Source organism: Macaca mulatta, chromosome X (genome assembly GCF_049350105.2).
Source record: "Macaca mulatta isolate MMU2019108-1 chromosome X, T2T-MMU8v2.0, whole genome shotgun sequence".
Taxonomy (NCBI): Eukaryota; Metazoa; Chordata; class Mammalia; order Primates; family Cercopithecidae; genus Macaca; species Macaca mulatta.
Window position 1 is genome coordinate 20928022 of NC_133426.1, and position 515118 is coordinate 21443139.

Below are 515118 nucleotides of genomic sequence, written 5' to 3' on the forward strand. Positions count from 1 at the left end.
AGTATAAATCCTCTTACAGGTTATTTAAGTGATTGTGACCAGAATGCTGGTAGAAATATGGACAGTAAAGGCCATTCTCATGAGATCTTAGATGTAAATGAGAAACAAGGTATTGGAAACTGGAGGAAAGGCCATCTTTGTTATACAGTTGCAAAGAACTTGGCTCCATTGTGTCCATGCTCTAAGGATTTATGGAAGCCAGAATGTAAGAGCAATGAAATAGGATGTTGAGCATAAGACATATCTAAGCAGCAAAGCATTAAAGCTTCTGCATGCCTGCTTTTGGCTGCTTATATTTAGATGCAAGAGGAAGGTGATAATTTTAAAGACACAATTGATAATTAATGGAGAAGTGGAGTAGAAAGATTTGGAAAATTCACAGCCGGGCCATGTAAAGAGTGAAAAAGTATGTTTACATGGAGGATACTAACAGTGTGGCCAAGTGACCTTTTGCTAAAGAGATTACTATGGATGGAAGGAAGCCAGGTGCATCAAGACAATGTAAGGAAGACCCTGTGTTTGTCCATTTTGCATTGCTACAAAGAAATACTTGACGCTGGGTCATTTATAAAGAAAAAGGATTTATTTTGGTTCATGGTTCTGCAGGCTGTACAAAAAGTATAATGCTGGCTAATACTGGCTTCTGCTTTTGGTGAGGGCCCCAGGAAGCTTACAATCATGGCAGAAGTTGAAAGGTGAGCAGGCATGTCACATGGCGAGAGAAGGAGCAAGACAGAAGGGAGGAGGTGCCAGGTTATTTTTAACAATCATATCTTGTGGTAACTTAGAGTGAGAACTCACTCATTATTGCAAGGAAGCACCAAGCCATTCATGAACGGTCCACTCCCATGACTGTAACACCTCCCATAAAGCCCCACCTCCTGGGGCTTCCAGTGTTGGAGGTGGGGCCTTATGGGAGGTGTTTCAACACATTTCAACATGACATTTGGAAGATACAAATATCCAAACTATATCATACCCTGAAAGTATTTCAGAGATCTTTTAGAATGCCCCTCTCATTACAGACCCAGAGCTTTAGGATAGTAAAATGGATTGTTTTGAGGCACAGGCCTGGGGCGCCCTCCATGGGCTCATAGCCCAGAGTTGCCTCAGGTTTCTGCTCCCTGCATTCCAGCACAGTATTCCCTAGCTTCCCCAGCCATGGCTAAAGTAGACTCAGGTGCCATGCTGTCCGCTATTCCTGGAGGTACAGGCTATAAATCTTGGCAATGTCCATGTGGTGTTAAGTCTGCAGGCAAGCAGCCTAAGAGAAAAGTTTATACCAGTAAACATCTACATCAGAAAGGAAGAAAGATCTCAAATAAACAACCTAATGTTATACCCCAAGGAACTAGAAAAAGAAGAACAAACTAATCCCAAAGTGAATAGAAGGAAGGAAATAATAAATACCAGAGCAAAAACAAATAAAATAGAGATTACAAAAGCAATACAAAGGATCAACAAAGCTAAGAGTTGGTTTTATGGACAGATAAACAAAATGGACAAAACTTTAGCTAGACCAACTAAGAAATAAGAGAAAACTAAAAAAAATCAGAAATGAAAGAGGAGACATTACAACTAATACCACAGAACTACAAAGGACAGTAAAAGACTAGTATATACCAACAAATTGAATAATCTAGAAGAAATTGATAAATTCCTAGGCAAATGCAATCTACCAAAATTGAATCATGAAGAAATAGAAAATCTGAACAGATCATTAATGAGTAACAAGATTGAATGAGTAACCAAAAAACTATCAAAGGAAAGCACAGTACCTGGTGGCTTCACTGCTGAATTTTACTAAACATAACCAACCCTAATTCGAGAGCTAGTATAAGAAGAACAAACATAACCATTAATTGAAGAATTAATACCAATCCTTCTCAAACTCTTCCAAAACATTGAAGAAGAGGGAATATTTCCAAACTCAGTTTATGGGGCCAGCACTACCCTGATACCAAAGCCAGATAAGGATACTACAAGAAAAGAAAGCTACATGCCAATTTCTATGATGACAATAGATGGAAAAATCCTCAACAAAATGCTAGCAAACCAAATTAAACAGCACATTAAAAGGATCATTCACAATGATCAAGTGAAATTTAACCCATGGATGCAAAGATGGTTCAACATACATGAATCTATAAATGTGATATACTACATTAACAGAGTAAAGGACAAAAGCCACATGATTACTTTAATAGGGGAAGAAAAAACATTTGACAAAATTCAACATTTTCTTATAATAACAGCTCTCAACAAATTAGGTATGGAAGGAATGAACCTCAACACAATAAAGGCCATACATAACAAATTCAAAGTTAACATATATTTAATGATGAAAAGTTGAAGTTTTTCCTCTGATATCAGGAACAGTACAATGATGCACACTCTCACCACTTCTGTTCAACATAATACCGGAAGCCCTAACTAGAACAATTAGAGAAGTGAAAGATTATACAAAAGGCATTCAAATTGGAAAGAAAAAATTTAAATTGTCCCTGTTCACAAACAACATGATTATATAATTAGAAAATGCTAAAGACTCTACAAAAAAGCTGTTAGAATAAATGAATTCATTAAAGATGGAATGTACGACTTTGTGGGATATGAAATCATAATGTATAATTTTGTAGGATACAAAATTAACATACAAAAATTAGTGGCATTTTTATTAACCAACAACAAACTATCCATTAAAAATTGAGAAAACAAGCCTATTTAAAATAGCTAAAAATAAAATACTTAGTATTAAATTTAACCAAGGAGGTAACAAAAAACTTGTACACTGAAAGCTATAAAATATTGATAAAATAAATTGAAGAAGACACAAATAAATAGAAAGACATTTGTATTAATGGGTTGGAAAAATTAATATTGTTAAAATACCCATATCACCGAAAGCTATGTACAGATTAAAATGCAATCCCTATCAATTCCAATGGCATTTTTCACAGAAATAGAAAAAACAAATCCATCCTAAAATTTGTGTGCAGCAACAAAAGACCTCAAATAGCAATCTTGATAAAAATTAACAAAGCTGGAGGCATCATAATACCAGATGTCAAAACATGTTGCAAATCAATATTAATCAAAATGGCATGGTACTAATATAAACACACACACACATAGATCAACAGAATAGAATAGAGATCCAAGAAATAATTCCATACATTTAAGGTGAATTGGTTTTTTACAAATGTGCCAAGAACACACAGTGGGGAAATAACAGTCTCTTCAATAAAGAGGGTACTGGCAAAACTGCATTTCTACATTTAGAAGAATGAAATTAGACCATTATCTCACACTGTATACAAAAATCCACTGAAAATGAATTCAAGATTTGTTTTTTAATTTTATTTATTTATTAAAATTTTTTAAGACACTGTCACCAAAGCTGGAGTGTGGTAGGGCAATCACAGCTCACTATAATCTTAAACTCCCAGACTCAAGTGATTATTTCATCTCAGCCTCCTGAGTAGGTGGGACTACAGGTGCATGCCGCCACACTGGTTAATTTTTTAAATTATTTTCATAGAGATAGGGTCTCAGTATGTTACCCAGGCTGGTCAGATTATAAATATTTAAACATCAGAACAGAAACTGTTAAATTACTAGTAGAAAACATAGGGGAAAGCTTCATGTCATTGGTCTGGGTAATACTTTTTTTTTTGGATATTACCCCAAAAGCACAGGCAACAAAAGTGAAAGTAGACAAATGAGATCATATCAAATTAAAATGTTTCTGGACAGCAAAAGAAACAATCAAGAAAGTGAAGTGACAACTTACAGGCTGAGAAAAATATTGCAAATCATGCATCTGATAAGGCTTCATATCCCAAATATATAAGGAACTTGTGATGGTTAATACTGAGTGTCAACTTGATTGGATTGAAGGATACAAAGTATTGATCCTAAGTGTGGCTGTGAGGATGCTGCCAAAGGAGATTAACATTTGAGTCAGTGGGCTGGGAAAGGCAGACCCATCCTTAATTTGGGTGAGCACCATCTAATCAGCCACCAGTGTGGCTGGAATAAAAAGCAGGCAGAAAACATGAAAAGAGAGATGGGCCTAGCCTCCCAGCCTACATCTTTCTCCCATACTGGATGCTTCCTGCCCTCGAACATTGGACTCCAAGTTCTTCAGTTTTGGAACTCAGACTGGCTCTCCTTGCTCCTCAGCCTGCAGATGGCCTATTGTGTGACCTTGTGATCATGTGAGTTAATACTTAATAAACTCCCCTTCATATATATATATACTCCATTAGTTCTGTCCCTGTTTAGAATGCTAACTAATACAGAATTCAAACAACTCAATAGCAAGAAAACAAATTACCCAATTAAAAAATGGGCAAGGACCTGCATAGACATTTCTCCAAAGAAGACATACTAATGGTCAACAGGTATATGGAAAAATCTCAATACCACTAATAGTTAGGGAAATACAAATTGAAACCACAATGAGATATCACTTCGTGTTTGTTAGAAAGGCTATATAAAGAAGATGCAAAATAACAAGTGTTGGTGAAGATATGGAGAAAAGAGAACCATTACACACTGTTGGTGGGAATGTAAATCAATGCAGGTATTATGGAAAACAGTATGGAGGTTCCCCAAAAAATTAAAGATGAAGCTATCATATTATCCAACAATCCCACTATGGGGTATGTATCCAAAATAAATGAAATAAGTATGTGTTAGCTCACGCTTGTGTTGCTATAAATACCTGAGGTTGGGTAATTTGTAAAGAAATGAGGTTTAATTGGCCCATGATTCTGCAGGCTGTAAAGGAAGCATGGCACTGGCATGTACTCAGCTTCTGGTGAGGGCTTCAGGAAGCTTACAGTCATGTCAGAAGGTGAAAGGGGAGCAAGCCTCTCACATGGCAAGAAAGGGAGTAAGAGAGAGGGAGAGGCGCCATATACTTTTAAACAACCAAATCTCATGAGAACTTACTCACTATCACAAGGACAGCATCAAGCCATGAGGGATCTGCCCCCATGACCCAAAGACCTCCCACCAGGCCCTACCTCCAACACTAGGGATTACATCTCAATATGAAATTTAGAGGGGACATCCAAAGTATATCAAAGTATGTCAAAGAGAACATTCCCATGTTCATAGAAGCATTATGCACAAGAGCCAAGATGAGGAATCAAATTAAGTATCCATCAACAGATAAGTGTATAAAGTAAATATCTATATATACAGAATGTAATATTATGTACCTGTAAATGAGAAGAAAATCCTTTTATTTGCAACAACATGGATGAATCTGTAGGATGCTATGTTAAGTGAAATAAGCTAGACACAGAAAGGCAAATACTTAATAATCTCCCTGTATGCGGATTCTAAAAAAGTTGAAACCATAAAAGCAGAGTGAAAAATAGTGGTTACTAGGGGCTGGGAGTGAAGGGATTGGGGTGATGTTGGTCAAAGGATACAAAATTTCGGTTAAATAGGAGGAATAAGGTCAGGAACTCTATTGTACAACACGGTGACTATAGTTAATAACAATTTATTGTATTCTTGAAAATCACAGAGAGAGTATATTTTTGGTGTTCTTACCACAAAAAAGATAAGTATGTGAGGTGATGTATATGTTAATTAGATTGTTTTAGCCATTCCACAATATATACCTATTTGAAAACATGTTGCACATGATAAATATATACAATTTTTATTTGTCAATTTAGATAAATAAGAAACACTTTCACAATTATTTAAATAAGGGATTGGTATGAGCAGCAAGAAATAATAGAAACATGGAATAGTATTTCAAAATTTATGTTCTTGACATGCATATTTACTAGTTTTAACTCCCCATGCTGTGTTACACCACCATGAATTTCACATGGTGATAGTTTGTATATTCTCCTTTTCTGTCTGGCCAATTACTCTTTCTGCAAAAATTAGCCTCCCCAGTCCCAGCCTCTCTTCCTCTCTGCTCCCATAGTATCTTCTGAGGATAAGTCTATTACCATTAGATTTCCCCTATTAGAATTTGGAGTCCATAAGAGAAGAGACTAGTTTGATCATTTCAGTATTCCCAGCCCTAATAGTTCTGTAAATGCTTAGAAAAAATAGCAGATGGTGTATAGTTCACTCAGAGCCTTGGAAGAGTGAAAGCAAACCTTGACTTGTGCAACCACCCAATGCATTTTTATTCTGGTATAATAAATTTACAGTGAACCTTAAGAAAAATAATTTAGGAGACACAATGTCAAAAATGGTGGCATGTAGTTTCAGGGGTGAATATGAAACGGAAGAAGCTAGTTTAAATCACGTTGCCTTGATGATGGAAAGACTGACTGACTGAGGATGAGCACAAGGGTAGTTTTTAGCATTAACCAGGAAGGACACCTCTTTGAGTTACCATGAGAAGTGTGGAATAACCCCAAAGAGGGTCAGGTTGTTCTAGACTGGCTATGACATGGGGATAGCTCTCCAGACATATGTGCAATTGCTAAAGTTTAATGATGACATGAATGTATGGATTGGTAAATGGATGGAGGATGAATGGATAGAAGGAAAGATAGAGAGATAGATATGTTTTCAACTGGGTATAATTAGATTTGATTAAGTTACAAAATTCTAGTAGAAATAATGCATTATTAACTAAGAAGAAGATTTCTTTTTAGGACAGACAAAATCATGTCAAAATAGATTTTTAGAGATTCATAGAAAATGTATTCATAGATTATGATTGAGCAGTTATGAGAAGAAAAATAATTGAGCATGAAGTGAGCAATCTGACTTATTTAGTAAACAGAGATTAATTATTGAGCCTTGATAATTTCCAAAGCAAGCAACTCTTATAGTTATTTCTATCAAACCTGATGAGAACATAATATGTTTTGATTTTAGTGGATTAAAAATCAAATTGCCTAGTGGGATCCTTCTTCTAATTCTTAGGATTGATGATATCTATGCCAAGTTAATGGAAGGAGGCATTCATTGACTGTTGCCCACACACCAAAAAGTAGAACTGATAGACATTTTTAATATCCTGTAATTCCAGTAGAGTTTTGGTTTCTGATCATCTTTCTTTGAGGAAAGTTACTGAGCTATGTTATATTCTGGACCATATGAAAGGAGATTTTTGTACAGGACTTTTGTGCGTAGTCATAAAAACCAAGATGTACACCCCCACATGCACTCCTTCTGGTTGTGAATTAATCACAACACAATCTTTTCGTTGCACTTTGTACTTTTAGAACTGCCTTATATTATATCTCACATCTATGTCTGTTTCTTCCACTACATTAAAACTTCAACTCCATGTACCTGGAACTGTGCCTGGAACATAGTCTTTATCTTTTCTTCTCTGTGTAAAGATCTCTTTGTGATCTTAAACAGTTCAGCTCAAAAGTTAACCCTGATGCTCCTCCAAAACAGTTAATTGTCTCCATCTTATGATTCTACCATACTTCATTCATAATACTTCTCAGGTACTTATCCCATTATACTGTTATTTATACAGACATCCTAATTCCCTATTGAACAATTACCCACTGAAGGGAAAAGATGTCAAATATTTATGATTTTTGTCCTTAGCACCTAACATAATATCTGCCACATAGTAGGTATACAATAAGTATCTGTTGAATTAAAATGTAATGAATAGGCTGGGCACTGTGGCTCACACCTCTAATCCCAGCACTTTGGGAGGCCAAGGTGGGTGGATCACTTGACCCCAGGAGTTTGAGATCAGCCTGGCCTACATGGCAAAAACCCATTTATACTAAAAACACAAAACCTAGTCAGGCATGGTGGTACATGCCTGAAATCCCACCTACTTGGGAGGCTGAGGCATGAGAATCACTTGAACCCAGGAGGCAGAGGTTGCCGTGAGCCGAGATCATGCCACTGCACTCCAGCCTGGGTGACAGAGTGAGACTATGTCTCAAAAAAAATTTGGTGAATAGTTTATCTACCAAGATAAAAATGAAACTCCATGAAATATGATTCAAGTTCACAATAGGAAATACAAGTAAATTCCAACTTTCAGGGGTAATTATTAGTACTGGAAAGCAAATGCTTGATAAAAGATCAAGCAGCAACTTCACTAGAAAATGATCTTGCATTCTTCCTTTGGTCCTCCTGCTAAAAGGTGGCCACTATGTTGGCGTCATTTTGCATTATTTATTGCAGGAATAAATTTGTAATCAAGGATCTCCCATAAAATTCGATTGTTTAGTATATCTTAAAATCTGTAATTCAAATCTAAAAGCTCGATGGATGGCAGAGCAAGATGACAGAATAAAACCATCCAGCAATTGTCCTCCACAGAAGCATCAATTTGAACACTATCCATGCACAAAAAAATCCTTCACAGGAGCTAGGAAACCAGAGGAGAGATCACAGTACCTTGTTTTAGAATAATAATAAGAAAAGATGCATTGAAGAATGTAGGAAGGGTGGTTTTACATTACCAAGGCATCCACCCCAAACCCCAGGCAGCAAAGCAAAGAAAGAGATACAATTCGTCGGGTGCAGTGGCTCATGCCTGTAATCCCAGCAATTTGGGAGGCCGAGGCAGGCAGATCACGAGGTCAGGAGATCAAGACCATCCTGGCTAACATGGTGAAACCCTGTTTCAACTAAAAATACAAAAAATTAGCCGGGCATGGTGGCGGGCACCTGTAGTCCCAGCTACTTGGGAGGCTGAGGCAGGAGAATGGCGTGAACCTGGGAGGCAGAGCTTGCAGTGAGCCAAGATCGTGCCACTGTATTCCAGCCTGGGTGACAGAGTGAGACACTGTCTCAAAAACAAAACAAAACAAATAAACAACGAAAGAAAGAAAGAAAGAAAAAGAAAGAAAGAAAGAAAGAAAGAAAGAAAGAAAGAAAGAAAGAAAGAAAGAAAGAGAGAGAGAAAGAGAGAGATACAATTTACTTGGGGGAAGGAGAAGGAAGTAAGTGCAGAACTTTGGCTTGAAACACAATAACAGGACTGTAATAGTTAAACCCAACACCGAGTGGAATCCCTCAACCCCTGACACCAAACCAATACCCATGGACAGAGCTTCTAGATTTGCCTTGGTGCCAGACATGAACTTGTGACACCAGTGGTATGGACTCATATTCCAGCCCGCATCACCACTAGCCAATAACAGCAACCTCAGGCTCTGAATAAACCTCAGCAGAAGGTTCAGCCTTAGGTGGATCCCAGTACTGCACTGGTCTCAGCAGCTGCGGGTTTCAGGTGCAACCGAATATTGGCTTAGCCTCAGTGGGTGTGGAATTACCCACTTCACCCCTTTCCTAGCCCCAGATAGCACAGCGTGGAGAAAGACACCATGTGCTTGGGGGAAGGAAAAAGAGGTGGCATAGAACATCACCTTGCAACCCAGTACTGACTTGCTTCAGTAAAACTCAGCACAGGGCAGGGCCCCTCAGCCCCTGATACAATGTTGGTGCCCATAAATGGAGCGTCTAGGCCCACCCCAGTGCCAAACAGGAGCCTGCAGCCCTAGTGGAATGGACTTTTGTTACAACTCACATCACCACCAGCCAGCTACAGCAGACTTTGGCCCTAAATAAACTCCAGTGGAGGGCAGGCTGTAGTAGTCACATACCTTGGGTGCATCCCAGTACTGTACTGGTCTGAACAGCTGTGAGCTTTGGGGGCAACACAGCACTGTGTCAGACTCAGTAGTGAAAGGATTCTAGCTCTGGTGGTCCTGGGCTTGAGGTGCTCCAAGTTTTGCAACGACTGAAGTGATCATTGCTTAGGGTTATGGGTTACCAGTCAACCTGCCCTGTATCTCTGAACCGGCTTACTTCTGAAGGTATCTTACAAACAAAGTCAGGCTTTGAAGACTGAATTAGGTGACTATGTCAATGCTCAGACAACAATGTACAGCCACAAAGGGCAAGATCAAACAGGGAAGTATTACATCACCAAATGGACAAAATAAGGCATCAGTGACTGAGTCTAAAGAGATGGTGATAAATCTTCAACAAAGTTGATAAAAACAAGCAATGGAAAAAGGATTCACTATTTAATAAATGGTAATGGGATACCTGGCTAGCCATATGCAGAAGATTGAAAGTAGAACCTTTCCTTATACCATATACAAAAATCAACTCAAGATAGATGAAAGACTTAAATGTAAAACGTAAAACTACAAAAACTCTTGAAGAAAATCTAGGAAACGTCATCCTAGACAAAGGCCCTGGCAAAAATTTTATGACAAAGACACCAAACGCAATTGTGACAAAAACAAAAATTGATAAATGGGACCTAATTAAACTAAAAAGTTTCTGCACAGCAAAAGAAACTATCAACAGAGTAAATAGACAAACTACAGAATGAGAGAAAAATATTTGCAAACTATGCATCTGACAATGGTCTGATATCCAGAATCTATGAGGCATGTAAACAAGTCAACAAGCAAAAACCAAACAACCTCATCATAAAAAGTAAGCAAATGACATGAACAGACATTTCTCAAATTAAGACACATGTGCAGCCAACAAGCATGAAAAAACACTCAACATTACTAATCATTAGAGAAATGAGAACCAAAACCACAATGAGATAACATCTCACACCAGTCAGGATGGCTATTAGTAAAAAGCAAAAAAAAAAAAAAAAAAAAAAAAAAAAGAAAGAAAAACAGGTGCTGGCAAGGCTGTGGAGAAAAGCGAATGCATATACACTGCTGGTGAGAATGTAAATTAGTTCAGTCACTGTGGAAAGCAGTTTGGTGGTTTCTCAAAGAACTTAAAACACAGCTACCATTTGACCTGGCAATTCCATTATTGGGTATATATCCAAAGGAATATAAATAATTCTACTATAAAGACAAATGCATGCATATGTTCATTGCAGCACTATTCATAAAATCAATGATAGGAACTCAACCTAAATGCCCATCAGTGGTTGACTGGATAAAGAAAATGTGGGACTTATACATCATGGAATACTATGCAGCCATAAGAAATCATGTCTTTTGCAGGAACATGGGTGGAGATGGAGGCCATTATCCTAAGCAATGTTTCTACAAAGTAATGCAGAAACAGAAAACCAAACACTCTGTGTTCTCACTTATATTTGGGAGCTAAACACTGAGTATACATAAATACAAAAAAGGGAACAAAAGACTCCAGGGCCTATTAAAGGGTAGAGGGTGGGAGGAGAGTGAGGATTGAAAAACTACATATTAGATACCATGCTTATTATCTGGATGATGAAATAATCTGTACACCAAACTCCCATGACACATGATTTTATCTATAGAACCAACCTTCACATATATCCTGGAAACAAAAATAAAAGTTAAAAAAAGAGGTGGAGATGGAAGAAATGCCTGATAAAGAGTTCAAAATAGCTGTTTCAATGACGCTCAGCAAACTTCAAGAAAATTCAGATAAGCAATGCAAAAATTTATTAGAGAAATTAAGATATATTGAAATAATATTTTCTTAAAACACAAATGCTGGAAGTTAAAAATACAAGAAACAAAATGAAAAAATGCAATGGAGAACATCAGTAGCAGAATTGGCCAAGCAGAGGAAATAATCTGTGAATTGGAAGACAGACTAATCAAAAATACACACTTAAAGGAGAGAAAAAAGATATAGTATAAAGGAATGAAGAAAGCTTACAGGAATTATAGAACAACATCAAAAAAGGAAACACATAGGTCATTGGTGTTCAAAGGAGAAAAGATAAAAAGAAAGGTAAAAAAAGTTCATTTAAAGAAATAATAACAGACAACTTTCTAGATGTACAAAAACATATAAATATTCACGTACAGGAAGGCCAAAGATCTACAATCAGATTCAATTCAAGTAAGACACAAATAAGAAACAACATATGATAATCAAATTGCCAGAGATCAAGGCAAACAGAGGCTCTTGAAGGTAGCAAGAGAAAAGAAGGGAATCACAATATGTCTAACAGCAAAATTATCAACAGAAACCTTACAGGCAAGGAGACAGTGGGATAATATATTCAAAGTGTTGAAGGGGAAGAAACTTCCAACCAAAATTACTGTGTCCAGAAAAACTGTCCTTTAGAAATGAAGGAGAAGTAAATATTTTTCTCAGCACAACAAAAGCTGAAGGCATTTATTACCACTAGACATGTCTTATAAGAAATGCCAAAGAGAATTCTTCAGGTTGAAAGAAAAGGATGGTAACAAGAAAAATGAAAACATCTGAAAGTATGTAACTCACTGGTTAAAGTAAGTACTCAGTCAAATTCTGAATACTGTAATAATGTAATGGTGGTGTGTAAATCACTTATATCTTTAGGATGACATTAAAAAACAAAACAATTAAAAATAATAATAAGTAGAATAAGGAAAATGCAGTATAAAAAGATGTGAATTGTGAAATCAGGAATTCAAAATGTTTGGTGTGGGAGGCAAAAAGTAGAATTATTTTTCCTCTTTTTCTTTGTTGCAATCAAAGTTAATTTGTTATTAGTTTAAAATAACCTGTTACAACTATAAGTTGTTTTTTGTAAGCCATATGATAATCACAAAGCAAAAACCTGTAATTTGTGCACTAAAAATAAAAAAACAAGGAAACAAAACATAGTACTAAAGAAAACCACTTAATTACAAAAGAAGGCAGTAAGGGGGGTAAAAGAAAGAGAAGAGTTACAAAACAACTAGAAAACAATGAAAAAAATGACACTAGAAAGTCCTTACCTAGCAATAGTTACCTTGAATGTAAATAAATTATCCAATTAAAAGACATGAATTGGGTAAATGGATTAAAAAAACAAGACCCAACTACATGCCACCTACAAGAGACTCACTTCACATCTAAGAATATACATAGACTGAAAATAAAGTGAGAGAGGAAGATATTCCATGCAAATGAAAACCAAAAGATTTGGGGTAGTTATATTTATACCATACAAATAGACTTTAAGTCAAAAACTATAAAGAGACAATAAGTCATTATATAATGACAAAGGAGTCAATTCAGTAAAAGGATATAACAAATTTTAAAAACACATGCACTCAACATTGAAGTACCAAAATATATAAAGCAAACATTTGTAGATCTACATGGAGAGATAGACCATAATACAATAACAGTAGGGAATTCCAAAACCCACTTCCAGCAGTGGACAGATCACCCAGAGAGAAAATCAGCAAATAAATATTGGATTGAAATTGCTCTCTGTACGAAAGGGACCTAACAGTCATTTACAGAACATTGCATCCAAAACTACAAAATACATATTTTTCTCTGATATGGTTTGGTTCTGTGTCCCAACCCAAATCTCATGTTGAATTGTAATTCCCAGTGTTAGGGGAGGACCTGGTGGGAGGTGATTGGATCATGGGGGTGAACTTCCCTCAAGCTGTTCTCATGATAGTGAGTGAGTTCTCATGAAATCTGATGGTTTAAAGAGTTTGTGGCACTTCCGCCCTCATTCTCTTTCCCCTGCCACCACTAGAAGAAGGTGCTTTCTTCCCCTTCATCTTCTTCCATGATTTTAAGTTTCCTGAGGCCTCCCAGTCATGCTTCCTGCTAAGCCTGCAAAACTGTGAGTCAATTAAACCTCTTTTCTTCATAAATTACCCAGTTTCAGGTAGTTCTTTATAGTGTGAGAATGGATTTAATACAGAAAATTGGTACCAGGAAGTGGGTCATTGTTATAAAGACAGCTGGAAATGTGGAAGTGACTTTGGACCTGAGTAACGGGCAGAGGTTGGAACAGTTTGGAGGGCTCAGAAGAAGACAGGAAGATGTGGGAATGTTTGGAACTTCATAGAGACTTGTTGGATGGTTGTGATCATATGCTGAGAGCGATATGAACAACGAAGTCCAGGCTGAGGTGGTCTCAGATGGAGATGAGGAACTTATTCGGAACTAGAGCAAAGGTCAATCTTGCTATGCTTTCGCAAAGAGACTGGCAGCATTGGGCCCCTGCTCTAGGGATCTGTGGAAATTTGAACTTAAGAGATGATTTAGGGTCTCTGGCAGAAGAAATTTCTAAGAAGTAAAGCATTGAAGATGTGGCCTGGCTACTCATAAAAGCCTATGCTCATTTGCATTAAAAAAGAGATGGTCTGAGAGTGGAACTTATATTTAAAAGGGAAGCAGAGCATTAAAGTTTGGAATATTTGCAGCCTGACCATGTGGTAGAAAAGAAAAATCCATTTTCTGGAGAGAAATTCAAGCTGGCTCCAGAAATTTTCATAAGAGGAGTCAAATGTTCATAGCCAAAATAATGGAGAAAATGTCTCTAGGGCATTTCGGAGACCTTCACAGCAGCTCCTCCCATCACAGGCTCAGAGACTTAGGAGGGAAAAATGGTTTTCTGGGCTAGTCCCATGGTCCAGGTGCTCTGTGCAACCTCAGGACATGGTACCCCATGTCTCAGCTTCTCCAGCTCCACCCATAGCTAAAAGGGGCCAAGGTACAGCTCAGACCATGGCATCAGAGGGTGCAAGCTCCAAGCCTTGGCAACTTTCACCTGATGTTGGGCCTGCAGGTACACAGAAGGCAAGAGTTGAGGTTTGGAAACCTCCACCTAGATTCCAGAGGATGTATGGAAATGCCTGAATGTCCAGGCAGAAGTCTGCTGCAGAGGCAGAGCCCTCAGAGAGAACCTCCACTAGGGCAGTGCAGAGGGAAAATGTGGAGTTGAAGCCCCACACAGAGTCCCCACTGGGGCACTGCCTAGGGGAGCTGTGAGAAGAGTGCCACTGTCTTTCAGACCCCAGTATGGTAAATACACAGACAGCCTGCACTGTGCTCCTGGAAATGCAACAGACACTAAATGCCAGCCTGTGAAAGCAGCCAAGGTGGTTGTACCCTGCAGAGCCACAGGGGCAGTTCAAGGCCTTGGGAGACCACTCCTTGCATCAGCAAGCCCTGAATGTGAGACATAGAATCAAAGGAGATTATTTTGGAGCTTCAAGATTTAATGACTGCCCTTCTGGGTTTCAGACTTGCATGTGGCCTGTAGCCCCTTTGTTTTGTCCAATTTCTCTCATTAGAATGGGAGCATTTACCCAATGTCTGTACCCCCATCATACCTTGGAAGTAACTAACTTGTTTTTTATTTTAGAGGCTCACAGGCAGAAGGGACTTGCCTTGTCTCAGATAATACTTTGGACTTGGACTTTTGGGTTAATGCTGGAGTGAGTTAAGACTTTGGGGGACTATTGAGAAGACATGATTGTGTTTTGAAATGTGAGGACATGAGATTTGGGAGGGGCCAGAGGCAGAATGATATGGTTTGGCCCTGTGTCCCCATCCAAATCTCACGTTGTAATTCCCAATTTGGGGAGTGGAACCTGGTGGGAGGTGACTGGATCATGGGCACACATTTCTCCATGCTGCTCTTGTGACAGCGAGTGAGTTCTCACTAGTTCTGATGGTTTTAAAAGGGTGTGGCACTTCCTTCCTCACACTCCCTCTCTCCTGCTGCCAATAGAAACAGGTGCTTGCTTCCCCTTCACCTTCCACCATGATTGTAAGTTTCCTGAGGCCGCCCATTCATGCTTCCTGTAACACCTGTGGAGCTGTGAGTCATTAAACCTCTTTTCTTCAAAATGAATGAAAAATGTAAATGCAATAGTTGAAACAATAAAACTACTAAAAGAAAGCATTAAGGACACTTTTCTTTTCTTTCTTTTTTTTTTTTTTTGAGACAGAGTCTCGCTCTGTTGCCCAGGTTGGAGTGCAGTGGTGCAATCTTGGCTCACTGGAAGCTCCACCTTCTGGGTTCACACCATTCTCCTGCCTCAGCCTCCCGAGTAGCTGGGACTACAGGCACCTGCCACCACACCTTGTATTTTTAGTAGAGACAGGGTTTCACCATGTTAGCCAGGATTGTTTCAATCTCCTGACCTTGTGATCTGCCTGCCTCAGCCTCCCAAAGTGCTGGGATTACAGGCATGAGCCACCATGCCTGTCCCTAGGACACTCTTTATGATAGTGGTCTGGGCAAGGATTTTTTGGACAAGGCCTCAAAGCCACAGACAATAAAAGCATAAATAGACAAATGGGATTATATCAAATTAAAAAGTTTTCGCTTGGCAAAGTAAACAAACAATAGAGTAAAGAGACCACCTATAGAATGGGAGAAAGTATTTACAAACTATGCATCTCACAACAGATCCTGTACATCCACAATATACAAGAAGCTCAAATAACCCATAACAGAAAAAGAAAACAAATAATTGGATTTAAGCATGGGTAAAATATTTGAATAGGCATTTCTCAAAAGAAGACATACATATGGTCAGAAAGTAGAGACAAATTGCTCAGCATCACTAATCATCATGAAATAAAAATCAAAGCTACAAAGTGAGATATTACTTCACCCCAAATAGAATGGCTATTATCGAAGACAAAAACTGCAAATGCCAGAATGGATATAGACAAAAGGGAACACTTACACATTGTCGATGGGAATATAAAATAATACAGCTGCTATGGAAAACAGTATGGAGTTTCCTTAAAAAAATTAAAACTAGAGCTACCATATGATCCAGCAATCCTACTATTGAGTATATATCTAAAGGAAATAAAATCAGTGTCAGTATATTTGAACTCCCATGTTTGTCGTCGAACTATTCACAATACCCAAGGTATGCAACCAACCTAAGTGTCCATCGATGAATAATTGGAAAGAAAATGTATTACATATGCACAATGAAATATTCTTCTGCAAAAATGGATGAAATCTTGTCATTTGTAACAACATGGATGAACTGGAAGACATAATGTTATGTGAAATGAGTCAGACACAGAAAGAAAAATACTGCATGATATCACTCTTATGTGGAATCGAAAGAAGTTTATCTCATAGGAGTAGAGAGTAGAGTAGTGATTCCCAGAGGCTGAGGAGTGTGTGTTGGGGGATAGTGGTGGGTGAGATAGGGAGAGATTGGTCAACAGGTACAAAGTTACAGTTAGGAGGAATAAGTTCTGGTGTACTGTTGCACAGTAGAGTGACTATGGTTAACAATATTTTACTGAATATTTCAAAATAGTTAAAAGAGGGAATTTTAATTGTGCTTGCCACAAAGAAATGAAAAGGTATAAAGTGATGAACATGATAGATACACAGAATTGATATTATACAATGTATACATGTATCAAAACATCACATTGTGCCATAAATATGTAAAACTGTGATTTATCTATGATTTAAAAATATAAATAAAAAATCTAAAAAACCATTTTCCTCCTCTTTATTGTTCAAAACTAGTATATTAATAGGAATGATTATGATACAATCTAGAACTGTTCACTCTTGTTTAATTAATTAAATTTAATTAAACATCTACAGAAGATGTTAGGTTGTATATAATTCAAGAAGGCATGATGAGGCTTCTTTGTTAGAAATATCTCACATATAAAATTTAAAATCTAGAAAGAGAGAATTTAAAAAGAAAGAAGCTAGCTTGAATCTAACCAGAAGGAAAGAGTCAGCAAAGTCAAACTAAGGAATAGTAGAGAAACTAAATTTTCTCTACTCTACAAAAAAAATCAGCTTCACTGAAGTAAAAGAAAGTCTGTAAAACTATTCAAGATTAGAGACTCAAGAGGTATCGGGAAAATATAATCCTCCAAACGAAATCAATAAGACAGGAAAATAAATTATAACACCCATTAGGATCAGGATCAGGAAAATAAAATTCTTCTGAGGATCAGGAAAATAAAATCCTCCAAAGGACATCAATAAGACAATTTGAGAAACTTGAATGAGTATGGAATATAAGATAATACTATTGTATCAATAATAAATGCTCCAAATTGGATAATTATATTGATTTTATGTTAAAAAAATTTTTCTATTTTTGGAGACACATGCTCCAATACTGAGGGGTGAGGACACATAATGTCTATAATGTCTTTGCAACTGACTCATGAAAAATAATAATTATGAATCTAGATTAATTTAGTCTTGCAAGTTTTCTGTATGTTTGAAATTTTTAACACAAAAATTTAAAATAATAAGAAAAATAGTGCTTGCTTTGGCAGCACATATACTAAAATTGGAAGGATATATAGAAGATTACCATGGCCCCTGTGCAAGGATGACACTCAAATTCATAAGGCATTCCATATTTTAAAACATATCTATGGAAATAAACTAGAAAATCTAGAAGAGATGGATAAATTCCTTCACACATACACCCTCCCAAGACTAAACCAAGAAGTTGAGTCCATGAATACACCAAAAACAAGTTCTGAAATTAAGGCAGTAATTAAGAGCCTACCCACCAAAACAAAAAGCCCATGACCAGATGGATTTACAGCCAAATTCTACCAGAGGTAAAAAGAGGAGCTGGTATCATTCCTTCTGAAACTATTCCAAAAAATTGAAAAGGAGGGAATCCTCCCTAACTCATTTTATGAGACCAGTATCAGCCTGATACCAAAACCTGGCAGAGACACAACAACAAAAGAAACTTTGGGCCAATATCCCTGAGGAACATCAATGCAAAAATCCTCAATAAAATACGGGCAAACTGAATTCAGCAGCAAATCAAAAAGCTTATCCACTACAATCAAGTTGGCTTCATCCATGAGATTCAAGGCTGGTTCAACATACGCAAATCAATAAATGTAATCCAACACATAAACAGAACCAATGATAAAAACCACATGATTATCCAATAGATGCAGAAAAGGCCTTCAATAAAACTCAACACTCCTTCATGTTAAAACCTCTCAATAAACTAGGTATTGATGGAATATATCTCAAAATAATCAGAGCTATTTAGAACAAACCCATAGCCAATATCGTACTGAATGGGCAAAAGCTGGAAGCATTGCCCTTGAAAACTGGCACAAGGATGCCCTCTCTTACCACTCCTATTCAACATAGTATTGGAAGTTTTGGCCAGAGCAATCAGGCAAGGAAAAGAAATAAAGAGTATTCAAATAGGAAGACAAGAAGTCAAATTACCTTTGTTTGCAGATGATATAATCCTATATCTAGAAAACCTCATCATCTCAGCCCAAAAACTCCTTAATCTGATGAGCTACTTCAGCAAAGTCTCAAGATATGAAATCAATGTGCAAAAATCTCTAGCATTCCTATGCACCAACAGCAGGCAAGCAGAGAGCCAAATCATGAGTGAACTCCCATTCACAATTGTTACAAAGAGAATAAAATACCTAGGAATACAACTTACAAGGGATATGAAGGACCTCTTCAAGGAGAACTACAAACCACTGCTCAAGGAAATAAGAGAGGACACAAACAAATGGAAAAACATTCCATCCTCATGGATAGGAAGAATCAATATCATGAAAATGACCATACTGCCAAAAGTAATTTTTAGATTCAATGCTATTTCCATCAAACTACCATTGACATTCTTCACAGAATTAGAAAAATCTACTTTAAATTTCATATGGAACCAAAAAAGAGCCTGTACAGCCAAGAGAATCCTAAGCAAAAATATAAAAACTGGAGTCATCATGCTACCTGACTTCAAACTGTACTGCAAGGCTACAGTAACCAAAATAGCATGGTACTGGTAGCAAAACAGACATACAGACCAATGGAACAGAACAGAGACCTCATAAATAACACCACACATCTACTATCATCTGATCTTCGACAAACTTGACAAAATCAAGCAATGGGGCAAGGACTCCCTATTTAATAAATGGTGCTGGGAAAACTAGCTAGCCATATGCAGAAAACTGAAACAGGACCCCTTTCTTACACCTTACACAAAAATTAACTCAAGACATATTAAAGACTTAAATGTAAAACCCAAAACCATAAAAACCCTAGAAGAAAACCTAGGCAATACCATTCAGGACTTAGGCATGGACAAAGACTTTATGATGAAAACGCCAAAAGTAATTGCAACAAAAGTCAAAAGGTACAAATGGGATCTAATTAAACTAAAGAGCTTCTGCACAGCGAAAGAAACTACCATCAGAGTGAACAGGTAACCTACAGAGTGGGAGAAAATTTTTGCAATTGATACATCTGAGAAAGGTCTAATATCCAGAATCTATAAGGAACTTCAACAAATTTACAAGAAAAAAAAAATCAACCCCATCAAAAAGTGGGCAAAAGATATAAACATACACTTCTCAAAAGAAGACATTTATGTGGACAACAGGCATATGAAAAAAAGCTCAATATTATTGATCATTAGAGAAATGCAAATCAAAACCACAATGAGATACCATCCCACACCAGTCAGAACGGCAATTACTAAAATGTCAAGAAACTATAGATGCTGGTGAGGCTGTGAAGAAATAGGAACACTTTTACACTGTTGGTGAGAATGTAAATTAGTTCAACCATTATGGAAGACAATATGGCAATTCATCAGGGATCTAGAACCAGAAATATCATTTGACCCAGCAATCCCATTACTGGGTATATACCCAAAGGAATATAAATAATTCTACAATAAAGACACATGCACACATGTACTTACTGCAGAACTATTTACAATAGCGAAGACATGGAACCAACCTAAATGCCCATAAATGATAGACTGGATAAAGAAAATGTGGTACATATATACCATGGAATACTGTGCAGCCATAAAAAGGAATGAGATCATGTCCTTTGCCAGGACACAGATGAAGCTGGAAGCCATCATTCTCAGCAAACTAACACAGCAACAGAAAACCAAACACTGCAAGTTCTCACTTATAAGTGGGAGCTGAACAATGAGAACACATGGACACAGAGAGGGGAACAACATACCAGGGCTACTCAGGGGGTGAGTGGTGAAGAGAGGAAGAGCATTAGGACAAATAACTAATGCCTGTGGGGCTTAAAACCTAGATGATGGGCTGATAGGTGCAACAAACCACCATGGCACACACACACCTATGTAACAAACCTACATGTTCTGCACTTGTATCCCAGAACTTAAAGTAAAATTTGTTAAAAGAATAAATAAAAGGACCAATCTAGAGAAATGCTTGCACAAGTGCACCAGGAGACACATATAAGAATGTACACATTTATATTAGCAAATGTGCTCTCATATACTAAAAATGTTACAATGACTTAAATGTTCTTGAGTAGTAAAATGGCTAAATACATTATGTCGTATATATAAAATGGAATACTACAGAGCAGTGAAAATGAAACAGCTAGAGTTACATATCACAACACGAATAAATCTCCAAAACATAATAATGAGAGAATGAAGCAAGTTGCAAAAGGTATTATATAGTATGATTCCATTTATTTAAAGTTCAGAAATAGGCAAAAGTAAACAAAATTATCAATCAACCCTCTGAAAAAATGAGGGTAAAGAGATCATCAATGTAATACAATAATCTATCATCTGAAAAAAATTGATAACTTCATTTGAATTGAATATTTTGTCCTGTACCAACCATGTTCTATTATAGGACTGTGCTCAGAAAGCTTTAGCTATTATGGTGTCATCATCACTGGTATTAGCTCAGTCAAGATTATTATTTTATTATTATTAGTTTTATATTTATAGTCATTCTAATGGGTGTTGTAATTTATGAGTCTGGTGACAACCAGAAGAGCTACAAATTATTCTGTTGATATCTTTCCCTTCAATTGTGAACATATATTCAAACTCAGCACTAGAAATAGCACATACAGTTTTTTACTAGCAATTTGTTCCTAGGATCTTTAATTCTTTCTACATTCATCTTCTCCATTCAGTACTACTGCCTTTACTTCTAGTATTGTCAAGTTACACTGTGAAATGTCTGCCATTCACTGTCAAAACAGCATCATTATGCAACAAAAGACAGAAAGAGCAGCCTTCCCACAGCCACAACTAACCAAGGTTTTATGATGATCAAGACACACAGCCATTAATATGCTCGTGGAGTCATGCTTGGAATTTGGGGATAAAGACAAACTGAGTCTTGAGGTTAAGAGACTCAAAATCATATCACGTGGACAACACTTTAAAGAATATGACTATTTTTTCTATCAGAATTATCTTTTATTTTATTTTATTTTTTATTATACTTGAAGTTCTAGGGTACATGTGCACAACATGCAGGTTTGTTACATATGTATACATGTGTCATGTTGGTGTGCTGCACCCATTAACTCGTCATTTACATTAGGTATTTCTCCTAATGCTATCCCTACCCCCTTCCCACACCCCGTGACAGGCCCTGGTGTGTGATGTTCCCCTTCCTGTGTCCAAGTGTTCTCATTGTTCAATTACCACCTATGAGTGAGAACATGTGGTGTTTGGTTTTCTGTCCTTGCGATAGTTTGCTCAGAATGATGGTTTCCAGCTTCATCTATGTCGCTACAAAGGATATGAACTCATCCTTTTTTATGGCTGCATAGTATTCCATGGTGTATATGTGCCACATTTACTTAATCCCGTCTATCACTGATGGACATTTGGGTTGGTTCCAAGTCTTTGCTATTGTGAATAGGGCTGCACTAAAAATACGTGTGAATGTATCTTTATGCTAGCATGATTTATAATCTTTTGGGTATATACCCAGTAATGGGATGGCTGGGTCAAATGGTATTTCTAGTTCTAGATCCTTGAGGAATCGCCACACTGTCTTCCACAATGGTTGAACTAGTTTACAGTCCCACCAACAGTGTAAAAGTGTTCCTATTTCTCCACATCCTCTCCAGCACCTGTTGTTTCCTTGTAAGGCAGACCTGGTGGTGACAAAATCTCTAAGCATTTGCTTGTCTGTAAAGGATTTTATTTCTCCTTCACTTATGAAACTTAGTTTGGCTGGATATGAAATTCTGGGTTGAAAGTTCTTTTCTTGAAGAATGTTGAATATTGATCCCCACTCTCTTCTGGCTTGTAGGGTTTCTGCTGAGATCTCCGCTGTTAGTCTGATGGGCTTCCCTTTGTGGGTAACCTGACCTTTGTCTCTGGCTGCCCTTAACATTTTTTCCTTCATTTCAACTTTGGTGAACCTGACAATTATGTGTCTTGGGGTTGCTCTTCTTGAGGAGTAACTTTGTGGCATTCTCTGTATTTCCTGAATTTGAATGTTGGCCTGCCTTGCTAAGTTGGGGAAGTTTCCCAGGATAATATCCTGAAGAGTGTTTTCCAGCGTGGTTCCATTCTCCCCATCACTTTCAAGTACACGAATCAAATGTAGATTTGGTCTTTTCACATAGTCCCATATTTATTGGAGGCTTTGTTCATTTCCTTTTACTCTTTTTTCTCTCAACTTCTCTTCTTGCTTCATTTCACCCATTTGATCTTCAATCACTGATATTCTTTCTTCCACTTGATCGAATCAGCTACTGAAGCTTGTGCATGCATCACATAGTTCTTGTGCCATGGTTTTCAGCTCCATCAGGTCATTTAAGGTCTTCTCTATGCTGTTTATTCTAGTTAGCCATTTATCTAATCTTTTTTTCAATGTTTTTAGCTTCCTTGCAAAGGGTTTGAACATCCTCCTTTAGCTCAGAGAAGTTTGTTATTACCGATCTTCTGAAGCCTACTTCTGTCAACTCATCAAAGTCATTCTCTGTCCAGCTTTGTTCCATTGCTGGCGAGGAACTGTGATCCTTTGGAGGAGAAGAGGCACTCCGATTTTTAGAATTTTCAGCTTTTCTGCTCTGGCTTCTCTCCATATTTGTGGTTTTATCTACCTTTGGTCTTTGATGATGGTGATCTACGGATGGGGATTTGGTGTGGATGTCCTTTTTGTTGATGTTAAGGAATATGACTATTAAGTTATTCCTCTGTGGTGGGAATAAGGAAGACACATTTGATAATTAACTTAAAATATTTAAAGAGTTGTCACATGGAAGCTGGATTTGACTTGTTCTTTATGACCCCAAGGGATAGAACTTGAATCAATGGGTCAGAGCTTCAGAAAGACAAATTTCATCAATTTAAGGAAGAGCCAGCCAGAAATACAATAACCAGTCCCTCAGAAAAGTGAACTACATATTTCAAGAAGCATTCTAAAAGAGTTTAGGCAAGCAGTAGGATGGGGTCAGAGAATAAAATGATTTAGTTTTCAGGGTTCTGAGAGTCTGGGTTCTAGGCATGGAAGAGGATGCTGAGGTAGTAGTCAAGAGGCCTGGGTTATTGCCCTTGCTCATTCACTAACTAGATAGATGACCACCATTTTGAGATTTTTCTCTTCTAATAAGAGTATTAGGATAAATGGATAGTGTTGTCACTGCCTTGATAGAAATAATAGCTCCATATCAGATTAATTTCACACTGATGTCAACCTTAGGACAGAAAATCTGTTTCACTGAAGACAACCTAATTTACTAACACTGGGAATCTGATATAGACCAACAAGGTTTGCAGCATTTATTCTCTGGGGAAACATTAGTGGAAGTATAATGTATACATCACCACCATGGAGTTAAAAAAAAAAAAAAAAAACAAGTTTAATCAAAGGGAAAGATTCCACAGGAGCTAGGCTTGATGCTCAAGAAGAATCAATTTGCCTTTGAGAGCAATTACTCCTCAAGATTAGCTTTACCCTTGGCTTCTATGAAATATTGGTATATCACCTGGAAATAAGCACCACAACATTTTCTTTTTTATTAGTTATGTTGCTGTATAATACATAATGAACACAATCAGTTGGCCAAATATTGTTCACAGTCTGAGTCTATATAAAGGTATGCAGGAACAGCTTATAGAGTCCTTGATATCCCCTGAATCAAGAGATTCAGCTATGTTTATTTTATTACTATAAATTGTACAGAGGAGAGAAATATCTTTTTCTATATTCCAGGGTAATGGAAAGATGCTTCATTTCTTTCATACTGTTTCTATCCCTATGTTAGGAATATTGTCACTGTTATCTACTTTTTAACTATACAGCAATTTTTAGCAATTTCTGATGGGGAAATGTATCAGTCAAGGTCCCTGCAAGAAACAGAATTCCACTCAGGTGATTTGATGAAGAGATTTTTAATAAAAAACCTGCTTACAGATGTGTGGCTAGGGTTAAAGTTAAACAAGGAAGGATGAGGCCATTATGACCCAAAGATGAGTCATAGCTGGAAGCCATTACTAATCCTAGGTTTGAAAGGGAACATGGAGGAAATAGTGTTTTAGGAACTGGTGAGAGCTGGAACTATGGAGGAATGGATACTCAGCAAAAGCTCTAGCAATGGAGAGACTCAACCACAGCCAAAACTAGAACCAACTTAGCCAGGGTGAAAGAGAGAAGAGATATCCCAACCTCTCTCTCTTTATGTCCTATGATTCATGCTGCTGACTCCCTTTAGCTGAGTCAACAATGCAAACTCAGAAATTTAGTTTGGAATAGTTTGTCCAATTACTATCTCCTAACTCCCATTTCAGATTATTTTCCATATATATATATATATCATACTCTCAAAGGGATATAGTCTAGAAAAGTTTGTTAATGACTACCTAACCAATAAATAATGGAATCCATATGTCACTTGGAGAGAAAAAAATGATGCATGGGGCTACATTTACTGTAATTTAATCATCATTCAAAAATTAATTTAGCCACTACTATATAGTGCTGAAGACAGAAATGGTATCAGACTTCATGCATCTTCTACAATATAAAAATGCCTAGAGACATGCTCAGTTAAAAAGAGAGAAGATATACACACTACATGTAGATATAGAAGTTTACCCATATGGACATGTGTCTGTAGTTTACATGTATGGGTGTATATGTGTATGTGTGCCCATAGTGAGTATGTGTATATCTGTGCTGATACTCTCCATATCCCCTCTCCATGACCCTCCCCAAATCCACTCTCCACTCTCCTCCAACTGCTTTGTGCCCTAAATGACTGAACTATATGAATTACGTCAATGGGTTTCCTCATCCTCCGGCTTCCTGTTGGGTTCAGACAATGACTGGAATGCCAGAAGAAAATCAGAAGGCAGCAAACAAGAAAGATCAGAGTATTTATTTCTCTGAGTCTCCTTGCAAAGTCACTATGACTCATCATATCCTCAACCATCACAGTTTCTATCAAGCAATCCATCTTTCTCTGCAGGTTCCAGTTGCTGCTCTCTCTCCTTGTCCCTTCAGTAGTGATGGCACCTTGCTTTGACTATCTCCTGGAGTACTACTTCACTAACCCTGTGGTTTCCCTGTACCCTGCTCATATCTTGTAAATTACACCTTTATTAAACTCTTCTCAGGTTATCGAATTTGAGTGCCATCTGTTTCCAGCAGGAACCCTGATGGATACATTATGCCTCAACAACTTACAAGGATTAATAGTATTTTTCTAGTCTTACTGCAACATTCCAGGCTTTAGAAAATTGTATTTCCTTGGTAATAATCTAGGTCTATTAGACTGCAAGGTCTTCAAGAGCAGAGATCATATCATACACACAGTTGTAACATTTGCAGGCATAAATAGCTCCTGCCCACAGTTGACAATCAACAATTATTCTGAGGAATTGAACTGACATAAAACAAAACATAGCTATTCCCAGGCTATGATCTTGAATGAACAAGATAAACATTATCTTAATCATGACATAAGAAAAATCATGTGATCCTAAAGAATTTATTGATGTTAGATGTTAACTTGCTGAACGTAATACCCATTTTAATGTCTTCTTCATGCAGAAATAAATGGTGTTTAAGAGTATTGGCCAGGCACTGTGCTCACGCCTGTAATCCCAACACTTTGGGAGGCCAAGGTGGGTGGATCACCTGAAATCAAGAGTTTCAGACCAGCCTGGCCAACATGGTGAAACCCTGTCTCTACTAAAAATACAAAAACTAGCCAGGCATGGGTGGTGGGTGCCTGTAAGCCCAGCTACTCTGGAGGCTGAGGCAGGAGAATTGCTTGAACCAGGGAGGGGGCGGAGTTTGCAGTGAGCCAAGATTGTGCCACTGCACTCCACCCTGGGCGACAGAGCGAGACTCCATCTCAAAAAAAAAAAAAAAAAGTATTATACAGCTGGCTGTGTAATTACATTAATCAAAGAGTGCTTCTTCAGTTGGTTTCTTTGCAGTTGCCATAGTAGCAACCACATGCTTGCAAGTAGAGAGCACACATAGAACCCATTCTGAATTATACGTGTAGCACTACATTTCAGAGAACACAATAAATATGGAGGTCACGAGTGCATGAAAAAGAAATATGATGAAAAAAGATTTGCTCTCTAGCTTTTCTATCTTTTGATTATTCCTAACCCCTTTATTAGTATGTTCTGATTCCCTATTACCCCTTTTCATTCACTGCAATATAAAGGTCTCTGCAGCCACCCACCAAATTACAAACATCTGCTCCTGAAATGACCCAGAACTGTTCTTTAAAAAAAGTCAGTAGGAAATTAAGTCCTGCCATAACAAAAACACAATGGAACGAAAGTATCTACTGATGCTTTCCTAAGAAAACTGACACCACCCTTGGTCTTTTCTCATATTATGGCAGAGCATCAAGGTCTTCCTTTCTATGTACTCTTTGTATTACTAAGGGTTCTTATTTATTATTAAATATCTTGCCTAGCTGTGCAATATAGGTTATAGATCTTGGCTAGCTGTGCAATATAGGTTACAGATCTTGTCATTCACAAGTATGTTGCCAAGATTAGCTAATTATTGTACTTTTAAAAAATAAACAAACCAGAAAGCATAATATCAAGGGTAAAACAAATTTTCCAATCAAAGAAGACTAAGTAATAATTTCTCTTTTTCTCTCTCTGTATTTTTCCAGACATTATTTAAGGAAAGTCATATAGTCTTTAGAGAAATAAGAGACGGTCTTTACTTAATTCTAATTAAGTCTTTCCAAAGGAGATGGATGCCAATCCAATGTACCTGAAAATTCTTTATTTTAAATAGTCTCACAGTTTAATAACATATTTTGGCATTACTTTTGTCCAATACAAAATTAATCTTATATTGGCAATAAATTATCATTGCACAATAACACATTTGTTTCTGCTTTCTTTGGTGTTGATCTCATCAATGTTGACCATTTGCTTATTTATCCTTTCTATTAGCATTTGCTGATTGCTTATTATGCAGTCGACACTTTCCCAAACTTAAAGAATATACAAATACATGATCCTAACCCTCCAAAAGCTTGTGTCTAGAAAATAAGATAGGTATGCAGTAAACTGGCAGGCCAGCTGGGGGATGCATAGTCTGAGAGCCTAGCAGAAAACACTTATTTCTGCTTCCTGTGCTTGTTCATCCTCCAGCAGCCTAGAGAAGCAAAAGAACAAGTGCATAAGGCTTCTCGAGACCTAAGCTTGAAACTGACCCACTGTCACTCCCACTGCATCCTATTGGCCAAAGCAAGTCACAAGGCCAACCCAGATTTAATGGGAAAGGATATAGGCTCCACCTCTTAATGGAAGGAGCAGCAAAGTAATGGTGCAAAAGCTGTGGATGCAAGGAGAGACAGAAGATTGGAAACATGTTTGCACAGTACTAAATGCACAGTAAGACAACAGGTCTAACCTAGAGGGAATCAGGAAAGGCAAAATACAGTCTTTAAAGATTAGTATATTAGTATCTATAATAAAATGCATTAAAAGGCAAATTAATACTTACATTGACAGTATAAAATAAGGAATCCAAAACATATAATTGAGTGATAGCCTTGAGTCGGTTGTTCTCTTGTTACATTTCTCAATTAGCTAAACCTCTGAAAAGTAAAGTAAGACTTTTTTCCTGAACTTTAGCTTAATATAAACTCTTACATTCTTTTCTTTTTAAAAATTTTTCCATAAGTTATTAGGGTATAGGTGGTATTTGGTTACATGAGTAAGTTCTTTAGCAGTGATCTGTGAGATTTTGGTGCACCCATAAACCAAGCAGTATACACTGCATCACATTTGTAGTCTTCTATCCCTCGCCCCCCTCCTACTCTTTCCCACAAGTCCCCAAAGTCCATTGCATCATTCTTATGTCTTTGCATCCTCATACCTTAGCTCCCACATGTCAGTGAGAACAAACGATGTTTGGTTTTCCATTCTTGAGTTGCTTCACTTAGAATAATAGTCTCCTATCTCATCCAGGTCACTGCAAATGCTGTTAATTCATTCCTTTTTATGGCTGAGTAATATTCCATTGCATATACATACCACAGTTTCTTCATTCACTCATTGATTGATGGGAATTTGGGTTGGTTCCACGATTTTGCAATTGTGAATTGTGCTGCTATAAACATGAGTGTGCAAGTATCTTGTTCGAATAATGATTTCTTTTCCTCTGGGTTGATACCCAGTAGTGGTATTGCTGGATCAAATGGTAGTTCTACTCTTAGTTCTTTAAGGAATTTCCACACTGTTTTCCATAGTGGCTGTACTAGTTTACATTCCCACCAGCAGTGTAGAAGTGTTCCCTGATCACTGCATCCATGCCAACATCTACTGTTTTTTGATTTTTTGATTATGGCCATTCTTGCAGGAGTAAAAGTGGTATTGCTTTTGTGGTTTTGATTTGCATTTCCCTGATCATTAGTGATGTTAAGCATTTTTTCATATGTTTGATGACCATTTGTGTATCTTTCAAGAATTGTCTATTCATGTCCTTACCCCACCTTTTGATGGGATTGTCTGCTTTTTTCTTACTGATTTGTTTGAGTTCATTGTAGATTTTGGATATTAGTCCTTTGTCAGATGTACAGATTGTGAAGATTTTCTCCCTCTCTGTGGGTTGTCTGTTTACGCTGCTGACTGTTCCCTTTTGCCGTGCAAAAGCTGTTTAGTTTAATTAGGTCCCAGCTACTTATCTTTGTTTTTGTTGCATTTGTTTTTGAATTCTCAGTCATAAAATCCTTGCCTAAGCCAATGTCTAGAAGGGTTTTCCCAATGTTATCTTCTAGAATTTTTATAGTTTCAGGTCTTAGGTTTAAGTCCTTAATCCATGTTGAGCTGATTTTTGTATAAGGTGAGAGATGAGGATACAGTTTCATTCTCCTACTGTGGCTAGCCAATTATCCCAGCACCGTTTGTTGAAAAGGGTGTTCTTTCCCCACTTTATGTTTTTGTTTGCTTTGTTGAAGATCAGTTGGCTGTATAAGTATTTGAGTTTATTTGTGGGTTCCCTATTCTGTTTCATTGGTCTATGTGCCTATTTTTATACCAGTACTATGCTGTTTTGGTGACTATGGCCTTATAGTATAGTTTGAAATCAGGTGGTGTGATGCCTCCAGATTTGTTCTTTTTGCTTAATCTTGATTTGGCTATGCGGGCTCTTTTTTGGTTCCATATGAATTTTAGAATCATTTTTTCTAATTCTGTGAAGAATGATGGTGGTATTTTGATGGAGATTGTATGACTTTGTAGATTGCTTGTGCCAATATGGTCATTTTCACAATATCGATTCTACCCATCCATGAGCATGAGATGTGTTTCAATTTGTTTCTGTCATCTATGATTTCTTTCAGCAGTGTTTTGTAGTTTTCCTTGTAGAGGTCTTTTGCCTTCTTGGTCAGGTATATTCTTAAGTATTTTATTTTATTTTATTTTATTTTATTTTATTTTATTTTTGAGGCTATTGTAAAAGGGGTTGAGTTCTTGATTTAATTCTCTGCTTGCTCGCTGCTAGTTTACAGAAGAAATCTGATTTGTGTACATTAATCTTATATCCAGAAACTTTGCTGAATTATTTTATCAGTTCCAGGAGCTTTCTGGAGAAGTCCTTAGGGTTTTCAAGGTAAAAGATCATATCATCAGCAAACAGGGACAGTTTGACTTCCTCTCTACCAATTTGGATGCCCTTTATTTCTTTCTTTTTTTCTGATTGCTCTGGCTAGGACTTCCAGTACTATGTTGAAGAGGAGTGGTTAGAGTGAGCATCCTTGTCTTGTTCCAGTTCTTGGAGGGAATGCTTTCAATTTTTTCCATTCTGTGTTATGTTGACTGTGAGTTTGACAGAGATGGCTTTATTACATTAAGGTATGTCCATTGTATGCTGATTTTGTTGAGAGTTTTAATCACAAAGGGATGCTGGATTTTGTAGAATGCTTTTTCTGCATCTATTGAGATAATCATATGATTTTTGCTTTTATTCTGTTTACGTGGTATATCACATTTAATACAGACACCCCATTACTAAGCATATATTTAATATAAATTATTCTAATATAAGGACTCATGCACAAATATGTTCACTGCAGCATTGTTCATGATAGCAAAGACATGGAATAAAGAAAATGTGGTATATATGCACCACAGAACACTATGCAACCATATAAAGGAACAAGATCATATTATCTGAAGCAACATGGATGGAGTTGGAGGCCATTATCCTAAGTGAACTAACACAGGAACAGAAAAGCAAACACTGTATCTTCTCACTTATAAGTGGGAATTAAATGTTGCATACGTATTGGACACAAATAAAGGAACAACAGGCACCAGGGCCTACCTGAGGGTGTAGGGTGGGAGGAAGGAGAGCATTGAAAAACTACCTATTAGGTACTATGCTTATTACCTGTATGACAAAATAATCTGTATACCATACCCCCATGACACACAAGTTACCTACATGACAAACCTGCACATATACCCCTGTATCTAAAATAAAAGTTAAAGAAAAGCATAACGCAACTCCATTTTGTTTACAAGCAACTAACTTCAAATTCAACATATGTGGGTTGGAAGTAAAATGATGGGAAAGATAACCCATGCAAATATCAAAAACAAGCCGAAGTAGCTATATTGATATCAGATAAAGTAGACTTCAGGACAAATAAAACTATAAGAGACAAATTTAGATGTGTTACATAATGACAAAGGATTAATACACCAAGAAGATACAGTAATCCTAAATACGTACATATCAAAAATAGACCTTACAATAAAACAAAGATCTACCAAGCATATGGAGAACAAAAAAAAAGCAGGGGTTGCAATCCTAGTCTCTGATAAAACAGACTTTAAAACATCAAAGATCAAAAGAGACAAAGAAGGCCATTACATAATGGTAAAGGAATCAATTCATCAAGAAGAGCTAACTATCCTAAATATACATGCACCCAATACAGGAGCACCCAGATTCATAAAGCAAGTCCATACAGACCTACAAAGAGACTTAGACTCCCATACAATAATAATGGGAGACTTCAACACTCCACTGTCAACATTAGACAGATCAATGAGACAGAAAGTTAACAAGGATATCCAGGAATTGAACTCATCTGCGCACCAAGCGGACCTAATAGACATCTACAGAACTCTCTACCCCAAATCAACAGAATATACATTCTTCTCAGCACCACATCGCACTTATTCCAAAATTGACCACATAATTGGAAGTAAAGCACTCCTCAGCAAATGTACAAGAACAGAAATTAAAACAAACTGTCTCTCAGACCACAGTGCAATCAAACTAGAACTCAGGACTAAGAAGCTCAATCAAAACCACTCAACTACATGGAAACTGAACAACCTGCTCCTGAATGACTGCTGGGTACATAACAAAATGAAGGCAGAAATAAAGATGTTCTTTGAAACCAATGAGAACAAAGATACAACATACCAGAATCTCTGGGACACATTTAAAGCAGTGTGTAGAGGGAAATTTGTAGCACTAAATGCCCACAAGGGAAAGCTGGAAAGATCTAAAACTGACACCCTAACATCACAATTAAAAGAACTAGACAAGCAAGAACAAACACATTCAAAAGCTAGCAGAAGGCAAGAAATAACTAAGATCAGAGCAGAACTGAAGGAGATAGAGACACAAAAAACTCTCCAAAAAATCAATGAATCCAGGAGTTGGTTTTTTGAAAAGATCAATAAAATTGATAGACCACTAGCAAGACTAATAAAGAAGAAAAGAGAGAAGAATCAAATAGATGCAATAAAAAATTCCCTTTGAAAACTGGCACAAGACAGGGATGCCCTCTCTCACCACTCCTATTCAACATAGTGTTGGAAGTTCTGGCTAGGGCAATCAGACAGGAGAAAGAAATCAAGGGTATTCAGTTAGGAAAACAAGAAGTCAAAGTGTCCCTGTTTGCAGATGACATGATTGTATATTTAGAAAACCCTGTCATCTCAGCTCAAAATCTCCTTAGCTGATAAGAAACTTCAACAAAGTCTCAGGATACAAAATTAATGTGCAAAAATCACAAGCATTCGTATACGCCAGTAACAGAGAAATAGAGAGCCAAATCATGAATGAACTCCCATTCACAATAGCTTCAAAGAGAATAAAATACCTAGGAATCCAACTTACAAGGGATGTAAAGGACCTCTTCAAGGAGAACTACAAACCACTGCTCAGTGAAATAAAAGAGGACACAAACAAATGGAAGAACATACCATGCTCATGGATAGGAAGAATCAATATTGTGAAAATGGCCATACTGCCCAAGGTAATTTATAGATTCAATGCCATCCCCATTAAGCTACCAATGAGTTTCTTCACAGAATTGGAAAAAACTGCTTTAAAGTTCATATGGAACCAAAAAAGAGCCCACATTGCCAAGACAATCCTAAGTCAAAAGAACAAAGCTGGAGGCATCACACTACCTGACTTCAAACTATACTACAAGGCTACAGTAACCAAAACAGCATGGTACTGGTACCAAAACAGAGATATAGACCAATGGAACAGAACAGAGCCCCTAGAAATAATACTACACATCTACAGCCATCTGATCTTTGATAAACCTGAGAGAAACAAGAAATGGGGAAAGGATTCCCTATTTAATAAATGGTGCTGGGAAAATTGGCTAGCCATAAGTAGAAAGCTGAAACTGGATCCTTTCCTTACTCCTTATACGAAAATTAATTCAAGATGGATTAGAGACTTAAATGTTAGACCTAAAACCATAAAAACCCTAGAAGAAAACCTAGATTATACCAGTCAGGACATAGGCATGGGCAAGGACTTCATGTCTAAAACACCAAAAGCAATGGCAACAAAAGCCAAAATTGACAAATGGGATCTAATTAAAGTAAAGAGCTTCTGCACAGCAAAAGAAACTACCATCAGAGTGAACAGGCAACCTACAGAATGGGAGAAAATTTTTGCAATCTATTCATCTCACAAAGGGCTAATATCAAGAACCTACAAAGAACTCAAATAAATTTACAAGAAAAAAACAAACAACCCCATCGAAAAGTGGGCAAAGGATATGAACAGACATTTTTCAAAAGAAGACATGCATACAGCCAACAGACACATGAAAAAATGCTCATCATCATTGGCCATCAGAGAAATGCATATCAAAACCACAATGAGATACCATCTCACACCAGTTAGAATGGCAATCATTAAAAAGTCAGGAAACAACAGGTGCTGGAGAGGATGTGGAGAAATAGGAACACTTTTACACCGTTGGTGGGACTGTAAACTAGTTCAACCATGTGGAAGACAGTGTGGCGACTCCTCAAGGATCTAGAACTAGAAATACCATTTGACCCAGCCATCCCATTACTGGGTATATACCCAAAGGATTATAAATCATGATAGTATAAAGATACATGCACACGTATTTTTAGTGCAGCCCTATTCACAATAGCAAAGACTTGGAACCAACCCAAATGTCCATCAGTGACAGATTGGATTATGAAAATGTGGCACATATACACCATGGAATACTATGCAGCCATAAAAAAGGATGAGTTTGTGTCCTTTGTAGGGACATGGATGCAGCTGGAAACCATCATTCTCAGCAAACTATCGCAAGAACAGCAAACCAAACACCGCATGTTCTCACTCATAGGTGGGAACTGAACAATGAGATCACTTGGACTAGGGAAGGGGAACATCACACACTGGGGCCCATTATGGGGAGCAGGGAGGGGGGAGGTATTGCATTGGGAGTTATACCTGATGTAAATGACGACTTGATGGGTGCTGACGAGTTGATGGGTGCAGCACACCAACATGGCACAAGTATACATATGTAACAAACCTGCACGTTATGCATATGTACCCTAGAACTTAAAGTATAATAATAATAATAATTAAAAAAACATTTAGTCAACAAGACCATATATATACACACGCACACACACACACAGACACGCATTACATATACATCTATGTCATGGTTCACTGAAAACCAGCAGAATACACAATTTTTTAAACACCAATGGAATAATTCACCAGATACATTATATTCTGGGTCATTAAAAAACTTCAATAAACTTAAAATAAGTGAAATCATGTAGACTGTTCTCCTACCATAATAGAATCAAACTACATACCAACACCAGAAAGGCAACAGGAAAATATTTAAACTCATAGACACTAAATATTGCAATTTTAAATAATCCATAGATCCAAGAGGAAAACAAAAAGGAAATTTAAAAATAAATAAAAAAATTAAAATACAACATGTCTAAGTATGTCAGATGTGGCTAAAGTAGTATTGAGAGGGAAATTTATAGCATTAAATGCTTATACAGTCACGCACCACACAATGATGTTTCAGTCAATGATGGACCACATATACAATCATAGTATCATAGGATTATAACGGATCTGACAAATTCCTATCATCTAGTGACATTTTAGCCATCATAATACATAGCAGAACGCATTACTCATGTGTTTGTGGTGATGCTGGTATAAACGAAACTTCTGCACTGCTAGATGTATAAATACATAGCACATACAACTATGTACAATACATGATACCTAAAAATGATTGTAAATGCTATGTTACTGGTTTATGTATTTACTATACTGGACTTTTAATTGCAATTTTAGAGTGTACTCCTACTTATATAAAAAAGTTAACTGTAAAGCATGATCAGCAGGTCCTTCAGAGGTATTTCAGGAAAAAAGCATTGTTATCATATGAGATGACAGCTCCATGAGTGTTACCACCCATGAAAATCTTGCAGTTGGACAAGATTTGGAGAGAGAACACAGTGATATTGATTATCGTGGTCCTGCATAGGCCTAGGATAATGTGTGTGTTTGTGTCTTGCTTTTTAACAAAAACCTTTCAAAAGTAAAAAGATAGAAAAATTTAAATTAGAAAAAGCTCATAAAACAGGGATGAAAATAAAATATTTTGGGGAGGTGGGGACAGAGCACGGTGGCAGAATAGAAGCCTCCACTGATGATTCCCCATGCAGGAACACAGAATTTAACAACTATCCACACCAAAAAGCACGTGCATAATAACCAAAAATCGGGTGAGCAATTACGGTACCTGATTTTAACTTCATATCACTGAAAGAGGCGCTGAAGTGGGTCAGACAGACAGTCTTGAGTTGCCAATGCCACCCCTCACCCATCAACCAGTAACAGCTGCATGGTGCAGGTAAAGAATCTGTGTGCTAGGAGGAGGGAGAACACAGTGACTATGGGAATTTGCATTGGAACTCAGTGCTGCCCTTTCAGAGCAGAAAGCAAAAACAGGCTGAACTCATTGATGCCCATGGAGGGAGCATTTAGAAAAGCCCTAGCCAGAGGGGAATTGCCCATCCCAGGGATGAGAACTTGAATTTTGGCAAGCCTTGTCACCATGGGCTACAGTGCTATGGGGTCATAAAAAAAAATGTGAAAGGCAGTCTGGGTCACAAGGATTAAAACTCCTAGGCCAGGTAGTGGTTACAGCAGGCATTGGATGAGACCCAGTACTGTATCAGCTTCAGTTCCAACCCAGGACAGTTCCAGTGGTGGTGGCCACAGTGGTGCTTGTGTCACTCCTCCCCTAGCTCCAGGTGGCTCAGCAAAGAGAGATTTCTTCTGTTTGGGAGAAAGTAAGGGAAGAGAACAAGAGTCTGTGCCTGATAATCCAACACTCCTAGTCCTGTGCTGGGCTAGGAGCCAGTGGACTTGGGAGGCATGTGACCTAGTGAGACACCAGCTGAGGCAGCTGAGGGAGTGCTTCTGCCATCCCTCCTCCAACACCAAGCAGAGCAGTTTCCAGCAACATAAGTGATTCTTTCCTTCTGAAAATCAACGGAGAGGGAGAAGTGAAAAGGAATTTGTCTTATAGTTCAGTCATCAGCTCAGGCACAGTAAGATAGGGCACCTGGTAGGGTTATGAGGCCCCAGTTCCAGGTCTTAGCTCTCAGATGACATTTCTAGAAACACCCTGGGGCAGAAGGGAATCTGCCACCTTCAAGGGAAGTATCCAGTCCTGACAAGATTCATCACCTGCTGACTAAAGAGCCATTGATTCCTGAATAATCAGTAGTGATACCCAGGTAGTAAATCATTGGCCTTGGGTGAGACTCTGATACTTATTGGTCTCAGGTGAGACTCAGCACATTCCTAGATGTGGTGACTATGGGAGGAGATTAGTTCTGCTTGAGAAAAGCAGAGGAAAAAGTAAAGGGGACTTTGTCTGGTACCTTAGGTCCCAGCTCAGCCACAGAAAGGTAGAGCAAAAATCAAAATCTTGGGGTCCCTGATTCCAGGCTTTGGCCCTTAGATGACATTTCTGGGACTATCCTGGGCTAGAGGGGAACCCACTGCCCTGAAGGTTGAGTCCCAGGCCTGGCAATATTCACCATAAGCTGACTGAAGAGCCATCGGACCTCAAGGGATCACTGGAGGTAGTCTGGCAGTACTCCCTCTGAGTCTGTGGTGGTGGTGGCTATGGAGAGAGGGTCCTTTGCCTAGAGAAAGGGGAAGGACATTATTTTGTGGTTTGAGTGCCAGCATAGCCATAGTAGAAGAGAACAACAGGTAGGTTTATATGGTTCTTTACTCCAGGCCCTGCCTTGCCTAAAGGCAAACCCATGGCCTGGTGGAACTCACTGCCCTAAAGGGCAGGAAAAAATGCATAACTGGCTTTTTAACACCTGCTGATTGTAGAGCTCTTAGGCTTTGAGCAAACATAGGCTGTAGTCAGCTAGTGGTTACACCTGGCCTGGGCCAAGACACAGTGCTATACCAGTTCTGAATCAGGGACAGTCCCAGTGGTGGTAGCCACAAGGGTGCTTCTGTCACCCCTTCCCCAGCTCCAGGTGGCTCAGCAAAGAGATAGAGACTCTATTTAGGAGAATGTAATAAAAAAAAAGAACAAGCTTGTGCCTGGTAATCCAGAGAGTTCTTCCAGATCTTATGCAGGACCACCAAGGTGGTACCTCTACATGTCTGCAGGAACCACAGTGTTACTGGGCTTGGGATGCCCCATAATGCAGATATGGCTAAGATTACAATACCCAAGACCCTTCCAATACCTGGAAAGCCTTCCCAAGACAAACAGGTACAGAAGAGCCCAGTCTGTGAAGTCTAAAATAAATACCTAAGTGTGCACTACTCAGGTGACAGGCACACCAAAATCTCAGAAATCACCACTAAAGAACTTATGCATATAACCAAAAACCACCTGTTCTCCAAAAACTATTTAAATAAAATAAAATAAAATTTAAAATAAAATAAATTCCTAACTCTTCAATGCCCAGACACCAACAAAAATCTAAGGCATTAAGACCATGCAGGAAAATATGTCCTCATCAAACAAACTAAGGCACCAGGGACCAATCCTGGAGAAAAAGAGATATGTTAATTTTCAGACAGATAATTCAAAACAGCTGTTTTGAGGGAACACAAAGAAATTCAAGATAATATGGAGAAGGAATTCAGAATCCTATCAGATCAATTTAACAAAGAGATTGAAATATTTTAAAAGCATCAAGCAGAAATTCTGGAATTGAAAAATGCAATTAACATAATGAAGAATACATTAGCATCTCTTAATAGAATAATTTATCAAGCAGAAGAAACAATTGGTGACCTTGAAAACAGACTACTTGAAAATACACAGAGAAGACAAAAGAAAATGAACGGGAAAGAATGAAGCATGCCTACAAGATGTAGAAAATAACCTTAAAAGAGCAAATCTAAGAGTTACTGGCCTTAAAGATGAGGAAGAGAAAGAGATGGGGTGGATAGGTTATTCAAATGAATAATAACAAAGACTTCCCAAAGCTAGAGAAAGATATCAATATTCAAGTACAAGAAGGTTACAGAACACCAAGCAGATTTAACAAAAAGAAGACTACCTCAAGGCATTTGATAAACTCCAAAAGATCAAGGATAAAGGAACGTCCTAAAAGCAGCAAGAGAAAAGAAACAAATAACATACAATGGAGCTCTAATATCCCTGGCAGCAGACTTCCCAGTGGAAACTTTACAGGTGAGGAGAGTGGCATGACACATTTAAAGTGCTGAAGGAAAAAAAACTTTTAGATTAGTATATCCAGTGAAAATATCATTCAAACACAAAGGAGAAATAAAGACTTTTCCAGACAAACAAAACCTAAGGTATTTCATCAACATTAGACCTACCCTACAAGAAATGCTAAAGGGAGTTCTTTAATCAGAAAGAAAAGGATGTTAATAAGGAATAAGAAATCACCTGAAGGTACAAAACTCACTGGTAACAGTAAGTACACAGAAAAACACAGAATATTATAACACTGTGTTTGTGGTGTGTAAACTACTCTTAAGTAGAAACAGTAAAAACTGAGCCAATAAAAAGAATAAGTACAAAAACCTTTCAAGACATAGCACAGTAAGATATAAATATTGACAGCAAAAAGTTAAAAAGTTGGGCAATGAAGTTAAAGTGTAGAGTTTTCATCAGTTCACTTTTGGCTTGTTTCTCTGTTTATGTAATTAGTGTTAACTTGTCATCAGCTTAAAATAATGAGCTATAAAATAGTATATGCAAGCCTCACAGTAACCTAAAATTTAAAAAAAATACATAAAATACACAAAAAATAACAAGCTATGATTTGGAAGCAACCTAAGTGTCCATCAACAGAAGGATGGATAAAGAAATTGTGGCAAATATACACAGTGGAATACTACTCAGTCATAAAAATGAATGAGATCCGGTCATTTTCAACAGCATGGATGGAACTAGAAGACATTTGTTAAGCGAAATAAGCCATGCACAGAAAGAGAAATTTGACATGTTCGCAGTTATCTGTGGGACCTAAATTCAAAACAATTGAACTCATGGAGATTGAGTGTAGAAGAATGGTTACCAGAGGCTGGGAAAGATAGTGGGTGCATGTGGCATAAGAGGGGATAGTTAATGGGTATAAAAATAGTTCAAATGAATGAATAACACCTAGTATTTGATAGCCCAGCAGGGTGACTATAGTCAATAATAATTTAATTGTACATTTTTAAATAACTAAAAGAGTATCATTGGATTTTTTGTAACACAGTAAATGCTTGAGGTGATGAACACACTATTTATGCTAATGTGATTATTATACACTGTATGCCTATATAAAAATATTTCATATACTCCAGAAATACATATACCAACTATGTAACAACAAAAATTAAAAATAAAAATATTTTTAAGTAAATATTTTTGTACAGCTGTACAGTGTGTTTGTGTTTTAAGTTAAGCATTATTATAAAAGAGCCAAAAGTTAAAAAGATTTTAAATGCTTATAAATTAATAAGGTTATAGTAAGCTAAGGTTAATTTATTATGAAGAATAAAAAATATTTTTATAAATTTAGTGTAGCCTAATTGCACAGTATTTATAAAGTCTAGGTAGTATACAGTAATATCCTAGGCCTTCACATTCACTCACTACTCACTGACTCACCCAGAGCAACTTCCAGTCCTGCAAGCTCCATTTATGGCCAGTGTACCATACAGTACACCATTTTGTATCTTTTATACTGTTAGTATACCCTTAGGTAGTACAGTTTGAATATATTAACCTAATATATTTTTACTGTACCATTTAATGTTTAGATATATTTGATACACAAATACTTAGCATTGTGTTACAATTGCCTACAGTATTCAGTACAACAATAGGCTGTGCAGGTTTGTACCCTAGTTTTGTAGTAGGCTATACCATTTAGGTTTGTGTAAGTATACTCTATTATGTTTGCACAACAAGGAAATTGCCTAACAATGCATTTCACAGAACGCATCCCTTCATTAAACAACAAATGACTGTATTAGAAATTAGGAAAGGTAGAAAATCAATTAATCCAAATTCCTACTGCAAAAAAACAAACAAACAAAAAAAAACAGAAAAAAAGAGCAAACTAAACCCAAAGCAAGCAGAAGGAATTAAATAATAAAGAGCAAAAACTAATGAAATTGAAAATATTAAACAATAGAGAAAATCAATAAAATAAAAAGCTTGTTCTTTGGGAAAAGAAATCAATAAAATAAGCTCTAGTAAGACAGACAAAATTTTTAAAAGAGGACACAATCACAAATATTAGGAATGAAACAGGATCTCACCAGAGATTTTGAAGCCATTAGAATAATAAAAAGGAAATAATAAGGTTATGAGTTGAATTTTTTCTCCCCACTAAAAGACATGTCTAAGTCCTAACCCCTAGTACCTCAGGATGGTACCTTACTTGGAAATAGGGTGTTTACACTGGTAGTCAACTTAGAATGAGGTCTTTAGAGTTAGCTCTAATCCAATATGACTGGTGTCCTGATAAAAAGGAGAAATTTGGATACAGGAACAGACATGTATAGAGAGAAGACAATGTGAAGAGACACAGGGAGAATGCCATGTGAAGATGGAAGCATTTATTGGAATTATGCTGCCACAAGCCAAGGAATATCTAGGGTTACTAGAAACTGAAAGGCAAGGAATGATTCTTCCCCTATAGGTTTCAGAGGGAGCATGGCCTGCTGATGCCTTGGTTCTGGAATTCTAGCCTCTCATAGGAGACAGTAAATATCTGTTTTTCTTTTTTTTTTAATTTCCATTTTTATTTTAGATTCAGGAGGTACATGTGCATGTTTGATTACAAGAGTATATTGTGTGGTGCTGAGGTTTGGGCTTCTATTGATCCCATCACCCTTATAGTGAACATAATACCCAATGGGAAGTTTTCCAGACTTTGCCCCTCTTCCTTCCTCCCTCATTTTAGAGTCTCCAGTGTCTATTGTCATCTTTATGTCCATTTGAACCCATGATTTAGCTCCTACTCATAAATAAGTAAGAACATGTGTTATTTGGTTTTCTGTGCCCGTGCTAATTTGCTTAGGGTAACTGCCTCCAGCTGCCTCAGTGTTGGTGCAAAGGGCATAATTTCATTCATTTTTATGGCTTCATTCCATGTTGTATATGTACCACATTTTTTTTATCTGCTCCACCAAGGATGGGCACTGAAATTGATTCCATGTCTTTGCTATTGTGAATAGTGTTGCCATAAACATAGAAATGCATGCATCCTTTTGGTAGAATGATTTATTTTCCTTTGGGTATGTACCCAGTAATTGCATTGCTGGGTCAAATAGTAGTTCTGTTTCTAGTTCTTTGAGAAATCTCCAAAGTGCTTTCCATGTGGGCTGAACTAATTTGCATTCCCACCAACAGTGTATGAGTATTCTTTTCTCCACAACCTCAACATCTACTATTTTTTGACTTTTTAATAATAGCCATTCTGACTGGTGTGAGGTAGTATCTCATGATGGTTTTGATTTGCATTTCTCTGATGATTAGTGATGTTGAGCAATATTTTTCATGTCTTTGTTGGCCGCTTGTATGTCTTCTTTTGAGAAGTGTCTACTCATGCCCTTTATCCACTTTTTAATTAGGTTATTTTTTCTTATTGATTCACTTAAGTTCCTTATAGATTCTGGATATTAGTCCTTTGTCAGATGCATAGTTTGCAAATATTTTCTTCCATTCTGTGGGTCATCTGTTTGAGAGTTTCTTTAGCTATGCAGTAGCTCTTTAGTTTGTTTCATCTGTTTATTTTTTACTTTGTTGCACTTGGTTTTGAAGTCTTCATTATGAATCTTTTGCCTAGGCCAATGTCTAGAAGAGTATTTTATAGGTTTTCTTCTAGAAATTTTATAGCTTGAGGTCTTAGATTTAAGCTTTTATTCCATCTTGAATTAATTTTTGTATATGGTGAAAGATAGGGGTCCAGTTTCATTCTTCCGCATATGGTTAGCCAATTTTCCCAGAGCCATTTATTAAAAATTGTACCCTTTCCCCATTGTCTATTTTTGTTGACTTTGTCAAAAATGAGGTGGTGGTAGGTGTGTGGCTTTGTTTCAGGGGTCTGTTTATGTTTCATTGGTTTATGTGTCTATTTTTGTTCAGTACCATGTTTTTTTTAGTTGCCATATCCTTGTAGTATAGTTTGAAGTCAGGTAATGTGATGCCTCTGGTTTTGTTCTTTTTGTTTAGGATTAGCTTGGCTATTTGGGCTCTTTTTTGGTTGCGTATGAATTTTAGAATAGTTTTTTTTCTAATTCATTGAAAAATGATGTTACTTTGATAGGAATAGCATCAAATCTGTAGATTGTATTGGGTAGTATGGGCATTTTAAAAACATTGATTCTTCCAACTCATGAGCATGGAGTGCTTTTCCATCTATCTGTGTCATTTCTGATTTCTTTGAGCAGTGTTTTGTAGTTCTCCTCATAAAGACCTTTTTCCTTGGTTAGGTATATTCCTAGGCTTTTTATTTTGTGTGTGACTACTGTAAATGGAATGTATTCCTGATTTGGCTCTTGGCTAGAACATTATTGGTGTATAGAAACGCTACTGATTTTTTTACATTAATTTTGCGTTCTGAGACTTTGCTGAAGTCATTTACCAGGTCTAAGAGACTGTTGGCAGAATCTTTATGGTGTCCTATGTATAGAATTATATCATCAGCGAAGAAAGATAATTTGACTTCCTTTTTCCCTATTTGGATGCTTTTTATTTATTTCTCTTCCCTGATTGCTTTGCTCTGGCTGGGACTTCCAGTATTATGCTGAATAGGAGTGGTGAGAGTGAACATCTTTGTCTTGTTCCAGTTTTTAAAGGGAATGTTTCCAGCTTTTTCCTGTTTAGTAGGGTGTTGGCTGCGTGTTTGTTGTAGATGGTTCTTATTATTTTTAGGTATGTTCCTTTGATGTGTAGTTTGTTGAGGGTTTTTACCGTGAAGGAACATTAGATTTTATCAAATGCTACTTCTGCATCTATTGAGATGATCAATACATTTTTGTTTTTAATTCTGTTGATGTGGTGAATCACATTTATCAATTCGCATATGTTGAACCATCCTTGCATCCCAGGAATAAAGCCCACTTGTTCATGATGAATTAATGTTTTGATGTGTTGCTGGATCCAATTTGCTAGTATTTTGTTAAGGATTTTTGTGTCTATGTTTATCAGCATTATTGGCCTGTAGTTCTTGTTGTGTCTTTGCCAGATTTTGGCATCAGAATGATACTGGTTTCACAGAATGAGTTAGGGAGGTGTTCCTCCTTGACATTTTGGAATAGTTTCAGTAGAATTGGTACCAGCTCTTCTTTGTATGTCTGGAACAATTCAGCTGTGAATTCATCTGGTCCAGGACTTTTTTGGTTGGTAGGTTTATTTTTATTATTATTATTGATTCAATTTTGATACTCATTATTGTTCTGTTCAGGATTTTTATTTCTTCCTAGTTCAATCTTAGGAGGTTGTGTGTTTCCAGGAATTTATTCATTCCCTCTAGAAAGAATAATACTTGCTACCACACAAAAGTACACACAAGTACATAGTGCATGAACCCTATAAATCAACTAAATATTCATGACTACAAAGCAACTATCTAATAACGTTATTACCAGGATAATATCTCACACAGGAATATTAACCTTGAACAGAAACAGCCTAAATGCCCCACATAAAATTGGATTAAAAAAAGAGAACAAGGGCACACCCAAGATGGCCGAATAGGAACAGCTCCAGCATCCAGCTTCCAACGCGAGTGACACAGAAGACGGGTGATTTCTGCATTTTCAACTGAGGTACCAGGTTCATCTCACTAGGGCGTGTTGGACAGTTGGCGCTGGTCCACGGGTGCAGCCCGACCAGCCAGAGCTGAAGCAGGGCAAGGCATCACCTCACCTGGGAAGCCAAGGGGGAAGGGAATTACTTTTCCTAGCCAAAGGAAAGTGAGATGCACAACACCTGGAAAATCAGGTAACTCCCACCCTAATACTGCACTTTACCAAGGGTCTTAGCAAATGGCACACCAGGAGATTATATCCCACACCTGGCCCAGAGGGTCCAGCGCCCACGGAGTCTCCCTCATAGCTAGCACAGCAGTCTGAGATATAACTGCAGAGTGGTAGCAAGGCTGGGGGAGGGGCGCCCACCATTGCTGAGGATTAAGTAGGTAAACAAAGCCACCTGGAAGCTCGAATTGGGTGAAGCCCACTGCAACTCAAGGATGCCAGCCCACCTCTGTAGACTCCTCCTCTGGGGACAGGGCATAGCGAAACCAAAAGCACCAGAAACCTCGGCAGAGGTAAATGGCCCTGTCAGGTAGCTTTGAAGAGAGCAGTCGATCTCCCAGCACGGAGGTTGAGATCTGAGAATGGACAGACTGTCTGCTCAAGTGGGTCCCTGACTCCTGAGTAGCCTAACTGGGAGACATCCCCCACCAGGTGCAGACCAACACCTCACACCTCACACGGCTGGGTACACCCCTGAGACGAAGATTCCAGAGCAAGAATCAGAAAGCAACACTCGCTGTTCAGCAATACTCTATCTTCTGCAGCCTCTGCTGTTGATACCCAGGCAAACAGGGTCTGGAGTGGACCTCGAGCAAACTCCAATAGACCTACAGCTGAGGGTCCTGACTGTTAGAAGGAAAACTAACAAACAGAAAGCACACCCACACCAAAACACCATCAGTACGTCACCATCATCAAAGACCAGAGGCAGATAAAACCACAAAGATGGGGAAAAAGCAGGGCAGAAAAGCTGGAAATTCAAAAACTTAGAGCACATTTCGCCCTCCAAAGGAATGCAGCTCATCGTCAGCAATGGAAAAAAGCTGGACGGAAAATGACTTTGACTAGTTAAGAGAAGAAGGCTTCAGTTGATCAAACCTCTCAGAGCTAAAGGAGGAACAACGTGACCAGCGCAAAGATAACAAACCTTGAAAACAGAATGGATGAATGGATAACTAGAATAATCAATGCAGAGAAGACCTTAAAAGAACTGATAGAGATGAAAATCATAACATGAGAACTACGTGACAAATGCACAAGTTTTAGTAACTGACTTGATCAATTGGAAGAAAGAGTATCAGCGATTGAAGATCAAATGAATGAAATGAAGTGAGAAGACAAATGTAGTGAAAAAAGAATAAAAAGAAATGAACAAAGCCTCCAAGAAGTATGGGATTATGTGAAAAGACCAAATCTACGTCTGATTGGTGTGCCTGAAAGTGACGGGGAAAATGGAATCAAGTTGGAAAACACTCTGCAGGATATGATCCAGGAGGACTTCCCCAACCTAGTAAGGCAGGCCAACATTCAAATTCAGGAAATACAGAGAACACCACAAAGATACTCCTCCAGAAGAGCAACTCCAAGACACATAATTGTGAGATTCACCAAAGTTAAAATGAAGGAAAACATGTTAAGGGCAGCCAGAGAGAATGGTCAGGTTACACACAAAGGGAAGCCCTTCAGAGTAACAGCAGACCTCTCGGTAGAAACGCTCCAGGTCAGAAGAGACTGCCAATACTCAACATTCTTAAAGAAAAGAATTTTCGGTGCGGGCGGAGCAAGATGGCTGAATAGGAACAGCTCCAGTCTCCAACTCCCACCGCGAGCGACACAGAAGACCGGTGATTTCTGCATTTTCAACTGAGGTACTGGGTTCATCTCACTAGGGAGTGCCGGACAATCGGTGCTGGTCAGCTGCTGCAGCCCGACCAGCGAGAGCTGAAGCAGGGCGAGGCATCGTCTCACCTGGGAAGCGCAAAGGGAAAGGGAATCCCTTTTCCTAGACAGGGGAACTGAGACACACAACACCTGGAAAATTGGGTAACCCCCACCCCAATACTGTGCTTTAAGCAAACAGGCACACCAGAAGATTATATCCCACACCTGGCCGGGAGGGTCCCACGCCCACGGAGCCTCCCTCATTGCTAGCACAGCAGTCTGCGATCTCGCGGCAAGGCAGCAGTGAGGCTGGGGGAGGGGCGCCTGACATTGCTGAGGCTTAAGTAGGTAAACAAAGCCTCTGGGAAGCTCGAACTGGGTGGAGCTCACAGCAGCTCAAGGAAACCTGCCTGTCTCTGTAGACTCCACCTCTGGGGACAGGGCACAGTAAACAACAACAAAAGCAGCAGAAACCTCTGCAGATGCAAACGACTCTGTCTGACAGCTTTGAAGAGAGCAGTGGATCTCCCAACACGGAGGCTGAGATCTGAGAAGGGACAGACTGCCTGCTCAAGTGGGTCCCTGACCTCTGGGTAGCCTAACTGGGAGACATCCCCCACTAGGGGCAGTCTGACACCCCACACCTCACAGGGTGGAGTACACCCCTGAGAGGAAGCCTCCAAAGCAAGAATCAGACAGGGACACTCGCTGTTCAGCAATATTCTACCTTCTGCAGCCTCTGCTGCTGACACCCAGGCAAACAGGGTCTGGAGTGGACCTCAAGCAATCTCCAACAGACCTACAGCTCAGGGTCCTGACTGTTAGAAGGAAAACTATCAAACAGGAAGGACACCTACACCAAAACCCCATCAGTACGTCACCATCATCATCAAAGACCAGAGGCAGATAAAACCACAAAGATGGGGAAAAAGCAGGGCAGAAAAGCTGGAAATTCAAAAAATAAGAGTGCATCTCCCCCGGCAAAGGAGCGCCGCTCATCGCCAGCAATGGATCAAAGCTTGACAGAGAATGACTTTGACGAGATGAGAGAAGAAGGCTTCAGTCCATCAAACTTCTCAGAGCTAAAAGAAGAATTACGTACCCAGCACAAAGAAACTAAAAGACTTGAAAAAAAAGTGGAAGAATTGATGGCTAGAGTAATTAATGCAGAGAAGGTCATAAACGAAATGAAAGAGATGAAAACCATGACACGAGAAATACGTGACAAATGCACAAGCTTCAGTAACCGACTCGATCAACTGGAAGAAAGAGTATCAGCGATTGAGGGTCAAATGAACGACATGAAGCGAGAAGAGAAATCTAAAGAAAAAAGAAGAAAAAGAAATGAACAAAGCCTGCAAGAAGTATGGGATTATGTAAAAAGATCAAATCTACGTCTGATTGGGGTGCCTGAAAGTGAGGGGGAAAATGGAACCAAGTTGGAAAACACTCTTCAGGATATCATCCAGGAGAACTTCCCCAACCTAGTAGGGCAGGCCAACATTCAAATCCAGGAAATACAGAGAATGCCACAAAGATACTCCTCGAGAAGAGCAACTCCAAGACACATAATTGCCAGATTCACCGAAGTTGAAATGAAGGAAAAAATCTTAAGGGCAGCCAGAGAGAAAGGTCGGGTTACCCACAAAGGGAAGCCCAGCAGACTCACAGCAGATCTCTCGGCAGAAACTCTCCAAGCCAGAAGAGAGTGGGGGCCAATATTCAACATTCTTAAAGAAAAGAATTTTAAACCCAGAATTTCATATCCAGCCAAACTAAGTTTCATAAGTGAAGGAGAAATAAAATCATTTACACATAAGCAAATGCTTAGAGATTTTGTCACCACTAGGCCTGCCTTACAAGAGACCCTGAAGGAAGCACTAAACATGGAAAGGAACAACCGGTACCAGCCATTGCAAAAACATGCCAAAATGTAAAGACCATTGAGGCTAGGAAGAAACTGCATCAACTAACGAGCAAAATAACCAGTTAATATCATAATGGCAGGATCAAGTTCACACATAACAATCTTAACCTTAAATGTAAATGGACTAAATGGTCCAATTAAAAGACACAACTGGCAAACTGGATAAAGAGTCAAGACCCATCAGTCTGCTGTATTCAGGAGACCCATCTCACATGCAGAGACATACATAGGCTCAAAATAAAGGGATGGAGGAAGATTTACCAAGCAAATGGAGAACAAAAAAAAGCGGGGGTTGCAATACTAGTCTCTGATAAAACAGGCTTTGAACCATCAAAGATCAAAAGAGACAAAGAAGGCCATTACATAATGGTAAAAGGATCAATTCAACAGGAAGAGCTAACTATCCTAAATATATATGCACCCAATACAGGAGCACCCAGATTCATAAAGCAAGTCCTTAGAGACTTACAAAGAGACTTAGACTCCCATACAATAATAATGGGAGACTTCAACACTCCACTGTCAACATTAGACAGATCAACGAGACAGAAAGTTAACAAGGATATCCAGGAATCGAACTCATCTCTGCAGCAAGCAGACCTAATAGACATCTATAGAACTCTCCACCACAAATCAACAGAATATACATTCTTCTCAGCACCACATCGCACTTATTCCAAAATTGACCACATAATTGGAAGTAAAGCACTCCTCAGCAAATGTACAAGAACAGAAATTAAAACAAACTGTCTCTCAGACCACAGTGCAATCAAACTAGAACTCAGAACTAAGAAACTCAATCAAAACCACTCAACTACATAGAAACTGAACAACCTGCTCCTGAATGACTACTGGGTACATAACGAAATGAAGGCAGAAATAAAGATGTTCTTTGAAACCAATGAGAACAAAGATACAACATACCAGAATCTCTGGGACACATTTAAAGCAGTGTGTAGAGTGAAATTTATAGCACTAAATGCCCACAAGAGAAAGCAGGAAAGATCTAAAATTGACACTCTAACATTGCAATTAAAAGAACTAGACAAGCAAGGGCAAACGCATTCAAAAGCTAGCAGAAGACAAGAAATAACTAAGATCAGAGCAGAACTGGAGGAGATAGAGACACAAAAAACCCTCCAAAAAATCAATGAATCCAGGAGTTGGTTTTTTGAAAAGATCGACAAAATTGACAGACCGCTAGCAAGACTAATAAAGAAGAAAAGAGAGAAGAATAAAATAGATGCAATAAAAAATGATAAAGGGGATATCACCACCGACCCCACAGAAATACAAACTACCATCAGAGAATACTATAAACACCTCTACGCAAATAAACTAGAAAATCTAGAAGAAATGGATAATTTCCTGGACACTTACACTCTTCCAAGACTAAACCAGGAAGAAGTTGAATCCCTGAATAGACCAATAGCAGGCTCTGAAATTGAGGCAATAATTAATAGCCTACCAACCAAAAAAAGTCCAGGACCAGATGGATTCACAGCTGAATTCTACCAGAGGTATAAGGAGGAGCTGGTACCATTCCTTCTGAAATTATTCCAATCAATAGAAAAAGAGGGAATCCTCCCTAACTCATTTTATGAGCCCAACATCATCCTGATACCAAAGCCTCGTAGAGACACAACAAAAAATGGGAATTTTAGACCAATATCCCTGATGAACATCGATGCAAAAATCCTCAATAAAATACTGGCAAACCGGATTCAGCAACACATCAAAAAGCTTATCCACCATGATCAAGTGGGCTTCATCCCTGGGATGCAAGGCTGGTTCAACGTTCACAAATCAATAAACATAATCTAGCAAATAAACAGAACCAAAGACAAGAACCACATGATTATCTCAATAGATGCAGAAAAGGCCTTTGACAAAATTCAACAGCCCTTCATGCTAAAAACGCTCAATAAATTCGGTATTGATGGAACGTACCTCAAAATAATAAGAGCTGTTTATGACACACCCACAGCCAATATCATACTGAATGGGCAAAAACTGGAAAAATTCCCTTTGAAAACTGGCACAAGACAGGGATGCCCTCTCTCACCACTCCTATTCAACATAGTGTTGGAAGTTCTAGCTAGGGCAATCAGGCAAGAGAAAGAAATCAAGAGTATTCAGTTAGGAAAAGAAGAAGTCAAATTGTCCCTCTTTGCAGATGACATGATTGTATATTTAGAAAATCCCATTGTCTCAGCCCAAAATCTCCTTAAGCTGATAAGCAACTTCAGCAAAGTCTCAGGATACAAAATTAATGTGCAAAAATCACAAGCATTCTTATACACCAGTAACAGACAAACAGAGAGCCAAATCAGGAATGAACTTCCATTCACAATTGCTTCAAAGAGAATAAAATACCTAGGAATCCAACTTACAAGGGATGTAAAGGACCTCTTCAAGGAGAACTACAAACCACTGCTCAGTGAAATAAAAGAGGACACAAACAAATGGAAGAACATACCATGCTCATGGATAGGAAGAATCAATATCGTGAAAATGGCCATACTGCCCAAGGTAATTTATAGATTCAATGCCATCCCCATCAAGCTACCAACAAGTTTCTTCACAGAATTGGAAAAATCTGCTTTAAAGTTCATATGGAACCAAAAAAGAGCCCACATTGCCAAGACAATCCTAAGTCAAAAGAACAAAGCTGGAGGCATCACGCTACCTGACTTCAAACTATACTACAAGGCTACAGTAACCAAAACAGCATGGTACTGGTACCAAAACAGAGATATAGACCAATGGAACAGAACAGAGTCCTCAGAAATAATACCACACATCTACAGCCATCTGATCTTTGACAAACCTGAGAGAAACAAGAAATGGGGAAAGGATTCCCTATTTAATAAATGGTGCTGGGAAAATTGGCTAGCCATAAGTAGAAAGCTGAAACTGGATCCCTTCCTTACTCCCTATACGAAAATTAATTCAAGATGGATTAGAGACTTAAATGTTAGACCTAATACCATAAAAACCCTAGAGGAAAACCTAGGTAGTACCATTCAGGACATAGGCATGGGCAAAGACTTCATGTCTAAAACACCAAAAGCAATGGCAGCAAAAGCCAAAATTGACAAATGGGATCTAATTAAAGTAAAGAGCTTCTGCACAGCAAAAGAAACTACCATCAGAGTGAACAGGCAACCTACAGAATGGGAGAAAATTTTTGTAATCTACTCATCTGACAAAGGGCTAATATCCAGAACCTACAAAGAACTCAAACAAATTTACAAGAAAAAAACAAACAACCCTATCAGAAAGTGGGCAAAGGATATGAACAGACATTTCTCAAAAGAAGACATTCATACAGCCAACAGACACATGAAAAAATGCTCATCATCACTGGCCATCAGAGAAATGCAAATCAAAACCACAATGAGATACCATCTCACACCAGTTAGAATGGCGATCATTAAAAAGTCAGGAAACAACAGGTGCTGGAGTGGATGTGGAGAAATAGGAACACTTTTACACTGTTGGTGGGATTGTAAACTAGTTCAACCATTATGGAAAACAGTATGGCGATTCCTCAAGGATCTAGAACTAGATGTACCATATGACCCAGCCATCCCGTTACTGGGTATATACCCAAAGGATTATAAATCATGCTGCTATAAAGACACATGCACACGTATGTTTATTGCAGCACTATTCACAATAGCAAAGACTTGGAATCAACCCAAATGTCCATCAGTGACAGATTGGATTATGAAAATGTGGCACATATACACCATGGAATACTATGCAGCCATAAAAAAGGATGAGTTTGTGTCCTTTGTAGGGACATGGATGCAGCTGGAAACTATCATTCTTAGCAAACTATCACAAGAACAGAAAACCGAACACCGCATGTTCTCACTCATAGGTGGGAACTGAACAATGAGATCACTTGGACTCGGGAAGGGGAACATCACACACCGGGGCCTATCATGGGGAGCAGGGAGGGGGGAGGGATTGCATTGGGAGTTATACCTGATGTAAATGACGAGTTGATGGGTGCAGCACAGCAACATGGCACAAGTATACATATGTAACAAACGTGCACGTTATGCACATGTACCCTAGAACTTAAAGTATAATAATAATAAAAAAAATAAAAATAAAAAAAATAAAAAATAAAGAAAAGAATTTTCAACCCAGAACTTCATATCCAGCCAAACTAAGTTTCAAAAGTGAAGGTGAGATAAAATCCTTTACAGACAAGCAAATGCTTAGAGATTTTGTCACCACCAGGCCTGCCTTACAAGAGATCCTGAAGGAAGCACGAAACATGGAAAGGAACAACAGGTACCAGCCATTGCAAAAACATGCCAAAATGTAAAGTCCATCGATGCTAGGAAGAAACTGCATCAAGTAGCGAGCAAAATAACCAGCTAATATCATAATGACAGGATCAAGTTCACACATAGCAATATTAACCTTAAATGTAAATGGACTAAATGGTCCAATTAAAAGACACAGACTGGCAAATTTGATAAAGCGTCAAGGCCCATCAGTTTGCTGTATTCAGGAGACCCATCTTACATGCAGAGACACACATAGGCTCAAAATAAAGGGATGGAGGAAGATCTACCAAGCAAATGGAAAAAAAAAAAAGCGGGGTTTACAATCCTGGTCTCTGATAAAACAGACTTTAAACCATCGAAGATCAAAAGAGACAAAGAAGGCCATTACATAATGGTAAAGGGATCAATTCATAAGGAAGAGCTAACTATCCTAAATATATATGCACCCAATACAGGAGCACCCAGATTCATAAAGCAAGTCCTTAGAGACTTACAAAGACACTTAGACTCCCATACAATAATAATGGGAGACTTTAACATCCCACTGTCAACATTAGACAGATCAGCGAGACTGAAAGTTAACAAGGATATCCAGGAATTGAACTCAACTTTTCACCAAGTGGACCTAATAGACATCTACAGAACTCTCTACCCCAAATCAACAGAACATACATTCTTCTCAGCACCACATCGCACTTATTCCAAAATTGACCACATAATTGGAAGTAAAGCACTCCTCAGCAAATGTAAAAGAACAGAAATTATAAAAAACTGTCTCTCAGATCACAGTGCAATCAAACTAGAACTCAGGACTAAGAAACTCAATCAAAACCGCTCAACTACATGGAAACTGAACAACCTGCTCCTGAATGACCACTGGTTACATAACGAAATGAAGACAGAAATAAAGATGTTCTTTGAAACCAACAAGAACAAATATAGAAAATACCATAATCACTGGGACACATTTAAAGCCGTGTGTAGAGGGAAATGTATAGCACTAAATGCCCACAAGAGAAAGCAGGAAAGATCTAAAATTGACACCCTAACATCACAATTAAAAGAAATAGAGAAGCAAGAGTGAACACATTCAAAAGCTAGCAGAAGGCAAGAAGTAACTAAGATCAGAGCAGAACTGAAGGAGATAGAGACACAGAAAACTCTCCAAAAAATCAGTGAATCCAAGAGCTGGTTTTTTGAAAAGATCAACAAAATTGATAGACTGCTAGCAAGTCTAATAAAGAAGAAAAGAGAGAAGAATAAAATAGACACAATAAAATGATAAAGGGGATATCACCACCGACCCCACAGAAATACAAACTACCATCAGAGAATATTATAAACACCTCTATGCCAACAAACTAGAAAACCTAGAAGAAATGGATAATTTCCTGGACACTTATACTCTCGTAAGACTAAACTAGGAAGAAGTTGAATCCATGAATAGACCAATAATAGGCTCTGAAATTGAGGCAATAATTAAGAGCCTACCAACCAAAAAAGTCCAGGACCAGATGGATTCACAGCCAAATTCTACCAGAGGTACAAGGAGTTGGTACCATTCCTTCTGAAAGTATTCCAATCAATAGAAAAAGAGGGAATCATCCCTAACTCATTTTACGAGGCCAACATCATCCTGATACCAAAGCCTGACAGAGATACAAAAAAAAAAATAGAATTTTAGACCAATATCCCTGATGAACATTGTTACAAAAATCCTCAATAAAATACTGGCAAACCGAATCCAGCAGCACATCAAAAAGCTTATCCACCATGATCAAGTGGGCTTCATCCCTGGGATGCAAGGCTGGTTCAACATACACAAATCAATAAACGTAATCCAGCATATAAACAGAACCAAAGGCAAAAACCACATGATTATCTCAATAGATGCAGAAAAGGCTTTTGACAAAATTCAACAGCCCTTCATGCTAAAAACTCTCAATAAATTCGGTATTGATGGAACGTCTCTCAAAATAATAAGAGTTATTTATGACAAACCCAAACCGAATTTCATACTGAATGGGCAAAAACTGGAAGCATTCCCTTTGAAAACTGGCACAAGACAGGGATGCCCTCTCTCACCACTCCTATTCAACATAGTGTTGGAAGTTCTAGCTAGGGCAATCAGGCAAGAGAAAGAAATCAAGAGTATTCAGTTAGGAAAAGAAGAAGTCAAATTGTCCCTGTTTCCAGATGACATGTTTGTATATTTAGAAAACCCCATTGTCTCAGCCCAAAATCTCCTTAAGCTGATAAGCAACTTCAGCAAAGCCTCACGATACAAAATCAATGTGCAAAAATCAGAAGCATTCTTATACACCAGTAACAGAGAAATAGAGAGCCAAATCATGAATGAACTCCCATTCACAATTGCTTCAAAGAGAATAAAATACCTAGGAATCCAACTTACAAGGGATGTAAAGGACCTCTTTAAGGAGAACTACAAAGTGAACTGAGCAGTGAAATAAAAGAGGACACAAACAAATGGAAGAACATACCATGCTCATGGATAGGAAGAATCAATATTGTGAAAATGGCCATACTGTCCAAGGTAATTTATAGATTCAATGCCATCCCCATCAAGCTACCAATGAGTTTCTTCACAGAATTGGAAAAATCTGCTTTAAAGTTCATATGGAACCAAAAAGGAGCCCGCATTGCCATGACAATCCTATGTCAAAAGAACAAAGCTGGAGGCATCACGCTACCTGACTTCAAACTATACTACAAGGCTACAGTAACCAAAACAGCATGGTACTGGTACCAAAACAGAGATATAGACCAATGGAACAGAACAGAGCCCCTAGAAATAATACCACACATCTACAGCCATCTGATCTTTGACAAACCTGAGAGAAACAAGAAATGGGGAAAGGATTCCCTATTTAATAAATGGTGCTGGGAAAGCTGGCTAGCCGTAAGTAGAAAGCTGAAACTGGATCCTTTCCTTCCTCTTTATACGAAAATTAATTCAAGATGGATTAGAGACTTAAATGTTAGACCTAAAACCATAAAAACACTAGAAGAAAACCTAGGTAATACCATTCAGGACATAGGCATGGGCAAGGACTTCATGTCTAAAACACCAAAAGAAACGGCAACAAAAGCCAAAATTGACAAATGGGATCTCATTAAACTAAGCAGCTTCTGCACAGCAAAAGAAACTACCATCAGAGTGAACAGGCAACCTACAGAATGGGAGACAATTTTTGCAATCTACTCATCTGACAAAGAGCTAATATCCAGAACTTATAAAGAACTCAATCAAATTTACAAGAAAAGAAAACCCCATCAAAAAGTGGGCAAAGGATATGAACAGACATTTCTCAAAAGAAGACATCCATACAGCCAACAGACACATGAAAAAATGCTCATCATCACTCACCATCAGAGAAATGAAAATCAAAACCATAATGAGATACCATCTCACACCAGTTAGAATGGCAATCATTAAAAAATCAGGAAACAACAGGTGCTGGAGAGGATGTGGAGAAATAGGAACACTTTTACACTGTTGGTGGGACTGTAAACTAGTCAACCATTGTGGAAAACAATGTGGTGATTCCTCAAAGATCTAGAACTAGAAATACCATTTGACCCAGCCATCCCATTACTGGGTATATACCCAAAGGATTATAAATCATGCTGCTACAAAGACACATGCCACCAATATGTTTATTGCAGCACTATTCACAATAGGAAAGACTTGGAATCAACCCAAATGTCCATCAGTGGCAGACTGGATTAAGAAAATGTGGCACATATACACCATGGAATACTATGCAGTCATAAAAAAGGATGAGTTCGTGTCCTTTGTAGGGACATGGATGCAGCTGGAAACTATCATTCTCAGCAAACTATCGCAAGAACAGAAAACCAAACACTGCATGTTCTCGCTCATAGGTGGGAATTGAACAATGGGATCACTTGAACACAGGAAGGGGATTATCACACACTGGTTCCTATTGTTGGGAGGGGGTAGGGGGTAGGTAATGACACCCATGTGTTCAAAATAAAGAAATGGAGAAAGATCTACCATGAAAGGGTTAACAAAAAAGAGCAGGTGTTGCTATTCTTGTATCAGATAAAATAAACCTTAAACTCACAACAGTTATAAAAGGACAAAGAAAGGCATTGCATAATGATAAAGGATTCAATTCAACAAGAAAATTTAACTATTTTAAATATATATGCACCCAACATTGGAGCACCCAGATTCATAAAACCATTACTTCTAGACCTAAGAAAATATTAACAGGCACACAATAATAGTGGGAGATTTTAACATCTCACTGACAGCATTAGACAAATCACCAAGGCAGAAACTAACAAAGAATTTCTGGACATAAATTTGACACTTGACCAACTGAACCATCTGCAGAGTACTCCATCCTATAACCACAGAATGTACATTCTTCACATCCACACATGGACCATACTTGAAGATTGACCACATGCTCAGTCATAAAGCAAGTCTCAATAAATTCAAAAAATCAAAATAATACCAAGTATATTCTTGGACCACAATGAAATAAAAATATACATCAAACCAAGAGGAACTGTCAAAACCACACGAATACGTGGTAAGTAAACAACTTATTCCCAAATGGGTAAACATTGAAATTAAGGCAGAAATCAAAACATTCTTTGAAACAAATGAAAATAAAAACACAACATACCAAAACCTCTGGGATATGGCAAAAGTAGTGTTAAGAGGAATGTTTTAGCACTGAACACCTAGATCAAAAACATAGAAAAATCTCAAAATAATAACCTAATCTTGCACCTAAAAAGAACTAGAAAAACAACAATAAACTAAACCCAAAGTTATCAGAAGAAAAGAAATAACTAAAATAAATGCAGAGCTAAATGAAATTGAGGACCAAAAATATATATAAAAATCAATGAAATGAAATATTGGATCTTTGAAAGGATTAACAAGATTGAGAGACCACTAACAGGATTAGCAAAGACAAAGAGGGAGAGGATCTAAATAAGTGCAATCAGAAACAACAAAGGTGGTATCACAACTAATCCCACAGAAATTTCTGTTCTAAGTCATCCAGTTTGTAGTACTTATTACATGAGCCTTAGGAAATTAATACAAATATTAACAACTTTATGCTTATAAATATGACAGTTAGAAGGAAAATGATCACTTTCTACCAAAACTTAACCAGGATGAAATAGATAATCTGAATTATGCTATAACTAATAACAAAATTGAATATGTAATTTAAAAGCTCTGAAAAAGAAAATTCTAAGCCCAGATAGTTGCACAGAAGCATTCTGCAAAACATTAAGGAAGAATTAACACCAGTTTTACACAATCTCTTCCAGATGAAGGCAGAGAAAGGAATACTTCTTAACTCACTATATAAAGCCAGTATTACCCTTATAACAAAATAAATAAGATAATACAAAAAACTATAAAAAAATACAGAAGAACATCTCCCACAAATTTAGACATAAAATTCTCAAAAAATAAATATTAACAAATTGAATTTTAAAATGTATTAAAAAATGTACATACCATGACCAGGTAGGATTTATTCCAGGTATGTAAGACTGGTTTAACACTTGAAAATCAATCAAAGTAATCCACTATATAAACAGGCTAAAGAAGAGAAGTCATATGATCATGTCAATTAACATAGAAAAAGTATTTGGCAAAATCCAATAGTCATTCATGATTTTTGAAAAACTCTTATCAAGTTAAGAATAGAAGGGCATTGCCCAAACTTGATAAAGTGTATTTATTTAAAAAACCCTACAGTTAACATCATAATTCATGAAGAAAGACTGAATTTTTTTCCTAAAATTGATAAAAATGGGAGAATAGTCACTCACATCACTTTTTTCAAAATAGTGCTTGAAGTTAGAGCCACTGCAATAAGTCAAGAAAAGCAAATAAATGACATTCAGTTTTTTAAAATGAGAAAATAGAAGTATTCCTATTTGTAGATGACATTATTATCTATGTCAGAGATCATGAGGAGAATAAAAGAAATCATGAGGAATCTCAAAAAAAAAATGCTAGAACTAATAAGTGAGTTTGGCAAGGTCACAGGACACAATATTAACACATGGGAATCAATCTCATTTTTATATACTAAAAATGAACATATGAAAATCAAAATTAAAAACATGATACAATTTACAATCACTCCCAAGAAAAGTGAATACTTAGGTATATGTTTACCAAAATATGTACAGGTTACGTATACTGAAGATTTCAAAACAGTGATAAAAAAGATCAAAAGCGACCTACATAAGTGAAGAGATATCTCATGCTCGTGTATTAGAGGAGTCAACATTGCAAAGATGTCAAATTTCCCCAAATTTATTTATGTAATTCCTATCAAAAACCCAATAATATTTTTGTAGATATCAACAATAGTAGTATTCTAAAATTGGTATGAAAAGACACAGTCCATAGAATATATAAAACAATCTTGAAAAAGAAGAATAAAATGGGAAGAATCACTCTACTCAATATTAAGACTTACTTATAGCTACATAATCAAGACAATGTTGTATGGGCAAAGGTATAGACACATATATCAATGGAATAGAATAGGGAACTTAGAAAAAGTCCCAAAATAATATGTTTAATTTTTGACAAAGGTGTACATGCAAACCAATTCAAAGGAGGAAGAACAGCCTTTTCAATGGATAGTACTGAAGCAATTGGACACAAATGCGAAAAAAAAAAACCCTTGACTTAATTCTCACAAATTGTACAAAAAAAAAACACTCAAAATGAATACTGTGCTTAAATGTAAAATATAAAACTATGAAACTTTTAGAAAAAAATTATGAGAAAATCTTCAGGTTCTAAAGCTAGGCAAAGAGTCTTATACTTGACACCAAAAGCACAATGCACAAAAGAAGAAACTTGATAAATGTTTCAGGAGACTTCGTAAATCACATCACATCTAATACATGAAAGGTAATTCAGTATCAATAACTATCAGGGAAATGCGAATTGAAACCATAATGTGATATTACTATATACCTGTCAGAACAGCTAAAATAAAATTATAGTGACAACATCAAATGCTAGTGAGGATGTGGAGAAAGTAGATTACTTGCATTGCTGGTAAAATGGTACAGCCACTCTGGAAAACAGTTTGGCGATTTCTTTTAAAACTAAACATGTGAGGCTGGGTGCGGTGGCTCAAGCCTGTAATCCCAGCACTTTGGGAGGCCGAGACGGGCGGATCACGAGGTCAGGAGATCGAGACCATCCTGGCTAACACAGTGAAACCCCGTCTCTACTAAAAATACAAAAAACTAGCCGGGCGTGGTGGCGGGCGCCTGTAGTCCCAGCTACTCGGAGGCTGAGGCAGGAGAATGGCGTAAACCCGGGAGGCAGAGCTTGCAGTGAGCCGAGATCACGCCACTGCACTCCAGCCTGGGTGACACAGCGAGACTCCATCTCAAAAAAAAAAAAAAAAAAAAAAACAAAAAAAACTAAACATGTGATTACCATTAACACGATTTCACTCTTGGGCATTTATTTCAGAGAAATAAAACTTTTTTTTCAAACTAATACCTGTGCACTACTGTTCATACAAGCTTTATTCATATAGCCAACAACTGAAAACATCCCAGAAGTCTTTCAATGGGTGTATGATTAAATAATCTATGGTGTATCCATACAATGTAACACTACTCAGCAATAAAATAGAATAAACTATTGATACACAAGAGAGCTCGGACACATTCCGAGGGAATTATGCTGAGTGAAAAAAAGCCAATCCCCAAAATTTAAATACTATATAATTCCATTATAACATTTTGAAATGACAAAATTGTAGAAATGGAGAACAGATTAGTGGTTACCTGTGGTCAGGGACCAGGACAGGGATGGGGAGGAAGGGAGGTGGGCAACACAAGGGATTTTTATGATGATAGAACTGTTCTGTTTCTCAACTTAAGTAGTGGATACATGAGCACATTATATAGAATGCAATACACACACACACACACACACAAATACAAGTAAAACTGGAAAATTTTTACCTAGATTGGTGGTGGATTGTATCAATGTCAATATCCTTTGTGATATTGTATGACAGGTTTGCAAGATGTTACCATTTGGAGAAACCAAGTAAGGGTACACTGGCTCTCTCTACTATTCTTACAACTGCATGTGACTCTAAACTCACTGAGAACAAGTGGGAAGTAATATAGGCATTCTTAATTCTCCCTTAAACAGGGACCTATATTTTTGTTGGTATATGTCCTTAGCATTTTTATAAAGCCTCTCATGGTGCCACTTGTATTTTATCAGCATCTCCTATATGAAATGAAATGTACATAAGGCTTCGAAGTATTAAAATTTCCAAATAATAATAGCAGAAAGAAAAATATCTTCAAATACCTTGTCAGTAGAAAGTAAAGAAGCTAAGGGTCTAAATCAACTGCCCATATTCTTTTGGCAAAATATCAAACTTTCAACGAACAGATTAGGTAGCAATTTCAAGAAAATTTTTTTCTTTATATTTTACTTTTTTCTAAGATAATTTGATTCAGCGACTGAAATTTAGAATAAAAAAAGACAAAGAACAAAAGATAAAAAGAGGCAGTAGACTCGGGATCCTGGAGTCTAGTCTCAAATCTGCTACTATCTGTGAGTTTGGGCAGAACTACTCAATCTTTTTGTATCTCAACTTTCTGGTAAAAATAAAAGCATTATACCAAACCCCAAGGTTCCTTCCAGTTCAAAATAGTCTATGATCCTATGAAATTTAGAATGTTGATGAAGGTATAGTTGATAATGTTTCATCTCATTCCTTCATTAGACCTAATTTAATAAAGTTCTCCATGGTAACTTCAATTGGCAATCCACGCATTCCCTTCAGCTGTGTAAATGATGCTCCTCATTCCAGTATGACTGTCCAGGTTTCATTACCAAGTCTCTAAGTGCTAATTAACTTTGAAACTGCTCTTCAATATGGGCTGAATTACAATTCATAGTAAACTGCTTCTATCTCCCTCAGATTGTTCTCAATTTGTTTTCAGACACATGGAGTGTCATTTTACTGCTATTCTTAACTGTTTCCTTTGGAGTTCCTCTTTTTCAGTCATTCCATTGAATGAAATAATTTTGAAGAGGAGAGAGATTGAAAAAGGTTTTAATCATATAGCAGCTTCAAGACTTCTTAGCTACCAGTGCTTTGGGGGGGCTCTTGCCTAACATTCTTCTGTGGCTCAGATATTATTGTTCTCAAGAGTTACCCTTGGTACAAATTCTCTGTGGTACTCATCTTCTCATACTATCTGAACCCCACCCTCTGCTCAAAACCATAAGTATCTTTACTGCATCACCAAATCAGAGCCTCTTTCCCAAGGAGCCCATCTGGATATTGACCATCACTGTGAAACTACTCTGCTATATTACTCAGATTTTCTACATTACTGCTGCCTTACAAGGACCCTTCTCTAATTCTCATTGGCTTACAACCACAATATGTATTTCTTTCTCACAGATCTACAGGTCAGATGTTGGTCAAATGGACTTGAGTGGGCTTGCCTGGCTTGGCTCCTGGCTACAATTGATAGCATGTCCATTTTGCATGTCTCTTCATTCTGGAACCAGCAGCTGCTCAACAGTTAATATTCTTCTCATGAAAGAGTATAGATTTGCAAGAGTATTGGCAGAAACTTTCCATATTTCTTTGAGGTTTTTAACTCAAAACCGTCATACTCTCAATTGTGTACACATTTCATTGGCCAAAGTAAATCATATAAACAATCCAAACATCACTTGGATTGGGGAAGTCTATTCTACACATGGAGAATCCATGGTAAAGGCAGAGAGGGGAAGAACAATTGTAAACAAATAATATCATCTATGTCTGCTTAGTACTATAAAGAGAACAAAGTAAAGGCAACTAGAATTACCCCAGTATAGGTTGAAGGAGTTTTATGGTCTCAAGTTGCTTTTGGAGAGTGATAATCTGGATCTTGGAAACATGCTCTCGGTTTTAATGATCTCTTCATTCTTTCTTCCTGCCGAGACCTGGAGGGCTTCATCAAATGGCCTGTGCTGACATCCCACAGCTTCGAAGCTGTAAGGTGGGAAAGAGGCTCGGAATTGGAGATGCAGTAAGAATACTTAATGTTTGGGGTAGGGTATGGGGATCAAATAGTATGAAGGGATGAGAACCACAAAAAGTTTTCCTAGCCTTGATTTTCTCAAATAACTGGGTGGTATAATAAAACAAGGGTCACATGAGTAAAGAAAATGTTACACTGTATCAAGGGTAACTCTCTCAAAATTGAGAACAGTGAGACCTGAGCCCCAGAGGAATGCTGGGCAAAGATCTCCCAAAAGCGCTAGCAGCTAAGCAAGAAGTCTTGAAGCTGCTATATGATTAATACCATCTCCAGTCTCTTCCTGCATTGATAGTCACACCCACACTTTCTCTCTCCCTCTCTGTCTCTTCCCTTCCTCTCTCCCTCTTTCCCTCTCTCCCTGTCTCTCTCTCTCTCTCTCTCAAAAAGATGTAGTGACTTGCCCAAGGACAGAGAATGTTACTGTTGGAAGTAATACAAATTTTGACTAAAGACTAATGTTGATTTCCTCCATCTGTGGTTGACTCCCACACTCACCAAGGTCAGAACAGCCACTAAGGAGTATTTTGAAAACTTGAGAGGAACTTTTTTATTTTGACAATGATTTGGGATGGTACTGGCATTTGGTGAGTCAGGGTTGACAGATACCCTACAACGAGCAAGACATACAAAAAAGTTTGATATCCCACATGAATTTCTAATGTCTTAATGCAGCCATGTAAATGAAAATCCCATTTATAGGTGTTTATACCTAGAATCTAACTCCATGTCACACAAAGTGTTCTCTGTAAGGTGTTAATTTGCACTGAAGTTTTTAGAACTGCAACCACTGTATAAATTAAAGGAAGACTGTATTTCCTTTCATTCGTTTTGCTCTAAACTTTACCAAGGGTTGTATACCATTCACAAAAATCATATCTCAAAGGCAATGCTACATGTGTATTTGGGTCACCAATACAACTCACCTGTATCAGTCTGCAGCTGTAGTTCTTGTGTCCACACTGATTAGAATAATAGGTGCAAGCAACGGACATTATGTCTTAAAGTACTGTCATGCCTGAACACATACTGAAACATATCATAAATTACATATTTCTATGTAATTTATTTTATGTAATAAACACATATTGAATCACATTACCTGTTGTGAAACACATATGATTAAAATATTTTTTATAAATTCCTTTTATTTCTCTTTTATATTACAATTTGGATATTCTATTGCTTTTTAAAAACATCTATATAAGTTATATATGAATTTTATTTCGAGGTATTAAAATGGTACCAAAAACTTTAAAAGGTAACAAACATTTTACAATAATTGTGTAAAACATTTTTGTAAAATATTTTAAAAGCATCCAAATATTTACAAAAATAGCTGTTATAAAAACAATACTAATTTTGACAGGTTTGAAAACTCTCTATGCAATCCTTCTCTTTCTTTTCCAACTATTTTTCTAGCTAAAAATGACACATACAAGTATCAACCCTTGATTGACAATTTATAATTGTGAATTAATGAAATCAAATTTAATGAAGTGCTATTGATAAATGTCTAGTTTACCCTCAATTCACTAATTCAAGTGTCAATAATTTTTCCCTTAACTATGCTTTTTACAAAATGCTTTTTAGCCTCTTTTCTTCATGCCTTCCCTTCTCTAAGCTACTATTATCATATTCATGTCTTAGCTCTAATCACTGTGTGTTAAAAGATCTTTCAGAGAAAACAAGAGCTAATCTGTATTTGGTCCAATAGAGAACACATTCTATGGGTTATTCAATTATGTTAGAATATGAGTGCTTACAGTCAGACTTTCTGGGGTTTTTTTGTTGTTGTTCCCTGTATTTATCTGTCATTGAATGTTTTCCTTACTTGATTTCCCTATTTTTGAACTGGTCCTATTTTTTCTTACTGAATGTTTATGCTTTGTAATCCTCTGAATTAAGATAATTCCACTGGGAAAAAGCATCCTTATTCTATCTGATTCACCCTCTCTGAGTTTCCCCCCAAATTATCTTCCAGTACATCAGCCAAATTTATTAATATGCTATGTCAAATATTAAACACCGGGGGAAGGAAAAAAATCAACAATCCCAATTTATGCTTTCAAGGATTTTCTTCTCCTGGTTACAGAAATCCATACCCTAGAAATAAGGAGAAGATAATGATATCTGTACACATAGCATTATCATTAAACGCCCAAACACAAGCACATAAGTTTTTCACGCAGTTTTTCAGTTCTTAGTATTGTGGTATAATTTATTTACAGAAACTCAGTATAATCTTTAAGAAAAAAAAACTGAAAAGTGTCTATAGGTGTCCAAACCCAGAACTTTAAAATTAAACTACATGCCATGAAGATACTGTCCACTGAAATGAACTGAATTGCTTGCATGTCTAGTTCAATTCAAATTGCCACTGCTCATCGGCTTATTTGGTGTTCAGTTATTATATATAAACCCAGGTATATTAGTCAGCCTTTGCGCTCTGATAAAGACATACCTGAAACTGGGCAATTTACAAAAGAAAGAGGTTTAATGGACTCACAGCTCCACGTGACTGTGGAGGCCTCACAATCATGACAGAAGGTGAAAAGCACATCTCACATCATGGCAGACAAGAGGAGAGAGCTCGTACAGGGACACTTCCCTTTATAAAACCATCGGATCTCGTGAGACTTAATTCACTATCATGAGAGCAACATAGGAAAGCCCCGCCCCTATGATTTAATTACCTCCCACTGGGTCCCTCCTATGACATGTGAAAATTATGGGACCTACAATTCAAGATGAGATTTGGGTGGGGACACAGCCAAATCATGTCACCAAGTCAAAGACATAAGGTTCAAATAATAATTATTGCCTTAGGGGATCCCATTTTTGTCACAAAATAAATAATGGGCTTATAAAAGTTACCCATATATTTATATGTCTTTGTCTGGAATTTATGCTTTAGTCCAATTTATAAGCAAGAATTATGCCATCTTAGCAGATGGTCCTACATGCAAATAACTAAAAGAACAGGAAGAATTGGAAGTGGTTTCTATATAATGGAATATAATTCAGGATGAAAAAATAAGAGACAATTATATAAAGCCAGGAAGAAAAGCATCATCACTCTAGCTGTACATTAGTGTCACCTGGAAAGATTTAAATATACATACCATTGATTCAGACATAGCTAATCTGAGGAGTGGCCTGGATGTTGGGATTTTTAAAAGCCCCCCATGTGATTCCAAGACAAAGCCTAGGTTGAGACCTATAGCACTAAACAAAACTTGGAATTCAATGTGTTACCAAACATATTTAATGGATATTTAAAGTAAATATTTGAAAGAGACTTTTTTCCAACCAAAAAGTGGTTCTGTCAGTATAATAAAATATTTTCCACAGCTATAGGTGATAATATGTATTTTCTTCCTAATATCAATAAATACTTATTTTATCAAAATAATTTAGGTCAAAGAATTATAATATATAATATTTCTGACATAGTTTAAAAAAATATGACATGCATATTTTTAATTAAATGCAATAAAAATGGGTACTTCAAATTGTGAGTGAATTGCTAAAGCTCCATCATTATACAACTCTAAGTATGCATGTTTCTAACTGCCAAAAATTATGGACATATTTTATGCTGAGAGCTCAGGCAGAGTTAGACACAGCAGATGGTATCATGGCTTTGCTCAAACTGTTTAGATTACAGACACAATAATACAGCATTTTTTTTTTTTTTTTGCTTTTGTATCATTACCTACATCTGTATCAATTTAAAGATTTACGTATATTAACAGCCAAGCAAAATCCCCTTTATACAGGATGTCTGAAACAAAAGTCAACGCAGTTAAGGAAGTGAAATAAGTATAATGTATGCAATTTTAGTTCAGTTAACCCCATATCAACTCACTGAAATCTAACTCTGCGTAAATCCATTCTACTCATAATTTAATCCAAAACAAGCCGCATCAACATCACTTGGGAGCTTGTTAGAAATACAGAATCTGAGGTTCCACCTAGACCTACAGACTCAGAATCTGCATTTTAACAAAATCCCCAAATGGTGCACATTAAGACTTACATGACTACTCTGGGCAATTTGTATTCACATTAAAGTTTGCATGACCACCTCGCCAAATTTTCTAATTTTATCAAATTACCAAAAGCATGTCTTAAGGAGCAGTCTTGAATGTGTGCAATTAATATATTCAATAACTATATTCTCCTTAGCAGCATTTTAAAGAATATTCAGTCCAAAGCTAAGGGTCATAGCATAGAATAGTCTTTTAACAAAGCTATTCTTTTTACCAACATATTTGTAATGAAGGTAATCACGAATAATATGCAGTGGTTTTAAATATATTCTCAAGCTAAAATATATTAATGAAGGATATATTCATAAGTACACACGCTTAAAATATATTCTTATTCTTATTTTTTGTAGCAATGGGGTCTCACTCTGCCACCCAGGCTGGTCTTGAACTCCTGGCCTGAAGTGATCCTCCTGCTTTGTCCTCCCAAAGTGCTGGGATTATAGGCATGAGCCACCGCATTGGGCCTTATTCTTAGTTTTGGAATACAAACCATATTTTTTAGTAAATTCCTAGAAATTTGGAAAATTTGACAAATGGTCCATTTGATAAAAGAGTAATTTGACCAGTTAGCTTTAAGCAAAATGGCATTTGGTAAATTGATTTTTACTGGTCAGCTTGTTCCACTGAGCATGGTAAAACTATCCATATTTTTATTATACTTTTATTTCCACTGCAGTTTTAAAACCATTTGAGTAGGCTGGTAAATATTCAGGCAATGTTAAATAGGAGTTAAGAGCAGACCTGGATTTGAATATTAGATCTACTCCTAGTATGGTTTTGATGAACTTATTTAACCCTCTAAGACTCTGTTTCCCTAGACCACGTGACTATTGTGATAATACTACACAAGTCCCTAGTACATATTAATTACTCACTAATTTTTATTATAATTCTTGTCATTCTGTCATCATGATTTTTTAAAAATTTGTTTTCATTCAGATGAAGAAAGTAAAATAAGCAAGAGTCATACCGCTATTCTTCATTTTATTTCCCAACATGGAGAAATGTTTTAATCCACTTCCCCAGAAAAAAGTACTGGCAAACGTGATTGATGAACTGAATTTTTATATTTTTTTAAATTTTCTTGATTCGTGTCTATGAATACCTGCTCCAGATACAATATCTCCTTTTCTAGGAGACTGGTAGTTATGCTAGAATGCAGACTGAAGACAGTACTGTTTGACTCTTAGTATCGAATGACAGAATATCCTACAGAATATTAGCAAACAGGTGAATGGGGCAAAATGGATACATTGTTCAAAGCTAATGATATGACAGGTATAATTAGAGTACAAAAAAAAAAAACTTCTTGGAAAAATTTAAAGTGTCTAACTCTAGTAAGAGATTATTTTTCCAGCTTCCATGTGTTTTTAACAGGGAAGACCAGTTAAGACAATTCAAATTATATTTAACAATTTATAATGTAAACAATTTATTATTGGTGTTATCTTAGATGGAAAAACAGTAAAATGAGATTTTCTATATTGGGTAAAGAAAATTCTCACCCATCTTCAGATAGCTAGTGACATGGTAAGATCAGCTCTGGTGTTGGTTTTGAATTCAAAGGCCCAGTAAGCTGGTACCCCCATTCACTCAATTCTTTTATAGTATGCCACATCTAGGGCAGGAGAAGGAATTACCAATTCATGTTTACTCTTTGCTTGATACTTTCCATAAGTTATATCACTTAATCTTTACAATGACCCTGCAAGGTAGTTGTTATATCATTAATGAAAAATTAAGATTCTGGAAGGTTAAAGGAATTGCCCATGAATACACAGCTGGAAAATGCAAAGCTGAGCTCCAAACCCAAATTTCTCTGCCTCTCAAGTCCATGTTCTTTGTAACACTCTACACAGCTCCCAGGGTCTATGGTGTATTGGAAAACAGCTATCTGCTTTGTCGTGGAAGGTGGGGAAATCATTAAGAGTTTGGGGCCATCACCAACTAACAGTGTGAATTCAAGCCAGTTATTTTACTTTTGTTTCTTCACTGCAAAAATTAGGAGTTAGACTACAAGATCTTTAAGCACTTCTGCCACTTCTAAAAGAAATGTGTTATCTGGCCTGTTACGCAAAACACAATTTTATATATATGCTTTGCTCATTCATTGCTCAATCATTAACTGATTGACTCATTCATTTATTCATTCATTTAACAATCCATCACTCATTTATTTAAAAATGCACTTAACAATTGTGTTTATTAAATACTCAGTATGTTTCCCTACATATGTTTCCATATAGACCATTCGTGCTCAAGTAAGTTTTTTAAACATTTAGAAAAATGACAACATAGATGGAGCCTGCTTTGATTTAGTTTCTAGCTACCAAGTACGCAAAAAGCTGGATTTGGGAAGTTGGGTTGCTTATTAATCCTACGGTGCTAATGGGACTGAAATTTCATCTAAGAATGAATGATAACAGTAATAATAACAATGACATCAACAATTAACTATTAAATTTAAGGCCTCTTGGGGGAAAATGCTCCTCAGCCCAGTTTAATGGCTTACACATCAAATGCTTTTTGTAGTATTTTATAGATACTGATTCAGCAAAGGAATTTGAAAAAGGTCATAAGATGTGGAAGGTAGAAAATAGTACAGTCTCAAAATGTGCTACGGATTATGTCCTGTTCAGTGCCAAGTCAAGGAAGAAGTATTAGCTGTATTATGATGACAAATTATACATCTATTCAGAAATGCTTTGCCCCCATTGGCAATTCTCTTCTGATTCAACTGTAAAAATGTTCATGCATTTAATAGAAAGATTTTGCCAGCAATATATAAAAATATTAATAATTTACTTAATGTCCATTCTACTGAACCTCTAAAACTATAGACTTGAGTAAATGTATTTATAAGGATCAGACAACCTTGGAGCCAAGTGAAGAGAATCAATCTTGTATCATTTCAAAATATTTTAAACTTGAAGCTGCCACTACATTCCCTTGATTAAATAGCAGTCAGCCAGTTTCTGCCAAAAAGAAAAAAAATTAGTTGCATGCAGCAACCAACATAGCATTGAACATTGCACATGGTAGAACTGATAAATTTGCTACTCATAGAGTCAGCAGGATGAGCAATGTACCTGGGTTAACACATTTCAGATTTTCAAAGTCATGATTAGAGCTGATTGAGCATAACAAAAATGGATACTCTGATTGTGAAACTGAAGGAAGATGGAAGAAATGTTTCATTCTCTTTGTAAATAATAATTCACGAAAAGAACATAATGTAGAAAAGTTATTCTCAGCAAAAGCATAGTTTTCTTCCAACAGAAAATGTCCTATAGCATGCACTTGCTTGCATACCTTGAAGATATTTGTATTGTGTTATTTACCAAAATAATGGCCACATTACAGGGCCAGCTAACACATAAACAAAGAGGGCAACCTCTCTGTTACAGACTCACACCTCCCTCTCCAAAACATTGACCCCACTAACCTAGCGATGGCTTGAAATCACAGTTCTCCCTTTGAGTTAAAAATTATCTTCCCTGGAGTGCCTGTGAACGTACTAATAATTCCAAGAGGTAAAAATAGTAAACCATCAATTATTTTTAGTCCATAAATTCAAGTAAATGAGTGTGTCTCTTCGTTACAGTAAGACACGGCACAAAACAAGTATATTTTGATAGAAGCAGAGCAGACAAGGGATGAGGCCTGGTTCAGTGGCTGCAAACCCAGATGGTGTTACATAATGGACAGACTCCAGGCAGACATGGTAAAGTGTAAGGACCCATTTTCTCAACGGCAAGGGAGATATTTGAAAAGGAGGATAGAGGAAAGATGGAGGTAAATTGTCCCTATATTTCAATTTTGCCTCAGGGAAGCACTGGTGATTCTATTTGTGTGCCTTCATATCACCATACTCTGCTTTTCATATTTTTCAAAATTTAAACTTCTTCATTTAAACACTCTGCCCTTTCAAATTTTTCAGAATGATATAGCCCATCCAGAACAAATAGCCCATCCTTGTTATAACAATATTGTTATGAAATTAATTAGAGAAGCTGCTGCTCCAGAAGACAAGATGGCATGTGAAATGGCATAGCTGTTGTTTGGAAAGAAGAGCTGAGAATTCACATTGGTAGCAGTTTTTTTTCTCATGTCATTCAAGAGCACAAATGTGAATGTCTCTTGCTCTTGAGTAACCCTTGTGGCTCTTTGTAAGCAGTTTTCATTGGTGCACCAATGAGAACCCTGAAAGGAACATCAGACAGTCCGTGCCCTTGAAAAGTTCTTCCCACAAAGGACTTTGTTATTAAAGATATTCACAGAACATTTGTCCGTTAATTAGGGCAATTTTAAACTCACTTAAAAGATCTTGTTTGAGTCTGGATGCATGGCTCATTCCTGTAATCCCAACACTTCTGGAAGCAGAGGCAAGAGGATTGCATGGGCCCAGGAGTTCAAGACCAGGCTGGGCAACAAAGGGAGATCATGTCTCTACAAAAAATAAAAAAACTAGCGAGTGTGGTGGCATACACCTGTGGTCCCAGCTACCTGAGAGGCTGAGGTGGAAGGATTGCTTGAGCTCCAGAGTTGGAGGCTGCAGTGAGCCATGATCCCACCACTGGAGTGACTTACTCCTGGTCTCAAATAAATTTCTTGTTTGTTTATTTTGCATGCTTGTGTTTTTGAGTGGCTTTTAATGAAACATAAAGTGACCTGTTTTCGCCATCATTGCTGCTAGTAAAGCATGCTGGCAAAATAGTACAGGAAGTTGTGCTGGGGAAAAAATATGTATGAAGGGTGGCAAGCAAGGGACAATCAGAAATGTACCAAGAGTAGAAATGACTATCTTTTTTTAAAAAAAATCCACAGATCATGAAAATATGAGCTTTGCAGAATATCTCCTTGATTTGGAAGCAAGTCAACATTGTTAAAGTATTAATTTAAAAGGCACCTACTAAAAATGAGGGCCCACAGGCTCAGCAGTCAGTGGCACACAACCTCTGGCCTCTAGAACAGCAGGTACTCCACAATTACTACCTCCTCTTTCCCTTTTTCCCCCCCAAAATGTGGGATTTATTTAGTGTACATGAATTAAGGGTAGGGTATTTGCAAAAACATGAAATTGATAACTCTATTTTTTTCTGTTAATTGCTTTTCAATAATCTTGAATTAAGAATGTCTTGAACTAGGAATTTAGCCACTTCTTTTGTGTTCTGTAGATGGATTGAGAATGCAATATTTGCCAGTATGAAGGATATTGGCCCAGAGAACTTTGTGAGAAGGGCATTCCATGAACACTTGTTACCATATGCCATTTTATTCGTGTTTTAATTTAGAAGAAAAGTGAGTTCTTACTTTCCAACATTGATATTGAAAAACATTGCCCAGTCTCCCATTTGAATTCCAGTTGACCAAGGTCTTAGATCAAGTTCTCTAGAAGCAGAGCCTGAGATATAAACTCCTGTGTAAGTGACTTACTGTAGGTGTGTTCTCAAAAAGATCCTATAAAGGAGTGAAGAAATCAAAATAGAGCAGGGAAAGAGCCAAGTGAAGCTGTGGTGTCAGCTGTAGAGTGGCTTCAGCTTGATCCCATAGGAAGCTGAAAGGTTGGATTGTACCTTGAGATAAGATAGGCAGGGTTTGGTATCCCACAGTTTCATTCATTGGCTGCAGGCTGCCCCCCCCATAAGGTGGGGTGCTGCTCCCCTAAGCAAGGCAGTTCCCCTCTAACAAGATCAATTCCTTCCATAGAATTGTGCATCTGTGAGCCTTTAGCAACCGACATTCACAAAAGTTGGGGAATGGGTGCATCGGTTCAGTAAAGAATATTTAGGTAAGCCCACATCCCTTTAACTCTGAAGCCTGACAGCTAGATTGGGCTAGGAGTTTAGAGTAGTAAGGACAGCCACATTACAGGAATCCTTCTGGACTGGTACTGTTTCCTCATTTCCAGGACTCTGATTTGAGTTCTTATTTGGAAAAATTTCTGACCTAATTACAATATGGCATTTTCCTATGGAAGGGTTTTCCAATTGCAATCCCTCAGGTATAATCTTAAAATTACAATATAACCATGAACTACTCTCTATATGCCCTATCAGATAAAAGCTAAATAAGGATATGAGATTGGGGTTTGAGATCTCTTTTACACCAAGTTGTAAGATCAAAAGTTTAATTGAAAGTGATTGATTTTCTTTCCATTAAAGCAAACTGCGGTAGGCAACTTCTAAGATGGTCCCCAATCATTCTTGCCTCTTCATATCTATACCCTCCCCCTTGAGAGTGGAATGAATCTAATGACTCACTTCTAATGAATAGAATACAGCAAAAGTGATGGGTTGTCACTTCTGAAGTCAGATTTTATGAATATTTCTTCTTCCATCTTGCTCTTCCTTTCTCATTCTCTTGCTTGCTCGCTTTGAGGGAAGACTGCTACCATATTGTAAATTGCTTTATTGAGAGGTTCACTTGGCAAGGGAATGAGGGAGACCTATGACCAACAATCAGTAAAGAACTGAGGCCTTCAGTTCAATGGCCTGTGAGGAACTAACTCCTTCCAACAACCACTTGAGTGAGTCTGGAAGCAGGTACTTCCCAGGTTGAGCCTTCAGATGACTGCAGCCCCCCCGCCCAACATCTTGACTGTAGCCTTGTGAGAGCCTCTGAGCCAGAGGTCACCCAGCTAAGCTATGCCCAGATTCATGATTCACAGAAACTGTGAGATAACAAATGTTGTTTTAAGACACTAATTTTTGGAGTAATTTGTTATGCAGTGATTGATAACTAACATATAAGGCTTTGAGAATTTTCTTCTGTTGTGAATTTGTCTAAAATCCCTTCTTCTATTCTTTTTTTTATACTTTAAGTTCTGGGATACATGTACAGAACGTGCAGCTTTGTTACAAACATAAACATGTGCCATGGTGGCTTGCTGCTCCCATCAATCCGTCATCTACATTAAATATTTCTCCTAATGCTATCCCTCCCCTTGTGCCCCACCCCTCAACAGACCCCTGTGTGTGATGTTCCCCTCGCTGTGCCCATATGTTCTCATTGTTCAACTTCCACTTATGCCCAGTCTCCCCTGTTCCTATGTTAGTTTGCTGAGAATGATGGTTTCCAGCTTCATCTATGTCCCTGCAAAGGACATGAATTTATTCTCTTTTATGGCTGCATAGTATTCCATGGTGTATATGTGCCACATTTTCTTTATCCAGTCTAGCATTGATGGGCATTTGGGTTGGTTCCAAGTCTTTGCTATTGTGAATAGTGCTGCCATAAGCATACGTGTGCATGTGTCTTTACAGTAGAATGATTTATAATCCTTTGGGTATATACCCAATAACGGGATTGCTGGGTCAAATGGTATTTCTGGTTCTAGATCCTTGAGGAACCACCACACTGTCTTCCACGATGGTTGAAATAATTTACACTCCCACTAACAGTATAAAAACGTTCCCATTTCTCCACATCCTCTCCAGCATCTGTTGTTTTCTGACTTTTTAATGATTGCCATTCTAACTGGCATGAGATGATATCTCATTGTGGTTTTGATTTGCATTTCTCTAATGACCAGTGATCATGAGCTTTTTTTTTCATAATTCAGCAAAGTCTCAAGATATAAAATCAATGTGCAAAAATCACAAGCATTCCTACACACCAATAATAGACAGAGAGCCAAATCATGAGTAAACTCCCATTCACCATTGCTACAAAGAGAATAAAATACCTAGGAATACAAATTACAAGGGATGTGAAGGACCTCTTCAAGGAGAACTACAAACCACTGCTCAAGGAAAGAAGAGGACACAAATGGAAAACATTCCATCATCATGGATAGGAAGAATCAATATCATGAAAATGGCCATACTGCCCAAAGTAATTTACAGACTCCGTGCTATCCCCAACAAGCTATTATTGACTTTCTTCACAGAAATAAAAAAAAAAAAAAAAACTACTTTAAATTTCACATGGAACCAAAAAAGAGCCTGCATAGCCAAGACAATCCTAAGCAAAAAAGAACAAAGCTGGAGGCATCATGCTACCTGATTTCAAACTATACTACAAGGCTACAGTAACGAAAACAGCATGGTACAGGTACCAAAACAGATATATAGACCAATGGAACAGAACAGAGGCCTCAGAAATAACACCACACACCTACAACTGTCTGATCTTTGACAAACCCGACAAAAACAAGCAATGGGGAAAGGACTCCCTATTTAATAAATGGTGTTGGCAAAACTGCCTAGTCATATGCAGAAAATGGAAACTGGACCCCTTCTTTATACCTTACACAAAAATTAAGATGGATTAATGATTTAAATGTAAGACCTAAAACCATAAAAACCCTAGAAGAAAACCTAGGCAATACTATTGAATACATAGACATGGTCACAGACTTCATGACTAAAACACTAAAAGCAATTGCAACAAAAGTCAAAATTGATACATGGAATCTAATTAAACCAAAGAGCTTCTGCACAGCAAAAGAAACTATCATCAGAGTGAACAGGCAACCTACAGAATGGGAGAAAATTTTTGCAATCTATCTTTCTTCTATTCTTAAAATGACAAAGATCAGTGCTTCACAAGTATTTTTGGCAGGTGATGACATAAATGTTGACAGTGATTGATTATCTGGATTTAAATTTCCATCACTGTTTTCATAGGATGTACAGGAGTTTTATGTAGATGTGTGAAGGAAGAGCCTAAATTTGATACAGAAAATTCCCAAAACATAAATGGAAAGCTCTTTTGCTGAAAATATAGACAATATCAGTGTTCTTTAATGCTATCCTTAATTTCAGTGAAATTTGTTTGTATTTATTACAACTTATGAGCATCAATGATAATACATTCACTTTTTTCTCTAAGACATCCTGATGAAGCACTAATCATTTTCACAATGGCAAAAAATCAAACATTGTTGAAAAAGAAGAGACAAAAAGAAATCTAAGAGACTAAAAAGCAGAATAGTAAGTAGAATATTTGTAATTCTTACCAACTATTTTTATGTTGTCTGTCATCATGTGGTGAAAAGATATGAGTCCTTGTGATATTTTGAAAATTCTTTTGGAGATACTTTTTAATGCATGATTCATAAAAGTTAGCTTGATCCTTAACAATAATGAGAATAAGCTTTTTGAATTACTTTGAAATTTGTCTAATCCTGGATTCAGCCACTCAAGAGTCATATTGTTGTAGTCAACAATAGCCTCTAGTTACAGAGCTCAGACTTAACTACTAGATTATTTATTCCCGTTCCTGCATATTAATTCCAAAATCAGACAAATGAAAATGCCTAATCTTTAAGAAAATGATTCCAGAATTGAAAGTGCTCATACATAGGCTATCTCATCCTAGTCCCTTAGGCAATGACTCCACTGGTTTTAAAAGGCACATACCTTTTTTGTGGCTTTCAAATGGCAAGTAATAGGTTTTACTTGGTAAGTTAATGATTAATTATTTATGACAGAATATTCTACCATAAGATGAAATATTAAATAAGCAAGAAATCTAGTACCATGTTAGACATTTTCTACAAACAAAGTGGGTGCTTCACTTATTCAACAAGCATTCAGTCGAACACCATTTTGTCTAGGCACTGGAATTACAAAGACGAATAAGATATTTAAACAGATAGCTACAATTTTAAGTATGCACAGGTATGCACAAGTACATATACCAGACTGAAGGGAAAATCTTGTTGAATGAGAAATAATTATGCAGGTAAATATGTGTGTTGGTGAATGTGGGGGTTGAGAGCATTCCAGAAAGAGTTGGCAGCATGAGTTCAGATTCAAAAGCAAGGAAAAGTATGCTATGTTCCAGGAATCCAGACCAGGTCAAAAACAGAAAATTCCTCAGAAAACCTGGGAAACAATTTTTACCAATTACCAAGGAAAAACAAAAATTTTATCCCAAAAGCTCTCCTTGTAGCCCACATATCTTTTATACTATATTGTTTATGTTGAAATTTATTGTATGAAAAAATATATATAATCTCATGCAATTATGAGGATTTAACAACCTGTTTTTAATATCCATAAAGTCTTGTCTAAAGTTATAGATCAATATCTAGATTGAGTCAACCTTATTCGAATCTTCTAATTACAAACAGGGAGCCTTTTGATGGCCAAATCAGGTAAACATCATCCATTGGAGAATATTTCTTCAGCAAGGGTTTGTTTGTTATTTTTGTGTATGTTGTATATATTCAGGATTTTTCCAAGAAATTTCCTTATTCTACTCCAAAATATCACATCAAGTGCTATGTTGTTCTAAGGCAAAGACTGCTAATTCTATCCAAAATATATTTGCTTAGCTGCTTGATTATTTCTCTCACACCATTTATTATATCACAGCCTTTCAACTTTTAGGTCATACTTGACAATATTGTGATGGGGATTGAGCCACATTGGCCTTAAATTTGGCCCAGAGAATAGCTTCATGCTGAGAAATGGAAGACAGCAGTGAAAGAGCTAAACTAAGTGAAATTAAAATCCCCCAAATGTAATGTATATTTATGGAAATCTTTCTATTTATCTGTCTATTTATTTGTATACATTTGTAGGGTACAAGAGTAATTTTGCTACCTGAATAGTTTGTCTGGTGGTGAAATCAGGGCTTTTAGGGTATTGATCACCTGAATAATATGCATTGTACTCATGAAGTAATTTCTCATCATCCACTCCCACCTGCCCACCCTTCCTAGTCTCCATTGTCTATCATTTCCCACTCTATGTCCATGTGTATGTATGTACACATTATTTAGCTCCCACTTACAAGTGAGAATATGCAGTATTTGTCTTTCTGGGTCTGAGTTGTTTCACTTAAGATAATGACCTCTGGTCCCATCAATGTTGCTGCAAATAACATGATTTCATTCTTTTTTCATGACTGCATACTATTTTCCTCAATGTATATGCCACATTTTATGTATCCAATCATCCAATGATGTACACAGATTGATTCCATATCTTTGTTACTGTGAATAGTGTTGCAGTAAACATACAAGTGCAGTTGTCCATTTGACACAATGACTTATTTTCCAGGTAGATACCAGGTAAGGAGACTGCTAGGTCAAAGGGAACTTCTATTTTTAGTTCTTTGAGAAATCTCCATGCTGTTTTCTATAGACGTTGTAATAATTTACATTCCCACCAACAGTGTAAAAGCATTCCCTTTTCTCCACATTCTCACCAGTATCTGTTATTTTTTTGTGTGTGTCTTTTTAATAGTAGCCATTATGACTGGTGTAAGATGATACTTCACTGTGGTTTTAATTTGCATTTCTCTGATGATTAGTGATGATGAGCATTTTTCATATGCTTGTTAGCAATTTATTTCTATGTTTTCTTTTGAAAAATGTCTATTCATGTTCTTTGCCCACTTTTTAATGGGGTTATTTGTTTTATTTTTGTTGTTGTTGAATTGAGTTCCTTGTAAATTCTGGATACTAGTCCCTTGTCAGATATGTAGTTGTAAATATTTTCTCTGATTCTGTAGGTTGTCTGTTCACTTTGTTGATGATTTCTTTTCTTGTGCAGATGCTTTCTAGTTTAAGTTCCATTTGTCTATTTTTGTTTTTGTTGTCTGTGCTTTTGAGGTCCTAGTCTTCAATTGTTTGCCTAGACAAATGTCCAGAAGAGTTCTTCCTAGATTTTCTTCTAGTATTTTTATAGTTTCAAGTCTTAAGTGCATTTTTAGTTGACTTTTGCATATGTTGAGAGATAGGGGTCCAGTTTCATTCTTCTGCATATGGTAACCCAATTTTCCCAGCACCATTTATTGAAAAGGGTGTCCTTTTCTCAGTGTATATTCTCATTGACTTTGTCAAAGATCAGTTAATTGTAAATTTGGGGCTGTATTTCTGGGTTCTCTTCTGTTATATTTATCTATGTGTTTATTTCTATAATATTATCATGCTGTTTTGGTTACTACAGCCTTGTAATATAATTTGATGTCAGGTAATGTGATGCCTCTGGTTTTGTTCTTTTTACTTAGGATGGCTCTGGCTATTTGGGATCTTTTTTGTTTCATTTGAATTTTAGGATTGTTTCTTCTTATTTTGTGAAAAATAATGTTGATATTTTGATAGGGGTTGCATTTAATCTGTAGATTGTTTTTGCAGGTATGGTCATTTAAACAATATTAATTCTTCCTACTCTATCAGACTTAAACAAAACAATGAATACTAATCCTCCTGAAACTGTTTCAAAAGTCTAAAAGGAGGGAATGCTCTTTAAGTCATTCTACAAAGCCAGTATCACCCTGATACCAAAACCAGACAAGAACAAAACATAAAAGAAAACTACAGACAAATACCCCAGTGAACATAGATGCAAAAATCTCCAACAAAATAGTAGCAAACCAAATCCAAGAGCCCATGAAAAAGACAATACACCATGATAAAGTGGGTTTTATACCAGGCATGCAAGGATGGTTTGACATATACAAATCAATAAATGTGATACATCACATAAAGAGAGTTAAGGACAAAAACCATACCTTAATAGATGCATAAAAAAGTATTTGTAAAATTTGGCATCACTTCATGATTAAAAAAACTCTCAAAAACCTAGGCATAGAAGAAAAATACTTCAAAATAATAAAGGCCATATACGAGAAACCCACAGTCAACATCATACTAAAGGGGAAAAAGTTGAAAGCATTCACTCTAAGAACTCAAACAAGACAGGATGCCTGCTTTCACCATTCTTATTCAGTATGGTGCTGGAAGTCCTAGCCAGAACAATCACACAAGAGAAAGAAACAAAAATTATCCAAATTGGAAAAGAGGAAGTCAAATTATCCCTGTTCACTGATGATTTGACTTTATATATAGAAAACCCTAAAGCCTCTACCAAAAAATTCTAAGATTTGATAAGTGAATTCAGTAATGTTGCAGGATACAAAATCAGTGTACAATAATCAGCAGCATTTATGTATGCCAATACAAATCTAAATAAGAACCAAATCAAGAATGCAATCCCATTTACAATAGCTACAAACAAATAAAATACCTAGGAATATATTTAACCAAGGAGGTGAAGAATCTCTAAAAAGGAAAACTATGAAACAGTAATGAAAGAATTCATAGACAACACAAACAAATGGAAAAAGATCCTGTTTATTTTTATCTCTCTAAAAATATCATTTATAAACAATTTAGTAAAAAATGATTGAACACATTTTCTTTTTTTTTTTTTTTTGGTTTTCATGAGCTTTCTAGTAACTCATTTTTCTGTTGGAGAAAGATTTCATCATTAGTTTAAAACACCTGTAGGTAGCAACTCCATAGTATTTCAAATATGGTTTCATTAAAAGTAGTAATATAATTAGAGGTTTTACTTTTCCACATTTTTAACAAGAAAATAAATCTATATGTAATGTAATGACTTAAGGGTTAATTGATTAGGAGTATATTTTATGAAACAAAAAACCAAATAAAAAATGCTAGATTTCTTTCTCAATATGAACAATACTTATTTTCCTTGAAATTGAAGATATCAAATGAATATTGCTCATCTTTTTATTAATCTATAATGGTTAAGTTTGTAGAAAATAAACACTATTAGCAAATGAGTGCATATTTGCATAATTTCTCAGAAATGCATAGAAATGAATAAAAGAAACTAAAGCTAAGAAGAAAATCCCATCAAAAGTGAAGCAATGGAAGCCCTCACAATCCCTTTATCACTGATTTCAGAGAAATATCTTTCATATAAAATAAAATTTGGATCAAACTAAAGAAGGATTCCAAGACTGATACACAGTATAGGGTGAAATTATTAGATAATAAGCGGCAAAACTATTGAAGAGCCATACCAAAATTCCTGAACCTGAAAATAACGACTAAGGCATGTTGGCAGGATACTGTGGAAACATTCCACTGGGAGTCAGTTTCTACCCAGCAGCATAGGGGAGTTAGGGCTAAAGGAAAGTCTACCAAGTGGTTATATTACTTTTATTTTTCCATATTCTGTTTTGAGCCAATTAGAATAGCCCAGAGGTGGGAGAGAAAAAGATGAGGACATAGCAATGTGCTAACTAAGTGAAATGTGATTAAGGTGAAGAGAGACAACGATAATCTTATAGTCAAAATATATAGCTGCTTGACAACGTTTACCGAACGGAGATGAATAACATGAAACAGACAACTACAAAACAAAAACAAAATGTCTTGGAGCATAAAGTCCTCACATAAGAACCTAGAGAAACAAAATTTGCTTTTCTATTTCCCACCTGCCTCAAAATATAGTACTGAATAATCATCTGGAGCAGAGAATAGAGACTCCAAAACTTCGGTGAGGAACAATTTGAATTACATGCATGTACCACCTGCTGCCTTAGCTCACCAGTCCTGTTTTGCAAACAGCCAAATGACTATACCAAAAAATGCATAGCTCCCTCCTAGCAGAATAATTCAAGATTTTGCCCAGGAAAGATATTATGATCAAGCAGGATAATTTATAATATTTTCCAGTGACTAAAATCTTGGGTACTATTGCATCATAATTACAAAAATAATAAGCTGAAAAGAGCAGTATAAAACTTTTTCAAAAGTACTATACAAGATAAATTATATACATATTAAAGGAGGAATTATTCAAGGACACAGAAAAAATTAACAAAAACTTTTTTCAGTCTTATAGAAATTTAAAACCATGAATTATTTGATATAAGAAATCCAAAGAAATATCCAAATTAGAAAAACAGATGGTAGTGGTGGTCGCACAACATTATGAACACATTTAATGTCACTGAACTGTACACTTAAAAATAGCTAAGGTGGTACACTTTATGAGTATTTTAGCACAATAAAAAAATTGGAAAAAATTTATTAAAACAGTGAAACTAGATTGTTTAAAAGGAGCTGGTAGGTGGAATATGCAGCAAAATGACTGAATAGAAGCCTCCACCAATCATTCCTTACAAAAACAAGCATTTAACAACTATCTACACACAAAAAAACACCTTCATAAGAACCAAAAATCAGGTGAGCACTCACAGTACTCGGTTTTTAACTTATCACTGAAAGAGACACTGAAAAGGTAGAAGTAACAGCCTTGAATTGCTGATGCCATCCCTACCCCATTCCCTGGCAGCTGCAGGGTGGTAGAGAGAGTATTTCTGTGTGCTAGAGGAGGGAGAACACAGCACTTGTGAAGCGCTGAATTCAGTGCTGTGCTGTTATAGCAGAAAGGAAAACTGGACCAAACTCAACTGATACCTGCACACCAAGGGAGCATTTAAACCAGCCCTAACCAGAGAGGAATCGCTGATGCCACTGGTTAGACTTTGAGTTCCACAAGCCTTGCCACCATGGGCTACAGTGCTCTGGAGCTGTAAATAAACATGAAAGACAGTCTAGACCACATGGACTGAAACTGCTGAAAAAGTCCAAGTACTGAACTGGACCAAGAAACAGTGGACTGGGGGCAAGTTACCTACTAAGACACTAGCAAGGGTGGCTAAGGGAGTGTTGGCATTGCCTCCCCTAACCCCAATCTGCACAGCTTATGGGTCCAAAGGAGATTCCTTTCTTCCACCTGAGGAGAGGAAAAGGGAAACTGCAGAGGACTTAGTCTTGTTTCTTGGATAACAGCTCATTCACAGCAGGATAGGGCACCAGTCAGAGCTGTGAGAACCTCTTTCAGGGCCCTATCTCCGGATGACATTTCTAGATACACCCTGGACCAGAAAAGAACCCACTGCTTTGAAAGACGGTATCCAGTCGAGAGGGAAGGGGTAGTGCCACACTTTTAAACCATTATATCTTGTGAGAACTCACCAACTATCATGAAAACAACAAGGGAGGAGTCATCCCCATGATCCAATCACCTCCCACCAGGTCCCTAACCCAACACTGAGGATGACAATTCAATATTAGATTTGAGTGGGGGCACAGGGCCAAATTATATCATTCTACCCCCAGCCTCTCCCAAATCTTATGTCCTTCTCACATTTCAAAACCAATCAGGCCTTTCCAACAGTTCCGCGGTCTTAACTCATTCCAGTGTTAAACCAAAAGTCCAAGTCCAAAGTCTCATCTGAGACAAGGCAAGTCCCTTCTGCCTATGAGCCAGTGAAATAAAAAACAAGTTAATTGCTTCCAAGACACAATGGAGGTACAGACATTGGGTAAATGTTCCCATTCCAAATGGGAAAAAATGGCCAAAACAAATGGGCTATGGGTCCCATGAAAGTCTGAAGCCCAGCAGGGCAGTCATTAAATCATAAAACTCCAAAATAATCACCTTGGACTCCACATTTCAGATCCAGGGCTTGCTGCTGCAATGGGTGGGCTCTCAAAGTGTTGAGCAGCTCTGGCCCTATGGCTCTGCAGGCTACCACCCCTTTGGTTGCTTTCACAGGCTGGTGTTAAGCACTTGCAGCATATCCAGAGCACAGTGCAAGCTGTTGGTGGAAATACTAATACCATTCTGGGGTCTGGAAGATGGTGTCCCTCTTCTCACAGCTCCCCAAGGCAGTGTCCCAGCAGGAACTCTGTGTGAGGGTTCCAACCCCACATATTCCCTCCACACTGCCTTAGCAGAAGTTCTCCATAAGGGCTCTGCCCCTGCATCAGACTTCTGCCTGAACATTCAGGCATTTTCATACATCCTCTGAAATCCAGATGGAGGTTCCCAAACCTCAACTCTGGCCTTCTGTGTGCCCAAAGGCCAAACATGACATAAAAGCCATGAAGTCTTGGGGCTGCCCCTCTGAGGCCAGGGCCTGAGCTGTACATTGGCCCCTTTTAGCCAAGGCTGTTGCTCGAGTGGCAGGGATGCAGGGTGCTGTGTCCTGAGGCTGCACAGCCTGGGCCTGGCCCAGAAAACCATTTTTTTCCTCCTAGGCCTCTGGGTCTGTGATGGGAGGGGATGCCATGAAGATTGCTAAAATGCCCTGGAGACATTTTCCCCATTGTCTTGGCTATTAACATTAGGCTCCTTGTTACTTATGCTAATTTCTGCAGCCAGCTTGAATTTCTTCCTGGAAAATGGGTTTTTCTTTTCTGCCACAGGGCCAGCCTGCAAATTTTCCAAAATTTTATGCTCTACTTCCCTTTGAAATATAAGTTTCAGTCTCAGATAATCTTTTTTCAAATATATGAGCATACACTTTTAAAAACAGCCAGGTCACATCTTCAATGCTTTGCTGCTTAGAAACGTTTTACGCTAGATACTCTAAATAATCTCTCTTAAGTTCAAAGTTCCACAGATCTGTAGGGCAGGGGCAATATGCCACCAGTCTCTCTGCTAAAGCATAGCAAGAGTGACCTTTACTCCAGTTCCCAGTAAGTTCCTCATTTCCATCTAAGACCACCTCAGCCCAGACTTCATTGTCTATATTACTATCAGCGTTTTGGTCAAAACCATTCAACAAATCGCTATAAAGTTCCAAACATTCCCACATCTTCCTGTCTTCTTCTGAGCCCTCCAAACTGTTCCAGCCTCTGCCCATTATCCAGCTCCAAAGCTGCTTACACATTTTTCAAGTATCTTTATAGCAGTGCCCTACTGTCAGTATCAATTTCCTGTATTAGTCCATTCTCATACTACTATAAAGAACTACCTGACACTTGGCATTTTATGAAGAAAAGAAGTTTGATTGACTCACAGTTCTGCAGGCTTAACAGGAAGCATCAGTGGGAGGCCTCAGGAAACTTACAATCCTGGCAGAAGAGAAGGGGAAGCAAGGACTTTCTTCACATTGTGAAAGGAGAGGGGCAAGGGAAGTGCCACACTTTAAAATCATCAGATGTCATGAGAACTCACTCACTATCATGTTAACAGCAAGCGGGAAACCGCCACCATAATCCAATCACCTCCCACCAGGTCCCTCTCCCAACACTGGGATTACAATTTAACATGAGATTTGAGTGAAGACACAGAGCCAAACCATATCACTGTTTCATGGTAAAAGGTTTTTTCCTTCAGCACTTCACATATGTAATGCCACTCTTCTTTTTATTATTATACTTTAAGTTCTAGGGTACATGTGCACAATGTGCAGGTTTGTTACATATGTATATGTGTGCCATTTTGGTGTGCTGCACCCATTAACTCATCGTTTACATTAGGTATATCTCCTAATGCTATCCCTCCCCCCTCCCCCCTCCCAACAAGAGGACCCAGTGTGTAATGCTCCCCTACCTGTGTCCAAGTGATCTCATTGTTCAATTCCCATCTATGAGTGAGAACATGCGGTGTTTGGTTTTCTGTTCTTGCGATAGTTTGCTGAGAATGATGGTTTCCAGCTGCATCCATGTCCCTACAAAGGACACAAACTCATCCTTTTTTATGGCTGCATAGTATTCCATGGTGTGTATGTGCCACATTTTCTTAATCCAGTCTGTCACTGATGGACATTTGGGTTGATTCCAAGTCTTTGCTATTGTGAATAGTGCTGCAATAAACATACGTGTGCATGTGTCTTTATAGCAGCATGATTTATAATCCTTTGGGTATATACCCAGTAACGGGATGGCTGGGTCATATGGTACATCTAGTTCTAGATCCTTGAGGAATCGCCATACTGTTTTCCATAATGGTTGAACTAGTTTACAATCCCACCAACAGTGTAAAAGTGTTCCTATTTCTCCACATCCTCTCCAGCACCTGTTGTTTCCTGACTTTTTAATGATTGCCATTCTAACTGGTGTGAGATGGTATCTCATTGTGGTTTTGATTTTCATTTCTCTGATGGCGAGTGTTGATGAGCATTTTGTCATGTGTCTATTGGCTGTATGAATGTCTTCTTTTGAGAAATGTCTGTTCATATCCTTTGCCCACTTTTTGATGGGGTTGTTTGTTTTTTTCTTGTAAATTTGATTGAGTTCTTTATAGATTCTGGATATTAGCCCTTTGTCAGATGAGTAGATTGCAAAAATTGTCTCCCATTCTGTAGGTTGCCTGTTCACTCTGATGGTAGTTTCTTTTGCTGTGCAGAAGCTGTTTAGTTTAATTAGATTCCATTTGTCAATTTTGGCTTTTGTTGTCATTGCTTTTGGTATTTTAGACATAAAGTCCTTGCCCATGCCTATGTCCTGAATGGTATTACCTAGGTTTTCTTCTAGGGTTTTTATGGTTTTAGGTCTAACAGTTAAGTCTCTAATCCATCTTGAATTAATTTTCGTATAAGGAGTAAGGAAAGGATCCAGTTTCAGCTTTCTACTTATGGCTAGCCAGTTTTCCCAGCACCATTTATTAAATAGGGAATCCTTTCCCCATTTCTTGTTTTTGTCAGGTTTATCAAAGATCAGATGGCTGTAGATGTGTGGTATTATTTCTGAGTGCTCTGTTCTGTCCCATTTGTCTATATCTCTGTTTGGTATCAGTACCATGCTGTTTTAGTTACTGTAGCCTAGTAGTATAGTTTGAAGTCAGATAGCGTGATGCCTCCATCTTTGTTCTTTTGGCTTAGGATTCTCTTGGCAAGGCAGGCTCTTTTTTGGTTCCATATGAAATTTAAAGTAGTTTTTTCCAATTCTGTGAAGAAAGTCATTGGTAGCTTAATGCGGATGGCATTGAATCTGTAAATTACCTTGGGTAGTATGGCCATTTTCACAATATTGATTCTTCCTATCCATGAACATGGTAAGTTCTTCCATTTATTTGTGTCCTCTTTTATTTCACTGAGCAGTGGTTTGTTGTTCTCCTTAAAGAGGTCCTTTACATCCCTTGTAAGTTGGATTCCTAGGTATTTTATTCTCTTTGAAGCTATTGTGAATGGGAGTTCATTCATGATTTGGCTCTCTATTTGTCTGTTACTGGTGTGTAAGAATGCTTGTGATTTTTGCACATTGATTTTGTATCCTGAGACTTTGCTGAAGTTTCTTATCAGCTTAAGGAGATTTTGGGCTGAGACAATGGGGTTTTCTAAATATACAATCATGTCATCTGCAAACAGGAACAATTTGACTTCTTTTCCTAACTAAATACCCTTGATTTCTTTCTCTTGCCTGATTGCCCTAGCCAGAACTTCCAACACTATGTTGAATAGGAGTGGTGAGAGAGGGCATCCCTGTCTTGTGCCAGTTTTCAAAGGGAATTTTTCCAGTTTTTGCCCATTCAGTATGATATTGGCTGTGGGTTTGTCATAAACAGCTCTTATTATTTTGAGATACATTCCATCAATACCGAATTTATTTAGAGTTTTTAGCATGAAGGGCTGTTGAATTTTGTCAAAGGCCTTTCCTGCATCTATTGAGATAATCATGTGGTTTTTGTCTTTGGTTCTGTTTATATGCTGGATTGCATTTATTGATTTGCGTATGTTGAACCAGCCTTGCATCCCAGGGATGAAGCCCACTTGATCATGGTGGATAAGCTTTTTGATGTGCTACTGGATCCGGTTTGCCAGTATTTTATTGAGGATTTTTGCATGGATGTTCATCAGGGATATTGGTCTAAAATTCTCTTTTCTTGTTTCATCTCTGTCAGGCTTTGGTATCAGGATGATGTTGGCCTCGTAAAATGAGTTAGGGATGATTCCCTCTTTTTCTATTGATTGGAATAGTTTCAGAAGGAATGGTACCAGCTCCTCCGTGTACCTCTGGTAGAATTCAACTGTGAATCCATCTGGTCCTGGACTTTTTTTGGTTGGTAGGCTATTAGTTATTGCCTCAATTTCAGAGCCTGCTATTGGTCTATTCAGGGATTCAACTTCTTCATGGTTTAGTCTTGGAAGAGTGTAAGTGTCCAGGAAATTATCCATTTCTTCTAGATTTTCTAGTTTATTTGTGTAGAGGTGTTTATAGTATTCTCTGATGGTAGTTTGTATTTCTGTGGGGTTGGTGGTGATATCCCCTTTATCATTTTGTATTGCGTCTATTTGATTCTTCTCTCTTTTCTTCTTTATTAGTCTTGCTAGCAGTCTATCAATTTTGTTGATCTTTTCAAAAAACCAGCTCCTGGATTCATTGATTTTTTGGAGGGATTTTTGTGTCTCTATCTCCTCCAGTTCTGCTCTGATCTTAGTTATTTCTTGCCTTCTGCTAGCTTTTGAATGTGTTTGCTCTTGCTTCACTAGTTCTTTTAATTGTGATGTTAGGGTGTCAATTTTAGATCTTTCCTGCTTTCTCTCGTGGGCATTTAGTGCTATACATTTCCCTCTACACACTGCTTTAAATGTGTCCCAGAGATTCTGGTATGTTGTGCCTTTGTTCTCATTGGTTTCAAAGAACATCTTTATTTCTGCCTTCATTTTGTTATGTACCCAGTAGTCATTCAGGAGCAGTTTGTTCAGTTTCCATGTAGTTGAGCAGTTTTGATTGAGTTTCTTAGTCCTGAGTTCTAGTTTGATTGCACTGTGGTCTGAGAGACAGTTTGTTATTTCTGTTCTTGTACATTTGCTGAGGAGTGCTTTACTTCCAACTATGTGGTCAATTTTGGAATAAGTGTGATGTGGTGCTGAGAAGAATGTATATTCTGTTGATTTGTGGTGGAGAGTTCTGTAGATGTCTATCAGGTCCACTTGGTGCAGAGTTGAGTCCAATTCCTGGATATCCTTGTTAACTTTCTGTCTCATTGATCTGTCTAATGTTAACAGTGGGGTGTTAAAGTCTCCCATTATTGTTGTATGGGAGTCTAAGTCTCTTTGTAAGTCTCTTTGCTTGTCTGTAAAGGATTTTATTTCTCCTCACTTATGAAACTTAGTTTGGCTGGATATGAAATTCTGGGTTGAAAATCCTGTTCTTTAAGAATGTTGAATATTGGCCCCCACTCTCTTCTGGCTTGGAGAGTTTCTGCTGAGAGTTCTGTTGTTAGTCTGATGGGCTTCCTTTTGTGTGTAACCTGACCTTTCTCTCTGACTGCCCTTAACAGTTTTTCCTTCATTTCAACTTTGGTGAATCTGACAATTATGTGTCTTGGAGTTGCTCTTCTCGAGGAGTATTTTTGTGGCATTCTCTGTATTTCCTGAATTTGGATGTTGGCCTGCCTTACTAGGTTGGGGAAGTTCTCCTGGATGATATCCTGCAGAGTGTTTTCCAACTTGGTTCCATTTTCCCCCTCACTTTCAGGCACACCAATCAGACGTAGATTTGGTCTTTTCACATAAACCCATACTTCTTGGAGGCTTTGTTCATTTCTTTTTACTGTTTTTTCTCCACACTTCTCTTCTCGCTTCATTTCATTTATTTGATCTTCTATCACTGATAATGTTTCTTTCAGTTGATCAAGTTGGTTACTGAAGCTTGTGCATTTGTCACGTATTTCTTGTGTTATGTTTTTCATCTCTATCAGTTCTTTTAAGGCTTTCTCTGCATTGATTATTGTAGTTATCCATTCATCCATTCTTTTTTCAAGGATTTTAGTTTCTTTGCACTGGTTATGTAGTTCCTCCTTTAGCTCTGAGAAATTTGATTGACTGAAGCCTTCTTCTCTCAACTCATCAAAGTCATTCTCTGTCCAGCTTTGTTCCATTGATGGTGATAAGCTGCGTTCCTTTGGAGGGGGAGATGTGCTCTGATTGTTTGAATTTCCAGCTTTTCTGCCCTGCTTTTTCCCCCATCTTTGTGGTTTTATCTGCCTTTGGTCTTTGATAATGGTGACGTACTGATGGTGCTTTGGTGTGGGTGTCCTTTCTGTTTGTTAGTTTTCCTTCTAACAGTCAGGACCCTCAGCTGTAGGTCTGTTGGAGTTTGCCTGAGTATCAGCAGCGGAGGCTGCAGAAGATAGATTATTGCTGAACAGCGAGTGTTGCTGTCTGATTCTTGCTCTGGAAGCTTCGTCTCAGGGGTGTACCCTGCCATGGAGGTGTCAGTCTGCACCTAGTGGGGGATGCCTCCCAGTTAGACTATGCAGGGGTCAGGGACCCACTTGAGCAGGCAGTCTGTCCGTTCTCAGATCTCAACCTCCGTGCTGGGAGATCGACTGCTCTCTTCAAAGCTATCAGACAGCGGCATTTACCTCTGCCAAGGTTTCTGCTGCTTTTTGCTTAGCTATGCCCTGTCCCCAGAGGAGGAGTCTACAGAGGCAGGCTGGCCTCCTTGAGTTGCGGTGGGCTCCACCCAATTCGAGCTTCCCGTTGGCTTTGTTTATTCACTTAAGCCTCAGCAATGGTGGGCGCCCCTCCCCCAGCCTCGTTGCCGCCTGGCAGTTAGATCTCAGACTGCTGTGCTAGCAATGAGGGAGGCTCTGTTGGCGTGGGACCCTCCCAGCCAGGTGTGGGATATAATCTCCTGCTGTGCCATTTGCTAAGACCCTTGGTAAAGTGCAGTATTAGGGTGGGAGTTACCCTATTTTCCAGGTGTTGTGTGTCTCAGTTTCCCTTGGTTAGGAAAAGGTATTCCCTTCCCCCTTGCGCTTCCCAGGTGATACGATGCCTTGCCCTGCTTCAGCTCTCACTGGTCGAGCTGCACCAGCTGACCAGCACCGATTGTCCGGCACTCCCCAGTGAGATGAACTCAGTACCTTAGTTGAAAATGCAGAAATCACCCGTCTTCTGTGTCACTTGTGCTGGGAGCTGGAGGCTGGAGTTGTTCCTATTCGGCCATCTTGGGCATGCCCCATAATGCCACTCTTTTCTGGACTGTAAGATTTCCACTGAGAAGTCTGTTTTCAGGCACATTGGAGCTTCATTGCATTTTATTTGTTTCTTTTCTGTTGCTTCTTTTAGAAACCTTTCTTTTTCCTTGACCTTTGGGAGTTTGATTATTAAATGCCTTGAGGTAGAGTTCTTTGGGTTCAATCTGTTTGGTGTCTGTAACCTTCTTGTACTTGGATATTGATATCTTTCTCTAGGTTTGGGAAGCAATCTGCTATTATCCCATTCTCTTTTCACTCCTACTGCTTTCTCTACTTTCTCTTTCAGGTCAGTCGCTCTGATTTTCCCATATGAGGCTATTTTCTAGATCCCATAGGCATGCTTCATTGCTTTGTGTTCTTTTTTTCTTTTGTCTCCTCAGTGTAGTTACAAATAGCCTATATTCAAGCTCACTAATTCTTTCTTCTGTTTAATTAATTCTGCTATTAAAAGACTCTGATGCATTCTTCATATGCCAGTTGCATTTTTCAGCTCCAGAATTTCTGCTTGATTTTTAGTTATTTCAACCTCTTTGTTAAATGTATCTGACAAAATTTTGAATTCTTTGTGTTATCTTGAATTTCTTTGCATTTCCTCAAAACAGCTATTTTGCACTCCCTGTGTGGAAGGTGAGATGTCTCTCTCCAGTATTTGTGCCTGGCATCTTTTTTAGTTTGTTTGGTGAGGTTATGTTTTCCTGGTTTGTCTTGATACTTGCAGATGTTCATCTGTGTCTGAGCATTGAAGAATTAGGTATACATATTAAAATATTCCTTACCTTAAAATGAATTCAAGATGAATAACATATTTAGAATTTTTAAATAACGTATAAAATAGTATAAAAATATAGAAGACTTTTCTAATCTTAAGGTGATAGTGTGACTCAAAAGCCAGAAACAGGACAAAAGCCAAGATAGTCGAGTAGATGGAGCCAGGAAGGTCATCTCCCACCAAAAGCCCAGACCAACAAAAAGACTAGCACACTTCAAGCAGATTTGCAGATAGAAGGCATTGAGAGTGGACTGAGAAAGGGTCACATGGGTTGAACGGGGAGGAAGTTGTGAATCCTCCACAGGGCTGCCAAGCACCAGGACTCATTTCTGGCCCCCAGCAGCTCATGGGGAAAGGATTAGTTAAATAGATGAGAAATGTCCCTCTCTCACCGTGGACCCCTGAAATAATAGCTGCAGGAGACCCCATTACCCCCAGGGATATTTGAGTTGAAAAGAAAGCTGCCTTGATAGGTGACTGGTAAAGGACTTCAGCCTATGTGGAGCTTAGTTTAGTGTGGGAATGACTGTAGTGGGGCATGGCCAGGGATGCCAATCCCCCAAGGCTTGCCCTGCTTCTCTAGGTGACTTTGGGCTTTGTGGACTGTTGGTCCTGGACAGCGCAGGGCAGTCTTGCCTGTGAGATGGGGCCAGTCTAAATTGAGCACACCCCTGCCTGTCAGCCTCTCCCAGGGTCCCTGTCAGGCTGTGCACATTTGCAGCACAGCCTCGGATGCATAAACCGAGTATCTTCTGGAAAGCCACTGCCATAGATCCTTTCCTGGCCCCACCATTGGAGAGCTTCAGCAGATGGGCCTTCACCAGTGAATACCCACCTACAGGTTCACCCCATTGCTTTGATGGTGTGCACTCACCTAAAACCTCCCCCCACTGCTTTCCCAGTGCACATGCCCATGGAACTCGCGACCACCACACCAACCCCACAGGAGCATGCACACAGATGCTGCTGCCCTGCCCCTGCTGGAGCACATGTACCCCACCATGCTGCCCATACTGCTGGCAAACAAACAGGTGCAATCCCTGCTACCTGGCTGCAGCTAGCATGCACATGTGAGTGCAGATCCCTCAGCCACTACCCTGATGACACACTTCTATTGGCACCCCTTATTGGAATGTTGTTGCCAGTGGACAAAAACAAAACAAAACAAAACAAAACACTTTGGCTTCTCTGGTATACCAGGTGCTTAAAGAGGAGGTGTCAGAGAACAAAGCCATGGTACAGGAACCAGCCCCCCAGGGTTAGAACCCCCAGGGTTAGAACACTTAAGTACATAGACCACTGAAAGTATAAAGCAATCACACAATAAAGTCTGTATAACAATGAACTAAAATGGTGAAAGAATCAAACAAGCAAACATCAGTATTAACCTTGAATATAAACAGGCTAAATGCCCCATTTAAAGGGCACAGAGTGGCAAGTTGGATAAAGAAGCAAAGTCCAACCATATGCTATCTGCAACAGATACATCTTACATACAAGGGGAAACATAGGTTCAAAGTAAAAGGATAGAGAAAAATCAACCAAGCAAACAAAAACTAAAAAGAGAAGGGATTGCTATTATAATTTTATTCAAAACAGACTTTAAACCAACAATGATCAAAAAGACAAAGAAGAGCATTACATAATAATAAAGAATTTGATTCAATAAGAAGACATAACTTTTCTAAATATATATGCACCCAACAATGGAGTACCCAGATTCATAAAACAAGTTCTTAGAGATCTATGAAGAGACTTAGATTACCACACAATAATAGCTGGAGTTCCCAACACCCCACTGATGGTATTAGACAGATTATCAAGACAGAAGCATAACAAAGATAGATTCGAGACCTAAATTCGAGAATTGACCAAATAGGCCTAACATATCTACTGAAAACTTCACCCAAAAAGAATATAATACACATTCTTCTCATCTGCACATGGAACATATCTTTTTTTTCTCTTTTTTCTTCAACCTTTAAGTTCAGGAATACATGTGAAGGATGTGCAGGTTTGTTACATAGGTAAATGTGTTCTATGGTGCTTTGCCACACAGATCAACCCATCACCTAGGTATTAAACCCAGCATCCATTAGCTATTCTTCCTAATGCTCTCCCTCTCCCTAACCCCTCAACAAGTCCCAGTGTGTGTTGTTTTCCCCATGTGTCCATGTGTTCTCATCGTTCAGCTCCTACTTATGAGTGAGAACATGTGGTGTTTGGTTTTCTCTTGCTGTGTTAGTTTGCTGAGGATAATGGCTTCCAACTCCATTCATGTCCCTACAAAGGACATGATTTCATTCCTTTTTATGGCTGCATAGTATTCCATGGTGTATTTGTACCACATTTCCTTTATCCAGTCTATCATTGAGGGTCATTTGGGTTGATTCCATGTCTTTGCTATTGTGAATAGTGCTGCAATGAACACATGCATACATGTATCTTTATAGTAGAATGATATATATTCCTTTGGGTATATAATCAGTGATGGGATTACTGGGTCAAATGGTATTTCTGACTCTAGATCTCTGATGAATCACCATACTGTCTTCCACAATGGTTGAACAAATTTACACTTCCACCAACAGTGTAACAGTGTTCCCTTTTCTCTGCAACCTCGCCACCATCTGTTGTTTGTTGACTTTTTAGTAATCGCCATTCTGACTGGAGTGAGATGGCATCTCATTGTGGTTTTGATTTGCATTTTTCTAATGATCAGTGATGTTGAGTTTTTTTCATGTTTGTTGGTTGCATGAATGTCTTCTTTTGACAAGTGTCTGCTCATGTCCTTTGCCCACTTTTAAATGGGGCTGTTTGGTTTTTTCTTATAAATTTGTTTAAGTTCCTTATAGACTCTGGATATTAGATCTTTGTCAGATGGATAGATTGCAAAACTTTTCTCCCATTCTGTAGCTTGTCTGTTCACTCTAATGATAGTTTCTTTTACTGTACAGAAGCTCTTTAGTTTAATTAGATCCCATTTGACAATTTTTGCTTTTGTTGCAATTGTTTTTGGAGTTTTTGTCATGAAATCTTTGCCCATGCTTATAGTTTCATTTTATTACTAGTGTGGTTTTGTTAACCATTTTCAATTTTTTTCTCTTGAGAATTATCTGTTCACATCTTCTGCTCAATTTTTTAATGGTTGCCATACCTGTTTTCTTATTTGTTTAAGAGAAGTTCTTTGTTCTATACACATTACAATATTTTTATTTGTGCCTGACATTTTGTTGTTGTTGTTGTTTCCCAGGCTGGTCTCAAATTCCTGGGCTCAAGTCATCCTCTCCTTGAGAACTGGAATAAGAAACTGCCTATCCAATATGTGAGTTTGTGACATATGGCTCTTCTTGTTTTGATGTATGTTTCATCAATGCCTAGTTTGTTAAGTGTTTTTTTTTTAACATGAAGGAATGTTTAACTTTATCAAACGCCTTTTCTGCATCTATTGAGATAATCATGTGGTTTCTGTTTTTAGTTCTGTTTATGTGATGAATCACATTTATTTATTTGCATATGTCGAAAGAATCTTGCATTCCAGGGATAAAGCCTACTTGATTGTGGTGGATTAGCTTTTTGATGTGCTGCTGGCCTCAGTTTGCTAGTAGTTTGTTGAGAATTTTTGCATCTATGTTCTCTTTTCTCATTTTTTGGGATATTTTCAGAAGGAAAGATACTAGCTCTTTTTCACCTGCCTGGTAGAATTATGCTTTGAATCTATCTGGTTCTGGGGTTTTTTTTCTGGTTGGTAGGCTTTTTGTCACTGATTGAATTTCAGAACTCATTATTGGTCTGTTCAGGGTTTCAATTTCTTCATGGTTCAATCTTGGGATGTTGTAGGTTTCCAGCAATTTTTCCCTTTGTTCTAGGTTTTCTAGTTTGTGTACATAGAAGTTCACAATAGTCTCTGAGATACCATCTGTACCATCTGTATCTCTGTGGGGACAATAGTAGTGTCCCTTTTGTCATTCCTGATTGTGTTTCTTTGAGTCTGTCTTTCTTCCTTCTTTCTTTCTTTCTTTCTTTCTTTCTTTCTTTCTTTCTTTCTTTCTCTCTCTCTCTTCTTTCATCAGTCTAGCTAGCAGTGTATCAATCTTACACATTCTTTCAATAAAGCAACTTTTTATATTGTTGATCTTTTGTATGATTTTTCACATTTCAAATCCTTTCAATTCAGCTGTAATTTTGGTTATTTCTTGTCTTCTGCTAGCTTTGGGGTTGGTTTGTCCTGTCTTCTGTAAGTGTGATGTTAGGTTTTTATGATGAGATCTTTCTAAATTTTTGATGTGGAAATTCATGATTAAACTTCATCTCAATGCTGTTATAGCTGTGTCCCAGAGATTCTGGCAGGCTCTACATTTGTTTTCACTAGTTTCAGAGAAGTTCTTGATTTATGCCTTAATTTCATTATTTACTAAAAAGTAATTCAGAATCAGTTTGTAGAATTTCCATGTAATTTAAAGTTTTGAGATCTCCTTTGTATTGATTTATATTTTTATTGCACTGTGGCCCATGAGTGGGTTTGGTATGATTTCAATTGTTTCAAACTTGTTGAGAATTGTTTTGTGACCAAGTGTGTGGTTAACCTTAGAAATGTGCCATGTGCAGAGATACAACAAAAAAAGAAAACTTCAGGTCAATATCCCTGATGAACATGGATGCAAAAATTCTCAATAAAATGGCAAACAAAATCCAACAGCACATGAAAAAGCTTAACCACCATGATCAAGTTGGGTTCATACCCTGGATGGAAGGGTGGTTCAACATATGCAAAATAATAAATGTAATTCATCACATGAACAGAATTAAAGACAAAAACCAGGTATCTCAATAGGCACAGAAAAGCCCTTTGATAAAATTTAACGTCTCGTCATGTTAAAATCTCTCAACAAACTAGGTATTGAAGGAACATACCTCAAAATAATAAGAGCCATATATATGATAAACCCACAGTCAATATCATATTGAATAGTCAAAAGCTAGAAGCATTCACCTTGAAAACAGGCACAAGACAAGGATGCCCTCTCTTACCACTCCTATTCAACACAATATTGGAAATTCTGGCCAGGGAAATCAGGCAATAGAAAGAAATATAGGGTATTCAAATAGGAAGAGAAGAAGTCAAATTATCTTCACCACCACAAATCAACAGAATATACTTTCTTCTCAGCACCACATTGCACTTATTCCAAAATTGACCACATAGTTGGAAGTGAAGTACTCCTCAGCAAATGTAAAAGAACAGAAATTTTAACAAACTGTCTCTCAGACCACAGTGCAATCAAACTAGAACTCAGGATTAAGAAACTCACTCAAAACGACTCAACTACATGGAAACTGAACAAACTGCTCCTGAATGACTACTGGGTACATAAAGAAATGAAGGCAGGAATAAAGATGTTCTTTGAAACCAATGAGAACAAAGATACAACATACCAGAATCTCTGGGACACATTTAAAGCAGTGTGTAGAGGGAAATGTATAGCACTAAATGCCCACAAGAGAAAGCAGGAAAGATCTAAAATTGACACCCTAACATCACAATTAAAAGAACTAGAGAAGCAAGAGCAAACGCATTCAAAAGCTAGCAGAAGGCAAGAAATAACTAAGATCAGAGCAGAACTGAAGGAGATAGAGACACAAAAAACCCTCCAAAAAATCAGTGAATCCAGGAGTTGGCTTTTTGAAAAGATCAACAAAATTGATAGACTGCTAGCAAGGCTAAAAAAGACAAAAAGAGAGAAGAATCAAATAGACGCAATACAAAATGATAAAGGGGATATCACCACCGATCCCACAGATATACAAACTACCATCAGAGAATACTATAAACACCTGTACACAAATAAACTAGAAAGTCTGGAAGAAATGGAGAAACAGGAACACTTTCACACTGCTGGTGGGACTGTAAACTAGTTCAACCATTGTGGAAAACAATGTGGCGATTCCTCAAGGATCTAGAACCAGAAATACCATTTGACCCAGCAATCCCATTACTGGGTATATACCCAAGGGATTATAAATCATGTTACTATAACAACACATGCACACGTATGTTTAGTGCGGCACTATTCACAATAGCAAAGACTTGGAACCAACGCAAATATCCACCAATGATAGACTGGATTAAGAAAATGTGGCATATATACACCATGGAATACTATGCAGCCATAAAAAAGGATGAGTTCACGTCCTTTGTAGGGACATGGATGAATCTGGAAACCATCATTCTCAGCCAACTATCGCAAGGAGAAAAAACCAAACACCACATGTTCTCACTCATAGGTGGGAATTGAACAATGAGAACACTTGGACACAGGAAGGGGAACATCACATACCAGGGCCTGTTGTGGGGTGTGGGGAGAGGGGAGGGATAGCATTATGAGATATGCCTAATGTAAATGACGAGTTAATGGGTGCAGCACACCAACATGGCACATGTATACATATGTAACAAATCTGCACGTTATGCACATGTACCCTAGAACTTAAAGTATAATAATAATAAAAAAGAAATTGCTGCCCCTTGGATGTAACTTTTTGCTTTTTTCCTCTTTGATGCTTGAGGGTTTGATTATCGCATAAGGTGAGTTTAGCAGACTGGCTTTGATTCTAATCCACTCCTGGATCTTGGATGAGCCCCTTCTAATTACTGTCTCTATGCTTGCATCTCTTTTGTTGGGTGTTCTCTTCCACGGAGCTCCCTCAGGCAGGGACTGCTGTTGGCAGACAGGCCGTTTCCTTGCTGGGTCAGTCCTAATCTTCCATCTGAGTGCTTCCCAGGCAAATACAGGGTTGCACCTGCCTGCAGAGATCAGGCAGAAATGGGACCTCTGGCTCAAAGCTCTAGCAGGTGTGGCTGTCTGGCTATGAGAGGCAGGGTTGGATGGAGTTGCTCACCCTGCTGTCCGAGCGATTCCAGGGCAAGAGGAGGCTGTATCCACTGGCTGAGTCCACACACAAGCAAGACCACTGGGCCAGAAGCTGCAACAGGCATTGCCTGTTTGGCTACCAGTGCCGAGGGTGGGTGGGGTCACACACCCTGCCATCTGGGGGGTTCTCAGGATACCTCTATGTTTATATTAACAACAGGAAAATTTAAGAAACTTTTTAAATTTTTATACTTGAATGATGAAAGAGGCTTCACAATACATAATATCATATATATGGTCAGAATTTATCACACTATCTGATGGTTATGAATATGTGTGTCTGTTAGGATTCAAAACCTATATTCAGTATTTCTGATGAGATTCCTAATGATATTAACTACTTCTGTATTTTAATTATTGAATAAAAATATGTAAAATAATATCTGTAAGGCTAGCCAAGCAGGTTTTATATACCATGTATATATTTGTGCTATAACTACCCTACTTATTGCTGATAATGAACTTTTCCACATCACCCTTGAAATTGGTGGACAGTTTTTTCTATAACAGGTAAGGCCTGTGTAGAATGGATTAAAATTACTTTATTCTAATACTAACAGCCTCTGCAGTGTTCAGGGTTTGTTAATATTATATGAAATTCTCTGATGTTAACTGAAAATGTAAAATAGCATGTAGATACTTCACTTTTGAAGGTGAGTGTAAATCTCTTAGACAACGGAATGAACAAGAGACTTATGTGTTCACTGTGGTGGGTTTCACAACATTTCACCCCTATTAAAGCCCTCTACCAGTGTTAATCCCTTCATAATCCATAATATAACACAAAGTATCCTGTGTTTTGTGTGCTGTTCAAGGGCCCTCATAACTGATCTCATAATAGAACTCATAATTCTGGGAGAATTATTTTTTATTTTTGTGTAGATCTGTGTTTGGGGAAGTGTCACCTAGGAAATTTTGTAAAAGCACTGCAAGTGTGAAATGAGCACTTGCACCTCATCAAGAATTTGGGATTTTATATGAATTATTTCTGACAAATGTTTGGCAGACGAAATTTTCCGTGTTGATTGATTAAGAGGGGTCATGAAAGGAAAACAGCTGTGCTAGAAAACTGTTAGTCTCTAAAGCTTTTATAAAGCATGGAAGTATTTAGATTTTTAACAACTTATTTCACAGTTTTATATGGATCAATACTTGTACAAGCTAGGGTTAGAAAAAATAGAGACCCTCCAGGAAGTTTCTCATTTTTTCATGTAACTTTTCAACCAGAATAAACCTATTATACAATTCCCTAATTTTCTTTTTAATTTCTCTCCATACTTTAATCAATGCTGCATTACCTAATAGGCAAATTAAATATATGTTAAGGCACCAATACACCAGCATCATCCAAAAATTGTTTATGAAAGAATGTGATATTTAATATCTGCTCCCTCCAACACATTAAAGTAGAATTGGCAGACAAAGTTACAATTTAATGGAATTTCTTCCGTTAACATTAGCATTGTTTCTTTTTACTTATTTTTGGGAATAGGGTACCATACTTTTCCTTGTTTAGTGCCTCTAATTATTGTCTTCTTTTTAAATCTTTTAGAATTGAAATTTTCACACACACCGAAGTAGAAAGAATAGTAAAACGAATTCCTATGTACCCATCACCCAGCTTCAACAATCTTTAACTCTTGATAATTATTTCATCTGTACCTCCACCCACTCTCACTCCCCACCTTCCATTATTCTGAAGCAGATCTCTCAGACATCATATTACTATATTTGTAACTATTTATGAATCTCTAAAATAGATCTTTTTGAAAAATTCAAATCCTCAGAGAAATTATAAAAATAATTAAATTAATACCTGTACTTCTTTACTAAGATATTTAACTGGTAACAGTTTGTCACATTTGCTTTATGATTTTCTACATAATAGAGAAATATATATGTAAGTATATTTCAATTATTTTTGCTGAGTCATGTAAGAGTAAGCTTAAGTTACAGATATGATGATCCTTCACACTGCAATACTTCAGCATGCATCTGTTAAGAATAAGAGCATTCTTTTATCTAATTATCTTAAAATTATTAAATTTAAGAAATTTATATTGATACAATACTATTATTCAATACGTAGTCCACATTCAAGTTTCTACAGTGGTCCCAATAATGTTTGTTATAGTAATTTTTTCAATCCAGGATTCAATTCAGAATTGCATTTAGTTATCATATTTTTAAATATCCTTCAATCTAGAACAATTTGCTTGTTTTCTATGGTATTGACATTTTGAAAAGTATAGATCAATTGTTTTGAGAGACATTTGTGGAACGTCCCTCAATTATCCCAGCATAGCCCTGACATCAACCATCTCCACCCCTACTCTCTAGGCCTTAGATTTCTTTAGGACTTATGGGCACTGTAGAGATAGCTGAAGGTGTCTTCACTTAGAATCTCTTTCATTTAAAATAAATTACCTTTGTTTGAATTTGTAGGAAAGCAGAAGGGCAATGTGGAGAAGGAAAAAGGAGTGGACAACGTCAGTGTAGGCTCCAATGAAGTCCTTAAGATTCAAACACTTAACATTTCATGACAGGGTTTTGTTTTGTTTTGTTTTGTTTCTTTTGAGACAGGGTCTTGCTCTGTTACCCAGGCTGGAGTGCAGTGGTGTGATCTCAGATCACTGCAGCCGCCACCTCCCAGGCTCTAGCGATCCTTCCACCTCACCCTCCCGAGTAGCTGGGACCACAAGCATGCACCACCACCTGGCTAATTTTGGGATTTTTTGTAGAGATGGGATTTCACCATGTTGCCCAGGCTGGTCTCAGACTCCTCAAGCGATCTGCCGCCTGGGCCTCCCAAAGTGCTGGGATTACAGACATGAGTCACTGCTCCTGGCCACTACAGGCTTTTTCAATTGCTTCTTTCTAACTTACTATTTTTGGAACTTCACTTGACAAGTGCTCCAAGTAGAACATCTTAATAAGCAAGCATGTGTATCTGATGAGATTTGGTGAGCAAGCTGAGATCATTGTTATAATACACTAGTTTGTTCTCTACTTGCCCTAGGCCCTGTGTTGGCCTCTTAAATCCATCCTCCTGCTGCAGTCAAAGGAACCTATTTAAAAACACAACTCTGATTATGCTATTCCCTGGCTGAAAATAATCACCAAATGAGATAAAGTTCAAGCTTCATGGCATGGCACAAAAAGTCTTCCATGAACCGATGGATCCTAACTAATATTCGAGTTTTCTCACATCTGTTTCTGAGCTTCCCAAACAGAAATGTGATGTGCATAGAAGTAATGGAGTTCTATGCTAGAGGAGTCAGTATAGTGTAGTTTCCTAGAGCTTCAGCTTTACACAGTGGTAAGTAATTGTGGCAGACTGTAGTTTCCAAAGATAGCTGCCAAAATATATCCCAACCCACATACTCTTCTTCAATGTGAAAGTTGATAAACATTCTATCGAGGAGTAGGGCTGAGGTTCTCTTCTCTTAAAGGAAATGTGTGTGTGCATGTGTGTGTGTGTGTACACGTGTGTGTGTGCATATGTGTGTGTGTGTGTGTGTTATACTTATGTCAGTGCTAATCACGGTATAAAAATATCACTTCATCTTTTAGAGTTGTCATACCTAAAACCTTGAAAAATCCTCATTATTCTAGACCACTAGTTTTCAATGTGAGATTTCCACACTCAGGAGATCTGAAAGGCCATCTACTAGGATATAGGCAGAAAATATTAAAATTTAGAACTTTTATTTTGTTCTCTTAGACCTCTAACTTATATTTTATATATTTTAAAATATATAAAACTGCAGTATTGAATGTAGTAGCCATTAGCCACACATGGCTATTGAATACTTGAAACATGGCAAGTCTGAAATAAGACACCAGGAGTTTAAAATGTACAAGAAATTTTAAAGACTTAAAATTTTTAAAGTGAGATATTTCATTATGATTTTTACATTAATGTCCTGTTGAAATGATATTTTTATATATTGGCTTAATTAAAGAGCATTATTAAAGTTAATTCCACTTGTTTCTTTTTTTAAATTTAGCTACTACATATGTATTTTAAATACATATGTGCTTCTCATTTGTGGGTCACACTATATTTCTATTGGATAATGTTGATAAATAACCATTTTATAGTAATACAGTATGTAAGTTTTAAGTTAATAAACAGGAAACTTGTATTGGAGAAATGCATGTTTACCCTTGATAGGAGTGGGCAATTGTAAATGTTTGGAAAATGGTGATACTGAAAGCCAGTTGGAAAATATATTTAAAATAATGTAGGACACAAGGTACCAAACGGGAACATCCTTCTTCATTCTTCCCCCTTTTCTCTTCACAAGTCCTCCAAAAATATTCGCTATGCTCCAAATCAGTATTACCCTCCTAAAAGTGTTTTGCTGCTCTCTGCTCTGGTTTGTTCAGTGTACCCAGCTGGCGAAACTGCTAGCATGAGTCTTTCACTATCCAAGTACCTCATCCAAGTACTGCTCTCTCACATGGCCTTGAGTCAGGACTGACTACATATTTGCAGGGCCCAGAACAAAATAAAAACGTGGAGCCCCTTATTGAAAAATTAGTAAGCATTCAAAAAGAGCAAAAGCAGAACATTAAACCATGTATGGGGCTCTTCTGAGTCTTTGGCCCTTTGCAATTGCACAGCTCACACCCCCATGAAGCTCGCCCTGCCTCAGGTCATGTACCTGCTCAGAATCTCCAGGTGTTCTTGGTTCTTTCAGACCTCTAGATAATTACTGTGAGGTGCTCAGAATTCCCCATCCTGATTTAGCAGGATAATTGTAGGTCTTTATAATTACAGTTCTTCAAGTAAAGGCTCTGCTCTTTCATTAAGCTACTAAAACCACAGGTTTTCTTGAGACTTCTCTTGAGTTTCTCGGACCATCCTTGGATAAAGCATTCCTAGCCACAGCAAAGAGGTTATTTTTAGTCTTCACAAATAAAAAGATACATCTCATTCCCTTAGCATTGTCCTCAATACTTGTTTGATTAAATTTGAATCAGAATGCTTTTCATATTGAGTAAGAGACAGCGTTTTGATGATAATTATTTCTTCATGTACTATATGGCCTAAGTGACCTAATGAATGTTAAAAGAAATGTGGAGGGCTGTCATTGTTAATATTTCATTAAAACATAAGAAATACTAACAAATTTAAGTGTCCTATCCCATGAGATGTTCATCCAATTTAAAATATTATGGCTGAAAGCTGCTTAAAGATGATAAAAGGAATGTGTTAATGTTTTTGTTGAATTTTAAAAAGTGAGTTTTTAATTTTCAGGGTACAAAGAATTGGTCCTAATTAACTTTTTGCAAAGAAATCAGAGTATTGATTTCACTACAATAATAAGCATTGATCATTTTTGTTCATAAACTGACTTACAAGAACGTGTGCCTTCTGATTTTGTTTTTTTTGTTGTTGTTCTTTGTTTGTTTTGAGACAGAATCTCCTGCTGTCACGTGCAGTGGCACGATCTCAGCTCACTGCAACTTCCGCCTCCCAGGTTCAAGCAATTCTTCAGTTTCAGCCTCCCAAGTAGCTGGGATTACAGGCATCTGCCACCACATCCAGCTAATTTTTGTATTTTTAATGGAGATGGGGTTTCATTATGTTGGCCAGGCTGTTCTCAAACTCCTGACCTCAGGTGATTTGCCCGCCTCGGCCTCCCAAACGGCCAGGATTACAGGAGTGAGCCACCGTGCCTGGCCTGAAAGTGTGCCTTCTAGAAGTAGAGAAAGTTGAAAACTATGCCCCTTATTGTGGAACAAAATAGCAGCTAGTCCCCGGGAATAAGCATGAATAATGGAGGTGTGAACATAGAAAAATGAAATGATTCAAAGATAAAGTAAGTGGGCAGCACTTCATTGAACTGACAGCTGCCACAATTCTCATGACCAAATTTCACTGCAATGACAAATGGCTTCCTTTTAAATAACGTATGCCCTATACCATGCTTTCATTCAGTTTAAACTGAATTAGATATGTGCCAAATATGAAATAAAATGTAAACTTTTAACCAAGGTGGATAGGAGTCAAATTGATACTTGAAAAATAACAAAATGTATTGGATAACCTTCATGAAGCTACCTTGAATTTCTAATATTATATGTAGTCAGTTAAAATACCAAAAGAGCAGAGTCAAAATTTATTTGCTCATGGTCGTCATCCTTCTACCCAGACATATAGAAAATAAATCAGTGGAGATCTCTTTAATTATGTTATAATGTAAACATATCGGTAAATGCCAAAGTGAAGTGTCCCCTTACTTTCACTAACCACTAATTGAGTGTCTATTAAGAGCAATACATTTGGCTGGGTGCGGTGGCTCATGCCTGTAATCCAGCACTTTGGGAGGCCGAGGTGGCAGATCATTTGAGGTCGGGAGTTTGAGACCAGCCTGGCCAACATGGTGAAACCCCGTCTCTATTAAAAATACAAAAATTAGCTGGGCATGATGGTGGGTGCCTGTAATCCCAGCTACTTGGGAGGCTAAGGCAGAAGAATTGCTTGAATCTGGAGGATGGAAGTTGCAGTGAGCCAAGATTGCACCATTACACTCCAGCCTGGGTGACAAGAGTGAGACTCTGCCAAAAAAAAAACAAAAAAGCAAAAAAACAATACATTTGTTTCATCACTAAAAACAAATCATATGACTGCCCTGTTAACTCCTCAGCTAATGAGCTTCAAATGAGAGAATTAATATGAAATAACTTTAAAATCTATAACTAATGTGCAACTATTTCTTCTTTCTTTCTTTTTCTTTCTTTCTGTCTTTCTTTTTCTTTCTTTCTTTCTTTTTCTTTCTTTCTTTCTTTCTTTTTCTTTCATATATTTGTTTTTTAGAGATGAGGGGCCTCTATTGCCCAGGCCAGGCTGCAGTAGCACAATCATAGCTCACTGCAGCTCTAACTCCTGAGTTCATGCAATCCTCCCGCCTCAGCCTCCTATGTGACTACAGGCTCATATTTGTATATATCTTATACCCTCAAAACTGCTCTAGTTACAGGGCTCATCTGGAGTCTCTTTTCAGGCAATTGTTTCCTCCTTGCAATTTAGGGTTTTGTTTCCAACCATGGCACCTCTGTCTTCCAACTGGTATCATACCACAGTTCCCCACACTATGGATAAGCATGTGGTGAGTACGATGCCCATCTCAGGCATAACACAAAGCAATTCAAATTTTGTGGTGTTATTTGATTAACATGACTGTTATTTACAGTAAGAAGTATAAATAAGATGCATCTGCATATGTTGCCGGAGTAAACAGTCTCACCTTAGTCATTGTCATTAACTTCTATGGTAAGATGAGTTAAGTTAAAGAATGGGTCTTAGCAGGCTGCAATTTTCTTTGGATAAATGGCTCATTTCTCACATGGCAGTAGATTCCTCTGTGACACATGGAAGATAGCAGGTGAATGTGAATGAGAAAGGGCACTTTGTTCAAAGTAGGAAAAATAGCTATGATATAAATTTCATAACAATCAATCATATTTGTCCATATAAATGTGGGTAGTGACAAAGCCAATATTAAAATAAAACACTTCCTGTTGGATATCTAGGGAAAAAGAAAAATACCTTTTCTCTGAGATCAATTCAGTCATCTTCAGTGCCCATTTAGTTCTCATTTCAACAGACAAAGTATTGTGGACTTATTTTAGTTGTATACTGTAAATGTTGTGGATACACTTTTGGGAGAAAATCTATTTATCTAAAGATATTCTATAATAATACGTTTGATTTTATGTGTGTGTGTGTGTGTGTTTGTGTGTGTTTGCGTGTGTTTGGTTTTATTACTTTTGAAAAAAGTTATTAACTTCTTTACTCCTAGGGTTTGGGCTAAATCACATAGACACTTGACTAAATTGTAAATTCTGTTTTTTTAAAAAACCTTTTTTCTAGTCCTATACACTAGCACTATTGTAACAACAACAACAAAAACAGAAAACTCAGTAATAAATTATTTTATAAAGCCTCACCTTGACTCTTTCTTTCTTCAATTGCTCTGGGGTCCATTTCAGTTTAGATTTCCTAATATCATTATCTCTGGAGTCTAATCTGAGAAGAGAAAAGAAGAAAGCCCTGGTTAGAGAACAATGAGGTCCTATAAATACACCAAGGCACTCTCAAGCCTCTCAACAGGACTATCTTCCTGAGAAAAAGTCATCAAATGTTGCAATTTCTCCTATGGTTTATACCAGAGCCGCCTGGGATGTCAATTTAGATTGACTGTTTGGCTATATGGTTGTTATGAGTAGACTACAGGGTCTTATTGACAATTGTAAACACTACAACATACCACAGGGCCCCTTTGTCCCTTCTTTTTAGTTCATATATCATTTCTATACATATCAGTCTCTTTCCAACAACAAACATTTAGCAAGTATTTTTTTAATACGTTTTATGTGTGAGATAGTGTGCTGGCACTGAAAATACAGTGATAAATAAGATAAACCAGGTGCCATCACTATAGAGCTAACATCCTAATCTGGCACGAGAAGAAACAAAGATAATAACTGGTTGTGATAAAGAGTTCGAGAGAAATTTAAAAGGTGGCTTAAGTAAATAAAGGAGTCAAGGAAAACTTTTCTGAGAAAGTAATACTTGAGATGATTCTTAAAAGAATAGGAAACTCATGTGGCTGGCTTGTAGTGTTGTGGCATGAGATGGAAATAGGAAATACAGGCAGGGCTGATAATATAAAGTCTTATAGACCATGGAAGAAAGGTTTGATTTTATTGTTAGCACAGTAGAAAGCCACTGAAGGGTTATAGAGGGATTTACCTTTTTATAATCTCAAAATATAAAACTGGAAGGGACCATAGCAATCATTTTCTTTAAATATCTTATTAAAGAGATAAGGACAATAAAGCCTAGAGACTTAAAATGACAAGTAGAACAAGTCAATAGCAGAGTGGAGCCTGAACTTGGGTCTCTGAGCTCTAGAGAGAGGCAGGAAATGAAAAAGTAAATGTCAGGAAGGAGTAAGGGAATTTTTTTGTTTTGTTTTGTTTTGTTTTCATCAAGAGTATGGAATACTCATGGAATAAACAAGATATAGGTCATTTATTCTAAATGAACAAAATGATCAGGCAAAGAAATAGCCAAAGGATTTAGTATCAAGGTCCAGAAAACTGTGCACTTTCTCTCTGGCACAGGCAAAATGGAACGTTTGGGTATTTTTAGGTCATCGTCCTCAAAATATAAGAAACATGTTCACAGTTGATCCTAATCTGCCCTAATAATCCACTATGATTGTAATTAATAAGTTTTGTGCTATCTATGTTCATTTTCAGCCACTACTTCTTCTTATTCACTTCTAAAGTTTGCTATATTTTATAACTCAAGTGATATTAAATAGGACTCTGCATGTTTTCATTAATTTCTTGAGCTTATTCTCAAACATGTTTCTGAACACCAAAATACATGTATAACAATGACAATTAGTGTTTAATATTTGTTGAAAGCTACAATAAACTAAGTGCCAAGTGAAATATATATAGTTGATTGTTTCTCACATTCTAAACAGAATAAGGTTTAATTGAGAAGAAATGTGTTTGTTTCTGTATAGCCCTTTACGCTTTTGGCGTGTTGGACAATCATATTGATTAGTTATTTCTCAAATAATACATATAAGTATGTTAGTACTCTACACATATTTTAGAAATGATAAAATAGACTAATGGGGACTAGAGTTCCTGGCATATGAGTATAGGATGTCATCTACCCAAAAATCCCTGAGACAGACTAGAATTTTATGAAGTCAGGAACAACCTTGGTTCTGTGAATGATGTCTTAACATCCTAGGAAAAGCGAGCTTTCTACACATCTGCACAGCAATTATTCACAACTTCTGACACATTCTTTTCTTGGGAGTAATCTGGGAAACAGACAATCCTTATTCCCGTTATCTTGACGAATCTGTGTGTTTTATTTCTGGGCCGATGAAGTAGCTAAATGGGATATGTAAAATTTGTACGTTTGATAGTAAAGTTTATGCCATTAGGACAATGAGTTAGTCATGTCATGGCTTATTTGGTCTGTCTTTCTCTTTATTTATAAACATTCTGCAGGCCCTTAAGTTGATTCATAACCAATTAAGATTATAACTATGGCAACTGCTTGCTGTGCAACAAAAAATCAGGAATAAGTACAATCCTAATTACAAGAAAAAAGCAATTCTGATAACATCCTAGGTAGCAATTAAAGCAGCAAAGTGACTATTAAAATATTATAAAATGTATGCTATAAACCTAAAAATCTAGTATTTTATTCACTGACCTCATTATAGCAATTCCAGAATATTATCCCACAGATACAATCATGTAAGTATACACAGATATATACAAAAGAATTTTTCACTGTAGATTTTTATATAAATAAAATATAAAAATCTTAAATAATCTTCAATAAAGGAATAATTAAATAATAGTACATTCATAAAATGGAATATTGTGCAGTCATTTTAAAAATAGAGACTTTGGAGGGGGCGGAGCAAGATGGCCGAATAGGAACAGCTCCAGTCTCCAACTCCCAGCCCAAGCAACACAGAAGACAGGTGATTTCTGCATTTTCAACTGAGGTACTGGGTTCATCTCACTAGGGAGTGCCAGACAATCGGTGCTGGTCAGCTGCTGCAGCCCGACCAGCAACAGCTGAAGCAGGGTGAGGCATCACCTCACCTGGGAAGTGCAAGGGGGAAGGGAATCCCTTTTCCTAGCCAGGGGAACTGAGACACACAACACCTGGAAAATCGGGTAACTCCCACCCCAATACTGTGCTTTACCAAGGGTCTTAGCAAATGGGCACACCAGAAGATTATATCCCACACCTGGCTGGGAGGGTCCCACACCCACGGAGCCTCCCTCATTGCTAGCACAGCAGTCAGTGATCTTGCGGTAAGACAGCAGTGAGGCTGGGGGAGGGGCGCCCACCATTGCTGAGGCTTCAGTAGGTAAACAAAGCCTCTGGGAAGCTCAAACTGGGTGGAGCTCACAGCAGCTCAAGGAGGCCTGCCTGTCGCTGTAGACTCCACCACTGGGGACAGGGCACAGCTAAACAACAACAACAAAAAAAAAGCAGCAGAAACCTCTGCAGACGCAAATGACTCTGTCTGACAGCTTTGAAGAGAGCAGTGAATCTCCCAACTCAGAGGTTGAGATCTGAGAACAGACAGACAGCCTGCTCAAGTGGGTCCCTGATCCCTGAGTAGCCTAACTGGGAGACATCCCCCACTAGGGGCAGACCGACACCCCACACCTCACATGGTGGAGTACACCCCTGAGAGGAACCTTCCAAAGCAAGAATCAGACAGGTACACTCGCTGTTCAGAAATATTCTATCTTCTGCAGCCTCTGCTGCTGATACCCAGGCAAACAGGGTCTGGAGTAGACCTCAAGCAATCTCCAACAGACCTACAGCTGAGGGTCCTGACTGTTAGAAGGAAAACTAACAAACAGGAAGGACACCCACACCAAAATCCCATCAGTACGTCACCATCATCAAAGACCAGAGGCAGATAAAACCACAAAGATGGGGAAAAAGCAGGGCAGAAAAGCTGGAAATTCAAAAAATAAGAGCGCATCTCCCCCTCCAAAGGAATGCAGTTCATCGCCAGCAACGGATCAAAGCTGGAAGGAGAATGACTTTGATGAGATTAGAGAAGAAGGCTTCAGTCCATCAAATTTCTCAGAGCTAAAAGAAGAATTATGCACCCAGCGCAAAAAAACTAAAAATCTTGAAAAAAGAGTGGAAGAATTGATAACTAGAATAATTAATGCAGAGAAGGCCATAAATGAACTGACAGAGATGAAAACCATGACACGAGAAATACGTGACAAATGCACAAGCTTCAGTAACCAACTTGATCAACTGGAAGAAACAGTATCAGCGATTGAGGATCAAATGAATGAAAGGAAGCAAGAAGAGAAATCTAAAGAAAAAAGAAGAAAAAGAAATGAACAAAGCCTGCAAGAAGTATGGGATTATGTAAAAAGACCAAATCTACGTCTGATTGGGGTGCCTGAAAGTGAGGGGGAAAATGGAACCAAGTTGGAAAACACTCTTCAGGATATCATCCAGGAGAACTTCCCCAACCTAGTAGGGCAGGCCAACATTCAAATCCAGGAAATACAGAGAACGCCACAAAGATACTCCTCAAAGAGCAACTCCAAGACACATAATTGCCAGATTGACCAAAGTTCAAATGAAGGAAAAAATCTTAAGGGCAGCCAGAGAGAAAGGTCGGGTTACCCACAAAGGGAAGCCCATCAGACTCACAGCAGATCTCTCGAGAGAAACTCTCCAAGCCAGAAGAGAGTGGGGGCCAATATTCAACATTCTTAAAGAAAAGAATTTTCAACCCAGAATTTCATATCCAGCCAAACTAAGTTTCATAAGTGAAGGAGAAATAAAATCCTTTACAGATAAGCAAATGCTTAGAGATTTTGTCACCACCAGGCATGCCTTACAAGAGACCCTGAAGGAAGCACTAAACATGGAAAGGAACAACCGGTACCAGCCATTGCAAAAACATGCCAAAATGTAAAGACCATCGAGGCTGGGAAGAAACTGCATCAACTAATGAGCAAAATAACCAGTTAATATCATAATGGCAGGATCAAGTTCACACATAACAATCTTAACCTTAAATGTAAATGGACTAAATGGTCCAATTAAAAGACACAACTGGCAAACTGGATAAAGAGTCAAGACCCATCAGTCTGCTGTATTCAGGAGACCCATCTCACACGCAGAGAAATACATAGGCTCAAAATAAAGGGATGGAGGAAGATCTACCAAGCAAATGGAAAACAAACAAACAAAAAAGCAGCGGTTGCAATACTAGTCTCTCATAAAACAGACTTTAAACTATCAAAGATCAAAAGAGACAAAGAAGGACATTACATAATGGTAAAGGGATCAATTCATCAGGAAGAGCTAACTATCCTAAATATATATGCACCCAATACAGGAGCACCCAGATTCATAAAGCAACTCCTTAGAGACTTACAAAGAGACTTAGACTCCCATACAATAATAATGGGAGACTTCAACACTCCACTGTCAACATTAGACAGATCAACAAGACAGAAAGTTAACAAGGATATCCAGGAATCGAACTCATCTCTGCAGCAAGCAGACCTAATAGACATCTACAGAACTCTCCACCACAAATTAACAGAATATACATTCTTCTCAGCACCACATCACACTTATTCCAAAATTGACCACATAGTTGGAAGTAAAGCACTCCTCAGCAAATGTACAAGAACAGAAATTATAACAAACTGTCTCTCAGACCACAGTGCAATCAAACTAGAACTCAGGACTAAGAAACTCAATAAAAACCGCTCAACTACATGGAAACTGAACCACCTGCTCCTGAATGACTACTGGGTACATAACAAAATGAAGGCAGAAGTAAAGATGTTCTTTGAAACCAATGAGAACAAAGATACAACATACCAGAATCTCTGGGACACATTTAAAGCAGTGTGTAGAGGGAAATGTATAGCACTAAATGCCCACAAGAGAAAGCAGGAAAGATCTAAAATTGACACCCTAACATCACAATTAAAAGAACTAGAGAAGCAAGAGCAAACACATTCAAAAGCTAGCAGAAGGCAAGAAATAACTAAGATCAGAGCAGAACTGGAGGAGATAGAGACACAAAAAACCCTCCAAAAAATCAATGAATCCAGGAGTTGGTGTTTTGAGAAGATCAACAAAACTGATAGACCGCTTGCAAGACTAATAAAGACGAAAAGAGAGAAGAATCAAATAGACGCAATACAAAATGATAAAGGGGATATCACCACCGACCCCACAGAAATACAAACTACCATCAGAGAATACTATAAACACCTCTAAGCAAATAAAGTAGAAAATCTAGAAGAAATGGATAATTTCCTGGACACTTACACTCTTCCAAGACTAAACCAGGAAGAAGTTGAATCCCTGAATAGACCAATAGCAGGCTCTGAAATTGAAGCAATAATTAATAGCCTACCAACCAAAAGAAGTCCAGGACCAGATGGATTCACAGCTGAATTCTACCAGAGGTACACAGAGGAGCTGGTACCATTCCTTCTGAAACTATTCCAATCAATAGAAAAAGAGGGAATCCTCCCTAACTCATTTTATGAGGCCAACATCATCCTGATACCAAAGCCTGGCAGAGACACAACAAAAAAAGAGAATTTTAGACCAATATCCCTGATGAACATCCATGCAAAAATCCTCAATAAAATACTGGCAAACCAGATCCAGCAGCACATCAAGAAGCTTATCGACCATGATCAAGTGGGCTTCATCCCTGGGATGCAAGGCTGGTTCAACATACGCAAATCAGGCGGAGCAAGATGGCTGAATAGGAACAGCTGCAGTCTCCAACTCCCAGCGCGAGCGACACAGAAGACCGGTGATTTCTGCATTTTCAACTGAGGTACTTGGTTCATCTCACTGGGGAGTGCCGGACGATCAGTGCTGGTCAGCTGCTGCAGCCCAACCAGCGAGAGCTGAAGCAGGGCGAGGCATTGCCTCACCTGGGAAGCACAAGGGGGAAGGGAATCCCTTTTCCTAGCCAGAGGAACTGAGACACACAACACCTGGAAAATCGGGTAACTCCCACCCCAACACTGCGCTTTTTTCTTTTTTTTTTTTTTTTTTTTTTTTTTTTTTGAGACGGAGTCTCGGTCTGTCACCCAGGCTGGAGTGTAGTGGCGCAATCTCGGCTCACTGCAAGCTCCGCCTCCCGGGTTCACGCCATTCTCCTGCCTCAGCCTCCCGAGTAGCTGGGACTACAGGCGCCCGCCACCGCGCCCGGCATAATTTTTTCTATTTTTAGTAGAGACGGGGTTTCACCATGGTCTCGATCTCCTGACCTTGTGATCCACCCGCCTCGGCCTCCCAAAGTGCTGGGATTACAGGCCAATACTGCGCTTTAAGCAAACAGGCACACCAGGAGATCATATTCCACACCTGGCCGGGAGGGTCCCACACCCACGGAGCCTCCCTCATTGCTAGCACAGCAGTCTGTGATCTACCTGCAAGGCAGCAGTGAGACTGGGGGAGGGGCGCCCGCCATTGCTGAGGCTTAAGTAGGTAAACAAAGCTGCTGGGAAGCTCGAACTGGGTGGAGCTCACAGCAGCTCAAGGAAACCTGCCTGTCTCTGTAGACTCCACCTCTGGGGACAGGGCAATAACAAAGGCAGCCGAAACCTCTGCAGATGCAAACGACTCTGTCTGACAGCTTTGAAAAGAGCAGTGGATCTCCCAACACGGAGGTTGAGATCTGAGAAGGGACAGACTCCCTGCTCAAGTGGGTCCCTGACCCCTGAGTAGCCTAACTGGGAGACATCCCCCACTAGGGGCAGTCTGACACCCCACACCTCACAGGGTGGAGTACACCCCTGAGAGGAAGCTTCCAAAGCAAGAATCAGACAGGTACACTCGCTGTTCAGAAATATTCTATCTTCTGCAGCCTCTGCTGCTGATACCCAGGCAAACAGGGTCTGGAGTGGACCTCAAGCAATCTCCAACAGACCTACAGCTGAGGGTCCTGACTGTTAGAAGGAAAACTATCAAACAGGAAGGACACCTACACCAAAACCCCATCAGTACATCATCATCATCAAAGACCAGAGGCAGATAAAACCACAAAGATGGGGAAAAAGCAGGGCAGAAAAGCTGGAAATTCAAAAAATAAGAGCGCATCTCCCCCGGCAAAGGAGCGCAGCTCATCGCCAGCAACGGATCAAAGCTGGACGGAGAATGACTTTGACGAGATGAGAGAAGAAGGCTTCAGTCCATCAAATTTCTCAGAGCTAAAGGAGGAATTACGTACCCAGCGCAAAGAAACTAAAAGACTTGAAAAAAAAGTGGAAGAATTGATGGCTAGAGTAATTAATGCAGAGAAGGTCCTAAACGAAATGAAAGAGATGAAAACCATGACACGAGAAATACGTGACAAATGCACAAGCTTCAGTAACCGACCCGATCAACTGGAAGAAAGAGTATCTGCGATTGAGGATCAAATGAATGAAATGAAGCGAGAAGAGAAACCAAAAGAAAAAAGAAGAAAAAGAAATGAACAAAGCCTGCAAGAAGTATGGGATTATGTAAAAAGACCAAATCTACGTCAGATTGGGGTGCCTGAAAGTGAGGGGGAAAATGGGATTATGTAAAAAGACCAAATCTACGTCAGATTGGGGTGCCTGAAAGTGAGGGGGAAAATGGAACCAAGTTGGAAAACACTCTTCAGGATATCATCCAGGAGAACTTCCCCAACCTAGTAGGGCAGGCCAACATTCAAATCCAGGAAATACAGAGAACGCCACAAAGATACTCCTCAAAGAGCAACTCCAAGACACATAATTGCCAGATTGACCAAAGTTCAAATGAAGGAAAAAATCTTAAGGGCAGCCAGAGAGAAAGGTCGGGTTACCCACAAAGGGAAGCCCAGCAGACTCACAGCAGATCTCTCGGCAAACTCTCCAAGCCAGAAGAGAGTGGGGGCCAATATTCAACATTCTTAAAGAAAAGAATTTTCAACCCAGAATTTCATATCCAGCCAAACTAAGTTTCATAAGTGAAGGAGAAATAAAATCCTTTACAGATAAGCAAATGCTTAGAGATTTTGTCACCACTAGGCCTGCCTTACAAGAGACCCTGAAGGAAGCACTAAACATGGAAAGGAACAACCGGTACCAGCCATTGCAAAAACATGCCAAAATGTAAAGACCATCGAGGCTAGGAAGAAACTGCATCAACTAATGAGCAAAATAACCAGTTAATATCATAATGGCAGGATCAAGTTCACACATAACAATCTTAACCTTAAATGTAAATGGACTAAATGGTCCAATTAAAAGACACAGACTGGCAAACTGGATAAAGAGTCAAGACCCATCAGTCTGCTGTATTCAGAAGACCCATCTCACACGCAGAGACATACATAGGCTCAAAATAAAGGGATGGAGGAAGATTTACCAAGCAAATGGAGAACAAAAAAAAGCGGGGGTTGCAATACTAGTCTCTGATAAAACAGACTTTAAACTATCAAAGATCAAAAGAGACAAAGAAGGCCATTACATAATGGTAAAGGGATCAATTCAACAGGAAGAGCTAACTATCCTAAATATATATGCACCCAATACAGGAGCACCCAGATTCATAAAGCAAGTCCTTAGAGACTTACAAAGAGACTTAGACACCCATACAATAATAATGGGAGACTTCAACACTCCACTGTCAACATTAGACAGATCAAGGAGACAGAAAGTTAACAAGGATATCCAGGCATTGAACTCATCTCTGCAGCAAGCAGACCTAATAGACATCTATAGAACTCTCCACCCAAATCAACAGAATATACATTCTTCTCAGCACCACATCGTACTTACTCCAAAATCGACCACGTAATTGGAAGTAAAGCACTCCTCAGCAAATGTACAAGAACAGAAATTATAACAAACTGTCTCTCAGACCACAGTGCAATCAAACTAGAACTCAGGACTAAGAAACTCAATAAAAACCGCTCAACTACATGGAAACTGAACCACCTGCTCCTGAATGACTACTGGGTACATAACGAAATGAAGGCAGAAATAAAGATGTTCTTTGAAACCAATGAGAACAAAGATACAACATACCAGAATCTCTGGGACACATTTAAAGCAGTGTGTAGAGGGAAATTTATAGCACTAAATGTCCACAAGAGAAAGCAGGAAAGATCTAAAATTGACACTCTAACATCGCAATTAAAAGAACTAGAGAAGCAAGAGCAAACACATTCGAAAGCTAGCAGAAGGCAAGAAATAACTAAGATCAGAGCAGAACTGAAGGAGATAGAGACACAAAAAACTCTCCAAAAAATCAATGAATCCAGGAGTTGCTTTTTTGAAAAGATCAACAAAATTGACAGACCACTAGCAAGACTAATAAAGAAGAAAAGAGAGAAGAATCAAATCGACGCAATTAAAAATGATAAAGGGGATATCACCACCGACCCCACAGAAATACAAACTACCATCAGAGAATACTATAAACACCTCTACGCAAATAAACTGGAAAATCTAGAAGAAATGGATAATTTCCTGGACACTTACACTCTTCCAAGACTAAACCAGGAAGAAGTTGAATCCCTGAATAGACCAATAGCAGGCTCTGAAATTGAGGCAATAATTAATAGCCTACCAACCAAAAGAAGTCCAGGACCAGATGGATTCACAGCTGAATTCTACCAGAGGTACAAGGAGGAGTTGGTACCATCCTTCTGAAACTATTCCAATCAATAGAAAAAGAGGGAATCCTCCCTAACTCATTTTATGAGGCCAACATCATCCTGATACCAAAGCCTGGCAGAGACACAACAAAAAAAGAGAATTTTAGACCAATATCCCTGATGAACATCAATGCAAAAATCCTCAATAAAATACTGGCAAACCGGATTCAGCAACACATCAAAAAGCTTATCCACCATGATCAAGTGGGCTTCATCCCTGGGATGCAAGGCTGGTTCAACATTCGCAAATCAATAAACATAATCCAGCATATAAACAGAACCAAAGACAAGAACCACATGATTATCTCAATAGATGCAGAAAAGGCTTTTGACAAAATTCAACAGCCCTTCATGCTAAAAACGCTCAATAAATTCGGTATTGATGGAACGTACCTCAAAATAATAAGAGCTATTTATGACAAACCCACAGCCAATATCATACTGAATGGGCAAAAACTGGAAAAATTCCCTTTGAAAACTGGCACAAGGCAGGGATGCCCTCTCTCACCACTCCTATTCAACATAGTGTTGGAAGTTCTGGCTAGGGCAATTAGGCAAGAGAAAGAAATCAAGGGTATTCAGTTAGGAAAAGAAGAAGTCAAACTGTCCCTGTTTGCAGATGACATGATTGTATATTTAGAAAACCCCATTGTCTCAGCCCAAAATCTCCTTAAGCTGATAAGCAACTTCAGCAAAGTCTCAGGACAAAAAATTAATGTGCAAAAATCACAAGCATTCGTATACACCAGTAACAGACAAACAGAGAGCCAAACCATGAATGAACTTCCATTCACAATTGCTTCAAAGAGAATAAAATACCTAGGAATCCAACTTACAAGGGATGTAAAGGACCTCTTCAAGGAGAACTACAAACCACTGCTCAGTGAAATCAAAGAGGACACAAACAAATGGAAGAACATACCATGCTCATGGATAGGAAGAATCAATATCGTGAAAATGGCCATACTGCCCAAGGTAATTTATAGATTCAATGCCATCCCCATCAAGCTACCAACGAGTTTCTTCACAGAATTGGAAAAATCTGCTTAAAAGTTCATATGGAACCAAAAAAGAGCCCGCATCTCCAAGACAATCCTAAGTCAAAAGAACAAAGCTGGAGGCATCACACTACCTGACTTCAAACTATAGTACAAGGCTACAGTAACTAAAACAGCATGGTACTGGTACCAAAACAGAGATATAGACCAATGGAACAGAACAGAGTCCTCAGAAATAATACCACACATCTACAGCCATCTGATCTTTGACAAACCTGACAAAAACAAGAAATAGGGAAAGGATTCCCTATTTAATAAATGGTGCTGGGAAACTTGGCTAGCCATAAGTAGAAAGCTGAAACTGGATCCTTTCCTTACTCCTTATACGAAAATTAATTCAAGATGGATTAGAGACTTAAATGTTAGACGTAAAATCATAAAAAACCTACAAGAAAACCTAGGTAGTACCATTCAGGACATAGGCATGGGCAAGGACTTCATGTCTAAAACACCAAAAGAAACAGCAACAAAAGCCAAAATTCACAAATGGGATCTAATTAAACTAAACAGCTTCTGCACAGCAAAAGAAACTACCATCAGAGTGAACAGGCAACCTACAGAATGGGAGAAAATTTTTACAATCTACTCATCTGACAAAGGGCTAATATCCAGAACCTACAAAGAACTCAAACAAATTTACAAGAAAAAAACAAACAACCCCATCAAAAAGTGGGCAAAGGATATGAACAGACATTTCTCAAAAGAAGACATTCATACAGCCAATAGACACATGAAAAAATGCTCATCATCACTCACCATCAGAGAAATGAAAATCAAAACCACAATGAGATACCATCTCACACCAGTTAGAATGGCGATCATTAAAAAGTCAGGAAACAACAGGTGCTGGAGAGGATGTGGAGAAATAGGAACACTTTTACACTGTTGGTGGGATTGTAAACTAGTTCAACCATTATGGAAAACAGTATGGCGATTCCTCAAGGATCTAGAACTAGAAGTACCATATGACCCAGCCATCCCATTACTGGGTATATACCCAAAGGATTATAAATCATGCTGCTATAAAGACACATGCACACGTATGTTTATTGCAGTACTATTCACAATAGCAAAGACTTGGAATCAACCCAAATGTCCATCAGTGACAGACTGGATTAAGAAAATGTGGCACATACACACCATGGAATACTATGCAGCCAAAAAAAAGGATGAGTTTGTGTCCTTTGTAGGGACATGGATGCAGCTGGAAACCATCATTCTCAGCAAAGTATCACAAGAACAGAAAACCAAACACCACATGTTCTCACTCATAGGTGGGAACTGAACAATGAGATCACCTGGACTCGGGAAGGGGAACATCACACACCGGGGCCTATCACGGGGAGGGGGGAGGGGGGACAGATTGCATTGGGAGTTATACCTGATGTAAATGATGACTTGATGGGTGCTGACGAGTTGATGGGTGCAGCACACCAACATGGCACAAGTATACATATGTAACAAACCTGCACGTTATGCACATATACCCTAGAACTTAAAGAATAATAATAATAAAAAAAAATAGAGACTTTGAAAATGTCCAAGATACATTGTTATTGAATATCAAAGTAATATACACGGTATGACTAAACACACACACACACACACACACACACACACACACACACTATAGTTTTCACAGCAAAATATTAAGAGTGTTTCTCAGTAAGTAATAGGATTATAAGGCAGACTCAGATAAACATTATTTTTACTCCATAAAAAGAAAGAGATTCTAAGCCAAAAGCCTACTATCGAAAAATTAGGAGATTCAGAAAGAGAGAAGAAAGAAAACAGAGAAAAAATTGATCAAATAAATAATACGAAAAAATTTCCCACAACTGAAGAACACACATTTCTAGAGTAATAAGTATCCAACAAGTGCTCAACACAATATATGAGACCTTTATCAAAGCATGTTATAGCACAATTTCAAAACACTGGGGATAAAAGATGATTTATTAAGCTTCAAAGGGAAAATACAGTGTACTTACTTACAAAAAATCAGAATTTAGAATGGCATTGTAGTTCTTAAAATAACACTGGAAGCTAGTAGACATTGCTTTCAAAATTCTGACGAAAGATTATTTCCAACCTTGAATTCTATACATAGCAAATCAAATGTGACTGTTGTATAAAGACATTTTCAGACACGTAAGAACTCAAAAAATTAACCTCTCATGTGCCCTTTTTCCAAAAGCTACCAGAGGGTATGCACCACCAAAGCAGAGGAATAAACCAGGAAAGAGAAAGACATGCGATCCAAGAAATGAATCTGCACAGGAGAGAAAAATAAGAAAATTTCCAGAAGGGTAGTAAAGATTAACAGGTCTGTTAATTTCTTTCTTTTTTTTTTTTTAATTTATTTATTATTATTATACTTTAAGTTGTAGGGTACATGTGCATAACGTGCAGGTTTGTTACATATGTATACTTGTGCCATGTTGGTGTGCTGCACCCATCAACTCGTCATTTACATCAGGTATAACTCCCAATGCAATCCCTCCCCCCTCCCCCCTCCCCATGATAGGCCCCGGTGTGTGATGTTCCCCTTCCTGAGTCCAAGTGATCTCATTGTTCAGTTCCCACCTATGAGTGAGAACATGCGGTGTTTGGTTTTCTGTTCTTGTGATAGTTTGCTAAGAATGATGGTTTCCAGCTGCATCCATGTCCCTACAAAGGACACAAACTCATCCTTTTTTATGGCTGCATAGTATTCCGTGGTGTATATGTGCCACATTTTCATAATCCAATCTGTCACTGATGGACATTTGGGTTGATTCCAAGTCTTTGCTATTGTGAATAGTGCTGCAATAAACATACGTGTGCATGTGTCTTTATAGCAGCATAATTTATAATCCTTTGGGTATATACCCAGTAATGGGATGGCTGGGTCATATGGTACATCTAGTTCTAGATCCTTGAGGAATCGCCATACTGTTTTCCATAATGGTTGAACTAGTTTACAATCCCACCAACAGTGTAAAAGTGTTCCTATTTCTCCACATCCACTCCAGCACCTGTTGTTTCCTGACTTTTTAATGATCGCCATTCTAACTGGTGTGAGATGGTATCTCATTGTGGTTTTGATTTTCATTTCTCTGATGGCCAGTGATGATGAGCATTTTTTCATGTGTCTGTTGGCTGTATGAATGTCTTCTTTTGAGAAATGTCTGTTCATATCCTTTGCCCACTTTTTGATGGGGTTGTTTGTTTTTTTCTTGTAAATTTGTTTGAGTTCTTTAAAAGTTTACTTCACCCTAGACCAATTGCCTTTAGAATTTTTGCCTAATAGGGAAATTATGTCATCAACCAAATGGCATTTACTTTGCTGCCAGATGTATATTCTTTGAATGTTTTATTCTATGGTGAGAGAACTAAGGATTGGATATGGAAAATAGTTTGTGCTTAGAGTTACCTTCTGGTTTGCTGGTTTGAAACTGCAAGTCCTTTACTGGCAAAGCTCAGGATCTTCCTATGCCAGTGCAAATTCATTCTTAGCATTGAAAAATCAAAACTGAGTGTTTTGTCTTGTTTTCTGAACTGAATGACAATCACGCTCATTGTAACTGTGTGTGTTGGGGAGGGGGCAGCATTCAGAAAAAGAAACGATGCTTAATAAACAGTACTTTCTCTGGCTAGAGTCTACAAAAACTGTTCTTCAATTTTCAGCTGTAACAAATGAATTTTAAAATGTAAATAAACATATGGATGTATATTTGCGTTTATATGTAATAACACACATATATGTGTGTGTGTGTGTGTGTGTGTGTGTGTGTATACACTCAAAAAACAGCAATCTGACAGGCAGTGAGCTACAGAGAGAATAGCCAATTGCTCTCCCCTCATAGATTTTACGGTCAATGGGAAAAGTGGTAACATTATTATAAGCTTGATGAGTATACTAAAAGAGGAAGAGCAAATAACAAAATGATTTAACCTAATCTAATCATAAATGCAGAACCTATTACTATTCACAGCTGTCTCTTTAACTAACATATCTACTTATGGAAATAGCATGCCATGAGTCAGCAAACAGCACTACAAATTTTATCTACTTTCACTGCCTAGTTTAACCATACAGTGTGTCTCAAAGTAAACATATTAACCATTCAGAAATACGATATTTGTACTCACTTCTGGGTGACTGTGCTTTTCACTCCATGTAGGTATAGCCTAAGACCCATTGTTTTTCTTATGCATGTTTAAAATAATCAAGCCTAGAATTCTACACCTAGCCAATCAAACAAGCAAACCAGCACACAAAAACCTTTTCATACGTCTAATTGCAGCAACCCATATTTATCTGTCTCTCTTGACACCTCACATTTCACAGTTATGCTGCCTCATCATTATAATTTGTGGTTGCATAGTTTGATATTCTATCCATTTGAATAATATGTGATAGAATAAACCTTCTTAGTATGACTGACGTTAGGTAGAATTATTTATTAAGCCAGATTCTGCTAATTGTTCCGTTTAAGAAAGGTATTCTGAGGGATGTGGCAATTTTATAAGAGACAGTATGTAGTCTGACTTACTGTAAACTGTAAACCAAAAGGCTTTTAAATATGTGATAATTAATATAAACAAAAATTGTGATAGTACTGACCATCTCTTCTGTCTCAGAAAATGTTAATTGACTCCAAATGTTAAAATCAGTCATGAAAACCTGCCTTCATAAATTTCAACTCAAAAAAATATTGAAATTTCTTGTCTCAAGGTTTTCCATTTCCATTAATGACTTTGATATCCAAGCTAGAACTCAGGAAGACAAGAATAAGGCTAAGGTAGTCCTTCAAATTAATGAAATACATGAAACATTTATTTCTCAGAATAGTTAACGTGTCACTACTGTAATTGTATAATGACACTTTGTTTTCATCTTAAAGCTATCATCCTGAATGAATGAATGAATGAATGAATGGAGTTCCCAGAGTAGTCAGATAGCAGACTAGTTACCCTAATCATTCTCTCAACTAAAAAGAATACCTTTTTTTTTTTTTTTTTTTTTTTAACGTACTGCTGTGCTGACTCAAAAGGAAGAATTCTGCAGAAGTCAAAGTGAAACCTAGGAGGTAAGTCAACACCAAAGTCAGCCTCACCCTGAGACATTTTGTGAAATCCTGGAGATTTCAGTTTCTACAATGATAACTGTGTGGGTATGAAAGGGGAATCAACAGATAAAGCCTAGCTGCCCAAGGTGTGGATATAAGAGAAAACCCCTCATAAAGATGAGACCCAAAGGTGTAAGAGTAAATAGGAAAGAAACGTCAAATCAAATGAAAGCCAAACAACACAAAGAACAACATACAGAAAGAACAGTAAAAAAATTAAAAAAAAAAAAAAAACTTGCTGATCTCAACCTTGATATTGGATAGAACGGGAAAAAAAAAATCTCCCCTAAGAATACACATTTATAACCACAAGCTGGCTCCTCCCAGGAATTTATAGTCCAAATTCATACTACCTGCATGGCCAGAAAATATCTTGAGCAAAGTATATAATTTAAAGTGCTTCAAGGTGGAGGTGGCTCTAGGCAACTGGCAAATCCTCTCTATAAGAAGGCAACATCAACTCAGGCGCAAAGAATTCTCACAGATAAAAATAAAACTCAAGTAAAACTATCAATCTCATCAATTCTAAAACACATATTTTCAGGTTATACATCTCTGAAATTGAAGTGAATTTCACAATTCAGGTGTTTAATAATGTATACCAAACTGGCAGTAGTTGTAATATAGCTGTGATCGCTTATTCATGTATGAATACCAAAAACTCCAACATCAAATCTTATAGAAAGAGAGTCAGAGACTTGGAAGAAAGTCCTACAGACAATAGTAAAACACTCTTTTAACCCTTGCAAACCAAATGGTTGTACAGGGGGAAGTATGGAATAAGAGTATTTCTCAAAATTCCCAAAGCAGAAATAAACATTCATGAAGTACTTCTAGCTAAGTTGAATCTCAACTACTTTATATTATTTGTTGCTTTTATGAATGATTTCTTATTTCTAATATCAATGTAAATGTAGCTAACAAGCACAGCAACAATGACTTTTATTTTATGGATTTAAAAAAAAATTTACTAACACTCCTGATGACCAAATTATAATATTGTGTGAGAAAGCATACAGTTTTACCACTTTTAAATAAAAAGTTATCAAGAAGAGTTATCCTCTTAATATAAACAATTTTGGAAGACCTTAACCATTTGTTCACCAGGATTTTCTTTGCATTATGCATAAGAGTAATATATAATAGAAGCCTGTGTCTAATTAACTCTAAAGGAATATGCTTTCGATAAAAATGTAAAATAAAAATTCAGAAGAACGTACAGGGTCACAGTTTAATTGTGCAGCATTTTTCCTTGGAAGTGGTACATAAAATAAGAATAAATCTTACAGTCAATGAGGTTTTAAACTTCCTCATGAAATCTGATGGTATTGGAGATCCTGATTCACACAATAAAGAAATAGAAAGAAATATGAAGTATATCAGCCAGGGTCCAGTCAGGAAACAGAGCCCATGCCAAAAAGTTCAAAGAGGGAGTTTAATATAAAGACAAATAGCAAAGGTATTGGAATAGCTGATAAGCCAAACAGCAGGCAGGTTTGGGAGGACGTAAGAGCAGGAAGCTTCTACCACTTCTAGGGCAGAAGGGATCAATGGAAGAGATGGTGCCACCCAGCAGCAGGATTTCTTTATAAGATACCTAAATTTATGACCTAGGAATTATGCTCTTATTTATATATGCCACCTATGTCCAAGGGATGATTAATTCCAAGGAACCAAAGGGGTTCCTCTGAAGGGAAAAATATATATATTCAGGGAGGATATATGTTAAGCCTATAAGGTATTGGTAATCCTATAATATTTCTTAAGCTGAGTAGTTTGTGAGATAAACCCAGGTTGGGTATAAGAATGGCTGATTCATACTCCTTGCTTTATAGTATTTCAGTTATAAATGTACCAGAATTTATTCATTTTTTCAACTGTTGATGGATGTATAGAGAAAAATAACCTATCCATACTTACAAGTCAAAGCATATAGAAATCTATCCTTCTGTGCTTTTGAAGGTACCTACTACTGAGATCATCTGACAGGGAAAAATGCCTTAAATATAATTATTGTAGAGAGGAAATAAAAGAAGCAAATTTTGAGCTCTTCTAAAATCCATAAAATTACAGTATACTTTTTAGTTTTGTTTATTTGTTATTGTTGTTGTTGTTTAAGAGCAACTCAGCTCACAGGCATAGCAAAATCACCTCACTAGTAATTCAAAGAAATTTAAGATAAGGTGAAAGAAAATTTGCAAAACATTGAGAGTGCCATCATTTCACCACTGAATTGACAAATGGTTTTCTAAGTCTAACGTTCATTAAGTTTTGGAAATAAATCTCTAGACAAATTATTAAACCTGTATGAGGAAATGCTCAAATCTGGGGAGGAGTACACACAGAAATGTGATAGAGTAAAAATCAACAGAAAACCTAGTACATCTCCATAGAAAAAGAATGTTTCACTTATTTTAGAGTATTGTTATTTTTCTTTACAAAAACATGTTAAGGCCAGAGGAATTTACACTGTTTTTTAAAAGTAAAACTGAGTTATTTGTAAGCCTCTGAATTACGCTGGTATATTATTTCAACTTCAAACACTTCAACTAAGATGTACAAAAAATAATGCAAATAAATGTACGTGCATTATTTTTTCTACATCTCAGTTGAAGTGTTTAACTTTTTTCCTGCTACCTATATAGTGAAATATGAAGAAAGTTAAATGAGAAATATAAAGAAACACACTTTATTGAGAAGAGAGATTAAATTTTTTGAAAAAAATTTATTATATCATCTTACATAATACTGGATCTTAACTTTTGTTTGGTGGAAAAGTAAGTAGTACAATTTGGTATAAATGGCATATATGTTCTGAAGATAACACTAGAAAAGTAATTTCAAGTAAAATTGGAAATGGCTTGCTATACAAAGGATTTTAAACTTTACATAGATGAATTGTGGGAACAACTGGAATTTAGGAGCAGGGTTATAAAGTTATATGATTAAAATTGTAGTTTTAGGGGGATACACTGACAGCAGTGTATAGGGAATTTATGGAAGAGGTACAGGATAGAGAGAAGAATGGAAGAGAATAGAGAAAGGGTGGCCTGTGAGTTTACCTTACCTAAAGTGAGAAGTAATAGGGCCTGAAATAGAATAGCAGCAGCGGGAATAGAGACAATGAAAATATGCCAATTATATATGCAGTCTTATATCATCATTACATATACCATGGACTAGGCAAATATCTAATTACTATCTTATATGACATGACCTCCTCAAACATTTCCAGGCAAGAAGTTATTTTGTCTAAATTCTCCCAAAGTTAATTTAATAAGTATTTCCTATAATGGCAAAAATATATGTTAACCAACATTAAAGATAGATGAGTAATATTCTATCTGCTCCTGAGAAGCTGGTAGTCTAATGGAAGGAATCTCAGTGTCTAAGAGCTGGTCTAGTCTCTAGCACTTATAGCTTTACGTCCATGGCATAGTCCTTCACACTCTCTGAGCCATAGATTACCTCTCTATAAATTGTATAAAATGGGGGAAGTAACACATACCCTGTTTATTTTATAAGATCATGTGTGGTAATATCCATAGTAATCCACACACTGTATATAAAGTGGCTAAAAATGCACACAGTTACAGAACTCAAGTATGTGAACATGAAACTTCATTTACTTTTCTAAAACTAAACAGAATCTAGATTTCTAGTTCTCCAGTTTCATTAATGGCATAAAACTTAATCTTGCTAATTCAATTGCTTTCAGATTTTTCTTACCTTCAGTTCTTCATTCTTTATAAGATACCTAAATTTGCAACCTAGGAATTATGCTCCTATTTTTATATGCCACCTATGTCCAAGGGATGATTAATTCCAAGGAAACAAAGGGATTCCTCTGAAGGGAAAAATATATATATTCAGGGAGGATATATGTTAGGCTTATAAGGTACTGGTAATCCTATAATGTTTCTTAAGCTCCCTCTTCCCCTTCTTCTTACGTCTGGTTCAGAGTGATTAAAGAAGCTAGTGATGAAAGGAGATGATCTAAGTTCTTAGAGAAGGTGAAGGAAGGGACATATATAAATACGATTTTAGTATCAGGGAGATATGGGACATGTGATTCAAAAACCATCCTTTGTCTTCACTGGCCTCTGCTTAGTTATACCCCATGTCATTTGGTCTTCTTCAAAGGTGTGCTGGCAACTTTGATGTCTGCCTGCTCACCAGTGACACCTGATCATTAGGTCTATCCATGTATTCTATGTCCAAGTCTGATATCAGACTCCTCTCAGCAATTTAGCACCCCCCACGACCATGCTAACATGCAGAGAAATCCTGGGCAGCTTTACCACACCAAGCTGGAATGCTTGTGACTCAGTGAGGCTGCCTATCCTGCCAAACCCCTCAGCCAATACTCTCTTCCCTATCAGCACCATGCTACACTGATCTCTAGGACAGTTGCCAGAACATCATGACCCAGATCCTCTGTATTGTGGGTCCAGTCAAACTTACCTGTGTTTTTATCAATCCTCTCAACTTGGAGGGAGCAGGATACAAGAGTCCCTTATCCTCATTGTGTATAAGAATGCAAACCAAAAACTAACTCTCATTTTCATCTTTTTATTCTATCTCAATATCAATTTCATTTTCTCTATCAGTGGTAACCAACTCTTATGCTAAATTCATGCTGAGTCCACAGTCTTTTAGACTTTTGACATTCAATCCCTCCCCCTTTTTTCCACAAAAATTCTAGGCACCTGCCTTGGCCTTCAAGATTATTGTCATAAGTTAAACAAGAAAATGTAGGTATTCATTAAAACTGTACACAAATTTCATTTATTTTAGAAAGATGGTACCATTGAACTTACTCACCCACTTTCAAATTAGGCCTAACATGTGGCCTACATTGGCCAACTAGATGCAAAAGGAAATAACATGCCACTTCTGGGCAGGAATAAGAGCTGGTGTGCATTTTGCTGTGCTCCATTTCAACAGCCTTAGTTATAGAAGCATGTTGAGATGGAGCCTCCATCAAACTGGATCCCTGATTGCAATAAGCAGAGCTCCCCCATCAATTCATGTTCAACATCTAGTATCAACAAGAAATAAGCTTTTCTGGATTAAGCCACTGAAATTTGAGAGATTTTTATTACTGTAACATAATCTAGACTATTCCAATTAGAAAACTTAATTTAATCTGGATCTATACCTCTACTGAGGCTATAAAACTACTGATAAAAAAACACAGGGCAAAAAAATGTGTAGCAAAAAAAATCTTCAGTTGCTTGGAAATAACACTCATTTGCATGTTTAAGGTATTATGATTAGTCACATTATTTTGGCAGGTAAAAACTTCACTGTATAGGAAGAAGGTGCCCACTTATAAAGGAAAGTTGAAACTTGTTCACTAGGCTGAAGACCTAGGCAGGTAGTTAGAGGTGAATAACTAAGGGGAATTTAAGCTGAGCTAGGGAGAAAGAATAAGAGCAGAACCTTCAAAATAAAGTAACAGTAGATGGGACACAATGCTTGAGTAATGCTAGAGGGACATTATGCTGCATTATAAATCCTCTCTGAAAAATATGAAAAAGAGTCTATGCTTCTCCCTTATTAACATAAGACATTTACATTAATGATGGCTATTCAATTATTATCATTCAGTCCCACATTTATTCCTTTATAAATTGTTTTGTGAAGGTGGGGCATGGATTCTGCAATCTACATTTCCCAGATTCCCATTCCAGCTGACCACTGGCTATGGGACTTGTGATGGTTACTACTGAATGTCAGTCAACTTGATTGGATTGAAGGATGCAAAGTATTGTTCCTGGGTGTGTCTGTGAGGGTGTTGCCAAAGGAGATGAACATTTGTGTCAGTGGGCTGGGAGAGACAAACCCACCCTCAATCTGGATGGGTACCATCTAATCAGCTGCCAGCATGGCTAAGATAAAAGCAGGCAGAGGAATGTGGAAGGACTAGACTGTGAGTCTTCCAATCTTCATCTTTCTCCTGTGCTGGGTGCTTCCTGCCCTAGAACATCGGACTCCAAGTTCTTCAGCTTTTGCACTCTTGGACCTTCAACCACAGACTGAAGGCTGCACTGTCAGCTTCCCTACTTTGGAACTTTTGGGACTCAGATTGGCTTCCTTGCTCCTCAGCTTGCAGATGGCCTATTGTGGGACTTCACCTTGCAGTCCTGTGAGTCAATACTCCTTTATAAACTCCCTTTCATATATACATCTATCCTATTAGTCCTGTCCCTCTGGAGAACCCTAATACAGGGCACCTGCCACCAAAAGTCCAAACCCCATCCATAGGTCATCCTACTCAGAAATCTGGACAATAGTTGCCAGGTGCTCCTGTACAAAGGTTTGGGTGTTAAACTGGAGTGCCCTCTTCAGAAGCTCAAACACCAATCCCATGTGGGCTTGTCTTCTCAGTTTTTAGGGGTCCAGTGGCCTGAGGCATGACAATATATCTCATTCAAAATGAAACACAAGTTGCTGTACCTAGCATCTCCTATAACAAAGAAAAAGGCACAATGCTTTGGATTTGAGATTATATATATATATAAATAAAAATATATATTGAGAGAATATATATATATTCTCAAATGTGGCATACATATGTATGTATATATACGTATATATATGTATATACGTATACACACACATATATATATGCCACATTTGAGTGTGCTGCTCCTGCCAATTTATTGTGTAACCTGTAAGGCTGTTATTCTGAATAGGATCCCAAGCAAGAGAAGTCCCCAAAGCAACCGTACTGCTGCCCAAGCTGCTTTGCTACTTGAGCCTTATGACCCATAAGATCCAATGATACTATAAGTGTCTGTGGTAAATAAGAATGCTGCATAGACCAACAAGATAACTACAGCCTTGAGCAAAACCAAGTGCCCCACAGATAACCAATCTCCTTTCAAGAAACAACTCCTACTTTGCTACTCAGCTCTGGTAGAGACCAAATACCCAAACCACAGGCCAAAAAGTAGCCATATGACCTAAGCTGCCCAAACTGGATGTTATCTGATCCATCAAGCTGTAACTTTGGATATGCAAGGCAGTAATCCAACATCAGGAGAAAGTCCCAGTGGGTCCTGAAGGTACAGATAAGTTGGCTCAGACTCCACTGCATTGCCAACTGTCCCTTAACACACACACTATGGCCTCAAGGAAAATTACCTATTTTCAGTTGACTGAGGAAAATAAATTAGGGCTTGGCTTATAGATGATTCTCCATGTTATTCTGTCAAACCAGAAACAGACTGCTGTAGCATTATGTCCCTGGTTATAAGAGTGCCTCTTGAAAGACAGAGGTGAAGGGAAATCCTTTCAGTGGCCAGAACTTTGATCAGTACTTTAGCTTTTCTACTCTTCCTGGATGGAGAAGTGGCCAGAAGTGTTGATCTAAACTGATTTGTGGACAGTGGGCTAATATTTTGACTTAAATGATCAGGGGCCTGGAAAACACATGATTGGTAGATTGGTGATAAGGAGATCTTGGAGAAAATTATGTAGATGAAGTTTCCCAATAGTAGATGGTCAAGGTCAAGATAGCCTGTCCTGTGGATTTCAGTCTGCCTTTTCACCAGACACCCAGATACTTGCTCAATGAGCTTATGCACATAATGTCTATGCTGGCAGAAATGGAGGTTATGGATGGGTACAACAACACGGACTTGTTTCTCACTGATGCTGATCTGGCTACCACCATTACTGAGTGCCTAACTTGCCAACAGCAGAAACCAATGTTGAGTTTCCAACATGGCATCATTCCTCAGTTGAATCAGCAAGCAGGTGATTATATGAGACCATTTCCATCAGGAAAAAAAGCAGCAATATCTCTAACTAGAATAGAAACTCTAGATATGGATTTGCCTTTTGTGGTAGGCAGAATTCTAAGAAATCTCCCAATCCCCACTTCCTGGAGTATACACCCTGTATAATCTCCAGGACTGTGACCATGACGGATTTTACTCCTATAATTACTTATGTTATATGGCATGGCTGACTTTAAGAAAAAGATAAAAGCAAGGTGGGCCTGACCTAATTACGCCCTTTAAAAGCAGAGAGTTTTCTACCACTGGTGGCAGTAGAGGAAGTCAGAGATTTAAAATATGAGGATTCAACATGTAGCTGCTGACTTGAAGATACAGGGAACCACATGGTAAGGAATTCATGCAGCCCCTATGGGCTCAGAACACCCTCAGGCTCATAGCCAGCAAGGAAATAGGGACCTCAGTATTATAGCTGCAGCTGCAGAGATTGAATTCTTCCAACAACAAGAATGGGCTTGAAAGTAGAAATTTCCCCAGAGCCTCCAGCTGAGAACTCAGTGCAACCAACACCTTGATTTCAGCCTGTGACACCATGAACAGAGAACACCTTGATTTCAGTCTGTGACACCATGAACAGAGAACTCAGTCATTCCCTGCCAGCTTTCTGATCTACAGAACGGTGAGCTAATAAATGGGTACTGTTTTAAGCCTCTAAGTTGTGATTATTTGTTTGAAAGCAATAGAAAACTAATATGCTTTACCTGAATGCAATGACCTACTAAAGACTACAGCACCAGTTGAAAGTTACAGTGCTAGTTGGATAAAAACACCTGGAAAAATTAGTACTCTATTCTACAAGATGTGAAATATGCTTTGAACCAGTCACAAATACATGGCTTTTTCTTCCATAGCCAAAAATACATGGATTCAGGAATCACAACAGGTGGCAATTAGAGTAGATCCTATTTCTCTTACATCTAATAACATAATTTTGTGTTCTGCTGGCTTAGAAGTCTAAGATCCCAAGGAAGAAATGCTTCCACTTGAGAAGACGATATTTCCATTTAATTGGAAGCTGAGGTGATCACCTGTTCATTTGAGGATCCTCATACCACTGAGCCAAAAGGCAGATAAGGGTGAGGGTGATCCATCCCTATTATCAAGGGAAATTTGGGTTGCTCCTACAAAATGGGGGGCTATATCTAAATCTCAAGGGAGTCTCTGGGGCACCTTTTCATATTGGATATCCAATATTAAAAATGAATTTAAAAACCAGAGTAATGCAAATAAGAAAGGACTACTAAGGACTCATATCCTTCAGGAATTAAGTTTGGGATCATCTCACCATGTAAAGACTCAATGAACAGATTTTCTGTCTGACAGTAAAGCAAACATGGAAAGGATAGTAGAAGGAAGACATTAGAAAGATCAACTATGGCCTTGTGATCAGTTATAGAAACAAGAATGTAGCAGCTATGCATATTACTTCCTTGATTGTTACGAGTATATTAACTAGTTTATCATTTGTTCTTCTTTTCTGTATTATTTTAATTAAAAAGTGTTGCTATTTTCTGAATGGCTATTTCTACATCCCATTGTGCTCTTTCAGCTTTCCAACACCTATGTTAACACTTTTCTATATTAAATCTCCAGTTTAAACATGTAGCATGGTTTCTGTTGAATTCAGTGAACCCCAGCTGACACATTATTCTCTCCTCTCCTTATCAGACCTCGGTCACTGACTATAGTTTTGCATTATACTTCCACCACCCCTCCCCCAAGCTATGTATCTATTCTGTGTTAATTTCTTATTAACAATAATAACAATAAAATTCACTATACATATTGCATGTCAATTTTCAGAAACTCAGAATTTCATGTGGTAGTCCTCCCAGGACTTCAAGAACTATAAATGATGGTAGAAAGATGGTGGGCAAGTGATGAGGAGCCACAGTTGCTTTGGAGGCTATATGGGAGGGAAGATGTCACTGTCTGATATACTGGCATAGCTATTTGAACTTGGACAACAATAAGGGATTTAAATGGTAACCTTTACACATAGGAACTAAGGGATCTGGATGGCTACCAGAATGAAACTTTCTTCCTTACCTTAAAAGTACACTTTTAAAAAGAGATTTAATAAAAATTCCCTATGCACAGCCAATATAAAAATAAAGGTAAGTTTTCAAAGAGTCCCAGTAGTTTTATTTAGAACTAATTAAATAAAAAGTCCAATTGATTTCTTGTTCTAATAAATAAATATATTACAAATCAAATTGCCTGTTTGATAGAGACAGATTGTTTGACTTGGCATAAATTATATTTTTAAAGAAATACATTTTAATGGAAAAAATTGTCTGGTATATAATAACCTTATTTTCTTCAAAATTAAAACAGAGGACTAGAAAATGAAAAGATTATGTAACCATTCTGCAAGTTTATTGGCAAAATGAATGAATGTGTGTTTTGGTTGTTCTGCAGAGACTTGACCTAATTGAAAGAGAAATGTAATGACTGGTGACAGAGCTGAATAATTGTCTTTTAGAAAAAAGGAGTCAAATAATTATTCATCTTCTGTATTTCTTCCACATGGAATTTATGATGACTGTTTCAACCTTGGGAAATAACTCATACCCCTCAAAAAAGTCCAAACCAGAGATTCTAATATTTGTAGTTTAATTTGGGGCTTTCATTAGCAAAACCAGCATTTCTTTGTCATTATAATCTCTGATTAATCAGAAACTGTCCTTCATCCAAAAAGGTAATATTACTGACTCACTATCTATAAGACATGAGTTCCAAGGTTGTCGGGGTGGGGAGTTGTTTTTGTTTTTGGTTTGTGGGGGATTTTTGTTTGTTTTTCCAGAAGAGTTTAAATTTTTTTCTGATACATCCATAATCCCTGGCTGTTTTCCTCCTGACCAAAGCATTGATTTATTGTGGTGGGTCTGTAGCTAGAAACACGTTAATGCTAAATAGGCATACAATAAGGAAAAAAAAATCTATCAACATTGCCTCCCTACCCCATAGCCAAAATAAGAAAATCTTCAAAATTTGCTCATTTCTCTTAATCACCAGGAAAGTGTGAACTCCTTTGAGAATTAATCTTGTTTTTCTTTGTATTCCTAGTTTCTAGATAATGTACTCAATAAATGTTGATTTGTACAGTGGATCACCTAAGCTTCAGAATAGACTGTTTATGGAGCAATACCAGTTATTTGACCAGGCTGCTAAACCAAGTTCTTAGAAAAATATATGAGGTGAAAATACTTTCTTAATTGAGTTTTTACTCATATTGCCATTTAGAACAGTGGTGTTCACAACCTTAATTTCGAAGTCACTATCTTATGCTTTGTATCCCTTAATGTCCAAGAAATGAGACCTATTACAGAATAATGAAAGTTGTTAAGGGTTCAGTTACTCTTATAAATCAGCTTCTCGAAGTAAAATAAACAACCACTCATTCAATTCATTTGACATTTGTTGAATAACAAGTTGTGTGCTAAATGTTGTGAATACAAAGATGAATAACAGAAAAGTTCAAATCTTAAAAGACTACATAATTTAGTTGATCAAACAGATTCCTGTGATGCAATATAGAGTTATACTGCAGGATATTATGAGACAGCAAAGAGAGGGCCCCTATTCCAGCCCAGAGAGCTCAGGGGAAGTTTCCTAGGCTGAGTCTTAAAGAAAAAGTAGGTCAGGCAAAAGGACAGTTTAAGCAAAGACAGAAAGAGCAGAAAGAATGTGGTGTGTAGGAGGAAGTACAAACACTTTTGTGTCACTGAAGCATAGTGAAGAAAAGAGTAGCAGAGGATGGCAAAAAAAAAAAGGCATGTAGTAGCTAGATAACAGAGAGAAAATGAGAGGCAAGTGAAAAGGGAAACCCCTTATAAAACCATTAGATCTCGTGAGACTTATTCACTACCACAAGAGCAGTATGGGGGAAGCACCCCCATGGTTCAATTATCTTCCACCAGGTCCCTCACACAACACGTGGGAATTATGAGAGCTAAAATTCAACATGAGATTTGGGTGTGGACACAGCCAAGCCATATCATTCTGCCCCCAGCCCCTCCCAAATCTCATGTCCTCACATTTCAAAACCAATCATGCCTTCCCAACAGTCCCCCAAAGTCTTAACTCATTTCAGCATTAACCCAAAAGTCCACAGTCCAAAGTCTCATCTGAGACAAGGCAAGTCCCTTCTGCCTATAAGCCTGTAAAATTAAAAGCAAGTTAGTTACTTCCTAGATACAATGGGGGTACAGGCATTGGGTAAATATGGCCATTCAAAATGGGAGAAACTGGCCAAAACAAAAGGGTTACAGGCCCCATGCAAGTCTGAAATCCAGCAGGGCAGTCAAATCTTAAAGGTCCAAAATGATCTCCTTTGACTCCATGTCTCACATCCAGATCACACTGATGCAAGAGGCAGGTTCCCATTGTCTTGGGCAGCTCCACCCCTGTATCTTTGCAGGGTATAGCCTCCCTCCTGACTGCTTTCATGGCCTGGCATTGAGTATCTGCAGCTTTTCCAGGTGCATGATGCAACCTATCGATAGATCTACCATTCTGGGGTCTGGAGGATGGTAGCCCTCTTCTCACGGCTCCACTAGGCAGTGCCCCAGTGGGGACTCTGTGTGGAAACTCACACCCCACATTTCACTTCTGCCCTGCCCTAGCAGATGTTCTCCATGAGGGCTCTGCCCCTGCAGCACATCTCTTCCTGGACATACAGGCATTTCCGTACATCCTCTGAAATCTAGGCAGAGGTTTCCAAACCTCAATTCTTGACTTCTGTGCACCTGCAGGCCCAACACCATGCATAAGCCTCCAAAGCTTGGCACTTGCATCCTCTGAAGCAACAGCCTGAGGTCTACATCAGCCCCTTTTAACCAGGGCTGGGATGCAGGGCAACAAGTCCTGAGACTGCACAAAGCAGCAAGGCCCTGGGCCCAGCCCACAAAACCATTTTTTCCTCCTAGGCCTCCAGGTCTGTGATGAGAGAGGATGCCATGAAGACACCTGACATACCCTGGAGACATTTTCCCCATTGTCTTGGTAATTAACATTTGGCTCCTCATTACTTATGAAAATTTCTTCAGCCAGCTTGAATTTCTCCTCAGAAAATGGGTTTTTCTTTTATCTGGCATTGTTGGGTTGCAATTTTTCCAAACTTTTATGCTCTGTTTCCCTTTTAACACTTAATGCTTTTTAACAGCGCCAAAGTCACCTTTTGCTTTGCTGCTTAGAAATTTCTTCCACCAGATACCCTAAATCATCTCCCTCAAGTTCAAAGTTCCACAAATCTCTAGGGCAGGGGCAAAATGCCACTGGTCTCTTTGCTAAAACATACCAAAAGTGATCTTACTCCAGTTCCCAACAAGTTCCTCATCTCTATCTGAGACCACCTCAGCCTGGATTTCATTGTCCATATCATTATCAGCATTTTTGTCAAAGCCATTCAACAAGTCTCTAGGAAGTGCCATACTTTCCCACATCTTCCTGTCTCTGAGCCCTCCAAGTCTCTAGGAAGTCCCAAACTTTCCCACATTTTCCTATCTTCTGAGCCCTCCAAACTGTTGCAACCTCTGCCTGTTACCAGTTCCAAAGTCACTTCCACATTTTTGGGTATCTTTACAGCAGTGTCTGCTTCCTGGTACCAGTTTACTGTATTAGTCTGTTCTCACACTGCTGAATAAGACATATCCAAGACTGGGTAACTTAGAAAGGGAAAAGATTTAATAGACTCACAGTTCCACATGGCTGGGGAGGTCTCACAGTCATGGTGGAGGGCAAAAGGCATGTCTTACATGACAGCAGACAAAAGAGAAAATGAGAACCAAGTGAAAAGGGAAATCCCTTATAAAGCCATTAGATCTCACGAGACTTATTCACTACCACAAGAACAGTATGGGGGAAACCACCCACATGATTCAATTATTTCCCATGAGGTTCCTCCCACAACACATTGGAATTATGGGAGCTACAGTTCAAGATGAGATTTGGGTAGGGACACAGCCAAACGATATCAATGTCCTTCTTTCATTGTGTTTTATAGTTTTTAGCATACAGATTCTGCACACATTCCGTTAGATTTAAATCTATACACTTCAGTGTTTTGGTATTGTTCTTTCAATATTGTATTCCAATTGTTGTTTTCTAATATATAGAAATAAAATTGACTTTTTAATAAAATAAAATTGAATTTTTAGATTTATTGACTTTGTATCCTGAAAACTTGCTAAACTCATTTATCATATCTAGGTGTTTCTTTGTAGACTTGTTGAGGATTTCTGTATAGACAACCATGTCATTTGAGCATAGAAATAGTTTTGTTTCTTTCTTTCTAAACTGGATGTCTTTTATTTCTTCTTCTGGACTTACTGCACAAGGATAAGACTTCCAGTAAGCTGTTGAACAAGAGTAGGAGGAGCAAATATCCTTGTCTTGTTCCTCATTGTATAGAGAAGCATTAGTCTTTCATCATTCAGTATGATGTTAGCTGTGGGTAACTCAGGCAAAGGGAGTTGCCTTCTATTCCTAGCACGCTGAGATTTTTTTCAAAAAATCATTAATAGATGTTAAATTTTGTCAAATGCTTTTTCTGGTTCTATTGGGATGATATTTCTTCTCTGATCTCTTAATAGAATTAATACTGTTAATTACATTGGTTGATTTTTGAATGTTGAACCAGTCTTACATTCCTGCAGTAAATCCCACTTGGTCATGATACATGATTCTTCTTATGTATTGCTGGATTCAATTTGCCAACACTTTAGTAGAGGATTTTTGTATCTTTATTCATGAGGAGTATCAGTTTGTGATTTTGTTTTCCTGTAATGTCTTTATTTGTGTTTGATATCAAGATAATGCTAGCCTCAAAACTGAATTGAAATGTGTGTTCTCCAATTTTGTTATTTCTATTTTTCTGATTTGTGTTTTTCTTGGTATTTGTTCATTACACTCAATTTGTCAAATTTATGAACATAGAGCTGTTTTTAGTACTACTTCATTATTTTGACATCTATAGGGCCTATAGTGTTCCTTCTTTTATTCCTGATATTTTGTGGCCATTCTGATAAATGTTTAGTGGTATGTCATAGTGGTTTTAATTTGCACTTCTTTGATGACCAGTAATATTTGCCATCATTTCATTGCTTTTGACTTCTGTGTATTTTCCTTGTTGTCTTCATATATCTTCCCATATTCTAATTTCATTGTTTGTTTTCTTGCATTTGACTTTTGAGACAAAGAGAGTCCTTTATACATTATAGATATTAGTCTTTTGTTGGATATGTGCTTCACAAATACATTCTCACAATCTGCAGCTTTGTCTTTCCATCCTCATCATATTGTCTTTCACAGATCAAAGTTTTAATATTGATGAGGCCCAATTTATTAATTTTACCTTTCATGAGTCATGATTTTGGTGACAAGTCCAAGAATTCCTTACTTAACTTGACATTCCAAAGATTTTAAAAAGATTTATAGTTTTACATTGTACATTTAAGCCCATCACACACTTTGAGTTACATCATGTATTTATCATTATAGTATCAAACAAAATACTTTCACCAACTTAAGAATGCCCTGTGCTGTCCCTATTTATTCTCTCTTTCCTCCCTCTTCCTAAATCCTTGGCAACCACTGATATTTTTACTGTCTCTAGAGTTTTGCCTTTTCCAGAATGTCATATAGTGGGAATCATACAGTATACAGGCTTTTTAAACTGTCTTCTTTCACTTAGTCATGTACATTTAAGGTTCATTCATGTCTTTTCATAGCTTGATAGTTCATTTCTTTTTATCACTGAGTAATAGTCCATTGACCATGATTTGTGTATCATTCATCTATTGAAAGACATCTTGGTTGCTGCTAGGTTTTGGTAAGAATAACAGTGCTATTAATATAATTATTTGAGTGCAATGTTTTATGTGGACATAAGTTATTTTTTAACTCATTTGGGTATATACCAAAAAGTATGACTGCTGAATCATATGGCAAAAGTATGTTTAGTTTTGTAAGAAACTTTCCATCTGTCTTTCAAAGTGGCTATACCATTTTGCATTCCTACCAGCAACGAATGCTAGTTTCTGTTGCATCTTTGTCATCATTTGATGTTGTCAGTGCTTTCAATTTTAGCCAAGTGTGTGATGATAGCTTATTATTGTTTTAATTTGCAATTCCCTAATGACATATGATGTTGAACACGTTTTCATTTCCTTATTTGCCATTTGTATATCTTCTTTGGTGAGGCATCTGTTCTTTTCTTTCCTTCTTTCTTTCTTTCTTTCTTTCTTTCTTTCTTTCTTTCTTTCTTTCTTTCTTTCTTTCTTTCTTTCTTTCCTTTCTTTCTTTCTTTCTTTTCCGAGACAGAGTCTCACTCTGTCACCCAGGCTGGAGTGCGGTGGCAGGATCTCAGCTCACTGCAGTGTCTGCCTCCCAGGTTAAAGCAATTCTCGTGCCTCAGCCTCCCCACGTAGCTGTGGCTACAGGCACACCAACATCCCCAGCTAATTTCTTGTACTTTAGTAGAGATGGGGTTTCACCCTGTTCCCCAGGCTGGTCTCGAACCCCTGAGCTCAGGCTATCCACCCACCTCGGCTTCCCAAAATGCTAAGATTACAGGCATGAGCCACCACACCAGGCCAAAAATTGGGTTGTTTTCTTATTGTGGAGTTTTAGGAGTTTTTGTGTATTTCCTTCTATTATTGTTATTATTATTTTGAGATGGAGTCTGGCTCTGTTGCCCAGGCTAGAGTGTAGTGGCACCATCTCGGCTCACTGCAACTTCTGCCTCCAGGGTTCAAGCGATTCTCCTGCCTCAGCCTCCTGACTAGCTGGAATTACAGGCGTGCACCACCATGTCCAGCTAATTTTTTGTATTTTTAGTGGTGCACCATGTTGACCAGGCTGGCCTGGAACTCCTGACCTCAGGTGATCCTCTTGCCTCAGCATCCCAAAGAGCTGGGATTCACCCAGCCTGAGTTTTGTGTATTTTCATTACAAGTCTTTTATTCAATATTTTCTCCAAATGTGTTTATTTTCTTTTCTCTTCATTGTGTATTTCATAGAGCAGAAGTTTTTAATTATAATGAAATCTAACTTATCAATGTTTTCATTCAAGAATCATGCATTTGATGTTGTAGCTAAAAAGTCATCACCAAACCCATGGTTATCCAGATAGTTTTTCTGTTAATTTTCTAGATACTTTACACACTTTTGCATTTTACATCTAGATCTATAATCCATTTTGTGATAATTTTGTGAAAACTAAGTTCTGTGTCTAACTTTTTTTTTTGCATGTGGATATCCTGTTGTTCTAACATCACTTGTCAAAAAGCCTATCCTTTCTCCATTGAATTGCCTTTGATCCTTTGTCAAAGATCAGTTGAGTATATTTTTGTGGGTCTATTTCTGAGCTCTCTACTTTGTTCCATTGATCTAGCCATGCATTCTTTTGCCAATGCTATACTGCCTTGATTACTGTGGCTTTATAGTAAGTCCTGAACTTGAGTAGTGTCAGTCCTTTGACTTTATTCTTCTTCAGCATTGTGTTGACTCTTCTGGGTATTTTGCCCTCCTATTAAACCCTAGAGTCAGTTTGTCTGTATGTACAACATATTTTGCTGGAATTTTGATTGGGATTGTGTTGAATCTATAGATCAGTTTGGGAAGAACTCACCTCTTAACAACATTGAGTTTTCCTATCCTCAAACATATAATATGTTGAAGTGTTGAAATCTCCTACTATATATAATGAGAGACTTGTCTATTTCTCTTGGCAGTTCTATCAGTTTTTGCCTCCCATATTTTGATGCTTTGTTCTTAGGCACATACATATTAAGGATTGTTTTGTCTTCTTGGAAAACTGTCCCCTTTGTCATTATGTAATGCCTCTCTTTATCCCCAATAATTTTATTTGCTTTAAAGTCTGCCTTGTCTCATATTAATGTAGCCACTCCAGGTTATTTTGATTAGTGTTAGCATGGTACATCTTTCTCTATACCTTTACTTTTAGTCTATCTGTGTCTTTATATTTAAAGATTTCTTATAGCTAACATATAGTTGGTTCTTACTATTTTATACAATTTATAGTCACAGTCTTTTAATTGGTATATAGATTATTTACAGTTAAAGCACTTATTGATATGGTTGCATTAATATTCACCATATTTGTAACTGTTTCCTAATCATTGCCATATGTTTTGTTTCTTTTTTTGTCTTCCACCACTTTTCTACATTCCCTGGTTTTAATTGAGCATTTTTCATAATTCCATTTCCTCTCCTTTCTTAGCATATAAATCATACTTCAAAAAATTTTGTTAGTGGTTGCCTTGGAGTTTGAAATATATATTTACAACTAACCCAAGTATAGGCTCAAATAACACTATGCCAATTCTCATGTACTGTGGGTACCTTATAGCAGTATTCTCAATTCCTCCCTCCTGTCCCTTATAACATTGCTCTCATTTATTTCACTTACCCATAATCTATAGTCATCCAATATATAGTTGCTGTTACTACTTTAGGAAAATGATATAAGTCAGATCAATTAGGAAAGGAAAAATAAAATAATTAACCTTTAATTATTCCTTCACTAATACTCTACCATTCTTTATGAAGATCTGAGTTTCTGACCTACATCATTTTTCTTCTTTTTGAAGAGCTTCTTTTAACATTTCTTGAAAGGCAGGCCTACTGGCAACAAGTTCCCTCGAATTATTTTTGTCTGAGAGAGTCTTTATTTCTTCACTTTTGCAAGATAATTTTGCTGAATACAGACATCTAGATTGGAGGAGTTTTGTTCTTTCAGCACTTTAAATATTTCACTACACTCTTCTTGCTTGTATAGTTTCTGAAGAAAAAGTTTGATATAATTTACACCTTTTTCTTCAATCATAAGGATTTTTTTTCCCTCTGACTGCATTCAAGATTGTCTCTGTCTTTCATTTTTGGCACTTTGATTACGATATGCCAAGGTGAACATAATCCTGCTTGGTGTTCTCTTAGTTTCCTGAATGTGCAATTTGGTTTATGTCACTAATTTTAGAAAATTCTCAGCCATTATTACTTCACATATTTCTTTATCCCTTTATCCCTTTCTCTCATATCTTTCTGGTATTCTCATTTTGTACATGTTACACTTTTTATAATTGTCCCATATCCAGTTGCATTTTTTCATTCCTTATTGTCTTTGTTTTTGAGTTTAGGAAGTATCTATCAACAGATGCTTAAGCTCACTGATTCTTTCCTCAGCTGGTTCCAGTCTACTGATGTGTCCACCAAAGGCATTCTTCATTTTTCTTACAGAGTTTTTGATTTCTAGAATTTCCTTTTGATTCTTAGAGTTTTCATCTCTCTACTGATAATACCCATTTGTTCTTGTGTGTTGTTTGCTCTTCTGTTAGAACCATTAGCATAATAGGTACTGTTATTTTAAATTTCCATTTTAAAAATCCCCAAATCTCTGCCATATCTAAATCTGGTTCTGATGCTTGGTCCAATTCTTCAGGCTTTTTGTTTTACCTTTTATTTAGCATGTCTTTCAATTTTTAAAATATTTTGGTTTAAAGCTAGACATGATGTATCAGGACATGTATTGAGAAAAATAGGTCTTTAGTGTGAGGTTTTATGTTTATCTGGGTAAGAGTTAGGTTATGTTACTGTTCGTCATAACTGCAGATGTCAGAGACTAAAATTTCCTCTAGTGTCCTTGTTGTTTGTCTCCCACATTGCTTTTGGGTTTCCCCTGATATTTTTTCTCAAATGCAGCCTAGACCTTATAGTTCTATTCAACTATAATCCTCTATTATTATACAAGAGGCTTGTTGAATTCTTATAAGATATGGCAGAAGATGAAGCATTTTATATTGCTGTGAATAAGTCTCCATCATTTACTTGGCCAGTGCTCCTGTGCTGTAACCTTCACAAGTGCTTCTCAGCTTTTTCCCTTCCTTATGTGAGAAAGGAAGGCTAGAGGGAGCTGGAGTTGCATATTTCTCCTCCCCCATTATAAAGGCTAGATGGTTAGAGATGGGTATTTCCCTTCTTCCACACTGGTTAAGCTCTCATAACACCCACATGGGTTAGGCTCTGATAAAATAGTTTCTCCTTGGGTTAAAAGATTTTGTTTGCAAGCCTCAGAGTAATCTCAAGTCAATAAACCTACAACACAAACACAAAAAATAAAAAGCAAGAAATGAAACCATACCACCAGAGAAAATCATCTTCACAAAAAGGAAGGAAGGAAGGAAGGAAGAAAGGAAGGAAGGAAGGAAGGAATCACAAAACAACCAGAAAACAAGTAACAAAAGGGCAGTAGTAAGTAAGTCCCTATTTATAAATAATAACACTGAATGTAAATAGACTAAACTCTCCAAACAAGACATAAAATGGCTGAATGGATTAAAAAAAAAAGACCCACTGATCTGTTGCCCACCAGAAACACACTTCACCTATAAAGACACACAAAAACTGAAAATAAAGGGACAGAAAAAGATATCCCATGCCAATAGAAACCACAAAAGAGCAGGAGTAGCTAAATTTATATAAGACAAAATATATTTCAATACAAAAACTATGAAAAGAGACAAAGAATGCCATTATATAGTGATAAAGGGGTCAACTCAGCAAGAGGCTATAACAATTTTAAATATGTATGCACCTGACACAAAATCACCCAGATATATAAAGCAAATATCATTAGAACTAAAGAGATACATAGACCCCAATACAATAACAGGAAACTTTAACACCCCACTTGCAGCACTACACAGATCTTCCAGACATAAAATCAACAAAGAAACATCAGACTTAATCTGCACTATAGACCAAATGGACCTAATAGAGATTTACAAAACACTTCATCCAATGGCTGCAGAATACACATTCTCTCCTTCAGCACATGAATTATTCTCAAGGATAGACCATATGTTAGGTCATAAAACTATTCTTAAAGCATTAAAAATTGAAATTATATCAGTTTTCTTTTCTTACCACACTGGAATAAAACTAGACATCAATAAGAGGGATTTTGGAAAGTATACGAATGCATGGAAACTTTATAATATACTATGGAATGACCAGTGAGTCAATGAAGAAATTAAGAAGGAAAATGTAAAATTTCTTGACACACATGACAATGGAAACAAAACATACCAAAACCTATGGCATGTAGTGAAAGCAATACCAAGAGGAAAGTTTATAGCAACAAGCTCCTACATCAAAAAAGAAGAAAAACTTCAAAGAAACAACCTAACGATGTGTCTTAAAGAACTAGAAAAGCAAGGGCAAACTAAATCCAAAATCACTAGAATAAAAGAAATAGTAAAAATCAGAGCACAAATAAATGAAAGTGAAATAAAGAAAACAATATAAATGATCAATGAAATGAAAGGTTGGTGTTTTGAAAAAATAAATAGAATCAACATACCTTTAGCCCAACTAAGAAAAAAGAAAAAAAATCCACATAAACAGGATCAAAGATAAAAAAGGAGACACGGGGCCACAATGACTAGGACTTGTTCCTTGCCCCCAGTGACTCCTGCAGAAGGGGTGAGTTGAACAGGCAAGGAGCAACCCAATCTCACCACAGGCCTCTGAAGTTCTGGCAGGAGGAGACCCCTCAACCACCAAGGACACTTGAGTTGGCAGAAAAAGCTGCCTAGAGAAGTGATAAGGGCAGAACTCCAGCCAGAGTGGAACCCAGAGGGTTTGGTGTGAGAATGTCTGTAGTGGAGCATGGCCAGGGATGCCCAATCCCCTAGGCTCAACTTGCTCCCATAGGAGACTTCAGTCCTAGGGGAACTGTCAGACCTGAACTCTGCAAGGTGGTCCTGCCCAAGAGATGGGGTAATCCTTGGTCTGCTGGTCTCTCCCAGGGCCCCAGTCTGATCATGCCTTGCTTGCAGTGCAGCCCCCAGGTACTTCCTGCACATGACCAGCAGAGTGCTTCAGCAAAGAGGCCCCTAGGAACATGTACCAACTTGCCTGTGCCCTCCCTGCTCTGCAGCCTCCACAGTGCTGTTTTGCCTGCAGGCACTCGCCCATGGCCACCTCCCACATGTGCCAGCACATTTGTGTGCAGGCAGACCTTGTTTTCCCTTCCGACACACCCCATGCCCACCAGTGCCCTGCACCTGTGGCAACACTGCTGCCAGTGCAAAACAAGGCATGGAAAACTGTAAACCCACCCACAGACTGAGCAGCCATTACCACCAATGTGAACAACCAGAGGGCACACACAGTCCTGTGCACACGAGCACCCTTCCCCCATGCTAACACTACCACCAGTGTGAAAGTATGCGCAGTCACTGGCAGAGGTCTCCTGCCATCCCATCAATATGTACTGCTACCACTGTTTCTTCAAATGCTTGCAAAGAGGCCAGCACCCCAGCACCCAATAGCACCCTGCCGCAGTCAACAAGTTTGCATGCTGCTATGCTGCCACTGCCACTGCTGCTGGTATGTGTGAACGAAGATAGATCCTGCTGTCACCACTCTATGAAATGTGTTGGCAGGCACCACCAATTAGAAAGTTGTGACCAGCAGTCTGGGAGCACCTTGATCCCTCTAGCACAGCAAGTTCCTAACTTCAAGAAGTCAGAGAACAAAGCTGAGACCCAATACTAGTCCCCCAGAGTTAGAGCATGTATTCCAGGAGTCCTAAGCTGAGCCTTAGCCCCCTAAAATCTCCCAGTAATGAAGTCAGTCAAATGAACACTCCTTATACCACAGTCAAACACCTAATAGCATCAAATAGGATAAAATTTTTAAAAAATCATCCAAAGGACAACAACTTAAAAGACTGAAAAAACATCAGCACACAAAGATGAGAAACAGCTCAAGATTTCTGACAACTCAAAAATCCAGAGTGTCTTCTTTCCTCTAAACTACTACGCTAGTTCTCCAGCAAGAGTTCTTAACCAGGCTGAGATGGCTGAAATTACAGAAATATAATTCAAAATATGGATAGCAATAAAGATCATCAAGAATCAGAAGAATGTTGAAACACGATCTAAGGAAGATAAGAATTGCAAAAAATCTATACAAGAAATGAAAGACTAAATAGCCAGTATAGAAAAGAAGGTAACTGACCTGAAAAAGCTGAAGATCACACTACAAGAATTTCATAATGCAATCACAAGTATTAACAGCAGAATAGACCAAGCTGAGGAAAGGATTTCAGAGCTTGAAAACTTGCTTTCTGAAATAAAATAGTCAGATAATAATTTAAAAAGCAATGAAAAGGAACGAACAAAATCTCAGAGAAGTCTAGGGTTATACAAAGAGACAATGTACAACCCATTGGCATCCCTGAAAGAGATGGGGAGAATGGAAGCAACTTGGAAAACATATTTCAGGATATCATCCATGAGAACTTCCCCAATATAGCTAGAAAGGCTAACGTTCAAAATCAGGAAATGCACAGAACCCCCCACACACACACAAAAAACACTTCACAAGATCATCCCCAAGACATCTATCATCAGCTTCTTCAAGGTCAAAATAAAATAAAAAATATTAAAGGCAGGTTGGAGAGAAAGGACCGATCACCTACAAAGGGAAGCCCATGAAACTAATAGTGGACCTCTCAGCAGAAAAGCCAGAAAAGATTGGAGGCCTGTATTCAACATTCTTGAAGAAAATAAATTCCAATAAAAAATTTCATATCCAGTCAAACAAAGCTTCATAAGCAAAAGAGAAATAAGAGCCTTCTCAGACAAGCAAACCCTGAGGGAATTTATTATCTACCACCACACCTGCATTACAAGAGCTCCTGAAGGAAGCACTAAATGTGGAAAGAAAGGCCATTACCAGTCAATACAAAAATGCACTTAAGAATGAAAACTAGTGACACTATAAAGCAACCACACAAACAAGTCAACATAATAAACATCTAACAACACGATGACAGGATCAAATTCACAAATATCAATAATAATCTTAAATTTAAACAGGCTAAATGCCCCAATGAAAAGGCACAGAGTGGCGAGGTGGATAAAGAAGCAAGACCCAGTGGTATGCTGTCTTTAAGAAACCCATCTCACATGCAACAACACACATAGACTCAAAATAAATGGATGGGGGAAAATCAACCATGCAAATAGAAAATAGAATACATGCTGCTATAAAGACACATGCACACGTATGTTTATTGCGGCACTATTCACAATAGCAAAGACTTGGAATCAACCCAAATGTCCATCAGTGACAGACTGGATTAAGAAAATGTGGCACATATACACCACGGAATACTATGCAGCCATAAAAAAGGATGAGTTTGTGTCCTTTGTAGGGACATGGATGTAGCTGGAAACCATCATTCTCAGCAAACTATCCCAAGAACAGAAAACCAAACACTGCATGTTCTCACTCATAGGTGGGAACTGAACAATGAGATCACCTGGACTCGGGAAGGGGAACATCACACACCGGGGCCTATCATGGGGAGGGGGGAGGGGGGAGGGATTGCATTGGGAGTTATACCTGATGTAAATGACGAGTTGATGGGTGCTGATGAGTTGATGGGTGCAGCACACCAACATGGCACAAGTATACATATGTAACAAACCTGCACGTTATGCACATGTACCCTAGAACTTAAAATATAATAATAATAATAAATTAATTAATTAATTAAATTAAATTTAAAAAAAGAAAAGAAAAAAGAAAATAGAATACAGCAAGAGTTCCTATCCTAATTTCAGACAACACAAATTTTAAACAAACAAATATCAAAAAAGATAATTAAGGACATTACATAATGGTAAAGGGTTTAATAGAACAAGAAGACTAACTATCCTAAATATATATGTGCCCAACACAGGAGCACGCAGATTCAGAAAGCAAGTTCTTAGAGACCTTCCATGAGACTTAGACTCCAACACAATAATAGTGGGAGAATTCAACACCCTACTGACAGTATTAGACAGATCATCAAGGCAGAAAAAATATATATACTCAGGACCTGAACTCAATAGTGGACCAAATGGATTTGATAAACATCTACAGAACTCACCATCCAAAAACAACATAATATACATTCTTCTCATCTGCACATAAAAATGATCTAAAATCAAAAACACAATTAGATGTAAAACAATCATGGGCAAATTCAAAAGAATTAAAATCATACCAACCACTCTAGCAGACCAAAGTGCAACAAAAATAGAATTCAAGACTAAGAAAATTGCTCAACGTCATGCAACTACATAAAAATTATACAACCTACTCCTGAATGACTTTTGGGTGAAAATGAAATTAAGACAGAAATCAAGAAGGTATTTGAAAATAGTGAGAACAAAGACACAACATACAAGAATCTCTGGACACAGCAAAAGCAGTGTTAAGATGGAAATTTATAGTACTAAACTCCCACATCAAAAACTTAGAAAGATCTCAAATTAACAACCTAACATTACAACCAAAAAAATAGAGAAGCAAGAGCAAACCAGCCCCAAAGCTAGCAGAAGACAAGAAGTAGCCAAAATCATAGCTGAACTGAAGGAGATTGAGACATAAAAAGCCATTCAAAAGATAAACAAAGCCAGGAGCTGGTTTTTTTGGGGAAAAAAAAAAACTTAACAAAATAGACCACAAGCTAGAGAATATTATGAAAACTTCCATGCATGTAAACTAGAAAATCTAAAAGACATGGATAAATTTCTGGACACATACACCCTCCCAAGACTGAAGCAGGAAGAAATTGAATCCCTGAACCAATGAATAAAAACTTCTGTAATTGAGACAATAATAAATAGCCTACCAACCAAAAAAGCCCAAGACCAGATAAATTCACAGCCAAATTCTACCAGATACACAAAGAAGAGCTGGTACCATTTCTACTGAAGCTATTCCAAAAAATTGAGGAGGAGAGACAGGAGAGACTCCCCCACTAACTCCCTCTATGAGGCCAGCATCATCCTGATACCAAAACCTGGCAGAGATACAAAAAAAGAGAAAACTTCAGTACAATATCCTTGATAAACATCAATGCAAAAATCCTCAACAAAATACCAGCAAACTGAACCCAGCAACAAATCAAAAAGCTAATCCACCATGCTCAAGTTGGCTTCATCCCCAGGATACAAGATTGGTTCAACATATGTAAATCAATAAATGTGATTTGTGAGATAAACAGAACTTAAAGACAAAAACTACACGATAATCTCAACAGATGCAGAAAAGGTTTTGATAAAATTCAACATCCCTTCATGTTAAAAACTCTCAACAAACTAGGTATTGAATGAACTTACCTCAAAATAATAAGAGCCATATATGGCAAACCCACAGCCAACATCACACTGAAAGGGTAAAACCTGGAAGCATTTCCCTTGAAAACCAACACAAGACAAAGACACCCTCTCTCACCACTCCTAGTCAACATACTATTGGAAGTCCTGACGAGAGGAATCCAAGCAAGAGAAAGAAATAAAAGGCACCCAAATAGGAACAGAGGAAGTCGAACTATCCCTGTTTGGAGAGGACATTTTCTATACCTAGCAAAGCCCATAGTCTCAGCCCAAAAGCTTTCTAAGCTGATAAACAATTTCAGCAAAGTTTTAGGATACAAAATCAATATACAAAAATCACTAGCATTCCTATACACAACATTAGCCAAGCTGAGAACCAAATCAGGAATGCAATCCCATTCAAAATTGTCACAAAAAGAATAAAATACCTAGGAATACAACTAACCAGGGAGGTGAAAGATCTCTACAAGGAGAATTACAAAACACTACAAAATAAATCAGACACGACACAAACAAAAGGAAAAAACATTCCATGCTCAGGGATAGAAATAATCGATATTGTTAAAATGGCCATACTTCTGAAAGCAATTTACAGATTCAATACTATTCCTATCAGACTACCAATGACAGTCTTTACAGATCTAGAAAAAAACTATTTTAAAACTCTTATGGAACCAAAAAAGAGCCTGAATACCCAGGACAATCCTAAGCAAAAAGAACAAAGCAGGAGGCATCATGATGCCTGAGTTCAAACTATACTATAGGGCTACAGTAATCAAAATAGCATGGTACTGGTACAAAAACAGACACATGGACCAATGGAACAGAATAGAAAGCCCAGAAATAAGGCCACACACCTATAACCATCTGATCTCTAACAAGACTAACAAAAATGAGCAATGGGAGAAGGACTCTCTATTCAATAAATGGTGTCATGATGAGTGGTAACCATATGCAGAAGATTTAAACTGAAACCCTATCTTTAACTGTATACAAATATTAACTCAAGATGGATTAAAGACTTAAATGTAAAACCAGAAACTACAAAAACCCTGCAGCACTAGGGGGATGGTGTTAAATTATTAGAACCGTAATCCAATCACCTCTCACCAGGCCCCACCTCCAACACTCAGGATCACAATTCAACATGAGAATTAGGTGGGGACAGTGAGCCAAACCATATCACTACACATCTGACAAAGGTCTAATATCAAGCATCTATAAGGAACTTAGACAAATTTACAAGACAAAAACAACCACATTAAAAAGTGAACAAATGATATGAACAGACACTTTTCAAAACAAGACATACATGCAGCCAACAAGCATATGGGAAAAAGCTCAATATAACTGATCATTAGAGAAATGCAAATCAAAACCACAATGATATACCAATTCACATCAGTCAGAATGGCTATTACGAAAATGTCATAATTAACAGATGCTGGCAAGGTTGTGGAGAAAAGAGAATACTTATAAACTGTTGATGGAAGCGTAAATTAGTTCAACCATTGTGGAAAGCAGTGTGAAAATTTCTCAAAGAGCTCAAAACAGAACTACCATTCAACCACCAATCCCATTACGAGGTATATACCCAAAGGAATATAAATCATTCTATCATAAAGACACATGCACGGGGATGTTCACTGCAGCACTATTCACAATAGCAAAGACAAGGGATCAACCTAAAGGCCCATCAATGGAAGACTGGATTTTAAAAATGTGGTACACATACACCATGAAACGCTATGCAGCCATAAAAAAGAATGAGATTATGTCCTTTGCAAAAACATGAATGAAGCTGGAAGCCATTATACTTAGAGAACTAAGGTACAAACAGAAAACTAAATATTGCATGTTCTCCCTTACAAGTGGGAGCTAAATGATGAGAACTCAGGGACACACCGAGTGGAAAAAAAGCCACTGGGGGTCTACCAGTGGGTGGAGAGTGGGAGGAAGGAGAGGAATAGAAAAAATAAATATTGGGTACTAGCCTTAGTACCTGGATGATAAAACAATCTGCACATCAAACCTCCATGAAACGAATATACCTATATAACAAGCCTTCACATATAGCCCTGAACCTAAAATAAAAGTTTTTAAACAATAAAAAAAAAAGGAGACAGGACAACTAATACCACAGAAATTCAAAGGATCATTAGAGACTACTATGAGCCACCATATGCCAATAAATTGGAAAACCTAGAAGAAATGGATAAATTCCAAGACACATAAAATTTATCAAGATGGAACCATGAAGAAATAAAAAAACCTGAAGAAAACAGTAACAAGTGATGAGATCAAAGCCATGATAAAACGTCTCCCAGCAAAGAAAAGCCCAAGACCCAATGGCTTCGCCACTGAATTCTACCAAACATTTAAAGAGGTACTAATGCTAATCCTAGGCAAACTATTCTGAAAAAGGAAGGAATATTTCCAAAGTGATTCTATGAGGCCAGTTTTACTGATACTAAAACCAGACAAAGATACACGAAAATAAAAGACAATTACAGGCCAATATCCCTGATGAACATTGATACAAAAATCCTCAACAAAATACTAGCAAACCAAATTCAACCACACATTAAAAAGATCATTTATCATGACTAAGTGGAATTTATCCCTGGGATGAAAGAATGATTCCACATATGCAAGTCGCTCAATGTGATACATCATATCAATAGAATTAAGGGCAAAAACCATCTGATTATTTCAATCGATACTGAAAAAAGCATTTGATAAAATTCAGTATCCCTTCATGGAAAAAAAAACCCTCAGAAAACTGGGTGTAGAAGAAACATACCTCAACATGAAGAAAGCCATATTTGACAGACCCACAGCTAGTATCATACTGAAAAATTGAAAGCTTTTCCTTCAAGATCTGGAACAGGACAAGAGTACTCACTTTACCACTGTTATTCAACATAGTACTGGAAGCCCTAGCTAGAGCAATCAGACAGGAGAAAAAAAGAAAGAGCATCCAAATTGGAAAGGAAGAAGTCAAATTATCCTTGTTTGCAGATGATATGATCTTATCTTTGGAAAAACCTAGTCTCCACACACACACACACACACACACACACATATACACACACCAACGATTAGAACTGATGAACAAATTCAGTCAAGTTTCAGGGTACAAAGTCAACATACGAAAATCAGAAGCATTTCTATATGCCAATAGCAAACAATCTTAAAACAATCTTAAAAAGAAATCAAGAAAGTAATCCCAGATACAATCACTACAAATAAAATTAAATACCTAGGAATTAAACAAAACAGTGAAAGATTTTCTACAATGAAAACTATAAAACATTGATGCAGAAAATTGAAGAGGACACAAAAATTTTAAAAAAAATTCCATGTTTATGTATTCAAAGAATCTATTGTTAAAATGTCTATACTACCCAGAGCAATCTGTAGAGTCAATGCAATCCCTATCAAAGTAATGATGACATTCTTCACAAAAATAGAAAAACTCCTAAAACTTATGAGTAACCAGAGAAGATACTGAATAGCCAAAGTTACCCTAAGCAAAAAGAACTAAACTGGAGGAATCACATTACCTAACTTCAAATTATACTACAGAGCTATAGTAAGCAAAACAGCATGGTACTGGTATAAAAACAGACACATGGACCAGTGGAACAAAATAGACAACCCAGAAATAAATCCAGATATCTACAGTGAACTCATTTTTGACAAAAGTGCCAAAGACATACACAGGGGAAAAGACAGTCTCTTTAATAAGTGGTACTGGGAATACTAGATATCCATATGCAGAAGAATTAAACTAGACCCCTATCTCTTGCCATGTATAAAATTCAAATCAAAATGGATTGAAGACTTAATTCTAAGACTTCAAATTATGAAACAACTCAAAAAAAAACTTTGGGTAAACTCTGTAGGACGTTTGGCTAGGCAAAGATTTTTTGAGTAATACCCTACAAGCCCAAGTAATAAAAGAAAAAATGGACAAATGGGATCACAGCATGTTAAAAAAGCTTCTGCACAGCAAATGAAATGATAAACAAAATGAAGAGACAACCCAGAGAATGGGAGAAAGTGTTTGGAAAGTATCCATCTGACAAGGGATTAATAACCAGAATATATTAGGAGATCAAAAACTCAACTAGTAATATGATTATAAAAATGAGCAAAAGATTTGAATATACATTTCTCAAAAGGAGACACACAAATGGAAAATAGGTATATGAAAAGGTGTGCAAAATTACTGATCATTAAAGAAATGCAAATCAAATGTACAATGAGTTATCATCTCACCCCAGAAAAAATGGTATTTATCTGATATGGTTTGGTTCTGTGTCCCCACCCAAATCCCATCTTGAATTGTACTCCCATAATTCCGATATGTTATGGGAGGGACCCAGTGGGAGAGAATTTGAATCATACAGGTGGTTTCCCCCATACTCTTCTCATGGTTATGAACAAGTCTCACAAGATCTGATGGTTTTATCAGGGGTTTCCGCTTTTGCATCTTCCTTATTTTCTTTTGCTGCCACCATGTAAGATGTGTCTTTCACCTCCCGCCATGATTCTGAGGCCTCCTGAGCTATGTGGAACTGTAAGTCCAATTAAACTTCTTTTTCTTCCCAGTCTCGGGTATGTCTTTATCAGCAGCATGGAAACTTACTAATACATTATCCAAAACATAGGCAATAATAAATGCTAGTGAGGATGTTGAGAAAAGGCAACCCTTGCACACTATTGGTGAGAATGTAAATTAGTATGGCCACTATGGAAAACAGTATAGTTTCCTCAAAAAACTAAAAATAGAGCTACCACATGATCCAATAATCCCACTACTAAGTATATACCCAAAAGAAAGGAAATTCATATATTGAAACAACATCTGCAGTCTTATGTATATTGCAGCACTATTCACAATAGGCAAAATTTGGAAGCAACCTAAGTGTCCATAAACAGACAAATGAGTAAACAAAATGTGGTACATATACACAATGGAGTACAATTCAGCCATAAAAAAGAATGAGATCCTGTTATTTGTAAAAACATGGATGGAACTGGACCACATTATGCTAAATGAAATAAGGCAGGCACAGGAAGACAAACTTCACATGTTCTCAATAATTTGATCAAAAAATGAAAACAATTGAACTCATGGAGATAGTAAAATGATCATTAACAAAGGCTGGGAAGTGTTGTGGGGGTGTGAGGGAATGGAGATTAATAACAGGTATAAAAATATATCTAGATAGAATGAATAAGGTTTAGTATATGGGGAGCACAACAGGGTGATTACAGTCAACAATAATTTATTGTACATTTTAAAATAAAAGAGTATAATTGGATTGCTTGTAACAAATGATGAATGCTTGAGGTGATGGATACCTATTAACCCTGATGCACTGTAAGCCTTTATCAAAATATCTTACATACTTCAGAAATATATACACCTAGTATGTACCCAAAAAACTTAAAAATTAAAAGAATTTAAAATAGTTTGTGTTTAGGACAGACGTTCGTTAATGAGAACAGAATACTCTTGGCGTATTTTGAAATACTTTCCCCTTGCCCTGCTAAAAACAACAGTGGATTTTCTCTGATCTTCACCCTGACAACCTATTAGGGCTTCTGGAGGTGTAAATCAATCACAAAAGTAGGAAACTTCCCAAAGGCTAGGTGCCTAGGAATTTTTATCTCTCAAGCTTAGCCCATACTTAGGTTCAAGTAATTCACCAATTACGATTTATGTGTTTCTACCAGTTTCCAACTGCAGTTTCTGCTCTGGTAAGTTGTGATTCACTATATTTCCACCTTTCCAGTTTTCAGAGCAGTGGTTTTCCTTGTGATCACCATTCTCTAATGGATCTAAGAAGAATTGTTGATTTTCTGTTTATTCAGCTTTTTGCTTGTGATGAATGGATGATGACTTCTAAACTCTTTACATGTTGGACCAGAAACTACAAATAAGTGTATTTTGTGGGTGTTTTTTTCAGTCACTTTGCCAATCTTTCTTTTAATTGATGTGGACAAACCATTTACATGTAAGTTAATTATTGCTATGTATGTCTTATGTCAGCCATCATATTGTTTTCTCTTTGTTTTCTGTTTCTCATTCTTCTTCTTCTCTTTTCTTATATCCCTGTTGGTTTTAAATTTTTTAAAGATTCTATCCTGACAAATTGATGGTGTTTTTGAATAAATTTGTCCATATAGTTTTCTTATAGTTGCTCTAGGTATTATAATAGGAATATGTAAATATAATAACGTACTGGTTTTAGTATTATACCATTTTTAGTAAAATATTGAAACATGACCTCCATTTATGTCCTTTTATCCTACCCACTTAAAAAAATATTTGTTTCAAGTATGTCCTCTACCTATGTTAAGCACCACATCAACTGGTGTTATAATTTTTGCCTCAACCTTCAAATATAATTTTAAAAATTTATGAGGGCCAGCCATGGTGGCTCATGCCTGTAATCCCAGCACTTTGGGAGGCTGAGGTGGGTGGATCACCTGAGGTCAGGAGTTTGAGACCAGTCTGGGCAATAGGGTGAAACCCCAGCTCTACTAAAAATACAAAAAAAAAAAAATTAAAAAAAAGCTGGGCGTGGTGTCAGGTGCCTGTAATCCCAGCTATTGAGGAGGCTGAGGCAGGGGAATTCTTTGAACTTGGGAGTTGGAGATTGAAGTGAGTTGAGATGGCACCATTGCACTCCAGCCTGGGCAACAGAGTAAGACTCCATCTCTAAATAAATAAATAAATAAATAAATAAGAAAACTTATGAGGAGCTGGATAATCTATTATAGTTACTCCTATTTTTTACACATTCCAATTTTCTTTCCTTTCTGAAGTTGCAAGCCTTCTGTTATTACCTTTTTGAATAGAGAATTTTCTTTAGCAATCTGTAATAGAACTGTTGCTTGCAAATAATTTTTAATTTTCCTTTGTATCAGAACATTTTTATTCCCCCTTCATTCATAAAATATATTTTCTCCAGATATAGAACTCTCTGTAGCAGTTCTTTACATTCAGTACTTGAAAAATGTTGTGCCATTTACTTCTGATCTCCATAATTTCAGATGAGAAATTCGCTGTCTCGGCAATCAGTGTTCCCCTATAAATAATGCAGCATCTATCTCTGGCTGCTTTCAAATATTTTTCTTGTCTTTAATTTTCAGAAGTTTAAATACGATTTGTGTTAGTGTGGATTTCTTTGAATTTATCCTATTTAGAGTATGCTTAGCTTCTTGAATCTGTAGGTCTATTTCTGTGGTCAAAATTTCAGCCCCCAATAAAGAGACCAGTGGGACCAAGATGACTAATGAGAAGCAGCTGTGGTGCATGGTGCTCATGGAGAGGAATGAAAGGGGTGAGTGAAATCAGCACCTTCAACTGAAATATACAGGTTCTTGCATTGGGACTGATTAGGCAAACAACTCAACCCACAGAGAACAAAGAAAAGCAGGGTGGGGTGACGGCCCACCCAGGGGCAACACAGAGCCAAAGGACCTCCTACCCACAGCCAAGGGAAGTGGTGAGTGATTGTGCAACCCCATCCGGGAAACCATGCTTCTCCCATGGATCTTTGAAACCCATGGGTCAGGAGATCCCCTTGTGAGCCCACACCACCAGGGCCTTGGGTCTGATACACAGAGCTGTGTAGAGTCTCCACAGTGCAGCCACTCAGGCACACACAAAGACCCAGGAATTTTATATACTGTGGCCCTGGGATCCCTGGCAAGGTGGAAGGTCCATCCATACATACCCTTAGGATGGGGGCTGAATCCAGGGAGCAAAGCAGCATCATTCTGCAGGCCCCATTTCCATAGTACCTCAAAAGACAGCACCCATTGGCTTGGAATTCCTACCAACCAATGGCAACAGGCTAGAGTCTGCCTGAGATGGGATGGAGTTCCCAGAGGGAGGGGTGGCCACCATCTCTGTGGTTCAGTCAACTCAGCCATTCCAGCCAGCCAGCTTTGAAGAGTACAAACAGTCTGGATGAGGAAGGGTCCCCCCCAAATTCAGCACAGCTGCTTTGCCAGATTGTGGCCAGTGGCACAATCTCAGCTCACCGCAACCTCCACCTCCCAGGTTCAAGTGATTCTCCTGCCTCAGCCTCCTGAGTAGCTGGGACTGCAGGCATGCACCACCATGCCCAGCTAATTTTTGTATTTTTAGTACAGATGGGGTTTCCTCACGTTGACCAGGATGGTCTCGATCTCTTGACCTCATGATCTGTCCGCTTCAGCCTCCCAAAGTGCTGGGATTACAGGCGTGAGCCACCACACCTGGCTCAGACTGCTTCTTTAAGCAGGATCCCAATCCATTCCTCCTCACTGGGCAGGGCCTCCCTGCAGGGGCTCCAGCCACTCCAGCCAGGATTATACAGACAGAGCTGTGATCTCTTACTGGGATGGAGCTCCTGGACAGAGGAGCAGCTGCCATTTCTGTGGTTCAGTCAACTCAGCCATTCCAGCCTACTGGCTTTGGAGAGTTCAAATGGTTCAAACAAGGAAGGGTACCCCAACAAAGCAGTAAACCTGCTCTACCAAAAAGCAGCCAGACTGCTTCTTTAAGTGGGTCCCTGATCCCGCTCCTCCTGACTGGGTGAGACATCCCAACAGGGGTCTCCAGACACCTCCTACAGGTATGTTCAGGCCAGCAATAGGTCAGTACCCCACTGGGACGAAGCTTCCAGAGGAAGAAGCAGGCTCCCATCTTTGCTGTTTTGCAGGCTTCACTAGTGATACCTCCAGGTACAGGAAAAACTGAGGAAACTAGGGTCTGGAGTGGTCCCTTAAAAAACTGCAGCAGCCCTATGGAAGACTGGCCTGACTGTTAAAAGGAAAACAGTGAAAACCACCACAATAACAAAGACTCCACAAAAGCTACATTCAAAGATCAGCAACCTCAAAGACTGAAGGTAGATAAGCCCACAAAGATGAAAAAAGAATCACTTACAAAAAAAAAAGAATCACTACAAAAACACTGAAAACTCAAAAAGCCAGAGCACCTCTTCTCCTCAAAATGACTGCAGCACCTCTCCAACAAGGGCACAGAACTGGGCCAAGACTTAGATGGCTGAATTGACAGAAGTAAGCTTTAGAAGGTGTATAATAATGAACTTTCCTAAGCTAAAGGAGCATGTTGTAACCCAACACAAAGAAGCTAACAATCATGATAAAACAATACAGGAACAGACAGGCAGAATAGCCAGAACATAACTGACCTGATGGAGCTGAAAAACGGACTATGAGAACTTCACAATGCAATCACAAGCATCAATAGCAGAACAGGCCGAGCAGAGAAAATAATCAACAAGTTTGAAGACTATCTTTCTGAAATAAGACAGGCAGACAAGAATAGAAAAAAAAAAAAAAAAAAAACAATGAAAAGGAATGAATAAAACCTTCAAGAAATATGGGATTATGTAAAGAGATTGAACTAAGAGACAGGGACAATGGAACCAAGTTGGAAAATTCTTCAAGATATCGTCCAGGAGAACTTTCCCAATTTAGAAAGACAGGCCAACGTTCACATTCAGGAAATTCAGAGAACCCCAGTAAGATACTCCATGAGAAGACCAACCCCAAGACACATAATCATCAGATTATCCAAACTCAAAATGAAAGAAAAAAAGCCAGGTTACCTGAAAAGGGAAGCCCATCAGACTAACAGCAGACCTCTCAGCAGAAACATACAAGCCAAAAGAGATTGGGGGACTATATTCAGCATTCTAGAAGAAAAAATTTCCAACACAGAATTTTGTATCAGGCCAAATTAAGCTTCATAAGTGAAGGAGAAATAAAATCCCTTTTCAGACAAGCAAATGCTGAGGGAATTTGTCACCACCAGGCCTGCCTTGCCTGAAGGAAACACTAAATACAGAAAAGAAAAGCTGTTACTAGCCACTACGAAAACACACTGAAATACACAGACCAGTGACACTATGAAGCAACCACATAAACAAGTCTGCAAAATAACCAGCTAACATCTTGATGGCAGGATCAAATCCACACATAACAATACTAACCTTAAATGTAATTAGGCTAAATGCCCCAATTACAAGACACAGAATGGCAAACTGGATAAAGAGCCAAGACCCATCAATATGCCATCTTAAAGAGACTCATCTCATGTGCAAAGACATATATAGACTCAAAATAAAAGGAAGAAGGAAAATCTATCAAGCAAATGAAAACAGAAAAAAAGTAGGGGTTGGAACCCTAGTTTCTGACAAAACAGACTCTAAAACAACAAATATTTAAAAAGACAAAGAAGGGCATTACATAATAGTAAAGGGTTCCATTCAACAAGAAGAGCTAACTATCCTAAATATATATGCACCCAATACAAGAGCACCCAGATTCATAAAACAAGTTCTTAGAGACATACAAAGAGACTTAAACTCCCACACAGTAAGAGTGGGAGACTTTAACACCCCACTGACAATATTAGACAGACCATTGAAACATAAAATTAACAAAGATATTCAGGACCTGAACTCAACTCTGGATCAAGTAAACCTGATAGATGTTTATGGGACTCTCCACCCAAAAACAACAGAACATACATTATTTTCATCACCACACAGCACTTACTCTAAAATTGACTGCATAATTAGAAGTAAAACACACCTCAGCAAATGCAAAAGAACTGAAATCATAAAGTCTTTCAGACCAACAGCACAGTCAAATTAGAACTCAAGATAAAGAAATTCACTCAAAACCACACACCTACACGGAAACTGAACAACGTGATCCTGAGTAACTCTTGGGTAAATAACGAAATTAAGGCAGAAATCAAGAAGTTCTTTGAAACTACTGAGAACAAAGAGATAATGTACTGGAATCTCTGGAACGCAGCTAAAGCAGTATTAACAAGGAAATTCATAGCACTAAATGCCCACTTCAAAAAGCTAGAAAGATCTCAAGTTAACAACCTAACACCACAGAGAAAAGAAGTAGAGAACCAAAAGAAACAAAATCCCAAAGGTCACAGAAGACAAGTAATAACCATGATCAGGGCTGAACTGGAGGAGACAGACAGACAGACACACACACACACACACACACACAAATAGAACTTCAAAAAATCAAAAAATCCAGGAACTGCTTTTGTTTTAGTTAATAAAATAGACGGACAGCTAGACTAATAAAGAAGAAAAAAGAGAAGAATCAAATAAGCACAGTCAGAAATGATTAGGAGGATATCACCACTGATCCCACAGAAATACAAACAACTATCAGAGAATATTACAAACACCTCTATGTATATAAACTAGAAATTCTAAAGGAAATGAATAAATTCCTGGGCACATACACCCTCCCAAGGCTGAAGCAGGAAGAAATTGAATCCCTGAATAGACCAAAAACAAGTTCTGAAATTGATGCAGTAATAAATAGCCTACCAACCAACCAAAACAAAACAAAAAACCTCAGGGTCAGACAGATTCACAGCTGAATTCTACCAGATAAAAAAACAATAACTAGTACCATTTCTACTGAAACTATTCCAAAAAGTTGAAAATGAGGGACTCCTCCCTAACTCATTCTGAGGCCAGCATCATCCTGATACCAAATCTTGGCAGAGATACGATAAATAAAAGAGCACTTCAGGCTAATAATTTTGATGAACATGGATACAAAAACCTTCAATAAATTGCAGGCAAACAAAATACAGTAGCACATTAAAAAGCTTCTCCACCGTGATCAAGTTGGCTTCATCCCTGGGAGGCAGTGTGGTGATTCCTCAAAGGCTTAGAGGCAGTACTACCATTTGACCCAGCAGTCTCATTACTGGGTATATACCCAAAGGAATATAAATTATTGTATTATAAAGATACACGCGGCCAGGCTCACGCCTGTAATCCCAGCACTTTAGGAGACAGTCAATATGGTGAAACCCCACCTCTACTAATAATACAAAAATTAGTTGGGCATGGTGGCACGCACCTGTTACCCCAGCTACTAGGAGGCTGATGAGGAAGAATCACTTGAACCCGGGAGGCAGAGGTTGCAATGAGCCAAGGTCATGCCACTGCACTCCAGCCTGGGCAACAGAGGGAGACCTTGTCTCAAAAAAAAAAAAAAAAAAAGAAAGAAAGAAAGAAAAGAAAGAAGGAAAAAAAAAGATACATGCATGCATATATTTATTGCAGCAATATTTGCAATAACAAAGACATGAAATCAACCTAAATACCTATCAGTTATAGACTGGATAAAGAAAATGTGGTACATATACACCACAGAATACTATGCGACCATAAAAAGGAACAAGGTCATATCTTTTGCAGGGACATGGATGGAGTTGAAAGCTATTATCCTCAACAAACTAACGCAGGAACTGAAAACCAAACACCACATGTTCTCACTTATAAATGGGAGCTGAATGATGCGAACACATGGACACCTGGTGGGGAATAACATACACTGCAACATGTCAGAGGGTGTGTGTGGGAGGGGAGAGCATCTGGAAGAATAGCTGAGGGATGCTGGGCTTAATACCTAGATGATGGGATGATCTGTGCAGCAAACCACCATGGCACACCTTGACCTATAATAAACCTGCACATCATTAACATGTACCCCGAACTTAAAATAAAATTTGAAAAAAAAAGGGAGACCAATGAATGAAGGCACCAAGTCTAGGATTTTAAATATGCATATGAGCATGGCTCGTTGGGGTGGCGCAAAGAAAGGCTGAGTCCTTAACTCCCTTCAGAAAATTGCAATCCATTGACGGTGCAAGTGTAGTATGAGGAAGCAGCTTCTCCCCAATCAGGCTTGCTTATAACCGGGCCTGAAAGATCACACATAAGATTTTTACGTGGAGCCGGACTCCTCAATAAATAATAATAAATTGTGAAAACAAATTCAGCCATTATTATATTTTGTTACTACTTGAATAATATTTCACTGCCATTATCTCTCTCCTCTCTTTCTGGAACTCTGATGATAGAAATGATCTGTTTTGCTACTGTCTCATCAGTCCCTGGGACTCTGTTCATATTTTTTTAAATCTATTTTTAATTTGTTGTTTAGACTGCATAAATTCTATTGATCTTATTCTAGTTCATTTATTTTGTTTTTTATCTTCTGTACTACTGAGTCATTGAGCAAGGTTTTCATTTTGATTATTTTAATTTTATATCTATGATTTCTATTTATCTCTTACAGCTCTTTGGTGAAAAATAGAAAATTAATTTCTTTCCAATTTTTCATTATTTAAAATAATTCATAATTTCTTGTTGAAACATTTTTATGATAACTGCTTTAAAAACGTTGTCAGATAATTCCAATATTTAATTTCTCTTGGTGTTGACATCTATTGTTTTTTCTTGATTATGTTTGATTTTCCTGGTTTGTGTTATAATGGATGATTTTTGTTGTATCCTGGACATTCTGGATATGATATTATGAAACTATGCATCCTATTTAATCTTCTTTATTTTAACAGACAGTCCATCTGTTTAGGTGTAGCTGCCATGACAGCTGGGGTGAATGTCCTGCCAACACCACCCAGGCAAAAGTGGGCCACTTACTCACAGTGCCTCATGGAAGATGTGCAAATAAAAGCTCCTTCTCAGCTCCCACAGATAACTTCCTAGTGAAAATGGGACACTGACAGGTGGGTGTAGCAACTCAGCTTCCTACAGGACCACTTTGACATCTTCAGTGAAGGAACAGAAGAGCCGTCTAACCTTCCTTAATACCACACCATTCAGTCTCATTACTGCTGGGCAAGTTTAGAGGTTCAGCTCTGCACTGGCCTTGTCGACACCAGGGGTAGGCAGAAAGTTAGTGCTTACTAGTCCTGACTAGCACTGCCTCATTCAGTCTTATTAATCTCAGGTTGGAGTGAAAGTGCAGCCCCTCACTGGGCCCTGTGACATTGAGAGGGTGGTGGGTAGTAAAGCCTACTGGTGGCAAGCACCAACCCTGACCACCTCATTAATCTTATTGCTGCTAGAAGGTTTAGCTCACCACTGAACACCACTGAAATGACTCTGGTGGGGAAGTCTGAACATTACGTGCTCCTGCCAGGCGGGGAATGGAAGTTCCTCTCTCCCATCCCAGCACAACCAATAGTATTCCAGTAAGGGAATCGAGCACTACATACTTCTACCATGCAGAGGGTGGAAGATCCGCAGCCTGCTTGGTCCAATTAATACTACTTCTACAGGGGAATCAAATAACTGCTGTCTGCTACTACTGGGCAGGGACTGGAAGATCAGATCCCCATTCGGCTTATTGACAGTGCAGAAATTAGAGTGCTACTCCCTTGCATCAAATGGAATATCACTGAAACTATGGTGAAGTGAGGTGTTGTTTCTCCGTTGTTGTTTGTCTTGTATAGCATACGTGTTGATAAAAAGGTTTTCTGATGTTAGGCCACATTTTTCCCGATCGTTTGGCTTGGTGGGAGGGGGAGACTGGCTTTTCATGGAACTTATTTTGTCTTTCCCTGTTGGCAGTTCTGGATAGAAGGATTCTGCCTTACTCTGTCCAGGATATATAGGAAGTAATAAGGAAATTCAGGAAACTCACCACTGTGTATTTCCTGAAGTAACAAATTACCTAGGCTGTCAACCTGCTTCTTTCAATGTTTCAGAGTCTTCCTATGCCTGTTTATATTGTTAGATCTAGGTTATTTAGTTGTGAGTGAAGGACCTAGAAGGAATGGGGCTATTCCATCTTGACAGAACAAGAAGCCACCCAAAAGATTATTTCGAGAAAGCAATATTTTTATTATAACTTATTAGTATTTTTAAATAGGGATTGAATATTTAATTATGCCAAATTCTTTTTTTGCATATATTTGGAGGCTAACATATGTATTTGAACTTTAATCTACTTATTAGGGTTATGATGGGCATTCAAGAAAACAGTACATGATGGCCTGAACTTTTTTTATGAAGAAGGAAGCACAGTGATCTTTTAACCAGCAATTTTTAAAACTTAAAAATGGATTTTAAAATTCACCACTTTGTGGGAAAAGCTGAAATTAGTACTAAAGGTTTAATATTTAATGTTAACTGATGACTAGGAGGTGCTGAAGGTGCTAGTAAAGCTGGGGTACCCCCAAACAGAAGTATTGGCAACCATTTTAATGCTTACATATGTGATATATTCATATGAGAACAACTACTCAAACAAGTGTCTCACAATATTTTGTTTCAGCTAACATCAACATGCTCTTCCATTTTTAAAATTATTATTATACTTTAAGTTCTGGGATACGTGTGCAGAATGTGCAGGTTTGTTACATAGGTATACATGTGCCCTGGTGGTTTGCTGCAACCATCAACCTGTCATCTAGGTTTTAAGTCCCGCATGCATTGGGTATTTGTCCTAATGCTATCCCTCCCCTTGTACTCCACCCGCCAACAGACCCTGGTGTGTGATGTTCTCCTCCCTGTGTCCATGTGTTCTCACTGCTCAACTCCTACTTATAAGTGAAAACATGCAGTGTTTGGTTTTCTGTTCCTGTGTTAGTTTGCTGAGAATGATGGTTTCCAGCTTCATCCATGTCCCTGAAAAGGACACGAACTCATTATTTTTTATGGCTGCATAGTATTCAATGGTGTATATGTGCCACATTTTCTTTATCCAGTCTATCATTGATGGACATTTGGGTTGGTTCCGAGTCTTTGCTATTGTAAGTAGTGCTGCAATAAACATACATGTGCACGTGTCTTTATAATAGAATGATTTATATTCCTTTGGGTATATACCCAGTAATGGGATTGCTGGGACAAATGGTATTTTTGGTTCTAGATCCTTGAGGAATCACCACACAGTCTTCCACAATGGTTGAACTAATTTACACTCCCACCAACAGTGTAAAAGTGTTCCTATTTCTCTGCATCCTCAGCAGCTTCTGTTGTTTCCAGACCTTTTTTTTTTTTTGAGATGGAGTCTCGCTCTGTCACCCAGGCTGGAGTGTAGTGGTGGAATCTGGGCTCACTGCAACCTCCGTCTCCTGGGTTCAAGCGATTCTCCTACTTCAGCCTCCCAAGTAGCTGGGACTACAGGCGTGTGCCACCATGCCCAGATATTTTTTTGTATTTTTAGTAGAGATGAGGTTTCACCTTGTTAGTCAGAATGGTCTCGATCTCTTGACCTCGTGATCTGCCTGCCTCGGCCTCCCAAAGTGCTGGGATTACAGGCATGAGCCACCACACCTGGCCTGTTTCCAGACTTTTTAATGATCGCCATTCTAACTGGCATGAGATGGTATCTCATGGTGGTTTTGATTTGCATTTCTCTAATGATCAGTGATGATGAGCTTTTTTTTCATGTTTGTTGGCCATATAAATGTCTTATATTGAGAAGTGTCTGTTTATATCCTTCACCCACTTTTTGATGGGGTTGTTTATTTTTTGTTCTTGTAAATTTGTTTAAGTTCCTTGTTGATTCTGGATATTAGACCTTTCTCAGATGGATAGATTGTAAAAATTTTCTCCCATTCTGTAGGTTGCCTGTTCACTCTGATGATAGTTTCTTGACATGATTGTATACGTAGAAAACCCCATCGTCTCAGCCCCAAAACTCCTTAAGCTGATAAGCAACTTCAGCAAAGTCTCAGGATATAAAATCAATGTGCAAAAATCACAAGCATTCCTATACGCCAATAATAGACAAATAGAGAGCCAAATCAAGTGAACTCCCATTCACAATTGCTACAAAGAAAATAAAATACCTAGAAATACAACTTACAAGGGACGTGAAGGACCTCTTCAAGGAGAACTACAAACCACTGCTCGAGGAAATAAGAGAGGACACACACAAATGGAAAAACTTTCCATCTTCATGGATAGGAAGAATCAATATCATGAAAATGGCCGTACTGCCCAAAGTAATTTAGAGATTCAATGCTATTCTCATCAAGCTACCATTGGTCTTCTTCACAGAACTAGAAAAAGCTACTTTAAACTTCATATGGAACCAAAAAAGAGCCCGTATACCCAGGACAATCTTAAGCAAAAAGAACAAAGCTGGAGGAATCACGCTACCTGACTTCAAACTATACTACTAGTCTACAGTAACCAAAATAGCATGGTACTGGTACCAAAACATATATATAGACCGACGGAACAGAGCAAAGGCCTCAGAAATAACACCACACATCTACAACCATCTGATCTTCAACAAACCTAACAAAAACAAGCAATGGGGAAAGGATTCCTTATTTAATAAATGGTGCTGGAAAAACTGGCTAACACATTTATAGAAAACTGAAACTGGACCCCTTCCTTATACCTTATACAAAAATTAACTCAAGGTGCATTAAACACTTAAACCTAAGACATAAAAACCATAAAAACCCTAGAAGAAAACCTAGGCAATACCATTCAGGACACAGGCATGGGCAAAGACTGAAACCTAAGATCTAAAACCATTAAAACCCTAGAAGAAAACCTGGGCAATACCATTCAGGACATAGACATGGGCAAAGACTTCATGACTAAAACACCAAAAACAATTGCAACAAAAGCCAAAATTGACAAATGATATCTAATTAAACTAAAGAGCTTCTGCACAGCAAATGAGTGAATATTTTCGATTTCTCATTTTGCAAACAAATATACTTGGTTATTTTGTACTCTAATTTTTTGTAGAGTAGTATTTTAAACCAAACATATAGACTGAAGATAGAATGATCTAGGAACTTATGCAGAAATCTTCGTAAAATGCAGATAAACAAATTCTTGTGAGAAACATAACCAAAGAAATACAATCCATTGGTGTTAAGCACTCAAAATTGTTATTTTTGGAACGTTGATATAATTCGAAATATTCAGGAACTTTTAAACATTGTCTTCAGTAATTTGAAGTGGCATGACTTTTAAAATGTCTATTTTATAGCTATTCTTTTTTTTAAATTTAACCAAAAACAGTGTCAGCTAGTTGGAGCATCAAATTTACTGGGTAGACTTGGTTTCAAATGGGTATTGACTACCAAAGATAACCTTAAAGATTACCTTAAAGAGTATCCAATCTTGAGGATATTTTGGAATTTTATACTATGAATGCTACACAGCTTGCATAACAGCATTACTATACATTTGCACAGTTTACAATGATTTTTGATAAATTTTCTCACTTGAGCCTCATGACAATTCTAAGAGATAGGAATCCCCATATTTCCAATAAAAATTGCAAGGGTTAGTGGGGTTATGTAATTTACCCAATATTATAGAGCCCTAAACTTGAAATTAGACGTAAGTTCCAACTCTTCTCACCCTTAATTTAGCTCTCTCTAAGTATATCACATTGCTTTGCAATTCTACATGTTCTGGTGAAATTGTGATTTTTTATACAAAATTTATTTTCATATAAGTTATAAGAATGTAATTTATGCAGCTAGCTCTATGAGATAATTTTGATGAGGACATATACTTCAATGAAAATTAAGAAGTTTTGCTACTAAAACCATCCTTACTTTTGCCTTTTGAATTTACATATTCAGATTAATAGCTAGGCAGATGTAAAGCCATAAATCTTTATTTCCAAATTGCCAGACATCTGGTATCATAAGAGTCATCGTATTGGAACAACCAGTCATTGATACCAATTTAAAAATCTAGACACATTCAAAATGAAAAAAAGTAGTAAGCACTCCTTCTCATAATGGCCATAATCTGCCATGAAATAAAACAAAAATAAGATTGTTTTGTTGAAAATTAAAAGTAGCCAAATGTTAATGGAAAAGAGCTTGGTAATTATGCCTTATATAGGATTTTTGCTAAATGATTTGCCTGGAAAGCAAGAAAATGCTGTCACATTTTCATTATCAACCAGTTTCTATTTCTTCTATCAGATTGTAAATCTCAGAAAAATTGGATTAATTTATAATTGAATGATATAGGACGTTTTCTCTAATGAGAAGTGATGTGCTGCTTCAGACAAGCTTAGAGATAATGTATTGTTCTGAAAATATGGTTTCTGACTTAGGAGACATATGGTGAATTTTCATGAAGTCAGGGAGAGAGGAGAAGTTGTCATAAAATGTGATCCATTAGAATTTCCAGGGGTCAGACTATACTTTCCTACTAACAACCCTTTTTTTTTTTAAATTTATTTATTATTATTATACTTTAAGTTGTAGGGTACATGTGCATAACGTGCAGGTTTGTTACATATGTATACTTGTGCCATGTTGGTGTGCTGCACCCATCAACTCATCATTTACATCAGGTATAACTCCCAATGCAATCCCTCCCCCCTCCCCCTCCCCATGATAGGCCCCTGTGTGTGATGTTCCCCTTCCTGAGTCCAAGTGATCTCATTGTTCAGTTCCCACCTATGAGTGAGAACATGCGGTGTTTGGTTTTCTGTTCTTGTGATAGTTTGCTAAGAATGATGGTTTCCAACTGCATCCATGTCCCTACAAAGGACGCAAACTCATCCTTTTTGATGGCTGCATAGTATTCCGTGGTGTATATGTGCCACATTTTCTTAATCCAATCTGTCACTGATGGACATTTGGGTTGATTCCAAGTCTTTGCTATTGTGAATAGTGCTGCAATAAACATACGTGTGCATGTGTCTTTATAGCAGCATAATTTATAATCCTTTGGGTATATACCCAATAATGGGATGGCTGGGTCATATGGTACATCTAGTTCTAGATCCTTGAGGAATCGCCATACTGTTTTCCATAATGGTTGAACTAGTTTACAATCCCACCAACAGTGTAAAAGTGTTCCTATTTCTCCACATCCTCTCCAGCACCTGTTGTTTCCTGACTTTTTAATGATCACCATTCTAACTGGTGTGAGATGGTATCTCATTGTGGTTTTGATTTGCATTTCTCTGATGGCCAGTGATGATGAGCATTTTTTCATGTGTCTGTTGGCTGTATGAATGTCTTCTTTTGAGAAATGTCTGTTCATATCCTTTGCCCACTTTTTGATGGGGTTGTTTGTTTTTTTCTTGTAAATTTGTTTGAGTTCTTTGTAGGTTCTGGATATTAGCCCTTTGTCAGATGAGTAGATTGCAAAAATTTTCTCCCATTCTGTAGGTTGCCTGTTCACTCTGATGGTAGTTTATTTTGCTGTGCAGAAGCTCTTTAATTTAATGAGATCCCATTTGTCAATTTTGGCTTTTGCTGCCGTTGCTTTTGGTGTTTTAGACATGAAGTCTTTGCCCATGCCTATGTCCTGAATGGTACTACCTAGGTTTTCCTCTAGGATTTTTATGGTATTAGGTCTAACATTTAAGTCTCTAATCCATCTTGAATTAATTTTCGTATAGGGAGTAAGGAAAGGATCCAGTTTCAGCTTTCTACTTATGGCTAGCCAATTTTCCCAGCACCATTTATTAAATAGGGAATCCTTTCCCCTTTTCTTGTTTCTCTCAGGTTTGTCAAAGATCAGATGGCTGTAGATGTGTGGTATTATTTCTGAGGACTCTGTTCTGTTCCATTGGTCTATATCTCTGTTTTGGTACCAGTACCATGCTGTTTTGGTTACTGTAGCCTTGTAGTATAGTTTGAAGTCAGGTAGCGTGATGCCTCCAGCTTTGTTCTTTTGACTTAGGATTGTCTTGGAGATGCGGGCTCTTTTTTGGTTCCATATGAACTTCAAAGCAGTTTTTTTCCAATTCTGTGAAGAAACTCATTGGTAGCTTGATGGGGATGGCATTGAATCTATAAATTACCTTGGGCAGTATGGCCATTTTCACGATATTGATTCTTCCTATCCATGAGCATGGTATGTTCTTCTATTTGTTTGTGTCCTCTTTTATTTCACTGAGCAGTGGTTTGTAGTTCTCCTTGAAGAGGTCCTTTACATCCCTTGTAAGTTGGATTCCTAGGTATTTTATTCTCTTTGAAGCAATTGTGAATGGAAGAGAAAGAAATCAAGGGTATTCAGTTAGGAAAAGAAGTCAAACTGTCCCTGTTTGCAGATGACATGATTGTATATTTAGAAAACCCCATTGTCTCAGCCCAAAATCTCCTTAAGCTGATAAGCAACTTCAGCAAAGTCTCAGGATACAAAATTAATGTGCAAAAATCACAAGCATTCTTATACACCAGTAACAGACAAACAGAGAGCCAAATCAGGAATGAACTAACAACCCTTTTTAAATGTGGATGTCCCTATATTTTCATATTATATGTAAATTCTTTTGCTTCTTACGTATGAATATGTGAAACTTTTTCTATTTTGAATTTAGAGAGTTCATGTTCTATTTTACTTCCACTCAAAAAGTATACTGTATACCCATTGCATATAAAAATGGAATGAAAATAAAACATGCTCAAAAGCAGATAAGAATTCTACCCTTGGAAGTGAGTGAGTGGTTGATTTGGAAAAGATTCCGGAGAGGAAGATACATTTCAATAGAGTCTTGATGAGTTAAAATGGTGCTTGAGTGACAGATAAACAAGAGAAGCAAGACTATGTTTCTTGATGTAGCTAAAACATAAATTGTGCTAAGAGTATGATTAGAAATAGAGAGGTAAAGCTAGATTGAGGTCATCCTGTAAATGATTTGATGACCATGCAAGGGACTTCAGTCTTTGTGCTCTAGTAAGTCACAGTAGAGACTTCTTATTTTATTTAAAATATTTTTAGGCCAGGCGTGGTGGCTCATACTTGTATTCTCAGTGTGTTGTGAGCCTGAGGTGGGAGAATTTCTTAAGGCTAGGAGTTTAAGACCAGCCTGGGTAACACAGCAAGACCCTGCCTCTACAAAACAATTAGCTGGGCATGGTGCTAAAAAATTAGTTGGGCATGGTGCATTCCTATAGTCCTTGCTACTCAGGAGGCTGAGGTGGGAGGATTGTCTGAGCCCACGAGTTCAAGGTTACAGTGAGCTATGATCATACCATTGCACTCCAGCCTGGGTGACAGAGCAAGACCCTGTCTCTCTAAAAAATAAAATAAAATATTTAAAAGATGTTTACTAAAGTAATACATATGAGTTATTAATCAAATTGTTTATAAGGACTTACAATGAAAAAACCATAGTCCTCTGCCCCATCCTTATGCACTTCCTTTTTACTTCATTTAAGCTGATTATATTAGTAGATGTGTTAATCTAGGGCATTATCCAAGGATTTTTGTCATGGCATAAGGATATTTAGCTAACTTACATCATACCTCTACTGTTTCATTCATTTCCCCCATGTCATTATTATTATTTTTTATTTTCAGCCCCTTTGTGCTTACCATTGTAACTTTAAGGAATGTATTTAGATGATTTTTTCCATCAACTATGTAAAGTATCCCTTAACTTTCCACCACATAAAATGAGTATACCAGCCTTCTATTTTACCCCTTTAGTTTTCTTCCCCTTGGAAGTCTTTTTTATCTGATGTGAATATAGATACTCCTTTAAAAAAATTTTGCACAGTATGTATTTTCCATCCTTTTACTTTCAACCTATATCATTATATTTAGAGTTTCCTGTAAGCATCGTATAGTTGGGTCATGTTTTTAAATCCACTCTGCACTCTTTTTTGTACTTAGACCATTTATATTTGAGATAATTATTGACGTGTTGGAGCTTCAGTGTGCCATTTTATCTTTCTCTGTTGTTTTTCATCTGTTTTCTTTTTTCTGCCTTTCTATGGGTTATGTGAATATTTTTTAGAGTTTCATTTTATCTACAGTGTTTTTGAGTGTATCTGTTTTATAGTTCTTTAGTGGTTACTCTAGGTATTCTATTATACAAACATAACTTATCATAGTCTACTAGTGTCATTATTTTACCAGTTCAAGTGAAGTTTAGAAAGCTTACCTTTCTTTACATGACTTTACTTTCCCCATTTATACTCCCTAGTCATATATATCATCTACATACATTGAAAACCACATCAGACAATGTTATAATTTTTGCTGAAACCATAAAACATAATTTAAAAAACTAAAGCAGAGAAAGTCTATATTGTATTTATTCATATTTTTGCTTCCTGTGTTCTTTCTTCCTAATGTTTCATTATTCCTCCTTTTGTGATTTCTTTTCTATGTAGAGAACTTCCTTTACCCATTTTTTATGGTATATCTGCTGGCAAAATTTCTTAGTTCTCCTTCATCTGAGGATATCTTGATTTACCTATCATTCTTAGAGAATATTTTTGCTGAATATAGAATCCTGGTTTGACAGTATTTTTTTTTCAACACTTGAAAAATGTGCCATTCCTTTCTATGGCTTCCTCATTTTTGCCTTTTTTAGTATTTTTTTTTATTTTGGTAAAATATACATAACAAAAGTTACCATTTTACATGTAAAATGTAGTGGCATTAAGTATGTTCACAATGTTATACAACCATCTGCACTATCCCTTTCCAGAACTTACCCATTAGGCAACAACTCCCCATTTTCCCCTCTCCCAGCCCCTGGTAACCACTATTTAACTTTTATCTTTGTCAGATAATTCTAATATTTCTATAATCATGTTGGCCTCTATTGATCATCTTCTTTCATTCAGTTTGAAAATTTCCTGGTTATTAGTCGGACAAGTGAATTTCGGTTGAAACTTAGATGTTGGGGGTATTATGTTATAAGCCTTTGTATCTTATATAAACCTTCTTTTAATTGTCTTTCTGTAATATAGATCCAGCAAGAGAAGCAAGGGCACTGTCTTCTTTCAGCCAGGTGTAGTAAATGTCCAGGCTCCCCACTCAGTCTTCATTGACACCTAAGGTGGGGCTTTTCATTACTGCTGAGCTATATGAACCATGGTTGGAGGTCCGACTTTCCTACAGGCTTCCACAAATACCTCCCTGGCTAGGATGGGTAAGAGTGGTTCATTACTTAAGGTCACTATTTGGTTTCTGCTGACATCATGGGGTGGGAGGTGGCCTAATTACTGCTTGACAGTGGTCAAAGTCTTAACTCTCCACAGGGACTCCTCTGACACCATCCCAGTGGAGAAGGGGGCACTCCATTGCTGTTGGGTGGAGGTAGAAGTCCAGGTTCCATTGACACTGCAGAGGAGTAGGGGGCTCATTACTGCCTGGCAAAAAATGAAAGTCCCAGTTCCTACTTGTCCTTCTCTGACTCTGTCCACCAAGGCAGTAGTGTTTGGGTGCCTTGATATAGCCTTGCAAAGGTGGAAGTCTAGGCTCCCTACTTTGCCTTTGCTGGCATGGGTGGAAGTAGGGCCACAGTTTTTTCTGTGGTTGGAGTAGAGTGGTTATTGTCTGAACATTTCCTATCTTTCTCAGCAGCCCCTTTCCTGATTACTTTGATAGAGAGAGCAGGCTTTTCTCAGACCCTTTTTGTCTGCATCTTTGGCATTTCCAGGTTTCTGGCTTCTTCAGCTCAAAATCTGATAGATATGAGGCAAAAAATTAAAAATCTGAAGAACTTACCACAATGTTCTTCCTTGGTTCTGAGTTAACTTCTTGGTCTGCTTTCTTCTCTCTGCCTTCCAGTCTTCTTATGTTATACATATACATAATGTCCAGGGTTTTTAGGTGTACTTAACAGAAGGAATAGGGAAAGGTACGTCTACTGCAACTTTCTAGAAGTGGACCTCCTTATATAATTTAAAAAATAAGTCATATCATGTTTCTGACCTGCTTACAATCCTCAATGGCTTGTCACTGCACTTTAAGATAGTTATCACATAGATTACAACCCTGTTTTCTCTAACTCCAGCCTATTTCTCTAGCCTCTTCTTATGCCTTTGCCCATTCACTGTTTCAGCCATGCTAATTTCCTTTCTGTTCCTCAGTCATCTCAAATTCTTTATGCCTTAGAGATTTCACACATGCTTTTATTTCTCCCTCGAATGAGCTATTTCTGGTCTTTTCGTGCCTATATTCTTCTTGTATCTCAAGACTGTGCCTGAAAGTCACCTACTCAGAGAAGTATTTTCTGATCATCTTAGGGAGTTTCCTCTTTCCTTCACTCCAGTTGTTTTCTATCACTATACCTTGTACATTTCATACCAGTGCTTTTCATAATTTGAGTTAATATATATTTTTTGTTTACTAGTATATTGCATGGTTTGTAAGCTCCATAGGGTCAGGAACCATGTCCATTATATTCACTGATTTACCCATGGTGCTTAGCACAGTACCTGGTGCACAGTAACCATTTAATAAACGTTTGTTGAATGAATGAAGATGAAACATTTTACATGGTATACAATAACTGTTTAATAAATGTTTGCTGAATGAATGGAGACCAAACAAAATACACAAATTACATTGCCATCTTCTTTTTTAAAATTTCAACTTTTATTTTAGATACAAGGGATACATGTGCAGGTTTGTTACATGGGTATATTTCACCTAGGTAGTAAGCATACTACCCAATACATAGTATTTCAACCCAAGCCTCCTCACCAGTAGTCTGCAGTGTCTATTGTTCCCATTTTTATGTCCATGTGTCCTACCTATAAGTAAGAAAATGCAGTATTTGGTTTTCTGTTCCTGCATTAATTCACTCCAGCTCCATCCATGTTGCTGGAAAGGACATAATTTTTGTGGCTGCACAGTATTCCATGGTGTTTTATGTACAACATTTTTTTTCTTTATTCAATCCGCCAGTGATGGGCACCAAGGCTGATTCCATGTCTTTGCTGTGTGTGGCTTTATTTCTGAGTTTTCTATTCTGTTCCATTAGTCTATGCATCTGTTTTTGTACCAGTACCATGCTGTTTTGGTTACTGTAGCATTACAGTATAGTTGGAAGTTGGGTAGTGTGATGCCTCTAGTTTTGTTTGACTTAGGATTGCTCTGGCTATATAGCCTCTTTTTTGATTTCATATGAATTTTAGAATAGCTTTTTCTAATTCTGTGAAGAATGATGTTCATAGTTTGATAGGAATAGCATTGAATCTGTAAACTGCTTTGGGTAGTATGGCCATTGATTCTTCCAATCCATGAATGTGGAATGTTTTTCTATTTATTTGTGTTGTCTCTGATTTCTTTCAGCATGGTTTTATAGTTCTCCTTGTAGAGATCTTTCATCTCATTGGTTAGCTGTATTCCTAGGCATTTCATTTTCTTTGTGGCTATTCTAAATGGGATTATGTTCTTGACTTGACTCTCAGCCTGGACATTGTTGGTGTATAGAAATGCTACTGATTTTTGTGCACTGATTTTCTAACCTGAAAACTTGCTAAAATAGCTTATCAGTTCTAGTAGCCTTTTGGTGGAGTCTTTAGGGTTTTCTAAGTATAGAATCCTATTGCCAGTGAAGAGAGAGAGTTTCACTCCTTCTTTTCTTATTTGGATACTTTTTACTTTTTTCTCTTGCCTGATTGCTCTCCATTGCCATTTTCTAATATAGAGAGATAGATGCTTTTTTATTTACTAATTTGGTATGCACTTATATTTTCATACTGTAACATACACTCATAATACTTTTGTATGTCTCTGTCATTTCGCTTGCTACATTATATCAAAAATATATATTTGTATGCTCTTATGGTTTACAGGCTTTGAGGACAGAAACCATGTTTTACTCATTTTTGTATTGATAGTGCTTAGCACAGGGCCTATACAGAGTAGATGCTCACTTTGAAAAATCAATGCATGACAGCTTGCATTGTATTATAAAATATGTGAAATAGTTCCTAAGAGTAACTAAACCAAAATATTTTCATTACATTACCGAAATAACCGTTTTCTTTCAAAATCAAGAAAATGTCAAAAGCAATGACACACTCACATGCCTCTCTCTCTTTCTGGATACAGTTCCTGCTCAGTAGGAAAAACTGATTTTGTTCCAACTTGGTATGAGCATCCTAAGTTACCCAATCTTACAAGAAGAAGTAAATAAGACCTATTTGAGGGAAAAAAAAAAAAAACCTATAGAGAAGGGAGACTACCTTTCCCATTCTGCATCTTTCATACTCTGTAGTCTGTCAATTATTAGCCAAATATTAAACAATTGCTCTCTTACCTTAAGCACTTTTTCATTAAAATTTTTTATCTGTCTATAGAGATGTACCAGTTAACCTATAAACAAGACCTTTCAGCTTATCTAGCATGAATTTTGCCAGTTTACATTTGCCACTTCCAAGTAAGACTGCTAAATGTTCAGATGAAAATGGACCTATAATCTTGAATGTCAGAGCAATCCCTAAATTTCTGTGTCTTGTAAATAACATTAAAGCTCAGAATAAAGGCTTTAGATCAGAGTCTTTCCTTTGTTTCCTATCCTGCAATATCAACACAGAATTTTTATTAATTATGGGTTATCTTAGGAAGCCCGAATCATTAGGAAAAATGTAGTCTTTTCAAATCTGAAACTGAGTTGCTGCTACTGCTGCTCCTGCTGCTGCTGCTGATTTACTAGGCCACGCTGGACTGGCCTAGTTTATCCACAGGCAGAGGTTCAGCAGATCTCACTCCTTTTGGGAGTATTTATGGGCTTCCTAGGTCAGATCTGTGCCAAGTGGTCAAGCAGTACCTATGCAGCAGCATGGTGGCAGCTGCTAAGTGGGCTTGTTACACTTCCATAGATTCGGCCAGTAAAGAGAAAACTCCTAATAGATTGAGAAAGTTTATTATTTACACAGACAGCAGTGCAAAATCAGCATGGTGTCGGCTCCCCATGTCCCTAGTCCCATAGGACAACACCAAATCCTAAGGGACAGATGATAGAAGACAAAGATGTTGGGTCACTCGGTTGTTGAAGAGCCAACTTTAAACTATAGCTAAATCATTTTTAGTCTGAAACTGTATCTGAAGTTTGGGTAGGACAGAAAGTCCCATGCCTCACTGGAACCAGGGTGGCAGATGAGAAACTGGCTTGGGATAGTTCTTCACTAGATTGACTGTCTTGCCATGTTCCAGGTAAGATTGTAGAGCATTCTGCCAAAACATGTGTCACAATGCAATTGATCTTTGCCTACATGGCTTATGTGGAGATGTGTAAGATCCCAGGGTGCCACAGCAAAGCTGTTCCCCTGCTGCTGATGGAGGGGTGATTTCAAAGCCGTCCAGTTTAAAGAGTGCCGTCATACTACTAGAAGTGGTAAAATATAATCAGATAAGAGTAGGTGTCATTATTAGTGTCTGGGATTTCATCAGAAAAGATTAATTCAAGTGGTAGTGGGTAAATTGGAGAATAATTGTAGTCATTCATTGTGGATCCATCTGAATAAAATATACACATAGATAGGCTATGGGGAAAGATAGAAGGAAAATCAACTTGTGAAAAAAGTAATGCCCTATATACCAAGCCTCCCTATTCTGACATCCAGTTCTTTCACAGACCTTAATAATGCCATAAAAGATATAAAAACTGACAAAACTACCAGATTCTTTTTATCAGTTCTTATTGGAACAGCATCATTTTTGCACTTCACACAATTTTTCACTTCTTCTTTCTACCTGAAATTCTTTGTTCATTGAGGTATCATGACACTACATTCTCTTGGTTCTTCTTATAATTTACAAACCTTCTCTTTCTCTTCTGTGGGCTTCCTCAATGGGGCATCTGACATCCTCCCTGTCTTCTTGTTTTAGCAGTAATTCTCAAACATATATCTTCAGCCCATACTCAGCTTCACATTCCTATACATGAGCACAGAAGCTACCTACTGGAAATCTCTTCTGGACTTCCCTATAGGTATTTCATCTTTAGAATGTCCAAAACATAACTAATATCTCAGATCACTTCCCCCTCCCAAGTCAGCACCCTTTATTTTTTATGTTATATGGAAGAGAAACAATTTACCCATTTACCCAAGCTAGAATCCCAGGAATCATTCTTGATATTGCTCTTTTTCTAATCTCCTGTATCTAATCAATAACCAAGTTCTCCTGTATATTTATTAAATATATCTTCTTCTCTCCATCCCCACCTCCACTGCCCTATTTCTGACCTGAGTCATCTCTTCACTGGTCTATTGCCACATCCTCTGAATTGCATCCTATCTCTCTGGAATCTGTTTTCTCCATTGGTGCCAGAGTAGTCCATATAAAACACAAATATATAAATATGACCAAGTCACTCCATTTCTTAAAATCCTTAGACGGCTCTATCTTGGACAGTTTGATTTTTCCATAATCTGGTGGTTGCCTATCCCTCCCACCTCCTTTCCTGTCACCTCTTGCTTTGGTTTTTAATGCCAGTAATCCAGGTACCTATACATGGTGCTCTATAACTTTGATTGCACTGTCCTTCTGCCTATAAGCTTGCTTCTGCATTATTGCCTGGCTGTCGTCCTTTAAAATCTAAACCAGGCATTATCCTTTCCATATAGTCTTCCTCCCAGCTGTTAGGTACTTCTCTTCACATATCACTGGACACATCTATCATTGCATTTATCACATTATCCTATTAAATCAACTACACGTTTCTGTTTCTGCTACCAGTCTATGAAAATCTTGGTCATCTTTGAATCCACAAAATCAAGCTAATTTTTCTGATCAAAGGATACAACTTGAGCAGCACATTGTGGCAAAGAAATGTTTGTTGAATAACGAGTTTATATGCCTATCATTTATGGCTGACAAGTGCACTGAAAACTTCCCTGGTGGGCTAGGACTTTATGTGTTAAGAAAACTAGGTTTCCTAATCTTGGTGGGCTCTGGGATTTTTATCAGACTGTGATTAATGCAGCAGGGAGGGGCCCTGGAAAGAGCCCTATAAAACCCTATTGGGATAACCTCAACTCAAGCCAATTTCTCTTCACCCAGGGAGTATTGCTGTATATGTTGGTCAAGAAAGGACATGACTGAATTTAATACAGTTTACCCTAGAGGCAGAACAGCAAAGAAAGGATTCTCCTAATTTAATTATCCTCTCTGGGTGCTTCTCCCTGTTAATCTAGAGGGAGATTTGGCCCAGAGCAGTGCACTGAAGGCCCATTTACAGTTAAGGCCTCTCTCTACTTGTGTCGCTGATGATTGGAAGCTTAGACAGATTGCTATCAAGTGGTTGGGTATATTAGAGGCTTTGGTACTTAATTCATAGCTGTTAGTTGGATTACACTGCAAAGAAATTGTTTCAGAAATTTTGCTGAGATTTCCCTGGAGCAAGTTTTACATATTGTTCTTGGGAATAATGTGTTTTGCTAACTAGTCTTACCAGAAATGCCTAATTTTTCCTGATCAAGGGGTATAGTTTGGGCAAGCATAGAACACCAGTTTTTGAAATTATAGGAAAGATCTGGGCAAAAATAAGTGGAAAAAAGGGGCTCCTATCCTTTCCTCTAGTTTAGATAATGGACTACCCTCACAGCTGTTCTGTGTTGTCACTTCTCACTACCCATTAAAAGACAACAGATAAAAGGGAGAAAATAGTTTGATAAAATATTACTCATTAAAATGGCAAGAATTCTAAAAATCAGACAGCTATAGCAAAAAATACTAAATCTAAGTGAACTGGGAAAATTACCAAAACGACTCTGCAAGACATTTTGTATAAATGTTAAGTAACTAAAAACATTAAAATATGTCTTATATGACAAGTCTGAGGTCTGATGCAGAGCAAGCATTTTAGCAGGAAAAAAACACTAAGTGAAGATTATGGCCCCTATAAGATAGCCTAGGTTGGACAACGTAGGGGTCAGAGATACTAAGCTTGCAGCTCAAGAAGAAACATTCCTATTTTTTACTCCTTACTTTGGCCACAAAGAGACAAAGGCTTGAAGGTCTTTCTTCCAGTGGAATGCTCCCTCCCTATCTGACCTAACCTCTGAAAGTCAGATCCTTTGAGCACCCAGCTTCTACTTAGGAAACCATTTGTAAATTCCATATCTGAAGTCAATTAGAATCACTTCTTTTACTATAAAATCTTAAGAGAATATTTTGGTCAAGCGAGTTTTTTTAGTGAAATCTAGAGGGAGAAGATTAGAAAAGACCAAACTATAACAACTAGTGCCATAAATTGACTCGAGATTATTTTTAAAATAAAAAGATCATTTAAAGTGATTCATTTTGATATGGGTGCAAATATCTCACAAGTTACGTTTCCAATTAATTTAATATTTATACTCTGCTTCCAAAAAGAATCTAAGGCTGCTTCCAAAGATCAGTTTTGCTTTTATGTCTAGACTATTGAAGTGTGACATCATACTATTTACTGCATTATGTTTTAGTATGTATTTTATGACAATACACTTTCACCTAATCTTTGAGACTGTATTTTGCATTAGGAGAAGGCAAAATTAAGCTGCTAAAGTCTGTATGTAATCACATTACACTACACTTACAAAAATGGAGCGAGGCGTTAACATTTTGACTAACAAGCAAAAAAAAAATAAAATAAAACCTAGTTTATTTGAAAAGTTGTGAAAGGAAAAATGCAAGAAAGTTTTAGCTGAGTCATTTGTAGTTAAGAATAAAAGAGTGAAGTCAATGAAGACTTAATCCGTTTATTTTTCTTTCCCACAAATCAAGAATATTTGAAGTAAAACGCCACTTATGTTCTGAACAAATTAAATGAAGTAATTAATGCCCATTGTATTGTCAAAATCAAAGGCAAATGCTATGTTTTGTAGGGGAAACCTCAGGGAGAAGGAATTAGGGCAAATATTTAAGGCCTTGGTAAAATCTACTAGATAGTATAACTCCACACCTACATTTTGTTTCAGTCGTTATTAGTTCTTAGATTTATTTTTTAAATAATCTTAGGTGATTAGACCAAATGAATTCCTTACTTTAACATAAATAAGAGGAGAATATATATGACTGAATTCTGACCTAGGGTCTGCCTCAAAATCTTTCTCGGGGATCTTGTTTTCCCATCTTCTTTGGCACTGGTCTTTTCATGAAATACACATCTATTTTATTTTTACTGTATCCTGGTCTTTGACATTTGTTTTGATATTCCACTCATTAAGCAAGCAACATCTCACTTTGGACCTGCTTGCACAGTATGGTTGCTTGTCCTGCAAGCCCAGTCTCAAGGTGCCGTTTGGTGTGTCAGTCAAATTTAGTCATTTTCTACAGAGTTGCTGTTCTCAGAGTTGCTGTTTAGGTTCTGGTTAGGAACACTCAGGGTGACTCTCACATTTCTTTGTAGTTACTTCTGATGAGACATATTCTGTTAACACAATGGGCTTTCCATCACTCATACTGTTCGTTTTGTGACATTGATACAACTCTTTTTACTAGTTTTAAAAGTTCACATTCTGGAATCACCTTAACTTGGTGCAACATGGCAGACAAATTACTTTCCCTTTTTAAGCCTTATTCATTAATTTATCCAACATTTATTGAATTATGTGTAATAGGTTTGCAGATAGGAAGTGAATGTGATAGGTAGGGTTTTCTTATCTGTAAAATGTGGCTAATGATGAGCTGTTCTGGAGGATAAAACATATGTAAGGTACTTAGCACCATCCTCAATAAATATTCATTGTTATTATTAGCAGTATTATTTTGATAAAAAATTACTTTTAACATCTCCCTGTGACTGCAGCGTCACAATGTATCCTATATATATAAAGCTACTCCTTCAATTACTGACACTGAAAACGGTCTTTTCTAGAAACATTGATGTAATGTTTTTAGACTCTATTGGAATGTAAGCACTCCAAACTACAATACCTTTCACACCTGGTCAGCCAAGAAAAAACTGTAAGTCACAACCACGATCTGGATTGTGAAAGTAAGGTGTTGTATCTGTGTCCTCTGAGTGTAGGCTTGTCTAGATAATTTTCTAAATGTCTTTCCAAAATTCTGCATATACTTCTAAGTTTGGATAGTTAGAAAAACAAAGAAGCCTAAATACAGGCCATCTTAAATTTTACTTGTTCTCTATCACTAGCATTGAAATCAGCAGTTAAAAACGTCACAATATTTTAACTACTGTGGTTTTAGCTGTTTGTGTGTGTGTGTGGGGGGGGGGTTGTCATCAACTCACGCCAGTTAAAGAACGTGGCATTTCTGCATCTTATAAAATTGGACTAGAGAAAGTGGGTTACCACAGTAACTGGCAAAACCTATTGACATTACTGGAATGCTTATTTAAAAAGTTTCCCTTTTACTTAATGGACCTATTTAAGAATGATACAGAGAAAACGCCTAAAACGGTGGTGGTAGAGAGTTTGCATCTACACTCTAGGAATATTTGCCTTTTAAAGTGAAACCTCATTAGGCAAACTGTATTTTACTAACGGTTGCATAGTAGCCTGTGTATGGTTTTTGAAGAAAATGAGTTTTGAAAAATAATGTTTAAATTTGTCACACATTTTAAATCCCATTGTTGCCCTTTGGTTCTTATTAATATATAAGAATATCGAACACAAAATGACATCCTCTAAAATAGGTACTTTAGAGGAGTTGGCCGAAAACCTGAAAAAGAGCCTTTTAAAATGGTACATAGGGCAGAACCTGTCTCAGGATCCCACAACCAGCAGCTGGCAGGTAACAGCCTCAACGCCTGACTTCCCAGGACCCGCTCATCACCCAGGGAAGACCCGACAGCACTAGCCCTCCTGCCTCATCATCGCTGCGCTTCTGGCAGGCGGAGCCTCGTTCTCGTCCACGGCAGTCCACACCTTCGTCTCTGCAGGCGTACGCGGGTCTCGGGAATCACCTCAGGAGACCCCTCAGCAGCCGGGAGGCCGAGGGTGAAAGCGAGAGCCAGGAAAGCCCGGGCTCTCCCTGTAACCCCCGCACTCAGTGGTGTCCCCCTCCCCTCGGTGGTGGGGCCGCGGATACCTCCTCAGCCGCCTCAGCTGTCGGAGTTCAACTGGTGGGCGGCCCGTCTCGCCGTGGCCGCCACCGCCGGGTCCCCTCAGAGGCCTCACAAAGCCATACTCCAGCCGCCCGCACCTGATTGACTGACCCCGGGCTCTGGCTCTGCCTCGCGCCGCCACCGCCTCCGCTGCCGCGCACGCGCACCTCGCGCGCCTCTGTTCCCGGACGGCCCCAAAGCGGGAACGCCAGGCTGCGAGCTGCTGGCACCTGTCTGCCTGCCAGACAGACCCTGGGCTTCGGCCTCGTGCTGGCACGCGCACGCGCCTCGCGCGCCTGCCGTCGGCCCTGGGGGCGGGACCGCGCGGCAGCGAGCGGGCGGGGGGCTCGTGGCGCGCGCGCCCCGCACCCGAGGGCTGCGGAGAGATATTTTGGGTGGCAGGAGGCCCCTCGTCATTTCCGCCGGGCAGCTAGTCGTGCTGGGGGCTTCACTCCCGCGCGTGAGGCGAGCGGGCAAGTTGGCTGAGGGCGTGCGGCAGAGGCTGCTTCCCTCGGTGACGCGACCCCCTCAGCAGCTCAAGCCATGAACTGAAGCTCCCTAGGGACGGAGACCCGAGCGGAGCGGCGGAGGCAGCAGCAGCAGCAGCAGCCGCCGCCGCCTTAGCGGGAACTGAGCAGACCCGGCGCGGAGCCACGACTCCTGCACGTTTCCCTCCCCGTCGCCGTTCCTGCCAGCGGTTGGCTAAGAGACATTACAGCCGCGAGACCCGACACACAAAAGCCGCTTTCAACGCGCCGCCCGCCCAGAGAGGCTGCGGTCAGCAAGGGACCCCACCTGAGAGCGGTTCGGACTGCTGAGTTCGTTTTGTGTCTGAGCTCCGCGCTCTGCACGGAACCGACCCCGTACCCATGGCTCTGATAATGGAGCCCGTGAGCAAATGGTCTCCGAGTCAAGTAGTGGACTGGATGAAAGGTAATGCCCGCTGCGGGGAGGGTGAGGCGGCACTGGGGCGCGGGGCACCAGTGCGAGGTTAGGAGGGGGCGCCCGTCGCGCCAGAGCCCGCCACCGCGGCTTCCACTGGCGTACGTCGTACGCGTCGGGGCGGGGGTCCTCCAGGACTGGCAGGGGCCTGGGGTCCCCGGTCTCCTTTTGTCTCCAGCTAGAGGGGCGCGGAGCGGCCAGAGAGCTAGAGGGCAGCGGGCGCCACCCGGTTGGAGGCAGGAAGTCAGGAGGCGGAATACCGGCACATCTTGCGTACTCCCCGCTCCCCTTACTGCCCCTGGGCCAGGAGGACGTGGCGACCCTTATCTCCTAGCTCAGGGTGGACTCCCCCAGGACCTGCTCCCCTGGTCGCCTTCCCTGGCCCCTTTGTTCCTGGGAAAGCTGACGCCCCCTCGGCGGCCGCCCTTGCCAGCCGCCTTCCCCAGCGCCAACTCTCCCAAGCAACTTTTAGCCCGCATAATGGGGTCAGGACTCGGCCGCCCCCATTTGGAGCCTGGCATCCCCCCACACCCAGGTTTGGCTGAGGATGCCCAGGGCGGGGGTACGTGCTACTTTGGGGGTGAGGACATCATGCTTCCCCTGGGACAGCATCCTTGCTGGTATCTGTGGGCTGCCTCCAGCGCATCCCCTCACATCCTTTCCCTTCCCTGTTTTCTCCCTTTCAAGCCAGTCGAGGTTTTGGACCTCACGGCTTTTTATTAAGGGCTCAACGCCAGGTGTAAGGTGATGCGCATTCAGGTACCTTCACATTTCTTCCATCTTGAAGGTTCCCCCCTTTTTGCCCCTGGCGATTGATAATAACCACAGTTATAGACAATCGCCCTCCTAATCGCAAACGTGAGCTTTTTCTCTAATCCCTGGGCTTTCCTGTCTCACTACCTCCCTCTGTTGTCTGAGTTAAGGGGCTTGTAGAGGACTCCCCCACCCACCAACCCCTTGGATTCCCAGGCCCAACTCTTCCCTAAGATTTTGGGAATTGAAGAGGGGATAGATGGGATGGAATGGAATAAAGAATCCGTGGCCACACTTGGGAAATGTTAGCGTTTTGCTCGAGGTCATACCTGAGCAAACTCTAGGTAGATCAGTCAGGGACCAAAGGCTTATTATCGCTGAAAATGCCCGTTCCTACGATGAAGGAGCCCCTTCTTGGGCTTACTTAACAGTCAGACTTTCTAAGCTCCAGATAATTTAGAATGAGAGGTGAGGTGATTGGAAGGGATTGAGAGTGACAGGGAGAAACTGAATTTTTTTGCTCATTCTTTTCCCCAGCCTTTTTGGCCGCTTGCTTATTCTTGTGGATTTTTCTTTATTTTGCTTTCATTTTATTCCCTTACTTGCCCCTTTATTCCTCATTTACTTTGCTTTTCTTTTCTAATATGTGGAAACTGTTTTGTAACTGCTAAGCACAGTACAAATGTGAGTGAATTGAATTAAACCCAATACATTATTTATCGACTGCCCCCCTGTGTGCAGTGCATTGTGCTAAGGTGCCATGGGGGATATAAAGATGACTAAGACAAAGTCCTGCAGTGGCTCATCTTTGCTGCTGCTTTTTCTCTTTATATATTTGCTATTGAAATTCCAGTATCTTAGATTCCCACCAATTCTCCTCACTCTCCACCTTCTTCTCTGTTTCTCAGTGATGGAAGAAAGAGCCAGAGTATATGCAGGAAGCAACAATGCTTAAAACCCCTTTCTTTGAATTTTTCTAAAAGGTTACTGTAGTTTGAGTCTGTTGCTGAAATATGAAAAGACAAGCTATCTTGGCTCCATGGGAGTCTGATTACCTTCATAGACTACCTTTTGCAAATTCCCATGATGCCTGTAGTGAGTGCTGCATACTCAGTCTCCACCTCCCACCCTCCCAGTTACATTCTTGCAGTTTCCCCTCTCTCCATAGTTTAGGTCCACTGAAGCAAGTAGAATATATGATGCAAATATTCTGACACACATTATTAGTTGTTCAGTACACCAGTCCTTTAAAAATCTTTCCAGCCTAAAATGTGGCTTCTTTGAAGTTAGGTTAACATTGTTAGCTGTGATTTGAATTTTTTTTTAATACATAAGTCGAATACCTTGTTTCATACCTGTTGGTGACGCATTTTAGAGCTATTTGAAAAGATGAATTGGGTAGCCAGGATAGAGTTTGTGTATCGTATACACATATGACTGGAAGAGAATGAATGATATTTCAAATCCCAAACTACTTCCTGCTGAAATTTCCTTAATATTCATATGTATTTGATTTGAGATATTATCAGAAAATGAGATTTAAAAAAATAGTTGCATGAAACAAACAACATTTCCTCAACTTGTAACTTACACTGTTACCTTAATTTTTCTCTCTTTGCCCTTTTCCCCAAGTAAAGTTTAACAAAGGACATTTTAAAAATATTTTTCATCCTGCAGTAATGCAGTAATATTTAAAAGTCACCTGCTAATTTAGGCTGTAGCTTTGAGAGGCTAAACCTCATTTAGTGTTGTGTAATATGTAGTGTTGTAAAGGCAGTACCAAAGAATGAACGAGAGTCTTGAACAACTGCAACACTGTGGGAGTTCTTCAGAGGATGCTCCTAATGAGACAGTTTCATCATCCTTAACATTGAAAACATATAGTATATGCTTTCTGCTGGTCACAATCATAAATAGTTATAACTCTGTTTAAGTAAGGTGCATTCTTTATGTACTTTCTAGGATATTTTTCTCTTCACTAAACAGAAAAAGAATCATTAAGTGTATAAGAATAGGAGTGGCCATATATTTATGATTCTAGACAATTTGTAGAAGTGGTATAGAAACTCAGTCCCAGAGAGGGAAATGAACAGGGAAAAAAAGCTGACAAGATTATTAAGCTTTAGTGGCATATATTAAAGATTATTTATGAGGGACGATTTATACATTGCAATTTTGGTGCAATGTATAAATGGATTCATTTAGATTGATTTTTATTAAAATATTTGAGGGAGATGGAAATACAAAATTTATATATTGTTAGTAGTAAAAATATAAGGAAATCCTTGTATTCTTTTGCTCACCAACTTCATTATTTGTAAAATCAAATACCAAATTTTCTACTGACAGTAAAAATTGAATATAACACAGTGTCAATGTTATTTCCAGTAAATACATGAACTCCTTGTGAGTCAGTGAAATAAGTAGCTATATCACAAATTATCCTGATAGTACTTCTGGCTATTTGGAGATATCTTCTAGACCTTCAAATTAATTTTTAAAATTAATCTTATAAAAATGTTTTTGGAGAAAACCAAATACTCATAAATTAGCATTTGAAACTAACCTTCAGTTGGAAATTGCATCCAATCCTCTTGTAGTTTTTATATTTTAAAACATAAACTCCTTTCAAGGTAAATAAAGACAAATGAGTTATTGGAAAAAGCCATAGGCAGAAAAGTAGGCCAGTAATTGTTCTAATTTTTCCTCCGTCTATTATTCAAAAATAAGTCATTTCTCAGCTCCTATCTGTCCCCTTGCAGGGCCTGGAAATAATCTGCAGTTGTTTGAGTCTGCAGACCTTCTCTACTTTTTTGCCCACTGAAATATAACAAAAAACCCTGAATGCTTTAGGGCCCCTGTTATTAACTTTATTATTAATTTTCCTAGTCCATGTCACACCCAGTCATTCCAATTTTTTTCTTACATCTTTTCCAACTCTGAGACTCATTCAAAATATCCACATGACTAAGACAGTTATTTTTCTAGGACTCAGCTCCCTACATTACATTCTTCCAGTAATCTTTAATCTCTCTGGGTCAGATAAAATGATTATGATTTTTCAGAGTTAACCAATAGGCCCCATTTTGCTGGTCTTTAAACATCTCTGTGATTTAGCTCCAACCAATTTTGTATTATTATGATTCCTAAAATAATTAAATTTTTAAGATAGCCTTTTCTCAACCCATTCCACAATCAACTGCTCTACCCTTTCCTGTTTACTATAAATCATTTCTTCAAGAGGCATTCTCTGACTTCTAATTTCTGTCGTGATGACTCAGCCGTCTTGAGGATAGAAAATAAAATACATTCTTTTAGGTATAAAAAGCAAAACCAATGTTTTGTATACAATCCTATAGTAGAGGAAAATGTAGTGATTATATAAAGTCTAGTCAGTATAAAAGTTTAATGCTGTAAAGGAGAATGTATTTGATAAGGCAGAGATGTTTTGACAGGTACAATGCTCTTTAGTAATTCTTTTTGCCCATCATAGGACCCAGAGCTGAGGTTGAAATTTGTCTTTATTAAATAAAGAAAATGTCAGAATTTTGAGTTCAACTGTCTTGAGAGAGAGATTGGAAATAATTTTCTGGCAGGAACTACAAATAAGCTTAAGTGATCAAATTGTTTGTGTCACTTCCTTTTGAAAAATTAGGGTGTTTTTTTCAATTGAAAGGTGACTAAATTGGCACCAACAATCATCTACTTTGGATTTGACTTTCTTGGGGAACAGGAATTCTTGTCATTTTATGTAAAGAAGGAATGTATCTTTTCCATACGTAGAATTTCATTCAGAAGACATGTTATTTTTCTTATAGTGTTATTAACATTTGCTCCTTAATGTAACACTCATGATTTAGTGCAGATTAGGAACAAGGAGTATATTTATGTAGATATATTTGCTCCATAGATATTATTTTCTCAGTGCTTCTGCATGGAAGGTACTTTAATGGATTGTTTTAAATTATTCTCTGCTTTGGGGAAATTAGCCTCTGTAAGGCATGGTAGTGACATTGACAAACTTAGGCAAAGACAGAGAAAGGTACCAACTAGCACACGTAGTAATTTTTTTAAAAGCTGTATATGAGCACCATTGGAAAGAGAAGATGATAATTTTATTGAATCAGAAAGGGGTCTGTGAGGAGGGTGGGGTTCTAGCAACTATTTAAGCTACTTATTTACTTAAGGCATAATCTAAGAGGGATGTATACTAAATGTAGTAGCACAGCAAGAAACTCTAGAGTTGAGATGGGGTTATTAAGTAAAGGGGGGTCGTATATAGGTTTGTCTGGATGAAGGAGAGAGGTGGGCAGTAGAGGGAAAGTGAGGGAGGAGCATGAGTAGGTGGCACAAAAGTACAAGAACAAATCTGCATTTCACAAAGACCATAAAACTCTCATCATGTCCTGAGTTTAAATAAATGCCACATTATAAAACTTCAGCTGCCAAAAATAAGCCCACAAAGAATGTGTATTGAATTGGTACAGCTGTTTCAAATCTGTTTCTCAGGAATGATTTGAAAATAATGTTAAATTATTTTGAAGATTAATTAAATCATTAACATTATGTTGTTAGATATTTCTAATTTTACTGAACCAAGTTCTTATACGAAGAATGGAAATAGACTTTTAAGTATTAATACTGTTCCTAAAGCAATGATAAATTATCATTTTTATTTATAACAAAGCAACCCTAGATTAGGGCTCAATTTATTCTTTGTTTGTTTGTTTTTGTTTGTTTTTGTTTTTGTTTTGAGATAGAGTCTCACTCTGTTGCCCAGGCTGGAGTGCGGTGGCGCAATCTCAGCTCACTGCAACCTCCACCTCCTGGGTTCGAGTGATTCTCATGCCTCAACCTCTCGAGTAGCTGGGATTACAGGCACCCACCACCACCCCTGGCCAATTTTTGTATTTTTTTTAGTAGAGATGGGGTTTCACCATGTTGGCCAAGCTGGTCTTGAACTCCTGACCTCAAGTGATCCACCTGCCTCGGCCGCCTAAAGTGTTGGGATTACAGGCATGAGCCACCGCACCCGACCTCAATTTGTTCTTAATGACGTTTAGGTTTCTATGTGTCTTCCCTGCAATACCTCACACATAGGGTTATTGTGAAGAATAAAGTTATTAGCTTCTAAAAATAGTACTAAAAGAATGGATCATCTGTACTAGTTTTCAAAAAGGGCGGGGGAAGGGAGTATAAAGTAATTTGAAAAAAATGGAGTCTAAAAGTTTTAATTGTTTATGGCTTTTTATTGTTTAGTGTCTGATTAAAAGCAACAAGTATAGTCTTCAACGTGGAATCATTGTGTTGAATTACATTCAGTGAGTGAATTCACAGTTTTCATGAATAGCATAGGCCTGTGTTCCACAAAATGGTATATTTTTGTGGTTGTGGAAGCCAAATGATCAAAAGAAGCCAAAGAGGTGTTTTGTGTGTGTGTGTGTGTGTGTGTGTGTGTGTTTTTTGCTAAGCTTTTTTATATTAAAACAAACATGGATATTATATTCATGATGTAGAAATCAAAATTGGCATTATTTCAAAGATGAGACCAGAGACTTAACAGGAATTTTAGGCTTGCAGCTGGCTGTTTAAAGCTCTATTCTCCAGACCTCCCAGGGTTGAATACACTCTTTTGAGCAATTACAGATGCATCAGTGGAAAAGTTGGAGAAGTGGTGGTTGAGTTTAAAAAAGGTAAAATTAATGGACTCTGTTTCCCTTTTTTTCCTTTTGCTACAAGGCACAAAATATGACCATTTTCAGTCGAGGTCATGATAATTGTAGCATCTTAATTTTGTTTATTTGTTTGATCCATACACCTCCAGTCAGGATGAATTCCTTGAAAATGAATCGCATCTGATCTCATTCTCTCACTTCTTACCCTTATCAGTTTAAAACAGTTTAATTACTTCTCATTGTTTTTAGGATAAAGGTCAAAGTCCTTAACATGGCCTATAAGACCCTTGAAGGTTTGGTTATTGCCTATGAGGTAAGTGTCATGCACAGCACCAAGTATACAGGCTGCCTCACCGTCCTTCCTTTTTGCCTACCACTGGGCATTTGCACTTAATATGTTCCCTCATTCTCTTCACCTAGTTAAGTCCTACTCACCCTTCAGGTCTTATGCTTTTTCTCATCCACCTTAGGAAAGCCTTTCCAGATTTGTTAAATCACATCAAACCCTCAGTTATATGCTGTCCTAGTACCATGTATATCTCCTGTGTCCCATTCACCAGTTTTATTTTTATATTAATTTGGATGGTTATTTGATTGATCTCCAGCTCCCCCACTAGATGAGTGCAAGGACCCCGTCTGTTTCTTGTACCAGTGTGTAAAAAAGTATCTGGTATAAAATAGGCACTTAGAAAATATTTGTTGAGGGAAGGAATAAATTAATGTATTCACAGATTACTGGTCTGTCAGCAAATCTGCTTTCCTAAATGACAATGCACGTAAAGTCCCTTATAATGCTCTAATGGATACTTCAGTGCCAACCTACATATTGTGTGCCAGGATACAGTAGAAGTAGGGTTGCTTTATCCATTTCTCATAGTTGTGGTGCTCTAGCCAATTCAAAGATACGAATCATGGTTTAAACTCATTTTGTTATAAAATATTAATAATTTCAGTAAATTAATAACACTTGTATTTATGCCATAAATATTATAGATAGTATAAATATTATTTACTAACATCACTTAGTAAGACAACATGATAAGCAAATACTTATTAAAACATTAAAACACACTCCTTCTAAGCATTTATTTCCCTTCATTCAAATTTTCTAATTGTTTCTTCATTTGGGTATTTTTTAAAGAACTCTATATATTTTAGAATGCATGATAGAGTGAAATTGATCAAATGTCTTAGTTTTGTCCTCTTATAAAAATAAAAACAAAAAGCTCATATACAAAATTAAAATGCATTATTCTGTTAAGATATCCTTTATTTGTTAATTGGGACGATAAAATAGAAAAACAACCCTTGAGCTTAATGAAACCATTATCTTATTTATTATATTTAGTGTTCAATTTGCATTTTTATTAATAGGAATACAATTAAGGTATTTAAAGGTGCATCTTAAAGTAGCATTTTCTTGTGTAATTTTTCATCCTTCCCTCTGATTTTGAAAAAAATAAAACTTTAAAAACTAGATGTAAGTTTATTGTTACTAACTTTTGAAGGGCACTTTTTAAGAACATATGTACAGAATTATTGCAAGACATAGTTTGCTAAATACAGGTGCCTCAAGTGGATTTTCTATGAATTACATGCTGCTAGGTAATCACTAGTAGGCAAATTACTGAAATTTTTCTAATAAAGCCTGCCTCCTCCCAATTTAGAATCATTAAAATACAAATCAGAATAAGTGAAATTGTGAAGATCTTAATAGGCATGCCAGTTTGTTAACTCTTTATAAAACACCATCAGGCTTAAATGCCCTAGCTAGTACTGCAAAACAATGGATTGCAATTGTGCCCTGATTTGACTTACAAACAACTATTCTACAAGATAGAATTTTTAAACTTGAAAGGTGTATTTAATTTATGGTTTGATTTTAATTTAAATTACAATCATTAATTCTAATGGAAGTTTTCATTATCTTACTCTTGCAATTTCAGGAAAAAAGAGTTTGTTGCTATTTGCATAAATGCACTGAATTTTAAATTTTGCTAAAGTGCAGTAATAACTGTTTTAGCTTTCTTTGTTCATCTGTTGACTATTTTACCACAACATAAAATTGTTTGAAAAACCAATATTTATTTAATAAACCAAAAGTTGCACTGACACCAATATAGGATGGTTTGCCATGATAAAAATATTGTTACATAACTAATATCAAGTGTAGCATGCATGACTGTTATATGTTTACTTGACATTAATGTTCTTAGAAATTAGATAGGTTGGATAGTCTTTAGATACAGTGGTAGATAAGAAGAAACCTCATTAAATTAGTTGCCTTTTAAGATTTTGCCCAATATCTTTTTTTTTTTTTTTTTGGTGTTTGTTTGAACTTTTTATTTTGTTTCAAATACATCTGCTATTTTTAAAACAGGCTTGCAACATGTTTTCTTAAGTAATAACTGGAACAAATCAATGGAAGCTTGGCTTAGATCCTGGATTTTCCTTTTATCAATGTATTTACCAAAGATGATAAAAGAATCTATTTTCTAGTAAGTCGTTAGTTGTACTTAACAATGTAATTTATTAGTAAAAACCTTTAAAATTCTGGCATTAAATAATACTGCTGAATGATTAATGTTAATACTAGCTGAATTTTTGTTTTAATTTTGATGTGTTTTTTATATGTATATAGGAGTTTATTTGGTATATTTTTTCAGAAAATTGATATTTTAATGTTGTGAAAATCATTTATATTTTGGTTTTCAAAACAGGCCTTGAGATATTAAATACATATAACAGAGAAAGTGTAGAGATTTTGCTCATGGTGCTCAAAACAGACATATAGTAGTCCAGTTGCTAGTTTTCCTTCTGGCCTGCTGGAACCTACATAGAAACCAAGTTTGATGTGGTATAGAGCTAGCATGATATGGCAGGGCTAGATGTTCTTTCCCCAGTTCCCATTATATTGGTGTCAGGATGAGCTTTGTGGCAGTCTCTGTTGGCACCAATGTTACATTAAATCAAAGGAACAAAGCTTCTTTATCCAGAAGCCTGCTCTGTTGCCTTCTAGCAGTCAGACCAGAGACTTTCAGTTTGATGTTGAATTGACACACACAGAGTAGTTTGTTCTGTGAAATATTTGGGTTAGATGATTTTTCTTTCCAGTGGCCCTAGACATAATGTTTTGAGTTTACTTATGGTAAAAACCTGTTAATTCAGATTCTTTTTATTTGGGATTTGTGATAATTTCACTGTGCTCCTATTGAAGATTCTGTTAATATGTGAAGGAAAAGTTTGCTGATCAATCTAATAATGCAAACAAGATTGGAAAGAAATTGTTTGACCTGGGAGAGTACAATGTTTTTGTATTATACTTTGCCAGGAGCCACTTACATACTGGAAATATGCTAGTTAGAAAGGAGTTGTATTTTTACTTAGAATTTCTGTATACTTAGAATTATCACTTTTTGTTTTTTGGAGTATTTTGCAAACGTTATTTAATATAGCTTGGTTCTTCTCATTCACCCAAATTAGAAAGGTCATGTACTTCACATTATATTATTACGAATAATCTTTAAAAGTGAGATAAGGGAGAGTTATTAACACCTTTTTATAGGTAAAGTACAGAGAAGTTAAGCAGCTCAACAGAGATTGTACAGCTGTTCAGTGAAATTAGGTTTGACGTCAACTTTTCCCCTACTGGATTGGATTTACAATTTAGTGGGTAAAGGACACAGTTCAGATATGTACACAATGATTTTCAGAATTGACCTTTTAAAAATTTTTCTGAATTTTCTACCCTTTAAAAGTTGGCATAGTATGTAATATAGTACAGGTAAGAGCACTTTGGAATCAAGATACCTGGGTTTGTGTCCTGACTTTATCACTTCTTTGCTTGTGTGATCTTAGGAAGAGTTTAAGTAATTTTCCCAAGTTTTCTCCTTTTTATAAAATGGGGATGCTGGTATTACCTACAATTACCAATCTAAAAGGTGTTTCTACATTTTACCACATTTTTCTGTTGTGGTATACTTAAAACGATGCCTTGTATATAGTAAGCAAATATAAATGTCAACTTTTTTAAAGGAAGAGATTATATTCTGTTGGCAATATTCAGAGGCAGAACTAATAATAGATTATATTTATTAAGTGCTTCCTACATACTGTGTCCTGTGCTAGGTGCTTTCCCTACATTACATTTAATGCCTATCTTAGCCCTGAAAGGTTGGACTTAATCCCTATTTTACACATGAAGGAACTTTGGCCTAGAGAAATTTTTACTTAGAAATGTTGAATGACTTGTCCTATATACCTGTATATTTATTAAGCAGGTGTTTCTTTTAAGTATTGATTTCTGATTGGTTCAGAAATACCTAATATTTCCACCTTGCTTTTCTAGCAGAGGTAGATGTGACATGAGAGGAATCCTGGAAATACTTTTCAAAGATGTTATGTCCTCTCCATCAAACCTACCTTTTCTAGTATCTGGTAAGGTGGGCTATAGTTTTTGTGTCCTTTGGGCTTCTAGTGAGGTGTGTGTACGTGTGTGTATGCACGATGAGTTGTTTCTACTGCTCAGGATAGGGCTTTCATTAGTGACAAAGATGCCACATATTACTGTAGTCTTGGTGACAGCTTTTCTATTTTGAAGTGACCCCTAGAGTTTGATGCTCCCCTCTGCTGAGTCTGGACCTAGGCAAAATTAAAAAAAAGCCTACTCTGAGCACTACTGCCAAGAACCCAGTGCTGAGATGTTTTGTTCTCAAAGGATTGCTAATAAAAGTATGTGGTACCTGATAATAGACATTCATAAGTATGTCACATTTTACCAAAAATAATGATAATTTGTTCAGATTTACTCAGAAGTGGTTAGCCTTGCTACCTGCATTTCATTAGTGTTTCTTTGAACAGCAGACATTTTTTGGTGTGTTCCTGTAGATCTGAAACCCTTATATACCTACAAAATGTCAGTTCATCTCCTCAAATTGTTTTGTTTGGAAACATTTATAATAGACCAAATTGTGATATGATAGGAAAGCTAAGTGAATCACCAAAGCAATTTAAATGCTAGAGGAAATTTAATCATAATTAAAAAAAAACTATTGTGAAATAAATGTAAAATATGGAGTGGTCAAGTTGAATTAGATATTTGACCAATGGAGTGCTTGTAAAATGGTAATGAAAGGCACAATTCCACATACATTATATTTTAAAGTGATACACATAACTTTCCATATGTTTTAAAAATATATATTCTAGTATATATGTGGGAACTTAAAGTAGGATTTGTTCAAAGTTATGCAAAGATATTTTCTGTTTCTCCTTGCTTTCTTTTAATAGAAAGAGTTAAGGTGAGTTTGCTTTAGACTGGAAGTGTTAAAATAAGTGAAAGTAACTTAAATTGTTCTTTACTTGTGGAGAGAATGGTTTGAAGTTTCTCACTTTTTATAAAAGCTATTACAATACCCAGGACAATAGAACCTTAAAAAAAAATTGTGAACTGTGGTAAATTACCAACTAGTTTGAAGTTACCTTAGTCTTGTCTCTCTGACTATATAAAGCACCTTTTTCTCCTAAATTGCTTATTATCCTTTAAAATTCATATAAATTAGAATTAATTTTATTTGGGGATGTTTTTGAAATTTCATCACTTTCTTTGAAATAATTGTTGACATCTTGTTTTAAAAAACAATCTGGTTTAAATATGGTAATACTGTGAATCTCCATCTACATTAATTTTAAGATGTATCTGATTTAATGTTTAAAGGCAGTGGTTTCTTATATTTTAGCTTTTCAAATGAAGCTGCTTGTTCTTAAACATATGCATACTGGAAAATAATGCATGCACATAGAAAATAAATACAGCAGTGGGCTGGGTACAGTGTCTCATGCCTGTAATTCTAGCACTTTGGGAGGTTGAGATGGGCAAATCACTTGAGCTCAGGAGGTCGAGATCAGCCTGGGCAGCATGATGAAACCCTGTCTCTACAGAAAATACAAAAATTAGCCAGGCATGGTGGGGCATGCCTGTAGTCCCAGCTACTCAGGTGGCAGAGGTGGGAGGATCACCAGAACCAGGAAGGTCGAGGCTGCAGTGGGCTGTGATTGTGCCACTATACTCCAACCTGGGTGATGGAATGAGACCTTGTCTCAAAAAAAAAATAAATAAATAAATAAAAAAGAAAGAAAGAAAGAAAGAAAAGAAAAGAAATACAGCAGAATAATAGCTGAGGAACCATAACACTATTATCACACCACTGTCCATTCATTCCTTAATATCAATATCTATTTGTGTAAATTTCTAGTTTCATAAATGTCAGACACTTCATTTTTTTTCTTCAATCATAATCCAAATCAGGTGCACACATTGGATTCTAGCTTATTCTTTTTTCCTATGTCAATCTTTTTGGATGTTTTACATAACAGCTGTTATGTAATATCTCCTGAAATAAAATGCACAGATAATATAACTTACCTACTCACATAATTTTTAAAAACTCACTAAAATGTCCTTATTGTAATAAAAAGAGAAATACATAATAAAATAATATGGGTTTCTGTATGTACATACCCAGGATGACTATACAAGAGGAAAATAATTGATATTTTTCTCTACTTTTAATGAACATATCTGGATTTAAAAGAAGCATTAAGATCAGAAGTTGTTCCATGGAATGTATACAAGAAAATGGAAGAACAGGTGAATGAATAGACAGTGAAGTAAAAACAAATAATAGGAGAAGTGTTAATGGACCAGACTCATTTGATAAGCCATTCTAGTAATTCCCGTTGACCATTTGAAAGTTATGAGTGAAGGAAACAGCTTTTTGGAGAATATTATATTCTAGGGCTAGGGTAGGGAATATGCGAGAAGAGCCTGGAGCATCCTGTAGTGCCATAAAGTAAAGAAGTGTTCAAAAAACACAATGATGAGGGCATGTAAAATACTCAAAAGCCAATCCGAAAGAGCTTCCAAAAGCTAAAGCTGGAACAATTTGAACAATAAAGTATTATAGTATTGGGTTATAACCCAACATATAAAATAAATATATTCATGGGTCCATTCTGATATAAATAAATGTCTGGATAAGTAAAGAAATGGAGGAGAAAAGACAAATCTTTCATGTAGAGAATTACAGATCATTTGTATACATACTCCCTAACTCCCACCACAAAGAGGTGGTACTTAAATCCCCACTCCTTGATTGTGGGTTGCACTTAGTGGCTTGTTTCCAGAGAGTAGAGTGTGAAAAAGGGGAAACATATAACTTTATAGTGGAGAACCCTGGCAGTTGCTACCTTGGCCAAGTGATCAAGGTTAACATCGTCAGTGATAAGTCATGTTGATAGCATGTACCCGTGATATGATGTGATGTGTTGTGATGTGATTGATATGATATTATGAGAATGGTTCTTTATCTCTATGGTCTTTCCTTACTCCCCACAAACCCATAACCCCATTCTAACCATGAGAAAAACATTAGAAAAGCCCACATTTAAGGACGTTTTTCAGAATACCCAACCAAAACTCCACAAAACTGTCAAGGTCACCAATAACAAAGAAAATGTGAGAAACTCAAAAACCAGAAAAGGCTAAGGAGACATGATATATTTATATTATGGAGGAGATATAGTTATAAGGAGACATAGTTATATTATGGCATTCTAGATAGGACCTTGGAATGAAAAAGTACATTAGGAAAAAACTAATGAAATACAAATAAAGTGTGGAGTTTAGCTTATTAGCAATATAATAAGGTTGGTTCCTTAGTTGTAGTGAATGTACCATAGTAATGTGAGATGTTAATAATACGAATATAGGTGAAGAGTATACAGGAACTCTTTATACTATTTTTTGCAACTTTTCTGTAGATGTAAAACTATTCTGAAATTTTTAAAAAGTTGTTCAAATAAAAAAATTACAGTATTTTTCAAATTTGGTAATACCAAAAGATAAGCTATGTGTCATATATGTATAATTTTGTTTTGCCTCTCTAGAAGTATTAATAATAAAGTCTTTCAAATAAAAAAGGGCACTTGAGATATAGAGTAGTTCTTCACTATGTGGGATTGTTCCATCCATGGATCTAGCAATCATTCAGTAACCTAATCATTGTGATAATCCAGTACTACTCATAATTCTCAAAATGCTCCCAGGAAACAATATTGGCCCTGGCCTGGCGTCACGAACCCTGGCCTTACCACTTCTCTTTTTTGTAAACCTTGTACTTTTCCATGCGTGAACATTTTTTAAATTTTATGGATACATATTGTTGTGATTTGAAAAATAATTTTATTGAATGAATGTTATACTTTGTTTTCATTCTACTAAATTTGCTCTTTTATTTGATTAGCATTTTTTACCTTTTGCTAATCAGGAAATATGTTTAAGAAAAGGAAACTAAATGTACATGGATAGGATGGAGACCACCAAAAGTTAGCTCTATCGTCTCATTTTACCTTAATGCTAAACAATTTGCAGTTAAATTCTCAGACAGAAGTGTGTGCTATTCTAAACATTGTTAACAAAGCTTAACTCCCAGTGTTCCTTCTAATTGTAGTTTCTGTTTCCTGCAGGCAATTTGTGTGGGAATGTTAAGCAAGGCATGATAATTTTTAAGTAAATAAATCTTGTGGTTTATAATTGATAATCAGCTGTATATATAAATGTGTGTATAAATATGCACACACATTTACTTAGGGCAGATGTTTACTTACCTAGGGCAGTATATTAGTCTGTTCTTGCATTACTGGCATACAAACCTACCTGAGACTGGGTACTTTATAATGAAAAGAGGTTTCATTGGCTCACGGTTCCACAGGCTGTACAGGAAACATGGCTGGGGAAGCCTCAGAAAACTTTCAATCATGCCGGAAGGTGAAGGGGAAGCAGGCACATCTTACATGGCTAGAGAAGGAGGAAGAGAGCAAAGGGAAAGGTGCCACACATTTTAAAACAACCAGGTCTCGTGAGCACTCACTATCACGAGAACAGCAAGGGAGAAATCCACACTCGTGAACCAATCACCTCCCACCAGGGCCCTCCTCCAACATTGGGGGTTACAATTTGATATGAGTTTTGGGTGGGGCCACAAATCCAAACCATATCATTCTGCCCCGGCCTTTCCCAAATCTCATGTCCTTCTCACATTGCAAAATATAATCATCCCTTCTCAACAGTCTCCCAAGTCTTAACTTATTTCAGCATTAACTTAAAAGTCTACAGTCCAAAGTCTCATCTGAGACAAGGCAAGTTTCTTCCGTCTATGACACTGTAAAATCAAAACCAAGTTAGGTACCTCCAAGATACAATGGGGTTACAGGCATTGGGTCAACACATGCATTCCAAAAGGGAGAAATCAGCCAAAAAAAGGGGCTACAGGACCATGCAAGTCTGAAACCCAGCAGGGCAGTCATTAAATCTTAAAGCTCTAAAATTACCTCCCTTGACTCCATGTCTCACATCCAGGCCACACTGATGCAAGGGGTGGGTTCCCAAGGCCATGGACAGTTCTGGCCCTGTGTCTATGAAAGGTACAAGCCCCTTAGCTGCTTTCCCAGACTGGCACTGAGTGCCTACGTCTTTTCCAGGTGCATGGTGCAAGCTCTTGGTAGACCTACCATTCTGCGGTCTGGAAGATGGTGGTCCTCTTCTCACAACTCCACTAGGCAGTGTCCTAGTGGGGACTCTTTGTGTGGGCCCCACATTTCCCCTCCACATTGCCCTAGTAGAGGTCATCCATGAGGTCTCCTCCCCTGCAGTAGACTTGTGCCTGAACATCCAGACATTTCCATACATCCTCTGAAATCTAGGCAGAGGCTCCCAAGCCTCAACTCTTACCCTCTCTGCACCCACAGGCTTAACAACATGTGGAAGCTGCCAAGGTTTACAGCTTGCACCTCTGGAGCAGCAGCCTGAGATGTATCTGGGGTCCTTTTAGCCACAGCTGAAGCTGGAGTGGCTGGGGACACAGGGAGCAGTGTCCTGAGGTTGTACAGGGCAGCCAGGCTCTGGGCCCAGCCTACAAAACCATTCTTCCCTTCTAGGCCTCTGGGCCTGTGACAGGAGGGGCTGCTATGAAGGTTTCTGAAATGCCTTCGAGGCCTTTTCCTCATTGTCTTGGCTATTAACTTTCAGCTCCTCTTTACTTATGCAAATGTCTACAGCTATCTTGAATTCCTCCCCAGAAAATGGGTTTTTCTTTTGTACCAGATTGTCAGACTGTGCCATTTCTGAACTTTTATGCTCTGCTTCCCTTTTAAATATAAGTTCCGGTTTCATACCATCTCTTCACTCATGCATATGACCATACACTGTTAGAAGCTACCAGGCCACTTCTTGAATGCTTTGCTGCTTAGAAATTTCTTCTGCCAGATACCCTAGATCATCACTCTGAATTTCAAAGTTCCACAGATCCCTTGAGCAGGGGCACAGTGCTACCAGTTACCTTGGTAAAGCATAGCAAGAGTGACCTTTACTGCAGTTTCCAATAATTTCCTCATTTCCATATGAGGTTACCTCAGCCTGGACTTGACTGTCCATATCACTATCAGAATTTTGGTTACAGTCATTCAACAAGTCTCTAAGAAGTTCCAAACTTTCCCTCACCTTCCTGTCTTGTTCTGAGCCCTCCAGACTGTTCCAACCTCCACCTATTACCAAGTTCCAAAACCGCATCCACATTTTTAGGTATCTTTATGGCAATACCCCACTCCTACATACCAATTTTTTTGTGTTAGTCCATGCTCACATTGCTATGAAGAACTACCTGAGACTGGGTAATATATAAGGAAAAGAGGTTTAATTGGCTCACAGTTCCACAGGCTGTACAGGAAGCATTGCTAGGGAGACCTTGGGAAACTTTCAATCATGGCAGAAGGCAAAGGAGAAGCAGGCATGCCTTACATGGCTGGAGAAGGAGGAAAAGAGCAAAGGGGAAGGTGCTACATACTTTCAAACAATCAGGTCTTGTGAGCACTCACTCACTATCACAAGAACAGCAAGGGGGAATCTGCCTCCATGATACAGTCACCTCCCACCAGGCCCCTCCTCCAACACTGGGGATTACAGTTCAACATGAGATTTGGGTGGGGACAGAAATCCAAACCGTACCAAGCAGTTTTGCTGATTTTGAATATAACTCAAAGACCTTTTCTGATTGTTTTTCTGCAAGGAAGTCAATGTTTTTCTTCTTGCCATTAAATGTGGTACCTTATTTTCATCTTATAATGAGTCCATGTAGTGCATTTAGTAGAAGAGTTTGGGTTATAAGGGGTTGTAATTTAAGACCTCCTTTGGTCACATCTCCAAGAAATTACATTAAGTTTCAAAACAGAACTACTTTAATACTTGCCCTTAATTCTTGTGCCTTTCTGATTAATGTCTTCCTTGTTTTTTGATTTACTGGTGTGAAAATTCTAAAAAGCTCAGTCTTTGGTAATCAGTAGATGAAGAAACTGACAGAAAACTTAATGCATTAACCTGATACTTTTTTTCTTTCCACAAAAAACTGAAATGTTATAATTGTCACAATTTCAACTTACTTGATTCTTTGATATTAATCTCTCTCCGTAAAAATGTGAAGTTCTGTTGATGTTATTGATGGGAATGTCTTAAAAGTGTTGCCCTGATTTGCTGCCAAATGTCTTTTTCTGATTTATGCTCTGTGAGGACCAGCCTAGCTATGCATTAATGTGCTCTCTGTGAAATGCTTCTGCTTTTTGTACAAATTATTCTTAAACTATGCTCATGGGAATGAAGGACGGGTTGTTTTGTTTCAGTAAGGTAAGAATGCTTTACATTTAAAGAAAGCTTCAAAAAACAACCTATGTCAATTATACATTAAATATCAAGGGTTTGAAACTAGTTTTGAATATGTGACCAGAAAGGATGGTTTGACTTTTCAAAAGAATTTCCAGTATCTTAAAACTTTAGAATTTATCTTGGGTTAGGTGGGCAATGTTTAGACTAAAGTTGTTTCAATGCTTTCCAGTAATACTTTTCATAAAATTTCACAGATTTAGGGTGGCTAGCTATTACAGTAATACAGTCATTAATGACAGAATGTTAGAAGCAAATTGTGTGATTCGCATGACTTATGAAATACAGATGGTGAGAAGTAGACTTGGAAGCTTTTTCAGGGTGCAGATGTACACAAGTTCTTCAGTGAAGTTAATTAGAAGTAGTCATTGTATAGTAACCACTGTCTTGTAGGCTGCTAAGAAATTAGTATTCTACTTTCCCAAATGAAAATGCCAGATGATGACTTTCCAGGCTGTGGGAAATATCTTTATCACCTGTAGTCATGTCAAAAGACCTATTCTTCTTCCCCTTTCTTCCTCCGTCTCTAGATTTTATGCAGATAAATAAAATTAAAGGGATAAATACTAGGAGGAAGCACTGTGTATAGAAGACAATACAAATGATCTGTAGTACTAAGTTGGGATTGGAAGTTGTGGTCCATCCCACATTCTATCCTGTATTTGTATGTGTGTTCAATTCATGTCTTTACTTCTCAAACCCTTTATTTTAAAATGGAGATAATTAAAATGTGTTTTATAGAGAATAGCTGACGAATAATTAATATACAGTCCAGGCAGAAATGTAGTAACATTCTGACACTGGCAAAAAGAATTTATTACTGTACGGAATTTAAAATGATCTTAATGGAAAAGAATTTTTTAAGTATTCCAGTTTAGAAATAAATTACTAGATATAGCTCATGTGTGTTTGCCTTATGATATGGCATGAAAGTAAGATTATACTGATTTAAAAATGCATCTGGGGTATAGATTTCACGTTGCTGGCTTTGTTTTGGAAACTGTTTCCCTTTTACTAACTTCTGTCATGTAGCCTCTTCTTTTTCTAACAGCTGTATTGGAGTGTTTCTCTCCGAATCAATGTTTTTACTTATTTGAGTCAAAAGATTACTTAACTAATTTAGCCTAGTTATTAGAATGGTATATTCCATTTTTCCTGCCAGGGAACTCAATACAAAGGTCCTAAGGCATTGTTGTTGATGGCTCCACCAAACCTGGCTAAGTCCTGAATCAGTATAGGCCTCATCTCAGTAGTAAACCCTGTATATCACAGTCCCCTAGTACTTCTCAGCGTTATTTTATCACAAGGTTTATGATTATTTAAATTTTATTTCTCAAATCTTGTCAGAAGATTGGAATATAAGAGTTTTATTATCACAGGTTTATTACTATACATGGTGATCAAAATTATTATTAAACACTGAATCTGTGCAATGAAAATGATAGGTACTTAGCACTAGAGCTCCATTTAAGTGATAGAAATGTATTGACTTTTCATAGGAAAAACAGTCAATTGTAAGAAACAAATGAACCAATTCATTTCAGCTTGGATCACTGAAAACAAGAGAGAATCACTGGCAAAACAATGCCTTTTCTCATTCATGTGTCACAAGCAAATGGTATTTGGAGTGAGGACAATTGAGAAGCATTAAGACTGCAAATTAGTTCCCAAGTTGTGTAGAATGGTTGTTTGAAAGTGTACTTTCCCAAAGCTCCTATGCCAGCTTTTAATTTTTTTATTACTAGCAGTTTTGTTTTCCTTAGGTTTTACATTTTGGTCTGCATTTGTGTTTTCCTTATAAAAATGCTCTATATATCCAATTAGTACATCCTGTGTAAATGATGTCAACTCATATATAAGACTTCATTTTGAGGAATTTAAAAAATACACAAATGTATTAAGAACTTTCTTTTAAACAGTGTAATAGTGTAACAATGTTGACCTTAAAGCTTTTCAGAAATATTCACCATGATTTTGTTATTGCTACTTATTCAATCTTTTTGATATTGACATGCTTCTAAACAACAGTGGATAATAAGATGTCAGATTTTATCTTTCATTCAGACTTTGAAGACCATTTGGATTTTTTGGGATGATCAGCTCTGAGCCATTCATAACTCATTTGTTAAAAACACATAAGTCTTCAAGTAAATGAATGCCTTGAAAAAAAAAAAAGAGATCCTGTAGTTGAGACAGCTCTACTTCTGTCAGGGTTACATAGGGCAAATAATTTGGATTTCTGGTTTTCTTTCCTATAAAAGAAAGTTGGATGATATGATCTTAAAAAGTATAAGATTTGGTGATTATAAGCTTTTAAATTCATGTTCATACTTGATTCGTAAGTGATGAGTGATAAACATTCTTGATTTTCTTTACATCTACTTTTATGACCAGCAGTGACAGTTGGGCCCTCTGAATTTTTCAGTTTGATTTTTTTTCTACCCGGTAATTAAATGCCAAACACGAAACTGCATATGCTTTACACAAAGACCTTCTATGTAACAAAAGTAGAAAGTATATTTTTTATGTTTTAGGTGGATTTGAATGCCCACAGGTCTAGGCCACCAATGCCAGTTTACCTTTACAAATTCAGTTTGGCAAATTCCTAAGACATTAGGTTACAAATCTTTCTCCTCTCTCTTTTTTCTTTCTTTTTTCCTTTTTCTATAATCTTTCACGACTGAAAACTTTTAAGTTACAGGTTAGCAAGCATATCACTGAGCAAATGCTCTCCAGCCTCTTGGAGAGTCTAACTATTCACACTGTCTTCTCTGCCTGCCCCTTGGTAATATACAAAAAAGTTTCAGGTGGCTGAAGCCCTAGTATATTAAAAACAAAAATTTGAATTCTAAATACACCTGTAAGACCAAGAAAAACATAAATTAGAATATGTGGTATATGTACATTGATATGGACTATCTGAAAAAAACAGTACTTTTTGTTCTTGGTGGTCATATTTAAATCATACTTTTAAAATCAAAAGTCTGTGTAATATGATAGTTCTGTAAGTTATATCTAGATGTCTGTGAATGCATCGAACAGATTTGTTTTATGCATGGAGTTTAAGTAAAACCCTTAAGTTCTTAGCGAAATTTATACCTATTTTTATCAAACTTTAACATGTATGGTTTTATAATATTTAATGGGCAAATTTGAAACACAAACTCAAATACAGTTCTTGTGTCCATTATTGAAGCACATCATCATTTAAAAGTTTGTAACATTTTCTTCTATAAAAGAACATGCTCTACACACTGACACTCTTGTTCTCTGCACAATCTATGAGATGAATTGATAGCTAGAATGAGAACAAACTTTTAGAAATCTCTTGGTCCTATGCCCTCATATTACTTGTAAGCAACTGAACTCAGAGAGGTTAAAGGACTCTCTAAATTCATATATCTTTCTAGTAGCAAAATTAGTATGACAAAGAACCCAATATGAAAGCTTAGAAATAGTATGTTGCATAGATCTTTTCATTGTTGTGAGGACATCCTCTATTAGAAACAAGAGAATGAGTTCTTTTGATCACTAGTGTCAAAGTTAGAGCACATCTTTATTAACACATGCAGCAAACCTACTTCACAAAATAATCCCCTTATTAGAAATGTTTGTTTTATATTTCATTTTATCATAATTGAATGTAAGATTCTGAAATGCCAAACCCCATTTATAGTTAAAATGCTATTAACTGCTAGAAAATCTTCTCCTGATGGTCTTCTAATCTCTGTGGGCTATGACTCAATGATTTTAAATCTCATTTTCTAAAGCTTTGCAGATTGTTAGCATAGCCCAGTGCAACAGGATTAAACACAAATCTGAACACACAGTACTTTTTGAGGTCTGTTTAGAGCTGAATAAGTGGTTTGCTGTGCTGAATAATTTATTGTAATTCACTTTAATAATTTTCCATTTTAATTATGAGCAATATACATGCACCTAAAACTCTAAGTGTGAGTTTTTTGACTCTTTAACCTTTAGCTGTCTATATTATTTAAGTAACCTCATTCATACTACTGGAATTAATATATTAGAATAAATTGGTTCCTTGTATTTTATAATACAAGTAGCTGTCTTTGATACACCAAAAAAGTACATTTGATACCCCATGTTCTCCGCTCATATGTGGGAGCTAAAAATATTGAATGCATTTAAGTAGAGAGTAGAATTGTGGTTACTGGAGGATGGGAAGGGGATTGGGGATGGGGAATTGGGATAGGGGTTTGGGAGAGGTTGGTTAATGGATACAAAATTACAGCCAGATAGTAGGAATAAGTTCTAGTTTTCTATAGTACTGTAGGGTAACTATAGTTAACAATAATTTATGTTTTCAAATAGCTAGAAGAGAGGATTTTGAATGGTTCCAACACAAAGAAATGATCAACATTTAAGGTGATAAATATGCTAATTACCCTGATTTGATCATTACATTGTATACATGTATAAAAATATCACTCTGTACCCCATAAATATGCAGTTATTACATGTCAATTTAAAAAGTGCATTTTGAAAGATCAAGGCTGCCAGATTATTTTAAAATTTATTCCGAAAGCTTATTTATTTTGATGTCCTCTTTTGTTCCTATTGTACATATTACTTACTTCTATATAGTGAACTTAATATCATTTAAACTGTTCTCATTTCTGTCTCTTTCCAACATTCCGACATCCCAGTGTTATAAAGCCTCAACAATTGGAATCTCAGATTTTAAAAAAATACTTATTTAAAGTGAGAGTAACTATAGCAGTGTGATATCTGCATTTATCAGTGTTTTGATAAGATATGTGCATTGTACGGATCATAGTGAAATTTCTGGTAATTATTTTAATAACTAAAAGTATTGAACAAAATGGAAACAAATACATTAATAGATTTTTCAAATTTAATATTTATATAGGTCTCTTGTACTTTGTGTGCTGTCAAGTATTCAGTAAGTGAAAATATAAAATACTTTTTTCACCACTATAATGCTATTGTATGATTTTTATTTTACGTATCTTCTCTAATGGCACTATCTTTTACAAACTACTTTCTGTTGCATGTTAATTTTTAGGTATTGCATTTTTCAAGATTTGTCATCCTTTAAGGAGGGCAAAAACATGTAACTTAATCACTTGGAAATGAACTGTGTCATTATGCACATTTTCTGATAGCTGCTGTCAAAGATAAAATAACACTTCCTGCCACCATAAGAAGTGTGGTCACCTCAGGACAGCACTGAGTCATACTTTTGGGGCCACTAGGAAAAGTTAGCATCATTGGCAGCCGCCTGAGCTCTTCGTGTTCCATGGCAAATGGCAAACTGGCACACAGTGTAACTTAAATATTTCTCAAATGCCTAAGTCCTTGGAAAAATTAATGTTAAGTAGTATAAAAACTGAAATCTATGACTTTATATTGAACCAGCGGTTTTGAATTCTTAATTTAGCTATGCTTGTTTCACCCATTTGTAATTCTGATTTAGTTTAAATTTAAATTATAACTTGATATGTTAAAATGAAAGCACCTTGTACAGTAAAGAACTCAAGAATTGAGTCTTGTTACTGTTTTTTTTTTATTTGCATTAACCACTCTCAACCTAGGTAGCACTGGAATATGCCCCATAATGTTTTTTCCTATCTGTCTTTGTAAGATACTGCTGTTAAAATTTAACTTAGATCTCTGTTGGACTTGGAATCTATATGTATATCTAAAGTATTTATGCAATTATACAGACCAGTAATACAATATTAGAAAACTTGGTTGATTACCCTTCATAAATACCAATAAAATTTGGAACTACAGAAACTGCCCACCACCATCCACTCAAATAAATAACTTGAAAGCATAAATGCTGTTAAAAAGTGTTTTCTTAATATGATTTCAACATGTTTAAAATAAGTACCTTGTGAAAAGCAAAATCTTTAATCCAATGGCTACTTTCTGAGCATATATCCTCAAGTTATACCTTATATGTATATTTTTTATTATCATCTTTTAAGTTCTAGGGTACATGTGCACAACGTGCAGGTTTGTTACATATGTATACATGTGCCATGTTGGTGTGCTGCACCCATTAACTTGTCATTTACATTAGGTATATCTCCTAATGCTATCCCTCCCTTCTGTCCCCTCCCCACAATAGGCCCTGGTGTGTGATGTTCCCCTTCCTGTGTCCAAGTGATCTCATTGTTCAATTCCCACCTATGAGTAAGAACATGTGGTGTTTGGTTTTCTACTCTTGCGACAGTTTGCTGAGAATGATGGTTTCCAGCTGCATCCATGTCCCTACAAAGGACGCAAACTCATCCTATTTTATGGCTGCATAGTATTCCATGGTGTATATGTGCCACATTTTCTTAATCCAGTCTGTCACTGATGGACATTTGGGTTGATTCCAAGTCTTTGCTATTGTGAATAGTGCTGCAATAAACATATGTGTACATGTGTCTTTATAGCAGCATGATTTTGGGTATATACCCAGTAATGGGATAGCTGGGTCAAATGGTATTTCTAGTTCTAGATCCTTGAGGAATCGCCACACTGTTTTCCACAATGGTTGAACTAGTTTACAGTCCTACCAACAGTGTAAAAGTGTTCCTATTTCTCCACATCCTCTCCAGCACCTGTTGTTTCCTGATTTTTTAATGATTGCCATTCTAACTGGTGTGAGATGGTATCTCATTGTGGTTTTGATTTGCATTTCTCTGATGGCCAGTGATGATGAGCATTTTTCACATGTCTGTTGGCTGTATGAATGTCTTCTTTTGAGAAGTGTCTCTTCACATCCTTTGCCCACTTTTTGATGGGGTTGTTTGCTTTTTTCTTGTAAATTTGTTTGAGTTCTTTGTAGGTTCCAGATATTAGCCCTTTGTCAGATGAGTAGATTGCAAAAAATTTCTCCCATTCTGTAGGTTGCCTATTCACTCTGATGGTAGTTTCTTTTGCTGTGCAGAAGCTGTTTAGTTTAATTAGATCCCATTTGTGAATTTTGGCTTTTGTTGCCGTTTCTTTTGGTGTTTTAGACATGAAGTCCTTGCCCATGCCTATGTCCTGAATGGTATTACCTAGGTTTTCTTCTAGGGTTTTTATGGTTTTAGGTCTAACAGTTAAGTCTCTAATCCATCTTGAATTAATTTTTGTATAAGGAGTGAGGAAAAGATCCAGTTTCAGCTTTCTACTTATGGCTAGCCAATTTTCCCAACACCATTTATTAAATAGGGAATCCTTTCCCCATTTCTTGTTTTTGTCAGGTTTGTCAAAGATCAGATGGCTGTAGATGTGTGGTATTATTTCTGAGGATTCTCTTCTGTTCCATTGGTCTATATCTGTGTTTTGGTACCAGTACCATGCTGTTTTGGTTACTGTGGCCTTGTAGTATAGTTTGAAGTCAGGTAGCGTGAGGCCAACAGCTTTGTTCTTTTGGCTTAGGATTGTCTTGGCAATGCAGTCTGTTTCTTGGTTCCATATGAACTTTAAAGCAATTTTTTCCAATTCTGTGAAGAAAGTCATTGGTAGCTTAATGGGGATGGCATTGAATCTATAAATTACCTTGGGCAGTATGGCCATTTTCACGATATTGATTCTTCCTGTCCATGAGCATGGTTATGTTCTTCCATTTGTTTGTGTCCTCTTTTATTTCACTGAGCAGTGGTTTGTAGTTCTCCTTGAAGAGATCCTTTACATCCCTTTAAGTTGGATTCCTAGGTATTTTATTCTCTTTGAAGCTATTGTGAATGGGAGTTCATTCGTGAGTTGACTCTCTGTTTGTCTGTTACTGGTGTATAAGAATGCTTGTGATTTTTGCACATTAATTTTGTATCCTGAGACTTTGCTGAAGTTGCTTATCAGCTTAAGGAGATTTTGGGCTGAGACCATGGGGTTTTCTAAATATACAATCATGTCATCTGCAAAGAGGGACAATTTGACTTCTTCTTTTCCTAACTGAATACTCTTTATTTCTTTCTCTTGCCTGATTGCCCTAGCCAGAACTTCCAACACTATGTTGAATAGAAGTGGTGAGAGAGGGCATCCCTGTCTTGTGCCAGTTTTCAAAGGGAATTTTTCCAGTTTTTGCCCATTCAGTATGATATTGGCTGTGGGTTTGTCATAAATAGCTCTTATTATTTTGAGATACGTTCCATCAATACCTAATTTATTGAGAGTTTTTAGCATGAAGGGCTGTTGAATTTTGTCAAAGGCCTTTTCTGCCTCTATTGAGATAATCATGTGGTTTTTGTCTTTGGTTCTGTTTATATGCTGGATTACATTTATTGATTTGCTTATGTTGAACCAGCCTTGCATCCCAGGGATGAAGCCCACTTGATCATGGTCGATAAGCTTCTTGATGTGCTGCTGGATCCGGTTTGCCAGTATTTTATTGAGGATTTTTGCATGGATGTTCACCAGGGATATTGGTCTAAAATTCTCTTTTTTTGTTGTGTCTCTGCCAGGCTTTGGTATCAGGATGATGTTGGCCTCATAAAATGAGTTAGGGAAGATTCCCTCTTTTTCTATTGATAGGAATAGTTTCAGAAGGAATGGTACTAGCTCCTCCTTTTACCCCTGGTAGAATTTGGCTGTGAATCCGTCTGGTCCTGGACTTTTTTTGGTTGGTAGGCTATTAATTATTGCCTCAATTTCAGAGCCTGCTATTGGTCTATTCAGGGATTCAGCTTCTTTCTGTTTTAGTCTTGGGAGAGTGTACGTGTCCAGGAAATTATCCATTTCTTCTAGGTTTTCTAGTTTATTTGCGTAGAGGTGTTTATAGTATTCTCTGATGGTAGTTTGTATTTCTGTGAGGTCGGTGGTGGTATCCCCTTTATCATCTTTTATTGCGTCTATTTGATTCTTCTCTCTTTTCTTCTTTATTAGTCTTGCTAGCAGTCTATCAATTTTGTTGATCTTTTCAAAAAACCAGCTCCTGGATTCATTGATTTTTTGGAGGGTTTTTTGTGTCTCTATCTCCTTCAGTTCTGCTCTGATCTTAGTTATTTCTTGCCTTCTGCTAGCCTTTGAATGTGTTTGCTCTTGCTTCTCTAGTTCTTTTAATTGTGATGTTAGGATGTCAGTTTTAGATCTTTCCTGCTTTCTCTTGTGGACATTTAGTGCTATAAATTTCCCTCTACACACTGCTTTAAATGTGTCCCAGAGATTCTGGTATGTTGTATCTTTGTTCTCATTGGTTTCAAAGAACATCTTTATTTCTGCCTTCATTTTGTTATGTACCCAGTAGTCATTCAGGAGCAGGTTGTTCAGTTTCCATGTAGTTGAATGGTTTTGATTGAGTTTCTTAGTCCTGAGTTCTAGTTTAATTGCACTGTGGTCTGAGAGACAGTTTGTTATAATTTCTGTTCTTTTACATTTGCTGAGGAGTGCTTTACTTCCAACTATGTGGTCAGTTTTGGAATAAGTGTGATGTGGTGCTGAGAAGAATGTATATTCTGTTGATTTGGAGTGGAGAGTTCTGTAGATGTCTATTAGGTCTGCTTGCTGCAGAGATGAGTTCAATTCCTGGATATCCTTGTTAGCTTTCTGTCTCGTTGATCTGTCTAATGTTGACAGTGGGGTGTTAAAGTCTCCCATTATTATTGTATGGGAGTCTAAGCCTCTTTGTAGGTATCTAAGGATTTGCTTTATGAATCTGGGTGCTCCTGTATTGGGTGCATATATATTTAGGATAGTTAGCTCTTCCTGATGAATTGATCCCTTTACCGTTATGTAATGGCCTTCTTTGTCTCTTTTGATCTTTGATGGTTTAAAGTCTATTTTATCGGAGACTAGGATTGCAACCCCTGCTTTTTTTGTTTTGTTTTGTGTTTTGTTTTCCATTTGCTTTGTAGATCTTCCTCCATCCTTTTATTTTGAGCCTGTGTGTGTCTCTGCATGTGAGATGGGTCTCTTGAATACAGGAAACTGATGGATCTTGACTCTTTATCCAATTTGCCAGTCTCTGTCTTTTAATTGGACCATTTGGCCCATTTACATTTAAGGTTAATATTGTTATGTGTGAACTTGATCCTGTCATTATGATATTAGCTGGTTATTTTGCTCGTTAGTTGATGCAGTTTCTTCCTAGCATTGATGGACTTTACTTTTTGGCATGTTTTTGAATGGCTGGTACTGGTTGTTCCTTTCCATGTTTAGTGCTTCCTTCAGGATCTCTTGTAGGGCAGGCCTGGTGGTGACAAAATCTCTAAGCATTTGCTTGTCTGTAAAGGATTTTATTTCTCCTTCATTTATGAAACTTAGTTTGGCTGAATATGAAATTCTGGGTTTAAAATTCTTTTCTTTAAGAATGTTGCATATTTGGCCCCCACTCTCTTCTGGCTTGTAGGGTTTCTGCCGAGAGATATGTTAGTCTGATGGGCTTCCTTTTGTGGGTAACCCGACCTTTCTCTCTGGTTGCCCTTAACTTTTTTCCTCCATTTCAACTTTGGTGAATCTGACAATTATGTGTCTTGGAGTTGCTCTTCTCGAGGAGTATCTTTGTGGCGTTCTCTATATTTCCTGAATTTGAATGTTGGCCTGCCTTACTAGGTTGGCGAAGTTCTCCTGGATGATATCCTGCAGAGTGTTTTCCAACTTGGTTCCATTTTCCCCTTCACTTTCAGGCTCACCAATCAGATGTAGATTTGGTCTTTTCCCATAGTCCCGTATTTCTTGGAGGCTTTGTTCATTTCTTTTTACTCTTTTTTCTCTACATTTCTCTTCTCACTTCTTTTCATTCGTTTGATCTTCAATCACTGATAATCTTTGTTCCAGTTGATCGGGTCGGTTACAGAAGCTTGTGCATTTGTCACGTAGTTCTCATGTCATGGTTTTCATCTCTATCAGTTCTTTTAAGGTCTTCTCTGCATTGATTATTCTAGTTATCCATTCATCCATTCTTTTTTCAAGGTTTTTAGTTTCTTTGCGCTGGTTACGTAGTTCCTCCTTTAGATCTGAGAAGTTTGATCGACTGAAACCTTCTTGTCTCAACTCGTCAAAGTCATTCTCCGTCCAGCTTTGTTCCGTTGCTGGTGATGAGCTGCATTCCTTTGGAGGGGCAGATGCGCTCTGATTTTTTGAATTTCCAGCTTTTCTGCCCTGCTTTTTCCCCATATTTGTGGTTTTATCTTCCTTTGGTCTTTGATGATGGTGACGTACTGATGGGGTTTTGGTGTGGGTGTCCTTCCTGTTTGTTAGTTTTCCTTCTAACAGTCAGGACCCTCAGCTGCAGGTCTGTTGGAGTTTGCTTGAGGTCCACTCCAGACCCTGTTTGCCTGGGTATCAGCAGCAGAGCCTGCAGAAGATAGAATATTGCTAAACAGCGATTGTAGCTGTCTGATTCTTGCTCTGGAAGCTTCGTCTCAGGGTGTACCCAGCTGTGTGAGGTGTGAGGTGTCGGTCTGCACCTAGTGAGGGATGTCTCCCAGTTAGACTACTTAGGGGTCAGGGACCCACTTGAACAGGCATTCTGTCTGTTCTCAGATCTCAACCTCCGTGCTGGGAGAACCACTGCTTTCTTCAAAGCTGTCAGACAGGGAGTTTTACATCTGCAGAGGTTTCTGCTGCTTTTTGTTTAGCTGTGCCTTGTCCCAGAGGTGGAGTCTACAGAGGCAGGCTGGTCTCCTTGATCTGTGGTGGGCTCCACCCAATTCGAGCTTCCTGGCAGCTTCGTTTATCTACTTAAGCCTCAGCAATGGCGGGCGCCCCTCCCCCAGCCTCGCTGCCGCCTTGCAGTTAGATCTCCGATTGCTGTGCTAGAAATAAATGAGGGAGGCTCTGCGGGCGTGGGACCCTCCGGGCCAGGTGTGGGATATAATCTCCCGGTGTGCCATTTGCTAAGACCCTTTGTAAAGTTCAGTATTAGGGTGGGAGTGACCCGATTTTCCAGGTGTTGTGTGTCTCATTTTCCCTTGGCTAGGAAAAGGAATTCCCTTCCCCTTGGGCTTCCCTGGTGAGGCAATGCCTAGCCCTGCTTCAGCTCTGGCTGGTCGGGCTGCACCCGTGGACCAGCGCCAACTGTCCAACACGCCCCAGTGAGATGAACCCGCTACCTCAGTTGAAAGTGCAGAAATCACCCGTCTTCTGTGTCACTGGCGCTGGGAGCTGGAGGCTGGAGCTGTTCCTATTCAGCCATCTTGGTCGCCACCCCTTATGTGTATTTTTTATATGGAAGTAACTTGCATATTCTTCAAATGAAAGGAAATTTATTTTAGAGTCAGTAGTCCCTCTATCTTTGTAGTCTTACCTGAAACACATAGTTTACTAATTATAACAGCACTAATTCTGTATGTTTGGGTAATATTTTTATTTGTATGTGAGTTAGTTTTTTAATAGTAAAATAAAATACATTGCTACGTACTTAGATGTTTTAAAAGTTTTCTCTAAACGTTTAGTCCATAATAAAAACCTCTTAGGATAGTGCAGTTATTCTTTTCCTTAGGGGATCAGAATAGCCCCATTCTTAGTTTTATTAGAATCTTTAAGTCACGTTAACTTGTACTTCCAAAGAATAGGCCTGTCAGGGCTGTCTACCATGACTATTGTGTAACTAACTACCACCAGCATACATCATCACTCTATTACAGTGTGGAAAAGTGTGGACTTTGAAGCCAAATACACCTATATTTAAATGCCAGCTTTGCTATTTATTGGCTGTATGGATTTGGATACATAATAAGCTCTTTGAGTTATTCAATTTTCTCATTTTTAAAATGAAGAAATAACACCTACCTCAAAGAGTACTGAGGTTTAAGTGATGTAGTCTATGTTAAAGTTGTACTAAGTCACTGGTGCTTAGTTCTTTCTAGTTCAGTGTTGGCTATTGTTAGTACCACACCACCACCACCACCACCTATAAAGAAGAGTTGTAGTTAGAGGGTGATAATATATGCAAAGATCATAGTAGAAGCTAATTATTGTTATAACCAGGCATCATGCCAGTAACCTGCAATTAATTAATACTGTAATTTAAGTTCAATGAAATAATGTATTTTTGAGCCATTCTAATTTAATTTCACTGAAATTACATAACGAAATTAGAGAAAAATAAAAGATTACCGAGAAAATGTACATAGAAATAAAGAATCCAAGAATGGGCAGCTGAACTCAACATGGTCTGCTCATACAAAAATTTCTGACTGTAGAGTGCTTTGCCTTAATATACTTGGATGCCCCGTTCTGATCATTTAAAAAAGTCATACTTCTGAAATGTAGAACTCCACATAATTTCCATTTGGTTATACATGATATTTTATTAGGACTTAGCAATGTCTGAGTTTTGGAAGACTTTAAGAATAGTATTTGGCACATGGGCACAGTAAATATTTCTCAAATGAATACATGAAGGAAATCACCCTAGTTAATAAAACCTGATCTCAGGCAACTGCTACTAACTACTCTTAAACTTTTGTGTCATATGTAAATTTAGGGTCAGAGCCAAAAATATTGTAGGTCTCCTTTTTTTTCTCTTCCTCCTTTTCAAAACCTAAGAAAGATACTTTATTTCATATCAGGTATTTCCTTTTTATATGTTTGTATAGATTAAACATTTCTGTTGAAAGCTGTTCTATGAACAAAAAGTTCATAGGTTGTTGCCTGAATGAAAAACCAAATCAAAATATATACAGAAAATATTTTTCAATTAATAAAATGTCTTAATTCCTTTTGGACAAACTTGCCTAAATTTATTTATTTGTTTATTTTTTTATTACACTTTAAGTTATAGGGTACATGTGCACAACGTGCAGGTTTGTTACATATGTATACTTGTGCCATGTTGGTGTGCTGCAACCATCAACTCGTCAGCACCCATCAACTCGTCGTTTACAGCAGGTATAAATTTAGAAGTTTCATTATGGATGGGCTGAAAGGGCAGATGAAAGATCACGTTTAAAAATTTTATGTTTCAATGACTCCTTTCTTTCTTATTTCCTTACAAGTGTTTTGCAGTGCTAGAAGTATGCAAGTAGAGTTTTAAAAGATTTTAGTCCTTTTTAGCTTTTAAGTCCAGGAATTTAAACATACAACTATACCTTGTTCAAGCTTGTTCCTTTTGGCCAAGATATATCTTTGCTGAACAGTGATTTGTTAAATTAGGAATTCTGTTATAAGCCAGGATGTCAGCAATACTAATAGTATTAGAATAAATGAGCTTAGAAAACTGGGTTAAGAAATGATCAGGAAGAAAGTAAGGAGGTTGGATAGTCCACTATAAAGAATCTTAAAATAGCTGAAAATTTTCTGTAAGGGTAGATAGCAACCTTTTGACTTTTTAATGTTATGTGGTTAAAAAAAAAAAAAAGTGGATTTTAAAATTGGAAGTAATATGGGTTTGTATTTCTTGATCATTATCTAAATGTGCAAACATTTAACCAAAATGGTGATGGCATGAGCTACAAAGATCTGGCTCTAAAATAATTTTTTGGCCTTTTTCAAAGCCAAACAAATACCACTTGTGGGTTCATGGCACATCATTTTTCAGTTGCCCATTTTTCCCCTTTCCTTTCATAATTATGTAGTCCTGGAGTGAGAGTATGTATGTGTATACATGTGCACCTATGTGCCTATTTCAGTAGTGTACTAAGAACTGTCTAGAGTAGAGAAACCTATATAACATACAGCAATCTCTATCTTTTGGTTAATTTCATTTTAAGAATCGGTCAGAGCAAACATTTTCTTTTTTACCACCTTTGTTTTTAGCTCACTGCACAGCTCATTCTGGAAGAAAAAAAGAAACAGAAATGGCATGGTCTTTGATCCTGGGAAACTTCTAATGTACAATAAATGTAAAACTAGATACTTGTACAAATAGTAACTATTCACACTGTTCCTATTAAGTGTCAGCCACTTTTCATACTGACTTGATTTGGACATTACAGCAGCATCTCTAGGTTAGATGTTATTAACCAATTTTGAAGATGAAACAGATTAAATGACCTCCTAGTAAATGACGGATTCAAAAATCAGAACCCAGGGTCCTCTGAAGCAGCATACCATGCATTTTTCCTCAAGCATATTGTCTCCCAAATTTAATAAGAACACCTACCCAATAGTGACCCTTACTTTTCTCTAGTTCATCTCACCTGAGTTCAAAGAAGTGCTTTTCTACTGATCAAAGAAGGATAAAAACAGGGTTGCCACATCCATACATGGTTGTGTAGGTTAGCAGTACATAACCACAATTCTATGCTGTGTTGTTGGATAAATAAGGACATAGAGTTGCAAACCTAGGGCAAGTAAAAGGACCCTTTATAACACCCCTATTTTTGTTTATTCAATAGAATTCAGAAAATTAGAATAGATTATTAATATTTTTAAATGATTTTTAAATTTCTATAGTTAGGTAATGCAAATGTTTATGCTGAAGACTGTATTTGAAGTTATGAACAACTTAGGTTTAATATTTTAAAACAATATGTTTGTAAGATTTTTTTCATTTTTAATCTAGCAACTAATAGAAATTTTCGTGGCAAATGAGCATGTAAATTACAACATTTTATAAATAATAATACATTTTTAGTATGTTAGAACAAGAAACTAGTTGACATTTAGTTAGCTCCTAAGTATTTACGCTAAAAGAGAGGATAATGATAAAATAGTAAATAAAGATTTTTATATTTATTTGACATAACTTTTTGTGCTTGGTTTACCATTTTAATTATGTTTAGGACATAATTCTTAAATTGATCTGTTGAATCCTTCAGCTCATGATTGAATCAAACCTATTAACAAGTTCATCAAACCTATGAACAGGAAGAGCGAAGAAAACACTGAAAAACTATAAGGGAAGATCAGCTTTACCAGACATTAAAGTATTATAAAACCTCTATATAAAAACAGTATGGTGCTGGCCCATGCATAGACAGATATACCAGTGGAATAGAATAGAAAGCCTAGAACTAGATCCTGGCACATATAGAAATTTACTATATGATAAAGTTTGCATCTCAGATCATTGGGGAAAAGATGGTTGTCCATTGCCATTTGGAAGGAGATACGATTAAATACCTTGCAGCATACACAAGAATAACCTCCAAGTGGATTAGGGATCTAAGTGTAAAAATTGAAGCCACAAAAGTACTAAAAAACCCAAGATTTTTACACTGGTATATATTTCTAGGGAAAATTTCACATACAATAGGAAACTTTTCTTCTGATATGGCAGGTTCTCCCCCACCTCATTTGGCAGATGTGATTATTTGCAGGTAACTGTTATAGGGGAAACCAATTCTCCATCAGTATTCTCAGTCTTGTCACCAGCTACATGTATTCTCTTTAAAACATCACTGGCAGAATTATAAATTTATACTGTTACCACCTTTTAAGAGTAGACTCACTCCTAATTACCATGATTTGTTTATATACATTAACAAACAGTTCTACTCTAAATTTTATCATATGAACTTTAGTGTCAATTAGTCTAACTTCATAAAATATCAGAGGTGACTCAGATTTCATGATGGTGAGATATGGAAAGTATGTTAAATTCTACTGTGATTATGACTGATGATCGTAAAGTTTAGTTATAGAGAGAAAAGAGTTAATTGGTGATTCTTCACTAAATGTAAGTTTTGGAAGGAAAAGATCTTACATAAAATTTATAGAAACCCACAAAAGTAACTTTAAATCTTTATTGAATTTTAAAGTAAAGCAGAAAGGATACTCATTATGCCAGCTTGTATTAAATACCTTCTGTGAACTAGATTCTATTCTGGAAATACAAAAATGGCATTTAGTCCCATAGCTGGTCTTAGTATTAATAAGTATCTGATAATTAAATGCAGAATCTTATCCTAAATTAGGGGTATTGACTCCAATGTATACGTTTCTGTTCTTTATACAGCTGCTCTGTCATGTTATATTTCATGTATACCGCATGCTACTTGGCAGAACAAAGGGTAAACTACAGTACATTTTAAATAACTACTTCCAAAAAATAGCATTGTGTAACAAACTATTCCACATAGGGTCTTTCATTGCAGCTTCTATTTTCATAAATAGAAACATGCAGCAATATGTAGCTAAAGTAAACAAAATTGCAAGAACAGCTTAATTAGTTGAAAGATCCAGTGTACCTAATCACTTACCTTTCATAGAATTTGCTTTGAAGAAAAATATAGCCTATTCTGGGATCCATATAGGAGAGATGCAACATGCTTCTATAAGAAACAGTGGCTTACTGAAGCATAACTTTTTAAGGAGTAAAGCGGGAGAAAGGGGGATGATGAGATTTTATCAGAAGCTAGGGTTTATATGTGTACAGTTCTTTAAAAGTCCTCTAAGTGTCTTTTAACAGGACAATATTTACATTTTAATGTTCTGTCATTTTTTCCCTTTTGTGGCTACTCGTTGTATCTTGCTTGGGAAGACATTTTCCATCCCTATATTATATAAATATTTTCCTACATATTGTCCCAATATATTCATTTCTTAAAACCTTTAGTCAGCTTTTTATTATGTAATTTTAAAAAATGTGCAGTATATTCTGGCCAGGCACGGTGGCTCACACCTGTAACCCTAGCACTTTGGGAGGCTGAAGCAGGCGGATCATTTGAAGTCAGGAGTTCAAGACCAGCCTGGCCAAAATGGTGAAACCCTGTCTCTACTGAAAATACAAAAATTAGTCGGGCATGGTGATACATGTCTGTAATCCCAGCTGCTCGAGAGGCTGAGGCAGGAGAATCGCCTTAACCCGGTAGTCAGATGTTGGAGTGAGCCGAGATTGTGCCACTGTACTCTAGCTTGGGCAACAAGAGCAAAATTCCATCTCAAAAAAAAAAAAAAAAAAAAAAGTACAATGTAAAGTAGAGGATCTGACATTACTTTTTTCTCCCAGATGGAGAGCCAGGCGTTCTAACACAACTTATGGGGTAATTTTCCCCTCACTTATTTGAAATGCTAACTTCATAAAAATTCAAAATGATAAACTCAGTGATGTAAACTAAAATACACATGCATAGGTCTGTTTCTGGATTCTTCCTTTTTGGATGCATTTATCCATTTTCTATTTCAGTGGAATTTTGAAGTATTGTTGCTTTATAGAATGTTTGCTATCTGAATGGCAAGTTTCCCCACCCCTATGTTTTGCTTTTTCAAATATTTCTTGATTACTGCCCATTTTTCCTTTCACGTGGAATTTAGGTTCAGTTTATCAAGGCTCACACAAAAATAATCTCATTAGGATCTTGACTAGGATTTCATTGAATTTATAGGTTACTTTAGAGAAAAATTAATATCCATATACTATTGGGCATTCTTATCCAGGAATGTGCTATACTTTCTTACTTACTTGGATCTTCTTTTATATCCTTCAGTGGAATTTGATAGTTTTCTAAAAAATAAATGCCATCTACATTTCTCTTTAGGTTTATTCCTAGATAGTTTATTGGTTTTTTTACCTATTGTGAATAGAATTTTTTTCATTACATTTTGTAATTGGCTTTGCTGAGTATGGGAAAGTTATTGAATACTGCTCTTGTATTTGACTACCTTAATAAACTTACTTATTTGTCTAAGTTTTTCAGTTGATTTTCTTGGTAAATTTTCTTTGGTTGATTTTCTTGGTATTTCTAAGAAAATAATATTATGCCTATGTTGATAGTTTTTTTAATCATCTAATATCCATAATTCTTTTTCTTCCCTGTCTGCATTTGCTAGGACCACTGCTCAATGTTGACTATTCTTGAAATTAGTTAGTAAGAATGCTGCTTGAGTTTCACTATTATATTGATTATGATGATTCTGAATTGTTCTAAATGTGCTCTGCATTTGACAAGGTCTGGTTAATTGATATATTAACTTTCAAATTTGTAATTAACTTTTGTAATTAAAAATAAATATAGGCCGGGCGCAGTGGCTCATGCCTGTAATCCCAGCACTTTGGGAGGCCGAGGCGGGCGGATCATGAGGTCAGGGATCGAGACCACCCTGGCTAACACGGTGAAACCTCGTCTCTACTAAAAATACAAAAAATTAGCTGGGCGTGGTGGCGGGCGCCTGTAGTCCCAGCTACTCGGGAGGCTGAGGCAGGAGAATGACGTGAACCCAGGAGGCGGAGCTTGCAGTGAGCCGAGATTGCGCCACTGCACTCCAGTCTGGGTGACAGAGCGAGACTCCTTCCCCCCCTCAAAAAAAAACAAAAAACAAAAATAAAGATATAAAATCCTAATGGTTCAGAAAAGTTAGTTTTAGAAAATAATCATTCATGATTCCTGAGGCTTAAGGGTTTAGCTTGCTATATAGATTCTACATAGCAGAGTAGCATGTAGACTCTACATAGCAGGCCCAGGGTCCCCAACCCTTGGGCTGTGGACCTGTACTGGTTCATGGCCTGTTAGGCAACTGGGTGGCACAGCAGGAGGTGAGTGGCTGATGAACGAGCATTACAGTCTGATTTCTGCTTCCTATCAGATGACCGGTGCCATTTTAGATTCTCATAGGAATGTATACCGTGTTGTGTGCTGAGCATGTGAGGGATCTAGGTTGTGTACTCCTTATGAGAATATAATGCCTGATGATCTGAGGTGGAATAGTTTTATACCGAAACCATCCCCCATTTCCTGCAGAAAAATTGTCTTCCACAAAACCAGTCCCTGGGGCCAAAAAGGTTGGGGACTACTGATGTAGAGGATGAGTTTTCATCTTTTATTTAAGCTTGGTGACGTAGTTTATCAAGTAACTTGCTTTCAGATCTTGTAATAAAAATGTAGTTTTTGCCATAAAACATCTAATTCTATTTTGAGCTGATAGCAGTTTGTGTATATGTACTGATGATATAATTAACATTTTATTGAACTATTAAGGAGTCTGTGTATCTCCATTATTTAGAAATTTTCTGAAAACTGTTTCATGCATTCCTTTGGAAGTAAGCTTCTGAGAATAAAGAATTTGAGAGATGTGATCACTGGACCACTCCTAGCTGGGCCAAAAAGTATTCCGTAAAGTTTATGATTTCACCTCTCCATTCCTTTGTGTCAAGATAAGAAGAGGTAGGAGTAGGGGAGTCAATATCATATCTCTTTAGTTTGTAGAAATTATGATTTGAAATACAAGTTTGTAATTTTCTTGAGGTCTTCTGAATATTAATCCTGTTGCCAAATCACAGATCACTTTCCCTGTACATATTTAAAGGAAATATTTTTATTTCATTAGCTAATGTAAGTCCTGTTTTTTTTAAAGAAACAAAAGTTGTTGTTTGTGCTATCTTCTTTTTTTCTTAACAATTAAACCATGAAACAACCGTAAGTTGAAAAGTTTCATTGATTCTGCTCCTCATTGTAACAGTTGGTGATTTGGTGACATTAGTAGGTTATAGCCATAGAGTAAAAGTACTCTTCTCCAATTTGACAGACTAGGTAAGGCTTTTGGTTTTGGAATATAGATTAGAACTATAGTATTTGTAAAATAAATCTTAATGCTGTAAGATATTTGGAAGCAAATATAAAACTGTAGTTAATGTTGTACTCAGGAATTATTAGAAGATTGAAGTGAAGGACAAAAGAAATAAATTTTATTACAGAAAAAATGTCTCCAAATTAAGTATTCATTAACTGCCCAAAGTTGAACTCGTTAACCTCAAAGTTGGAATATACTCTGTGTGTTGGAGAATAGATGCCATAGTAGAACATTTGGTAGTTAAGACAGATGCACCTGGGCCATATTTTCTTCCAGAGAACACTAGTTTCTCAAGATCAGCTATTCTGTTTCCTATGCTATGCTTTTTATTGTTCTCTAGTTTCTTTTTCTTTTTCTATTGTGTTCTCACAAGATTATCAAGAACCCCTTGCCCCCTCCTATTCAAGTAGAAATTTTGGTCATTTTTTCCTCCTCCTTGGCAAAATTTGGGATTGTCATGAAAAGTAATGAAATCAGCTCTTTTATATATAAAATTTTCCATGGATGGCATGACTCAGTTTTGAATAGAAATGCAAGGTTCCATTTTGAATTCTTTACCTTTTTGGATTATAGCACTGGTAGGTCAAGATCAGAGTGCTTTGTTCATAACTAAAGTGTGTAAAACTTAACAGGAACTTAAAGTTGACTTTATCGTTATTGAATGAATCACACACTTCTTAAATGACTTTTAATCTATAGTGCTATAACCAAAGGAACATGTTTCCTGAGAGGCTGCTGACAATAAAAAGTAATTGTAGCTTTTCTTGTGTTGTTACATATTTTAGTATATTTCTTATTTTCTTTTTTTAAAATAAAAAGTTCTTATTCACTCTAGGATCTTAGAAATTTTTTTCATTTCTAGAAAAATACCTTGAATTCAGAAGCCTGCTGTTTAAAGTTATGAGTGGTGAACTATTGCCTTTGGGAAATGAGAATTTTGATCCAACTATACATTTAAAATAGATAATAATCATCTTTCCCATATACGTTAATTTAGAAATGTATACCAATATTTTCTATACCTTTCTCCATGATTATTTGCAATTCTTATCAACATTAGCTTTTACTTTTTATATTTATAACATTTGCAGGATAGTGCAGGAAATTCCCGTTAATCTATGGCTACCCAGGATGAGTCTCGGTAAGTTGGTTTCTTTCACAGGTTGATTTACAGCTGTCTTGAGTATAACTCTGTGTAGCAGGCAGTGGTAGTGTATTTATATGTATACAAATCTTGCATCCGTCAGGTTCTTCTCATTGAAACACGCAGTGGAGAGCTTACTAAAAGATTGTTTGCACAGCTGCTTTCAGGCAGTGACCAAAGTTTCATAGGAAAGTGAGTGAAAATACACTTGTTGAGCTAAGCTCAGAAGTTTCTTGGATAGTGCTTTACATAATATAAAGTCATTACATGTGTTGGATCTTTGCCCTTACCTAACCTTCCCCAGCCTCCACTCCACTCCACTCCACATTCTTTTTTGTCTTGCTTAGTCTCCTTTCCCTAGGAGAAGAGCTTTTGTTTACCCTTTTATGTCTTGTGAAGGTATTAAAAAAGATTTGTGACATCAGTATCTAAGGACCTTCAATTACATATCATGTTAGATAGTTTTTTTAAATTCTGAGACCTAAGTGAAGATGATGTCCATATATTTTTGTCCTCTTATAGACTCCTATCTATGAAACTAGGTTTTTCAGCAGTAATGTAATCACAGGAGAATCGTAAGAACATTAAGCTCCTTTAACTGTTGGATTGCCAACAATATGAATGTGGTATTAAATCATGACTTGTACTTTGCAAATGTCATCTAAAAGTTAGTTCTTAAATTCCTGGCAAGCAATTACGCTGTGCTAAGAAACAGATGTTATGGAGGTTAATTTGTGACTGGAGAAGAAATGTCTCTGTGGTAAGAGATGAGTACAGGTTCTGGGCAATCCAGTTGACTTTTAAATGTAAGAATGGAATTCCAAACACTTAACACATTCAGCTATACGACAGAAAGTAAACCTTTGGATATGATATTTTGTGAATGATCTTTTAAATAAAAGAAAACCTTACATAAAAAATAAAATATATATATATATATGTCTGTCAAGCTGTTTCTTAGTCACAGTATTAGTCAAGGCTTTGATATCCACTCTCCCCACCATCCTGATTCAAATGCATCTGCAGAACTTTTTACTCCTTCCTTTCTGACTTTCAGGTATTTCTTCTGATTCCTATCCACTTGTAAAATTTGGAGTCTAGAGGGAACCAAGGGAAAGCAGTGGTTACAACTGACATCTTCCAGTTTGATTGGTGAAAGGAGAAACCCCACTTCCTCAATGAACACTGATCATAGTAAAATGCTGTCATAACTCAGGAGAATTTTGCTGAGTAGAGAGGAATTCTAAAAAATATTAGAAGACATATTTTCAAAGTTCTTTGAGAAATGTTTGATAAGGAACATAAGCTTATATTGTTTGTGGTTTCTTTGCTTTTTTGAAGAATTTCTGCCACATTCTTTTAGAATTAATAACAGTATTGTGCAGGTTGAGACTAATTTTTCATTTAGCCTGGTGAATTTCTCCACAGTCTTCACTTTTGGGAAAATGAGGAAGTTCTCTGAGTATCCATAAAACATGAAATTAGGGATTTATTCAAATAAACATAATTAAAATTATTTTGGAATAGACTTTTTCTCTCCATTTAGTTGTAATAATTTGTCTAGCTTACAGTTCCTTTGTTTTCTATAGATTTCTGAGAAATATTTGTTAATTCTTGAGTATCATATATTTTCTAATTGGGGCTGGCAGTTGCAAAAAGGGCATGGCTAGATAATCTAGAAACATAAGCTTATGTGTGTGTATAAATAAATATATATATATATATATATAAAACCAGTCATCATTATTGTCCTATTTGATGACTTCATCAGTTATTGAAAAAAATAAAGTCTCTTTTTGCCTTTGATAATTGTTGCTCTAGTAATGTTAATATTTTGGAGCTTGTTAGAAATACAAAATCTCAGGCCACACTCCAACTAAATCAAAATTTACTATAGTTTAATCAGATCCCCAAATGTTTTATATACACATAAAATTTGAGAAGCAATGGAAAACTGACAATGTTTTGAGTAGTAATTAGAAATTTGTAATTAAATTATAATTTTAAAATAAAATTGGAATTATTTTGAGAAAAATTTTATACATTTTAGGAGAAAAAAACAGGCATTCAAAATAGGCCATTTTCCTGGATCAAGTAAAATTTACTTCATAGGTGAAAAGAAATTATTTGGCTTTTAATTTCATTATGCTATGCTACAAATTGATTCTGATGTATAAAACAAAACAAAAAATTGAATATCACCACTTACATTATTTTTAGGAAACATAATCAGAAATGACTGTAGTTGTATAAATGTGGGATTCTTTTTATCCTAACATTAAATCCTTACTTGTGACAAGATACTAAAATTCATAGCTTTATTTTAACTTTAATATTCAATAAAAGTAATGATAGTTTAGTGATTAGATGCAAAGTACATGTTGACTGAGTATTTAAATTAGCCCAGCATTTTAGAACACGTTTTAAGAGTCAAAAAATTCTAAAGCACCAAAGGATTTTGTTTTTTTTTGTGTGTGTGTGTGTGTTTGACTCTGTAAACTTATTGAGTAGTTAATAATGCTGACATTCATTTGTAGTGGGCAAATGTGTGTGTGTGTGTGTGTGTGTGTGTGTGTGTGTGTGTGTGTGTGTGTGTGGATTTGAAATGATGAATAAGATTTGTTTTGTATTAGGGAAGGATCACAGGAGATATATTGAGATTAAGTTTAATAGTAGATGGTACCCTTTGTTTCTGCAGTACTTTTATGCTAAAATTTTCTTTTGTGGAAATTATTTCAGTCATATTTAATAAGATGCATATGTCTGAATTAATATGATCGGCTATACCTTTATTACTATACAGTTTTTTCTAGAATTACCATTTTTGAAGGTAATTTACCTTTTACCACATTTTTCTGTTGATTTTGAATTCTTATTCAGGAGACAATGGATATAGTTGTAAATAATGTATGAAGTAAGTTCTACTTGTAGATCTTTTCCTTAACTTCCTTTACTAAGAGGAGAGTAAGAGGAATTTTAGATAGTCATAGAGGAATAAAATGTCCAAAGAAAGAACATGTGTAGAAAAGCTTCAACTCGCATAGCTAAAATAGTGAACCAAGTGAAGGTGCTAAGCAGGGAGATTAACTCCTACCAAAGATGATTGTTTCTGCGGCAAAAGGCAAACTGGCCACAAGACACTGTTCTACACATTGAAACTGGAGAAGAGTTTTTCAGAACACGAGTCTGAACACAGCCTTCAGTCGTGGTGGTCTTCTTTCAATGCCTTATATTCTCCCTCCTATCTCCAAGCTGTTGAGTCCTTGCTGTTTTCAGAGTCTAATACTCTTTCCTCTCTCTTTGGCTAGTTAACTCCCAGTCATCTCTAGATGTCAGTTCTTGCCACACTTCTCCCAGAAAACTTACCCCTGATCTCTCTGATGTGGTCAAATCACCATATTATGGGCTCTTAGAGCACCATGCCAGGTACCTTTACTTTCCTTCTATTACTTGTTAGGGTTGTTTGTGTGATTACTTACTTAACATGATTCTCTCTCAATAAACTGTTACCTCAGTGAAAGCAGGGGCCATGTCCGTTTCTGCTCACTTTTCTTCTTTATTCCATAGAATAATGCCTGGCTCAAAAATAGGCATTCAACAAACATTTGTTCAGTTAATAAATAAAAGTTGGTATCAGGAATTAGAAAAGCATTGAGACGAGCATCCTGATACTAGGGACAAGAAGGGAGGCATTCCTTAGGAAAATCATATAGAAGTCTGTGTTGTAGAAGAATTAAGAACAGGCAGTTATTGACTTTGGAACCTAGTTTAAATCTAAAAATATCAGGAGCATTAGGGAATCCTGGGACTGAGATAAGCCAAGATTAGATGTGTCCTCAGAAGTAAAGTTGGATCAACAAGTTTTGCCCTTTACAATGGCAAGTCTCTAGCATTGTTCTCATTACTACTTCCTCTTACCTCCCACCTGGAAAACTGTCTCCTCTTGCCCGTGGGCAAGTCCTCTTTGGAGAAGATAGTTTCTCCCAGCACCTTGGCAAAGATGACTGACTAATTCTTCATGACACTAATTACTTTAAAATTCATCTAGATGTCATTTAGATACAAAATTCTTTTTTCCCTTGATATGTCTAGCATACAATTTTCAGCATGTCCTCACTCAATATTTCTTAGATATTAAATGAAAATATTTAAAAAGATAACCGTATTAAGTCCCATCATGATTAGGCAATTTTTTCATGATGAATTAAGATTGGGTAAGACATCATACTGATGACTTCTAGGTAGAATATACTAAATTTAGCAAATCATTGCCACCAGTGATTTTTTTGTATTCAATAGAAAAGAAAATTGTATTTCTATTAGAGAAGTTTGATTACACATAGATAGACATAGCATTTGTAATCATATATATAATGGTAACTTACAGCTGTGGCTTTCACATACCCATATGCCTCCCAAAATACTTAGGTCTAATTAAAATTTGAAAGGAGCAAATTTAGGCTATTTAAGGTTAATCTGTTGCTTAATTTGTACTTCTTCTTATACTAAAATATAGATAATACAAAATTTGCCATTTTATTTTAACAATTGCATTTTTAAGTGTAAAATGCACATATCATCAAATGTACTATCTTAACCATCTTTAAGTGTACAGTTCACTGGCAGTAAGTACATTAACACTTTTGTACTACTGACCTCAGCATCCATTCACAGAATTCTTTTCATCTTGCAAAACTGAAAATCTTCATTAAACAACAATCCCTATTATCCCTCCTTTCAGCCTCTGGCAGCCCCATTCTACTTTCTGTCTCTGAATTTGATGGCTGCATGACAACTGCTTGCCTCATATAAGTGGAATCATACAGTTTCTGTCCTTTTGTGAATGGCTTATTTCAGCTAGCATAATGTCTTCAGGGTTGATCCATGCAGTACCATGTATCAGCACTTTCTTTTTAAGGCTGAATAAAAATGTATACACATTTTAAAACATATATACAACATTTTTAAAAATTTTTAATTTTTATGGGTACATAGTAGGTGTGTATATATGGGATACATGAGATGTTTTGATACAGGCATGCAATGTGAAATGATCACATCATGGAGAATGGGGTATCCATCCCTCAAGCATTTATCCTTAGTGTCACAAACAATATAACTATATTATTTTAGTTATAATAAAATGTACAATTAAATTATTCACTGTAGTCACTCGGTTGTGCTGTCAAATAGTAGAACTTACTCATTCTTTCTAAATATATTTTCATATGTATTAACCTTTTCCACCTGCCCCTCACCTCCCCCCACCACTGCCCTTCCCACCGTTTGGTAATCATCCTTCTACTCTGTTTAATTTTTAGATCCCATAAATAAGTGAGAACATTTGATGTTAGTCTTTCTGTGCCTAGCTTATTTCACTTGATGTAATGATCTCCAGTTCCAACCATGTTGTTGCAAATGACAGGATCTCATTCTTTTTTTATGGCTGAATATTACTCCATTATGTATATGTACCACATTTTCTTTATTCATCTGTTGATGGACACAGGTTGTTTCAAAATCTTGGCTATTGTGAACGGAACTGCGACAAACTGCAGAATTGCAACAAATCCCTATCAAAATACCAATGACATTCTTCACAGAAATATAAAAAAAAAACCATCCTAAAATTTATATGGAACCACAAAAGACCCAGAATAGCCACTGGGTCTTCTGGGACCCAGTGCAGATATCTCATTGATATCCTGATTTCCTTTATTTGGGGTATATACCCAGCAGTAGGATTGCTGGATCATGTGGTAGCTCTATTTTTAGTTTTTTGAGGAACCACTAAACTATTCTCCATAGTTGTTGTACTAATTTACATTCCCACCAACAGTATATGAGGGTTCCCTTTTCTCCACATCCTCACTAGGATTTGTTATTGCTTGTATTTTGGATATAAGCCATTTTAACTGGGGTGAGATGCTATCTCATTATAGTTTTTCTTTGCACTTCTGTGATGATCAGTGATGCTGAATACCTTTTCATATGCCTTATGGCCATTTGTATGTCTTTTGAGAACTGCCTATTCAAATCTTTTGCCCATTCTTAACCAGATTGTTAGATTTTTTTTCCTATAGAGTTGTTTGAGCTCCTTACATATTCTGGTTATTAATCCCTTGTCAGATGTGTAGCTTGCAAATATTTTCTCCCATTTTGTGGGTTGTCTCTTCACTTTGTTGACTGTTTCCTTTGCTGTGCAGAAGCCTTTTAACTTATGTGACCCCATTTGTTCATTTTTGCTTTGGTTGCCTGTGATTGTGGGGTTTTACTCAAGAAATCTTTGCCAAGACCAATGTCCTGGAGAGTTTCTGCAATGTTTTCTGGTAGTAGTTTCATAGTTTGAAGTCTTAGATTTAAGTCTTTAATCAATTTTGAATTTTGTATACAGCAGGAGATACAGATCTAGTTTCATTCTTCTGCCCATGGATATCCAGTTTTCCCAGAACCATTTATTAAAGAGACTGGCCTTCTCCAGTGTATGTCCTTGGCACTTTTGTCAAAAATGAGTACACTGTGGGTGTGTGGATTTGTTTCTGTGTTCTCTATTCTGTTCCACCGGTCTCTGTGTGTTTTTATGCCAGTACCATGCTATCTTGTTTACTATACCTCAGTAGTACAATTTGAAGTCAGGTGTGTGATTCCTCCAGTTGTGTTCTTTTTGCTTAGGATAGCTTTGGCTATTCTGGATCTTTTGTGGTTCCATATAAATTTTAGGATTTTTTTTTCTATTTCTGTGAAGAATGTCATTGGTATTTTGATAGGGATTGCTTTGAATCTGTAGATTGCTTTGAGTAGTATGGACATTTTAACAATATTGATTCTTCCAATTGATTAACATGAAATATCTTTCCCTTTTTTTCGTGGTCTCTTCCATTTCTTGCATCAATGTTTTATAGTTTTCATTGTAGAGATTTTTCACTTCTTTGGTTAAGTTGATTCCTAGGTGTTTAACTTTATATGGGGCTATTATAAATTAAATTACTTTATTTTCTCTTTCAGGTTGTTGACTGTTGGAATGTAGAAATGCTACTGATTTTTGTGTATTAATTTTGTATCCTGCAACTTTACTGAATTTATCACTTCTAATAGTTTTTTTGTGGATTCTTTAGGTTTTTCTAAATATAAGATCATCTCATCAGCAAATAAGAATAATTTGACTTCTTTCTTTCCAATTTGGATGCTGTTTATTTATTTCTCTTGCCTGGCTGCTCTAGCTAGGACTTCCAACACTATGTTGAATAATGATGGTGGCAGTGGGCATCCTTGTCGTGTTCCAGATCTTGAAGGAAAGGCTTTCAGTTTTTCCCTATTCAGTATGATACTAGCTGTGGGACTGCCATATATGGCTTTTATTATGTTAAGGTTTGTTCCTTCTATACTCAGTTTTTTGAGGGTTTTTATCATGCAGGGAAGTTGAATTTTATCAAATGCTTTTTCAGCATCAAATGAAATGATCAGATGGTTTTTGTTCATTATTCTGTAGATATGATGTATCACATTGATTGATTTGCATATGTTGAACAATTCTTGCATCCCAGGGATAAATACTTGGTCATGATGAATTATGGTTTTAAAGTATTTAATATTACTGTATTCGGCTTGCTAGTATTTTGTTGAGTTTTTTTGCATCAATATTCATGGGATATATTGGCCTGTAGTTTTCTTTTTTCAATGTGTCTTTGGTTTTGGTGTCAGGGTAATACTGGCCTCGTGGAATGAGTTTGGCCGTATTGTCTTCTATTTTTCAAAATAGTTTGGGTCAGATTTGTATTAGTTCTCCTTTAAATATTTGGTAGAATTCACCTGTGAAGCCATCAGCTCCCAGGCTTTTCTTTACTGTGAGACTTTTTATTATGGCTTCAATCTCGTTACTTGTTATTAGCATATTCAAGTTTTGGATTTCTTTATGTTTCAATCTTGGTAGGTTCTTTTTGTCTAGAAATTTGCTCATTTCTTCAAGATTTTCCAGTTTATTGGCATGTAGTTTCTCATAGTAGCCACTAATGATCCTTTGAATTTCTGCAGTATCAAGTGTAATGTGTCCATTTTTACCTCTGATTTTATTTATTTGGGTCTTCTTTCTTATTTTCTTAGTCTAGCCAAAGGTTTGTCAATTTTGTTTAACTTTTCAAAATGCCAATTTTTTCTTTTATTGCTCTTTTATATTGCTTCATTTCAATTTCATTTGTTTATGGTCTTTATTATTTCTTCTAGTATTTTGGGTTTGGTTTGCTCTCTTTTCTGGTTCTTTAAGATGCATTGTTGGGTTGTTTATTTGAAGTTTTTCTTCTTTTTTGATGTAAGCACATATAGCTATAAATTTCCCTCTTAGTACTGCTTTTGCTGTATCCCATAGGTTTTTGTATGTTGTGTTTTCATTATCATTTGTTTCAAGAAATTTTTCAATTTCCTTCCTACTTTCTTCATTGATCCACTGGTCATTTTGGAATGTATTGTTCAGTTTTCATGTATTTGTATAGTTTCCAAAATTCCTCTTGTCATCAATTTCTAATTTTATGCTTTTTGTAGTCAAAGAAGATGCTTGAGAGTATTTTCGGTTTTTTGAATGTTTTAAGGCTTGTTTTGTAACCTAACGTGGTCTGTCCTTGAGAATGATCCTTTTGCTGAGGAAAAGAATGTGTCTTCTGCAGTCTTTGGATGAAATATTCTGTACATATCTGTTAGGTCTATTTGTTTTATAGTGTAGATAAAGTCCAATGTTTCTTGGTTAATTTCTGTCTGGAATATCTGTCAAATGCCGAAAGTGGGGTGTTGAAGTCTTCAGCTATTATTGTACTGGGGACTCTCTGTCTCTTTAGCTTCATTGATACTTGCTTTTATATCTGAGTTCTCCAGTGCTGGTTGCATATATATTTGAAATTCTCTTGTTGAATTGACCCATTTATGATTCTATTATTTTGCCTCTTTGTATAGATTTTGTCTTGAAATCTATTTTTCCTGATATGAGTATAGCTACTCCTGCTCTTTTTGGGTTTCAATTGGCATGGAATATCTTTTCCATTCCTTTATTATCACTCTATTTGTGTCTTTATAGGTGAAGTACGTTTCTTTATAGGCAACAGTTCACTGTGTTTTGTTTTGTTTTTAAATTTACGCATCCACTCTATGACTTTTTATTGGAGAGTTTAGTCCATTTATATTCAGTGTTACTGTTGATAAGTAAAGACTTCCTCCTGCCATTTTGTTATTTGTTTTCTGGCCGTTTTGTGGTCTTCTCTTCCTTCTTTCTTTCTGTTCTATCTTCCTTTTAGTGAAAGTGATTTTCCCCATTTGAAATGATTTAGTTTCTTGGTTTGAGGTTCCCATGAGCCTTGCAAATACTATCTTAATAACCATTATTTTAAGCTCATGAGGACTTAACCCTGTTTGTGCTAACAAACAAACAAGCAAAAAGAAAACTAATAAAAACTGTATGCCTCAACTTCATACTCCCACTATTTAACTTTTCGTTGTTTCTATTTAGATCTTATTGTGCTGTCTATGTCTTGACAAGCTGTCGTAGTTTTTATTTTTGATTGGTTCATTGTTTAGTCTTTCTACTGATAAAAGGAGTTTACACACCACAATTACAGTGTTATAATATTCTGTGTTTTTTGTGTGGTTATTATTGCCAGTGAGTTTTTTGCCTTTAAATGACTAGTTATTGCTCATAATGTCCTTTTCTTTCTGATTGAAGTACTTCCTTTAGCATTTACTGCAGGGCAGGTCTCATGTTGATGAAATATCATGACTTTTGTTTGGGAACATCTTTATTTCTCCCTCATGTTTGAAGAATATTTTTGCGTTTATGCTCTTTTAGGGTAAAAGATTTTTTCTTTGGCACTTTAAATATGTCATGCTACTCTCTGCTGGCCTGTAAGTTTTCCACTGAAAACTCTCATTAGATGTATTGGAGCTCCATTGTATGTTGTTTGTTTGTGTTCTCTTGTTGATTTGAGGATCCTTTATCCTTGACTCTTTTGGAATTTGATTATTGAATGCCTTGAGGTAGTCTTCTTTGGGCTAATTCTGCTTGGTGTTCTATAACCTTCTTGTACTTAGGTATTGATATATTTCTCTAGGTTTGGGAAGTTCTCTGTTATTATTCCTTTCGATAAACCTTCTACCACTGACTTCTTCCTCTTCCTCCTGATTAAGGGCAATAACACTTAGATATTCCCTTTTGAGGTACCTGTAGGCATGGGTTATTGTTTTTTATTCTTTTTTTAAATCTCCTCTGACTGTATTTTCAAATAGCCAGTCTTCAAGCTCATCAATTCTTTCTTCTGCTTGACCAAATCTGCTGTTAAAAGACTCTGATGCATTTTTCAGTATGACAATTGCATTTTTCACCTCCAGTATTTCTTCTGGATTCTTTTAAATTATTTTAATCTCTTTGTTAAATTTATCTGATAGAATTCTGAATTCTTTCTCTGCATTATCTTGAAATTTCTTTAAGTTTCCTCAAAATAGCTATTTTGAATTCTCTACATGAAATGTCACATATCTTTTGTTTCTCCAGGATTGGCACCTGGTGCCTATTTCGTTCATTTGATAAGATTATGTTTTCCCGAATTGTCCTAATACTCATAGATGTTCATCTGTTGCTGGGCATTGAAAAGTTAGGAATTTATTATAGTTTTTGCAGCCAAGACTTGTTTGTACCCATCCTTCTTGGGAAGGCATTCCAGATATTTGAAAGGACTTAGGTGTTATGATCTAAGCTGTACCTGCTTCAGGGAGCACCCCAAGCCCAGTGATGCTGTGGTTCTTATAGACTCATAGAGGCCTTCTTGATGATCTTGGACAAGATCTGGGATAATTCTCTGGACTACCTGGCAGAGACTTTTGTTCTCTTCCCTTACTGTCTCCCAAATAAACAGTCTCTCACTCTGTTGTGAACCACCTGGGGCTGTGGGTAGAGTGAGACAAGCACCCTTGTGGCCACCACCACCGTGACTATGCTGGGTCATACCTGAAGCCAACATAGCACTACGTGTTGCTCAAGGCCTGCTTTAACCCCTCCCTGGCTACTGCCTATGTTCTCTCAAGACCCTGGGGCTCTACAGTAAGCAAATGCCAAAGCCAACGGGCTTGTGTTCTTCCCTTCAGGGCAGCAATTTTCCCCAGGCCCTGGGTGGGTCCAGAGGTGCTGTCTGGGAGCCAGGGACTAGCATTTAAAACCTTAGAAGTGCACCTGTTGTTCTGTTGTACTGCGGCTGATCTGACACTCAAACCACAAGATGTAGTTCTTCCCACTCTTCTCTCCCCTTTCCAAAGGCAGAGGAACCCCCTCCCTCCATGGCCACCATCACCACGAAACCACAGTGAGTACTGCCAAACTACCACTGCTGTTTCCTTAAGACCCAAGGTCTCTTCAATTAGCTTGTACCAAATGCTGCCTGGCCTGGGCCTCACCCTTCAAGGACAGTGGGCTCCCCTCTGGCCCAGGGCAGGTCCAGAAATGTCATCCATCTAAGAGCCAAGTCCTAGAATTGTAGACCCCAAGAACCTGCTTTGTTCTCTACCCCCCTATGCATGAGCTGGTACCTAAGGTACAAGACAAAGTCCCCTTTCCTTTTCCCTCTGCTTTTTTGAAGCACAAGGAATTGTGCCCTGTAGTCAACCACAGCTGCAAATGTGCTGGGTCTTACCTGAAGCCAACAAGTCTCACAGTCTCACACAGGACCCTTGATGTAGTACTTGGGTATCATTGCTGCTTATTCAGGGCCCAAGGGCTCTTCAGTTAGCTGGTGATGAATGGTGCCAGGATAGGGTCATTCCCTTCTGGACAAGGGTATGTCTAGGAATGTCATCCAGGAGCTTGGGCCTGGAAAGGGGCCCTCATGACTCTGACTGGGCCAAGCTAGTATCCAAGATGCAGGATAAAGTCTTCCCCACTCTTCCCTTTTTTTCTCTTCAAGCGGAAGGAAGGAGTCTCTTTTGGAGCCATGAGCTGTAAAGCCTGGAGTTAGGGAAGGGATAATACCAGCACTCTCTTGGCCACTCTGGCTGGTGTTTTAGTATGTTGCATGTCACCCCTATCCACTGTCTCTGGGCCCTGTTCAGCATTAGGACTCTCCTAGGATTTGCAGTCTTTGTGGTCTAGACTGTGTTTCAAGTTCATTTATTAAATCCTCAGAGCACTTTAGCCCATGGTGGCAAGGTTTGTGGGAACTCATGTTCCAACTGCCAGGACTGACGATTCCGCTCTGGCTAGGGCTGGTTTAAATGTTCCCTCTGTGGGTGGGTATCAGCTGAGTTTGGTCTTGTTTTCCTTTCTGCTCTATCAGGACAGCAGTAAGTTCAATGCCTCACAAATTGCTGTGCTCTCCCTCCAGCACAAAGGAACACTCTAGTAACCACCCTACCACTGCCTGGGCTTGAGGGAGGTATGGCATCACTGCTTAAGACTTTTTTTTTAATTTTTTTTTTTTTTTAGGTTTTCAGTGTCTTTTTCAGCGATACGAAGTTAAAACCGGGTACTGTGAATGCTCACCTGATTTTTGGTTCCTATGAGGGTGCTTTTTTGTGTAGATAATTATTAAATTGGTGTCCTTGTCAGAGGCTAGGGAAGGCAATTAGTGGAGCCTTCTGTTCTACCATCTTGCTCCACCTCCTCCAACATTTTCTTTGTCTACTTATACATCAGTGGACACTTGGGTTGCTTCCACCTCTTGCCTATTGTGAATAATGCTTTTATGAACATAGGTGTACAACTATCTCTTCAAATATCTGCTTTCATTTTGTTTGGGTATATACCCTGAAGTGGAATTGCTGAATTCTATGGTAATCTTTTTTTTTATATATTTTTTTCTTTGTTTTTTGGAGAGTAGTTTTATTAGCTCGGGATATAATGGGATCATCACTAGGAGGGCAGGGTATTCCACTGGTTACCATGTGCAGCTGTCTGGGGAGCATGATAAAATTCAGTCCAGGGTTCTGTGCTGGGGAGCAGGGCCTTAAAAAGAAGGCAAATTGTCCAGGGAAGTAGTAGCTGTGAGGGTCATGGCTGGTCTGCTCCACTCTACTGCACTGAATCTCCTGATGCTTTTCAGGCTCCTGTCCATCCTGCAACTGTATAGGGCAATGGACCATCTGGCCTAAAATTTTATCCTCAAGTTTGATGTAGGCCAGGCATTTCTGCTTCTTTCCACTGGACTTGACTTTGCACTCAGAATTCTTCTTCCAGAAACTTGTATACTGGAGCTTAAATTCTAGCCTCACAAAGGTTCCTGCTGGGAAGAGTGTATCCATAGCACTGCTCATATTGGTCTCCCTGAAGCCTCACTGCATAAGTGGATGCTTATGGAATTTCCCCAGGGCACCTGCAGGCCCTGCTCCTAGGCCCTTAGGAGCTCAGCCCTGCCTAATCCCGTGGTGCCCAGCCATAGGGCCAGCAGGATCAGCAGCTACTGCATGGGTTTCCCTCAGTCACCCTGGACCTTCCTTCCTGCGCCTTCAAGAAATTTCCTAACCTTCACCGTGGCTAAATCTTGGCCTCAGCTGTCAGTCTCTTCCTGGTCTCCTCCCCACATCCCTGCCCCTGATGCTCTTTCCTACTGTGGGGGCCTATTTTCACTTATGTACTTATTTTCTCCCTGGAATTATAAACCCTGTTGATAGATTGTAACATCCTTAAAGCCAGCAAAGATAAACATGTTTCTATCTTCATGATAATCAGTTATTATTTGGTCTACAATACAACGTAACATTTTTTAAATGTATTTTCAGCCTTACTGTAAGAAACAGTCCAATGGGAACTTATAGTTGTGTTTATCAAAAGAGTTTGTTGAAGGTGTTGTTTATTACATTACACAAGGATTTCTTCCCACAAGAAATCCTTTTTGCTGACTTTAGTGTCAAAAATGGATGGGCATGTTTGAGGTGGTGGATATTCCAATTACCCTGTTTTGATCATTATACTTCACATGAATGTATCAGAATATCACATGTATCTCATAAGTATATACAATTATTATATATCAATTTAAGAAAAAACTGGATGGACTTCTCTGAGAAACTGGCTTGCTGTTATCTAATGAATGTTTTAAACTATTAGTATTTTTCATTTGTATGAATTTTTTATATTTTCATTATTCTGGCTCCCACTTTATGACTAACCATATCTTCCTTTAACCATATTTTTCTCATCTACTTTCAATTTGTATTGCCCTCCTGAATTGTGTGTGTGTAAACAATATACTTAAATGCCTTTTCATGCAAAGCATAATTTAAATAAAAACATATTAAACAAAGACCTTAACGTTTTAAATGGAAAATAGAAAAACATTTTTGGTATAATGACTTTTGGTATGGTACAAACAAACAGTCTATAGGTTTGGAAACCATCCTTTCCATTCCTCCCTCACTCCTAATTCTGCATAGTCTTTAAGAGCATGGATTTAGAGTCAGATGGACTTGGGTTTAGACCTTGCCTTACCATTTATAAGCTGTGGGATCCCAGGCATGGTCCCTAAATTTAAATTTTTTTATCTGTAAAATCAAGATAATGATATACAGTTCATAAATAATAGAAGGTATTACTATTATTCAGCATCAGTTCTTCTATATAGAATTGATATAAAACTATTGAAAGTGTAGCCTTTTTCAAAATAAATTAGGACAGAGTAAATGAGAACAGTTCCAGAAGAAAATTATCCTTCCTTTTAAAATTTTATTTTGTTTCCTTGAGAATCCTTGTGAAAACAAATCATATACTACTTGTTATAGAGCAACTACTTGCTTGTAGGAGGATGACTGTTAAGGATGCCTTTGAAGAACATAAAGAACAGGGGTTTCTCAAGTCAACATGTATTATATTGGTTTCAGTGGTATCTAAAAACTATTTGCAATGTTTCCCCTTTCATTCATTCAAATGCAACTTCAGATTGAATGCCATCTGGGTACTCTACACAGTATTGAATTCATCAAGAGTATGCTAGCATGGACTTTAGTCCTTGGTAGTTTTAATTTTTTTTCTGGTAGGTCTAGAAGAGTGTGATTTCATTAGCCAATGTTCTATGTTATTCTTATTTTTCATTTTAATAACTGTATGTTTCTATCTCCATTTACTCATTTATTTTTGCAAGGGTATGAATACACTTTATTGTTGAGATGTGTTTTTTTTTTTTTTTTTGGTCTTGAGATGGTGTGATATAGTCAAAGTAGGTTAGATTTTGGATCCTCTGGGACCAGGTTTCAATTCTTGGTTTTCCTGTCAGTTACTTACTGTGTACACTTAGAGAGTTACCTAGTCTCACTGACCTTTAGTTTCTTCACTTCTGAAATTGGTATAACAGTAGTCTCTTTGACACTACTTGGCATCTCTCTGTTTACTCCCATCCTCACCATTATCCTGTAATCTTCTAAAGGAATATTCTACATGCAAGGCCGTCACTTTCTCATTTCCCAGTCACTGCTCAATCCCGTAGTCTGTCTGGCTTCTCTTTGCATTATTCTAATACTGTTCTGGCTAAAATCATTGATAATCTCTTAACTCTCAGAGTGCTTTAGTCCTTATCTTACTAGAATGCTGTGCTGCATTTAACATTTGTCTGTCATGCCTTCCTTATTATTACCTTGTCCTCTGATCCATTTTTGTTTTCATTCTTAGATGCTGCTTTGTCTGATCAACCCTCAAGTTTTATGGACCACTATACCTTTCACCCTATACAGTTGAGGGAGATTGGTTCCAGGAACCCCCACAGATACCAAACTCTGCAAATGCTCATGTCCCTTATATAAAATGGTATGGTATTTGGATATAACCTATGAAATCCTCCTGTATACTTTAAATAATCTCTAGGTTACATATAATACCTAATACAAGTACTGCATTCCTTGAGGTCTGTGTCTTATTTACCCTTTTATCTCCAGCATTCACAGCAGTGTCTGACAAATAATTCCTTCATTTTTCCCCTTGTTCCTGACTTTGGAGTCTTCCTTTTAAAATATAAATCCTGTTTAGCTATGTGGCACTGTAATTAGTACCAACTCCATTTAGGTATTCAGCACATATTTGTAATGGTATCAATTTACATGTGTATTTTATTTACAAATATCTCAGTGAACTCTCACACAGATCCATAATGTTGTCTTATAGTTATTAGGCAGGGAGTCCCTCATCTTACTCACAGACTATTAATCTACCTGCATCTACATCCTGCATCTATCTGCTCCTTCCCTCCTTTTTCAATAGAGATGTACAGTTCTTATCGACATTTAAATATCTTCAAGTCTTAGCATCTTTAAGAAAGAAAAACAAACTCGATATCCTCTTATTTTTTTCTTCTCTTATGTAGCCTGACTGCTTTGAAGATTCCTCAACTCATTCGGTGCTGGCTTATTGCCATCACTGTGAAAACAACTCTCAGGAATGTCACTAGTGACTTTCACGTTGCTATATCCAGTGAGAACATTTCAGCCCTCAGCAGTATACACATACTAATGGAGAATGAAAGAAAAAGCAGGTTGTATAGAGAGGCTACAAAGTAATTCTAGTTACTTTAAGGAAGTTTGAGAATATAGTAAAGACATCTGTGGCCTTATACTAGACCCTGTCAGGGATCACAGTGCTTTTAGGACTGACTCATTTTCTTTCTCAATGGCTGCATAATCTCTCTGTTTGGAAACTTGACTTCCTTTTGTACATCTTTTCTAATTTCGTCTCTGTTTTTTTCTATTTTTTTATAATTTCAGCTCCTCCATAACTTCAGCTGGAATGTAGCCCATTATAGCCTCTGGTCTCCCTCCTTGACATAATGAGGACCTCTTAGTTTCAGCTAATTGCCTCATTTTCTTGGTATTCTTTACTTAAATTTCTAGAGCGTTAGTTTTATTAGTCCAGTTCATCATTTGTATCAAGCCACTTCACAGATGATTGAAACCGACTCAATCTATAGCCTAGCCAATCACGTATGAATTGCCCCGTGTAATCCTGATTTCTACTTTTAGATTTGAGTAAAATCCAAATTATAATGGATTAAGGAATGCATCACAGGTGAGGAAATAAGGGTAAGGGCTTGAATCCAAAGAGGGTGACAGACTAGTGAGGAGCACACATGATCAGTGAAATCAAAATAAGGATTTTGTGTTTTGTTTTAAGATGGCAGAGATTTGAACATAGAATGAGTCAATTAATAGAAAATAGTTGAAACAAAGAGAATTTAATTTTTTAGTTACTGAAGTCATCTTAAGGTGGCAGGAGATGGGACTACAGAGTACAGATAGATAGATTAGCTTTAAATAGGAAAGACACCTCTTCCTCTGAAGTGGGGTTTAAATAAGAAAGTAAGAAGGTGATGCACATAAATTTAAAAATAGGGGAACCTGCCTGTTGGCATACTTTATGAAATAGTCAGCAAGGAGAACTGCACAGACGTGAGATAAAGATTTCCAGTACGTGCTGAGGAAAATTCAACTAGGTACCTGACAACTATGAGTATGATGACGTGATTTTCTTTTTCACCATAGCCCATATGTAGGTTAAGAAAGGGTGAAGGATTTGGCTAGTTCAGAGTTAAAATGAACTTAATTTGTGACATGGTAGCACTAATGCTTGCTTCTCCCACCCTTCACGTTTGTTTGGTTTGGCCATGTTTTCATTGTGGTCTTTCATACTTGTATTTTGTAGGTCTTGATGACTGTTTGCAGCAGTATATTAAGAACTTTGAGAGGGAGAAGATCAGTGGGGACCAGCTGCTGCGCATTACACATCAGGAGCTAGAAGATCTGGGGGTCAGCCGCATTGGTCATCAGGAACTGATCTTGGAAGCAGTTGACCTTCTGTGTGCATTGGTAAGGACATAAAACTGGTGAAGAGGGAAACTTCCCTTTTCTTCTTTTGTTACTTTTCCCTTTTTTCTTCTCTTCTTTTGATAATTGAAATGCAAATAGAAGGAAAAAACCCTGATTCTCAACCAACTGGACCTGATATTTTCTTCCTTCCTTAAATTTTTATGATGTTAGTGCCAAATAACCATTCCCTGTTTGTAACATCTTTTATAACAGTAAGAGTTGGGTATATCAAAACCTTAAGTCCAGAGTGTATGTCTCATAAACAGGACTCTTCATAGATGAACCTCTCATGTGCTAGGCTCTCACACTTTGAGAAAGGAAAGAATATTGATGGTTGACAGTGTTATATACATACAGTCTAGACATTTGAAGTTTGACCTATGAACAAGGCTCTGCTGACCTAAACCTACTTAAAAGCATGGCATCAGAAATAGATGTCTAGACCACTTCTAAGTTTGAACCATGTAGCTGTGGTGAATCCTTTCAGATGCTGAGCTTTAATCCCTGTACAGTTCTGGGTTTAAGCACCAGGTTTAAAGTCATGTCATTTGGATGCTTCATTATGTGATTGAGCTCTTCTGGAAGTTAACGCGGAAAATAAATTTAAACACCAACTTTTTTTTTCTGTTTATTGAGCAGTTCCTTAGTTGCAGTCCCCAAAGAAGTCAAATGTTAAACTTCCTTCTTACCCCTTCCTAATGTAATGGATATACATCAACAAGTCAGAAGTACAGATACATTTCAGTTTATGCAACAGATGCTTTCTGGGGAATATAAAGCAAATTTCTGGGTCGTGAATTCTGATTTTCTTCTACATACCATTATGAAATCAGGAGGTGAGATTCCTTATCAGCAAGCTGAGTTGACTAGTCCAGGAAATTGTACTATTGGGACTGTATCTTTACCTCCTTCCCCTCTGTCCCCAACTGCTCTTCGAATTTTGGTTTACCCTGCTAAGTCTTGTCTCTCTGATCTTCACTGGCCATTCTACATTTTCCTTATGTCTACTGTATTCTTTTCTTTTTCAACAATTACATATTCCTGCTCAAACAGTGCTATCGCTGGGAATGCAAAGATGAAAAAGACGCAGTCTGTACTCCTAAAATATATACAGTCCATTAAGAAAGACAGTAGTCATTAGAAGACAACATAGATTTAAAGAAAATTCCAGGGGAGTGTAGAAGGAAATGAACTCTTCTGAGGGATTCAGAAAGTGTAGGTAACGTATGCATTTGGTCTTACAAGATGATTAGATGTTTGCCAGACAAAAAGTTGGAGAAAAGTTATCTAAGCAGAAGAAATATCATGTGGAAAAACAGAATTGTGAAAGAATATGGAATATTCAGAGAAAATTGAGAATTGTCATTTAGTTTGTGTAGAATGGGAAATGATGAGAAAAAAAGATAACACCTAACACCTTGTATCACATTACAATTCTTTGCTTAGGTTCTTTTATCCTTTAATTCATGTTGGACTCCTCAAAGGAAGACACCTTTGTTTAGTTCATATTTTTTATTTAGCTTTCTGCCCAGTGCTAAGCTCATAAAAGATGTTAAATTAATGTTATCTTGCTGAATTAAACTCTCTTGTCTTTCTTCAAAGAACCGTAATTTTTCTCTTGCCTACACAGCCTTTGACTTTGAGGTTTCTGTTCCTCAAATAAGGAAGACATAGAAAAATTAGCAGATTCCTTTTGTTTCTTTAAGCTATACTGTATTTTCATCTACCTTGTCTTGAAGTTATTCCTTATGTGCATAAATGTTTATGGCAGCTGATGAGAATCAAAGGTTTATTTAGTCACTTATTTATTCATGCAACATATATTTATTAAGCATCAGATATATTGTTTGCATCATGTTATTCTAGAAAGAAGTAAGCTGTTCATGATTTGGAGGTGTAATAATATTTCAAGCTATTAAGCTATCATTTAGTATGCTTCAATAGAGAGCAAAGAATTATTAACTGAAAGAGTAAAAACATAAATAAAATATATATATAGAGCTTAATGTATGGGCCTTGATTTGTGTTCTGACAATACACTTTTTATTAGGAACTGTAAATAAATCATTTATGACAGGATAAGAACAGTTTTCATTTCATTTTTCATGTACTTATAATTTCAGGCATTTTGCATGAAAGATTTGATGTTTGCAATTGCTGGGATTTGTTTCTTTGCAACATAATTGCTTGGTTCATTCATCTTAAAATAATTTATTTTCCAAAAAAATTCATTAAAGCAAGCCTTTTAAGACTCACTCGTATTTATAAAGCAATGTATTATAAAGCTAAAAACCTGCTACAGAGACGGGCGGATCACGAGGTCAGGAGATCGAGACCATCCTGGCTAACACGGTGAAACCCCGTCTCTACTAAAAAATACAAAAAACTAGCCGGGCGAGGTGGCGGGCGCCTGTAGTCCCAGCTACTCGGGAGGCTGAGGCAGGAGAATGGCGTAAATCCGGGAGGCGGAGCTTGCAGTGAGCTGAGATCCGGCCACTGCACTCCAGCCTGGGCGACAGAGCGAGACTCCGTCTCAAAAAAAAAAAAAAAAAAAAAAAAAAACCTGCTACACAATGCATTTAAATTAAGAACTCTACAAACCTGCGCATTATGCACATGTACCCTAGAACTTAAAGTATAATGATAATAATAATAAAAAAAAAGAAAATGTGGCACATATGCACCATGGAATACTATGCAGCCATTAAAAAAAAAAAGAACTCTGAATAAAATGGCATTGACATTGTAAAATATGTGGTGCCAATATTAAGTATTTCTAGTTAAGTGGTTAGTGAAATTTTGCCACTGGTGAGGATATAGCTGACGTTACTTTTCTAAAATGTTAAATGCGTATGTTTATTTCTTTCAAATGCTTTTACATGCATATGATTGAAAGAGAAGGCTGATATGAACTTAGCACAAATTCATTAAGACTTAAATGGCTGTGTTCGATCAGTTCTAAGTCACTACTGGTTCTGGCACATGGTAATGGCCAAGTATATGAACAAATAAGTAACATATACGACAAACACAGCAGCTAAGTACATTTCATGTCTAAGTTTTTGTTTTCTTGAGGTAGTCCTTTTTATACTAATAGTAATACCAAGTTTTGCTATGCATATCCAATAAAAAGCAAATCTGTAGTGAATAAACCTGCATTTTGAAAAAGTTGATGCAGTGCCCTCCGTACCCCTGGCCTAAAGCGAAAGGTGCTTGATTTACTTGTCGATTCTTTAAATGGTAGGTAAGAGTGTGTGATGTACTGGTGACTTACCAAGTCACAACAAACCATCCACTTACATGAAAGAAATAGCCAGAAGGTATCTGTATTGGTAGTAATTGAGAATTGTAATGATAAAAATTAACTTGAGGCTGGGCATGGTGGCATGCCTGGAATCCCAGCACTTTGGAATCCTGAGGAGGGCAGATCACTTGAGTCTAGGATTTCAAGACCAGCCTGGGCAATGTAGCAAGACCACATCTCTACAAAAAATTTAAAGTACTGGCATACACCTGTAGTACCAGGTACTCAGAAGGCTGAGGTAGAAGGATCGCTTGAGCTCAGGAAGTTTAGGCTGCAGTGAGCTGTGATAATGCCACTGCACTCCAGCCTGAGTGACAGAGCGAGACCTTGTATCAAAAAATAAAATAAAATAAATTTTAAAAATTAAAAAATTAACTTCAGAGATCAGTTAATCTTTTTTGTTAAAATAGTAGCACATAAATCTGTTTACATACAGATGAGCTTCTAACCTATTATACTCTTCTAAATTTTTTAAACATGTTTTTGGATTATTAGTGTAGACTAGAACAAGTTTTAAGAATTTCGTTCCCCATCCTCTGCTACATATCTTTTAAAGATTCTTTTTGCCTCTACATTTCTCTGTCCTCCACATTTTTCACCTCTATTCTGCATAATGTATTTTTAGGAGGTTTCCAAGTTAGACCTTCTGAGAGTATCCTTCCAGGTTTTGTCTGGATGATTATTATATTCCCTAATTATTGAGTCATATGAAAAATAATAATTTTAGTTTCTTAAATTTTGGAGACTCTGAAATATTTTTACTTTGCCTTTGGATTTTTATTTATAAGAAGACTAATATTATTTTACCTTTCCTAATAAATCATTTGAGATGCTAGTGTTATATAGAGAGAAATAATTTAAAATAATCTTTTATGAAAGCTAATGGCTACAGAGTGAAATATCAGTTACCAGGTTGATTGAGTAGGCTTCTCTCTAATTGTTATAATTTGAACTTCTCTAAGAGATTACTATATTTTGTTGGCAGACAAATGTTTTCTTATTAAAATCATTTATACACAAAAATGAAAAATGCCATCATTTTTTACTTTAGAAAAATGCTTTAACACAGGGAAAACTTCTAAAAATACTTTTCAGTATTTTCATTTACAATTACATTTACAGAAGGAGTATCATTTACAGTTAGTTTGTATAGTTATAAATTGTTCTTATCTAGTCATTAGAGAGCATCTTTTATAAACATGAGAGGATTTCTTTCATTCTATAGTGACCAGCTGAACAAACTCTCCCACATTTCACAAATAATTCATTCTCAGATGCAATATAATTTGAATAGAATGTTGTTTTATTTGCACAAGCCAAATCTTTTAACTTGAGAGAAGAATATTACAGTTCAAATTAAGCAGTGAATATTTAACATATTAATACTATGTTATTTTAGAAAAATTTATAACTTTAGAAGAAAGTGTTCTTTTAATATGTAAATTCTAAGCAAAAGACAAGCAGACTTTTATCACCATTAAATCTGTAGTGGTAACATACATAACTTGGTATTTAATGTTTAGACATCAGAACCTTCCTCTCCCCTCATTTTGTCTCCACTAAGTTTTCTCTTGTCTTAAATTGCCATAGGAAAAAAGACACCTAAATGTTGTACAAAGTAGGTACCCAGTGGTTGTTGACTTAATAATATAGCTTAATTTATTGTATGACTTAATTTCCTTTTTCACTCTTCATCTTACACTTTGATTTAATTATTGTTACCATGTTTCTGAGAGTAGGAGTAGAATATTGATGCTAAGGAATGTGGTAGACATATCCACTCACAGATGTCCTGGTGACCTGTAGTTCCATTCTGAACTCTGTCTAGTTTAAGTACTGAGTTTTTTAAGCAAAAAAAAAAAAAAAAGAAAAAAAAAAGAAATCTTCCCATACCTCAGTTTCCCCAACTATGAAAAGGTTAAGTCAAACTTAGCCTCCCAGGCCCAAGCAAATTCTTACATTCTTTGGGTTTTGCCATTTTCAGTAAGGTGATAATAATTTTAACTTTACACACAACTGTAATGTACATGCTGCTAAGTGATTTAATCAAGATTATCCTTGGATAATATTAACCAGCCTTTTTAAGGGGTGTTTTGCAACTCACAGTTAGCTGCTTTACATTTTAATTGTAACTTATGAAAACTTTCCCCAAAGTTTGAAGGGATCCTACAATCTTTTTCTATTTGAAGATAGTAAAAAGGCTTATTATACTTATTCATATAACCCCTTTCTGCAATAAGATATAATAGACAAGATATTTAGGATGAATTAACAAATATTAGTTGAAATGTGAGAACAAAGAAAAGAAGAAAACAAATACACTTACCAAAAAGTCACTATGATTGCTTTTGGTGTGCTTCATGTTTAGTTGTGAGCTAATATAGCCAGGACAAAAACAAAAATAATTTTAGTTTCATAATTTGTATTACAAAAAGGAGAATGTGTGTTAGTTCCCCTGAGGAAGCAGAGTTTTTCCTGATGTCATATTATAAAAGAAACTTTTTATGCATCATTATGTAGAGTACGTGTATTTTTTAATCTGATTTATTTACCTGATTTATTTCTTGCTTTTTCATTTTGTTATTGTTGGTTGTGTTTATTTTCCTAACTTTGGGGAAGCAGAATTATTCCTAGTACCTACATTCCTGACCATGCGTATTGTTAATTGAATATATACTCAAAAATAATTGTTGATAATAATTAATTTCACAAGTAAATAAACTTAGGTTTTCGTTTTAAAAAACAAATTTATTATTTCTTACAATCTTGCTATCTTGAGTAGCATAGTTCTAAGATACAATGCCCTTATCTTTCTTTATTCATGTTAGTACTTAACACATTTTATTATAATTTCTTTATATGACATCTCCCCAAATAGTCACTTAACTGTGGGCTCCACTAGGTCAGGAATCCTATCTAATTCATTTGTAACTCTAATGCTACCCCATTGCCTGTGCATAATAAAGTATTCAGTAAATATTTTCACGAATGAATAAAATTGACTTTAAGTATATTCTCTCTCTTTTTTATAATTCAGAATTATGGCTTGGAAACAGAAAATCTAAAAACCCTTTCTCACAAGTTGAATGCATCTGCCAAAAATCTACAGAATTTTATAACAGGAAGGAGAAGGAGTGGCCATTATGATGGGAGGACCAGCCGAAAATTGCCAAACGACTTTCTGACCTCAGTTGTGGATCTGATTGGAGCAGCCAAGAGTCTGCTTGCATGGTTGGACAGGTAAAGTCTTCCACGTGTTTCATAAGTGTCCTCTCCTCAGACACCAGTTTGAATATAACATTATTTTGCATTTTCTTGTGAAAGGATTGGACAGGCAGAGGAGTACCAATTAATAAATGTCTAATGATGATTCAGACATTTAGATTTAATACCCCACAATATAGGGGTATCAAACAGATATTAATCCTTTATAAAATTTGATATCCAACTAAGTAGCCAATCAATAATTAGTCCGACAACTGTAAAATACCTTGCTGCTTTATAAGCAAAATCATTATTTGGCTGTCATAATAAAATTTATAAATTTTTGTTTATTATACTACTGCTTTGTATCCTGATGTTCTTTATTCATATTAATTGGTTTTACTTAAGGAAATGACCATGGGGATGCTATAAACTCTTTTAAATAGGTAATTAGACACTGACACCTTCCTAGCATGCCTTGTGTGTCTCCTTGGCCTCACTTCATTCGTTCTCTGTTATTAATTACATTGTACTATTTTGGATATCATAAACACACTTTTAGACTTTTTTAAGTTTAGGTGACTTTCATTTGTTTTGGAACATGTAAAATAGTATAAAAGTCTTGTAAGATGAAATGGAAAGGTTAGATTTACATTATATACTGTATGTGGTTAAACATTATAATGTTAAGACACATTGCAACTGTTTATTAAAAAACTAAATTTCTCTTCTTTCAGTTTTGGAATTTTTGGTAAGGGGTATGTACTATGTTTAATGGCTAAATAATCAAATTTAAAAAATGCTCTTTGTCTCTCATAAGAAACTCTGATAAGATACATTATCAGAATTCTTTCTTGAATAAATGTCAGTAGGATATCCATATGTGTTCCTACACACACACACACACACACACACACACACATACACACGCCAGTATTACATTTTGGCATTTTAGAAACATGAGGCCTTATATTAAAAGTAAAGCTTTTGTATTTTTAAGGTGAAAATTGAGATAATTTTCCTTAATTTTATATATACTTATACATAATATAAAGTGATGATACTAAATCCAAATATGAAACACTAAACTATATATTACTAGCTTTTTGATAATTAATGGACTGCATGTTTCTTTTGCATTATAACATTATTAAAATGTAATATTCATAATTGTCTAAACCACATTATCAAGTGTTTAAATTAATTGAATTTTAAATATATACATTCCAAAAGTTATGAATGGTCAGTAAGTAAAATATGGCTTAGTCCTTAAGTACTATTAATATGTTTGTTTTGGTAGGCTTCACAGTAATCAGAAGGCTTAAAGAACACATCCTTGATTATAATTATATCTTCTTTTACTCTCATTTTCCGTATAATTATAAATTTGCCCAGCCTTGATATTTTCATTTAGTAAATTCATTTATATATTTTTTACCCTAGTATTTGTTAGATGGATAAATTGTTAGAGTGAATAGAGAATGTTTTTACTTCTTGATGACAGATATGGCTATTTATAAAATCGCACATTTCCCACACTATAGTAGTCCTTGAGATTTTATTGTACCAATTTTTTTATGGTTGGATTACTTTCATTATGTAATAAAATGCTTTTGGTAAGTGCCAAATCACCTACAAAACACATATGTGCATACACACCTACAAAAACACATAAACACACACACAGTGTGTCAGTGCAGATTTGCTTTAATTTGGGGGATTTAAAATGAACCCTGCAAATGAATACTGCCAAGCATTTGATCTTTAACTTTAGTTTATTCCTTTGATATACAGTACTTTAGTTGAAGAATAAAAGTTTTGCCCGTTAAATAGGATTAATTTCATGTTAAGCAGCTGTTTTCATTTTTAAACAGCTATAAGTTTTATGGCATTACAAAATTTTTATTACATTTTGGAGAAAATGTGCATCCACAGCAATATAATTTGGGTTTATTACAGTTTTTATTTTATGTCACTTGAAAGAGGAGAAAGAAAAATAAAAAATAGGTAAAAAAAAATTTAATTTTATTCTAGATGCTGAACTAGATGCTTTATAAATACATATATACTCTCGGCTCATTGAATTCTCACAAAGCAGATATCGTTATCTCCATTTTACATATGAAATGTGAAATAACTTGCCTAAAGTCATTCATCTAGTATGAAAGTTATACTTTGAATCAATTTTTGTCTGACACTGAAGTCCTGTTATTTTTTCGTTCATGTTCCTTTGTCATGCTACACCTTGTTTTGAATGCTGACTAATTCTTGAGGATTTTGAGGAAGGGATGTGGCATATAAACCTTTATTTACATTTTGCTATTTATCTTCAAAAGCTAAATAAGACTACCACTTTTCTGTTTTGGGCCTCAGTATCTGAAATTGCTACATAGAACTTCATTAATAGAAAAGGTTTATTTCGCTGTTTATGGTAAAAGTTTACTGTTTTATCTCATTTTTAACATTAGTATTTAATTCTAATTGTTTCTAAAATACCTTTCAAGATTATTCTGTTTTAAAGGGATCAATGAGATTTTTTTTTTATATCATTGAAAAACCTTTAAGTCTTTAAGGCATAATAGTGTGCTAGGAAAATAATATCAATGGAGCTTCCATTTAAGTGAGATATACTTTCAAAGACCAGCTCCTTACATTTCCTAAATAAGATAAAATCTAAGGTTAACACAATTCCGTTTTTTTCTCCTATTTAAAATATTGATTTCAGTGAAACACCAGACTTTCCCAGAGGAATAGTCTCAGAGGTGAATTACAGTTGGTAGCTTTACTGTTTATTTTCAATGCATGATTTACTTGTCTATTTTTAACCTACATCCTACTGTTTTTGACACCTTATATTTCTTGCAGTTTTCTGTGGCTTTGCCAAATCGATCTATACTCAGAAGTTTACAGATCACTACAAGTGTTACGTTGTACAGTAACATTAGTAATAATGTTCAAAATTATTATTAAACAAAGTTTATTTTGCCTTCCATAGTAAAAGTTTTTTTTTCCTTCATTTTTACCAGTAATACCCCATTCTGATAGTTTATAAAATACCTTTTTAAGGCCATCCTGTTTTGATGGGATCAATGAGATCTCTTTATATCTTTGAAAACCTTTTACATATTGAAGGCATAAGAGTTTAAGGTACTAGGAAATTTTTGTTAAGATTTCTTTGAAATTTTTTGTCTTATGTAAGAAAATTGTTAAACTAATTTCTTCTTTCATGATAAGAAACTATAGGACAAATTAATTTTATACCAGGAAAAATATTACAGAGACCAAGAAAACTACATTAAACACTACCAGATAATGTGATTCATTGTTTGGTCTTATTTTCTCTCATGTGCTCATTGCTTCTCACTTGGCACTAATTATTCCAGGGAAGAGCAGTGACATTAGCACTACTATTATTCATGGACTACCCTAAGGTTTCAGCAGTGCCAACCTGAGAAATAGTAAGGCATTCCAGATTTTCCTTATTAACCTCTTAGCTTTCCTTATTAGTTTCTAATTTGTTTAGGATTTCTGAACCGTTAATAACCTTTTTATAAATGTAATGCTTTTGTTTAGCTATCATGTACAAAGAATAATTTCTTATAGGGTCATAAACTTTTGCACCAGAGAGAAATATAAGCATCGTATTATCTATATGATGATTTAAGGAGTACAGTTGCTTAATTTTTAAGATCTAAATAGGATAATTCCTGTAACAACCACTTAGCAATGATCCAAGGATTTTATCTTTTTTTCTCTTTCTGGCATCGAAAAGCTTTCTTGCTATGAATTTAATTTCCTTTAATTAGAGTTATTGTGTTCTTCTTGTAAGTACCCTGAACTCTACTTGAGGGTTTCTTCAGACTTAAGAACAGTTTCTTTATTTTTGTTTTTGATTTTGTTTTTGTTTTTGTATATGTGTGTGTGTGCATGCATGCGGATCATGTTCAGTTATTCTACAGAGATCTATTGTTTTTACTCTCATAGATGATCATTAAGCCATGACTGAGGGATAATCTTTGGTAACCCACAAAGACTGGAACGCCACCTGACCTTTTACCCTTATTTGTATGTAGATGCAGCCCAAATCATCATACCAAACCTTAAAATCTGCTGGCTAAGAATGGCTGTTAGTACAGTTGTATGTGATTTGCCTCTAAGATAAAAACTTTAGGATAATTCTAAATCACTATAAAATAAAATCTGTTTTCCTTAGTATGTGTTTAGATTTTTCTTTTCATTTTTTCTTGAAATTTAATCTTGAGTGAGAAGCTTGTCCTACTTAAAATATGAATGGTCAGGAAAGTGGAAAACATGCCTTGGAATTCAGTTTGCTATAAGCATTTAGTGATCAAATAGGGTTTTTCTTTTCTGTATTTGAAAATCAAGTGAGATTCTTTTAAGTAGTTATGGTAAAACAAAATGAAACAAACATTCTGTGTATCACCTCATCACTTCTTAATGAAATTTTAAGATTTTATAAACAGACTCTGACCTTTTCAAACCTAGGAATCGAAACTCTTTTCTAATCATGCCAGAAGCATTTTTGAATTCTTAGTTTAAAATGCGAGTTTTTATGCTTCAATGCAGCAAAAATGGTCTCTGTGTAATTTTTTTTTTTTTTTTTTTTTTTTTTTTGAGACAGAGTCTTACTCCGTCGCCCAGCCTGGAGTGCAGTGGCATGATCTCAGCTCACTGCAACCTCTGCTGCCCAGGTTCAAGCAATTCTTCTGCCTCAGTCTCACGAGTAGCTAGGATTATAGACACCCGTCACCACGCCCAGCTAATTTTTGCACTTTTAGAAGAGATGGAGTTTCACCATCTTGGCCAGGCTGGTCTTGAACTCCTGATCTCATGATCCACCTGCCTCGGCCTCCCAAAGTAATTTTTAAAAATAATGATATTCTCCTAGAAGTGCTTATATTTTTCATTAAAAAATATTTTTATTAAGTCACCTAGAAAGCATCCTTGGTCATCATTGTCTCCTTCCCACCTGGCCCAGAGATGCTTAAATTCAAGTTGTTTCTCCAGCTCTCACCTCCCCCAGGAGATCAGGATTTCACTGATGTCCTGGGCAGCCAGTGAATTTAATTTTCCATGAGAAACGACAGAGTTAACCTGTGGCAATAGGAGACCTACTTCATGTGGACCTTTTTTTTCCCTTCAGTTTAACTTTTCTGGAACAGTGTGCTGCGTAGTTCAGCCTGAGTTTGTGCAGCTTGTTAAGACACCTCTTGTGTACACTATGTTGAAGCTCCACAGAAAAGTCATGGGGCTACTTCTAGAAACCTTTCAACTGTCAGGCCTGTCAGTCTCATGACAGCTTGTTGGTTGTGCCAAACACTTTATTTGGGAAAGGAAAGCCCAGATTTGAATGGGTCTTTCCCCTGGGTCTTATCCTATAGAGGCATTTGTAATATGGATAAAATAATTTTTCATTTTTGCTCATTTAATTCTATAAATTCTCTTTATGAATGAATTTTGTGTTCTTTAGTTCTCCTTAAAAGAACTTTTGAATTATAAAAATAAATTCTTTACCTGTCGAAAAAAAAATATTTTTGTTGAGGCCTAGTTTATTTTCTATAAATTAACCTATTTTAAGTATACCATTTGATGAGTTTTAGTAAATTTTGATAACACCTATACAACCACCTTTACAATCCAGTCTTAGAAATCTTCCATTAGGATGGATTTTTAAAAGTTGGTTTCTGCTTACAATTAAAGAGGTTAATTTTTTTACTGAGAATTTTGATTAATCACATTTTTTTCTAATTCAGTTTTTAAAATTCTTATGTCTCCTTTTATTTAAGTAAATTATCTTGAAAAAATATACTGGGTTTTGGAGTAGGAATAGATAAGTTCATGAAAGAGAGCCTATAATACACTGTGGTATAGTCATGCATTGCTAATGATAAGAATTGGCAATTTTGTTGTGCAAACATCATAGAGTATGCTTACATAACCTAGATGGTACAGCCTACTACACACCTAAGCTGTATGGTATATATAGCCTGTTGCTCCTAGGCTACAAACTGTACAGCATGTGACTGTAGTGAATACTATAGGCAATTGTAACACGATGGTAAGGATTTATTCCATATCTAAACCCAGAAAAGGTACAGTAAGAATAAAGCATTATAATCTTATGGGACCACTGTGGTGTATGTGGTCTGTTGTTGACCAAAACGTCATTTTATGCAGCACATGACCGTATATAAAATCATTTACAAAACAATATGTTAAAACCACCAGAAAAAGAAAGGGCCATTTAGTAAATTGTAGTGGGGCACTTGGTTAAGCCTTTAGAAAATAGATAATGATAGAGCACTATTTTTCTTCACTAAAATAAATTTTAGATATATCAGATATCTAAGAAGAAAATATAAATTTACAAGAAAACTAGAAAAAATATAGGCAAAAAAATGATTTCTAGATGTGAAAAGACTTTCTAAGTATTTTTAAAATGGAATAAAATACAAAGGAATGTACTGTTGACTACATAAAAATGAAAAATGTAACAAAGTATAAGATGACAAGCTGGGAAAAATATTTGCAACAAACATGAAAAGCAGAGGGTTAATGTGTAATGTGTAATATTCATATATGAACATATGTGAATATTCATATTGATAAAAAACAAAACCCACCAAAATGTAACAGATGCGCATATAAGTAGGTAAATCAAAAAAGAGGAAACAGAAATCACTGGTAAGATGTATATATCAAACAACAGAGCTTTAAAGTGCATGAAGCAAAAACAGAATGAAAGAGTAAATAGACAAATCCACAGTTGTAGATTTCATTTCCTCTTTCTCAAGAATAGATAAAATTAAACAGAAAGTCAGTAAGATTAGAAAAGCTGAGCACCACCACCTAACAACAAAAAAGTTGACATTTTTAGAGCACTTCATCCAACAACAGGAGAACAAAAATTTTTTTCAAGTACCCATTGAATATTCACCAAGATAGACTGTATCTGTATCATAAAACAAAATTCAGCAAGTTTAAAAGAATTGAAATCAGATGATAAAATGAAACTAGTAACTCATACAGCACACTTATAAGTAATCCAACAGTCAAGTCTCATGGAAAATAAAAAGTAATACATTGAACAGAATGAAAAAAGACCAAATCATAATTTGCGGCACACAGCTAAAGCAGTGCTGAAAAGGAAGTGTATAGCACTGAATGCTTATATATATCAGAAATATATATATTCAAAATATATCAGGAATATATGTAGTAAATATATCAGAAGCACTGAATGCTTTATATCAGAAAAAAAGAAAGATCTCAAATCAATCATTTAAGTTCCCATCTCAAGAAAATAGAAAAATAAGAACAAAATAAGCACGGAGCAATAAGATCCTCTTAAGGATAAGAGCAGAAATTAGTGAAATTGAAAACAAACAACAGAGAAGTCAATCAAAATGTAAAGGTTAATGAAGGAATATTACAAATAACTTCAGACATAAATTTGGTAGCTCAGATGAAATAGACCAATTCCTTGAAAAATAGTACTAAAACATAACCCAAGATGAAATAGATACTCTGAATAATCCTATAACTATTGAAGAAAGAGAATATTACCTAGAAACGCCTCAGGGTGTGGAGAAAAGCTGCAGGCTCAAATGATTTCATTGGTGAATTTTATACATTTAAAGAAGAAATAACACCATTTCTACACCATCTCTTCCAGAAAATAAAGGCGGGAACTTTTCCTATATCAGTTTTTGAGGCAATCATTATCCTGATACAAAAACCCCCCAAAAAACAAAAAACAACTGCAGACCAATATTTTGCAGGAACTTAGAGGTTAAAACCCTCAACAAAATATTACCAAACTAAATATAACCATGTGTAAAAAGAATTATACACATGACTAAATGAGCTGCTTCAAACACTTGAAAATATATCAAGTATGAAGTATACAGGTCCACCACTTACTAGTTGTGTGACCTTCGATAAGTCACTTAATCTTTCTTTACCTTATGTTTCTCATCTGTAAAATGAGAATAATAATAGTGCCTATCTCATAATGGTTGTGAAGATTAAATTATCTAATACATGTAAAGCATTTAGAATAGTAACTGGCACATAGTGAGCCCTCAGTGAACCTTAGCAGTTGTTATTACTAGCTCTTAATTGTGAATATTCTAAATAGATACTGTACTCAGAATCTTGGGTTCTTTTGAAAATAAACTAACATGTTATCTTTGCCTAAAGTATTCCTTTTTTGTTTTAGATATAATGAAAATACCTTGTAAGAACCAAAGAACTTCTAAATAATTAAGAACTTTAAAAAGAGAGAAATTTGGTAGAAAGCAAACATTATATTTCCTGAATTTAATGCTTTTCCAATCATTTCTTTGAAAACTTTCCTTGAAATAAGTCCTGAATATTTTTGTCAGTATGCAAATTTCAGAACAACTTATTTCATATTATTGAAAAACTCATTTTAGGCTACTATATTTTGGGACTTTTCAAAAGCTGTTACTAGTAATCACAATTTTCCTTTTCCCTTTATAGGTCACCATTTGCTGCTGTGACAGACTATTCAGTTACAAGAAATAATGTCATACAACTCTGCCTGGAGTTAACAACAATTGTGCAACAGGTATTAGCTGACAAACTTTCCTTCTGTTAATTTATTAGCAACTTCATATTCCAACAATGGGAAGTATCCTATGTACCAAGAGTTTGTAAGATACTGGTTTAGAAGTTTCTCAAAGACAAATCGTTCTAAAGAAATGAAATGTGTAATTATTTATTGGGAAACTATGCATATAGCTCAGTTAACTTACCAGAAGATATAAAAGGAACCTGACCTGTACACATACAAACAAATGTGTCTAATAGCTTTTAACAATGATCTAATTACCTGAACTGATTTTCCACTTCGAATATTATCTAAGCCAGGGATCCCCACACCAGATGCCTTCAGGGTCCAGCAGCTAATATAAACGTTTGAATTAAGTCTGGTATAAGGCAAGGAGAAATGGAAGAGACTTGGGTGAATTGACTAGAACATATCCAAACATATCTTTTAGAGGAAATGTAATTATAGGCATGATATATCAGTGGTTGTAAATTATCTCTTAAATAATCTGTTCTTTTTCTACTGTGATGTGATGATATCTCTTTTCAGTAGCAAGTTTTTCTGGGCTCTGTGGTCTCTTGCTACCTGTAGTAGCAAGAAGAATAAGGATTAATAGGTAAAATAATGAAATAAAATAGTTAAGTGTTTATTTCTTTATGGCGAAGCTATGGGTGATTTTATTTAGACTCTACTTTTCTATATTTTCCAAATGAATTTTTATTTTCTAAAATGAATTTGAGTTACCAAAAAAACAAAAAAGAGTGTTAGGTACATTGAAGAAATACCTCTTTAAGTTTGCCAAAGGAACACAGCTTAGACGAATACTTAAATTTTACTTTAAAATAAATTACCTAGCTTACAAACAGTTAATGTTCATCTAATCATCTAATTCAGCCATTATATACATACTAATCACTGCATTTGATTGGAATTGTATGAAGTGTCTGAAGACAGGAATTAAACTTAAGCTGCCAGTAAAAGAGGCCAATTTGAATAAGCAAGGTGTAGACTTTAAAAAATATCTAGGGCATGCATTTATTACCAGGCTTTCAAGAAATCTCATCTGAACAGTTATGATGATGGTTATGCTTTGAAATATGCTGTGCTTCAAATTATTTTTCACTCAGCTTTAATTATTTTTATTCCCTTTGCAGCAAGATGAGATAATCAATATCTAAAAATAAACTGTCACCAATGGCTTTTTTCCCCTTTCTAACACAAAGTGGTGGTACTATGAAGTAAAAAGAAAGTGCTGCTTGATATTAGCCACTTATATTTAAAATAATACTAAAATTGGAGAAAGTTAATGTCAGTTTCTTTTGAAAACCTCCATTTGCAGGAATTTGTTTAATCTACTATATTTATTTTACTTATTCCCAGTTGTGATGGGTTTCGATCATTGTATTTGAAGCCATTTAAAGAGATTTCTCCTCCCCTCCCCAACACTTTCGTCACATAAGATTGGTTATAACGACACTTTTGAAAAAAAAAGAGAAACTGGTTTTAAAATCTTAAATAGAATTCTCACAAAGAACTGAAGCTTCATTTAGAACACTGTCAGCAACTGAATCAGAACAATGAGACAGGTACCCACACGCTACTTGTCAGCATTGAAATAATTGCCGTGATGCCTTCCTTAATGGATATCAACTTAACCTAAAATTATTCTACTGTACCATTTTTATGTTCTCTACTTCAAACACAAAAATGGTGAATTAGATTGTCACTAGTTAAGAAATAAGCACAAAAGTGTTGGTTTGCAAGATGAAACTTTGTTGAAGTTTAAAATACATAGGTCATGGTGGTAATCTTGGAGGATTTGAGACTCAGCCCTGTTGTTTCATGATGATTCCACATTGGACAAACTGTGTCATTGCTTTCACCCTCTGTAAACAAAAGTAATCACATCTACCTCAAAGTTTTTGTAAGAATCAAATGAGATTTATTTTAAAATAGTTAAGACTTGGAATCAACCTAAATGACCATCAATAGTAGACTAGATAAAGACAATGTATATATACACCATGGAATACTGTGCAGCCCTGAAAAAGAATGAGATCATGTCCTTTGCAGCAACACGGATGGAGCTGGAGGTCATTATCCTAAGCAAACTTAACACAGGGACAGAAAACCAAATACCATTATCTTCTCACTTGTAAGTGGGAGCTAAACATTGAGTACACATGGACACAAGGGAACAACAGGTACTGGGGTCTACTCAAGGGTGGAGGGTGGGAGGAGGGTGAGGATTGAAAAACTACCTTTCGGGTACTACGCTCATTACGTAGGTGATGAAATCTATACAGCAAACCCCATGATACCCAATTTACTTATATAACAAACCTGCACATGTACCCCTGAACCTAAAATAAAAGTTTAAAAAGTAAAATAAAATAAAAATAGCTGATGAATGTAAAGTGAAAAACAAAGATGAAAGTAATATTATTTACAAAAAATGGGTAAGGAATAAAGAGACTTGGTAAAAGGAAGTGAAACAGGAACTTTGTTTTGAAAAATAAATGTCAGAGATTTTTTTCTCCGTTTGGTGTTAGTTTTCATGAGCTGCATTTACGGTGAAATCTGAATTAGGTGCTGAGGGAAAAATTCAAACATGTTGAAGAACATTTTAAATCAGATTTTGAAATGTTAAATACAGAGTCTTCTTAATACTCAAGTTTTGACGATATGCTTTTTACCTGAACTGGTCCTCTCTAAACTGTATTTATTAAAAATCTTTTTCTGCTTGTTTATGGGTCTGTTCATTTCTAACCTTCTTAGATCCATTTTCCATGTTATTGGTTATCACTGGTTGTCTGAATAGTGTTAAAAACATTTTACAAAAAACTATAAGTAAGAATATTTACAATAATCCAATCTGAATTATGCAGAAACAATTAGTGCTGTTGCTTTGGTCTTTCCTGTAATAAATGTCTTTACTTAAGTTGTTATTCTGACTTTCCGTCAGTTCTTTTGTTTTACTTTGTTCCATATTTACCTGTCAGATGTATTTTATTTTCTAAACCTTTATTCAATTAAATGGAAAAATATTCTTTGAAGATCAGTATTAAAAATGTTTATTTTTGATGGACAGCCTCCTTTAAATTATGTGTATGTGCTTTCTATTCACTTGTGTTACCTTTATAATATTTTAAATATAGAAAATAAAAGTAAACAATTTATGAAACATCCTCTAAATCTGCATCTTAAAATAAAGATATAAATGAGCATATTGAGTATATAGCCCTTTTTAAATATATTCCTGCTCAAATGTAATTTAACCATTTTATCTATTTTATCTTAATCAAGTTGTTAATTGCTCAAGGTAAATACTTGAGAAAATAAGAGTTTTTAGGACTTATTGATCTGGGATTTGTGTTTTAAATGCTTAGAGCACAAATTTGTAAATACTGTTTAGAAAGATTACAAAATTTTGTTAAAATGAATAGCCCAGAAGTAACTTTTAGTTTCATTAAGGATTTATTCAAGGAAATTTAGCTTGCAGTTTTATTGATTATATATATTATATTTTACTTAATTACATTCATGTATATGAATAGTACTTCATTTACCTTCTTAGTTGACATTTCATATAATTAACTTTCATAATTTATGACAAAACAGTGTAGTGGGCTTTGACATGAAGTAGATCCAAGTTCATCATCCTGGCTTTGCTTTTCAACAAACAGTATAAACTTGGCCAAATTACTTCATATCTCTGATATTATTTTTCTTTTTCTGTAAAAGTGGATCCCTACCATTTTTAGATTATTGTTGAACTGTTGTAAATATTTGAAACTGATTTAGCCCACCATCTGGCATATAGTGGGAGCTTAATAAATGGACACTCAAGTTATTTTGTGTAACAAAGGAGCCTTTGGAAATGCTAAACTCAGCTAGTTTCTTGCTCCACAGAAAATTTCAAGGAGTGATGCTCTGCTTACTTTTGGTATTGAGTGGCAATGAAGAAAGATCTCATTTCTAAAATGAGAGATTTTTTTTAAAAAAAGGATTTTGGTATAATTCAGAATGTTCTTTAGATTTTAATGCAAATTCATTACTGTGCTTCATTTTCTGCAAGATATGTTTAAACATTCATGTTCAAATGTAATGCAGAAATTAATTTTGATTACCCAGGGATATATCATCTCTATTCACACATTCAAGTTCAAGTAGTAGATACATGTAAAGGTGTAAAATGGGGATATAAATTATGCTGGAGTAGGCAAGGTATATATTCTATCATTAATACGGTAAGTGTTGAAAGCATATGAAAAGCCTGTCCAGGATGGTCTTACAGATGTTTAAAACACAACTTTAAATACTATTTTTACTATGTACTCAGAGTTAGTGTTTAAACCTTCCTGAATCAGACATTCTAGGTGACCTGAAAATTTTATTGGGGCTCTTGAGATTGAAACTGGGACATTTCAGACCAAAAAACAGGACAAGCTTTATATGCATTTTTAAAACAATGTGGATTATATTAGCATACTCAATGAAGGCAATATAAAAGGTGATTCTGTTTTTTCACTTTTTTCTTTTATTTTTAGTTGACACATAATTGTATATATTTATGGAGTACAGAGTCATATTTCAGTACATGTATACAATCTGTAATGATCAAATCAGGGTAGTTAGCCTATCCATCATCTCAAATATTTATCACTTCTTTAGGGTGGGAACATTCAAAATCCTCTTTTCCAGCTTTTTGAAAATATACAATAAATTATTGGTAACTATATTCGTTCTACAGTGCTATAGAACACTAGAATTTGTTCCTCCCATCTATCTGTAATTTTGTATCTATTAACTTATCTCTCCCTATCCCCTCCTCTCTCCTACCCTTCCCAACGTCTAATAATCGGTCTACTCTCTACTTCTATGAGCTCAATTTTTTTAGCTTTTGCATATGAGTGAAAACATGTAATATTTATCTTTCTGTGCCTGACTTATTTCACTTAACATAATGTCCTTTAGACTCATCCATGTTGCTGTGAATTATAGGATTTAATTCTTTTTATGGCTGAATAGTATTCCATTGCGCATATATATACCAGATTTTCTTCATCCATTCATCTGTTGATTAATATTTAGGTGGATTCCTTATCTTGGCTGTTGTGAATAGTGCTGTAATAAACATAGAGATGCTGATATCTCTTGGACATACCGATTTGCTTTCCATTGGATAAATACCTAGTAGTGGGATTGCTGGATCATATGATAGTTCTATTTTTGTGAAATATACATTCTGTTTTCCATAATGGCTCCACTAATTTACATTCCTACCAACAGTATTTTTTCATTTCCTTTCTGTTTAAACAAATAATACTTTTAATTGAATGCAATTATACTTTATCCTTTAATTTTTCTTCAGCATTTTACTTTAATTATAAAGAAGCAACGTCTTTTCAAATTTTCCATATAATGCTAATATAGTAAGTTAGAAGTTAGATATAAAAATATCAGAGATAATACCCAGATAACTTGAAGACTTTTTTTCTGAAAAAAATGTAAAACTAAAAATGTATAGTTTTCAAAGCTGAAGGTATATGTGTGCACTTGTATCTTTTCAAAGGTGTATGTATGAGAGTATTATCAAAATAGATACAAATACACATACAAGAAATTCTTATTCATGATGTTAAATACACCTAATTATTGGCAGCTGCATATTTCTGAAGGCTCAGAATGAAGAGATAAGAGTGATTAAATCATTGCGTACTAATACTTAGCAAAGGACTCTTTAGAAGAGTGGGGCATAATAATTTACTATTCTTGCAGCTTTCTGATACTGGCCTGGCTTGTGAGCAAAAACTTAAAGACTTACTGTGTATCATATTAATGTGGATGCTGAAATAGATTGTTTTCATAGGTTTATTCTTTTATAAACCAAGACTATATTGCATGTTATCAGAGTCACTCTGCCAAAGCACTTTTAAAGATACTATCACCATCAATAATCTCAGAAGGAGAATAGATGAGGGTGTACTAAACTCATCAATTCCTTTTAGCTAGCAAATGGTAGATCCTATTTCTCAGATATCTTCTTTCTTCACTGTATTACATTTTGAAATTTATGAAACTTACATGCAAAAGAATGCTGCATATATGTATGTTATGAAGAATAATAATAAATACTCATGAATCTGCCCTGTAATTTAATAACTACAGCATTACCAGTATTGTTTCAGTTACTTTTGAGCTCCTCCCCCATTTCATCAGCTTACCTCCTCAAGGTGTTTATCATTTTTTATTTTCTTAAAATAGTTTAATATACTTATCTAAATGTATCATTTGATTATGCTTGTCTTTGAGCTTGTAACAATGCTGTCACTCTGTTTCTTACTTTTTTAATTGATGTATTTCTGAATTCATGTATGTTTTCTTCTGTAGCTGTAGTTCATTCATTTTCACTGCATATAATATTGAATTCTGTGCATTATGTGCATACCCCAATATGATTATCCATTCTTCTGATCATGGACATTTGGGTATATACCTACATTTAAGTATATACCTAGGAGTGTAATTACTAGATTACACAGTTTGCACATGCTCATCTTTACAGTTGTGAATATCATGTTCTCAAAATTTTATTGCTTATTATGTCTTGTACTTTCATTATCTTTCTACTCTCTGAATTACTGTATTTGAGTCCTATTATGCAGTTCACCTTTGAAGAGGCTTTTATAGTTTTCTCACAAAGACCCTAAGAAGTGGTAACTTTTACCCTTATTCCTATATTACATATAGGGATACAGATGTAGAAAGGGGGGTTAGGCTATTTTTGACCCTCATGAGTGATAAAATAAACTTCAGAGGTGAATCCCTGATATGCTACCATTTGTGATGTACTGTGACTATTCTTTTTAAAGAACCAAGCCAACAGTAATAGTTCATTTAAGAAAAGATTTGCTGTGACAGACTTGGAAGCAGGAGTAGGCCCCATGCACTTCTGTGTCTTCAGTGCCTGGCAAATAAGTGTTTGTTGAAAGAATGATATAATTATTTTTCCCTTAAAAGTTCACCAAAAATGATTACGGAAATTTAGAAACTTTAGGAGTTTAGAATCAAGTAAAGAGCTGTTTCAAAGCACTGATGCCTGAACCCCATCTAGGACCCATTAAATTAGACTCTTTGTGGTGGGGTTTGGCATCAGTATTTTTGAAGTGATGCCTCAAGTGGTTCAAATATGAAGCCAAAGTTAATAACAATTGTGCTGTACTCATACTTTAGAAGGAGACAAATATGAGGTGGGAAAAAATGCATGTAATTAAGAACAGTGTTTCCCGAAGGAAACACTGGACCATGTTTCCATGGACCATGATTCATCTGAGGAGACGTACTAAAAATGCAGATTCTTTAGACTTTACCACCGGCTAAATTATTGAGAAGTATGGATCAGGAGGTTCATTTATTTATAGGTGATAACAGCCCAGAGCCTATACTTTTATAAAGGAGTCTGGTTAGTTTTCAATTTATAACTGTAGTTACTAGTGGGTTATAGTCCCTCTGTAGTAAATACATATCCAAAAGGATTAGGCTTGTTCTTTGAAACATCAAATTTAAGTTATTAATTAAAAAGTGGTTATTGCACACTTGTAATAAGAAAGGTAGAACCAGTGCTAGAAACTGGTGTGGAGGTAGTAGACAGGGGAAGGCACTAAAGTTAGTAAAACAAGAAGCAATAATAATCATTAGTAACGTTGTAAGCACTTATTATATCATATTTTACCTTACGTGAATTACATGACATAGATTTTCATACCTACATAAGATGAAAGCAGCAAACCAAATAGATTATAGTTACTATTAGATTGGTGCAAAAGTAATCGCAGTTTTCGCCATTACTTTTAATGCTTATTATGTCTTGTACTTTCATTATCTTCCTACACTCTGAATTACTGCTTTTGTCATATGTCATAATATTAATATTACTTTTAATGGCAAAAATCACAATTACTTTTGCACCAACCTAATAGTTATAAGCACTGATTTATTAAGGTATTTCACTTCTGCTGAATAAGTAGTTTTTAACATCCCAGTCTGCTTAGGTTGGGTCAGAATGACCACCAACATCAGATAGGTAATTCAAATAAAATTAGGCCCTAACACAAGTAATAATGGATTGAAATTGTAAATGACAGCAGCAGGTTGAAGAACTGGTCAGAATCAAGTAATTAGGATAAGTGAGCACAAATCAAACTTATAAAATGAGTCAAAATTTATCTGTTAAAACCAGATTGCGCCAGAAGCGATGGCTCATGCCTGTAATCCCAGCACTTTGGGAGGCCAGAGTGGGCAGATCACCTGAGGTCAGGAGTCAAGATCAGCCTGGCCAACACAGTGAAACCTTGTCTCTACTAAAAATACGAAAATTAGCCAGGCATGGTGGTGCATGCCTGTAATCCCAACTACTCGGTAGACTGAGGCAGGAGAGTCACTTGAACCCAGGAGGCGGAGGTTGGAGTGTGCTGAGATCACACTACTGCATTCCAGCCTGGGCAACAGAATGAGACTCTATCTCAAAAAAAAAAAAAAAAAAAAAAACAGATTGGAAAAGACTAGATTTGCAAGAAGGTAGCAGAATGTGACCTGAGGTTGATTGTGGGTAACAATATGTGAGGCTTTACATAGCACCGCTAAAAAATAACTCTCATATCCCATGAAATTAAGAGATACAGCCTGGAAAATTAATGAAATGGTTATTGCATTAAAATCTGCCTTGGTTAGGTCTTCATATGCACATCTGTCTTATGTTTCCCTTCTATTGGTGCAGAGTTGTATCAGTCAAGGTAAACTAGATTATGCTGCAGTGACAAACAACCTGAAAATATTAGTGGCTTTCAATAATGCTCATATTGAATGCCCATGCTCCATGTGCATCCTGGGTTGCTATAACTTTACTCTATACCCTATTCACTTCAAAGCCCAGGCTGATAGAGTAGTCTCTTCTAGAACATTGCTGGTCATCATGGCAGAGGAAAAAGAGAACATGGTGAACCATGCACTGGCTCTTAAAGCTTCTGCATGAAAATGAGACCTAGCACATCTACTTAGAATTCATTGGTCAAAACAAGTCACATAGCCATGACTGACTTCAGTGACTCAAGGAAGTTTACTTTTCCCTTTAAAAAATGGCAGTATATGTTTGGAAATCATAATACAGTCTGCCACAACAATCAATCTATGAAGAATTCCGGTATAGCATTATACTAGAATTTTGAGGACAACAATATTTTTATTTGAATATAACCCCTCTCTCCTCAATATTGAATATTGAAGTGTGTTTGTACTCTGTGTGTGTGTGTGTGTGTGTGTGTGTGTGTGTGTGTGTGTGTCACAGAGAGAGAGGATAAGTCGGTATTTTAAGTAGAATCTGCTGGAATATGACTAGTAGGTTTGGGTGGGGGGCAATAAATGACCTGTTGGGTTTTGTCCAAGCACAAAATTCTGGTTAATAATCACTCACTACTCAGCATTAGTATTAGGAAACTTAAATGGATATGGATTCTATGGCATATCTCTTTTCAAGGTGTACCAAATTAAGCCTAGATTTAAGATAGGACTATTACTTGGACAATTTAGTATTTATTAGGATTTTTATATCTTGTCATCATCAATGATCTGAAACTATTTTTTGCATACCTGAATATAACTGGTGCTTTTTCAGATACTGCACACAATTACTGAAAAGAAATGATTCCATTTTTTTTGCAAGAAAATGCAATCAAAATAGATAAAAGAGACAAACGTATAGGGCCTGAGGAATTTTTTAAACTAATACTAGAAATTATATACCATACCATCCCTATTTTCTGACAGCCAAGTGAATAATCTTGAATTAAAGAATGTTTATATTTTTATTTATGATAGTATTTGATTTTAGTTTTGCTTTGCACCCTTTGTTTGAGTTTGTTACAAGGGAAAAAATGCCTCCCATTGCTTAGACCCTATAGAGTTTCCTTTCCTTGTGATATAGTAGGTGGTCATTATCATAAGCAACTTGAATATCTGGAAGCTAGAGAGACTTTCTATTACAAGGAAATGTTAGCCTCATTCTATGACTATAAAGTTCTTGATATCTTTTCTATAATACAAATCTTGCAGTAAAAGCTCAACTATTTTTGTTAAATATATCTTCTGAGAGCATGCAGATTAAAGTTTAAAACCAAACTCACATGTAAAATGTTTTAAAAACTGTGAAACTCAGTCAATTTTTGTATAAAATAGAAGTGTGAAGAAATTAAGTGTACCGTACTTTGCAATTAGAGATTTTATTTTCAACAATATGGCTTTATGAGTTGCATTTTAATACCTCATATGTAAAAGAAATGTGTAATGTTTATTATGGAAAGTGAAATTAGAGAATCATTGCAATAAAATATTGATAACAGATAAATTAAGATTATATTTATAGAGTACAGAGAACCTTGAGAAAGTAAAGAGACAAGTTGAATATAGGATTCCTTCTTTGAAAATATTAACAATATAATGGGAAAGACTATAAAACTAGCAAATAAATAACTGATGAAAACATAAAATATGTAAAGCTAGTAGAGTTATCTGGTAGACCATTCAAAACCATTTAGGCCTTGTCTCAAGACACGCAAAATAAACAAACTTAGTTCATAAAGGGAATTAACTCACTGCGTCTTCCAGCTGTCAAAACACAGCTATTAAAGTTACAAGACAGCTATTAAAGTTACAGGGATTACATTCTCAATCTAATAAATGAATGAATGAATTTATTTATTTTCCCCAAGATGGAGTTTCACTCTGTCACCCAGGCTGGAGTGCAGTGGCGTGATTTCAGCTCACTGCAGCCTTCACCTCCCAGGTTCAAGCAATTCTCCTGCCTCAGCCTCCCAAGTAGCTGGGATTACAGGGGTGTGTCACCATGCCTGGCTAATTACTTTTGTATTTTTAGTAGAGATGGAGTTTCACCATGTTGACCAGGCTGGTCTCGAACTCCTGACCTCATGATCTGCCTGCCTAGGCCTCCCAAAGTACTGGGATTACAGGCGTGAGCCACCGTGCCTGGCCTACTCTAAATGAATTTTCTAATCGTTGATAACCTTGACATTTTTATTTCAGTCTTGAAATTTTGATTTTTTTGATTTGTTAAAGACCCATATGAATGCGTAATAAACAATTAGCCTTTCTTTTGCCTATACCCTCACGTCTCTATATGCTAAAAAATTATTTTACGCACTCATTCAATTATTGGAGCATTAGTTTTTCATTGTGAAGTGCAAGACTAGAGTAGTTGGAGCTAACTTTAGATGACCATGTGTGAGAGAACTGGAATAGAATTTTGTAGAGGTATATTATGCAAGATGTGGAAGAATTGGCCATGTTCACTGACAGAAGAACAAAGTAGTTCTCAGCCATTTTATGAGCATGATTATTTTGTTTTATTTTATTTTATTTTACAGACCCCTTGTGTTAAAAAAATGTAAGGCTTTTGAACTACATTTCTGTAATAATAATAATTTCCCTAATTTTTAATTAATGATGTGTAACCACTAGTCAACAAGAGACAACCAATGTTACCAAAGTCAGTTTGTGCAATACATGGTTTCTGTTGCCCTTTTTGAATTACCCATAGTAGTTCTCAGGCCACACTCCTCCAGAGCAATTTCTATATACTGTCCTGGAAAATGTGAGTAATAATATCTTCCTCTTTTATTTTATAATTTGGAAAAAAATTAAATGACAGAAAGAAATGGAGAATAATGTAACAAGTACACATGGACCAACACTTCAAATTGATAAATATTAAGATTTGGTCATATTTGCATCAGAACTTTTTTATAAAGTTGTTTGTATTTCTGCTCAGGCCCCTTCCTCAGAGGCATGCTTGAGCATTGGCATGTATCCTTTTAGTTGATATTTATATACTTTGCTATACATATATGCAGAAACAATATATTTTACTTCTCAATTTTAGTCAACAATGAAACATCATGAAGTTTAAACAGAAGGATGTGGGATTATGATAGGATAATTAAAGTGGTTCAGAAGTTTGATATAGTAGTCATATCAGACCCTGCTTGAAACTCCTTGATGGCTTGCTTATTAGCCTCAGGATAAAACTCATGTTCTTTAACTGACTTTCAAGGCAACACATTATTAGATTTCCAAAGTTTTCCCTCTTCCATTCATCTCTCAATGTTTCTTTTTCATATCTCAAGCCCTTGTTGCTCTGTATGCCTCAGCCATAGTGCCTTTTAAGTTTTTAAAATTTTCAGTCTCTAAAGCTGTATTAGTCCGTTCTTGCATAGCTTTAAAGAGCTACCTGACACTGGGTAATTTATAAAGAAAAGAGGTTTAATTGACTCAAAGTTCTACAGGCTGTATAGGAAGCATGGCTGGGAGGCCTCAGGAAACTTACAATCATGGCAGAAAGTGAAAGGGAAGCAGGCACATCTTACATTTCCAGAGAAGGACAAAGACAGAGCAAGGGGAGGTACTACATACATTTCAATAACCAGATCTCATGAGAACTCACTCACTATCACAAGAACAGCAAGGGGGAAATCCACCTCCATGATTTAATCACATTCCACCACGCGCCTCCTCCAACATTGGGGATCACAATTTGACATGAGATTTGGGTGGTGACACAAGTCCAAACCATATCCAAAGCCTTTCTATATATTTATTTTGCCCAATAGAATTCTTTCAACTTCAGTTCCTCTCATCCTTCCAACCTCAATTTACACATCACTTCCTCGGGAAGTTACCTCTGATCCTTCCAAAATATGACAGCAGAGCCTAATTAAGACATTTTAGAAGTCTCAAATACTAAAAGTCATATAAGATATATGACTGTTGCCCTACCACCGTATTATTCACAATAAACACAATATTAAGTGCAATTAAGTCTGAAATTTTGGTTTCCTAGTAGTGACTATTTTGATGATTTTATTCTTTGAGGTATTGAGTATCATGTTTATTTCACAAAATCGAGTTTCTTGTTTGCTTGGTGAGTAGTTTAGCACTGCACAGCAGTCTATTCTTAACCCATTATGGTGCTTATTAAATAATCTTATTATTTTTCTGCACATTTTACTAGACTGTAAACAATTTGATGGTAGGAATTATGTATTGTTCAACATCCTATCCCCAGAACAAGGACAATGCCTGGAACATGGATATTGATCAATAAATATTTGTTAAATGAAAAAATCAATGTTAACCTAGTTTCTTATGGTATAAAATTACTTATTCAAAAGCCTTGCCTTCTCTAAGTTTATACTTAGAGATGAGCAATTCCGACCCAAAAGGACATGAAGATCAAGTTGTTCCTGTGTGTTGCACTCACTGTATAACAGAGTGGATCTTCAGATGAGGGAAAACATGAATACAAACTATGTCTAAGGGTACATCTGTTTGTATAATATTTTACAATTCATGAAGTATTTTCAAATATACCATCTCATTTGGTCCTTATAATACACTTGGGAGGCAGATATTTTTGTCTAAGTTTCAGATATAAGGCAACAGGCTGGGACAGGTTAATGACCTGCAAAGTTATGTGGCAGTAAGGCAGGACTAGAACTCAAGTCCACATCTTTTGACTCTAAATAACCTCTCTATATGGAAACCTGTGGATCAATTTATCTGTGGCTGTAGAGCAATATAGTTCTTTCTGTCACTGAAAATTCCTAACCTGAATGCTTGTTCATGATGATCAAAGTAAAGCAATAGTGCAATTAGAATATATCTTCCAACTGACTGGTAAATCAATGGATTTTATATTTCCAAAGAAAAAAAGTAACCTTAGGGTTTTTCTCTCTTACATATCTTCTAGAACCTTTACAAACCTGAGAGTGTGTATATACTCATTCTTACTACTTTCTGACTTTTTGGCATCAATAATGTTCTAGGTTTTTATAGTGAGATAAAGGTGTTAAAGTATTGAATTTGAGTCTCAGAAAACATGAAAATCCGACTATTTTTAATTTATTAATGATTAAGCCAACAAAATTATATTAATGATTTTATGTGACATTTTTGCATAAAGCTTCTACAGAGTCTTCTTTCCACAGTTTCAGTATATAACCAGTAAGTCATTTTTATGTAAAGATGTTTGCTTTACCCAAGAGATTGTAAATGAAACTTTTGTACCCAAAGCCATTCTGTAATGAAGATTACCTTATGTAACAGATTGAATGAAAGCAAGTCAGAAATAAATCTTTGTAGAAAACCTTATTGGCAAAATTCTCCCTCATTCTTTTTTATTCCCCTTAAATCATATTGCCACCAGAGAGATTGATGTCAGTGGCATATTTGATTATAACACTCTGGCTTGTATCCCTTCAGGGGTACCCCTTAATGTACAAGATAAATTTTAAGCTCTTTCAAAATGGTCGAGTGCCAGCCTATTTCATCAGCCTTATTTCACTTCTTCTTGCTTTACAATTCATATTCTAGTAAGAACTATGTTTAGCTCCCTGCATACATCTGGTTCTCAGCCCTATGCCTTTTTAATCATGCTATTCCCCTTACCTTGACTATTCCTCAGCCTTTATCTGGATAACTCCTGTTTGTTCCTCCAGATTCTACTCATGCTTCTCTTTAAAATAAATGCCTTTCTCAGACTGCTTACCTAGGTGGTGGTCTTTGCTTCCTTAACACCCTCTACCCATGTCTCTCTTTAGAGCTACCAATTTATATTTTTCCAACTTTATTGAGGTATGATTGACACATTAAAATTGTACAGATTTAAGATATACAGCACGATGCTTTGATGTATGTACACATTGTGAAATAATTACCACAAACAAGCTGATTAACATATTCATCACCTCACATAGTTACCTGTATATGTGTGTGTGTCTGTGTGAGGTAAGAGCACTTGAAATGTACACTCTTAGCAAATGTCGAGTATGCAATACATTATTATTGACTACTGTCACCATACTGTACATTAGGTCTCCAGAACTATTCATCTTATAACTGAAAGTTTGTGCCCTTTGACCATTATCTCCTCCCACCCTGTCCGTTGTAACCACCATTCTACTCTCTGTTACTATGAGTTTGACTTCATTTTTTAGATTTCTTATATAAATGAGATCACGCAGTATTTGTCTTTCTGTGTCTGGCTTATTTCATTTAGTATGATGTCCTCTTGGTTCATCCATGTTGTTGTAAGTGGGAGAATATCCTTCTTTTTAAAGGATGATTAATATTCCATTGTGTGTGTGTGTGTGTGTGTGTGTATCACATTTTCTGTATCCATTCATCTTACGTAGTACACTTAGATTGTTTCTGTATCTTGGCTACTGTGAGTAATGCTGCAATTGGAAAGCAGATATCTTTTCAAGATAGTGATTTTATTTCCTTTGGATATATACTCAGAATGGGATTGCTAGATAATATAGTCATTCTATTTTTAACGTTTTTGAGAAACCTCCATACTATTTTCCATAGTGACTGTACCAATTTACATTTCCACCAACAGCAGACAAGAATTCTCTTCTCTACATTTTTTATGGGAACATTTTATTATTATTATTATTATTATACTTTAAGTTCTAGGGTACATGTGCACAACGTGCAGGTTTGTTACATATGTATACATGTGCCATGTTGATGTGCTACACCCATTAACTCGTCATTTACGTTAGGTATATCTCCTAATGCTATCCCTCCCCCTCCCTCCTCCCCACAATAGGCCCCGGTGTGTGATGTTCCCCTTCCTGTGTCCAAGTGATCTCATTGTTCAATTCCCACCTATGAGTGAGAACATGCAGTGTTTGATTTTCTGTTCTTGCGATAGTTTGCTGAGAATGATGGTTTCTCTACATTTTTGCCAGTACTTCTTATCTTTTGACATTTTGATGATAGCCATTCTAACAGGAGTGAGATGATATCTCATTGTGGTTTTGATTTGCATTTTTCTGATGATTAGCAATTTTGAACATTTTTTCATATACCTATTGGTCATTTGTATGTTGTCTTTCAGAAAACATCTAGTCAGGTCCTTTGCCCAGTTTTTAATCAGGTTATTTGTTTCTATTTTTGTTGTTGAGTTGTGTGGGTTCCTTACCTATTTTGGATACTAACCCCTTATTGGATATATGATTTGCAAATATTTTCTCCCATTCTGTAGGTTGCCTTTTCATTTTGTTGATTCTTTCTTTTGCTGTGCAGAAACTTTTTGGGTTGATGTAGTCCCACTTGTTTATTTTTGCTTTTGTTGCCTGTGACTACCAATTTATATTGTATTATATACACATTTATGTGATTTTTGTTTCCTGCTACCCTTTGAGCTCTTTGCATCTTCTTCCCTTGGGAATTTTATTTTGGTATTTTTCTATCCTTGTATCTTTTGGATGGTCTGTGCATATTTTTCTCTAGACCACTAAGTAAAATAACATATAACTTGGCATAATATATTGGTAAGAAGTCAATAATCAATAAATGCCATGCCAAGAATAGAACATTTCGCTACTCTTTTGTAGTTAGGCAAGATGCATTGATGTTTTTTGTTAAACATCATTGTATGATACATCATGATACTGATTAATGTATTATAGCGATTCAAGCATATAACGCATTTCAAAGGTAATGATAATCTGTAAATGTGCAGACGCAAGTATATCAGTGTATGTGGTAGGTGGAAAATTACTACAGTTGTGGGTGTGGAGACACTTCAAGTACAGAATTATGGAGTCAGAGCCTTGTTCACTTGGAAGGGAACTTAGGAGTCATCTTATTTCAGCTTTTGAAATTTGTGTGTGGATCATGATAACAGCTAACATTTACATGTTTTGTAATTTACAAAACATTTCCATATCACTTGATGTTCACAGGCAGTTCAACAGAGTTGTTATTGTTATGATGCTCATGGCAACTCTACAAAGAGAATTGGTTTTATTGTACTGTGCTGCTATTGTAGATTTCATAATAGACTGGAATCTGCTGTTTGCTGAAGGAATAATAAGGGACGCATCTTGTTAATACAGCTGAATCCCTTCATGTTTTCTTCCAGATGTGGCCTTTACTGTTATTTGTTTGGAATTTTTGTTAAATGGCTTCCTGTTTTGTAACCGTTGGGTGGACTGTAGTATATTTCTCTAGACCTGCACTACATCTAACACCACAGTAACCACTAGCTGCATTTGGATATTGAAATGTAAATTTAAATCAATTAAAATTAAGTAAATTCAGTTCCTCATTTGCGTGAGCCACATTTCAAGTGCTCAGTAGCCATGTATCAAATTGAACAGAATAGACAAAGAACATTTTTGTTATCTCAGAAAGGTTTATTGGACAGTGCTGTTCTAGACCATTGCTATATGTATGCATCTTGATGAAGTTGTCATCTGTCAGTACTTAAGTTGGGATGCTGTAAGGCAGAAATCTGTAAAAGTAATCAGACTGACTAAGTGGTAGATGGATGAGGATTGTTCTAGCTTGTTACTAAAAATGGAATAGTCCCTCTCCCCTGTGGAAAAGTTGTTAGAAACTTTTTTTAAATGTAAAAGACTATAAAATGACTTAAAACTGGTGAAAAACTGAAGTTTTGCTTTCTTTTTAACTTTTAAGCTCAGGGGTACAAGTTCAGGTTTGTCACATAGTGTATGTGTCATGGGGGTTTGTTGTACAGATTATTTCATCACCCAGATATTAAGCTTAGTACCCATTAGTTATTTTTTCTTCTCCTCTCCCTCTTCCCACCCTCCACCCTCCAATAGGCCCCAGTTTCTGTTGTTCCCCTCTATGTGTCCATGTGTTCTCATCATTTAGCTCCCACTTAAAGTAAAAACATGTGGTATTTGGTTTTCTGTTCCTGTGTTAGTTTTCTTTTAACAAAACAAAATTTGCTTTTGTTGTTCTCCAGCTCATTAATTGTGGCCAATACTATATCATAGTATATTTTTCCTCTGAGGAATAAGCAGCTCCTCTCAACATTTTCTACTCCTGACAATATTCTTCATCCTCATCCTTTTTTTTTTTTTTTTTGAGATGGAATTTTGCTCTTGTCCACCAGGCTGGAGTACAATGTCACGATCTCAGCTCACTGCAACGCCAGCCTCCTGGGTTCAAGCGATTCTCCTGCCTCAGCCTCCCAAGTAGCTGGGATTACAGGTGTGCACCACCACACCCAGCTAGTTTTTGTATTTTTAGTAGAGACGGGGTTTCACCATGTTGGCCAAGCTGGTCTTGAACTTCTGACCTCAAGTGATTCACCTGCCTTGGCCTCCCAGAGTGCTGGGATTACAGGCATGAGCCACCACGCCCGACTATCCTTAAGCTTCACCAGATTTGTACCTCCTTGCCCCTGACTGATAAATTTGCCACATTTATTATACTGTTTTAAGAAGATGGAAAGTATTAGATATATTCTTGATTCATTTGTTTTTGCCTTTGGTATCACACTTCAGTTAGCTATTCTCCTTTCTTCATATTTCTCATGTCAACTCCTCTAATGATACGCTCTGCTTGGTGTGTATATAATACTAGATCTTCCATCTCCTAATACAGTCTCCCAACAAAAATGACAAGAATCATGTTATATAGAGCATACTTATATATTCTTTGCATTTAAAGTCTTTACATCGGCTGAGTTATATAAATGTGCTTCTCTGGATTTTTGTAAATTAACCATATCATGATAAATGCTAAACTGCCTATCTTCTTTTTTTCATCACTTTGACCCTGCTTCTCAAAAAACTATGCTTATGGTTCCTTTCCTACCTTGAAACATTTCTTAGAAGAACAGTTTATATTAGTACTGTTACTTGTACATCTAAACTCCTCACATTGTCTTTTTCAACTACCCCATCTCCATTATTAAATTAAAACTGATTTTTAAAGCTTCTTGCTGTCATTTTTCTCAGACTCTTAAATTAGACACTGTTTTTCCCTTCTCCCTTTCCAAAACTCTTTTCTTATCTCTGTAATAATATCACTTTCTTCATTTAATCCTGGCCATGGGATTAATTCTTCCTCTGGCTCCTAAACAAGCATTGTCTGAGGTTTTATCCTCAGCTGTCTTCTCACCATACATACTCTCTTCTGGTGAAGTCATCATTGTTGTCTTCTTGTAGCTTTAACTATCCCTTCAATGTCAGTATCTCCAAGATCTGGCTCTATTTCCATTCTAATTCAGTTTTATCAAATGCTTGCTATACAATTGGATGTAACACATTCTGTTTCAGCCACTTCTAATTTTATGTGCACAAAATAAAATCGTTTTAATCTCCTCAATTTCCTTTCTCCATCTCTACTGTACCATTCATCCATCCATTTTCTTAGGCTTGAACACTTAGAGTAATGTTTAACTTTCCCTTCTCCATTATTTCTTGTTTATTAATTTGCATATTTGAATTTTTTGTGGATACATAGTAAGCATATATATTATGGAATACATGAGATGTTTTGATGCAGGCATACAATGCATTCATAATCACATCATGGAAAATGAGGTATGCATCCCCTCAAGAATTTGTCTTTCATGTTACAATTCAATTATATGTTTTAAGTTATTTTTAAATGTACAATTAAATTATTATTGACTATAGTCACACCATTGTGCTATCAAATACTAGATCTTATAATTCTTTCTAACTGTATGTTTTTTGTACCCATTACACATCCCCCTTTCTCCTCCACCCCCCTACTGTATTTCCTAGCTTCTGGTAACCATCTTTCTACTCTCTTCTACTATCTTCATAAGTTCAATTATTTTGATTTTTAGATCCTACAAATGAGTGAGAACCTGCCATGTTTGTCTTTAGGTGCCTGGCCTGTTTCACTTAACATAATGATCTCCAGATCCATCGATGCTGTTGCAAATGACTGAATCTCATTTTTAATGGCTGAATAGTACTCCATTGTACTACATTTTCTTTATCCATTCATCTGTTGATAGACACAGGTTGCTTCAAAATCTTGGCCGTCATGAACAGAGCTGCAAAAAGCATGAGAGTGCAGATATCTTTTTAATATCCTGATTTCCTTTTCTTGGGGTATATACCCAGAAGTTGGATTGCTGGATTATGTGGCAGCTGTATTTTTAGTTTTTTAAGGAACCTCCAAACTGTACTCCATCATGATTGTATTAATGTACCTTCCCACCAACAGTGTATGAGGTTCCCTTTTCTCCACATCCTCACCAGCATTTGTTATTGCCTTTTGGATATAAGCCATTTTATCTGGGGTAAGATGCTATGTCATTTTAGTTTCGCTTTACAATTTTTTGATGATCAATGATGTTGAATACTTTTCATATGCCTGATGGCCATTTGTATGTCTTCTTTTGAAAACTGTCTATTCAAATCTTTTGCCCATATTTTAAGCAGATTATTAGATTTTTTTCTATAGCATTGTTTGAGCTCCTTACATATTCTGGTTATCAATTGCTTGTCAGATGGGTAGTTTGCAAATATTTTCTCCCATGTTGTGGCTTGTTTCTTCACTTTGTTAATTGTTTCCTTTGCTGTGCAGAAGCTTTTTAACTTGATGTGATCCCATTTGTCCATTTTTGCTTTGGTTGCATGTGATTTTGGGGTAATACTCAAGAAATCTTTCCAAAGACCAATGTCATAGAGAGCTTCCGCAATGTTTTCTGGCAGTAGTTTCATAGGTTGAGGTCTCAGATTTAAATCTTTAATCCATTTTTATTTGAATTTTGTATATGACAGAAGATACAGGTCTAGTTTCATTCTTATGCCCATGGATATTCAGTTTTCCCAGCACCATACTTTCCACAGTGTATGTCCTTGGCACCTTTGTTGAAAATGTGTTCACTGTAGGTGTGTGGATTTGTTTCTGGGTTGTATACTCTGTTTTACTGGACTCTGTGTCTGTTTTTATGCCAGTACCATGCTGTTTTAGATACTCTATCTCAGTAGTATAATTTGAAGTCAGGTGTTGTGATTCCTTTAGTTGTGTTCTTTTTGCTTAGGATAACTTTGGCTATTCTTTTGTGGTTCCATATAAATTTTAGGATTTTTTTTCTATTTTTTCTATTTCTGTGCAGAATGTCATTGGTATTTTGATAGCGATTGCATTGAATCTGTAGATTGCTTAGGTAGTGTGGACATTTTAACAATATTGATTAATCTAAGAACATGCAATATCTTTTCATTTTTTGGGTGGTTTCTTCCATTTCTTTATCAGTGTTTTATAGTTTCCATTACAGAGATCTTTCACTTCTTTATGTTAATTTCTAGATATTTAATTTTATTTGTAGCTATTGAAAATAGGATTATTTTTGTTTTCTTTTTCAAATTGTTCACTGTTGGCATGTAGAAATGCTACTGATTTTTGTATGTTGATTTTATATCCTGCAACTTTACTAAACTTCATCATCAACTCTAATAGTTTTTTCTTGGAGTCTTTAGATTTTCCCTAATTTAAGATCATTATCATCTGCAAGGAATGGTAATTTGACTTCTTCCTTTCTAATTTGGATACACTTTATTTATTTCTGTTGCCTAATTGCTCTGACTAGGACTTCCAGTACTATGTTGAATAGTAGTGGTGAAAGTGGGCATCCTTGTGTTCCAGATCATAGAAGAAAGGCTTTCAGTTTTTCCTAATTTAGTATGATACTAGCTGTGAGTCTATCATACATGGCTTTTATTATGTTGAGGTATGTTCCTTCTATACTCAGTTTTTTTTGTTTTTGTTTTTGTTTTTGTTTTTGGAGACAGAGTCTCACTCTGTCACCCAGGTTGGAGTACGATGATGCAATCTCAGCTCACTGCAACCTCTGCCTCCTGGGCTCAGGCGATTCTCCTGTCTCAGCCTCCCGAGTAGCTGGGACTACAGGCGTGTGCCGCCATGCCTGGCTAATTTTTTAGTAAAGATGGGGTTTCACCAGTGTTAGCCAGGATGGTCTCGATCTCCTGACCTTGTGATCCACCCACCTTGGCCTCCCAAAGTGCTTAGATTACAGGCGTGAGCCACCGCGCCTGGCTCTATATCCAGTCTTTTGAGGGTTTTTATTATGAAGGGATGTTGAATTGTATCAAATTCTTTTTCAGCATCAATTGAAATGATCCTGTGGTTTTGTCCATCCTTCTTTAGGTATGATGTATCACACTGTTTGATTTTTGTATGTTGAACCATCCTTGCAACCCAGGAATAAATGATGCTTGGTCATTTGAATGATGATTAATAAGGTCATCATGAATGACCTTATTAATATATTGTGGAATTTGGTTTGCTCATATTTTGTTGAGGATTTTTGCATAAATATTCATCAGATATTGGCCTGTAGTTTTCTTTCTTTGGTATGTCTTTGTCTGGCTTTGGTACCAGGGTAATACTGGCCTTGTAGAATGAGTTTGAATGTTCCCTCCTCCCCCTCTGTTTTTTGGCGTAGATTGAGTAGGATTGGTATTAGTTCTTCTTTAATGTTTGGTAGAATTCAGCAATGAAGCCATTATGTCCCCAGCTTTCCTTTTTGGGAGACTTTTTATTTTTTTATTTTTATTTTTTATCTTATGTTTTTTGAGATGGAGTCTCACTCTGTCGCCCAGGCTAGAGTGCAGTGGTACGATCTTGGCTCACTGCAAGCTCCACCTCCAGGGTTCACACCGTTCTCCTGCCTCAGCCTCCCTAGTAGCTGGGACTACAGGCGCCTGCCACCACGCCCAGCTAATTTTTTGTATTTTTAGTAGAGATGGGGTTTCACCATGTTAGCCAGGATGGTCTCGAGCTCCTGACCTCATGATCCGCCCATCTCTGCCTCCCAAAGTGCTGGGATTACAGGCGTGAGCCATCGCACCTGGCCTGGGATATTTTTTATTATGGCTTCGATCTCATTGCTTGTTATTGGCCTCCTCAGGTTTTAGATTTCTTCATGGTTAAATTTTGGCAGGTTGTATGTGTCTAGGAATTTGTCTATGATTTTCCAATTTATCGTCATGGATGGATATCACTGCTGCTAGTTATTCAGGGCTCAAGGGCATTTCAGTTAGCAGGTGATGCATGCTGCCTGGACTGGGTCCTTCCCCTTAAGGCAACAGGTTCCCTTTTGACCCAGAGTGTTTCTAGAAATGTCTGTCAGGAGCTAGGGCCTGGAAAGGGGGCCTCAGGACTCTGACTGGTACCCTATCCTGCTGTGGCTGAGCTGGTATCCCAAGATGCAAACAAAGTCTTCCCCACTCTTCCGTCTCCTCTCCTCAAGTGAAAGGAAGGGGCCTTCTTTGGAGCCACAAGCTATGCAACCTGGGGTTAGGGGAGGGTTAATGCCAGTGCTCCTTTAGCCATCCCAGCTGGTATGTCAGTAAGTTGTGTGCCGCCCCCTCAGTCCACTGTCTTTGGGCCCAGCTCAGCACTAGGACTTGCCTAAGAGTTGCTCTCCTTGTGGCCTAGACTGCTTTTGCAGTTTATTTGGGGCCCCACATCACTATAGCACATGGTGGCAAAGCTTGTGGAAACTCAAGTTCAGATCGCTGGGATTGGTGATTGATTCCCCTCTGGTTAGGACTTGTTTAAATGCTCCCTCCATGGGTGAACATCAGCTGAATTTGGTTCAGTTTTGTTTTCTACTATAACAAGGTGAGCGCTGAGTTTAATGCCTCAGAATTACTGGCTTTCTTTCTCCCCTGTGCATAGAAACTCTCATCACCAGGCAGCTGTTGCCCGGGTTCAGGGGAAAGGGGGCATTGGCAATTGAAGACTGTTTTTCCTACCTCTTCAGTGCCTCTTTCAATGATACAAAGTTAAAACTAGGTATTGTGAGTACTCACCTGATTTTTGGTTCTTATGGAAAAGGTTTTTTTTCTATGGGGATAATTGTTAAATCGGTGTCCTTGTTGGGGGCTGGAGGGACAATCTGTAGAGGCTTCTATTCTGCCATCTTGCTCTGTCCCTCTCCCCCACCCATTATTCTTTGTATCTGATCAATCAGTTACCTAATTTTTTCAAATCTTATCTTCATGGCATCCACTTATTTTCATCTCCCTTCCACTATCATAACCTCAGTTCAAGCCCTGATTACATATCACATTTCCTAATGAAAGAATATTCCAACTGATCTTCCTGCCTCCAGTTTATCTCCCTTCCAAATTCCTAGCTTCTTCTAATCATTTTCATGAAACATAAATTTAATCACATACTTCTCATATTCAATTATCTGTGAACACCCCCTTGTATCAGAACAAAGTTCACACTCCTCCACCCTTTCTACAGATAAAACATCCACTTTAGTATGTCTAGGAAGATACACAGCTTTGCAGAGATTCCCATAACTGAGATATGGCACAAAAATTACTCCTAAGGGACTATGAAGAACGGAACAAGAGATGGCTGTGGGAGTTGTTAGCTGGACAAGAACATTTCATCTCCACAGACCTCTCAACCCTCACTCACAACTCATATTGCTGTGTATAATCAACTATTATATTAGGTAGACTGCCTTGACTTCAACTCTTCCCAAAGGAAAGTCAAGAGAAATTATAAACTGACTGAGTTAAGTTTTTGAAGGAGATTCAAAATGGAAATTAAATTGTTATAGAAAAATTGAAATTGCTTTTCTTTTAAAACAAAAACAAAAATTTTCTTCAACCTAGCTTTGGTAGTTCTCCATAATATGCCCCGTATTATTTTCTCTGCTTTCTTTCCCACTGCATTTTCACCACGTAGCTTAAATTTTAACCAAATCAGTCTGCTTACTTCTTATTGACTATGCATTTGTTCAGTGTGTTCACACAGTTTGAAATGTTCTTTCTCCCTAAACCTTCAAATTCCAGATTTGAAAGCCATTTAGGGCCAGGTAAAATATCATTTCCCCCACATAGTTAATCCAGGATTATCAGAATTTATCTCCTTTTTAATGGGATCTTTTGTTAGAATTTATCTTGTCTACCTTTTATTTGTATTTGAATGTTTTCTCCCCTCCTAATTAATGAAATCACGATGGCCAAATACCAAGGGTAATTTATCCGTCATCACATAATAGTATCTGGAACTGAATTGCATTTAGGAGATGACAAAAAACATGTTGGTGAACTGAATTGTGATTTCAATAAATAAATGAATGCAAGGAAGGGAGGAAGGAAGAGAGGAAGTCTGGGAGGGAGGAGAAAATAAAAGAAAGGAAAAGTATAATACTCATTGCTTAAATTAGCCCCTTAGGCATGTAAAGGCATTTTGATAATAATAGAATATGTTGAAGTGTTGAGTATGAAAGTACCATTATCAAAGGTTTACATAGATGGATTATTTATATATTACTTCTAAGTAAAACAATATTTTATATTATTTGTAAAAGAATACAATATATACACAAAAATAAGACATGGAAATTTATGGCATTTATAAAATTTCATGAAATATAATGGTATTATTAGAGATATACACTATTTCCCTTCACTATCTCTCTTCATATATTTACTATTAATAACATATGCACTGTTCTTATTATACAGTTGATGAGAAATATTACTTGTTCTGAGTATTGTGACCCACCAGGTGCTTAAAACTTGTTGACAAAGTATGGAACATCAGTGGCAATATGTAGGAGTAAAAATTGTTCTGTTATTCTGCTCACTATAGCAATTGCATCATTGTTTCACAGAAAGGATAACATTATGATCCTGTGTGGGTGTATAGCTCATCTGTGGGAGGATGTTTCTGTGCATACTTAGTGATCAAAATTCAAGAAACACGCCTCATTTTTATGAATATTTTCTCATTAGGAATTTGGCTCATGTAAATGCATCACATAGTTTGTAGAAGCATTATATGGAAAAGGATAAAGAAGAAATGAAAATTTTTTTTTGCATGTACAATAAAAGCTTGAGCTGCTGGAGAGAATTCCTGGGAGTATATAGTATCGTGGCTGTAAACCCAGTCTTTAAAATCTAAATTTAATTCTAACCTAAAAATAACTAGAATGTCAGAGGTGTACCTTTCCACAGCATGAATAGGTTTGTAAAGTATAGATTTATCCATATGCAATGCTATTTTCTCTTTAAAACTTGAGATATCTTTTGGGAAAGGATTTGGCCCCAAGTATTAATAAAACCCATACTTTAGAAGCAAGTATTTTAAAATCACCTGTTGATGGAGGTAAAATAACTTACTAATAAATAAACCTCCCAAAGTACCTAGAGCTGTTTAAATATTTAGCATGATAAAATGAATGCCATAAAATTACAGCTTAACAAAATATAACATAGTCATTTAGTTTCTATTCTTCTCCCTAATATAAAGTAGCAGGTTAATATGCACTCTCTCTGGTTTTGTTGTTCTTTTTTTTGTTTTGAGGCAGAGTCTCGCTCTGTCACCCAGGCTGGAGTGCAGTGGTGCGATCTTGGCTCACTGCAACCTCTACCTCTCAGGTTCAAGCGATTCTCCTACCTCAGCCTTCCGAGTAGCTGGGATTACAGGCATGTGCCACCACACCCAGCTAATTTTTGTATTTTTAGTAGAGGTGGGATTTCACCATGTTGGCCAAGCTAGTCTTGAACTCCTAGCCTTAAGCGATCCGCCCACCTAGGCCTCCCAAAGTGCTGGGATTACAGGCATGAGCCACTGTGCCTGGCTTCTATTTTTAATATGCTGCATCCTCACCCTTTGTGGAAAGCCTCTGGGTTTCAATAACTGACAAGCCGACCTTGCTGAAAGAAGATAGAGATACAGACAAGTAGAAGCAACTGTTCAACATAGTAAGCTATTGAAGAAAGAAATAAGTTTAATAGGAAAAAATAATCAATGAATTGGGGGAAAGTGTAATCAAACATACAATTCTGTGGATCTGAGAACTATTTGGAGTGAGCTGGCAGATAATGTTATAAAAAGGTTACCAGTTTATGAATTCTATATATTTGATAATTTTGGGATAACTTTGGTGTTCCTGTATCACATGGTAATCCTATAAAATAGATCAAGTGTTTCTTAAAATACCATCTTCATAAATATCATCTTGGAGGCCTCACTCTGAATCAACTAGATCTGTACTTCTGGGAATCTGCATTTTAACCCACCCCTCAAATGATTCTTAATGCAGAAGTAAAATCTGAAAATTACTTAACTGAGTGTAGATTACATTGATTGCTTTTGCAATGATGCCATTATTTTCTCTTTCTGAAGACCCACTGTTTCCAAGACCCAGTTAAAAGCCACCTTTCTTGATTTGTTTTCACACAGAGTTTAGTTTCTTCCTCCTCTGCTCCTCTAGCTCCCATAATTGTGCCTTTGTTACACTAATCAAGAGTATCCCAAATCTCTTAATGCAGATTTAAACTTAACTTTACATACATAAGTGCTGCAAACTTATCAAAAACATTATTTAAAATGTATTTAAATTCATTTTACAAACATTTAGTTTTGTTTATTTTAAATAACAAGTTCTTAATTTTAATATTTATATGTGGCGTTTTTTTGGACTGGTAGAAAAACTTGACCACCTCAATCACCTCATATATCTCCCTTAAACTTTGTCTTTCAGGGTCATGTCAAAATAGTTGAGTGTGCACCAATATTTTGTTCTTCAAATAATCTTAAATCTAGGATCACAGATGTCATCCTTTCTGTCACTAACCCGCAGCTAGTAGAACTTTTTAAAAAGTTTGAAATTTGACTAGAGCAATGTATAGTACAATCCAGTATACTATACATTGAATTTGATTTCCTGTTGAATTTTAATAAAAATATATTAATATCTTGAAATTTTAAATAATTTGCCTTTTATCTATTGATTTGTGTAATTGTGTATCATTTATACTTCTGAAGTTAAAAACACTTAAAACAGCATGAGTACTTTTAAATTCTGTGTTTTAACTTATTTGTGTGAATTCCTATCTCCCTGAACAGCCCTTCTCTTAAAGTCAGGGGCCATGTTTTATTCATCCTTTTATCCCTAGTACGGTTGATTAATATTTGCTGAATCAAGGCGAAAAATATGTCTATTTTATATTGTCTAATTAATATATTCAACATTATTTAAATATTACTAACTATATTTAGATATAGGTAGCATATTTAAAATGTAATATTAATATAGCATCAAACATATATTTAATACTATTTATTGTGTTTCCATACATTGCAGTTATTATCCTTTTAGATGCTCAGATTGTTTCATGTTTGGCCAGGGGGAATCTCTTCCTGTTGAGTCCTGAGTCCTACTAACACAAGAGTCAACTTCTGTGTAGTAATAGTCTTGATATGCTACTCCTAGTAGTCTTTGATAACTTCCTTCTGTCTTGTATCACAGTATAATCCAAGCTCATCTTGTACATTTCCTATTCCAGATCTCAAATCAGCCATTTTCCAAGAAAGCCTGGGAAATGTGGTTTTCAGACCATAAACTCTGGGAAGTGTATCATTACTAGCTAGGTCATTGTTCTTATGCCTTTTCAAGTTGCAGAGCTAAGAAATACATTGCATACATATATATATGTATGTACATAGATAATACTTCAAGAGGCGCCAGCATGTTATTTAACTTCTTCAATCTTATATATGTGTCAGCTTTATCCCATGCTAAAAATACTTAACAATGACACTGGAGTGATAGAATGGCAGTCATATAATTGTTCAGTTATTCATCTTACAAAGCACACACAACAGATTCTGCATGACAATAATCACAACACTACCATCTAACATCATATGATTACTGAAAACAGTTTAAGATTATTTTAACAGTTCTTTTTGTTGGATCACACTAGGAATGGGCTAGTAAATTTTTATATTTTAAAGATACTTGAAATAGTTACTTTCTGTATGATTATTATCCACTGCTAGAGTATACATTCAGATCATATTTACTTTTTTCCTTGAAGAGAATCCCTTTGAATGTTTAGTCATACCCTCTGATTCTGGAAGGTAGACAAATAATGGAATTTGCATACATTGCAGCTGAAGCAAGCTATAGAAGCAGCATGCAGAAACTGGGCAACTTACCAACTTTTCCCAGATTATCTCTCCTTTGGCATATGAGTCCTTCAGAAAGACAAGACCCAAATCTTAAGTATTTCTTTGAATTTGTAAAATATACTTAAGTTTTATTTTTAAACCTTTGCCCCTGATCTGAGTATGTATTTCTTCTGACAAGGCATTGTGGTGAAGTTGCATTATCAAAAATTGTGTTGAACAACATTCCTTTTTGTTAAAATTAAATTTGGGAAAAAATGAACTGGAATATCATTTCTTAAAATATTCAGTACTGTGGAAATGGGTGGGTTTGCTTCTTCAAAATTAGCCAAATAATAATTTTATTTTTTGAAGTAAAGTTAGTTTTTTAAAGTTAAAATAGTGATGGCCAGGCGCGGTGGCTCACGCCTATAATCCCAGCACTTTGGGAGGCCGAGTTGGGCCGATCACCTAAGGTTGGGAGTTTGAGACCAGCCTGACCAACATGGAGAAACCCTGTCTCTACTAAAAATACACAAAATTAGCGGGGCATAGTGGCACGTGCCTGTAATCCCAGCTACTTGGGAGGCTGAGGCAGGAGAATCGCTTGAACCCAGGAGGCAGAGGTTGCTGTGAACCGAGATTGCGCCATTGCACTCCAGCCTGGGCAACAAGAGCAAAACTCTGTCTCCAAAAAAAAAAAAAAAACTAAAATAGTGACACTAATACATGGTTAAAATGTATTTATCACTTAATGTATGTCAGATTCTATTGATTTATCTCATTTTGTCACTTAATTCTTACAACAGTTTTACCAATATGCCCGTTTTATAAATTTCGTGAGGAAACTGTGCCATAGAAACATTGTCTCTAAGCAAAGATCAGTTTGTTGTATTGCTGCTTATTGTATATCCAGTAACTGCAGGTTAAAAAAAAAAGACCATGGTGGCTTTTGAAAGAATTTTTTGTAATTCCTGGGACTTAAATTTAGGTGAGAACTATGAACTGGGTAATTATTATTAGTAGATGTATTAATTTTAAATGTGTACTATAAAGTATATTTAATAGCTTGCAATAGTTAAAAATATAAAATTATTTGAGATTTTGATAGGACTATTGAAATAAATGTTAGTGTGTTTTTTAATGTTCTAATCGATAATAAATTAGTATTTGAAATGTTAGGGACATTTCAACAAAATACATTTATCACGTGTAAAAGCTTAGATGGAAAATGATTACAATATTTTTTCAATATTTGTTTTTAAAAGTCTACTTAATGTATATTGTCTTTTAGTATGCATTTAAAGGTAGTAAAATTAGAATATACAGTTAAGCAAAAATAAGGGTATCCTCTGTTAGTGACCATCAGAGCTAACCATTATTAATATTTTGGTATATAGCATCCCAGATTTTTCCTATTATTTTTGCTTGAATTGTTAAGACTTTTAAAATTATAGTGTAATTTCTAAAAAAATATTTTAAAAGAATGCTTGGTATTTTGAATCTAATGTGTATGGTTCTTTTTTTCAGGATTGTACTGTATATGAAACAGAGAATAAAATTCTTCACGTGGTGAGTACACTTGGATTTATTTTAATCTTTATTAGAGAATATTTCCTTGATCAACTAGAAGAAGTGAACCATAAGAAAAAAATCTACTGACCATATCAGTTAAGTGTAATTTTATAGGAAATCTACAAAAGAATCAAAGCATAACAAATTACGTTAGTTATAACCATTCTATTGTACCTAATAGGAAAAAAAGATACAATATTTTTAAATTGTAATATGTAGCAAGGTTGGAATGTAATAAAAAATTAATAATGTAGAGCAAGGAGAATTTGAAATGAGAATTTCTTTTACTGTTCATCTGTTACAAAAAAAAGATCAGAGAAAGGTATTCTGTTCTATAATGGGTAATTAATCTCTATCATCATTTGGATGAAATACTTTATTAAAAAAATCAAATTTCCTTTGCTCCAATTCTATACTTACCAGATAACCTTTCAAATGGTAATATGGCAATATTTTTGAATCAGTTAATGACTTTACATATATTTTATTACTAGAAATGGACTATGGATACATTTTACTTTGTTGAAAGGCCATCTCCTGTCTTCTTAATGAACAGTTGGCCGCTTTTATTTGTAAATGCATGTCTTGATCAATGCTGGTTTGTCCTAATAACTTCTTCACCTCCGGTGTGTGTGAAATCATGTCATTTCTGCATCTGCCAGGTACTAGGCGGTAAAGATTCATATGTCCGTAAAAGGACATTTGCCTCATTTATTCCTAATATCAGTTTATAAGTTTTATGTTTCTGAAATGTTTGAATATTTATAAAAGAATACTATTTTGTATTTAGAAAAGTAAATACTTTTAAAACGTCTGAATGTATGTATGGAGGGAAATCAGAATATCAGCAGTACAGCATCCCTATTCCTTTTTTGTTATCTACTATAGAAATGGTACTGAATAATCCTCTGCTAATCCTCTCCCCCTCATTGTGCAGTAGGGATGCCCTTTGTGGTTTATAAGAATAGTCTCAGGAGTAGATAATTAATGTATTTTTCTCCTTATTAGTCCAAGAGGGAAAATAATTACAACTCCCTCATGTCGATCTACCTGTAGGGCCTGGAGAATAGAAAGACACTAATATTTATTTAGGGCCTATATATTTCAAGTATTAGCTTAGTTTCTATAAGTGTATTCTCTCATTTAATCCTACTTTTGCAGATGGTGGAACTAAGGGTCACAAATATTAAGTTGTTCAACTATTCAGTTTGAACACAGAATCTCATACCAAAGCCCATGCCCTTTCCAGATCTGGCAGTTGCTACCAATTCTAATTCCCTGAGGCTTTACAAATTGTACTATCTTTTTTCCCATGAAACCCAGGGCTACTGTCTAGCTGTGCCTATTTTGTCAATAACTAAGGAGCATGCACAGAGCCTTTCCCACCTACATTTTATTTTCTCTGAGTGACTGTTTCTTTGGCGTTGAATTTTCTGTGACAATGACTGTTCTTTCTGAAGTATTGAATTTACTGAATTCGACTTTGGTACACTGCTGTGGGTTCTTCATTGTGTTTACTTCAAGGCTGTTATTGAGGTCAGTGTGTGTTAACATTTTTTTCTTTATCAGATTTCTCAGGAGTAATCTCTCCCTGATGTTAGTACCAAAAAGAGCTGTACTTTTCTTTATGCATTGGCTGCTACGAACTTAAGATTAAAATTTGTGGCTCATAATGGACAAGTGCATCTCATGGTATTTGTTTTGTATTTAGCTTCATTCTTGGCTCTAATTTATATACCTGATTTCTTTTTGCCTTGTTTTTCTCAATTAATTTATATATGGTATATATTTTTACATCTGTTGATGTAGCCTTTTCTGTGGAGGAATAGTTCCAGTTACAAATGCACATTTGTGATCAATATTCAGATATCAACAAAGGACATGTAAATAATTTATAGAAAAAGAATCTCTAGAGAACTGTAAAAAATATGAAATTTTATTTCTGAGGAAATTTCAGATTCCACCATATGACAGAATAACAGAAATAAATTTAAATGATGAAAGAAATACTGTGGGATTTCTCTTGTACTAAAGACCTTAAATATCATTTTAATTAATTAGACTAAGGAAAAATCTCTTTGGGGTTATAAAATGATGATTGAAATTTTATTAAATAAAAACCATAATAAGTAATAGCCAAATTTTAAAAGTTCTTAATCACTAACTATTTTTAATTTTAAATAATTTTAAAATAATAAGTAATTTTTAGTTTCTTAAATAAATTCCTAATAATTGACTCATATTGACTTATCTTTCTTAAAAGTCAGATTCTGGGCTACTTGCTATTAGAAATAAGTAACAGCGTAAATAGTACTGAAGGAGTTTAGAAATGAATGCCATATGTTTACCTTGGCAATTTTGCATTCCAGCTAGTGAGAATTTAAAAATCCTGTCTGATGATGATGGCAACAGTGAATGGCATTAACCAAATCAGTTCGTCTCAGAAAGCACTTGTCTTTTCATGTTATTCTTCTACTTCCCATCCTGACCGTTTTATACAAAGATTACCCAGCCTTTACTAAAAGGTTGTATGTATACTTGTATATTACTTTTCTCACAAGAATAGTTAATTTTTTGGAATAATAAAATAGTATACAGTACCACTTAGTATATGATGCTAAAGAAAATTTCTAGAACAAGTATCTTTCCAGATCTCTATAGTGTAGAAGAAATAACTTTGAGTCTAAAAACCCGTGTCTGAATCCTAATTCTACCGTTTTCTATCTCGGTGAGCTGAATCAAGTGATGTTCTTGAGAGTTTGTTCTAATTATGTAAAATGGGGATATTAATATCTTTCATGAATGATTGTTGCTAGGAGAAAAAAGTAAATTTTCTAGACAGAGCTTTATAATCTGGTAGTCCTCTTTCTAGTATTTATTTATTTATTTAGGTTATATCTCATTATTTAGGTTTTTTGTTGTTGTTGGTTGGGTTTCTTTTTTTTGAGACAGTCTTGCTCAAGCTGGAGCTTATACACCCAGGCTGGAGTACAGTGGCATGATCTCGGCTCACTGTGAGTTCCATCTCCCAGGTTCACGCCATTCTCCTGCCTCAACCTCCCGAGTAGCTGTGACTACAGGTGCCCGCCACCACGCCCGGCTAATTTTTTTGTATTTTTTAGTAGAGACAGGGTTTCACCCTGTTAGCCAGTATGGTCTGGATCTCCTGACCTCGTGACCCACACACCTCGGCCTCCCAAAGTGCTGGGATTACAGGCATGAGCCACCGCACCCGGCCTATTTACGGTTTTTAATTTCCTCTTTCTCTCCTTTTTATATGCACCAGAAAATCAAAAGCCTGAGTTTTTATATAGCTTGTTTAGGATGAAATTGTGAGTTAGTTTTAATGTTTTCCTTGTTTCTATGATACTCAAATATTCTAAGTACAATATGATTTATAATGGCTCCTTTTCAAAGATGAATTATTATGTATTCTATATGAGCATCTTAGCCTGGGTTCTTTCTGGAAAACAGAGCCTACAACAAAGGCTTGAATGCAGATAGTTTATGTTGATTAGTTATCCCAAGGCACAGAAGAGACACTGGGAAGGAGAATCAATATGGATTCTAGAATTGTTCACCACTATAGGGAACTGAAGTTCGATCCCATCAGGACCTTCTGAGAAGCCCTGTAGAATGTGCCTCAGAATTGTCCAACCTGACTGACAAAGATTGAAGAGGGAGAATGTATCTGCTGGCACTAATCCAATTATCCCATTGGTCAAAGATTGCTCCTTGGGATGTTAACTCTCACACTACCAGGTTTTTGGAGGTACCAGAGACCTCTAGGACAGAAAGCAAAGGTAGTACAACTGAAGTGAAGCAGATTGCCACAGCAGTAGCTGGAGAAAAAGTGGGCTGAGTGGGGAGTCTAGTACAATGAAGCGCCTCTAAGTGGCAATCCAAATTTTAAAGTATTTTGGATCACGTAAAGTATCCTGATAGTGATTGACATCAAGATCTGCATAACTCACAAAAGCAAGCTTCAAAACAATAGATATAGCATAACATTTGTGTAAAAAAGCAATGTATTTATAGTGAAGAAAATAATTTGAAGAACTATGCAATAGACTTAATGTTGGTTGCCTTTGCAAGGAATAGGATAAATTTTAGGGGCATTAACTTTAAATTATGTGTTTGTATAATGGTTAAATATAGCATAACAAATATGTGTTAATCAGAAAAAGAAAGTACTAAAATATCTGTAGAAATGCCTGAATAGCAGCCCAAAATCTAGATTAAAAATGAGTATTTTATAGTTAGATACAATGAATTAGATCCACTACTTGATAGCACAACAGAGTAACTGAGGGACTACAGTCAGCAATAATTTGTTGTACATTTTAGAGTAACTGAGGGAGTATTACTGGAATGTTCATAACACAAAGAAATGATAAATGTTTGAGGTGATGGATACCCCCATTTACCCTGTTGTAATTATTACACATTGTATGCCTGTATCCAAATATCTAATGTACTCCATAAATACCTAATGCATACCTACTATGTACCCAGAAATCTTTTCTAAAAGATAAGTATTTTTAACAAATGAGTAAGAGTTTCAAATGGGTAAGGAGTGAAAACAGTGCTAGTAGCCAACCATTGACTAACCTAAAGAACATGGCTGAAATCTTTCTAATGCCAGGCAGATTTAGAATCCTATGTAATATATTAATAGTTCTTAGGAACCTCTTCACTTTAGTACATTGGACTGTGAGTTAAATAGGTTTTTAGAACATCCCCAGTGATGGCTGCCGTTTAGAAGGAACAAGGAGACCCCAGATTACTGAATAGAGATTATAGTAGCTTGAGATAGGCACTAGAACATCAACTGTCTTAGGCTAAACCCTACCCCTAAATCTTTATTTTGTCCAGAGGATAGGGAAGGCAATTTTCAAGAGGAAGGAGAACTTATCACTTATGAAAACTTGTTATAGCCCAGGAATTCCACAAGGCAGTACAAGTTGAGTGTCCCTTATCTGAAATGCTTGAGATTAGAAGTGTTTCGGATTTCAGATTTTTTGGATTTGGGAATATTTGCATGATATACTTAACAGTTGAGTGTCACTAATCTGAAAATACTAAACCAAAATGCTCCAATGAGTGTTTCCTGTTGAGCATCATGTGAGTGCTCAAAAAGTTTCTGATTTTCGGATTAGAGATACTCAACCTGTACAAGCATCAGAGTGCCTTTCAACACGTGAGCAAACTGAGAGAGCTGAGGTTGTGAGGTGGTGTGTCTTTCCCTGAAATAGATCTGTATTTAAGGATGAGTAAAGAAAAAGAATGGGAAAGAGTAGAGGAAGTATCCTCTAACATATTAGAAGAAAATCCTTCCACATGAAGTAGGTTTATTATGAACACTTGTTTAATTATATTATGAGCCAAAAGATATTACCTGTGTTAAATAAGAATACCATACTATAAAGAAGGTAAGGTCACTATAAACTGAGAGCAAATGAACTAAGAAAATAGTACATTAAACTAACAACAGGGAAGCAGAAAATAAACCATGGAGAAAGCATGTATCTTCCCAATTTTTTTTCAATTAATTTGCATTTCTTTCATAATGAAAAAGTATAAAAGTATATATTTATTCCAGTATAGTTAGAATTCTGATTGCTCTTAATGGATGATTTTATGTTACATATATTGAACTAGTCAGAAGGGACTTGGACAACCCTTAGGCTAGATTTTCGTTCACTTTCCTCACCTTTAAAATTAGAGAGAGTCTTCCTGCTTAAAATCAGAAAGAAGTAGGCTGTGAAGACCAAAATCCCTGGTGGGAAGGGAGATTGGTTACAGTGTTGGGCAGGGATGTCTGTTAATATGAAGTGTGAGAATGAATAAAAGGAGACTGAACAGCTTGGGTTTCCTTGGAATTTGCCATTAAGTATAATGGAACAGACAATAGAATACAATCATAAAGGACAAAAGGCAATACAGATAATCAATGTAGTATATATCTCAGTGATTATCGACTAAAGATAATGTTATGTTTCACTTCTATTGATCTGATCTTTTCATTCCAGTTAGGTTTTGTTCTGGATTACACTTTCTCTGGCAGTTTGGAGCCCATCTGTTTTGCTCTGTGCAGATCCTTGTTTTATATAATAAATGAGTTACAGAGAATCTGGAATTTTCTGTTCTGTACTCTACTTACTCCTCACTCCTGCCTTTCAGTACAGCCTTTCAGTCTGGAGTGATAAGCTCTCCTGAGAAGTCATTTCAGAGCTTGTGTTTTAGCAGACTTCCTCTGCTTGTCTCTGCCCTGCCACTCTCATTGGTGAGCCTGGAACACTTGTCGGCTTTGATTAAACTCATGGAAATCCCAGGCCAGGCATAATCATTAAGGTCACATTGTTTAAATCAGATTGTTCTGAGCTCAAAAACACCTTTTACATTAGCCAAAGGTATGACCTTGTATATGGCACTTTGTATTTTAGCATTTTACCCCATTGTTTTTGTAAATATAATAAATATAGCAAATACCTATTTTATTATTTTAGTGCTAATATTATCTTCTAATTATATAGTACTTTACAGTTTACAGAACATTCTCAGGAATGCTTTCTTCTCTTCTTTCTGTCTCTTTTTTTTTCCTCCAAGCTATTTTTTTCTTTTGTTAATTTAGGTTTGATCATGAATTAGGCTTATTTTAGCATGTTAAGTATTTGTTTTATTTCATAAACATTCTGTGTAATTTTTTCCTTTCTTTAAATTTATGAATTCCTTGCCCTTAAACTCCATCTGTAGTGAGATTATTATGTCTTCTGTGCTATCCAGACTAGAAATAGCTTAAACTGCATAGAGCCAACAGTTAGATGTAAGAGAGGAGCGTGGAGGAGAAAGTAAAGGGCTCATTTTAATCTTTGCCCTGACATCTATATCATATCATTTATAGAAGTATAGCTTTCCTATTCTGATGGATCAAAACCTTGAGGATATGTTTAAGTACTAGGGTAGCAGCATGCCCCAAAATGAAATAAAAGTGATCATATTAATGTTAATATCTTATCTTTAGAGATTTCTTGAAAACAGTGGTACTCTAGTGACTTAAAAATCCCTAAAGATAATTTTAACTGGTCTTCAGGAGGTCTCTGATGCTGTGATGAGGCAGCTTTTGCCAGTCGTAGCCCAGACTCTTCTAAAAGCTATGATCTTGGTCCAAATGCAAACTGAATTTTTTTTCAGTATGGTTGAGATTTTGGTGGTAACTGTAGCATTTGAACATGTAAATTATGGTCAGTCTCACTAAAACATCAACTCTAATACTGAGTTTTATAGATGAAAAGCGTAAGATGCTTCTTTATGTTTTCGAAGTTAAGGTGACCCTTCTATCTCAGCCCCCTTTATTATCTTTGCGGTTAGCCTGAAGAAATGTGCTAACAATATTGCTGAAATAGGCATTGGACTCTGGTGTTATATTACATTATTTTCAGATTTTGACACTTTGGCGGTTAATTGCATTGCAAATTATTTTAACTATAAATTCTCCACAATGATGCTTCATGCAGGAAAGGAAAAAGGAGAAATCCAGATATAACATGATAGAGGTAGAAAATGTTTGTCTTTCCTGGGACAAAAAGAAAATGTGTGTGGCCTATACGAAGAATTAAAATAATCTGGTTTTACTGTTTCTGATTATGATTTAGATAAACATTTTATAAGGCAGTATATTTATTTATATAGGTGTTCTTGCTAACATTACATTTGCTGAACACATTATGCATTGCAAAATGCTTTCATATTCATACTGACTCTGAGAGTACAATTCTTGTCCTCACAGTAATATTCCTTTTTGCTGGAGAGTCAAGTGAGGTAGAATAATATAGTAGAAAGAGCACCAATCTGAGAGTTAAAAGGATAGGTGTCCTGACCCCGTTCTGGCATTTACTAGCTGTAAACAAGCTAAGTTAGCCTTTCTGACTAAGTTGAGGCCTTGGAGTATCTGTGACTTTTAAGGTCTAAATGCCATAATTCTTAGATGACAAATTCATAAGATATTAGAAAGCAGTATGGCCACATAAAGTGATAAATTGAAGGACTGTCTTTATTTGAGACCACTCTATATATGACCAAGGACACTATATATTTGTAAAAATAAAGTTAGATGGCACATATTCAGTTTTGATACATGGATATATTGCATAGTGGTGAAGTCTGGGCTTTTAGTGTAGCCATAACCTGAATGGTGTACACTGTAACCATTAAGTCATTTCTCACCCCTTACCCCCTCCCACCCTTCCACTCTTCTAAGTCCCCAGTGTTTATCATTTCACAGTCTATGTCCACATGTATACATTTTTTTTAGCTCTCACTTATACGTGAGAACATGTGGTATGTGACTTTCTCTTTCTGAGTTATTTCACTTAAGGTAATGGCCTCCAGTTCCATCCATGTTGCTGCAGAAGACATGATTTTATACTTCTTATGGCTGAGTAGTGTTCCATGGTGTGTATACACACACACACACACACACACACACACAGACATATATGTACACACATATATATCACATTTTAATCCAGTCTGTTGATGGACACTTAGCTTATTTACTTCCTTATCTTTGCTGTTGTGAATTTTGATATAATGATTTATTTTCCTTTGGGTAGATACCTAGTAGTGAGATAGCTGGATCAATGCTGTACATTTTTTTAAAGTACAGTTACAGTCACTGTCAATGTAAAGATTTCTTTAACAAGGTAATTGAATCAGTCTGGAAACAGAAGCCACACAGTAACTTAAAGGAAGTTTGATATAAATAATTATAAATTATGATAAGAAATACCTGCGAACAGGTAAAGAACGCCCTAAACCATGTCCTACAACTGAGAAATAGTACCCAAGGAAGGATATCTTTTAAGTGGAACACCCTTCCCAAGGCTGAGAAGGTGTGGCTGCAGCTTCACTGGGTTGCCTAGATCAGAGCTTATCCTCAGTTGCCAGGCAAGTGGAAGACAGCCTTCAAGGATGTAGGCAAGTGATATTGCTGGGAAGGTTCACAGCAAGAGTTAGGATGATGCTGTGAGTAAGAGGTCTGGAGAGCATGTTGAGATAGCCTCAGGATGGTGATCACTGAGCCCAGGCTGAGGCTGCAACGTCACTGTGGGACTACATGATCTAGACATGCGGCTGGGGCACAGCACTACCGATATCCCCACACACATGTACTGCTAGTGGACCCTGCAATAGGAGCAGGAAAAAATAAAAGAAAGCCCATGGGAACCTAGAAGCCTTCTTCTCCTTGCAGTGTCCCTCCACTGCCCTCTATTGACAAAAACTTAACATTGTGCTTACTGTACAAGATAAATGCTTAGAGTCCAATCCATTGTCACAGAGCAATCTCTAAAGGATGAATTTAGAGCTGAGAGCCACAAAACTCATAACTGACACAGTGTGGTTAGCTCTTACCTCCATAAAACTACATATAGCTGCTTCACATTTCTCAACTGTAAGTGAAGACATCGCTCCCAGGTCTCTGCCGTTTGTTCCCTATTTATCCATAAAGTGTATGTGTGTGTGTGTGTGTGTATATATATATCTCTATGTATAGTGCCTTAAATTTCCAGAAGCTTATCTAATTATAATGAACTGCTTCACTCTTGCTTTTTGAATATAAAATCCAAACTAAAATCAAAACATTTTTCTAATAACCTACATCTTAGATGAGCTATCAATATGTCCAGTCTGTTCTTTTTCTTGAACCTGAAAGTCGTGTGTCCTCTAATGAGTGATCTCTCGTCTTCTTTGGAACCTGCCACAAGTCTGCTTGTCTCTGTTTCCTGCCTATGAAACAGCAGATAAATAGAATTGAGATTGTCCCAGATCCAATTCTGGTTTCCAGCTTACTCTATTTCCCTATCAGAAGGGAGAGTAGTGGTGGAGCCTCTTGTCCCAACTCTTAATTCATACCAGATTGTTTCAGGTAAGTAGCTGAAAGCAGGTTGGAAGTGTCATGGGTCCACTTCTTGCTCATCAAAGGAGGTGTACATTTGGGACTGACATTTTCTCACTGTTTTGGCATTGACCTTATTCTTAGTTGATTATTATTTTAAAGTGCAATTTTTAGGCTGTATTATTATCTCAATGTTGGGCTTATTAGGCATTAAAATATTTCATAGTTACATGCCAATGTTGAAAGCACAGTGGTTAAGCAAGCAGGAACTGAAGCAAAACTGCCTGGCTGTAACTTGGCTCTGCCATTTAAAAGTTGAGTGACCTTGAGCAAGTTTTTAACATCTTTGTGCCTCCATTCCTACATCTGTACAATAGCGATAATTGTACAGATTATCGCTACCTTAGGGAGGTTGTGGGGGTTAAATTTGTTAATACGTGTAAATGACTTAGAAGAATACTTAAAATATAGTAAGCTCTCAATAAATATCAGTTATTGTTTCATTTAGTCATCCTCACAATACAGTGAGATCAGTATTATTTTTATCCCAATTGTATACATAAGGAAACTTGAGGCACAGAAAAGGATTAAGCAACTTTCCCCAGATCTTGGAGCTAGTAAGTGGTGAAGTTACTATTCAGTCTGAGGCTTTTAATCACTATACTATAGCTGACTCTATAGATGACCTCGAAATCTAATTTTAAGGTCATAAATTATAGACATTTAATTTCAGTGACTTTCTTTTATGTCTTTCTATTGGTAATTTTCCTTTGGCATTCATGGTAGACAGGATTCTGAGATGACCCCCAGGACTCCTGTCCCCTGGTATATAATTGCCTCCTTCTTCAGTGTGGTTGAGACCAGGGAATATGATGAATTTCACTCTCATGATTAGGTTTTGATCTATGGCAAATGTGAAGGAATTTCAAGGATATATTTAAGGTCTCTTGTCAGTTGACTTTAATATACTTAAAAGGGAGATTATCTTGGTGGGCCTGAACTTATCATGTGAGCCCTTTAAAACAAGATTCAGAGGAGGCAGATATTCTCTTGCTGGCCTTGAAGAAATCAGCTGCCATGTTGTGAGAGGACCTGTGGAGGGAGTCACACAGTGAGGACCCGAGGACGGCCTCTGGGAATTGAGAACAATCTCCAGATGACAGCCAACAGGAAAGTGGGGACCTCAGTCATACAGCCACAAGGAAATGAATTCTGCTGACAACCTGAATGAACTTGAAAGCAGATTCTTCCTTACTTACACCTCCCTGTAGGAATACAGCCAAGTTGACACCTTGGTTTCTGCCTTGTGAGACCAGGAACTGGTTCCAGTGCCTGGACTCCTGCGCCATGGAAACTGAGAGAATATGTGTTTCTTTAAGCCTCCAACCTTGTAGTAATTTGTTACACAGCTATAGATACCTAATACAGTATCATTAATTTAAATTTCAACTCAAAAAGAACAAAAACAAAAAATGCATTTTTTTGTAGTTTATGTAAAAATTTATTTGACCAAAATGTAGAAAAAGTGATACTATTAAATATGATACAGTTGCAAGAATCTAAAGAAAAGTGTGGATTTGATTCCATTGCACAATTTGCTAGTGTATTTCCTGGGTAGTGTGGTGCTGATCCTTGATGTGATGTTCTTTTGCGTATTTCCTTCATTCTAAAGTAGTTCTCTGGCCGGACGCGGTGGCTTTCGCCTGTAATCCCAACACTTTGGGAGGCCAGATCACTTGAGGTCAGGAGTTCGAGACCAGCCCAGCCAACATGGCGAAACCCTGTCTCTACTAAAAATACAAAAATTATGGTGACACCTGCCTGTAGTCTCATTTACTCGGGAGGCTGAGGCAGGAGGATCACTTGAACCCAGGAAGTGGAGGTTGCAGTGAGCCGAGATCGCACCACTGCACTCCAGCCTGGTCAACAGAGTGAGACTCCATCCCAAGAAAAAAATAAAAATAAAGTTGTTCTCTGAAGAGCAAATGTCTCATTCCAGTAATGACCCACTCAGCTGGAATATGGTGGAGTTCAGTCCAATTCAGGTCAACCATATCCAAAAGACTACAAGTCATTCATAAGTTGAGCAAAAGAGTTTCTGTCTATTAGCAGAAAGGGCCTCTCTGGCAGCAGAGATTAAAAATTGGCCCAAAAAATGCGTTTTTTAAAGCCAGTAAGAGACTAGTAGCCAGCAGAGAATAAATATAAAAACAATTCTTTTGAGAATTTAAATGTAAGGTACTATATTGCCTCGTAACTTATTTGATTCATGTCTTATTTATTATAAAGACTTTTTTGACTAAAGGCAACAACGTGTCATTGTGAAAAGAGCATTTGGCTAAACATCAGCACTTCCGGGTTTTAGTCTTGACTTTTCCATTAACTTTGTTGTGTGACTTGTGCATGTCACTTAACCTCTCATGGATCCCTAAGTGTCATTCAGGAAGATTGAACAAAATGATTTCAAATCATCTGTCTCAAAATTCTATGAATATAAGGATTTAAGTAATTAGAAGCTTGTAGTAACAGGACTAACACTGTCAATAAACTTTAGGACCTTTAAGTTTTAATGTGGGAAAATGTAAGAAATTAGGAGGAAGTGATGCTTTTAAGATAATAAATTTTGACTTACTAATTTTAATGCATAATAGGCTCTTAGGGGTCGTTGCTTCTTTTCTGTTATCAGGAACACAAGGGCAGCATGCTCAATGTCAGTGATGTTAAGCACAAAACCAAATACATTAGCAGAAACACTGTCCCACGCTATGAAATCCTTGAGTGTGGTAGTTGGCATTTGAATCATGTAACAGACATTTAGTGATTGTTGAAGGTATGAATGGCTTAATGAAGGCTGGTGATTTTTGTTGTGTTTTTCCCCATCATGAAAGTTTGACATGTAAAGGGACTGTAGGAGTTTTCCAGGCCTTATTGGGATGAAGTTCACATGACCTTTATTTACTTGCAACTATTTGCTTTCTGAAGCTATTTGAAAATCTTAATCTTTGCTGTATATAAATATAATTTTAATATTGGGTTAAAATTGGAATTTTATTCTATTACATTAGTTTTTCAAGTTTAAAAAGTTGTTTCTCCTTCAATTCTCTGTACTCGTATGAACAAGAAATTCTTCCCATGTTGGATAATTTGTATATAGAATAATAATTTTAAATACTAATTTAAATTCTGTTTGTGAATGTTACTCTTTCAGAGTTACCTACGATTGTTCAACAGTTGTGTCTTGTTAGGGAACCATCATAAGAGTGCAAAATTTCTAGCTCAACAGAGATCTGTAAAGTACTAAGATACTAAACATACTATATTTAGTGAGGTGTATACTTAGAATTCTCACAATTTACTATCAGAATAAATGTATGATATTTTGTAAAAAATAAAGCCTCCCTTGTTCCCCCAGTACAATGCAAATGTCATCCTACATTGGCACAGAATTGCAGAACTTATAATACTGAATTATACTAATATTCAAATAAAACAATAAAATAAAAACATACTGGCCAGACACAGTGGCCCACGCCTGTAATCCCAGCACTTTGGGAGGCCGAGGCAGGTGAATCACGAGGTCAGAAGTTCGAGACCAGCCTGGCCAACACAGTGAAACCCCGTCTCTACTAAAAATACAAAAAATTAGCTGGGCATAGTGGTATGCACTTGTAGTCCTAGCTACTCGGGAGGCTAAGGCAGGAAAATCGCTTGCACCCAGGAGGCGGAGGTTGCAGTGAGCTGAGATCACACCACTGCACTCCAGCCCTAGCGACAGAGAGAGACTCCGTTTCAAAAAAAAAAAAAAAAAAAATCAAAAAACCCATACTTTATTCTTTAGACATTTTAATTGAAATACTATATCAATAAATATTTAAACATGTTTACACTGTTTATCAAAATAAACTTTCATTACTATTTTCCATGCTATTGCTAATAAGCCTGAATTATTTAAACTGTATTTAAATTGTAACTTTCACATCATTGTTGCCATCTTAAGATGTATATCCATCTGTTGCTTCCTTAATTTATCTTGATTTTATATTTTATACCCTTCTTCCTTGTATATACCCAAAAAGTATAAATCTCCTTTTGTAAAGCTTTTTTTAACCTTATCAGCCTTCAGTTCTTTCCTGCATCAAATGAATTTTTTCGATTTTTTATTCTAAAGATATTTTTATTCATTTGTTCCAGTATACTTGGAAGAATAATTGAACAGTACCCCACTTATTTAGAAAAGCAAATAAAAATACTTTAAGTAGCTCAATAGTGCCTAAGTGGGCTTCCAGACTGATGTGAGAGTTTTTTTCTGTCCCTTATCTTTTTACCACTGTTTGCACTTAGAACACTTTCTGCATTTCTTTTTTTAAAAAACAATAGCTGGCCAGGTGCAGTGGCTCACGCCTGTAATCTTAGCACTTTGGGAGGCAGAGGTGGGCGAATCATGAGGTCAGGAGTTTGAGACCAGCCAGGCCAACATGGTGAAACCCCGTCTCTACTAAAAATACAAAAAAATTAGCTGGGTGTAATGGCAGGCGCCAATAATTCCAGCTACTCAGGAGGCTGAGGCAGGAGAATAGCTTGAATCCGGGAGGCGGAGGTGGCAGTGAGCCGAGATCATGCCATTGCACTCCAGCCTGGGCAACAGAGTGAGACTCCATCTCAAAAAAATAATAATAATAATAGCTAAAACTTCATGTATTAATCTTAAAAGTATCTGATAAATTCAGAGATAATGAAAGAAATCTATTCAGACATAATGAAAGAATGCTATCTTATTATTGGTTAATGTCTTAATGTGGGGTTATTAATTTTTGAATCCCCACATTAAAATGTTGCTTTATTTTATGCTAAATATGCTCTGCTCAGATCTTTTTTCCCTTTAAAACTTATATTTAGGTAAACCAGTATATGTGTGTGTGTATATATATGTGTGTGTGTGTGTGCACAGATAGATAGTATAGAACAGAATACAAAAACTTTGCATTTCAGCCTGAGAATATGATGTATTATATTCATATTTGAAATTAATATAAACTACCTGAGAAAAATATCACACAATACCATAAAATTCAGCATATGAAACTCTTCAGTTTTAAAAGATTAAGTCATGGCTACCCTTGTCTGTTAACTGTTATTCAGTCATTAATCCTTTGTCACCTTGGGTAATTTATAACAGAATCCAGAAAGTCAGTTAAACATTTATTTCCATTTCATGTTCTCTGTAGCTTTATTTAAGGCATATCATTTACTAGTCTTTATTTTTAGGTACAAATTTTTCTTCTATTTTTAGAAATAAAGATAAATATAATTTAAAATACTTTGGGGACTGGGCGCGGTGGCTCATGCCTGCAATCCCAGCACTTTGGGAGGCCGAAGTAGGTGGATCACCTGAGGTCAGGAGATAAAGACCAGCCTGACTAATATGGTGAAACTCCGTCTCTACTAAAAACACAAAAAGTAGCCAGGCGTGGTGGCATGCGCCTGTAGTCCCAGCTACTCAAGAGGCTGAGACAAGAGAATTGCTTGAACCCAGGAGGCGGAGGTTGCAGTGAGCCAAGATCACACCACTGCACTCCAGCCTGGGCGATAGAGCGAGACTCCATCTCAAAAATAAAATAAAGTAAAAAATAAAATAATTTGGTATGAATATTGCAAAAATAGCAAATAATCCTCTTTAAACAATGGTTACTAGTCATCTTCTAGCTAGCATAGAGTTGTCCTTTTGCTGGTAAAATTGCTTTAAGTTTTCCCAGAGAGCCATGTCTTTCACAGTCTCAGTTCTAATATTCCTTATCTAAACTACATTCTGAATTGCAAAAACACTTGCAAGCCTGCCTTATATTTTGTTATACTATGTAGTTTAAACATGTTATATAACATCCATCTAATGCAGACATTGATTTTTAAACAATACAAAATGAAATTGATCAAAAAAAGAAGTTCAGAGCTAAGCATAGAAACAGAATTAGCACAATAATGATTAGGAATTCAAGTCTTTCTGCCATGTTAATGACCTTGGTCTATTTATTTAGCTTCCTTCTCACATCTGTTAAACTGGCTATAATACCTACTTTAGGAAGTTGTTATTAGGATAAATGAGATAATAAATATGAAGTATTTAGCAGTGTGCCAGACACATGGTAGGTGATCTACAAATTATATCTAATAATAATGTTGTTGAATTATAATAAAAATGTATTTTTCTTGCTATTTTATAATTTTCTTTTTCTAGAATATGTTTAGGGTAGTAATAGATAATATTGTGTTTTAAAATATAAATTATAATAATATAATATCTCACATGATTTCACTTAATGAGTAGCATTGACCAAATTCAGCTTTTATAAGATACGTTAAATAACTTCCCTGGAACTGCTAATGTGGTTTCCTGCAGTAACTTGATGTATGATGCAGTAATGAGCATAGAATTAGCATGTAAAACAAGGCCATTTTATACCCCTTCTAATTGCCTTATTTAGTTAAGTGCCAAATGCTACAATATAAAGGTTCTAGTATACTATCTCTAAAACAGGAAGCAAAGTTCTAATGGGATTTCTTTTCTAATTCTATTTTTTAAGATCTTTAATCTATTAAGTCCTGATAGCTTTGCTGGTAAACTCAATGTGTTTTACTCACCTTTGCATTTCTAGCAGCACCTAGCACATAGCAAGCATTTGGCAAACAAAATTACTCAAGAGGAAGCTGAGAAGACATTTTTACAAGTTAATATGATGAATTTAATTGGTATTTTCTTTTCCCTAAAATGTCTACAGTCTGGTATTTCTGCCTTTCCTTTTTCCACCTCACTTCTATAAAACTACCAGTGCCTGAATAGGAGAGCTACTATTGCTCATTACAAGAGTATTGTATGAGGCCTTAAATGTTGTAAGAAATATATATATATATGAGAGAGAGAGAGCACCATTTATATGTGTCCATTACTTTCCTATTTATATATTGGACTCTTTTGAAATATGCTTCAATTTGTAGAAACCACAAAGGTTCTTTTTAACATACTGACTTTGTACCCTTCAGATTAGCATGCTATCCAAGTATCCTGTATAGAAACCTTTCAGCATTCACAATGTTATCTCCCCCACTTGAGATAAAGAGAAAATAAGAATGAAAATAGAACCACATAGGGAAGGGAAGGAATAGTTAAAAGATTTATTTCTGCCATAGTATTTTTCTTCCTGTCAAACATAGAATTTGAACTGCAGCCAGTTTTTATATGTTAAGTACTGCCATTCTGTCCTTTCTCCATGGCTACTGATGAATATTTTTAAGACAAATTTTTAAAAATACAGAGAATGGGATTCCAGGATGGGCCACATAATTTGTGAGACCTAGTGCAAAATGAAAATGCCAAGCATTTCTGCAACAGCAGAGCATAAAACCAAGTGTAGGCCCATGTGCAACTGCACAAGTCACCTTCCCACAAAGCTGGCCCTGAAGGGTTCCCTATTTCAGGGGAATGATCTTCCTGTTGGCACTTTGCCTAGCAGCTTTTCAGAGGAAATACCTTCATTGTATCTAAGAGCATTGAGACCTGAACATCAGAGAGAGTAAACAGATGTGAACTCTCCATCATGGCCATGCAGCTAGACTAACCAGTGTAATTACTGATCATTGTAAGATGGTCAGCAAGGTAATTCAATTAAGAATAATGAGATAATTCATACCATGAGTAGGATTCCAGCATTTTGAGGGTTGAGAAAGCAACAGAGGAGGAAAAAGCATTTATTGGGTGTCTTTTTTGGATAGGAACCATATTGGACTCTTTTTAATGCATTATCATGTCTTAGCCTGTCAGCCATATAAAGTAATCTTTATTAGCTCATTTCATTTTCTATCTGAGGAAGGTGAATCTCAAGGATATAAAATAACTTGTTTATAGTCACACAGCAATCATTGGCAGTGTGGCGATTGCCCACATCTGTCTTCAGATGAAGCCCATGTCCATTCCATGGGTATTGGTACCATGAGGCTGTGTGTCTATCTTTAGGGGCTGATAGACACAATAAACGTACAGACTTGAGAAGCAGATGCCAAAAGCACTAGCACAATTAGGGAAATTTAACATGACAGTTTCTTTAGTGTAAAGAAGCTGAGCCCAGCACAAAGTGAGGCCATGGACCAAAGACAGAACATAGTAAATAAAAAGAGAGTTCTTATTATCTTGACCAGACAGGAGAATCTGTTGTGAAGGGAAAATAAATCTCAGGATCCCCAAATCACTAAGCCAAGGGAAAAGTCAGGCTGGGAACAATGTCAGTCAAACCTGCCTCCCATTTTATTTCTAAATAAGATAGCTACAAAGATAAGAAGCTACATACCTCCCTCACAATTTGCCCACAAGGAAATACCTTGTGGACAAAGGACAGACAGAACTCAAAGTCATTCCTCTGAGGCTTACCTGAGACAAATGCATATCTGATTGCTTCCTGTGCCCTCTTTGCTTATATAAAAATGCAGATTCACTGAGCCAGACTAAATTGTGTATTCAGTGGAAGGCTGATCAAAGACTCAAAGAATGCAACCTTTTGTCTCTTATCTACTTCTAACCTGGAAGCCCCCACTTCCAGTTGTCCTGCCTTACAGGACCGAAGCAATGTACATCTTACACATATTGATATATGTCTCATGTCTCTCTAAAATTAAAGCAAGCTGAAGCATGTACCATGGGTACATGTCATCAGGACCTACTGAGGCTGTGTCATGGGCATGTCCTTAACCTTGGCAAAATAAACTTCCTAAATTGACCGAGATTTGTCCCAGATATTTTGAGTTCACACTGTCTACCTCACAGTAGACTAATAACAGTGGCTACAGAACAAACGTAACATGTTGGAGATGGATAGATGATAATACCTTGATTGCAAAATAGTAGTTCCTCCTATAGTTAGAGCAAAAAAAAAAGTTTCAGATGGTGAAAACTGGGCTTCAGTAAATACAATGAGAGTCTGTGAAGCATCTGAGGGCCAGCATATTTTAGGGCAGTATAGTTCAAGCTTCTTCATTCATGTTCCACTTTCTTCATGATTTTGCCATTTGTAAGCCTTAAAATACCATGATAGCTGTAACACATATTTTAAATTTATTATTTCATACAGTTAGCATGAATGGATTTATCCTGACAAAAGCACTAGCTTTCTGTCCTTAGTAAAGCCACTCTACTAATTGTTTAAGCTCATTTGCTCTTCAGTTCATTCAACTAATATTTATTGAATGCTTTGTATTTTCTAGGATTTGTCTACCTGATCTAGGTGGTAGGTAGAGGTGGAGGGAAAAAGATAAGAAGACAGAGATGAGTAGGGCATGGTACCTGCCTCAGAGGGATTCAGAATAAAATAGTTTCACAGTTTCAGATTGTTCATAGAATGCTGAGAAAGCAGGATTGAGATTTTGCCTGGAAGAGGTGGGAAACTTTATACAAAGTTGAGCAGGAAAGTCTAGATAAATAAGTAGGAAGAGTTTGTTAAGCATATTTGGAAGATTCATCTTTCCTGGATCTTGGCCAGACTTTTTTTAACTTTTCTGACCATGAATTAAAAGACGTCGAGATTTTTTATAGTGTTCAGTTCAATCTTATGGCTGTAATCAAGAGGTTCTCAGATTAAGTTTGTTTAACCATCATTTTTTGTAGGTATGGTAAGTCAAATAATAGAAACAGTATAACCATAACTAATGAATATTTTGGCATATAGTTCTTACATTCATAATTTAGAATATAGGTGTGTTGTGTGTAAATGTGTTTTCATTTCACCTGAATTTCTTTGTACAGATTTTACAGAATAAAATGCCAGTTACTTTCTTCTACTGTTTCTTTTATTTTTCCTTGTAAAAACATTATTACAAAAGGTGATTTATATGTTACTTACAACACGTATTTACTACAGCTATTTTTCTTTTTGTGCTACCAGTGTAAAACTCTTTCTGGAGTCTGTGACCACATCATATCCCTGTCATCAGATCCTCTGGTTTCACAGTCTGCTCACCTGGAAGTGATTCAACTAGCAAACATCAAACCAAGCGAAGGGCTGGTAAGAGATACTATGTTTATCAAAACCACCATCCATCAGTAGACAGCTAGTGATGTGGACAAAGCAGCCTCTGAATGTGGGAATCTATGAATTTCAACAGACACTGAACATTTTGGTATTTTTTTTCCTAGAGGAGTTATGGTAGTGGAAGTTTGTGTTGCATAAGAAGTTTTATTAAAATAAATGAAAATGAAGGAGAGTTGAAAATGGTGACTTCTGAATTAATTTGGTACTCATTTAGCTTCAATTACATTCTTTCACCTCCCTCCCCACCAAAGTTCCTTAGGTTTAAAGGAAGTTTAAGAGTTTTATAATAAACACCACAGTGTTACCTGCTCATGAAGTAGGTGTTTTGTTTGTTTTACTTTGGTTTGTCCTGGTTTTAATAGTTATTCCTTCCCCTAGGGTGGGTTAGCTAAACAATATTCTCTGATACTCTTTATAAGTCACATTCATTCTTAGAAGAGTAAGTAAGCAAGTGGATATTGCCAACACTAGATGTCTATGAGTTGTATTTTTTATTATGTAATAATAAATATAATCGTGTTTTATATTTTGTTCACCTGATTAAAAAGTGTATTGGTTCTAGATTTAACCCAAGAGAGAGACTTTTTAAAAAATAAGTCTTAAGGAAGAAAGCATATAAAAATTGATATTGAGACAAAAAACAAGAAACTGGCTAGAGAATATCTTAACTACTACACTACTATTACATGTTGGTTTGGTGCTATAGTGTTTCCACTTTCTCCTTGTATATGAATTTACCAAGTAATGATCTTTTGGAAAATAGAAATTTTGGCAACTAGCATTAATAATTGAATTAAGATAATATATTCTTTAAGATTTCTAAGCAAGTTTAACTTATTCTGTGGCTTTTCTTTTTCATACCTCTATATAACTGTTCAGAAGGCAAAGCCTTTATTGACTACCACTGATTTTTCAGTTTGATGCCATCTCTCCTAGAGAGTAAGTTTTCTCTGGATATGTGGCAAATTAATTCTGGTTATCTGTAGTTCCTAGTGCTGTTGTGGCTTTTATGGGTGTTTTCCTGGGAAGGAATATGATGAAAATCAGCATATCAGACGTAGCATGCCATCATTGTAATCTGTAAGTGTTATATCTAATGCTGATTACATTTATGAACTTCTTTTAAGTAATGATAATCTAAAATTCTTTTTATTCCTTTTAGTTACCTCTACAAAGTCCGGTTTTATTTTAAAAACACTTCAATCTATAGCATTAAAGATGGTCCTTTCTATATGTCCCCTTTTAGTAGTTATAAGGGAAAGGAAGTCCCCTAAGCATGATTTTTAGAGTGAAAAATTATGAACTAATACAACATTGTATTAAACTAGAAGTCAGAACACCCAGATACAAATAACTTACATAAAATATAACTACGAGAGTGATCTTGAAGAGATGGGAGAGTAAATTTAACCACCTTGGCCTTGATCTAGTCATGTAGGTGAGGGAGAGGAGGAAATCATCTTTAAAGCTCCTTCTGGCTCTTAGTCTGTGGTTCTAAAAAGAAAAAAGCCTGATTTTTTTTTTCTCTAATTTCCACTGAAATCATTGGGAGAAATAACCTTATAAAGTAAGTCAAAATAATGCTAATTAATGGGCTTTATGAAATCTTGATTTTTTAAGGAAGGTATAGCCCTGGACAGGTCCTTTATTGTTTTCATTTGAAAGAGGTAGATCTGGGAACTTAAAATGCTAAGAACCAGATTCAGTTAAACAGTCTGGGAAAAAGCTAGAAAAGAAACGAATGCCCACCATTTGCCAGGTATTTTTCTCACAACTCTATAGACTAGATATTGATTTTCTCATTTTGCAAATGAGAAAATAAAATTGCACATATTCACTAGTTTGCTCTGTATCACATATAGGTAATAAATAACAGAGGCAAGGTTTAAGTCTAGGTAAATCTAAATGAAGTACATCTGAACAAAGCTTTTTTTATTATTCCACATTCAAATTTTGAATTGCTAAAGAGAGGTATGAGAAGCTTAGGAGGATGACTTTAAAACTGAAATTACTTAGAGAAATTTGTTTTTAAAGGACAATGGGCAGCACTTCACTGGGAATTGAAAGGAAGGAAAAGAAAAACCTAAAATGTTGAATATTAATAGAAAGAGTTAAGTATAAAACTATTTTTTGTGATTCATATCAAAGAGAAAGTACTAAACAGAGGAATTACATGGCTTATTCAAGGTATCGTTTTAAAACTCAGTCATGTTTAAGTAAGTTTAGTCAGTCACATTTGAAATAAGCCAATTTTAGGATTTTGATTTAGGATTTTGGTAATTAGCCATAGTAAATGTCTAAATGATAAATGAAGAAAAGAAATAGAAAGCGGTGGGAGAAGACCAAGATTTAATGAAATTTAATTAGCTTAGAAATATCTGCAGAAAGTGTTCTTCCAATTTTAGGGCAGAACATGTCTCATAGGCAAAAGGTAACTGGTTCTCCTGCTGATAAACTGGATACATCGTTTATCAGCTTTCTAATTAGTCAAATCTCCTAGAATTTCTTAGGGTTGACAGTCCTAAAGCATTGTAAGGACTGGTGAGAAACAACCTTAGTTATGATTGAACCATATGAAACTTTCTTCTAAAGTGCTTTTAAAGACAATAATTAGCAGAAAATTAAAGGAAAATGAGAGCTATTGAAACAACAAAATTGGATCAGAGCCAAAACATGAGCCTAATAGAGAGGAAGGGACTGGGATCATCCTTGGGGAAGCCTCTTGGCCTCAGGGAGTTATTTTTCTATTTAGGTACTTGGACCATCTCCAAATATGCCTTATTCTACCAACTTGACTGAGAGGTTGTTTTGGCTCCTGTTGGTTAACCAACATTTGGAGACAGAATGAAGCAAATGTCATTTTGGCAACCTGAGCAGGAGAGAGGGAGCTGTGCAAGTCAGCTCTAGAATTAATTAATGGGTTTTTAAAAAGAGAGAAAAGGAGGAATGAAGGTTTTGATGAAATGGAAAGCCGTATTTGTCGTGGTTCCAGAAAAAGAGCCATTTGAATTGCATGTCCTCCTGCTGTTTGGCCCTTTTTCAGAGGTGAACAACGAATCAGATGTATTTCTGTGGACCCTTTCTTATTCAGAAGATGATTAGTTTGAAACTCAACCAAGCAACTTATTTCTTCTCTTTCTTTTGGTGCCTGACTTCTGACCATTTTTCTCGTTACTACTATGAGAGGGACATTAAAAAAGACAAGTCAATTTTGATTATTGAAAGCAGTTACAACATGGTTTATTGAGTTTATAATGAAAATATTACATAAAACAAAATATCTTTATTCTTGTGGCATTTAAAAATTTGTTTTATTTCTACCCTATTGCTTTATGTCTATATGTAGATACATCTCTAAGCATTTAAAAATTTTATTCATCTGAAAAAATTAGCTTTAATATAAATTCTGCAATGTTGTCATGATGAGATCCTCTTCCTATAACTACTAGATACTGTCTTTGGCTTAGAATTCTTGGTTAAGTTCCTGTTATTTGTAATAATTATACACAGATGAATGTAGAGTTATAGCTATGCTGTTTCCATGATTTTTTATTATCCCAATAACTACAGTGTCTTTTCTAAACATTTTTCTTTAAATATTAGGCTTTCTTTATGACCTCATCATTTATAGAATCATTTAGAACTCTTGTCAGACACCTTTAATTCGTAGTAATAGTGCACAGTATTGAAAGATACGTGGAGAAAAATATAATCAACTTCTGCTTAGTTGTCAAGATGTTGACAGCTGTTGTGAAACCTCGGTTCTTCTTAGTTTAAAAGAACTTAAGAGAAACACAGCAAAGGAGATGTAGCATAGAGCAATTTATTGCAAAGGAAAAAGAATATTGTGAAAGTTAGGTGCAGAATAGCCAGTACACCCTGAGAGAGGATTCAGAGCAGGCTGCTCCTAAGGATGAGACCACCAAGACTGGCACTAGGGAGACTCCCTTTATGGGAGTCTTACATGATTGTTTATAAGGGGATGGGAAGAGCTGTTACTAGTAAGCATGTTCTGGGTGGTCCTCTGGGTGCACGTGCACAGTAGCTGTACATGCCTGTTCATACGTTGCATGTCTCATTAACATCTTAAGTCTCCACCCAGGGGTGTGCTTTTTACTATTATAATGAGCAAAGGCTTAGTTTGAGGACAGGTAAAATCAAAATGCACATGCTCCCTCCAGGGGAAATTTCCTAGCTGTGCTTAAATGAACTTGACTACAATGTGAATTCTGCGGCTTACTGTGTTAACCATACATTCGCCACAGTTGCCAAATTCCAAGCACATGTTAATTCCTTGACTACCTATCCTGCCTGAAAGAGAGATGGGTAATTGAAATGAATTTGTAAAATGTCAATCCCAGTTATTCTTTTAGCTACATTTCACATACTACATGTTTGCTAAAGTGGTCTTAGTCTTTTAGAACAGATGTTAAAAAGTGAATGTTCGACTTTAATATCTACAGTTGTCAAATATTCTAATAAGAAAAGTTAAGGTGTACAACTCTCCTAACTGTAAATAAATCCATAAATCAGGAGCCCAGTGGTTGAGAGTGTGGACTCTGGAGTCAGACTGCCTGGGCTTGAAAGCTGGCTTCACCACCTTGGGCAGACTCCCTAGCCTCTCTGAGCCTCAATTTCCTTATCTCTAAAACAGAGATAATGATAGTTTCCACCACATAGACTATTGTGAAATAAGTACAAGACACTTAAAACAATCCCTGGTACATTGTAACAAGTAGATATTAATGATGGTGCTAGATAATGATGGATAATTGTTTTGTGTGTCCAAACAGTATACGTTGTTTTGTTCACTTTTTCCTCTTTATCCTCTCACAACCCATATATGTCAAAAACTAAAAGTTGGCCGGGCATGGTGGCTCATGTCTATAATCCCAGCACTGTGAGAGACTGAGGTGGGCAGATCACCTGAGGTCAGAAGGTCTAGACCAGCCTGGCCAAGATGGTAAAACCCCGTCTTTACTAAAAATACAAAAATTAGCTGAGCGTGGTGGCGAGTGCCTGTAATCCCAGCTACTCTGGAGGCTGAGGCAGGAGAATCACTTGAACCCAGGAGGTGGAGGTTGCAGTGAGCTGAGATCCTGCCACTGCACTCCAGCCTGGGTGACAAGAGTGAAGCTCCGTCTCAAAAAAACAAACAAAAAAAACCCACAAAAAATGTACTCTCTAGCTCTTACAAATGTGCAGTCATGTTTCATTTAATGACGGGATTCCATTCTGAGAAATGCATCCTTAGGCGATTGCATCATTGTGTGAACATCATAGAGTGTACTTACGCAAATCTAGGTAGTACAGCCTACTACAAACCTAGGCTAAATGATAGAGCCTATTGCCCCTACTCTACAAACCTGTATAGCATGTTACTGTACTGAATACTGTAGGCAGTTGTAACAGTGTTAAGTATCTGTGTATCTAAACATATCTAAAAATGGAAAGGTATAATAAAAATATCATTACATAATTATTTGGGACCACCATCGTATGTATAGTTCATTATTAACCAAAACGTCATTATGCGTCATGACTGTATTTTAAGATCCTTTATTAATCTGATATAATCTTGTTAATTCCTGAATGAAAAATATTTGCGAAGATCTTGTCCTCCTCTAAGTTCTAAAATAGTATCGTTATATTTACCGATCAGTAAATGATGGCGTAAATGTTAGCTTCAAATTAAGTATGTTATATACCTGTTACCAGTGTAAGTCTGAATATTACCATGTTGTCATAGCCAAAACCTACTGGCCAATCCATTAATTAAATTCTGATTGTACTTTTGTTAAGGTTATTTGTTTTATATAAAGTGATAAGCATTCATTTTGTTTCATATTAGCAATCTAGGCTCAGCCATTTTAGACATATGATATTACTGAAATGACTTTTTAGAATTAAAGTCTACTCAGCGATTTCTCAATAGTTCCGAAATTTACTACTTATTTTTCTAATCTCTTATTTTCAGTGAAAACAGATGTATTTTCAGGTATCCAAATATATAACTAACAAAGGTATAGGAAATTAACATTGTAGCAATTGCTTCATATAAGTACTAAATGTATGCTTTTTCTGAAATGGTATTGTTGGTTGTTATTATTAAATCTATATTTCAGATTTGGAGTTAATATTAGTATTTTTATTTATGAAGTCAGTATTTTGAAACTTTTATAGGTAAAATTCGGGTAGTTTTTCCCCAAAAATGAATTTAAACTAACAATATTTCTTGGAGGGGACAAAAATTCATTAACTGAATCATCTAGTTTGTTCTGGTTTACTTAAATTATTTAATATTAAAAATGTGAATCCTTTATTGTGATTTTTTTCCTTTAAAGTTCCATCACTATCCATAATTTAAAGTTTCCATTTGCTCTTAAAGTTTATACAGTTTCAGGATTTCTGTATAATTTTTAAACTTTAATGAAGTTTTTTTCTAAAAATGGTTCTATTTAAATGGAAAGCAGAATCTTGTCCTTTTTACTGGAGGAAGGGATTGCTACAGATACACACTACCTTTTAGTTATTGATGTAGAGATTATTGGCTGTAATTATTAAAACTTTATCAATAAGAAAGGTGGAAAATACAAGATACTACAAAATAGAAGGAGAAAATTTATGTAAATTATATTTTATCACTCTTCTGGCTCCAGTTATAATTGAAGTGTCTCATAAGAAAACTACCTTCCATTGTATAATATATCAAGTATAATAAGTTAATAACATACCAATATTTTAATTTCCCATTGTAACTTTTATTTTGCCACAGAATATGTAGTATGGGTTTTTGGGGGGAGTGAGAGATGTTCTTTCTTAGGAATATTGAATTACCATGCTGCATTTTATAAGTCTCACAGGCAATTCATTTATCAAGTAGTTATTTAATTGAGATGGCTTCTTCAGACAAACTTTAGAAACCAGAATGTTCAGATAGTAATTTCTCATCAGTTTAAAGATAGCATCTGTCTTCATGGATTTATTTCTGGGGCACATGGCAGTTTTAATTTGATAGACTAATTGTTTATATAAACGAGGTTATAATGTACTTGAAAATTCTCCAATTGCTTCACTTTATTTTCTGATGCTGTCTTTTTCTTAGGGTATGTATATTAAATCTACATATGATGGCCTCCATGTAATTACTGGAACCACAGAAAATGTAAGTATTTTAACCTTTCAAATTTTTATGTGCGTTTTTCCCTTTCATTGCTAACAATTTACATATCTCACATGATTGAGGTTAACATCTAAGGATAAGGACATGAACAGATAGTAGATACAATTTAAAAGAGATACTGAGTTAGTCGTATTGGTTCTGTTCAAATTTCACTTTTTTGTTGTTTAGAATAGCTGTTTACTTAAAGTAAATCAGGTGTTTTCAGCCAGAGATTTGTCTTTGTGTTTTCTGATTCATGACAAGTTATTGTGACATCTGAAAGAATTCATTTCCATCTGTCAAATGATTTGGTTATTTAAAGAAACTAAACTCATGTAAGAAATAAATATCAGATAAGTCAGGTTTTCTGAATACTTCCAGTGTAACTCAGTTTAATTCAGTGGAAGGGCAGCATGGTAGCTGAGTGATTTTCACAGTGACATTCCTGGACACCAGTATTAGCCTCCCTTGGGAACTTGCTATATATGCAAACTGTCAGGCGCTACCCCAGACCTACGAAATCAGAAATTCTGGAGACCAGCCTATTTCTTAATAAGAGATTCTATTTTAACAAGTGAATCTGAAGCATATTTGCAAACCACCATAAGCAGTGGGTCAGAAGTCCACAGGCCTATGTCTTACAACCAGTTCTGCATCTTAATGGCAGTATAATTTTGGGCAAGACATTTAACCTCTCATTGCTTCAATTTCTTCGACTATAATTGGAAACAAATTATCTGCACTACATACCTCACTAGGTTGTAATGAAAATTAAATAAGCTAAGAAAGGCCATGCTGTAGAGAACTATCTGTGTTATAGAGAGAGAAGCATGAAGTGATCATGCTGGATGTTATTAACATGATCAGTGTGATAGAGTTGAACAGCATAATACATCATTATTCTTGCATTTGGTTATTTCAGATTTCCATTCTATTATTATATAAGCAGGTACTGAGCTTTGAATGTATTAATTTTTTTTTCTTTTAGAGATTCCGACAATTGCATGCTTATGCTGTGCTATTTTAAAGAAGACTGAGGTGGAATTAGTTTAATCTCAAATTATTATTGATCTGAACATTTTACCAGCATTTGCTTTTTGAAAATCAACCTTCTTTTCATCTAATTCCCCTATTTAATCACTTACTGATATTTTTCCCTGCTTCTTTTGGTTTCTTGTGAAAGGTGAAACACATAATATATATTTGCAGTTGGAGTGCAGGAGCAGCTTCACATTTGGTATTAAATATGAGAGTCTTAAGGGATCAAGACTATCAGTAATTTGCATATTACAAAGATTTTAACAATTTTAAATGCAGTTAAGATGCTACAAACTATATGCTTGTCATCGATTGTTCGTTCTGATTTATTTATTCATTCATTTATTCATTTGTTCATTTAACAGACCTCTGCTTCATGTCTGCTATGTTTCAGGCATGGTGCTAGGTATTGGAAGAATTTTAAAATAAACTAGTTTGGTGCCATCAAGGTGTGGAGAGCATGTGGGGGTTCATCTTTATAAACAGTGGTGTAATTTGCATGGATGGACAAAGGGAAGAATAGTAAATGCTGCCAAGTGAAATCAGAGAAAGAATCACAGAAATGGTTATTTTGAACTGTGTCTTGAAGAATTGGTAGGAATGGATCTCTCTATATTGTCTGGGGTCTGCAAAAATGTGTTGAGCACTATGTCTTGCTCATATTACTCACTAATGTTTGATGAATAGATAAGTGATCAAAATAAAGATTGAGTCCGAGAGTAGTTCAGATATGAACCATATATTAATAGTTCATCTTTGGATTCTTTTTTTTCTTAAAAATATTTAAGTATTTTTGGTAACCTCAGTCATTTATAATTAGGATATCTGTCTTGAGTCTTAGTAAAGCTGCTCACTAGAGTGGGTAAGTTATTATGCCTTGCTGTGCCCTAGTTTCTTAGTTTTCTTATATGTGAAATGAGACATTTGGACAAAACTCTATCTCTAGGATGTCTTTTAAAACTAAAAGTCTATAATTTATATGACTTCTTTACTTACCTGTGCAAAATGTTTCAGTTTCTTTGAATTTTATGTACTATCATTTTCTTCTACATAATGACTAGAGCCATTTGCTGGATACTTTTTCTATACTTTCCTTTAAAAAGATCAGTTGTGAACTAAATACCACAGGAACCAACTATAGTTACAAATATATTAATGATTTACAGTCTTTTCAGAATTGTTTCATGATACTTGTCTGACTTGGTAATATGTCCACCTCCTAAAGGTGCTGTGAGATAAAAATATTATTGTTATGACACTATTCTTAAGAGTTTTTATTGTAGATTAATCTGTCCCCTTAATAATGTACTTGTGTTATTACTTCAATAACTAGAACTCCCTGGCATGTTGTCTTATCTTGAATTATAGCCTATGACAAATATTTTTATTGAATTTTAAAAATGTGTTGAATGGAGGTTAACATTGTTTTAAGACTTATATGTTTTAAAAATAATTGGAAATGAATAAAAAAGTAACTGGAAATCACTTTTAAAGTATGTCCTACTCCAGCGTCTCAAAAGTAGCATTTTACTTTGCAGATTATATTACCATATTATTTTTCTTTAGCTTTCAGTAGATAATAATGAAGAGTATCACAGCATTTATGGTTGTGTTTGATAGATAAACACGTGCACATCTATCTAGACAAATACATTTTTATAAAAATAGATTTTGTGTATGTTCAAAAGCATATTAAAATGCATGTAATCAATAATTAGTAGCTAACAGAAGAAAAATATAATATTTTAAATTCATTACTCAGACCTGCAATATAAAATTTCTATCTTAAATCTCATTTTAATTTCCTAAAAACTCCTTAAAACTTGTCAGTATTAGCTTATCAGGTTGTTCTTTTGTTTGTTTTTGTTTTTAATCCCTTATGGGAATAAAGGAAAAAAGTGTTAGATTATTACATTCTATAGGAATATTAGTTTATTGAATGTGGTTTTACTGTCCAGTGTATTACACTATATGTAACATGAGAAATAGCATCCTCTTATAAGTAGACACTTAGAATGTTATGTAATATGATTTGAACTAATTGCTGTCCATCTTTTAATTTGCTTTGCTAGATTATTGAGAATTGGTGTTACTGATGAAATAAATTAGCAATTTAATTATCAAACTTCAAATATTTGATGCTGATCATATTCATGTACTTGAAAATATCGATTTGTTGAAGTTAATGTGAATTATTTATATCAAATGGAAAGGATCAAAATACAAAAAGATACAATTTTTTGAAATGCATTTTTGAAGCAGTTACTCACTAGAACCTAGGAGAGTTGCTTGTATAAAGTTTACAAAAGTTAATACCAATTATCATTTTTTCATAATGCTCTCAGAAACGTGTTATTCTTTTATAACAAATATCTGTATGTTATTTTGCATTTCTGGTTGTTGTCATTAGCTATGCATAGGATGCAAACTATTTTTTATTAATTTTTTCTTTCTGTATTTATTAATTTAACTGGCTCAGAAGGTAAAAACAGTGTATTAAATACTAATAATCATTTTTATTAGTTTGATTCCTTGAAATTTTTAATTAATTTTTAAATCTAATTTATGGAGATGAACTTTTTGTAGTGTTTCCAGAGACAGGAAATGACTGATAAAATTTATGTTCTTTATCATTTCTTTTATATTAAATTCAGTCACCTGCAGATCGGTGCAAGAAAATCCATGCTGGCGATGAAGTGATTCAAGTTAATCATCAGACTGTGGTATGTATAATTACCTTAAGAGTCAGTGGGAGGAACTAATTTTGATTTGCTAAAGCTTTAAAAGAATGCCAATGAAATGAAATTCCTGTTTGTATACAAAATATTGAACAACCTTTTGAAAAAAATAACTGAATATTGATTCTTCTTAATTATTTGATGGAATGTAAAGCATTTTTTTAAAAGAACATGAAGAGGATTGGTGATGGTTGAGGTTATATATACATTTCTGTATGGACAAGTACTAGGTAATAGTACATATTCCATGAACTGGAATAACAATTTTAGAATAGAAATTAAAGTGACAGTGTATATAATAAATTCAACCTTTTCTTGATACAACTTTTTAAAAGTTTCACTTTATAAATTATTGAATTACCTAGTAGATGTTTTATAACAGCATGCATCCATTTATCTAACATTGACTCAAAGTTCATTAAAGTATCTGGTGGTTTTGGGGGGAGTATTTTAAATGTAGATCTTTTAAAATTTTTAAATTTTTAATAGCTGAATTAGCTTCTTATTTCCTAAAAGAGGACAGCAGTTTTAGTTTTAAAAAATATTCTTGCCCTATGAACCTCACAAATCCCTTTGTTATCTACCCTTAAAAATCTACAATAGGCACAGAATCCCACTGTCATTTTTTGTGATAGTGGGATTCTGTGCCTATTGTAGATTTTTAAGGGTTATTTTTCTTAATCTTAGATTTAGAAAATGAACATTATATGCTTTTCATTTTGGACTATTTTATATGTCTCAGTTGATTCACTTTTTTCCACTCTCTCTGCCAAATAAAGTATATTTGTTATCTTAAAAAGTTAAAATAATCTAGAATTATTAATATCATAACTCATTTGAAAAAATGCAGATTTTTTATTAGTATTCTATTCCTTCTCACTAACTCATCAGAGTGAGTAATTATTTCCTATTACACAATTTAACTAAATTTGCTCTTGCATGTCCTAGTGATGGAAGAAAATTTGTGAAAAGTCTGATTTTTCTCAATGATTCTAATCATAAGGCAAATGACATTTCAATTTTTGTTTTGAATAATTTGAGAAGTTTGTGGTATTTTGGAAAGGCTTCTAAACTCTGATAATTAAAGCCATGATATCTCCAAGTTCATTATCTAAGTGAAGCAAAAGTTGGTAAACATTTTCAAAATTAAATGCGTGGGTGCACCTTTGACACTGAATAATAGAGTGTTGGTAGTAGACAAAGCCTTTCCACACTGTGACAGTTTTGATGGCTTTCTTTTCTGATTACTAGAAACTGTACAAAGTGGTTGTTCTGATTGAAGTTTCCTGTCCCATAGGATGAGGATTTGGGCAGTGGGATAAAGCAGCTGCTTCAGTAGACGAGTAGCTTTTCCCTCTTTAATGTTCATGTGACCTTAACAAACATGACATCTGTTCAGTAGTTGCAGCATGCATTTCCAGATGGTCAGTAAGAAGATAGATATTAGTCTCTAATAAAAATAAAATTATTTAAAGGATATTGTTTGTGGAACAAAGATACTGGTGTTTATGAAATGAATATGAAAGCCTTTAAAAGTCTACAAATAAACTAATAAAATCTATGTGGATTGGTGACATTTAATACACCTAGAATGTGTAAATGCTTCTTTACATCACAGGAATATTCTAAAATATTGAAAACTACATAGAATGATGTTTGGGGAAACTTGGTTCCAGTTCTTGCTCTGAAATTGACTTATGGCTTTAAGTGAGTCATGGTAACTGCATCTGTTTACCTTTTTCTAATGATAATAACCATAGCTAACACTTATTGTGTTCTTACAGTGTGCCAAGCATCATGGTGAAGTATTTTACATATTTTATTTCATTTAGTCTATGCAATAATCCTGCAAATAAGGTATATATAGAAATTGAGACTCAGAATAATTATTCAGCTCACCCAAAACTCAAAGCTCTTTGACTCTAAGACCCATATTCTTACTTCAATTTTATTATACTTCCTCCCAAAACTCAAAAATTGTGTAACTATCCAATAAAAGAGGAAGAATCCTAACAAGCATGTAAGTAAATCTCAGGATTCAATGAAAGATTAAGTGGGGCCAAGGGTAAGAGAAGAAGAAAGGAAGTGAGAATTTATGTAGCTGGGCTAGCGAGCCAGCTGAACTGAAATTAGAAATAGGGTTGAAACTTAACTTTACTGCCACTTCCTCACTCTGCTTCTTTCACTCAGATAAGTAAGATATGTAAAACACCTATCATAATGTCGGGCACACATTAGGAGCTCAATAACAATTAACTTTCCTACCTCCTTTCTTCTCTTTTACCTGCTACAGCAGTTGGACCAATTCGAATCCTCTTTCTTGGCATACTGCTGCTACAGCCAACAAATTGATTTTGGAATGTAACAGAGACAGGATAGTATGTTGAATTTCATGAAAGTAGCCTTTTTTAATAATATGATCAGTTGCCAGGTTTTTTTTGTGTTCAAGTAGAGGCATATTTGGGCAAAACCGATGCATTTCACTAAATGTAGCCTACTCTGCTCTCTTTTTCTTGATGTTACCTGTATTGTGATCTGTACAATGCATTTAATCTCTTATTAGACAATATACAGAGGTGGTGAAATGGAAATTCTCTTAATTGAAACAAGTATAAATTATTTATAGTCTGCAATTATCCCTTCTCTCCCTACATTCATTACCATAGGGTTTGGTTATGATATAATAGTTACATTAAAGTATGGCCTAATAAATTTGAAATACATAATTAATATTAATTATCTAATCCATTAATTGACTAGAATAGTGAGATTGCCAGTATTGTTCCATACCAATTTAGACTCATTAATGAAAAGAACAATGTTAAATCTTATAATTTTGGATGATACTAACCCAGTTAGTATTTTTCTGTAATTCTAAAATTTCCTATGACTATAGGTAGTAATGTAAAATATAAAATGTGATATTTTTCTTTACTTGAGATAAATACAAAAATTATTTTAAATATTTCCCTAAGAGTCTGAGAAAGTTGAATAAATCAGATGAATTCAAATACTATTTTTTTACATTGCTAGTATGGTATATCTTCAAGATGTCTAATTAGATGTCTATGTTTCTAGTTTGCTCCTTTTTTAAAAGTATTTTCTTATTTGAAATGAAACTGGAAGTTTTATGTCCTTTTTCATGTTGCTATATTCTTTATTATAAGTGGCTTTTAAGTTTTTCAAACCAACATACTTCTATGGCTGAGAAACTGTGGCTGCCAGATAGGAAGAAGAAAAAATCATGAACATCCAAGCAAAGCAGACTGAGTCTTATTACATGTCTTCCCCACCATTGAAGATCCAACTCCTCAAAGGCTGCTGGAATCTCCCAAGATTTTTTCCACTTCATCTGCCACTACATCCCTCTCTCTGGGAGATACCTCGGCATAGTTTGATGCAGCAACTCTGCCCTCATGATGCACTTTTAACACATTTTTTTTTTTAGCTGATGAGACTACTTATAGTTATTAAAAATATTGGGGAATATTTATAATCTGTTCAATTTCATGTTAATACACTTTTTGGTGTGCAAGGGTTCTAAAGATTCTATCCATACTAAAAACAGTCTCTTAGTAATATCACTTGAAAAGAGTGGCATATATGATGGTTGAATCTATTAATAACATTTGGAAATTTTTCCTTTTATTTTGTATAAATACTAAAACTTATTCACTGTTATTTTGAAAGGTATTCTGGAACCTGACGACTACATTATGGCAAGAAATGGTTCAATAGATGAGGCTATAAAGGATACTGGAATGGAAAATAACCAGGTTGGGATAGTCAAGAAGAAGATAGACTGCAGCAAATAGGATATTCTACATTGATTAGTGAGAGATGGAAGATAAGTACTATAAGCTAGTGGTTTTTGCTACCTCCAAAATGATAAACATAGTTGAGCAAGGCTAGGGATGGCAGAAAGTGTGGGAGGAGGGAACAGATTGAAGGACTATCTCAAAACTTCATCTAACTTCATTTATGTGTCTCCCTTACTCTCACTCTTGTCTCTCATTTTGGACTCTGTCCTCACTCTCTTGTTCCTTCAACCCCAGAACAACAGGAGAATATTGTTCAAAGGAGAAGCCAACATAATCAGAATGAATGGAGAGTGTGGTAACCCCTTAATGTTCATCTCTCCTTTTCCCTCCATCTCAGTTTACCTCCTTCCCTGGACTTCAGCAGAAATGAATGAGTCATTGAGTGGAATCAATACCATGATGATGTCTTAACAGCAGATGTACTTACTTTCTCTTTTTAATTTGCTAAATTGTTGTCTTTATTTTTTTGATTTTCTTCTAATTCCACTTTCTTTTCTTTATCATTCTCATCTCTTCTCACTGGACTATTTCTCCTCCACTCTTCATCTCATTAAGTTTTATTTATTCTTGCTTATTCTGTTCTGCTTTCTCAGAGTAGAAAGTATTTATCATATAATTCCATACACCTAAGGTATTGAAAAATGAGACCACAAGGGGCAGTATTTCTGGTGTACCCCACATCTTATTCCTGTAAACACACATGTTTATGGACTACAGAGATTAATTATGTTAGCATGGTGTTTAACATATTGCCTAATAAATAATGGGTTCTTATAATAGCCTAAAATAACTGTGTTAGAATTCTATGAAATCGGTATTCTAAAATAGAACAAGTGAATCATTCTCTTTTGGAAGGGGGAAAAATTATGAAGAGACATTTACCAGAAATTAAGGAAACAATACATCAGTGATTTCAGTTACTCATAATAATATTTTCTTTCAGATTCTACCATATATAGTAGATAGTTTATGAGAGCTTCATAGATTGTTTTTCTTTTATTTCACATTGAACATTATGGATTTGATGAGAATGTGTGGAAACTGGTTTTGAAGTGATACATGTTGATATAAACTGTATTTTTATTTTGTACAGAGAAATCAATTTATTACTTTATCATCCAATATATTTCATGTTTCTGTCATCAAACTAAAATTTATTATCTTAAGTCCTTATATAAAGGAGATAAATTGTATGATATCTCAATAATAGTTACTTCCTGTTAACCAATTTATTTTCTCTGCAGATCTGTGCATCCTGATTTGTTTCTTTCTTATTTGTGCAGTTCTTACTAGCTTTATCAGGAAGAGTAGTTGCTTTTTTAAAATGGTTACTGTTTCATTTTTATGATTAAACTTTATCTTTCAGTTTCAACGTGTGGTTACTATGATCTAGTTATTTTACATGGAATTTTTAGTTTCCTTATAACTTTATTTTATGTGTTTAAAATGTATCTATTGGCTGAAGTTCTCACCTACTCTGGCTTATTAACTTATTAAGTGTATGGCTCATTTGCAAATCAGTATCATCCTCAGTCCCCCCCCCCCCACGTGTTTTTTTTTTGTTTTTGTTTTTGTTTTTGTTTTTTTGGTAATCTCTCAAAAAAGCAAGAGTCTGCCAGTCACAATTGCCCAATCCACTTCCTTTTCATAGTAGGAGTAGGCAATCAGTAGATAACATTTAACTGCTCAATAAAAAAATCATCACATGAAAGGGAAACACTATAGAACCACCATATAATTGGAAATTCAATAGATAATGGCATTAATCTTAAGTTCTTTTTAGTTTATTTAGCCCTAGGACTCAAGCATAGGTTTCATCCACTAAATTAATATTCTGATTGGCATGGTAGCTCAAATTGTAGGTAATATAGCCACTTTTACATTTCCTCTCACACTGTCCCTTCTGCATCTTATTATCCTAATAGTGGACAATAAAGGATTTTTAAAAGTTGGAAAAATGGTATTCGAAGTTCACTGTGATCTCATTTGGAGCTGACATTGAGTTCTCTTTTTTGTCTGAGTTGCTGGAATTTTGGTAAAGTGATTTCTAAAGGTAACTTCTACAGTGAAAATACTTAGGGCCATTACAGAAGTTTTTTTTTTTTTTTTACTAAAATTTCTATTAATAAAGATTTAGAATGCTTTTATATATATATATATACACACATATATGTGCTTTAGTTTTGTGTTTTGATAAATATATACATATATTGCAGTATTTGCTAAATTTTCAAATAAGCATATTTTTGTTACATGTCTGCTAGTAAATGACATTGTTAAAATCATTTATAGCAAAGTTGTACATTTTTAAACATATTACTTTTTAAATACTAGGGTTTGAGTTGCTTTTTAATTTTGTCATTTAGGTTCCTGAATTAAATTTAAGCATGAATTTTTTATAAGTATAGATTTTCCCCAAAATTCTTATAAATGGGAGCTTTAACATTTTAGATAAGGATGCTTCATTTTACTCTTTGGCTTTGGTGACTGGGAGTCTTTTCTTTTTATTTCAAAATACATATTTTTCCAGCATCTTTGTAAGAAGAACAGAAATGAAATATAGGAAGGAATGGCTGAAATTTAATAACTTAATAACCCATGCAAATATCTTGATTAAAAAATTAGTTAAAGGCCTGTATGGTGGCTGAGGGCGGTGGCTCATGCCTGTAATTCCAGCACTTTGGGAGGCCAGGGTGGAGGGGGATTGCTTGAGGCTAGAAGTTCAAGACCAGCCTGGGCAACATAGCGAGACCACGTCTAATTTTAAAAATTAGCCAGGTGTCGCAGCATGTGTTTGTAGTTCAAACTAGTCAGGAGGCTGAGGCAGGAAGATCACTTGAGCCCAGAAGTTCCAAGGTTGCAGAGGGCTATGATGGTTCCACTGCACTCCAGCCTGGACAACAGAGTGAGACCCTGTCTCAAAAAGAGAAGAACCTGTATTATTGTGGTTATTTTAAAATATGTTACTGCTCTTTTGGGGACTGAGGTTCTACAGTATGATCAGAGGTTTACATTACAGCTCTACCTTTCACTACAATGTGATTGTCTTCCTCCTTTTCTCTCTTTAGCAAAAGCTTTCAGACCCATTCAGTTTTATGTTTTGATGAAGTAAAAGGACATTATGAATGATGCTGAAATAAAAGCAAAATTGGCTTTTAGTTTTCTGTAGCGTATATGAATGAAAACCATGAAGTCTCCAAAATAAACCTTTAACTTTGAAAGACCACAACATTACCAAATGCCATATTGGAAGGGGAGAAGGGAAAGTGAGCTGTATGTTCAAAGTGCTGAACTATACCCACAGCTTTGGAATCAGCTTGTCACAAAAGTCAAGACACCAACTATGCAAAGTCCGCAGTTAATATAAGTGATAGGTTACAGGAGATAGGGCAAGTAACAGGGTATGAAAAGTCACCACCTTTGGTAAAACTATGTGGGTGATTCATAAAACTTACATGAAAAATTATTATCACTATTTTCTTTCTCCCATGAACTTAATTATGAGTCAATCAAGAAATTCTGATTTAGCTCTCAGAACTTCTTGAATGTGGGGGAAAAAGATTCCAGGGGAGAAAAAAGTGCTAGCTTCTTGTAGTGTGTGAGTTGGCTCTCTGTCTTGGACTCCCTGTCCATCTTTAGCTGTGAGAAATTATGTTCTCTGTTAATGCTTTCTTTTTAAATACTATATAGTTATACACACATTATATATGCACACATATTCATAACTGTGAAATTCACATGAAAATATTAAGTATTAAAAAGATATATGTAAATTCAGATTGTGAGCAGCTCAACATGGTCTAAGTTTTACGTTGAAATTAAGTCACGTTAAAAAACCAAATGCCTTGACATACTCTTATTTCAGTGGATAAGTGCCATATAAAGATCAGGAGGATGTGAGATGAAGAATGGGTCAATGAATAAAGACATTAAATTGTGGGCATTTTTTCTCTAATGAAAATAAAATCTTTCCCATATTTCTTCTTTTCAAATATTTGTTCCTTTTATCTTTTCCCAAGACTGTCTTTGAATCATGTTTATAAAAATATCAACACTAAAGTTTTATTTAAAATAGGTAAACCTTGGGGCATTTCTGAATACTCTGAGTTACCTATTTAAGTTACTCTAAGCTAGGGTTAAAAATCACTTATTTGCATATCCTTAACCACTGCATACACATTAGCTTATATTCCTTTGTACCTGAACCATGACTAATTCTTTATTTCTGTTCAGTGAATGAATGACTGTGAAAGAACAAAATTAAGATATCTTCAAATGTAGTAGACTTTAATATTGTAAGACTTTTTAATTAATATTTTGTGGGAAAAAATTAGGTGAAGGTGGATTTTGTAGATTGGTACTCATTATTTAATAGTTTTAGGATCTTTGAAAGGCATTGTATATCAAAATTCATTATTTCTGAAGTGTTTATAACAGTATGCTATTTCCTTCACATAGATTGTTTTCCCAAAGAAAGAGGTAGTCATTGGTATAAAATGTTTAATTTATTAGATACTTCAGTATCTTTTTAGTAACACAAAGAAACAGAACATGATAATAAATATGTCAGCACCAAAAAAATAGGCAAAGACAGAGAGTGTCATTAGCGGCAGCATGATGGCTTGTGTATTGAATTAAGTCTCTTCAGTGCTCTTAAAAAGAGCAGGAGGATATTTGGGTGTAGCATGACTCATCAGACCTTCATACAGGCATACTTCTAGTCTCTAAAATTTCGTTTGGGAAAAGGTATCATTTATACATTACAACCTGTGAGTAACAGTGTGTGTAAACACAGGAGTGTGTGTAAATGTTGATAATGAATCTGTTTCTTTGTCTTGTGTAGGGTAATAACTTTGAAAATATTTTAAGAAATGTTCTATCTTCCTGTTTGTGGGTATAAAGATGCTCTCTTGCAACTCCAAATATAGCCCTGAAAAAGGTAAAGAAGGTCTGGGTTGATAGGCTTAAATTCTTACCTTTATGTTTATTTGTAACTGGCTACTTGGGACCATAGAGTAGAAATTATCTTTTCATATGTTAGTCAAATAATTCACCAGCTGTTATTTGGAAAGCAGACCAGGGCAAGTTCTAAAGGGGTCAGAGACAACTTCTTCCCTCTGTGTACCGAGGGGAAAAGAAGCCTATCATCTCTTCAGCACCAACCCCAAAGCCTCTTGTGCACCTAATCCAGGCAACCAATTTTCCAGGACCTACCCACTTATGTTGTCCTTCACAAAGGAACACCTGCTGTCTGCTTCAGCCTGATCAAAACAATTACAAGCCCCATCCACAAGAAAGCAGAACCTCTGGCTTTTAGCACTTGGGATTCCTTAATGACCTTCTTGGGAAATTTTAATCCTGTTTGTGTTGTGTATAAAATACATTTTAATGTACATGTTGGGGATTATATATAAATTAGTAAGCTATATGACTTGCCGTTGCTTGTAGACACTGACTTCTGCTACCTTGGATAATGAGGAAGATAATAGTAGTTCAGTGTATGTGAAAAACATTATAGCTAATAATAAGACATTTTGTGTAAAAATGCATATGGTGGTTTTATAAAGATTCATTTTAGCCCATGAAATTAATGTGAATGAATTAATCTATGAAAATATTGAAAAAGCAGTACAAAATATTTTTCTGAAAAAACACCTTCATAACAGTGTTTATATGATGTGTATGATAAAGTAAAATTTTTCTAGGGCAAATAGGATCTATACCCACTGTTCCTTTCCTTGTCTTAATCACATCGCTATGACTTTAGGTCTGGAGTATTAAAGATAGAAATATTTTTTCAAAGGTTCATTTATAAGGAGAAAGTTTACTTGAAAATTTGGGGTACAGAATGTTGCAGCTTTAGTATCAAGTGTTTTACTTTTTTGGATGAGAGGTCATTTAATCTTTTATTTGACAAATTTTAAGTATATTACATTTAAAGAATATTTTAATACTACATCTTGGTTTTATGTACAAAACTAAACCCTCCTTTCGAGTTTCAAGGCCCTTTATTGTTTCTGAAACATTTACATCATCATGTCACCATATCAGCTCACTAGTCAAGTTATGCAGTATGCTGTGAGATTCACATGAGGAAAATATGATGTCACCTTTAAAAAGAGGCTTTATAATGGGTACTGCATGTAAGATGAATCTTTATGGATAGGTAAGATTTTATAAGTGAGAGAAAAATTACAAGCAGAGGGAAGAGTGCTTTTGCAAAGATACAGCGAAAGAGAAAAGCACAGTGTTTGAAGGAAACGTATATTCATTACTCAACTAACTCATTTAATTATCAACTTTCTAAAAGCCTCTTATACTCATCTGAACTCTGTGTGTTTCTCCTGCCTCATTACTCCTTCCCTTGTTCTGTCATCTATGTGTACTGAACTACTGAAAGTTGCTCAAACCAGTGATACTTTGCCTCAGAGCCTTGTTTACCCCCTCAACCTCCACATCTTCACCTGTCCAAGTCCCAAAGAATTTGGCTTAAACTCACTGGAAACCTTCATTAGACCCTCAAGGATGGGTTAGGTGCCCCTGTTCGGGGCTCCTATTGCACCCTGTATTCACCCTATTGAGGTACTTACTGCATTGTAACTGTTTATTGCTCCTTAACGAGGCACAGGCTGTGCTGCATTCACCGTTGTATTCATACTATGTGGAAGACACACAATAAATACTTATGAGTTATATCTAGTCTCAGAAACATGTGAAACACCTAAACTGATCTAGACATGGGCAAGTCACTGCCTTCAAGGAGCTCATAATCTATTACAGAGGTTCTCAAATTGTGGTTCTTTAGGCCAGTAATATCAGCCTCACTTGGAAACTTGTATTAGGAAATAAAGGGTGGGTGGAGGAATTCTCAGGCCCGACTCCAGAACTACTGGATCAAAAACCCTGGGGGTTAAAACTCAGCATTCTTTTAACAAGGCTTCAAGGAATCTAACACATGCTAAAGTTTGAGAACCACACTGAAGAAAAATAATCTGAAAAAGCTATAATCAACCATACTGACAAAGGACCTGTTTGAGTATTGGTTATTTGTTCCTTAGTTGGGCCTTTGGAGAGCTATTAAAGGTTTTGAAACAGAAAACTTTTACACTGTAGCAGTATTTTGGAGTTGCAAAAGACTAGAAGCAGAAAGACAGGTTAAGATTCTGGTTTCAGTCTAGCAGTAGGTATTCAAGCCAGAACTATGGCAGTGAGAACAGGCATTAGTTGCTAGGATCTATTTGTTAGGACACAAAATAGATTAAAAAGAGGAGAGAAGTCACAGGTGACTCCAAACTCCCAACTTTAGAGTACGACAGGGAGTTTTTTGGTTTGTTTGGGTTTTTTTGTTTGTTTGTTTGTTTTTCTGGTGAATGAAAGTAAAGAGATAATGAGTTTCATTTTTAAAGTCTTGTATTCATGTGAGCTACCAGTGGATATTCAAGGGAAAATACTGTGCTTTAGAATTGAAAAGACATTAATGTAAGTTCTGGCTTCACCGCTTACTATTTTTGTAATCTTGGCCAAGAAAACAATCTCTTCTTGCTTCAGTTTCTACACACGTAAATTGGGTTTAATAGTTTACCTCATTAGGCTTTTGTAAGAATGAAAATATAAAGAAAAAGAATGTAACATAGATATGAAGAATCTGGCACAGTGAATTGTTGATGCTTGCGATTATTCAGTAGCTATTAACGTGGACAAGCTAAACAGTTGGAAATAACTCTAGAGTTATTGATAGGAAGCAGGAATGGTAGAAAGATTTGGGAATCATGCAGGAAGTTGTTGGTGAAAGCTTTTGACCGAGATTATTGTAAGAAGACAGCATGAAGTATTAGAAAGGTGTGTAACACTTAGCCTAGAGGAAACAGGTACACTTATTGGTAGGGAAGAGGAAGAAAAGATGTAACAGAGATGTAAAGATGTAGGCAGAGATGTAACAGAACCATGTTATTTTACTCAAGCTAATCTTTATCATCTGTTTTCATGTTCCTACCCACTCTGTGTTTTAAAGTTGGAATGTATTGTGACTGAAAGTTACCTAATTATTTGACCTATGCAAGAATATTGAAACATCTCTTGATATTGATCTGTTTCACAAGTCAGCCAAATTCTTTTTTGGATATCTTTGACTATTAGAATATTTTTCATCTCTGGATGTGGTGGTTCATGCCTATAATCCCAGCACTTTGGGAGGCCAAGATGGGGAAATTTCTTGAACCCAGGAGTTAGAGCCCAGCCCTGGCAACATAGTGAGACCCTCATCTCTACAAACAAATAAAAATTAGGCAGTCATGGTAGTGTACACCTGTAGTTCCAGCTACTCTGGAGGCTGAGCTGGGAAGATTGCTTGAGCCTGGGAGGTCAAGGCTGCATTGAGCCATGGTGGTGCCACTGCACTCCAGCCTGGGCAACAGAGTAAAACCCTGTCTCAAAAAAAAAAAACTTCTTTAAATTTTGCACCTTATTTAATTCCTTCCAATATTAGCAGCTTACACTCTTATATTAGTTATTATTATATTAGTAACCACTAGGACCTCTTTTTCCTTCTTTCAAAACTCTCTCTACCTGCTAGTATATACTTTGATTACAGCCAGTGGAAAGAGTACTTTACAGCCATTCTATGTATTACTGTTAAATCTTTACATGGTTTCTAATTTAAGTTTCACACACTGAATATTTTTAAACCACAACCAGAAACTTAAATGAAAAAATGGAAAACTAACCTAGAAAAATGATTAACGGCCAAGCACAGTGGCTCAATGCCTATAATCCCAGCACTTTGGGAGGCCAAGGTTGGCAGATCACCTGAGGTCGGGAGTTTGAGACCAGCCTGACCAACATGGAGAAAACCTGTCTCTACTAAAAATACAAAATTAGTCAGGTGTGGTAGTGCATGCCTGTAATCCCAGCTACTTGGGAGGCTGAGACAGGAGAATCACTTTGAACCCGGGAGGCGGAGGTTACAGTGAGCCAAGATCGCACCATTGCACTCTAGCCCAGGCAACAAGAGTGAAACTCTGTCTCAAAAAAAAACCAGAAAGAAAAAAAGAAAAGAAAAATGATTAACACGTATTTATATATTTTATATGGCTAAAGGTATGTTTACCTTTATATGGCTAAAGGTATGTTAGAATATCCCAGAGACTGGAATTATTTGTACTGGAGCTCTAGCACCATGTCATATTTGACTTCTAGTAGAACATGACCAAAACCAATAAATGGGGGGAAAGTGTTAAGAGTTATATTTGGTAAAGAAGATAGAAATGATTCAAATTTAAGGAGTTTGAGAGAGGACTAAGGAAAAAAAGGACTATTCAAATGAGAAAGGCGCAGCTCTGGTTGCTGTTTATGTGTATACAAGTACTAGGATGGGACTGATATAGCTAAAACCTACGTATGTTATTAAGAAAAATGTTACACATAGGCTGTAAATTACTCAGTAGGCTTCATTCCTATTTAATAATTTCTAAGTGAAACTGATTTAATACTTAAGTGGAGTATCTACTGAGATCATTCACTGAATCAAAAATCAGTGGATAGCATAGTTCTTGACTTACTGAGTACACCTGAATAATAAATTTATATTTATAAATGCATAGAGCAGATTTTACTTCTCCGTCACCACCTTTTTGTGTTTTAAATAGTAGTGTTGCCTTTCTGGTTCTGCAGTTTTGGTAGAAATTTTCCATCCATATCAAACAGTCCTGATTAGGTAATTCATCAAATTTATTATTTTCTAATTGGAATGTTGCTATTCATAGACTAGGTTCATGTATTTTGTTGGTTTTGTTTGTTTACAAGAGTAACTCACACTTATTGCCAAAAGTTTAGGAAATAAAAGTATAAAGAAGAAAGTATATATTGCAAGTCCTTACTCCCTTTAATTGAACCACCATTAATGGTGTTTTCTATATTTATGTACATTCTTTAACAAAAGTGGAATTAAATTATGTTTGCTATTTTGGAACTTACTTTTTTTTTACACAATTTTTATATCCCTTACTCATGGATACATTTACATAATGTACAATTTTTGGTTGATTTAAACAGTACTGTGACACGTATGTTGCACATTTATTTTTGTGCTTTTATCCAATCATTTCCTTAAGGTAGTGGAAGTAGAATTTGGGAGCCAAAGATATGTAATATACAGTCTTGATGTATATTTCTTTGCTTTTGTTTTAAACATTGTTAATGTCATGTAAATAATAAAAGGCTGATTTAAAAATAGTAAAATTAGATACCCAAATTTTCTGCCATTAAATAACTTTCAGCTGTAAAATTAAAATCCACCCAAATGAATTTTCTTATCAGAAACCAATTCTACTTTCTGATAGAAAAGCAATTCTAAGCTGGGCACGGTGGCTTATGCCTGTAATCCCAGCACTTTGGGAGGCCACGGTGGGTGGATCACGAGGTCAGGAGATCGAGACCATCCTGGCTAACACGGTGAAATCTCGTCTCTACTAGAAATACTGAAAATACAAAAATACAAAAATTAGCCGGGCGTGATGGCAGGCGCCTGTAGTCCCAACTACTTGGGAGGCTGAGGCAGGAGAATGGCGTGAACCCGGGAGGCGGAGCTTGCAGTGAGCAAAGATCGTGCCACTGCACTCCAGCCTGGGCGACAGAGCGAGACTCTGTCAAAAAAAAAAGCAATTCTATTTTTTGGAATTGTTTTCTTGAAAAGAGCACATAGAAAGTGTGAAAGAATAGGATGAATCAAATTGCACTAAAAATTTCATAGGAAAATACCATCTAGCCTTAAAAATCTTCAAATTTTGTAATAAGTAAAATGAAAAGAAATTGGTGAGTAGAAATCAATGTGTAAATCGAGAATAGATGTGCTGGAAAAAAGATTATGGCCATCACATTGACCACTTTAGTATAGTTAGCAATTATTTGAGTGAATAATTAAATAATAAAATGTGGTTATCATTAATAAGTTGTTCCCAAACTCTTTGTATAAGTAGTATGTTTTCTCCCCCCAAACTTGTAATTCAAAATGTGCATTCATATTTTTTTTGGCAAGCAAAATGAACCGTTGGATTTGAACTCCCTTTGCTTTAACTCTTGGCTGTACAGATACTACACAGCTATCAGAGGAATCAGAATCAATGTAATATACCTTTGGGCACATAATAGTCCCCACTTACATGTAAGGGGAGGCATTTGACCAGTTCCATTACTGTAGTTGATCCACATTAATGTGATTTTAAAAAACAAAACAAAACAAAAAAAACTGGCAGTCTCATTCAGGTTATCCAAGTATAATGATCATTTTGATTCATATCTGAGACCCCCTGAGATTTTAAGCATTATAACATCTCACTTCTTGTTTGTTCTAACTTCACCAACACTTAATTCAGCTATAGTTGATGTTGCAATTTAGATGAATGCTTGTTAAATATACAAAAGTCCCCATTCCATAATAGCCGCATTCCAGATTACCTCTTCTTCATAGTCTGGTCTATGCTGCTTTTGGTGGAAGTGCTCATTCTCTCCGGCTTGACAAATATCTCCCAGTCAAAAACATGATTATTATTAAAGACAGAAGGCACTAATTATCTTTAACTTAGATGCCTAGGAAGAAACTGTATCACTGTTCAGACCATTTGCTAAATCCTACGTGCAATTCAGGATAAATTTTGACCTAGTGTGTTTATATAACACATCCTGGAAAAGTATAATCCATTAGGGTTTGGGATAAAAGGTTCTTCTCTCTTTTAAATGTGAAATTTTCTTTTTTTAAAAACAACTTGGAATAATAGACATTTTAATGTGTTTCTTTAAAGCATAGTTTCTAGGATTTCAGTTACTTGATACTGCATCACTAGTCCGTTTTCAAAGCAAAGTAACAAAAATTATTCTAGGTTCAGAATTTTAAAAGGATGAAGAGTGAAGTAATTTTAACGGGATGCAGTTGAGCCCGATTTCAAGACATTTATCAAGTACTTTGATTTTAATTACACAATATGTTTTTAGGTGATATTCAAATAGGATGACTTCATTAAATTTAGCACATTATATTTTAAGTTTATAGGGTTGTTTGGAACACATTTCCAATAGCTGCTTCATTGGAGTAGTGTTACCTTGTTATTTTTGTTCTGTCTTTATAGCATGGTAAAAGGCTTATTGTATTGCTGCTCTTGTCCATGCATAAGAATGTTGCCTTGGTATGTCAGTACCAGCTATTGGTAGTAAAATATCAGTCTAATTTAGAGACACTGGTACCACTTATCTCTAAAAGATGGTGATGAGTAAGCTTGTGGTGTAGTTTGTAAGCTGAGGACATTGCCAAATCCTTGTTTTCAGGCATATAGATTTTTAACTATACTGGTGAACAGAGCTTGGATCTAGACCTAGCAGCTGAGCCGCATTAATGGTGACATAATTTCATTACATTCTGAAGTACTCCGTTGGTAGGATACCATTTTAGTCTTTGCTTTGACATGGTAAATGTCCATTATGTTGTCTCATAATGATATGGACTAATGCAATAACATGGTTAATCAATTCAAAGATAAAATTTCTTGAGTATGTATCTCCTGAAAATTGATAGGATGGTACACCAATTATGTGACTTTTTTTTTTTTTTTTTTTTTTACTAATCTTATTAAAGGGGGAGAACATTAAATCTTTGAATACTGTACCTCAATTTTATTGTAATGATTTTGCTGGTTACCAGGTGGGGTGGCAGTTGAAAAATTTGGTGAATGCACTACGAGAGGACCCGAGTGGTGTTATCTTAACTTTGAAAAAGCGACCTCAGAGCATGCTTACCTCAGCACCAGCTTTACTGAAAAATATGAGATGGAAGCCCCTTGCTCTGCAGGTAATGAAGCTTAATCATAAGTCATACACCATCATTTTAGCCATAGATTATCTCAGTAATGCTTCTTTATTGTGCCTCATCTCAGCAGCATATGGATTAATCTTGTATGCTTTTGAAAAGTTGTTTGTGAAATGATCTCTTCACAGCTATTCTAATAGGCTTAATTGTGATGAAATCCGAGAGTATCTAAAACCCAAATGAAAAACAACTCTGCCTTAATTTGTAAACATTTAAAGCATAATTCCGAAAGGTCACAATTTATTTCATTCCAAAATATGAATAGAATGAAAATAAGATGGTTCATTTTTATGATATGATCTTCTATTTTTTGTTATACCCACATACTCTTTTAGAAGAAGCTAAGTGATAGTTTATAGAATTCTTTTAAATCAGTTCATTAAATAGTAATAGTAATTTATAAACAGTAGGAAAATGAAATTTTATATTAGTAATTAAAATGCACCTAGTACACACTGGGTGCAGTGACTCACACCTGTAATTCCAGCACTTTAGGAGGCTGAGGCAGGTGGATCACTTGAGGCCAGGAGTTCAAGACCAGCCTGGGCAACATAGCATAACCCCATCTGTACAAAAAATTAAAAACTTAGCCAGGCATGGTGGTATGCGCCTGTAGTCCCAGCTACTTGGGAGGCTGAGGCAGGAGGATCATGTGAGCCCAGGAGTATGAGGTTGCAGTGAACTATGATCATGCTACTGCACTCCAGCCTGGGCAACAGAGACTCCATCTCTTAAAAAGAAATGTGCCTTGTACATTCCTCCTGACTGATCGTTTTTCTCTTTCCACCTTGTAAGGTGGCAAAAATAAGGAAATTGTTGCACTAGAATTTTTGCATTTTTCTTCAGCATGAAACATCACTCTTCAGCATGAAATGTTGCTCTTAACATTGATAACATATTTATTAAGCATTATCTTCAAAGTTATAAAAATACGATTCTGATTGATGAAAGGCAAGGATGTAATGAATTTTCTTCTACTTCAGTCAGGATATAATTTTTAAACTTAAGTAATTTTTGTCCTTCACAAAATGTGCATTTTTAAAATGAGACTATTACCTTTTCTTAGAAGTTAATTAAAAAAAAATTAGATTGCCCATTGAACTGGAACATGGCCCATTATTCATATTAAAAAGGAAAGCAGTATATGAAATGCATTATTGTCACTGCTATGTAAATTGTTATTAAGCTCTATATTAGTACCTTTTATTATTCATAGATTTTTTTCCTAAAAATCAAAATTCTCCGTTATACATGAATGGCTTTATAGATTATAATGATTTCTCATTGTTTGAAACTTTACTACTTATTGGCCGTTGGCATTATACTTAAGTAATATAAAAACGCATATATGTGTCAACATTAAGGCCTTTAACATTTTAATGTGAATCTGTTTTTCAAGTTAATATATGTAAAACTGAATTAACATGTCCAAATCCATTTGACTTGCATATATGTTTATTTTAAAAGATACTTGATGATCATTACAGTTCAGAGGTCGGTGTTTGCCTCATTATCGAAGTCATAGATGAGTAGATCAGACTTTCCCATTACATCATTTTTTTTCTCACTGCGTTATAATTTGCTTTGTTCCCCCTGGAGTTTCCTATTGCCATGTCTTCCCCAAAGATCCTTCTTCAAAGTGTAAGGGTGTGGAAACCCTGAAAAAGAGGCCTGTACTTTCAGTCATTAGGTTATCTTCTCTATATATATGAGGTGAAATTTAATACCTCTTCTTTAGTCCCTCATATTTCACATTAAACACCGAAAATACCCTAGTTTCTTGTTGATCCATGCACTCTGAAGGATTATCTCTAGCACATGCGTTTGTAATCTATTCCCCTGTTATATTCTTTTCCACATGCACAAACTGAAGTGGAGAGTTAAGGTAATGGCAGTACCCAGTTAAGAATCGTTTTTATATAAAATGCTAAAATAACTGAAAGACCAACTTTTTTGTTACATATACGTTTGGTATATGTATTCAAACCTAGAGAAAAAGGACTTGAATTTTAAAAATTACCTTCATATCATTCCTTACCCTGTAAGTGCCTTACTCTTAAGGCACTGTTTCTAGATCCATTCCAAATTCTGAGAAATGTGCCTCATCAGATCACTAATTATTTTTATTCGTCATTGCTTATTCAGCTATGCTGCATGTATTTGTAAATTTACTTTTTCACAGTGCTGAAATCTGAAAAGGAGGAAATCAGCATTATATAAGTGCTATATCTATTGACATTTTTGTAAATTTGTCATTTCAGCTGAATTTGGTTCACCTAAAATCTATTGGCCAAAGTCAGCCACCAATAGATAAATAATACTATTGGTTGGGGGAGGGGAGACTGCTTCTAACATTTTTGAAAATTACTTCAGTTGTTGCCTTTTTACAGAGCAGAGGAAAGAGTACTGGCATTAATTAAATATTTTCTAGTGGCTAAAACAAGGTCTTAGGAGTGAGGACAATGGATAAGTCCTCTAACATACCACACCACTACCGAATCTCCCTGAAGAAGACCTGAAATTGAACCATTACAGAATTCTTCATTGATCTTAAAGTTCTGGCTTATGCTAAAATGCAAAGACACCTGAAAACATAATGAAAACTATCTAGTCAAAATTTTTATAGATCATAGATTTTGATACAAAAGATAGACAAAATCTCAAGATACCAGGATCTGGAGGATGAAGGTACACTGTCTCCAGAGGGGGAAAAGTTAAAGAAATACTAAGATGAGAAGATCTCGAAGGCAGTTTTGCATAAAATCATTACTTTATCTCAGGTCACCTTTTCTTCCTAGTACCTAAGGAACTACCTCAGACGTGAAACGTAACTGCTAAACGTAGTAACAATCCTCTGCATAGACAAGAGTGCCATTTTTATTGTATTCTTCCTTTTGGTAGGTGCAGAAATACACTGGAGCCAAAATGCCCATCAGCTCATTCAAACATAAATCTTCAGCATTCAAACTTGAAAAAATGGAAATGAGGTTATTTCTTTTTTCACAGGGTGTACCAGTAGTCTACCAAGAATTATTTAAAATAGAGGATACAAAAGGAAAGAATCTGTGGCATTTATTTAACTCAATATGTCTATTTAATCTTTTTGAAAATACTATCCCAGGCTTAATTTACCTGATAGCATTTATAGATAAAATATAGGAAAGTTTGTAGTAGTATGAAGGTAGGCACTAATACATGTATCTTTTTAATGAACAAGTTTATCCTAACATAAGGAATAATAATTTTTTAAACTTATAAGGAATTGTTTTTAGCTATACAAATAAAACAACCTTATCTATCCTAAGGTAGAAGATTGTCAAAGAATATCACATGTTTTAATTAAAGTAGTAGTTTTATTTCTAAAAATACTAAAAGCATAGTGACTTCCAATATTGATTAACTACGGTGATGAATTTTGATTTGGATTTTCTTTTGAAATTCATTGATGAAATTATAGCCAAGTAAACAAAAGCATACAATTCAACTTCATACTCACAGAGCAATTTCATTAGTACATTTCATTAAATTGGCAACTCTTTTGATGAATTCCTGATTTCTCAAATATTTTGTGATAGAACGGAAGGACTTAAACATCCCTTAGTCAGATACTACAAGCAAATTTAATAATATCTGGAACCTTTAATTCTGTTGTCATTTTCACCCATTTGTAAAAAGCAGAGATGTCTCATCTGAGATAGAATCTGTTATTCTAAGAAAACAAACCAGGGATTCCTTGCTTTCTGGGAGCTGCTTTTCAAAACATCTTTTTAGTGGCACTCTACTAATTTTCTGCATTTTGGTAAGCATGGTGATTGCTTATCATCAATTTCTTCTAATTCAAAGAAAAAAAAAACCTCAGAGAACTGTGGATAAACCTCAAGGTATATGTTTAGATGTTTGTGGTTTTAAATTAATATGTGTAGGCCACGAGCATAGATGGGTGGTGTCCCTTTCTTCTTATGAGAGATATGTGGAAGAATTATCTGGACACTGCCAAGAATGTTTCTTGGAATCATCACTGGGAATCAATGATTTTTAAAACATTTAAAAACCCAGCTTTTTTTTTTTTTGGTGAGAATGCATCTCAGAAATGATCACTAAGATCAGTGCTGGAATTCTCAACATAATGACATATATTGTTCAAGACATTTTTATATAAAATAACATCAAGCTGTAACATTATAATTATGTTCCTAAATTGTATTCTCATTTATAAATCTCTCAATTGATGCCATAGTTACTTGTACGATTTTGTGTTTTTCCATTTAAATTTTATTGTTTAGCATTACCTTGATGCCATTTTTACAGCACATTTAAATAACTTTGAGCAGAAAATAAATAGAAAAGAGTCATAACAGTCGATTTTGTCTATCAGCTGGTGTAACAACTGGAGAATGTTGATTGCATTCAATTTCAAATACATACAGATATGAATGATTAAAGTCATTCTGGAAAAATCAAAATACATAAGTAACAATAAAATTTAATATTCAAGTTGCAGGTCGATGTGACTGAAAAAAAAATTAGTGACAAAAAAATGTATATGTTTCTGAGAGTTTTGTTTTAAAGAGAGCAATAACTAGTATTAGGCATGGCCCTAGTGAAGAAAATAAAATTTTAACTAAAAATGTAATTGTGCTGACTGGGAGCCAGAAACAACTGTATGTTTTACATACTCAAATGAGTAAATAGCTGTAAGTAATTGTCAAATTTTAGCTCACCAGTGTTTAAGCAAATCAGTCAAAGGACCTAAGTCACATTTGTATTTTTGAGCCACATGCTTTCAAGATTTTAATAGTGGCTACAGATAATCACCTATAATGTAGAAATTGTCCATTCTTTCTTTAGTTAACATCCCAAAAATGATGTTTACTGTAATTTGAAAAAATGAAAGTCCAGTTTTAATGTTGCTGTTTAATTATGCCCATAAGGCTGGACAATGCAGGATTAAAGACACTAGTGTTAGCCTCAATACAATGTGCAATATTTCATGATTTGATGGAAAAAGCCATTTTATAATGTGACTCTTAAGTCTTTATTAGTTATATGCTGTATAAGTAATACATATTTTAGGCATATATATCTGTATTTTTAAATCTAGGTAGATATGGTTTCTGATCAAATCTGTGGTCGGAAAAAACACTTGTTTTCTCTGTATTCTGACAGGAAAGGAAAAATTATATGCTTATAAAAGGAGACTCAAACCTTTTGTATTTATAAATTTGCATTCTAGAAAAAGCTGTGAAAGAACTGAGAGTGGGAGAATTTTGAATATATGTATTTCCCTTGCTTCAGTTCTTTTCAAATAATTGACTACTTATGAAAAGCTTGGCCAGAAAAAAGTATTCTCAATAATTTTCCAAATTAGATTTAACCTTCTTTACATGGTCAAGAAACTACAAAATTATATATGAATTCTTGCCGCTTAAAATTCAGGATACATTTTCTCTGAAGCGTTTGCTTAGATTATTAGAGAGTCAATATAAAATAATGTTCTTGTACTAGTGTTGGGAATTAAAAATGTGTTTGAACTGAGTAAGGACTTATGTGAATGTTCTGTGCTAGAATGATGGGGTATTGTGATCCATTTGAGTCTGTGTTTATTCCCAAGAGCGAATAAAATAAATGGCCAGGTTTTATACTTGATGTAATTATTTGTATTTCAGTGGGTATTTCCCCACTGGAAGGCAAAGCAAGTTCTGTGTGATCTTGGCATTAGTGAATTTTAGAGCTAACTACATAAATGTGTAATGCACTGTTTTAATCTTTTAACGTTGGAGTTGTTTTTATGCCATTGGTTTCATTCAAGCTCTATCAAAGCTGGGTCACTTGATAGAAAGAGGGACAACTAAATTAAGATATGCTTGCCCAGAGATGTTAAAATGTAAAATGTTTTGAGGAAAACCTCAACGTCAAATGTAGTTTCTTAAGTATAGAAGTTCTTTTCTCATGGTCTTTAAGACTATAGAGATTTCACAGGTACACGAATACCTTCCATATGTGCTCAGTTACCTTAGAGATGTTAAAATTGGGGCACACAAAGAAAAGACCTCAGCAATCAGAGGCTTTAAAGTGAGACCTGAACCATCAGAGGATTTAAAGCTTTAGCTTACAAAATTTTATTTTACAGCAATCACAATCTTCCAATGATGTTTAAGCTGGATGAGTAGGATATTATTGCTGAAGTTATCACTAATAATTCAGAGGAAAGTTTGTGTCATACCCTATTTTAGGACACAATTTTGAAGTATTTATACATTCAAACTGACAGTATGAAAAATATAAGTTTTACCTAGAAGATTTCTAACAGTAGCAAATTGACAGTAGTACATTATCCTTAGTTGACCTAAGGTTATAAATATATGTTTGAAGAGATACATATGATCATTTTATTTAGGATTTGGACATTTTAAGAGATGCATGCCAGTGCCCCCAGAAATCTATCATAGACTTGTTTTACAAGAGTCACAACATACATGCAAATGTGTCTTCCCTGTTGGAGTCTCATTGAATATGTGGAAGGAGAGCTTCATCTCAAAAGGACCATTGAAATGAAAACTAAATGGTATGACAAAGTCCTTCCAGAAAATAAACCCCTTTGGATGGAATCAAAAATGGATCTATATCATACTTGATTACATACCACAGAAGATCAAGTTATGCTGAAGCTTCATGTTTACTTTAAATAACAAGATGTAATCCTAAAACAATCCCCTTGTATTGTATCCATTTTATCCATAGTGTTGATAGTTCTAATTTTCTTCCCATTCAAATTTTGTCAATACAGGAGAAAGTCAAAATGATAAAAGAATGTTACTCTTTAATTCTACTTTTTTTCTTAAATTGAAATTTATTTGTAGTGCAACAGTAACTACTTTTCATATACTGTATTCTAAACAAATGATTATAAGTAAATGTTGCCAGGATAGGAGAAGCTATCTTTTTGTATTACATCCTCCTCATTAGATTTTTTTTTTCAATCTAAGGAGTATGCCTGTGCTGAAAGAATTCTGTGTTTTGAGTTGAGGGAAGCTAAATTTGTTACTTTCTGTGCATTTTCACAAACTTAAGTGGCTATTGGTGGTAGGTGTATTTTTAATGCCTCTTGTTACAACTAGGAATTTCTCACTGATAATTTTAGCTAATTACATCATTTATTCTGTACTTGATTTGGTCAAATTTTACTTGTCTTTCTAATGTTCTTTAATGCCTTTTTCATTCATTTGGTCATTTGAGTTTTTGCTCTTTCAATTTTTGTCCAAAGTTAGAAAATTTTTAAAGAGATTATAATTTTAAATTATCACAAAGACCCCTTTGGGTTAAGTAGTTATTTTTATTTTCCCATGAAGGTTGTACTTTACTAAACTTTATTTTTCCATCGCTTAATGTCTAGTTTTTTAAATATGAATCTCAAAACGAATGTTTATTATTTAGCTTGGATTAGCTTGTTAAAAAGAGCACAATTAGTAGAGAGAAATATACTGAATATATTGAATATTTACAATGAACTTTACTTGGCACAAGGCATACTGATGAGCCAGATAGTATTTCCATGATAAACCAGTTGAAATATTTTCTGTGACTTACCAGTCAATAAAATAACAAGCCAGGTGAGTTAAGCAACAGGATTGACTAATTTCTTTTTTCTCTGAAGTAATATTTTTTTCAACCAGTTCAATTAGTTGAACCAGCATGGCATAATCAAACCTGTTATGTATTTAAGCATATTTAAGAATCTTTTCCCTCTATGTATGTGCTAATTTGGCTAATAACATTAACTGATGACATTGATAGGGACTGTTTGCTAAAAATAGAAACCTAGAGAAATAGCAGTTTGAAGGAAATTGAGGGCTAATAATTACATTTCTTGGAAGGGAAAAGACATAGGTACCCTAGGTAGACAATGCTGGTAATAATTCAGGCAGAATAAAATATTCCCCTGGTCATTACCTCACACTTCAGGTGTATCTATTTTAAAATGTGCTTGTAACCATTAACTGCTACTATTTCCTTCCTTCCTTTTTGTTTGGGGAGAAGAAGGGTAGGTACTAACCAGGAAAAATTATCTTTAGTTCTGTAGATGGTAAAAGTAAAGAAGAAAAGTCCTCAAAATAGAATAGTGACTCCACGAGAGAGGGAAGACAATAAAAATTTAAGTTTGATTATGTTTACATGTTTATGTTTTTAGAACTTGATTTTAAGTTCATTTACAGTGTTAGGATATTTAAAAGTAAGAAAGCTATTAGAGCATTTTAAAAGTATACTGAATATTAGTTTTTCTCTCACGGTGTATCTGTTTAAAAGAATTGGAAAATAATATTCTGTTAAATGAATGTTTTCTTTGCTACATTTCTATTATGGTAAAATTTTGGTCAGATTTATTGTTTAGCATCATCTGTATTTAAAACCAAGATGTCCTGACAGAGAGGAAAACAGTTATAAACAGAGTCACATCACAGTGATTGTATGTATGTATTGTTGAATCTGCCATTCAAGGATTTGTTGTAGAGGCATGAAATGCATCCTTAGAAATAAAATAATTATTTATTTCCTTGGGATTTATGGTATTCATCAGTACAGGTGACTCCTATGATTACCTATATAATCTCAGGATTTTCCATTGCCTCAAGTTTTGTTTCTAAAAGACAGGAATAGTTGAACTGGACCCTACGCCAAAATTAGCATAGTAAAACATAATCTTTACTGTGTAATTTTATAATATCTTACAATTCTTCAATTAACGTGTAAAACTTCTGACCTTTTTTAAAATATCATATAAGGTGGAATATTGTAAACTCCCAAATTACATTATCATTCCTTTTCCCTTTCTCTCTCTCTTTCTTTAATTTCTACTTCACTACATTAAAATTTAACTGTCATTTTGGTAGGATGTGTGATTTCAAGCTATTAAGGTGAGCTGTGTAACAGGGAAGGTCAAAACCATGAACTGAGTCCTAAATTGTGTAGCCTACCCCAGTGACTTACATTGTACTTTCCATTGTATTTATGCTTGGCTTTTTAAACAAATTTTGTTTATCTGTACAAAAGTATTGTCACAATATAAAATAGTTGTAATATGCCACTTTTTGAGTGTCTAGCAATGCATATTAAAACAATAGAACTGTGAGTCTATATAAATATGCTAAGAGAGTTTTCATACTGGCTAAAATGGCAACATCTTGTCATGTGAAAATACAGTTCATTTGTGATCATTATTTTTGTGTTTGTGATTACATTAAAATTTTATTTTTAATATGTTAATTGTATACATAGCTAATCATTAAGATCTGTAAGATAAACATAAAACTTGTGAATTTTAGTTTCACTTCAGGATAATTTCACAAACCACTAGATTATTTTCAAATGCTGTGAAGCTTGGAATTGGGAGTGCTCTTAAGTTAATGCATCCTCATGTACTGCTTAATTCCGTATGTATATTATCTTAACTTCTTAACTTTAAGAAAATAACCTCCTATTTAATACTTAAATACAGGCCTGAAAATGAGATCTATATATGCAACTAAAGATTATTTTAAATGATAGATAAATGTGTATGCCTATGAATGGTGAAATGATTGTGTTACATAATTACCATACTTTTGATGATATACCATAAACTGGCTTTGAGAAGACAGCTATGCTTATTTTGACAGAAAAAAAGTACATTTTTCTAGCAAATACTCTCGTATTGGCCTTTCATACTCCCACTTTTGTAACCTTTTCTGAGCATCTGTAACATTTTACTAACCTAGAAATATGGTTTATCTTTTTTGGGAGAAGATCTGAAATAGCTTTCTCATACATCAATCAGGATGTGAGTGAGCTAATTCTTTTCAGAGTTACTCATCATTATTGTTCTTTTAAAGGTGGAATTCTGACAAAGTTAATTTAATTTAAATAAGTTTCTAACTGTGAGATAAGTCTTCCCATTTTGAAACACTGCATGGTATTTTTGCTTTAGAAATAGTATTTCAGTGGTTATACCATAGATTAAGGTGAGTTGGGAGTGAAGTGGAAACCTTTACCATACTATTTGTTTTTGGAGATTGAAAGGAATATCCATGTACTAAATAACATGTTTCTTGATTTCAGCCAAGTTCAAAAACTTTGCAGAAATAGATAATTTTAAAATGATAACTATGTGTCATTGTTGTTGTTGTTGTTTTGTGTGTTGTTTGTGTGCGTATGTATTTTCTTTTTCATTTTAACTAGCCTCTTATACCTAGAAGTCCCACAAGCAGCGTTGCCACGCCTTCCAGCACCATCAGTACACCCACCAAAAGAGACAGTTCTGCCCTCCAGGATCTCTACATTCCCCCTCCTCCTGCAGAACCATATATTCCCAGGTATAAAACTATCACGTTGTCCTAGGCAGCTTCTAGCTAAAGGTAAACTTAACAGCATATAAACTGCAAAGTCAATTCTCAAGGAACACCTTGAATATTTTCTCACAGTTAGGAATTCTGAACACATTTTGCAAAATCATTCCCATTATAGAGAATGCATGTTGGTTAATAGTAATAATGACTAATTTGTATATAAATACTTGCTGTGCATTAAGTATTTTATACTATCTCATAATAGGAAAGAAGAAGAAAGTAATATTAAATAACAATTAGGATTTTTTTAATAAGTAAAGAATAAGTGAGGTTCTTTGGCTAAAAAGCCCCAGAAATTTTCTGGTTACTTTGAAGCATTTCATACATTTAAAAAAAAAAAAAACATGCTATAGATGACTTTTATGCTTTCTTAAATGTAAGTAATGAGGAAGATATTATTTGATAATGATTATGAGGGAGATTGTCTTTTTTCCCCTAATAATCCTGTATCTGAAATTTTTATTTCATTAATTCATTAATGTTTCTTTCAGGAAGTAGAGTTTACAAGGGAATGAATGACTCTTAAAGTCTATTTTCTAGATTTCTTGAGGCTGTATCTCTATTTCATTTATTGATTCTTATCTGAAATTCCTTGCAGATGTAGAAGAATACAGCTTTATGTCATAATGCATTCTTCCTAAAAGCATTCTAATATCCAGCCTTGTGAAATACAAAAATTGTGGAAAAGGACTAGCACTAAATGGGGATCATTAATACCAATCACAAAAAACTTGATTCAATTTTTAAGTTAGTTCTGCATTCAAAAACAATAATTTAAGGTCTCTTGTTTTCAAGCCATAATTAGTATTAAATTTCTTTCATATATAAAAGAACTGAATTCCCTGTGTTTAATTTCCATTATTCTTTAGTACACTTAGTGTTTCAGAAATCTATATTCTATTAGACATGATGGTTTACTGACATTATATGATCTAAATGCTGCATGGCAATATGGTTTATCTGCAAATACCATGTTGTCATCTAGTAATATAACTATAGTCAGTTTTATGTATATTTTAGTTCTTTGAGAATTAAATATAGCCATTGGAACATGACTTATAAGATATAGTTTGCTAAGCTGACATTTCATAAATCTAATATATAATTTACAATCTTTTGTTCAATTTACAAGCAAATATACAAATCCATCCAGTATCCTAGTAAAATGCAAGTTGCATTTTAATTCTATTAAGACAGTGTCAGATTTTCCACATACTCTTGCATGAGGAGCAGTGAAAGTATGTGTTCCAAACAGGAAGTGACTTTTTATGATTTGTTTACATTTTAATTGGAAAGATTTTTATTTCAGTGCAAATAATTATTTAAAAGGCCTTATTCTTCAGAGGTCTACATATACGGATAAACATCAAATGATTATTTTTATCAAATCTCTGTAGTTTTAAAATGTTCTTTCCTCTTCAGTGGTGAGGAGCTTGTTACAAAGAAAGTGTCTCCTCTACAGAAAATATTTAAAATACATTTAAGAGGACAAAAGAGTAAAATGATCCAGTTCTGTCTTCTGAGTGTGATGGACATATTATAAAGGCTCTATATTGAAGCCAATAAAAAGCTTGAAAATGCTCTTTTAAAATATTAGAGAATGTGAAATTGAAATATCAACATAGTGACCCTTGTTTTGTCAGTATTGCTTGAAAGCTCCATACTTTTCCGTAAAATTCATAGTGTTTACTGTATTGCCATAAGTGATTCTTAGTTGGTCAGTGTATAATTTAACAGAATATTCTAAATACATTTTGAGTCAAATTGTTACTTAACCAGTCATAAAATCTTTCAATATAGGAGTCAGAACAATCCATGCATCAAAGCCCCTTTGAACCACAGCCTTATATAAGTGTCTGCATTTTCTGGCTTGATGTTAAGTTGACAGTCAAAACTTTTTGCATTTGTGATTATTTTTATAGATACAGCCTTGGCAATTTTTTCCCCATTTTCTCATTTTGAAGATGAATGTTGCGAACCTAGTTTAATTCTTCTGAACATTTTCCCCCATATTAAAAAACTTTGTTTATAAAGGATAGGCATTTTGGTGGTATGTGAACATATATGTTTGATTTGGATTGCAAATAATAAAACCTCTCTCATCTCAAAAAGAAAACAGACTTGAAAAATGATAGGACTAGTTTTCAAGTTAGACAGAATATTTTTCATGTGGTTACAATTTTTTGAACACATTTATTCCAGGAAAAAAGTTATTGCAAAAGTGCCTTTCTCTCTAAAAGATAAAACACTCGTTTGTGAAATGAGTGAAATTTGGCTGGCATTTTATTATATGTCTTATGACTATACACAGTTTCATTATCATTATATATAGTACATTTCTATACTTAACCAAATTTCTTTTTCTATGATGAAAATGAAGAATTTATAGGTCTTTGAGCAACTATGACATTTAAGCACTAATTTCTCTTATTAACTCTACTGTGTGCCATTAAATATAAAGTTAGTTCAGCAAATCAATGCTCTTTTAATTCTTCCTTAAATCCTTTCTAGAGCAAAGGCACAGATTTATTACTTATGTGCATAAACGTACAACATTAAGAAAGGTGTAAAAACTCTTTACATCAGAATGAATTAACACATTGAATTCTCCAGGGACTCATGACATGAATATGTACATTAACACACACACACATACACATACACACATTTACATACACAATACATGTATCTACTCATTCTACTGAAAAGTTTGGTTTTGCTTGGTACTTTTCTCAATTCAACAGTATTTTACTGCATTCTATATAGATTTGTTTTAAAAATCTACCCTGTTGATATAAGGTCCCTCCCTTATGTTATTATACAGTAGGAAATACCATCCCTTTCAATTTCCTGCCACAAGATGTTTCCATATAAATATAGCATGGTGTATTATTAGGGCTAAATCACCCTCTGATTTCAGCTGCATTAACATTCATGTCACAAGCTTCATAGCGTGAGGTCTTTTCATTTACAGATAGGCATAACCTTACTCCAGTGCCACAAATTCGTTAGGGCTGCTTCCAAGCTAGTTGCAGCGTCAATTTCTTTTTGATAGTGGACTAACCAGGCAATTTGTTCAGGAAAAGTTTTCAGCAAGCCGAAATAAAATTCTGCCTGGATTTTATATTTATTTCCTTCATGTTGCCTAAGAACTATTTATATAGTTCTATTTTGGTAATAAGCAATACTTTTATTTTAGAAAATAAAAGAGTAAATGGTAATGTAAATGGCAACAACACCTTGTGATGGGTTAAACAGATAAGAAAACTCACTGATTGTCAGTCTGGAGAATGTTTTTTGCTACTTTCTACATATTTCAAATACTGGGAATATAGTTTTCTACATTTGGACAAACCTAATCTAAACATTTACACACAGAAGCAGAAATAACAGGCTTTTGCCAGACTGGGGCTCATATTTTAGAATTCACATTACTTTTATAAGCTCATCACCCTTTTAAAAGGTATAATAGGAATTAATTTAAAAATTGTCCTTTTTATCTGTCTTGTTATAATTTAGTTTATTCTATGAATTTAAGATTTTAGTCTTATCACTTAACATAAAATTAAATTATTTTTCTTGTTTGACAGCATTTATTCATGGCACTGTTTAGGGTAACCAGAAACAATTAAGAAAAGGGAAGAAATTTAACTAATGGTCCAGAAGGGGAAAAACATTGCATTTACATTCATAGTCATGTTCTAGAAGACAAGCTTTGCTGACAAAAAGTTCATAGGTAATCAGTGAAACATTTCATAAAATAAACAAGATTCAATTTAACAAATAGCAAATGAACTATTTCTATCAAAATAGTTTTGGGGCTTAATTTACCTATTACAGTGTGTGAGTAATAGGTTTTAGGGAGATCATAAATTATTAGAGATGTTTTTCTCTAGAATCCTATAGAAGAAAAAAATCAACTTGCCATCACCCTAAATTCCATTCTTAAACTCCGTATTTTATCAAATTATTTTTTCTCTCCTCAAGAAACATTGATGTATAATGAAATTTTGATATATTCATTTAGAATGAGTTCTAGGAATATGTCTTTTTACTCTTAAATGAGATCCGTAGAGTTTGAATACTGAGAATAATTCTTTTTATTAAGGTTTATTTAAAATTAATTACATGTTGTGTGAATTTCTTATAATACAAGTTTATATCATGCTAATTTGGTTCCTAAGGCTACAGTGCTCCTTATGATAGTTCTTAAACACATCTTTATTTTTAAGCAGTGCAAATTTTTACCAAGAATCAATTAGGTAAACTGGCAGAAGAAAACATTATACTTTAGTTAACATTACTACCATTATACCTACTGTCTTGAACACTAAAAACAATTTATGTGCTAAGGTAAACTGGCAGAAGAAAGCATTATACTTAAGTTAACATTATTACCATTATACCTACTGTCTTAAAAGCTAAAAGCAATTTATATGCAAAGGTAAACTGGCAGAAGAAAGCTATATACTTAAGCTATATACTTAAGTAAAATGTTTCATGGCCTATTTCAAATTCTGTCAGTTGTTAGCTGTGTAACATTGAGGCAAGTTGTTTAGCCTTTCTGAGACTCACCATTTTGTTTTCAGCAAAATAAGAATAATTACAAATTGCCCTATAAATCTCAAAGAAAGTTTGGAAAGGTCAGGAGATATATTGTGTGGGAATAAATTATTAGTATTTTAGACCCTCGGCCATTTACTACCCTAACATGTTTCTACATCCTTCTCCTTGACTCTAACCTTTCTTTAGGGATGAAAAAGGAAACCTTCCTTGTGAAGACCTCAGAGGACATATGGTGGGCAAGCCAGTGCATAAGGGATCTGAATCACCAAATTCATTTCTGGATCAGGAATATCGAAAGAGATTTAATATTGTCGAAGAAGATACTGTCTTATATTGCTATGAATATGAAAAAGGAAGATCAAGTAGTCAAGGAAGACGAGAAAGCACCCCAACTTATGGTAAGAGTTCTCTTATGTTTATGTAAGAATATATTTCTGGCATGGGAATCTCAATTTCCTTTAATAAGTTTTCGGGTTGTGAAAGTTACTTAGGAGCTTTTGAATCTTTATAATTGATCTGTCTCTCTCATGTGCTTCTAAGTGGAATTTCTACATGATATGAGACATGATATTAAACATTATTCAAGATTTTCAAAAGATAAGAAAGAACAGTAGGTAACATTTTAGTTCATAATGATTTATAAAAATCTTTTTAGCATCACATGTACTTCTTGTGTGTTAGATGTTGCCAGTTTGGAAAAATTCAACTTTTTTTTTTTTTCTTTTCTGTTTTTTAAATGAATACTTACTGTTAACATGACTTGTTTAAAATAAAATTATCTCCATTTCCTCAGGGATTTTAAGAAATATAATTTTCTAGGGAAATTCTCACCTCAGTTTTTGTATTTTTTAAAGAATCTGTAAAATTTATTTGACATTAGAGTGGAAGTGGATTTTAAATAGAATGGATTGAACATACTGTATTTAAGGCAAAAATGGACCTAGAGTTATGATGGGCACAGGATTGTTTTAATCTTTGATTCTTGACCAAAAAAGTAACCCAGCACAAATACTTAAAATTGTTATAGTATATCTGAAAGATTTGCATATACAGTTGCTTAAAGTAGTAAAGCTTGTGGTTCTTTTGCAAGAATGAATGGATTTAGTTGAAAGTCTCTGCTCCTCCCTTTCCACTTTTCAAATTAATCATTTTTAGTGAGGAGCTTATACTTTGAGGAAGGACAGCATCCTTGCTAATTAGTTCAAACTTGATCAATGGGAGCTGAGCAGAAGCAAAGTTGTTTTTAGCTCTTCCTTTCTATTCCTACCCCTCACTTGTCTGTCATGGCCATATACCTCCCTCTTTTGGTCTCAAAAGAGCAGTCATCACATGTCTTCATATACATGTCTTATTTCCTTTCAGCAATTTGGTAATAAGTATGAAAGAAAATTTTTCCCCAAAATGATCCTAAATAGTAGAAGCCATACTTATCTTACTTTGTGTTATTCTCTGTACATGTGCTTTTTAATCATAAGAATAAATAATACATTTTAACATAAACTTCTCAACTATACTACTCTAGTGGCAATTAAACTGCTAAGTATTGAAGATATTTGAACCTTTACTTTTCTCCTCTACTATATTGTAAACCTATAATATAGAGTATAGAGGCCTGTAATCTTTGCTATCCCTACCTTTGCCCCATGAAATAATATGAAATTTTTATTCTTATTCATTCATTCCACACATACTAATTGACTGCCTATTACTGGATAGGCAGTAATGTATATCAACTCTTCTTTGTTTGTGTCCCAGTATTATCTGGCTATTTTCTACTTATGTTGAAGTAAGTAATTAGTGTTTAAGAGAAATTATAGTCACCAAATGAAAGTGATTGATTACTGATGACTTTATTTTAAAAAATGTTTACTAAGTTCTTACTTGAATGGCTATAAATTGGTTGTCCCTTCGGACTACAGTTTAAAGCACCTAATGCCATCATGTGCCACAAATCTCCCCTGACTAAAATAGAATACTTTTTAAATATTAGAAAATTTAGATAGCCTATAAATACTTGATATCTTTTTGTAAACAACTTAGGAGAAAAGAAATATATACATACTTAGAGAAGTAAGCAGAGTTATTTGTTTCCTTCAGTATTGTTTTCAACTTTTAAAAATTGACACATAATAATTGTACATATTTATGGGATACAGAGTGATATTTTGATACATGTATACAGTGGGTAATGATCGAATCAGGGTAATTAGCATATTCTTCACTTTAAACATTTATCACTTCTTTGTTCTGGGAACATTCGAAATCTTCTCTTCTAGCTATTAGAAATTATATAATAAATTATTGTTAACTATAGCCATCCTATAGCACTATAGAATACCAGAACTTACTTATCTCATGTAGCTGTAATTTTATATCTATTAACCAGTCTCTTCAAAATCCCTCTCTCACTCACCCCTCCCCTTCTCAGCCTCCAGTAACCACAGTTCTACTCTCTATGAGCTCAAAGTTTTTAGTTCCCACTTGTGAATGCAAACATGCAGTATTTATCTTTCTGGGCCTGACGTATTTTACTTAACATAATGTCTTCCAGGTTCATTCATGTTGCAGCAAATGACAAGATTTCATTCTTTTTTAGAGCTGAATAATATTCATATATATATATATATATGTTTTCTTTATCCATTAATCTGTTGATAGACATATAGGTTAATTTTCATATCTTAGCTACTGTGAATAATGCTGCAATAAACATGGGAGTACAGATATCTCTTTGACATACTGATTTCCTTTCCTTTGGACATATACCCAGTAATGTGAATGCTGAATCATATGGTAGTCCTGTTTTTGGTTTTTTAAAGACTCTCCATACTAATTACTATAATGATGGTACCAATTTACATTCTCATCAATATTGTATAAGAGCTCCTTTTTCTCCAAATCATTGCCAGCATTTCTTAATTTTTGTCTTTTTGATAATAACCATTCTAACTGGGGTGAGATGATATCTCTTTGTGGTTTTAGTTTGCATTTCCCTAATGATAAATGACATTAAGCATTTTTATATACCACTTGGTCATTTGTGTGTCTGCTTTCATGAAATGTCTATTCAGATCATTTGCCCATTTTTAAATAAAAATATTTCTTTTATTGCTGTTGAGTGGTTTGAGTTCCTTGCATATTCTGGATATCAGTTCCCTGTCAGATGAATTGTTTCCTTTGCTCTACATAAGATTTTTAGTTTGATATAATTCCATCTGTCTGTTTTTTTCTTTTGTTGCTTGTAAGCCTTAGCCATAAAAATATTTGCCTAGACCAATGTCCTGAAGTATTTCCCCTGTGTTTTCTTCTAGTAGTTTTATGGTTTGGGGTCTTATATTTAAGCGTTTAATCCATTTTGAGTTGATTTTGTACATGGTGAGAGATAGGGTTCTAGTTTCATTTTTCTGAGTATGGATATCCAGTTTTCCCAACCCTATTTATTGAAGAGGCTATCCTTTCCCCAGTGTGTATTCTTATTGCCTTTGTCAAAAATCACTTGACTTATTTCTGAATTCTCCATTCAAATAATTCTCCAATCAAATAATTGGGCTATATGTCTGTTTTTATACCAGTACAATGCTGATTTGGTTATTACAGCTTTGTAGTATAATTTGAAGTCAGTCAGTTTGATGCCTTCAGCTTTGTTCTTTTTGTTCACAAATGCTTTGGCTATTTGGGGTATTTTATGGTTCCATACAAATTTTGGACTTTTTTTTCTATTTTTGTGAAGCATGTCATGGGTATTTTGACAGGGATTCCACTGAATCTGTAGGTTGCTTTGGGTAGTATAGTCATTTTGACAATATTAATTTTTCTTATCTATGAAAATGTGATGTCTTTCCATTTTTTGTGTTCTCTTCAGTTTCTTTCATCAGTGTTTTGTAGTTTTCATTGTAGAGATCTTTCACTTCCTTGGTTAACTTTCTTTCTTAGTATTTTTGTAGCTATTATAAAGGGGATTGCATTCTTGATTTTTTTCAGATAGTTTGTTATTGGCATGTAGAAACACTACTGATTTTTGTATGTTGATTTTGTATACCGCAACTTCTGAAGTTGTTAATCAGTTCTAAGAGTTTTGTTGTGGAGTCTTTAGGTTTTTCTATATATAAGAACATGTTGTCTGCAAACAGGAACAATTTGACTTTCTCGTTTTCAATTTGAATGCCCTTTATTTCTTTATCTTATCTAATTTCTCTGGCTAGCACTTCTAGTATGTTAAATAGGAGTTGTGAAAATGCTCATCCTTGTCTTGTTCCAGTTTTTTGGGAAAAAGCTTTCCACTTTTCTCCATTCAATATAATGTTAGCTGTGGGTTTGTCATATCTGGCCTCTATTGTGTTGAGGTGTATTGCTTTCTATACCTACTTTGTTGAGAGTTTTTATCATGAAGGGATGTTGAATTTTATTAAGTGGCTTTTTTTTTGTGTATCTATTGAGATGTTTATATGGTTTTTGTCTTCATTCTGTTCATGTATCACATTTATTGATTTGCATATGTTGAACCATCCTTGCAACTCTGGGATAAATCTTTTTTGATAATGGTATACAATGTTTTTCATGTATTGTTAGACTTCATTTTCTGAGAAGTTTTGCATCCATGTTCATGAGGGATATTTTTTGGTCTGTAGTTTCTTCTTTAGTTTTGTTCTTGTTGGATTTTAGTAGTACCGTACTGTTGGCCTCATAGAGTGAGTTTGGAAGAATTTCCTCCTGTACTATTTTTTCAGATAGTTTGAGAATAATTGGTATAAGTTATTCTTTAAAAGTTTGGTAGAATTCAGCAATGAAGCCAACAATGAAGTCATCTGGTCCCGGACTTTTCTGTGTTGGGATCATTTTTATTACTGATTCAATCTCATTACTAGATAGTGATCTGTTCAGTTTTTTTTTTTATTTCTCCTTGAGTCAATCTTGATACATTATATGAGTCCAGGAATTTATCCATTTTCTCTAGGTTTTCTAATTTGTTGGCTTATAGTTGTTCAGAATAGTCTCTTATATTCCTTTCCATTATTGTGGTATCAGCTGCAAAGTTTCCTTTTTATGTCTGACTTTATTTGGGTAATCTCTGTTCTTAGTCTAGCCAATAGTTTGTTTACCCTTCAGAAAACCAACTTTTCATTTTGTTTGTCTTCTGTAGGTTGTTTTTTTTCTTTTTTTGTCCCTTTCATTTAGTTCTTCTCTGATCTTTATTATTTCTTTTCTTTCACTAATTTTGAGTTTATTTTTGCTTTTCCAATTTCTTTTTTTCCTAATTTTTTGAAGTGCAATGTTAGATTGTTTATTTGAAATCTTTCTGCTTTTTTGATGTAGGCATTTCTTGCTATAAACTTCTTTCTTAGTATTGCTTTTGCTGTATCCCATATGTTTTTGTATATTGTATTTCTGTTTTAATTTGCTTAAATTTTTAAATTTCCTTTTTAATTTTTTCATTGACCCATTGGTTGTTCAGAAGCATATTGTTTAACTTCCATATAATTGTACAGTTTTTAAAGTTTCTCTCACTGTTGATTTCTAGTTTTATTTCATTATGATCTGAAAAGATACTTGATAGAATTTCAATTTTTGAAATTTGTTGAAACTTGTGGCCTAACATATGGTCTATCCTGGAGAATGTTATTTGTCCTGATGAAAAGAATGTATATTCTGCAGCTGTTGAATGAAATGTTCTGTAAATGTTTGTTAGATCCATTTAGTCCATAGTGCAGTTTAAGTCTGACATTTCTGTTTTGATTATCTCTCTAGATGACCTATCTAATGCTGAGAGTTGGGTGTTAAGTCCATAGCTATTATTATATAGGGGTCTATCTCTCCCTTTAGCTCTAGTAAGGTTTGCTTTATATTTCTGGGTGCTCCTGTGTTGGGTACATATATATTTACATCTATTATATTCATTTGCTGAATTGATTCCTTTGTCATTATATAATGACCTTCTTTGTCTCTTTTTACATTTTTTGACTTAAAGTTTATTTTATCTAAGTATACCTACTGATGCTTGGTTTGGTTTTTGTTTACATGAAATACCTTTTTCTATCCTTTTACTGTCAGTCGGTGTGTGTCTAAAGGTGAAGTCAGCTTCTTGTATGCAGTATAGAGATGGGTCTTGTTTTGTTTTGTTTCGTTTTGTTTTCTTTAATCCACTCACCCAGTCTTTATCTTTTGATTGGGGAATTTAAACCATTTACATTCAGGGTTGTTACTGATAGGGGAGGAATTACTCCTTCATTTAGGCAATTGTTTTGCTTATTCTTTGTTGCTTTCTTCCTCTCTTTTTGTTTTATCTTTGCAGTTTGGTGGTTTTCTGTAGTGATAAGGTTTGATTCATTTATCTTTCTCATTTGTGTTTCTATTCTACCAGTGACTTTATTATTTTGTGTGCTTCCATGATGGAATTATTGTCTTTTTGCTTATAGATGTAGGATTCCCTTAAGCATTTCTTTTAGGCCTGGTCTAGTGGTAATGAATTCCCTCAGTCTGCTTATCTGGGAAAGACTTTATTTCTCCTTCATTGCTGAATCATGGCTTTGCTGGATGTAGTAGTATTAGCCAACAATTTTTATCTTTCAGCACTTTGAGTATATCATCCCATTCTTTCTTGGTCTGTAAGGTTTCTGCTGAGAAATCCACTGTTATTCTGATGAAGGTTCTTTTTATGTGATCTGACACTTTTTTCTTATTGTTTTTAGAATTTTTTCTGTGTCTTTGACTTTTGACAGTTTGAATATAATGTGATTTGGAGAAGATTTTTTTGGGGTACTTTGAGCTTCCTGTATGTTTGTATGACTATATCGCTTGCAAAACTTGGGAATTTTTTAACTCTTATTTTGTTAAATAGTATATTAGTCAGGGTTCTCCAGAGGGACAGAACTAATAGGATATATGTATATATGAAAGAGAGTTTGTGAAGCAGAATTGACTCACACAATCACAAGGTGAACTCCCACAATAGGCTGTCTGCAAGCTGAGGAGTAAGGAAGACAGTAGTGGCTCAGTCCAGGTCCCAAAGCCTCAAAAGTGGAGAAGCCAACAGTGCCGCCTTCAGTCTGTGTCCGAAGGCTGAAGAACTTGGAGTCTGATTCAAGGGCAGGAAGCATCTAGCATGGGAGAAAGATGAAAGCCGAAAGACTTAGCAAGCCAGCTTATTCCACCTCCTTCTGCCTGGTTTTTCTAGCCACGCTGACAGCCAGTTGGATGGTGCCACCCACATTGAGGGTGGGTCTTCTTCTCCCAGTTCACTGACTCAAATATTAATCTCCTTTGGCAACACCCTAACCGACATACCTAGAAACAACACTTTGAATCCTTCAATCCAATCAAATTGACACTTAATATTAACTATTACAATAGGTTTTTTATGCTTTTGCCCATTTAATTTACTTCTGGAACACTTAAATTCAAATGTTTGGTCACTTTATGGTGTCCCATTTGTCATATAGGGTTTCTTTATTCTTTTTTGTTCTTTTTTCTTTCTTTTTTTTTCTGACTGGATTATTTCAAAAGACCTGTCTTTATATTCAGAAATTCCTCCTTCAGCTTGATCTAGTCTATTGTTGAAGTTCTCAGTTGTATGTTTTTATTTCATTCATTGAATTCTTCAGTTTTAAGATTTTTGTTTGGTTCTTTTGTATGATATCTATTTTTTATTGAATTTCTCATTCAGATCATGAATTGCTTTCCTTATTTTGTTGAATTGTCTGTATTCTCTTCTATCTGAGTTTCCTTTCTTAAGGATCATTATTTTGAATTGCTTTTCAGGCATTTCATACAGTTGTTTTTTTTTTTTTTTTTTCCCTTTGGGGTGTATTGCTAGAGTTGTGTTCCTTTGGAAGTGTCATATTTCCTTGCTTTTTCATGTTTCTTATGACCTTACATTGATATCTGTGCATCTGGTGAAGCAGTCACTTCTTCTAATTTTATGGGTTTGCTTTCATAGGGAAAGACATTTTTATGCATTTGCATTCTATAGTGTCAATTGGGTAGGGTGCTTTGTTTTGGTTGTGTGTGTGCACAGTAGTGTAGTCTCCATATGATTTATTTGACTATAGTCACTCTTATATTCTCCAAAGTTTTTTTTTTTAACTTTTGAACCTGAAACAAATATAACCTTAATGTAGATACTTGTAGATACTTTACTGGAGATTTCTCAGTATAACCTGAAGATTGTTTCAAGTAAATAGCAGTTTAATGCATTTACCTTTTTAAAATTAAATGTTAAATAATAAAACCTATATGTCAGGCACAGGACTGTGTGGCCAGAATTTTCCCAACAATTTATTTGTTAAGTCATTCAACTAATACTTGTATACATAAAGTCAGCCAGCCACTGGGACACAGAAATGAATAAAACCATAAATCCTAATTACCCAAAGGGAAGAAACAAGTAAATAGATGCATCACAGTCACTTCAGGTAAGTTGGAAGGTGTGCACCAAGTGCTGTAGTAACCTAGGAAATAAAGCCTCATAGTTTGCCTTGGAAATCAAATAAGTACACATTACATTTATGCTGGGTTTTAAATGATGAATAGCCATTTCATCCAGGGTTTTTTAATGCTAGTCATCCCACCAAATACCTGGTACCTTCTCAAACCTGTGTCTGAGATCTGAAGGTTTGTCTGAATATCTCAGCCCAGACCCTAACGACCCTAACAGAAATAAACTTCAAACTTTCATAAGCAATAATCAATGACAACTTATTTATTTAACCTACAAAATAGTCCCATTACCTGGACTCCCAAGTACAACAATATTATCTTGTATTTGAAAATAATGATAACGAAAGTATGTAATCCTGCTGAAATATATTGTTTTAAAAAAACCTAAAGTACAAAAAACTACATACTTGACATTTTCTGGAAATAATGGTAATTTAACCTCTTAGCACTTGTGTGATACCTTAAAATGCACTGTGTAAGTCTTTTATCCTTAGAGTGTTCAATTTCTGTTCTTGGTCACAAAAACCCTTACCTCGAAGTATGTGAATTTAGCCACCATTTCTCTCCTATTAACTTCCCAAACTCAAAGAGAGTTTAGAGTTAAGATTATAAGAATATGGGTAGGATTTTGAGAAGCAAAAGAGATATGACACAGTTCTTCATATGTGCTTTCAGTTGAATGTGTATGTAGTTGCTATATTTTCCTTGTACATTCATATTCTAAATTTAGATATATAATAGAAAAATAGAGACATTCTGTTATTAAACACAGTGACAAACACAGATATAAAGAAAAATATTTGAAAATATCTTTTTTTTTCTTTTTCTTTTTCTTTTTTTTTTTTTTTTTTTTTTTTGAGATGGAGTCTCGCTGTGTCACCAGGCTGGAGTGCAGTGGCACGATCTCGGCTCACTGCAACCTCCACCTCCCGGTTTCAAGTGATTCTCCTGCCTCAGCCTCCCAAGTAGGTGGGACTACAGGCACACACCACCACGCCCAGCTAATTTTTGTATTTTTAGTAGAGACGCGGTTTCACCGTGTTGGCCAGGATGGTCTCGATCTCTTGACCTCATGATCTGCCCACCTCAGCCTCCCAAGGTGCTGGGATTACAGGCGTGAGCCACCACGCCCGGCCTGAAAATATCTTAATAGTGGCTTTTAAAGTATGTTGTTTAACCAAGGTTCTTATGTTATACCATGGACCCTCTAGTTGTTAAGAATGAGTAAAAAGAAGTACAGGTATTTACCCTAAACAATTAAACAAATACGATGTAGATTGACAGTAGATGGCCTTTCTAGAAAATAAGTAAATACAATAAGCCCTCATTTAACATCATCTACAGGTTCTTGGAAACTGGGACTTTAAGCAAAATGATGCACAGCTGATCCCAATGCCATTTCCTTCAATGTCATTTTCTTATAACAATGAGGAAGAAGATGGTTTTGTAATCTGTGGTTTCACTTTAAGTCCCAGTTTCCAAGAACCTAGAGACAACATTAAGTGAGGACTTACTGTAATACCTGTTGAGTGTTCAGGTATGCCAAACACAGTTCTAAGCATTTAAAAAGCATTAATCCATTTAATCCTCACAACAACCCTATGAGGTATGTACTAATAAAATATTTGTTTTATAGATGAGAAATCTAAAAAACTTAAAGGTTAAATAACTTACCCAACTAGTAAGTGATAGAGCTAGGATTAAGTACTCATGAATATTTTTTTGACCTTTACCAGAGGTAATGCTAGCTAAATGTGATGAAAATACTTTTGTAATTGTAGGTAAATACTTTCCAAAAATTACATCCCTCATTCTAAATTCAAGAATTTGATTCCAGCAAGCAGAACTAAGTCTGATTTTATATGTTCTTATGTATGTTGTTTTGGATTTACTAACACTGTAATGAGCATGTATTTACATAGATCATAGATATGAACCTGACAGGTCTTAGGAAAAGACTGCTAAACTGAGATGTAAAATGAACAACAATGTGTTATATCCTTTTTAAATCAGAGAGCATAAAATAGGTTTACTTTCCTAAACAGATAGACAAGAATAATTTCTGTAAATATGGATACCAGTAGCAGAAGCAATCTAGATTAGTGGTTACTAGCATTGGCTGTAGCATCAGCCATACTTGGTAATTTTGTCTGCCATCTAATTATTCCAGTGTGACCTTGGGGATGTTACTCTGGGCCTCAGTTTTCTTATTAAATGAATATGATAATATCTGCCTTGTAGAGTTTTGTGAGAATTTAGTGATAAGACATTGTAAATTGCTTCAGTGCCCAGTATGTTGGGTGTTTGTTTTCATTATTGTCATTATTACATAGAAGCTTTAACATGAAAATAGAAACAGCGAAAAGTTGGCATTAAATAATTTTAACTATATAGGGTCTCATTGCTCAGGCTTCAAAGGCAAAGGCTCAAATTTGATGAGATCAGTTGCTTGGCAGCTTTTCAAAATGGTAATATTTCCCATCACCTTTTCCGTCTTGCTGTACATGGACTCCTTGCCCTTGCTGTTTCATCATAACACATTTCTATGCATAGAAACATGCCAAAAGGTAGACACAGTTGGCTGAGTCCCTTTGTGGCCATGAATGGTCATATTTTATAAGAATAGGAGGAAAACATATCTTTTAACAATAATATCACCAAATAGTATTGGTTTGAAGGTAGGAATCCAGACCTTTTCTGATTTAGTGAAAATCCAGGACCTCACAAAAAGCACGGGAATGAATGTCCAGTAGATATTTTAGAAATTATCCTCATAAATGTTATTTGCACACATTGTGCATTGAGGAAAATTAATTTCTGTAACATTATACCTGAACATTTTCTACCCGAGTAGTTGGGACAAGAGAAAATCAAATGCCATGTCCTTTTTATCCACATAAATAGCAAATGGCTTGAATGACTTATAGCAGTATGATGAAGGGCCTATGGGCAATGACATCATAAACTGAGTTTTATCAATGTGAAGTTAGGATAGTGTCTGTAGGTCCCAGGGTCTCTCTGTCCTATGATTTTAAAATGTAAATAATCTTCCTTATCAGGTAAAAGTTCAGCTGTCATTAATCAGCTATTCTGGAGACAAAAGAAAATAGGATTCTACCCATGGGAAATTTTTGTGTTCAAGTAAAATGTATGATTTCCAAAGAAGAACTAACCATAGAAATAGAAATTAGTGATTCAAAAATGAAGAAATATGGGATGTGCACTATATTCATGGGAATTCTTATTCCTTTAGACTTATTTAATAAATTTCATAAAGACTACATGTTGGTTAGCCTCACAAAATAATTTTGAGCATCAAGCTGATGGTGGTGAGGAACCATGTAATTGATGGAAAAGCAGTTCAACAATATTTTGACATAGACTTGGAAAGTAGTATGTTTCTAATGTAAAAGTTGGAGAAATCGTCTAAGGAAGGCATTCTTCCTTAATTTGTACAGTTTTACTGATGGATATAGAAGAGCATGAATTATGAGGTCAAACAGACTTGAATTTGCTATCACAGCTTGGTTTTTAATAGCTAATTGACCTTGAGCTTGAGACTTAACTTCCCTGTATTTTTGTTTTCTTATCTGTAAAATGGAATAGTAATACTACTCATGGTGTTTTTTTTTATGAGGATTACATTAGACAACATATGTCAAGTACTTAGTAGAGTTCTTTTTTTCTTTCTTTTTTTTTTTTTTTTTTTTTTTTTTTTTTGAGACCAAGTCTTACCCTGTTGCCCAGGCTGGAGTGCAATGGCACGATCTCGGCTCACTGCAACCTCTGCCTCTTGGATACAAACAGTTCTCTGCGTCAGCCTCCCGAGTAGCTGGGATTACAGGCATGCGCCACCATGCCTGGCTAATTAGCAGAGTTCTTGCCTCATAGAAAGTACTCAAGAAATGATGCCTTAGATGGTATAATAAATGCTTGCTACTCATCAATAAAAATGTCCCAAAGATTTTTCAAGTCTTCTGTGGAAGGACTTACTTAGAAGAAGACAAAGTTAGTAAAGGACAAAGTGACTAGAAGTGTTTCCACATGTTTTGTCCCTCTACCAAGCCAATAACTGGCCATTTAAATTATAGCAGTTAAATGAAATATAAGTAGAGCTTTTTGGTTTCTTTTGGTTTGATTTTGCAAACCAAAACAGAAGGAAGATCTTTCAAATAGTTAATAACATTGCAAATTGCCCTTAACCAAATCCTCTTAAGCTCCAGTATAAAAATCATTAGCTCATATGCTGGATTAGAAGGGCCCAGTTATAACCTCTCAGCATCAGGAATCTGAAAACAGTTCAGCCCCCACATTGTTTTAAAGTTTTTGATTAGCTGCTTAAAAAATGGAAGAATAATATAATATATAAAATAAATAAAATGAAGAGCCTTAAAGAAATTAAACCTAGGAAGAAAAGATCATTCTGAAAGAATTCAAGGTACTAGGTAATGGATAAAACAGTAAGATTAAGAAAAAGAACTTTTGGTGGCTGGCAAGATGGCCAAATAGGAACAGCTCCAGTCTGCAGCTCCCAGTGAAATCAACACAGAAGGTGGGTAATTTCTGCATTTCCAACGGAGGTACCCGGCTCATCTCATTGGGACTGGTTAGACAGTGGGTGCAGCCCATGGAGAGTGAGCAGAAGCAGGGTGGGGCATCACCTCACCCTAGAAGTGCAAGGGGTCGGGGAACTCCCTCCCCTAGCCAAGGGAAGCCATGAGGGACTATGCCATGAGGAATGGTGCATTCCAGCCCAGATACTATGCTTTTCCCACAGTCTTTGCAACCCACAGACCAGGAGATTCCCTCAGGTGCCTACACCACCAGGGCCCTGGGTTTCAAGCACAAAACTGGGTGGCTATTTGGGCAGACACCAAGCTAGCCGCAGGAGTTTTTTCATACCCCGTTGACACCTGGAATGCCAGCGAGACAGAACTGTTCATTCCCCTGGAAAGGCAGCTGAAGCCAGGGAGCCAAGTAGTCTTGCTCAGCGGATCCCACCCCCATGGAGCCTAGCAAGCTAAGATCCACTGGCTTGAAATTCTCACTGCCAGCACGGCAGACTGAAGTGGACCTGGGATGCTCAACCATGGTGGGGGGAGGGGCATCCACCATTACTGAGGCTTTAGTAGGCAGTTTTCCCCTCACAGTGTAAACAAAGCCTCTGGGAAGTTCGAACTGGGTGGAGCCCACCACACCTCAGCAAAACCACGGTAGCCAAACTGCCTAGATTCTTCTCTAGATTCTTCTAGATTCTTCCTCTCTGGGCAGGGCATCTCTGAAAGAAAGGCAGCAGCCCCAGTCAGGGGCTCATAGATAGAACTCCCATCTCCCTGGGACAGAGCACCTGGGGAAAGGGGCGGCTGTGGGTGCAGCTTCAGCAGACTTAAACATTCCTGCCTGCCAGCTCTAAAAAGAGCAGCAGATCTCCCAGCACAGCACTCAAGCTCAGCTAAGGGACAGAGTGTCTCCTTAAGTGGGTCCCTAAACCCACGTGCTTCCTGACTGGGAGACACCTCCCAGCAGGGGTCGACAGACACCTCATACAGGAGAGCTCCGGCTGGCATCTGGCGCGTGCCCCTCTGGGATGAAGCTTCCAGAGGAAGGAACAGGCAGCAATATTTGCTGTTCTGCAGCCTCTGCTGGTGATAGGCAGGCAAACAGGGTCTGGAGTGGACCTCCAGCAAACTCCAGCAGACCTGCACCAGAGGAGCCTAACTGTTAGAAGGAAAACTAACAAACAGAAAGGAATAGCATCAACATCAACAAAAAGGACATCCACACAAAAACCCCATCCAAAGGTCACCAACATCAAAGATCAAAGTAGATAAATCCATGAAGATGAGGAAAAACCAGCACAAAAAGGCTGAAAATTCCAAAAACCAGAATGCCTGTTTTCGTCCAAAGGATCACAGCTCCTTGCCAGAAAGGGAACAAAACTGGATGGAGAATGAGTTTGACAAATTGACAGAAGTAAGCTTCAGAAGATGGGTAATAACAAACTCCTGAGCTAAAAGAAGCATGTTCTTACCCAATGCAAGGAAGCTAAGAACCTTGAAAACAGGTTAGAGGAATTGCTAACTAGAATAACCAATTTAGAGAAGAACATAAATGACCTGATGGAGCTGAAAAACACAGCATGAGAACTTCGTGAAGCATACACAAGTGTCAATAGCCAAATCAATCAAGCAGAAGAAAGGATATCAGAGATTGAAGATCAACTTAATGAAATAAAGCATGAAGACAAGATTAGAGACAAAAGAATGAAAAAGAATGAACAAACCCTCCAAGAAATATGAGACTATGTGAAAAGACCAAACCTACATTGGGTCTTTTTTGGTGTACCTGAAAGTAACTGGGAGAATGGAACCAAGTTGAAAAACACTCTTCAGGATATTATCCAGGAGAACTTCCCCAACCTAGCAAGACAGGCCAACATTCAAATTCAGGAAATATAGAGAAAACCACAAAGATACTCCTCGAGAAGAGCAACCCCAGGACACATAATCATCAGATTTACCAAGTTTGAAATGAAGGAAAAAAAGGTTAGGGGCAGCCAGAGAGAAAGGTCAGGTTACCCACAAAGGGAAGTCAATCAGACTAACAGCAGATCTCTTGGCAGAAACCCTACAAGCCAGAAGAGAGTGGGGGCCAACATTCAACATTCTAAAAGAAAAGAATTTTCAACCCAGAATTTCATATCCAGCCAAACTAAGATTCATAAACTAAGGAGAAATAAAATCCTTTACAGACAAGCAAATGCTGAGAGATTTTGTCACCACCAGGCCTGCCTTACAAGAGCTCCTGGAAGGAAACACTAAATACGGAAAGGAAAAACTGGCAGCAGCCACTGCGATAACATACCAAATTATAAAGACCATCAACACTATGAAGAAACTGCATCAACTAATGGGCAAAATAACCAGCTAGCATCATAATGACAGGATCAAATTCTCACATAACAATATTAACCTTAAATGTAAACAGACTAAATGCCCCAATTAAAAGACACAGACTGGCAAATTGGATGAAGAGTCAAGACCCGTCGGTGTACCGTATTCAGGAGACCCATCTCACGTGCAAAGACACACATGGGCTCAAAATAAAGGGATGGAGGAATATTTACCAAGCAAATGGAAAGGAAAAAAAAAAAAAAAAACAGGGGTTGCAATCCTAGTCTCTGATATAAACCAACAATGATCAAAAGTACAAATGCATTGCACAATGGTAAAGGGATCAGTGCAACAAGAAGAGCTAACTATCCTAAATATATATGCACCCAATACAGGAGCACCCAGATTCATAAAGCAAATTCTTAGAGATCTACAAAGAGACTTAGACTCCCCTCCCACACAATAATAGTGGGAGCCTTTAACACCCCATTGTCAGTATTATTCAGATTAATGAGACAGAAAATTAACAAGGATATTCAGGACTTTAACTCGGGTCTGGATCAAGCAGACCTTATAGACATCTACAGAACTCTCCACCACAAATCAACAGAATATACATTCTTCTCAGCACCATATTGCACTTATTCTAAAATTGACCACAGAATTGGAAGTAAAACACTCCTCAGCAAATGCAAGAGAACAGAAATTATAACAAACAGTCTCTCAGACCACAGTGCAATCAAATTAGAACTCAGGATTAAGACAGTCACTCAAACCTGCACAACATGGAAACTGAACAACCTGCTCCTGAATGACTACTGGGTAAATAATGAAATTAAGTCGCAAATAAATAAGTTCTTTGAAACCAATGAAAACAAACACACAATGTACCGGAATCTCTGGGACGCATTTAAAGCAGTGTGTAGAGGGAAATTTATAGCACTAAATGCCCACAGGAGAAAGCGGGAAAGATCTAAAATCGACACCCTAACATAACAATTAAAAGAACTAGTGGAGCAAGAGCAAACACATTCAAAAGCTAGCAGAAGACAAGAAATTACTAAGATTAGAGCAGAACTGAAGGAGACAGAGACACGAAAAACCCTTCAAAGAATCAATGAATCCAAGAGGTGGTTTTTTTGAAAAGATTAACAAAATAAACCACTAGCCAGAATAATAAGGAAAAAAAGAGAGAAGAATCAAATAGACACAATAAATAATGATAAAGGAGAGATCACCACTGATCCCACAGAAATACAAACTACCATCAGAGAATACTATAAACACGTCTACACAATTAAACTAGAAAATCTAGAAGAAATGGATAAATTTCTGGAGACATACACCCTGCCAAGACTAAACCAGGAAGAAGTTGACTCCCTAAATAGACCAATAACAAGTTCTGAAATTAATAGCCTACCAACCAAAAAAAGCCCAGGACCAGACATATTCACAGCCGAATTCTACCTGAGGTACAAGGAGGAGCTGGTACCATTCCATCTGAAACTATTCCATACAATAGAAAAAGAGGGACTCCTCCCTAGCTCGTTTCATGAGGCCAGCATCATCCTGATACCAAAACCTGACAGAGACACAACAAAAAAAGAAAATTTCAGGCCAGTATCACTGGTGAACATTGATGCGAAAATCCTCGATAAAATACTGGCAAACCAAATCCAGCAGCACATCTCAAAGCTTATCCACCACGATCAAGTCAGCGTCATCCCTGGGATGCAAGGCTGGTTCAACATACACAAACAAATAAACATAATCCATCACAGAAACAGAACCAGTGACAAAAACCACATGATTTTTTCAATAGATGCAGAAAAGGCCTTTGATAAAATTCAGCATGCTGAATTTTGTGCTAAAAACTCTCAATAAAATAGGTATTGATGGAACGTATCTCAAAATAATAAGAGCTATTTATGACAAACCCACAGCCAATATCATACTGAATGGGCAAAAGCTGGAAGCATTCCCTTTGAAAACCAGCATAAGACAAGGATGCCCTCTCTCACCACTCCTATTCAGCATAGTATTGGAAGCTCTGGCCAGGGCCATCAGGCAAGAGAAAGAAATAATGGTATTCAAATAGGAAGAGAGGAAGTCAATTTGTTCCTGTTTGCAGATGACATGATTGTATATTTAGAAAACTCCATCATCTCGGTCCAAAATCTCCTTAAGCTGATAAGCAACTCCACCAAAGCCTCAGGATACAAACTCAGTGTGCAAAAATCACAAGCATTCCTATACACCAATAATAGAGAGCCAAATCATGAGTGGGCTCCCATTCACAATTGCTACAAAGAGAATAAAATACCTAGGAATCCAACTTACAAGGGATGTGAAAGACCTCTTCAAGGAGAACTACAAACCACTGCTCAAGGAAATCAAAAAGGACACAAACAAATGGAAAAACATTCCATGCTCGTGGATAGGAAGAATCAATATGAAAGTGGCCATACTGCCCAAAGTAATTTATGGATTCAACGCTGTCCCCATCAAGCTACCATTGACTTTCTTCACAGACTTAGGAAAAAACTACTTTAGATTTCATATGGAACCAAAAAAGAGCCCATATGCCCAGGACAATCCTAAGCAAAAAGAACAAAGCTGGAGGCATCACACTACCTGACTTCAAACTATACTACAAGTTTACAGTAACCAAAACAGCATGTACTGGTATCAAAAGAGATATATAGACCAATGGAACAGAATAGAGGCCTCAGAAATAATGCCACACATCTACAACCATGTGATCTTTGACAAGCCTGACAAAAACAAGCACTGGGGAAAGCATTTCCTATTTAATAAATGGTGCTGGGAAAACTGGCTACCCATCTGCAGAAAACTGAAACTGGACCCCTTCCTTATACCTTATAGAAAAATTAACTCAAGATGGATTAAACACTTAAATGTAAGACCTAAAACCATGAAAACCCTAGAAGAAAACCTAGGCAATACCATTCAGGACATAGGCATGGGCAAAGACTTCATGACTAAAACACCAAAAGCAATGGCAACAAAAGCCAAAATAGACAAATGGGATCTAATTAAACTAAAGAGCTTCTGCACACGAAAAGAAACTACTATCAGAGTGAACAGGCAACCTACAGAATGGGAGAAAATTTTTGCAATCTACTCATCTGACAAAGGGCTAATATCCAGAATCTGCAAGGAACTTAAACAAATGTACAGGAAAACAAACAACCCCATCAAAAAGTGGGCAAAGGATATGAACAGACACTTCTCAAAAGAAGACATTTATGCGGCAGAAAAACATATGAAAAAAAAACTCATCATCACTGGTCATTAGAGAAATGCAAATTAAAACCACAGTGAGATACCATCTCAGGCCAGTTAGAATGGTGATCATTAAAAAGTCAGGAAACAACAGGTGCTGGAGAGGATGTGGAGAAATAGGAACACTTTTACACTGTTGGTGGGCATGTAAATTAGTTCAACCATTGTAGAAGACAGTGTGGCAATTCCTCAAGGATCTAGAACCAGAAATACCATTTGACCCAGCAATCCCATTACTGGGTATATACCCAAAGGATAATAAATCATTCCGTTATAAAGACACATGCACACGTATGTTTATTGCAGCACTATGCCCAATAGCAAAGACTTGGAACCAACCCAAGTGCCCATCAATGATAAACTGGATAAAGAAAATGTGGCACATACACACCATGGAATACTATGCAACCACAAAAAAGGATCAGTTTGCGGGGTGCAGTAGCTCACGCCTGTAATCACAACACTTTGGGAGAGAGAGGTGGGTTGATTGCCTGAGCTCAGGAGTTTGAGACCAGCCTGGGCAACATGGTGAAACCCTGTCTTTACTAAAAATACAAAAAATTAGCCAGGTGTGGCAGCATGTGCCTGTAATCCCAGCTACTTGAGAGGCTGAGACAGGAGAATTGCTTCAACCTGGGAAGCAGAGATTGCAGTGAGCTGAGATCGTGCAGCTGCACTCCAGCCTGGGCAACAGAGCGAGATTCCGTCTCAAAAAAAAAAAAAAAGGGATGAGTTTATGTCCTTTGCAGGGACATGGATGAAGCTGGAAACCATCATTCTCAGCAAACTAACACAGGAAAAGAAAACCAAACACCACAGGTTCTCACTTATAAGTGGGAGTTGAACAATGAAAACACACGGACACACGGAGGGGAACATCACACACCAGGTCCTTTCGGGGGGTGGGAGACCAGGGGAAGGATAGCATTATGTAGATGACGGGTTGATGGGTGCAGCAAACCACCATGACACGTGTATACCTATTTAACAAAACCTGCACATTCTGCACATGTATCCCAAAACTTAAAGTATAATTTAAAAAAAAGAAAGAAAAATAACTTTTAATAAAGTTTGAGGGTATTAATATGTATATAAAATAGAAGGATTAGCAAACCAAATAAACATAGCTGATGTAACTATAAGTGGGGGGAACCTCTTCAGATGAATTAATCAAAAGGATACCAACTAGATGAAATAGTGTTCCCTTATAAACAGAATGGGAAAGCCAAGAAGAGAAACAGTCTCACTCAGTGATTCTCTGGGTTCAGTATTGTCCCCTAGGGGACATTCGGCAATTTCCAGGGACAATTTTGTTGTCAAATTTGTGGTGGGAAGTTGCTACTGGCATCTAATGGGTAGAGACCAAAGATGCTACTAAACATCCTGCAGTGCTCAGGACAGCACCCAACAAGAATGATCTGGCCTGAAATGTCTGAGAAACCCTGGCTAACTTAAGAATCAATTTACAAATAAATTGAATACAGAAGCAGATACTAGAAAATCAAAGTCAGAGACCTTGTATGGCACAGAGCTGATTGCCTTATAATTTTTTAATTGAAAGAACCTGGGAAGTTACTGCCCTGGAAGGATACACCAACATTTATTCACAGTTAGCATTTTCTCTGGACGGAAGTATTTGTTTAAGGTTGTGAGCGTCTGGGATTACCTAACCTGTTCTACAATAGAAAATCTAATCATGACATCCCCTGGAGCAAGAGACAATATGTTTATCCCTAGTCAAAATCAGAATACATTTTCCCCCATGAGAAAAAAGAAAAAACTATAATAAATGCTATCTAGGTAAAATTTAAATAGGGCTATTCATGTTAGCTTTCAGATCACAATATGACTTAAGTAATCTGGCAATTTCCTAAATATGTTCTTCAGACCACCAGTTCTGAAAGATAGCCTATAGAAGAAAGAGGTTATATCGTTAAATAAGATTGGGAAGTTTTACATATTTTAGGCCCCTCTTGGAGATTAATAAATTCACATTCACATACTACATCTTTGAAAGTTTTGTTGAATTTTGGTTAATTTACTGTTTCCCAAATGTGTTTGTATATTAAATCCCTTTTTTGGTCACATAATACTTAACCTGCTTCCCAATGGAACTAATGTTTTATGGAATGTATTTTGGAAAATATTGTAAAAGACTTTTGCAGCTCTTCTGAAAGACCCAACTACCAATGATACGATTTCTTTGTGTCTTAGGTTCCAAACAGCTGACTTACAGATAAGCATATAGAACAACCTCTGTTCTCAATATTTAAGCCTGCCCAGCAGTTGGATTATTGAATGTCATCTTCATTCTTCATTCTTATCTTGTAGAAAAGCCATATGTAAACTACTTTCTAGAGTAAATCTTGTTTATGATGAAAGTTCAAACGAAAGTAAGAAAAACTGTCTAGAAAGATCATTACATGGTGTTCTATACTTCAAGTCACTTGTGGAATTACTGCTATCACTGCAAAACAATTTGCCAGAAATCATGGAAGAAGTAGACCCTTGGAGATAGAAAATGTCAGGTGTAATATTCTGTGTTCAAAAAGAGATAAGTAAAAATTAAACACTGAATAATCACTGGAGACATTAGAGCAAATAATTAAAACAGTATACAACCATTTTAAAATGTACATATGACAACTTAGCATTGTTTTATAAGCAACACATCATGTCATACCAATTTATTTGCCATCATTGTTAAGGTATTGTACCACAAACAAAAAGTTGCATCCACAGTTTATGCTCTAATCCTCCATTAGTTGTTCACATAGCCTTAGTATTTTGCAAGAGTTGCAAACTGGCTGTGAGGACACTTAAACAAACAAACAAAAAACAGTAATCATACATGCCATTAAATTTTTGAAGAAAAATTAATTGGATTTTTGTCTAATGGTCTTGAATGATATATCACTGAGGCAATTTGATGTAGTGAAAGGAGGTCTGGGATAGGAACTTGAAAGTCTGTATTCATGGACTGACTCCAACTGTTTATTACCCTGAAACTTCTTTACAGTTTTTTTTCACTGAATATCTGTGAAATCAGATTATCTGTGAAATCAGGGAGAGGATGAGGGTGAAGAGTATTAACCTGTGTACTGTACGTTTACACTCCATTGTCTTCGAATTGTCTTATTTTTGTTCTGTGAACGTGTCCATTATGGCCCTAAATTATCAATAAAAGTGATGCTTCCATTACAAAAAGAAAAACAACTTTGGTCTGTCTTAAGTTTTTCATCTCTACCTTTCTTGCTGGCTTCACTAACAAGTTATGGTCTCAGAAAAATAGGTGAAAGGAATTGTAAAGTTATTACAAGATGTCATTTATTTTCAAATAATATTCAACTAGTTACCTTATTATCTTTTTTTACTTTTCATGAGAAAGAGTGACTGTCTTCCATATGCTGATAGGATTTGCAAGACACACTACTACAATTTTTTAAAACTAGACTGCTTTAATTTGCAGTTCTTTAACTTGAGAACTGCATGCTTTTAACCAATAATATTTACATGCCTCTGTCATCTTTGTTGTTCACATTTATATCAATGCTGAGCACAGCAAAGAGACAAGTATTTTAGCCTAGCTCATTTTATACCAACCAGAGCCTTCAGAGGACCCAGAACTCTTTTGCCACTTAAACAGTATTTAAATCATCTAAATCCTTTCTCATTCCTCCCACAACCCTCTAATGTAGAGAAATTGTCTCTATGCACGGAGACAACATTTCAACTATTTCAACTATTTCAACACATTTCCAAACTCCAATGTGTATGTATAGCTTGTTTCCTCTTCTGGTGGAATACTTACAAAAGGTAATTTGGTTCAAAATATAATTAGCCTTGGAATTAAGTGTTAAAAGTGCCACATAATTTTTGACACAGTTTAGTATGTTCTCCTTTAGCAATTCTTTCATGTTATTCCCCATTTAAGGTATATATCACTTTTAGAAAGCAGTAGGAAAATACACAACCACAATGGAGCTTATTCTTGGAAATGATTTTTTTTAACTTTTATTTTAAGTTTAGAGGTACAAGTGTGGGATTGTTACATGGGTAAACCTGTGTCATGGGGTTAGTTGTACAGATTATTTTATTACTCAGGTGTTTAGACTAGTACCCGTTAGTTGTTTTTCTTGATCCTCTCCCTCTTCCCACCTTCCACCCTCCAAAAGGCCCCAATGCATGTGGTTCCCCTCTGTGTATCCATGTGTTCTCATCATTTAGCTCCCACTTGTAAGTGAGAACATGCAGCATTTGGTTTTCTGTTCCTGTGTTAGTTTGCTAAGGATAATGGCCTCCAGCTCCATCCATGTCCCTGCAAAGAACATGATCTTGTTCTTTTTTATGACTACATAGTATTCCATGGTTTATATGTGCCACATTTTCTTTAGTCTATCATTGATGAGCATGTATGTTGATTCCATGTCTTTGTTATTGTGAATAGTGCTGCAATGAACATACACATACATATGTCTTTATAATACAGTGACTTCTATTCCTGTCGGTATATACCCAGTAATAGGATTGCTGGGTCCAATAGTATTTCTGTCTTTAGGTCTTTGAGGAATTACCACACTGTCTTCCACAATGGCTAAACCAATTTATACCCCACCAACAGTGTATAAGAGTTCCTTTTTTTCCCACAACCTCGCCAACATCTGTTTTTCTTTTCTTTTCTTTTTTTTTCCTTTTTAGTAATAGCCATTCTGACAGGTGTGAGATGATGACTGTGGTTTTCATTTGCATTTCCCTAATGATTGGCGATGTTGAGCTTTTTTCCATATGATTGTTGGCAGCATGTATGTCTTCTTTTGAAAAGTGTCTGTTCATGCCCTTTGCCCACTTTTTTTATGGGGTTATTTTGGAAATGAGATTTTAACTGGTTTTGTTCTGCATCAGTGAAACCGAAAAGATTTTAAGTTAATCAGTACAGAGTTTATATTTGATTTGTATTGTTTATAAGTCATTAAAGGTAATCCTTAAATAATCCTCACATTGAAATGTTTACAAACCAATTTCTTCAACCTCTTTTATCCAGAGATGATATTTTTAAAACATGGCTATAAAGATCAGATTGTTCATTCTTACTTATTTTACTGGATCCAGATATGTTACCATTATCCTTTAAAAATTACTGACTTTCCATTTAATTCAGTTTTACTGCCTCTTTAAATGTGTGATTCTCTACCTTAAATAACCCCAGGATGTTTTCCTAGAAATTCAGTCAGCCATCTGAAAGTAATTTTTCTGTCTGGTATGTGGGGTTTTTGATGGGTATATGTGACAAGCATATAGCTTAACTTTACTTACTATACTCATTTTCATCAAAATATTGGCTAAAATATTCAGAACAGATGTGTATATGCGTATACTTTTTCTGAGACTCTAGAGAAAGCTTTGTTGTGAGCCTTAAAGGGCATGTCAGACTTATGGAGAAATTTCTTTGAAATTTTTTTTAAACCTTTGACAACTGTAAGAGAAGATTGCTTCTCAGGTGCTGTTTATTACTCCGAAACGTAATGACTAGCATGTTTTTAGAGAGTTTTTAAAAGCGATACAAATGAAAAAGACAGCAATTCAGTGGTGTTTCAACAGACAACTTAACATGGGAATGTTTGTAGATAAGAAATCAAGAGACAGAACTAGTTCTGACTTGATTGCCAAACAGTTCTGTAAAGCTCAATTTGTCAAAAAAATGAAGAGAATTGGTGAGGGTAACATACCTGCCTTAGAAGGAAGGAAGAGGGAGGAAAATAAGGAAATGGAAAATTAGAAGGAAGGAAAGGGAAAGAAACTGTGAAAATAGAAACTAATGATATAGCTTGGATCCTTTTTGGTCTAGTGTCTGAGGAAAGTCCCCTATTTACTTTCTTAACATGCAATCAGTTAAATATTGAGCAGTTACTGTGTTTAAGGTACTGTGCTAAGTGTGGGAGATACCACAGTAGACAGTAGAAAAGTCTGTCTTCCCCCATGAAATTTACAGTCTAGAAGGATGACAGAATTCAAGTAACTAAATTAATAAATACTTATGTGACTATAATTGTCATGCTACAGAGAAGAACTTTGAGAGGAAAGGAGACAAACACAGAGAATCCTGACCTAGAATGAGAGGCCAAGGATTGTATCCCTAAGGAAATGACATTTTTGCTTAGCTCTGAAGGATGCATGTGAATTTATGATAAGAAGAGAGGAAAACCAGAAGACAGAGTCCTAGGGTGCCGGGTAAGGAAAGTGTTTCAAGGAAGGAGTAATAATCGGTGCTAATGTTACAGATACATCAGAAAAGTCAAGGACTCTGAGAATTGTCTATTGGATTTAGCAATATGGGGGCCCTAAAAACTTTGACAATAGCAGTTTTGATGGAATAGTGGGGGCAAGAGCTTAATCAGAGAAGATTCAAGAGAGAAGAGGAGGAGAAGAATTGGGGGCTACAAATATAAAGAAGCTTTCTACAAGGTTTTCTGTAAAGGGGAACAAAAAATAAGGTGGTAGCTGGGTAGAGGTTTGTGGGGTGAGGAGAGTTACTTTTTTAAAAACAATTGGAGAAATTACAGCATGTTTATATGCTAATAGGAATGACTGAGTAGAAAGAGAAAAGTTGATGATGCAGGAGAAAGAAGGGAGGATTGCTCAAGGCATGCCCTTGAGTAGGTCAGAGGGAATAGGATCCAATGAGCAACCCAGTAGTTTGAGATCTCCCTAATGTCACAATACAGCATAATAAGTATTGTATATATGCTAAAGGCACCAGGAAAAAGCTTAGGGAGCCCAACAGAGTGAGCAGTTAACTCTGCCAAAGGGGATTGTAGCATTTGTGATATCACCTAAAATGCTTTGTTATCTGAGGTAAAAATTAGTTTATTTTCAAGCAATGTTGTACCGTAACATTCAAGCATAGCAATTTTGAATTAAAATACAGTAATTAGGATATATCATTATATAGCACTTCATCATTGTCTATATTCTTAAAATTGTGTTTTGTGTTCCATTTGCTTACTTGCAGCTGAATATAGCCCATAATTCTTAAAAAGCTGCTTGCCATTAAAATTATAATAAAATTCAGACAAAATCCAAAAAATATTTATCTTTTTTTCTGTGTGCCTCTATAAAAATATTTATCTTTTACCTTTACCACATTTATTAGAATACAGTAAGAAATACAGCACAAAATTCCTGCCTCTATGGAGGCACCAATTAAAAAACTCTAGATGTGCAACAGATATTAAAAACCAAATAAAATAATGGTTATATTATGAGGCACTAGCACAGTGGTATCACAAGGCTTATGATAGGATGCCAAATGAACTCTGCAATTAATACATGCTTTATACTTAAAGGAATAAAACATTAAGAAGTGGTCAGCAAAAATTGTTAAATGGGCTCTAATCCTCATTTTCTTGATTATATTCTTTGCTGTTATTATTCTTATCATGAATTAGTCATTTTAACTTTACAACTTCAAAAACCAATATAAGTATTACTATGTAAAGACATGTCTTAAACTTTTCCAGATTACTTTTCAGAGATTTGTGTTTTATTTATGTACATTTACACAGGAATGGGTCAGATGTATTTAATTTTATTAAACCAATCCATTGTAAACCAATGGATACAACCAATCCGTTGTAAGGCTTTGTATTAAAGCCTTACAAAGTCATATGAGTATAAAAATATTTTGCATATATTAATAATAGTGTATATTTGATTTAAGTCTATAATGCTTATAGTACTCTTACCTTTGGTGTTTTGTTTCACTTGTTTTTTACCAACAGCACTAAAACATTGAATCACAAAGTTATCTTTCCATTTGAACTTTGCTGTCCTGTGAAATTAAAATGCTGCTGTATATACATGTAGTAGCAAACATATTTTCAAGCTGTAATCAATGATCTGTATATTTGGAATTAGAAATAATTTAAGCCATGGTCTATTTTTCAATCTGCCATGGACTGATATTTTTACAAGAATGTTACCTTATGTTACTGGTTTAACTGCTTTATTAAGTCTACTTCAATATTTTAGGACAATTAAAAATCAGTACTTATAAGCAACATTATTTGTTCTACCTAAATCAATAATATACTTTATTTTAAAAAATACTTATTTTTATTTGCATTGCTGAATCTATAGTTTTATAACTAATAAAAGCAAAACCTTGATGTTCTCCAAAAGTAAATGTCAGTAAAGCTTTTTCTCTCAATTTTTTTCTAATTTAGTATGTTTTCCTTCAATTGTGCATTAGTAGTATACAGTATAATTCTGTTTAAAAAAAAAGTCATCCCCGGAAAAGTCAGTGTTAAAAATCTTCTGCATAATTGTTTCTATGGCTAATTATATAACCAGACATATCAAGGGCGTAATTACATTCTTCAATGACTTAGCTCCATTAGAATTTCAGAGATGACACAAAATACAATGAATACAATTATGTATTTCATATTCTGTGTGTGAAGTATGTTTCTTTTTGTTGTTTTTGTGCATATATGTTTGATTCCAAACAACCAATTTTCAAAAAATATCTAACTAGCTTTTTAATATATATAACATATAGAGCAAGTAAAACAATTAACTGCTTGTATATTGGATTTTCACTTTTCAAAGGATTTTTTGGTGACATGTAAAAACAGTGCTAGAGCTGTTAATTGCTTCAGATTCAGTGCCCATGCTGAAGTAGAGTTTATTTTTAAAACCAGATCCTAAAGAAATAAATTGTAGATATTTTGAAAATACAACCTTCATAACATTGAAAATCTGGAGGACTGATTATGCAAAGTGGTGGGAATAGACATAACAAAAGGAGACCTTCCCTCAAACCCTTACCCTACTTTCGATGGGCAGAATATTGACCTGGATCTGTAGATGGCTGTTGTGAGACCTCGGTTCTTCTTAGCTTAAAAGAATTTAAATGAGAGACCCACAGCAAAGGAGATGTAGCATAGAGCAATTTATTGCAAAGGACAAAGAATGTTATGAAAGTTAGGTACAGAATAGATAGTACACCCTGAGAGAGGATTCAGGGCGAGCTGCTCCTAAGGATGAGACCACCAATACTGGCACTAGGGAGACTCCCTTTATGAGAGTCTTACATAATTATTCATAAAGGAATGGGAAGAGGTGTTGCTAGTAAGCATAATCTTGGTGGTCCTCTGGGTGCACATGCACAGTAGCTGTACATGCTTGTTCATACATTGCATGTCTCATTAGCATCTTAAATCTCTGTCCAGGGGTGTGTTGTTTACTATTATAATGAGCAAAGGGTCAGTCTGAGGACAGGTGTAATCAAAATGCATGTGCTCCCTGCAGGGGAAATTCCCTACTGTAGATAGCTGTGTTTGAATGAGCTGGACTACAGTGTGAATGCTGGGGCTTATTGTGTTAACTGTATGGTCGTCGTGTGAGGACATGTTTACTTCCTTGACTACCTATCCTGCCTCAGATCATCTCACTCAAATTCCCTCTGTGTAAAAGAGCAGAGATATACTGATGGAGAATTTGGAATATTAGGTGATCATTTACAAAGTTGTTTGCATACCTTAAAAGGAAGCCATTAAATACTACATTTTTGGCTCATTAATAATTTTATCATGTCTAGTTAATCTTTTAAAAGAGCTTAGCAAAACAGACTAAACTGTATCAGTGTTAACAATAAGAAGCCATAAGATTGATACATTTTCCTTAAGAACAGAATTAGAATTCTCCTAACAGAATTTTTTAAAACATATTGAATGATTATAATAATCATAAAATTTAGCTGGACAAGGAGGGAAGTTTCAGGGACAGAAGGTGACTGATAGATACTGAAAAGTAGTATGATAGGTATTAATACATTAAACGAGGAAGAATTGTTGGACTTGCAGTACTGTAGGTAGTGTGCTAGAAATACAAAAGGTGGTAGTTGGTAAGTTGGATATTTAAAGGGATTGCAGCCTTTGCTGATGAGACTAAGCATATGACCATAGGAATGAGTGTGAGAGAGAACCTCAAGAAACTGAAAGACCAGACTCTCAGAGGGTGAATATTGAAGTCACCAAGAATTATGACAGAAGTAAGTGTGAGTGCCTGGGTTTGAATCCTGATACTATGTACTTAACAAGTATATGTCCTTGGGCAAGTTATATAACCTTAGTTTCCTCATCAGTTAAAATGAGGATAATGATAGTATATTTCTCTGAATTATCAAGAGTAAACAATTTAATCCTTATAAAACTGTTACTATGTGCTATATGGCAAATGACATATAAATGTTTGTACTATTATCATAATCATAATAACCATTATTATTTGTACGATCCAGTCCTGTGTGAGTCTCTGCTTTTCATTCACTAGAAATTCAGTAAGCAACTATTTCATGCCAGGCATTGTGCTAGGTATCCTGTTAAAACTTTTGAATTATTTTCTTTGGCTGTTTTAGGCTTCAGGAATTTCAAGTGGAACAGAAATAATATACTGCAGCCTCACCAAAATAAAAGTTATTATTGAAGTATTTGCCATGAGTTCTCCTTGCTGAAGTGAAATGCTGTTTAGTAAGGATACAGACCCAGGGGGAAATGGGACAAACCAAAGCTGTGATTACTTGGATCTATATACTGGACAGGCTTACTGTAGCAAAAGAGATGCTTAGCAGCAGACTCAGCTATAGGACATGAAAGAGAATCTAACCATATTTTTGAGACATGGTGGTGTCCAAAATGTATGGGGATAGGAGATAGGAAGCAGCAAAGATATAAAGTTATTCTTGTGGTGTTCCAACATGAAACAGTGGGTTAATGACTGGTAGTCAGGTTAAACACAGAAAGCTACCATCTTGGAGGTTGGCTATCAAGATATAGACACTTGGGCACTAGGAAATAAGATAGAGATCCAGTTACTGAGTAAAATCACTTATATGATTATCTTCTTTGTAAAAGAAAAAAAAAAACACTATACCCTTAAAGTCTGGGGTTCCTGAGAGAGCTAACCTAGGCTATTAATTATTATTTATAAAAAGTACCTTAAGTTTGCTTTATCACCTGGCCAATAGGCAGTTTCACCTTCTGGCTCAAAACACATTTTCTCCATCTACACAAATGCCAACCATAATGTTGCATAAGAGTGAGTGTGTTTGGTAGACCTTAGCTAAAAATCAGTGTAAGTTTGAGCAGATATGGGGAAGAAAAACAATGTGATGTGAACTTTGTTCTCTGTGTTTAGGCAAGCTACGACCTATATCTATGCCAGTGGAATATAATTGGGTGGGGGACTATGAAGATCCAAATAAGATGAAGAGAGATAGTAGAAGAGGTAAGTGTTCTAGAATTTCAGTGTAGGCTGGGTTGTTTGAACAATAAGCAAATTTAAATGTTCTATAAATAGATTGTTATGGCTTCAGTGGAAAACTTACTCTATCATTGACTTTATTATGCAACAAAACCAAGTAAGACCAACATTGGACTATCTTGACCCATTATTAAACAGATATTGTCTCTGAATGCCCACTAAGGGATTCCAGGCACATAAGTACGGTGTTAAAAGTAAATATCTGATTGTTACTTGAAAGTTAATATTTGAAACACAAGGTCGGAAGTGTGAAACTGCATAAAATAGGTTCAGTGAATAGGAAGAGTTTATCATCAGTCCTCATCAGTCTGCAATGCAACCTCACCAATTTTGTATGGAATCAACCTAAAAATGAGCATTGAAGCACATGGGTTAAAAACTAATGGAAACCGGGCCAGTGACTTCTAACAAAAACCATGTAGAAATAGAAGGGAAAAAAAAAAAAAAAAACTTTGCTTTTTTTTTCCTGTTCTGTTTGCTGTTCAGAGTTATCTTCTTACATGGGGGTGGGCTACTCTTGAAGGATCTACCAAAAGTAAGTTTTTATGTTCACTTATCCTGCTATAGAGATAAGCAATAGAAAGCAACTGAAAGTTTCCCTACTAAATAGGATTTGATCAAGTGTGGGTATGGTGGGTCCAGTGGGTCATGCTGCTACTTCCACTTTCTGCAGTAGAGAGCCGTAAGGTCATAGGTGGAAAATAAAACAAATCAAAACAAAAAACTATTCATAGAATGTAAGTTCACTAAGCTTCCTTCATGATATGTTTGACCCGTTTTCTTGTTACTTCTAGCCAGTTTACAGAATTTATTTTATTACTGCACAGATCCGCAGACCATATGGAAAAGCAAGCATGAATATCTGGTTCATTAGTCTTCTTAATACTTGTTTTATGGAGTGAGCATTTCTGAAAATGTTGATAAATACAGAAATTGACAGATTCCTTTATATCTGTGTATTCACTCCATTTTCCAATCTTCAATTTCTAATCTCATTTGTTCTATAGAATAAATCAAGAAAAATACAAAAGAGAAATGCTTATCACATGCTATCTCAGAGTCACTGTTTTGAGACTTCATATTTTAGTGACTTTTGTTGGTGGGGAGGGGGACCATGTGAAGTACTAAGTGCTGACTACCAATTTAAGCATAGAATTCCTGAACGAAATTTCCTGACTACTGGTTCTCAGTGTGGGCCTCAACTTCTCCAGGCATGCTACCTTGCATACCACAGGCCGGTGTTTGTTATCAGGCTTTGGCAAAATCCCCATGAGGGAGCTTGTTACAAATTTTATAAGCCACACACCTAGAACTTCTGATTCAAGTTCCAGAGATGATTCTAATGTAGTTGGTCCAAAGCTAAAACTTGGAGAAATAATCTATCGACTGTCTACTTTTAATTGTCTTATCATACCAAATAATTAAGATATATCGTATTTCACTACATATTTTATAAATTAAATCAAGTTAAAGTTCTGAAATGAAATATATTAGGTTGGGGCAAAAGTAATTGCGGTTCTTGCGATTAAAAGGGATGGGAAAACCGCAGTTATTTTTGCGCCAACCTAATAATAGCACAATTGAGAAAGAATGGTAAATTTGGTGTATTTGTGTATTTACATTGGTGTATTTATCTCTTTTTATATAGAAAACTCTCTACTTCGGTATATGAGCAATGAAAAGATTGCTCAAGAAGAATACATGTTTCAGAGAAACAGCAAAAAGGACACAGGGAAGAAGTCAAAAAAGAAGGGTGATAAGAGTAATAGCCCAACTCACTATTCATTGCTACCTAGTTTACAAATGGATGCACTGAGACAAGACATCATGGGCACTCCTGTGCCAGAGACCACACTATACCATGTAAGTAAAATTTCAAAGACTCTTTGATACAGTTTTTGTTGAGAGACTGGCAAGTGACTCTTTTGGGTAAAGTCTAGGTTATTTTTATCCTTTTACTAGATTTTCACAAAAGAGCCTAACTTTAAAGTGTATACCCTTAAAAAAATGATGGGTAATTGATTATTTTCCTAAGTTTACGTGTTCAATGAGTCCATAGTTATGGCACGTTGGATTTTTAATGGCATAACTTAATATGCACAAAATTGATGGAGAACAATAATAAATAGCTGATTAATCATCAGTGTGATACTATGCAATGCACAGATAGCTGCAAAATTCAACATTAAAGATACAGTTTTAATATAGTCATGATTCCATTTGAAAAATGAGCATCTATTATTTGCTAGACATGAAGAGGAGAGCTAGAGGTAAAATGGGAAGACATGACACACCATTATATGGGGAGAAAGACATGCTGAGAGTCCCAGTATAACTTAACTGTTGTAATGGGTGGGTGCAGAAAGTAGAAGATGAACATAGGAGAAATAGAGCCTTAGTCTTTAGGGGAAGTGAGAAAAGGCTTCAGAGTGGGGAGCATTTGAATGAAGAATAAAATATAAGTAGCAATATTTTAGTGCGAAGGCATATGCAGGTACACTAAAAATGTGTAAGAATGTGGCATGTTCCAAGGATTTCGTGTGGCTTATAATTGCTGGTTTATTAACAATTGGAGGAAGTGGCATGAGGAAGGGGTAGTAGATGGGCCTGGAGACACAGGTAAAGGTTAGATCAGGAATTGTATGATAAAGTACTTAGGTTCTTTCCTGCAGTAATAAAGAGCTATTGAATAATTTTGAACTGGGAACTTGCATGATCAAATCGGCCTGTTGGATCTCTCTAGTGCAGAGCATCATTTGAGAGATCAAAAGCAGGGCCATTAAGTCCAGGCCATATGGATGATGAGAAACTAGGATAATGGCCATGTGGAAGCTGAGAATCATGTCAGCAAGAACATTCAATCCACGAAATTATGCATTTTAAACCATTTTGGTTAAAAGGAGTTTGTTGTGTCACTGGAACTATAGCTTCTTACTAGGAGCCCTTGAAAAACATGGACTGCAAGTTTTTAAGTAATTTGAATTACTGTGCTTAATGCTTAAAATATCAAAAAAAATTTAATCTGCTTCTGCTGTAGAAGGTATACCATCTAGGCATTCAAAATGTGAAAGATTTAATAACTTACAATTGAGTTGTTTCTCTGAGCAAATCTCTTAAATCATCTACTTATTCTATAGCTCTTTCATAAAACTAGAGTGTAGAAAAATGTTTTTATTTGGACTGTAGTGTCATTAGCACTCCTAGGTGCCTCATTCTTTATCCTCCCTTCTCCCCAGTTACATACTCTCAAGTCTCTTTCTAAGACACTAGTGCCTGTGTCAGAATCTGCTCCATTGAATGACTGATCTATTGAATTATTTTTTTTTCCCTAGACATTCAGAGTCACCCTGAAATCAGCACTCTTAGTTGTTTGAAAGGGGACCACTTTTGTTATTACCACTATTCAGAAGAGCTGTATGAGCACTGAGCTTCTTCTAGAATCTGGTGTTCCAGTCATAAGTAATACCCTGAACAAAAGTTTGAAGATGAGGGACAGATGGCCTATTCGAGAGGGTAGTTGGTAGTGAGAGATGAACCTAGAGAAGGAAGAAGAGACCATCACTTTGACTCAGAGTGTACAAATTATTAAAAATTTGGATTTATCCTGAGAGTAGTGAGCCATTGAAGGCACATTTAAATACTCAGCCTGTTCCATTCTGTCATGCGTATCCTGACAGATGTTACACTGTGTGGGGAAGGAAAGTAGTTAAGTCTTGTGAATTATGAGGTATTAAATTAGGAAAGACAGTAAAAGGTGAGCCAAACTGGTAATCAGGAATATTGCGAATATTTTTGAGGAGTATAAATTGTTACCACCTCTCTGAAGGACATTATTTAGTTATGTATATCAAGAATCTGGTCTACTAACTTCACCTCTAGAAATTTATTCTAAGATAGAAATCAGAGTCCACTTTTGCCTCCTGTTTTTATTGTATGTCTTGAATCTGTAACATGGTATTTCCCAGATAGATGACATCTATCTCAACTAATTTTTGACAGAGGACCAGGATAGAGTAAGGAATATTGTTAACTTTGGGGGAGATCTTCCCCTGTAATGCTGATACACCAATTCCAGAGTAGAAGGCTGGGTACTTCCTAACTCATTTCTTAGGTTTAGAAGAAGAAAATATCGCTAACCCCCAAGTGCATGTTGGATATCTATAACCAATGTTCTAAAAGAGAGAACTCTAATCGGTGGGGTTTTTACTAGGCTCTTGAGTTCCCTTGAGGATCTCACCTTGCACTTATTTAGTGCTTTCACAGTTAGCAAGGGAGTTTCCACATTTAATATGTCTTTTGAACTTCACAACAACCCAATGTGCAAATAACAAAACCCAAACTCAGAAATGATTTACAAAAGCTGTGTTGCAAAAAAAATGTAAGTACTATAGTCAGGACTAGAACCCAAATCACCTACTCCAGGGGTCTTTCCGCACTCTATCCTATTGCTTCGTGCATGGTACACATGCCATATACAGAGGAATTTGTGCTTTAATGAATAAATGAGTGCATTTTGAAAAGCTTGACTTGAAAAAACATGTGTCCTCATATGTTGATGTTAATAATGTTTTCAGTGCCTGGATTGATTTCTATCCAAAATTGTATTTTACTTTATGTTACTATTTATTAAGTTAGGGGAAGCATACTGAGCTGCCGCTGTTATAAAACACAAATAGTTATTTAGCTTGATCTATTGCTGGGACAACAGAATATTACAGTTAACAATGCTTGGACCTTGGAGACAAAACAACATATACTTAAATAATAACTTTTTATATTTCACAGGAATTTCTGTTTTATTTTTACCTGTTTATATACGTTTATTTAAAAATGAAAGGCTTTTTTCTTATGGTAAATTTTCCTGAAAACACAATGTCAGTATCAATCTGTAATCTAATCGCTTTCATGATGAACCACTGATCTTCATTTTTGCCAGTTGCTCTTTTGGATAACATGGCCATGTTTAATGGAATAGGACTTAAGTGGAAGAGGACTATGAAGGTTGAGTATTGCATTTCATAGGCTTCTATCTCTGCTGTAATACTAGCTCTATGTAATCTAAAGATTTTGAGTTAAAAGTTAGAGAAAATTTAGTATGAATTTAATAGCAAGATAATATCATCATCAAACCCCCTTAAACAGCAAAGTAAAGGGGTGTGTGCATGCATGTATATAGTATGCCTTATAAGCACACCTAGAGTATAATCTTCACTGTTCTGTTGTGGAAAACAGCCCAGTGAAAATACACAAAGCAAGACAAATATTGTTTGGCTTCAGGGTTCAACTCATTATCTTATTATGAAGATTTAGAAGTGTATGGGATTATAAAATATGTGTTTTATTAATTCCACATATCTGATATTCTACTTTATATATATTTTTCTTAAATTTATTTAAAAGGAAAGTATTCACAGTGCTGTAGCTACCCTAGTCCATTGACCAGCTCTTTGCCACCACTTTCCTTTTCAACATGCTATTCCTGCTACGGAGAATGCTTTTATCTCTTTTTTCTCCCAAGAATTCCTGCCTATCTAAACCTGAAATCACAAGGAGATCTTCCCTGACCACTAGCCTCTGAAATAAATCAGTTCTCCTATTTTCTCTTATCATCCAGTAGTTTTTCTTCAAAACCTTTGTTGGGATTTTTAATGATATATTTATGTGAACATCTGCTTAGTGTCTTTCTCTCCTGTACATGGTAGGACAGGTATGCCCATGTTCATGATGATAAGCAGGGACAATTTCTCCATTTTGTTCAGTACTATATTTCAGCACCTAGTACAAATGTAGTACCTTATAAGCGCTCAATAAAAATGGTATGAGTAAGTGAATTAATGAGTGAGTGAGTAAATTTGACAGGAACTTCAGTGACTTTCTCAGTGTCTTCAACCTGCAAAAAAAGCCCCCTCCATCTCCTAAGCCAACCCCACAGGGGCCAACAGTGCAACAGGGTTAGCTGCCTCACATTCCCTACCCTACCTCCTTCACTCCAGCTGAAAACTTCAGTTCCAGCTAATTCTTGCTTGCTTCCTTTCCCTGCCATCTCATTACAAAGGTCCCAATATGCCCATCAGCCAAGCATGTTATGACATTTTTCAAAAGAGCATAACTTTATTTTACCTACTTACTGATTCTGTCTGAAAATGTGGAAGCTGTTAGCTGCCAAAACCCTCATCTAACCTGAGAGTACATGAAGAAAAGGCAGACAGAAGTTTGTGTGGTGTGTGTGTGTGTGTGTGTGTGTGTGTGTGTGTGTGTGTGTGTGAAATTCAGATTTGGTAAGAAAAGTCTTTAAAGAATAGCTGAATTATTCTAAATCTCATCTTTAAATCTTGTGTGACTTATTTTTCCCCAATATAATGTGCATATGACAACTTGCTCTCACGTTAAAGCTGCTAAACTAAATTAATATACAAAATAATTACTTAGGCCGAGCATGGTGGCCTAATCCCAGCACTTTGGGAGGCCAAGGCGGGTGGATTGCCTGAGCTCAGGAGTTTGAGACCAACCTGGACAACATGGCAAAACCCTGTCTCTACAAAAAATACAAAAATTAGCTGGATGTGGTAGCATGCACCTATAGTCCCAGTGACTTGGGGGACTAAGGCAAGAGAATCGCTGGAGCCTGGAAGGTCTAGGCTACAGTGAGCCATGTTTGCACCACTGCACTCCAGCCTGGGTTGCAGAGTGAGACACTGTCTCCAAAAATAGTAGTGATAATAATAATAGTCATTTATTTTAAGTCTACATGCCTGAGATGCCAGAACAAGTAAAATTGGATTATAGATTCAAGCAGTATGTAGGTATACTTTCATAAACTGAATATTGATGTAATTTTGGATGATTAAAAACAGACTTTTAGTATGTGTTCAAAAATCTGGATAATTCCTTTCATGACATTCAAACATTTGGGTGGCCTGTCTTTGTTTTTTTAGGATATAATGGCAAACATTCAATTGTTTTATGTCTGATAAGTACTTTCAGCCACTCTGGCCAATTTGTGAGGTTTTGTGGCTCTTTTTGATGGAGGGAAGAGGGGGTAGAACTGTTAAAAAAACATTTTTATTTTTTAAAATTTAGCAAGTAAATATTATGAAAATACTATTCTGATTACAAATACTATCTTATTTAAATCTCATAATGCTGTGAGGAAGCTCAGTTGCTGGTGTTATCCTCATTTTACAGACTAGAAAGCTGAGGCACATGGATTAATTAGGTAGTTATGTGGTAGAGCTAGGATTTGAACATTTGCAGTCTGGCTCTTAGCATACTATATTGCCCCTCAAAAAATAGCATAATTTAACAGAAACCTAACAATAGTTGTAGTAGTGGCAGCCATGTGTAAATCCCAGTCTAAGTGCAGTGGTATATACAAAAACTAATACAGGCATATCTCAGAGATAATGCATGTTCAGTTCCAGACAACCACAATAAAGTGAATATTACAATAAACCAAGTCACACAAGATTTTTTAGGTTCCCAGTGCATATAATAGTTATGTTTATGCTATACTGTAGTCTGCTAAGTGCACAAGAGCATTATGTCTAAAAAACAATGTACATAACTTAATTAGAAAATATTGCTAAAATATGCTAATGATTACGTGAGCCTTCGGCAAGTTATTATTATTGTGCATGTGTGGTTTTTTGTTTTTTGTTTTTTGTTTTTGCTGGTGGAGGGTTTTGCCTCAATGTTGATGTCTGCTGACTAATCAGGGTGGTGGTAGCTGAAAGTTGGGGTGGTTATGACAATTTCTTAAAACAAAATGACAAAGTTTGCTCTATCGATTTACTCTTCCTTTCACAAAAGATTTATTAGCAGCATGAGATGCTGTTTAACAGCATTATACCCACAGTAGAACTTCATTCAAAATTGGGGTCAGGCTGTACTTCCAATTCTAGTTCTCTTGTTATTTCCACAACATCTGCAGTGACTTCCTCCACTAAAGTTTTGAACCCCTCAAAGTCATCCAGGAGGGTTGGATCCAATTTCTTCTAAATTCTTGTTAATCTTGATATTTTGACCTCGTCCCGTGAATCACAAATGTTCTTAATGGAATCTAGAATAGTGAATTCTTTCGACAAGGTTTTCACTTGCCCAGATCCATCAGAGGAATCACTATCTATGGCAGCTATAGCCTCACAAAATGTATTTCTTAAATAATAAGACTTGAAATTTGAAATTACTCCATGATCCATGGGCAGCTGAATGGCTGGTATATTAGCAAACATGAAAACAACATTAACCTTGTACATCTCCAACAGAGCTCTTGGTTGACCAGGTACATTGTCAATGAGCAGTAATATTTTGAAAGGAATCTTTTTTTCTGAGCAGTAGGTTCCAATTATAGGCTTAAAATATTCAGAAAACCATGCTATAAATAGATGTGCTGTTTTCCAGGCTTTATTTATGAAGTACAGGCAGAGTTAATTTAGCATCATTCTCAAGGGCCCTAGGATTTTCAGAATGGTAAATGAGCATTGGCTTCAAGTTAAAGTCATCAGCTCCATTAGCCCCTAACAAGAGAGTCAGCCTGTTTTATGGTTTGAATCTAAGCATTGACTTCTCTCAAGCTATGAAAGTCCTAGATGGCATCTTCTTCCACTGTAAGGTGTTTCATCTGTACTGAAAATTCTGTTGTTTAGTGTAGCCATCTTCATCAATGATCTTAGCTAGATCTTCTGGATAACTTGCTGCAGCTTCTCCATCACCACTTTTAACTTCACCTTGCACTTTTTTGTTATGGAGATGGCTTCTTTTCTTAAACCTCATAAACCAGCCTCTGCTAGCTTCCAACTTTTCTTCTGTAGCTTCCTTACCTCTCTGATCCTTCATAGAATTGAAGAGAGTTAGGGCCTTGCTCTGGATTAGGCTTTGGTTTAAGGGAATGTTATGGCTGGTTTGATCTTCTATCCAGACCACTCAAACTTTCTCCGTATCAGCAATAAGGCTGTTTCATTTTCCTATCATTTTTGTATTAGAGGCCTTGCTTTCGGTGTATCTTGGCTTTTGACATGCCTTCCTCACTAAGCTTAATCATTTCTAGCATTGATTTAAAGTGAGAGATATGTGACTCTTCCTTTCACTTGAACACTTAGAGGCCATTGTAGGGTTAATTAATTGGCCTAATTTTAATGCTGTTGTTTCTCAGGGAATAGAGAAGCCTGAGGAGAGGAAAAAGGATGGGAGAACAGCCCATTGGTAGAACAGTAAAAACAGACACAACATTTTTTAAGTCTATTGTCTTACATGGCTTCTTTCTTTAATCCTCAGGAACCAACCTCTGCTAGCTTCCAACTTTGCTTCTGCAGCTTCCTTACCTCTCTTAGCCTTCATAGAATTGAAGAGAGTTAGGGCCTTGCCCTGGATTAGGCTGTGGTATAAGGGAATGTTGTAGCTGGTTTTGATCTTCTATCCAGACCACTTAAACTTTCTTCTGTTTTCTTCTGTGTCAGCCTGTCTTTCGAAGCTTTGAAGCAAGGCATTGACTTCTTCTCTCTAACTATGAAAGTCCTAGATAGCATCATCTTCCACTATAAGGCTGTTTCATCTATATTGAAAATGTGTTATTTAGTGTACTGTTGTTCATGGTATCCCAAAATAATTACAGTAGTAACATCAATGATCACTGATCACAGATCACCATAACAGATATAATAATAATGAAAAAGTTTTAAATATTGTGAGAATTACCAAAATATGATACAGAGACATGAAATGAGCACAGGCTATTGGAAAAATTGTACCAATAGACTCATTCAGCACAAGATTGCCAGAACCTTCCATTGGTAACAATTGCAATCTTCAAAGAATAAATTGAAACACAGTAAAAGGAGGTATCCCTATAATATTTCTACTGCTAATATTACTAATAGCTAACATTTACTGATTACTTACTAAGCTCCTATGCTAAGAACTTAAATACAGTATCTCTTGGAATCTTCAAAATGATCCTATGAGGTTGATATCATTATTTCTATTCTGCAGAACTGAAAGGAACTGGAACACAGAGCTTACCTTAAAGAGCTAGAAAATAGCAGAGTTTAGAAATGAGTCCAAGCAGCCTGACTCCAAAATTCACACCTTTCTGTGACTAAAGCCATTTCTGCTCATAAGGATTTTATCATCTATTAGGGAAGACAGAGCTATTATTATCACAATAATGGAAAATCTGTGATATTATTAACATATAAACATTCATAATTAAATTTACCTGAAGTTATAAAGGTTGGTTTGTCTAATGGCTGCCTGACTTAGCTGCATTCTTTCAGGATAAAAGTAATTAAAAAAAGAGATCAGTTATTTTAGTGGCAAAGAAGCCACCTCTAAGCCAACACTTATTTATAACAACCAATTCTCTCCGTTTTGACTTTATTCACCCAGAAGACAGCTGTAGTACAGAATGTCCCAATCAAGGTACATTTAGACATGGTGGAGTATAACAGTACACTAAATATTATCATATTCATTTGTATATTCTCTGATTCCTATGGATGACTTTATTATTTCTAAAATGTTTCATAATAGCATTTGCAAAGCCCTACATGGGAACAGTCTGCACTATGAAAAGTGTTTCCCAGTGGTCTGCTTCCCTACAGCAGTGATTCCCAAAATACAGGCCATCCTTGGCAAACGGCTCTGATGACTGAGGTCTGACCCAGAAGTGACAGTCCTTTCTTTGATTCTTATGGGCAAATAACACATCACAGACTTCCATTTTCACTTGTGACTAGATATTGCTTACTAGTAACCTACTAAATGAGTTTAAAAGGTTACAAATGGAATAATCATAAAATAATATATTCATAGAATTTATTGAATCTTCTAATTTAGTATTTTTTCAGTATACCTGTGTTTTAATTCATTCTTACACTGCTATAAGGACATACCCAAGACTGGGTAATTTATAAAGGAAAGAGGTTTAATTGACTCACAGTTCCACAGGGCTGGGGAGGCCTCAGGAAACTTACAATCATGGCAGAAGAGGAAGCAAACACATCCTTCTTCACATGGCAACAGCAAGGAAAAGTGCAGAGCAAAGTGGGAGAGGGGAAGCCCCTTATAAAGCCATCAGCTCTCGTGATAAATCACTATCATGAGAACAGCACGGAGGTAACCACTCCCATGATTCAATTACCTCCTACTGGGACCCTCCTATAATACATGGGGATTGTGGGAACTATAATTCAAGATGAGATTTGGGTGGGAACACAGCCAAACCATATCATTACACCCTCAGCCCCTCCTAAATTTCATGTCCTTACATTTCAAAACAGAATGATAACTTCCCAACAGTCCCCCAAAGTCTTGACTCATTCCAGCATTAACTCAAAAGTCCAAGTCCAAAGTCTTATCTGAGACAAGGCAAGTCCCTTCTGCCTAGGACCCTGTAGAATCAAAAGCAAGTTAGTTATTGCCTAGATAAAATGGGGGCACAGGCATTAGGTAAATACACCTATTCCAAATGGGAGAAATTGGCCAGAACGAAGGGGCTACAGGCCACATGCAAGTCTGAAATCCAGCAGAGCAGTCAAATCTTAAAGCTCCAAAATGATCTCCTTTGACTCCATGTCTCACATCCAGGTCACACTGATGCAAGAGGTGGGGTCCCACAGCATTGGGCAACTCTGCCCCTGTGGCTTTGCAGGGTACAGCCCCCCTCCTGACTGCTTTCATGGACTGGCATTGAGTGCTTGCAGCTTTTCCAGGAGCACAGTGCAAGCTGTTGGTAGATCTGCCATTCTGGGGTCTGGAGAATGGTGGCCCTCTTCTCATAGCTCTACTAGGCAGTGCCCCAGTGGAGACTGTGTGGGGGCTCTGAACCCACATTTCCCTTCTGCACTGTATTAGCAGAGGTTCTCAATGAGGGCTCCACCCCTGCAGCAAACTTCTGCCTAGACACCCAAGCATTTCCATACATCCTCTGAAATACAGGCAGAGGTTCCCAAACCTCAATTCTTGACTTCTGTGCACATGCAGGCTCAACACCACATGGAAGCTACCAAGGCTTGGGGCTTGCACCCTCTGAAGCCACAGCCCAAGCTATACCTTGGTCCCTTTTAGCCATGGCTAGAGTGGCTGAGATGCAGGGCACCAAGTCCCTAGGCTGCACACAGCAGAGGGATCCTGAGCCTGGCCCACAAAACCATTTTTTCCTCCTAAGCCTCCCAGCCTGTGACATGAGGGGCTGCCATGAAGGTCTCTGACATCGCCTGGAGACATTTTCCCCATTGTTTTGGTGATTAACATTCGGCTCCTTGTGACTCATGCAAATTTCTGCAGCAGGCTTGAATTTCTCCCCAGAAAATGGGTTTTTCTTTTCTATTGCACTGTCAGGCTGTAACTTTTCCAAACTTTTATCGTCTGCTTCCTCTTGAACACCTTGCTCTTAGAAATTTTTTTCCACCAGATATCCTAAATCATCTCTTTCAAGTTCAAAGCTCCACAGATCTCTAGGGCAAGGGAAAAATGCCACCAGTCTCTTTGCTAAAGCACAGCAAGAGTCACCTTTGCTCCAGATCCCCACAAGTTTCTCATCTTCATCTGAGACCACCTCAGCCTGGACTTCATTGTACATATCACTATCAGCATTTTGGTCAAAGCCATTCAACAAGTGTCTAGGAAGTTCCAAACTTTCCCATATTTTCTTATCTTCTTCCGAGTCTTCTAAACTGTTCCAACCTCTGCCTGTGACCCAGTTCCAAAGTCACTTCCACATTTTTGGGTATCATTATATCAGCACCCCACTCTACTGGTACCAATTTACTGTATTAGTTCGTTCTCACACTGCTAATAAAGACATACCCAAGACTCGGTAATTATAAAGGAAAGAGATTTAATTGACTCACAGTTCCACAGGGCTGGGGAGGCCCCAGGAAACTTACAATCATGGCAGAAGGAGAAGCAAATATGTCTTTCTTCACATGGTGACAGCCAAGAGTGAAGGGGAGGGGAAAGCCCCTTATAAAACCATCAAATCTTATGAGAACTCACTATCATGAGAACATCATGGAGATAACTGCCCCCATGCTTCAATTACTTCCCACTGGGTCCCTCCCATCACATGTGGGGTACAATTCAAGATGAGATTTGGGTGGGGACACAGCCAAACCATATCCGCCTGGTTCCCATGTAGCCCTGACAATGCAGTCATGTTCATATTGCACAGTTTTCTATGGTTTTCAGGAAGAATGCTATATTGATACATCATTGAGATTTTTTTAAAAGTAACCTATAGTTTTTAGCTGCTGTTTATTTTCATTATAAGTTATCATTAGACTTCATCACTATCAATTTTAGTTTGTTTTAGGTTGCTTGCTTTACCCTCTAGTATGTAGTGATTCATATTTACCTATAATTTTTCAAGAATGATACTGTAAATCATGCATATCCAACAGTACTTATACAGTAATAGTCTATTGGTATACCTAGTTACTTTTTCCATTGAAAAGTAGAGATAAAGAGATAGACCCAAGGGATCTGTTGGCCTGTCTCAGGGAACCACAGGCAAAAAATGTGGAAACCCACTGCCTAGATACAGATATATAGTTAAAAGAAGAAGAAAAAAAATATTGGCTTTACTTGGTTATAAATATGAAACAGTTTTGGTGAAAGCTAGTCCACAAAAAAATTAGTTCACTTGTACTTCTGACTTATTTATATAATTGGTTCTTTTTGCTTTCATATTTAGGAAGGTTTATTGTTTTTGTTTTTTTTTTTTAAATCAACTATCAGTACTCCTCCCATACCCCCATATTCTCATTCACCACAAACTGGTATACTTAGAACTGGCCAGACTAGAGGATTTAATAGTAGAATTACTCTTTGAAGGTTTAAAAATTCACAAATATAAACTTTCAGTCCCAGATAAGATGGAGTACAAACATTTTATTTTATTTTTCTTGCTACTCACAACCAAAAATTACCTGGAGAAAATACATTAACTCATCTACCAGAAGACTCTGAAAGGTGCAAAAAAAAAAAAAAAAAAAAAAAAAGAAGGCAGACAGGCTAGGGACCTCTAGACCCAAGGAAGTGCTGTGAATTCCCAGGCTTTTTTACTTGCCTCCTGTATACCTGGCCTGGGTGCTATAAAAGCCTGCAACCTGAAAACATCAGTAGGCACAGACAAAATACAGCCCCTCAAAAAGCCTTCTCTCTTCAGCCAATGGACTCTCTTTAGCCCAACATGACAGAAATACTTTAACAATACCTGCCTCTTCTCAAGGCAGAAACCATGAAAAAAGTCATGCTTCTCTTCCTCCACCACAACAGGCATAAAGAGGTTCAATTCACTAAAAAGACATGACAATCTTAAACATATATGCACCATATAACAGAGATTCAAACAGTAGAAGCAAAATCTCCCAGAACTGAAAGGACAGATTGAAAGATTTACAATTAAGGTTGGGGTCTTCAACATCCATCTCTCAGTAATTCATAGAGCCACTAAACAAAACACCAGCAAGGGTACAGAAGTACTGAATGACTATCCACCAGCAGTTTCTGACACCCAACAACAGCGGAATACACATTATTTTCAGACGTGCATGAGATACTCATCAGAATAGAAAAGATCTTGAGTCAAAAAACAAACCTTAACTTTAAAAGAACTTGAAATAATACAAAATATATTCCCTGATTATAATGAAATCAAACTAGACATCAATAACAAAAAGATAACAAGTAAATCTCCAGCTACTTGGAAATTAAAGAACATACTTCTAAATAATCCATAGATTAAAGGAAGTATAAAGGAAAATGAAACTGAGTGAAAATAAAAACATATGCTTAGAGGAAATTTATAGCACTAAATGCTTATTTGAGAAAAGAAGAAAGATGTCGATAATCTCAGCCCCTACCTCAAGAAATTAGAAAAAGAACAAAAAAAAAAAAGTAGAAGGAAGATTTAATAAAGATAACAGAATTCAGTGAAGTTGAAAACAGAGAAACAATAGGTAAAATCAAACCAAAAGCTATGGAGCTTTTTAATTTAAAAAATTGATGAACATCTAGCAAGACTGATAAAGGGAAAAAGGAGAGAAGACTCAAATGACCAATATCAAGAATAAAAGAGGCAATATCACTACAACCCTCATAGACATTAAAAGAATACTAAAGAAATACAACTCTGTGCGTGTAAGTTTATCAGTTCAGATGAAATGGACCAATTCCTCAAAACATACAAACTGCCAAAACTCGCCCAAAATGAAATATATCTGAATAGTTACATAACTATTAAAGAAATTTAATTAACTATTAAAATTTCCAAAATATCAATACAGAAATACTTTAAAACAAAAGAAGCAAAACCACAGTACTAATATTTTTGTATTGATTGAGTGTGGGAATAACCAATTTTGCTTTCATTGTTATGTTCTGTGCTGCTTTTAAAGTGTTGGAAGCCTATGAGAGATTTGATGTACAAGACTTGTAACTTAATGGAATTCCTAAGATACTGATTAAATTCATCAATTTTATTAATTTTGAAAATGTTGTTTAAATGTTTAGAAATTTTTATTTCCTCAATTTTTAAGTTTTAAAATTTGAACATTAAACAAACAAAAAGATTCACAAATATGCCCTCACTCTTGAGAAAGATTTTTGCTCCCTGTATAAAACAGATTACTGATAAACTGAAGCCAGCCCTTTCAGCTTCACATTTGAACAAATGTGGGTCTCAGTCTGCTAGTTCTGGATAGAAAATGACTGCCAGGAAGCAAAACACTAAATTTGGCTTAATTAGTGAGGCACCATGTAAAACATGATGCAGAAGAATTGAATTATAAAATTACTAAATTTAAGTCTTATTTTTAATTCCTTTTTTGCCTTTAGGGAAAAGATACATAAATTCCAATAACAGACTCTTGGCTTGGTTGGTAAGTTCAGTAATTAAAAACTATTTGGGGACATACCTGCCTTTTTAGTTGCTTTGATCAGAGAGCATAAAGAAGCCCCATTCCCTTTTATGTTGTAGATGTTTGTCTCCTAGCTTTATAGCCTCAGAAAACGTCCTCAAATTTTGTAGGCAATTGGCTTTTTTTTGCTCCCATAATCACCCTACTCATATTACCTTGCCACCATAACTCATTTAATCAAACATCTCGAATTTAATAAAACTACAAGTAGAATTATCTTACCCCTAGAATTCTTTAAAGCCTATTCTGATTGAAGGTCGTAACCTGTACCAAATTATCTTCTTCACTTAATTCCCACAACTTATTAATATTACCCCCTTGATGGTTTCAGCACTCTCAGCTTCCACAAAACTATGGATATAATGATTTTCTGTATATACTAAAATTATCCGAAGTTTCCTCTTAATAAATGACATTAAGGTACAATAATTTGTTACTGTTAGATTCTAGTTTTTTAAAGATAAATTTTCTAAGAACTATGTTAAATTGTTTGCAGCCATTATGGATTTTTCACTGGTTTTGACTCTGACAGCATTTGGCAATGGGCCAAAGTGCATAAGCTCAACCTAGAGTCTCAGTTCTAAATGATATTGCTAAATCTGTCTCTTAACATCTCTACAAATATCAGGGTAATTTAGGAACAGGATCCTAATAGACTTCAATCCAGAACAACCTGAAATGCTGAGAAATAGATCAGTGTTTCAAACCCATGTTCTTTATATGTGACTGATTTTAGGTAAATTAGTGTAAACTTTCCTGCCATAGTAAACAGGAGAATAAGTTGTCTTCCCATGGTTTCTTTTATTTTCATAAATCTGGAGTGGTCCTAAGACATAATGGTTCTTGTGTCTGATAGTCTCCAGATAAGAGTTCAGCATTAAGAAGAGAATTGCCTTTTTTAAAATTCAGATGCCCAAGGATATTATTGTAGTTATAAAATGTGAGCTGTATATTTAAGTCAGCTATTTATTTAAATCAGCTATAAGAACCTAGGCACATTTCTGAACCTCAGTTTCTCATAGGCAAAAAGGGAATAAGACTACTTACCTGGTTTTTTTTTTTTTCAGAATTAAATCATACATTGTATATAAAATTCTTTCCACTGTGCTGAGCACATAGTAACTATTCTTAACTTCATATAGAAAGAAAATTAGTTAATCTGCATGTAAGGGAATTTATCTCCTGATGAGCAAATCAGGAAGCCTTCTAGGACTAAAATACAAGCATTTCTTTTTGGGCATTAATGAGTATATCCGTTGAAGTTCAGTCAGGGAACTAGAATCTCTAAGTGGCATGGAATAAAGGGCTAGATCTTATTCAGTTAAGGAGCTGGCAAAGATGCCTCAGCAGAGCCAGTGGTTGGGAAGAAAATCTGCACATGAAGTGAGGGAGAACAAGACAAACTAGAACCCATGAGCACAAACCAGAGCATTTCCTCCACCTTCAACAAGAAGCTGGTACCCTTCTCCATGGAGATTCACAGGTTCATGGTCCAATACTCAGGTGCTTAAGGAGGAGATCCGATTGGAGCTGAAGGAATTGTAGACCTGGCTATTGCACTCACACCAGTAAGGCAAGCCAACAGAAAAGTAAAACAATGTGTATCAGCTGCAGCAGTGACTGACACCTTGCCCTGACCTTCGGAGCGTAAGGGCTGCTGCTTTGCTTGTATTCTCCAAAACTGACACAAATTTACGTAGTGGCCAACCCTAAACTAGAACCATATAGACAAAAGAATTCTAAAACACATGGTTCCTTCCAGCTTAGCTAAATTGATGCAATAGGAAACTACCAAACTGAGGTTTCCTTCTCTGTGGCCATTATCAGTGTTTACTGTGTAAAACCTGCTTTGAAAATTTCTCTACTGATTGTATGTATGAGGTTCAGTGGTAAAATTAAAATAATAAATTATCATAAATCTAGAGTGGATTCAAGAGTGTAGCCTACCTCTATGAGAGTATCATCTCCACAGCCTACTTGTTTAATTTACCAAAGCATATATTGAGAAATACATCTTAGCCAAATGTTGAATCTTCTTCACTTAGTCGCATTTTAAAATAATGTCCTCAATTTTTATCATATGGTTATTACAAGAAACAGCCATATGAAATACACTTCTTCATTTGCTATAGAATGTTTTTTGATATTGTATTTTCTATTTCTTTGTACCTTCCATCATATATATTTTTATAATTGGGTAAAAGCTTTGGCTCTGTGTGGTGACAGTATATGTAAAGATCTGATTCAGTGTCTGGCACTATGATAGTGCACAAATAGTATACTTTTCCTCCAACAACAATACTACCAAAATGTCCTCACCAGTGGGCTGAGAACAAGCAAAATGTAATCTAGGTGCATTTGAGGTAACCAGTTCTGAGGAAGTGGCAGCAAACATCAAGCCCTCCAGAAATTTATTTTTTTTATATCTGAGATTGCATAAGTTGCTTTCTTTCTCCTACTCGGTTTTCTCATTTACAAGACAAGTGTAGCACTGCAGAGAGGACTATGAAAAAATGCCATCTAAATTGACAGCATAATGATGATTTGATTCCTGCTACAAGTGCAGAAGTTAAAATATCTCCCCATCAAGTTCTTTTTCCCTTTCTGTTAGATAAAACCAATTTTCCTTTTTTTAGTCTTAAAATCATGTTTTACTATGTAGTTCAGTATTAAAAGGAACAGTCTGAATTATATATCTCAATTATTTTATTATAAAATAAATTGCATATAGTGACTTTTGAAAACTTTTTAAACTTCTATTTTTATACAGTAGTCTTTGAAAAATATTTGTTATGAAAAAAGTCTGTAAATCAAGAAAACTATTAAAACTACAAGATGTGGAAACATTTGAAGTAGTTGTGTTGGAGAGCTTGTCTATTATATAAGCACAAAAATCTCAGAATAAGACTTTGACAAATGTAGTATTAATATGATAAAGATATTTAGATAAAAGCTAGCATTCTTGGAACAAATTATACTGACACAGACTTTCATAATGAGAAAATATGTATGTTGTATCAGAGAAATCAACCTAAAAATAAAGTTAAAGTAATCAGAAAAAACTGTTTGATTTCAGATTCTTTTACAAACAAAACCATTAAGTCCACACCAGAAAAGTTTTTCAGTAAATATGATTCAGTCACATCATTGCTGACAGAATCATCAATCATACCGTAACTGTGACTTCATTTGAGATTCTTGGGTTTCATGCATCTCTATTAGAGGTGATTCTTTCTATATTATTTATTTGTCTATTTATTTTACATATAATTTATTTCCTTGTCATTCATTAGCCTGCAGGTAGCAAATCTGGTCCTCTCCATTTTTTCTGGTTATAAACATTTCTTTGTCACAAAAGACAGGCAAGCCTACTCTTATTTCTCTGACACCTAGATTTCAACAGTTTCTGTCAAACAGAAGTGTCAGCAGTAGGAGCTGCCCTAGTTCTGCTTTTCACCTGTTAGAACTTTCTGCCTCTGTCTCAAGTGCAAATCTATGTTAATTGTACACATCAATCAGGCACCCCAAAATAACTGTATCTAATATGGCTGGTGATAAGTTATTTCCATACATGGTGGAATTCAAACATAAACTAAGTGATTTTCAATGAATAATCTAGCATTCAATGTTAAGACTAACACTGATTACAGGTATACATATAATATTTCCTAAAACATCAATAATTAGGTCTCCATTGGTGATCATTAACTGGTTTTCCATTCATTTTTAAATTATGATCATGGAAAGTTATTGTTCTATGAGGCATACTAACAACATGTGGTCCAAATCCCTGATTTTGCAGTTGAGGAAATAGAGGTCAAGAGTAGTTCAGTAGCTTGATCAAAGTCGTAGAGCTGGAATATAGACTGAAATATGAACTAGAAGTCAGGTCTCCTGATTCCTACCATGGTGTTGCTGCATTGGTAATGTGTGTTCCTTTCTTGCTGAAAAATAAGCATTCTAAGTGTATCACTCCAACTGATTTATTGAAAATAGACTGAAGGGGCCAACGGTAAGTGTGAAAACAGGGAGACAAGATAGGATCTGGTCAATTCAAGTGAGAGATGAGAGTGACTTAACCTTGGGTGTTAAAGTGGAAGTGGTGAAAAGGGGTTGGACTCTGGATATGTTTTGAAGGTAACTGGACAGGATGTGCTGACAGGTTGCATATGAGAAGCCATGACTCATAGCCCGTACCTCAGTGTCCCACACATAGGTGGTGAGTAACTATTCAATTCATGCCTTCAACAGATAATTGTATGTCACATCCTGTGCTAGGAGCTGAGTATAGAGTGGTGACCTAAACAAATGGTTTTTGCCTTCATAGAACTAATGTAGTAGGTAAAAACCATTCCTTCAGAAAGTGAGCCAAGTAATCTCAAAGCATTGCATAGTATTGAGGAGTGTATTGGGTGGAAAATGGCATAACACAATGAATCAGCTCAAGAAAGTAAAGAATTAGTCAAAAGGCAGGCTGGATCCATGATTTTCTCATCAGTATTGGCACAGGGTTTTCTAATTGAACTGAGTTCTGTTAATAGGCTTGTATTGAAATGTGATTGCAGTCCCATCTCCGTCTACTTAGGCTGGGCCTTATAATATTATTGTACCTTAATTTCTGTCTCACTTGCAAAATTAAGATGTTAACATGAGCCTTCCTTTCATGCGCATATTATTATAAGTTGTTGCCGAGAAACTTGTGTACCCACAGAGCAATATAACTTGCTAATTAAAATAAAATTGACAAAGCATGAAAATTAGAGATTGATGAGATGTTATTGGTTTGAATTATCTCCGTTGATATAAAAGTGTTTTTCTCACTGGTATCTTTCTGTTTTGGAGAATCCTTTCTTTTCACATAGCAATGTACTTGCATCACCTGTCATGAGAGGTTTTCATAAATGGATGTCTTAGTGCCAGAAGCACTTTTTCTCTCTAACTGTTACTATGAGTAAATAATACTTACTTGGGAGGCAGTAATGCATGTAGTAGGAGTATAGGTTTTGGGGTTGACAGACCTGGCTTTTAATTTTGACTCTACCCCTACCTGTGTGATCCTGAGCATCTTATTTATGCATTCTGGGTCTCAGTTTCCTCTCCTTAAAATGGGGTTAATGATAACCACTTTACAGATGTATTATAAGGATTTAAATGGATCAATTATATCACTTATAAGCACTTATAAATGCTTAATATTGTGCCTGACACATCATAATCCCTCAGTAAATGATGATAATTTTGAGCTAAGGATGGCAGTTCTTATTTCCAAGGGTGTTGATTCGTGTTAGCCTTCCTGAATATTTTCCAAGTAATCACTTCCATTCTTCCTACCTTACCACTGTATAGGAACAGGAAGACTCACCTTATGGGATCCTGCATAAGAGTCAATCACATCTTTCCTTTAGAATCTGATACATATGACATTCTTTTTGATGGAACATTGACTCTGCCCAGCCTAAGTAGTTTGACTGACCTTCTCTAGATTCTTCCCAATTAGTGTTTTTTTGTTCTTATTTGACTGCTAATTTACTGGTTTATATTTATAAAGCATGCTTATTTTTGAGTAAGTGTGGAGCCATTTTCAGTTATACATGTACCCCGATCCTAAAATAAAAGTTAAAAAAAAAAAATCAGGTCGACCTGACTGACAGAATCCAGAGCTACCTCATCCCACTCTAATGAAAGACCTACGGTGTGTGCAGTGCCACATCCTTCACCCTGATTGACTCCAAGTTTTTCTTTCATGCACCAGAATGAGGAAGGCCGCCAACAACAGCAGACTTAAGTTCTATGCTGTTATTTCTTATAAGTGGAAATTTTTTGACTTAATATTTAGTTCTATTGTCATCTTACCCCACTTCCATATATTTACTTTTTTCTTCCTACATACAATAATTAGAAAGTTAAGAGAAAACATTTTTTGTAAAATATTTAAAATATCGAAGAGTTTTACTTGTTTATTAAAAAAAATATGTGGAAGCAGCTATCATCTATCCCAAGTGTTTCAAATTGTTAAGCACCTTCTTTTCTTATGTATAAGAAAGAAGCTATTGGTTTGACTAGTCACTGAAGAAATCTTGGAACTTTGCAGAAAATTACAGTAAGAGGAAATTGCTATTATTGCAACAAGAGAATACTTTGATTGCAAATTTTTCCATAAGTGTGTCAATTTGCAACTTGAGAAGAATTTAATAGTAGCTGAGCTTTCAAAATGTAACACAGAAACTGATTTTTTTCACAATTAAAATAAGTCCTTCTGATAATTTGAGAATAAGAATGACCCAAATTACCCTCCCCCAACACTTCTCCATCCAAAAGAGTGGGGAATGAAGTTTGAACAGAACATCTGTGGACAGAATGAAAGACAAATGGTCTTTTCAGGCAAATGTCTGAAAAAGGGATCTTTCATAGCCAAACAGAATACTGTTGCGTGCATCGCCATGGTTAAGAAGATCAAAAATACTTTCATAATGGCCTTTTATTTTAGCACATTCTATTTTTATGGAAAGAATTATGATTTCAACACATTCATTCATAATTCATATAATTATTAGCATAAATATCTTTTGACACAGATTTAATGTACTTTTGCCAGGCATATTGTGAATTTAAATTTAAACTGTTAAGTGCACTAAGACAATCTCAGTGCAAGTAGTACTAAACGAGATTAGATAAAAGGAAATTTTTCTTATCTACCAAAAGGAATGGCCTATTAAAGAACAGAATTTTCAATAATGTATTATACATGGATTCATAGACTTCTTCAAGTTACAACAATCAGCTAATTAAGATTACAACCTGTATTCTTTGCTGATGGTTTGTTCAACATCCATTCACATAACCAGTATTTATTGAGTGCCTACTGTGCTAAGTCTTATTCTAGGCAGAGGACAAAGCAATACATAAAACAGGCAGAATTGCCCTTTTTTAATGGAGTTTATATTTGGAGGAAGTCCAGGTGTTAAACAAGAAGTGTAAATACTTAAGATAATGCTAAATGCTCAGAGGGGAAACAAAGTTGGGAAAAAGAACAGAAAGTATTGAGGGCAACTGGGATAACAATTTGGGATAGGGAAGCTTGGGAAGAATTTACTACAAAGAAAGCCTTTGTGTAATGACCTGAAGGAGTTAAGGGAGTGAGCCACGACAATATCTGGGCAAAAAACATTTCAGACAGAAGAAACTGCAAGGGTGAAAGTCTTTAGATGGGACTATACTTGGCATAATCTAGGAACAGCAAAGGTAGCTGGAACAAAATTAGCGAGGGGAGAGCAGTAGGCAAAGATAACAGGGGACCTGATCATGTAGGGCCTTCAAATCTTTGAAAGGATATAGGGATTTATTCAGAGTGACATGAGAAACCATTGAAGAGTTTTGCATATAGGAATGGCATGATTTAAATCATATTTTAACCAGATCACTCTGGCTCTTGTGCTAAAAATTAGAGGCGGCCGGGCTCAGTGGCTCACACCTGTAATCCCAGCACTATGGGAGGCTGAGGCAAGCAGATTACTTGAGCCCAGGAGTTTCAGACCAGCCTGGGCAACATGGCGAAACCCCATCTCTACTAAAAATACAAAAAATTAGCTGGGCATGGTGGTGTGCACCTGTAGTCCCAGCTACTCAGAAGGCCAAGGTGGGAGGATCACTTGAGCCTGGAAGGCAGAGGTTGCAGTGAGCCAAGATCACGCCGCTGCACTCCAGCCTGGGTGACACAAGACCTTGTCTCAAGATAAATATATATATATATAAAATATATATACACATATATATGTGTGTGTGTGTATATATATTAGAGGGGGTAAGAACAGAAGCAGGGAGAACTGTGAGGGGGTATTTCAGTTATCCAGGTGAGAGATTGTGGTGGCTTAGACCAGGGTGGTAATAATAGAGCTAGTGAGAAAAAGTCGTATTATAAATACATTCATTGTGAAAACAAAGCTGGTAAAACTTGCTGATGGATTGGCTATGGGGTATAAGAGAAGGAAAAGAGTTAAAGTTGACTCCAAGGTTTTGTACCTGAGCCACTAGGGAGGAAAAAAATGTAATTACTATTTAATAAGATATAGAAGAGTAGGAGAGAAGCAGATTTGGCTGACAAGTGATAGACATCATGAGCTCAGTTTTGTACATATTAAATCCGCTCAGTAGGCAGGCTTTAGCTCAGTCAAGAAGTCCTGGCTAGTAATATGAATTCTTAAGTTGCTAAAGATCAGAATTTATAGAGCATTCTTAGAAAGTTCAAAGAACTTTCACCCAGATGCTCACTATAATAAACAGAAAGTGCTAGTGAAGGCATTAGAAAGATTTTAATAAATGATGGTTTAGGAAATAATGAAAATAGGATTTTTTTAGAGAATTGGACTTCAAAAATGCTAACAAGAGAAATCCATTTTTGGTGATCAATAAGCATTACAAGCTTGTGCTTTAAAGTCACATACATACACACCCTCACACCCTACCCTAAACGCATAGCAATAAAGTGAAATAAAAGATATGGTCATGGTCAACAATGAAATCTAATCTCCAGGTACCAGAAGTAACAAAAATGCTCAGTGATAATTGGGACCTAAAGCCACATATCTTAGGCACCGAGTCCAGAAAAAGGTAGAGATGCCTGAGAGTCTTCTCTAATGAGTATCAGAGAACCAATGGACCTCAGCTATGTCAGGAATCTAAAAATTGACTCACGAGGTGTAACCAACTGGGAAGGCAAACAGAGCTTCCTCATTCATGAGTAAGGAGGTTAAATAAAGATATAGTTAATACAGCTACTTGTATAAAACTGAATTCCTAGGTGTCTACAAGTAACAAAAACAGATACTCAGAACCATAGGCCATGCCTCTCCCACTTGATTTCATGGATGGAACTGCAACCCATTGCCACCACTGAAACGACTGGTTAGTGTCCCAAGGAATAGAGGCAGAGACAGCAAAACGCTTAGACAAGAGGGATGAGTGCAAAAAGAAACAGCCCCCGAGGAGGAACCTTCCACCCAAGCTAAAATTCCAGAGCATCTAGAGAAAATTAATACTTTTTTTAAAAAGGCAATGAACTAAACAATGAGGTGATTTTCTTCGCTAAATGCAAATTACAGGAAAGTCACAAAAGCCCTTAAAATAAATTTTTAAGTAAAAACAGGAAGGTTAAAACAGTGCATATTCAAAAGAGCCACTACCAACTAGATATCCTGGAAATGTAAAATATATGAAATAAACACTCTATAGATAAGATAAACTTTAGATTAGGTACAATCAGAGAAAGAATTAGGAAATTGGAAGACAGTAAAATGAATTCCCCTAAAAGGCATCACAGAAATATGAAAGGATACAAAATAAGAAGGACACACGGAAGATAAATTGAGAGGTACCAACATATGTCTAGAGTTTTAAAAAGGGACTAGTAAAGAAGAACATTTGAAGAGATTTTCAGAATTAAATAACACTTTCAATACAACACAAAAAAATGCCAAATAGAGTTGAATTAGATAAATTGTAACCAGACACATAATAGTGAAACTGCAGAATATTAGGGATAAAGAGAAAAATATTTTAAAAGCTACAGAGAAACTAAAGACAAATTAAAACAAGCAAATAACGGTGTAACTACAGATGGCTTAAGAGAAAAAAAAATAGATGCCAAAAGAAAATAAAGTAATATATTCAAATTGCTGAGGGAAATTATTTTCAACTCAGAATTCTATACCCAGCCAAGCTATTATTCAAGAGGAAGGATTTTCAAACATTAAAACTAGGAGAGTTTGCCACTCACAGACTGCTGTGAAAGAACTTCTAAAGAATATACTTACTTGAGCATAAACTTGGAAGAAGGGTAATCTGAAGCTAATATGAAATATACATGAATGAGATATATTATGAATTGTTACCTCATGAGAAATACACTTATGAATGCAAAGATTCTAGGCCTCTTTCATTTTTCAGTTAGTTGTTGTAGCACCTTATATGATCAGCTGTGTTATGAATTATGGTCATATGCCTGTTTTTAATGTCTTGCTCTTACTAAATTTGCATAATCTTAAAACTGGAAAAAAATGTGCCAATTAAATTTCTGTCACTGACAATGAATAATTCCATCAGTTCTACTAGAAAAGGCAATACAGGATGATAAATTTGCACCTCAGGGGTGCTTAATAACACTGTGGCTGATGACATAAGGAAAACCCTTTCTGGAGATTATTTACGTCCATTATTTATGAATAATGAACAGTTTCTAATATAAGTATGTAAGGGATCTTTTTGAATGTGAGGCTGTTTTGGATGTCCCCAAGACCGCCTACATGTTCAGTGATTTGCTAGAAGAACTCATAGGACTCAACATATAGTTGAACTTACAGCTAGGATTTATTACAGTGAAACAGCAGGAACATACAGACAGATCAGTAAGGAAAAAAGACACCTGTGGAATCTAGAGAAATCTGTGTGTAGGCTTCCTGTGCTCTCTCCCTCCCATGATAGGTCACACAGAGCATACTTTCCTCCCAGCAGCTAAAATGTAATCACATGTGTGCAGTGTTTCTGTCCAGGGAAGCCGGTTAGAGACTCAGTACCCAAAGATACTGAATTGGGCATGTAGACATCCTCTGCCTAGCAACTACCAAAATTCCAGACTCCCAGAAGGCAAGTAGGTATTTAGTGCCCCATGTGGGCAAAAAAATCTTATCATTTAGGGGAGCTTCTTATCAGTATGGGGAACTGTTTACCAGCCAAGTTCCTAGATGCCAACCAAGGGCAAATACTGCAAGTAGGTCTTTCTAAGATGGCAACCTCAGGCCTGCTATATTAACTCTTTTCTGCACAGAGACCTACCTGTATAGTTTTAATAGATTTTCCCATTACTTCCAAAAGCATATAATACAATTAACTTTTTCATTTTAGAAAATGTCAAGCCGATTGGAAAAATAATAAAATCTCTCTTAAGAGAACTTTATTTTAATATTTATAATATCTATAAAAGACATCTAAGGCTTTGCTTCTTTGAATGATGGATAAATCTGTATTTAGTGTCTAGGAGTTTTCAGGTTTTCAGTGCACTGATTATACTCTGCAGTCATGATCTTTATGGAAATATATTTATAGGAAAAGAAAAGATAATCTTGTTAAAAAGAAAACCTGGAGAGTATAAAATATGTTTCATGTAGATTTTTAGAGTAGACATTCAGGTTCTAAGGAATAGCATGCAAAAAGCATAGAAGGTACATTATATAACCCAATTCTTTCAAGCTATCTGTTATCTATGTAGCTTTCTAAAAACAAACCACCTCCATCTTTGTCATTTTCCAAAATAATGAGCTGTGAAACTATAATGATTACTTGCGGAAATACAAAAGGGAAAAAAAAACAATCGGTAATTTTATCATGTAACTATTTAGGGAAAGTAACTATCTGTAAATTAGCTATACTTAAGCACACTAGCCTGAGTTATTATTTGAGTTATTATTTTGAAGCAAAGTGCATTCAAGAAAATCAACATAGCATAATGGGTTTTATCTTTTATGCTTTCTCTCAAAATTTGTAACTTTCTATAACCATGGGTGCTACAAAGTTTGATATATGTGTACACACACATACACACACACATATACCACATACATACATATTTATATTGCTTTAACACTTGGGTGATTATTTCTGGAAAACTTTGTATGTCAGCAAATTATCTGACCCTTATCTTTAGGACTGATACTCGTTGGTAATACTATGTTCATTAGACTTATATAAATCATATATAGAACAAAAATTATTATATAAGTAGAATGTTGTTTAATGAGCAATGATACTAAATAATAAAGTATCACAAAACATGAATTTATTGTGAAAAAAGATCAGCAAATTTTATATAAACAAAATCCAGTTGCCCCTTATAGATATATCTGTGTAAAGAAAAAGAAGAATCTATAACCTGATTTTCATTTTGAAGGAATATCTGTGATTTAAAAGCTCACATGCTATCTCTGTTCCCTTTTAGCTAGCTAATCATATGAATGTAATTAATCTTATTATACCGGTGAACAATATGGCTTAGTAGACTAACTGGAGCCAGTGATGTGTAGTCATTAACTGAAAGTTAGACCAATCAATATAGTTGTGGGTTTTTCTCTAGACATATCAAGCTGTTCAGGTACTTAGCATGGAGTGAAGAGACAGGTAGGTTTAACTGGGATGGATGTTTAGCTCAGCAAGTATGATGCAGAGAGCATGGTCAAGGGAACGATTATAATGGTATCCCATGGAAACAAAGAGGAAAGAAATACAGGCACAGGAGGGTGGTAAGGTCATTGAACTGGATGCCTCAATGAAGTGTTTTTTTAAGTGATGACATGAGGGTATTAGACTATGTAAACCATATGTATTACATGCAGTGGCTGGAGTGTGCTTGAGATATCACACATATGATCATGGGGGTGGGTAGCTCAGGAGTGGGGAAGTAAAGGTTATTAGAACTGAGGAACCAGGGTGCTGACATCATCTACATGAAGATTAGTCACCAATAATAGTGACAGAAGTAGGCATTAGAAGAAAATATTGTTCCAAGTGCTGAAATATTTAGGGACTAAGGAAGTAGGAGATCAGTAGGTGGTGGTGGCTTATGTAATAGAATGAACTTCATGTGAACAAGGGATAATCATGTTTTCCTGCTTGCTTTGTTAGATTTTGTGAGGCTCAAATGAGATACTGTCTGACAAAGCACAGTATATCCCTGAAAAGGTACAAAGTATTGTGTGTTATAAAAGCCTTTAGTTTTACCAAATGCTTTGTGCCCTGATTTCTCTGCCTACAAAATACGGGTAAATATAATATCCTTTCCTGCTTCACAGGAGATTAGGCAGTTAAGTGACATGATGTATACAAATTTGTTTTGAGGCTTTGCAGGGAAAAAGTACTTCCTCTAACAGAGTTTAGAGTCATCATTTGGCTCTTGAGAGTTCTGTGTAGCATGCTGGTCCTCTGGATCACACCCTGAGTATCAGCTAACATTCTTTTTATCTTTGATTTCAGACATTTCAGCAGTCCTCACTGCAGCACAAATCAAAGAAGAAAAACAAAGGTAAGAAAAGGAAATGAAACCTTTACCTGCTTATTTTGCTCTTTGATAATCCCCAGCACACTTCATCCATGCCCTCTTTCTTGCCTGAGCCCAGTGTGGTTTAGAAGAGCACAACCCCCTAGTGTGAAAGCTGCCAGCTGCTTCTTCAATTCAATTATAATACAAGGTACCTTTTACAACAAATGATCTCAATAAGTTTTGAGACTGGTGTTACATATTTCTGATTAAGATGTGTGTCACTTATGTGAGGGAAAACTATTAAAGATTTTTATATTTTTCTAGTCTAATACAATATAAAAAGAATTTTTAAGATTGTGAAGTACTCATACGTCTTTTTGGTATCTATAGATTAATCCTCTACTTTCATATCTTTTACAAAATTGAAAGAGCATTTCCACCCTTTAGGTCCTATAGCAGGCAAGAGCAAAAGACGAATTTCTTGCAAAGATCTTGGCCGTGGTGACTGTGAAGGCTGGCTTTGGAAAAAGAAAGATGCAAAGAGTTATTTTTCACAGAAATGGAAGAAATATTGGTTTGTCCTAAAGGATGCATCCCTTTATTGGTACATTAATGAGGAGGTAAGATAAAGCACATTTTGTTTTCTCGTCCATTCTCTATCTTTAATCAAAAGAACCATTTTGAGGCTTATATTTTAAAATCATATAATCACCTTAAGGCCAATTCAGTAGACTTCTGCTAGGTATTTTTCAATCCACCCTCTTAAAATGATTGCATGTTGGGGTTCTGGAAAGATAGATGTCTCAATTATGCTAATATAGCAACATATCTGAAACACAGATAAAGTGTAGTAAAATTCTGTAAAGCTAAATAAAAATGCTAAGCTAATCCAAGCAGTAGCTTAACTAGAAGGATTACATGTGGAAATCTGACATTAATTTTTAAATGTCTTGCTTTTGTTCAAAATTTTACACTTTTTTCTGTTTTTTTCTTTTTTTTAGAAGTGGGGAAGGGGAAGCCCTTTACTAATTTAAGCAAACTAATATCACCTGAATTTATTTCCATTTTCTTTAAAAATGATCTAGTAGACTAGTTTTGAAAATCTGCAAGTATTCATTTCATTTGGCCCAATGAGGGGTATATATATAATACATTTAAATTATTCTTATGATTTTATGGGGGTTTTTAGTACAACAGATTTATATCCAGAGTAGTCATATCAAAACCTATTACATATCTTGACAGATATGCCAAAAGCATTTGTTGATATTCCCTTTATTCTGCGCTTGCTTTTATTCCTTTGCTATAGCCATCTATTAGTTCACTTTATTAGTTTTTTAAAACAATGATTTCTGCTATTACCTTATTTTATAAAAAAAAGTACATGGTTTAATGTAGTTTGCTGGGTGAATAGTCCAATACTATTATGTTAAGACATTCATCAATTTGCATTTGAATATTGTTGAAATATAATTTAACAACATTATTATGCCTATGATTATAACACATAATATCTAGATAATTTTATGTTCCTTAGACAGGTTATAATATAATGTTATGTTGTGTTTAAGAGTAGACTCAGAAATCACACCACTTGAGTTACTGTGCCATAGTTTCTTCATCTGCAAAATGGGAGTAATAATAATGCTTATCACTGGACTACCATATGGATGAAATGAATCAATGCCTGGCACATACTAAGTGTTCAATAAACATATGGTAGGCCGGGCCCAGTGGCTCACACCTATAATGACAGCACTTTGGGAGGTTAAGGCAGGATGATCACTTGAGCTCAGGAGCTTGAAACCAGCCTGGGTAACATAGTGGGACCCTGTCTCTACAAAAAATTAAAAAATTAGCCAAGCGTGGTGGTGCACGTCGGTAGTCCCAGCTACTCGAGAGGCTGAGGCAGGAGGATTGCTTGAGCCAGGGAGGTTGAGGCTGCAGTGAGCCATGATTGCACCACTGCACTCAGAGCAAGACCCTATCTCAAAAAAATGTGTGCTATTAGTAACATTTTTCAAAAGAACCTCTCATTTTATTTATAAAATCTTGAATTAATATTTTTCTATTTAATGTAAATGTCTATATCACCTATATAAAAATATTTGGTTGTTTTCTGTACTTTTAACATTTTTGTGGCAAATCACACAATTACCTAAAATATCCTCTGCTTCACTAAGTGTGTCTTATTTTAAATATAGGAAACAAACCATAATTTTACCTACAGTTTCATTTAATAGATATATATTAAATACTTTTTATATGCCAATCAAGTGTTATCAAGATATAGTATCTCTATGTTTCTCTTTATTGTAAGGTCACTTGCAGGTTTATCTCCCATATACTAGATTATATGCTATCTTTCAAAGTTTAAGTGGTGAAAAACTGTGGCCCCTTTTTGTTGAACTAAGTTTCATTCAGCAAGTTATTGTTACTGTTAGCCTTGTGAGAGATGAGTGAAGAATTCTACAGTATACATTGCAAGAAATACCTTTAGTATGATAATATTTTGGGAGAAATGTAAAAATTCCTCATCACATCATTATGAGGAGATAATAACTACCTCAAAATATTTTAAATTGTTCAAAATTTTAAATGTTTACATTATGACTGTCAAGGGTAACATAACATAGAAATTAAAGTTGGGAAAAGGATTTAAAAATATTGTCTTGGCCGGGCGCAGTGGCTTACGCCTGTAATCCCAGCACTTTGGGAGGCCAAGGCAGGTGGATCACGAGGTCAGGAGATCGAGACCATCCTGGCTAACACGGTGAAACCCCGTCTCTGCTAAAAATACAAAAAATTAGCTGGGCATGGTCGTGGGTGCCTGTAGTCGCAGCTACTCGGGAGGCTGAGACAGGAGAATGGCATGGACGCAGGAGGCAGAGCTTGCTATGAGCCAAGATAGCGCCACTGCACTCCAGCCTGGGCGACAGAGCAAGACTCCGTCTCAAAAAAAAAAATAAAAACTAAAAATAATAAATTGTCCTTACTCCAAGATTGGAATAAAAAATATTCAAATATTGAAAAAGTTTAATACTACTCTTTTTCATAACACACACATTCAGTCACCGTCAGTAGCATCAGATTTTTGTTTTGCATGGATGCTTAGCAGTGAAAGCATTCATACAAATATACACTCTAAAAGAATCGAGAATCTCTTTTTTTTTCTCTGTAATAGTGGATGGGAGTATAATCTCATTTGAACTTGATATATAAGGAGCTATGGATATAGCACAGATCAAATAAAAGTTAGAGATAGTAAAACTCAGAGGAGCTTGATCATGAGCAGGAGAAGGGATACAATGATTAAAGCATTTAGCAAAAGATAGTTTTAGCTTAGTTGGGATAACTCGTATCTAACATAATAGTTTAGATAATTCTTCTATCTTGTTTTTCCATCCAGTGTTAGAGAAAGGAGGATTTTATGGATTTTATTCCATTTTCCATGTGAAAAATGACCTGGAAATATATATATTTTTTTTATATATATAGCACGTACCCCAAGCCAGATATTTGAAAGTCAAATTGACCTATTTCATTTGTAAACTCTTGAATGCACAAAATAATTGTTATAAGATGCTGACGAGCTTGCGGAGAAGACAGGAATACTTGTACACCGTTGGTGGGGGTATAAATTAGTTCAGCCATTGTGGAAAGCATTGTGACAGTTCCTCAAAGAGCTAAAAGCAGAACTACCATTCCACCCAGCAATCCCATTACTGGGTATATACTCAGAGGAATATAAATATTTCTACCATAAAGACACATGCACGTGAATGTTCATTGCAGCACTATTCATGATAGCAAAGACATGAATCGACCTAAACGCATATCAATGACAGATTGGATAAAGAAAATGTGGTACATATACACCATGGAATATTATGCAGCCATAAAAAGAATGAGATTATGTCTTTTGCAGGAACGTGGATGAAGCTAGAGGCTATTATCCTTTGCAAATAAATGTAGGAACAGAAAACCAAATACCACATGTTCTCACTTATATGTGAGAACTGAATGATGAGAACTCAATGCACACAAAGAAAGGAACAGCAGACACTGGGGTCTACTTGAGGGGGGTGGATGAGATGAGGGAGAGGAGCAGAAAAAATAACTATTGGGTACCAGGATTAGTGCCTGGGTGATGAAATAATCTGTACAACAAACCCCTGTGACACACATTTACCTGTATAACAAACCTTCATGTATACCCCTGAACCTAAAAGTTAAAAATAATTAAATAAAAGATCATTGTTATATAATTAGAGAAAATCAAGTTTGATAAGAGATTTGTTGGAGGAAAATTGAATCAGTAAACATCCCTATATTTTACATCTGAACATTACGAATAATAGAAAATGGTGAATTACAAAAGTGGACTACATTTATTTTATATGTACCAGAAAATAAGTTATAAAACACATTCCACTTTGAGAATTAAAGAATTTTCCATTCTTATTTTAATATGAAAAACACTTTTTAGAAGTTCTATGCATATTTTAATTAGTAGTATTCTAAGTGTTCAAAATATATCTTCAATTTATGGAATACAACAGGTAAGCATCAAATTCTTATCTCTAAAATATCAAATTTAAGGAATTAAAGGAACAGATTTATTAGTACAGATATTTAAGCCATAGTTATAGAGTATCACTACCTTCACACCTTTGTATATAATAACCTAACCAAGAGTCTTGCCACTTTAGGATGAAAAAGCAGAAGGATTCATCAGTCTGCCTGAATTTAAAATTGATAGAGCCAGTGAATGCCGCAAAAAATAGTAAGTTGATTTTATTTGGGAAGAGGGAACGATAGCTTTTTTTTTTTTTTAATTTCCAGCTTTTAAATTATAGGTTGCTCATTTAATGCTTTCACATTGAGGTAATAAGAAAGCAGTTTTGTGGGCAGAAAATTGAACTTTTTACTAATTTCTGTCACCATGATAGAAGCATTATATATGTGAACTCGGGTTAGATGTTGAGGTAATTGTGCCCATCAGAATTATTTGTTTCAAACTTATTTCCCAATTGTAATAAATGTGCTTTGTTTACTTTTGCAGTGCATTCAAAGCCTGTCATCCTAAAATCAAAAGCTTTTATTTTGCCGCTGAACATCTTGATGATATGAACAGGTAAATTATTTCAGAATATGTAGAAGGTCAGTGAGTCCTAGAATTCTAAATTTTCTACAGTAATGCTTACAGAATAATGTCACTGAAGTTTTTAGATCGATCATTTTAAAATAAAATAGACCCAGACTAGCTCCATGCAGCCATATCTAATTTTAAAGAACATCGTTTAAAAAGTCAAAATAAACTTGTTAAATATTTTTGTCAAGTTTACCAAAAAGGTAATAGAGACCATATACAGACCCCAAAAATCTACCACCAAAAAAGGGGATTTTTTTTAAGTTCATTTCAAAAATATGTCTTAAAATTTACTCCCAGATGGAGGAAAAAGAGATATCTACCAAAAAAGCTGACTTTTTCAAGTACTGAGTATTTTCGACAGAATATTCATCTCAATAATTCAGGCCTAAGAAAAATTAGTATTTCTTGCTGTCACTTTTCATCTTTCACCTGACAGGGCCATACAACCAACAAATCAGATGGCTCAATGGTTATTTGGTGGCTCAGGGAAAACCTATATGTATATATTTTTTTCTTTTCTCATCACCTACCACATTCTGCTTCATGTTAATACTTTGGCTTTTATGAATTTTGTGCTTTCTTCCTTTCTCTTTCCTTTCCCCTCTTCCTTTTCTAGAATTATAGAAATTGAGTTAAAGATTAAAAATTTTTCCCCTTTCTATAACTTACTAGCCAGTACATATTACAAATATAACCTGCCTTCAGTTAGGGAGAGGCAGCATAGCATCATGGTCAGGAGCATGGACTTTGCAACCAGACTCTCTAAATCCCAGCTCTACCACTTACTAGCTGTACAACCTTGGACAAAGAACACGACCTCTTCATTCCAATATAGTATTGTCCAATCTATACAAGAGGTGGGTGGGGATAATAATCAGCCCAATCTCAGCTCTATACTGATTAGCTGTGAGACCTTGGGCAAGAAACTAAACCTCTCTATGCTGAGGTATTGGCCCTTTAATAAAGTGAAAATAATAATGACACCTATCAGTAAGACTTTTATAAGGAGTAAATAAGCATACATAAAGGACTTAGAACAGTGCCTGCTAAATTATAAGTGCTATATAAATGTTTACTATTAATATATATTCCTTTTATATACTTTGGGTTCTTACTCCATTTACTTTCTCTAAAACAATTGTACCCAGGCATTTTTAAGCACAAAACTGTGTAGCTGCATAAATTTCTTGAACGTACTAAATGAACACTTAATGTCTTTTTATAAATAATCTTGTTCTTTGACATTTGGGAATACAAGCATGTCTTTTTTTCAAAGCAAGGATATGAATACAAGGAAATGGCAAATAAAGGTGGTGTTGAGAACACTTGATTAAAACTTTTATTACTAATAAAGGAATTGAGCCTTTCATATAGTTTCCATAATCTTCTCTTAATTCATATAACTTATCCTTGAAATTTCACACTAAGCTATAAAATTTTAAGTTTTTTCTCCTTATTCTCAAAATGAAAATATGTATTCACATTCACATGGAGAGGGAGAGGTGTGATACTCCATTTTCTGTTGTAATTATTTTATAATTCCACTGTTCTAGTACTTACTATCCATTTTACCATATGTTAAGCTCAATACCCTTGGGATAAATGTGAAGAATTTTCATCATGACCACACTGAAATTAAGTGGCATACGTGAGCGTATCCTATCTTATGCACTAGAACCCAGCCAACTCCAAGAATTAATACAATGTAATCATTCATGATACATGCTAATTGGGATCTTTTTAAGCTTAGAAGTTGCCTGTTTAAAAGTGCATTTTATGAACTATAAAATCCTTTTAGCAATAGCTTCAAAAGGATGCTGATGTCACTGCTCTTTCCTAATATTTTGTGGCTGTATCTGGTTCGGGATATCGCAGAAACTAAACCAAATTTATGCGGTTCATTTTGTTGGTTTTCTAAGCAATAGGTCAAAGAAAAAAAGTGAAACATAAAAAAGGCCATCTCCACATTATACACTTAAAAGTGCTGTTTTATGTAAAGGCTGCCATGGCACACTACAACTTTAAGAATTTAATTGTCCCAAAATACTAAATGTTATTTTAATTTAATTAAAATTGATTTTTATTGTTTTCTTTGAATTTTGCTTTCTAAAAAGTAACCCTATACCTAATGTCTACTTTCAATGGGAAAATTTTTAATTACTTGTTAATAGAAGGGGAAAAGAGTTGGTGCTAAAAATATTCACAGAGAATTAATGACGGGGAGGAACACCCACCTACAGCTTTGTCAAGTCACCTGATTGTTACATAACAGCAAGATGATCTGAGTGTTGGTTTGTTCTTTATGTAATCTTTTAGAAGCATGTATCTAAGTCTTCAAGAGATGATATATTTATAAAAATAATTATTATAAATACATAATTTATGTGATTATTTCATTTTTTAATATCATACCTACTTCTTATGAAAATACACCATGTTTCAGAGAAATATATTTTTCTGTTCCTTATTTAAAAAAAACAAATGTAATGCTGGTGGTGACAGGACCTAGTAATTGGTGTTAAAAAGTTATCCTTAATGGCCAGGCGCAGTAGCTCAAGCCTGTAATCCCAGCACTTTGGGAGGCTGAGACGGGCGGATCACGAGGTCTAGGAGATCGAGACCAATCTGACTAACACGGTGAAACCCTATCTGTACTAAAAAATACAAAAAACTAGCCGGGCGAGGTGGCGGGCGCCTGTAGTCCCCGCTACTCGGGAGGCTGAGGCAGGAGAATGGCGTGAACGCGGGAGGCGGAGCTTGCAGTGAGCCGAGATCTGGTCACTGCACTCCAGCCTGGGCGACAGAGGGAGACTCCGTCTCAAAAAAAAAAAAAAAAAAGTTATCCTTACATTTAATTTTCTTCTGTAAAATCATACACATATATATACACAATAAATATGTATATATATATGTGTATACATACACATACACATAGAATATTAAAATATCACCTTCTATTTTGAGAAGCAGGAAGTTTGATTGTGAGGTAATTTGCAAAAACACTTTTAGGCACCCCACTACTATTCATCCGTTTCATCAGAAATAAGCACTGAAACGTTAAAAACTGATTTTTTTCTGGTCTGTGTAAAATCTATGGGGATAAAACAAAACATCATATTACTCAAGTATTCTGAAGACTTATTTACTGAATTTGTTTGGCCTATATATTCCTTACCATGTCAGTACATATGTTCTTGTAATTGTGATGACCCACCAATTCCTATTTGATAATTATTATTTATACATTTCTCCCATGGTTCTTTCTCTTATTTCCCTCTAAACACATTATTCTTTGTCAGTTGTGAATATCTCCTTTGCATGTTTACTATAGGTTCAATATCCCCTTACCTATATTTTCCTATTTTAAAGCATTGGTGATATGTTAAGGTACTGACTGAATTTAGACCTGCTATTAAATAACTTCCTCATAAATATATTGAATAGATTCTAAATTCAATATTGTGTCTCTGACCTTCTTACCTAAAATAGCCTTCCCTCATCCACAGCATCTTTGACATTCTAATTTTCTAACTTGCTTGCTTGTCTGTTTTTAAATAGCATTTGCTACTATTTCACATATTTTTATTTGTATCCCTGTTTATTGTTTTTCTCCCTCACTAAGATATGGAAATCATGAAGGCAGGCACTTTGTTTTATCTCTGTATCCCAGGTACCTGGCACATATAGGCTCTTAATAAATATTGCTTGAATCAGTTGATGCATATGTGTCTGCTTTCATAATAACCTAAAATACCAAATCGTAACTGTAACAAGCAAATCAGTAAGTATCTTCTAGTTGAAGCCTAAAGGATAAGTTTATCCAAGATAGCACCAACAATTGTGTTGTATTTAGCCTCTTGTGGCTCTTATACAGTGGCCTGAGTATATCCACACATTTTCTAAGCAATTTATCTTCAGTGAACAAAATTTTTCTTCTTTCAATTGTGTTATGAAACTTAGTAAATCTAGAGTTAATTGAAGGCAGAAATTATGTCTTATTTATTTCTGTATCCCTAAAACATAGCTTATTGTTCAGCACATAGCAGACACTTAATAAATGCTGTTGAAGGGAAAAATTGAGCAAGCCCCTTTTTTGTTTCCTGATTTATTTCATAAGGACCTCATTGTTCTTTACATTTCTGATAAAATGAAATTTCAGTGCTTTTTGTTTGTTTGTTTTGTATGTGTGTATGTGTGATGGAGTCTTGCTCTGTCACCCAGGCTGAAGTGCAATGGCACGATCTCAGCTCACTGCAACCTCCACCTCCCAGGTTCAAGCAATTCTCCTGCCTCAGCCTCCCAAATAGCTGGGATTACAGGTGCATGCCACGATGCCTGGCTAATTTTTTGTATTTAGTAGAGACAGGGTTTCACCATGTTGGTGAGGCTGGTCTCGAACTCCTGACCTCAGGTGATCCACCTACCTCGGCCTCCCAAAGTGCTGGGATTATAGGCGTGAGCCACTGCACCTGGCCTTCAGTGATATTTTTTAAAGTACTAAATACAAGGCAGTGGATTACAATTCAATGATAAATTTTTCTTTAGTGGTATTATCATTTTCACCCAAAAGCACCAGGCCAGTCTTTCCCAAGAGTGGTAAGATATGCCTTGTAGTACAAATTTAACCCCTTTTTCACTGCAAATCAACTTAGACTGAATTTTAACTCTGAACTTTTAGTAATGATTAGAGTCATTTTTAAAACATTGTCATGAAGTTTACTTCTTGATTTATAGTTTATAATTTTCTGGATGCGTGTGTGTATCTATCTATCTATCTATCTCTCTCTATATATATATATAGACACACACATATCGTGCTACTGAATTCATTTGATAATCTTTATTTTATTCCAGTTCTACTCCGGTCCTTTCTTCACTTCCCAAATGTGCCTGAGGTGATAATTACATTGTAGGTTTTGCTCAAATAAAATTAGGTTTTAATTGACCTATTCTTACAATTAAAGCTTAAGTTTCCATAGATGTGATTTTGTCTGTTAGAGATACGACTTTCCCCACTTTTCAAGATATTCTAAGTATCTGATGCACAGTTAACACCATTTGGCATAAATGATGAAATATGAGTCACTTCAAAGAATGTGATCTTCCACTTGACAGGGAAGATAAAGGTCTTAGGAGAAAAAGTTCTCAAACACAAATTTTTCTTAAAAATATATCTAGATCAGATTATTCCACAACTTAATGACATTAACCATACTAGTGATTCTGGACATATTCAAGATAGCTTGAAATGCAGGTTTTTCCTCAATTTCTGATTTGGGAGAGTGTATGGGTTATGGCTCAGGATTGACCAAAGGGAAATTTTCATGTTGTTTAAAGACTTGTGATTAGATAATCTGATAGTGTAAATAGTTGAAATAATGAGCATAAGGAGAGCCCTGATGGGACAAAAGAAAGATGTTAAAACTGCTTTGCTTTAGGCAGTCCCTACATTGGCAATAGCAGCACTATAGAAAGAGCAAAGAGCTGAGATTTATTTTTAAATTACTCTTGCTCATGAAAATACATTTCCAAGATCTAAACAGGTGTTAAAAATTGTGTAAGTTCATTGTGTCTTTGGAAAACCCCATTCCCTTGTATTTAGAGACAAGTGTCTGAAGTACTCCCAAGATGTGTTTCCTGTTAGATTGTTAAATAAGCTTAATCAAAACTATGATTTTGTAATAAAACTATTATTTTGACAAGCAAGGTTCATAACTTTTTTCTCTCATCAGGATAAATTGAACCTGATAATGTTTAAATATCTCTAAAGGAGCATTTGTTCTGAAGAAACAGAGTAGCAGGAATATTTGGAGTACTTCTACATTTGGAACAATAGAATTAATATGGCTTTGGTCATCTCCAAACCCTTTATGTTACAGATATTAACAGCTTTGCCCAAGACTTTTCTATTGAAGTAACATCTTTGGTGTGGGAGCAATTTGTACTATAGCAAATTGTATCTCATTAAAGATTCTATGTATCAATAGTAGCAAAGAACACATCTTATATGTAGGATTATTCCATATATTCTTAGACATTTTTAAATAAATGTTTCTAGGAAGTAAAATATAAGAAATTAGGTTACAATGTTATTTATTTTAATATTTGTTTTTTCAGGTGGCTTAACAGAATTAATATGCTGACGGCAGGATATGCAGAAAGAGAGAGGATTAAGCAGGAACAAGGTAAAGGAATACTTTTTAAAAATAATTATGTTATACTTTTTTTCCTGCAGTTATCCTATACAGAAATTCATTGCTATCACTTGAGAGAAAATACATATGTCAATTTTTGTTTATTTCTCTTCTAGGCACTTAAGTGAGGTTTAACAACTTGTATAGATAGGAACTGAATGCTCACATTTTTGGAGCAGCTAATGTGGAGTTCTCTCCTATTTGTTACCCCCTCCTCCCGTCTTGTTCCTATGAAGAAACAAAATCTTAAAAATGGAAAAAGTCTATAATAGGTCTTATGATTGAACCAAGTCCAGATCCTTAGCAGTGAGCAATTTTTACTATTTAGCAGTTTTATGGACATTTAAGTGGCCTTTTATCCAAATAAATGAGATGAATGATCTTTTCTTTCATAAATTTTCTCATTTGGTTATGTTCTTCAGCTCTGTTACTAACTCTGTCATCCTATGCAATTTGCCTTGGTACTGACCTCAGATTTATGAAACACAGTGTTATGGTGCAGAATTGAAATCTTAAGAATAAAAGCTGTGGTCATTGTTCTTAGGTGGCTTCACATTTCCCAAAGGGTGTTTATTGTACATCCCTTGGAAACATAAATAGGTTTTTGAAATTATCTGTTAAAAGAATCCATAGACTGACACACTTATAAACACAAACCTATTCATAGTTGTGTCTTCAGTGGGCATAGCCAGTTTATTGATGTGGAGATTCTAAAAGCCTTCTGTTTCCTTTTAGACTTAGAGTAAAATCTCAACCAGGTGTTTATTTTTTTTTTTTTTTATTTTTTTTTTGAAATGCGGTCTCGCTCCAATGCCCAGGCTGAAGTGCAGTAGTGTGATCTTGATCTTGGCTCACTGCAGCCTCGACCTCCCAGGCTCAACGATCCTTTCACCTCAGACTCCTAAGTAGCTGGGACCACAGGCATGCACCACCACAACTGGCTAATTTTTGTTTTTGTTTTTGCTTGTTGATTTTTGTAGAGATGGAATTTTGCCATGTTGCCCATGCTGGTCCCGAACCCCTGGGCTCAAGCGATTCGCCCATCTTCCAAAGTGCTGGGATTACAGGCATGAGCCATTGTGCCCGGCCTTCAGCCAACTCTTTTTTAAAAAAACACCTGAAAACTAAAGTTTTTAAAGATGTAAAAAAGACAGCCAGATGCCAAAACCAGTATGTCAGCAAATGTTTAAGCACAGATTAGTAAATTTTTTCTGTAAATAACCTAATAATATTTTGGGCTTTGCAGGCCATGTAGTAGAGACTATATATTGCATAGGCCTAAATTTATGGTAAGAGTACTGAAAAGAAATTAGTCTTCCTTTACAAATTTCTTTAAAAGGAATAAAACAGTTCTCTAAAAGTGTTTATAGATATTTTTCTGATTTGTTAAAGACATTGTGTGGGCAATGTACTGATAGGAAAATGAATCTTTGACTCAATTTGCATAAATATAAGGGAGCTTGGTTCTTAGGCTTAACTTCTGTATTTTATTACTTGGCATTACTATGAACCTGAGCTTCATCTTGATTTTAGTGAATTTCCTTTGTATTTGGTATTATATAGCCAAATTTTATTATGGATGAAATAACTGGTAAGTTATATAGTTATATTGGACATGCAGGTTCCAAAAAGTATTTAGTCTGTGGATTCATGATGTATTGGTCTATCATGTGAGTAGAAAATCATAGGCAGAAGCTAGTAGTTACAATTTAATGCAACAAGAATCTTGCTAATGCAATACATCCAGAATCTCTGAAATAATTTTGATTTCCACATAGAGTGCGTGTTCCTCAGTCACTTTAGCATAGGTCAGAAACATATTAGACTTCTTACCTCCTGAATGATTAGGTTGCATGGTATTCCACGTAGAAAACTACTAGATGCACTTATCTACTTCACACTTCTGTAGAGTTATTTGAGTAGAGTTATATCTTCTGAGTACCATTCTAAGTAATGAAGATAAGCTTAATACAAAATATAGCTGTTTGAGGACTGGGAATATTTCTCCAAGATGCAAGGACATAGCTGCCAGATACTGTTTCCATCTAAATAGCCAGTACAGCTTAGAAGTGACTCTTTCATTGACTTAAATAAAAATTTAGTGAATTGCTATCTTTGATTACAGCAGTATAAAAGATGTGGGGTTCTCTTTCAACATCCATTGTTGTACTTAGAGAAAACAGAATTACACTAAATTCAGCCACCAAGATAATAATTTGGCTAATTGTCTACTGATCATTTTTGTATTTTTTCCAGCTTCAAGAAAGACATTCATGACATTATTTTCAGTCACACATAAGGTCTTTTTAAAGCCTTAATCACACACAAAAATGAATGAAATATATTGTATTTCTTTGACAGTTCTAAATGAAAAAGTCTTTTTTTTTCCAAATCATCCTTTTGTGTCAACATGAGAAAATAAAGTAGAAGTTTTCCTCTTCTAGTGATGGCACTGCTTTTTCATGAGTGCTTATAAAATTGTGTATCATTGAAAGAGACAGTAAAAGTATCCATTTAATTTGTGCTATATAGACAGCTAAGAAAAATAAATTAATTTGCTATTAGAATAAAAATCAGACTAGTTTTCGTCCTCTAAGCAACAGTGTGTCTCTAATTTTCCACACAAACCCAAAAGAGCCTAACTAAAATTTCTATGTAGCCTCTTCTCTGACATTGCTTTCTCAAAGACACACAGCTTAGTGTAAGAAAAAAAAAAAACTAATTTGCAAAGTAGTATTTCAGCCTTTTCTTAGGCAACCCAAGAAAACTTTGGATTGATGATGCTTTTCAATAAACCAAGAATTCCATCAAATAGTGGGACTAAAATTCTTCCTAATTTAACGAGAAGGAAAAAGTAGAGAAGGAGCCTTCCAAAATCTGTCACTTGTAGTGACAGCTATGGAACCTTTGATAAAATCGTGATCGTCTCCTTAGTGTGCTAATAAGGACCCCTTGAGTTATTAACGCCTTGAAGGTATCAGTGCAAACATCAAGGAGGTACTCTGCACAGGTGCCACAGTTCCTAAAAATAGTAGGAAGAATACCGGCAGGGTGATCTTTCCTTGGCAGGGGCAGGTTTGTTTATTCCATTTACCTACAGAGTGATTTCCCAGTAGTATTTCAAACTCTCACAAAACTACCCAACCCAGGCCCCAGGACTCCAGATTTTACTTTTCATTGCTGGGCCTTGCTACAAGAAAAACTTCAGGTCTAAGAAGAAGAACACCAGGCATTTATCGCTTATGTGATCTGGGTCACACTGTCCTGTCATGCTACTACAAATACACCCAAGAAGATAAGCAATTCTAATATTTATTGAGTGTTATCAAGATGCAAGGCACTTGAATATATATTACCTTATTTAGTGCCCACACACACACAACTCTGAAAGGCAGTTATTATTAGACCCCTTTTACAGATAACAAAACAGACTCAGAGAGGTTAACCACCACAAGAACACCAAGATGGTAACTGGTCTAGCTAAGAGTCAAATCTACACCTGTCTGACTATATAGTTCATGTGTTTTTCCACCATCATTTGCTGGGTCCATTTCTGGGCAACTGTGCCAATTCATATTTGAGGGAACACTTGGTATACTGGCTATCACTGGCATGAACCAATGGAAAAAAATAGATATCAAATTAAGATTAACTAGCCTTTGCTTATCTTTTACTCAAAGGGAATAACTAAAGCAGCAATAGAATTTTCAGAGTCTTTGTATTTTGAGGCCTGAATATAATTGAGAATGTATTTTATTTCCAACTTCCTTTGCTGAAGAATTTATGTTCACAGTAGCCAGAGGTATATAGCAGGAGGAGATAGGGGGATAAAATGTTCATCAATATACACATCAAACTCTTCTGCTATACTTTACAAAAGAGTCCCAGCAACTTAGTCTCCAGAACTTTAGGGTAAGGCAGTTTCTTAGTTCAAATCCCAGATCTATTACTTTCTATTTGATATATAGTAATTTCTTAATGTATATTTGCTGTGATTATCATTAATATTAATCATATTAATCAGCACTGCAGGGAAACCGTATAAAAATATTACAGTATGGGAATTCATGGGTGGAGAGGCGTTCCTGTAAATACACATGCCATGATTGTTCGCCTAAGTGTGAATATTAGTTAAGCCTTGTGATGATTCTTTTGTGATTTAAATTTTCATAAGAATAAGGAGACTTTTGTTATAATATGTTTTTTCTTATCTGAAACTGATGGATAATACTTCAGGTTTTTTTTCTTGTAAATCATATAAAGAATAAAACCAGCAGTTACAGGGTGGATGGGATATTACTGGAACAGATTCCAATTATTGGCCTCCTTTTGCTGCATTTGACTTACTCTAGTAATTTGAATTTATCTCTCAGAGTTCTTTCCCCTCCCTCTTGCCTGAGGTCTGCCAAGTCACTTTGTCTAGCTGCTTACATTCGCTACCCTTTTAAGTAGTTCTGGAAGTTTAGAACTTGCAGCCCACATCAGCAGATTTGCCCTTTTGCATTTGGCAAGAATCAGAATGTGCCATGTGTTTCCAAGGAGAGGTGGGAGTATGGTGTTATAGAGATTCATGTCGGCATGAGTCTGGAAACAGTGATTGTTAGATAATCAGTGAACTGAAGCCAGAGAAGAGAATTGAGAGCATTATTTTTAGAGCTGTTTATATCTGTAGAGATCTACAGCAATGTATGTATTGCTTTTCTTTGAGTACCTTTAAGATAAAATTATATACCTTTAAGAGGCATCATGTGGTATCATTCATTAATTGAAGCTTCAGAATAATTGGATCTGAAATCTAAGGTACCCTAAACCTGATTGGGCTCATGCAGTACGTTTTTCTTAACTTTCTAAAATTATGGCTGCATATAACTGCTTGCTTTAAAAGGAAGTTAGAATTAGGTGATTGTACACTTACTTTCTCCTCAAAACTCAACTGAAAATAAAAGTTGGTAGGCCAAGGGTAAGGTAGTGCTGGGGAACATGATGTCGGAACCGAATTTAAATTTCCTTTTTTTAAAGGGTAGTTTATGTTTGTGAAAATATGACTAGAAGCATTTAGTAGAATGTTGACATATCCATGTCTGTGAATTTTCAGATTACTGGAGTGAGAGTGACAAGGAAGAAGCAGATACTCCATCAACACCAAAACAGGATAGCCCTCCACCCCCATATGATACATACCCACGACCTCCCTCGGTAAGTTAGCAACAAGAACATTACTTATCACCAGATTCTTTGACCTGAAACATCCTTTTGTATGTTAAAAACATATGCAGTAGATTGCATATCAAACTTCAGGTTTCTCAGGGGAAAAGAAAACTGGGAGTCTAAAATCAATAAGCTAATTTTTTTAAGTATACAAAGAATATTTAACCAGGAAAAACAGTCACTACAGATTCCAGGCAGAATAAGTATGTCACCACTTTTATTAACAAAATATACTGTTTGTGTTAAGGTAGCCTTTGTGGAGATAATCAACAACAAAAAAGTTTTCTTAGAAAAAGATACATAAAATGACCTTATTTATTCCACACTAATAAAGTTTATTCCTATGTCCTTTAGAATGAACTCATAAAAATTAATATTATAACTATATTGAAGATATTTTTGCATGTAGCTTTCTCAGCAGCCATGGGACCTGGTTTAATGTATATGTTCGTATGGCGTGTCAGACAATTCTCTGTAAATTACTCTGTGTATAGACTGTACTTTGATCTTTTAATAGGATAAACAGCTAGTTTACTTGGGACTATCCCACTTTATGTCCCTTTCCCATCAGAATTACCAAGAGTGTCTCAGTAGTGTTCCAGTTTAGACAATAATATTCCATGGTCAGGCCGGGCATGGTAGCTCATGCCTCTAATCCCAGCACTTTGGGAGGCCAAGGCGGGTGGATCACCTGAGCTCAGGAGTTCGAGAGCAGCCTGGCCAACATGGTGAAACCCCGTCTCTACTAAAAATATAAAAATTAGCCAGGTGTGGTAGCGGGCGCCTGTAATCCCAGCTACTCAGGAGACTAAGGCACAAGAATCGCTTGAACTTGGGAGGTGGAAGTTGCAGTGATCTGAGATCACACCACTGCACTCCAGCCTGGGTGAAAGAGTGAGACTGTGTCTCAAAATAATAATAGTAATAATAATATTCCATGGTCACATTACCATAGAATCAATTCTGCCTATCTTGGGACTAAGTCTTCCACATAGGAAATAGAAGCTGGATTTAGGTGACAACAACAGCCAACCTAATTCCATCTCAGTACTACTCCAGGGGGATAATTCATATTTTCTCTCTTTTTCTAAAACATCAGGATCTGGATAACTTCTTTAAAATATCTATAAAAGAGGAAGAATAGGAAACAGCATCTTCACTGAACAGCTGCTTAAACATGGCAATTTGTGAATTTCAAGAAGAAAACTATTCATATTATTATTAACATGTGGGAAGGTAACTGACTGCCCACAGAGGATGCCAAGTAACTTCTCCTCCTTTACCAGGAGGGGTGGTATGCAGCTTCACCTCAGTCAGGCATGTCCTGGCTGCCACCTCAGCCCTGTTTGTGATGATCACATTTAACAAATCAGGCTCAGCCTGGGCTGGTGTGTTTGTTAGTCCCCAGAGCTAGAGTAAGGCTTGTGGCAGTAGAGGTGCCTGCAACTATTTTACAGTGTTCACTTGATGCCAGTCCTTTTTTGGTTATGTTTTGTGCTATAACATATAGTCCCAAACTTTAAATTCCAGGGATAAAACTATTCCATTTTTCTTTTATATTTATGTGCCCTGCAGCATCTATGCTCAAGGCTAATGGTAATCCCCAGCAAGGTATAATCTCATCCTGCCTAACATTTTTAACCCCATAGAAAGTAAGACCATCAGACAGCTTTTCTCTGGCACCCATAGGAGCAGACATTCTCCTATGAAGAAAAGGAAGGGTTCTGTCACTTTATAGGCAACCTGTTCTCATATCCAAAAGACTCTCTCCTTGTCCCCAACCCCAAGCTACATGAAATCAGGAATATGAATCCAGGGACAATACTTCTTCAAGATCTCAAAATGTGTAGAGTTTTTAAACTTTGGAATTTTTGTAGTTGCTGAATTTTCTTATGTAAGCACTAACTCTTATATTTTCATTGTTGTAAAATTATGCATTAATATGTCAGATTTTTCATGAGAGCTTGGTATAGCCGCATTTCAATACATCCATGTGTCTGTCTCTTAAAATGTAAGCTGGGGCCTAACTTTGAGATGTCTACAAACTTGCCTAGTCATTAACTTGACTACGTAAGAGTTCATCTACTTAAATATTACCTGGTGGAAACCGAATGTGTTCCTTGGAATAGAAGTGGTCTGTTATTTTGGTAGAGACTAATCAGGGGCTCCTTTCTACAGATGAGTTGCGCCAGTCCTTATGTGGAAGCAAAACATAGCCGACTTTCCTCCACGGAGACTTCTCAGTCTCAGTCTTCTCATGAGGAGTTTCGCCAGGAAGTAACTGGGAGCAGTGCAGTGTCTCCCATTCGCAAGACAGCCAGTCAGCGCCGCTCCTGGCAGGATTTAATTGAGACGCCACTGACAAGTTCAGGCTTACACTATCTTCAGACTCTGCCCCTGGAGGATTCTGTCTTCTCTGACTCTGCAGCCATCTCCCCAGAGCACAGACGGCAGTCTACCCTGCCAACTCAGAAATGCCACCTGCAGGATCACTATGGGCCGTACCCCTTAGCTGAGAGTGAGAGGATGCAAGTGCTAAATGGAAATGGGGGCAAGCCTCGAAGTTTTACTCTGCCTCGAGATAGCGGGTTCAACCATTGCTGTCTGAATGCTCCAGTTAGTGCCTGTGACCCACAGGATGACGTGCAACCCCCAGAGGTGGAGGAAGAGGAGGAGGAGGAGGAGGAGGAAGGGGAGGCAGCAGGGGAAAACATAGGAGAAAAAAGTAAGTATGTTTCTGGAGATTCTTAGCCTGTATACACAAAGTCCTAACCTTTTCAAACTTCTTATTTGAAGAAAATAGAATCTTGCTTCCCTTGTTTCTTAAAATAATAGTATTGCTATATAGTAAGTTAGGTCTCCCTTGGTGACCTACTTTCAGAACTTCAGTAACTTGGGAAAACAAGATGAGTAATGAAGCTTATATCCCAAGATACCTACAGCTGGAGCAAATAATTTTTTTCTCCAACTAAGCCATTTGCCTTTTAAGGTTAATGGTGGTTTTTTTTTCCTTCCTTCTGTTATCCACTTTATTCTCACTAGCATGCACCATCTCACTGGCCCACAGTGGTTGCCCCCTGAGTTGGGTTAAGAAACTATAAATGTTTCAAGCAGATTGTTAGCAGAGCCTTGGTTGAACAAATGAATATACACACACACCCACTCACATCTATACATATACATATTTATCTTTCCTTTTTATTGTCAGAAGATTTAAAGGAAAAATCCAAAAGAAGTTTTTTCCAAGGAGAGATTTGACATAACATTTCTTTCAACTCCAAATAGCTGAACTTGTTTCTAGAAACCAATTTTCCAAAAGCATCCATCTACTTTCTTGGTATGTATGTTGATTATAAAGCTCAATTTATGTGAATCAACTCTTAAAAGACAAGTCAATGAAGTAACCCTCTGTCTTGTTGACATTAAGAATATCTTTACTGGTTATTAAGTTCTTTATTCAACATGCCATACCAAGCCTCTGTTTATTACTAACGTGACACATCAGTCCAGAAACCCAGGCTGGTTTAAGGGAAAGGCTACAACTCAGTTATTTTAGTAAGAAAGAAAATCTAGGTTTGGCTATAAGTCCTGAACATAAAATGCCCAAAACAAAATATATAGAAGAAATAGTATAAAACTGTTCACATCTCTTTATTCAAAATGTAGTCTCGGTCAATTAATGCAGATAACTTGAGCAAATGGTGATGAAATCACAGTTACTTGTTTGGTACCCCTAGGGCAATAGACTTCTCTTTTTAAAAGATGAAAGCAGAATGTAGCCCTCAGACCATTTTACAAATATATGGGACTTTGATTGCAGGATATATTAGTGTAAGTTCTTCATCACAACTGGAAAAGTATCTCAAAGTGCACAGATTACCAACAGGTCAAGAGCCCCATGTCAGTGTTAAGCTTGGCTCATTTAAAATGATAGTCTCTTTGGAAATGATTGACAAGAAAATACAGTGGACCTCCCTTTATGGTATGGATCTTCATTGCACTATTTAATATTATCTACCAACAAAATATAAGAATTGCTTGTAATAAAATTCATATGCTGGGGCAGTTTCCATGTGAAGTATATTTTAGCTGCAATCTCCATGAGAAACACTATAAAAGGTATGTTGTTAGTACAGGAAAAGTAATTACCATTCATTACTTGTCAAGCCCTTTCAACATTCACATCTATCAGAGTTTATGGAAGACTCTTATGGAAGAAATATTTAGGAGCCATGTTAGTCCTCTGCAGGAGTTCTGGCAAGCATAATAGTAATGTTTAATATTTTAAAGATTACTAAAATTAATAAATTGTCTTCTAAAATTTAAAGATGAGTTAGAAACTTCATTTCAACTGTCATTCAGGTACTACACAACTGCTGTGACTAAGTATGTGAGGTTTATTTATTCTCTTACAAACATATTGGAGAAAACACTTTATCTCAGGCATTTTAAGATAAACTGTGTTGAAATTAGGCACAGCCCTCTGAAATAGAGAATTCTGTTCAGAAAACATTTCATCATTCCTACAGGTTAAGTCACTAATGTTGTCTTGTTTTGAATAAGTTAGGCACTTAAGAGTTCATCCTGGTCATTGAATAAGGGAAGGCTAGAAAGAAGCAAGCGTGTCCTAAGACATGAAGGGAAAATATGGCACCATGCTTGCTCATTCTTCAGGTTTCCAGTAGTACACAAAGCACCTCTAGTTAGATAGCGTTCAATTTTTTCTTCTAGAGTCTCTTTTTTGTTGTTCAGTAGATTGCATTTTTTAGCCAAATAGATGCACTCCTAAGTTGGTTGGGTTTTTTCTTTACATTTCAGATGAGTTAAGTGGGTAGTTATTCAGTGCTTTCCATCTTTTTCAGTGGGCTCTCTGTAGAATAATTGTTATAAGACAGAACAGACCTAGTAAGTGTGTCAGTAAATTTGGTATTGTACTTTTTGTCTTTACAGTACAATATTGTGGGACGTTTCTTGCTATTTCAGTCAGATCTGCTTCACTGAAAGTGGCCTTGCACTATCTTTCAGGCCCCATTTCTTTCTGGGTATTTTTTCCATAAATCTTGCCACTTGATTTCTCCATGTACTTCAGACTGTTTGTAACAGAGTAGTGCATTCATGCTTTCCTGGAAGATGCTTATTATTCAATGAAATGTATGTTTGTTCTAATGATGGTTTTCTGCATTGCTATTTCTAATATTTAGGAGTAGGCAATTTGATGAACACCGTATTCAGGAAACATCAGCTTTAAAAACCAGTGTTTTCAAAAGAATATTTAAGGTCTAGTTATAGGATGTCATGTTCATGGCTTCCCTGGATTGACCATTAGGAGTAAGTTCTCAGGCTGCTTGTTCAAATCAAGCTGTTTGGTGTTATGTCAGCAGAGCAAAAATTATACACGGGAACGAAGCTGTGGCCATTATATTAGCCTTAGCCTCCCGTACATGTCCTCCAACACAGAGCGCTCACTGTGCTGCAACCCAGTTCAGCAGGCAACCTGTGCTTGTAAAAATCAAAGTCCAATGGCAGTGTGTTACTAACTGTGCTGTTCCAGGCCAGCATTCAGTTTGACCTCTTAAAGTGAATTTGTAGTCATCAAGTACAGAACTTGATGACTACAAAATTATAAGTTTAATGTGTAGTTCCAAACATTTTTCTCAGTTTGCCAAGAAATTAAAAATAGGAAGTATCAGACAAGTGGCCAAGAGAAATAATGGAAGAAAACATGAAAATATAGTCTGTCATATGCTTTAAGGGTGAAGAATTATGTCCTCTTTCTTATCATTCATATTTTATCTTACCTTGTATCACAATATATGTTATATAGTGCTTATGAGCTTACAGAGCAATCTAAGAAGCAAGATATACCTAAATCCATGCCTTAACTGTTTTTCATTTTTCTTATGGATATGGAATTTGGCCCTGCTTATAAGTATATTTAGCCTTCCTTAGAACAGACTTCAATCTGTGTTCTCATGGCTGAACTACCTTTTGCCTTATTTTGAAATTCAATTATTTAACTGAGTCATACTGTGATTTTCTTAGGCTGAACTCATTTTAGTCTGAAATGGATGATACTAAAAGTACACAGATGAGACCTGTCTTGTTTTCCTTTGACTGAAAAGTCAGCTTGCATATTAATTATCTTGACCCACTTCACTGACATTTGAGAAAAGACAAGTAATTTCCTGTTATCCCAATTAGCAGTTTCAAACCTTACTAGGTATAGACCTTATAAGACATCAGCTAAATTAAATTATAAATTATGTCATTCTATGCAACTTTAAAGGAATATAAATTATGAAAGTATGGGACAAAATATGAAGATATATTTCATTCAGAAATAATCTGCCATAACATTAAAATGCTATTTTGGTTAATACAGCTTGAAGTCAGCTTAGAAAATCTCGCTTTCCTTTGCTGTATGTACTAGCCAATTCAGATGAGGATTTGAAAAACGTTATCCCTTAATCCTGCTGATTTTCCCCTAAGCAATTATAAGGGAACTCTCCTGGACACACATTCTTGTGCCTTCATTTACTCAGTGAAGTCATAATGTCCTTTATCATTGTCTTCAAGATTACCTACCGGTATTCTCACTTAATTTACACATATATGTAGCTTGGTCTTAGAAATCTAAAGCAAAACCTAGGTCTTTTAAGGGGGAATAAAATCTATTACCTTGGAGCCACTGTACACATTAGATTATCAGGCTGAAATATTATTGACATTTTCAAAATGAGATCTGCTGAGAAATATATTTTAAGGTTATTTTTAAAAATCTAGACTGAGTTTGGTGGCTCAAGCCTGTAATCCCAGCTTTGTCACTGTCCCACTTACAACTGGTATGATTGATCAAGTTATTTAACACCTCGAGACCTCAATGTCTTCATTTTCAAATCATATGGTAATAATACCCAGCTTTTGAGGTTGCATGAGTATTCAATGAAGTGATGTCAGAAAGCACCTTAGATCCATATATGACACATTATAATTCTGTCCAGTAAATGTTATATAGATTTTATATAATTATATAGATTTTATATTTGTTTTATTTATAGATTTATATAATTATATATATTTTATGTAGATTTGTATTAAGGCAAAGTGGGCAATTACAATACTTAAATAGTGAATTAGGCCTGGCAAACCTCATTAAGTAATGTTTACTACATGTCCTATCTTTGTTCAGTTCTAGCCATCGAGTCGAACCATATGACATGTTGCTTTTGTAGGTCAAAATGATGAAACATTAACAATTTTGTATGTTTCAACCTAACATATTAGCTGTGTTCTGGGAGCTAAAATAGAAATGTTTCTCATTTCACATTCTTATCACTCACTACTCCTTTCCTTTTTGACTTTGGACATTTGGGAACTCAAAAGAAACCTTGTATTCCAAATAGCAATACTTTTATCAGATATATTTACTGAAATATTTATTTATAGATCTTGTCATTTGGGTCTCATTTCAAATATTTTCCCCTCAGAGATCCTTTCCTGACAACCCAGTCTGACCCAGATACCCGCCACCACCATTCATCCTCTTGTATGGTTACCCTGTTTTATATTTTTTCCAGCTTTATCACTATGGGTATAATATTAAATATTGTTCACAGATTTATTTTCCATCCCTACCCACCAGAATGTAAGCTTCTGAAGAGCGGGGATTTTATTCCTGTCTTACACACCTAGCACCTAAAACAGTATATGGCCCAAAGTAGCCCAGGCACTATTGAAAGCATGAATGAGTGAATGAATGAGTAATAGCTAACCCCTTTTGTTACTAACTTGCTTTCAATTTTATTATTTACAGAACTAAAGTTATTGTATCCAGCATATGACATAAAAGAAATCAAAACATTGCAGAATTCCTCATTTTTGGTATTTTGTGAAGGGAAAGCCAGGACTGCATGTGTTCAGCATACCCTCTTTATGCTGGAGACCACAAAGCTGGGATGCTGATAACTAGAATTACTGCTCTTCGCGTTATGGCTCTTTTATGGTCACATTCTCTACTATTGAAACCATTTCCTCCTGTTTCACTGCCATTTCAAAGATGAAGGCCACAAGAATATGACATCTGAAATAACTAGTTCATTGTCATGAATCAGTTAGAAACCAGATCTTCCAACTTTCTTAGGCAGTTGTTCTTCCCACCAAAATCCACTGCTTGTAGAAGGAAGGAAAACTCAAATCACTACCAGTGCTTGGCTAACATTCCTAGTCATCCATCACCTAGCTTCACCTTAATTAGTTTGTAAAAAGTGTTGAAACTGTAACTTATACTTTGGCAAATAACCAATAGCCCTGCATCAGCGAGGAAAATAACCTCAAAAGTGTTAATAAGTAATGACATCAGATGTAAATGGCAAAAGAAGGAATTGTAGATGCTGTCAAGTCACAACAGCAGAATATTTGGCCAGAAGAGAATTAAAGCTCACACAAAACAATGTCAACCCCTCACTAGCATAGGTAAGACGTTATGATTTATGTTGTTTTTTCTTACCAAGAGAGATTATTAGATTCCGCCACACTGTTATCTGCTACTATTTTCACACATCAAAAAAAAAAAAAAAATCACTTCTCTTCAGCTCAATAATAGCATATTGTTCATTTCTCCATAGAGTACTTTCTAGCTTATTGTATGAGAACCTACAGCCTCTTTTTCCCTTGTTCACCCTTGCTAGAGTAGGCCGAAGGTCACAAATGCCTCATTTTTGTCCCTCAGCATACACAATTTACCTCCTGTGGTTGGTTACCAACTACCAGAAGATGATAGATTAAGATTTCATAGGATTGCACCATAAAACATACATTGGAGATTTTTTAACTACCCTCTTTTTGTTGTGTAATTCCAAAGTAATAACTTGCTTATTGCAAAATAAATAGTACAGTGATGAAAGTGCAAAGCCACTTTCTCTTTTCTTTACTCTCCAAAGTTACTGTCAAAAGTTAAGGTTTTAAAAATCAATTCTTGCATGAATTTATTTTCCTTATATATCTCTATCTTGTAACTCAATGTGAGTTAGGGATATGAAGGATGGTTTAGTTGATTATCCATTAGAGTTCCTGTAAAACTTTTTAGATATGGCATTAGTTTATAATGTAAGCAACCATCCTGTGAAATAACTTACATAGCACCTTAGAACCCAGCCCAGTCCCAAAATTTATTACTCTCGAAAATGTAGCAGTTGACCTTTTCAAAAACAATAGAAATGTGAGAAGAAAAAAATGGCATTGGCTGTACATGCACACTCATACACTGCCCCCCCAACACACCCCCTCATACACACCCCGACTCATATATCAGAAGTTCTCTTGCCTACTTGCCTAATGCCTTAATGCCTTATGAATTTTGTTCCGCTTTCTTTATGAAGATCTTCCAGTACTTTCAGTTTATACCAAAGCTCTGTGATGAAAAGAGCCAAGCCAGAGCCAGTTAGAAAAAATTAGCAAGTCTAGCCTCCAAAAGCCAGAAAGCAGAACTTGGATATGGGCTTCATAGCCACTGAGTCTGGTGACCAGTTTACCTACAGATTTTAGCTTCAAGTTATAAAACACTGAACCTTCTACTAAACAATCTCTTCTATTTCCATTGTTCTCACTAGTTCCATACTACTAGCCACTCAGATTTTCTTATGCCGTGCCATAGGTACATCTTGGCCTAATATTTGGTCTTAATAACACAATCTATTACACTCTAAACTTTTTCTTTTAATGGGAAAATATTCCCACTACTATGTCATTCAATAAGGAAAAAGTGCCCATTATTATATTTTTAAGTGGAAAATTTGATCTTAAAAAATTAATAGTTAAACCTCATACTTGAGAACTTATAGCAGGTTCTTGTCTCAGGAATGACAATTTCGTATATTTTTGTTTTTACTACAAACACAAAATATGCCAATAAAATCAACGTTCTGGATTATTTTGCAGACATTTTAGAATACTTGAAAATAAGAGTTACAGTTGTGTAACTCACTGGTTGACTTCAGAGCTTTTAGAAATACAAACTCTTTAATGTTCTTACTCAGATTTTCTAACATTTCAATATCTAGATTTAGCCAGCTAAAATGCAAACTAAATCTCTGTATTGTACATATGGTTTGCTGTATCAACATATAATCCAATTAGTTCCAAACATGCATTCATGCATTCAACATGCATTTATTGTTTATTTTTCTACACACAAGTTACCATGTTAAGAGCCTGTCTAGCTCTTACGTAAGTCTACTTACAACAGAAATGTGTAAATTATTTTTAAGAAATAAAAGATTTTTTTCTTTCTGATAACATGAAACACAGCAAGTAATTCCAAATATGCAACATCTTTGTTACCTTGTATCAGTAATTTTCCCTAGTAACCAGTTTATAATTTTATAAAACTTATTCGTTGAGAGATGGTGCAAGATATTTTATTTTTATGTTGTTACTTATCACTTATGCAAAATTTATAAGACTAGTTAAAATCAGATGAGATCACTTAAAGAGCTATTTCTGATTCAGCTTATTCCTTAAACATCATGGTTGAGGAATATGCATTCTGGTTACCCAGTTGTACTGATTAACACAAATCAGATGTCTAAAAATCAATGAACTGAACTTCATATTATACTGACCATAGATTAATTTTTTTTATAATTGAGAAAGCACTTCTTAATGTTATGCTATAATCATTGTAGAATTTGATTATTGGGAAAACCTATTAATATGGGGAATATTAGCAGAGCGTTAAATACAGAACATTATATTGTATTTTGAATGTCTATTTTAGGGAAATTTGAACCTTAAAATTTTAAATAGTTTTTCATTTCCTTCCACATTTGAAATCCCTAATCTTCCATGATTTTGAATCTGTTACTTTTACTGTGCTATTTCTCTTTTGATAAATCATCCGTAGAATGTAGTTACTTAATGCCTAAGATCTATTCACTTAAGACCTCCAAATTTTATTGGTCATTTTCATTATTTTTTTTAATTTTTGTTGTTGTGGCCCTTCCACTGCTCCGTGACTGAATTTAGAGTTTATTCTGTAACTTATGAAATGGACATTGTAAAGCATATGCCTTGATATTCTTGGTGAGAGAAAATAGCCCATAACTTTGATGTCACTAGACTTAAACTGTACACATTTTTTTTCCTATCATCTCTACTGTTTTCTCCTGTTCCTTAATGCCAATACACAGGGGTTCACGTGCCTTTTCTTAAAAAAAAAAAAAAAGAAAGAAAGAAAACACACAGGGAGGAGGGACAGCTGGAATCAGTATATAATACATAAGCAAACTCTGACAATAAGCCCCACCCCTCACTTTGAATTCTGTTATCTTTTTAAAATCCTGTGTAGTTGCTGGGCTGCCTTCTCTTTATTTAGCATCTTGGGTTCTTAGATTCATGATGCACTTTTTTTAACTTGATTAGAAGGATTTTGCCTCAGCACTAGAGGTAGGCAAGATGTTTATCATTACAAAAATAATTCTGTAGAAATACTGAATAGTTTTGCTGAATAAGTAACTGAAAATGTGCCTTAACTTTGAATGCTTCTTTAAATTTGTAAGCATCTTTTTTTAATGTGTTACTGTCAGTGATATCTCTCTGGCAAATAGTACAGTACCTATTTTAAAATGTTTTATGTTAAGGAAACGGGTTCATTTAATAGATGAATTGTTTTTAATTGGGCTTGGCATGGAACATGAGTCATGCTGTATGTAAATATGCATATAGCCCTCTCACCATAGAACTTAGAGTTTTTGAGGCACTTATCTTCACTTTTTACCCAAAACAGAAGCTTTTGCATATTTTAAAAATTGTTATTGAGCCTCTGCTTGAATATTTTAGAGACTCAGAACTCCCGCCTCCAAAAGCAGGCATTTCATGTTGAAGAGCCTTACTTACATTACAGAGTTCTTCCTTGTATTGATACAAAAACAAACTTCTGCTAAACTTTCTACTCATTGTGGATCTTAAAATTGCAAATTCAAAAAATCCAGAGCAAGCATTTGAAAGCCTGTCATGTGGAAAGATGATAAGATAGTCTTTGAAGTTCCAGAGAACATAATAGATAAAGGGCACAAGGAGGCTGATTTTAGATTGATATGAAAAAAATCCAATTTTTGCAGGTTTATAACTGATCTTATAAGTTTAGTGGGCTCCTCATTACTCAGAGTGTTTAGGAAGAGGCTGAATAATCAGCTACCAGCCAGGAATTCCCAAGTTAGCTGGAAAGTTCAACCTGATGGTTTCTTCCAACTCTAAAGTTTTATAGTTCTCTTCAGCATAATGGTCTTGCCCTTTGCTCTCACCATATGCCTTGCACATTGTATATATCTCTGAAACTCTAAAATAGAATTGTGTTATCAAACATAATTTGTGTTGTCTCTTCTTGAGGTATCTTTATGCCTGTGACACATGAGTTCTAGATAACGCATCATCCTGGCTACCCTCATCTGGACTCCTTGTTTCTTTATAGAATCCCCATGCTAAGTGTGTTGGAACTATTACAGTGATCTAGACACTATACTTTTGTTAACATGATTACATTAGCTTTAACGTGCTCACTGTTGGCTCATATAATGCTTTAATGTTATCAAGTGGTAAGCATTCCACTTACTTGATTTTTTAATCTAAGTGCAGCTATTTATATTTATTTCTGTTAAATTTTTAACTTCTCATGTTTCACCCAAAGTATTTGGCTCTGTTACAAAGTTTGGAATCTCAGTTTTATCATATATGATATTACTCATTTGTCTTATCATTTAATAATCCTCCAAAATTCTAAGCACCCTTTCTATGTTTTTAACTGATTCATCAAGGAAAGCACATTTTTTAAGAAAACATTTTAAAGAAGAAAGGGCCAAGGACAGAGATTTACAGCTTTAAATTTTAAACTTTATGCTTTAATTTTATTCAGTCATTCAAAGTCCTTATATGGATCCACCTAATACTAACATCATTCAGCCCATATTACAGTGTCTTTATTCATAAGGGTATCAGGCAAAATTTCATCTTATGTAAGACATACTGCCCAGGGTTTTCCTCTTCCCTTCCAACTTAGAGATACTGTCCCCAAAAGAAGTCATTTTAAAATGCTTCATTTTTTTATTAAATTCATGTTGGTTTGTCAAACAAAATTAAAAAATAAAATTGCACCCACTCATCATCTATTTTTAAAATTTTATATTTATATCAGGTTTATCAATATGTTCATCGGAGAACTCATGCTTTTTTTGTTTGTTTGGATAAGAGGACTCTTAAGATTTAAGCATTAAGTCTCATGGAATGCTGACAGTAGCCCTAAGATAATTTCCAAAAAGTTTATTCACTTGCTAAGATTATAACCTTCTAGTTTAAAGGAACCACAGAGTGGTTCTTAGTAGTCCCTTGTCTCCAGAAGCATTTATGTTTTAATGCCCTAGTTTGAAGACTTTTTTTCTTGCAGGAAAAGCCTAAAATGTCATTGAAGCCATTATGGTTCTGCTTTTTGTCATTAATGTTTTCTTAATTTTTCTTTACAAAAGCTTTGTATCTTCAGTTTTTTTCATAAGCTTCAGCTGAACATTTGCCTTTGTGGTGCTTTTCTTACAAACAATTGGTATTATTTTCTACTTCTTCATTTCTTATAGCCTCTTATTCCATATTTTATAGAAATCCTCCTTAAACTAAAGCTTGTTCTAAAGAAGCTCCTTGTAACTACCTTGACTTCATCTGCATCCCCTTTCCCTCCCTCATTGGGACAGTTTACGCTTGTATTACTAGAATTTAATTTTTAAAAACTGCTGATCATTAAAACTTTCCATTTGTCTTTGTAAAATTTTAAAATCATATCTTTAATAATCTAGGGTCCATATCCAGCTATATGTTCTTTCTCTTCACCACTAGAAGTAAAAAACAAAAACAAAAAAGCAAAATTACAGAATGTGTTTCTTTTAGTTCTCTTTGTGCCGTAAAAGTTCTTCCCTGTTGTTCAGCATTAGATCCCAAATAGGTTCCACATATTTCTTTGTATTTCTGAAACATGAAATCATCAGGGTTTAAATGCATGCAGTAATTACTTACAGGTATTGATCTCATTTTCAATGCATTAAATCCTATAATTAGTATATTGGTGGCTTCAGCAGAAAATATTGAAGTTCAGGTTATATTATTTTGTATTTTTTCATCTTCAGAAGATTTTATAGAAATCGATTCAACTTTTAGTCTACAAATAATAGGAAACATGACACTATAAAATTATGTGACTTCATTAGGACAATTTACAATATTTTTAAGCCTTTGTTCTTGCATGCCTCAATCAATACCAGAATATGTTTGTATAGAATATTGGAACCCTACAGACCTGGTTGGACTTTTACGGATCTAGTAAGAGTAAGAAAATGAGAGTACCAAAGATTTCTAATAGTTTGTTTTTGTTAGATCCAAGTCCTAACCCTGATCAGCCATATTCTTCAGTCAACTATTCAGTGGCTCCTAAGAATTATCATTTCTATACTATGCCCCAGTTTACATTCTTTATAAATAATAGCTTCAAATTACAGAAACAAATTGCATTCAGACTTCTTCATTTTAAGCCCTTTTACCTAAAGTAATAATGACTTGGTAGTATAAAACTGTACTACCAATTTCTGCTCTAAAGAGCTTATAGAAATTGGGGTGATATTTGAGTATTTATTAGATTATCTTGCTGTAATCTATCTAGTGCAAGATACTTGCTGCCTGTCTGTAAAAGAAAAGGATGTTTGCTAAAGGTAATCTCTTTCAGTATATTTTTAGAAAGTACATAGTAATATTTCAGGATGTATGGTTTAATAAAGGGTAGCGTTGCACCACATTGTCAATGCTTCTTGATATTTTCACACATAGCCACTGATATACCTCTCCCAACTGAATAATTAACATAGCCAATTGTAAAAATAAACAAACTTGATTTAGCCCTTCAAAATTTATTTGCCTATAATTCACCGAGCTTATATGTATTAAACAAAACATATAAGAGGTACTTCATTGTCATGGAACCCAAACTAAATAAGTATTAAATGAAACTCATTCATGGATTTTAGCTTACAAAATACTGCATATTGTCAGAAGAAGAAAGGCATAGGTGTCCAAAAATTGGTGTCTAATTAATTATAATATGGAGAATTTTAAAAAGAATGGAATAACTTTTTTACAATTCCAGCCAAAATTTCGTATGTCCTCCATTATATGGAGCAGTGAATTTAAAAATTACTTTCATGTTTTTAGAGTTTGAGACAGCCAAATTACACAAATGATTCACTGTTTAAACATCAATAATATTTCCACTGGTGGCATAAAATCAGGCTTCAATTTCTTAAGTGTGTATGGAAATCCTATGCGTTACTGATATTTAGAACTACCTTTTTCGTATATTAAGATGATTGATATTAATCAGGAGCCCTAAATCAGTTGATAAGCGATTTTCACAAAATGCAGAGATATTCTATTTTACTTTTTGTCTTAAGTTTTAAAGAAAGAAAGAAAACAAAGGAAAAAGACATAATTTAGTTTGTTTTACTTGACAATCAGCAAAAGTCTGCTAAGCAGGGCGTAGCTATCATCCCAAAGGTGAATAACAAAAACAATCATAAACTGGACTGGTCATATATATGAACAATGCCTAAAATCTCAAGAACCATTTATTGTACTTGCAATTGAGTTTAGTGTTTAAAATGATGAGAATTTTGCCTATAAAATCATAATTCCTATGGATAAAGAATGGGCACAAACTGCTATCTTTTTCTAATATAAAAAGAAATAGGCTGCCTCTAAGTTTGTTTTTTTGTTCTTCTTTTTTTGAGATGGAGTTTCACTCTGTTGCCTAGGCTGGAGTGCAGTGGCACGATCACAGCTCACTGCAACCTCCATCTCCCGGGTTCAAGCGATTTCCGGCTAATTTTTGTATTTTTAGTAGAGATGGGGTTTCACCATGTTGGCCAAGCTGGTCTTGAACTCCTGACCTCAAGTGATCCTCCCACCTTGGCCTCCCAAAGTGTTAAGATTGCAGACATGAGCCACTGCACCCACCTGCCCCTAAGTTTTCTATCATGACTTGTTCCAAAAGGTAGAATTATGATGTATTAATTTATCTACCTAACCAAACTTTTATTCTATTCATTGCACAATTTCTAAAATCAGAGATTATCTGAAATTGACAATATCTGATATAGTTCTATATTATCCCCCAATAGCTCATAATTCAGGTGGTTGTAACCCAGTTAAATGATAAAAGCCATGAGGCTTGATTGAGTGAGGGAGAATACTAATTCTTAGTTTTTCATTGTCTCTAATGAAATGATTGACTTTTAGAAAAGCCATTTAATTTATCCACTAATATTATAAGGCATCAGATACTTTTAGAGAATGCTTTTTTAGAATTTAAACTCAGTTTTCAAAAAAAGATTATTAAATGCACATTGTATTCTAAAAGTAAATATGAATTAATTCAACTATTTGGGCAAAATTTGGTGACTTTTTCTGTTACATTTTCAATATTTTATAGAAATGCACATATAATACATGTAACATGGCATTTTAAAATGTTAAAACAGTAACTAATGGTTATGTCACAATCGTATTTATTTTGCCTGATCCATGTGGTACAGAAACCTAGCCATTTAAAATGTGTTTAAAGGACAAAGTTTTACACATAGCAATAAAGCTGTATCAAGCAATTTGTCTGCAGCCCCTTCCAACGTTTCCCCAAAGTAGTAGGGTGGTGAGGTTTTTTTTATAGTAGTTCCATCAATCTGCTCCTATCAACAGAGAAGGACCTTTAGAGAGTATATTTATAAGTTATATTTATAATTAAAATCTCATCCTGAGTCTAAGATTTTGTCTTACCTCATCTACTCCTAACATTAATGACATATTAATAGCTTGACAATGTAGGTCATTCAAAGAAAACACCCTTTAGTAGTGGTTACACTATCACTTCATATAAGGTCAAAATCATTCTTCCTTGACATAGCAAGCAGTGCTAGAAATAGCATTCTTTGACTTCAGTGACTTAGCTTCCTAATATTTCCACCTCTGCTACGTAGTTCACCCCAAAAACTTTAAGTAGATCTTCTCACTTCGGTTGAAAATCTAGTGAGGTATAAAGCATTTTACATAGTTGTTTAATAGAAGTCTATTCAGTGTTCAGCTTGTACCCGCAAATACTGAGATTTTGAATTAAGATGTATTTTGGTGATTTAATTAATTTAAATAATATTTATGGAGGCAGCACAGTGTCCTGAGTACCCACTCTGCTAAGTGCTGGAAAAACAAAAATTTTTTAATTACAGAATCAATAAATTCATTATTTAATGGGAGAGAAAAACGTAACAGTACAGTATATTAGATGTTTTGAGAAATGAACACATTAAGTTCTATGAAAGCACTTAAGAGGTCTTGATTATCTCTACCTTGTGAAATCAGACAAGACCTCACAGAGGATGTGACATTCAAGCTGGATGAATAAGGTTTCACCAGGATAAAAAGGAAAGGAGGGTACATTCTAGGTGGTAAAAAAAAAAAAAAAAAAAAAATGGCATCAGCAAAGGTGGACAGGTAGAAAAACAAAGAATAATTTAGAGAAATATGGTAGTACAGATGAGACAAAGATTTATGTTAGAAATGAATTTAAAAGGTCCTAATATGTCATGTTTAGAGGTTTGGATTGTATCCCAAAGAACATGATAGAGAGCTTCAGTAGTTCACTCTGGCCAATATAGATGTATTGATGTGGGAGAATACAGGTGATAGGGATACCAGTTAGAAAACTACTTCAACAATCCAGATGAGAGATATGATACCCTCCCTTGACAAATGTGAAGGCAAAACGTTACCTTCTCAGAGGAAGATCCAACAGATAGAAAGTAGGTCTTGAAGAGTATAATGGAAACTTGGAGCTCTCCTAATGAAGAATTGGAAGCATTTATAATTAAATGCACATCGTATTCTAAAAGTAAATATGAATTAATTCAACTATTTGGGCTAACCAGGCACTAATAAGAGGTCTGCCAAGTAGCCCTGAATGGCCTGAAGTCAGAAAACACAAATTTAGAATGGTGACAATCAGTGTGCATATACAGTTTTTTCTAGCAATGCCCAGTGGCCAGGCAGGAGTAAGAAAGCACATATTGGAACAAGTACATGTAATACATATCCAAGAGGGAATTGAGGGGTCTAGTCAGAGGGGTCCAAACTGGATAAGGAAATTAATTCAGGAGGGGGCTGGTTCTTAATAAGATCAAAGACTAGACATCATATCATGAAAGAGATGGAAAGAGAGGAAGCTATATTCAGGGAACGCTGTAATATTTAGGAAGTGACGTGGCTTACCATGATGACAAGCTCAAATGTGTGTTGATTTTGGATTAGACAGTAAGAATTCAACGCAGAGGGCACTTATTACAAAACAGCTCTTCAATATGACTCTTTTAAGTTTGCATCTTAAAGAAAAAACTTTGGAACACTTTGCACATGGATGTGTATTAGTCTGCTTTCACATGGCCGATAAAGACATACCTGAGACTGGGAAGAAAAAGAGGTTTAATGGACTTACAGTTCCACATGGCTGGGGAGGTCTCACAGTCATGGCGGAAGTCAAGGAGGAGCAAGTCACGTTTTACATGAATGGTGGCAGACAAAGAGAGAGAGCCTGTGGAGGGAAACTCCCATTTTTAAAACAGTCAGATGTCGTGAGACTTATTCACTATTATGAGACCAGCACAAGAAAGACCCACCCCCATGATTCAGTTATCTCCCGCTGGGTCCCTCCCACAACCCATGGGAATTATGGGAGCTACAAGATGAGATTTGGGTGGGGACACAGAACATATTATTCCACCCCTGGCCCCACCCAAATCTCATGTCCTCACATTTCAAAACCAATCATGCCTTCCCAACAGTCCCCTGAAGTCTTAACTCATTTCAGCATTAACTCAAAAGTCCACAGTCCAAAGTCTCATCCGAGACAAGGCAAGTCCCTTCCACCTATGAGCCTGTAAAATCAAAAGCAAGTTAGTTACTTCCTAGATACACTGGGGGGATACAGGCATTGGATAAATACAGCCATTCCAAATGGGAGAAATTGGCCAAAACAAAGGAGCTACAGGCCCCATGCAAGTCCAAAATCCAGCAGGGCAGTAAAATCTTAAAGCTCCAAAAGAATCTCCTTTGACTGCATGTTTCACATACAGGTCACACTGATACAAGAGGTAGGTTCCCATGATCTTGGGCAGCTCCACCACTGTGGCTTTGCAGGGGACAGCCTCTCTTGGCTGCTTTCATGGGCTGGCATTGAGTGTCTGCAGCTTTTCCAGGATAACTGTGCAAGCTGTCGGTGGATCTACCATTCTGGGGTCTGGAGGATGGTGGCCCTCTTCTCACAGCTCCTCTGGGTGGTGCCCCAGTAGGGACTCTGTGTGGGTGCTCTGACCCCACATTTCCCTTCTGCACTACCCCAGAGGAGGTTCTCCATGAGAGCCCCATCCCTGCAGCAAACTTCTGCCTGGACATCCAGGCATTTCCACACATCTGAAATCTAGGCAGAGGTTCCCATACCTCAATTCTTGACTTCTGTGTACCCACAGGCTCAACACCACAGGAAGCTGCCAAGGCTTGGGGCTTTCACCCTCTGAAGCCATGCCCCAAGCTGTATCTTGGTCCCTTTTAGTTATGGCTGGAGTGGCTGGGACACAGGGCGCCAAGTCCGCAGACTGCACAACAGCAGAGAGACCCTGGGCCCAGCCCATGAAACCATTTTTTCCTCCTAAACCTCTGGGCCTGTGATGGAAGGGGCTGCTGCAAAGGTCTCTGACATACCCTGGAGATATTTTCCCCATTGTCTTGATGATTAGCATTCAGTTCCTTGTTACTTATGCAAATTTATGCCACCATCTTGAATTTCTCCTCCGAAAATGAGATTTTCTTTTCTATCACATTATCAGGCTGCAAATTTTCCAAACTTTTATGCTGTTTCCCTTTTAAAACTGAATGCCTTTAACAGCACCCAAGTCACTTCTTGAATGCTTTGCTGCTTAGAAATTTCTTCCACCAGATGCCCTAAATCATCTCTCAAGTTCAAAGTTCCACAATTCTCTAGGGCAGGGGCAAAACGCCCACCAGTCTCTTTGCTAAAACATAACAAGAGTCACCTTTGCTCCAGTTCCCCACAAGTTCTTCATCTCCATCTGAGACCACCTCAGCCTGGATTTCATTGTCCATATCATTATTAGCATTTTGGTCAAAGCCATTCAACAAGTCTCTAGGGAGTTCCAAACTTTCCCATATTTTCCTCTCTTCTGAGCCCTCCAAACTGTTTCAACCTCTGCCTATTACTCAGTTTCAAAATCACTTCCACATTTTCAGGTATCTTTTCAGCAGTGCCCCACTCTATTGGTACCAATTTACTGTATTAGTTCATTTTCACACTGCTGATAAAGACATACCCAAGACTGGGCAATTTACAAAAGAAAGAGCTTTAATTGTGCTTACAGTTCCACATAGCTGGGGAAGCTTCACAATCATGGTGGAAGGCAAGGAGGAGCAAGTCACATCTTACTTGGATGGGGTCAGGTAAAGAGAGAGAGCTTGTACAGGGACACTCCCATTTTTAAAACTATCAGATCTCTTGAGACTTATTCACTGTCACAAGAACAGCACAGGAAAGACCCATCCCCATGATTCAATTATTTCCCACTGGGTCCCTCCCACAACTCATGGGAATTATGGGTGCTACAAGATGAGATTCGGATGGGCCAAACCATGTCAATGCGTGAAGTAGGTTATCTAATGGCAAGAGGGAAACACCCATTGATAGGGAAAATAAATCTCATGTATATTAACAGAATTTGTTTATTATGTTTCAGTTGTTTAGTGAAATATATTCAATGAACATATAATGAATTATGAAGAAGTGAAAACTGAAGCTATTTTAACTTGCTATTTCCATTCTAAAGCAAATCTCAACTCATTTCAGTCAGGTTTACATGATTAACTGATCAGTCTTTGAATAAAATAATTTTAAGTTTGATGTCAAGGGATTCTGAATAGAGTGACTGAATTATATGTATTTGTCCTTTTACTTTCACTGCTGTCTCAGGAAGACTCTTTTTATGTTTTCTATAGATGATACCTCTCTGTTAAAGTCAAAGACATTTTAGTGATTTATCTTTTTTATAAAGATATTCCACATAGTCTGGATTTGAAATGCAATCTGCAAAGCTAGGCATGCCCATAAATCTGAATCTTTTATTCTTTTCTCATATAGAAAAAGAAGATATTTTTACACATGGATAAAAATACTAAAGTAGAATTGCCTTTCTCAAGGTAAAGCCAAAACACCTATAGTGTGATGCATTTTGTTTAAATTTTATAGGTTTGTTGAACACATTAATCTATTACAAATAATAGCTAACATTTTTAATGAGTACTTACTATGTGTCAGGCACTATTCTAAGGTCTTTACATAATATAATTCATTTAATCCTTACAACAACTCTATATGGGAAATACTATTATCCTTATCTTCTAGATGAGGAAACTGAGTTTAAATAGCATAATCCAGGACTCCCAGCTATTTGATAGCAGACCTGAGATTCAGACAGACATTGTGACAGCAGAGTGAATGCTCTTGATTGTATATTGCCCCTCAGACTTATAATTCTAATACAGATTAAAATTTATTAAAATATTTTTCGCTATATATAATACACACATTATATATATAATACATACATTATATATATAAAATACACACACATACATATACATATATATATGACCTACATAAAAGGAATTAAAATTTTTAGGTTTTATTATGGCAGCACCATTAATATGGTTAATCAAGTAAAGCAAAAATGTTGTTCTGATCTTTCAATCACATTTACAACATTTTACCTTTTATTAGTAGAAATTGTAATTAGTGTACTTTCCAATTTTAACCAGTGTCCAAAAATCATGTACTGTGATATGTATAAACAGTGAAACGAGTCCACCACTTGAGTCAAAATCCTTTCTTAGTATTTTAAGCTTTGACATGATTCCTTTTATAGCTAATTTTTAATATTGGGATTTTTTTAAAAAAAGAAAAACTGGCCGGGCACAGTGGCTCACACCCGGCACTTCAGGAGGCCAAGGCAGGAGGATTGCTTGAGCCCAGGAGTTGGAGACTAACCTGGGCAACATGGCAAAACCCCGTGTCTACAAAAAATACAAAAATTAGCCAGGCATGATGGCATGCACTTGTAGTGCCAGCTACTCAGGAGGCTGAGGTAGGAGGATCACTTGAGGGTGGGAGGTTGAGCCTCCTGTGAGCTGTGATCACACCACTGCACTCCAGCCTGGGCGACATAACAAGACCCTGTCTATAAATAAATAAATAAATAAATAAATAAATAAATAAATAAATAAAATAATTCCCAAGAATTAAGTCTGGATACCAGTTTGAAAATTATTTCATATGGTGACTAATCAGAAGTTATTTCAATTTTTCCTTCAAAGTTCTACTTTATACATTTTTATAGAAACAATCCAAATATTTCTGCCTATTTATTTATCTATCATTTGGTAGAGATATAAAAGCAGTAGATTTATGAGTAAAATTCAGAGATAACACTGATTTTACCAATTCCTACTCACAGATGCCAAATCTGATATATTGTGTGTTTCTGTATATTCCCTCATGATGAAACATTAATTCTAATCACCTCTTACAAATCTGAAGAGTAAATCCATGTGATCTGAAAAGAACTATTAAAGAATGCAACATTTAATGCTTTAATCTATTTCCTTCTAATCTCTCATGCAGTATGTAGAATAAAATAAAAACTCACTACTAAAGTGAACTTTAGTGAAATTCTCACATTTCCTGCATCTTCTTTCAAGATATTGCGTATAAAAGTACTTTGTAAAGTAGAAAGTGAAATGGAAATGTTAGTGCCATAATTATTATTACTGAGCTAACATGCTAAATTGGTTTGCCTTCAAAATGTTAACACGAAATTGAAGAGTAAAGGTTTTTCAGTGCTAATTCTTAGGATTCCTTGAAAAAAGAATACTAATTAGAATATATGATATTTTGCAAAAACAGCAATACCTCCATTAAATTCCTAGCTCCTCTTTAAGAAAACCAAATTCAGAACTAGTGAATAACTTATTACTTTTATCCCATATGTTCTGGCTTTTGATTTTACATCTTAGTAATAAGTTGATATGGGCATCTGTAACCCACCCTTCTTAGCAGGTTGCCATGACAACCTGAGGTAAAGTACCAGTTCACTGGAGCTTCAGGCTTTGTCCATGCTAAATACAAAAGCTACATTTGATTTCAGCTTGGCCGTTTCTATTGGGAGCAATGTACCACAGTTCTTTCCACTTCCCTGGCTGACTTTTTCATCACCATGGAGACCAGATCTGCCCACACAACTAAGATGTGAAACCATTCCTCATGTGGCTAAAACTAAGGCCTTGGTTCCCAAGGCCTTTTATAAAGTATATTGCTTTGTTAAAGAAGAGTTCCTGCTTCTGCTTTTAAAGTGTTTATTGATTTTCCACAAAGAGAAAACAAACTTTCTGGTGCTGAAGCTTTAAAATAAGGAGAAAGAAAATGACATTTTCCTTGGTCAGGTTCTGGTTTTGTGTGTACTGTATTCATGGTGTGTACTCTGTATAGTCAATTACTAAGGAATAATGTTTCATTTCAAATTATATGACAATATTCCTAAATAGTAGTTCACACATTTAATGTTCACTTGATGGTGGGCTTAAAATGTGACTTTTAGTTTGAGATTTTCTAAATTTGTCACTAAATCTAATATTAGTATCTTTTAGATTAGTTGTGCACTTCCAATAAAATCAGTATGAGAAGTTATTTTAGAACCTTGATCATAAGTATACATGGACTTAAGGAAGAACTAATGTAATTTATCACTACAAATCCAGTTATAGCATATCCAGATAGATCTGATGAATTAGCTATAGAAGATCATATAGCCCAGTTTTAAATATATTCTTGCATATGTAAATTTGTAATGTTAGTATGTGTATATATGTGTTTGTGTGTATACACACTTATACACACACACACACACACACACACACATGGATTAGTACCACAAATAGGGTCAAAGTTCCACAGAGTTCTTTGAAGATCATATTTGTTATGGAGATACTAAATACTTTACAGCTGCTATTATTTTTTTGCCATCCCCTCCCAGAAAATGGCACCAGTCAAATAAGATGGTAGAAAGTCTTAAGTGGTGTTGGGAATCCCAAATTCACCCGTTGATTTGCACATTCCTCAAAGTGACTTAGGATGACTTCTCAACTTTCATGGTTGTGTTTTTTACCCTAGAGAAGGCAACATGGTCCTTGCTTAATAAAATACATATACTAAATAGGAATTCCAAAAAATTCTGACTTCAATGAAACATAGAATTGTTCTTATTTTTAAAATATATTATGAATAAGCTAGCACCATAAAGGTGCCGTAAATTAGTTTACAGATGGGAAACAAATTTATTAACATAAATGAATTTTTTGTTTTTGTACTAGCAAAAAGTTAGCAATCCATTGCTATATTTGAATACAAATTATGTTGTAGGATACAGAGAACTTTCTGACATTTCAAACATTTGAATTTTGCAAGAGGAACTCTCACTGCAATGAAGTTCCTGTATCATTCTAGTTTTCTGTAATTACACTGGTGAGTGTGAAATTCAACATGTGATACTAAATGTTAAACACAGATATAGCTGGGAACCTTTTGCAATGGCTATAAAGTCATTTGTATTTTTCCATAAGAACATTGAGAGTCAGCGTATCTCTAACTCTTTAGTGGAACTTTCTTTAAAAGGGCAGTGCCATATAATTTTGTCAGAAGGGAAAAATGAAAATTAATATATAATAGGGTATTTTTAAAAAACACATTATTGTTTTTAAAAAACACATATGTTGTTAGATTCAATAGCTTTCCATCCCAAATCCAAGATGACTTTGCTGGTCCAAAATTTAATAACCAACAATTTCTAAGACAGCTAAGACTGAATATGAAACCTCATTACTTGGTTTTTAGTTAAGATGAACATTAATGCTAATTTGTTTACATCTATGCTATATTTCTTACAAACATGATTTTATAGTGATTTTTACCAAATTAATGTTTTTCTTCTTGTCATGTACACAATACGTTTTGAATGCCTAAAAATATAATAATTTGAATGTTGGAATATGCAGATGACTTAACAGTGGGGATTTTTGAGAATTGTTTATGATGTAATTATTTTAGATTAGAAAATAAAAGAATGTGAAAATACCATGGGTTAAGGTGAGAGATTAGATTTATAACAAATTTGACATAAAGAAAAAATCTTAATGACAAATAACTGTCAAGATACAATTTTAGATTCTTACAAATGTTTCTTGAATTTTCTTCTTACCTTTCTTTGGCACTTGCTTTGCTAAGGAAGGTATCTTTCATTGTCCTTAAATTCAATTGGCAGTGCCCCTAAAGCAGCTCCTTCTTGCCAGAGTTGTTAATAAGCAAATGATCCCAAATGTCAGAATGGTGTGCCAAGGAGGTTATTAATAAGGCATTAACATTTAGAAGTTATTGAAGGAGGAAAATCAATATTACCATTTTTATAATATTGCAAGCTCAGTTATAAAGAGTAAGCAGAAGTTTATTTCAGGCTTCTACAATCATAAAGAATGTTACAGTATGGGAGGAAATAATATCTTAGATTTTTAGCATAAGAATCAATTATTTTCTTATTCTGCTGTCAGCACCCCCCATTAGTACTGGAGCAAATACTGAATTATATTCTTCTAATAAAAATAACAATAATCCTCCCAAAATCAAGATGGCAGTACTTTGAGGATAGTATATGAATTTAGTATGAGAGTAAGAATAGGATGGACTAGACCTGTAGGACAAAAGTTCACAAAGATCTATGTAACTGTTATTTATAACAGAATATATTATATGTATAATATATCATATTATAATATGTATATTATACATATTATAAAATATAACTATATATTCATTTATTTTAGTGTGTGTATATATATACTATACTACATATATATACTAAATTCAAAAAGAACCTATTAAAGGAAATCAGCAAGAAAGCTATGTTGACAGAGTTGATCCCAATTTGCCTTTTCATTTTGGCAGACCAGATACAGTCACAAATGAAGTGTTGAATGACTCACTTGTTCACCAGACTGGCAGTTCTCATCACTGAGTTACTTCACATTGATTATCATCCAGGCTGAATATGATCTAATTACATCCTTTTAATACAAACATACAAAGTGGTGGTAGAAAATCCACATAAATTTAAAACCTGCACTGTTCATCTCTAAAGTATTTGAGTTGGGAGTTTAAAAAAAAAAAGTCTACTATTTTCTGTAGGGGGTTCATGTCTCAGACTTCAGCTATGTCATCTCTATAGCTATTTCAACTGGAACTGAGAACTTTAAGGAGATTATTTTAAATTAAGTCATTATTCATCATAAAATGGATTTCAAAAGCAACCCAATCTGCCAATAGCTTGCTGTCCACCTACATTGCTGAAAGAAAACCTTACCCAGGAATGGTTATTTTTACTAAAGTTGTCTCATTGGAGTTTAACGTGATTATTAATAACCTCAAAATCACATCTCCTGAAATATTTAAAAATATGGATGGAGTATGATGGAGGAGTCAAATATTAAGTCAAATAAAGTAGATAATTCTTAACTATCAAATTTTAAGATAGAAGTGGAAAGGAGGTATACAACTATATCATAATCATTTTGAGGTGAAACTGTCATCTTTGTATATTTATTCCTAACATTTGATATAGTATATATATATATATATGTACACCCAGAGGCACCCATTAAACCTTTACTGAATAGTATATTTCTATAAAAATTAATTATTCCCGTTTTCCATTTTAAAATCTGAATGGCGACATTTGCAATGACAGTATCATGTGTCAAAATTCCATAGTACATTTTCCTGAAATATCTATAGACACTTCATTGAAAATAAACTGGTTATAAATTAAAATAACATGTTAAGTACTTTTGTAACTATTAAATGTGAAAGATGTCTTCAGTTGTTTTGTATAAACTTCATTTAAAGGGTACTTTAGATCTGCCTTAATTTCAGATAGTGGTTTTTAATGCAGATTGTAGAAAGTCAGCATGTATGATAGACTCATGAATAAGTAATTAAATCATAAATGGCACTCTAAGACCATAATATAACAGTAGGTACATTAAGATGAAATACTATTTTCATAAGGAAATACTCCATGTCTTGTGATTTATACACACAGGATGGAATTGTGATTTGGGAATTTAGAGGAACACTCAAATTATCTGGAAACAGTATTTTCTTACCTGTTTTGCCTATGGCTTAGGTTCATCAAATATTTTATTTTACCTGGAATTGTGAATTAAAGAACTCCATAGGTGCTGTAAGTATAAGCACAAACTATATTATCTTTTACTACTTACCACTTTATTTAGAAAAATAATACTTTATCATGAAAATTTTGCTTCACATTCATAAAATAAAAATATTTCCCAACTCCTCCCTATGGTATTAAAAAATAAACAAACAAAATCTTTAATATCCTGTCTTTTTGAAGTCAACCTTTTATGAGAAAATAGGCACTCAAAATTTGTACAGATAATACTCAAACCACAATTAACAAGTCTCTGTCTTGGTCTGAACATTCTGAACCAAGGTATGAGCCCACTTTCTCCAGTACTTACATAGAGAAAAGTAATTATCACTATCATTTCATGGTGTTAGATATCCTTGTTTTTGAAAAAGAAAAACTTAAATTTTTCAAAATAAACACAAAACAATTCTACTCTCCCAGGAGTAGAATTGTGTTACTCTTGATAGACTTGAATATCTGCTATTGATGGCCTTTGTTATCCACAAATAGCTTAAGACAAGTAGTCTTTGACTTTGCCCTTAAATTTGCCCTCAAGCATGCTGATTATGGAACTGAGTAAAATGGAACCGAGTTCTGTCTTAGTACTCAAACAGAATTAGGAATCTTTGTAAGTGCTCATCTGGCTTAAATACTTCCATTTTAAAATATTTTCTTCTCTTCCATCCATTAAAGAAAATATTTCTTTTCACCTGTTTTATATTCAGCCTTAATCATTTTCTTGAAGATGTTCGTACCTCTACCCTTATCCCCTCTATAATCTAATCCTCCTCAGGCATTTGATTGAAGTATCATCAGCTATTTTTAGCAGGTCACTAATAGAAGCCAGATTATATTTCTAAAAACTTATGTTTCCAGAATTCTATTTCTGCTTATTATTTGGGTGGTCAAATTTTATTTGGGGGAATGTTTAAATTCATAAAGCAAAAAGAAAAAGAAACATCTTCCTCAAGATTTCCTATGCAAATTCAATCTGTGTCTCAAGGAACTTGCATGGACATGGAATCTCACTGGAATAAGTCATTCTACACGATTCAACATGGCATTACATCTGGGTTCATCGTTCAGATCTCCAGTATAGTAACAGGGAAACAAGATCTGTTTCTTCTTAACCTAAGGTGGTGGCCTCACAATTAGAAGTTTGAGTGATGGGTAGAAGCTTAATAAATATTTATTAAATAATATGCCAAACAGAAGCATTACTTATTTTCTTTGTGGTAGCATAGATATATTTCTGTCATTTCAAAATGTAATTGGCTAAAAGCTTGGTGAAGTTTATTTTAACAGCAGCAGTAGGGAATATTTTTATATCATCCAAAAGAAAACAAAATAATCAAGAGTTATATAATTTATGTTTTTTCTGCCTTCTATTGTTTTTTTCCATAGAGATGGGGTCTCACTATGTTGCCCAGGCTGGTCTCAAACTGCTGGCCTCAAGTGATCCTCCTGTCTCGGCCTCCCAAAGTGCTGGGATTACAGGCATGAGCCACTGTGCCCAACATGCCTTTTTCTAAAAAACATGCAATTTCCATTTGCTCTTTTAGAAAAGAGGAATAAAATTAGTCTGTATAATTTTAACTGGTTTGACTGTTTTTGTTTTTTTAATTATTATTATACTTTAAGTTCTAGGGTTCATGTGCATAATGTGCAGGTTTGTTACATATGTATACTTCTGCCATGTTGGTGTGCTGCACCCATCAACTCATCAGCACCCATCAACCCATCATTTACATCAGGTATAACTCCCAATGCAATCGGTTTGACTGTTTTAAATATTTGTGTCAGGATAAATGAAGTTGTCCACTACAAAGGAGAAGGCTAGTAATTGGGAATTGACCACAAAGAAAGAAAAAGCCCAGTGAAAACCTAAAGGGAGAGAAAAGGAAAGAGTGTTCAGAATCAGAATGGGACTTGTAAACGGTTAAAGATACATAAACATGAGATTCTCAGAAGTCCAAGATAGAAGGGCAGTATCATGAAGTAGGTTTTTGTGTTTTGGAGATTTCATCTAGATTAGCCATATACGAGCAGCCCTTTGTGCACTTGCTTCTGACCCACCTGGCTTGCCAGTACACTTACACTTAAGATTCATAATGCACATGCCAAGACATATAGTGGAGTTGAGTGTAGGAGTGCCTTTGTAGTTATTTGTTTGCCTCAAATATAAATAGGCAGTATTTAACACTACATAAAAAGTATAGTTGTAAAAAAATTATTTAAAATTTACCAAGCCCTCTTTCATTTTGTCATAATCTCAGTAGACAAAGATACTTCCATCAGATTCCTCAGCACAAATCCTGAAATTGTTTAAGCTATGTCATACAGTGTCAGACTGGTGATGGGATTAAAAATAAAATGCTCTATGTGAAGTCCCTGAACTCAGGGCTTCTGACTTAGAAACTACTCGTATATGCAGTGCAAAAATTGGTGTTACTCCAACCAGCCCTAGCCAATGTGATTGACCTAAAGCAAGAGGTCTCAAACTGCAGTGGGCACAAGAATCACCTGGATTAGTTGTTTAAAATGCAGATTCCTGAGTTCCATACCCAGAAATTCTGATTCAATAGACAAGGTGTAAGGCCCAGAAATCTGTGTTTAACAAGCACCTCCACGCTGAGATTCAGTAACCACTGGTACTGTTACCACTAGTAGTTGAAGAGATACCTTGCCCTAGGGAGTTACCTTCTCTTATGCTAACATACCCTAACTGGTAACTAGTTGTAGCCATTTTGAAATAGTACTTCTCCCTCCACCATCCTGTAGGAGCTAAACTGAGGAGATGTTTCCAGTCTCTTGCAATAGAATTCAGCAATTGTGACTTACCAGGGCTCTAGTTCAGTTTAGTATGAGTTAAGTGGGCATTAAGGGAATGTGTACTAGAAATTAAAAGGTTCACGTAACCTTATCTCTGTGGGGAAACAATGGATGTGTTCAAAATAACTACAAAATGTTTGAATTGCTTGGATAAATGAAGAACAGTTTAAACTTAGAAATGACCTTGTGCCCAAGGTTGGATTCCTTCTAATTTTGCTGTGTGAAATTCCATGACCTTGTGAAACAAAGTGGTAGAAGCTAAAGCTAGCATTCCAGTATTATAATATTCTAAAAACTGAAGTATTGTGTTTTGTTTCATTTGATATATATATATATGAAGATTATTCAGTTCCCACCCCCATTTCTGCAAAAAGAGTATAATATTACAGACAAAAATTAGTTCTGCTGATTTCTGAACTATGCTATATCTTGTTTGCTAGATATCAGTGTTATAGGCAAGATGTGTCCCTCCCCATTTTCTAAGGGAGGACATAATGACAACATGCTTTCTCTATTCTCTCTCCCAACTTGTTTCTTCTTTTCTCAATATAACTCAAAAGATACTACAGGATGTTGCAGATAAAAATCTGCACTAGGCTAGAGATTTAAAATATTGCTGGTTTGTTGCTGCTGACAATATTTATTAGATTCCTCAAGATCCAAAATAAAATGACCTAAAAGAGAGTACAGTTTATTTTATCCAAATTGTTGTTAGTTTCTCAGGTCATTCAGAAATATCCGTCTCTTCCAGTTTCTTAACTCCTTGGCATGTGACTTATGCTCAGGTGTAAAGTCACCCTTTCATCACATTCACTCTGTTTTAGCTTTTCATTTCTTGGCATTTTGCATTATTAAGCATGCGGCCTCCTCATCGGAGCAATACTAGCTAGGCTATTCCACTGTCTCACTGATTAGGACATAGTAGCATATATATCAGGTTAATCAAATACCCTTCTGGTCAGAAGACTAGAAAGGTTTTCTTCCTGCTTCTTGATTGGATGAATTTGAGGAAAGATTCGTATAGAAATAATTTTAATTTTCTCAAAAGAAATGGTAATTTTACATGTATATGGAGAACATTTTAACATAAAGTATTCTGATTAAAATTATAGACATACATATACAAGTATAGTGGTGGGAAAAGATTTTTCTGCACTGTGTGTTATTGTGTATATTTGGGAGATTAACATTTCCAAACAACCAAGTTTAAAGCAAAAAGTGTCCCATTTATGGCCAAGTAGACTTGCATGCCAACAGAAAGACATTGTATTAAAACCATATGCAATTCTAGCCATATTTTTCTACTTTCTCTTCATGGGTATTGCATGATGGTATTTCTAATACAAATACTAATATGCTTTGGAAATAATGGCACTCGCAGGTCTTTCATCATATTGTATCACTGCTTTATCATATTAGGCTAATACACTGCGAGAGTTGGTAGAACCTCTCCATGCCAAATCGGATCCACTTCTGTTGGCACTCAACCCATTGGACTCACAGATTGATAAGCTAATGTTTAGAGAATTTAGATCGGAGAGAGTCGGTACGGCGCAGACTCAACATCAACCTCTTGCAAGCAACTAAAATGGCCTCGTCCTTGCTGTTTATAACAGAAAACAGACTTGTATAAAGCTTAGATCATCAAGTGTTTTGGATTGGGGGCCTCCCAAAGGGATATAAGAGGGGCAGGCCACTCTTAAGAAGAATGCGAGCTTTCTACATTGGGACTAGCATAAGATCAAAGCCAATCAAGATGGAGCACAGTAACAGAAAACTGCGGTTTCTATGAGAGAACAGAAGGGGAAAGGGTCTTAACTGGGAAAGGGCTCTGAACACACCTCAGTTGTGTTCTCCTGACACCAGGAAAAGAGAGGGATCAGCTTCAATAACTAGAAAATTCTGGCTGTTTAATGGACTCTTTGGTGGCCTCTTTAAGGCAAAGCAGAGAAAGCAAATTATGTATTAAGTGTATTTTGCATTTTTAAAACTTGACGTGCTGTATTGTATTAAATTAAGTGTAATCTATTAAGGCAAGGTATACACAATTTGCTTTGAAACTTAATATGTTTATTCTATTATAAAGTGTATTCAGGTGCAACACAGAGACTGCTTTCGGTGACATTAATGAAGAAAATTTCTCATGCCAGGCTTTATTATAGAATCTTCAGCTAAAATCCTAACTTTCTCCTTATTTCTTGGCACTTGTACACAAGTGGTGTTGCCTCTTAGGGCAGGCATGAGCTATTCTTTTCTGTAAAATATTTCGAATCTATAGGCTGTGGGTTTCATTTTTGAAAAAGTATTTTGTCTGGATGTCTTTCTAACTAGCTTCAGATATTATTTAATACTATGTAACTGGGTCCCCTATGGCTCAATCAATATTGCTTATTTTTCTTCTGTAGTGGATGTGAAATTTCCTTTAGTTGGATAAGATACACTGTAATAATTTTAATGCTAATTAATGGATATTTCATACTGTGCAATGAACAGATAATTTAACACTGTATTTTGAAATGTTTTTTTCTTCCTGTCACCGCAGTGTGTGGTATTGCATAATGTGAATACCTGTAAAAATATAAATTACTTAAAAATAAAAATATGACCAATTGGTATCAGATCTTTTCAGATAGCTAAATAATTTGCTAAGTATGCCTGATAGTAAATATCTTTCTAAAAAGAAGTAATCAGTGCTTCTTTCTCACAAATGGAATTTGTTTCTGTGAATAAAATCACATTGATCTGCCTTACAATTGCCTCTGTGCTCTAACCATTTTAATGTGTTTTTTTTAAAATATCTATATAATGATGGTTCTGGTATATGGAAATCCATCAAAACGCATTTTATTGGCATTTAATATTTATGGGATTGTCTTGGGTCATTCTCCCTGTTTAAGTCAAGTAAAATTTTGTGATCTGGAGAATTGGGTTTTTTTTTTCATTAAGGAATATAGTGACTCCACATTAATTTTCAAAAATAATCATCTCTTAGCTTTGGTTTTAAACTATATCCTTTATGAATTCCTGCCTGAGAGCTAGCACTTTGGCTTCCATATTCCTAGTGGTTAAATTTTTTAAATTCTGTGGGTAAACCTAAACTCTGTCATTTATATTTTTGATTGTCCTTCAAAGAACCTTCCCTTCTTTGAGGCAATAAATCAATACTAAGGACACCAAGATTTTGCCATCTGAACTACTTGTCGTAAATACCATAGTGCCCTGAAAATTCAACCACTGTCATGTATTTTTATCATTAAACCGCATAATTTAGCAGAAATTACATGTTCAGAGAAAGAAGTATAGAATAAACTTTAGCTCTATCTCTTTTGTCACATCTTTACGGAGCAAGACTTTGTGTTGTAAGGAAAGAATTGACAGACACAAGTACTTGATTTCAGTGAAGCACATTATCATTCTTACAAGGATGGGCTTTATATGTTCTTTAAAAATACATTTAGCAAATGCTGGTGGAGTCACTCAAGCTGTTCTTTTAAGAGAAGGGTTTTTTTCTCACTAAAATAGATTTCTTTCCTCAGAGAAAGTATTGCCCAATAGTAATGTTTGTGTATTGTTACTTTGCCTAAAAGAAAATAAATAACCCCTAAATATGAAACAAGTAGTTGATTACAGAGGGAAGACTAAAAGCCAGCTTTTAAAATCTTTAAAATCTTATGTTTTTTTCTGATATAACAAACTGCCTTCCCCAAACCCAGTTTTATAATGGTAGGCATAGCTGATTGACTTATATAAAAGCACAAATTAAGAGAGCTAGTATTTAATTACAAACATTCAAATTATAGTATAAACCCCTGAATACTTAATCATCCTTATCATAAAACCTCCAAAGACATTAAGTCCATTAAAATTTTGTCACCTTACATATAAATAAGTTATTCATTATGGCTTGCTAGTAAATTCATATTCATAGAAAATATTCGGGTGTTCTCAATGCAAATGTTAATTGCCTTTTGTGACAAGAATAGTGTTTCACATACTTGATATCATTAGCCTGGAAGCCTTAAAGCACTCTGCAGCTGTACAAGAATGAATGTCTCTCAAATCTGACTATGTCCAGTCTTCTCTCCCATTTGTGATTTAGTCTTTCCCAACCTTCTGGGCTCATTACACAGCTGTATTGCAGAAGGAACAACTGTTTCCACAAGGGTATCATTGTCCAATTATACAAGATCACAGATCCCTTCCGAAATATGTACAGAACTCATTATCCATCATTGATTTCATTCCTCAAGAACCCAACTGGTTTACTTATTTGTTTTGTTTTCATTTTTTATGCTCCTTCAACATTGTCATTGCAGGGATGGGGAAATGGGGAGGACACTAGAGTAAAATTTTAGGTTGCCAAGTTTCATGAACAATATTATACAATAGACTGTCCTAATAATTACACAGTCACCTGTTAGGGAACGCTCTTTGGAGTAGTTCATATATAAAGTAAAGAAAACCATCACTCTGTTTGAACGTGTTGGGTTGCATGAGGCACTGTGCCAGGTAGAAGAATGGGAAATGCAAATATGAGTGGGACAAATTCTACTCGTGGAAAAGTCACAGTCTAAGTCTCTGAAGTAGGGCACACAAGGGTCCATTAAGGTACAGGAAGAAAAAACATTGGAATTTTTCCTTGAGTTTTATCTCTCATCCTTTTGAATTTCTTTTTGTGTATGTTTTATAACATCTATTTATTACTATAGAGTAATACATGTATATAAGTTTCTATTCTATAAAACAGAAGTGTTTTAACTAATAAGAGTGTGCAATCAGAAAAAGTTTGGAAACCACTGAGCCTGAATGTAAGAAATACGTCAAGCAAAGACTTTTTGGTATTTGAGAAATGCATTATTATCTTCTAATAAGCAATTTGCAAGAGATTCCAACAAACTGGTATTTTTCGTTAGCTATTCTTTTCTTTGAGCTTTCATTTATCACTTACTACCTAAAGGTCATAGGCAACCTGAAAAAGACAAATAATGATGCTCTCTACATTCCTAGATTCACAATATTTCATAGTGGAGCAGAATATAAAAGGGACAATAAAGAGGATCTTCTTTCACCCTGTCAAGTATGACACAGCCATAAATGACCCTCCCTCGGCACAGAATACAAGTTAATTCATCAATAGCTTAATTATGATCCTCAAATCCATCAATCAATGAAATTTTATGTAGGAAAGAAAATTTTATATGCACTCTTTGCTTCAGTAAAATTGGAATTCAAAAGTATGTAATCTGACACAGGACTAATTTACATGTTGTAAACGTAAATATAATTTTGGGGGAAATTTATTTCTGCATAGGCCCAGATTTCCTGAATAAATTAGATACAGATTAAAATTCCATTATAGCGTGATACAGTTCCTCATTAGGAATCACAGAAGGTTCCTATATATGTCCTGTGATTTGAATGTGGTCTCTACACTTTGCCAACTTTCAGAAAACATTCATTCAAATTGCAAAAGAGCTGGTTTTCAGCCAGTGTTCCAATGGCTGTACTGGCACATTGAAAGAAAATCAATCAGGAAGCAGACCTCACCAAGTGCTTGCCTCCTCTTCCAAAGCAAGCCTCTTCTAAAGGAAGAAAAAGCAAGGGTTGAAAAAAGAGAGAAGCCTGAAGAGAAGTGAGAAGGAGATGAAGAAGAGGGCAAAAAGAGAAGAAAATAAAGGTGCTTTCATATTTTCAGTTGCAACAGTAGCCCCAATTGACTTAATTGGTATTCATCTGAGAAAAATCAAGGAAACCAATTGAAAATTATAAAAGAAAATAAAGGTCTGTTTTTGTCTTGAATGTTGAGTTCTGTGTTGTTTTGACTGTTGAGCACAGTGAATCAGATTTATAATGTGACTCTGCCCCTCACCAACCCCTCTTTTGAAAATAAAAAGACTCTTTGTCTAGTCTTAAAATGTTAAGTAATTGGTGGCATTTTGTGGTAGCCTGGCATCTCAGTCCCTCGTCCTTACTCATCCCACTACTGTGTCTTATGTAGTGTATGTGTATGATGTGTAGGGGATGGGGGTAGGGGGTGGCTTACTTATCTCTGATAGGAGCCACACCATCCCATTACTATACTTGGAAATGTTTCTGTGTTCCGTCTCATTGTGATTGCTTGTTCAAGTGTGCTGCCCAGAGATAAATTCACACTCAATTCTTTTTACAGCTGTCAAACCAGATTCTTTGTAGAATTATGTTGTCTTTTGATTGAATGCTTTTCTCCCCCATAAGAGCAAGAAGGGGGAGAAACTTTCAGTTCTTATTGTTTAATACCTATGTATGTCATTTTATATATTGAATCTTCATTCATCCTTCTTAAAGTAAAACTACATTAAAATTTTATAAAATCAGTCATCTGCCCCAGTATTTCACAAGCTTTAAGAACTGAGGGAAAACTGGGTCAAAATTTTTTTAAACAAAATATATACACCCTTCTACAATGTTAGGTAATATGGAGGAAGGTTCTTTTAAAATAAAAATTACTGTGTAAAAATACTTCTGCCTCCCTTAAATCCTAAAACTAAAATCTGAATCCCTTTTTCCTTCACCTTCTTTCTAGAACCAAAAAACTAATAATACATTAGGCCACCTGATACCTTAACTACTATAATTCACATCTGTTAGGCCTCCCATTTTCAACCCCACCCTCTACTCTATGAAATTACATCTGGTTTTACATGCAGTATTGCCTTGAGGAAAAAAAAGAATGCAATAACTACTATATAATTCCTCAGGGATCTTTCCTGGCCTATGATTTTCTGAAATAGACTTATGCTGTTTAAATGTGTCCTTGTTTTTACAATTCAATTTAGTTATTCTAAATGATCATCTGATTTTGTGCCTTCCTCATTCCAAATCATTCTCAGTTAGGATTCCCTATCTTGCTTCCATCTCGTTGATAACCCACAAAGCAGTTTCTCCTTTTTACAGTCTTCCATCCCCCATCCCTCAAAATCCTCTAGGTGTCGAATATATTCAGTGATGGGCCAACAGAGAATTTAAAAGCTGTTATTTAAAGAGATTTTTGTGTTTTTAGATTATAGTTCTAACTTAGATATATGGTTAAGAAGTTAAAATTTATCACAGAAGGCTTAGTGATAGCATGTGCTGATGATAACAAAGAATTTTCTAATAGAAGGACTCAATGACTATACCTACCATTAGTTGTTAACTTCAGTAGCAGAGCCAAAAGTTGAATGCGGAATTTAAATAAAGCTACTTTTTAATCCTAAAATTATCTTTTTAGGTTAAGGTACTGTACATTTTGGGCATTGTTGACAATTTTACATACAGTCATTTTAAAAAATTTTTTGAATGCTGCATTTTAAGGGAGTCTCACATTTGTTGGCATCTACTGCTAAATACACATTTCAAAAGACAACTGAAAAAATTGGCAGTATAGAATTCTTGTTAAAATTGTGGATTCTGGGGTCAGACTGCCCACATAGAATTCTAGCTCCACCACTTATACTAAGTGTGACTTTGAGCAAGATACTGCCCTGCTATAAATGAAGATCAAATAGATCTGCTCTTAGTATTGTTGTGAGGATTAAATGAGATCATAAAGATTAAGCATTTACCCTGCTGCCTGGCGCATCTAAATATTAAATGGCATCATTACCAATTAAGGAATCTTTTTTTTAAACTATGTCAGAAAGCCTAAAATATTCACATGGACCATTGTGGAATGAACAACATTCCATATTTACTCTTTGGGCCAATATAATTACTTAAATATGACTCTGGCTATCTATTTAAAAAAAGATGATATAGCCCTACTCCAATCTGCCACTCCAAGCAAAATCCTAGTTCATCTTTGTTTATCATTGTTGAGAAAGATATGACATTAGTGTTCAGGCAATTAAAAAACAAGATGGGAGTTTTATTTGTTCAACTATGTCTAAGATCCTTATTGAGCCAGTCTCTCATTTTTTTCTCAAAAATATTTAACTGGAGTATTTTCTCCTCAGGTCTTACAAATACTAAGTATCTTCTCTTAGCACATGCCATATTTGCACATAAACATATTCCCATATTTCATTTTAATTAGAATATTGATACTTTATGATCAGTTATTATATTTACAATGTACAAGGCATTACTATGGCAGTCACATGAAACCTAATAATCCTCTATGGCACAATTGGAAGATTTTTATAATCAAATATGCTCCATTGAATGCCATTCAATCTTATGAAATCTGGAAAAATGTAAAAATAAGTTCATTCGGTGTTGCTAAACCAGGCAAGCTCTATTAATCAGCATTTCTATGCTTATCAGCATAATGATAAAGGATATTCATTAATATTTTAAAAGATAATGTGCAGGATTGTTTCCATGTTGTGTGCCTTTTGTATTCTAATTCTTTGAACTTGCTAGACTCAAGATATATATGGCAATTTGCTATCAAGAGTATATTTGGTTAATCAAATAATCCTATTATTTGATCATTCTAAAACAATTAGCTGTCTGTAGCTAATGTTACCCAATATAACTAGCAGCTGTGGGTTTTTGTTGTTGTTTTTTAATATAATAGTGTTTTCATAGTCATTCATTATCCTGTTTTTCAGATAGTTTTGATATTTTAATAAATTTTCAGTGTGTCAAATAACTTTATTGCAATGAATTCATTTCTCTCTCTGTCTCTCTTTTTTTTTTATTATTTTTTTGGACATTGCAGGTGAAAGTAGAGAAGAAAAGTTAGGAGACTCATTGCAAGATTTATACAGGGCACTGGAGCAGGCCAGTCTGTCACCACTAGGAGAACATCGTATTTCAACCAAGATGGAATACAAGCTATCATTTATAAAAAGATGTAATGATCCTGTAATGAATGAAAAACTACACAGGCTGAGAATTCTCAAAAGCACTTTAAAGGTAAGACAAGAAATGGAAGGACAAATTTCTTTGAAGAGATTCATTCTAAAAGGGGATTACCAGATACTGTAGGTTAAGAAATACAAATTGGGGACTGGGGAGAAGAAGAGGTAAGCAGTAAGAACCTGAAGCTGAGCTGTTTCTATGTCATAATAAGTATATTGGTAAAGAGGAGATCATCTTAACTTTTCATTAACGTCTCAAAGCACTGATTAAATGTTATTTTACTCAGTTCTAGGAGAAAACAGGATGTGATTTAAATTGTTTTCTAAAAATGCAGGGCTGGTGTTATTCCTCAGTCTATAGATTTTCTAAGATAAAAATACCATGTGGTATAATTATTAGCATTATTAAAAGAGCACAGGATGCATGCAGAATGCAATAGTGGGTGCTAAAAGAGTTTGAGATATTTCACGATTGTTTCCTGCATGAACTACAGTGCATTTGGGGTGAAGCCATGGTGATTTGTGTTCCATGTAGAAATTGTATAATCATTCTGTTTATGCTATCAGTTCCCAACTTACATGTTACCCTCCTATTATACATTTCTGTAAGTGTTTACATTGCTTCCAGTCTCCTTATTATATGCCCCCAGGTTGGGGAGGAGGTGGTGAGGAAAGGAGAGCAGAGAGGCAGGAAGTTGGAAAAGGAGGCAGACAAGTGAGCCCTGCTCACCGTGTGTGGGGGAGTGTGTGTGGGAGATTGAAGGAGAGGGCCCACCACACAAGCCACCTGAGCAGGCCCTGTGCCCTTAAAAAACAAAAACAGAAGACATTTATGCAGCCAGCAAACATGAAAAAAAGCTCATCATCACTGGCCATTAGAGAAATGCAAATCAAAACCACAGTAAGATACCATCTCATGCCAGTTAGAATGGTGATCATTAAGAAGTCAGGAAAAAACAGATGCTGGAGAGGATGTGGAGAAATAGGAACACTTTTACACTGTTGGTGGGAATGTAAATTAGTTCAACCATTGTAGAAGACAGTGTGGCGATTCCTCAAGGATCTAGAACCAGAAATACCATTTGACCCAGCAATCCCATTACTGGGTATATGCCCAAAGGATTATAAATCATTCTACTATAAAGACACATGTACATGTATGTTTATTGTGGCACTGTTCACAATAGCAAAGGCTTGGAACCAACCCAAATGCCCATCAATGATAGACTGGATAAAGAAAATGTGGCACATAAACACCATGGAATACTATGCAGCCATAAAAAAGGATGAGTTCATGTCCTTTGCAGGGACATGGATGAAGCTGGAAACCATCATTCTCAGCAAACTAACACAAGAACAGAAAACCAAACACTGCATGTTCTCACGCATAAGTGGGAGTTGAACAGTGAGAACACATGGACACAGGGAGTGGAATATCACACACTGGGTCCTGTCGGGGAGTGGGGGGCTAGGGGAGGAATAGCATTAGGAGAAATACCTAATGTAGATGACGGGTTGATGGGTGCAGCAAACCACCATGGCACATGTATACGTGTGTAACAAACCTGCACGTTCTGCACATGTATCCCAGAACTAAAGTATAATTTTAAAAAAAAAAAAAAAACACAGAAAAGAACTACAGAGTATTGCTGTAGTAATTTCAGGAAACAAAAGGTCAAAGGGCTCCTTTGGGAAATATTTCAGATCCATAGCATGCTGCTGAGGTTTTGTAATTTTGAAATATAGGTGAGTACCAAAGAGACAGACCAACTAGAAAATGACCTGAAAGAATTTCAGATAGCAAGCAGCAAAGTTTTCAGACTCCATTAGCTTTTAATTGGTAGTCATGCAAATACTACTGCAAATCCAGGGGACAATATAATGGACTTTTGGGAAGAGCAGAATTTTTAGAGAGTGCTATAATAGTCATAAGAATAGTTCCAGTGACTAATCCTACTTCAAAGATATTATCACCCTCCCACCTTATAGAGCCTCTCCACTTCCCCCATTCAGTTCTAAACTGCCTGGTTTAGAAGGCAGGCAGGCATTTTGAAGCAGGTTAGATTCATGAATCTTAAAGACCTGTTTCTCTCCTTCTATCTCACAGCCCCTTTTCTCTGTTTTTTATGCTCTGTAGAGTCCCCCAAGGTATTTTCTTCCAGTCACAAAATATGTGGCTACTGCCAATGTTCAGTTCACTAAGTATTGATGAATCACCAGATACATGAATGCTCCACTCGATTCTCTGGGGCCAAGAAAGATAACGAAAAGTCACTGTTAAAAATATGCCCCTCATTGGTACAAATGAACTACAGAACCCTATGCTTTTTGGCATGGAAAATTAATAGGCAATGGATTCCTTCATTAGGGAAGGACAGCTGGCCAAGCAACCCTGGACGTGTCTAGTTCCTGGAATTTTAACAGTCCCCCTCACCAAGCACAGATCTCAGATCCCACCACAGGCAACTCACAACATCCTCAGTCCCAGCCCTCTTCCATATTCTGGTCTGTGAGGCCAGACCAACTTCTTAAGCACCTTGCTGTTTTCTTTGCCTCCCAACTCTGGCTGGCCCAGAGGTGTGTGCCTTAATTCCTGCAGAACATTTTCTACACTTCCCTAAGCTTTGCTTGGGTCCCTAAAAGGCAGGACTGAGCTGCTCAGATTGTCTTGACCCCTACTTCTCCATCCCACCTTCCACCTGGGAAATGTTCGTCTTCCCCAGGTAATAGTTTTAACTTGGTGAGTTATACCAAAATGAAGCTTAGTCTTCAGCTAAGACCCAGCTTCCAACATAGAAGGGAGTGCCATTCTCCCTTACAGGCCCCCAGTGCTACAGAAAGGGAGCCATAGCATTTACACAGCAAGAATTATGTATTTATGGTAACAGGGGGGCCATGCTCAGTCTCTTTCAAATATGAGAAGCTTACCATAAAGCAGGAGAGATAGAACACATGCAAAAGTAACTCAAGAAATAGAATATGACAAATGTACTCAGTGGCAGTGATGGAGTAGTAAAGGGGCATAAATGAGGAAGAAAACTTTTCTGAGTGTTTAAGCACAGCTTAAAGAAATGAGAAGCTTTTGAACTGGATCTTAAAGAACAAAAAAGCTTTCCATAGCAGAGATGGGCAAAAGGACAGGCAAAGAGAAAAAGCAAACCACACAGTGGGCAAAAGGAGGCATTCCTCGGGTGTAGAAAAAAGTACACTTAGGACGTGAGTCTAAAGAACTGGGTGGGTGTGAGTATCCAAAGCCATCTCTTATGGGCTTCTTAAATGTTTTGCCTATTAACTTTTTATTTTAAACTTGAATAAAACTTTGTCCCTGTCTTAATTGTTGACTCCTTTTTCTTTTCAGGCCAGAGAAGGCGAAGTAGCCATTATCGATAAAGTCCTAGACAATCCAGATTTGACTTCTAAAGAATTCCAACAATGGAAGCAGATGTACCTCGACCTTTTCTTGGATATCTGTCAAAATACCACCTCAAATGACCCACTGAGTATTTCTTCTGAAGTAGATGTAATCACTTCCTCTCTAACACACACTCATTCATACATTGAAACGCATGTCTAAATGTATTCTGCCTTCAGGCCATCTAGTACCTGCTGGTACTCTGAACACATATATAAGGTAGTTTTTTATATCAATGTGTGGAACACTTGACAAGCTATACTTTAATGTTACCAAACTATATGAAACAAACCATATATGGTCACAATACCACTATCTTTAATGAGCATTTGTATATTTTATATGCAATCAGTGCTCAGCTTATGTTTACCATGTGCAAAATCAACTGTCTTTAATGACTTAAAATTAACTTTTGCAAACAATTCTAAATACAGGTGGTCTTCAAGTAGTAAAACCACAAAAGGCAGTTTTCTATCTATGGTCATCTTTTCTCCCTTTAAGTTAATTTTATATAAACAAGACTTCAAAAGTAAATCACATTTTTTCAGGTGCAGACATCCTTGTGGGTGGGAAAGAATTTAAACCTTTTTTATATTTATTAAAATGTTCTAAGAATTTTCTTAAACATTGCACAAAGTTTAATGCTGTAGTTTTATTTTTGTGAAATGTAGATGCACATACAAGAGCTAAGCAAAATAGAAGAGCATCGACATAAGAAAAGTTCAGGTATCTAATATTCGTCTTAATAGTCTATTAACTTGTGAAAGCTAGTTAATGGAAATATTATTCCAAATCTATGAGAACACTTGGTGTATCAGGGCAAAGCTTTGTAAGATGTTTTGTAACTAAGACCAAAATTGAAGATAGAGCTGCTTTATTTTCTTGGTTTAAATCTTCCTTTATTTTTGTAGTGATGAGATGCTGATTGTGTACAGAAGAATTTGAGAGGGGATTTTTAAAAAGTGACTTAACACACCCAGAAAGGCAGCTAACAGATATATATATATATATATATATATATATATATATATATATATATATATATATAAATAAATTTCAGCCCAAACTCATGTTTTTAAACTCCAACTCTTAAAAGACAACAAGGTATAAACTGAAATGAATCAACTTTCCACTTAGTTTCTAATTTTCCCCTAGTCCACTAATTAAACTTATGTAATTATACTTCAGGCAGGGAAGTACAATATGTTTAGTTACAGGCTGATGTGTGTTACAAAAAAACAACATTGAAAAATAAAAATGTACTTCCCTACTAAGGAGCAAGCGGGTGATGGTCATTCGGAGAGATGTCACATTGAATTATGAGAGAAACAATTTAGAGGTTTTTTTCCTAGCTTCATGAATTGTTCTGTAGAGTGGATGAAGTTAAGAAAAAGTCCTCTTCATATATTTCCATTTATAAGCGTCTTGTTTTTGAAAGTGATCACAGCATGAAAATGACTGTGCTGCTTTTTAGTGTCTGGCTGCATAACGTACAAGTCACAATTTGCTGTTTTTTTCAGGAGGAGAAAGGGAACCTCCTTTACTATTCTATATCCTAAAATCTACTTCTAATCAGCTTTATACTGTTGCCTGTACAGCTCAGTGAATGTACTTTCATCTTTAAGAGTTCAGATATATGCCAGTGAATATTTTTGCTGTAGAGGAGAAAGTAAAAACTCCACAGCGGGGATCTTTTTCTTTGCTTTTGAAACCACCATTGAATCACTATCGTTTTGCAGACTTTGCACAACTGTACAGGAGAGTGGCCTTTCTACAGCACATTTTCAGTAATCCTATATTTAGTCAAAATGGATGAGAAATCATGTATTAATGTTTGTATGGAATTTTGGGTCCAGTGTAATATTTTTATCATTTACAAAGAATTCTATTTGTAAAAACATTTATTTACTGCATGGATATTGACGCACATTAAATTTGTGGGATTTTGTATATGTTAAAAAAAAAAAACAAAAAACCTCTTGTCCTAAAATGAAGTGTGCTTGTTACAGGTGTTTAGACTTATTGATGTTTACTAGACCAAATGTGTATGTTCACTTAAAAATATATGTACCTGATGGATGTGTCATGTTTACAGTGGCCAGGTTGTGGCCTGTAAACAGCAAGCAGTTGATGGGAAGACTAGCTCTGTTGCTACTAAGCAGCTTTTACTTTTGTAAAGTCAGCTCTGTTGTTTTAAATGGTAAAAATTAAACTAATGAATTTGACAAGACTCGTGGCTAGCCTAGCATGAAAGAGACCTTTTAACACTATATAATATCTGTACATTTTATTGCATTCGTTTCAAATCTAGGAGAGAGGCAGTACTGTAAACTGAAGTCAAATAAATTCAGCTCTTAATGAATCCTTATAAAGCACCTACTTTATTCATGCAAAGTCCTTACCACATTTCTTTGTGACCTAATTACACAGCCACCACCCCCCACCCTAGTTTCGAGTTCTAACTTTGCTGCCTCATTGGTGATACAAGCCAAAAGCAGCACCTGTTCAGTATATATGAGTATCTTATCTAAGACCCTGAAAAATCAAGCTGGTTTCCCATTTACCTGACACAAACTTTAAAACTTTACCTATTCCTCTTTCTTTTCTCTGTGATTCTTTTGGGGGAAGTGGGGGTAACCACCAAAACTTAATTTTTTTTACAAATATAATCTACAGTATGTCTGCAGAATGAACATTTAAGAGTATGAAAGAAATCAGTTTTTGTTTTGTTTTGGTTAGACATTCCACTTAACCAGAGGAGCCTGATTATTATGGCTAAGGGTTGATGAAATGTGACTTAAAACCAGTGAGCTGTCTAAAGTCAGGGCAAAAGCAGCCTAGGGTGACACCAGTGACAGAAAAATTTTAGGATACTTTCTAGAGGGAAAAAAAAGTGCTTAGAGATTTTTTTCCCCTCTCAGTTCCATATTTATATCAAACCATCAGAGCAGAACTGTAACCATGGCTCCAGATCATAAAATCATAGTTCCCCCTACAATGATTTCATGGTATTTAACCAAGGCACTCTCCTTTCACTATTTATTCAGATAATGCCATCTCCTAGGACTTAATTACAGCCTTTATAACCAACAATTTTCTGAGTTTTGTATAAGCTTCCTGTGGTACATTTTTTGGCCTTTTTTTTTTTTTCTTTTTTGGCACATAAGTAATCACTGTTTTGCACCTAGGGAAACACTTTAACTGTAAGAGGGAAAATAAGGTCATATTTTATTTGTGAAAGTCCTTTTCTAGCCTTGCGTGAGCCTTTCTAAAAATTTTATTTCACCAGCTCACTGAAGTTGATTCATATAGCCTCCTATTTGAACACCCCTGTCTCCCATTCTTAGCTCAAGGAGAAATGTTTCTCTTTGTTCAAGGCCTTGTTTGCCTGTTAACCTTCAGAAGCCACTCTGCTCCCAGAGTCCCTTTCTTAGAAAAAAGCCTGTCCGTTGCTCTGTAAGACTAGCCAAGCGCTACTTTCTCCTCCATTGCGGAAGGAAACGACTGACCCATTCAGCCTAGCACTAAATCTAGCGCCTCTCCAGGCTCTCCCTCCCTCTCCTCGTCCCCACCGTCGGCCAGCTGCAGCACTGCGCACTGCAGGCCACTCCAGGCCCAGGGCAACGCGCAGCCGATGTCCTCCCAACGGTCCAAGTCAAGGTCGTAGCCCACCACGTTGCGGGTAGGCACCTGGCGCGAGTCCCGCCACTTGAGGCCGCCCAGCAGCAACGCTGTCTCCTCGACCACGGCCAGCCCATAGCAGAAGCGGTCGTAGGGTAGCGGCCGCAACCGAGTCCACTGGTCGGCGCCGGGATCGTAGCGCTCGATCTCAGAGAAGGGCTCGTATCGCCCCAGAAAAGCAAACACAGCGCCGCGCAGCACTGCCATGTGGTGCCCGAAACGTGCGGTCCCCATGGGTGCCCTCTTACTCCAAGCCTGCTCCTCAGGGCCCAGGACGTATAAGTCCCGGAGGCTGCTCGCTCCGCCCTCGCCTCTCCCTGCCTTGCCCCCCGAGATGTACACAACACCGCGGTCCCCGACGGCCCCCGCGTGACCGTGCAGAGCCCGCGGTAGTGCCCCAGCTGCCGTCCAGCGGTCCCGACGCAGGTCGTACATCTCCACTGAGGCCAGGGCCTCACCGCCCGCGCCCAGGCCCCCGACGGCCAGGAGCCTCCCTCCCACCGCACCGCACCAGAAGTGGGCCCGCGCTTCCTGCATGGCGGGCACCTCCATCCAAGCGTGGAAGCGCGGGTCGTAACGGTGCACTTCGGCCGTGACTACCCGCGGGCTGTCGGCCAGGGTCGAGGTTACACTGCCGGAAGGGCTCTCCCCACCCAGAACAAACAGGAAGTTGCCCGCGGTGCACACGCTGTGCCCCAGCAGTGGTGTGGGTAGCTGCGTGAGGCTGCGCCAGCGGTGATTGTACACATCGAAGGCCACCACGTTCTGGGTGAGCTCCCACTCCTCCTCCTCCTCTTCCTCCAACTCTTCCTCTTCCTCTTCGGGCTCTGGGGCGGCGACCCGGCCCCTAGCTGCCCTCTGCGGGGCCACGACTTCCTCAATCACCACCTCCCGTGCCCTGCGCCCCCCCACCAACAAGATTCGAGTCTGGGGGCTCCGGATGCTGGTCTGCTCGCCCTGCATGAGTGGCTGGCGGGAGGGCGTCGTGTGGTAGTTGAGGGCCTGGATGATGAGGCCCTTGACCCGGGCGGGCAGCACGAGGCCGGAGCCCGAGTACACGCGTCGCAGTACGTCGGCGGGAACCAGGCCAAAGCGGACATGCTCCAGCAACTCTGTACAGTGTGCCAGGCGCTCAGTAGTGGGCTCCTGCCGCAGCCAAGCTAACGCCAGGCCCAGCAGCCGGGCCTCGGGCACCCGCGCCACGTCGGGGGCACCCAATACAGCCCTTAGCGATGTAGGGTTGAGCTCCAGCAGTCCCGCGGGGCCCGCGCCCCGCGCCAGCAGTTCCCGCAAGTGGCGCACGATGCAGCGCTCGGCCGCGTCCAGCGTGTGAGCCAGGCCAAAGCGCGACGCCACGTTGGCGGCGAAGCAGCAGTTCTCTGGAGCCAGCTGGCGCTCCAGGTAGCGCCCACAGAGCCCCAGGGCCTCGGTGACCTGCAGGTAGCTGGCGGCCTCCAGAGTGTCCTCTACAGTGTCCATGGAAAGCGACAGCCAGGCAGTGTAGATGAAGTCCAGCAGGCGCTGCAGGCCGGCTGCCGATGGCACGTGCAGGTGGATCACGCGCGCCCGAGATTCCTGAGTGTGGCTCTTGAACAGGGCCCTGAAGTAGTCACTGGAGCACGCCAGGAGCGACCTGTGCGCCGGGAATTCGCTGCCCTCGGTCTCCAGTGTCACGTCGCATAGAAAGCCCTCGGCGCGCAGGGCCTGGTAGCCGGTGAGCAGCGCGCCGCCATGAGCTTTGCAGTAAGACAGGAAGTAACTCATTCTGCCCAGGGCTGGAAGCAGCCTGGTGGGACCAGAGGCCTGCTGGGCAGGGCCGGAGGCATCCCAGGGCACGACACTCCCGGGACCCCCGCGTAAGCCACAGAGCCCCTAGCAGGGGCCCATTTCTGCCTGTTCAGTTTAAAGCCCAGGGCTCCTTCATCTAGACCTGCAGATCGCCCAGTGCCCCTCTCAGAGCAAATCCAGTCTGGAAACGGTTTTCGTAGGTCCCTAGTAACGGAGGGCGCGGAATTCTGAGGCTTCTGGGGAGTGTGGGGCTTGGTTTCCACGACTGTGGAGGCTTCCAGCGCGTTGCCCAAAGTCCCCTCCCCGGCCCAATGTGGAGAGCCCACACCTGCACGCCAGGGGCGGCGGTGGCCGCACACCATCACCTGGAAGGACCGAGCTGCGGTGGACTCCGGGGGTGCTGGATCTCCGACGGCGCAGACGCGGCGTCCCGGGAGTGCAGGGCGAGGACTCTGACCTCTCGGGGGTGGACGAGGAGGACGGGTTCTGCGGGCACCCGCAAAGGCCGGGGACAACTGGTTACGGGGCAGTGGTGGGGGGAGGGGGTGAGCTTGTTCCGCGCAGAGGATCAACTGAAAGCCTAGGGGATTAGGGAGGGGAGGGCGCAGGTCAGAGCGGCGGGTCAAAGGCGTGACTGGGCGCCGCACATAACATGCCGGTAGCTCACAGTGACAGGAATAGCGCGCCGCCTCGGCCTCCCGGGCGCGCCCCGCCCCGCGCCCTGACTGCTGGCCGCGAACCGAGGGCACGGTGAAGCAGCCCGGGCCAAGGGCTTGACTCCAGTGACCCTACTGGCCACCAGTGTCACCAGAGGGTCCCAGGAACCCGGCTGGGGTTGCGGGAGCCGGAGTTCACTGGAGAGGCACGAGTCGCGGGATCCCCTCGACCCGGTAGTGTCCGCGGAGGGGCGCCCGGCTGGGCAGGAGGAGTGTCGACCTCCCGGTGCCCCTGTGTCTGGGAAAGAAGCCCTGGCTCAACTTTCTGCTTTGAAGAGGCCCTAATTAATCCAGCGGGAGCGAGGATTAAGCTGCGACTTTGCGCGCTGACACCCAGTAGGCCGCTGCGCGATGAAGAGGCACTGGCGGGAACCACGCCCGGGCGAATCCCAGGCTCCCCGCCAGCAGCGCTAGGTAACATGTCCCTCACCTGGACTCACCCTTGCGAGATGCTGGGCCTACTCTGAGCCCTTCCTGATGCAGCTCGCGTCTCCCAGGCTGGCTCATTTCACCTTTGTTCCCATGCCCGTTCCCAGACCTCACCTGAGTTTTCCCTTCCTATTCTTGGACCCTCCCCCGACCCATCCCTTTGCAGCATGAACAAGGAAACTGTGGTTGACTTGGATTTTCTGCCACTCAGTGACCACTTCCTTTAAAAAAAAAAAAAAGCGATTCCTTCCAGTTTCTCTCCCCGATTTTCCACGCTCTGATCTAATTACTGGCTACTACATCTTCGATGTTATCCCGGAATAATGAGCAGTACGGTTGCAAAGCTCGGTAAAGCTGGAATTTCTTAGAGCCCTTCCTCATAAAGTTATTTTTTACAAGAAACACCCCAACATGGAAATGACTAAAACCACCCTGATCTTGAGACATTAGGAGAGCATCTCTCCATCTCCATCCTGTTCTTGAATAACTAAATGATTAATATAACTGGTCTTTTTCTATTTTTTTTTTTTTAATTTTTGCCAATTTGGGGACTTCTTTTGCTTTCATCAGGGATTGATTTTTCTATTTTCTAGTGCAACCCCTCTGGCAGCCTTTTTTAGGTGAGCCTTTTGAGGGGATCTGTAATAACTCGTATTTCTGACAGCTGGGGTTGTATTTCATAGGGAAAAGCAGTTCAAGGAAGGATAAAATTCTGTCATTTCCTACCTGGCATGCCATTAGTACTTACAAAGTCTCCAATTAGCAGTAATTCTTTAAATGCATAAAAGTATTAGTAAAATGATTTTGCTGTCAAAGATGAAACTGTATTATGACTTAAATTAGCCAAATTATAAAGTGCAGGCAGGGGCTCCAATTGGGCTTCCTTAAACTCCAGAGGCTAAAAATACTCCAATTTGAATTCCTAATGTTAGAGCTAAAGCTGGGTTGGGGGGGCGGGTGCTGGTTTTGTGGGGATTTGGGGGTTTTAGCATTAAACTTATTGATTCACAAGTAAAATAGCAGCTTGGTTCACTTTGCACAGATCTACATTTTGAATTCAAATGGCCTTTACCAAACCTAACAGAATTTTGCTAGAAGGGATTTTTGAGATCATTTAGTCAAACTTTGTCCCTTTTCTCTGAAATCTTGTTTTACTTTTTAAACAAATGTGACAAACAAGCCCCAGTGAGAGTACGGTTTGTCTGGATGACTTGGATATTAAGTTACCAAGTTTGTACTAGAATCAAGGGCTCCCTCCCCACTATATTATGTGACCTGTGTATGATAAAAATAAAATAGTGCAACACACAGTTTATTTAAGCCAAATAGTCAGGGTGATGAAGTACACTTATCCCCTTTTCAACTTAAAGCTGTTTAAGTAGGTTTTTAAAACAGCATATATTTAATCCAGAAATTGGATCCTATCCCATCTGATCTGTCCATCACCACACTTCCAGATTGATCCAAAATGTCACGCTTACTTGAGAATAAAGATGCCGTGAGAGACTTTAAACTCTTAACATCAAAAATCCAGTTTTACATAACAAGTATGTGTTTATTGTTGACCCAACATGCTACCTTAACATATTTTGCCATTGAAGGTTTGATGAACTGTGTTAACTGAAGATGTTTTCATATTAGGTGTGTTTATAAGACCTTCTTTAGAAAATGTAACTGTCAGTCTACCTAAAAAAATCATTGTCCTTTGAGTAATATGTATGAAAAATATAAGTATTTTAATTTCTGTGCATTTTTTATTTTTAATTTTTGTGGGTACATGGTAGGCGTATATATTTATGGAGTACATGAGATGTTTTGATACAGGCATGCAATGTGAAATAAGCACATCATGAAGAATGGGGAATCCATCCCTCAAGCATTTATCCATTGAGTTGCCAACAATCCACTTACACTTTTTATTTTAAAATGCACACTTATGATTGACTATAGTCACCCTGTTGTATTATCAAATAGTAGGTCTTATTCATTCTATTTTTTTTTATCCACTAACCTTCCTCACCTCCCCAGCCCCCCCTACCGTTCCCAGACTCTGGTAACCATCCTTCTACTCTCTGTGTCCGTGAGTTCAATTGTTTTGATTTGTGCAATATTAAGTATGCTAAATAAAATTTCAATGTGTGCTTTTTAAAGTTGTTGTAGATGTGTATCTTAAGTTGATGTCAGTCCGTGTCGGCTGCTATTACAAAACACCTTAGTCTGGGTAATTTATAAACAATAGAAATTTATTGCTTACAGTTCCAGAGGCTAAGTCCAATATCAAATTGTCAGCAGATTTAGTGTCTAATGAGGGCTCTCTCCTTCATAGGTGGTGCCTTCTGACTGTGTACTCACATAGCAGAGGGGTGAGGGGCTAACAGACTCCCTCAGGGTTTTTTGTAATGACACTCGACACCTCCCAAAGGTCACACTTCTTAATACTATCATATTGGAGATTAAGTTTCAACATATAAATTTCAGGAGGACATATACATTCAGACCATAGCGATTTGGATTCCCTAGAAGCACGCTTTGCGACCCAACCTGAAGGAATGTTGATAGACAGATCTAACAGGATGAGGTCATTATGTTGAAAATGATCTACTTATGAATTGCCCTCCCTTTTAGGCTATAAATTCCGGAGGGCAGGGACTGTTTCTTGGTCTTTGTAGCTGCAGCCTCTGTCATGGTCTTTGGCATAAGTAATGTTGAGTTGAACAGATACAGGGAAGGAGTAAAGAGTTATTAAAAGAAACTTGATAGGGACAATTACTTCCTTATCTCTTGTTCTCCTTTCCCCCACACAGCTAGGATTTAGGGCACATCCTGATAAGGTCTTGAGCTTACATCCCTAGGAATCAAGTGGATGACCATGGGTGGCCCCCGACTAAGGAGTCCAGGTGGACTCAACTCCTTTGAGAAAGCCTTACTACCTCGTGCAGCCCTGCAACTCCAGTCTAACCCCACATGCCTCTCAGCATCCAGGCACACATACTGCTACTCCTCCTACCCAGATGCAGGGCCCCAGATGCCCAGGTGCCCCTCTTGCCCCAGTGCACCCTCCATGCCCCAATTTATATGGCTGGGCTTCTGTTGAAGGCCCAGCTACTCACCCCAGAATACCTATTGAGATCCTGCAATTTGTCCTGAACCCCCTACCCCTCGTCAGGACAGTGAATTGCTGTCCCTGATCCCTTCATGCATCTTCACATCCTGTGACAGACCCTAGAACTAAAGTCTTCCAAGCACTCACCTCACTTCCCACATCAAGGCGGCAATGGTCATCAGCCAGAGCACTCCACTTTTCTCCAATTGGCCCTTCCTAGCTAAATCTAAATTACACAGTTCTTGCCACCTCTAAAATAATTGTATGTGTTTATAGAAATCCAAAATTATGAACTTCCATGTATAATGGCCATTTAATTTTTTTTTTACAAATTTAATGTGCTCTTTTTGGTAATGGCTTCATCAGGATATAATTCCATATCATACAATTCATCCATTTAAATTGAACAGTGGTTCTTAGTATATTCGGAGTTGTGCAACCATCACCACAGTCTAATTTTAGAATATTTTCATCACCTCAAAAAGAAACTTCGTACCCTTTATCTGTCACCTCCCTATATCACCAATCCCCAAAGCTCCAAGCAACTGCTAATCTACTTTTTAGATTCTCCTTATCTCATATAAATGAAATCATACAATATGTAGTCTTTTGTGACTACTTTCACTTAGCATAATGTTTTCAGGGTTCATCCATTGTAATGCACTTTTGAGGAAGAAAAACCCTTTGTATAAGGATAATATTGGAAACCTTTTCTCAAAACCATAAAACTCTGAAATTCGCCTGTTTGGTATTTAGGATGCAGTGTTCTGGCAGGTTAATCCTTTCTCCTCTGTCATTACTGGCTCCTTTCAATCCAACTATACTTCTTTCCAACACATGGCTTCTGGCAACCTCTGTGGAGAGCCTATTATTAGAAATTGACACATAGTAAGTTTATTGTGAAAACATGATTGCAAACAATAATAGACATGCAGTAGAAAAAAATTCTGTTATCTGCACCTCCTTCTGAGACCATTTTTTGAACATGTGAAATGTATTTTTGTGATATGCAATTCAAGTGAAAGGATTTCAAGAGGTAGAGTGTGGGTATGTGTGTGTGTGTGTTTTATTATGAGGGATTTTGACATTCTGGCTCAGCTGACAGTTTAAAGAGCAGTGTGGTGAGTGGGGAAGAACTGGGCTTTGGAGTCAGACAGACTTGGGCTCCAATTCCAGATCTACCCTCATGTGACCTTAAAACAAGTAACTTAAATTCTGTGTCATTTTATTATTTTTAAAAGGAGACTACATTCATAGCACCTACATTCATAGCACTGTTAAAATAAGATTATAATATATTTGACTGCTCCTGGCACACAGTATACACAAGAGATGCGAGTTTTTCCTTTTCCTTCCCTTGACTAAAGCCTTCTGAAAACTCATGCTACCAGAGCCCAAGCAGTCAGGAATTGTCATAGAGGAGTGGGTTGTCGGTGATCCTCCTATAGCATCACCTGGAAACCTGCTATGAAACATAGATTCTCAGCCTCATCTCAAACCTGCCAAATCAGAAACTCTGGAAGTGGGACCCAGTAATCTGTTTTAACAAGCACTCTCCATGATTCTGATGCATGAGAAAGTTTAAGAACCACTGTCACAGAGGATTATTAATAATTTCTGCTGCATTCTGAATTCACCATTCTCAGTGACAACTTGTTCTGGCTATGATGTCAATGCTTTTCCAAAAAGAAAGGAAGTCTACTAGTTCCAAAAGATCAGAAGTCAGAGACCTAGAGGGGAAAAATTAGTGGCCACTGCCCCTTGTCATATGACTTAATAATATACTGTGGTCTCTTTTGCCCTTCTCACCGCCCCCCCCACCCCCCGCCACAAGATGACAGTGGATCACTGAGGCATGAGATGATGGCTTGGTAAGCAACACATTTTCCCAAACAACATTTGATTGAATATTCAAATCAGAAGGTACATGTATCCCCCATTTTCCGTCTGGATGCCACATTTTCAGAGGCTCCTGGATGAATTGGGGAATACCCTAAGAAGCCAGCCAAAGGAGGTGGGGACTGGAAACATTCTTCCTCATTTAGGGAGGAGGTAAAGAATCTGGAGATTTTAGGCTAGGAGAAAAGGCCCCTCTGGGGGTTAAATGTTCATTATTTTCAACTTTCCAAAGGGTAAGAAGTAGAGGTGGTCTTGTGGCTACAGAGGGCAGACCTGGGACCAGTTAGTAGAAGTTACAAAGAGTAATGTTGTCACGGGATAAATCAGGACCTCTTGCCAATTTAGAGTCTTGTAAGAAGAGGTACAAGTAGAAGAAATAGAATGTGACTGTCCATAAGAAGAATTACCTAAGGCTTGGAGAAGAGAGGGAACTTGTCCAAGGCGCCATGGTTTAGCAGACCCCATTGGAGCCCCGCCCATAACCCTTGATCCATTTGTCATTTGGGGGCCCACCGATCTCAGTGGCTTTTGCTCCCAGCAGCCAGCACGTGCGTCACTTTGTGAGCAGACCCTTCTGTTCTGCTGGAGTCCACCTTGCCTGTGCATGTGAAGAGAAGCAAAAGCACTTGCAAATATACTTCTCCAGGGGGGCCTCCCTTAACCAACGATTGACAGGCAGGGTGGCAGAAGGTATACAAACACCCCAGCTCCCTTTCCAGGTGTGACCCACACCATTTCCAGAGCTCCCCTATGGGACTGAGCCAAAGTTATCTTCTGTGGGAGCATGCTTGGTGTCATACATTGGCTTGATCCCCTTCCCTTCCCTTCCCTGTCTCACATTGCCACCCGCTTCCTATCGATCTTTTCCAGAAACACTTCCTACTAAATCACTTTCACACAAATCCTCACCTCAGAAGGAACCCCTGCCTTGCTAAACGCCCCCCAAGCCTCTCATCTGGCAGTTTCAGGTGGTTGGTGGGGCACGGGGTGGGCATGACACATACTACATCCACAAAGGTCCATCTATCATTTGCTTGCAGACATGCATAAAATAAAATTGATATATTGTGTAGGTAGACATGTAAGCTCAGTGGCACACCTGGTCACAGAAATCAAGACAACAAGACTGGGTGTCTTGACCTTCACCCCTCTGGTCTTTCAGGACTGCTGTGGAAGCCAAAATGAACTCCAGAGTCCTTTCAAACCCAACATGCCACAGTTGAGAGCCACTGCCCCCTTAAGTCCCATCTGCAACTAGCATCTAAATGTGAACTTTACCTGAAGTCTTTGCTTTATAGGATTGACTGTGTTCTTTGTTACTGCCTCCCTGGCCCATCCCCAGGCTGACCACTGCCCACTACACCCATCCCCAACTTTTCTCCACACCTCACATGGCTTGAAGCTGTGTTCAGCTGCTTTCTTCTAATATTTCTCTCTCCTTCCTACATGGGATGACCTTATGTTCATTTCTTCATTCTACAACAGCTCACATGCCCAGTCCTACTTTCATGTGTTTTCGTGCATGTGGCTTGCCAGGGCTTGGCTGCCACTGAGCTTTGTACCTGGTAGTTTCCAAAGGGGCAATCGGTGACTTTGATAACATTCGTAGTAAGAGAGATTCAAACCATTTGTCAGTTCCCTGTGGATGTGTGTTTCTGACAGTGTGGCTGGGGACCACCAGCATTTGAATCTGCAGAACTTGTTAAGATGCAGGTTCCTGTGCCCCACCCTAGACCAACTGGATCAGAATCTCCAGGTGTGGCAGGAGTGGGAAGTGGCAGAATTTTTAACAAGCTTCCCAGGTGTTTCTCACTCCAAAGCAGGGCTACTCTGTGTGTGTGGTCAGCCAACAAGCAGCATCAGTATCACCTGGGAACTTTTTAGAACTGCAAATTCTCAACCCTCACCCCAAACCTGCTGAATCAGAAACACTGGGGATGGGGTCCAGCCATCTGTACTTTATCAAGCCCTCCAGGGGATTGTGATGCACACTAAGGTTTGAGAAACATTTCTCTAAAGTTTAAGAACCACTTATGTAGAATTTCAATCCATTCATTCAAAAAATATGTCTATTGTGTTCCAGGTGCCATGGTTTAGCAGACCTCGTTCTGCTAGACACTGAGGGTACCATGATGAGCAAATCAGTCAGGGGTCCTGCCCTTGAAGAGCTTAAGCTTTAAGGGATTCCATATCATGTTGCTGCTTCAGTATGTCTTCTAGGTTCTCAAGACAATCCAGCCTTTATGGTTCCTTTCATGAGGTCTTTGCCGCTTCTACTTCAGTAGACAATAAACTGTCTAAGTAGAAGACTCCAATGCCAGTTCCCAAGCGACTGGTGTTAAGTTCCAGACCTCGGACCTGGCTGATGGGTTTATTAGAGAGGGGTGGAACATACGATATCAGCCAGTCTCACCCTGCACCAGTTCCCCAAATCAGCCCACAGCGAAGTGGCTTGGCTGTTAGTATTGTATCCCACAGTCAGCTGTCATCCACTTGCAGATGTGTACAACAAACCAAGCCCATGACTTTTGATAGTTGGACTTTCTTTGGAAAGACACAACACTCTGACTTCAATATCAGAGTCTCTTATGCATCTTTCAAATGGCTGCATAGTACAAACCAAGTCATACAATGGGAAGTGGTTCGGATATGTCATCTGAGCACAGAAATATAATCATGGAACAGCCTTGGAGTGTTAGTAAATGTCTTCAATCACTCACCTGTTTAAGGAGTTGCAGAGGCTGGGACTTCAAATGCTTTTTTTTAACCAACACTCTTCAACAGAGATATACTCCTTCCTGAACTGTCCCTGTCTGACACATGACCAATATGTCAACTGTGCCAATTGCTTCTGCTATTTTCAGAACCCCTTTCTAATGATGCTGGTCAGTGACTAATCGGGAAAAATTCTACCCAAGGTCTTGCCAACAGGGGAGAAATCATGGAATAGTTTGCTCTCAACTGCTTATAGAATTCTTAAAGATATTCATAATATTAACAGCCTCAAAATCTTGTGCCACTTGTCCAGGGTTTTATTTTTTATTTTATTTATTTATGTATTTGACATGGAGTCTTGCTCTGTCGCCCAGGCTGGAGTGCAGTGGCGCAATCTAGACTCACTGCAAGCTCCGCCTCCCAGGTTCACACCATTCTCCTGCCTCAGCCTCCCGAGTAGCTGGGACTACAGGTGCCCGCCACCACGCCCAGCTAATTTTTTGTATTTTTTGTAGAGATGGGGTTTCACCATGTTAGCCAGGATGGTCTCGATCTCCTGACCTCGTGATCCGCCCGCCTTGGCCTCCCAAAGTGCTGGGATTGTCCAGGATTTTATTTCTTAAGAAAGATTCTCCAAAAGTGTCTATTAAGAGTTACCTGTACAATCATGAGCAAGAAATGGTCATTAAACAATAACAGCCCAAGTGAATGTTTTCTGATCAATATTTCATGTCACTCAGGAAGTCTCAGTTTGAACTCCAAGCAGGAGATCTGCCCTGCCCTGTCACCCTACAAAGAGCATTTTGCCACCAGAATGTGAGGACACTGGGCAAGCGCTTCCAAAGCCTGCCCATTGTAGGAAGACCACTCACCACAGTTCCAAGAGTCGATGAACATAACAGCCACCTGGCTGGCCCCAAACCCTCCAGCTGCCTTTAATAGTTCAGTAGAAATGGCACCAGCTCCCTTCTCATAGATGGCAGCAAAACTCAGTATTGCCCCAAGAATGCTGAGGAAATTTGGGGGCTTACATTTTTCCTGATAACTCCCTGCTCTAATTCTGGCTTCTGCTGACACCGCTATCTCCCTCATGTTTTGCTTCTTGGGATTATTCCCTACTCTTCACTCTGCACTCAGCCACCCATGGAACACAGTCCCAAGCCTTTATTCTCCCCCTTGATTTCTCAAACAACCTGTGAAGGACTAAGAAAGCTTTTACTGAAGACTTGGGCGGGACGGGCACAGTAAAGCAGCAAAGTGTAGAGTAGCAGATAAAACCAATAACCAATAATTCCTGTTTTAAAACTTGTCAGCTTGTCCTCCCCAGGGCCACCGTATCATGTTGCTGGCCCTGGCCCTGTCTCCTTCCCTTTTCCTCTTTTGCCCCACCCACCACTACTACCCCTCTCTCCCAGACTGGTCCCACAGAAACCCAAAATACATACGATTTCATTGTTCAGAGCACTTCAGCCTCCTTTCTTCCTAAGCAGTTTTGCCTGGCCAGTCCTGACTCTGTGTGTGTGTGTGTGTGTGTGTGTGTGTGTGTGTGTGTGTGTGTGTGTTTGTGTGTATGTGTGAGAGAGAGAGAGTGACAGTGAAAGAAATACATTTAAAAAATTAGCATTTTAACAATTTGTAGATGTGCATTGGCATTAAGTACATTCACACTGTTGTATAACCGTCACCATCATCCATCTCCAGAACGTTTTCATTATCCCAAACAGAAACTCTGTATCCATTAAACAATAACTCCCCATTCCCTCTCCCCATCACCCTTGGTAACCATCATTCTACTTTCTGTCTCTATGAATTTGATTATTCCAGTTACCTCATATAAGTGGAATCATATTTGTCTTTGTATATCTGGTTTATTTCATTCAGCATAATGTCTCAAGATTCATCCATGTAGTTACATGTGTCAGCACTTCCTTTTTAAGACTGAATAATATTCCATTGTCTGTATATGCCGCCTTTTGTCCATTCATTTGTGAATTGACATTTGGGTTGTTTCCACATTTTCCCTATTGTGAATAATGCTTCTACGAGCACTGGTGTACAAATATCTATTTCAGTCCCTGCTTTCAGTTCTTTTGTGTATATACCCAGAAGTGGAATTGCTGGATATTGTGGTAATTCTATGTTTAATTTTTTTAAAAACTGCCGTACTGTTTTCCACATCGACTACACCACTTTACATTCCCACCAGCAGTGCACAGTTTCTCCACATCCGTGCCATCGCTTGTTCTCTGTTTTATTTTTTGTAATGGCTATCGTAATGGGTGTGAGGTGATATCTTGTTGTTTCAATTTGCGTTTCCCTAATGATTAGTGATATGATCATTTCATGTGCTCAGTGACCATTTGTGTATCTTCTCTGAAGAAATGCTTATTCAAGTCCTTTGCCCGTTTTTTGAATTGGACTGTTTGGTTCTTTTGGGGTTGAGTTGTCGGAGTTCTTTATATTTTCTTGATATTAATCCCTTACCAAATATGTGATTAGCAAATATTTTCTCCCATTCTGTGGGTTACCCTTTCACTGTATTGGTAGTGTTCTTTGAAAATCACAAGTTTTTAATTTTGATGAATTCCAATTTATTATTTCTTATGTTGCTGGTGCTTTGGGTGTCACATCCAAGAATTCATTGCCAAATCTAATGTCATGAACCTTTTCCCCTATGTTTTCTCATAAGAGTTGTGTAGTTTTAGCTCTTATGCTAATTAGGTCTTCGATCCATTTTGGGTTAATTTTTTTTTTTTTTTTTTTTGAGACAGGGTCTCACTGTGTTACCCAAGCTGGAAGGCAATGGCACAATCACAGCTCACTGCATCCTCGACCTCCTGGGTTCAAGTGATCCTCCTGCTGCAGCCCCTAAGGTGCTGGGATTACAAGGGTGAGTCACCCTGACCAGGCTTGAGTTAATTTTTGTATATGATATAAGGTTAAGAGTCCAGCTTCATTCTTTTGCAGGTCAATATCCAGTCTTCTCTGTACCATTTGTTGAAAATAGTGTCTTTTCTCCCATTGAATGGTCTTGGCACACTTCTCAAAGATCATTTGACAGCATATCTGAAAGTTTACTTCTGGGCTGTCTATTCCAATCATCTGTATGTCTGTCTTTATGCCAATACGACACTGTTTGGATTACTGTAGCTTTGTAGTAAGTTTTGAAATCAGGAAGTATGAGTCCTCCATTCTTCTTCTTCAAAATTGTTTGGCCTATTAGAGGTCCCTAGATTTCTATGAATTTTAAGATGCAGTTTTCTATTTCTGTAAACAAATATCATTAGGATTTTAGTGGGGATTACATTGAATTTGTCAATTGTTTTGGGTAGTATAGACATCTTAACAGTATTAAATCTTCTAATCCATAAGCATGAGATTCCTTTCCATTATTTATGTCTTTAATTTCTTATTTTTATACATGATAGTTTTTAATATACATCTGAACTAAAGACCAAACACTGACAGTAGGAGAAGAACAAATAGCAAGTTTGTTAGCCTACATTTAAACCTCAAACAAAAGAGATGACTTTTTGTTTATCTAACAAGTTCTGCATTGATTACATACCATAAGTAATATTATATAAAAACACACTTGTATTTAGTAAGAATATTTTATTTTTTGGGTCGTATATTTCAACTAGGTGGTCTATCATAGTTGGTACTTTTGAAGTTAACTATATTAGATGAAAGTATGGTGTGAAATATAAGTACACTGTTGTTGGAACTGAACTATAGAGCCGGAAATAGAAGTAGTTGCTTCATGAGGTTGTAATTCTTAAGTCTATCTTATCTCATTTTGTTTTACATTTTATTTTATTTTAGATTCAGGAGGTATATGTGCTTATTTGTTGCATGGATATATTGCATATTGGTGGGGATTGGGCTTCTAGTGTACCCATTACCCAAATAGTGAACATTGTACCAGATAGGTTATTTTACCCTGCACCCCCCTTCCACCCTCCCCTCTTTTGGAGTCCCCAGTGTCTATTATTTCCATCTTTATGTTCCTATGTACCCATTGTTTCGCTCCCACTTATAAGTGAGAGCATGCAGTATTTGGTTTTCTCTTCCTATGTTAGTTTGCTTAGGAGAATGGCCTCCAGCTCCATCCATGTTGCTGCATGAGACATGATTTCATGCTTTTTATGGCTGCCTAGTACTCTGTCGTGAGTATATATATATCATGTTTTCTTTATCCAGTCAACTGTTCATGGATACTTAGGTTGGTTCCCTGACTTTGTTATTTTGAATATATGAGTGCAGTTGTCTTTTTTGTATAACAATTTCTGTTCCTTTGGGTAGATACCCAGTAGTGGGATCATTGGATCACCTGGTATTTCTATTGAATTATTTCAGAAATCACCACACTATTTTCCACAGAGGTTTAATTAATTTACATTCCCATCAACAGTGTATAAGCATTCCATTTTCTCTGCATCCACACCAATATTTGTTGTTTTCTGACTTTTTAATAATAGCCATTCTGTATTTGTGTCTTTAATTTCTCTTTAGCAGTGTTTTATAGTTTTCAGTGAACAAGTCTTTTACCTCCTTGGAAAAGTTAATTCCTAAGTATTTTATTATTTTTGATGCTACTGGAAATTGAATTATTTTAATTTCCTTTTGGGATTGTTCATTGTTAGTATACAGAAATACAACTGATTTTTGCCTGTAGATTTTGAAATGATTTGTGACTATTAATTAGAGGGTGCACCCAAAGCTATGTTGGCCTGGTAATAACACTTTTGTCTCAGTGTTCACACTAAGAATTGTGCAAGAGATCAAACATTTTCCTGTCCTTATGGGTTTGGAACCACATTTCTTATAATTAACTCATTGCATAATATATGATAAAAATTGATAGCATTTTCTAACATATACATGTTTTCCTTGTAAATAAGCTATGTTGTTAATTTTCCCAATTTCTTTTCAAGGATATAGAAATTTCAGAATTTTGACTAAAACAAAAAGGAATAAGAAAGAAAGCAAAAATACCTGAAGTCTTTCCATTTCTGTATCAACCACCATTAACACCATAGTAAACTATATATTCATATAGGTTTATAATAAGTAATTTTGCAAGGGTGGGATCATACCACATGTGTTTTTTAAGCCAAATTTTTCACTTAACTATATCTTACAGTGGTATTTCCAAATACCCAGATATGGATATATACCAGATATCCTTTCTGATGTTTGTATAGTGTTTTTGTATAGATATAATAAAGTTAACAAATCTTCTTCTAATGTATATTCAGATTATACTCACTCCTATAAACCAAGGTACAATGAACATCATTGTACAAACCTCTTTGCCCTCCTGTGGGTTCAGCTCCTGAGGATATATACATATATATATTCAAGTACATATATATGTACTTGAATATGCAAATAAAAGTCTAGAAGAGAATAAGGCTGAATATTATCAGTAATCATAACTGGGTGAATGGTAGGTAATTGTGCTGTCATCTATATTTTTTATTTTCATAAGACTATACTTTCTTTCTCATATATTTTAATGTTCGTAGAGTTATAGGTAATTTTATCATCACAATTTTAATTTTTCATGGAAATATTATTAAAATAAAAGGTTTTTAGAAGCAAAAATACTGGGTACACAGAAATGAAACCAATTAATCACATATAAATACATTTTATTAGTGTTTATTGAGATTATGCCAACTATTGAAAAATGGAAGAAAATAGCCATGTTTCTGATAGATTAAAGTGTTTTACAAAACTTTTGGTTTTGCTGTTGGATACACCTGGAAAAACAGCAGAAACACATATATTTCCATTTCTTAAAATTAAATGCTTTGATATTTATATACTTAAAACACTGGTGGCCAAAAACTGATGGTCACCAATCTTCAAATGCCATACTGTTGAGTTACCCATATCCTAGGAATCTTTACTGTAACCCCTAAATGCGAAGAAAGTAGAATGACCTGCCTTGTTTTTTTGCCTGTAACTGAGTAGAGTGGAAATGAATGCTGGGGGGAAATGAGAGAATTGGGGAAAGTGACCATTAGGGCTTACTCTCTCTCTGATAGAAATAATGACTCAAAGGTCATATGCTGAATTAAGGGAAACAAAAGGAATCCCAAGGATATCCTCTATAAGAACAGATCCAGACCCACAGCATGGTAACTGATCAAATGTACTCCATGCAATTAAATCAAGAATTCCACTTAGAAGAAAACATAGCACAAATAATATGAGGAAATTCTTCACAATTGCTTCAGGCTATAGAAAAACTTAATGAGAGCGTGCGTTTAATAAGAGCTCAAGGACGAGATGATGAAACAGCAGAATGGAATGAAATGAGAGATTGCAGCTTTAAGGGAAACATTAAGGATCAAACTAATATCATTTCAATACTAATACCTAAAGTAGAAACAGCAATGAACAAATGGACAGCTAAAAACCTAATTATGGCTATAAGATAAATACTTGGGTAATCACAGAAATACAGAATAAAGGATAAGAGATGAAGACAATTTTTAAAAATTGGATATATGGGGAAGACACATAATGATGATCCAAGATAAGGATAACTGATGTCTCTGAAATGAAGAAGCCCACTAATGACAGAAGGTATGTTTATCAGTATTATATAAGAAAATCTGCCCAAAATGAATAAATTTGCTGATTTAAAAGTTATACTTCATTCTAGGGAAAGATGACACAGAACATTCAATGTTGAGACATATTCTCTTTTTAAGTTTTTTAATTTTGAAATAAAAAAATTAATTATCCAGGAAAACAACAAAAAGCATCTATGGGGGGAAATAATAAGGTTACCTCAGACTTGCTCATACTCATTAACCAACAATTCTATACCTAGGAGTTTAATCTAAGTAAATAATCAGATGAGTATATAAGACTTATATACAGTGATGTTTACTACAGTATTATTTATAAACACTTTTTCAAATATGTGATTTTCAAGAAAGATCCAAATAGCAAAATACTAGATAACCTTTAAAATTGGTTTTAGAGGAATTTTTAGTGACATAGGAAACTGTTCATAATATATTGTTGTCAAGTGAAAGAATCATGTTACAAAAGAGTAATTACAATATTATTCTAGTGAAATCTGCACACATAGAAAAAGTAGGGGGGAAAATACTGAAAAGATATGCATTAAAATGAAACAATGGTTATATCTGGGGGAGCATTCAAGGAATATGTTTTTCTTTGTGCTTTTTTACATATAACGTATTCTTTATAATGACATGTATTATTTTTATATTATAGAAAAATAAGAATTATTTAAAATATAATAAATAATAACAAATATCTTACCTTGATATTACTGTAACAAAACACAAAGGTTTAAAATGTAGAGTTATGACATTTGGGAACAGTTACTTTGACTACACTTTTAGAAAACTTAGCTCATCATATTTATAAGCAACTAGCCCTGGGGATGTGCTGGAAAAAAAAAGAAAGAAAAAGAAGAAGAAAGAAAGGGAAGAAAGAGAAGAGAGAAAGAGTGAAAGGAGGGAAGGAAGGAAGGAAGGAAGGAAGGAAGGAAGGAAGGAAGGAAGGAAGGAAGGAAGGAAGGAAGGAAGGAGAAAGCAAGCTAGCTTCAGGTCGGGTCATCATTAACCAGCTTTATTTGTATCACGTCTCAGATGAAACGTCAGTATGATTGTAAATCTGAGCAAGCTATGTTAGATGGGAACATGGAACATCACTGTATACTTGTATAAGCAAAATTTACCTCATGGTGTGAATAAATGTATCTGTAAGACGAACCTCCAAAAAAATCAAGTTTCTGACCATTGTATAAAGAGGTCAGCACACTAGTGATACATGGTGCATGTGAAAAATAGCATCTATTGAGGGGTCAATAAGCAGATGAGTGATGAAGCAAATGCAATCCCCACAAACTTGCATTATCTCATTGCTTACTGTAGGCAGCATTCCAGTAGAGAGAGCACACCCTTCCCCTCCCTATCATCCTCTGCTTACTGTAGTTCTAGGGTCAGGAGGCTGCAGAATATTGATGCCAGTATGTAACATAGTAAACACTTCCTGGTTGGAAGAATGGCCTTGTTAGAAAGGGGAAGTCTTCAGACCCAGTAGTTGGTATCAGCCCATCTGTTACTTGAGCTAACTCAGACATACTGAGCCAGATTTTCCCCAAGCTCCCAAAAGTAGGGAGGAAATCAGCTCCCAGAGCCATCCGAATGGGTGTTGCATCACTAGTTTTTTGAGGAAATCAGCTCCCAGAGCCATCTGAATGGGTGTTGCATCACTAGTTTTTGATACATTTAGCACAGAGACCAAGTTCCTCAAAATTGCTAAATATCTGGATTGTTCCAATAAGTTTACACCACCAAATAGGAAATAAGAGCTATTCCTGGACTTGGAAATTCATCACTCAAGATTTCCCACAAGACCTTGCCCAAATGACAGCTTGTCCAAGTCCTCCCTTCCATTTGCAGCTGGAAGCAACTTCTCATCCTCTAGTATCCAGCTAGAGGTTCTTCCAGCTCCAACATTGTGATTGGATGGCACTAGTGATGCCTTCTGAGACTCACCCCAGCTCCTTGGTGGCCTCTCCTGGCAATATATTAAAATTTCGAACCATTTTAGTCTTGGTTATGATAAAATTATTGCTAAGCCATAATCTTATCTGCTATCATAATTCGATCTGATCATAATATGATCTGCTATCATGAATCTGCTGTTTCTTTGATTTGGGCACTGAGATTTTACAAAATAATTTTTTATTTGTTTAATGCATTTCATGTATTTGTTAACTGATTTACTCTTCCATAGGGAAGCAATGTGTTAAACTGGAAATTATGCATAAGGGGGTCTTTATCAAGATTGTCATGCTCTAAAATATATTTAAGACAAAAGCCCTATCACAGATCGCAGTGGCCTTCCAAAAATAGCACAGACTTGGGTTTTCTCTTCTCACAAGAATTCCTTTTATGATAAGCTTAACATTTCTTCAAAGAAAATGTTACAATACCAGAAACTTCCCAGTTGACATTTACTTAGTTTTTACAAGAATATTTAAAATTTACACAAGGCTTACATCTGAATATCTTCAAGTTTTGTAGGTATAAACCTCAAAGGGTGACTCTAAAAACAAAACTTAAGGCCACTGCATTTTCACATGTAAATAGGAGCGTGTCCATATGACTGGTTCTAAGCCAATATGCTCATATCCTTGGAGCTTCACAGGGCTCTCACCCCAGGTGGCCACCTGCTTTCAAGGGAAGCATATTCAGCAAGCATGTGATTCATCAACAAGAAGTGACACATGTTAGCAATCAATTATTTACACCCTTGTCCCATAAAACTTACCCATAGACTGCCTCAGGAATTTTGCATGAGTAGTTTAAAACAGGCTGTGCCATACACTCATTCTCAACGTTTTTCATTTTAAGGATCATTTACAAAGTAAAAATACTGAACAACCTCTCCCTTAATAGTGGTTCTACTCTTCACAATTGTCTTGTAGGAGAAAAAGCTCCAAAAGACCAAAAACTCCTGTGTCCTCGGTAGCAAAGATAACTGGTTTTGAAAATTTAAAACACATACACACACACGAAACTATAAAGGATAAAATAAGAATTGCCCACATTTACACATCCAGAACAAAGCACTGACAGTATCTTGGCATATTTGCTTCCAGGATTTTCTTCTCTCTCTCTCTCTCTCTCTCTCTCTCTCTGTCTGTCTTCTTTTTCTTTCTTTCCTCCCTCATCTTTCCTTCTCTCTTTTTTGTCTTTTAATAGAAAAATTAGTCTTATCCACATAGTGCATGCTTATTTTAGGAATTCAAATAGTTTAGAAAAGTACAAATTTAAGAAAGCTGACTATCACCCACAAAATACCATCCAGAAGCAATTATCACTGACATTAAAAAAAAAAAAAGATGCTATTTCTTAATTAACATAGGGGTAAAATAGCTAAATCTTATTCATTTAAAATGTTACTTTTAATTGTACTTTAATATCACAGAAAAAAGAAATTAAAGTGAAACAGAAGAATTCCTAATCAATATTTCTTCACCACAAGATATTATTTTCTAAAAGATTCTTCTAAAAAAGTATTAAGTGGTTGGAGTTGGAATTCTTTAACTGCCTGTTCCAGTTTTAGACAGTATTGACTCCCTGCTATGAGCAATGAGGACGTTAATACTTTCACACTACATCACACCTCTCTTTCCCCGTTTTTCCAATGTTTGATGGTTGTATTCTACTCTTCACATTGGCCATTTAGTTGGCCTTCACGTTCTTACCTGCAGTGACTGGATAGGTGAGAAGTCTTGCAAATGACCCTTCCTGAACTCCTCCTGAGGCCTTCCTGATGTTCTTGGTGGTCCTGCCCCCAGGCCTCCACTTCCCACTTTCTCCAGTGTGTCACTGCAGCCCCCAGTACCAGTCACCCCAGCATTACTTTACTAGCCCTTCATGTGCTGGTGGTAGACTGAGACAGTTTCCTTAAGATGAGGGGAACTTATTTTCACTTCCATTTTCTCCCTGTATTGTTTGTTTCTCAACCAACTAGGTAAAGCATCCCTCTAGATTTCTGGAGGCCCTTTAGGCAAGCCACAGCTTCTTTCTCTTCTGTCATCTTTCATAACTCACAGCTGTGGGGTTTGTCTCTTTAAATAAAAATAAGATTATAAGAGAAGGAAACATGGCTTAGGAAAAGAATGTGGATATTTTAGAGGGTAAAAGTAAGCAGTTCACCTAATAAAGAAAATTTCTGATGAAGTATAAAGCCCTTCATTGGGAAATTATAGGTAAGTGCTAGTTAACAGGAAAATATGTAAATTTCTAATGCAGCAGAGGGTAGTGGAAAGATGGTGGGAAGATCAGTGACAACACTTTTAAACCTCGTATTTTATATTTACATGTAGCAAAAACTAAAGCAGGACATCCTTCTATCCTGCCCCATGCTTCCCTGCACATATGATCCTGGGCTGAATAAAATTGAGCTCCTAACCTAGTGTCTTTTTTGTGATGATTGGCTGATTAAAATGTATGTTTAAGAAATATCTATCCTCAAAAATATTTGGCAATCACTGTTTCTTCAAGGTACTCACTTTTTAGGTCAAGGAAGAATAATCCAAAGATACCTTGAATCACAGTAAGCCCAAGACTTGTTTTCCATCTCACCAAGAATAGCCCATTTTTGTACTGCCCCTGACACTCCATCAGAACAATGTCCTTGGTGTAGTTGACTGCCTTCTAAGATGCCAGCAATAATTCCTGCTTCCTGGTAGTCACACCCTTGGGCAATCCCCTCCCTTTAAGTGTGGGTGGACCTAGTGATTTACTTCTAACCCATAAAATATGGCCAAGGTGAAGGGATGTCCCTGTCATGATTAGTTTACAAATAGTTGTGACTTGTGTCTTGCTAGCAGCCTCTATCTATTGACTTTTCAGCTTGCATGTTTTAATAAAGCAAGCAGCTTTGTGGGAGAGGTCCACATGACACAGAACTAAGAGCAGCCTCAGCCAACAGCCAGCAGGGAATGAAATGCTGCCAACCACAGAGTGAGCTTTAGATGTGTTCTTCCCCTGTCAAACATTCAGATGAGATGGCAGATCCTGGGCAGCCTCATGAAAGACCATGAAACAGAGAGCCCATTTAAGCCATGTATAGACTTCTGATCCATAGAAACTGTGAGATAATAAACGTGTGTTGATTAAAGCCACTAAGATGGGGGGTAATTTGTTACACAGCAAGCAATAACTTGAATAGATAACTAATATACTGTGCTGGCTTTACTGATTTTGAGAATTGCCAAGTAGTTCACCAAACAAGGTTCAATGACTTCATCTACCTGTCGGGACTTTGGAGGCAATGCTGCATAAGCTATATAGACTCCACCTAAGAGGTCAAGAGCCTTCTTATTTCTCAAAGCTCCCTGGATTGGGAGATGGGGGAAGTCTTCCAGTTAAGGGAAGTCTTCCGGTTACTATTACTGTGTGACAGATTATTTCAAAACTTCACGTCTCAATACAGCCACTTAATTGTGAATTCAGTGGATCAGGCATGCTAGAAGTACACAGCTGGAATTGCTTGTCTCTGTTCCACAATGCCTGGGGCCTCAGTTGAGAAAACTCTGTGGCTGGTGGTAACTTGATGGCTGGAAGCTGGAGGCGTCTGGAGGCTTCTTTGCTGAAATGTCTAGTGCTTAGTGTTTATTGCCTGTCCACTGGGACCTTAGTTGAAGTTGCCAAGTGGAGTACTTAAGGTGGCCTCTCCATGTGGTGGGCCTCTTCACAGCATGGCCATCTTGAGGTAGCCATACTTTTTATAATATCAGCTCACAGCTCCAAAAGCAAGTGTCTCAACAGCAGGGCAGAAGCTGCTTCACAGCTTCTGACCTAGCCTCAGAAGTCACTCAGTGTCACTTTCACCACATTCAATTGTTTATAAGTGAGTCACAAGCCTGTGGGGTATGAGTTATTGTGAGGCCATCTTTGGAAAATTAAACCTGGCAAAGGAAGTAAGAGTGTCTCATAAAAGAAGGCAAAACCAAGGAATCCTTACCTCTGTCAACAATGGGAGAGACCATGAAGCAGAGGACAGTTAAGCCAGGCCAAGATTTCCAACTCACAGAAACTGTGAGACAATCAGTTAGTGTTGTTTTGAGCCACTAAGATGTGGGGTAATTTATCTGCAGTGAGCAATAACTAATGCTAATGCTTGGATTCGTGTGCACTAATACATGCCACCTTTAGGCAGTTCACCTTCATGGAGAATCACGGAGCCAAGACAAATCATGTGAAAATGTCAAAAGTAGTTATGAGGAGTTTACAGAAAGAAAGTGAAGTTATTGTGGATCAGATTTTCAATTCAATCGACTGTGACAAACCACCACCATTTAAAATTAAAGCTCTAGCTCAGTAATTTATATCCTGTTTCTTTATACTCCAGACTCTTCTTACTATATTCTCAGTACAGTCCTTTTGGTTATTGCTGGCGTATCTTCATGAATTCAGTGTAAAACTCTCTGCAGATAAATGACCACTCAAGGGCAATTAGCTTTAGATAGTAACATTTGGATGTTTTTGTTGCTTTAAGTTCTTGAAGTGATTGCCAAAAAAAAAATTTTGGTGTATTTTTCTATTTTTTTGATTTAAGTTTTCAGTATGCCTTTTGTCTTCAAACAATTCAGTTCTAATACGTGTTCTTATAACATTTATTTAAAATTCTCATCTTTCAAATGAGGAAAATAATACATCTCTCAAACATGTCAAGGGTATTAAAGATGATGCTTAAGGTACTGTGGACCTGAAAAGTGCTATTAAATTCATTTTTATCAAGTTTGCTCTTGTAAGCCATTATCACATCACACTGTTACACAGGCTCTGGATTGTCTACTGCCACCCAAAGAACAGGAAGTTCAGGCTTATTTTGTGAATCATTTGGTGCTCATATCAATCAGAGTCTTTGGCTGCAAGCAACAGACACTCTGGCTCACCTAATGTGCAAGAAATGATTAAATGGTATCAGGTGGCTCGTAAAATCCCCAGCAGAGCCAGAAAATAAGGCATGGAGGCTAAGCAACCAGAAAAAAATGCCCCCAAATCACACCCCAGCACTGGAACCACATAGCCTCCATTAGTGCTGCCACTGGGCATCGACACACTGCACCACTAGCTGCTGAACACAACCATGAAGACCACCACAATTCTTAAAAAGAAATGGCTCATTCTAGGGATGGAGCAAAGAAAGATCAAGGTGGGCCTGGAGCATCCTGTGATGTAGAAAGCAAGGAAGTGCTCAAAGAACAATGGGGATACATCAAAAGGACATAAGGTCTGCTGGAAGGGCCTCCTGCTGGTCAAATTTAGGACAATTTTTGGATCATAATGACTAATGGTAGTAATAGATTATAGCAAAAGGAAATCAATAAGTCCACAGTAATACTACATAAAAATGGGAAGAGAGAAAGCTCTTCTTTACAAAAGAATGTCAACTTAGACATGTAGAAAGAATGACAGAATTTGAAAATCCTATTTTCACATCTAACAATACAATCATTGATTCAGGTAAAAATCCGCAATGGTTACACCAATGGGTAAGAGGTTGTTAGGAAACAAGGTATTCACACAATCTCAAAGTATCACCCCCACAGATTACTTATTAATTACAAAGGAGAAAAGATATCCTTACACTGGAGGGATCTGGTGGACCTCACCTTAAGCAAGTGATCAAACTTAGCACCTCCAGTAATGGGACAAACTGATAGCATGTGTCTCCTGATATGATGCAATGGGAAGAACACAGCATCACTTAGGTAGCATGCATGCACCAAAACTATTTAACCTAAATGTAATAGTGAAGGAATAATTAGACAAATCTAAAATGTCAATGATCATGAAAAACAAATAAAGCTGGAGAGACTTTTCTAGACTAAAAGAGCCCCCAAAAGTCCATGACAGTCACATGCAATTTGTGATCCTAGATTTCATCCTAAAATTTGAAAAGAATTAAATGATACTTTGCTGAAATTTGGGGAGATTTGAATAGGAAATGTACGTTTGATAATATTGTAGCAACATTAAATTTCTTGGATTTGACAATGGTCTTATGCACATGTAGGAGAATGTCTGTTTTTAACAGATGCATGCTGAGGCATTTAGATATAATATGCCATGATGTTTTCTGCAAAAACAAAACAAAACGTGTGTGTGTGTGTGTGTGTGTGTATGTGACAGAGAGAGAGAGAGAGAGAGAGAGAGAGAGGTGGTTTGGGGAGGAGAGGGGCAAAGATTAAGCAAATGTGGCAAGATGTTAAACAATTTGTGAATATAGGTATAATATATATGGCAGATTAGACTATTTAACAGTGCCTCACGTATTCTGTGTTCTTTTATTTTTATTATTATTAAATAAAATTCCAGAGAGGAAAGAATTACTCCTAGGTGAGCAGAGATCAGTAACTGTTTTCCTCCTTCCTCTCAGGAAGTATTTTACAAGTGTCAGCAAGGACTGAAGATTAGGCTTGCGGTATGCGGAGAGACATTGTGGGGATAAAAAGAAGTCAGAGAAGCTTCTAATAGCTGTGTGGTCTGTGTGGGCTGGCATGACTGGTATCAAGAGGGGCCCCCAAAATACAGCCAGTTTTCCCTACCAGTTTTCTCCAAGGGGCCTTTTAGTGAGTTCTGGGGTAATGAGGGAGGCTAGGGATAGAGTAAACTTGGTAGATTTAAACCCAATTATATAATAATTGCATTAAATTATAATAAACCAAACATTCCAATGAAAAGTCAAAAGGCAGACTGGATGAAAAAAACAGCACCTAATTATATGCTGTTTATGAAAGACAAACTTTAAATAGAAAGGCAGAGAAAAGTTAAAAATGAAAGGATGGAAAAGATATACTGAAAAATAAATTCCCTGGCTCTATCAATGCCAGACACAGTACTACTTTAAGTCACAAATTGCATGTGACTGTCTATTATAAGAAACAAAGAGGACAATCCATAATGATAAAAGGGTCAACTCAACAAGAAGGCCTAAGGATCCTAAATATGAATGCACCTCTAATAACATAGCTTCAAGGTATATAAAGGAAAACTTGACAGCACTAAAAGTAGAGTTATATTCACAATCTTAGTTGGCCAAATTTAAACTTCTCTCATTAATTGACAGAACAAGTACGAAAAGTCAGTAGAGATTTTTTATTTAATTTAATTAATTTATTTATTCTTTTATTTTATTTGATTTGATTTTTGTGACAGAGTCTTGCACGGCTCCCCGGGCTGAAGTGCAATGGCATGATCTCAGCTGACTGCAACCTCCGCCTCCTGAATTCACGTGATTCTCCTGCCTCAGCCTCCCAAGTAGCTGGGATTACAGGTGCACACCGCCACACCCAGCTAATTATTTGTATTTTTAGTAGAGACGGAGTTTCACTATTTTGGCCAGACTGGTCTTGAACTCCTGACCTCGTGATCCACCCGCCTCGAACATTTATAGAAATCATGTGAAACATTAACCACAATAGAACAATATGCTGGGGCATAAACGAATCTCAATAAATGAAGGGCAGAAATCATACAGAGTAAATTCTCTGACTACAATGGATTAAGTGAGAAATTGGTAACAGAAATATAACTAGGAAAAATAAGCAAAAACTTACAGTTCACTAAAAGCATTTGGATCCCTGATGATTCTGCCATGGGCTAGAATAAGGCTGAAGCTGGCTGAGAGATACATGTGGGTCATCATTCTTCCTGCCTGTAAAATAAAAGTAGAGTTCCTGAGATGAGACTGGTGGGTAGCATAATGAGATACGTGCTTCCAGAGCTGCCTGCAAAGAGCAGACTCCCTACCTGGCACCATTAGGTAGCCTTCTGTTGTTACTATCTGGAGAGAATTGGGAGGAAAGTGATGAATTTCTTACCCATATAGAAGAGCCCTCTACATTCTGAAGTATTTACAAATGAAGTGAGGTTTACTTCAAAACTTAATGGGAGGGAGGTCTAAATGGAGACATAGATGAAACAAGATAGGCCATGAGTTGATAATAATGAAGCTGAGTGTTGGGTGTGCAGAGAATCATTACACTCTTCTATTTGGTACATGTTTCACATTTTTCCATAATAAAAATATTTTTTAAAAAGGGGGAAAAACCAAAGAATTGATATGGCTACCTGTTTTGAGCCATGGGGATGATATGTATCTTTTAAAAACTAACCTGGGAAGAAGGCAGATGAGAAGGGACAGTTCCTTTCTTCCCTTTTCCACATACAGAAACATAACTCACAGAAGGATGATTGGAGAGCAATGGAAAGATATCCGCTGGTTCTAGATGAGAATGTATGGGATGCATTGTGGATGAGATTGGTTTCTAATTGATTTAGAAATTGATTCCAGGGTCAGTGGTTTTAGAGGATGCACCAGAAATAACTTGCATAGTGAAGCTTTGTATAATAATCACTCTTTTGACATTTTCTCCTTTCCAGTTTTTATTTTTAAGTGTATATAAAATTTCTCAGCCATAAGCCTAATGTTTTTTCTCTTCCTGCATCTGGTGCTCATGGTACTTAAAAGGCCAATTTTCTATTTTTAGCTTTTGTGGGTTTGAGCAATACTTCCAAGTTCAAAGGATAAAGATTGCTCATTAACATTTTTTTAGAGGATGAGGTAATTTCACAAACCAGGCTATGAAGATCAGCAAAGTATGGAATCTGGTGAAACTAAGTATCAACTCTAGTGAGGCGGAGCAATTCAACAGAATTTTACACAATTGTGGTGACATTGATATGATATATTTTATTAATCTCTTATGAACTGCATGAACTATTGGTGCATGTATATAACATATGGGCCATGCCTTAATAAGCACAATGTTGGAGGCATTAGCCAAAAGCAAAATAATGGAGATTTCCCCACTTGTATTTGTGAAACCAAGAGATGCATTAGGCTTAGTGGCTGTATTAAAACAGTCTTCTATTTATTCATGGCCTCATCCATTTGATAAATGTTCATGGAGTCTCCATTAGTGGGCCAGCCGCTGTATTTTTCAAATTAATGTCCAATATGCAAATGTCTCTGATACCCTTCCTTGGACCCTAAAAATATTAGTAAGGGGAGTAAAATTTCACCCATGAAAAAAACCATGTTAAGATTCAACTTAGGAGTGAAGCAATCTACTGCACTTGCTGCCTGCTGTCCCAACGAACTCCACAGTAGGTTCACTGGGAAAGATATATTGTAGCCTGCCTTTACAGAAATCATGACCTGAAAGTTCCACAAACTCTGAAATATGGCTAACAAATCCCATCAGTATGCGTTTCTGGTGTATCATCTCTCCAAACTATCCACCCCCACAATCCGTAGTTTTCTATACTTCACTCAGATCACAGAGTGTATTATTCTCTTCCTCAACCCCTGGACTTCATACATACTGCTTTGCAATACTTTTCCCACTTTCTTCTCATTTTCCCCTCTTCATCCTTCCACTGGCTACTACTATTCATCTTTTGGGTCTCGGTTAACTTGTGTATCAGCCAGGATAGGCTAGGTCATGCTACAGTAAAAAACAATTCTCACCTCAGTAGCTTAAAATAATGAGGGTTTGTTTCTCTTTCTCACAGAGTCCTTTGCAGTCCTAGAAAACTCTCCAGGGCAGCTTTCTCCCTCAGGATGGCTCAGGATTAAATCTCCATATCAGCACGTGCTTCCACAGTCACTGTGGCAGTGGAAAAGAAGAGCTGGGTTTCACATTGACCAGTGATTGTTCTGGCCTAGAAGCAACACATGTCACTTGCAGAATAGTCACAAGGCCAACGCCCTACCCAACATCAGGGAGGTATAAACAAAATATTTCTATGTGCCAAGACTTTTGAAAACCAGGATTACCAATTAGCAGCACTAATATTTATTAGAAGGTAATACTTCTAGTGAGAAGTCCTCTCTTGCCTTTTAAGTAGATAGAACTAGTTTATTTAGGAGTCTCAATTTGTTGGAGTTTGTTTTCATTTGTTTTGTCCAATTGCTACCTACCTCTTCTTCCTCACTGGGTAGCAGATCCTTAAAAACATCTTGACTTGTCACTTTTGATTATCAGAATAATTTCCACTCAGCTTAAATATTCAGTCCTTTTCGTTCTAGAACTTCAGTCTCAAGGTCAATTTAAAACTCATTCCTCTATTCCAGCGCAGGCTTGGAATGGAGGATGGTACGTGGTCTGCTTTTTATACACATTCTTTCTCTCTGTTGAAGGGACTAACTTCTCCAGGTGTTAGGGCAGATGAACAGTGACGGAAAATAGCAAATGTCCCTTTACTGAAGAAGTTGGCATTCCTCTTATTAGATTTCCCCTGCTTCTCTTGCTAACACTGGCGGACCAACAACAGATGTCCTATTTCATGAGGCTTCTGATACCTGAGTCTCATGCAGCACATACTTGGGTCCTTCACAGAACCAGATTGGGTCTTCCCCAGTGCATTTCTTTCCTACCCTTGGCTACTAGTCTTCACCTGGACCACGTTCACTCCCACCCATCACCTCCAGAGAGACAGTCTACCCTTTAGCTTCTTTCTTCAGGGTACCCCTTTGGAGAGGAAATGTGTTACTAGCAACATGGCTCAGGCCCACTTACCTTCCCAGGTGCCCACTCCATCCACAGGAAACTCTCAGATCCTCCGTATTCCAAATGGTGGGTAGACAGCTGGGTCTGCTGCCAGCTCCTTGCTTAGCCCTGTCACCTTTTGCCTGTTCTCATTGCCCTTGTTCAGGGAAGCCAGGGACAAGTTGACAAGTCCAGTGACTAAGCCAAAATCCAACCAGAAGATGAAAGGTAAGTCCATCTTTACTGTCAACACTGTGTACAAGTGATTCTCTTGGCTTCGACGCACAAAAAGGAGAGAAACTAGCCTCTCCTGAACACTGCACTAACCCAAAAGGCCTCCGATGTCTCCCACTCTTGGTCATCTTATGCAGACTTGGGGGACAGGGTGGGTGTAAGCTGAAGCTCCTCAGCAAGCCCTTAGGCTTCCCTAACCTATGAAAACTCCTTGACTTTAGAATGTGGGGTGCTTGGTGTCTTGTCTTCAAAATGGACACTAGCAAGAATCTGTGCTATCAGGAAAAATCTCCTTGGACTTCATAAAGATAAGTGCCCTTCACAAGAGCTCCCAGAGCCCCTGTACTGCTTAGTTCTGAACCCCATTACATTGTGTGGCTCTTGCTTGCTGGATTATCCATTGCCCCCTGCATTAGCCACCCTTGGGCTTTCTGGCCCATCCTGGAGTCCAACTCAGTGCCCACCACGTGGTGAATGCTGAAGAAGTATATTTTGACAAGATCAGCCAGGTAAATTTAGTGTGGGAAGGTTTTAAGAAAAAGAAAATGGTTTTAAAGGATTTGAAAGAGAAGATGTATCTGTTTTCATGAAAAGAATGGACGATATTCCAAATAAGGGAAATAACTTGATGTGGGCGAAGGATTACCCAGGTGCTGAGGCAAGAGACTGAAAGCACAAACTGTTTCGGTATAATAAGGAAAATAGTTAGAATAAGAATAGTTATAATACAAATTAGATATAGAGATGATCATGGATATTATCAATAATTAGTATGAGCATTATAAATCATTTGCTTTTAATATTACTCTTTGTTGTATTACTAATATAACCAAGGAATGACCGGTGGGCATAGGGTCAGGTGCTGAAGGGACATTGTGAGAAGTGACCTAGAAGGCAAGAGGTGAGCTCTCTGTCACGCCCACATGAGGGCCACTTGAGGGCTCCTTGGTCAAGTGGTAACGCCAGTGCCTGGGAAGGCACCTGATACTTAGCAGACCGCAAAAAGGAGTCTCCTTTCCTTGGAGAAGTCAGGGAACGCTCTGCTCCACCAGCTTCTTGTGGGAGGTTGGATATTATCCAGGCCTGCCCGCAGTCATCTGGAGGCCTAAACCCCTCCCTCTGATGCTGTGCTTCAGTGGTCAGGCTCCTTGTCCACTTTCATGTTCCTCCCATACTCCTGGTTCCTCTTTGAAGTTCTTAGAAGAAAATGGTGCAAGAAATAGTGAAAGTCTTAAAGTCTTTGATCTTTCTGATAAGTGCATAGAAGAAAACGCTGACATATGCTGCCTTCCCTCTATGCTTCGGCTACCTAAAAGGGAAGGGCCCCCTGTCCCATGATCACATGACTTGTTTGACTTTATCAATCACTTGGATGACTCACCCTCCTTACCCTGCCCCCTTGTCTTGTATGCAATAAATATCAGCGCGCCCAGCCATTTGGGGCCACTACCAGTCTCCGCGTCTTGGTTGTAGTGGTCCGCTGGGCCCAGCTGTTTTTTCTTTATCTCTTTGTCTTGCGTCTTTATTTCTTATGATCTCTTGTCTCCGCACACAGGGAGAGCACCTGCTAAGCCCTGTAGGGCTGGACCCTACACTCGAGTAGTACGTGTACACATAGGAAAATTCTGTGCCTATGAATAGAGTTAGATTGATTTAAATGGAATGAAATGGTGATCAAGTACTGTATCAAGAAATAAAAAGTTGCTTTAGAGACAATATAGTTTCATATATTAACTTGTGATTTTGTAGAATTATCTGCCTTTATTGCACATTTCCAGTGAACATATGGTAAGCTGTCAATATCAAGACATATGGCCTCAATTGTTACAGTGGGACTAATTTCAGCTCACCTTCAGAGTTTTTAGAACAGAGTCTTCAGGCAGAGATAGACAAAGAGTATTGCATCATGTCATCTCATTCCTTGCAGCTATTGATGCAATCAAGGTTTGCTGAACAATACAATCTCTTCTTTAAAGTTACTATTGATCCATTCCAGTAACTCAATATGTGCTGAGCAAATTCTGAAATCATTTAGGGCCATAAAGATAGTCATGGAATAAACAAAGTTTGAATGCCCTGACCGTGGTTTATAAATGCCTGATTAAAAGCAATACTGTTGTTGCCCTGTTCAGTGTTACATGTCTAGGGTCCTTTTGTAAGTGCTCCAGACCAAATGTAACGTACCTATAGTGGATAAGCATTTGTAAGTTACTCTTACAGAGATTTTCCCAGAGTTAAGAAAAACGTGTATGTTTTGAACTACGTATAATTGAAACAGAAGGGTAAAGCTGATTTTCTGGATCACCTGTCACCACAAGAAATTATCTTCTTGGATCACCGTGCTGTTTGAGTCTTTTTGAACTTTATGTAATCAGTGGACTGTTTCATGACTGTTCTGAGAAATGGCAAGGCTTGAGTGTAGACTTGTTGGATTAATGGTGTCTGCTCTTGGAAGGTTGACAAGTGGCGTTTCACTAGGAACAGAGTTTTCTGTTAGACCTGCTCTTGACTGGTTGTGGTTGATGGTGACCTGAAGAAATTGGGTTAATTGAAGAATCTGGTTCACATCATTTCTGTTTTCAAACTGCCATTCTCTATATATAACACTTTTGGAGTGAGAATTTGAGCTAACATTCCATACAGCCTTGAGTTTTCCCTTCATGTTTCCTTCAATCCTTTTTTCTTAAAAATCCTAAAAAACTTTTACATAATTTTCCCAAGTATTTCATATCACCACTGCATAGTTTTTCCCATCTGGCCTATGTACACATTCTGTCATGAGGCAGTTACAAATGAGGCAAAGATGTGACAGCCTTTTTTTTTTTTTTTTTAGACGGAGTTTTGCTCTTGTTGCCCAGGCTGGAGTTCAGTGGCATGATCTTGGCTCACAGCAACCTCCGCCTCTCGGATTCAAGCAATTCTCCTGCCTCAGCCTCCCGAGTAGCTGGGATTACAGGCATGCACCACCACGCCTGACTAATTTTGTACTTTTTTAGTACAGACAGGGTTTCTCCATGTTGGTCAGGCTGGTCTCAAACTCCTGACCTCAGGTGATCCGCCCACCTCGGCCTCCCAAAGTGCTGGGATTATTGGCGTGAGCCAGTGGAGCAGCTTTTCAACCAGGCAGGCTGTTCATGCTGTGAAGAAATTCTTGACTGTTGCCTTTTAATCTCTCAACATCCATGCTATCTGAATCTAATCCATTCCTGAAAACACGTTGGATAGCAAATTTTCATATAGAGGAAGCTTATATTCTATTATTTTAAATGGCAAAAATAATGTATTCTCAGTTCATCCAAAAGCCACAACCAATTTTCTCAAATATTACTAAAACATTCTTAAACCCATATGTAATCATCCACCAAAGATTTAAACATAATGGAAAACATTTAAAACACCTACTCCTGTACCTAATTATTTGTGTGCAGTATGCCATTATATGGTGGGACAGGGATTTTCAATTTTTGGCATGCATCAGAATCCATTGAGGAGTTTGTTAAAGCACAGATCCTGGGACACAGAGTTTCAGAGAAAGTAGGTCTGGAGTAAGGACCAAGAGTTAGCATCTCTAACACACTCCTGCTGATGCTAATCCTGCTGGTTTAGGACACTGAGAGATGGACTGTTGTAGAGCATATGAATTTCATCTTTCTTCTACATTCAGTGAGTATTACAAAACATAAATAACCATAGTGGAAGTAATACATTCAAGGTACTACAAAGGATGAATGCAAATTACACTCACAAGAATGAAATGAAATAATACGGCAATTTTCAAATAATGGTTATTGACTAATGGGAGAGTTGCCCCAGCAGAATCTGGCGACCAGTGGAAGCTTCAGTCGCAGTCGGGGTTTGAGGGTAAGTAAGAGAATGAGTGGAACAGTAGATGTCTCACATCCTCCAAGTCCAAATGCAGAGAACTGAAAGGCAGCTTTATTGGCATGCAAGACTCTGGAAGTGGTGGGGCCCTGAACCATCATCTGAAGCTATAGATGAAACAGCGTGAGGAGCACAAAAGCTCTCAAAACGGACATCTGTCCGTGTTCTTTTTGCTTAATGTTATACAGCTACTGATAGCATAAGACCCAGTTTGTCGTTGCATTTCTGGAATGTGGTTTTTCCTTTAACGTCATGATCATACTTACTTGCTATAGCAATGGTTTTGTGGGTATGATCTACAATTTCTTCTGAAAATTCTGCATTGAGTATTCATGGCTTCTCTTCTTCCCTTTCCCCTAAGGGATGATGAACTGAGTTCTACTTTCTGAATGAGTTCTACTTTCTTTTTTTATCTAATTTCTTTTTTTCGAGACAGGGTTTTGCTCTGTGGCCCAGGCTGGAGTTCAATGGAGCAATCTCGGCTCACTGTAGCCTCGACCTCCCAGGCTCAGGCGATCCTCCCACCTCAGCCTCTCAAGTAGCTGGGACTACAGGCATGTGCCACCACACCCGGATAATTTTTTCTGTTTTTTGTAGAAACGGGGTTTCACCATGTTGCCCAGGCTGGTCTTGAACTCCTGGCCTCAAGTGATCCATCTACCTTGGCCTCCCAAAGTGCTGGGATTACAGGCATGAGCCACTGCACTCAGTTGAGTTCTACTTTGTGAAAAGACATTTTCACTTAACAATTGGGAATGCTGATCTGGATTTTGATGATGTACATCTAGACAACATGTATCCCTGTCAGACAGTACCTGAGATGGGCCTGCAACACAATCTGCATCCTCTTACCTGGGTTCGCTTGCAACTTAAACAGATTTTCTGACATTCACTTGCTGATTTGCAATGGCAGATTTTTATTTCAAATATTAAATCTCAATAAAAATAATTGCAAGTTGTTATAGTGAGCAGTTAGGGAGTGAGAGTTCAAATAATGAAGGATACCTGGATAAATCAAAACTTTACCATCTGGCAGACATAGGCCTGGGTACCTGGGCATATAGTGAACAACACAATAAATATGAATTCATGACCTTATAGCTAGTGAGAAAGAGACAATAAACAGGCAAATGAATGAAATGTGTATTAGTACAACATATGATACAGACTGAGAAAGGAAAATAAGAAGATGCTGCTAGAGACAATAATGTAGGAATGGGGAATGAGAGGGGACCCCCTCTGAGAAGGCAACATTTTGTCTCTGTTTTTTTACAGAATATTTTGTTTTGAGTTTTCTACAGAAATGTTCAAAGTACAAACAAGTACCAAGAAGAAAATAACCACCACCCACATTTCCACCTTCTGGAAATAACCTTAACATTTTGGCATTGCTTCTCCCAATCAAAGTTGTAATGGATACCTCAGAGTAGCCTGGCTCAATCTAGTTACTGTGGCTATGGAGTAAAGGGAAGTGATGGAAAGTATTTTTTAAAAAATACCTATACTCAGGCCCCACTCTACACCAATTGGACCAGATCCTCTGTGCATGGGTACTTTTTTAACATGCCCAGGTAATTCCAAAGCACAGTGTTGTTGAGGCATGGCCTTAAGGACTTTCCCTTCCACTCATTTGTTCTGCTGAGGGCCGAGGGGGGTCAGCTTTTATGTCTATAGAAGCCCAAACCCTCCAGAGCTAGTGGGCAGAGGCTCCAAAGTACAAAGCACTTCCATAGAGAATATGGGAAGAGCCATCCAGAGACCAGAGACAAATATCTCCAACTAGGGATGGAGGTCTCAGCTGCAGCTGCCTTCACTGCTGATACTGTGCTGCAGGTCATCTGGGAGATAGGAAGGTGCCAAAGTTTAGAAGACAGACACTTCATTCTTTCTTTCATAAGCTTTATTAAAGATGCCCAATTTTATAGCCAAGAAATAAAAATTTGTTGATTCTACTTTCACAATGCAGCAGACAAAACTTTACCCATATGTCTTAGTCAGTTCAGGCTGCTATAACAAAATACCAAAGACTAAGTGGCTTAAACAATAGACATTTATTTTTTAAAGTTCTGGAGACTGGGAGTCTGAGATCAAGGTGCCAGTGACTCAGTTCCTGGTGAAGGCCCATTTCCTGGCTTGCAGATGGTTATCTTCTTGCTGTATCCCCACATGACAGAGAGAGGAAACTCTAGAGTCTCTTCTTCTTGTAAGGGTCCTAATCCCATCACGGGGGCCCCACCCTCATGACCTCATCAAAACCTAATTACCTCCCAAAGGTGCTAATACTGTCACACTGGGGGTTAGGGCTTCAATACATGAATTTGGAGGAAGGGCACATTCAGTCCATGGCACCCTACAATGTCCTGAGAATCTGAATTGAAATTATTAGAAGTGGTAGGAAACCTTGTCTTTGGAATCTTTGGCTAAAAATTACAGAGGATTGCTATGATAAGGAGAATGTCTCCCCAAAAATGTCCATGCCCTAATCCCTAGAACCTGTGAATACATTATATTACGTGGCAAAAGGGGCTTTTCAGATGTGTTTGAGGCTATGAGCCTTAAAATAGAGAGATTAGCCTAGATTATCTGGGGATGGAATGGGGTGGCAGTCTAATCACATGAGTCCTTAAAACCAGAGAAACTTCTCTGGCTGGGGTCGGAAAAGATGTGATGTGACAAAAAGGGAAGTCAGAGAGACATGAAGCATGAAAATGGCTCTGTGCACTATCACCAGAATGAAGATGAAGGAGGCAACATGATGAGGAATGCAGACAGCCTCAAGGAGATGAGAAAAGTTAGATTAGAGTCCAGGGCGGGGGAAAAAAAAAACACCTCTACAACAGCAAAAAACTGAGTTCTACCAATAACCTGAGTGATCTTGGAAGTGGATTTTCCCCAAAGCCTCCAAAAAAGAGCTCAAGCCAGCTGCCACCTGGATTTCAGCTTTGTAAGGGCCTAGAACAGTGACACCCGCCTGGACTTCTCACCTACAGAACTATGAGATGATAAACTTGTCTTGTTTTAAACTGCCCAAATTTGTGGTGATTTTTAAGGTAGCAATAGAAAACGAATATAACTGCCAAGGCAATTTTGAGCTATTACCCCACGGATAAGCAATTTTAGTGACATTGACTTTGATTGCTAAACACAGACCATAAGCTGAGAGATGAGTGACCTGGCGAGTTTTGGAGGTCAGTTTGCTCCTGGAACATTTACCCTGACTTGGATAATGTTGTTTTCTAAAAGGTCCGGAAACACTATAAAGGAAAATGTTGATGGATTTCAGAAATTATTGTGTCTGGCTAGCCATGTTTTAAAAACATGACAAAGCTATGACTATTGCAAAAAAAAAAAGGTTGAAAGGAAATGCATGAATTTAGAAGAGATTTTACCATCATCAAGATAATTCTCTCCTATAATAAACCTACAAGAACAGTAGGAACTTTGGGGCAATTTATTTTGCTCCGTGCCCGTGGATATTATGCTAAGCAGCTGGACACGTCCCCAGTCTTTATGGTCTTCTCAACTTCCCAGCATCAGATTTCTAGCTGCTAGCCAGGGGTCCCGTTAGGAAATGCCTGCATTCTGAAACCACAGCATGATGCTTTCAAAGACTTCCTTCTGGGCATATTTTATTAGCTCCAACAACAGAAACCAACTCTACTTACCTTAGAGAGAAAATGAATTTATAGCAATGTATCGAATAGCTCACAGAATTAACAGGAAGGTTAGAGAATCAGCTGTGAAAATGGGCAGGAAACAAAGGAAGCCAGGCAGTTGTATCCACTGCCAAAATTACATCATAGAAAGAGTCTATTAAAGAAGCTGCCTCTGAGCCATGGATGCTACCCCTGGCTCTGTCACCTTTGGATGCCAGCTACTGTGGATAAAACTGCAAAGAATTCTAAACTGTTCCCTATTTCTTTCTCCAGATCTGAAATCCTGAGTGAAAGGATGCAATTTTTCTCAGCTTATATAATATGGGAAAAAAAAAAAATCTAGGCCCGAAAGGGTGGGAAAATCACATATTTTAGTTTCCCTAGTAGGCAGCAGGACTCTTCTCATCTCCAAAACTTACACTGTGGATCATTCCCAGACATAGAAAAAGGTGCAAGGTTTACTGAACTCTCTACCCCTTTGGCTGGTCAACATCTCTGAAGATTCATCTTCTCATATATGCAATGTTCCCATTTCAAATAATGCAAACTACCCTAGTCCCAAATAAAATAATCCAATATTTCATCACTTTTTGTAGCTTCTCATCCAAGATGTCGGAGGGATACTATTTCTGTCACGATCCCTTCTCCACCACCAGCTCACTAATATACAATAGTGATGTAAAGGAAGATGAAAGAAAGAGAAATCACTCAAAATGTGAAAATATGTACACGGCACAGCAAGGAAGAAAATCTGAGTAGAGCCTGTAGTCCTAGTTTCTGCTCCTGATAATGAGTTCATTCTGACTTAGTTTCTTTTCACCCATTTCATTGCAGTTACCTTCAGTCCCATCTTGGCTGGCTGTGGTGATATGCTGGTAAATGTTTAACTATCAGATCTCTAGAAAAAAAGATTACATTAATTATAAATTTTACTAATGTAAAGGATATTTAGTGCAAAATTTACATCATAAAAAACATTTATGATGTTCTTTATTATAAATATTATAAATTCCATAGAGCCAAGTGACTGTCAAAGATCACTTTTGTTAATTTTTTTTCTCCAACCCACGTTTGCAATTCGACAATGATCTGACAAAACCAGACTGCAAATAAAGGCTTGCCTACTACCCAATTTGGCCAAAAAGTTACTCATATTGCTAACTAATGAGTATAGTTATGACAAGGATATTGGTTGATAATTTTGTTTGCATTAACAAGTAAGAAGAAACTAAAAAAATGAAGATATATGACTGAACTTCATTTGTTCATCAATGATATGAGTTACTGCTTTACAGAATCAGATGAGTTTTCAAATATTGAAAGAATATTTTCTCAAATTTTTGTGCTATCCACAATTTAATGGCTACAGATAGAATGCGGTTTTAAGTTTAATCTGCATTATTAACATTTTCTCCATCATTTTCTTTAGACAATCAACAAAATATCATGATTTCATTAATTTAAAAAATACCAAAACTAGCTTTTGTTTTGTTTTGTTTTGGAGACGGAGTCTCACTCCGTCACCCAGGCTGGAGTACAGTGGCACCATCTCGGCTCACTGCAACAAAGTCCACCTCCCTGGTTCAAGCGATTCTACTGCCTCAGCCTGTAGTAGCTAGGATTATAGGCACCCGCCACCGCGCCTGGCTAATTTTTGTATTTTTAGTGGAGGCGGGGTTTAACCATGTTGGCCATGGTTGGCCAGGCTGGCCTCGAACTCCTGACCTCAGGTGATGCACCCGCCTCAGCCTCCCAAAGTGCTGGGATTACAGGCGTGAGCCACCATGCTCAGCCTAAAACAAGCTTTTTGTATTAAAGTTTTACATCTTTTTCTTGTTGGACTTGAATTTCCATAGAATTTTATGCTAATAAGTATATAATTCTTATAGTTTTATTTGTACTCTATCATACTTCTCAGTGTGTGTGTTTATATATAACTATCAGCTGGAATTTTTTTCTTTTTTGTTTCCAGCTTTATTGAGGTATGGCTGACAAATAAGAATTGTATATATATGGTGTACATGTTTTGATAAACAGTGTGAAATGGTCATCACAATCAAACTAATTAACATATCCATCACCTGACATAATTACCATCATATTAACTGGAATTTTAAATTTCATCTCTAAGTGTTAAAAACATTCTTCTGAATTATCACTACAGTTATTATTTGCACACAATTGTCAAAAACAGTGTGCAAGTATAAATGTTGATAAATAATCATTAAATATAAAAAGTGAATTGAAATTACATTTCTTAGTAATATGGATGGGCTGACTTTTAAAAATTAGTTCATGTATTCATGGATGAATAGGACTTATTGCTGGAATGAGGCAGGGTTCAGCAACAATTCAGCAATTTATTCCTATTTTTATCGTGCCAGTTCCAGGAATAACCCTTAAATGACTAGGCAGTTCCGGCTTCTAGACTCTTGGAAGGCAGGTGCCTTATATTTATATTTTATTTGATATGACTTTGATATTGCCCTATTTTGATATTACTGGCACATTATTGTAGACATAAGCACTGAGAAACCTTGCTTTTACAAGTATGTATATAGGAAGGGAGGAGTTTTGCTATGCAAATGTCACTCAATTTGTTGAACTCTTGCTGAGTATATGCTAAATGTTACATAATCTATCAACCAAAAATTATTTTTAATGATGTATCTTTTTTCTCCAACAGGTACCATTTTTCTTTCTTCTTTTTTATTGGTAGAGACAGGGTCTTACTATGTTGACCAGGCTGGTCTCGAACTTCTGGCCTCAAGCAATCCTCCTGCCTCAGCCTCCTAAAGTGCTAAGATTATAGGCATGAGCCACCATACCTGGTATCTCAACAGGCAGGTTGTTTAGCCTAATGTACTTAGAGAAGTTAGCACAAGTTTTTTTCATTAAGTATTTGTCACTACATTATTATTTCTTTTTTTTTTATTATTATTATACTTTAAGTTCTAGGGTACATGTGCATAATGTGCAGGTTTGTTACATATGTATACTTGTGCCATGTTGGTGTGCTGCACCCATCAACTCGTCAGCACCCATCAACTCGTCATTTACATCAGGTATAACTCCCAATGCAATCCCTCCCCCCTCCCCCCTCCCCATGATAGGCCCCGGTGTGTGATGTTCCCCTTCCCGAGTCCAAGTGATCCCATATGACCCAGCCATCCCATTACTGGGTATATACCCAAAGGATTATAAATCATGCTGCTATAAAGACACATGCACACGTATGTTTATTGCGGCACTATTCACAATAGCAAAGACTACATTATTATTTCTAAAGAACTTTCATTTCAACACATGCTTTAATTCTATTTTCATTAAAAGCTTGGAAGTGCAGCTTTAGCTCATTCAAGATGCCTGCCATATACTGCAATCTAAAAAAGCTCATCCTCATTGTCAAACCAATTAGTCAAATAAGAGTTGCCTCTCTGTCATGTGACATCTTATATTCTAAGACTCTCCTTGAGACTTGGGCTTCTCACAGCATGATGGTCTCAGAGCAGTTTCACTTCTTATAGGGTGGCGGTTTTCCAAGAGTCAGGAAACAGAAACTGCCTGGCCAGATAAGGGTTACACCTGGAACTGACACCATGTCATTTCTATCCTACTGTATTGATCAAAGCAATCATAGAGCCCTCTCAGATTCAAGACGGTGGAGAAATAGACTCCACTGAGGGAGGGAGTCTCTGAGGGAGTCTTAAAGTCACATTCAGAACACCATCAAGATTGTAGATATCATTGCCACCATCTTTGGAAAATACAATCTGCCATAAACAGTTTCTGAGAATGTTTCAGTAATATTTAGAAACTGAGGAAACAACCCTGGGATGGGTTCAGTGTCCCACAGGCCCTACCATTAGGTGGACTCCTGTCCAAACTCCATTTAACTTCTGTCCATCTGATTAATGGGTCACAGTAACTTTCTTGGTCCTTAGGAATTAGTGAGATCTCAGAGCCAGTGTTCAATAATCCCCCAAAGATGTACACTTTTCCCTTTCCCAGTGCACATTTACTAAGGTAAAATGAGTCTCCCACTAGAGTCTCACTGATGAGGGCTAGAAGGGAGATCCAGAAAGAATTGAGGAAGTGTTTGCAGTGTTATTTCTTGGAGCACACAGCCTCCCTTTCACTCAAGGAGCCCTGGTCTGAAAGTTCGGGCACCAGGTTTTAGAAGTAAGTGAGAGGTCCCAACTTGGTATTTTTATTTTTTGGCATATGTCTAACCTCTGTTCATCAGATATGGAATGGTAGTGGTGGTGTTACAGAATCCAAATTAGTGGCTTAATAGACTATCTAGGATCTTCACACCTGGGGATCCCATGATCAATCCATTACTGCCACAGATCCCTGTGGCTTAGACTCTTCTAATTTTCAGTCTAGGAACCATGATCATCTTGCTTCTGGAATTAAGTACTGCCTGCTGGTCTCCATCATGTCAAGATAGTCATAACACATTAACATCATGAAGCCTGTTTCTACATATTATCTCCTGTCAGTAATTCTGGTTGACAGAGGAGAGGCACTCCCCTCACCAATTAATTTCTCAAGGCCATGAGGGAAGGAATTGTCTTTTGGGGGTTCTCAACTAACATTATCAGTGTAAATGTGGAAATGAATCAACTCAAACATTACTATGTTCGTAAGTCTTTAGAGTTATTGCAAATGAATTTCTTGCATCTCAACTTTATTTATAATAAGCCACAACTGACTCCAGGTTTTAGCCAAACAACCAAGTAAACTATTAGAACTACTTTCAGCCTCAAGTTAGCCTACTGGATCAAGAATATCTGGTAAGTGGACCCATATTGATTAATTCATCCCAATATAGAGTTGTAGGTTTTTTTCATTTTCGGTCTAGCACCTCAGAATCCATTTCCACATATATTTCCCAGATTTTTATAGATTGTAAATCACCAACCTGCAATAATTTTGGCATGTAAGCCTTCTTCTTCTGTGGAGACTTGGTGATTGGCCCCCAGAACATGCTGATCTGACTCTAGAGGTGGGAGTAGAGTGTGAGAATTGGCTTTCTGTTTAGTTGTTCCTTTTGGTAAGAAGTCAGTTAAAATTCAGGGGTTTTATTACTGAGGAAGAAGGGGAGAATGCATACTGTGAGACACCTAGATCTTTCTGCCACTTTTAAGATATTTTTACATTTTACAGTGGTGAAACTGCCTTCTACCTTTTCTATGTCCCCATCACCTCCAAACCACCATGGTATGGAAGCTGCTCAACTGGAAAGACTTGCTCGCTGCCCTTCAAGCCCAGGGCTTCCCAGGACCTCATATGACAATCTATTCAACCACATTTCCATTGCTGATAGTTTCATTTCCTAATTCTCTCTCGATGCCATTACTTCATTTGCCCTTATCACTGCAGAGCCTAGCAGGCGACCAAATCATTGATATTGATTACATGTTCTGTTCAAGTCCTCTTTCTCTTTTGCTCTTTTCATCAATTTATTCAAGGATGCTTTCTCATTGAACTAATACTTAAGTCCCAAATCGTGTACAGTTTTGTAATGACTTGCACAAATAAGAGTGAGGGAAAGTCTGGTATGCTTTTGAACTGTGGGATTTAACCATAAGGATATTTTATTGAAGCCTTCAAAAAATCCTAATAGATTAAAACATGCCGCTTTTTCAAAGGGACATTTGGATCTGATCAACTGTTTTCTTAGGGACACATCTATTTTTTAAAATAAAAACAAGCCTTTGTAATAATGGTAATCTTATATGTTAATAGTATGTGAAAGAGCTAGTAATACAACCATGTAATGTTATTATACAGAAAGATATTAGGTGAATATAGATACATGGATAGATAAATATATGCTTCCTTGGCTTTATCTCTACATCATTATGATGAAAATGTAGTTTGGAAAATATGCAGGAGGGGAGAGATATTTGTGGAATTATATGACATAGGATGTTCTTTCAAATTTCTATTTTTTAAATTATTTTCATCATCAATACTGTTTCCAAAATGGGAGCTCTGCTAGGCAAAAACAAGTATGCCACTTCCCTATCCATCAGGTATTAGACCCCTCACCAATTTTTAGTGGGAAAATACCAGGAATAATTCACGTTGATTCACTTCCTGAATTAAAATAATGACATATGCTTAGCAAGTGACATCTTCAGTAGAAAATGTGTACTGTGATCTGCTACAATAAGTATTTTATGTTGCCATTTATACGTAGAAGTTGTAATGGGCCCTGTACTTCACCCATATCCTCCTGGCTACTACGTTTCAGTGCACACGACCCAGCTTCCAAACTGCCAACCACTGCATTCCTTGTTAACGGCTTTCCGTGTCCCACAAAGCACACTTTGCCTGCCCTGTGTTGCAGGTAGTCCTCAATAAAAGAAGGATGGGAGTTGGTACACAAGTACCTCAGCTCCCTCACTCCTCAGCTGAGATCACTCTGGGGTGTATGTTCTGTTCAGACTCCCAGAGCTTCCCTGGTGAGATTAAGCCTGTTACCCATAGTCATATCTGACTTCACAGCCCCTCCCTCCAGTTGCCTTCCCTGCTTCATCTCACCTCCCCAGTTCCCTACTGGTGTTTCCTTTCCTGCCTAAACAAGCTACCTTCACTTGAACCCTCATCTCAGAGTCTGGTGCTGGGGAAAGCAAACTAAGACAGAAGCCAAAAAGAAAAGAAAAGCTTATTGGTGTGCTAACTACACTGGACTTTGGCCTGAATCGTAACTGATTTAGATAGAGAAATCTGGATTATGGAAGATACTGAAATTAAGTCAAAATGATTTAAATCATGACTTCAATCACTATATAGTATGGATTAATTTTTAAATCATTGTTGGTCTTTTTTTAATATAAAATAGTCCTCCATATACTCATCAAGTATAGTCCTCAATGTAGCCCTCAAAAATGCTTATCAAAACTCCAGTAGACTATTTTGGAAGTGTCTGGGCAAAGGAAAGCGTAGTATCCTTTCCTCCAATGGCACATGGCCATGTGCTGGATCAGGGCTCATGGCCTATTGATTTTGCTGTGGGTTTAGTTTTGAAAACATATGCAGCCATTTAAAGTGATTATTGCTCTTTCTAATATGGCAGCCAAGGTTAAAATGTAGATCAGTCTGAGCGAGAGACCAAGCTCTGGCCCATAAGAAGCTGCAAGCAGGTGGGAGGGCTGTGGCTATGCTAATGTCACTGGAGGAAGGAGAGCAAATGGGGATTAAGGAAGGGCTGGGGCCCGAGTCATCCCAGGGCAGTTCCAGGTCACATGTGCATCAAGACTATGTGACATTTAGATGTCTCGGGTCACCCCAAGCCAGATTCTCTTCTAATCCTTGCTGTACTTGG

The 515118-nt window shown here is 36.5% G+C and overlaps 2 protein-coding genes and 1 non-coding gene across 10 annotated transcripts; 2 read left to right on the forward strand and 1 right to left on the reverse strand.

Annotated features, from left to right (window-relative positions):
• Window positions 1-17963: 17963 nt before the first annotated feature.
• LOC114675156 (U6 spliceosomal RNA) lies at window positions 17964-18070 on the forward strand. Its single transcript, XR_003726253.1, has one exon. It is a non-coding gene; the product is annotated as a U6 spliceosomal RNA (small nuclear RNA).
• Window positions 18071-182556: 164486 nt separating this feature from the next.
• On the forward strand, window positions 182557-467294 carry CNKSR2 (connector enhancer of kinase suppressor of Ras 2). 8 transcript variants are annotated; one of them, XM_001086538.5, is made up of 22 exons: window positions 182557-183077; window positions 240431-240594; window positions 246936-247138; window positions 255629-255716; window positions 286065-286106; window positions 305931-306050; window positions 313183-313242; window positions 316932-317000; window positions 333525-333671; window positions 343902-344035; window positions 348821-349032; window positions 378463-378552; window positions 380237-380451; window positions 407523-407571; window positions 407977-408149; window positions 412242-412315; window positions 412595-412666; window positions 418802-418869; window positions 423974-424074; window positions 426265-426811; window positions 463045-463241; window positions 466545-467294. In XM_001086538.5, the coding sequence occupies exons 1-22, from the start codon at window positions 183014-183016 to the stop codon at window positions 466758-466760; spliced, it is 3105 nt and encodes a 1034-aa protein (XP_001086538.1). In that variant the 5' UTR covers window positions 182557-183013; the 3' UTR covers window positions 466761-467294. The 8 variants fall into 8 exon arrangements, with proteins under 8 accessions (XP_001086538.1, XP_002806209.1, XP_028698057.1 ...); XM_002806163.4 differs by lacking the exon at window positions 378463-378552; XM_028842224.2 differs by lacking the exon at window positions 333525-333671.
• Window positions 467295-468870: 1576 nt separating this feature from the next.
• On the reverse strand, window positions 468871-475356 carry KLHL34 (kelch like family member 34). The gene has a single exon (XM_001086668.5). It carries the CDS (start codon window positions 472041-472043, stop codon window positions 470112-470114), a length of 1932 nt encoding a protein of 643 aa, XP_001086668.1. The 5' UTR covers window positions 472044-475356; the 3' UTR covers window positions 468871-470111.
• Between the last annotated feature and the right edge of the window lie 39762 nt (window positions 475357-515118).

Excerpts from the sequence above, each read along its gene's own strand:
- CNKSR2 (XM_001086538.5), top strand. The coding sequence starts at position 183,014 with ATGGCTCTGATAATGGAGCCCGTGAGCAAATGGTCTCCGAGTCAAGTA. Across the intron at positions 306,051-313,182 it reads TCAAACCAAGCGAAGGGCTG|GGTATGTATATTAAATCTAC; the intron begins GTAAGAGATACT and ends TCTTTTTCTTAG. Across the intron at positions 378,553-380,236 it reads GAAGAGAGATAGTAGAAGAG|AAAACTCTCTACTTCGGTAT; the intron begins GTAAGTGTTCTA and ends CTTTTTATATAG.
- KLHL34 (XM_001086668.5), bottom strand. The coding sequence starts at position 472,043 with ATGAGTTACTTCCTGTCTTACTGCAAAGCTCATGGCGGCGCGCTGCTC.